This window comes from Ahaetulla prasina, chromosome 7, assembly GCF_028640845.1.
Source record: "Ahaetulla prasina isolate Xishuangbanna chromosome 7, ASM2864084v1, whole genome shotgun sequence".
In the NCBI taxonomy this organism is placed as follows: Eukaryota; Metazoa; Chordata; class Lepidosauria; order Squamata; family Colubridae; genus Ahaetulla; species Ahaetulla prasina.
In genome coordinates this window covers 73,226,944-73,712,219 of record NC_080545.1, presented here as the reverse complement: position 1 = coordinate 73,712,219, position 485,276 = coordinate 73,226,944, and the positions used below count along the sequence as shown (strand labels likewise).

General features: G+C 39.3%; 7 protein-coding genes across 23 annotated transcripts; 5 read left to right on the top strand and 2 right to left on the bottom strand.

Moving 5' to 3' along the window:
• Positions 1-30,852: 30,852 nt before the first annotated feature.
• TMEM263 (transmembrane protein 263) lies at positions 30,853-44,157 on the top strand. 10 transcript variants are annotated; one of them, XM_058190734.1, is made up of 5 exons: positions 30,853-31,017; positions 33,755-33,790; positions 34,791-34,879; positions 41,327-41,396; positions 43,416-44,157. In XM_058190734.1, the coding sequence occupies exons 4-5, from the start codon at positions 41,333-41,335 to the stop codon at positions 43,700-43,702; spliced, it is 351 nt and encodes a 116-aa protein (XP_058046717.1). In that variant the 5' UTR covers positions 30,853-31,017; positions 33,755-33,790; positions 34,791-34,879; positions 41,327-41,332; the 3' UTR covers positions 43,703-44,157. The 10 variants fall into 10 exon arrangements, with proteins under 10 accessions (XP_058046717.1, XP_058046712.1, XP_058046722.1 ...); XM_058190739.1 differs by having other exon boundaries at positions 30,911-31,017; positions 34,786-34,879; XM_058190733.1 differs by lacking the exon at positions 30,853-31,017 and adding an exon at positions 31,221-31,240 and having other exon boundaries at positions 34,786-34,879.
• Positions 44,158-45,914: 1,757 nt separating this feature from the next.
• MTERF2 (mitochondrial transcription termination factor 2) lies at positions 45,915-51,917 on the bottom strand. 5 transcript variants are annotated; one of them, XM_058190727.1, is made up of 2 exons: positions 51,808-51,917; positions 45,915-49,364 (listed from the first exon to the last, which is right to left on the bottom strand). In XM_058190727.1, the coding sequence occupies exon 2, from the start codon at positions 49,327-49,329 to the stop codon at positions 48,148-48,150; it is 1,182 nt and encodes a 393-aa protein (XP_058046710.1). In that variant the 5' UTR covers positions 49,330-49,364; positions 51,808-51,917; the 3' UTR covers positions 45,915-48,147. The 5 variants fall into 5 exon arrangements, with proteins under 5 accessions (XP_058046710.1, XP_058046706.1, XP_058046705.1 ...); XM_058190723.1 differs by lacking the exon at positions 51,808-51,917 and adding an exon at positions 51,443-51,586; XM_058190722.1 differs by lacking the exon at positions 51,808-51,917 and adding an exon at positions 51,345-51,491.
• Positions 51,918-67,014: 15,097 nt separating this feature from the next.
• Positions 67,015-96,835, top strand: CRY1 (cryptochrome circadian regulator 1). 2 transcript variants are annotated; one of them, XM_058190394.1, is made up of 13 exons: positions 67,015-67,718; positions 81,048-81,156; positions 82,020-82,162; positions 84,855-85,039; positions 86,154-86,242; positions 88,483-88,623; positions 88,711-89,022; positions 89,874-90,025; positions 90,123-90,325; positions 90,825-90,938; positions 91,849-91,944; positions 92,803-92,877; positions 92,969-96,835. In XM_058190394.1, the coding sequence occupies exons 1-13, from the start codon at positions 67,561-67,563 to the stop codon at positions 93,070-93,072; spliced, it is 1,881 nt and encodes a 626-aa protein (XP_058046377.1). In that variant the 5' UTR covers positions 67,015-67,560; the 3' UTR covers positions 93,073-96,835. The 2 variants fall into 2 exon arrangements, with proteins under 2 accessions (XP_058046377.1, XP_058046378.1); XM_058190395.1 differs by lacking the exon at positions 92,803-92,877.
• A 45,378-nt stretch (positions 96,836-142,213) lies between these two features.
• ABTB3 (ankyrin repeat and BTB domain containing 3) lies at positions 142,214-393,321 on the top strand. 2 transcript variants are annotated; one of them, XM_058189706.1, is made up of 18 exons: positions 142,214-143,849; positions 313,493-313,642; positions 325,510-325,714; positions 345,028-345,180; positions 354,224-354,389; positions 357,198-357,287; positions 362,509-362,610; positions 366,353-366,446; positions 366,535-366,670; positions 368,985-369,023; positions 369,351-369,571; positions 373,283-373,461; positions 377,809-377,914; positions 380,824-380,926; positions 382,355-382,436; positions 384,568-384,636; positions 385,095-385,208; positions 390,936-393,321. In XM_058189706.1, the coding sequence occupies exons 1-18, from the start codon at positions 142,676-142,678 to the stop codon at positions 391,143-391,145; spliced, it is 3,393 nt and encodes a 1,130-aa protein (XP_058045689.1). In that variant the 5' UTR covers positions 142,214-142,675; the 3' UTR covers positions 391,146-393,321. The 2 variants fall into 2 exon arrangements, with proteins under 2 accessions (XP_058045689.1, XP_058045690.1); XM_058189707.1 differs by lacking the exon at positions 368,985-369,023.
• Positions 393,322-414,999: 21,678 nt separating this feature from the next.
• On the top strand, positions 415,000-432,625 carry PWP1 (PWP1 homolog, endonuclein). 2 transcript variants are annotated; one of them, XM_058190057.1, is made up of 15 exons: positions 415,000-415,167; positions 416,456-416,514; positions 417,258-417,433; positions 417,569-417,654; positions 419,018-419,114; positions 420,457-420,567; positions 421,734-421,861; positions 422,492-422,562; positions 424,386-424,482; positions 426,357-426,418; positions 427,667-427,778; positions 428,829-428,919; positions 430,779-430,900; positions 431,052-431,157; positions 431,262-432,625. In XM_058190057.1, the coding sequence occupies exons 1-15, from the start codon at positions 415,102-415,104 to the stop codon at positions 431,372-431,374; spliced, it is 1,497 nt and encodes a 498-aa protein (XP_058046040.1). In that variant the 5' UTR covers positions 415,000-415,101; the 3' UTR covers positions 431,375-432,625. The 2 variants fall into 2 exon arrangements, with proteins under 2 accessions (XP_058046040.1, XP_058046042.1); XM_058190059.1 differs by lacking the exon at positions 416,456-416,514 and having other exon boundaries at positions 415,033-415,167.
• On the bottom strand, positions 432,575-457,650 carry PRDM4 (PR/SET domain 4). Its single transcript, XM_058190060.1, has 12 exons — positions 457,254-457,650; positions 453,130-453,263; positions 452,549-452,725; positions 451,323-452,108; positions 449,780-449,929; positions 448,627-448,674; positions 446,605-446,723; positions 439,396-439,481; positions 435,825-435,952; positions 434,503-434,817; positions 433,768-433,936; positions 432,575-433,186 (listed from the first exon to the last, which is right to left on the bottom strand). The coding sequence occupies exons 1-12, from the start codon at positions 457,262-457,264 to the stop codon at positions 432,874-432,876; spliced, it is 2,436 nt and encodes an 811-aa protein (XP_058046043.1). The 5' UTR covers positions 457,265-457,650; the 3' UTR covers positions 432,575-432,873.
• A 2,235-nt stretch (positions 457,651-459,885) lies between these two features.
• ASCL4 (achaete-scute family bHLH transcription factor 4) lies at positions 459,886-461,575 on the top strand. The gene is made up of 2 exons (XM_058191433.1): positions 459,886-460,535; positions 460,622-461,575. The coding sequence occupies exon 2, from the start codon at positions 460,971-460,973 to the stop codon at positions 461,535-461,537; it is 567 nt and encodes a 188-aa protein (XP_058047416.1). The 5' UTR covers positions 459,886-460,535; positions 460,622-460,970; the 3' UTR covers positions 461,538-461,575.
• Positions 461,576-485,276: the final 23,701 nt, after the last annotated feature.

The window sequence follows — 485,276 nt, the reverse complement described above, 5'->3', positions numbered from 1 at the left end:
TAGAAAGAGTGCAGAAAAGAGCAACAAAGATGATTAGGGGACTGGAGGCTAAAAACATATGAAGAACGGTTGCAGGAACTGGGTATGCCTAGTTTAATGAAAAGAAGGACTAGGGGAGACAAGATAGCAGTATTCCAATATCTCAGGGGTTGCCACAAAGAAGAGAGAGTCAAACTATTCTCCAATGCACCTGAGGGTAGAACAAGAAGCAATGGGTGGAAACTAATCAAGAAGAGAAGCAACCTAGAACTAAGGAGAAATTTCCTGACAGTTAGAACAATTAATCAGTGGAACAACTTGCCTGCAGAAGTTGTGAATGCTCCAACACTGGAAATTTTTAAGAAAACGTTGGATAACCATTTAGATATGAGCCAGCAGTGTGCAGCAGCTGCCAAAAAAACCAACACAGTTCTAGGCTGCATAAACAGAGGGATAGAATCAAGATCACGTGAAGTGTTAATACCACTTTATAATGCCTTGGTAAGGCCACACTTGGAATATTGCATTCAGTTTTGGTCGCCACAATGTAAAAAAGATGTTGAGACTCTAGAAAGAGTGCAGAAAAGAGCAACAAAGATGATTAGGGGACTGGAGGCTAAAAACATATGAAGAACGGTTGCAGGAACTGGGTATGCCTAGTTTAATGAAAAGAAGGACTAGGGGAGACATGATAGCAGTGTTCCAATATCTCCGGGGTTGCCACAAAGAAGAGAGTCAAACTATTCTCCAATGCACCTGAGGGTAGAACAAGAAGCAATGGGTGGAAACTAATCAAGAAGAGAAGCAACGTAGAACTAAGGAGAAATTTCGTGACTGTTAGAACAATTAATCAGTGGAACAACTTGCCTGCAGAAGTTGTAAATGCTCCAACACTGGAAATTTTTAAGAAAATGTTGGATAGCCATTTGTCTGAAATGGTGTAGGGTTTCCTGCCTGGGCAGGGGGTTGGACTAGAAGACCTCCAAGATCCCTTCCAACTCTGATATTATTATTATTATTCAATCTCTAATTTCCCCATTTTGTTATTACTTTTGTTTCATCAAGTAAAAGTATATGTATAAGTAATCCTTCAATCTCTTATTGAACACATTCCTCTGTTATAATTTCTCCTCTTGCCAGCTTTCCTATCCACCTTCTATCCATCATCTCTTGCCCACATTAATACTTTAATTCTTATTCTTTTTTTAACTTGCCTCCCATATTCTTCTCTTAAATCTTTATCTCTGTATTTGTGTCTACATCCTGCCTAGTCAATCTGCTTCTCCCTACCCTCTTCCACTATCTAGCTTTGAAATTATCAGCCCAGATCCCTGCCTCCCTCCCCAAAGTATCTTCTTGTTCCTCCCATTCTCTTTTCAGATCTCTTAGAATATTTTCCCCCTGGTTTGATTCATCAGGCATTATTAATTTTATTGATGACTTCTCGTTATCTTCTTTTTGTTGATTCTTCAATTCTGTTTTCCACTCTATTCCTTCTGCTAGCTCCTTCCTTTCTTGGGCAACTTGGGCATTACTCATTGTCCTTTGTATAATATTTTCTGATTTTTGATCTATGCCATCCATTAATTCCATAATCGCCTTATGTTCTTTCTGTATAATATCCTTTATGCTTTGAAACATCAAGTCCATCTCATTCAAAGTTCCGCTTGTTTTCTCCTTACGTTGCATCTTATTTTGTTTTAATAATTCACTGCTGACTGAGACTTATAGAACTTGTATTCCAGGAGCTCTAACACTTGTATAGCATATTCTAGAAGTCTCTAGCATATTCTAGAAGTCTCTAGCATATTCTAGAAGTCTCTAGCATATTCTAGAAGTCTCTAGCATATTCTAGAAGTCTCTAGCATATTCTAGAAGTCTCTAGCATATTCTAGAAGTCTCTAGCATATTCTAGAAGTCTCTAGCATATTCTAGAAGTCTCTAGCATATTCTAGAAGTCTCTAGCATATTCTAGAAGTCTCTAGCATATTCTAGAAGTCTCTAGCATATTCTAGAAGTCTCTAGCATATTCTAGAAGTCTCTAGCATATTCTAGAAGTCTCTAGCATATTCTAGAAGTCTCTAGCATATTCTAGAAGTCTCTAGCATATTCTAGAAGTCTCTAGCATATTCTAGAAGTCTCTAGCATATTCTAGAAGTCTCTAGCATATTCTAGAAGTCTCTAGCATATTCTAGAAGTCTCTAGCATATTCTAGAAGTCTCTAGCATATTCTAGAAGTCTCTAGCATATTCTAGAAGTCTCTAGCATATTCTAGAAGTCTCTAGCATATTCTAGAAGTCTCTAGCATATTCTAGAAGTCTCTAGCATATTCTAGAAGTCTCTAGCATATTCTAGAAGTCTCTAGCATATTCTAGAAGTCTCTAGCATATTCTAGAAGTCTCTAGCATATTCTAGAAGTCTCTAGCATATTCTAGAAGTCTCTAGCATATTCTAGAAGTCTCTAGCATATTCTAGAAGTCTCTAGCATATTCTAGAAGTCTCTAGCATATTCTAGAAGTCTCTAGCATATTCTAGAAGTCTCTAGCATATTCTAGAAGTCTCTAGCATATTCTAGAAGTCTCTAGCATATTCTAGAAGTCTCTAGCATATTCTAGAAATCTCTAGCATATTCTAGGACAGCATTCAGGTTAACCAGATTTGTTGAACTACAGATTCTATCAATCCGAGCCAGTCAGCTCCATATGATTACCTTTATTTTATCACATCTGCATACCTATCACACCTATGACCTGCGAGTATATTTTTGCAGCCCAGATATATTAGCGCTAAGAGAATCAAAGCAATAAACCATATTGTTGTTTTAACCATTTAGTCGTATAATCTGACTCTTGGTAACTTTATAGAAAGTGCTCTCCATGCTACCCTGTCAAGCACAACTTTTTTCAATTGTTGGATGTTCAACTTTGTATTAGATTTGATGTTATCAAACCAGCATATTCTTTGCTTGCCCCTTCTTCTTGGTAAACTATGTATAAAACTGAAAACTTAAGAACCTGGTCTCTTCTTGCTTCTGCTTCCACCATTGGACATTTTCAACATGTTCAGTAATAAAACTAAAATCCAGTCTTAGCCCATTGCACTTCAGTGATGAACTTAGCTACAATAAATGTGTTTTCAGTATGATAACAAGATAGCAGTGGATATTCTTCCAATGCTAATTGAGGCACAGTTGCTGCCTGAAACCTATAGTGCTATTACCTTTTTGCTAATACATATAGGCTAGACTTACAAGGCAGTTAAGCCAGTATAGTTGGAATTTACAACTGAAGTCAGTATTTATTGTTGAGCAATAGAGTACGGTACTTAAGATAGACTTATTTTGGAGTCACAATTGTTTTAGTGCTGCTTAAGCCTAGAATCTAATGCAAGTGAACTAAACTTTCCCTATTTTTAGAATGGTACACAATTATCATAAAACTAGTTTTCCTCTGTGGAATTTCAAATGTGAATGCATTCCAATAATACAGTATTGTTTGTCTGTACTTCCTGGCCCAAAGGAAAAAAAGATTTTTTAAAAAGTTTGTCATAACTTCAATTAGTCATTGAAAGATTAATCGTAAATCGAGGACTACCTATATGTCTGATTTCCATGAAAGAGGCCACTACAATCATCTACAATGTGAACTTTGCAGTCTATTTAACCAGGTCCTTTCTGCATATGTGCTTAATGTTCCATTAAGATTTTGCCCGGTGCTGTATCTTAGTTGAGTGAGGTTCAAAACGGCATTTTTAAACAATTTGTCTTCTTTTTCCAACAATTTACCTGCTAAGCCATCAGTTATCCCTCTGCTTTCAGGGAATCAGGCAACTGGTCACCATTCACATGTTTCAAAACTTCACTGCTGACTGAGACTTATAGAACTTGTATTCCAGGAGCTCTAACACTTGTATAGCATAGACTTCTAGAATAGACTTCTAGAATAGACTTCTAGAATAGACTTCTAGAATAGACTTCTAGAATAGACTTCTAGAATAGACTTCTAGAATAGACTTCTAGAATAGACTTCTAGAATAGACTTCTAGAATAGACTTCTAGAATAGACTTCTAGAATAGACTTCTAGAATAGACTTCTAGAATAGACTTCTAGAATAGACTTCTAGAATAGACTTCTAGAATAGACTTCTAGAAATCTCTAGCATATTCTAGAAGTCTCTAGCATATTCTAGAAGTCTCTAGCATATTCTAGAAGTCTCTAGCATATTCTAGAAGTCTCTAGCATATTCTAGAAGTCTCTAGCATATTCTAGAAGTCTCTAGCATATTCTAGAAGTCTCTAGCATATTCTAGAAGTCTCTAGCATATTCTAGAAGTCTCTAGCATATTCTAGAAGTCTCTAGCATATTCTAGAAGTCTCTAGCATATTCTAGAAGTCTCTAGCATATTCTAGAAGTCTCTAGCATATTCTAGAAGTCTCTAGCATATTCTAGAAGTCTCTAGCATATTCTAGAAGTCTCTAGCATATTCTAGAAGTCTCTAGCATATTCTAGAAGTCTCTAGCATATTCTAGAAGTCTCTAGCATATTCTAGGACAGCATTCAGGTTAACCAGATTTGTTGAACTACAGATTCTATCAATCCGAGCCAGTCAGCTCCATATGATTACCTTTATTTTATCACATCTGCATACCTATCACACCTATGACCTGCGAGTATATTTTTGCAGCCCAGATATATTAGTGCTAAGAGAATCAAAGCAATAAACCATGTTGTTGTTTTAACCATTTAGTCGTATAATCTGACTCTTGGTAACTTTATAGAAAGTGCTCTCCATGCTACCCTGTCAAGCATAACTTTTTTCAATTGTTGGATGTTCAACTTTGTATTAGATTTGATGTTATCAAACCAGCATATTCTTTGCTTGCCCCTTCTTCTTGGTAAACTATGTATAAAACTGAAAACTTAAGAACCTGGTCTCTTCTTGCTTCTGCTTCCACCATTGGACATTTTCAACATGTTCAGTAATAAAACTAAAATCCAGTCTTAGCCCATTGCACTTCAGTGATGAACTTAGCTACAATAAATGTGTTTTCAGTATGATAACAAGATAGCAGTGGATATTCTTCCAATGCTAATTGAGGCACAGTTGCTGCCTGAAACCTATAGTGCTATTACCTTTTTGCTAATACATATAGGCTAGACTTACAAGGCAGTTAAGCCAGTATAGTTGGAATTTACAACTGAAGTCAGTATTTATTGTTGAGCAATAGAGTACGGTACTTAAGATAGACTTATTTTGGACTCACAATTGTTTCAGTGCTGCTTAAGCCTAGAATCTAATGCAAGTGAACTAAACTTTCCCTATTTTTAGAATGGTACACAATTATCATAAAACTAGTTTTCCTCTGTGGAATTTCAGATGTGAATGCATTCCAATAATACAGTGTTGTTTGTCTGTACTTCCTGGCCCAAAGGAAAAAAAAAGAATTTTTAAAAAAATATAAAATGTATTGAACAAATTTTAAATAAAAATTGAAAAGAAAAACAATATAAATTTAAAGATGAAAAGAGAGTAAGAAATTTTAAAGTGAAAAAAGAAAAAGAATATTCTAGGACAGCATTCAGGTTAACCAGATTTGTTGAACTACAGATTCTATCAATCCGAGCCAGTCAGCTCCATATGATTACCTTTATTTTATCACATCTGCATACCTATCACACCTATGACCTGCGAGTATATTTTTGCAGCCCAGATATATTAGTGCTAAGAGAATCAAAGCAATAAACCATGTTGTTGTTTTAACCATTTAGTCGTATAATCTGACTCTTGGTAACTTTATAGAAAGTGCTCTCCATGCTACCCTGTCAAGCATAACTTTTTTCAATTGTTGGATGTTCAACTTTGTATTAGATTTGATGTTATCAAACCAGCATATTCTTTGCTTGCCCCTTCTTCTTGGTAAACTATGTATAAAACTGAAAACTTAAGAACCTGGTCTCTTCTTGCTTCTGCTTCCACCATTGGACATTTTCAACATGTTCAGTAATAAAACTAAAATCCAGTCTTAGCCCATTGCACTTCAGTGATGAACTTAGCTACAATAAATGTGTTTTCAGTATGATAACAAGATAGCAGTGGATATTCTTCCAATGCTAAATGAGGCACAGTTGCTGCCTGAAACCTATAGTGCTATTACCTTTTTGCTAATACATATAGGCTAGACTTACAAGGCAGTTAAGCCAGTATAGTTGGAATTTACAACTGAAGTCAGTATTTATTGTTGAGCAATAGAGTACGGTACTTAAGATAGACTTATTTTGGACTCACAATTGTTTCAGTGCTGCTTAAGCCTAGAATCTAATGCAAGTGAACTAAACTTTCCCTATTTTTAGAATGGTACACAATTATCATAAAACTAGTTTTCCTCTGTGGAATTTCAAATGTGAATGCATTCCAATAATACAGTATTGTTTGTCTGTACTTCCTGGCCCAAAGAAAAAAAAAGATTTTTAAAAAAAATATAAAATGTATTGAACAAATTTTAAATAAAAATTGAAAAGAAAAACAATATAAATTTAAAGATGAAAAGAGAGTAAGAAATTTTAAAGTGAAAAAAGAAAAAGAATAGAAAAAAGATATAAAGAAGCATCTTCAGATGTTCTTTATAGTAATTATAAATGCATTTATATTTTATCTTTCCTTTATAGTTATTGCATAATTCCTGTCTTTTCATTATCTACTTTTTCCAACCCTATAAATACAACTTAATTTTTTCCATTTTCAGCAAAAATTTCATAAAGGGTTAAATTGACCAATGTAATTGTTGTCTTTTCTAACCAACTATTTGGTATTCTTCCATTCTATAAGATAGAATTCATCATTTTGCCTGGGTTCAACCTCAAAATGTTTATAATGGAAGCTGTTAGGCCATCTGGTCAAGAAACATTCCCTATTTTGCTATTTTTATAGCTTCACAAATTATTCTGTGAATAATTATTGTTATAGCTCCACTCATTATATGTTTCAATGTATCAGTAATCTTCCGTAATTTTTGTTTCTTTAGACACACATCAACTTTTGCTAGGAACATTTCTAAAATACGGCAAGCTACTTTAAGCAGCAAAACTGAGTGTATCTTAAAACATTACAGTACATAAAAAATAAATACAATGCTTCTGATTATGAGGAAAGGGTGAGATTTGGGCCCCCCATCCTTTCTTTGATTATTAAAAATGTGGAGGCAACAACAGATAAAACTGGAAATCCTAAACTGAAATTGGTAACCCTTTAATAAGCTTACTGGCCACTTTGGGAGTGCTTATTACCAGTCTCATTTTTCTATCTAAAAGAATCATTGCAAAGATAAAATAAGGATGATTAAATTCACTAAAACTGAAGTATGGATGGATGGATGGGTGTGTGTGTGTATATATATATATATATTTTCAGGGACATCAGAAATCATTATAAACCTATAGGATGTTCTACAACTCTTGGCTCTCTGGATAAAGAAATCCCAATGTTAGAACACAAAGAGGAGGTATTTCATAAATTCTCCCTAGATGTGGCAGAAGAGGCTTCCAACTTGCAACCCTTTTATGAATCCTATGGGGCTGGATGCGAAGCAACAAAACCACAAGTGTGCCCTTCCTCCCAACTGAATCTTTGAGAGGCCCAACCCTGCGGGAGATGAGGAGTCATTTAATGGGCTCCTGTGCCTGAGAAGGAAGTCATCAAGGCTTAGTTGCAATAGAGAGCAACCCTGTCAAGACAGATGATAAAAGAAGAAGGAAGAACCGCAAAATAATAACAACAACATTCCAAAGGAAGTTGAATGGCATTTTGTGTTCCAATACATCTGGAAGGATGGGTTGGGTCAACCATATCCAAGCACAAGTAGATCGGATATCAATGCCTTGCTGTTATTTATGCTTCGCTCTTCTTTGCGAACACGCCTTGGGTTTCGTTTTGTTGAAATCCACAGGCTGCTTTTTAGAAGCTCCTCAAGTTGACACTCTCCCTCCTCCTCCTTTTCATTTTGAAAGGTCAGGCTACGAGTTGGCAGTTGTATAGGAGCTGTCCCCTGTATAGAAAGTCTTAACTAGCCAGGCAGAGACTTAACTCTGCTGCAGAAAAACTAACACTGTCACTAGGATATGATGAAACCATGGTGAAGAACTAGGAACAGCCCGACCACGGCAGATTGAGCAGTTGGAATCTGCCCGGTGCATGTTTGTTTGCCCAATTCAAAATGTGAAGAACGATTGTTGAGATGATGTAGACAAATTGACTCAAATTAGTTTAGGATGGGCTGAGCAGAGTTTAAACATGTTGAGTCCAGACACATAGCAACAGTCCATGGCAGTTTTGGAAAGGAATATATATAGGAATAGCTAATTTAATGGGGTTGGAGCAGGGAGGGGAATGGGGAAGGAACAAAATCATTGGAAATCCAACAAGGACTGGCCTTACTTTTTTTATTTATAATGACAACTAAGCCTGAATTTTAAAACATCATCTCTATTAGAATACTCTAATCCAGCAGTAAATTAATTTATAGGCATCCTTGTGAGCACCAACAGTTTTGAAGCATTATTTAATGGCAAAAACAAATCCCCAAGAACTGGTATGCTATGCTCCTCGGGGTGGGGTGGGGATTAAAAGGATTTTGAGACTCCTTTTTTCGTCCTTTTTTTCAGTCAAATTGTCCTAAATCCTGCAGCACAATAAGTTAGTGCCCTATGCAAACAGAAGGCCACCAAGAGTGAGGATCTGACTGAATGTACAGTAATCTAATTAGACCAGGCCTTCAATTCACAGCTTCTTCTTTCTAGGAAGGATTTTGCTTTAAAAAAAACTTTTAAGAGATGAATGGAAGTAAAGAAAAGAATTCTGAAAAAAGTATCCCTGTGAATGGATATATAGACCAATCTCATTCTATTATTTTTACAAGTAATTATTGTTGAACTGCTGTAATGTATTAGAATCCATATTACCCTTTCATTCCAGTTAGAAAACACCACATTTTAGTTAAGGGAATCTTATATTTTCCAGGAAATTGATTAACATTAATTTACAACCAATAAAAGGTAAGCAACCTATCAAAATCAGTAGATTTGGCATGGGCATAAATTGCCTTTGGAGTTGAAGACATTTAAAACTCTAAACAAGCAAATTAATAATAAAGCTGAAATGACTTAACTGTTCCACCATAGAAAAAGGTTTGTCATAAAGATCCTTCCCCCACAAGCAATAAAATAATGTCTGGTTTAAATGCTTAGAAAATTTCTAAGCACCCATGTACTTGATCAAATCCTCCTTTTTCAGAATAATATTCTGGGATTCAGAAGAAGGCTTCCATTGGGGAAGGATTCCTACTGCAGCCCATCTCGCTTGCTTCTTCGTTCGTCCATCCATCCATCCATCCATCCACCCATCCATCCAATATCCTGCCTATTTTAATATATATATTTCTGAACCTCTTGAATTATTTTTTCTTTTCAGGATTTTCATCCATGAAATCCTTCTAACCTTCGTACCTCCTAAATTTATTGAAAGTTGGATCTATTTATTTGTATATATGTGTATTCCACCATTTATTTATATTCAGGTCTGAAATATGTATTTCTATTGAATGTCAAGTCCTTTACTTTGGATATGTATTTAGACTTCTACAGTAGTGGAGCATCCAAAGAACTACTATATCAAATGAGACTATTGATCTATCAAATTTATATTATTTTTTTTCAGTCTGGAAGTGGCTTCTGAGTTTCATTGAGGTGTTCCCAGTCCTAATATTTAAAATCCATAACCCCGTATGCCTACAATTTTCTGTAAGTGAAACATATATTCTACTATAGCTCTTTCCAGGCAAAATCAATATTAATGTAATAGGGCAAATTATTACTATTATTTAAATTTATTGGGTGCAAAATTCCAGTGAATAACAGAAACCAACACACACACACACACATATTATTTGTACATACTCACATTATTTCTACACAGTGTGTGTACAAATAATAATTGCAATCCTGTTAAAAAACTGCAGAAATTTTTGCTTATCCAAATTGTGAACACTATGGAACTTAGCTCTGTCTAAAAAATTAATAATAACACGGGATATTACAAAAATAGAATTATGCAACACAAAAACACAGTTATGGAAGTATGATTATCTTTTCTTTCTGTTAGTCCTTGTCAGCTGGATTTTTCTTTTACCTATTTTGCAAAGATGGTATCCTAATATCTTATTTTTTCTAGATTACATTGCTAAGCTTTGTTTCCTCCTATTCTCATTTCAATGTTTATATTACAAATAGTGTGCAGCAGTTTGATTTCAATTTTTATGTTAATAAAATAAAGAGAAAAGTTACTCTAACTTTGATCTACCCACATACTGTGGTGTTGTTGGGAGGGGCAGATCTTCAAGAAAGTTAGAAAGCTGAGCCATACTTTGAATGTGCTTTTACTACCATCTAGTTGTAATAGACTGTCATTGCATTCTCTGACTTTAAACATGTTCATAGAGAGTTATTTAAAATAAGAAAAAACAAGAATAATAAAACATGGAACATAACAGAAAAAGCAGCAAAGATAAATTCCTGAAGCAAAGTACCCATGAATGAATGAATGAATGAATATTTTAATTTGTATACCGCCCTTCTCCCGAAGGACTCAGGGCGGTGAACAGGCAGATAAAAAACAGATATACATAATAATTAAAACAACCCTTAAAAAACTGATTTAAATTAGCCCAAATATTAAAATAACTTAAACCCCCATAAAATTACAAAAATTTAAAAGCCCATCAAATTCAATTAAAATTTAAGGATAAAAATCAAGCTAGTCCAGCCATACGAAATAAATAGGTTTTAAGTTTGCGGCGAAAGGTCCTAAGGTCAGGTAGTAATCGGAGTCCGAGGGGAAGTTCGTTCCACAGGGTCGGAGCCCCCACAGAGAAGGCCCTCCCCCTGGGGGCCGCCAGTCGACACTGTTTGGCTGACGGCACCCTGAGGAGTCCCTCTCTGTGGGAACGCACCGGACGATGGGAGATAGAAGCCGGCAGTAGACAGTCCCGTAGATAGCCCGGTCCTAAGCCATGGAGCGCTTTAAAAGGTGATGGGTGATAACAATAATTACCAATGAAGCTACTAATAGGGCTACTATCATTTTGTAAAAATAGAGAAGGGCAGTTGCACTATATGCCTCTTACCACATCAGGTTGCAAGTAGTCCTCAACTTATGACTGGCTATATAGTAGTTCCCAAAAAAGAGACTTATGACCTGCTTTATTAATTCCAGTATACAGATCTCCAGTGATCACATGACCACATTTTGGGCACTCAGCAATTGGTTTGCAATTACAAGCATTTGCAACATCCCATGGTGATAGGGCCACAGTTTACAATATTTTTTCTAGTTTCTGGCAAAGAACATCCCATAGTAAAAAATGAGTTCACTTAATGTCCATGCCTTTCACTTAACAATTGTGGCATTTGATTAATGACTTCTGCAAAAAAGATCATTAAAATCAGTGATGTGGAGACCCACTTTACAACTATCATGACTTACAACAATGATTGCAGACTCAATTATGGTAAGTGAAGGACTACCTGTTTTTCTGATCCAGGATTGTCTTATCTTATCTTTTGTATTGTCTATATTCTGCCTGATGTTTGGGGTCAGATCAAGGCACAGCAGCAATGGGCACTGACCTCCTCAAAGTGAAACTCTTTTAATACCTGAGATAGAAGTACCTCTTGGAAGGAAGGAAGGGAGGGAGGGAGGGAGGAAGGAAGGAAGGAAGGAAGGGAGGGAGGGAGGGAGGGAGGGTGCTCTCAGAGTTCCGATCGATGACCTAATGAAAACAGGAGCTTTCTAGAAAAATCCAGTTGTTTATTAGGAGCAACATGTCCGCACGGACCACATGAAGCCAGGTCTGACCCCACTCAGTTCGCATCTTACCTCTGACACTGTTTCCCCCTCTCCCCCAAGGTGTGTCATCAGTTACATTCCCCAACGAAGCAATTTTGCAGGTGGTAGAAGTCACTCCCTCCTGCCGTTACTGGTTTCTGTGGCCTTGACTTTGGCCAGCTAGGATGTGCGTTGTTTTGACTGAGGTGCAAATTCATCAATGCAGCTGCGAGGCTGAATTCCCCATCCCCCTGCCTATGGCAACTCGGGAGCAGTTTAGGGAAGCTTCGTGAGATGACAGATAACATGTACAAGTTAAGACTTTGGGACATTTAGAGCAGAGTAGATCTTCTACAGATCTTCTTATTGATAATTCATAAGTTATATAAAATGTCTTCAAAGTAAGATGTAGTTGGAAGGATCTTTCAGATGTTTCAGAGAGCGAAGCAAGGATGTATTTAAGCCTCATTGATTTTAATATATATATCAATTCTTTGATTAAAATTCTTCTAAGAGTCAATGTTTGATTCGGGCAATAACGAGGCAGGAGACCAGGATAGTGACAACAGCTCTTTACTATATGGTGAACCCAGCAGCCAGTGCTGAGAAAAACCTCTCTTTATATACAGTTTAGCCGGAGGCTTCAACCAATCAGTAACGTGCTATTTTCCCGCCAAAACTTTTAAAGATACATTACACTCCTTCCCTCCCAGAAAACACTTTACCAATATTTGCATAAAATTATCATCTTATTTTTCTACGTAATCACGCAGGTAGACTGGGCGTCTCCTGACTCTTTCGGACCTGCGCAATTCACTTTCTGGGAGTGAGTCGAGCTGACCGGAGGGACTGTTTGTTCCTCTCAGCTCCTCCTCTAGGCCATCCGGCCCTGGATTATTTGTAGAGTCGTCCCCGCTGTCTTCAGGATGGGCCGGTTGGTGTCGCTGGACCTTCTGGAACTCAGATAAGTCTCGCGTTTGCCACGGGTTTGAGTCAGTTGTGGATTCATTCGTTGGGTAGTCAGGGCCTGTTTCGTCTGTTTCTGTTTTACCGGTTATGCGTTTCCTTATCTGGTCTATGTGGCACTTCCATACCCGGCCATTCTCTATCTCTACTAGATATGATTTTGGTCCTGTTATCTCTAGGATTTTCCCTGTTACCCAGGTCGGACCCTCGCTGTAGTTGTGTGCCCACACTAGGTCGCCTACTGCCATCCCTCTTGTTTTACCCTGTACCCCTTTGTAACCGTGTGTAGTTTGGGTTTAAACGGTCTAGTGGGCACCTGAGCTTCCGACCCATTAATAGCTCTGCCGGGCTTCTGCCAGTTGTGACACAGGGGGTTCTGTGTTGGACGGCCAGGAAGGTATCGATTTTTGTTTGCCAGTCGCCTGGCCTGATTCTGGACAATGCTTCTTTTGCGCTCCGAACGGAACGTTCTGCAAGGCCATTCGTCGCAGGGTGGAAAGGCGCCGAGAGGACATGCCGGATGCCCTCTTCTGCCAAATATCTTTCGAACTGGGTTGCCGTGAATTGCGGGCCATTATCAGAGACTAACGTGTCGGGCAGCCCGTGCGTTACGAATAGGTGCCGTAGGACTGAAATCACGGCCTCGGCTGTCATGGATCTCATGAGAATGATTTCCAGCCATTTGGAGTAGGCATCGACTACTACCAGAAAGGTTTGGCCGTGAAAGGGGCCGGCAAAATCGATATGGATCCTAGACCAGGGGCCCTGGGGTCTCTCCCATTCCCGAATCGGGGCCGTTTGGGGTAGCGGTCTGGACTCCTGGCAGGCCTGGCATTTCCCTACCCTTTCAGCAATTTCCGAGTCCATTAGGGGCCACCACACATAGCTTCTCGCTAGACCCTTCATTCTCACGATCCCTGGGTGACCTTCGTGAAGGAGATCCAATACCTTTTTCCTCAATTTCTCCGGGATCACCACTTGATCCCCCATAGCAGGCACCCCTTGAGCTGAGAGTTCCCCACGCTTTTTACAAACTCTTTAAAACGCTCGCCCGGCGCAGCGGGCCAACCTCTTTGTACCCAACCAATTACAGTTCTTATTGTAATGTCCTTATACGAAGCCCGAGCCACCTCTTTGGATGTGACTGGGCCAGAGTCCAAAGAGTCAATTAGCAGAACTGGTATCCCCGGAGTGGGGTCTTCGATAGTCTCTGGTAACGGGCATCTGCTCAGGGCGTCTGCATGCCCTAATTCCTTTCCTGGCCGGTGTAGTAATTTGTAAGAATACGCTGCCAGGAAAATAGTCCATCGGGTCAGTCTGGGCGAAAGTGCCACGGGCGTTGGGCGGTCGCCTGCCAACAGACCTAGCAAAGGTCTATGGTCCGTGATGATTTCAAAATCACGACCAAATACATATTCATGGAATTTCTTTACTCCGGAGACTATAGCCAAGGCTTCCTTATCAAGCTGGCTATAATTCCTTTCAGTTGATGACATGGTTCGGGAGTAATATGCAATAGGGGCTTCTGTGCCATTTGGAAACCTGTGGCTGAGCACAGCCCCCACCCCATAGGGAGATGCATCGCAGCTTAACACTAATGGCAGTGTGCCATTGTATTGGATAAGGAGGCTATCACTTGATAGGAGATTCTTTACCCCTTTGAATGCCCTAGCTTCCGCCTTTCCCCAAGACCATGCAGCCGTCTTTGCTAGTAATTTATGCAGCGGCTCGGCTACTGTTGCCTTATTCCTTAAGAATACCGCGTAGAAGTTGACCAGACCTAAGAATGCCTGTAACTCCGTTTTGTTCTTTGGAACCGGGGCCTTCCTGATGGCCCGTACCTTGCTCTCAGTGGGGTGAATCCCTTCCCTGTCTATCCGGTAGCCCAGGAATTCCACAGACTCAACCCCGATCTGGCATTTGTTCAGTTTAACTGTGAGGCCGGCAGACCGGAAAATGCCCAAAACCTTCCGCAGTCTTACCCCTAATTCCTCTAGATTCTCGGTGGATACCAGTACATCGTCAAAGTACGGTACCACCCCTGGTAGTCCCTGCAATAACCGCTCCATTAGATTCTGAAATAATCCTGGAGCCACACTAACCCCAAACTGTAACCGGGTACACTTGAAAGCCCTCTGTGAGTCACAATTGTCTGCGCTCGCTGTGTTGCTATCTACGGTAGCTGTTGATAGGCTTGGGCCAAGTCTAGCTTGGCAAAACTTGCCCTTGCCCCATTGAGTGCAGTAAGTGCTGTACCACCGAACGGGTAAGCACTCTTTGCAACGCTTTGTTAAGCGTTGCCTTGTAGTCAGCGCAACCGGACCGACCCGTCCGGTTTGACTGGGGTGACTATAGGGTCTCCCACTTAGCATGGTCAACTGGCACTAGAATTCCCTGGTTTACTAGCTTGTCCAGTTCCCGGTCAATCCTGGGCTTTAGGCTAACGGGACCCTCCTAGCCTTTAGACGGATAGGGCAACTTGGGGTCTAGGTTAAAAGAGATAGGGGTCCCCGTGTACTTGCCCAGGCAGTCTCTGAAAACGTCCCCAAATTCTTTCACGAGTGCGTCTTTGAGGTCGACTTCGTTTCTGAAGATTCCAGTCACTCCCATGCCCAATGCTCGGAACCAGTCCAGTCCCAACAAGCTTGGCAGGGTCCCATCGACTATGGTGATGGGCAGGGTTTTCTTGTAGTGTCCATACTCGACGTGGACGGACGTTACCCCTCGAACAGGGATGCGATTTCCTTGGTAGTCTTGTACCTTTAATTTCTGTGGTTGCAGCTTGCGCTTTGCGATGGCGGGTAAGGCTCTCACGAGATTGTCCCAGGACATGATCGTGATCGCTGAGCCGGTGTCCACCTCCAATCGGCACGGCACCCCCTCAATCTTTGCTTTCGTAAAGATTTTCTTCTCTAGGCGTGTTGATGCGTGACCCACTCTCACGACAGTCTGATTCAACTTCGCGCCTTTTTTAAACTGACCACTCGCGGGCCGCTTCGCCGTTCCCGCGCTCTGATTGGCCGGTTTGAATTTTTGGCGGGAAGGTTGGGGTGCTCGACAGGCCTGTGCTAGGTGCCCCTTCCTTTCGCACCGCCGACACACCGCATCCTTAAATTTGCATTGTTGTCGTTGGTGTTGCCCTCCGCAACTTGCGCAGTCACCCCGGTCTTCTTTCTCCGGCCTCCCGGTGTGGAAGACTCCTTCCTCTTCCTCACCGTCCGACTCAGCCTGGATCTCCTCGTTGTGGACCGGGGTTGATTTCGCACCAGCCGTTGGTGCGAGCGGCTTTTGTAGGGTTTCCGCCGCTTGGGTAGACATCTCGTGAGCCCTGGCTTCGTCCAAGGCGTTTGCCAGCGTTAGGTTGCTTTTAGACAGCAGCCGCCTCCGCAAACGGATGTCCCTGACCCCGCGGATGAGTTGCTCCAGCAATGCCTCATCCAAGTCTCGGTACTTGCAATGTTCTGAGGCTTTCCTCAGGGCGGCCATGTATGCGCTGATGGACTCACCCTCTTGCTGTCTGCGCTCCCCGAATTCGAACCGTTGCACATACTTGGACGGCGTTGGTGCATAATGGGCTTTCAATAAAGTCTGCAGAGTTTGCCACGGTACCGACTGTACCGGCGTTGGCTCCGCCAGGGATTCTGCGGTGTCGAAAACTTCTGGACCGCAGTGGCTCAGGAAATACGCTCGTTTCCTGTTGTCTGAAACTCCTTGAAGTTCGTTCGCCTCGAGGAAACACTCGAAACGAGCCATGTATGACCCCCATTTTTCCTTAGCTGGGTCGAATGGCGCTGGCGGTGTGTAGCCGGACATCGCTGCTTTCCGCCCCTTGTTTGCTGGGTTCGCGTCTTCCTGGTGAGTTCAGCTCTTTTCCTGGCGCTCTTAGCCTCGAGATCCCACCTTCATCGCCAGTGTTTGATTCGGGCAATAACGAGGCAGGAGACCAGGATAGTGACAACAGCTCTTTACTATATGGTGAACCCAGCAGCCAGTGCTGAGAAAAACCTCTCTTTATATACAGTTTAGCCGGAGGCTTCAACCAATCAGTAACGTGCTATTTTCCCGCCAAAACTTTTAAAGATACATTACAGTCAACATCCAAATTAACTAGATACCTTCAAACCCTACAGTACTTTATGCAGATGATGTACTCCTTCTCTTCTGTAGAAATGTTTCTAAGAATTCTGACATCCTACTGGGAACAATTAGTTATTTGTTATGATAAGTCTAAACTGTGATCCATCAATGGAGTAGATGATTGACTCTCACATACTGGAACAAATAAAATATTTTAAATTTGGGCATAGTCTTTCAGGATTCTAGAAAAATAGCATTCAGAGTAGTTGCGTCATTTCTACAGCTCAAAATGATGCATTAGTTGTAATCAAATTACAAGCATTAGTTGTAATTTTATCAATATTAAAGAATAAATTACATTCCAGTAGCAATTAAATTGTTATGGCTAAAACATTTCCTCTTCTATTGAACAACTTGACCCATTTATGAGCATAAAGATATATAAAATAATTCAGTCAAGCTTTTCTAGGACTCTGGTTCTCCAAACAGTTTCCCTAATACAATTTTTAGTCTTGAAGGTAATGTCTCAAATAATAAGGCCAAAACTTGAATCAAGAGCCTAACCTCATGGCTCAGAATCATGTTTGATCCTCCAGAATAGTTTCTTCTGTTGTTGATGGACAGCTATCAATCTTGTTGGCATCAAATTAGTATGGATGAATTATGTAATCTTAGCCTCTCTCCTGAATATATAAGCCAATTAATCTTTATGAAAGCGAAATCAATGATAAAGTAAGGAATTGGAATATTACTAGCTTGTCCAGTTCCCGGTCAATCCTGGGCTTTAGGCTAACGGGACCCTCCTAGCCTTTAGACGGATAGGGCAACTTGGGGGTCTAGGTTAAAAGAGATAGGGGTCCCCGTGTACTTGCCCAGGCAGTCTCTGAAAACGTCCCCAAATTCTTTCACGAGTGCGTCTTTGAGGTCGACTTCGTTTCTGAAGATTCCAGTCACTCCCATGCCCAATGCTCGGAACCAGTCCAGTCCCAACAAGCTTGGCAGGGTCCCATCGACTATGGTGATGGGCAGGGTTTTCTTGTAGTGTCCATACTCGACGTGGACGGACGTTACCCCTCGAACAGGGATGCGATTTCCTTGGTAGTCTTGTACCTTTAATTTCTGTGGTTGCAGCTTGCGCTTTGCGATGGCGGGTAAGGCTCTCACGAGATTGTCCCAGGACATGATCGTGATCGCTGAGCCGGTGTCCACCTCCAATCGGCACGGCACCCCCTCAATCTTTGCCTTTGTAAAGATTTTCTTCTCTAGGCGTGTTGATGCGTGACCCACTCTCACGACAGTCTGATTCAACTTCGCGCCTTTTTTAAACTGACCACTCGCGGGCCGCTTCGCCGTTCCCGCGCTCTGATTGGCCGGTTTGAATTTTTGGCGGGAAGGTTGGGGTGCTCGACAGGCCTGTGCTAGGTGCCCCTTCCTTTCGCACCGCCGACACACCGCATCCTTAAATTTGCATTGTTGTCGTTGGTGTTGCCCTCCGCAACTTGCGCAGTCACCCCGGTCTTCTTTCTCTGGCCTCCCGGTGTGGAAGACTCCTTCCTCTTCCTCACCGTCCGACTCAGCCTGGATCTCCTCGTTGTGGACCGGGGTTGATTTCGCACCAGCTGTTGGTGCGAGTGGCTTTTGTAGGGTTTCCGCCGCTTGGGTAGACATCTCGTGAGCCCTGGCTTCGTCCAAGGCGTTTGCCAGCGTTAGGTTGCTTTTAGACAGCAGCCGCCTCCGCAAACGGATGTCCCTGACCCCGCGGATGAGTTGCTCCAGCAATGCCTCATCCAAGTCTCGGTACTCGCAATGTTCTGAGGCTTTCCTCAGGGCGGCCATGTATGCGCTGATGGACTCACCCTCTTGCTGTCTGCGCTCCCCGAATTCGAACCGTTGCACATACTTGGATGGCGTTGGTGCATAATGGGCGTTCAATAAAGTCTGCAGAGTTTGCCACGGTACCGACTGTACCGGCGTTGGCTCCGCCAGGGATTCTGCGGTGTCGAAAACTTCTGGACCGCAGTGGCTCAGGAAATACGCTCGCTTCCTGTTGTCTGAAACTCCTTGAAGTTCGTTCGCCTCGAGGAAACACTCAAACGAGCCATGTATGACCCCATTTTCCTTAGCTGGGTCAAATGGCGCTGGCGGTGTGTAGCCGGACATCGCTGCTTTCCGCCCCTTGTTTGCTGGGTTCGCGTCTTCCTGGTGAGTTCAGCTCTTTTCCTGGCGCTCTTAGCCTCGAGATCCCACCTTCATCGCCAGTGTTTGATTCGCGCAATAACGAGGCAGGGGACCAGGATAGTGACAACAGCTCTTTACTATATGGTGAACCCAGCAGCCAGTGCTGAGAAAATGCTCTCTTTATATACAGTTTAGCCGGAGGCTACAACCAATCAGTAACGTGCTATTTTCCCGCCAAAACTTTTAAAGATACATTACAGTCAACATCCAAATTAACTAGATACCTTCAAACCCTACAGTACTTTATGCAGATGATGTACTCCTTCTCTTCTGTAGAAATGTTTCTAAGAATTCTGACATCCTACTGGAACAATTAGTTATTTGTTATGATAAGTCTAAACTGTGATCCATCAATGGAGTAGATGATTGACTCTCACATACTGGAACAAATAAAATATTTTAAATTTGGGCATAGTCTTTCAGGATTCTAGAAAAATAGCATTCAGAGTAGTTGCGTCATTTCTACAGCTCAAAATGATGCATTAGTTGTAATCAAATTACAAGCATTAGTTGTAATTTTATCAATATTAAAGAATAAATTACATTCCAGTAGCAATTAAATTGTTATGGCTAAAACATTTCCTCTTCTATTGAACAACTTGACCCATTTATGAGCATAAAGATATATAAAATAATTCAGTCAAGCTTTTCTAGGACTCTGGTTCTCCAAACAGTTTCCCTAATACAATTTTTAGTCTTGAAGGTAATGTCTCAAATAATAAGGCCAAAACTTGAATCAAGAGCCTAACCTCATGGCTCAGAATCATGTTTGATCCTCCAGAATAGTTTCTTCTGTTGTTGATGGACAGCTATCAATCTTGTTGGCATCAAATTAGTATGGATGAATTATGTAATCTTAGCCTCTCTCCTGAATATATAAGCCAATTAATCTTTATGAAAGCGAAATCAATGATAAAGTAAGGAATTGGAATATCGATCATCAGAATGATCTCAGCAGTGTCCTTTGTATTTCAGAACTGGTGCAGAGTTAATTGCATTCTTTGGATTTAGACTTTGGGCAGAAAGAACTAAAAGCACATTTCTATCATTTTTCCAAAGCATGAGCTGAAATCAAAGATTGCTGGCAGAAGGGCCACAAACTCCATACCTAATTTAGGGTGCACCAGAAGATTCAGCCCAGTTCGTAGTAGCATTTTATGTATTCAATTCATGCTTATACTTATATATATTATCTAATATGTACTTGACAAAATAAATAAATAAATAAATATCTTCCTATTTGTACAATCATTGTCATTTCATAAACCATTGTCTGCTGCAAAACAATAGCACTGGCCTTGACACTATGTCTACATCAGTGTGTTTCAACAGCAACTTTTAGATGAGTGGACTTCAATTTCCAGAATTCCCCCGCCAATCATACAGATTGAAGTCCACCCATTTAAAGTTGCTGAGGCTGAAAAAAACTGATTTGCATTACACTATGACTATGGATACTCCCTGGTGTCTTTTATCCCTTTAACCCTACACAAAGCATATGGTTTTTCACCGAGTTACATTTTAGGAATCAACTCCCGTATGTACAGTACTCGGCATAATTTTAACTTATGTATTGTATCATTTATTTCTACAGTTCTACCCTAGAACGGTTACATTTTGGATGCAAAAGGGCTCAGATTACCAGTTTATCTATCTAAGTCTGAGGAAAAGATACCAGTTTTAAAACTGGGTAAGTCCTGTCAGTCCAAAAGTTGCTTTTTCAAGAGGCAAGGTTTTTCCTTGAAGACATTTTGCTTCTCATCCTTTGGGACAATCATGAGCATGGATGACTGAGAATCTCCATAGACATGTTGCCTTTCAATACAGCTTATGCTGGGCTAAATTGCCAAATGTTTTAATTTAAAATAGGGAAGTTTCCTATCTCCTTGAGCAACAAAAATAGTTCTGTTTCCCCTAGTAAAGAACACATATTTAATTAAGCATTATTTCCAAAACTATTGCTCAGATGCATGGAGTCTTCTCTTAATACCACAGTATATTTTAGAGGTATTAGATGACAGCTCCCATAGCCAGTATTCTCAATGGTTTTGCTGATTCTGGCTTATAAAAATTGTAGTCCAAAACACATTTAAGGCTACCAGAATGGGGCAAGCTGGTTAATACTGGCTCTTCTCACAAATTGGAGTATGATTTCAGATCACTACAAGCACTCTTGTGTGAATGAAACACTGCCCAGATTTAAGGGTTTAAACCAGTGGTGGGATTCAAAAGTTTTTACTACCGGTTCTGTGGGTGTGGCTTGGTGGGCGTGGCAACGGAAGGATACTTTAAAATCTCCACTCCCACCCCATTCCAGGGAAAGGTTACTGCAAAATCCCCATTTCCTCCCAATCAGCTGGGACTCGGGAGGAAGAGAATAGATGGGGATGGGGCCAATCAGAGGTGGTATTTACTGGTTCTCCAAAATATTCAAAATTTCCGTTACCAGTTCTTCAGAACTGGTCAGAACCTGCTGAATACCACCTCTGGTTTAAACCAGATTTTCCATGGTCTCATAATGATGTGTAGAGAGGCTTAAATCTATAGCGAATGCTATTGAATTGGGTTATCCAGAATGTTTCTGTTGCTTGATTTAAATGCAAGTATATGTTTATGATTTGCTTTCTAGGTCCTGGACTGAAATCTGTCATCTGTCAGAAATAGTATAGGGTCTCCTGTTTGGGGGAGGGGTGGACTAGATGACCTACAAGGTACCCTCCAACTCTGTTAATCTGTTAATTATCATCACCCCATCATCATCATTACCATCACCATTGAGGTGTGTGTACATATGTGTTATTTCTTTCAATAGCATTTGTTGTTTAATAGGATTGCTGCAAGGAAGTACAGTTGCAAGAGCTCCACTTTCCAATATTTGTAATTAGAGAATTGATGACTATTAAAATTAATATCTTCTCTCAAATACACACAGATCCTTGGATGTATGGTATGTAGTTATGAATTAGTCTAAATTATGAACTAGACTGAAGAAGCTTCTTGGCTAAGTAGTGAACCGTTTCGAAGCAAAAAAAAAGTCTACTTGCCATGGACTTTGGAAGTCCAGTTCAACTTCCAAACAACTCTATTTGAATGACTGAGAATTTTCATCAACTTATGAATTAATGTACACATCAACTCATAATATAGTGATTGTACTAGGATTCCTGTACTAGGATGTAGAAACTTACACTAGGATTCCTTGATATAAAGCTATATGAAAATATTTACAGACCCCTCACATACTGGATATAAACTTCTGTTTCAACTTCTACCTTCAAAACGACGCTATAGAGCACTGCACACCAGAACAACTAGACACAAGAACAGTTTTTTCCCCAAATGCCATCACTCTGCTAAACAAATAATTCCCTCAACACTGTCAAACTATTTACTAAATCTGCACTACTATTCACTTCTCATCTTCTCATTGTTCCCATCACCCATCTCCTTCCACTTATGACTGTATGACTGTAACTTTGTTGCGTGTATCTTTATGATTTATATTGATATTGTTTCCTGATTGCTTATTTGTATCCTATGACTATCATTAAGTGTTGTACCTTATGATTCTTGATGAACGTATCTTTTCTTTTATGTACACTGAGAGCATATGCACCAAGACAAATTCCTTGTGTGTCCAATCACACTTGGCCAATAAAAAATTCTATTCTATTCTGTATGTGTACTTGCTTATTGGCCTCATAAAAGAGTAAAATATTGTTTCCCCCACAGGTCTACTGAAGATATTACTGTTCATTCTGCAGATTTGTATACTATGGCATATCACAAAAATGATGTTCCATAGAATATGAAAAGAAGTCACAGATGTTTCCAATTACTTTATTATATTTTACCATATTTATCTGTGAATTAATAGAAGGCTTTAGATGTAATCCTGTTCAATACATTTAGGTTCCAAAGTCTGCAGCAAAACAAAAAGAGTCTGTAATTAGGAAAAAAACACAGCTGTCCCAGGGAGTAGCAACTTTTCCTCTGGAATTATGGCGCCTTTCTGACGTCTGCATGAGCAAAAGGCTTTGTTTTCTAATCAGCTGTTAGAATGATTTGCAGCTGGGATCATCCCAACATTCTAAAATAAAATCCAGAGCACACATATAATCTTTCCAGCACAGAGGAGATTGTGACTGTAGTCTGTCAATCACATCTCAAAAATAGAATTGCTGTAACCTTTAATTTTCTCAAAATACTCATATATGTGCTAGTTGACCCTACTAGTATCTAAATTTGGTGTATTGAACGCTGGTACATTTAAAGCAAGCCATCTGGAATAGGGTTGATACTGAATTAAAATCAGTGCACTTCTGTAATTGATTGATTTATTCCATCTATATGATCTCTCATCTCGCACAAGTGACAACAACAAAAAACAAAATAAAATGGGCAATCGGCAGCCATGATAAAAACAACAATAAATAACCATGAACACAAATATAATATAAACATTTCAATAAAACCTATTCTAATCTGGTTGGATCTAGTTTCCCTGCAGCAACAGGGAGTACCAGATCCAACTGAGAGTCTCAAATGACATGACAGATGAGTGATTACAGTCTCCCTCAATTCAGGGGTGGGCTTCAACAATTTTAGCAGGGGGTTCTCTTGTCAGCCTTCTGCACCACAGCAGGGGGGGGCATTTTTGCCCTCCCTGGGCTCTGGCGGCCCTCTGAAGGCTGGAAATGGGCCTGTTTCTGGCCTTCCCGGACTTCCGGTAGACTGGAGCCTTTGCATGCGCCCTGCACTTACCTGCATCCAAAATGGGCCGCGTGGGGACTCCTGAATGGGGAGGGGCAGGGTAGGCGGGGCCAGCCAGGAGTGGGATTTGGGGGTTCCCCGAACTGCCCAGACTCTTAGCTAGGGATTCTCCCGAACCCCTGCGAACCCTCAGCAGCCCACCCCTGCATCAATTTCAAATCATTCCAACTACAGCATGTAAAATCAACTGTTCCCAATCTGATGATCTTCTTGTATTGAATACAAGAACTCCCATCAGCTGTGTCTCACATATCTCAAATGTATCATATACAGCTGCCCTTAAAAGTTTCTTGTATTAATTTTAATTAATGTATTAATTTTAATTAATTTCATTAAGTTTGAGAAGGCCGATTCACTGAGGGTTAATAATATTTTGTTTATTAATGTTGTAAAGACATATTACATTTTGATAAATTTTCATGCTTAGTAACTCAGATCTAGAAATCAACCCTGACCATGAAGACTGATCGAGAGAAAAAAAAATGACTTATCAGCAGCTGACAGCAAAGAACGCCTTTCTCCTTAAAAGGCAGGGGAGCCTGAGAGGTGATGAATAGCAGTTTAAGTACAGAGGAGATAATAAAATTATGCCAAGTCTTCCAGCCTAAATTACACTCCCAACTGATGTGGTACAGTGATCCAGCTAGCTATGCCAGCATGATGAACTGAAGTGTGACTTACCTTCCGAAAGAACAAACTGGGAAGGGAATCTCTGCCAATTAGATCAGGCCCAGACAGCATAATTTTCATCAAAAGTATATCATTTGGTGGGGCGGGGGACAGGCTGAGAGCTGCACCAAGACTTTTGATTACAAAAGTGGCCACCACCAGGGCAAGAACAAAAATATGAACAAGGCTAGGCCAAGAACTAAATTTGTTTTTGATTCAATGTTAAGGCCTGAACACCTGGCTCTGCCAGTTGGCTTGAGGCCTCAACGGGGGAGTATCACGTTAGAGGTGGTTTATAGAGTAAGGGAAATTCCCACTTCTCTCACAGGTCTGGTCTCTCCCTACCATCTTTTAACTGCAATTTTACTCTTAATTCTATGTTATTTGTCTTTAGAAATATTTATGTTTTATGGTTTCATAGCTTTTAATGTTGTAAGCTGGCCAGAGTTGTCTCAAGGCAAGATGGGCATAAAATAAAAAATAAAATAATAAAATAAAATATAAATAAATAGAAACTATTTGCATTCAATTAGATTTTAATTTAATTATAATTACCGGTAATAATAGTTCCCCAGTATTTATTAATTTTGCTTTTTTTCATATTGAAATCTGAAATTTGGCAGTGTGTTTTGAAAAATCATCATAGCCTTTGGAGGAGGAAGTGTTGTGTCCCACTCCCACTCCGACGAATGAGTCAAGGAAGTCCGTGACAAACTTGGCAATGAAGCCTCTGCAGCTTGCCAAGTTCCTTAGAGGTTTATCAGGGCAGGCAGGAGTCCAAGTTGTGACTTCAGCGATAGAGTCCGATATCAGCAAACTAGATAAGACTTTGCTTGACTCAAGGTTGGAATGCCAAAAGCAGGTCCTTTATATAGGCTGTGGGGTGTGGCTCCATGACTCAGCATTTATCCAGGCCTGCCCCACCCTTCCTTCTGCTGGCGTCGCCTCTCAGATCTCTGGAAGCGAGGGTCCTCCCACCCTGAATTGTCTTCAGCTGGATCTGCTGTCAGCTTCTGGGAAAGGGAGGGGTCAGAGGGAGTAGGGCCGAGTGATTCCAGCACCTGGCTGGCTTCCTGCTCTGAAGGCTGAGCCAAAGGAACACATGCTGTATGAGTGAGGTTTATCGGGCTTGTCCTTTCACTCCTGGAATCCTCTCTGGGCATGGGGCCAGAGCCGGGGCTGGAGGCATGACAGGCCGTTCATCTTCATTATCAGACTCGGAGTCTGATAAAAGGCCCGGTGGGAGACGGGAGGGGCCCGACTGAGGAGAGGAGGGAGGAGAAGTCACAACAGGAAGTATGACTCTCCCTTCACAGGTTCTAAAGCCTGCATTACATAGAAATTGGCTAAATGGATTGATGTTACATACTCATTTGAGTCATTTTTTTCCCTCTAGAAAAAACAAAACTACGGGAGTACAGGTAGTCCTCAACTTACAACCAAGGGTGAAATTCAGCAGGTTCTGGAGAACCGGTAGTGGAAATTTTGAGTAGTTCGGAGAACCGGTAAATACCACCTCTGCTGAGTGGGGTGGGAATGGAGATTTTGCAATACCCTTCCCCTGGAGTGGGGAGGGAATGGAGATTTTGCAGTATTCTTTCCCTACCATGCCCACCAAGCCACGCCCACCAAGCCACACCATGCCCACCCAGCCACACCCACAGAACTGGTAGTAAAAAAAATTGAATTCCACCATTGCTTACAATCATTTATTTAATAACCATTCAAAGTTACAATAACTCTGAAAAAAATGACATATGACCAGTTCTCACATTTATGACACTTGCAGCTTCCCCACTGTCATGTAATCAAATTTAGAACGCTTGGCAAATGGTTGCAGCATCCAAGGGTCCTGAAATTGTCATCTGCAACCTTCCTAGGGAGCTTCTGACAAGCAAAGTCAATGGGGAAGCCAGATTTGCTTAATGACTGCATGATTCACTTAATTACTGTAGTGATTCACTTAATAACCATGGAAAAATGTCACAAAATAGGGCATGAGTCACCTAACACCTGTCTTGTTTAGCAACAGAAATATTTTCAGTTGTGGTTGTAAGTTGAGAATTACCTGTAAAAACTATTGACTTGATGGAATTTAGTATCAAGCATTTAGTATATAGAGGTTGTTTGGATTAGTGGAAAAGGTACCATATAGGAAACCAGGAGACTGTGAGTTCTAGTCCCACCTTAGCATGAAAGCTGGCTTGGTGATTTTGAAACAGTCAGTCCCACACACCTCTCAGGACTGTTGTTGTGTGGGGAAAATAAGAGGAGGAAGGAATATTATGTTAGTGTGGTACCTCATGTATTAAAAAAAATATGACAGAATAAAAATAAATAAATAAAATAAAAAAATATAAATCCTCATATGTATATTTGGCCATTTAACTGACAATATAATGGAGTTCTTTATATTTTGGTGCTTTTAAACATATTAAGTCACTATCAGATCTCTGTGTTGTGCAACTGAAGTTCCTGTATTTCTGTCTCTCATAGTTATTCAGGTAACAGGTAGGTCTTATTAGTATATTTGATAATAATAGAAAGCTGTGATATTCTATGCAGCTATTAACGGTGCAGTGCAATTGTCCAGAAAAAGATAATCACCCTATTTTGATTTTGCACTGTGAACTCATTCAGAGTTCTTTAAATAATAGATATTCACTGAATTGTCTATTTAAAGCCCCAATCAGTCAGTCAATTTCTAAAATTGTCCATTTGAACCCAATTGATTTTTTAAATATCTTTCAAATAAAAAAAGTTGTTGAGATTCTAGAAAGAGCGCAGAGAAGAGCAACAAAAATTATTAGGGGGCTGGAGGCTAAAACCTCCATACAGAGAACGGTTAGCCTACATAGCCTACAGAGAACAGTTACAGGAATTGGGTATGTCTAGTCTAATGGAAAGAAGGATTGAGGTGGCATGATAGCACTGTTCCAATAGTTAAGGGGCTCCTACAAAGACGAGGAGATCCAACTATTTTCCAAAGCACCAAAAGGCAAGACAGGAAACAATGGTTGGAAACTAACCAAGGAGAGAAGCAACCTAGAACTAAGGAGAAATTTCCTAACGGTGAGAGCAATCAACCAATGGAATAGCTTGCCTTCAAAAATTGTGGGTGCTCCATGACTGGAGGCTTTCAAAAAGAGACTGGATAACTATTTGTCTGAAATGGTACGCTCCAGCAGGGAGTTGGATTAGAAAATCTCCGAGATCCGTTCCACCTCTATTATTCTATGTTCTAATGTGATGTCAAACTCACGTCATCACAGCGTCAAGGGGACTTTTTTCCCCTTCGCTAAACCGGACGTGGCCATGGCCAGCACATGATGCACAGTGGTGGGATTCAGTCTGTTCTCTCTGGATCGCGCAAACTGGTAGCTCCGCCCAACCGCCCGGACATAATGCACGACTACTGCACATGCGCAGAAGGCCGTGCACATGCACAGAGTTGGCACGTGCACTCACATTTGCGAACCAGTAGGGAAGGTAAGTGAATCCCACCTCTGGCAACGCATCCGGCCGGGAGTTTGACAGCTCTGTTGTAAACAATAAATACAGAACAAAATGTCTTAATGTGAGAATTATAATGAAGAATGTGAGTTGTTCTTTTTAAAATGAATTTATATTTCATCTGAATGTGGGACTTTGCTCCAGATAGATCTTATATTTGACAATACAAAGAGGAATTATGAGCTGAGAGAATATGATTGCTATAACTATTCTCTAGTGCAAAGAGTAAGAGGAACCCTTTAAAATAAATTCAGTATAGGGAATCCTCAATTTATGACTGTAATTGGGTCCAGAATTAGTCATAAACTGTATCTGTCAAATGGGACACCTTATGGCATGCCTGATTTAACAATCTTTTTTATGGCAGTTGTTAAGCAAATGCCATGGTTGTAACAAACCTATTTTAATTAATGGGTGTTTTTTGCTGGGAATCAGAAAACACCAATCACGTGATCATGGTCACATGATCATGGGATACTGCAAATGGTTGTAAACGTGGATTGGTTGCCAAGTGCTCAAAATGTGATCACCTGTCTGGGAGGTAGCTGTCAGAACTTCAAACCCAGGTTGTAAGTAGTTCTGAGGAGGTCCATTGTAACTTCAATTGGTCACTAAGCAAGTGGTCTTCAATCAAGGACCACCTGTATTCGAATCCTCACTAGAAAGTATAGTAAGCCTGAGAAAATTGTTCATACTTTGCAACTAAAGAAAAGAAGAAAATAATTTCTGTCTGAAATTCTCAATGGGAAGCCTTTCAGAATTGACTGGATCAATGTCAATTGACTCCTAACTTCAGTGTTTTAAGTGTTCTAGAGAAAATAACATGCAATAATACTTACACAGGATCTTTTCCAGCTTTGATTGAGCAAGCCAAAATAATCCCATTGTAAACATATAATTATAGAAGGAAAAGTACTTGTTGTACTGAGGAAGGCAATACCAGCTCTCTTGTTTGAAAATAATCATCTTGCATATCAGGAAGATCAATTTTGCCTTTGGGTGTAAAATAACTAAATCTTGCCTGATTTCTAGCAATCCTGTGCAGAGACTACTTCTTTGATCATTCCAATCTGATTTCCAATCCAGGCATTGTTTTAGTATGCCTCATAGAAGTTTGTCATCTGGAAGCTAATCCAATTGACTTCCCAGGTGATTTCTTATCTCCCTTTTTGGTCTATTTTTATATTCTCCAGGACCACTAGATAATTACCAGAAAGCCGCCTGACTTCTGTTTGGAAACATTTTTTTTTATTTATTTATTTATCAAACTTCTATACCGCCCTTCTCCCGAAGGACTCAGGGCGGTGTACAGCCTTCATTTAAAACAATAAATATACATATTAAAATAACCATTAAAAAGCTTATTCAATGAAAGGCCAGATTAAAACCGTCGATTGACCATAAAAATACCCAATAAAATTACCATTAAAAGTTTAAAATTTAAATTTAGAATTTAAAAAGTCAGGCCATGAACAACTGCTATCACAATTTAGTTGCAAAGATAAATGCAACTTTTAAACCATAGCCACATTTGTTTTCAGGCTACATAGAAGCTTGAAGAGTCAAACTGCTTTTAGGTATAAGTGAGAACTCTTGTTATTGTTTTTCCAAATTATTTTCAGACCACACAGCCCTAGTAAAAATCCTAACATCACAACCAGTCATTGTTAAACCTACCCTCAGATAAGACAAGAATTCTGCTGAGGCCACAATCACCAGCCCATGACTGGCTGTCAATCCTATTTTTATCTCTGCTGTACTATTTTTTTTAAAAATGGTTGCTGTAAACGGTTTTCTCACGCATTAGAAAGCCTCTCAGGATAGTAATACAATAAAGACATTGCCTACTTTCAGAAGAGTAAGGGGAACACAAGAAAAGGGGAGGGGGGAAGAAAACCAATTGGTCAGAAAATTGCAATCAAGCAGCTGGGTGTGAGAAATGGAATTATTCCTGTAAAGAGCATAGCCTAAATAACTCCATATTGAGTCTGGGAGAGCACTGCTGCTGAAATTGTCAATTCTTACTGGTCAAAAAGATTGCCTCTCCTCAAAGACATTCCACCCCATAAACTCTACACTCCAGTCAACAAACACTAATTGAAGACATTGGGTGTATTTGTTTAAGTTACATATATATTTACCATGTGCATGAACAAGAAATAACCATAGGCCTATTGGTCACTTCTAGTCTTCAATGCAGAATCTTATCTAAAATTATCCAGTGTTTATTCCTACTTTCCAGGGTCTTTAAGTAACAATTTCAAAGCACCCATCCCACGACTTATCCCCATTTCCAAGCGTTGGCTACTTTTCTGTCAAAAGCTCCTTGACACGGGAGTTCTAACATCGCCCGTTTCTTCCTTCGGGTCTCTCCCTTGGCAAGCCTTTGGCAACTTCAGGCAAAACTGGGATCATAATTCACAGCCGACCCAGTTACAGTTTTGAACGTCTGCCTGGTACGCAGCTGTCAGTAGCCTTACTTGAGAAAAGGGGTAACAATTTGCAACGAGCTGAGGTCGCTTATTCAACATCCTTGCCACAACTTGCAGCCTCGGCAAGGCGCTCAAGGTAAAACAAGAAGTAGAGAGAAGAGGAATTATTGATCGCCGCGGTCAACTTAATTCCTCCCGTGTGGTTCCTTAGCATCGCTCTCGTAAGAGGAGGAGGAGGAGGAAAGGGAAGAGAGGCAGCCCAAGTTCCGAGACGGCCCGGTCGGACTCAAGCGCCTGCGCGCCCCTCCAGAGCCGCGCCGGGGGGCGCCGGGGGCCGGCCTGGGGCGGGTTCTGCGGGCGGGGACGGGCGAGGTGCGTAGGGCGCCACGTCGGCAAGGGCTGAAGAGGCAGCCGCCAAGGGGTCGGAGTCGGATTCGGGCTTGCCTGGTCGAGTTTTCCGCTGTGCTGAACTGAACGGCGCAGGCATCCCAGCGAGGTGAGTTTGGAAGGTCGGCCTCCTAGTCTCCAGCCTCCTCTTGCGCTTTGCGCACAAAGTGCGGGGTGGAGTTGCCTGGGGCATCTTCTCCACCCCTTTCCTTCCGGGCTGGAAGAAGAAGAAGAATGGGATGAGATGGGGGGGGGGGGGAGAGGAGGGCTGTCGCCTGCCCCCTCCGCGGCTTGCCGAGGCCGGGGTCTCTCGCCTGCTGAGGGGCGCGAAGGTGGGAACGGGGGCGCGGGTATAGGGCCGCTTTGCGCACCAAGGGAGCCGAAACGCCGTCTCTACAAAATTGGCCTGAGAACTGTTCTGAACGTGGAAGGAAGGTGCTTCCCGCTAGGTGCCATCCTATAGCAAGAGGCGGCGGGGGGGTGCAACCTGAGAAGCATAGCGAGGACGAGGGGACCGAACTTGGTGGTGTTGGGAAAAAGGAAAGCCTCAAACAGGGAGTTGCACTTCTTCCCCGATCTTGACCGAGCAGCCTTGCGCTCCCGAGGTTCCCGTCGCAGGCAGCGTTCAGTGGGAATAGTCTCCCGAGCGCGAATTTCCTCGGGATTGCCGCTTTCCAGCGGAAATCGGGAAAGCTCCGATCCGCGGGAATCGCGCAACGTCTTGGGACCCAGCGGGAGAAGCCTCCCCTTAATGGCGTTTGTCGGTAGGTCTCTTTTAACTGTTTTAAACGTCCACCAGCCTTCCCTGCAGAGCCACTTTCGGCAGCACTGACGGCTGCTTGGATTGGAAGACGAGGAGAACGGGGGTGGGGGAGGGGGAAGTGCGGGTGCAAAGGGAGGTTAAAAATAGATTACGCAGGAGAAAAGGCAGAAGCGGGGCCAGTATATTCTGGCAGCGGATATTTAGATTTGGGGTGGGTGGGGGTTGGGGGGTTCAACGTGGAAGAGCCCGCGAGGAGGTGGGGAAAAGAAGCCAGGCTGCACGTCAACAGCAGTATGGCTCCGGGTTCTGCGCCTGCCTCCTCTGCCACGTCACTGCTGCGTGCCATCCATCAGCCCTTTGTGTTTGCTGGGCCCCCATTTGGAGGCCTTTGCAATGTGGAGGAGCGGGGGGGGGGCAGCTGTTTACGCTCCTGTTCCTGAGTGTGTTTTCAGGCTTGGTCCCGGTGGGGAAGATTATTATTACTCTCGGTGGAAAACAAGGTTGGGTGTAACGCATGTCCTCAGATTGTCATTGGAACCTCTGAAAATTAATATTGCGCCTTCATTAGATAGCTTACTGTATATGTGTGTAAGTATATTTCTGCTTTTATAGCGCCGAAATTGTAAGGTTATATTTAATATGCAAGTCAACTTTGCGTGGAGAGTGTGTGGTTTTCAAACTCTTCCAGGAAAATAAAATGCCTCAGTTTTAAATTGAATGTAATTGGATGTTTGGCAGAAAAGATGGGGAATTTTCTTCTTTAAAAGTACTCTGGGCCCCCCACGTTGCTGGCCATCACCCACCCTGTATCATAAAGTTAAATTATCAGCTAGGTAAAGCCTACAAAAAGATGCAATAATGAAATAAGGAATTCTCCAACCTCTTCGGAAACATTGCTTTCCTTTGTGGGAATGATGAGGAATTTTAAAATGGTTCTTTGAATTAAGTTTGGCAAATTTCTAAAGAAAAACAAAATGGCTTTCATTTTAATATTTTAATAATTGGCTTTTCTAATTTTACTCATAAGCTGCAATGATAAAATAGTGAAGTGAAGAAATATTGTATTGGACTCTTTGTATTGAACAGTTTTATTGAACTTAAAACTGCTTTTCCAATCAAAGGGTCTTCATTTTATAATGCAGCTTTCTCCAATTTATGCCTAAAAATATCTTGGATTACAATTTCTGGAATTGCCATTCAACAATCACTGTTGTATTATAAAGGTTGTAATTCAAAACATCTGGCTTCCACCAAATTGGAAAGAATGGTATAATGCTAATAGTAATGCTTTAATTGTCCCCAAATATCAGATGCTATGACTGCAAACTCTTTTCTCGGTGCAAGTAATGAAATGGCAATAGCACTTAGACTTATATAACACTTCACAGTGCTTTACAAATCTCTCTAAGCGGTGTATAGTCAGCATATTGCCCCCAACAATCTGAATCCTCACTTTACCAACCTTGAAAATGAGAATCTATCTTTTTTTAATTATTCTATTTTAGTAAGAATGAACACAATAAATCAGGATTCTAAAAATAATGTTAGATCTGAAGATCTCTGCACAATAAAGAGACAATCAGGTCTGAATCTGTTTTTCAGATTTTGTGGAAACTGAACATTAATTGACTTCGTTAATTACGCAGTGTAAACAGGACTGCTGAGGAGAATCTGGACAGCCATATAATTCTGAGCAAATGTTTGTATGCTGTTTTAAAAAAAATGAAGCAGTATAGAATGATTATTCACTTAAAGCAATTAAAGATCATTATCTAGTATTTTGCTTAGAATATCATATTTTCATGAATCCAGAATCTTGATTCTCAAGCTAGTTCAATTGTGAGGGGTCCTTGGTGCTCTCTGACGCCTCATTTCCACCCCTCGAACTCTACAAATATTCTTTATTGGTAGTCCAATTTATTGGTAGTTGCTGCAGATATTTTTCTGGAAGATATGCTCACCTATCACATAATTTGAGTTGCAGATATTAGTCTGTTATATTTGGATTTCTTGTACAGTAACATTTTGATAAATCTTTTTATTAAAAAATGTTAAGTATATAATTCTCTTTGATTTTATATAGAAAACCACGTGGGACATTTGAATACAGTAATATTTGGTAAGTATGGATACTAATAAAGTATTTATTGTTTGTGTCTATTGAGAAAGCCTAAATGTTAGTGGTAGAGGACAAGGCAGGAAAAAAATATGTTTCCAGAAATATCTTGGGCAGAATAACAACTTTCTCTCTACCTCATCCGGTTTAAGAATCAAACTACTACAGCATTCATATGTATATTTTATTCATACTGGATATTTTACGGACATATAGGTAGTCCTCAATTTACAACAGTTCACTTAGTGATCGCTCAAAGTTACAACGGCACTGAAAAAAATGATGACCATTTCTCATACTTATGACCAGGGGTGAAATGTAAAATTTGTTACTACTAGTTCTGTGGCCGTAATGTGACTGGGTGGGCATGGCCAACTTTTTTTTTAAACTTTAAAAGCATTTTTTAAATTAATTTTAAATAAAATTTTAAAATAAAATTAATTAATTTTAATTAATTTAATTAAAAATGCTTTTAAAGGGTTCTGACGATCCCAGTTGGGCCGCGCGATCATCAGAGGGTGTTTTTTTTTTTACTTTTAAAAGCATTTTTTCGGCTGAAGGAAAAATGCTTTTAAAAGTAAAAAAAACAAACCTTTGATGATCACACAGTTCAGCTGGGCAGGAGGGGGAGGGGCAGGGATTTTTGCTACCGGTTCTCTGAATCACCTGCCACCATCGCTACCGGATCAGGCGATCGAGTCCGAACCGGTAGCATTTCACCCCTGCTTATGACCATTGCAGCATCCCCACGGTTATGTGATTTACATTCAGACGCTTGAATAATTGAATTGAATTGAATAATTTAATTTCTATACTGCCCTTCTCCCGAAGGACTCAGGGCGGTTTACAGCCAGGTAAAAAACGCAATAAAAGACATACAATATACAGCTAAAAACCAATTTTAAAAAACCTATTCAATTTGGCCCATTAATTAAAATACACATTAAAACCATAAAAAACCCCATTAAAATTACTAATAGTTTTTAATTTTATGCCAGTCCAGCACGGAAGAATACGTACGTCTTCAGCTCGCGGCGGAAGGTCCGGAGGTCAGGGAGCTGTCGAAGTCTTGGGGGAAGCTCATTCCAGAGGGTAGGTGCCCCCACAGAGAAGGCTCTCCCCCTGGGGGTCGCCAGCCGACATTTTTTTTTTTATTTGCATTTATATCCCGCCCTTCTCCGAAGACTCAGGGCGGCTTACACTATGTTAAGCAATAGTCGTCATCCATTTGTATATTATATACAAAGTCAACTTATTGCCCCCAACAATCTGGGTCCTCATTTTACCTACCTTATAAAGGATGGAAAGCTGAGTCAACCTTGGGCCTGGTGGAACTTGAACCTGCAGTAATTGCAAGCAGCTGCTGTTAATAACAGACTGTCTTTAACAGTCTGAGCCACCAGAGGCCCTTGTTTGGCTGACGGCACCCTGAGAAGGCCCTCCCTATGGGAGCGCAAGGGTCGATGGGAGGCAAACGGTGGCAGCAGGCGGTCCCGTAAATACCCCGGTCCTAAGCCATGGAGCGCTTTAAAGGTGGTGACTATCACCTTGAATTGCACCCGGAAGACCACAGGCAGCCAGTGCAGCTTGCGCAGGAAAGGTGTTATATGGGAGCCACGAATAGCTCCCTCTATCACCCGCGCAGCCGCATTCTGGACCAGCTGGAGCCTCCGGGTGCTCTTCAAGGGGAGCCCCACGTAGAGAGTGTTACAGTAGTCCAGGCGAGAATTGACGAGGGCATGAGTGACCGTGCATAAGGAATCCCGGTCTAGAAAGGGGCGCAACTGGCGGATCAGGCGAACCTGATAAAAAGCTCTCCTGGAGACGGTCGTCAGATGTTCTTCAAAGGACAACTGTCCATCTAGGAGAACGCCTAAGTTGCAGACCCTCTCCATTGGGGCCAATGACTCGCCCCCAACAGTCAGCAGCGGCTGCAGCTGACTGTACCAGGATGCCGGCATCCACAGCCACTCAGTCTTGGAGGGGTTGAGTCTAAGCCTGTTCTTCCCCATCCAGACCCGCACGGCCTCCAGACACCGGGACAACACTTCGACAGCTTCGCTGGGGTGGTTAGGGGTGGAAATGTTCAGCTGAGTATCATCACCGTACAGCTGGTACCTCACCCCAAAACCACGGATGATCTCACCCAGCGGCTTCATATAGATGTTGAACAGGAGAGGCGAGAGAACCGACCCCTGTGGCACCCCACAGGGTGCTTGACAACTGACTCACATTTATGACAGTTGCAGTGTCCCAGGGTCATTGAGATCTGTGATTTCCACTGTGGTGTCAGATTATTTCAAACCTTTTTTGCTGCACAAAAAGAATATTCAAAGAATACAATAAAAAGCAGTTAAAAGATACAATACAGATATTTACAAAAAACCAAGATAAAACTTGAGTCAACTATTTATTATTGCATAGTGTAATACTCATCCAACCTACGAATATGAAGATTTCTTTTGCAAAAATTTGGATAGGAAACATCTCCTAGAAATGAGAAATAAAACAAAATCATATTTTGGGTTTTATATGTTACATTAATTTATTAGCTATTTTAAGTCCAAAGGACTTGGGCAATCTGAAGAATTCATATTGTTGTTTCTTATTTATGCTACAAGATTTTTGTGTTATTTGTTATGGATGAGGGAAGGAATTGAGACAAGTGTGAGTTCATAGCCCAGGAATGTTAATTATAATTAAACAGACTTTCTACAGATATGTGAAAGAATCTACAGGATGTAAAGATGATTGTTACGTTTATGCTAAAATGAGCAATGAAAATAAAGGATCATCTTTGCATGATTGAAAGATGACAGACTTTCCTGACTACATTGTCATAAATTCATTTGTTACATATCAGGATATATACTGTAAATGTATTGCACATAACTTTCTACGTGTTGTATAGTCATTATAGCATGTAAAAATCATGAGCAGAGGCAGTGAAAGGCACATATTTACAGTAATTGTCTAGTACAATTTTCCACCTTGTGGCTATATTCTACTGGAGCTCAGCCGTGCTTTGGATTAGATTTGGGAGAAGTCCTTTAGACCTTGTGAGAACACAGCCCTTTTTCTCTGACTCATTAAAACACCTGTGTTTTGTTCTAGAATCATGCATCCTAGAAAAAGATAAGGCCACTTTAATGGGTCACAAATGTTGCAAATGTTTCAAAACACCTTTTCCAAATCAGTTTGAAGACTTTTGCACAGTCCTAGATTCCAATTTACCCTTCCCAGTTTGACATTCTCCAACTGAGTTGGGACTGCAATTCCCAGAATCCCTCCAGTGTCTGCAGGCTTCTCTAATCTACTGCAACCTATTCAACAACAACAATAATTCTTTCAAGAGATTGTTATTTGCTACAATAAATAGGAGTATTTAGCAATTTTTTATAATTTGGTATTTGTAATTTCAATTACATTATTCGGTTGCATAGCAATAATGAGATATATATTAAAGCGTTGCACAGCTGCCTGTTTTTATAGTTACATCAAAATGTCGGGGGGGGGGGGAAGAAGCTTGTTCATTAAGCATGTAGGCTAAAAATAGCAACTGAACAACTGTGTCGCTAAAGGAACACACATTACCAGATATCACATTGTCTAAGCTGTAGTTGTTGAATTGGCTCACCAGTTTTTCTAGAAGGTATATCTTGTTAGATATATTATTTTTGTTGAGTTAGGTTAATCTTTCAGGGGTGGTTGGGCAACTTAAAATTATTTTACTGTGGTAATGTTATTTAATTAGAAGAAAACAAGAGGGAACTTGTCATTCTGAAACTATATAATGCATTATATAGGTATGTAAGTCACATGAAATATAATTTTGATTTATATTGTATAAATCTGTAGAGATGATTTTTAAAATATTCTAATGATAGTTGCTAGAGTTTAGAGTTCAATATTTAATTGACTCTTGGTTTTAAAAAGCCAAAAGAGGCTTAAAAAACACTATCTTGTTCAGTTCTTGCTATCTTTTTACAGAAGGAAGAAATGTGTATAAATACTATAGTATTAAATAGTAAAGAACTATTTAATTCTTCAGAGTATGTTAAAGAAAAACCCATGTTGAGACAGCAATGGGAAGCACATAAAATAATTCATCTGTTAGCATCAGATAAGTCATGTGACCTTTTAAAATAGCTCAAAAAGCAAGGTAATGCTATTGTGTTCTAATTTAAGGACAGGAAGTGGAAACTATTGTTATGTCCTGTTAACCTGTAGGCCAGTGGTGAGTTTCACTTACCTTTGCTATCGGTATTTGATGACGTCCGGGGTGGTGGGCAGAGCCTCCCACCGCTGCTGCTACTACTAGTTCGCCAGAATCGGGGCGAACCGGTAACAACCCACCACTGCTGTTGGCAGTTGACAGTTATTCCTATTGAATTCTATTTTCCATGTTGAGAGTTATGTTAATACCACGTTACTTGGCGAAATTCCATATGATCTTGATAATCCTGAATAAGGTTCATGAAAGATTACTCCAGGGTAGTACTTCCCTCCCTCAGCCTTATTGAATTGCCTCTGTAATCAGATGTTACTTAACAGAATTGCTTGTGCAATGCCTTCATGTGGCAGATCTGATTTGTATAAGGATAGGCCATTTCAGATTGCTGACATCTTTATCTTGAATGAAATAGAAATGAAATTTCCTGAGTTGAATAGTTGAGTCATATTTAGATGTAAATCCTTTTGTTTTTTTAAAGTATTGCATGGTTATTATAATAACTTTAATGATACATTATTCACTGAATATATTGTATTTTCACCTTGATACTGAACTTATCATGCTGCTTTTAAATTTTACACTAATATGTCAAAGTCCTAATTCCAACTCCAACATTACTTCAGTATTCTTAATGTGCACATTACAATTTATTGCAGTGATAGATTAATAAATGACATAACCACAGTCTTAAGGTTTCCATATTCTACTCACTTGATACTCAAGATAATATGGACTCAACTGTTCTCTAATTATTAAAATAACACAAGGTGTTGAGAATGAGGCTTGGCCTATTTGTTTTTCTTATTTAAAAGAAGAAATCAGTTCTAAATTTAGAATTTGTTAAATTATTATGTAAAGGTTTACTGTAAAAGATCTTGATTCAAGCAGTTATATTTGTGGCTCAATTGACAGCTTTTCGTTATTATAGCACAGCTGAAAATACATAATTATTATTGCCTTACTTCTAGTAAGGCAGGTTTTAAGAAATTTTTCAACTGGCAGCCTGCTTGAAACAAGAATGCAAATTATCCTGACTCTGAATTAGATAATATTTTTTCTTTTCCACATTTAAGCTTATATCCTAGGCCCTAAAGGAAACATTGGAAGTTGCATATTGTTACATAGCATGAGTGCCCTCTAGTATAGTCATGGTGAATCTTTTGCACTTGGTGTTCCAAAAATTCATAAAATGCCTAACATGACTCTGCTGGCATATCATATACATACACACTAAACAAAAGAGAAGCAATTCTCTATCTCTTTCCTCATTGGTCCCCTTGCACCGTTCCCCAGGATATGCCTTGTGCTGCTTACCTTCTGGCAGTGTCCTCTTTCTGCTAACAGGCTCCTGCAGCCTATCTAACAGTGGTCTCATTTGAGACAATGACGAATCCGCATATAGACGAGAGGTCGAACGACTAGCCTTGTGGTGCAACCAAAACAATCTGGAACTGAACACACTCAAAACCGTAGAAATGGTGGTAGACTTCAGGAGAAACCCTTCCATACTTCCACCTCTCACAATACTTGACAACACAGTATCAAGAGTAGAAACCTTCAAATTTCTAGGTTCTATCATATCGCAAGATCTCAAATGGACAGCTAACATCAAAAACATCATTAAAAAAGGACAACAAAGAATGTTCTTTCTGTGCCAACTCAGTAAACTCAAACTGCCCAAGGAGCTGCTGATCCAATTCTACAGAGGAATTATTGAGTCTGTCATTTGCACCTCTATAACTGTCTGGTTCGGTTCTGCAATCCAACAAGAAAAACACAGACTTCAGAGGATAATTAGAACTGCAGAAAAAATAATTGCTACCAACCTGCCTTTCATTGAGGACCTGTATACTGCACGAATCAAGAAGAGGGCCGTGAAAATATTTGCAGATCCCTCGCATCCTGGACATAAACTGTTTCAACTCCTACCCTCAAAACGACGCTATAGAGCACTGCACACCAGAACAACTAGACACAAGAACAGTTTTTTCCCGAAGGCCATCACTCTGCTAAACAAATAATTCCATCAACACTGTCAGACTATTTACTGAATCTGCACTACTATTAATTGTTTCATAGTTCCCATCACCAATCTCTTTCCACTTATGACTATATGACTATAACTTGTTGCTGGCAATCCTTATGATTTATATTGATATATTGACCATCAATTGTGTTGTAAATGTTGTACCTTGATGAACGTATCTTTTCTTTTATGTACACTGAGAGCATATGCACCAAGACAAATTCCTTGTGTGTCCAATCACACTTGGCCAATAAATTCTATTCTATTCTATTCTATTCTAGAGCTTCTCCGTGTCTCACAGGCCTTCATTTTTGAAGCGGCTTTGGAGAATGCTCTTCTGTATCCTCCGGGAACTGTGCGAAAGCATATCTTTTCCTCACAGGATTTTTGGAGATTCCAAAGGCCACTCAAGAACATACCCCACTTTTGCCCAGTCTTAGAAAATCACATGATAGCAAGATATGCTTTTGAGAACAGTTGGTGAATGTAGGTGTAAACACTGGTGTGTCACCCAAAACATTGTGGCATGTCAGCTATGGGATGTTATATGTTCACCATCAATGCTCTAGAACAGTGATGATCTCCACGCATGCGCCCCGGCCCTCATTTTGGCTTCCAGGTTGGTGCAGGAGGCTTTTCAGGGCCAAAACATGGCACGGAGAGGGGTTCCTCAAGATCTCCACAGTTCCCCCCCTCTTGCGTGCCCAGGCTTTCTCTTCCATTTCTGCTATGGAGAGGCACCTGTGGAGGGTGGAACCTACGGAGTTCGGGAAAGGCCCCGCGCATGCACAGCAGAGACCCGAAGACCAACTGGCTGGTTGGAGGCGCATGCGTATGCGTGGTGGAGCTGGGCTGGGCGATGGCTGTCATGCCCGCAAAGATGGATCTGTGTGCCACTTGTGGCACACGTGCCATAGGTTTGCCATCATGGCTCTAGAATATTAGTTCTTAACGTATGCGATAGTGCTAAATATCTATAGCTCGGGTGTAGGATGAGGGTGAAAGTTCGTTTTCCAAGCTTGTGGGTTGGTTTCCGAACTTTTCATTACTAGATGTTATCTAGCCTGGTAACAAAACATTCAGAATGTTTTGTTACCACAAGCTCAGACAATGGACCTCCACCCTCACCCATAAAGTATTGTATTGGTGATTGGGTTGCCATGGAAAACCTGTCCCAGCATATGCTTTCATTGACTTGCTAGCGAGTAACTTTTCAAAAGAACCTTGAAAAGGGTTGGACTAACCTAGAAACTATACGTTTTTTATTTTTTATTTTCAGGCAATAATGAACCAGACAGAGAAGGATGAGCAAGATGTTCCTCCGTATCTTAACAGTGAACCCCCAGAAGGTATATTTTACAATAACAGTGCTGTTTGCTCAAATATGATGCAGTAAATTGTTCTTTTCAAATTGGTATTCTATTCTCTATAAGCAGATTTCAAAGCTAACTTTGTAAATTACAAACATATTGCCTTTTTAAAAAAAAACTTTTAAAGGTATGTTTGTTGGGTTTTGCTTGCTGCAGGATAATTGGTCACCCAAGAACTTCAATGGCTACTTCATGTCAACACACTAAAATTACTAGTCTGCTTTTCTCGTGATTAAATATCCAAGCTAATAATAGTTAAAATAACCTAAGGTTATGCAGAATCTGTTATATTAATATGTTGCTCTCCTAATATATTGTCCTTTTAAAATAGTTTATGACATGTGATATTGCTGCTGAGAAGGGAGGACTACTTTGAAAAGCTATGCAGCTTGGTTTTGAACCAAATGGCTTGTTAATTTATAATTGATTTACTTGCACAAATGAATGTCCTATTCAGACTTCCAAGGTAGTCTTGCTTTTTTCAGAATCTCTACCACCATTGGCTTTCCATTCACACGGAGGGTAATTGTATACCTGCTTTCCACTCTCAGATAATGGCTTGGTTATTGATTAAGAGAGATTAACACATAAGATGGATATGTTTGTCAAATTATGTTTTCTTTCTTTCATTTTGGATATATAGACTATATGTATATATATATGTGTGTGTATTGTGTATATATGTATACACACATACATACACATACATATATGCATGTTTCTAGCTATGCTGATTATGGTAGACAATGTAGTATAACAATGTCTGAACAGCTATCTTCCCTTTCTTTAAAAAAAGGATTTTTCATTAGAAAGATAATCAGTAGATGTGATTTTGTGAAAAAGCTGCCTCTTTTGTTTGTTTAAATTGCATGATATTATATTTCGTAAAGGATTCAGAAATTCAGATTTCCCTCTAACTTTTGAAATAAACTGAACTACATGTTTAATTATGAAACAGGAGTGATGAGGAAGTAAATGAAGTGGGGATTTTTTCTGCTATCCTGGAAAGGTGCTTGGTTCTACTAGTGCTAGAAAGCATAATATGCTGACTTTTCGAACCCAGTAACATGTAGTAAATGGTTATATAGGAATAAATTTTAATATGTTATGTTATGTATCTAAATGGTCCCTGACTGGAATTAACAAATTATAATGTAATTTCCTGATGTATGAATATATTCATTCTGGAGTTCTGTTTTCTATGGGTGCTTTACTTGGAACATTGGCACCTTATAGATAATAATTTATAATTTGCCATTTTATTGGTCAATATACCATAATTAAAACAATCCATAGTTTAATGTATTTCAGCCCAGCAAATGGTAATCAGTTCCTATATTGGTATCTCAAAAGAGCCCAGATTTTGCTCCTTAACAATTTTATATCCTGTAATTAGTATACAAAAATGCTGAATCCCTTAATTAATAACAATAATTAACCAAAACTCACTCAGAACTTTCTTTGCATTCTTAGAAAATATTGAGTCTTTGCTATTCTCCCCCCCCCCCAAAATGTTCTTCTGCTGGTGATATGTCATAGGAAAGAGTTGTTGTAGAGCAGGGGTGTCAAACTCAAGGCTCAGGGGTTGGATCTGGCCTGTGGGGTGCTAAGATCTAGTCCGTGAAGCCGCCCTGGAAACAGTAAAGGACTGGCCCATGGTGCCTCTGCCAGCAAAAACGGAGCTTGGGAGGGCTGCACACGGCCTTCCCAAGCTCCGTTTTCGCTGGCAGAGGGTTGCAGGAGGCTGTTGCAGCCGAAAATGGAGCTTGGGAGCCTGTTTTCACTGGCAGAGCGCTCGGGCCACCACAGGCGCCCCCGACACGAGTAATATTGAGTGGCCACACCCACCACGGGCCCCCGAGATAAAACACAACCCTGAGGCAGCTCTCAGTGAAATCAAGTTTGACACTCCTGTTGTAGAGCAAAATTTCACTGGGTCTTTCATTTCCACCACATTTAAACTAATTCTGAATACTGACACTGTTTCTCTTCTTTTAGATTCAGTAAAAGATCATCCGCAACAACAGCCTGGCATGCTTACCCGGGTGACTGGCGGCCTCTTCAGCATAACCAAAGGAGCTGTCGGTGCCACAATTGGTGGCGTAGCATGGATAGGAGGGAAAAGCTTTGAAGTGACCAAAACAGCAGTAACAGCTGTGCCTTCCATGGGAATAGGATTAGTTAAAGGAAGTGTTTCAGTTGTGACAGGAAGTGTTACAGCTGTAGGATCTGCTATCTCAAGCAAAGTGCCTTTAACTGGGAAGAAAAAGGATAAATCTGATTAAAGAAATTCAGTACTGTTTCGTTGAGGACCTTATGTGGCTATGGGACCTACACAATTTGGACTACTGTAAGGTCACCATTCTGGAGGAATATCTAAAGAACTGAAAGAATTAACTTTCTCCTGCAAGGGACATTAGCAGCCTGCTATCACAGAAACTTTAGATTTCTTCAGGAACTTGTCTGGTGAAATGTTACACTTGATTGGGAAAAAAAAGGAATCAAGTACATGGATCTGAAGGAATGGTTCACGTTTGAACATTAATTCACTTTTCGATATCTTGAATTAAAAATGTGAAAATAGAAGTGGAGGGAATGACTTGGCAAAAAGTTAAGCACTTCACGGTTCTGATTATAATAGCTCCCTTTAAAATAATTTCAGCGTTAAAGTGCTTAAATATTAGCCTGATTATGCCCTTAATTGGTTGCCTCTGTCATAAACCGATAAATTGATGTTCTAGCTTCAAGCCTATGGTGTCTATATTTTTTGGAAAACAGTCCTTGAACTCCCTATAGAGTCCTTGTGTATCTTTGCTTTTTCAAACTATTTTTATAAACACTAAATTCTTTAGAAGTCAACTGTCACAAGGATTTGTTTGTGTGCGCACACGCATGTATATGTGTGTATAGTATATTGAGTCAAATCATTCATGCCTTATGGTGAAAAACAATCTATTTTTTACTTAGAGAATCTTTTAAAGTTTTTGTAATGTCTGTCATTTCAAAGCAGTCTGTAGAAGGAGTTCTACACTTTTTTTATCTGTTGATACTGACAAAGAAAGACTGCTAAATCTCAGGTGTAGCGTACTGATGTTCTCACCTGCAAAATGAAAAGCCCTTTATGATGTTAGATTGCTTAACTGAAAATTAATTCCAAGTTTACATTAAGACAATATTGAGTAACTTTCAGCTGTAAAATAAAAACAATTCTGTGGTTTCTAGCCTCAAGGTACAAATGTGTACGATCTTATTTCCGGAGTACATAATGCAAATACAGCAACTGCTGTTGCTGTGCATAATCTGTTTGCCTGAGTATTACCCATTATCGCAAGAGATTTTGTAGAGTTCGATGAATTATGCTTGATATTTTCAGTGATAATTAACATAAAATACTTTCTACAAATAATACCTCAGCAGGTAGGTTTGCTGAATGGCACCCATGACCAATAATGATAGAAACAAGTGATTTGCAGAGAAATGTATTTCGTGCATACATTTTCAAAGTTTTCTGAGCAAGACATAAATATGTCTCTTCCTGTCTTTCTTGTTCCTAATCTCTAATCCATTAAATCAGGATTGGTAGTCCTTTGTGCTCAGTGGGCTATATTGTGGATTTATTGGATTGATACTTTTCAATTTCGTTTAGAAGCTCTTTAGCATGTTTTTGTTGAATTTGTAGCATTTTGGTAGTCCTTAAAAAAGACTGAAGTTCACATGACTATTCTATATGCAATGTCTCTTAAAATATGTGTTAAAAGCACACAAACCTGGTTGGAATAGTTGTGATTATAAACACTAGATTAAAACAGATGGTGTCTTGAAAAAGTAATGACCAAAAACTGCCCCTTGTCTAAAATTACATATTCATAAATTAAATTAATCTGATATAATTTATTGTATTGTTGCAATTTGTATTTCACCTGCCAAAGATCCATAGCTCAGTGATAAAATATACTGTGCATGGAAAGGATTTATATTTAATTCTTGGCATCACTAGTTGAAAAGAATTATCAACACTGCTGCTGGTATCTGGCCTGAATTTGCTAGCTTGACAATAGCAAGCAACTTCATACACTCCCCAGAACATAAAGAATATTTTTATGGCCCAAAGGCATCATTAAAGCTTCAACTAGAAAAAACTTCATTACAAAACAAGTTTATCAATGATACTATATGAATTAGGAGTTTGTTTGTAAATAGTATTTAATTAGGTGACTGGATTAACAATGTGCCTAGATTAGAGAGTTTATCAGACAATCTTCATATTGAATACCTTGGCTAGCATTTAGATACTCTTGTCATTTTACTACTCAACCAATTCCCTAATAAATGTATATCTTAAAACATATAAAAAGAATAAAATGTGTATGCGTTATTTTTAGAAATACATACTAAAGGTTCTAGTGTTCCAAACACAGAATGGTTTGCATATGGAATGTATAATAGAAGGATTAGCCATAAGCATAAAAATTGCAAACATATTGATGTACTTTAAGAACCGGCATTTAGTATCTTTGATGTTGATATTTAATGATAAATGAGATCTTGAGGTACAATGTACCTTATACATTATATTCGTATGCTTAGAATAAAGAGTAGAGAGATCTAGTATCATAAGCTGGCAATGTCAATATGTCCCAGCAGGCACCTCTGTTAGTATTCATCAGATTCCTTATCCCTCCTGTTCATTTCAAACATATTTGGAAAACTATTTTTCATTGAAGCAAATCTCATTGTGCTTTCTGATAAATGGGTGCCTTGTAACATTCCCAGGCCAACTATTTTGTGAGATGCATTCCAAACACACCCATTGATCCCACAAAATGTATTTTCACTGATGGACATAATGAAATATACTTTTTTTGTATTGATTCTTGATTGCATATTATTCAGCAATGAGCTGAAGAAACTATTTGGGGACAATTCAGTAGAACCTAGGAAATAAGGAATACTAAACTCCAGGGCCTCATCCCATTGCTATATATGGGTTTCTTTTTAAATGCATGAATTTTCATGCAGTTCTAAATACTAAAAGTTGTCACGCTTGATATTTAGGAAGAAAAATAGCAAGTTAAATAGACATAGTATGTGTTACATGCAAATTCAAAGCCAGGCTTCTATGTAGTTGTGAGATGTGGCATTCTGTTCCTTGTGTCTTCAGTCCTAAAATCATTGAATGCATATGTACCGTTTCTCCCAAAATAAGACATCCCGATAATAAGCCCAATCTAGCTTTTGAGCACATGGCAATAAGGCCAAGCATTTATTTCAGGGTTCAAAAAAAATATAAGACATAGTCTTATTTTTGGGGAAACATGGTACTAGGTTAATGACTCCAAATAATTTTAAATTCCACAGAGTATACTGCTAAAATAGATCATGCATATACTCGAGATCAGAGAAAGAAAAAGTTTATGTGGTTACTAAGACTTGACACTGACTTGATGGCACATAATAGTCAAGTATGTATTTCTAATTAGCAGGAATTACATATCACTCAATTATGCATAATTTTACCTACTAATTTATTAAATTAACTGAATATATTGAATATATTCTCAATATGTTTAAATTTTATTTTAAATATTACACGAAGAAAGCATATTATAACTTAAAACCAATGTTGGGTGCATCTTGTCTATCAGGGCAGAAGTTTAAACTTCATTCCCTTTCCTAAATAATGTATATATTCTGTTGACAACCTATAATACTCTTATACAAACTATATTGGAGTACTATTTCCTATTCTGGTGCTTACGTCTTAAAAGAGGCAAAAAAGGACAATTGTAATTATTGAAGGATGTGAATCACCGAGTCACCTTGAAAGGGAGATGAGTGGCACAGAAATTTAATAAATAGGTTTTATGAAAAGTTAAAATGTTGAGATTTAAAAAAACACCTCTAAAATGATTTTAAAAGCCTACATCTACACAAGATATGCAAGAAATAGAGAAAGAAAATATTTAATTTCCTAACTCCTAAGTGAAAGACCTTTAGATGCAAATAAACATATTATTTCATGCAACTTGAAACTTCAGAATCCTATCTCACATGTCTTAAATTTGTTTTGAAGAGAAACTGAATCTATGGAATATAGAATTACCTAGTTTCTAGGCGTAATTGCTATGTATTACTTCCATATCAGAAAAATACCTTTTAATATTAGTTCCTAGAAGACATGAGTAGTGGATGCTACCGTGTTTCCTCCTAAAAAAGACCCTATCTTATTTCTTTTTGAACCCCGAAATAAGCACTTGGCCTTATTTTCGGGGAGGTCTTATTATTTTGGAGCACATAGAGCAAGGGGGGGTTGCTTCTTGCTGTCTTACCTGATTTCCAGCTTTGTCTCCCTAACCAGAGGAAATGGCGGGGACCAGCTGCATATGAGATCTAATATGAGGGGCCTTATTTTAGCACATGTGCTCAAAAGCCCGACTGGGCTTATTATCTGGGGAGGTCTTATTTTAGGGGAAACGGCATTGGATTAGTGTCTAGCTTGTAGGTTTCATATACAAATGTAATTTGACTACTGTAGGAACAATACATTGGATCAGACAGCCTTTCAGTCTGATCCTATGAATTCCATGACGAAATCGCATGTTTAGAAACACTGATTTAGGAAAAAAAAGGTCTGCAAAAAAATTCAATTTCTAAGTAGCAATTACATCCAGTTTATTTGAATTGTGAAAGACAAACTGATCCTGTCTTTTTATTAAGCAGGTTCCGGAAACTAATCTTCAATATTCAAAGGAGCCACTGGATTATATATGGGTCTCTCACTTTTTGCTTGTATCTTTCCATATGTAGTTTCAAAATCTTTTTTTGTTCCATTGAGATATTTTATAGTTCCATTCTTCAGACTGTATCCTAGGGCATCTAATTTTTTAATCCGATACTGAATTATCTCTGTTGATAATTCTAACACAGCGGGTGACTCTTTAATTTGTTCTAGAGAAATTCCCTCCTTCAATAGTTCATCTAGCCTTTCCTTTAGAACTGGAGATGAATAATAGAGAAGGGCAGGACACTGTAATATTAGCTCTTTTAATTCTTGATCACTGCAGTTGAAGATGGTCTTTGAAAACAAGAGGCTACTCTGCATATTGCTAGGATTAAGTTGAAAAATAAATCCTTTGAGCTTGGACAACAGGCTTAAAACTTCGGAATCGATGAATTGATTGTTCTGAAGAAACTCCAGGTTTTCTTGGACAGTAGTAGAAGTCTTTAATAAAATAAATGGATTTTGACTCAATAATTTCAGTAGCCAGTTTTTAAAATTTTCCTGTGAACCACCTAGTTTTAAATAGTTTCTTTGCAGAGTTTCTATCATATGCTCATTCTTTTCAACAGGGTTGTAAAAAACATTTGATGCACTTGTTAAAAACCGGCGGATGATAGCATTCTTCAGCCCCAGTGCTTTGAAGAATCTAATGTTGGCCTTCTGATTTTCATAATGTTCAACATTAAAAAAAGCATCTGGAAATCGTTTTATTAAATCCACTAACTGCTTTTCATTTTGACAGACAGACAACCACAGATCTCTTTGGCAAGTGACATTGGTAGGACTACAAAGAATGGCTTCAGGACAGCATTCAAACATATGTGCTACTGAAGGTCCATCAGCGCCAACTGTTTGCAAAATATTAGCTATTTCTTTGATATATGACACCTCTTTTGACAGAACCCATGGCTTCAGCCTGCGGATTTTCTTTATATCCACTGATAATTTGGACAGATTTTCCACAGTGACTTTATTCTCTTCTCCTAAAGAAGTATCAGTGGCATATCTCAAATGCTGTAAAAGGTGTCCATTCTTTTTTTGATACCAGAAGACTGATGAAGCTGCCAATATTAGGCAGGGCTGAGATCTAGCCAAAAAATGCATATAGAAATTTGGGACAATATAAGCCATTTCATTCTATGGTCAAGCACCACATCAGGAAAGGCCTGTAAGAACCAAAGCATAAGATATGAATGCCATGTCAAATTCAAACTTGGAAAAAAAAGGCAAGAAAAAACAAACTCAGTTATCTTAATAATCCCAGATACATGACTAGAGTATGCAACATTGTGCAACTATTCTTTTTTTTCGATTGATCTTTATTGAAGCAAAAATGGCAATATAATAATGTAGCAGGCAGGACTTAACTGGAAGACTATATACTATTAAATCTCATCATGACCTTTAATTGGGTAGAAGGGTACATCATAGAGCAACAATTTTTGAACCAAGGCATCTCATATGAGATAATTTACAGAATGTTGTCCAAAATTCAGGACCAATGATTTCTGACGGAATAAAATTTGGGTAAGTTATGGCTGCTTCATTGCTACTTACTGCTGCTGCATTACTACTAATATGGTCACTTGATCTTCATTTTGACCATTCTATGAGTTTCCCAGCCAGTCTGGCAACCCCTCACTCCATCCTCCCCCCAGCAGCAGCCACTTAATTGCCTACTGGGGAGATTTTCAATGTTTCCTATCAAATACCCACAAGGAAACTCAATGGGGAAGCTGGCAGGAAGTCAGAAGTCATATCTGCTACGACTGCTTTTTTGCCCATTCTTGGTCATTCTGTTTCTCTCCTTAAGGAAATATCTCTAAAATGATAACCCAATGTGGCATGGGTTATCTAGTGTCATCTAAACCCTTTCTCTTCAAATAAAATTTTGTGATTGTGACACAGTTGATTAATGAATTCCTCCCTCATTGTCTCTTACAATATTTTTGCCTATTTAATAAAAATCCTGAACTCCCCATTCCATTCAAATTAAATTATGTGAAAACTCGCTTTGGATTGCAATGATATGCAGATGGTAACTACCGTAAATGTTAAATAGCAGCAAAGGTCAAAAGAGGCATATTTCTTTTGTTGTAATACATGTGGGTATTAAACAGCTTTAAACAAAATAACACCCCTGTACTTTTATTTCCCGCCTTATTTCCTCTTTGATCACACAGTTCTTCTGGCTCCTGCATGCCAGGGAAACTGAGAAAAGAATAGGAAAACAAATAAAAGAGTAAAAGCAACCATTACCATAGGAATAATGGAAAATATATCTTTTCTGATTGTATGTATATCAAGTTTCTTCTTTTTGCCAATATTTTAAAGGCATTTTCAGACTTTTTAAACCTTTGTTTCACATAGTGACATTACGTAATCTTTAAGTGGGAAACACATTTTTTAAAAAGTAAAACTTTCCTTGAATCATACGCGGTTACTGGTGCCTGGCTAATATGAATTTGTTAACACTGTAGTAATAACAAGATTTCTTTAAAAAAATTTTTTTTTTAATATCTACATTTCTGGAGGTTCCTGGGAATTTCCTGTTCAAAAACCAACTAATGAACCCACTCATTTCACTGAGTTATTGGGAGCATTTAATAGCGATCCCTAACAAGATATATCAACAGGTTGAGATTTCCTCCTTCCAGTTTTTATTAATTTAAAGCATTTCAATTTTGCCCGTCAAAACGTTGATTTCAGTTTAAAACGGCAGCCGCAGATAATAAACAAGGGACAACGATTGCATGTGAATCGTAACCCCTGAACATGTTTAACTCAAGCCTGCGTTAATTCAACCTGAAGTGTTTAAATCACGCAGCCAGGGATCTCAAAATGGGGACTGAAAGGAGCCAGGATTGTTTGTGTTTGCAATGCGCCAGAAGTCCCAGCAGGAGCTCGACGACACTGTAATTTTGCGAACGAAACGAAGCATCTCGACACCGCTACCGAGTAATGCCTTCCTTGGTTAAGTCTGCGCGAGTTTTGGGGGCGAGCGTGCGCAGGCACGCACAAACACGTTCCGGAGAAACGAAATCCACGCAATAGAGCGCATCTACCCCTGTTCGAAATGCAGTAGGATCGCCTCCTGCTGCCTAGGTGCAGCCTGGCCCTGATCCTACCCCAGGCAACTACCACACCTTGTCCCCCTTGCTGTTTTGATCCACCGCCGCCGTCCTCCCCTCTCCGAAGGGCAACCTAGAGGTTCTCAAGCCAAGAAGCCACCGTCATGCCTTACCAGGGGTGCCAGCTGCAGAAAACTAGGCGTCGCAGGCCGCGTCCCTGAGCCATACCAATGCTAGATGTGGGGAAGTTACAACAGTGGAACAAACCATTTCCGATTCAGCTTAGTGGCTATGTTCAGATGCTTTTAAAATCGTACTATATTCTGCGAAACCTATTCAGACGATCTTTTTTTTAAAACTTTTTAAACGATTTATTCTAATACTAGTTTTCGTATGTTAAAAAAATAGGGACAGAAATGAATAGATGTATTGAAATCTCCCCGCTTCTACAGCGGAGCTGCAGACCACATAAGACATTAAAAAAAACTACGTTCTTATTGTGTGTTGTATGAATGTGCATTGTCTCCATCCAGCTCACCTTGTCCTTCTCCTCCCAGGAACGAAGGAAGGAAGGAATCAGGACTTCCTCATTAGCAAAATTCCTTGCTCCCAATACAAGTTTTTACCTCATTCTGTACTGTTGTTGAAGCGGAACTAGCAAAGCGTGGTGTCACTCCCACAAAGGCTTGTCTATACTTTACAAAAATGATCTCAGCAAGCCTAAGGATGTTTTTAAAGCAGCCAGATTGTATTGTGGGTTACTTTGTTTATGCTGAAGAATAACTTCACAGACGTACATTCGGATTGCAACATAAATTTTACTAATAATTTAATCAGATGCATTTCCTGTTGTTACTTACTGTTTACATTGCAATATCTATCTACACAGTAATGTATGGAATATCTTAGGAGTAAAAGTGAAGAGAACTTTGCTACCAAAATATATACAATCAGAAAAATAATATAGAAAAGGAGCATGAGGTTATTAGAAGTTGTTTTACTTTGTTGTTGGTTTTTGTGTGGTGAGGAAGCCATTTGAAATCAAGGATGGCTTTCCGTGGCTGAAGAAGTAGCAGCACACCAGGATTTCACAATAAGAATTGGTTCTAATTAGAATTTCCATACAGGCATTTATTTCATACTGGTTTATTTGATACAGTTTGGACACGGGGGAAAATTTCATAAGCCAATGCTGCAATTTATTATAATTTAGGAATGCAGATTTTAATGTTTTCTGTCATAATAGACAGAAAAAAAATAGAATGGAATTCACTAAGGCAAGATCCATAATGATCCTGTCCACCTCAGAAGCTATTCAACTTTAAAGTTTCATTTACTTGTTTATTTTCATCTAGTGTATTTGCACATGTGCATTTTAATTTAAAATAAATTTACTATAGGAATATACAGATGTTTGTTTTACACATGGCTGGACATTTTACTCCGCTCCATAGCTTTCTGAATGTGCTGAACTTTATTTGAATCTTTGGAGAACTGTGGCCTGAAAGTAACACATGGCATTGTTTGGCAAGGGAAATGAGAAATGTTGATGTCATAATGATCCAATGGAGCCACCAATATTCCATTACAAACACATCAAAGAATGCCCAATTCTGGCCCTGACACCAATGGAACACCAATGGTGGGATAGGTGGACCATCAGAACTTTCAGTTATGATACAAGGTATTTCTCCATGAGCTATACCATATGTGATAGGACTTCAATATACCAATGGTGCAAGGTTTCCACAATAGCCTCCATCTCACGGCAATCAACAGTTGCCCTGTAGAGTGTAGATTGCAACTTAAAACTGGCTTCAGTTGGCTCATTTCACTAATACTGTAAAAACATTCATTGGAGCCACATTTTTATTTTGCATTAAAACAAAATGAGAGTTTCCTTTCTGAAGCCATGAAACATACAGCTTCGTATATAACTTCCCAATTTAAAAATAAGCAATATACTTTAAGCCAATGTAATAGTCACTAGATGTAGAGATTCTAATTATCGTAAAACTTAATTGTATAGGAAATGCTTTTTGCTAGTATTAGACTATTGAGAAACTTATAAAGAAACACACGTATAAAGATATAAATCACATAATTAAAAAACCCACAGAATACTAGCACCACCTTGCACTAACGTCATAACACAACTATAAGATAAGAAAATTATAGGTTTTATTATGCTTCCAACTCTAACATAATTTCATGTTTAGATATTTCTCCCTTCCTTCATGTTCTTTAAATAATGTTAGCTATTTGGTATCATTGTACTTGGTCAGTTCTTGATTTCTGTCACTGGCCAGTATATGTAAAATTTACTTAACAAGTGATAGCATCCTTGCTATTTGTTATTTGCACAGCCAAATATTGAGATCGCTTATTCCAAGAATTTGATTGGAAATCCATGACTAGAAAGAAACTTCGGAATTATTCTTATTAATATTTTATGTATCCTATGTAAAATTGGAAATTATTACTATATCTTGACCAGAGTCATCTAAGACATTTTGCTTGCATAGTCAAAGAGCGCAATAGAGTCCACCTGTTTCATGTACTAAAGACAACAGGACTAGTAGTTGAATCTTTTTCTACTTTATACAGTTTGCACAGAAGTGTTTGAATTTAATTCTACAAAATTCACTTTCTTTGAGTTGGGAATGAAGAATCTACCATTAAAATTAAAACTTCAAAGCCACTGAATAAAATTGGCAGATTTTAAATAAATAGTCTAAAAACTATTTTTACAGTATTGTTCTTTACCCAAGTTTTTTTCCTTAAATGCAGTGCAAAAAGGGGCTATAGCAGGGGTGAAATCCAGCAGGTTCTGACAGGTTCTGGAGAACCGGTAGCGGAAATTTTGAGCAGTTCAGAGAACTGGTAGCGGAAATTTTGAGTAGTTTGGAGAACCGGCAAATACAATCTCTGGCTGGCCGAAGGAATGGGGATTTTGCAGTATCCTTCCCCTGGAGTAGAGAGGGAATTGAGATTTTGCAGTATCCTTCCCCTGCCATGCCCACCAAGTCACACCCATCAAGCCATATCACGCCTACTAAGCCACACCCACAGAACCGGTAGTAAAAAAATTTGGATTTCACCACTGGGCCATAGCGCTATCTCATTTGATTTTAAGAAGGGAAGACTTCCTGAAAATTGGAAGTATTCAGATGTTGTATGTCCTCAAATAAAGAATTCCACAAAAACTAAAAAGGTTGAGTGGTCATGTCTGATGGCTGCCCAGAGAAATTTGAGAGGTTGCTCTGATTTGGGAGTTGGGTGGGATAATATCCATATGTTCCATTGAATTGGAAATATTAAAAATGGAACAAACCCACATATGTAAGCTATGTACAAGTAGACATACAATATGGTTTTCTGGCTGTGCATTCCCCTATATCTATCTTACCACTCATGGCTTTGCAGGTTAAATATACAGTTGAAACTATTCAGCTGAAAGCATTCAGTTCAAAATATGAGAAGCTATTTCATGGTCTCCCTTCCTTAAATTAATCTTGTATCAATTTCCCTTTGAAAGTGGAAAGTACTAGGGTTTTAGAATAGAATAGAATTTTTTATCGGCCAAGTGTGATTGGACACACAAGGAATTTGTTTTGGTGCATATGCTCTCAGTGTACATAAAAGAAAAAAAATACCTTCATCAAAGGTACAACATTTACAACACAAATGATAGTCATAGGGTCGCAATTTAACCCTTAATGATAGCAACAAGAAGTTACAGTCATAAGTGGAAAGAGATTGGTGATGGAAACGATGAGAAGATTAATAGTAGTGTAGATTTAGTAAATAGTTTGACAGTGTTGAGGGAATTGTTTGTTTAGCAGAGTGATGGCCTTCGGGAAAAAACTGTTCTTGTGTCTAGTTGTTCTGGTGCGCAGTGCTCTATAGCGTCGTTTTGAGGGTAGGAGTTGAAACAGTTTATGTCCTGGATGTGAGGGATCTGTAAATATTTTCACAGCCCTCTTCTTGATTCGTGCAGTATACAGGTCCTCAATGGAAGGCAGGTTGGTAGCAATTATTTTTTCTGCAGTTCTAATTATCCTCTGAAGTCTGTGTCTGTCTTGTTGGGTTGCAGAACCAAACCAGACAGTTATAGAGGTGCAAATGACAGACTCAATAATTCCTCTGTAGAACTGGATCAGTAGCTCCTTGGGCAGTTTGAGCTTTCTGAGTTGGCGCAGAAAGAACAGTCTTTGTTGTCCTTTTTTAATGATGTTTTTGATGTTAACTGTCCATTTTAGATCTTGTGATATGATAGAACCTAGAAATTTAAAGGTTTCTACTGTTGATACTGTGTTGTCAAGTATTGTGAGAGGTGGAAGTATGGAAGGGTTTCTCCTAAAGTCTACCACCATTTCTACGGTTTTGAGTGTGTTCAGTTCCAGATTGTTACGGTCGCACCACAAGGCTAGTCGTTTGACCTCACATCTATATGCGGATTCGTCATTGTCTCGAATGAGACCAATCACTGTTGTGTCATCTGCGAACTTCAGTAGTTTAACAGATGGATCATTGGAGATGCAGTCATTGGTATACAGAGAGAAGAGAAGTGGGGAGAGCACACAGCCTTGGGGGACCCCTGTGCTAATTGTACAGGTATCTGAAGTGATCCCACTTAGCTTTACCTGCTGCTTCCTGTTTGTTAGGAAGCTTGTGATCCACTTACAAGTCTCTTCAGGTACTTGTAGCTGGTTTAGTTTAGTTAGAAGAGTGTCTGGAATGATGGTATTGAATGCTGAACTAAAGTCTACAAAGAGGACCCTTACATAGGTCTTTGGAGATTCAAGATGTTGTAAGATGTAGTGCAGAGCCGTATTAACAGCATCATCTGTTGATCTATTTGCTTGGTATGCAAATTGCAAGGGGTCTAACAGTTTTATGGTGTATGATTAATTACATTTCAAATGAAGTGGCTAAGCAGAATTCCACAAAGTGCAAAGTAAAGTATGTGGGGCAATATCAGATTTGCTGTCATATTCTTTTGCGTAACACAACTCTTAGCACTGCTTTTTCCAGTGCTATTGGGACAATTTTCCAAATGGGACTGATTTCCAAAAAGTAGGAAAATGATCCCATATATGCATATATAAAATATATTTTATATAGGGTATAAAAGGGTAATAGAGGGAGTAACTCGAAGCTCCCATATAACACTTCTCCTGCGCAAGCTGCACTGGCTTCCGGTGGTCTTCTGGGTGCAATTCAAGGTGTTGGTTACCATCTTTAAAGCGCTCCATGGCATAGGACCGGGTTATTTACAGGACCGCCTGCTGCCACCAATAGCCTCCCAGCGACCTGTGCGCTCCCATAGGGAGGGCCTCCTCAGGGTACCGTCAGTCAAACAATGTCGACTGGCGATGCCCAGGGGGAAGGCCTTCTCCGTGGGGGCTCCTGCCCTCTGGAATGAGCTGCCTCCGGCGATACGACAACTCCCCGACCTCCGGACCTTTCGACACGAGCTAAAGACCTTCTTGTTTTATCGCACAAAGCTGGCCTAACGCATTTTAAATGTGGGTTTTATTATGGTTTTATCACTGTTTTTATTCGTTTTGGCCTAATTTGAATTAGATTTTTAAAATGTTCTTTAATTTTTTGTAATTTTGTTCTTACTTGGCTGTGAACCGCCCTGAGTCCTTCAGGAAAAGGGCAGTATATAAATTAAATAAATAAATAATAAATAAATAAATAAATAAATAAATAAATAAATAAATAAATAAATAAAGTCATAATATACAAATTCATTTAGCAAAGGTGACCAACAAGCAAATACTAGAGTGCAAAACACCAAACGTCACTAGAAGTAAAAATCACAAAACTGTGACCAATTATTTTGGCTATGTCATGCAGGGGAATTCATTGGATAATGTTGGGAAGAGTTAGGGGTAAAAGGAAAGCAGGCCACTAAAGAACACGATGGCTGCACACCATCAAAGCTGACACCAGCCAGAACATAGAAAAATCCAAAGAAACAGTGTAAGATCGGAAGATGTGGAGAGACCAGGCCCATAGAATTACCAAGAGTTGGACACAATTAATGGATAACATCGTCATCGTACGAATCCATGGAGAGCTGTCTTCATATAAGAAGTCTGTGAAACCTGAATGATCTCTAGTCTTCACAACTGTCATAAAATCAATAGATTTAGTAATTAAATCATCTGTTACAAAGGTGACACTAAATGTAAATATATGCTAAAATGACGTGTAGAAATATTTGTTTTCATCTCTTTTCCCAAGCATGACACATTATTTTTTAAAAGAAACCACTACAAATTGATTGCAGTAGTCAGGAATTACTGGGTGTAGGCTTATTTTCGTGGAAAATAAATGAAGGCAGACTGGCCTTGCCTAATCTAATGATGTTTGCCACATCAAGTACTTCCTGTTGTTGTCTAACTTTAGTTAAGATCAGGATCAAGGCCATCGCTTATTTCATCCATCAAAAATATAATTTAATGATTTTAAACTTTAGTGAGAATATATAACTCTTTTTAATTCTATGTTTTTGTTCTTCTTATGGGTTGTATGGGATCAGTCTTGCAAATCAAAGCAGATATGTATGCAACTACTTTTATTCTATTGTAATTATTTTTGTTGAAAATATTTATTTTAAAACAACCTGGAAGGATTTTTTTCAGAATGATTTAGTTGTTTAGAATACATAAATAAAATGGAATTTAGCTGCCACAAGCATTCTACAGTACAGGTAGCTCTTGACTTACAAACACAATTGAGCCCAAAATTTTTGTTGTTAAGTGTTACATTTGTTAAGTGAGTTTTGCCTTACTTTACAACCTTACTTGCCACAGTTGTTAAATGAATCGTTGTAGTTGATAAATTACTAATCCAGTTGTTAAGGGAGTCTGGGACCCTATTGAATTTGCTTGTCAGAAGGTTGCAAAAGGTGATCACATGACCCTGCGACACTGCAATGGTCATAAATATGAACCAATTGCCAGGCATCTGAATTTTGATCACATGATCACAGGGATGCTGCAAAGGTCATAACTCTGAAAAACGGTCATAGGTCATATTTTTCAATGCCATTTTAACTTTGAATGGTCACTAAGCAAACTGTTGCAAGTTGTAGACTACCTGTATTTGCTGTAGTGTGCATTGGACTATACATAACCATATGATTAAATTGATACATATTTACAAACGAAAAATACTTCTGAAAAATATTTTTACTATTTATAATTTCTGTAGTTTATGTAAAATGTTTACATCAGGTTTATGGAAAGTAGTACTGAAAATATGAAAATATTCTCTCATAAGAACTTTATGGTTGTATAATGGTTGCTATACATGTGATGAGCAAAAATGAGGAAATTTACTAGAAAGGTCTATCAGTGTCTGCAAACATAATTCCATACAAATAAGAATCTCAGCAGGCAGGTAATTACTAAGTGGGCTGCAGAGACTTGGAATACATCTATTTTGTCAGTCAATGAGGTGCTCTTCTTCTCATCTTTTGTCTCTCATTTTTGTTTGTTTAGGAAGAATCTGGCTTTCTAAGCCTGAAGCAGTTTTACCATAAAAACACAGAGCAAACAACGCTTCAAATATTACATTCAGTAGCCTATTAGTGTACTACTAAGCACCACTTTTGCTAAATGTAAGTCTACCGTGTGCTTTCAATGTAGTCACCTGAGTGGTTCATTATGGGCAAGGCAGATCCTGGACCAAGGGTTCAAATACTTGCGAAGCATAGATTTTGAAGGTTTCTTTGTCATAAAAGAGAGAAAAAGAGCATATTTTTAAAAGAGAATGTAAATTTTGCCACAAAGACCCAACAAAAGGGATATTAGATTGCATGCTACAGTGTTATATTGTATATACTATACTAGCTAAAAACCCGTGCTCTGCTACAAAACTATGAGATCGGGCTTGATAAATCAACAGAGTTTGAAAATTAATGACTAGTTACATCGGCCTCTCCTATCCCCTTCTCTCCCTCAGGCTAGCCCCACAGAAGCCTCTCCTCTCTTATCCCCTTCTCTCCCTCAGGCTGGCCCCATAGATCCTCTCCTCTCCCCTTCTCTCCCTCAGGCTGTCCCCATAGATCCTCTTGTATCGCCCTTTTCTCCCTCAAGCTGGCCCCATAGATCCTCTCCTCTCCTCTCCCCTTCTGTCCCTCAGGCTGGCCCCATAGATCCCCTCGTATCCCCCTTTTCTCCCTCAGGCTATTCCCATAGATCCTCTCCTCTCCCCTTCTGTCCCTCAGGCTGGCCCCATAGATCCTCTCCTCTCCCCTTCTCTCCTTTAGGCTGGCCCCATAGATCCTCTCGTATCCTCTCGTATCTATTGCCCCATAGACCCTCTCGTATCCCCTTCTCTCCCTCAGGCTGGCCCCATAGATCCTCTCGTATCCCGCTTCTCTCCCTCAGGCTGGCCCCATAGATCCTCTCGTATCCCCCTTTTCTCCCTCAGGCTGGCCCCATAGATCCTCCCGTATCCCCCTTTTCTCCCTCAGGCTGGCCCCATAGATCCTCTCATATCCCCTTCTCTCCCTCAGGCTGGCCCCATAGATCCTCTCCTCTCCCTTTCTTTCCCTCAGGCTGGCCCCATAGATCCTCTTGTATCCCCCTTCTCTCCCTCAGGCTGGCCCCATAGATCCTATCCTCTCCCCTTCTCTCCCTCAGGCTTCCTAGCCCCTTCCCTCCATGAGGCTTGCCCCGCATAAGCCTGACCTATGCTATCCCATTCTCTCCAGTTATTTTCAAGTTGTGAGGGGGAGTAGAACGTCTAACTAATTAGCATCAGAGCGTGTTATAATAATATAGGAAATACTAAGGCTCTGATGGTCATTTGGTGACCACCTTTAAAGCGCTCCATGGCATTGGGCCGGGTTACTTACGGGACCGCCTACTGCTATCGAATATCTCTCACCGACCCGTGCGCTCTCACAGAGAGGGTCTCCTCAGGGTGCCGTCAGCGCGGCAATGTCGTCTGGCAGGGGAAGGGCCTTCTCTGTGGGGGCCCCCACCCTCTGGAATGAACTACCCCCCGGACTTCGTCAGCTTTCGGACCTCCGGACCTTCCGCCGCGGGCTTAAAACATATTTATTTAATTGTGCAGGACTGAGCTAGATTTTAAATTACTGGTTTTAAATTGGGTTTTATTCTATTTTTAATTCTAAATTAACGGGCTTCTTAGAATAAGTTTTTTAACTGTTTTTTATAGTGTATTTATGTGTTTTTAAATGCCTGTACACCGCCCTGAGTCCTTCGGGAGATAGGGCGGTATATAAATTTGATCAATAAATAAATAAAATAAATAAATTTTGAAAAATCCTTTCTTAGTGAGCACCTAGAAGCCAAGAGGTACGTAGGTGGCAAATTTCAAGTTTGTAGGCTTTACGGTTCTGGAGATTTCACGATTAATGCATGAGTGGTTTTTGCTTTTATATATATATATATTATAATATGCCTAGTATAGTAGTTAAGGTGCTGACCTAGAAACTAGGAGACTATGACTTCTAGTCCCGCCTTAGGCTGGCTGGGTGACTTGGGCCAGTGACAAGCTCTCAGCCCAACTCAACTCATAGGGTAGCTGTTGTGGGAAAAAGAGGAGGAAGAAAGAGTATTATGAGGGTTCACTGCCTCGAGTTATTTATAAAGTATTGAAGGTGGAATAAAAAGAAATGATAACTTTTGCAGATACAATATAAGGACTATTTTAAATTTATTCTGATTTTTTTCAAATTTCCAGCTACCTCATAAGATTATCATGAGGCTGAGATGTAAAGTAAGATCACAAAAGAAAAATACAGTTAAGATTGCTAGCTGATGAGAAAAATATTTGGTTATTGTTTAAACAAAGACTTTAAAAATAGTAGGCTATTAGTAGTGAGAAAGATGAAGTAACTCTGTTCAGCTAAGCATTTTGACCTACAGAAGGTTGTAAGATATTCCCCCCTCCCCTCACCTACCATCGTTGCTGTAAGTTTCTTCAAATCTTAGCCTTCTTTGAATGGCAACTTCTACGGGAGAAGCTGGGTAGAGCAAGAGCCAACACTGCCTTGTAGAGATGCTGTCCACTTTGCTGAGCAGTTTAGATTGAGCAAACTAATAAAGGGCTTGAAACTTAGACTGGTTCTTAGCAGAAAAATGGAAAAGTATCAGCCAATTCTTATACCACATAACTAGGAGAATGGTGATCGGAGAAAGAGACATACAGTATTTTTGGGAGAATGGTGATGGGAGGAGACATGTTTCAAACTTCAGGTTTTATCTATCTTGAATTGTAACCATTTGCAATTATGATTTCCATGTTCTTTGTACTAGAGGGCCTTTATACTACCCGAAATAAAAACTACCTGATTAAGAATTATATTCCTGAATCCCTGTCAGCTAGCCTTCTAGTTTAAGTCTGGGAGAAGCCCGATGCTTTCCTGTTCTCTTTTTCTTATGAGAGGAAAATGCTCAATGTAAACAAAGCAGAAAAATCAGCTGGAAGTCCTCTTGCTTTCTCCAATTCCAGATATGGAGTGGCTCACAATTATTGCTGGTTTACCTGCCATTCATCTTGCGTAACAGAAGGAAAACACTAGAAGCTTTCCCCAGGTTGTGTCAGCGTTCCAGAAAACCCCCTCTCCAAGTAAGACTCCAAAGCAAGCATCTTTCACAGTTCTTTTACTAAGATAGATAAACTGGCACAACTGGGGAATATCCGAATCTGGGAGATCCGGGTCTTCCCTCAGAGAAAGACACTCCAAAACCACCACCCCTTGACCCCTCTGCCGATCACATGCTCCAATCGCCAACCGTCCCATCTTGAGACATCACTCCGACCACTCCTTCTCCAGATGCAGTCCTGGCCCAACCTTGACCGGCAGGAAGAATGTTATTATGTCTAATGGCCCCTTCTACTAACCCCCACTCCTACTTTCCCACATAGGAGAAAGTGGCAGCGCGGAAGCCTTTGGCCTAGTATGGCTTCCAAAGCTGACAGGTTGTGTATGTCCTCATACACGGAAAATTGAGTGAGAGTGGAGAGAGACAGCAATATACTCTGGAATAATTTGCTCTCCAGATACACAGCCTATTGGACAAATCCAGTTAGCAATATATGCTATAGCCTGAAAAATGCTGCCATATCTATATAAAAATGGAATGCACAAACAGTATTATTTATCGCAGCTGAACCAAATACTCTATTCCTTTTAAGGGGCTTCAAAAAAAAGAAATGTATTATTCCAACCCAAGGATAAATGTACATTGTAAAAAACAACATAACTTGTCTTTATTTTGTATTTAAATTTTAAAACATAATTTCTGTGCACAGGATAGCTTTATACATTGAAAATTATACCATTATAATTATATTATACTAAATATATATATATTATATTATTTTTATATATATATATATATATATATATAGCTTTATACATTGAAAATTATACCATTATAATTATATTATACTAAATATATATATATATTATTTTATATATATATATATATATTATATATATATATATAGCTTTATACATTGAAAATTATACCATTATAATTATATTATATATATATATATATATATATATATATATATATATATATATATATATATATTTTCTGAGGTTTTCACGGTGTTTGTATATAGGTCTTTGGTTGTTCGGGTTTTCTCCCGTAAAATTGGAAGTGTCTTGGCGACGTTCGACGAAGTCTCATTCGTCATCTTCAGGCTTCAGCTCGTGCTTCTGGGAGCAATGTGTGATCGCAGCTGTTTCTTCCTTTTAACTGCTAGTGGGGTTTGAACTGATTGGGTGGGAGCTTGGCTGTGCTCTGATTGGATGGGGTTTTTCTGTGCTCTGATTGGCTGGGGTGTGTCCTGTGTTGGTGGGGGCTTGGTTGTGCTCAGTCTAGTCTGTGCTGCAGGGGGATTTGAGCTGGTGAGCTGCATAGCTGTTGTTTGGCTTTGTGGTCGTGCTACATCTTCATAGTGGGTGTCAGTCTGCTGCATGAATGGATTGGAGGGGTTTGAAATGGCCAATGTTGCAGCTGCGGTCTGGCTTCTGGTCCTTGGTCGTGCTTCATGATCAGTGTGGGTTTGGGTCTGCTTTCTGGGTGGATGTGCGGTGGTGACATCCTGTGTGGACCTTGTGAGTGTGGGTCTGGTGTCATTCCTCGTATTAGGGACTCGTTTGTCAATCAGGGCGGGTTTCCAAATGGCTGGTAGGCGGGAGGTGTCATCTCGTTTGTTCATGCTGTGTGGGCGTTTTTCTATCTCAATGGCTTCTCTGATTATTCTGTTGTTAAAGTGTTCAGTTTTGGCGATAGTTCTGGTCTTTTTAAAGTCAATATCATGTCCTGTGACTTTAAAGTGTTGGACCAGGGAAGAAGTTGGTTCCTCTTTTTTGAATGAGTTCTTGTGTTCTTCAATGCGTGCACTTATTCTTCTGTTGGTTTGTCCAATGTATGTGGTGGGGCAGGCGGTGCATGGGATTTCATATACTCCTTGATTTTCTAACTCAATTTTGTCTTTGGGGTTTCTTAGGATGGTGGATATTTTTCTGTTTGTGCAGAATGCTGTCTTGATGTTGTGTTTGTGGAGGATCTTGCTGATTCTGTCTGTGGTGCCTTTTATATATGGGAGGAGGGCTGTGCCGTTTTCTTGTTCTCTGTCTTGGTTGTGCTCAGTCTAGTCTAGTGAAGATGTAGCACGACCACAAAGCCAAACAACAGCTATGCAGCTCACCAGCTCAAATCCCCCTGCAGCACAGACTAGACTGAGCACAACCAAGCCCCCACCAACACAGGACACCCCCCCCAGCCAATCAGAGCACAGAAAAAACCCCATCCAATCAGAGCACAGCCAAGCTCCCACCCAATCAGTTCAAACCCCCACTAGCAGTTAAAAGGAAGAAACAGCTGCGATCACACATTGCTCCCAGAAGCACGAAGCTGAAGCCTGAAGATGACGAATGAGACTTCGTCGAAACGTCGCCAAGACACTTCCAATTTTACACGGGAGAAAACCCGAACAACCAAAGACCTATATATATATATATATATAATACTATTTGGTATATATTATACCAAATAGCCAAATCTATCGTAAAAATTAAACCCTGTGCAGAAAAAAAAATACTTTGCTCAAATACTAATCTGACCTCAAAAAATATATGCAGAATCCATCTGAAATCTACTGTTCTAAGATTTATTCATCTTTTAAAAGATTATTTAAAGTATTTCCTTAATAGCTTCCTAGTACAATCGGAATTGTTTTCCCCCCCAAACATTAAAACCATTATGCAATTAAAACATTCAAAAGGAAAGTTAACGGGGGAGTTATTTATGTCCATTTTAAATGGCATTATTGTGGTTAATTCTAAAATGTCCTTGATTTTATTCTAAAAGTAAAGAATCCCTGATGTACATTTGCTATTCTTATCAATACCGGTAAATTCAGAGTTAAACCATACAAATGTGAAGGTGGCTTCATTTTACTCTTCCCTTTTTCTTAGTCTGAATACCTCTATAGTTAAATTAATCTCTACCATTAGGAAGCATGAGGCAACTGCCACAGGCAGCTGATGCTGTAGTTCATAAACACTTTACAGTACCTCCTTCCTAGTCATTTCCCCTGAACTTCTTACGCATTCTGTTGAGTGGAAAACAAAGCTGATTATGCTACATTACCTGTCTTACATCCTTTAAACTCAGGATGGATTATGGGCTGCTTCTGACTTAAAATAACATATGGCTCAAAATAATATATTGAGCCTATATGGCTCAAAAAACTCTTCCACACAGATATCTTCATTATTTAGATTGAGATAGAATAGAATAGAATAGAATTTTTTATTGGCCAAGTGTGATTGGACACACAAGGAATTTGTTTTGGTGCATATGCTCTCAGTGTACATAAAAGAAAAAAAAATACCTTCATCAAAGGTACAACATTTACAACACAAATGATAGTCATAGGGTCGCAATTTAACCCTTAATGATAGCAACAAGAAGTTACAGTCATAAGTGGAAAGAGATTGGTGATGGAAACGATGAGAAGATTAATAGTAGTGTAGATTTAGTAAATAGTTTGACAGTGTTGAGGGAATTGTTTGTTTAGCAGAGTGATGGCCTTCTGGAAAAAACTGTTCTTGTGTCTAGTTGTTCTGGTGCGCAGTGCTCTATAGCGTCGTTTTGAGGGTAGGAGTTGAAACAGTTTATGTCCAGGATGCGAGGGGTCTGTAAATATTTTCACGGCCCTCTTCTTGATTCGTGCAGTATACAGGTCCTCAGTGGAAGGCAGGTTGGTAGCAATTATTTTTTCTGCAGTTCTAATTATCCTCTGAAGTCTGTGTTTTTCTTGTTGGGTTGCAGAACCGAACCAGACAGTTATAGAGGTGCAAATGACAGACTCAATAATTCCTCTGTAGAACTGAATCAGCAGCTCCTTGGGCAGTTTGAGCTTACTGAGTTGGCGCAGAAAGAACATTCTTTGCTGCCCTTTTTTAATGATGTTTTTGATGTTAACTGTCCATTTTAGATCTTGCGATATGATAGAACCTAGAAATTTGAAGGTTTCTACTGTTGATACTGTGTTGTCTAGTATTGTAAGAGGTGGAAGTATGGAAGGGTTTCTCCTAAAGTCTACCACCATTTCTACGGTTTTGAGTGTGTTCAGTTCCAGATTGTTTTGGTTGCACCACAAGGCTAGTCGTTCGACCTCTCGTCTATATGCGGATTCCTTTATTATGGACTCCTTGTGCACAATATTAAGCAATATTTGTTAGCTTCTCCATAAGAACCAAGTCCATTGCTATATTAAATCACATTTCCTTTAAGAGACGTGTATTGTATTGTCCCTATGTTATGTTCATACACAAACTCCTCCCTGTCTTTAAAATGTAACAGATGCCTTTTAGTTATTGCATTATTTGCTTTTAATCGGCGAAAGTCGTCTTTAAGGTATCATGTGCCACCAGCTGCGAGGTAGTTAACGTGGTAGTCTGCAAACAAATACACACACAGTATCATTTGCAATGGGCCATTTCATGATGGAATTATGTAATGATCAACCATAGTCAGGAAGATGCACGTTAACACGCTCGCAGATCTTTGAAGACTCCGATTCTCGTCCTCCGTTGGCTTCAGTTGCCTATTGCAACCTTGCAAGTCGACACACGCAGAATCGACGCACCCCAATTCAGAAAGAAGCGCGAGAAAGGGGGAGGAAAAGAAAGGGGACGCTTTGGGAGCACTAAGGAGATACATTGGTTCCTGGTCCATACTATACGCGGATCTTCGCCCGATCCGTCCGAGTGCCCTAGAACAGAGGTCTCCAACCTTGGCAACTTTAAGCCTGGCGGACTTCCAGACTTAAAGTTGCCAAGGTTGGAGACCCCTGCCCTAGAACCAACGCGCTTCATAGAAAACTCCATGCAAGCCCCGTATTTTTTTGTTCTGGGGGCAGAAAACGTGGGTCAGAAGACCACTCAGCCCCCCACCCTCTTTGTCCTCGCTTTTTTTCGGCGGGCACGCGCTTTGCTGCCTTCGAAAGGGCGCCCACCCTGGCTCCCGCCTCTTTCTTTTTAGGCCGCGTCTCTTGCATAACGACTTGACGACGTCGGAACCCGCCGAGGCCCACAGGCCTCTCCCCAACCAGACAAAACACATTTGAGAAACGTGAGGCGGCGGCGATCACGTGGAGCCGTCGGCCAATGAGGAGAAGAGGGTGGGGTTCGGCTGCCTCGTCATTCAGCAGAGTTGCGTAGAGTCACAGGGCAAGCGGCGAGTAGAGAGAGTCAGCACAGGGCGTTCGGCTGGCGAGGCGAGGCAGCGCTTTGACGGGGTGGTGGTGCTGAAAAGCGAGAAGGAAGAAGAAGAAGCCTCGCGACCAAGCCGCTCCGTCTCTCTCTCTCTCTCTCTCTCTCTCTTTCATTGCCGCCGCGTTTACGGGACGCTGTGGGGCTCCTTCCCCAGCTGTGAGTGGGCGTGCGAGGCTGAGGGAAAAGGGGGTGATGCGTTTCCCGCTGGCGGCCATCTCCTCCGAAGCTGCCGCTTCCACGGCCGCAGCCGCTGCCTCCACCGGGGCTTAAGAGAGACGCGCTCGAGCGGAATCTTCCACCCTCGCCTCCCTGACCGGAGAGCGGGTCTTTTAAGGAGCGGGACCTAGCCCGACATGAGCCGCGAAGCCGACTTCGCTCGTTCCTGAACCACCCGGAGACGCTCTTCCACCTGACGAGCCGACCCCACCCCACCCCACCCCACCGGCTGCTACCCATCCACCCACCCCCGGCGAATCCGTCCGACTGTCGGAGATGGGGGTGAACTCGGTGCACTGGTTCCGCAAGGGGCTTCGACTCCACGACAACCCAGCGCTGAGGGAAGTCATCGAGGGGGCCGACACGGTGCGCTGCGTCTACATCCTGGACCCCTGGTTTGCGGGATCCTCCAACGTGGGAATCAACCGGTGGAGGTGAGTGGGCATGAGGAGGCAGCGGCGGCGGCTCCTTGGATGGAGCTGATCGCTTCTCACCCTCCCCAAATTCTGAGTCGATGCGCATGCGCACCGGCGCCTGATTATACAACCTCGAGTCTCCGCGGCCGCCTCAGGAATCGTTTCTAACGTCTCAACGGAAGGGAGGGGAGGGGGGTGATGACTCTCCCCCGCCTGTTTTCGGTGAAACGGGTTCGATAAGTGGCGCTTATTATTTATTTCCTTCTGAATTCAGCCCTTGTTTCCTAGGAAAGGCCTAAAAGGTTACATAAACTGCAAAAGGGTGCGCTGCCTTTTCCTTACGGCATGAGGGGAAGAGGTTTGGAAGATTAATACCAAATCACTGATATTAGGTAGCTTGTGTTGACGATCAAATGGCTCCGTAAAATCCTATTTTTTTTAGCTGATCCCAAATGGATGTTTGTAATCACATTTCTTGAGACAGGAGAGCAGGCTAACCTCTGCCAAGGCCTCGTAAGAATGAAAATTGTATAAGATTATTTTTTGTGTGTCTTGATTTATTATTATTATTATTTTCCTTGCATTGCAAAAGGCACTTAGTTTTGTTGCTTGGTTATATATAATGGTCATGCTGCTATCCCTACTTTTGCTTGTAAGTTTCCTAATTTGGATCTTTTCCAGTTTCTTTCCCAGTGCTGTCAGCAAAGAAACAGTGACATATGCAATCCCTCCTGTTGCTATGCACACACTTGCATTTCAATTGGATGTTTCATAACCGGTATTGAGTTCATGGAATTTGTGAAAAATCTGCCCAAAATTGTCGAGTTAGAGTAGATTGTTGGGTGTACCTGTTTGAATACAGTGCTTAACAGGAAGTGTATTGAATACAGAGAGAAGCTTTTGTGAGCTGCATCAAAATTAGATCAAGTGAAAGCTTCAGAAGTCTATTCCTTATCAAAAAGGCTCATGCCTTTCAACATCATTTATTAGTTGGAAAAGATGCTGCTAAATTCCTTATTTTTAACTATTTGGTTCTGTTTCTTACTTTTTTAAAAGCTGTAAAATTAGGAAATATATGCTGTGGTATGGATTTCATTTAGCATGGTGAGTGTAAATTTTATACTCCCTTAGGGGTTTAGAAAACAGATACTGAGCCATAGCAGAAGTGTAAAATGCGACTTGTTCAACAGTAGAGCATCTACTTTGCATGTAGAAGTTTAATCCTTTGCATGTAGAAGTTTAATCCTTGCCAATCTCAGTCAGCAATAGACAATTTTGCCAAACAATGCAAGGCATCTTTTGAGGTGTAACAGATATGGGTATAATTGGTACAGTTTCAGTAGAACATTTTAACATTCTAAAACAAGGATCAAGGCATAAAATCATTTTCAAATATTTATTAAGGCTCAGTGTTTTTAGGATACCATATTTTTTAAAGTCTGAAACAATTTTCTGTTTGTCTTTGTTTTGACCTAATCAGGGTTATAGCACTGTTTTATAATGGCAACAGCAGTAGTAGCCACTAGGCAAGAAAAATGAAAAACAGGGCTATTTTCCATAATATGAATAGTGCAGCTTCATGTGTGACTAACACTAATTGCCTGGCTGTGGTATCCAGAATTTTTTTCAGGCCTTTGTAAATCCAGTGTTAAGCACTTAAATGTCATTTATTTGAAATATTTGAAATGTAGTCCTCCAAGGATTCTGATTTTTCTAGAAACAAGTAAGCATGCTAATAAATTCTATTTGAGCACTATAATTTGATTCTCAGCAGTTGATTCATTGTTGATTTAGCATTATATGCAGATAGTGTTCCTGGTTTGTAAGTTACAGTAAATTGTGGATGGAATTGCCTGGGTTTGTTAGACCTCTCACTATTAGGGAGAGAAAGAGATTGAAAGCAATCAGTTGATTGCTTTCATAGGTCATTCAATAGTCATTCACAGGTTAGCAAGAATTGTATGTTACTTTTCTTCTGCATACTACCATAGGCTGTTGAAAGTATCTTAGAAAAAGAAGTAAATGAAGAGGAAATGCTTAGAATGTACAGAAAAATTCTGGGCTTGATGAAGTGAAGTGTACTGGAAACATTAGTTTGCGATGTGGTAAGGTGTGTGCAAAATTCATTCTAAACTTATGAATGAATTTCATTACAACTGACCTACTGACATGCTGTGCATAATTGTTAGCCTGCTGTGACATATACCAATCATTGACCTCTTTTCTCTTCATTAGTTTTCTGTAGCATAGGCGGTAGTATTCATATGGTGAAAACTTAGTACAGTATTCAGAAGTTTTACTGTGTAACTCATTTTTTTTCTGAATGTGCCTTATTTCTTTATTAACAAATTAAGAAAAATAAATTTGCAACAGGTTGCTTTTTTGAAATCTAGGTTATATATTCTGTTAAGGTTTCTATGACTCTTGTGTAAAATATCTTTTATTTACTAAATACTGTATAAAGCATTATTATATTTTTGATATAAAAATAGTTACTCAGGTACAATAAAATATCCATTAAGTATTTTATCTTATTGTTATAAAGCAGGAGTTAACAGTCCCATGGTTTCAGAATTTGAAGAAATGGTTGCCATGTGTGTCTGGCTAGTCACAAAAACAAGCAAGTTGGCCATGAAATTAAATACAAGGCACAAATTTGATATAAGTAAAACTAGTGATTTTCTGTAACCAAAATAGTAGTTTTTCAAAAGTAAGACTCATTATATTTTAGGAGTTTTTGTCCCATTTTAAAATGGTGAGAAGAATTATGGTTTTTAAGTGATCTTGGGATAGTTGAGGCTCTGAAACTTCAAGTTGTATGATTCACCCTGAAAATGTAAAGTGGGAAATTGCAATCAGTTTTCACAATTGTGATAGAATCCTCCAGGGGGCACAACATTACGTTCAACACTGCAGGTGGGTTGTGACCTCAGTTTGCCTAGAAGTGATAAATAAATAAATTTTTATCTGTTTTAATTTCTATGTGAAATTGTGCTCTTTTTTCTTAAGGTTTATTTCATATTCATATACAGCTGGTGTAGAATTAGGAATATTTATTTTATAATTAAATTTATTTATAATTAAATTTTTATACTGCCCTTCTCCCGAAGGACTCAGGGCGGTGTACAGCCATCTTAAAATACAACGAATAATTAGCAAATTTAAAAGAATTTAAAAACAAATATTTAACAAGGCCATCAACTAAAACTGTATCCTCACTACTAACAAATTATTGAGGATTATTCTTGTAAAATGTTAAATGTCTAATAAAAAAGCTTTTTCCTCAACACTCAACTTTTTCCTCAACACTCAATGGTTTTAGAAGGGTAAAATGAAATCAAGATGATGTACCTTTATGGAGAAGTACACTCATGGATATCTTATTTATACTTGATTTCAAGGGACCCCAACTCTAAAAGAACTTGGGTAACTATTAAAACAATATATAATGTAAAAGAAAACAGACTCATACAAATAAAAATCAAAAGATCACAATAAGCTCTAAAACTAATGCCAGGGACAGAGCCAGATCTTCAGAAATTTAGGGAACTTTTGCTTTTTCCTAGTATGTCATGTTATTGGCATGGAACAAATCAATAGTTGAATGAGGTGTGCTATGTGTTGAGTGTTAGAAGTTAATTGATTGAAATACGATGTTTCCCTGAAAATAAGATCCTGTCTTATATGTTTTTGAAGCCCGAAATAAGGGCTTGGCCTTATTTTTGGGGGGTCTTATTATTTTGGGGAACAATTTGGGGTGCCAGGTGGTAAGGGGGAGAAGCGAGGCACAGGAAGCCCTGCCATGCCTGGCAAGAGAAGAGACAGCAAGAATCACGGCTGCTTTTGCAGCTGATTGAGGCTGCAAAAGCAGCAAGAGGCAACATGCGTCTCACGCCCCCTTCAAGAACAGTCTTACCTCAATTGGTTGCAAAGAGCTTGGCCCCGATTGAGGCTCCCTGAGGTGGAGCCCGCAGCCCGGCACTTGAGAGGGTCTTGGTGGGGGAAAGCCTTTACGCAACCTAGCTTCTCCTTCAGGTGGGCAGAAGCTGGCTGGTTGTGAATCGGGAAGTCCTGGGAACTACTTCCCGGCTGGACACGGAACTCTGGCAGGAAAGCATCTCCTTTGGGCTACTGAGTGCCAGCCTGCATGCCTACTTGGTGCTGCAGGTGCCAGGCTACAATCCTGGGTCTGGTGGGTGATGCAGGTGCCAGGCCAGCTGTGTGCAGAGCTGGCATGAGAGTTGCAGTGGCTGCCAGGGCCCGAAAAGTGCCTGGCTTGGCGTAGCTGTAGCCCAGCCCCTGCAGCACCGAATAGACATACAGGCCGGCATTCAGCAGCCCAAACATTTGACAATGCAGGCGGGCCTTTTTTACTTTTCACCGGCTTTGTCTCCCTCTGTGTGTGTGTGAGCAACAGAGAGAGAAAAAGAGAAACTGTGGAGGGGAACCACAGATCAGGTAGACAAGATGCTCGGCGGTGAGGGAGGCTGTCCTTGGCAGGTGGAGTAGCGGCTTCCTCCTCCCTGAAGGCCCGCCCCACTTAAAGGCCTAGCGCGGCGCTTCCCCTAGCCCACATGCCCACCCGCATTCCCCTCCGGCTGCCCCTCTCCAAGCACTCTGATTGCGCAGCCTCCCCATTCCTCGAGCTAAACCAGCTAAGAGGCGCACACAAATTTGCTGGCCAGTTGCTGCTTTGGAGAAATGTCACAGTGGTTTTCTCTCCCTCCCTCCCTCCCTCCCTCCCTCCCTCCCTCCCTCCCTCCCTCCCTCTCATACACACACACACTCACTCACACACACACACACCGTTCTTTGGAATCGCAACATAGATGCTCCTTCCAGAATTGCAAGGCTGAAGGCTTTGGATGAAGAATTTTGGGGATGTGTATCTGTGCTACAATCCCAAGTAAAGAAAGATCGGCAGGAAAAGGGGAAGGAGGCTGGCAGCTGAGGATGTGCTCTGGATATCTGGGCCGAGTTGCACAGCCCTCGCTGGCTCAGCAGGCAGCAATTAAGGGGCTGAACCTCCAGGAGGTGACTGGAGAAGGAAAGAGCTGCCTCCTGTGCTGGCCACGACCACCCCTTCACTAGGGCTTATTTTCGGGGGAGGGTGTATATTTATGCCCACCCCAAAAATGAGGCTAGGCCTTATTTTCGGGAAAACAAGGTAGTAATACATCCTGCTTAGGCACAGAAAAGATAAAGACAGTATTACGGTGCACAGTTCTCCTGGCTCTTAAATTCAGTTACATATATCTATGTCCTAAAGCAGGGTTCCCAATCCCCAGCTGCGGCCCACTTCTGGGCCCTGAGTTGTTTGGAACCAGGCCACAGAAGTGATGGGCAAGCACGGGCCATCTCCTCCCGCTCGCCAGTCCACAAAGCCGAAAAGTTTGGGGAACTCTGTCTTAAAGCATGCCATCAATTATATATCAGTCATATAGTATTTGTACATACATATAAGTGACCTTTTATTCTGGAAATCTGTACTAAAAGAAAACCAGTGAAGGTACTTTCTTCTACATAGATTCCAGATATATGGACCTCAAATTCCAGAATTCCACAGCCAGCATAGCTGTTGATTTGAATTTTGAATTGAAGTCCACATAACTGGAAGTTGCCAAGATTGAGAAACAATGTATTAGACAAAAATAAGCTCAAAGTTCCTTACATGACTCAGATTTTCAATTTTAAAGCAATTTTATACTGTATTAAGCTGATTAGCAAATAAGTTACTGCTACTGAAATAAAAAGTATTTATAGTATGCATCCATATCTACTATATTATATCACAGTAAAATACCAAAATAAAGGCAAAAAAATAAAACTAAAGGAAGGAAAATATAAATAAAAAATTAACTAGCACCATTCATTATAGTCAACATACCTGTATTAGTGCTAAACCACCCTTGTACATTGCCCATATACCAAATCTTATCTTGCCTTATGTGTTATGTGCTTTTCACCTTGCTTTTCTTGAAGATTTTTAAAAGTTGAAGTCTTTCTTTGACATTCTGTTATATTAATAGGTTTATAAAATAGTTCTGATAGAAAAATAAAATAGTTTTAAGGTAAGAAAATAGTTTCCATAAGATAAAAATGTACAATTGAAGAAAGCTCTCAAGTAGCATTGTTTTATGTAGTTAATCTGAATGAATATTTAAGATGAGCGGAATTTGTATAACTAGTGAAATAAGAGTCAGGTATGCAACAAGTGCTCTGACAACTAAGACTATAAAGTAGTGAATAAAAACCTGTATTACAGAACACTAACGTTTTATCATAATCTATTAATGTATGTTTTAGCACTCTGATTCAGAAATAAAAGTTATATTCCTTGCAACTAACAAATTGGTATACTTATTATATTCAGTAAGAGATTAGATAATCTAATTCAGCAATATCCAAGTTAGTATCCATCTGTTTTATTGATTTTATAATTTCCCAACCAGCAGTGAAATATGTCAAATTTGGTTGAGAAAGTCATCTGGCATTAGTATCTTTTTCTCTCAGTTCTCAATTTTTTAAAGTTGAGATACAAATGCATAAATCTTAATGTTAATAATGAAAATCAAAATATGTCGAATGGTTTACTTAATTGTTGCTGATTCTGTTACTAGATTAAATGTTTCCCTCAATATAGGTCCCTATTAAATTAGAAAAACTATGCTGCAAAATAAATTTATTTGTGAAATATTATTGATACATTTTAGGGATTTTTTGTTTATATTCTTTTGATTAAAACTTTATTTAATTTTTTAAAAAATGCTCTTTATTCATCAATGGGGAATTTTGTTTTGCCTGGCACAGCTTGCAAAATAAATTACACTGCTCACAAATGTTTACAATACTTCCCCATGTTATAATTAAAAAGTGTTTTCTGTGGAGGAGTTGAGTTTCCTATGTTTAAAGTATTTTGACAAAGAAAAAAATGTAGTATTGCTTTTTTTTTTTTTGTTTACATTTATACCCCGCCCTTCTCCGAAGACTCAGGGCGGCTTACAGTGTATAAGGCAATAGTCTCATTCTATTTGTATATTTTTACAAAGTCAACTTATTGCCCCCCCAACAATCTGGATCCTCATTTTACCTACCTTATAAAGGATGGAAGGCTGAGTCAACCTTGGGCCGGGCTTGAACCTGCAGTAATTGCAGGCTTTGTGTTCTTAATAACAGGCTTTACCAGCCTGAGCTATCCGGCTTTGATTGTGCTGCTGACTTAAAAACATTATGCAGGTGAAATATGGCCTTTCAAGAGCAGGATTAGAACCATACAAGTCTGGGTAGAATAGGATTTTAATTTAGGTTATTTCTATAGAGAAGGTTTACTCTTGCTAAGATTTATGCAGACTGGGAGGAAATTAACCTTTTATTCAATTATTTGAAAATCAGTTATGGTATATATTTTTCTTGCCCATATTTTCATAATTAAAAGTTACGTTGCAACTTAGTTGATTTTAAGAATCAGTCTTTAATAATTCATAACCAACCCTAAGAATTTTGCGTTGGCACAAAACTTTCTACACCCTGCTCTTTCCTCCAATAAAAAAAATTGTTTTATTGTAGCTTGACTTATTGTAGTAAATGTAAGTCTGTAACATTTAATCCACAGATGTTCCTTTTGTGATCTTTGAAACTCCTTGTTATTTAGCCACCAAAGGACAGTAAAAGAAGTAAAAACAGCTGCATTTGTCATTGATAATTGTGGTGAAAATTGAGCGGTTTCCATTTTTGCTCTGTGAAAGGAGCCAGATTTTTCTTTCCACAATGTATTTTAGTGAGCTGAATATGTGTATTTCTGATGTTCTATACTAGCACATGGTAAATCTCTTGGGCCTAAAATATTATCCAGCCCTGCTAGGTTGACAGAGTAGAATTGTGTCAGAGAAGAGTTATTTAGGGATCCATGACCTTTTCTAGCTTTGAGGAGGTTTTGTTTTTAAAGGGATGCCTGGGTAGATGCCAGGTTTAGCTACAATCAGTATGTATCTTCATAGACATCTTTTATCTTTGTCGGTAGATATTAGAACTATGTTGATTTTGATTACATGTTAGTGAGAATGGAGGAACAATGAATGGAAAAGCTTCATAATACATTTCTATCAGTAGTACAATAATTCGTTTTACCTGTATTATTTGGCATTTAAATTGGCTAAGCTTTAAAGATGCAGTTGTATGAAATATTGTAGACTAGTTTAAGTTTTTATTTACTTTCTAAAAAACATCTGATTTTCTTTAGAAGTGCAGCCTGATCTCTTCAAAACACTGGTGATGAACTTGAAATTCAAGTTATGAAACTGTGTTGTAGCATGATCTCTAAAGTAGGTCATTGTGACGGGAGTAATCCAAACAGCCTTGCCTGGTTGCTAGAGCAACAGCCTATTTAAAAAAACTTTCTTGTTGATTCATATTGAAGTAAGCCTTTAGAAATCATGTAAAAAAACTGGATAAGAAAGACACACCAAAGGTAATACTAGCAAATATTTATTAAACTGGCTGTCTTTCTCTAGAAAGTTTAAGGGACTTGAAGGATGGAATGGTATATCTTTATTTTATTAGAGTAAATGTTATCTTTCTCCATGGACCAGTAAAAAGCATAGTTATGTGATACATGAAGAAAAAGTATCACTATAACATAAATACTTGCCTTAGATAAATAACGGTTCCTAGCTTTGACTATAATCTATAATTCCTTCCTTTACATAATACAGGCAATCCTCGACTTACAACAGTTCATTTAGTGACTGTTCAAAGTTACTACACCACTAAAAGAAATGACTTACGACTGTTTTTCACAGTTACAACCTTTCCAGCATTCCCATGATCATGTGATCAAAATATAAATGTTTGATTTATTCTCATGACCATTGCTGTGTCCCGGGACCATGTGATCACCTTTTGAGATTCTGACAAGCAAATTCAGTGGGGAATGATCCTCTAGAACTGGTTCTGCTTCCCATAGGATCCATTTTTTATTTTTATTTTAAATTAATCATAAGCGCTTGTTTTCTTTTTGTAATTTAAAAATACTTTTCTATAGCAAAACTGCTTATCCCTACATAACAAATGACTTAGATTAATTTTTAAAACAATACAGGTCAATATCTAAAATTAAGGTTTCTCTGTGGCTCTCTCAGAGCCAGCACACCATATCCCAAAAACTTAGGTCTTTATTAGAATGTAAGTGCTTTCTAATATGGATCGTCTATCTGAAAAATCAGGTTAGAGATACATCATGATGTTCCTGAGTATGTTAGATAAGTCAGTTTTGAATATTGACAGAAAATTCTTGGAAATGGGAGGGAAAAAAAACCTAAGAAGCGTGATTCATTTGTTTCATTTCAATCAGCATATATACATTTGAAAATGTTATCAAATCTATATAACTATAATGTTGAACTATTATGTCTTTTGATAGTTAATAATGGAAAAGCTTTATAGGTCTTCATATAGATTCTTGTTGTCTTCAAATGATTTACACTAGGACAGTTTTTTCTTACACTTAGTTTAAAGCAAGGGTGTGAAACTGGCGACCCACGGGCCGGATGTGTCACGCGCAGGCCATGCCCACCCCAGCTCCGCAAATGGGGAAAATGTCACAAAATGTCACATGACGGTAACGTGACACCACAGATTTGACACCCATGGTTTAAAGCATTGGCTCATGGTGTTTGGCCAGAACTACTACTATAATAGTTGTAAAGATAGACTAGAATATTTTCTTCACAGCAGTCACTTCTCTTTCAAAAATTTTCTGTGCTCAGATTTGTGGAAAGGGGGAAAATAATTGTTCTAGACACTTTAAGAAACTTCAAGTGAAACTCTTTAATACAGTAATTAAATAATCTGCAAGCTATCAAAGTTAATCAATGGCTATCCGTAGTTTTGATAAATAAAAAGCCTACCAGATCTGTTCAATAATCTAAAAATGTTATATGACATAAACAAAACAATACTTGTTCATGTATTTCTGTACTTAAATAGTATCGCATTCTATTGAATTCTGCTAATCATTCAAAAAAATTTAAGTTTGTGAATCAGCAGATTTAAAGTACAGCTAAAATTCCAATCATACATATTGTATTCAGCTACAAGATGTTCCTGGCTCTTGAAATATTCTAATCTTTACAAAGTGACTGTTTTCCCTTATTTTGGCCACTATTATATTTTCAAATGAATGATGTCATTAACATTTTGAAAAAATAAAGAGAAAATGAAGTTTGGGAAATTAAACTTTTTTAAACTTTTTACAGTGCTTAAAATAACAATTATGTCAAGAGGAAAGTGAGTTATTAGAGCAGAATTTTATAAACAAATACATAGAGATTTCTTTTATTTTGATTAATATCTTATTAGCATTCTTCAATTTTTTCAGGATCTGCTGTGCTGTTAAGATAAATTTTGTAGTTTTCTGGAATTTTTTTTTAATATCCTCTGAACTTTTGAATTGCACCTTAGTTCAGGCAGAGGGATAATTAGGGCCAGTTATGTATTTCATTATATAGAGCTGTTTGATTCCTGTCATCACAGTGAAGGTATTGCCACACAGATTTGATTTTTTTGGAATAATTTTATTAAAGTTTACAAATACAAAGATAAAAAAACTAATGCAAACTAAAAAAATATAAAAAATAAACGAAAAAATAAAATAAATAGAAAAAATAAAAAAAGAAGAAAAAGATTCAGGTAATCCTCAATTTAGAACCATTTATTTAGTGACCATTTGAAATTACTGAAAAAAAGTGACTTATGGTTATTTTTCAGAGTTATGGCCTTTGCAGCATCCCAGGATCATGTGATCAAAATTTAGACGCTTGGGCAACTGGTTCATATTTATAATGATTGATGTGTCCCAGGTTCATTTGATCACCTTTTGAAACCTTCTGACAAAGTCAATGGGCAAGCCAGATTCACTTAACTGTGTTACTGACTTAACTGCAATGATTCACTTAACTGTGGCATGAAAGGTCATAAAATGGGGCAAAACTCACTTAATTTAGCAACAGTCTTGCTTAGCAACAGAAATTTGGGGTTCAATTGTGGTAGTAAGTTGAGCACGTGTATATAGAAAATGATTGTTATGCACAATGTACAGCTTCAATTAAAAAACTCTCTTCCCATGTCTCACCCCTTACCAATAATCAAATTTCAAAAAATATATCATTTAGTTATAATTAGTAAAAGTCTATTAAGAGTTGCTAAAAACATTAACATTAACATATTTTAATCTTAATTAAAAACTTCAGTTTTATAATCCAAAATTATTACTTACTCTAAAAAAGCAAAACAAATCTCTCTCCACTTATAACAGATCTTTAAAGCCGCCCCATTCAGTTCTAGTAAAAAGAAAACCTTACAAAATATATATTTTAACTTGATCAAGCAGGTTCACTTTATAAACCTTTTTAGTTTTTAAAAGCTTCATGTTTAATCCCATCAACATCAAGTAATGTCCCACAAGTTGCTTTCTTATTATTTTCTTTCCTTTCTTCTTTCAGAAACAGCTTGAGTACTATAATTCTTCTTTTGTCTCTTCCTAGAGTTTTCTTGATTTCATGCATTCCTTTTATAAATCCAAGATAAGGCTTTCCAAATCACTCTTGTATGTTCCCTTTCATTATTAAGACTTCAGTTGGTTTCATTTATAAATCCATTTTGGCATCATTCACAATATCAAGCTTATACTCTGGCATTTTAAAATCCATTTTCAGAACAACAGCATCTTTTTCTATTTTCACTTTCGTAATCCATAATTTTTTAAAACTCCAAATCCACATTCAACTCAGTTTTAATCTCTGTTTTATGCAGTAGAATTTGTTGTTCTTCTAGATCCTTTGCCATAGTATCTATCTTGTAAGTAATGTCTTGTATGTAACTTGAGTGTATTGTTCCCAAACAGCCTTAATATATTATAGTCAAATAGTGTTGCTTTTTTCTACTTTTGTGTTCTCTCCTTTAATTTCTTTCTTATCATCTGTTCATTTTCCAATCAACAAAACTTTTTTTTGGGGGGTGGGGTGGGGAGAACGGATTTCTTAATTAATTTTAAGACCTCATATATTGTTTTATAAACCTCACAGGTAATATTTTCAATTCCATCTAGCCCCTTAATTTTCCAGGATCCACATTCTGGTCCACCCATTTGCTGTTTTCCAAAAAGTAAAGCTTTTCTTTTTAATCCTTACACTAATACTCCTACAGAATTTATCAAATGTATGACTATAAATTCCTATTGTAAATAATCAGCTTCTTGGGTCTGTTTGGCAGTACCTTCCATAGGCATACTTTTATTCCTAGCTTAAATCCTTTGCAATTCATGGATGTCCAACAATCAAGAGTATATCATCAATCTCAAGGCTTCAGCAATGTCAGTGGCAGCCTTTGCTCATTTTCAGATGCCAACTAGAATATTGGTTCATGAGAAAGTTTCTTCTTCCAACTACTTATTCCTGAAGATAAATCAACCGAATTCCCCCCCCCCCCCGCTATCAGACAACCCACTTAGTGACCATGGATACCTCCACTATCAGATTGGAATTCCTAGCAAGGATTTCAGGTTTCTACAGCTCTGATTACTGAGGTGGGGCAGGGGTGGTGGGGGTTCAAGAAGATCAGCAGCACAGGACACAAGGAATATTTAACATTTTAAGAGACTGCTGTTGCCTTTTTCTTTAAAGATTTTTTTTTACATGATAGCCAGTGTTTGCTATGGGTAACCCTTCAGAATCAGTATTTTTGTACAATAGCAGTTTAAAATCACTTTAAAATAACGTAACTATTATTTAGTGCAACTGAAGAATGTTTGAAAAACAATATTTCAATCAGTGTAAACAGCAACATACTATGAATAGGGAGCACATTAATTTAGGGATGGGATGAAGGGAGTTAGTAGAGAAAAGAAACAACTCTTTCTATGCATAGGTGAAGCCTAATACAGATACATGGTAGAATATCAGTATATAGTAAGAAATCTCCAATTAACTTTTTATTTTTTAGAGGATAACAGAATTGAAATAATTTCTATATTGGATTTTAATGTACATTGACATGAAATAGCTGTACACCATTATCAAAGTTTGCACACTCTTTCAGCTGTAGTCCTCAATTTGAATAATAGCAGCATTAATACATCATCTCCGACAGTGTCTATAAGGATTTCTGAATATACCATGGAAGCTACATACACACACTTGCACCACAATGCATTTTTGTGTGATGGCTGCAATCTGTAGAACCAATATAATATATTATGATTGGTTATAACTCTTTTCTGTACAAATCTTGCCTTTGCAGCCAACTTTTTAATAAAAAAATAAACATACTTCCTTCATGTCATTCTCCTTTCAGATTTCTTCTTCAGTGTCTTGAGGACTTGGATGCCAACTTACGAAAACTAAACTCTCGTTTATTTGTGATTAGAGGACAGCCTGCAGATGTATTTCCTAGGCTTTTCAAGGTAAATCTGGATTATTTGAAGCAATGCAAAAGTATTTCAACTTACTTGATTATACCTAAAAGTAATCTGTGTAATATTTATTGGCCATATTTAATGGGCATAATTTGGCTAAGATTTGCATCACAACATTGGGATTTAAAAATAAAAACTTATTGAGATTGCCTACTTTTTAATTTTTTTATTTTACTGTTTCATATTATAATGTGGTTAGATACTTTAGATATAAATATTTATGATCTGTAAATTGCATTGATGCGACCATCTATAAAGATGAAGCAAAGATCTAAATTTATAGTACCTTGTTGCAACAATGTGTATTCATGAGGCTTTTTGTTCTATCTTCATTCTTTCAGCTTGTTATCTCTTGGTAAAATCTATTCAAATTAAGACGAAATAGCATACTGTAAGAGCACACATCTGAGGGAAGTAAAGGCTTAATTGCATATAATCCAGTTTTATGAATATAGACATTTTAAGAGGGGAGTAATAAAAATATAGTTTGGAATCTCAAGGAGATCCTATATTGATACTGAATTATGAATGGTAAAAGTCTGTTCAGTTCTAGGAAAGCGGGGCTAAACCTCTTTAAGGATTTTCAAATCGCTGTATAATTTAATGAAATATTCATTTTATGGGTCCAGTTCTGTTATAGTGGAAAAAGGAGGGCTAAGGTCTTTGCTCCAGCTTGCTTAAAACCTTCTGTAGCAGAATTCCTGGCTTGTACACGGAGAATTTTTTTTTCTGCATTTGCTATTGAATATAGTCATTTGTTTTTATGCATTCAGGGTATTTATTATTCTTTCTTGTTCCTTGACTTGGGAGAATTGCAGTTTTAAAAATCACATTATTATTTGAAATTATAGGAATGGAATATTTCAAAACTTTCTATTGAATATGACTCTGAACCATTTGGAAAGGAGAGAGATGCAGCAATTAAGAAATTGGCCACTGAAGCAGGATTGGAAGTCATTGTACGGATATCACATACCTTATATGACTTAGACAAGTAAGATACTAATTTCTTAAGTATAAAAGAAAAATAATGTTTTATGTAGTATGAATAGATACCGATACCGATAGAGGATAGAAAATAATTCTGAATCAATGTTTTTTATTAAAGTATTTTCCTGTAATATATCCATTTTTATAATTATTTAGTAGCATAATGGATAGTTTCGATGCCAATCAAATTTAGCAGTTTAAGCACTATGAAACATTTATATTTACATACTAAACATGTATACTGCTGATTTCAACAAATTCACTCATGGCACTTTACAGTAAAAACATAAAAACATCCATGATAAAGATCAATAAAATATCCATAGTAACAGGATTCAGACAAATGTAACACTAAAATGGTCATGATAGGTTTAAAAATAAAAATATTTTAAACATTGGAGATGTTAAACCATAGCAGAAAATTTGGTGATATTTGTACGATATGGAAAATCCCTATAAAACAGCTGTCTTTAATTGTTCCTTGACTGTTATCAGAGAGGAGGCAAGCCTGACGCTGCAGGGAAGCTGATTCAGAGAACTAACACTATAACAGGAAAGCAACACCTCCTGGTAACAGCCAACCAAATTAGGTTACCAGCAGGAGCTTCTTTCAGTGCTTCTGAACAGTCTTGCTGTTCATGACAATTCTGACTGGATAATGTAGCCCTGGATATATCTAGATCCCAAGCTGTGTGGAACTTCATATGTTAAAACTAGTACTTTAAAGGTAATAATTATCCAGTATAACTGGATTCAAAGAAGGTCGCCAGAAAAGGCTGCATACAGCTTCTTTCGATGCTGTTGGAAAAAACCCTCTCAAGAGAAATTTTGATCAGCTTTCAGATCCAGTCAGTCATTCTCTCCCTCCCCCCAAAAAAATCTCATATAAAACGGTGATGGAGATCATACGCACCTTATATTTCCTTGGAATTCACAGGCTGGACGAAATCGTAGATAATATAGTCAGATGCCTCTGTTGTCAATTGAATTCTGTTAATAAGGAGTCAAGACTGAGACAGTTGACTGTCAATAAAATCCTACGTAAATTAATCACAACAGCTAAAGTGAGGACCTTATCACTTCCTCCCTGAAAGGGAGTTTGCCACCCTAAGCAAGAACATTTGGGGATAATCTCATCCTCATCTAGATCAATTTTCAAGTGCTCTGAAAGGAATGTGAGGTTAAAAGTGTCTGTGCCAGACCCAAGATTTATGAAGGCCATGAATTCATGGATTCTTGTGTTCCCCAGGATATAAATATCTGTCCCCTCCCCAAACCAAAAGGTGTCAGGTTTACCATACTAGTCCTGAAATCATATCCAAGAGTCTAGAAAGGGATCCCATTTGGCAACCAGGTACACTGGTAGAACTTTGAGTTTGTCTCTGTGGCCCAGTTTCAGATACAGGCATTTACACTCCAAAATTTCCAGAGCAGATCCTTGGCCCTGTACAGGTATGACATCTTTAAGCATGAATACACCCCTCTCTACTTGGTATTGAACTGGCTTTAGACAATTAGAAGTGAAGATTACTACCAATTTGGTGGTCATCCATGTCCTGGAATAGCTTATTCAACCTTACCTGCCATATCTCCCTTCTTCCAACAAAAATGGGGTATGTATACTAATCACTTCCTCCCCAATACTCATCTATCTCCTCTCTGACCACCTATTTTTCAATTCACTTGTACCCATCATCAAAACAATAATTTGTGGGTAAGATGGGCAACCAATATAACCATATTTTTCAGAGTATAATACACACTTTTTCCCCCTAAAAGAGAGTGGAAGTATTGGTGCATCTTACATACCAAATACAGCCATTTTTGGCCTCCTGAAGCCCCACCCTGCTCGTCCCATTTTTGCGAAAAATTGGTCTGTTTTTTGCAAAAACAGGGTACGCAGAGGGTTTGGGAGGCCTGCAGAATGCTCCTGGGGGCCAGGGTGGGCAAAACCCTTTTTTTTCTTACCTACCTCTTTGAAATCTTGGTGCGTCTTATACACCGGTGCATCTTGTAGTCCAAAAAATACGATAGATAGATAGATACAATTCAACTAGGGAAATAATTTCCTTTAGCAATTGCCACTTCGGCAATTCAAAGGGAATTTTAAATCAAATACTGACACTCACGTTCACCTATGCTCTCCTTTTCCTGGAAGCTTCTTTCTCCTCTGTCTGTTTAAAAACAACATGAAACCCTATGGACAGCTCATTCCCAACTAGACCATCATTTTTGGCTGTTCTCTGTTACTTTGGTTGTTGAGATATCGAACATGGAAAGTTAATGGTTTCTATACCAGTCAAATTTGTACGCTAGTTTCCAGAGACTTGTTTTTTTATATATTGAATTGTCATATGTTAAAGTATTTGTAAATTATAATATTTGTAAGTGGTTTAGATTCAATTTTAGTAATTTCTTTGTAACCAATTGTTAAGTAACCTTTCCAGTGATCTGTTCATTCATTTGCAGACCAAATTGTCATTAACCGTTTTATTAATTATTTGTATTAAGATGATTGGATTTACTGTATTAATTCTGAGCCTTTTCTATATTTCTAATGAAAAATTACTAACTTTGTTCATAATATGAAGTAAATGTCATAACATAATATAGGTAAGAAATGTACTGTACTGTACTGCATAATAAACCTAAAGTGTTTCTAAAAGTATAAACCGGCATGAATTCTTTTTATTTAGAATTATAGAATTAAATGGAGGCCAGCCACCTCTTACTTATAAGAGATTCCAAACTCTAATAAGTAGAATGGAACCATTGGAGATGCCTGTGGAAACTATCACTGCAGAAGTCATGTCAAAATGTTCCACCCCAGTTTCTGACGATCATGATGAGAAATACGGTGTTCCATCACTTGAAGAATTAGGTAAGCCAAGATATATCATTCCTGTTCCTTGAGCATTATTAAAAAATATTTGGTCATAAGTAGGAGACTCTGCTTAGTTTGCATATAGAAAATAATAAGATCTAATAGAAGGAATCTGGATGATGACAATATTCAACTTATGCCGCAATTGAGCCCAAATTTCTGTTGCTAAGCAAGACAGTTCTTAAGTGGGTTTTGCCCCATTTTACGATTTTTCTTGCCACAGTTAGGTGAATCACTGCAATTTTTAAGTTAGTAACATGGTTAAGCGAATCTGGCTTCCCAATTGACTTTGCTTGTTTGAAGGTTGCAAAAGGTGATCACATGACCTGGGACATTGCAACGATCATGAATAAATGCCAGTTGCCAAGTGTATTGATCACGTCACCACAGGGATGCTGGAACAGTCATGAACTTGAAAAACCATCATAGGTCACGTTTGACAGTACCATTGTAACTTCAAATGGTAACTAAATGAATGGTTGTAAATTGAGGACTGTCTGATCTTGTCATTTAAAATGTTGCTTAAAGCTTTCTGTAAGAAACTGATACTGTCTATTAATGCTTCTGCATAGGCATTATTCTAGAACAGGGGTCTCCAACCTTGGTCCCTTTAAGACTTGTGGACTTCAACTCCGTCAGCCAGCAAAGCTGGTCTTAAAGGAACCAAGGTTGGAGACCCCTGTTCTAGAATATGTATGTAACATAATTCAGTAGAGTTTTCAAATAACCATGTAGTTCATTGAAAATGTTTTATTGTGAGGGAAAAAAGAGCAAGTTCCTGGTTGTTAAATTTTGAAGACTTGCTCCTAGATTGGGTGTTGATAACTCACCATGGATTTATAATAGTTGATGGAGAGATTTCAGTATATTTGTCACTGCACTGAGGAATAATAAATTATTTGAATAATAATTCAATATTCAGTAATAAATTATTACTTTGAATAAATTATTCAAAGTAATCAAAACCTGCAAATTTAGCATTGGGTCAGTTCAGTGTTTTGAAAATATGTGTAACAATTGTTTAACATACCAGAGTTTTATAATTTATACAGATTGTAGCTTGACTAATAACATTTGACTAATATATTTTATTTTGGTTTCTGTACTATAGGTTTTGATACAGATGGATTGCCTTCCGCTGTTTGGCCAGGAGGAGAAACAGAAGCACTCACAAGATTGGAAAGACATTTGGAAAGAAAGGTACGTTGTTCACCTTTGTTGTTTTCCAAATATAAGAGTAATCCTTGACTGATGAGCACAGTTGAGATTGGAATATCAGTCATAAATTGTTCTGGTTGTTAAGTGAGATGCCCACATGACCACTTCGCTCAACAACCACAATCCTGGTACTCATAGTTGCAGTTATTAAATGGAGCACAGTGGTTCCTCAGGTGGTGGAGGGTCTGTCCTGCAATACAATTCAAAGTCACAGCTGCCTCAGCCCAGCCTTGCAGTGTGGCGCTCATCAGCAGAACTTTCAGGCCTAGGCCTGAAGTAGAGCTGCCAGCTGGCTGCCAATGCTCTAGGCCTTGACTACAGTGGCTTCAGGAAAAAAAACCTGGAAAGACCAAGAGCTGCATTGGATAAGCTGTGCGGGCCTCTCAACATCAGGAAAAAACTGCCTGAAGGCAAGTGACATGTTACAGGTTCTTGGGAATGCTGGACAATGGGAGTAATTGTGCTGTTTCCCAAGGCTTGCACATCTTAGAAATCAGTGCGAAGCAGCATTTCTGAGGGGCAGTGGTGATGGCTGCTGGCTAAGATTGCTAAAAGCTTCAGGCCCAGGCCAGCACTATGGCTGAGTGCTGCTGTGCAGGATGCCCTAGATGCTGATGATTATAGGCAGGTAGGGGTTATAAGGGCAGGCACACTACGGGGGGTGGGGGGCACATTAATGTTTATAACTCTGGGTACAGGTCATAACTCCCTTTGTTCAATGCCAAAATTTTGGTCATTGAACAAATGATCATTAAGCGAGAACTAAATGTAGTTCATTACTTTATTGAGGCATGAAAAAAATTGAGCCAATGCTAGTAAAATGAACTCGGAGAGTGTTATCTTCTATATGCTTGTTGTCAAGTATTGAAATACTGTAGTTTTTATTGAGAAATAATTCCAAATGCTTTAATATTTGATTAGCTATAATTTTACATATCAACTATACAGTTAACATTTTTATATTTCATAGGCCAGTGATGGCTAACCAGGAAAGCCTCTAGAGCCTGGGGAGGGCGAAAAACAGGCCTACAGGGTCCACCGTGCCATCGTGTGCCAAAAGCGGGGGGAGTGCAGGGTCACATATGCATGTGCCCACACCCATAATTCAATGCATCCCCATGCATGCATGTGCGACCACCACCCCGCGCTCCCCCTGTTTTTGGCATGTGATGGCCCAGTAGACCCGTTTTTCACCCTCCCCAGGCTCCAGAGGATTTCTTGGAGCCCAGGAAGGGCGAAAATGGCCTTCCCCACCCCCTGGAGGCCCTCCAGAGGCTGGAAACAGCCCATTTCCCAACTTTCGGTGGGACCAGAAGGCCCGTTTTTTGCCCTCCCCAGGCTCCAGAGGCTTTCTAGGAGCCTGGTGGAATGTGAAAATGGCCTTCCCCACCCCCTGGAGGCCCTTCAGATACCGGAAACAGCCCGTTTCCCAACTTCCGGTAGGCCCGGAAGGCCTGAAAATCAGCTGGCTGGCGTGTGTATGCACGCTGGAGATGATGAGGGCCTCTGGTGGCTCAGCAGATTAAGTCTGTCTGTTATTAACACAGCTGCTTGCAATTACTGCAAGTTCAAGTCCCACCAGGCCCAAGGTTGACTCAGCCTTCCATCCTTTATAAGGTAGGTAAAATGAGGACCCAGATTGTTGGGGACAATAAAAGTTGACTTTGTATATAATAAACAAATGGATGAAGACTATTGCTTAACACTGTGTAAGCCGCCCTGAGTCTTCGGAGAAGGGCGGGATATAAATTGAAATTAAAAAAAAAAAAGTAGGACAACACTTGCATGCCCACAGATATGGCTCTGCAATCCCACCTATTCATCCTTTGTAACCCTTGGGCTTTTAAATCAATATAGAGTATTAAACAAGAAAATTTGGGATATAGATCCCCTGAAGACACAGAAGCTGTACTTCACACTGTCTGTAGACTGTGCATCACTATAACAATTTTATTTCCATAAAGTAGTTTTCTAGTCTTGTGTTCAAATGCTGGAGAAGTGAAATGCTGCAATGTAAATTTACTAAACATCTTCAATACAGGATAAATAGTAAGACCTCATGTGTAAATGACTTAAAAATGATATGCATAAGTAATTCTCGGATTTTGAGAAGCTGATACATAGCCGTTGCAAGCTTGGTTTTTAAAATGTTGTTAAGAAACATATATCAACAAATAATAAATATAAATATCCCCCGGTCCCCTTTTCTTTTTCTTTTTAAGGCTTGGGTTGCAAACTTTGAACGACCTCGAATGAATGCAAATTCCCTTCTTGCAAGTCCAACAGGACTTAGTCCTTATCTGCGTTTTGGCTGTTTATCTTGCCGTCTATTTTACTTCAAATTAACAGATTTGTACAAAAAGGTATGAATTGACCACCTGGATTTGTCTGCATGTATTTAAGACATGTATTTAAAAAGTGAGTTTTTAATCATATCTTATGATTTGCAGGTGAAGAAGAACAGCTCTCCTCCTCTTTCCCTCTATGGCCAATTGTTGTGGCGTGAATTCTTTTACACAGCAGCAACTAATAATCCACGATTTGATAAAATGGAAGGCAATCCCATATGTGTGCAGATTCCTTGGGACAAAAATCCGGAGGCTTTGGCCAAGTGGGCAGAGGGTCGGACAGGGTTCCCTTGGATTGATGCGATTATGACCCAGCTGCGTCAGGAAGGCTGGATTCACCATCTTGCCAGACATGCTGTGGCTTGCTTCTTAACGCGAGGTGATCTGTGGATAAGCTGGGAGGAAGGAATGAAGGTACAATTTTCTTCTAATTAACACATTTTGGTGTTGTCCTTGAGATATGATATTCCAGTTTGTTTCTAAATAATGTAAAGAAAAGTTGTATTGCACACCCAGTTTGTGGTTGATTCTTCTGCAGAACGTGATGTATGTAAATCTTTTTATTATTAAAGTCTTGACATACTTGCTTCTTTATTTAAAAAAAACCCCTACCATTCTTTATTTGCAATTCTGAAGCCACATTGAAGACTCTTGGCCTGAGTCCTGAGAAAATATAGTTTTGGAATGTGTTGCAAGTGTAGTTAATGCAGAACCAGTGGGGTAAATGCACATAACTGCTGTCACCATTATAAATGTTATATAATATAAAGTAACTTAGCTCAGTAGCAACACCTAGTGGTAAATCAACACTTTATGCATTATAATGTGCATTCAGAATGTTTCCTTGTTTTCTCTAATCTGTCCCACACTCACTCTTCTTTAACACATTAAAACATGTATAAGTGTTAGAATACAAACAGGCTGATCTCAGGGATTAGATTGTCCTGTAGTACTGTGAATAATTGCTTATGCTAGTGGTTTTAAATATTCTGTTTCCGGCAGTATTTGCATTATGTGTTTTTATAAATATGCTACCTTGAGCCCTTTCTGCAGATAAATAAGTTGTCTGCTGACTTTGCACATTTCAAAAGTTTACTGTACAGAGTATGTATTTCTCCTCAGCTTTCTCCTTATGTGCTTAGATATGGACATTTTAAAAACCAACATGCCAACAAATTGCTACTTGAAACTGTATTCTGGAGTGGGGAGGAAGAGTAAATACAGGGTTACATTAATTCAGTGGTTTTGGTTTGTTTTTTTGATAGGTATTTGAAGAATTGCTTCTTGATGCAGACTGGAGTGTGAATGCAGGCAGTTGGATGTGGCTGTCTTGTAGCTCATTTTTCCAGCAATTTTTCCACTGTTACTGTCCTGTGGGTTTTGGCAGGAGAACTGATCCTAACGGGGACTACATCAGGTAAAGAACCATTATCAGTTTAAAATGAAACATTATATTGGATTATTATGATGAACCATAAAAGTGATAGAAAATTTCTTTTCTTTTTTTAATTAAGACGGTATCTACCTATACTCAGAGGTTTTCCTGCGAAGTATATATATGATCCTTGGAATGCCCCTGAGGGAGTCCAGAAAGCTGCAAAATGTATAATAGGAGTAAATTACCCCAAGCCAATGGTAAATCATGCTGAGGCGAGTCGATTGAATATTGAAAGGATGAAACAAATCTACCAACAATTATCCCGATACAGAGGATTGGGTAAGACGGAAAGCTTTGATTTCACTTATTACTTTCATGACTTTTGGCCTGAAAGTCTTACTTAATTGCTGAAATCCTGGTTTAATATTTATAACTGACTGATTGAAGAATGAAAAGTTATTTCTTTTGCACCTTTCCCTAATTTCACCTTTTTAAAAGTTGTAACTTTTAATATTAATGAAGGGGTAATATATTAATATTAAGATCACATAGGCTCTGGTCCTTTCAGGGTCAGAACATTGGAGGGGAAAAGCATTGGCTTTTTATTTTAGAAACTTAGGGAGAATTTTCTATATTTTCATGTTAAGGATCAGTTTATTAACATTTTACATTACTATTTGTGGGATTGTTGTCTTCATCTTTCTGAGTGACAGTTCCAACATTATTGATATTTAATTTAAAATATAGTCTGTATTTGTATGGGATTGATTCTTTAACAATAATGCTTATTGAGAAAATTAACTCCGTTTTTGAGGCCACTGCATTTTATTTTGATTAGGCCTCCTTGCTTCAGTGCCTTCTAATGGAAATGGAAACGGAAATGGAAACGGAAATGGTGGCCTAATGGGATATTCTTCAAGTGAAAATCTCCCTGGTTGTGTTGGTACGAGTGGTAAGTTATTCCTATGTTAGGAAAACTAAGAAGCATAAATAACAATCTATTTGACTGTCTACAATAATAAGCCAATAATAAGCCAAAGACGAGTGATGGTTTTTTAAGGAGAGGAAAAACCAAGGCCTCCTTAAAAGGCCTCCGGGAATGGTTTCTCTTGCAATGAGGAATTTATCACTGCATGAACTCACCTGATGGTCATCGTCTTGGAGGCTTTCACCAGCCAGGAGAGACAAGGGTATAATTGTTTGATAGTGCATGTTTTCTGGTGCTGTGTTCGAATAACACTGCCTCTTCTGTCCTGAGCACATTGTTCCAGAAGTTCTATGGATGTATTGAGCAAACTTAACTTCTTGCCCTGATGCTCTTTCTGGACATCAAAGGTTTCTTCCTGGCACAATTCCTTTCTAATGGTAGATCTATATACTCTGACTTCAATCATGAGAGCTATCATGTGATGAAATTCTGGTGTTCTTGGGGATTTTTTTCAGCAAATTCCATTCTGCCCTTAGGCTGAACTTGCTGGGATGGGCTGGAGAGATTGGCAATCTTTTTAAATCCCTTCCCAAACTCATAGGCATCTTAAACCATCTTTATGCAGGCCTCAGGGAGCTCTTTCAATCCAGGCATATTAGTGATGCTACCAGCCAACTAAATGTGTAATAACACAGGTACCTCCCAGATCCTCTCTAACAATATGGTAAACATTTGCATCTGATCTGGTACACCTGTTTTTAATTATAGGTATTTGAGGTAGTGATAAATGTAGAGGGTGTACTTACTTTTTCCACATATGAAATTTTCATTTGGATTTATTTATATTATACAATATAAATTGTGCATGATATTAAATATATCTCTTTTGTGTAATTCTAAATCCTGAAAACAATGTAGATTTGCTTTCTTTCAGGCACTCAAATGGGAACCAGTGAAGGACATACAGGGAATGTTCAATCATGTACCCATGGAGAAACTCACAAAGGAACAAGTGGAATTCACCAGCAAGGTGGGATAACTCAAAACTGCATTCACTATTCCTTCACTTTTAAATAATAAAGTGTGATACTCCAATTCCCTTGTTAAATCAAGATATATTGATTTCAACAATGTAGTTTCTGCTGAAGCAGGTTTAAGGATAGTGAGTAAAAATAGGAATTGCTCTGGGGAAACCATTATATTACTAGTATAGACTAAGCAACTAATATACCTAAAGTCTAACTGATCTCCAAGGAACTGAGGTAGGCATGACAACAACTGTTTAAATGGATCCCAAATGAAGGAGTTATGGGAAAACTGGTTAGACAGTTTTATTAATTAATTAATTGCACTTCATTGTTTTATGGTAGCCAAGAGTAATGTTTAGTAGGTAACTGAATCATTCAAAGAGGTACTTGTTTTAAAATATAGAAACAGTATCCAAATAGTAGTGGTTAGTACACTGTGATTTTTTATACTAGGATTTACTTATTTTCTGTAGAGGATATGTTATAAAAACTGAGTTTAAGAATACAAAGTGGGAACCTTTACTTTCTAACAATATTAACTAAAGATATAGAATGGGGCATTATTAAGCATGGAAACAAACAAACAAAAAGAATTTATAGTGAATATCTTACACAAATCAGATAATTTTTGCTTTATTTGTACTTATGTTTAGGGTTAAGGTTAGATTTCACATTCAAAGAGGATGGTATTTGGGACAGAAAATGTGACTTTTAATAAATTCAGTGCAATATTTCAAACTGACAGAAAATGAGTAATACTGTAAATGTTACTTATTAATACTTATTAAAACTATGGGGAAAAGTTTAATGTTGATTTCTAAATCCTTTTGTTCAGAAATCAATATACTTTTTTTAAATAGGTTATGCTCAAGGAAACAGCAGAATTTTACATTATGCTCATGGGGACAGTAAAAAAACACACTTAGTGCAACAAGGTATGATTTCTGCACATTTATGATTTTTAGTTAAGTGAAAGTCAAAGACAACATTAAAGTACATGTTTGTTTTCAATTGTCTTCAATCTAGGAAGAACATCACTTAACATTGGAGTGTGCACTGGGAAGCGGCCAAATCCAGAAGAAGGAATTCAAAGTATTGGTTCAAAAGTCCAGCGACAGAGCAGTAATTAATGGAGTAAAACTGAGTTGTGAAGAAAATGATAAACTACATTCTAGTCTCACAAAGAGGAAACTAAGCATGCCTGCTGCATATTTTGGGAGCATAACTTTCTTGGAAGAAGTGGACCAAACACCATTGCATCTAAAATCCTATTTGGCGGTGGCCAAGAACTCCCTGTCATTAATTTCATACTTTGAGCAGTCATAATCTTATCCTGAGTGTGACTTGTATTGTCATTTAACTACACCTAGTTTCTATTTTTCCATTAAATTGTGAATTAATGTGGTTTTATTACTTTGAATTTGCTGAGAGATAAAAATATTCACTTGAAACCTAGTCATTTGTGTATCATCTTGGGTAATGGGCAGTATTTATTTTTTCTTGAAATTATTTGTTAATTTTTATGCATCCCAATTTATTTTTATAGTGGGAAGTTTAAAAAAGAAATTTCATCTATTGCCATTTTCTACAGATGACACTTTTCCCTAAGCAGTTTAATATTTTTCCATTTTATATTCATTTTTCCCCTTTTTCTTAAGATAGGCTATCTAGATGCATTCAGGCTAATGTATACATAGCACATGGATTTTTATCCATGTAACTTGGAATATTTTTCTCTTAGGACTTTTAAATTCTTGTATTCCTTCTTATATGCATCAGTAGCATACTTACCAATCGGTTTATAATAATTAGCCATGCATATTCCCATGCATATTTTGCTCAGAAAAAGGTTAGGCTACTTTCTTGCAGCTCAGGAAGGCATGTGATTCCTAAAGCGTTTTGAATTAGCATCTTAGAAAAGATAAAATAACTTAGATCAGGGGTGTCAAACTCAAGGCTGTGCTTAGATCTGGCCCCTGGGGCCAACCTGGAAACAGCAAAGGACTGGCCTAAGGTGCTTCTGCCTGCTCACTGGCAAAAGGTTGCAGGAGGCCATCACAAATGGGAGCCCATTTTCTCTGGCAGAGAGCTCGGGCCACCACAGGCACCCCTGACACGAGTGATGTTGAGATGGCCACACATACCCCACACTTCTCCCGAGGTCAAACACAACCCTTAGTGTCAAACTCAATTAAATCGAGTTTGACACTCCTGACTTAGATTATTGAAGACCTTCATCTTTATGTTTTGGATAAATGTCAAGGAAAAATAATGAAATATTTATTGTTGAGGGTTTTTTTTACACCTCGCAATAATGGAGCAACCTATTTTCTAGGTCCTCAGCATGGTGCAGGTGTACCTTGATGCCCACCAAGCATACTACCTAATTAATAAAAAAAATTAAGGGGGGGGAAGTTAGCATGTTACAGAAGAACACCTTCAAGCATAATTTCTGCCTGTGCTTGATATACAAAGGCATTCTTCACCAATAAAATAACAGATGGCTACAATGCATTGCTTTGTTACTTTTTGGTATATGGATATCTTCTGATTACCATACTACGATTGTAACTAATTGGTCAGAATGCCTGCGAATGCTGACCAGGCAGGCATTCCCTCTACCTTATAAAATGTCACTGCCTTTGCAGCAAGAAGGCTGGGCTGAGAGAAGAGAGGATCTGAAAATAGATTCTGACAATTCTGGACTTTTCCTCCATCCCTTGCTGAAGCCTACAAGCCCCTTTTCCAGCTTCACCTGTACCATGAACTGCAGACTGCATGCTGTAGTTATTGGAAGCCTGCCTCCCTACCCTTGTTCCAGTTCTGCAGCTACCCCAAAGAGCAATTCCCCTATAGCCCCCACCTTCCCCTGGGGAACTGCCGCTGACTCGCCTGACTAGCTCAGGTACAGAGAGTGCTGTGCGTTGCTGTCCTGCTTCCTCCTCTCCAGCTGGGCCTGACCAGCAAATGATGCTCCACCATCCTGCCGCCCTCACTGCACACATCCAGGGCTATACCCTTGCCTTGTGCCTGGGTCTTGGCCGCCAGGGAAAGGAAGGAGACAGCAAAGGTCAGCTCTGAGCAGAGGGCTGTTGGGGGGATACCAGGGATATGTGATAGAATGCAGAGCGCCCAAAAGGGCATAGATGGGAGGAGATAGGTGAGTGAGGCAGTTGAAGTGCTCTTGCGTTTGAGTGCAAGTGAATCTAAACGATGGTGTGACTCGGGGAGGGGGTCACTGCAAAAGCCATACTTTCAGGTACAGGTCATCTCCCTTTGTTCAGTGCTGTCATAACTTTGAACTGTCACTAAATGAATTGTAAGCGGAGGATTACCTGTAATGTACCATGAACCAAGTATTGGTGATTTAATATGTCATCAGAGGTCACTGATCATTGCTTCTTCAAATTCAGGTTCTCTCGTTTACTCCCTGTGATCCAGTCAATAGCATCCACTTGTCCATTGCTATTTCTGGTTTTCTGCCTTTACTCTGGATGTGCTTAATCTTTGATTTCCGTATTTGAAATACATTAGTGTATTTACATTTTGAAGCCAAAAAGGTTAATCTTTTGGTTGCTGCAAACATATAGATCTTAAAAGTTTAGTTATGGAAATTACTTTGATTCAGCATTGCATGAAACCAGTAAATTTTAAGTTGAAAGTTCAAGTAATTCGTTTTGTTCTGAGACCTTTTTTAAAACAGATTTTTTCCTATTTATAACTGATAAGTTTATCACCAAATTTTTCCTGTGCTCTACTTTCATAGCAAATATTCAGTTGCAATCTTATTCACACTTACATATATGTAAATACATTTAAACTCATGGGATTATGTATAGATGTACATAGAACAATGATATTTTTTAACTCACGTGATTGTGTATGGGCTCCTTTTCATTGTTGCCTTTGTTTCTATTTAACATTTTGTTGATACATGTTAACTGCTTACTGAAATCCCTGTATCTATTTCCTATGCCTGTTTTCTGCTTTTTTTTGTCTTCCACTTCCCCCTTTCTCCCAGCCATTTTTGGATTTCTCATTGTTAAAGACACTATGTTTTAAGAGTCGTATAGCACCTTACAAGCCACTTTTACCATCTGCCAGTCAGGTATTCGAAAGAGAGGTTGTATTTTTAGTTAAAAGTATATAATTAAAAATACACTATGCTAACTACTAGATAATCTTTCAGACTCAACAAGCATAGCAATGAGTTTCAGTACTAATTAGCAAAATATATTAAAAAGTTTCTTAAATTATTTTCTAATTGATTTATTTTTGTCTTACAATATTGCTGAAAGGGAAGGATCCGCATCCTAAGTTTCAGTTTTTGTGAGAGTGCTTGTATTAAAATATGCATTTTCATACATTTATTTTCACACAATCTGAATGGATCTAAACTAGTATTTTTGGACTGTATGGTTTCTAACCAACCTTTCTATGGTTTTAAAAATTTTGAACGATGTTCACCAAGGGAAAATAATAGATTTGTAAATAAAACAGTTGATAATTAGTTTAGTTGCAGTGTAAATACAAGCATTCATGATTAGTGATATCCATCTATTTTTGATATTTCATGTATGGCTTTCATAGATTCCATGGCTGGATAGAAAATAGAACATGTCTGAACTACAATGTTGGTCCTCTACATTTTTAAAAAAAAACTTGGAACAGAATTTTTGACTACTTCATGCTCCAGGTTCTCGCTTTTCAAATGTTTTATTTTCCAGTGTGTAAAATATAGTAAAGATTTTACTTTTTGAAAACCATCTGTATATAAAACTCTTTATGCCAATATTTTTGTTAAAGTACAAAATTGTCATTCATCCTTGTGTTCCCCACTGTCTTTGTAAAATCAGTGAGGATGCTCTGGTTAATAAAAAATGTATATATACAGATTATTTCACCTATTCCCTAATTTTGGAGAATGGATTCATTGTCTGAATCAATTGTTTCAAGCCCTTGTACAATGGATTTTTTTACAGCTTTTGTTATTTAAAAAAAAGCTGAACTCTTTAAGCAGTGCTTATGATTTGAATTTTCCATCATGGAAAATTCAGAAGTATAGAGCAGGGCTCCCCAACCTTTTGGACCTCAGGGATCACCAAGTTCAGAATTTTAAATCCTGCGGGCCACTAATACGAATCCATTGCACTGCTTACTGAAGCGCCTAGACTCCCAGTGACGGGATGAGGTCCTTCAGGCATTCTCCCTCCTGCCTCTCTCTCTCTCTCTTTTTTTTCCTCCCCCCCTTCCCCTCTCTCTCCTACTCTTTCTCTCATTCTGTCTCTCCCCCTTTCCTTCTCTCCCACTCATTCTCTCTCATCTTTCTCTCTCCCATGCTTTGTCTCTCATTCTCTCTTTCTCTCTCTCCCCCTCTCTCCAACTCATTTTCTCTCTCTCCCACTCATATTCTCTTTCTCCCCACTCATTCTCTCTCATTGTCTCTCATCTCTTTCTCTCTCCCCTCTCTTTCCCCCACTCACTCTGTCTCTCATTCTGATTCTCTTTCTCATTCTCTCTCTTTCATTCTGTCTCTTTTTCTCTATTTCATTTTGCACAGCATCAGCATTCCACCTCAGTATATTTGCACCAGCTGGTGGCGCAAAGCAGCCCTTGTCTCCTGCCGCTTGGCAGCGTAGTGTATCGGAGCGGTAAATGGCGACTGGTCTGGGGAGCAGCCAGATTTTGCTTTCCATTGCGGACGCCAGATCGGCCCCCTGCAAGGTCTCATTTCTCGAGGAGCCTGGCCGAAGTTTCCTGCGCCGCTTCAGCGAGCAAATAGTACTTCATTCCCACAGCATCCAGCCATCGCAATCGCTGCTTCGGCCCACTTGCACTGCAGCTCCTCCACCAGGGTGCACCGGCAAAAATACAAAGTTCTCCTGTACGCTGCTTAGTCCAAAGCAATGGGTTGTTAACTTCAGCTGATTGGCCAGAGACTGAGTTGAATTTGTTTAAACACACATCCTCTTCCTGCTTAGCCCCAGTTTATTAACTCAGTCGGCCATAGAGAGACTACACTCCTTTAGCTCCATTGCCTTGACTCTTCAGTCAGCGTATCTGGATCTTAAAAATAACAGGATAAAACCTCAAACCTCTCCCCAAAAAAAGTTTTCTTATCATTCCTTGCTGCTGGAAGCCTGAAACGCGGCGAAAGAGGCTCACATGGAGCCCAGCGCCGCTCAGCTGAGCCACTAGAGCAGCGGCGGCCATTTTTTTGATCATTTTGCTGAATCCAAGCCTCACAGGATCGTCCAGACTGCCTGGGACATCACTGGACCTCCAAAATCGTGAGTTGTGGCCAGTAGAGCGCAGGAGAAGCTGCGGTGTCGGCTTCACGCTTGCAGGGGTAGAGAAAGATCCGTGTTGTCGGATGCAAGCTCCCCCTGTCAATGCTGTGGTGACTAGGCGCCTGAGAAGCAGTGGTGTCTGCTTCGCGCCAAAATTTGGGGACCCACCCCCCTTGCACACACCCCTCCACACAGCTTAAAGGCACTTTTCAAGCTGTGGTGTTGGCTTGGTGCTAATCAGCCCTTTCCTCTCATCTCATTCTAGGATTCTTGAATCTGGGCTATAGTGACTTGAAAATTTATTTGAGGCTTCCACTGACTCCAGGACTCTATTCCAAGATGGCGGACCGCAGCAGGCCTTCTTCCCGGGCTTCTTCCTCACCCTCCCAGGGACACCACTCCAACGTGGCCCCAGCCCCTCATAGAAGCAGATCCAGGTCTAGGGTACCCTCTACCAGATCCAAATCTTCTGCCTCTCATACCTCTGCTGCTGCAGAAAGGGATGCCTTAAGGCAGCGTGCCCTGGATAGGCAATTTGATAAAGCCAAACAAAAATTAGCAGAGGATTGCAGGGAAGATCCTGTCCCCCCAGTGGGCATCAGAGACTCTACCTCACCTCAGCAGACTGAGGCTTCTCATCAGCCCGTTAAACCAACCTGGATGGTCTCCCACTATCCCAAGTGGTTCAGGAGAAAACCAGGAGACTCTCACTGCAGTATTTGGGGACACTTCCAGACTCATGCCAGAACCACCTCATCAGGCACCATCTGCCACCTTTATCCCCACAGCAGCAGGGACCTATCAGAGTGAGGACAGCAATCCTAGTATTCCTCAGGACATACGCCATCTATTTCCCAAGGCATTGATTCAGCCTTTACTCAGAGAGGTTTTCCAGCCCCTTCTCCAGCTGGATCTTCAGGCCAAAGATCCCACTCTGAAGACCATCCCACAAGACAACGCGTTCAACGCACACATTCTCCCACCCATTCCCACCACAGTGAGGATTCCTTTTTGGGGGAAGAAGAGGACATGGCAGACTTTAACTTATCAGAGGATAAGGAATCTGCCCCAGAAAACCCTGCCCCCACTGGGCTTTTTCGCCATGAACTGTTTTATACTTTACTACATAAGGCCAAAATCACAGCCAACATGAGGGTTGCTTCACGCCAGTTGGAAGGTGCTTCAGATACATCTGACCCCACCAAATTCCTTTTCACTGAACCAGTTTCAGAGCAACGGGTAATTCCATCACCTAAGCTCTTCTTAGACGTCATTCAACGTCAATGGAGTCACCCAGGTACCATTCCCACCCCTAGTGGTTCAGACAAGAACATGTACACAACAGATCAGGAGCTCGAGGATCTTCTCAAGGTTCCAATCATAGATATCCCCGTAACAACCTTGGCCACCTCCTCCTCCAACATAATTCCTTCAGATGCAGCAGAAGGACTTTGAACCGAGGATCACAGGGCGGAGCTCTCCACCCGCAAGACCCACCAAGAGGCTGCATGGGCCATTAGATCAGCCACAGCAGCCTCATTCTTCGCAAGGACCTCTTTACTCTGGCTTAAGCAAATGCAAGCAAGGATTCCTCAAGAGGACTCCAGATGGCATCAGGACATAAATAAATTGGTTGCAGCTGCTGAGTTTACTGCTGATGCCACCCTTAATTCGGCAAAAATTTGCATCTCGAGCCCTTGTCTCCAGCATCACTTCCAGAAGATTGCTTTGGCTCAGACAATGGCAAGCCGACATGAAAACCAAGTGGTGGTTGGCAGCTGCCCCATTCAAGGGTGGTTCCCTCTTTGGGGAGGCCCTAGACCCAATTTTAGTTGAAGGGAAGGACAAGCGGAAGGTCCTTCCTTATATGTCCAGAAGATTTGACAGACAGGCTTCTCTCCCTTACCGCAGGCAGCCCGTTCGTTCCCAGGATCCCGGGTTTCAATCCCCAGCTTACCAACGATCCTTCCAGTCGCCCCCCGATAGAGCACCTGACAGACAGTCTTTCTGAGACAGGTCCAGACAACCAGAGGCCAGATGCCCCTTCCGTGGATCCGGTTTCCGGCCTTATCGCAGAAACAAATGACTATACCGATCAGGATCCCATCAGCGGTCGCCTCACCAAATTCGCTTCCATTTGGCACAACACGACCACCGACGCCTGGGTGCTCCAGACACTCCACTAGGCCTAACTCTTGAATTCAACTCCGAACCCCCAAGGAGGTTCATCCAATGCTCCATTCCCAAGGAGTCCACCAAAAGGGCTCAAATGGAAGCAGAGATTCAGCACCTGCTGTCCATCAGGGCCATAGAACCGGTACCCCTACCTCATCAGGGGACCGGCTTCTTTTCCATTCTATTCTTAGTAGAGAAAAAATCAGGAGGAAGCAGAGCCATCCTGGACCTAAAACAACTAAACTTGCACATCAAGTATCACAGATTCAAGATGCACTCCCTCAATTCAATTTTGGGAAGCATCAGAAGGGGAGATTAACATCCATTGACCTCAAAGAGGCCTATTTACATGTGCCCATCAGGCCAGCCCACAGACGCTTTCTCAGATTCAGCTATGCAGGGGCCCATTTTCAATACAGGGCTCTTCCCTTCGGCCTCTCTTCTGTTCCTCGCACCTTCACCAAGATTCTGGATGCAGTGGCGGCCCACCTACGGTCAATTCCCATCTGACTACAGTGTTACCTGGACGATATATTAATCCAGTCAATCTCATTCCAGCAGGCGCTACTGGACTTACAGGTAACGATTCAAACCCTACAGGATCATGGCTTCTCTGTGAACAGAGAAAAGAGCCATCTGGTGCCATCACACGACATAGTCCATCTGGGGGCGAGGATCAACACCAGATCTTGCCAGGTGTTTCTCTCTCGAGACTGTTTCAACAACATCAGGGACACGATAAAGAAGGTAAGGGCACTCAAGCGGGTCCCACTATCGTTGCTCTCCCAGCTACTGGGAAAGATGGTGTCCTGTCTGGCAAACGTTCCCTGGGCACACCTCCACTGATGACCTTGCAATGGTTACTTCTGCCAAACCAAAGGATAGGCACCAGTCATACAGACACCAGGATCCTCCTGCCCCCAAAGGTCAGGAAATCCCTGCAGTAGTGGATGTCTCCAGCCCTAGCAAAAGGGTGCTCGTTTCTGGAACATCACCGCCTCGTCCTTACCATGGACGCAAGTCTCTATGGCTGGGGTGCTCATCTCCTACATCAGATGACTCAGGGTCGCTGGACACCCAACGACCTCAAAAATGACATAAATTGGCTGGAACTGAGAGCAGCCCATCTGGCTCTAAGACACTTCCGGACACAGCTAGCAGGCCATCATGTGTTGTTATTGATGGACAACATAACTGCAAAGGCACATGTAAACCGTCAGGGGGGAACCCGCTCTCACCTCCTGATGAATGAGGCAGCAGCAATGGGCCTGTGGGCAGAAAAACGTCTTCTATCCCTACAGGCAGCACACATATCCGGAGTCGCCAACACACAAGTGGATTGGCTGAGCAGGACCACCATCGACCAATCAAAGTGGCAACTAAATCTGGATCTGTTTCTTTCCATCACAAACAGATTTAGCCTGGCCATAATAGATCTTTTTGCCAGCCCGACCAACAAACAACTGCCGAGATTCTTCTCCAGGTTCCACACCCCAGGAGCAGAAGGAACAGATGCCCTACGATGTCAGTAGCCCCAGGGCCTTCTTTACACCTTTCCCCCGACCCCCCTTCTGCCAAGGGTCATTCGGAAGATCTTGGAACAGAAGGCGGAAGTCCTCCTCATAGCCCCTTACTGGCCTCGATGGAGTTGGTTCGCGGATCTGATGAGCCTATCTATCACTCCACCTTGGCGAATTCCACCAGATCAGATTTCACTATGCCAAGGAGCCATTCATCATCCAGAACCTCACTGTTATCAACTAGCCGCCTGGCACTTGACCGGGAGATCCTAAGGAAGGAAAAACATTCCGCGGAGGTCATCTCCACCCTCCTGGCTTCTAGATGCCCATCCACAACGCGCATTTATGAGGCCACGTGGTCATCCTTCCACCGCTGGTATCTTAGACATCAAATAGACCCCACTTCTGCTTCTATTCAGCAGATCCTGCAATTTCTCCAGGACGGATTGGACAAAGGCTTGGCCACCAACACCATCTGTCGGCAGGTCGCAGCTCTTTCCACTGTCCTTTTCTGTGATGGGACCTCCAGACTTTCTCAACATCCCCGCATCCGCCGTTTCTTGAGGGGAACCTACAGTCTGCGCCACCCTCCGGTCCACAGGTATCCAACCTGGGATCTAACCCTGGTCCTTCAGATGCTTACGTCATCTCCTTTCGAACCCTTGAGTTCGTCCAGCCTCAAGCTCTTAACCTTTAAAGTCGCCTTTCTCATAGCCATAACCTCCGCCCGCAGGATCTCCGAAATGGCTGCTCTATCAGTCAGGAAGGACTTATGCATTTTTCACCCTAACAGAGTCATTTTCCGTTTAGACCTTACATTCCTTCCTAAATTAAACACGTGGTTCCATAGGTCTCAAGAGGTCATCTTACCGGACTTCTGCCCTCATCCCAAACATCCTTCAGAGCGTCAATGGCACACGCTAGATGTACGCAGTGTCAGGCCTGGAAACCATATTAGACATATTAGATCCATTATCTGAATCTACTTGGGTCAAAAGTTGGAAAGTAAATGCGGACAATTTGATTAAACAATTTCACGACACTTTCCCTGACAAACCTAAAAAACCTCTTGGAGAAAGGAGGGGGGGGTAGAAGGGAACTGTGGACCATTAACACTCTTCTTTATCGACTCTTTGTTTTCTTTCCTAGGATATAGCTTCTTTTCCAAGGGGGGACGCCTGTCAGGCCTGGAAACCATATTAGACTTTAGGGTTCCAGACGCTGCCACATTTTTCCCCTGAGGGGAGGAAGGGGGGCTGAGGGGTATGGTAACATTCTTCAAGCGGTCAAGGTCGGATGGTGTTCACATCTGCAGGAAGAGTGGCAAGAAGATATTCGAATGAACTGGAAGAACGTGGGACCATGTGACCATCAAAGGGGTCACAGGGGTGGGACTCTTGGGGTTTGTATAACTGGGAAAAGAATCCGGAAATTCAGTTTTGGAATTTCACTCATCGTGTGCCAGTTTCCTCATGCTAGTAAAGAACTCTGGAAAACAATGGCTTCTGAGGTTTTTTTTATGCAGAAGAGGTTTTTCTGGAACCTTGACACGCAGGGCCTTGCGTATCTACCTCGACAGAACAACTCTGCTCAGGAAGACAGAATCTTTATTTGTCTCCTTTCAACCACGGGTTCTGGGCACCAAAGTATTTCCATCCACCATAGGCAGGTGGATAAAAGCCTGTATTTCCATGGCCTATGACCAGCAGAAACACCATCTTCCAGGCCGCATCACGGCTCATTCCACCCGCAGTGCAGCCACCACAGCCACCTGGGCCACTCAAGCCTCTATCTTGGACATCTGCAGAGCGGCCACATGGGTCTCTCCCTCGCCCTTTATCAAAAACTACAAGATGGACCAATTTGCCTCAGCCGAGGCCTCATTTGGATGGAGGGTCCTGCAGCGAGTTCTTCCTGTCACTGACAATTCAGATTCCTCTGTTCCCCACCCTAGGGATATTTAGCTTGGGTATATCTCATTGCTTTGGACTCTCTAAGCAGTGTACAGGAAAAGGAACATTGGCTTACCTGGAGGTTCCTTCTATGTACGCTGCGTGAGAGTCCAACCCCGTCCTATGTTCCTTTATTGTTTTTCTTTGTTCTATACAGGGGTCTGGAGGTTCTTGGCCCATTTCCAGTTCCCAATTGAGTTCGTCTTCTCAAGTACCGGTTCTTCGTTAATAAACTGGAGCTAACAGGAAGAGGAGGTGTGTTTAAGCAAATTCAACTCAGTCTCGGGCCAATCAGCTGAAGTTAACAACCCATTGCTTTGGACTCTCACGCAGCATACATAGAAGGAACCTTCAGGTAAGTCAATGTTCCATTTCTCCACAGACCATCAAAATTTTCTCGTGGACCACCAGTGGTCTGCAGACCACCAGTTGGTGACCACTGGTACAGAGCACAACACTCAGGACAAGAGCCGACGTTTTTTGCAACAATTTCAATAATAGAGTGCCTGCTTTACAAGAAAGACCGATGCTGAACAATGGGAAGGCAAAGATTTATACACTGATTTGCTGGCCAGTTTCCTTGTCTTTGTACCTGGGTTATTTCTATTGCTTGGTAGAGTGGCCCTTTCACAAATAGCAGCAGAGCTGGGGAAGTTGAACTCCTCTGTTGAGGAGGTACAATGTTGAGATAATTAGGCTGATGGATTCTCATCTTGTTACTATGCTGCTATTCTCTTACTAGAGCTGCCCTCGGGCTGTACTGTGAGCTAGTGAGGAAGTTTCTGTGGTTTAGATGAGACTGCAAGAAGCTTTGTGGGGTGGTGGGGGGAGGCAGGGAAGATCCAGTTGGATCTGATAGGATTAGGTAAAGAGAGGAGCTGAGTTTCATCATTTCCAAAAGCCGAGGAAAAATGATGCCACCTCCATTTTGTTAAATTTATCTTCTCTATTACATTCTTGGAATAATATGCATTCATATAAAACAGATTTCCAGACATTTGCAGCAGAATCATTCTGGCTTAATCAACAGAACTAACAACTTTTATTTTCTTGTGTGAATAACCATCATTTCTTATACCATGATATAAGGAGAATCTGGTTCTATTAGATTGGTTAGGTAGGTTGAATGCCTAGATCCATATTGTTCTCTGAAATAAAGTCTCACATGCTACTGTAAATAACCATACTTATGTCACACACATCATATTTTTGCCATATTCCTATATATATATACATGCAATGAGACTTCTAGAGGTAAATTCTCAGCAAATGCTCTGAAGTTTATTTCTTCCACCTGTTGCTGAAATTTTCTACATTTCTTTTAGATCCCTGTCTTCTATCTTCATTCTTATTTTGTCATAACAGCCCTCTAATAATGCCAAAAAATTATGCTAATAAAAAAAAAACATACTATGGTGTTACATACCGCAGTTGCAACACAATCCTATAATACTTTTTTCCACAGGAATGGTTGAAATAGACAGTGTCCCTTCTATAGCAGTCATGTGAAAAATATAATTGTTATTAAGTACATCCTGTATATGTTTAATACAAGAATTGACAGATTCTCTTTGAATTGTGAGGGGAAAAGTCGGAATTTGAAATTTATTGAGGATTATGGACACATCAATCTAGGATAGGCTTATGCTATGTAATGGAGGAGCCCATATTTATATCTGTGCTTAAATAATTGATGTATGAAATTAAAAAGCTACAATGGGGTGGGATGGATAAGATGATACTGCTACCAGGAAAAGCGTGGAAGTATTTTTGGGAGATGGATAGACAGTTCTACAGAAAGTGGTGTTTCACTATGCCATGTGTGAAAGTCTGGAGCTACAGTTGTAGTAACAGCTATAAAGCTTGCTATAAGGTTTATAGCAAGGTTTAAGGCTTTAAGGCTAAGGGGAGAAAGGGAAGCACCAGAACTGTGTTGCAGTTTTGTTTATATTTTTCAATACACACACATACACACACCCCAATGTTGGTTGGAAAAAAAATCACTTATGCCAAAGACCATTATAACATTTTTTTTGCAAGAAGTCAAAAGAATCATCAAAACTATATGTACCACTAACAACCCCCAAAAACCAGGAAAAATAAATTACCCATAACAATAAGGAAACTTCAGACAAAAAACCCCACCTCTTTGGTGCAAAAACAAAATTGGCTACGTAGCTAACGTCAAAAGTCTCTACAAAACCATATGCTGACAGATAAAGGCAGAATGCATCAGTTATCACAGCAAACGAGGAAAACCTAATACTCACTAAATCCACCCGGGCCTTCTACAATTTTGTAAACGACAAACAGACTCAAGATCCATCCCATCACTAAAAGGACCAAACAGAAAAGACTGTAATGATGAAACCGTTAAGGCCAACCTCTTCAATACATTCTTCAGTTCAGTCTTTGTAAACAGCAATGGCTCATGCCCCTCATTTCCCAATCATACCACAACTACTCACAACTATCTACTACATGTTGATTTCATAGAACATGCCATTGAAAAGGCACTACGCAACCTAAAACCATCTCTATCAGTTGGCCCTGATGCATTATGTGCCTAATTCCTAAAGAAGCTCTCTACCACCATAGCAGAATCACTTACTGTAGCATAATTTACAAAAAATCTTTCAGAATCATCTCCTTATCTAACTTATTGTCACTAGCCATGGTCATTTCTATTTTCAAAAAGGATGACCCCATCCTAGTTGATAATTACAGAATAATCTCATTATGTTGTGTCCCCTGCAAAGTCAATCATAAACCAATCCATTACCCACTACTTGGAGACTAACAACCTACTCTCTAACAAGCAATTTGGTTTTAGAAAATAATTGTCCTGCAATCTGCAACTATTACACTGCAAAAACATATGGACTTCAAAACTCGATCAGGGTAAATCAATAGATGCAATTTATATAGACTTCTGTAAAGCCTTCGATTCAGCGGTACACAACAAGCTACTTCTAAAACTAAAATCTTATGGCATTTCCGGATTCCTGCATAAGTGGATAGCTGCGTTCATATCAAACAGGCAACAAGTAGTCAAAATAGGAATGCCCAAGGCAATGTTTTAGGACCCACAGTCTTTATATTTTATATAAATGACCTTTGCGATCATATTATAAGCAACTGCGTTCACTTTGTGGATGATGTAAAACTATTCCACACCACTGACAATGCTGCTACTCTACAAAAAGACCTTGACTATGTGTCAGAACAGTCAAACAATTGGCAACTCCAAATCTCAACCAACAAATGTCAGAACACAAAATGCAAGCGGGATGGATATGACCTAACAGACGACCCTCACCCTGTCAAAGATCTTGGGGTACTCATCTCAAATGATCTAAGTGCCAGAGCTCATTGTAACAGCATTGCTAAAAAAGAGAGAGTTGTTAACCTATTCTTGTATAGCTTCTTCTCCGGTAATATTGAACTAGGGCATACAAAACTTTTGCCAGACCAATTCTTGAATACAGCTCATCTGTCTTGAACCCGCACCGCATATCGGACATTAATACAATCGAATGAGTCCAGAGATATTTCACAAGAACAGTCCTTCACTCCTCTGGTCGCAACAAAATACCTTATGCCACCAGACTCGAAATTTTGGGCTTAGACAACTTAGAACTTCGCCATCTTTGGTTTGACCTAAGCATAGTACATAAAATCATCTGCTACAATATCCTACCAGCCAATGAAAACTTTAGCTTCAACCAAAACAATACAAGAGGACACAATAGATACAAACTCAGGTAAATTGATACAAACTAGACTGCGGAAAATATGACTTCAGTAACAGAATGGTCAATGCCTGGAATGCACTACCTGACACTGTGGTTTCTTCCCCAAATCCCCAAAACTTTAACCTTAGACTGTCTACTGTAGACCTCAGCCCATTTCTAAGAGGTCTGTAAGGGGCGTGCATAAGCGCTCTAGTGTGCCTACCGTCCCTGTCCTCATGGTTTCTTTTATTCGTATCCTTTTCATGTATTTATAATTATGTTTACACTTGTATCTGTCATAAAAATACATGCTTGACAAAATAAAATAAATAAATAAAAATGAAATTAAAAATAAAAATAAATAAATAAAACACTCTAAGATTAATTGCTATCCTTATGAGTGTATTATACTAGTTTATATGTTTAATTGGGAGAGGAGTTGATGATACAAAGGGTGAGGAGTGACTATGGATTATGATTTATGTTGTATTTTAATTTATGATTGTTAACTTTATACCCTGTACTTGGTTCTGGGAAGTCTCGGGGGGGGGGGGAAGGGAGGAGGAGGGGTGGAAGATGAAGGATTATTAATGTACAGGAATGATTGAAGATATGTAATTAAAAAATAGAAATGATTTGAATAATTTGAAATGAAATTGGGGCTGCTCAGTTGCCATTTCAGAAGGGAATGGAAAGGGAGAGAGGAGTAGTGAGAGTGAAGGAAGAAAGTAGGTAGGTAGGAAAAGAGAGAGGTAGAAGAAGGGAAAGGAGAGGAAGAAGAAAGGGGAAAGAGAGAGGGTTAGAAAGGGGGGAAGAGAGGAGTGGGGAAGGAGGAGAGAAAGTAGAAAAGTGAAAGAGAGGAAGGATGGAGAAAGTAGAAGAAGGTAGAGAAGGGAAGAGAAAAGATTGTGTTAAGGAAGGAAGTGGTAGCTGAGCAGGCCCGAATAAGTAACAAATGAAAGTTAATGATTGATGACTGTACATTGAATATGTTGTTGGAAAATGGAAATAAAACTTTTTTATATAAAAAAAGATTAATTGCTATCCCTATAAATCTACAGAATGAAGTGATAAAAATTCATATACATAATACGCAAACAATTAAGAATGAATGGTTTCGAACTTTACATTTCTTGAACATAACACAGTTTTTTGGAATGCAAAACCTCTGAGCATTTGTAAATGTTTTTAAGTGTAAAAAGTCTTGCATTCTGAAAAGAGCCGTTTCAAGCTTGAAGTATGCTCAAAATGCTCAAAACCACCCATTTACTGCAGATGTATTATTTTGGAAAAGACATGGAGTATTTCAAACGTAAAGCACTTCAACTTCTTATTCCAAGTATTATAAAAGAAAGAAACTTGCTGACAACTATTTGACCTGTAGGTGGTGATCTTTTTTTCTGTCACACTTTCCTTAAAAATAGTCTAAATATTTGAAAATAACATACCTGGAGAAAATGCTGATTAATGTATTAATTTATTCTTCTTGTATTAATTCTACATTCTTCTGATAGAAGAATTACAATTTTACAGTTATGACATGTAATCAACTAGTTATTTTTGTTGTGACTTTAAATGATCATATGGACTTTACCGGCTTATATCTCAAAGTTATTCTTCCATCATTTAATTTTGGATTGTGCTGAATTATTTGGATTTAGTGATGGTGAGCAATCATATATAAAAAGGATGAGTTTAGCAACTGCACACAAATGTTATCTGCCATTTATGTAAATTTGTAATTCAATTTTTGGAGAGTCAGTGTTGCTCTTCTTTATTAGGACTATATAAGCATTTGGAAGAAGTGTTTCACAGTACAGTGAACCTGCCTTTAAAGCATTAGAGCAGTTGAATTGCCTTTGAAGTAGCATGCAAGCTTTCCAGAGAGTGAGGCTGCTTTAAAACTTCAAGAGGGTGTTGCACTCTGTTTATCTAGGATACTGCAGACAGCAGTATATATAAATTCAATATATAGTTCAAAATTTGTATATATAATAGATTTTATAGTACTTTAAACAAGTTATCTAGTCTTTTTGGTATCCTGCAAAACTATTAAGTTTAGCTCCCACTCTACACATGGAAAAGAGGCTAGATACAACCATCACTGCAACAGAATCAAATCATGTTTAATAATCAGATCTGTTTTAATTAGGAATTAAAGTACTAGGTCACTACCTTAATTTGGAATACTTATAAAGCTTAACCATAGTAAAAGTCTCTGTTGTATGATAGTGTTTCAAACTAGTATGGTGTAATATAATTGGTGTATGCTAATTTCCAGTTACCATAGTACTTAAAGAGGCTTGGATACCAGCCTAGTGCAAAGGATATTGGACAATGTAATTTGATTCATGCTGAAAATGAACATACTCACATTTGTGCTTCTTGAATGAATAAAAGGTAAACAAAATTAACATTTCTGATTATCCACTTTTCTGAATGAGCTACTGTATTCCATTTAGGAAATGTATGTAAATTATAGACTTAGAATATTTGTATAAGTAAAAAACAAATTTTCATACTTAAGTTGATTGAAAGCAGTATGGAACATACTTGTGGCTGAACACTAGAAACTAGTGTAAAATAGAAACTGATCCATCTAATAAACATTAGTGAATGACCCAGGGGTGGGTTCTAACCAGTTTTACCACAGGTTTGCATAGTGCACGTGCTTTGCACGCGATCGCATAGCCAATAATGAATATTTACTTCAGGGCCATATCCCTGACTCAGACAGAGTTGTTCGTTTTATTGTTTGTGTTTTATTGGTCAGTTTTTTTTTAAATAATAATATTTTTATTTATTTATTTATTTATTTATGTGACTTTAATAAAGTTCCTATCTGTGTCCCTGGCTCTCTACACAATGCCAAAGTAAATAAATTTGTGAAGTAGTTTAGCCCTTCCTTCCTTCCTTCCTTCCTTCCTTCCTTCCTTCCTTCCTTCCTTCCTTCCTTCCTTCCTTCCTTCCTTCCCTCCCTCCCTCCCTGCGGATCAGACTGGATGATCTAAGAGACATTCCCAATTCAATTATTTTATATTCATAAAAAAGATGCCTGAGTAGCAGTTGGGTATGGTGGGTATGGTGGTTTAAACCAGGGGTCTCCAACCGTGGCAACTTTAAGCCTGGTGGACTTCAACTCCCAGAATTATGGGAGTTGAAGTCCTCCAGGCTTAAAGTTGCCACGGTTGGAGACCCCTGGTTTAAAGCACTGGAATGTGAGAGAAAGAGCTGTAATCCTGTTCTGGACACAAAACCTAACTTTGAGCAGTCACACTTAATTCTAGAAAGAAGGCAATTATACTATAAGTCATTTGGGAAAAATTACCATATTTTTTGCTCCAAAAGACACTCTGGACCATAAGATGCACCTAGCTTTTTAGGAGGAAAAAAAGATAGGTGATAGGCAGCGGCAATCCCCTCCACCTAAAACAGCTGATTGGTGGTATTCTGGGAAGCCAATCCAACTGGTGATAGGTGGTGGCGAATGGGTGGCGGCAATAGGCGGCGGCAGCAAGCAGTGATAGGCGGTGATAGGCAGCAGCGGCGATAGGCAATATTCACTTCATAAGACCACAGACCTTTCCACCCACTTTTTGGGGTTGGGGGGGAAGCGTGTCTTATAGTGCAAAAAATACGATACTTAGAATGTCAAGTCTGCTAGATTGATCTACCTTTTTACAGTGATTACTCAGCAGACAAGCTTTTTCCTCATGGAACATGCTAGGTGGCAGCAGCCAGCCAACTTTGATTTCAAACTGCTAAGCAAGTCTGGATTTGGTTAGTACTTGGATGGGAAATCCCAGAGCTGTATGCTAGACTGGAAGGTGGGATGGGGGTTGGGGGCATCTGGGCAGAAGATAATGGGAAGCCTGTTCTATATTGTTGCAGAACTGTCCCATGAAACCAACAGATGTCAAGTTTGAAATATGGATATTTTGTTTTAAACTTCCCTTATATTGAAGGGTTCTCTTAATAGCTGTAGCTTTTTACCTGCTTTCCAGAATATAATGGAATTCTTTTGCAAAGAAAAAAAGGAGATTAGTTCTTGAAGGAGACAAAGCTATAGGCAAGTTAAGCTTTCAGAGCAGATTTGGAATCAGAGTTTAGCTATCTCATAAAAGTGTGGTAGTATAATAGTTTAATGTTCAGTTTTTATGTAAAGCTTATCATACAAATACTATTAACAACCAGTGACTTTATGCCATGGGCACTGAATCCCTGAAAAATCAATTCTCTTGACCATTTGAGGGTGTCTTGTGTGAGAAAGGAAAAAAGAACAAAAGTTTCATAGCAAGCTTGGCCAGAGATTCGGAAAAGTAGCTTTTCAAAAATTAGATCTGTTTGGCCCTTGAATGACATAGTTCCAATTCCTCAGCTCGAAGACTGTCCTCTATAAATTAGACTGCTGTTATAATGGGTGAGGCTCATTGCAACATCTCCTGGACTCTCAGGCACATCATCTACTATCAGAAAAATGCAGCAGTTGGTTCAAAGTCCTGGCATGCTAAAGGAGGAGCACACCAGAGATGGTATTCAGAGATGGTGCGGACCAGTTTGGTGAACTGGTAGTGGTGACCTGTGGGTGAGCCTGCCCACTGGCCCAGGTGATATGCCGTCCTATTTAGCTATGTTTTCTAACCTGCACTCATGCGTGCAAGCCGCACATGTGAGCAAACTACATGCATGGAAGGCCAGGTGCATGTGCGGAAAGTGCATGCTCACATTTCTGGTGTGCAGTGAACCGGTGGTAAAATTATGTGAAACCCACCACTGGAGCAGGCCCATAAGCTTACTTTCCTTGCATTCAGCCCACATCCAGCTCTCTTGTCACCTTGAGAACTGAAAACGCCCTAACATTGGGGGACTGCTGAAGAAATACAGATCTTTTTAGAAGCTCCCTTGCTTGACTGAGAGGCAAGAGGTATGTATTGGCATTTTTCATGTATTTATGTGCATGTATATTTATTAGTAGCAGCTCCTAAAATGAAACCACCAACCGTGGATATGTCCTTACTTGTGTCAGCACCTTGGGGATATAGTTATTGGCTAATACTCGTAGAAAAGAGCCAGCGAATAAGCACTTCTATAGAGAAGTCTCCAGCCATCTTTCTTGTAGTCTTTATTCTTCCATCATTTTTGTAGCAAGTGCTAAATTATTCTGTAATTTAGATGAAGGAGACTGAATAATCCTTATAGGCCCCTCTGGCCAAAACAAAATCTTTAAGAGCCTATTTAAAAGCAATGCAGACGAGACGACTTCCGGTATCCGGCGGCAACGGACATCTGGAGGTGCCTCTCCTGCCTCCAGTGTCCGAATCCGGCCGCCTCCGAGGCCCTTAGGGGCCAGGTGTTCCGAAAAGGACACCTGCCGCAGACGGCTCGCCAGGGTCTCCCAGCCGACATACAGGACTGGGGGACCGATGCTGGCGCGTCCTAGGCTCGGAGGGGTTCGAGGCCTCAGGCGCGGCCATTATTTTGGTCGTCGCCTGGGCGCTGTGCCCGTGACACCGGGCTTTGGATTTATAATTGCAGCAGCCTGGTGGCGAACAGGGAACGGAGAAGAATTGAGGAAGGAGAAGGAAGGAGATATCGGCAAATGTGAGTGGAGTGCTCCGGAGTGCGGGGGTTTCTCTCCCTGCGACTGGAAGGAGCACGAATCACTGGAGAGAGGAGAACTTAAAATAACAAGATTACCGGTTTTGTGGAGCTCTGGAGAAGAGGTGATGGAGAAATTTAGGAGGGAGGGTTTGAGGCCCCCTCCTCTGGGGAACAATGGTGGCGTCCAGCTTCCGCCTTCACTATGAGAATCTTGATGACATCACTTCCCTTGACTTCCTGGTTGACTAACTGTACTCTGGACTCGTTGCTCCTGTGAGTGCCCCTGGTGGATCCGGAGGAAATTACAAGGATACTGTGCTTGCCTGAGGATTTTAAAAATTTTTAAATGGCAAAGGTCAGAGACCAACTGCTGGAGAAATGGAGAATTTTGGAAAAGTTATCTAATATGGACAAGAAACTGGATGAAATAAGAGCAGAAATTGTGACTATCCAAAAGGATTTTAAAGGACACTCAACAAGTCTCAGCAGAAAACAAGCAGAAAGTGGAAGGTCTGGAGGAGAGATGCGGGCAGTGCAGAAAAGAGAGGAGGCGACAGGCAATGCTGTGCTTGGACTACAGATGGATAAAATGACTTATTTCCTTAGGTTTCAAAATCTGGAAGAAGTGGACCAAGAAGACTTGAGAGATGTTGTGACTAAACTGTTGGGAGAATTTCTTGGGAGAGGTGTTGACTTTATGAATTGGGATGTGGATCGAGCTTATAGAGTTAATTCAAAATATGCACGCATACGCATGCAGTTCCTAGAGAGGTTCATGTCAAATTTGTGAGAAGAGAGACGAGATGAAATTCTTAGAAAACATAGGAGTGGGGCACTGACTTATAGGGGCAGGAGATAGCCATTCTGAGGCAGATTCCCAGACAGGTACGTGAAATGAGAAAGAAATATTACTTTTGTCAAGCAAATTGTACCAGAAGGAGTAGGCTTCAGATGGCTGATGCCAGAGGATTGATGATTTTCCGGGAGGGCATTACGAAAAAATTAGTACAATTGCGGAGGCTGCGGCCTACGTGGAGGAACACAAAGCCCTCCTGGAATTAGATGACCCAGGAGTTGAAGAAGGGGAGGTTATAGACCATGGGGAGAAGGCGGTTGCCGCTGTTGCGGCCCTGGAGTTGGGTCAGGCTGAACCCAGAGTTCTGAGATCCAAAACTAGGAAGTGACAATGATATTTGGTATTGTGTTGGTTTTCCTTATTCTCCTTTGTATGATATTCTGATTATTCTTGACCCTTCTTTATTGCGTATGTAAGATTGATAAACTTAGCTACTTCGTATCACCTGCTTGCCATATGGCTGTTGTATGTGTTTAAAATTTTGAGTAAAATTCTTATCTTGTATAAGAAAAATGAAAATTTACCATACCTGATATGTATTTGTATAAACCTTTTTTGACCAATAAAAACTTTTTGGATAAAAAAAAAAAAAAAAAAAGCAATGCAGACGTCGTTAATTACAGAACCCTCCATAATTTTAATGCAAAACCTCACCTCCAAATACGTAAAAACAATTGTGACTCTAGAACAGGGGTGTCCAAACTACGGCCCGCGGGCCAACTGCAGCCCGCGGGTCAGTTTTTATTGGCCCGCAGCAATTTCTGAAAGTATAATTTAATATGGCCCTTTTAAGGCCATGAGCTCAGCTCCTCCCATGGGCGGGGAATAATGAAGGGAGGGGGCGGAGGAGGCGGTGAGCGGGAAAGAGGCTGCTGGCCATGCCTGACCCCAGCAGTTCTACCCTCGCCTTCCTCGGGCCGCCTGGCGAGGCTCCTCGCGCCTCCCCATGTCGGACACGCGTGGCGGCAGTGACAGCCATCGAGAAACAGGTGAGGCGGCGGCAAGCGGGAAAGTGGCTGCTGGCCGTGCCCGACCCCAGCAGTTCTATCCTCACCTTCCTCGGGCCGCCTGGTGAGGCTCCTCGCGGCTCCACCCCTTGGGCATGGAATAACGAAAGGAGGGGGCGGAGGAGGTGGCGGCAAGCGGGAAAGAGGCTGCTGGCTGTGCCCGACCCCAGCAGTTCTATCCTCGCCTTCCTCGGGCCGCCTGGTGAGGCTCCTCGCGCCTCCACCCCTTGGGCATGGAATAACGAAGGGAGGGGGTGGAGGAGGCGGCGGCAAGCGGGAAAGAGGCTGCTGGCCGTGCCCAACCCCAGCAGTTCTATCCTCACCTTCCTCGGGCTGCCTGGTGAGGCTCCTCGCGCCTCCCCATGTTGGACACGCGTGGCGGCAGTGACAGCCATCGAGAAACAGGTGAGGCGGCGGCAAGCGGGAAAGTGGCTGCTGGCCGTGCCCGACCCCAGCAGTTCTATCCTCACCTTCCTCGGGCCGCCTGGTGAGGCTCCTCGCGCCTCCACCCCTTGGGCATGGAATAACGAAGGGAGGGGGCGGAGGAGGCGGCGGCAAGCGGGAAAGAGGCTGCTGGCTGTGCCCGACCCCAGCAGTTCTATCCTCGCCTTCCTCGGGCCGCCTGGTGAGGCTCCTCGCGCCTCCACCCCTTGGGCATGGAATAACGAAGGGAGGGGGCGGAGGAGGCGGCGGCAAGCGGGAAAGAGGCTGCTGGCCATGCCCAACCCCAGCAGTTCTATCCTCACCTTCCTCGGGCTGCCTGGTGAGGCTCCTCGCGCCTCCACCCCTTGGGCATGGAATAACGAAGGGAGGGGGCGGAGGAGGCGGCGGCAAGCGGGAAAGTGGCTGCTGGCCGTGCCCGACCCCAGCAGTTCTAGCCTCGCCTTCCTCGGGCCGCCTGGTGAGGCTCCTCGCGCCTCCACCCCTTGGGCAGGGAATAACGAAGGGAGTTTCAAGTTCATACCAAATACAAAACAAAAGCCAAGATCAGGGGTGTCCAAACTTGGTCTCTTTAAGACTTGTGGACTTCAATTCCCAGAGTTCCTCAGCCAGCTTTGACCACAAGTCTTAAGGGACCAAGTTTGGACACCCCTGGCCAAGATGAATGAATATGAAACATATTCATAAACTGTGCATAGGGACTACCCAGACGGCTGAAAAAAGTGATTTCTGACAGGTTCTCACACTTTTGACTGGTCCTCACACCTACAACTATCTTTACATTTTGCACCCTATCTTGTAACCGTGGTGAAGAGAAGCAGTTGTGAAATGAGTGATATGGTTGTTAAAAATGCTGCAATGGGCATAAATGTGAGGATGGTCATAAGTGTGAGGACTGGTCAAAAATTACTTTTTTTAGCCCTCTGAGTAGTTTCTATGCCCATAGCCACATCCACTCAGTCACATGAGCAGTTAGCCACGCCCACCAGTCACATGACCACCAAGCCACACTCCAAAATAAGCCACGCCCAAAGAACTGGTACAAAAAAATTCAGCCCCCGCGGCCCGGGCCTTTGCTTATTTTTCTGTATTTGGCCCTCACTCAAAAAACTTTGGACACCCCTGCTCTAGAATATCTGATCTTATTGCTTATCAGTTTCTCCACAGCAAAGTATTCCTTTCATTTTGCTAGTTAGAGGACTTCCTCGAAGGCGAAGAAGCTCTAGTAATTCTCTTGAAAGTATAAAAATATAATTGAGCAGTGGAATTAGTATATGGATTGAAAAATAATGTCAGCTGAAAATTAATGTCTGTGTGTTTAAGAGAGAGCAGGAGACATAGGTATCATTTACTTGAGGCCTGCAGATCAATAAAGAACACATTCTCCCTCTTACACTCTCCCAGGAAAAAAGGTGATCAATTTTTAATCAAAGTAGACTAGATTTCACTAAGGATTTAACTTCCTGCAGCAAGAAATGTCACCTTGACACAGGAAAAAACGAATGGGGTCTTAGTCTTCTAGGTCCTCATTGGATCTATTTGTTTCCTTCTATTTCTCTAGCCACTGGTAGGTATTAGATTGGGGACAGATAGAAGAGGCAGGACGCTGATTCTCAACTAACAGCTCTTTCTTCAGTAGATCAGTACAACCCAGCAACTTGCCTGTCTGACACCTCACCCTTTTATAGGGAGCTGTCAGATGGCTCAACCAATGAAATTCAACTATTTTTCCCGCTGTAATGGCGGACTTGAGTGAAGCCTTTGTACCTCGGCTTCACTCCCTTATTAGTATTTAACAGCAGGAAACTAGGTGGTACCCAGAGAAAGAAGCCAGCTACTTCTCTTGACAAGGCAGTTGGTGACAGTGGCTTTGTTAAGAGGAGAAGCATCAAGTTCAGTTTACTGGAATAAACAGAGGGGCCAATTCCTCCACCATGTTCTATCTGCTCATCTAGCTAAAACAGCATCAATAGCAACTGAACGGCCTGCCTGCAATCCATCGCATCAGTGAGCAACTCAATCTGCCTGCCTTTTCCATTGAATTAGCTAAGTAAGGGGAGGAGAGCTTTAAAATAGTTAACTGGTTTTTTTTTAGGAGTTTTATTTTTTTTTAGACATAGCAATTTAAAGTTAAGGAAGTTTTAAAGTTAAAGAAGTTTTAAATTTAGCTGCTTTTATCTAAAAATATAAATAAAATAAAATAATAAAATAAAATATTTGTGCAGCTTTTTCCAGTGTTGGAGCATTCACAACTTCTGCAGGCAAGTCGTTCCACTTATTAATTGTTCTAACTGTCAGGAAATTTCTCCTTAGTTCTAAGTTGCTTCTTTCCTTGATCAGTTTCCACCCATTGCTTCTTGTTCTACCCTCAGATGCTTTGGAGAACAGCCCAACTCCCACTTCTCTGTGGCAGCCCCTGAGATATTGGAACACTGCTATCATGTCTCCCCTAGTTCTTCTTTTCATTAAACTAGACATACCCAGTTCCTGCAATCGTTCTTCATATGTTTTAGCCTCCAGTCCCCTAATCGTCTTTGTTGCTCTTCTCTGCACTCTTTCTAGAGTCTCAGCATCTTTTTTACATCGTGGCGACCAAAACTGAATGCAGTATTCCAAGTGTGGCCTTACCAAGGCATTATAAAGTGGCACTAATACTTCACGTGATCTTGATTCTATCCCTCTGTTTATGCAGCCCAGAACTTCATGGGGCTTTGCTGTTCTTTTAAGCCTTGTGGGGGGGGGGCAATCATCTCTTGGCCTTACTCCCGAGTCGTCCTTTTTGCTTTAGCTGCTCTTACGTTCTGGCAGCTCTTTGCGTGCGTGCACTAGGAACAGGCTCCTCCTGTTTCTTTGCTTCTCTGCTGTCCGCCTCTGGAGGCTCCGGAGTCTGCGCTTCGCTCCCAGATGGCCGTGGCCCCATCTCTGCCTCCAACACAGAACCCTCACCCGGGCCTTCTCCTGACTCCAGGACTGGCCCATTGTCCTCCCCAGTCTCCTCATTGTCCAACTTCACTGCCAGCTCCACCGGCTGCTGGTGGACCATAACACTCGCCAAACAGAATTGTAGGAATTGAAGTCCAAATATTTTCAAGTTGTCAAGGTTGAAAAATATCAATTTAGGGCCGTTAGGAGCAAAGTGTAGTAACAATAAAGAAAGCATATTGGCATTCATTTTGATGTTATTACATCTTTACTCACAACTGGGGAAAATGTGTGTGGAAATTGTTTTCATATCTTCAAATGATTTGTCTGGAGAAAGAGCTACACTGGCTATTTGCTGTAGTGCCTAAGGCAGTAAAGTCTTGGACTCTCCTTGCTAGTTTTGTCCACACTGAGTTCTCTGTATTCCAGTCTTATTAGTACGTAAGAGATCTTAAGGACTCACCCTGGGGCTTTCTGCATGAAAAGCAAGTGTGGCACCATTAAATTGCAGCCAACTCATGACTGAAAATTGTAGGCTAGGAAGCCTTCTTGCTACTGTTTAATTATTTCTTTGCCAAAATTAAATACTTGTAGTTTGAAATACCATTACCATTTGATTATAAAGAAAAAGAGGGGGAAACTTACTGATGGCTGTGCTAAAGGAACTGCATCTTTGTATCCTTCTCTCCTTGAATGACTTTTCATTTTATCTGATTTATGTAGGAACTTCATAACCAAGAGATCAAGCTTTGGTGCTTTTTTTCTCCAATCCTTTTTCCTTTTGTTTTGTAACCTTATATCGCAAGGTTCTAAGGCATGGTTGTATTATTCATTCATCTAGGTCATATTGCAAAACTTTTTTAGTCAAAAGCAGGACAAAAATCTTCAAATAAATAATGAGTGAATGAAACCTGGGCTTCTTTGGGAGAAGCAGCTTTATAACTGAAATAGATTGGCAAACTGGGACATTTCTATGCCAGCAATCAAAAAGAGGACAGAAGAAAATGATGATGAAAAAGTCCAAACTGCTGAATAGAAAAAGCATTTTCAGATTTCTGGTACATTACATTTCTTCAGGTTAAATTACTTGGAAACTCCGAAGCACTTTTTTAGAGCTGCTAAAGTCTTGAATGGAATGTCTATCACCTGTATAGCTGCTGAATATTGGACTGTAAACAATGTATGCAAAAGTTACACATATATTGTAAGATGAGATGCAATCCCTGGAAATCAAGTTTGTGATCCCTTCCTCAAGGATTTGCCTGTGCATGGATTCCCAAAGTTAAGATCCTGAATCAAAGATTTAAATAAATCAAGCCAATAACAAGCTTAGAAGAAAAGATCCGGACAAAGATTTACAAACCTTGATTAATCCTAGAATAAATTGGTGGAAATCTCTCCTGAAATCCAAATCCAGGCCTACTTTCTCTTTGTTGAACTATTGTGGTTCTAAAGTATCTTTAAACAAATATTGTAATTTATATTCTGGCTAAAAAGGATAGGCAATAAAGCCTAAAGCTTTAAAAAGTATAGTGAAATGTTACTGCAATGTACTAATCGAAAAAAGCCAGTTAGGATAATTTCATTTAATACTGGCATTGCCAATATTATGGGGTCGATAAATAAAGTAAAACCATAAACTTTCCCTTGTAAAATAATTGAACGAACTTAGTAGCCTCAGTCCAGTGAGAACTAAAGAATATGAGATGAATGAATATGGCAATTACAGAAACCCAACAGTACACAGAAGCACTAGTCAAGGTTTGGAAAGGCAAGAGAAGGGATTTTGCAGTGAAGAAACCATGCAGTTGATATTAAGAGGCTAATATTTTTTTACTTCTACCAGTTCTTCAGGAACTAGTCCAGGCAGCCATCAGCTTAATTTACAAATTTCAGTTAAAAAAAAAAGTTTGAAATAAGGCATTTGTAGCTGGAGAAAGACCCTTCTGAGTGGAAATTGCCTATTTATAAGATATTTTACTAGAAAGACTCACTAAATGCTTATTTTGTTATTTTTATATCTAGCAAAAAGCAATTCATTGTCCTGAGTGACAAATGGTTTAAATGTTGAAGTTTTATCCTGCCATTTGCATATTTTTGTTACATTATTATTGTGTTTTCCCCAAAATAAGACCCTGTCTTATATTTTTTTGAACCTCAAAATAAGTGCTTGGCCTTATTTTCGAGGAGGTCTTATTATTTTGGGGCACATGGAACAAGATGGGGCTCCTCTTGCCATCTTACCTGATTTCCAGGTCTGTCTCCCAAATCCTAACCAGAGGAAATGGCGGGGACCAGTTGCACATGCGTTTAAATATTTTCCGGGAGGGCTTATTTTCGGGGTTTGGTTTTTTTTTTGTTATTTTAGCACATGCGCTCAAAAACCCGATTGGGCTTATTATCTGGGGAGGTTTTATTTTCATGGAAACAGTATACCATTGGGTTTATTGTCTATTTTAGATAAATCTGTCCTGAAAAGACACTCACACTGAAAATTGGTATATAATATTACAAACTCCCTTTACCGGTATTTCTTTCTGTCTCTGTTTATTATATATCAATACCACCATAATCAAGATCAATTTAGAGTTTCAGGGCTTTTTTCAATTAAGGTAATATAGATTTGTAGATAATTTGCCTAAAAAAAGCCACAGTTAATTTGCTTCTGAGTAAACATATCCATTAAATAGTAAATGAAGAATCCTGAGATCTATAGCTTACCATATTCTACATGGAAGAGCATTACATTAGTTTCCCAACACATAGTAGTACTAAATTATTAACAACTTATAACACAAGCTGGATAGATGAGAGTGCAATAATATGAGCAAAAACTTTATTTTCCTTGTAAATGATTTTATTGATTATGTGCCACCAAGTCTCTGTCAACTCTAAGCAAACACATAGATTTTCTTGATGACAACCTGTCACTAACCTAACCTTTCAGATTTTCAGGTTTTTCAATGGCACACCCAGTACCACTGATATACTAAATATATCATTGTTGCTGGTCATCATTTTCTCTTTCTTTCCTTAATTATCTTTCTTTCCCTTCTTACCTAGCACTGGAGCTTACCTAGCTCCAAGGAGCTAGGTCTTTGGTTAATGTGTTTAAAGTAGAATAATTTGAGCCTAATTATTTGTGCTTTGAGTGAGAACTCGGAGTTGATTTGTTCAATGTCCCAATTGTTTGGGGTGGGTGGGTTGGTTGTCCACATTATTGTCAACAGTTTTGTCCAACACAAAGTTCAACATGTCAAAACTCTTCCGAATATCCTGCTTTTTTTATAGCCCAACTTCTGTAAAGAGTATCACAGGGAATAGCATGGTTTATATTCCTCTGATCCATGTAGATGTAACTATATCACAGCATTTGTACATATTTTCCAGTTGTGAATGATACTAATATTCATATGGATCCAGTGGTGGGTTGCCTCCGGTTCGGACCGGTTTGCAAGAACTGGTAGTAAACTGGCGGGAGGCTCCGCCCACTGACCTAGATGTCATCAGGAAGCTTTTGCGCTCACTTGCGCACAATGGCCCCATTGCAAACCGGTAGTAAAGGTAAGTAGAACCCATCCCTGTAGGGATCCATGTGATATGTAAGACAGTTATGGCATATAGTCAGGTATGTTAACAAACTTTTGAAAAATGTATGTGGGATTCACATTTATATTCCAGTTTGGAATTTTACATGGACGTTTCATGGGAAGTAATGTAGATAGGTAGGCATAGAATTACACTTCTTAAGATGAAGAACCCAAAATCTTTGTTTACATGGATAATGATGGTGTTACTGTGCATTATGTTCTACTAGACTGACAGCAGTCGTTAAATATAAGTGCCTAAAATAAGCCACAATAGAACTTTGGTATGGTAGTATTTCTGAATTCAATCAGCAGTAGGTCCAAAATTGTATTGCACTGTATCTAAACTGTCATATGTGAAAACTCCATTTACAATATTTGCTTATATAATGCTAACTGCACCGACTTAACCCCCTACCACAGTGGTGTTAAACTGGATTTCTTTGAGGGCCGGATCAGCATTGTAGTTCTCCTCCGCGGGCTGGCTGAAGGGAGGGAACGGGACAGACACCTCCTACAACACACTGCCGGCCAAAATGGGGCACCCCCTGCGCCCTGTTTTGGCTGCCAGAGGCACCGTGGGCTGATCCTTTGCTATTTCCAGGCCGGTCCCATGGGCCAGATTTAAGCACCCCATGGGCCAGATCCGGTGAGTTTGATACCCCTGCCCTACCACATTAAGGCAAGTGATTGGTAAGTATTACTCTAGTGATATTTTGGAGCTTGGCAGCATCTGTTGAGAGGGGAAGGAAAAGGGGCTGGCGGAATCCACCAGTCCCTATTCCTAACAACTCGGTACATAACAAAGGACAACATTGTCACCACAGCAGCATGTCTGTGGTAGGATAAGGATTATCAGCAGGATAGCAAATTTTATATTGGTACAATTCTCAGCTGGTTCAGTCTAGTGGAGAGTATTTTAATTCAGCTATGAGGAAGAGACTTCATACTGTTGTCATGATGTTTACTTACCAACCGACTATATCATCCCATCAATCGGACTCAACTGAAAGTAACAAACTCCCTTTCCCACACACAGAGTATTGAATCACTGTTTCACAGCCTTCTTATAAGCCGAATAAGGGGGAACAAAATCCACCAAAGAAGTTAATGCGTGCACTTTCGCAATGATAAAATGACTGTTATAAATATGCCCTTTTGAGAGAGAAACCACAAAGTATGGTGTGGTGATGATAACTCATGAGCAGTCAATCATTGGTTGAGTTTCTCTGGATTTTTTTTTTAGACGTTTCCAAGCAAAGCTGAGAGTGCAACGTCCAAGAGCATAATTACAAGAAAATTCCAGTTTATCCTCCTCACCCAGTTTTAATTAGGTGGATAGATTAAAATATCCAACCGAGACAATCATTCATAAAGGTATATCTGAGATAATTACATGAAGCTGACCACAGCAAGCATGCAGACCTATTTAACATTGGGAGGGGGACAGGGGGACTAATGTTTAGGTTGATTCTGAATATATAGAGCACGGGTCCCCAACCTCCGGATCACAAACTGGTACCGGTCCACGCCCTGTTTAGCAACTGAGCTGCAGAGCTGAAGGTGAGTGGTAGGCGAGCAAGTGAAAATGAAACGACCACTACCCCAGTCCATGGAAAAATAATCTTCCAGTCCCTGGTGCCAAAAAGATTGGGCACTACTGGTATAGAGTCCTTGTTAGTTTCAGCCTTCTGTTGAAAAGAAGTTCTTCTCTCCTTCATCTAATGAAGAACTACTGTGAGAGTGAAATGAAATCAGCTTTGCAATTACATATGCCCTAGAAAGGCTGATCTTAGCTCCCTTGTTAATCACCAGTAGTTTATGTTATTCTTTGTTATCGTAACCACATTTTTAGGCTCACACGTAATGCAAAGTATGGAATAAATCTTGAACATCCTACCTAGAGGGATGAGGTTCAGTCTATAAAACTTGTTTATCTGTTTGTCGTTGCAACCAAGAAAGACCAGTATGTGCATTATGATTAAAGAAACAGTTGTAGTATTGCTAAAGTGAAAATGAGTGAGAGTCTATACTTTCAGCTTCTGTCATTATAAGACTGAGTTGCTTTAAGTGCTGTTCAGAGGTGAGCAAAATGAAAAAAAAAACCTGCACACGGAAATACTGGAATGTGATAGTTCTCTGGAGGGCTATTCACTCTCTAGTATAAATTAAAGGGTCGTTTATGTTGCACCTGCTTGTGTCTGATTGTGGGAACATCCTGGGCAGCTGGAAATATAAAAGCAATAGAAATATTCTGACTCTACCTCCCTATTCCCCTCACAGCAGTTCCTGCTGTCCTTAGGCACACCACCAATTTGTAGAAACTTTCATAATGACCTTTCAGAGAAAGTCAGGAGAGGCAGTTAAACCAGTTGTTCTTTTACTTTGGTGTTTTCCAAACTGTGTTATGAAGGACCCAGGAGTTTCTCTGTCGAAGCACAAATGTGACAGATGCCTTTATCAAAAGAATAGTCTACATCAGGGGTGTCAAACTCATGGTTAAGCTGGATGCATCACACGCTAGCCACAGCCACTCCCAGTTTAGTGAAGGGAGGAAAAGTTGTGATACATCACGTGACAATGCGAATTTGACACCCCTGATCTACAAATTTTTGTATGTCTTTCCCAAAGATGCAGGGATGACTTTCTAATTCATATATGGAGGTCTAAGATGGTCTGTACGATCTCTCTGTGCATCGGGAATAAACCTTGAAATATTCTGACACAAAAGGATTTTCATACTGATAAATTGGGGCAAAAGAATCCCTGGAAAAAGAAAATTTTATTACAGAAAAAACTGAGGAAAGAAGCAGAAATTAAATGATAATTTAACTTCAATATTCCTTGAAATCTCGAAGATTTCATAGTATATTCCTTCTTATTAACTACCAGTTTCCCTTTATGGATTTTGGGAAACTATAGATCTAATTTAGGATCTGACTGAAACTACTAGAAATAACATCTATAAAGGTAGTCTTCAACTTACGACCACAGTTGAGCACAAAATGTATGTTCTCAAGTGAGTTTTGCCCCATTTTACGACATTTCTTGCCACAGTTGTTAAGTGAATCACTTTAGTTGATAAGTTAGTTACCTGGTTGTTAAGTGAATCTGGCTTCCCCATTGACTTTGCTTGTCAGAAGGTCACAAAAAAGAATCACATGACCCCGGGACACTGCAACCATCATAAGTATGAACCAGTTGTCAAGCATATGAATTTTGGTCACATGGTCATGGGGATGCTGCAAAGGTTGTAATTATGAAAAATGGTCATAAATCACTTTTTCCAGTGCAGTTGTAACTTTGAATGGTCACTAAATGACCTGTTGTAGGTTGAGGACTACCTGTATAGAATCTAATTTGGCAGACCATATATCCACACAAAGTAGTGAGACATCAGTGCAGGCCTGGGCATGTGTGGCTATTATGAGAAACATTACAGTGGGCTATAAAGTTGGATTAGCCTTCAGTGTTAAGATTTATCTGCTATACATTACAATATGGATAGGTAAAATAACATGATTCACCCTGACATTTACATAGTCAAACTATTGGCTTTTTAGATCCTTGGACCTTCATCAAATCTCTTCATTTTATTTTGAATGAAAACGCCAAATACTCTATAATTGAGCTAAGACTGATTCTAAGCCTCTTGATTCCTTTGAATCCAGAAAAAGAATGATTCGCCTCTGGCACCATTTTCCTCAGTCAGTCAGTATTTTCCCCACTGTTATTCCTCAGGTCTTCTCCCAAACTCCCTTAGAATCTCTTCTTCTGCTCCTTATCTTGCTGGGAGTGCATAAAAGTCGTACAGGCCATCTGAAATCCAGCTGGAGTTTCTGACCCTGGCCAGGTGCGAGGACTGATTTTGGTAATTATGGAAAGACAAGGTAGCAGAACAAGAAATGGATGTGCTGTTTCTAGGCAACAGCCCTAGGAGAGGGACATGGTATGGAAGTAGAGCACATGCTTTGCATGCAAAATAATCAGTCCCTGAAATCTTCAGTTAAATGGAGCAGATAACAGATAGAAAAGATCTTTACCTATTTGCTGTAAAGGTATGTGGATCAGGCATTTCAAATTATTAAATTATATATCTTCATGGATATGTCCATATGGTCACCAAAAGTCAGGATTAGGGGGGAAAAAGTTGCTATTCTATTCCTTGCATACCTCAAAGGCTAAGTAATGAATTTATGAAAACCTCTTTCCCACCCCTAATACATTATCATGGATATTAGTAACATGGAACAATACTCCAGCAAATCCTCATCACCAAGTGGAAAAGAAGAATGCCATCCTTCAACAAATCTGTTTTTTAAGCTTAGCTATTTTGGTGCTGGTCAGAAGGAAGGGTCAGAGTCCTTTACAGCGGAGTTAAAATGCTACCCACGATTCTTTGAAATGGCAGAAAATTGTGCCAATAAAAACTGTGCAGTTCACATTGCCATACCTCTACTCTGCCACTGTAACAAGCCAAGTGAATCATGCTGACCTTATTGCTGTGGTTCCAGTTAAGGCCAATTTGATGATCAAGCTTTATTTCCCTCCCATCATGCTTCACCTATGGGCAGAAAAACAATTACTAATCAGTCTTCCAACATGGGATGGGACAATTTTAGGCTATTGTGAGTTTAATCCCTTGTCAAGTTGCCTATTGTTTAAAGTCACTTGCAGCTGGCAAATCCACGTAGTGGGAAAATTCAGAAAAGCATTATTAATACTCATTGCGGTAAAAAAAACCCACGATTTTTAAAACTGTAAAAGTTTCCAGCAGCTTTATAGAAAATTAAGGGAGAGTCCCTTTTAAATCTCATTTTCTTCTAACCTTCATTTAGGCCCTGCTGCCTGTTCTGTCACCAGCCAAGGTTCCCTACCTGCTTCTTGCAGTCTCTTACACCAGAGGAACAGATAGTAGGCACTAGGTACTTGGGACAAGGAGAGAGGAAGGAGTACAACTTCCCTCTATAACTGTGATGGCGAACCTATAACACATGTGCCCAAAGTGGCACACAAAGCCATGTCGCTCAGCATACCCGGCCTTGTCTGTTTGCCTTCCAGGTTTCTGCCGCACATGTGCACATGATGATTAGCTGTCTTTCGCGCACGCAGCAGTGCCAAAAATTGGCCTGTAATTGTGCACTGGCCAGCTGATCGCTGGGTGTGGGCTAGAACCCAGAAGTTTGCCTTTTCTGGAGTGCGGCCCCAATGAGCGCGCACGCAGGCACACGACGGTTCTGCGTGAACTTTTTGGCACTCGGTGCCGAAAAGGTTTGCCATCACTGCTCTATAACTTGTTAGTTGGACTTTTTCAGAACACAGATATAGTGCTCTTTTGGAGAAGCAGTAAACCTATGTCCAAAATTAGCTTGGTTGACATGTAGGAAGCACTGATGAGATGAGCAGTGAATTGGGCGAGAGCGGTCAAAGACAAGCTAATTCCATCAATGACTGGTCATGCAATGGGAGTGTGAAAGAATGTAGACCTGATAATGGGACATGAATGAATGAATGAATGACATGTTAAAGGGGACTTTCAGAAAAGTTTATATGGTCCTGAGAAAGACGAGAGAAAAAACCCTCCTTCAAAATAACCTTACTTTGATCTTGTATATGATGGGACAAAAAGAAACTCTGAAAGGCTTTTAGGATTCTGTTATTATGCTCTATAATAAAAAAGAGCATTTCTGGAATCTCTCACATGCCTGTTCTTGACATAGTCTAAGGGTCTCCAACCTTGGCAACTTTAAGCCTGGAGGACTTCAACTCCCAGAATTCTGGGAGTTGGAGTCTGCCAGGCTTAAAGTTGCCAAGGTTGGAAACCCCTGACGTAGTCTATTGTGGTTGGGTGACTGGAAGGACAGGGGCTGGGAATTTTTTATTGGCCAAGTGTGATTGGACACACAAGGAATTTGTCTTGGTGCATATGCTCTCAGTGTACATAAAACAAAAGATACGTTCATCAAGAATCTATAGGTACAACACTTAATGATAGTCATAGGGTTCAAATAAGCAGATGGCAAAGAGAGATGGCAAAATGGTAAAAATCTGCAGAACTGATCATGCATTTATATAAAATGCTTAGTGACAGCTATTGAGATGGTCATTCCACTCATTAAACAGTGCACAAGTACTTGGATTGAGGGAAGGATCCACATGTTCCATCTTTGTGGATTGAAGGCACATGGTATCTCCAGCTGCATGTTTTATGCTGCTAGAATCTGCTAACCACAGAACGGCTGTCTTTCTCTCTGACTCACTGCAATGCCCTCCCCTTAGCAGTGTGAGAAGGAAAGTACAGAATATCCCCTTTCCTGAAAGGCATAGAGTTTCACTCTGTCTGTGCCTCTGCCATAATGGGCAAATCAAAACTGCCAGGCCCATCCGCCTCTTCTCATTTTACAGAGACATCCCAGTACCTTTATTCTCCTACTATATACTAGCCTACAAGGCCAGTGTTTCTCAACCTTGGCCACTTGAAGATAAGTGGACTTCAACTCCCAGAATTCCTCAGCCAGCATAGCTAGTAATTAGTAATGGTTTTTCTGCCAATAGGTGCATTCTGGGAGTTGAAATCCCAGAATGCACCTATTGCATCAATCTTCAAGTGGCCAAAGTTGCACTAGCAATGCCCTCTTTGATTCCAGCCTCTAATAGCATACTGTATATTGTTGCTAGTAGCATCCAAATTCTACTGCGTATTGATGGCCGTCCAGGCTCAATCAAGATGAATACAAATTATATCTATTATTAGTCTCCAGTTACCCAGTTTTACAGTTTTTCTTGCAACAGATTATTTTTTATGCTTTTTAGATAGCACCATATAGATTTTCATTCCACTTACTTTGTCTTCCATCTTTTTAAATAATCCACATTACAGTATTTATATGTCTATTTCTTTCATAATTGTTAATCTCATTGTTCCCACATTTTACCTTTGTCAAAGACTGAAATTAAAATATTTTAATAATTGATATTGAGACATCTTAGAAATATAAGGGAGAGTACACGGAAGTTTCATTTTGCAACAGCTTGTGTATTCAATAAATAGATACTGAAACAAGCACATAAGCAGATTCTGCTACCGTGTTTCCCCAAAATTAAGACCCTGTCTTATATTATTTTGAACCCTGAAATAAGCACTTGGTCTTATTGCCATGCACTCAAAAGCCTGATTGGGCTTATTATCAGGGGATGTCTTATTTTAGGGAAAACAGGGTATATCCTAAGTACAAAAAAATCTAAGATTTTGAAACATAAAAGCATCTTATTAATAATCAGAAGTTAACTGCTGTTCAAAACAATGTCACTTTTGCACAAAAACACTTTACTTTCAAAATGGAGTTATCTGATCTAGTCTATAAAGCAAGCAAAATAATACTTTTGCAAAAAGCAATAAACACAATATGAAAACAAATAAGAAAGCAAATAGCAATATATCCTGCAGACTTCATAAATATCTCCGTATTTAAAACAGGCTGCCACATTGTTTTATTTTAATTACCAAACGTAAGCCAGTCTCAAATTAATTACACATCGACTAGTATCTAAGCAGGAAAATCAGTGTGCAGTTAAGAATTTTTAAAATAAAACTTTTCATGCACAATCCACATTTTTCCTGCTATACATACTTGATATGCACATGTATGATCTATTAATATCCCAAAAGCTAAATCACTTTCATAAGGTTGTTTTTGCCTCTCTGTCTCCGTGTGTGTGTGTGCGTGCTTGTATATTCTAATATATCCATTTTTATCCACTTTTCTGGGTATATTTTCTTTCCTAAATGAAACCTTTTGCAACATCTAGGGAAGTATTGCATTACAAAATAAGCAGTATTTTTTGCTTATATGTTCAGAAGTTAAAAAAAAAACACGGTTATATGAACATCTGAAAAGCCCAGGAGTGACAGCAAAAAATTCATCTACTACTGAATAATTGCATTTATCTCTCATGCTCAAGGTTTTACAGCCCAACATTTCATAGAATTAGAAATGCCAGACATACAACCTGGATGAAGAAGAGGCAGTTTGATCATATACAGTGTTTAAAAGAAAAGACAAGGAGTTTTTGCTTTGTTATGTTATTGATTGCACAACTTTTAACTATATAGACCAGGGGTCACCAACCTTTTGGACCTCAAGGACCACTAAATTCATAATTGTAAATCCTGTGGACCACTAATATGAATTTTTAAAAAGATAAACAGTATTTAGTGCAATATAAAAAATGCAAATAATTTTTCTGTGGTCCACCAAAATTTTCTCACGGACCACCAGTGGTCCATGGACCACCAGTTGGTGACTGCCGATGTAGACATTTGCCTAGAAGAATTTGTATGATGGCCAAGAATCAAATTGAATATGGAACATAATGACTCAACATTAAGAAAGGAGTTCACCACGGGTTCATATCGTTACATTATTTATTTCACTTATCAGAATATATCCTGAGAAATTTTGGAGCAGAAGAAATAGTAACTGGAATTAAAATTACTGAGAAAAACATCAAGAATCTCACATCAGCTCCATTTTGATGGCTGGAAGTGAGGGTGTTTTAAGGAAGTGTTGCTCAACCTTGGTCGCTTGAAGATGTATGGACTTCAACTCTCAGAATTGAAAGCTGGCTGGGGAATTCTGGGAGTTGAAGTCCACAGATCTTCAAACAGCTACTGTTGATAAACACAGATTTAATAATCTTTTATTGAAGGTAAAAGAAGGAAGTACAAAAGCCAATCTGCTGCTCAATATTTTTTAAAAAGGAAATTTATGTCAAAAGGTAAGGGCAGCCTAACAGAACTAGGCAGAGAAGAATTTGCAGTAATTACAGAGATGATCTTTTGAGGCTCAAAAAAAATCACAAGAATGGTTACTGGAGTGATGAAAGAAAATGATGACTATTAATTGCGAGAAAGGCTGTGACAAATCTAGGCAAAATATTAAAGTGCAGAGACATTACATTGACAGCAAAGATACATATTGCCAAGGGCATGGCAAAGTATGCATGTGAAAGCTGAACCACCAGAACGGCTAAAGAAAGTGAAACTGATGCCTTTGAATTGTAGTACTACAGAAAATTTTATCGGAAGGAGAACAAACAATTCAGAAGTAGATGAACTGCTACCAGACTGTTCAGTGGAAGCACTAATAATGAAGCTAAAGGTTAAACACCCAATATAAAGAGAAGAATTACTGGAGATAATACTAATACCTTATCAAACCTGTACACCTGACACTTGGAAAAAAATGAGGACAATTGAAAAAGAGATTGGCACTATCACCAGCTAGATAGCAAAAAGATGACTAGATAACTGTCACTGATGATAGGAGCAGGAGCTGACAAGCTTATAAGGAAGCAATTAATGACAGACAATCCTGGTGAAATAACGTCTAGTCAGCTACAAAGAGCTGGAAGCAACTAAATGACTAAACAATAAATTAATATGAAACCCAAATATATTTTCTCCATGCCATAATCTAGATTCCAAGTTGGTCAATAAGCGTTTTACTTTAACAACAACGACAACAACAACCAGAAAACAACCAAATTTAAGTTAACCGAATGAAGATATAGATAGGTATACCCCCCACCCTTTCTCTGTTTGAGTCGATGGGCTGAATATCCATATTGCTATAGTTTCTTGAGATGGGTATTCATGCTTCAGACTTCTAACCAGAGTGAAATCATGAATTTGAGAATATGTTTATCAAGAGAACTAACCATAAATCTAGAAGTCAGCTAGCAGCTGCTGGGTAGTTCTTGCTGGAAATTTATTTATTTTTATTTAACATAACATAACATCAGAGTTGGAAGGGACCTTGGAGGCCTTCTAGTCCAACCCCCTGCCCAGGCAGGAAACCCTACACCATCTCAGTCAGATGGTTATCCAACATTTTCTTAAAAATTTCCAGTGTTGGAGCATTCACAACTTCTGCAGGCAAGTCGTTCCACTGATTAATTGTTCTAACTGTCAGGAAATTTCTCCTTAGTTCTAAGTTGCTTCTTTCCTTGATCAGTTTCCACCCATTGCTTCTTGTTCTACCCTCAGGTGCTCTGGAGAACAGCCCAACTCCCACTTCTCTGTGGCAGCCCCTGAGATATTGGAACACTGCTATCATGTCTCCCCTAGTCCTTCTTTTTGTTAAACTAGACATACCCAGTTCCTGCAACCGTTCTTCATATGTTTTATCCTCCAGTCCCCTAATCATCTTTGTTGCTCTTCTCTGCACTCTTTCTAGAGTCTCAACATCTTTTTTACATCGTGGCGACCAAAACTGGATGCAATATTCCAAGTGTGGCCTTACCAAGGCATTATAAAGTGGTACTAGCACTTCACGTGATCTTATTTATTTATTTATTTTGTCACAACATCATATAAAAAGATTTTATAGTATATAAACATATATATGAGTAAATATTGGGAGGTATAAGCATCTATATATATATAGGAAGAAGAAAAGAAAAACAATAGGACAGGAACGGTAGGCACATTTGTGCGCTTATGCATGCCCCTTATGGTCCTCTTAGGAATGGGGTGAGGTCAATAGTAGAAAGTTTTTGGTTAAAGCTTTTAGGATTATGGGAAGAGACCACAGAGTCAGGTAAAGTATTCCAAGCACTGATGATTCTGTTACAGAAGTCATATTTTCTGCAATCTAGATTAAAGCGGTTAACATTAAGTTTAAATCTATTGGTTGCTCTTGTATTATTGCAATTAAAGCTGAAGTAGTCTTTAACAGGAAGGACATTACAATAGATGATTCTATGAGTTAAACTTAGGTCTTGTCGAAGGCGACGGAGTTCCAAGTTTTCTAAGCCTAGGATTTCAAGTCTGGTGGGATAAGGTATTTTGTTGTTTTCAGAGGAATGGAGAACTCTTCTTGTAAAATATTTCTGGACACGTTCAATTGTATTGATGTCAGAGATGTGGTGAGGGTTCCAAACAGGCGAGCTGTATTCTAGAATTGGTCTAGCAAATGTTTTATATGCTCTGGTTAGTAGTGTAGTGTTTTTGGAAAAGAAGCTACACAAGATTAGGTTTACAACTCTTAGAGCCTTTTTTGCTATGTAGTTGCAGTGGGCTTTGGCACTTAGATCATTTGACATGAAAACTCCAAGGTCTTTAACGGGATGGGGGTCATCTGTAAGGTAATGTCCATCAAGTATGTACTTAGTGTTTGGGTTCTTTTTTCCAATATGTAAGACTGAGCATTTGCTGGTTGAGATTTGGAGTTGCCAAGTTTTAGACCAAGTGGTTAGATGATCAAGGTCTTTTTGGATGATAGATGCATTGTCTGTGGTGTTAAATAGTTTGACATCGTCAGCAAAGAGAACACAATTACTTGTGATATGGTCACAAAGATCATTAATGTATAGTATGAAGAGTGTTGGTCCAAGGACGCTGCCTTGAGGAATGCCACTCTTGACAGGAACAGGATTTGATAGAGCATTGCCAATTTTGACCACTTGTTGTCTGTTAGACAGAAAAGCAGATATCCATTTGTGAAGGGATCCTGAAATGCCATAGGATTTTAGTTTTAGGAGAAGTTTATCATGTACTACTGAGTTCTTTGCAGAAGTCTATGTAGATTGCATCTATTGATTTGCCTTGATCAAGATTTGTAGTCCATATGTTTTTACAGTGAAGAAGTTGTAAGTTGCATGATAATTTTTTCCTGAAACCAAATTGTTTATTGGAGTGTAGGTTGTTAGTTTCTAAGTGTGAGGTAATGGATTGGTTGATGATTGATTCCATGACTTTGCAGGTGACGCAGCACAAAGAGATAGGTCTGTAATTTTCAACTAAGCTGGGGTCTCCTTTCTTGAAGATAGGGATGACTGTGGCTAGTGACCAAAGTTTGGGAAGGGAACTGGTAGTGAAAGCTTTGTCAAAGATTATGCTTAGGGGTTCTGCTATATTAGTGGAAAGTTTTTTTAAGAAGTATGCGCATAGTCCATCAGGTCCAATAGATAGCGATGGTTTCAAGTTATGAAGAGCTTTTTCAACGCTATCTTCTGTGAAATCTATATGGGTTAAGTCATCATATTCAATGCTGGTGCGTTTGTGGAATGTTGGATATGTGTTATTGCTGTTAACAAAAACTGAGCCAAAGAAAATGTTGAAGAGGTTAGCTTTAACTGTTTCGTCATTGTATTCTTTGTTGTTAGAATCTTTTAGTGCTGGGATGGATCTTGAGTTTTTAAGTTTATTGTTAACAAAATTATAAAAGGCACGAATAGTGGAAGGTTAAATATATTTGGAGATACAAGTAGTACCTCGGTACTACTTTTATTTCCAAATATAGTGAATGAAACCCTTTTAATTGTTAATTGGTTCCAGAAGGCGTGATGAGTACCAAACAAATTTTCCCCATAAGGAATAATATAGTGAGTCTCAAGGCAGCCAACACCGACAAATGTGTGTTGAATATCCAACAAACAATGAGTACCAGGGCAAAATTTTTGTATCAAAATGTGTTGAGTTCGCATTCAATGACTTTCAATGACTTTCAAAATAGTTGCATACCAAGGTACCACTGTAGATATGTGAACATAAAGACATAGCATTTTTGTATTATAATTCTGGAAACACTATACTAGGCTGATTTCAGTAGAACATTTTTCTATTTGGGAGTTTTGTTAAATTGACATTGGTCAGTCAACCAGTTCCAGAACTGATATTCCCCCCCACACACATCTTGCGCAATATACATTAGCAATCAGCAAAGATATGACAGTATGGAATTTGTTCACATTTTTATTGGTAAGTTAGTGTGTCAAATTAGGTTATTATTTCTCATTTCTTCATAGTCTCAACCCACAGCATGGGAATCTAATCATTTGTGGTTCAGAAGTAAATAGCAATAACTGTTACTTGAAGCCCCAAATGTATTTGAAACAATAATTGTTTCTGGAATAAGTTGACCAGGACATTATTTATTAAAGTGGCTAAGAGATTCATCATATTTATATCACCCTAATTGAGAATACAGCACAGTTGCATTGAAAAGTAGTGTTTCAATAAAAGCTTGATGAGATGGTTATGGATAGCAAGGAGGTAAGAGAAATTTAATACTTCTCTCAGAATACAGGTAGTCGTAAACCACACGTTTAGTGACTGTTTGAAATTACAATGGCCAAAAATAACTTACAATAGTTTCCTCCACTTACGACCATTGCAGCATCCCCATGGTTACATGATCAAAACTGAAATGCTTGGCAACTGGCATGTATTTATGACAGTTGCACTGTCCTGGGTCATGTGATCACCATTAGTAACCTTCCCAGCTGGCTTCTAGCAAGCAAAGTTGACTGGGGGAAGCCAGTTTCGCTTAATGACCAAATAATTCACTTAACAACTGCAGTGATTCATTTAACAACTGTGGCAAGAAAGGTTGTAAAATGGGGAAAACTCACTGAACAATTGTTTTTTTTGGCAATGGAAATTTTGGACCAGTTATGATTGTGATTTGAAGACTGCCTATATCTGTTTTAAGCCATCAAAGGGAACAGTTATTCTTTAATGTTGCAGAGGTGGTTTATAGAAGGTGGAGTTTTTTTTAAAAAAAATTAATAACTAGGAGTTTTTTGCTAATAAGAACTTTACTAATTATCTATTAAGGTATTGATCTCCTTTAGGTAATTTCCCAGGCAATGGGCTGACTCTGTATAAGGCAGCATTTAAGACTTGTTTCAGTTCCATACTTATGCTTCTACTCTAAAGGTTCTGTGCTTTATTCACTTCTATGGAATATACTTCCCAAAGAGAGTACAATTGTCTCCCATTCTGCTAGCATTCAGTAAAATTAAAATTGCATTTATTTGAATAAATACTGGTTTTAATTTTACTTCTAATTTTCTTAGCGCTGTTTCTATTATTATTATTTTGCAATTTTTACTATTAACTGCTGTAAGCCTCCCTGAATGTCATACAGACAGAAAAGAGAGAGACAATTTAAATAAATAAAGTATATAATAGGGAATTGTCACCCGTCATTTACCAGTCCCTGTTTTATTAAGAACCATTTTGCTTCCACCGACAAACAGTTACCCCCACTCAGTTTTCTCTCTGGAGTGATGCTGATGAAAAAGCTTATTTCTCTGCCTCAATGGCACTTAATCAATGTCAGCCGAGTGAATTCTTTTACTGATGGGGATCTGTAAGGTGGAATCATTTCAGTTCACTGTAACAAATTATAATTATTGGTCTTATTGCCTATAGAAAAGAATCACCTTCATTTGCTCTGATGCCAATGTTTTGTTTTGTTTTGATTTGAATAGAATCCAAGGTGGCAATTTACTGCCTGATCCTGTTCTTATGGGTACCTTTCAGCTATAGCAGAATCTGCAAGTTTCTAAGCAAACCTAGCTACACCTGCTCCTGTGATATTTGCCCATCTTGGCTATTGAAACTGGCTACAGCTGGGATTACAATACAAGTGTCAATTGTGCTTTGTGTTGTTTGGAATAGCAGCTTTTGACATCATCAAACATTATGTCCTTTCATATCATCTCACTGAATAGTGGTGTCTTCAATCATACTTGGAAGACAATATTAGGATAGGGCTAAGCAATTTAGGAGCTGTAGATGAAATGGCTTTCTGAGTGACTATACCAGGAGATGGATGAATGTAAGAAGTCTGGTTGGAAAAACAAATGTGTCACTGTTTAACAATATCTACCTAGGTAAGTTGACAGAGATAGTCGTAGATTTATTTTATTTATTTATTTTATATTAGATAACAGATATAGATATAAACAGGGTTATTAATACATGAAATGGTTACGAATAAAAGGGGGACATTAGGACAGGGATGGTAGGCAGGTTGGTGCGCTTATGCATGCCCCTTACAGACCTGTAAGGGAATGGGGTGAGGTCAACAGTAGATAGTCTAAGGTTAAAGGTTTGGGGAATGTAGGAATGTAGTAACATGCTGAGACCAATCTCTCAAGGGTAGCTTGGGGCTCATAATTATTAGGACTTCCATAGGCTTGTGGCAATTGATACCTGCTTTCACTCACCAAGAAGGGCACCTAGTAGACCTGATCAAGGATGATTTTCTGAGGTTAGGGAGTAAGTGATAGTTCTGTCTTTCTTCTGTAGGAGAATGGAGACTTGGAGGCTTCTGGATTTCATGGATTTCATGGAATTCTGAATATCTGAAATCTGAAAATTAACTTTTATAGGCAAGCCTTTCTTTTTAATTTGTCATTGTGGTTTAAGTTGGATGTATTGGATTCATACTGCTATGTAATGTGAAGGGGTTATTGCTACTCTAGCATGCTAAAGATATAAATTTACAGTATGCTGGCATTTATAATAATAAATAAATGAACAGTGATGAAATGCATCACTGCATCATGGTGACCCACACTGCAGAACAGTCTCAATGGTAGTATGACCAAGCACACTATTTCTAGTTCTGGATTAATCTTTCCTAATTTAGTGCCCTCTGCATGCTGTATATTGATGCCGTTCTACAACTTCCATCGCCCACGCACAGCTAATACCCATAGGAGAGAGAAACAAAATCCATAATGATTTTGATAAGAATGACATTTAACAGATATGGCTATTAGTTTGGTAATGGGTTGTGAAAAAGATGAGGGGATGATTACAAACTCAATATGAGTCAGCAGTATAGCATAGTTCAAAGGAAGACAAATGCAATCAACACAAATAGGATTTCCAAATCACAGGAAGTCACTGTTGCATTTTATTCTGCTTTGGTTACCCCACACTGAGCACTGCATCCCTTTTCTGGAATCTTATTAAGGAGTCAAAGAAACTGAAACAACTTCAGAGAAGGGTCTACCAGAAGATTGGAAACTAAGCCAGTTCTTGAGCAGGATAAAGATTTCTACAGCTTTAAAATTCCATCCTACTGCCTGAAAGAGCTTTTCTATAGTTCCCTCATATTTCCCACTTACCCTATGGAATTCTGCTGTACAGTACATGGAACAGCATTACATTAGCAGGGTTTAATGCATAACCCGCAATACTGACATGGTAATCATATACTACAGTAGTAACATTCCTTACGCAGAAGGTTTTTGTATCTGCTCCAATTCCCCGAATGAATCAAAAGACCTTCTCTATTGTTACCGGAGTGAAGAGTTTATAATCCCACTTCTTACCCGTTACGCAGGCTGATCTGAAATTGAAGTTATCTTTTTTACTGGAAAACTTCTCCACTGAATTTTTCCAGGAATGTAATGAAGTTTTGCTTGCTTGCAATTGCCAGTAGAAAATCTTGGTTTGACTCTTACATTGATTAAGGTTTGGACCTATATACTTATTTCTCTTCTCTATATCCATACCCATCACTTTTATTTGTATTTTTATTGTATTTTACTTTTTTTTGTACTGTTTTTAAATAGAGACTGTCGTAGTATCATTAATCTTCTGCAACCTGTTTTGTCTTCTAATAATTTTAGGGCTTCTGGCTGTACATTAATAATGAAAAGTTAAGAGAAACCCAACCTTGTTGACCCATGACTGTTGTGCAAGATTTGTCACTAACCATATTGTGTGGTGTCTTCCTTCCCCTGTCCTTACCACTTTCTATACAGGGGCAATATAGAGCATCCTGTTCATATTGCATTACAATCTGGGTTGGAAGCATTACTTCTTCGGACAGGAAGGCGGTGCAGAGACTGGTGAGGATGGCAGACTATTGGCAGTTCACTTCCTTCTATCCAGGACATACCATACTGAAGTATTGTCTGGGATGCTACATATCCTCTTCATGACCTGTTTTCCTTGTTACCTTCTGGGAGGCAGTTTTGTGGTATCTGAAGCAAAACATCCAAATTTAGTCAGTTTTGTTTCATAAAGTATCAACTTTGTGAACTCTCAAGCTTCCTCTTTCCGATATGTATGAGAGCAGGCAACAGAATTTCATTTTTAATGTGGGCCGATGTATTCACAGTAAAAACTGACAAAGGTTATCTACTGTATCTACCATATCTACCTCTCTTCTCTTCTCTTCTCTTCTCTTCTCTTCTCTTCTCTTCTCTTCTATTCTATCTGCCTGCCTACCTACCTACCTATCTATCTTAAGGTATTGGTAAGAACTATATATATATATATTTAACCTTGAATAGAATAGACTAATTGGAGACAATGGAAAAAAGTAGCTCTCTTCAAATATCTGAAAGAATGCTACATCAAAGGAAGCGAAACTTCTGTTCTCAATTGTTCAAGATTTCATTGTATAGATAGACTAATGGATTTAAGCTACAGGATGGCATATACCTAACAATAAGTTTCACAATGGAAGCAGTTACCCAAGGGAGTAGTGGATTTTTTTTTTTAAATGAATGTGCTCAAGCAAAGATGAAATAGCCATCTATCTGGAATGCTCTCATTTGTATTCCTGCACTATTCCCAACTCTATAAATTTATTATTCAATCTTTCAGCAATCGTTACCCTTGCTAAAGAAATCTGAGAGATCAGCATGCTCCTCTTTCTTACTCCATGGAACAGGATGAAGTTGCATGAAAAGTACATTTAAATAATTACAGCTATTTTGATACAAGATTGGGGTGGAGATGTTGCATGTGGAAAGAATATGGTACAGACTTTGTATCTCTGTTCAGTTTTGGCTGATTAATTACTCTTGCACAAACAACCTTAGAAGAGTTTATAAGATTAAAAAATTCCTAAACCTTTTGTGCTATTTACAAAGCTGCAGTTGACTCTTAAAATTACTACAAGAAAAATACTGAATGTTCAAGTGAGACACAACACTTTTTTTATTTCAGGTCATTTTTTTTTTGGTCAGTCTAATTTACTGCTAGTAATTCTGCAAAGTCCCAGATTTCTTGAGTTATGAATTTCAGATTTCTTGAAAATATGAATATGACACATATTCATGTGTGGTTCACACATATCCAGGAATTTGAGTGAGAAGATTAGGCAAGCTATATTGGTTAAAGTTTGATATGAATTATGAAATTGCTGTTGTTTTAATCTTTTATGCCATCTGGAATAACTGCTGAGAGGGAGGAAGCCACATAAATCATTTAAATAAATAAACATGAATAATGTGAAGAGAACACAAGAATTCAGATCGCTTCTTCAAGGTATTTATGAATTAATAGTATTTTTTTCCAAACTAGCACCTTCTAAGATGCATTGGACTACAATTGATTTTATTGTCAGCGAACACAGTTCTGTTGAAAAGGTCAGTGGACATTATAATACAGTAGTCCTCCATTTACAACAGTTCTTTTAGTGATTGTTCAAAACTACAATGGCACTGAAGAAAGTGACTTATGACCCTTTTTCAGTTACAATGTTTGCGGCATCCCCCACGGTCATGTGATCAAAATTCAGATGACTGGCCACTGGTTCATATTTATGACCATTGTGTATCCCAATGGTCATGTGATCACCTTTTGCGACCTTCTGACAAGCAAAATCAACGGGGAAGCCAGATTCACTTAACAACCATGTTGCTAACTTAACAACTGAAGTGATTCACTTAACAACTGTGTCAAGAAAGGTCATAAAATGGGGCAAAACGCACTTAACAAATGTCTCACTTAGCAACAGAAATTGGAAAATGCACTTAACAAATGTCTCACTTAGCAACAGAAATTTTGGGCTCAATTGTGTTTGTAAGTTGAGGACTACCTATACAATATATCTGGAAGATGCCATTTGGGGGAAAGCCGATAATGTAACTCGGATCCTGTTGGTTCCTGTGGAACTGCAAACTCTTAGTTGAATATCTTTCTCCACTGCCAGATATACCAGATATGTAGGACCTTAGGTGCTATTATCCCTGGCCAAGTTTGATTGAGAATTGAAAGAACTGAAGTCCTGCCAATCACCAGGTTGGGGGATATTGGTTTGATTTGCACCTTCGTCTTCATACTAGTGATTCCCAAATAATTCCCAATCTCTTTCTGTGGCGGAGGGAGACTCTAATTACTGGGAGAGGTTTTGTTTTAGCGCATCCTCAGTCTCCAGCTCCTGAACCTTCAAAGTTTGCTTGTACTACAGGCTGAAATAAGGGGGGGGGGCAGTGGTGGGTTTCAATTTTTTTACTACCAGTTCTGTGGGTGTGGCTTGCTGGGCGTTGCATGGCTTGGTGGGCGTGGCAGGGGAAGGATACTGTAAAATCTCCATTCCCTCCCCACTCCAGGGGAAGGTTACTGCAAAATCCCCATTTCCTCCCAATCAGATGGGACTCGGGAGGCAGAGAATAGATGGGGGCAGGGCCAGTCAGAGGTGGTATTTACCGGTTCTCCGAGCTACTCAAAATTTCCGCTACCGGTTCTCCAGAACTGTTCAGACAGAACCTGCTGAAACCCACCTCTGGGGAGGGGGGCTGGGGATCAGTCTGGGCACCCCCAAAGGCGGGAGGTGATTCCCTTCGACTTGCCACTGACAAGCGGTGCATTCCAAAGAGAGACCGTTCCTCCGTTTATTCTGAGCCGGTTGATGAAGGTCTGGCATTCTCTGCTAAATTTTCCAGACAGATGTTGCCAGCAGCACCTAGACTCGCTCGATCGCACTGAAGGGCAGGTGCTCCAACCTGCCACCGTCGTTCCTCCCTGCCCTCAAGCGCCATAAGTACAATTACAAGAGAGGCAAAGACCTGGAGGGAGATTGCGGCTCCGCACCTGCAGAGAAGCGCTCTCTCTCTCTCTCTCCACCCCCACTCCGCCCTCCCGCAAATCCCAGGATTTCAGGTTGGCGGCAACGTAACATCTCCAACCGGTAAAGCCAAACCAAGAACCAGGGAACTGACAGCCACTTAACCGCAATCACCGCCACCGCTCTTTTTCCGTCCCACTCTTCAATGTTGTTTCGAATGGATCTTCTCTCTCTCTCTCTCTCTCTCTCCCACCTCTTGCTGCGTAAAATATATAGAGAGATATATTCGAAGCTTGGAATTTTTCAAAACAAACAAAAATCACCACCGCTCCTTCTCGGAGCATCTTGGGTCTGTTCTGGATTTACTACAATACAAGATCTAGCAGGTTTTCGATTTCCTCCGCTCGCCGGCCCGCCCCCAGTGGTTGAGCAATACCAAAATAATAATAATAATAATAAAAAAATTGCCAGTCCGGGATGGCGAGATCAAAACCCCTTTGCTGTTCCCGAAAGCAACGAATTTAGGAGAGCCTGTTGGAGAAAATACAGATTTTTTTTAAACGGGGGGGGGGGAGAAAGTGACACTTCTCCGCCGTCGCAGCTGCTAGGGGAGGGGAGGGGGGGCAAGTCCCAGAAGGTAGCAACGAAAGCGTTCCCATTGGTTCCCTTTTGAAGTGTTTTGCATAACCACGCCTCCGTCTCTCTCCCCTCCCCATCCCCTCCCCTGCCTCCTTTGGCTGGCTTGAGCTCAAGGGGTAGTGCGGTGCCGGAGTCGGGCAAGAGCGGAGGGCGGCTGTTGCTTTTTCCCAACTGGGAAGCCACCGGAGGGGCGTTTCGTGGCGCTTTCTTCTTCGCCGCGCGTCCTTTCTGCCAATGCGGATCACGTTCGCGGGGAGCGGGTACGGCGTTCGCCCGGCAGACCGGCTCGAAAGTCAAGCCAGACGTGGGAACTGCGAAGTTGGAGCCGAGGCTTTCGGGGCACCGCCGCCGCCTTTCTCTTTTTTAAAGTTTCCTGCTGGTGCAGCATGAAGTGCAGCGATGGCAAGGAGAGGTAAGACGGTAGTGAGGACGCTGGAAGATCTGACGCTGGACTCGGGCTATGGTGGTGCCGCAGACTCCGTCAGGTCCTCCAACTTATCCCTCTGCTGCTCCGATTCCCCTCACTCGGCTTACCCCTATGGAGGAAACAGCTGGCAGCAGCAGCAGCGTCTAACTGACTCCATGCACAGTCGGCACAACAGCTTCGACACCGTCAACACTGTCCTGGTGGAAGACTCCGAAGTGCTGGACTGCGCCGGCCAGCACTGCTCCAGGCTCTTGCCTGACCTTGAGGAGGTTCCCTGGAGCCTCGACGAGGTGGAAGCGGTCCTCCTCCCGCAGCGCAAAGAGGCCCGAGGGCTCGGGGTGGCCCCGGCCGCCAGCTCCAGCAGCGCCGCCAGCTCCACCACCGTCAGCAGCAGCAGCGGAGGCGGCGGAGGCGGCGATGGCGGCGGCCCCCTTTGCAAAGACGCCTTGGCCAGACTTTCCACCTTGGTCAGCCGGGCTCTGATCCGGCTGGCCAGAGAGGCTCAGCGGCTGAGCCTGCGCTTCGCCAAATGCACCAAGTACGAGATCCAGAGCGCCATGGAGATCGTCCTGGGTTGGAGCCTGGCTTCCGGCTGCACGGCGGCCGCCCTCGGCGCCTTATCCCTCTACAACATGAGCAGCAGCGGCGGCGACCGCTTCAGCCGGGGCAAGTCGACCCGCTGCGGCCTCACCTTCTCGGTGGGCAAGTTCTACCGCTGGATGGTGGACAGCCGGGTGGCCGTGCGCATCCACGAGCACGCCGCCATCTACTTGACCGCCTGCATGGAGAACCTCTTCCGAGAGGTTTACGGCCGGGTCCTGCAGTTCGCCGCCTCGGCGCCGCACCAGCAGCCCCACCAAAACAACCCGCCGCCTCAGCCGCAACAGTCTCAGCTGCACCACAGGGGCCCGTGCTCCAGCGCCGGCTCTGGCGGGACCTGTGCCGCCTCCGCCGCCAGTCTGCCCCCTGCCGCCGCCAACAAGGAGCGAGAGACGAACAGCGGCGGCGGCGGCGGCGGCAGCCTGACTGCTAACGAAGCGCCAAAGTTTACGCTCGAGTCTCTGGAGCAGACGGTCAACAACGACTCGGAGCTGTGGGGGCTGCTGCAGCCCTACCAGCACCTGATCTGCGGGAAGAACGCCAGCGGTGAGTCAGGGGCCCTGCCCACCTGTTGTGGCGGGATTGGGGGTGTGGGGGGGAAGAAGAAGTCTGCAAGCTTTGCGAGCCGGACCGCCCCACGGAGATGAGGGTACTCCCTGCACCACCACCACCACCACCCCCGAACGACGAGAGTGGGAAAGGATGCCCGGCCTCTGCAAAGGAAGGGGGCATCTGTTTTATTGCTAAGTTTAGGTGGATCTGGATGGAAAATGTTAGGAAGGCAAGATAATCAGAATACCTTGTCCCTGTTGATTCAGCTGACTGCTCTATGCAGGCTTACTGTGGAGTAATTACTATTAGTATCCACAGGGATAAACTTTGGATCCTGTGGCAGTGAAATCAGCTGTGCATGTTGATAATTTCCCAGAGTAATTGATTAGCCCAAGACCTAATTAGTGTTGTTCTGATGTGTTAGACTCAGCTAGCATGATCCTCAGCTAGCATGGCAAGGGAAGATGGCAGTAGTAGCTTGTTAGATGTGTTGGCCATCAGAAGTACCTTGGGTTTGATGTATTCAATGAGATGGACACCTGTCTGTGGAAACTTTTAACTAAGACTGTTGATGTGGGACATTTATATTAACTCTGCTTGGGTTTTGTTACCAGTGGACTCAAGGTTGACTTTCAAATCAATCTGACTGCTTTGATGTCATTCATTGGGTTGAAGTTCTGTGTGGAGTTGTTGTGATATTACTTCTCATTGTTGCTTCCAATGGCCTCATATCTTTATTGATACAACAAACTGACCATCATTAATTTATTCTAACATTTAAAGTGAATTGTATTCCAAAGGTTGCCACTTATTTTCCTGTGTACCTTAATTCCTGGGCCTCACTTGCTGGATTTCTACTCCTGATTCTGTCAAGTTACACAATGGTAGCCTGTCCCCTATGTAGTGTTTGAGAAGGCTGCAGCTTTTGTCTGATGTTCCTAGAAGTGTTGGTGACAGCTGTACTTTGTATCCATTTTTAGCAGAGAGCTGTATGATGTGGCTAACTTGGAGAAGTCTGTCCATTCTTCAGAAATGTTACTATCCTAAGCCACATGATCCTAGGGGAGGCTAAATTCTGCTTCCTCCCATGGTTTGGATTCGGGTGTGGTTGAAGAGTATATGCTGTATTTACAGATCTGTCACTTAAGCCTGACAAAAAGGATGAAGGGTACATCTGTTGCCTTTGTGCCTCCCCATGCTAAATGTGACTGCATTGCTTTGCGGCCAAAAATTTACGGTACATCTTGCAGTATCATGTAGGTAGTAAGAGCTGCACATCTATTAGCCCTGTAAGATGATTTTGTTTCCTGAGTGTCAACTAGATACTGACTGTATTTGCACTCTATATGTAAGCCATTATTAACTGAATTTGTTGGTTGGATTGGTATTATGAATTAAACAAGACATGCATGGCATCTAGATTGACCACATTTTAATCCACATTGAGAAACTCTGTAAATAGAATAAAAATTCAATTCTATTCTGTTCTTTTGAAGTACTGAAAACAATTATATTCAATTGTATCTGAGCTTCTTTGCAGAGATTTTGATCAGGAAGAAAATGGGTATTTGTCTTGAAGCATGTGCAAGCTATTTCTGAGCATCTCTGCAACTGACTTCTGCAAACTTATCCATCTCTGAAGACAGCACTTATTTCATCTATTAACTCCTTCTTCCTATATTCCTTGCATCATTTTACTTACATTGGTAAAACATCCTCAAATCTGTGCATCAGGAGGAATCAACCTTCTGTCCACACAATATGTAGTCATTAGTATGTCATAGAAACAACAGTTGTGGGTATACGAGCAGAGTAGCTCATGAAATTTGCATGTCTTCCAGATGTGCCATGGCTAAACAGGAGTGCATCGAATTTTGAATAGTATAAAAGAGTAGGACTGTTTAGGACTGTAAGATCTAACCTTTTACATAAGTGGTTTCAAAAACAATGTTAACTCACAGATGCCTCCTTATTGCAAGTTAATTCATTGTTTTTTAAGTATATTTGTGATCCTTCTAAGTGACTGAAGAATTATGGGATTTGAAGTCTACACATTCTATTCGCTAGTTTTGTTTTGAACTTGTTTGCTTCAATTAGAAGTGATGTTTAGATACTAAACATTAGGTGGTTAACCAGCAGTTGTGTATTTGACAGGTTTCCTACTACTTTTCCTGAATAGATTCCTGGAAGTCTGCCCCAGAGTGCTGTTTTGACATTTTTGGATTGATTTTTTTGGTCCTCCTATAATGGTAGCCATATTCCTACACTAACCTGTTGAAAGGTAACACTCCTAGGCTTGCCTTATCTTACAAATGTGCAGCTCTTGTTATTATGGTGAGAGATGAAGAGCAAATACTATATTTCAGGCAAAATGCTTTTCCTTACACAGAATACACATGATACGAAATTACAAGAGTAATAATATTAGCTAATCTCTTTTTTAAAAAGGGACTGTTTTCTTCTCATCTTCCTTTTTTTGGGGGGGTGGGGGTCGTAGTTTTTACTATGTAGGATTCTGACTTGCTTCAGGTTTGTGCTTAAGGCTCTTTGTACCTTTGATAGTTTGGACTTCCAAGATTTCTAAGTCTTTCTTCTTTTGAGACTCCTAAAATTAAATAAGGAATCATGCATTTAAAAGTTATTCTTTGCATGGTGATCTTTGAATTCCAAATCTTTGGTTTTCTTGGTTTGTCTTTACCCAATTTCAGAAGAACGTGACAAAACAGCATGATTGATATCCTTCCTTCTCATGACTTGTTCCTTCTTCCAGTCTGTCATCTTTCTTTCCCATGGAGTTCTAGATAATCACGTGCAAAGTGTTTGTATTATTAATACCTGAGGTATTAATAATACAAATCAACGGGGCTGAGAGTGAAGGGGGAAAAAAGGTAAATGTAGCATTATTTTATACAAATACTTTTTTCCCCATTCAAGTCAGTGTTTACTTTTGGCGACTGCGTTGACAAGTCCCTATAGTTTTCTTGGCATTTTTTTTTAAAGAAATGGCTTGCCATCATCTTTTTCTTGAGACTGAGAGTGAGTGACTGGCTCAAAGTTACCCACCTGGCTTCATGCCTCAGGTGGTACTAGAACTCAGTCTCCTGGTTTCTAGTCTGGTGCCCTGCCCACTACACTGAATTGGCTTTTCATGCATATATTAAAATATGCATTTAAAAGACTTGAAGGAGCGGATTGGGGAAGGAGATTTTTAAAATATATTTCTGACTTTTTCTTTTGGTATGTGTACCTGAGAATAAAGACACCAAGAACTGATAATGGCAAGAAGGGATTTTAAGGCCCTGAAAATGGATTAAGGGACATATTCCGCCTAACCCAGAGATCTTTAAACTTGGCCGCTTTAAGACTTGTGGACTCCCAGAATTCTAGGAGTTGAAGTCCACAAGTCTTAAAGCGGCCCAGTTCGAAGACCTTTGGCCTAACCCCTGCCCTGAACCTCCTAAGTTATTTTTTGGCGGAGTTGCTCTACTTTATCTTGCTCTCTCTTTTCAATTCTTTTTGTGTCAGCCTTGTGTATGTTTGAGCTGCTTATATTATAGACACACAGGCTTCAAAAGCGATCATTTTTCCACAGGAAATGGCAAAAATGTAACTGAAGCTCTGGGAGAGAGACAGAGAGAAGAAATAAAACTTTGTTATATATGCAGTGGTTTGGACAGCCAGAGCCTGCTTAATCAGACCTCTGAGATACAGTCTTTTGCTAGGGAAGCTGTGTTCATGTCTCTGCCTGTTTACAAAAGCTGGAGGCGGAAGGTGCATCCAAGTTCATCAGCTTTCCTTGGTTAGCTTCTTTTTTTTTCCCCTTTAAAGAAGCAAGGTATCCAAAACATGACAGTATCTTCCCATCCCCACTGTCAAGTCTGGAAATCTTCACTCTGCAATGCCTAAGATTGTTGAGATGCATGCACAGCATAGATAAAAATGGAGCAAGGCGGCACTATCTTGTTAATGTTCAAGGACATTCAACTCGATGTTATGTGTGTCCAGGGTGGATCAAAATTGATGATTTTTTAAAAATAAATAAATAAATAAATTGGATTGTTTTGATTTAAATTGGATTTTTTAAATTTAAATTGGATTTTTTAAATTTAAATTGGATTTTTTATTTTTATCAAATTTATTTTAGTAAAATGCTTTTGTATTAAAAATCTATCTAAAGATGGTTTTCTATTTAAGATACAATAATAATTTACTTTATTCAGCATGAAGTGGACCTTAATTATATGTAGCATAAGGCTGTATATTCTGCAATGTTGGGACTGTCGGTGAGTCAACAGCAGGTCAGAGGAGGAGCTGCTGTGGGACAGAGATGACAGTTGCTCTTTAAAAATTATGATTTAAATCGTGTTGATTAAAATCAAGCCTTTTTACTAGTGATTTGAATCATGATTTAAATTGTGATTTAAATCGACTTGATTTAAATGAAATCCACCCTGTGGGTGTCTCCTTCTCTGGGATATCCATGCTCTCTTACAACCACAGAGACAGGGGTGAAATTCAGCAGGTTCTAACAGGTTCTGGGGAACTGGTAGCGGAAATTTTGAGTAGTTCAGAGAACTGGCAAATACCACCTCTGGCTGGCCCCAGAGTGGGGTGAGAATGGGGATTATGCAGTATCCTTCCCCTGCCACGCCCATCAAGCCACGCCCATCAAGCCACGCCCACAGAACTGGTAGTAAAAAAAATTGAATTCCACTGCTGCACAGAGATAAAACCAGAATCAAAGCAAGCAGAACAGGAGAAAAGGTGGATTTTAAGGAGCCAAAGATATTGGCTAGAATCTTCTGGTGCTAGCCTAAACAGCATGCCATGTTACAATACTTTTCAAGAACAGAGAATTATTGTTTGAACCAGATTTATATTCAACACTTGGCTTTTGCATTTGATTTTTTTTGGTTCCTTTGTGTTCTGCAATATTTAGATATATTTCAGTGAGGGATTATATTTGGTAATTCAGGCTTGAAGAATCATGGAATCATTGGTCATGCTCATAGACAATCTCTGGTGAGGGCAGGATGGAGGTGGTGCATCCATCCTTGTTCTTCTTGACCTCTTTATGGCTTTCAATACCATCGACCATGGTATTCTTCTGGCCCAATTTAGGAAGTTCGGGATCAGTGGCACAGTTCTATACTGGTTCACTTCCTTCCTCCAAAGTTGGTTGCAATTGGTGTTATTAGGGAGCAATAGGTCCAGCTTGATGCTTTCTCTGTTCCTGTTTAATATCTACATGAAACAACAGATTTCAACTGAAGCCTGGTAAGGAGTGGCTGTGGATGGGAGCCCCCTTTGCATCTGGAAGTTATCATCTTTAGATTTGGCTGGGGTTGGACTACCCAGACAGACATAATCTCGGAGTCTTCCTTGAATTGTGACTTCTTCTTAAAGAGCAGGTGGAAGTCATGGCTTGGAAGGACTTTGGTCAACTTTGTATTGGGTTAAACTCATTCCTGGATAGGGAAGCTCTCCACTCATTCATGCCCTGGTCTGTTGCCATGCACTGCACATGGGGCTAGCCTTGAAAAATATCGGGAAGTTTCAACTGGTTCAAACTGTGGCTGTGTGGACAATCTTGGGCACCCAAAGAATACCTCAAAGAATGTCCTACATTGGATATTGGTTTGCTTCCAGGTTCAGTTAAAGATATTTGTAGGACCTTGAAAGCCCTACAGGGCATAGAGCCAAATTACTACAGAACTGTCTTAATCCTGTAACATCAGCCTGTCCCATCCAGTCAGGCAGGGAAGGTGTTTCGTTGAGCCTGTCAACCAAAGACTTCTCACTGAATTCAAGGTTTGCACCCTAATAAATTACCCTTAAAATGGGATTTTCCAATTTGCATTGGTTTTGCTTAACATGTATGAATTTGTCAGGGGCTTTCTTTTTGTGTAATTTTTGTATGGCTGTTATTCATTATAAGTATGCAAGTAGAGTAATTTGGAGAAACTTACCACTGGAAAGTACTTTAATATAGCAATCTATTAAACATTAGCTTACAGTATGACAAATTCCTGTTAAGATCAGTGGAACTTATTTCTGACTAAACAAATGTAAAATTGTTCTAGTTTCACTCATCTTGGACCACAAAAGTAACTGCTTAATTATGACAGAAGTCCCTAAAGAATGTTCTTACTCAGGTCCAGAATTAGATACACAAGGGTTTGTGCAGCACCTCTCTTTATGTTCTTTAGCTTTCTTCAGCCAACATGGTACAGTTCATTGGCCAGACAGACATGATTTTTGTATATGTTGGCAGAGTTTATTAATCCTTGGAATTTGTCTGATTTTAATTTTAAACAATTGATGTTAATGTGGTTGCTGCATGGTGAGCAGCATCGGAACTGTGCTGCTAATTAGCCAATGGTTAATTTGTATTTAGACATATGGCTACATGGCTATCTTCCTTCATTTGGTTGAAATATAGACTATTTGACTTTGGTGACATTTTTCGTTGTTTCCTAGAATCTCTGTCTCAGAAAACTGAGTGTACTACTAGATTCCAACAGATTTTGCAGGTGTTTTCTGGCTAAGACTTTCTTTTGATATTTCCTACATCAAAATGAGAGTTGAGTTGAGATTATTCTGTTGAGCTTACTCTGAACTAATATACATAGTATTTTGTAAGTAGGTGCAATATAGGAAAATAAAAACTGAATAGTGGTGATTACTGTTCTCTCTCAATCCAATAGTTGAAGATCTTGCAATTAGATTTTTCGCTCATGGGGAACGATTGACTTTTACCTGCTCTCTTCTTTGTTCATATTTTCCATTCTTTAATCTTCTGACATTAATAGAGTGATTATAATAGACAGTTTCATTCTGTTGCTTCTGGTGCCCCAAGGAATGGCTATCAAAGGGACAATTTTCTTGAGATGCAGTTGAACTTAAAAAACCTTTTTGGGATTGAGGCAATCTGTAGAGAAGTAAGAATGCACTTTCAGCGTTGTGAGAGAGCTGGTTTTTGCTTGTTTGTCTTGTGCATGGTCTAAATCAGTTATCACATCTATTCATTTATGAGATTTAATCCAAAGGCAAAGACAGTAGGTAAAATTCACATGAGTGAGTTATCTTGCACAATTCCTCACCGAAATGTGAGGGTTTACGTGCAAGAAGTACTTTTATTTTACTCTGCTTACGAGCCATGGTGGCGCAGTGGTTAGAGTGCAGTACTGCAGGCTACTTCTGCTGCCTGCCAGCTGCCTGCCATTTGACAATTCAGATCTCACCAGACTCAAGGTTGACTCAGTCTTCCATCCTTCCGAGGTGGGTAAAATGAGGACCAATATTGTTGGGGGCAAATATGCTGACTCTGTAAACCACTTAGAGAGGACTGTAAAGCACTGTAAAGTGGTATATAAGTCTAAGTGCTATTGCTTGATCAAGGATTACAGTAAAAGAGCTTGTGGTGGCCAGTTTGCATTCAAGATATGAGACAGTTGTTAATTGAGTTTTGCCCCATTTTTCCTGCCACAATTGTTAACTAAACCACATAAAACTGTGTTAAGCTAGTAACACAGTTGTTAAGTAAATCTGGCTTCTCTTTGCTTGTCAGAGGTTTGCAAATGGTGATCACATGACACCGGGACACTGCAACTCTCATAAATATGAGTCAGTTGCCAAGCATCTGAATTTTGATCATGTGACCATGGGGATGCTGCAGTGGTCATAAGTGTGAAAAATGGTCATGTCACTTTTTTCCAGCGCCATTGTAACTTCGAATAGTCACTAAGTGAATTGTAAGTTGAGGACTACATATTCTTTGTTTGGAATATAAGAGTAGCAGTCACAATAGCATTGATCAGTCCAAAAGCTGTAAAGTCCCTGACAGACCATCTATTGCTTGGTGAAAGTGGTCTGCTTCTACTGCATTTTTCAACTGTGAAAAATTATATGTTACATTAGGTTAGGAGGGAACGGGGTTCTTCCTGGTGCCATGAACACATTTCAAGGAGTTTAGGGCAGGTCATCTCAAAAGAAAACAAGACTGGTTTTCTGACATTTAGAAGTGATGGGACTTTTTCTTTTAAAAATAATTATGGTCAAAGAAGAAAAATATTTAAGTTGCTTTATTAGCTTTTTCCATGCAAACCATGGGATAGAAAATTAGAAAAATCTGTTTTAAATTTTAAAATGTCTGCTTCCACGTAACATAAACAAGAAGCAAGAATGCAATTGCTGTCATCATTGAATAAACTAAGGAAATGATGGATTAGGGAAAATATAATGAAGCAGTACTGCCTTCAATGCTATTCTCACCGGAATCATGGCTGACCTGAAAGAAGTTCAAACTATTAGTATACCCAATAATCTTAAATATTTGCCATCTGTTCAATTTTCTACAAAACCATTGCCAGAGAACACTGAGATGCTCCCTTATAGATGAATTCTCAGGATCCCTGATTTATTTGTGAAATATTTCGCTAAAATAGATTGTGCTTTAACCTGCCCTCTCACCTTCCCTGTTATATTTTTATGTAAATTATATTGCCGAAGACACACTGAAATAAATAAACACTATTTTGTATTAATTGGCTAACACTTAGTTTTATTTCTATAAACAAAAAAAAAACATGTGTTGATTTTTGCTTTTGAGATGGGTATTTTAGAATAGAATAGAATAAGAGTTGGAAAGGACCTTGGAGGTCTTCTAGTCCAACCCCCTGCTTAGACAGAAAACCCTATACCACTTCAGACAAATAGTTATCCAACATCTTCTTAAAAGCTTCCAGTGTTGGAGCATTCACAACTTCTGGAGGCAAGTTGTTCCATTGATTAATTGTTCTGTCAGGAAATTTGTCCTTAGTTCTAAGTTGCTTCTCTCCTTGATTAGTTTCCACCCATTGCTTCTTGTCCTACCCTCAGGTGCTTTGGAAAACAGTTTGACTCCCTCTTGTTTGTGGCAGCCCCTTAGATATTAGAACACTGCTATCAGGTATCCCCTTTTTGTTCCCTCATTGATAAATGTATATTTTGGGGGAGCGGAAAGACATGGGTTTTTTGTCTTTGGGTTTTTCAGATTGAGAAGTCATCTAGGGAAGGAATTTTAAGTGCTGCTCTGTTACATGTATATTTGCTTGGGAATAGCTTACTTCCTAGAGATATGTTGGAATTTGGCTTGGGATAGTAGCATACCAAAATGCTGTGTAAAGCTCTTGTAGCTGCTTCTGTTACTTTGTGATGTTATAAATCTATATCCTATCCTTAAAATATTTTTTTAAATATTAAACCTTATCTTTCATGTAAGTTACAGATCAGCAAGAGAGAGCGAGAGCACGATAGAGTGAGTGACTGAATAGAGAGGGCATGCCAGAGATGGCATGAGAGAAAGTGAGAGAGAAGGATAGGGAAAGCAGAAAGACTTAAGAGAGAGAGAAAAAAGATAGATGGATGGACGGACGGACAGATAAATAACAGAATAACAGAGTTGGAAGGGATCTTGGAAGTCTTCTAGTCCAAACCCCTGGAAACCTTATACCATTTCAGACAAATGATTTTCCAATCTCTTCTTTAAAAGTTCTAGTGTAGGACCACCCACAATTTCTGGAGACAAGTCATTTCACTGATTAATTGTTTTAACTCTCAGGAAATTTCACGAAAGACCAGGTCCACACTGAAGGTTCAGTTTAACTTATTTATTGCTACGTAATAATTCTAGGCTGAGCTCTCTTTTCATTCCTTCTCTTGGCTGTGCTAGTTCTTTTCCTACAATATCCCAGTTATGAATATATAATATTTTAAAGGAATAATATTAAAACTAAAGCTGTACTTTGAAAGCTATAATCATATTATTTAAAACGAAAACTGTGACCTTAACCAAAGGTTAAAAATTGGAATCTTGGAAAATATATGACATTAGTGCCACTTAAACTCTAAATTTAAAACTTCATATGGCCAAAGGGGAGTGTAAATCCACTTGCCAGTCTGTGTATTTAGCAACAGAGCCCTGTATTGTCCATCTGTTGATGTCTTTGTTTCAATCAGAAAAAGACAACAGTCAAGGATGACAGTTTCTGACTAATTTTGGAGACAATATGACAAAAGGTAGTGCCATAATCCCCCCTCCCAAAAACCGGATTCCAGCTGGACAGGTAGAATAATTTGTATGTGAACATTATGGATACTTTAAAATGTGAGGATAAATCGAAGATTAGAATCACTAGAATACCGGAAGCATTATAGTTCAATAACTCAAGCTGGCCAGTCTTTTGAAGCCACCTATGTGAAAATAAAAAGGGATGTCAAAATCAATTTCATTGAGGGCCACATCAGGGTTGTGTTTGACCTGGGGGGGGGGCGGGGGCGGGGATGGCAAGGATGGGTGTGGCAGAGGGTTGCAGAAGGATTTTGCATCCAAAAATGGAGCTCGGGCCATGTGTGGCCCTCCCAAGCTCCATTTTTGCTGGCAGAGGCACCCAGGGCCAGTCTTTCACTGTTTCCAGGGTGGTCCTGTGAGCCAGATCTAAGCACCCCGTGGGCCACATCTGGCCAACGGGCCTTGAATTTGATACCTCTGATGTAAAAAGTCTTTTTCTTTTTTTGTAATGTTTCAGTAGAATGTATAATAACATCAATGTATGGCAGTGGCTCAGGGACTAGGATGTTGAGTTTGTCGATCAAAAGGTCGGCAGCTCAGCGGTTCGACTTCCTAGTGCTGCTGTGTAACGGGGTGAGCTCCCGTTACTTATCCCAGCTTCTGCCAACCTAGCAGTTTCGAAAGCATGTAAAAATGCAAGTAGAAAAAATAGGAACCACCTTTGGTGGGAAGGTAACAGTGTTCCCTGCGCCTTTGGCGTTGAGTCATGCCGGCCACATGACCATGGAGACGTCTTCGGACAGCGCTGGCTCTTTGCCTTTGAAACGGAGATGAGCACCGCCCCCTAGAGTCAGCAACGACTAGCACGTATGTGCGAGGGGAACCTTTACCTTTATGGATGGTAGTCCTTGGGACGCGGTGGCTCGGGCTAGGACGTTGGGCTTGTCGATCAAAAGGTCGGCAGCTCAGCGGTTCAAATCCCTAGAGCTGCTGTGTAATGGGGTGAGCTCCCATTACTTGTCCCAGCTTCTGCCAACCTAGCAGTTTCGAAAGCACGTAAAAATGCAAGTAGAAAAAATAGGGACCACCTTTGGTGGGAAGGTAACAGTGTTCCCTGCGCCTTTGGTGTTGAGCCATGCTGGCCACATGACCACGGAGACATCTTCAGACAGCGCTGGCTCTTTGGCTTTGAAACAGAGATGAGCACCGCCCCCTAGAGTCCGCAACGACTAGCACGTATGTGCAAGGGGAACCTTTACCTTTTATAGATGGTAGGAAATCTGGAACTCAGACACATTCAGTAACAAACTATTTTGCTGGTTGCAACTTTTTCTAACTTAATAACCCCCCTCCCCGACATTCTGGAACTGCAATTCCAGAATTCTCATTGACCAGGCTAAGTAGGATTTCTAGACATTGCAATCCCAACACAACAGGAGGACACCAGGTTGAGGAAGGTCAGATTGAAATATACCGAAGGTAGAAAGAAAAGGACTTTACTGTCATTTTACAGTATGTTCCCCATAGGTCTTTCAGGACATCCAATTGTGTACTCACCACCATGTAAATAAATCCAGCCACCTTGCTGCTAATTATCATCATCATCTTCACTGTGATGGCTGGGGAATTCTGGGAGCTAAAATCCATACATCTTAAAATTGCTGAGGTTGAGAAATACTGTCATAATGTGTCAGAAGTCAAATAATTTGAGCTTGGTCATTTGTGCCTTGACTGACAACTCTGGGTTGATGTGTTTGATCATACATTTGTTTGTTTTCTTGGCTCTACACAGTATTCTCAGGAGTCTTCTACAACACCAAAGTTCAAAAGTGTCAATACGCTTCCTGTCCTGCTTTTTCAAGATACAGTAGGGATAATGCTATATTTGTTTTTGTTTTTTGTTTTTTTGTAACCTGATTTGATAGTTCAAAAGAAATAAGTTAGATAATGAGTCCTGGATAAATTTACTGTGAGAGGATTTACAAAGACACTCTTGGATAACTCTTTGTGTGACTTAAAAAAGAAAGAAAATGAAAAAAAATATTTCTAAACCCTTTTTTATATTAAGCCATTCTGATAGCAGATGGAGAAGTAAATAGTAATAATGGTAGCAATAACAATAAGTTTAAATCCCTATTCAACCATAGCTGGCTTTGTTTAAAGGTACATAATGTTACTTCTTTGCTTTTAACAGACTTAAAAAAATAAAAAGATGGATAATTAGCAATTAAAATAAAAACCTGCTGAGCCACTTGCAGTACAATCCAGAGGGGGTTGGAAAATAAGTTGGGTGGCATTGGGCAACTCTTCTTTGCTAAGAACTTGCCAAAATTTTACGTGGCATCACAAAGCTAAAAAGTACAAAATGGATGTCTGTGAAGTAAAAACAAGATATAAAAGAGTAATCAGAAGATAGGAGTTTTAACTCCCCAAAACCTTTGTTACCACACTAGCTTCTTTTCTCTTTTAGAAATCAAATCGAAAATCCTATATAAGATCACAAGAATTCTTGCAAGTTTAGAAGTTGATGCTTTGTTTTGCAGCATAGAATCAGAGTTGTGGAGTCAGAAGAAAACACAACAATATTTTCCAACTTTCTGCTATCTGCAGGAAATTCATCCTTAAGAGATGGACAACCGTGCTTTTCTTAAAGAACTCACAAGTTGATTGTAGGTAAAATGTTCCCTTGTTCTACCGCATTTCCCCGAAAATAAGACCCAATAGAAAAATAAACCCTAGAATGATTTTTTTCAGAATGTTGATAATGCAAGTCCTACCCCCAAAATAAGCCCCAGTTAGGATCATAAGCCAGACGGATGCATTTAATTCCGCATTTCCCCAAGATAAGCCCTAACCAGAAAATAAACCCTAATGCATCTTTTGGAGCAAAAAGATCTGGTGTTATTTTTGGGGAAACACGGTACAAATCTTGCCACCTAAGCACTTCAATGTATTTATTGTTTCCTGATCACCTTCCTTACGGTCCTTTTATCTACCCAAACATTAATATCATGTCTCCTCTCGGTTTTCTGTTTTCTGGATTCAAGACTTCAAATTATTTCATCCTGTTTTCCTAGGGCATGTTTCTGTATCTTCTTTGTTGCCTTCCTGAACCTCTTGTAACATGTCAATAGCCTTCTAGAAATATAGTGCCCAGAACTGTATATTGTATTCTAGTGATAGTCTCACAGATGGAAGGACTTAAATAAAATGCTTCATTTAATGCAATCCAGAACTACATTATATCCTACTGCTACTACTGTTTCTTTTTCTTATGGTTTAAAGTCTATTGGATGCTAAGGAAGGTGTCTATGGGTATTTAATAAAGTTAAAATTGTTTTACCAAATAAGAATAATCACAAGTACATTTGCACTTATGGACACCATAATACTGTGTACCCTATTAGAGTTAAGGATAACATCTATGGTTGGTATGACTGAACATCGCTGAGGGACATATACCTGCACAGTATCTATCGTATAATTCATTTCATATCAATTTCCCATATCCTAATAGTACAAAGATCCATTTACATTAAAAGGTGGGGTAGAGAAAGAATTGTCTTGAGTCTCTTTTCCAGGTTGAAAGATTTTCCCCAAATTAGTTAGGAAACACTGTTGCAACAGGCATCTGAAGGGCATCAGGAGTTTGTAGAAAATCAACTTCTTTTTGCTTCGTTTTTCTAGCCATTGGAAAGGAAAAGAAAGGCAAAGCAAGCAACGTGGAAAGAAAACAAGGGCTAAGTATCATTCCCAGGGAGACAATGATGAAAACCTGTTAGAACTTTCAGTCTTGCTTGCAGTTGTAGCATTTCTACCATAGTTGGGATAAGTAGCAGAAATGTATAGCAGTTTGTGTGAGAGAAGGAGTTTGGAGTTGTTTGGCTGTGGCAAAGCATCAGAATTTTATCTCCCTCTTGGATATTGCATGGCTGGAAGCAGAAACCACTGCAGTCTGTAGAAGATCAGTGCTTTTATTTTATTTTTTTACTTTGGGCCTCTCATTTACTAAACAGTTAGGCACAGTTAAGCTATATGCGCCTCTTAGCTTTGATGAGGAATGATATGGGCACATGTTTTATATCTCACTAATTCATTCGGTCTGCCTCGCACTGGAGCTTAACTGTGAAATCTCTTATTGTGATATTGATACCTCAGGGTGGCATCAAGAATTAGATTTTTAAATTTAACTGGGCAAAACCGATGCTGATTGCCCTAAGATATCGTTTTCATTCCCAGCTTGAATAAAGAAGTGACTTCGAATACTTTTGTAATACAATAGTTTGTGTGATGACCCCTTTTAAAATTGCACTTTGTAAACAGATCAGTCACTTTCAAAGAGAATCCAAGTGTCACAAATCTCTTGGAGGGAAAAAGTTTGTTCTTCTTTCTTTGATGCTGAAATAGCTGATTTTTAGTTTTTCTAATTTATTTTGAAAGCAAGTGTGATACCCTTAGCTACATTTTGTAGGATAGGGTTTTCCCCCCTCCTCTGTTTGGCACACAACAACCTCTTAGCATAAGACTCAGGGGCTTTCTTTGGATCAGATGCTTATTTCCTGACTTAAGTTTCTTCTTCTAACCATAAAAACAGAAGGAAAGAAAGTAAGAATGGTCATAAAAATAATATAGGAATGAATGAAGGTTGGTGGAAATCTCTGAAGAGGTGTTCTCCTTTGATGAAGGTTTCCTTTGATGAAGGCAAAACAATGCAACCCTTCCTTCCCTCTTCAAAAAGTGAAATGAAACTACTGCAGTGCTGGTCCCAAAGTTGCTCTTTCAAGAGACAGCTGGACTTTCTTTATTTTTTATTGAAGACATTTCGCTTCTCATCCAAGAAGCTGCTTCAGTTCTGACTCAAGCAAAATGTCTTCAAGGAAAAACAAAGTCCAGTTGCTTCTTAAAAAAGCATCTTTGGGACAACCATGACTTGGATGACTGAGAATCCCCATAGATATTATTGCAGTGCTTTGCTTGCCTCACATTCTGGAATTTTAGTAGCCAAAAGATACTTCTGTACTGTACTGTATGGGGCATGAACAAAACATCTTCTTCCTGTTCTAGCCAGCTTGTGAAAGCATCAGATGAGGTTTCTGGGCAAAAGTTGAGTATGTTCAAAAACTCTCTCTCTCTCCCTCCCTCCCCCCCCTCTCTCTCCCTCCCTCCCTTTTTCTTGGCTTTTGGAATTGTTAGACAGGAAGCTCAGAGTCTTCGGGAAGAGAATCACATTATCTCCTTATCTCTTTAAGTGGAATTGTACTGCTCCTGTGACAGAAAAAGCTTCCAAAAGCAAAGAATAGCTGCTTTGCAGAGCCTAAAAAAGAATGAACTGTACCACCTTGCATTCGACATGCAGAACCACATATGCAAGAAATTACAGTATGTGAAATCAGTGGAACTGGATTTTCCATATTGGAATATGGAAATGGCCTAATATTAGACTATTTGTTTATCTGTTGTTGTATCTTCATGACCCCTGCTTTAATTCCAAAGGATGTAGTCTTTCTGAGATTGTGCCAATCTCTACTAGTCTGCTGGTTTGACTCATACCATATTTGGTCTCTGATGTGCATGTCAGGTATGAAACTCAGCTATTTACATGCCTTTCTTCTCCATTCCGGCATAGTTTCCACTGATGTTGTTATCTTCTTGGGCTGTGCCATTTAACAAACTAACAGATAGACAAAGGAAACGCATGGTGTTCCCTCAATATAGTTTTATTATATTTATTCTATTTAGATCAGTACTGAGTTACTTAAGAGAAAAGCAGAATACTTAATTACACCAATTGAGTTACCTGATTAAGTGGTGCTTTGAACTGTGTTCTACTCAGTTCTAGTCTGGCATTTTAACTACTACCTAGAGTTGTGTCTGTGGGAGATAGCTGAAAAACAAATTATTTTTTGTGTGTAACAGATATCATTTCTCCATTGGAATTAATAGGAATATTTTATGAATGCATTGGCACTAAAAAAAATGTTCAGAAACATTCTCTAATCACATAAGCAGCTGTGTCTTAGAATAAAAACAAACATTGTTTTAATTTTGATAATTGAAGTAATGTCATGTTATTGCATTTGTGCGCTCCACAAGAGTGATACTTTTAAGGCCAAAAATTTTGCCTTTGCTCCATTTCCAAAATATCTTCAGTGACTTTTTCTTTATTGTATTTTACTATCAAAGGAAGAAAAAAACAATTTGATGTAGTGATTGAGGCATCAGGTTAGAAGCTGGGAGATTATGAGTTCTAGTCCCCCTTTAGGAGCAAAGCCAGCTGGATGACCTTGCATGGAAGGAAGCAAAGGCAAAACCACTTCTGAAAAACCTCACCAAGAAAACTGTAGCATTTGTCCAGGCAACCTCTGAAAACTGGACACAACTGAAGAGAAGAAAAAGCAATCGAAGGAAGAGAGCTCTGGAGTGGTATAATGATGACATGTCTGAACCCTGTTTTAAGCAGGTACACTTACCAGTGGCTTCACAATAGCCTTTTGGTCTTGGATCACTTGGTGCCGACATACTATCAAAGGAACATGGCAAAATTCATGTTCTAGAGCGGGTGTCTGCAACCTGCAGCTCCAGAGGCTCCATGTGGCTCTTTGGGCCCTCTGCTGTGGCTCCCTGTTGGATGATCCCACCACTGGCTGGCCCCACCCCTCGCCCTCCCTGTCACTCCTGAGAAGGTAAGGGCGACGGCAGGGGATGGAGAAGCAGCCGGGGCAGAGACAGAGAGATACAGAAAGAGGGGGAGAGAGAGAGAGACATAGAGAGATACAGAGAGAGTGGGGGGAAGAGAGAGGGAGGGAGGGAGGGAGGAGAGAGAGAGATGTCAAAAGGGTTTTGTGGTTCCTGTTGTTTTTTAACAATTGGTTTTCTGCCCTAATGACTGACTAGGTAGGCGTGGCTAAGGGGTCACGTGATTGGTGAGATGTCGAGTTGGCCACGCCCACCGAGGTTTTGTGGCTCCCGGTGTTTTCTTTTCTGTGGGAAACGGGTCCAAATGGCTCTTTGAGTGTTTAAGGTTGCAGGCCCCTGTTCTAGAGCATTTTTCTCAGAGGGTTTGCTGTCATCTCTGTTTCATAAATCCACACTTTATGTTCCAATATTTCTACATCAGCTAGGATTTGTATCCTCCCTTCTCGCCATCTGTCCATAAATTCTTTCATATTGATGCCTGTTACATCTTTCATTTCTTTATAATCTTCAAAATTACATTTACAGGTGCAGAAATTATTGCTATTCTGTACTAATATTGCAATATATTGTTAATAATATTGCTATTAGTTGTAATAGCAATATTTCAAAGGGTTTTTAAAAACGCTTTGAAATGTCTCAAGCATCATACTTTTGTTATTTTGCAAATTTTACTTTTTTTTTTCCTGCCAGGAACTTTCTTCCCCTCTAGTGCAGGGGTCTCCAACCTTGGTCCCTTTAAGATTTGTGGACTTCAACTCCCAGAGTCCCTCAGCCTGGCTGAGGGACTCTCGGAGTTGAAGTCCACAAATCTTAAAAGGACCAAGTTTGGAGACCCCTGCTCTGGTGTCCCATTTATATATTCACAAAGTCTCAGGTGTCCTTGTTTCACTTTTAACTTTCAGTCATTGATCTGTTTCTTAATAGATTAAAACAATTTGTGTTCCCTTGAAAATATTGTTCTATTTACTACATTTTCAGAAGAATTAGCAAAAGTCCCAATAATCCAAATTAATCTGTTCGAATTTTTTTGTATCAAATTTTTATTTAGCTTTTTGCCTTTTGTTTTATATTTTTTAAACTGCCAACCTTTCATCTATTGCGGGAAGTTTTACTCAGCAAGTAGTTGTTTAAACTTGGAGCAGAAATCCCCAACCTTTTCTGGCTTGTCAGACTGGCAGAGGTGGGGGTGGGTGGGGAAGGAGGGAATGATTTTGCATGTGCTGCTTTTACAAATGCAGCTTTGTGCACCTGTACCCTTGCCCACCACTTCCTCAGCCTGGTTCCAAACGGGCGGCAACCTGGGGATTGGCAACCCCTGATTTGAGAGATCCTTTTTACCTGTAAAATAATTGTGAATCCAAAAGATATCAGAAAATGACAAGGACCATTTCGGTGCACTTAAAGGCTCAGCTGTGGTTGAGTGCTTAATGGCTTTCCTCATCCCATGGTGCTCAAACCTTGGGGGGGGGGACGACTATTGTCCTGTTGTCTCTTCACAAGAAGCAGCTTTCTAGAGCACAAATGGGAAAATTGTTATCCTCTCTTTATCCTGAGAGGGTCTTTTAGACTGACCTTTGTTGTCACTCTTCATCATCTTCCCTTTTTTGGTTCACAATTTTCCTCACCTAGAAGTCCCTTAGTTTCTGAGGGCCAGAAGAGCATGGCTGGGCACATATAGTGTCATCAGAAGACAGGGTCAATATTTTCAGCCTATTTGTTATTAGAAGAGATGGGATTGTTTTAAATCAAAATTAATTATTAATGAATTCTCTTAGTCTGAATTTAGCAATATTCTTTCCATAAGAAAGCAAAGAGGGTATATAGCATTGATGGCTAACCTTTTTGCTATCACGTGCCAAAAGTGGGGGGAGTGTGGGGGGAGCATGTGACCACACCCATAATTCTATGCGCCCTGCCCCCCATGCATGCCTGCATGACCCCCCTGCACTCTCCCCGCTTTTGGCATGGTAGACCCGGTAGGCCCGTTTTTCACTCTCCCCAGACTCCAGAGCCTTTTTAGGAGGCTGGGGAGGGCAAAAACAGTCTTCCCCACCCTCCAGAGGGAGGCTGGAAATGGCCCATTTGCCAGCTTCCAGTTCTGCCAGAAGTTGGCAAATGGGCTGTTTATGGCCTTCAGAGGGCCTCTGAGTGGGGTGGGGAAGGCCATTTTCACCCCCCCAGCCTCCTAGCAAGGCTCTGGAGCCTGGGGAGAGTGAAAAACGTGCCTTCCCCACTCCCCGGAGGCCGGAAACAGCATTTTTCCTGATTTCCGGTGGGTCCAGAAGGCCTGAAAATCAGCTGGCGGAGCTGAGCTCGCGTTCCCATTGATATGGCTCCACCACCTGTGGCATGCGTGTCATAGGTTCCCCATATTTCTACATCAGCTAGGATTTGAATCCTTTCTTCTCGCCATCTGTCCATAAATTCGTTCATATTGATGTCTGTTATATCTTTCACTTCTTTATAATCTTCTTCAAAATTACATTTACAGGTGCAGAAATTATTGCTATTCTGTAATAATATTGCTATTAGTTGTAATAGAAATATTTCAAAGCACCATATTTTTGTTATTTTGCAAATTTTACATTTTTCTCTCCTGATTGGCTATAAAAAAAGAAAAGGAATGGGTGGAAATGTAAACTAGAAGAGATGTTTGTATGCTTCATATTTTACAGTTTTCTTATGAGCTTTTTTCCTAGAACACTTTAACTTCCCAGCCACCTATTCAGCCAGTTCTCCTTCCAACTGATGTGGCAGCTCCCAGTCACATTAACTGGGTCGGGTATCACCATTTGGAAAACACAGTTCCAACCCATTTTCTACAGGAAGTGCTTATATCCAATGAGATTTGGCTCCAAGAAAAGTATTCGCAAGGCTTCATGTCAATACTTTTAGCCATTCTATTGTCTACATCAATGGAATTTAGCCAATTTAAGATTTCCTAAATCTTTACTAAAATTAGGAATTAACTTAGTAAAATTAAGATTTAGGGAATTCTGGAAGTTGAAGTCAAATTTATTGAGGCTGACAAAGACTGGTATAGAGGGGTCGCTGAGGTTAAGATTCACTGGTCTAGGCAGGCAGCCTTAGGCATGCCTTGGCAAATCATGCTACCCATTAGTATTTTGGAGATATTTTTGTGCTGCCAAGCCTTGGCAGTGAGTTCTGTAATGGAGAGTCTTGCTTTTTCGGTTGCTGTTTTTCTGCATTTCCTCTTGGAGGACTAGAGTAAAATGACTGGATAAGGTATTGTTTTAACAGAAATTAGTTAATTTAATTCTGCATGACTGAGTTAAATTTAATCGTCTAGAATTTAGGTCAATTAAGCCATATTTGGCATTTCCAGACCTCTTTAACCCTAATTAACAGTTAAATGTGTTGTGTAAAGTGAGCCACAACATTTTACACTTCAGAAGAGTAGTTTGTGGGGAGGGCCTTTTCACCCGTTTTCTTCATACAGTAGTACTGTATTGTTTAATCACAGGTGTGGCCTAGCTGTCTTTTCTGGTTCCTTTCTCAGTTTCATTTTTTATTTATTTTATTTATTTATAATTACATTTCTATACCGCACCATCTCCCGAAGGACTCAGGGTGGTTTACAGCCATATTAAAATACACACACCAATACAAATATAAATATAATAAATAACAATATGTAAAAACAATTAAGATCAAATATTTAATGGCCGAATCACTAAAATGGTCAGAGACCGATTTAAAACCCATTTAAAATTTCGCTAAAATATTTCTTAGGCTAGTCCCGCTTGGTGAAATAATAAGGTCTTCAGTTCCCGTTTGAAGGCCCGGAAGTCGGGGAGTTGGCGTAACCCCGGAGGTAGCTCGTTCCCTAGGGCCGGTGCTGCCACAGAGAAGGCCCTCCCCCTGGGGGCCGCCAACCTACATTGTTTGGTCGACGGCACCCTGAGGAGGCCCACTCTGTGGGAGCGCACAGGTCATGGTCAAATGTAGCACATTGATATTTCAGCATCAGAAGGTGTAGCTATCCTTAATACAAGGATTCTCAAAGGTAGTCCCTTTGGAGGTAATGAGAAAATGTAAGGCGGAATTATATTCACTTCCACTCTGATTGGATGTGGGTGACTTTCACCAATCGTCTGAAACAAGACTGGACCATGTATGGTATCAACTGCCAGGATTTTTCTTCGATGGTGCTTGTTCTTGTACCAGCCCTAATTTTCATGCCTCTGTCAGAATCTGAATCCGAAGGGGAAGAACAGGGGTGAAATGTTCTCGGTTTGAACTGGATCGGCTGATCTGGTAGTGATGGTGGCGGGTGGTTCTGAGAACCAGTAGCAAAAATCCCTGCCCCCCCCATGCCCCCCCAATTGTCCAGTCGCCTGCTTGCCGCTTCTTTTAAAAAATGCTTTTAAAAGGTAAAAAAAGGAGGTTCTGATGATCACAGCTGAGCTGCCTGATCGTCAGAGCCTTTTTAAACTTTTAAAAGCGTTTTTAAAAAATGCTTTTAAAAGTAAAAAAAAAATCATGTGCCACAGCTGATCATCCCCCCCCACTGTTCTACTTACCCCATGCCTCCTTTTGGTTTGCACTGCACGTGCACAGCCAGAGAACCAGTAGTAAACCGGTTCAAATTTCACCACTGGGGAAGAGAAACAGCTGACAGAGTGAGAGAATGGATTCGTTGGCTGTGGAAGAAACTGGAGAAATGCAAGGTCAGGCTGGGCAGAGCAGGGGAGAGGTAGAACCAGGGAGAGGGGGTTCAGATGAAGACCAAGGCCCACCCCGTCCTCATCCTAGGCAGCGCAGGGAGGAACGGAGAAGCGAGTAATGTTGGTTGTGTGGCTTACGAGGGAGGAAAGGGACTCGATCCTCTTTACAAGTGCAAGCTGCTGATGGAGTTTAAAAGGAAAGGCAAATGGGAGGGGCGGTTGTCAGGAACAAACACAGTTCATCTGGTGTTTATCTGAAGTCCTGGCATCCTTCCAACTGGTTTGATTTACTGTTGTGCTTCTTCAATTCTGGAATTCCCTATTTTGCTTGCCCTGCCGGATTAATTACCTGGTTTTGCCTTGTTGGAATTTTTGTTGAAAGTTTTCTTTTACAACGTTTGGGACTGAAGTATTGCCAGCCAAAGGTTGGTGGAAGAGCTCTCTCCAGGCCGGAGAATTGAAAGGGACATTGGGGGCACAGTTGGTGATAATAAAGGGACTCATATCGGTTCTCTGGCTGTGTTGCCTTTGTGTCACACTCTGGGTCATCACACTAATATACTTCTGAATGTTTCCTAAGGTGACCTGGCCCAAAACTGAAGTGCCCATGTTTAGTTTCACCTCCCCATTCTTCTAAGAGTAGCTCTTTCAAGGCTTTTTCCTGGCGCTAACCTTCGGTTGCCATTCCAAGCACACCAGCCTCCCATCTGATGCTTTCTCCTGCAAGAATAGATGTAGACAAGATAGAGAATGGTCTCGAAGGACAAAAGGAAGTGCTGCTATGCAGGCTGCAATCAGACAAGCAGGGCTTCAGACCACTGAAGGCATTAATTTGAGAAAACATTTCAGACAAGCCTCTCCCTTGAAGATAAAATGTGGAAGGGGAAAACACATTCAACTTGCAAGATTCTGTTGCTATGTTATTTTGCAATAAAAATAGTTCTAGGCCTATAACAAATTGATTTCTTAGTCTAATCTATTTTACTGGACTGACAAATGAGGCCCAATACTTAGACCAGGGGTAGGGAACCAGCATGGCTGGTTCAGGAACTCTGAGAGTTGAAGTCCACAAGTCAGAGAGGGGCCGTAGTTTCCTACCTCTCACTTAGATGATTGGGGTTGTTAATACTGCATTTTTAAGGCACCAGAGCAAAAGTCTTGCCATTTTTGAAAATGCTTGCATTGATTTGAGATATAAAGAAGCTCCCCTGAGCTTCTGTCAGTTTTATCAAAATCTTGAAAAAAAGAGGGAAGTGGGGAAAGAAAAAAATGTTGTTACTGGTAGAAATTTACCAGCTTTTTAATCAGTTCCATCGGAGAATGAAGATGTCAAAAAGAGGAGCAAAGAAAGAAAAGGAAAGAATCCAAGCTGGTGGGCTACATGCTTTGCTTAATTCATTGAGCATACTAGGGAATTGTAATAATATTGTAAGCCGTAAAGTTTGTTTTAGAAAAAAAAACAGTGCTAAAATCCCACATTATGCTTTGACAAAATCCAAGTAATTAAACTATGATCTGTGGAATGTATGAACTCACTGACTGCTAAGTGGTAACTTACTTACAGCAGAAATGAATCAGGTGATAGTCATAAGGCAATGTAGGCCAGCCACCATGTTCATGGTAGGTGGTATCTATATTTAAAATGAGGAAAACATCTATGTTTAATTATGGTCAGATTGTGTCAAACTGAATAAGGGAAAGAAAGGTCACTGAAGAGCATGACAATGTATGACCAAACTTGGGTTTTATAAATAGCTGTGTATTTATAATAGCTGTGTCAAGCGTTGGATCTGTGTATTGGTTAAGTCCATTTTGCTATGACAGTTATTTTTGTGTTTTGCTCCATGCATACACATTTGTTTTTAATTGTTCTTAATCATTATGAAAGCCAGTTTGGTGTAGTTATTATTATTATGAGAGCCAGTTAGATGCCAGGCTACAAATTGGAAGACTGTTGGTTGTAGGCCTCCCTTGGATACAAAGTTATGTGGGTATTATTATGTTTACTGTGTTTTTTGTTATCAGCCAAGAGTCTGATTTTGACTGAGAGGCTATCAAATATATTATAATAATCAAAACACATTTTATGCTATTGTGGCTTTTCAAATTCAGTCCAAGCCTGGTTACTTTGGCAAAATGTCAATCATAAACTGGAATGACCATTCTGATTTGAGCTCCCAGGCTTTGCCAATCTTGTCTCCTTAAAAAAATTGCTTCCCTACTTTGTTTTTGCACGTATCCATTAAACAAGTTTTTGGATGCTTGGTCTGATGCAGTCTCTGACCTTATCAGGTGTGTGGACAAGTGCTGAATCGGAATGTAGTCTATTCAGATGGTTGTATGCAGTATCTATGCAATGATGCCTCGGCCAAATAATTACTTAAATGTAAAATTAGGCTATCTGAGCAATAAATGAAAAGCATTTAATATGCCACTACTCTCTTGATACTGGGAAACCTTGGATCAATTTACTTTATTGTGGCAATTTATTGTACTGTTTTGCACTAAGAGAAAAACCAGATTCCCAAATGCTGGAGCAGAGCGGGTAATGGAAACCAAATGGAAATTAAACACTATTTGCTTCAGTTGTTTTATGCAAGAAAAAACTGCAGGAGAAAGAAATATTCTCTTTTAGCCTTGGGAAGCTGCTGGACAATTCCCAGAATGAAGTTGGAGCTGAGATGTTTCGAAAGCCCCCTTTTTTCTTTCTGTGTAGCTGTTTCTTACAGTTATTCTCCACCTTGAACTGTGAGATGGGTGGCAAATAAATTAATATTCTGAAACTAAATAAAATGAATCAATAAAATCTTCATCTGTAGTTCTTTCCAAGATGATACCAGGAGGTTGCCAGGCTACTAACTTCAAGGATCCCTGAATATGGGAATACAGAACTTAAATCAAGATACTGCACAACTAGTTTCTGTAAACATGAAGGATTGATACAGATGCCAGAGTGGAAAATTATTTTCTAGCGTTCTAATCCATTTTTTTCTGCTTAATGGAAGTTTTGCAAATGTTAGGTAGATAACCTTTCCAGTTTTAACTTTATAACAGTGCATTTCTCCAGAAATCTGGCAAAGAAAGTGAATGGCCCAGGTTTCTTTCAACCATAATTTGTTGATTTCTCTGACTCTTCCAAGTTAAATGTTTTTTTCTACTATAAAGAGAGGATCTTATCTATTCTTAAAGATGATTTCAACATTATCTGCTTATGTCTGTAATTCTGCTTTATTTACATATCAAACCATTTTGTGTTAACCACTATTGCAATTATTACTCATCTTTGCTGAGATTTTCTAAAGAACACAGAATCATTCTGGTGCTTATTTGTAGCGTTGTCAAAAACATGAACGTGCCAACAGGTAATGCCATTCTAAGAGCCAGTTTCACGTAGTGGTTAAAGCACAGGCTAGAATTCTAATCTAAATTAGGAGACTAAATTCTAACCCTGCCTTAGGCATGAAGCTAGCTGGGTGATGTTGGGCTAATCATTCTCTCTCAGCCCTAGAAAGGAGGCAAACTACTTCCCAAATTTTGCCAGTAAAACTGGATGGACTTTTCCAAGGAGTCAAGACTGACAGTCAGTAACTCACGGACACCCACCCCACTAAACATTGTATACAATCTGTCTTTTAAGTTGCTATTAGTCTCCTTGCCAAATTCAGATTGTGAAAATCTCATAAAATTTACTCTCAGGCTGAGTTTCTTAGAGGAAGCATTAACTTGAAATGTAAACTTTTTGTCTTTATCTACCACCTAACTCTGCTCAGTCTTTTTGTCCCTTTGAACAATATGCATACTTGGGTGTGGAAAATTACTAACATCTAACCTGTGATTCATCAACTTGATCCCAGGGAGGTTCTGGCATTGCTACACAAAAGCTGTCTTATTGCAGGAAGAGTTGCTTTTTTCTTTTCTTTTTTAAACCAGTTCTTGTTCCTCTATTTCTCATCACTTCAGCCTGCAGACTTTAGCAGGTAGTAACATTTGTCCCTACTGTATACCATAGTTTTGTTTTCTGTTGTTGAATGTGCTGTGAAAGTACACATTTTTTTATTGTGTCAGTTCACAACTTTGATCATAGGCAAGAGAGAAGGAAGATGGAGAGAAGGAATGAATGTGGATTTGTTTTTTTAATAAAAGAGTACAACTAGTGTCATGGGTTCTTTTAAACTATACCCAATTTGGTGAGCTCAAGTCACAAAAGAGCCAAAAGTAGCACCAGTCTCTAGACAACATTCACAAGCATTCATATACTTACTACTTATTCGTTATGAGTAAAGTGGCCTCTGGACCAGTGGTGGGATTCAAAATTTTTACTACTGGTTCTGTGGGCGTGGTTTGGTGGGCGTGGCAGGGGAAGGATACTGTAAAATCTCCATTTTGCTGCAATCCAAGCTGTGGCCAAGGAGGAGGAGGAGGAAATGGGCCATTGGAAACTTTCAAAGTTTTTGGAGATTCCAGGAAGATAATGATCAGAAACATATTTCCAAGTCATGTAAAAAGTACTTATAGATTTAAAAAAAAAAAGATTTTGAAATGGTTTTCATATTTCTCAGGCATGAAAAAATTTGGAGGAGATTTCAAATATCCAGTGCCTGCAAGGTAGGCTAAGAATATTTCTGAGCCCAAAGTATTCTGGAAGGAAGAGTGGGGAAGAAATAAAAAAAGAAAGAATAGAAAAACTCTTACTTGGCTACAGAAAATGGAAATGTTTATTTGTGCAAAATGGGGTTTATAAAATGTTGACAGGTATATGTACAAACTTTTCCACCCTATTTAATAAACAACTCATAAATAGTTGGTATGCATTCAGATGCCAGCAGCTTCTGTTTACTTAGGGCTTCATTGAAGCATACAGTTTGATGGGGCTGCCTAAACTTTTACATATACAAGTATTTTAATTTCTCAGGAAAACCTGTCTATATGTTTTTTGTTTTTAAAAAGATGCTTCAGCTCATATATACCTTTGACAGGCAGCAGTACAATGGCTTTTTCTCCCCAATCCTTTATTATATATTTTGAAAGAAAAGTAGCTCAAAGAAGAAAATTGGTTGCAGATATCAAAATATGGGCTAAAAAACAAGTCAGAAATATCATAAAACTAATATATTCCAATACAGCATTATATTATGGCAATATTATGAAATATATTGATTTTTATTCAGAATCTACATATCTCTTTAGCTTTAAATTGAAAATAGTTGGTTAACATTGTTCAAATTATTAAAAGAAAATTATATAAAAATGCATTCCATTAATACTATAAATTACACAAAAATTAAAATGTCTCTAAAAACCAAATTTTGGATGTGGCACAATTCCATGTAAGATATTGTAATTCAAAAAATGTCCCCCAATTAGAATTAAATCCTGCAACAAATTTATTAAAAAACCCCACACCAATGTTGTTTTGGACATTGAGGTATACTGCCACAATTTAGTTAGCTATCCTTCCAAAGAGGGAATCAAAGATTTTTTCCAATGAAAGTCTTAGAAATCTCTGCAGCTCTTAACACACAACTCCAATTCAGTACGTTTTGAAGGGATATATAGGTAAAATTTTATAAAAATATATCTGGGATTGCATGTTTCAAAATTTGTTTCATTTTACATAAGGGAATAATTTTCAATATAGTTGGACTTTACAGCATTGCTACCAAATGAAATTTGTTTGGGAGAAAATGATTATACATTTCGCAATCATGACTGGAATGATATACCAATGATAAACACTCATATACTATATCTATTCTCTTTGAGTATAATGTTCAAGATAAATTTAATATTCTTCCATAAAATTCCCACTGTTCACCAGAACTATATTTCTATTCTGCATGTATTTTATCATACAGTACAGCTTGTTCAAATTCTAGTCATACTTGGTTAATAATTTATATATCATGCCTAACAAATTATTGGTACTGTACTACATCTTATGAGATTATCAGATTCGGTCAAGCTTCTGATTGAATTTCTGTAATTCTTTTCCTGGGTATCTGAAGATAATGAAACGAATTAAATGTAGAGGATCACTGATGTCACAAGATAGACTAAATCAGAAAGCAGCTCCACAGAAAATTTTGTTTCTGAAATCCATAAAACAACTAGAAATCCTTTTTAAACAGTTTACAATTTGAAGTTGTCAGAATACCACATTCTCTTGTGTTCTGCAAATTTTTGAATTTAATTCTTGGCTTTTTGTTGGAACCAATATAATAATTTTTTTATGTGCAAATGTTTAATAATTTATTCTTAATACTGTAATCATGTTAAAAAAAAAGAAAAGAAACCTTAGTCTTGATAGGATATTCTAAAAGTTGTAGGTCTCCTTAACCTAATTAGTTACAAATTTTTTCCCCTCTAGAAAGGTCTGCTGATGGTTTTTTACTCAGGTTGGTAAGAATTATATCTGTATTTTTGGTTTAAAAAATTCTCATTTTGCCTTCTCAGCAGTCATATTGAATTTGTTTCTTGATAGGCATATTGTGTTTTTTATCCTTTTTGAGATTCCTTTTTATTAATTTGGTAGCCAGAAACCAAACTCTATTAATGTCTGCATTCTGTCAACAATGTTAAAGGTTCTCTAGGCTGAGTATTTGGGAATATAATATCATCAGCAAATAATTTCAGTTAATGTTTTTGTGCAATTGTTTTATGAATCCTTTGCTGGCCTCCCATACTATGGCTAGGAAAATCTCAGAAGTTAGACGAGTCTAGAAGAAACTTTTCAATTTCTGAGGACACTTCAATTTGATGTCCCCTTGTAATAGTTGCAGTTCATTGTCACCACCTGTTGAATCTGGGAATTTCTCCATTTAATCTTAGAGTTATTACATTAGCAGTGCGATGATTTCTTTTCAAACGAAAAGACAGGAAGATAGTGTAATTGTGAAGAAAAGGGAAATTTAGCTGGTCAGTAAAAGGATAGGAAAAAGCATTATTTCTAATTTTTGACCTGTCTATTCCTGTATTTTAGAGTCAGACCCCACTTTTCAGTAATGTTTGTTGGCTATAGTTATAAGTGGTCCATCTCTTTGGTTGAGTCACCTCTGGCTTACATACCACAGATGTACCATTGAAAGAACATCCATACCGAGCAAGTTGGCAGAAAGGCAGGCAGCGTGTGTAATACTTCAGCAACTTGGCATATAGCATGGGCATTACATTTCTTTGTTTCATGTGATGCATGCTGGTGCCATTATGACTGCATTGCAGCAGAACAAATGAAGCAATGGGTGAGCAGTACTGAGTGTGCTGGAAGACAGTCCTGTTTCTGTGATTGGCTTGTCTTCACTCCCTTAAACAAGCCATCTTCTTTCAAGCAGCATAGGATGCTATCTCATATCCAGCAGTGAAGTAAAGGGGCACCATCACACCCTGTATACCTAATGCACTGTACTCTAACCCGAAGCTGTGCATCTGTAAGCTCATCCCTCCTGCAAGTGCTGGATTTTATACATTCCAGACAAGCTTTTGCTTCACTGCAGCAGCAGCAGAAGCATGTTCCATTCCAGTTAGTTTTTCATTTGTTACCCTCGACAACCATCCCTTTCAGCTCAATTGTCTAAGCAAATGCCTTACATTTTACCCTTGTGTTACGATCTACTTTGTATTGTACATTTATCTAATGCAATTGGACACTATTTGAATTTGCCCAATTCCCTTAGATTCTCAGGCCAGTTTGTCTTTTTAGTTTCTGTGCCACTACATCAGCAGATCCCCATAGCTTTATCCAGAAACCTGATCTGTAAACCAGATCAAAGAACAATCTACTTTATCTTCTTGGCTGTTAGCAAAGCCATTGAATAAAAGCTGTACCAAGCAAGCAACTCCCTCTGGTTCTTTATCTTCTTGTGCTCTGACGCTATATAGGTAAGATCCTGGAGGAATATTAACCAGACAATGTCTAGGATAGTGAGGAATTTATTTTCATAATTCTAAGTTCATGCTCAGTTGGAAGTTGTGAGTAAATACTTGCTGTAATTGCCCGATATTTGCTGAGCTGAGCTTCTAACTCTTCGAGAACTACCACTTTCTTCATTTTATGTAAACATCTAATCATGTTGACTTCCAGATAGCTTTTGCATAACTATGCAGTGCATCCATAATATTTGTTCAGTTTTGCTTAAGTTTGTGCGCCTTTTTGATTGTAAACCAATAATTTAACATGTGTCATTCTAGCTAGTTGTGGTTATTTAATTTAACTATTTAATAATATTTAAACCTGATTTTTCTATCCGTGAATCCAGTCGATATGTTGTGCTCACCTATATGTATCTGCCACATTCCAAGATCCTTTGTAGAAGTCTTTCTCTGGATATACCTGTCTTAAGAAAGTAGGTGAGGCAAATAGTGTTTAAAGTCTTTTAAAATCTTAAGAGGTGGTTGACCTAGAAAATTCAGAATAAGCAATCTAGTTGCAAGAGAAACATTTGGAATAATCTTAAATATGGTTATCAGGGACAGGTAGTGCTCAGTAGGGAGACTCGGCGGGTACAAACTGAGGCCAGACAGATTGCAATTCAACGTCAACCTTTATTGCTAACAGCGTAATGCTAACAACTAAAACCTAACCGGCTAAACTCCCGTGAGGGCAACAAGAAGTACCATCTGACAGCTGCTTATATACGGAGCTGTCAGATGGCTGCACCAATGATGGGGCTTCAGGTTTCCTGCTTTTACATGGCTCGTGTCTTAGCCAATTATGATCGCCTGGCTGTTGGCAAGGCTGTAGGCGTCACTGTATCCCCGAGAACTTAACAGTTAGAAAAATGATCAGGTATATTTACTGACTCAATCAAAATTGTGTTGGCTAATTCTGGTCGTTCTGCAGAGGAAGGTAGCGTTGTTTTTCTTTTAGCCGAGCAAGGATAATATACATCTCTTATAAGGTTTTCACCTATTGCCTATGGTAGGGGTCTCCAAGCTTGGCAACTTTAAGAATTGTGGACTTCAACTCCCAGAATTCTGGGAGTTGAAGTCCACAATTCTTAAAGTTGCCAAGCTTGGAGACCCCTGGCCTATGGTGAATAGACCCAATGAGGCTTGGTTTCGGTAATTCCTGAAGGAATAGAATTACCATATTTTTCCATGTATAAGACATCACTTTTCCTTAAAAATATTTATTTGAAAATGGAGGGGTGTCTTATACACAGGAGGCAGAGGAGAAGGCCATGCATGCCGGATGAGCCTCTATCTTATATGCAGCTCTATCATTCCTCTCTATTGTAGTTGTTTCCTGTATCACATTGCCACTCTAGGTTTCATCTCTATTGTTCCTGTGCTGCATTTCCTGTTCTTGTTGTATTACTCTTAACAAGATGGCTTCTGCACAGTGATGGCTGATAGTGTGCTTACTACAAGAAGCTACATGAAACATGGGGGCATCTTATAGATGGAAAAATACTGTACATTATTACAAACATACTCCCATTTTGACTCCGTGGGCTAAGTTCATATCATGCTCTAAACCAGGAGTCTCCAACCTTGGCACTTTTAAGACTTGTGGATTCTGGGACTTGAAGTCTACAAGTCTTAAAGTTGCTAAGGTTGGAGACCCCTGTTCTGAACCAAGCTTAAATTGATTTGAGTAGTTTGTGATCCAGTACTTGTTGGAAATCAGCCATTGTCTTGATGTGGTGGGAACCATGTTGTCGCATTGCTGTTTTTTTTATATTTAGGCAAGAATGTTATATGAATGTACTACTTGTCTTTATTAAACTTGGTTTATGGTATAATTGTTTGTGAATCTGGTCTTATTATTTGCTGCTGGTTGTGATGCGGATCCAGGATAGCTAGCTGGGGAATTGTGGGAGTTGAAGTCCATACATTTTAAAGTTGTTAAGGTTGCGAAACATTGATATGGATAGATGACTTGAGCTGCTGGGAGCACGTTCTCTTGATCTCAGCAAGGTTTCTGAATAAACCTCTATAGAATTGCACCATCGAGCTAAGAAGGTATTTTATGGTGAAATTCTGAACAGGTTTATTCAGAAATAAATTCCACTGCATATAGTTCCTTCACTTCCTAATAAATGGATATAGGATTGCGGCACAGTAGGATAATTCTTTATATGCATTATATGAATAGTAAATCACATTCAGTTCAGTGGAGTTTAGTTCAGGGACAGAAGAATTGAACAAAGCACACCAGACGCAATGTCTAAAGCATTATTAGAATCTCAACAGGATCTTAATATTCTGCTATCCTTCCTTGCTCTTTTCAGATCAGATACAGTAATTCCATATATGTGTGTGTGTGTGTGTGTGTGTGTGTGTGTGTGTGTATTTGCATTGCCTGTTGCTTATTACATTGCTCTTCTAATACTATATGCTTTTTCCTAACACACAGTTACATCATTTTTTTTGAAAGTGTACTTAAAAAAAATCAGTATATTATATTTAGTGTATTCAGTGTATTACATTTAATCTTTATGGAAGCTCTTGTGTGAATGTCATCTTTTCTAGCTGATGGTCTGAGACAATACTTCATCTTTTCCTGAACACCCCCCCCACGCAAAATCCCAGCAACCAGGAAATTACCAGTATTGAATTCAATCATTTTTATTTTACACCCAATGTTATACTGACTGATTGCTGTATTCCAGGTTTTCCCAGCCCTATCTGGGAATTATACCTGGTTTGTTTGTTTGTTTGTTTATTTATTTATTTATTTTGTCACACAGTATATATAAGCATAAGCATGAAATAACTATACAATATATAAGCATATATAGAAGCAATAGGACAGGAACGGTAGGCACGCTTGTGCTCTTATGCACGCCCCTTACAGATCTCTTAGGAATGCGGTGAGGTCAATAGTAGACAGTTTTTTGTTGAAGCTTTGGGGATTTTGGGAAGAGACCACAGAGTCAGGTAGTGTATTCCAAGTATTAACAACTCTGTTACTGAAGTCATATTTTCTGCAATCAAGATTGGAGCGGTTAACATTAAGCTTAAATCTTATTTGCTCTTGTATTGTTGCAATTGAAGCTGAAGTAGTCTTTGACAGGAAGGACATTGTAATAGATGATTCTATGAGTTAAACTCAGGTCATGTTAAAGGCGACATAGTTCTAAATTTTCTAAACCCAGGATTTCAAGTCTGGTGGCATAAGGTATTTTGTTGTATTCAGAGGAGTGGAGAACTCTTCTTGTAAAATATTTCTGGACACGTTCAGTTGTATTGATGTCAGAAATGTGGTATGGGTTCCAGACAGTCGAGCTGTATTCAAGAATTGGTCTAGCAAGTGTTTTATATGCTCTGGTTAGTAGTGTAGTGTTTTTGGAGAAGAAGCTATGCAAGATTAGGTTTACAACTCTTAAAGCCTTTTTTGCAATGTAGTTGCAGTGGGCTTTGGCACTTAGATCATTTGATATGAAAACTCCAAGGTCTTTAACAGGGTGGGGGTCATCTGTAAGGTAATGTCCATCAAGCTTGTACTTAGTGTTTGGGTTCTTTTTTCCAATATGTAAGACTGAGCATTTGCTGGTTGAGATTTGGAGTTGCCAAGTTTTAGACCATTCAGACACAAAGTCAAGGTCTTTTTGGATGATAGATGCATTGTCTGTGGTGTTAAATAGTTTGACATTGTCAGCAAAGAGAACACAATTACTTGTAATATGGTCACAGAGATCATTAATGTATAATATGAAGAGTGTTGGTCCAAGAACGCTGCCTTGGGGAATGCCACTTTTGACAGGAACAGGATTTGATAGAGCATTGCCAATTTTGACCACTTGTTGTCTGTTTGACAGGAAAGCTGTTTTTCAGTTGTGGAGGGGTCTTGAGATGCCGTAGGATTTTAGTTCTAGGAGAAGTTTATCATGTACTACTGAGTCAAAAGCTTTATGTAAATTGCATCTATTGCTTTGCCTTGATCAAGATTTGTAGTCCATATGTTTTTGGAATGGAGAAGTTGTAAATTACATGATAATTTTTTTCTGAAACCAAATTGTTTATTAGAGAGTAGGTTGTTTGTTTCTAGGTGGAGGGTAATGGATTGGTTGATGATAGATTCCATTACTTTGCAGGTGACACAACATAGAGAGATTGGTCTGTAATTTTCAACTAGGCTGGGGTCTCCTTTTTTGAAGACTGGGATGACCGTGGCTAGTGACCAAAGTTTGGGAAGGGAACTGGTCGTGAAAGCTTTTTCAAAGATTATGCTTAGGGATTCTGCTATATTAATGGAAAGCTTTTTTAAGAAATATGCACATAGTCCATCAGGTCCAATAGATAGGGATGGTTTCAGTTTGCGAAGAGCTTATTCAACATTATCTTCTGTGAAATCTATTTGGGTTAGGTTCAGTAGATCGATCTATTGATCTATGTATGTGTGTGTGTGTGTGTGTGTGTGTGTCGTGTCCCACCCCCCACTCCGACGAACGAGTCAAGGAAGTCCGTGACAAACTTGGCAATGAAGCCTCTGCAGCTTGCCAAGTTCCTTAGAGGTTTATCAGGGCAGGCAGGAGTCCAAGTTGTGACTTCAGCGATAGGGTCCGGTATCAGCAAACTCAATAAGACTTTGCTTGACTCAGGGTTGGAATGCCAAAAGCAGATCGTTTATATAGGCTGTGGGGTTTGGCTCCATGACTCAGCATTTATCCAGGCCTGCCCCTTCCTTTCTTCTGCTGGCGTCGCCTCTCAGATCTCCGGAAGCGAGGATCCTCCCACTTGAATTGTCTTAAGCTGGATCTGCTGTCTGGGAAAGGGAGGGGTCAGAAGGAGTAGGCCCTAGCAATTCCAATACCTGGCTGGCTTCCTGCTCTGACGGCTGAGCCAAAGGAACACACGCTGTATGAGTGAGATTTATTGGGCTACTCCTTTCACTCCTGGAATCGTCTCCGGGCATGGGGCCAGGGCCAGGGCCGGGGGCTGGAGGCATGACAGGCTGTTCATTTTCATTATCAGACTCGGAGTCTGATAACAGGCCCAGTTGGAGACGGGAGGGGCCCAGCTGAGGAGAGGAGGGAGGACAAGTCACAATAGTGTGTGTGTGTGTGTGTCTGTCTGTCTGTCTGTCTATCTATCTATCTAACAATAAGTGAAAATAAAGTTTTCAGTCTTGAAGATATGAGACGGAGAGTGGTAAGCTAAATATATTAATATGAATCAAGTGGATACCATAAAGCTACGAGAAATGACAGAATGGCAACTAGCTAATTGTATCTGGGTCAGTTCATCCATTGTATCATGTAGGTATGTCATTTATTTTATCTGAGATTCACTGTGGGGAGAAAATTGGCTCGTTACCTTCTAACAGTAATTCTGTCAGTTATCTGTTGCCAATTATTTTCCTTAGTCTTATGAAGGTGATAAATTGTAACTGGTCTGTGAGAATTGCATATTTACCCTCAATCTTGTGATTACTGACTCTTCAAGGTTAGGAGAAAGATGAAGAGTTCCTGTTTATATTTGCAAATGCTGTCTTGTCCATTTCACATTCTTTTGGGTAATGCTAAGAAGATTTGCAATTTGGCAGCTTTGGATGTGACTGCTATATATGACTACAGTGCCCTGTTCCCTCGAAAAGAAGAACTGACTGGTGCAGCAGTTATAGATTTTTCTTTAGCAGAGTATCAGAGGGACACATCCTGTACTGGCCTTCACTTTTAAGAAGAATAATAGAAGAAAGGAGACAGCACAGCAGGCTTTTCAAAATTGGGTAACATCATGTTCTAAGAACCAGTTACAATTCCCCCCCCCTTTCCCTTCCTCAGTGGAATTACAACCTCCTAAGTAAGAGCCTGGTGCCTTAATGGTTAAGTGCAGCACTGCAGGAAAACTCTGCCCACAGCCTGGAGTTTGATCCTGATGGGGTTCAAGGCTGACTCAGGCTGCCATCCTTCCAAGGTTGGTAAAATAAGGACCCAAATTGTTGGAGGCAATATACAAATAATGTTGCTTCATTGTAAACCCACCTAGAGAGTGCTGTGAAGCACTATGGAGTGTTGACATAGAAGCCTAAATACTACTGGTATTGCTAAGTCAGTACCAGTGGTGGGTTGCTCCCGGTTCACCTCGGTTTGGGTGAACCAGTAGTGGCAGTGGCCGGAGGCTCCACCTCCCCGCCCAGACGTCATCAAAAATGCCCTGCACATGCACAGAAGCACTGCGCGCTCACAAAGTGAGTGTGTGCACCTGTGCACTATCAATAGCAAACCGATAGAGCTGGGATTTGAAACCCACTACTGGTCAGTAGATACACCATAATCTTCCCTAAACAAAATCCATCTGCTCTCATTCTCTCTTGAGGTTGACTCAGCCTTTCATCCTTCCGAGGTTGGTAAAATGAGGACCCAGATTGTTGGGGGCAATATGCTGACTCTGTAAAACCTCTTAGAGAGGGCTTTAAGTGCTATTGCTCTTTCCTCCACCCCAAAGTGGTATACAAGTCTAAGCGCTAAGTGCTATTGCTCTTTCCTCCACCCAAAAGCAACGAAGGTTTGTTACAGTGCTTACTCTATCTTTCCTTATCCCTTCCCATAGTTAATGGCTGAAAGTACTTTTGGAAGATAATAAAAGCTCAATTACTCTTGAGATGTACAACCAAGATGTTCTTTAAGAAGAAGAGATCTGATAAAAATTAACAACTGCTTCTGATGAACCAAATGGGATAAATCAGTGTTTCTCAATCATGTCAGTTTAAAGGTTCGTGGATTTCAACCCCCATAATTCCCCAGCCGGTCTCTTAAAGTTGCTGAAAAACACTGGGCTAGATAATTTCCTTGAGCCAGAACCATGAAGGGTTATACTTTGCTGTACTGTGCCATGTTCCAGTTTCTGCAGTCTGCAATTGCAATTTTTCAGAACACTGGAATAATCCTAGAGGAAGCTATTTATGATTAAGGAGAATATAAAGCTCCATATTCTGTGAACTGATTTCAGAAAGCCACATGGAAAGACATTTCAGAATGAAGGTTGAAGTTTCCAAATCAGAAGACAAGATGATGTCAATGACGATGATGATGATATTCCAGATATTCCTCCTCACCTCTTTCATATGTAACTCATCTCCTTAAAAATAAACAAATATGCAAAAAAATTCAGGAAAAGGTGGTAGGTTGTCAGATGAGCCTTGTTATGTTGGCATGCTTATCAGTTTCTTGCAGAGCTCAGCATCTCTGTTTCTTCTATTTCCCAGTGCAAATTATTGTGCCCCAATGAGTTATTCAAATGATAGCAGTTCTTTACAAAAGTACTTAAATAATCATGCTCTCTGAGAACCTATTAGAAAGTAGCATTGCTTTGAAAAAATTTGCCATTTATCAAGCTCTTGTTTTTATTTTGTTAGCATTTAATCATCAGAAGTGTGTGCGGAAAAGCGTTATTAATAAAATGCAGTATGTCAGCATAAAACAGTACATATGTATTGTATAAAGTTAGACAATATATGTCCTGTGTGTGTGAAGTAATAATTTTGGGGACTATTCTGGATGACTTCCTGTCCTGAGCGTCAAAACAATTTATAGATACTGTTTCAGATTGTTTAATACATTTAGCTGTATTATTATGGATTAAATAAATGTTTTATCAGAGCTCAAGCATTGCATGAAAATGTTTTTCTGACACATTATCTATCTCACCTTTAATTCTCTGCTTTCTAAAAACATCTATATCTTTTCTCTCCCCTCCTGGCTAATTTTATCTGCAATTGCTTGCATTCCTGAGACTAGAGCATTGCTGGATATTTGAAAGATTGGAAAAATGTGCGTGTACACACATTCAGTTGAATTTTCAGCTGGGGAAAATGGCTTTTCCATCAGGACTTCCAAAGCTTTCTTTTTCAAAATTGTCTTCATCGCTATGTTATTTTATTTTTTTTATTTGCTGTATAAACAGGACTGCAGAGGTGATTGCATTTAAGCCCCTGGAAAGCTAAGTTGCACCTCTGCTATGCAACATTTGACTTAATGTGCCGTCAGTTGCAGATTTAAAATGTGTCATTCCTTTTCAACACACTTCCCTGCCATAACATGAATTAGGTTTTTGCTGAATGGCACACACCATGTTATTTTAATAGTTCTGTATGAATCATACTGTTGTGGATCTCTTAATACCGTTTACCACCTTCTTATTCGTGGGATCTGCTGTTTTTGAACACATATTACAATCAGTGGATTTATTTTTCTTAAGGAATTCCTTTCCTTTCCAGTCCTACACTTAACAAAGGCAGCTTTATCAGATTAGAGTGGAAAGAGATGAGGGTATGCTAGACTCTTCCATACCAAACCAGAAAAGACTTTTCTCTGTGTCTACCAATTTCTGTATGCATTAACAATATTTATATGAGCATCACTAGAATCATTCCTGAGAGGATAGTATTAGTACAGCATGGTTTCTCATTTTATCTTGCAATATTTCCTTTAAAATTATATCAAAATCCCAGTGCAAGTTGAAGTTGGATATTATTGCAAAGTAGCAATCTCTTTGTAATTCTGCTGTTTGAATATGAACAAGTAGATGCCTTAGACATTGGCTTATGTCTTTGCAGATTTAAACAAAATCATACTAAAAATCAATGTATCCATCAAGTTTATTAAATTAACTCCTGTTTTTAAAGTATTCTTTGATACTTCAATATTGATACAAAAGAGGTACAGCTGTTTAGCTGTTACAGCAATTCCCCTCTCCCCAAGGGAATATTAGATAATAATTTGCATTTGTGTGGGACTGAACTTTTCTTAGGCCAGTGCAAGTTGCCCAAATGTATTTTTGAATCTTTTCCAATTGTTTATGGAAAAGAAGGATGGTAACTGCCTCACTGATGCTATTAGTTAATTAATGTTGGGTTGCTGTTTTTCTTTACTTCTATTTTGTTTTGTTTTATTCAGAAAGTTAAAATACAAATTCAAATAGATAGATAGATAGATAGATAGATAGATAGATAGATAGATAGATAGATAGATAGATAGATACTGTAGATAGGTAGACCAAACATTTAAAAATGTGCATTAAAAGGACAAAAGTCTATAGATTTAGTACTATTTAGCTTTATATAGCTGTTCGTCTCATACAAAAAAGCTGACAAACAGAACAATTAAAACCATAATTATCATAACATGAAAAACATGAGATATAAATAACAACAAAAATAACATTAAAAAATGCATAAAAGAACCCAAATATAGTTTGAGGACAACCATCATTCAGCCTCATTCATCTTCTTTGCAGGGGATCTCCAGAGTTGATGGAAGCGATTTGCAAGGATTTCTTGAAGGCTAAAATAGATGGGGGCTAACCTTACCTCAATGTAATAATGGCTGATGGAGAGGATGGGGTTGACAGCAGAAAAGTATGTTTCCTGAGTCCCTCCTTAGCAGATAAGACCTGGAACATACTTTTACTACTGGATATGATGGGATGGGTAGATATAAGTAAGAAAACACAGTCCCTTAAATGATCTGGTTCAATTTCATGTAGGGCTTTAAAAAAAAAACACCAGCACCTTGAATTGAACCCAAAAGCAGACTTGCAACCAACGTAGCTTGCTGAACATATCTGTAACATGTTCCATCCTAAAGGCACACATAACTGACTATGCTTTCATGTTCTGTGCCAGTTGAAGCTTCTGGGTTCAGGCAACAAGGGCAAGAGTATTAGTGAGTTAGAGCAGACTGGTTCAAGAAGGGGTGCAACATGAGGAGGGTGGTGGTGTCGTGGTTATAATATATTTGTAGCCTCTATTACCCATCGCATTTTAACCATTATAAGGCTAGACTGACATCTAGATTAAAATTTGTATATGAGAGCTAGTTATTAATTATATTGTATCATTTTACATTCAGTAGACCTCTCTAATAGGACAGAAGTTTAAAAATGTTGCATTTAAACCAGGAAAGCTGGGATAGATTTTGAAGGATATTCTCTCTGATACAAAGTCATTTAAGGCCACTTTGTATTATATCTGGTTTTTGATTGCAGCTGAAAAAATATTTCTAGGGCTTGTAGGAGGAGATCCAGAGTGCTTGAGGTTGCTTTCCAAGGCAAACACAAGAGTTTTACCTGTGGCCTCTAAGGTACTGCCAAAGATATCTTCATAACAGTCTCTACTACAAGGAACTAGCAAAATCCTTTTGGTCATATTTGGTACTAAGTGCAGCTGTAAGAAACTGATGACTGGGAGGGAGCAGAATTAAGAAGAAGGGATAAAGGCTCTTCTCTTCCACTGATGTTTTTCAACATTTAGCAATATAACATGTCAGGTTAGTCCTATTATTATGCAAAGTACGACTGTTATCTCAGGCAGCAGATGCTAGGAGACAAGAAATGATCAGAATTATGTGTGTGATACAAAAAGTTGCTCTTTGCTGCTAAGCTTGATTGCCGTCCTTGGGTGTTGTGAAAAACATTCTCAAAAGAAAATTTAACTGCAGGTCTGTTTACCTTTTGCTTATAAAATGGTGAGTCTTTTGTCAAACAGCAACGATTCTTCTGCCAACCCTGGACAAGTCAACATTTAATTTCTTCAAGGTAGTGCTTTAGTAAATGCATGGGTAGGTCAGTTGGGATCTTCTTCCTTTGAAGCCGATCTTAAGGCTGGCACAGTCCATAAGACCATAAGACCGCCTGCTGTTACCACATGCCTCCCACCGTCCCGTACGCTCTCACAGAAAGGGACTTCTCAGGGTGCCGTCCGCCAAACAATGTCGGCTGGCGGCCCCCAGGGGAAGGGCCTTCTCTGTTGGGGCCCCCACACTCTGGAATGAGCTCCCCCCAGGTTTACGCCAAATATCTGACCTTCGGACATTCCGTCGCGAACTGAAGACACATCTTTTTATCCACGCGGGGCTGGCTTGAACCAAATTTTAACCTTAAATTAAATTATTAATTTTAAATTTTAAAATTTTAAATGGGGTTTTAGTTTATGCAAATTTTTAACTTTTCAGGCTAATTTAAATAAGTTTTTAAAATGGTATTTTAAATTGTACATTGTTGTTGGTTTTACTCTGCCTGTACACCGCCCTGAGTCCTTCGGGAGAAGGGCGGTATAAAAATCAAATAATAATAATAATAATAATAATAATGAGATTCTCAAAAGCAAGAAGAGTTTGTGTTAAAGAACTATCTCTTTTGATTGCTTTGTTCAGGAATAGGTAATTATGGAATTTATCCAAAGGTGATTGTTTTCCATGGTGTTCTTATTTACATCAATTCAGGAATACTCTGGGGGAAAAAAAGTCAGATGTGGCTCACTAAATTCCAGAATGCTTACTAAAGAATCCCAAAGATGTTTTCTCAAAAGGCAACTGGACTTTTTTGATTTTCCTTGAGGATGTTTCACCTCTTTAAAAAGCAGCTTTGGGACAACCTAGATGACCAAGAATCTCCATAGATGTTCCTAGAAAAATGTTATTGGTGGTTTCATTCATTTATTACAAGGCAAATTATAAATACATGTATTATGCAGAAGATTTATATGTAAGATTTTTCTCCCTGCTTGTTCTAAATTATGGGTGGATATTGACTGTCAAACAAATAGACAAAAAAAAGTCCGTCCTTCCTTCCTTCCTTCCTTCCTTCCTTCCTTCCTTCCTTCCTTCCTTCCTTCCTTCCTACCTACCTACCTACCTACCTACCTACCTACCTACAAATATGCTCTTATACATACATATTATTTGCTCAAAAGTTTGATTTGATTGTAATACCATCCTCCAAAACTCTGACAGTTTGTTTGCATTACATGTATTAACAAATAAATTGTGGTTTCCTCCTGAACATATTGTTTTCAGCTCATAAAAGGTTATTTTAAAACTGTCACATGAGAACAATGTTTCAACCCTTTTTAGGGGTTTTTAATCTAATTGCTCATTAAATTTAATGTGCAAATCAGGTTATCAAATGTCTTTTGGATGTTTTTGAAAATAGCCATCAATTATATCTACGTATTATAGTACATTTCTACATGAGCAATTAGCATAGTTGCCATATTTATGTAATGTAATAATTTATGGGCAACAATGTACCCAAGATCTTTGCAGTATCAAATACATACAAAAGAAGAAGACATATTTGTTACAGAATTTCTTGTTTAGACTTGGGAAATACATGCCTTCCTCATGTCTTTATCAGAATAATTCATTACATAACCAGTAGGGTTGTATATTTCTGTTGCAGCTTTATTTACTCTAATCCAGGTATGTCAAACTCAATTTCATTGAGGGTCACATCAGGGCTATGGTTGACATAAGAGAGGTTGGATGGGCGTGGCCAACTGGGTGGGTGTGCTCAACTGGTCAGGCATGGCCAGCTTGACACCACCCACTGAGCTTGACTGGCTGGGCAGGCGTGGTCGAGTGGGTGGGCATGGCCAGCTTGACGCCAATCCCCAAACTGCTGGTATGTTTCCTCTTCACACAGGGTAGACTGAGCCGAAGCCACTCTGGCCCAATATTTCCTCTTTGCATTGGGTAGACCGGGCTGAAACCATGCTGACCTGATGTTTCCTCTTTGTATTGGGTAGACCAGGCCGAGGCAATACAGGCTGACCCCTTACATTTTACAGGACGGCCCCGGGGACCACATCTGACCACATTGCGGTCTGGATGGTTTGACACCCCTGCTCTAATTCTTTCCTCAAAATGTTACCTAGTGTGGTATGTATGTATGCGGATATTTTGTTTTGTTTAAGAATCCCCTTCCACATTTTTTTTTACAAAGGTTTGCAACCTTCAGTTTCCTTTGAGGTCCTTCAAAGAAATTATACATATTTACGGAATTGACACTTGTTTAATTTATGTCATGTTCTTTTCAGAATTCAGGGTGATTTTAGAATTGTTAATGGTGGCAAAACAAAAAAACAACAACCCTTGCTGAGCTTAAAGTATTTTGTTAGATGTAAACAATTTAAGTAATTTATTAGATTGGTGATACAGAAAAGGGAATGTTGAAAGCAGAATCTCAGCCTATTAGACATGGTCTGAAGCTTTCTGAAACAGGGGTCTCCAACCTTGGCAACTTTAAGACTTGTGAACTTCAACTCCCAGAATTCCTCAGCCAGCAAAGCTGGTTGAGGAATTCTGGGAGTTGAAGTCCACAAGTCTTAAAGTTGCCAAGGTTGGAGACCCCTGTTCTGAAACATCCTTTCCAAGGTTGAGTAGCTCTGGGTTTGATCAGTGGTCCTTACTTAGGAAGGAGGAACAGTGAAAGTTTTGGTCCTTGCTTCTATATGAATTTTCAATATGTATGAACAGATTCAGGTAGGTCTTGATTTACAATCACAATTGAGCCCAACATTTCCATTCCTAAGCAAGGCAATTGTTAAGTGAGCTTTGCCCCATTTTACAGCCTTTCTTGCCACAGCTCTTAAGTGAATCACTGCATTGTTAAGTTAGTAACATGGTTGTTAAGTAAATCTGGCTTCCCCATTGACTTTGCTTATCATAAGGTTGCAAAAGATGATCACATGACCATGGGACACTGCAACTGTCATAAATACATGCCTGTTGCCAAGCGTCTGAATTTGGATCATGTGACCATGGGAATGCTGCAAATGGTTATAGGTGTGAAAAACAGTCATATCATTTTTCAGTGCCATTTAAATGTCAATAGCACTTAGACTTTTATATACTACTTCACAGGGCTTTACAGCCCTCTCTAAGCGGTTTATAGAGTTGTCATATTGCCCCCAACAATCTGGGTCCTCATTTTATCCACCTCGGAAGGATGGAAGGCTGAGTCAACCTTGAACCTGGTGAGAATTGATCTGCCAAATTGCAGTCAGCCGGCAGTCAGCAGAAGTAGCCTGCAGTACTGCATTCTAACCACTGCGCCATCTTAGTCACTAAATGAATGTTTGTAAGTCAAGGACTATCTGTACAAAATATTGGCTATTCTAAGCTCAATCAAGTGCCTATTTTACAGTCTCTCAATTTTTATTGTTGCTAAAGCAAAGTTGCCAGGAGCGCCAATAAAAAAAGCAACTTGATTGTCAGGGGCAACAGTTTATTCCTGTGACATGACCTATTTCCAGCTGCTGCTTCTGCCATGCAGCAGTCTGTTGGAAAGATTTGCTAATGTATTTCATTTGATAATGTGCAGAGTACGAAGTGAATGTTGCCATTGAGAATAAGATAGTTATTTGTGCAGAAGTGCCATTTTCTTAGAGCCTTTCCCCCCCCTTCCTTTAGGATTGGTCCTATTAAACAAATTATCCTGTCATTGTGATTTTTAAACACTCTAAGGGAGGAATCTACTTCCAAACATTCTGCTTAAAACTCAACAATATCACCTTAATGGTAAAACGAATTAAGTATCTTGCTGATACAACTTTCTTTTGCAATGTCCACACTTGCAATAAAAGAGTTTTTAATTGTTCTTGTCTGTGTTTGCTGCTTTCATCTTCTATTATGGTCACTGGCAATTAACAAGGCTGTGCCCACACATTTTTAAAAAATTAGTCACACCGTTTTTGGGAAGTAGGCAAATAAAATAAAATAATTGGAGTATTCATATTATTTCCCAAAATATTTTTCCCCCAAATGCCACATCTGATAATGAACATTTTTAATGTTGTATGGAAACTTGCGAAGTAGATAACTACGACTCTTGTGACACATATTTTGGGAATGAGGAGAAAATGAGGGAATATGATTAGTTGCATATCTGATTGAATGTACAGAAAATAATCTCTGAAATTGCATCAAAGTGATTTCTTTGAAGCAAAGACTCTAGGTCATTTTCAGCTATGGTTGAACATGACTCCTGTGAACTAGCTTCATCTGTACATCAAAAATTTCTTCAAACAAGTTAATAACCTTCTTTACCTCCTTATTTTATAATGGGTTGTGGTTTCTGAATCTCTCTGTCCTAGTAAAAATAGTCTAGTCTTCCTTGTCTGTATTTTGGGTGTTTATAGAATGCTCAAAAATGCGGGAAACTGGGAGAAAAGCAGAATAACTTGACAGCAGTGGTGAAATCCAAATTTTTTTACTACCAGTTCTGTGGGCGTGGCTTGGTGGGTGTGGTGTGGCTTTGGTGGGCATGGCTTGATGGGCATGGCTTGGTGGATGTGGCAGGGGAAGGATACTGCAAAATCCCCATTCCCTCCCCACACTTGGGAGAAGGATATTGCAAAATCTCTATCCCCACTCCACTCTGGGGCCAGCCAGAGGTTGCATTTGCCGGTTGTCCGAACTACTCAAAATTTCCACTACCGGTTCTCTGAACTACTTAAAATTTCCACTACTGGTTCTCCAGAATCTTTCAGAACCTGCTGGATTTCACCCCTGCTTGAAAGGATACATCTCAGGAATTCTAGCTAGCACAAATTAAATTGGCAAAGCAGATTTCTGATTGGCAAAGCAGATTTCAACAAGACTTTATAAGTTTAATGAAAAGAAGAATTAGGAATGATATGATAGCAGTGTTCTGATATCTCAGGGGCTGCCATAAAGAATAGAGGCTTTATTCTCCAAAGCACCTGAAGGCAGGACAAGAACCAATGGATGGAAAATAATCAAGGAGAGAAGCAGCCTAGAACTAATGAGAAATTTCCTGAGAGTTAGAACAATTAATCAATGCAACAACTTCCCTCCAGAAGTTGTGGATGTTTGTTCCAACAGTGGAAGTTTTAAAGAAGAGATTGTACAACCATTTGTCTGAAATGGTGTAGGGTTTCCTGCCTGAGCTGGGATTTGGACTAGAAGACCTCCAAGGTCCCTTCCAGCTCTGTTATTCTGTCAAGGCAAACATTTTGAATGCTTGATACTATTGGATATTCTGGTTCAGTAGGATAGGATAAACTGTAGGTTATCCTATCAACCAACCCCTGCCCCCAAAGAGTGAAATATAGTTATGTTTTTAATGCATCTCTTTGAGGTATTCTGTTATAGAACAATAATTATAGTAATAATAATTAATAAGAAAGCTATTTGAGAAGGTTTTTGTATTTTTAAAGTTAATCAGGCTACAATGGATTAACCTGAAATCTAAATTCAATATTTGCAGATGCCGCAGATAGAAAGCAGAACATAATCCTACTTCAAAAGCATTATACAGTAGTCATTGTTATCAGCTAAGATTAAGTAGGCAAATAAACAAGGGGAAAAGTTGGATTCCACGTAGAAGTCAAGTTTTTACAGAACTCTGGAAGGCACGGATGATAATTTTAATTAAGAAAACATATACATCCTCCCCTGCCTGAAATACACTGAGGGAAGTATAGTCTGAACAGTATGTATCAGTGCCCTCAATCTTCTCCTCTAGAAGAAGCTGCTGGGTAGGACTGTGAGACATTTCTAGGCTGCCACTATTAATTTTCAACATTCATTTTGAAGGGAGAAAAAAAAATTAAATAGAAAATAAACAATTAAGCTGTATCATTCTGCCATGCCTGCAAGTTACCACAGCATGTCCACAGTAGAAAGTCAAAGGCAGATTAATTTTGAAGTGTTGGTTCTCTGAAAATTTATGGTTTTTCTTAATTATTTTCTGAAAAGAATTATTATAACAGGAGCCCTTTCATTATCTGAATAGCAAGGAACTGGAGTTTCCACTTACTTGTTTGTTGGGTAATGTTCCTTTGCAATGTGAACAAAAAAGCACACCACAGGTTAATGGTAATTACTGTGAAGCAGGGAAAGTGAAAGAGGTATGAAAAGAAATATCATTTCTTTAGAAATGTAAATTAGCAGAAATCTTTACATTTCCTGACATGTCTATTTTTTCCTGTTGAGCAGTACCTTATTTTCTGTTACCAATACCACATTCTTATAGAACCTGTCTGTAAAGTTAATGTTTGTGGTTAATTTACCAGCTGCTTTCAGGATTTAATTTTAAACTGGTGTTGATGCTCTATTATTCATACCGTGCTAAATGTGTATGGGATGGCAAATTTCATTTGGTTTGCAGTTTTCAGCAAGGAAATCTAATGTGTGTTTTCCACACTAATAGGCTGGTTGGAATGCAGGTACCTTTTGGGTTATTTGCTTTTCCAAATTTTGCAGTACATTTCTTACTCAAAAATGTAAACAAAATGTTTACTCTGCCTAAAAATATATTATTTTAGGGGGAATTGCACGCAGAGTGGTTATTGTAAGAATAAACAAAATAAACTTGTGTCTTAAATATACAGACTGAGATTTAAATGAGATGAAACAGATTTATAAATGAATGCATATAATCTATCCATGGATTGGAGGTAGAAATATTTTATTTATGTGGTCATTGAAATTCTAGTCTCAGTTTTGAAAAACTTTCCAGGAAGAGTAAAATCTCCAGTGACATAGCTGCTTTCCATTAATAACATTTCTGTATCATTAAAGATCTTTGATAAAGTTTATAATCTGGGCCAGATATATTCCCTCAACATTTTGACTGGGACTCCAGAGTCCAGCAAAAACCAGTGAATTAGCCAGCTGTAAGCAAGAAGGCATCAATATAAAAGAATATAAGGCAAGAAGTTTCTGTATACATAAGAGCAGTGCTGGGATTCAGCCAGTTCGCACCACTTTGGGAGAACCGGTTGTTAACTTTCTGAGCAGTTTCATGAACTGGTTGTTGGAAGAAATCATTAGGGCAGAAAACCAGTTGTTAAATGATTTGAATCCCACCACTGCATAAGAGATACACCCTTTCAGTGTGTCAAAATATGATTTTCATGGGCTGTCTTGAACAACTAATTTCAATCAAAATTTCAATGTCGAAAGCTGATTGAACGAATAGGAATTGGGCTCATTAATTGTGTTTGTGCATGGGTACACATTCGTGTGGAAGTCTCCCTTTCCTTAAAGCACCCATATGAATCAGAATTCATTAATCTGAATGAATACTGCTGCCATAATAGTTTGAATTAGGTCCAATGATCCCATCAATTCATTGCTTTCTTGTGCTATAATACTGTATTACAAATAGATGGATGATTAGGTATTTTTATTACAGTTATAAACCAATTCAGAAAAAAAGAGAAAAGAAAATGGAGTGTGAGAAAATAATGATAAAACTGGTATAGGCAAGGTATTACACAAAACATAGCCACTACAAGAGAAATAAAATTACATTGATTGACCAGTAACAGCTGTAAATAAAATGGATCTGCTGACTTGAAAATCTGAATAGATGTATTATTAGATGCAGCTGCTCTGGCTGGGGAATTCTGGGAGTTGAAGTCCTCCCTTCTTCAAGTGGCCAAGGTTAAGAAACACTGTTTAGCAAATGGGGTTAATATTTCAGGAACTCTTTCGTCCCAGGGCCAAAGTTGTTAGAATAGAATACTCCCGTGATGGTGAACCTATGGTACGCGTGCCACAGGTGGCACACGTAGCCATATCAGTGGACACACCAGGTCAGCTCTGGAGTGCATGTGCATGCCAGCCAGCTGATTTTTGGGCCTTCTGGGCCCACCAGAAGTAGGGAAACAGGCTGTTTCCTGCCTCTGGAGGGCCTGAGAGGGGAGTGGGGAAGACCCGTTTTTCTTTCTCACCTAGGTGCAGATCCTCTATATGCATCTAGGGAGGGCAAAAATAGCCTTCCCCAGGCCCTCTGGAGGCCCAAAACGGCCCATTTCCCAACTTCTGGTTGGACAGGAAGTGACTTTTTTGCTCTCCCCAGCCTCCAGAGACTCCTAGAGAGGCTCTGGAGGCTGTGGACAGCAAAAAAGTCACTTCCTGTCCAATTGAAAGTTGGGAAGGGGGGGAGGGGGCTTGCGCGTGCGTGCGTGGGATGGGGCACGTAGAATTATGGGTGTGGGCATGCGTGCGAGCTAGCCTTCCCCCCCTCCCCAATCCTGGCACGCAATGGCAAAAAGGTTAGCCATCATTGGAATATTCCATAATTTCTGCTGAGGAACAGCTGTCAGAGGGCATTAAATCTTGTCAGGGTTAGGATTTTTCTTAATTTCAAAATCATTGTTTGGCATAGAATCTAATTGGCCTGAAAAAAGTGAATGAACCCTCCCCACCCATACTTACTCATTTTAAGTATGAAAGTCAGGCATGATTGGGCTTCCAAAACCTTGATACACTGTTTAAGGGCTGTCTCTGTATGTTCAGTCTGTGTCCTGACACATTTCTCCAATGTGTTGTACTTAAAGGTGAAATTAAATGGCATTTCAGTTTATGTTTATCTAATTAAAGGAGCAAATTTTGATCTTTGAATTACAAATAATGGAGTCTGTGCATTTATGCAGGGTCATTATGGATAAAATATTGCCCTTGGTGACTGATGTCCCTGCATTCACCAAAGCAGAACTGAATACAATCTGTATTAATTTATATTATAACAAATGTACTAGAAGATACTCTAGAAAAGCTGAAACCTGTTCCTTTTTTGTTTTTTTGCGCTGACAGATAAATATAATGATTCTGATTTCAAATCAGTATTAAATCCATTGGCTGAGCAGCATGATGGCCTATAGGTGAAGATACTCATCTCCCACTTGGAAGGTTGAGAGTTCAATTCTAGGCAGCGGCAGATGTATCTCATCATATGCATTGTCCCAAATACAATTTGGTATTTTTTAAAAAAAATATGTTCCTGAAATTAAAATATGTTTTGGCTGTAATAATATGCTGTTTAGCATTTTGGCCATAAGGCATCTCTAGTAAAGAAATATATCTCTGCATATTGTGTCTTGACATCACAACATTGTAGTCACAGAAAAGTTGTCTGAGCATATTGCTCAAGATACTTGGGGCCAGACTTAAAAATGATGTTAAGCAGATGACTCATGGATGATTTTAAAAATTGTTTTTGAACTACTGAGCTGCTTTGGCTTTCTTGCCCCACCCATCCTTGTCTGGGAGACGAGATTTGGAGCCTTGCAAGGGTAGAGAGAGGGCTGAGCAAGCTGTGGTTCTAGTCAAAATCTCCCCTTTGTAACTGCTGTTTGACCCAGGTGCAAAATTGCCACTAGAACAGCAACCGCAAAATTCCCTTGGAAAAATAGCATTTGGAAAAACAGTCCTTAGCTAAAGGAACCGGTTTTAAAATATTGGGATGCATAAGTACACCGCGTGCCTACTGTCCCTGTCCTAATATTCCTTTTTACTTACTCTTTTCATGTATCCAAATTATGTTTATACTTTTACCTGTTATCTTATATATGATTGACAAATAAATAAAAAAAATAAATAAAATAAGTCTTATCATAGGCAGGGTGGGTCTCTTCCTTGCTTTCACATTTATGGAATTTTCTGGATGTTATCTTATACTCTTCTAGCCCTAACTGGCGGAATTGAAATGTTTTGATTTTTACAGTAGCTTATTTTCCTTACAAAACTAAATATGAAGTGTCATTGTCTATGGGCAAATATTCAAACCAGCTGTTCTACGTACTTAGTTTCCTATTAATGTACAATAAGAAATCATTTAAGTTTTTAAAAACAGTGAAATATTAGCTCCTTTGATTTTTTCTACGATTTTGCAATGATGAGTCTTTATTGATACATAAAAAATGGAATTTTAGTTTTACCTCAAAAGAAGTTGCCAATATCAGATATAATTTGCAGAAAGTTTCTCAGTGTGCGCTATCAAAACACAGTTCCTCATTAAGTGACTTAGTCATCTTTTATCAGTATCATCTGACTAACATTCCTCACACACCCTTCTAGGAAGATATTTTTCTTTCTTTCTTTCACCAAGGGAGTTAACTCTTGGCAATGCATTCCTAAGAGAAGCAACAACCCCATAATAGGCAGAAGGAAACATTTTAGAAATAAGACCATATTGGAAAATCAATTTTTCCCCATGTTAATTTAACGCATTGATAATTTAGTGAACTTCAGATCATCCCCAAATCTCAACCAATCCACACATAGCAACACACATTGAACATCCCTGCTCTAGAATATTAATGTATACATTTTTATATCATAAAATGAAAGTAATAACAAGAGAAAATATGAATAATTGAACAATGATAGACTAACTTAATATAAGTATGTATTATTATTAGAAATATGTAAGAAGATTGAATGTAAGGATTATGATTAACTTGATTAGTTTTATTTGTATTAGAATGTATGACACCCAGGTCATACACTGTTCATGCACTGATTTGATATTTTTATAAAAAATAAAATTAAAAAAATCATCCCTGCTCTAGATCTGAAAAGAGTGGTGGCTGAGCTGACATGCATTACTTTAAGTCAGGGGTCTGCAAACTTGGCTCTTTTAAGACTTGTGGACTTCAACAGCTTTGCTGGCTGAGGAACTCCGGGAGTTGAAGTTTGCAGACCCCTGCTTTAAGCTGATTGATGGAATAATACAGATATTGGCAACCAACCAATGCTGTGAGCTATATCATCCTCAGTTGGTATATTTAGGGGAGAAATGGCCAATTTCTGTATGAAAACCGTTCTTCTGCTCATTTGGAAACATGAGGAGAAGCAGTTTAATTGCAGCAAGATGCCTGGACTTCAGCATGGAAGAGGGAGGAAAGGGGGGAGAAGGAAGAACATTCTGCTGGTAGAAATTGCTTGTATCCATGCTCAACTGTTGTCATTGCAGAACCATTTTCAGTGACTACTGTTGTGGTTCTGCAGCGATAATAAGCTAATGCACAGCTTCCACTCTGATTGGCTGTGCTTAGTTATAAAAGTGTTTAGCCTCTTCTTTTTTAAAGAGCAAAGCACATATAGCTTTCCAAATATATCCATCCAATTATAGCCAGAGAAATTGGATGGGTAGCTTTCCTCAGAATTTCCTCAGGAGAGGAGAAATTTACCAGCAATTCCTCAAGAGCAGCTCTTCTTCTTAGTAGAGATAGTAACTTCTTGTGGAAAGAACACAAATAAATCAATTGCCTGTTGAGATTTTCCTTTGGGATTTAATAAAAGCATGAGAAGTCAGAGAGGTTGCAGATGAATGTAGAGAGGATGGTTAGGTTAATGAGGGATATTCACATTCATCTCTTGGCTGCTTAGTAATTAAACAGATGCCATAATGCCACACTCTGCCAATGAGAATTTCTTCAAAATTGTCTTCTGCTTTGAAACAGGATTTTTTTGGGAAAGAAAATAGTGGGGTTTTTTGCCTGATACTTTTGATTTTTAATGTCTTTCTCTCTTCCTTGCAAAGGCAGTCTGGTTCCAGTGGTGTAAACCAGATGTAACTCACCGATAATGGAAACTATTTGTTAGCCCAGGGTTGAAATGAGAGGTCCTTGATCTCTCTGACCTTGGTTGTTTTCTTGTAAATGTTTCATTACCCAAACTAGGTAACATCATCAGTGCCAGTGATGGTCTGTTCCAGCTGTTCCTGGAGGTTTGCCATGGCCTGCTGATACTTGTTTCATCTAAACAAATATGACACATGTGCCCTCTCTATGGGCACTCCAGCTGTCGCCCCAGCCCAGCTCTACCGCGCATGCACATGTGCCTCCCGCCGGCCAGCTGGTCTTCGGGTCTCTGTTGTGTATGCATGTGGGGTGGGGCTCATGCACAGGGGACACTTGCATTGCATTTTGTGGCCTTTCATGGCACTCCTGTGCACTGTTTTTGCTTCTAGGTTGGTGCAAGAGGCCTTCCAAGCCCAAAATGGGGTGCGGGGAAGTGTGCACGGCCCCCCCACGTTCCGTTTTGGGCCTGGAAGGCCTCTTCCACCAACCTGGAAGCAAAAAATAGGTGAAGGGGGGATGGGGCGCATGTGGGGGGTGTCATGCATGCATTGCCTTACGGATGTCTGCACTTTCGGCACACGAGGACAAAAAGATTAGCCATCACTGATCTAAGTTGTGCATCTGTGATCATGAGCCATGTCATTTTTCGCCTACCTTATTGGATTATTTTCCATCCAGCTGTGCTGTTTGTTGGAGGTTTGCATTTGACACTGGTAGGTAGGGCATTTTGGTATTAGGCATTCCTGCAAGGAGAAAAGTTGTTCCTTGGTGAAAGTTTGCCTACAAGCAAATTTGTCCCATTTCCCAGTGCTATGATGTAACCTAGTTTAGGTAATGAAACTTCTGCAAGAAAACCCAGCTCAGAGAGCACCCAGGATCCCTCAGATGTAACTCAAATTTGAGGATACCCAAGTAGTTCCAGATAGTGGGCTTCAACAGGTTAGATATGCTGAATGAACAAAAATGCCAAATCTGGGGATTCTGCAGTACTTTTTTCTCCAACATTAAAATTTTTGCTACTCCTATTTCAGGGAATTGGAAGAAAATGCGGTGGCCACCCAAATTCTTCACAAAAGTGGAGGGCTAATTAATGATGAGGGTGAATCCAATTCCCTGTTTCCTTTTGAAAGTTATATAACTTCTATATATAACGTATGTATGTGTGTATACTCACAGCACGCACACCACTGTTAACCACCTCCAATTTGGCACACTTGAGATGCATTGGATGTTGTAAACACATCCAGTGAACATATCTAGAAGATGCCAAGTTGGAGGAGACTGTTTTAGAATTAAATTCAGACTGCAAAAATGTAGAAGTTAATTACATTCATGTACAAATCTAAATCAGGGGCTTGACAGTGGTACTAAACCTTTAGAGAGTTCAAAACATTTGAAGAAATAAATAGTCTAAATGTCAGTGCAAGGAGGGAATGCTTATTATTCTCCAAAAGCAAATCTTCCCAAAGCTTAATAAATAGTTTTCAAAATAATGAAAATTTTGTGTAAAGAAAACACTAAATATCAGAGGCAGATCATCAGTTATTAAAATATTTCTTCATGTACCATAGATAATATAGAATATTTGAATGGCCTATAATTGTATATTCAGAGATGTCACAATCCCAGAGGAAGAGTATTAGAATAATTTTTTTTAAATGCCACACAAAATAAGCTAGTGATAAAATAGTGGAATGGATTTGACTGCCATGTGCTCTTTTGAAGAGCTGAATGGTTAATTGTACTGCTGATTTGGCCTTCCGTTCATAAAAACATAAGAACTTGCTTTTAATGAGTCAATTTATTGCTCTGTGCAGCCCAGTACCATCTACTTGAATTGGTTATCTTCTCAGTCAGAGACGCACATATGCAAGAAAATTCATTCATATTCTCCCTCCCTCTCTTGCGCGCTCTCTCTCATTACAAAATGCTAATGAACTTATAAAGAATGCCTGTATCTTTCAAAAAATGACACTGAAGAGCATTAAATATATTTTATCTGAAATGGGATACTACCACGTTAATTTGGGGTGTGAAACAATGAGAAGTTAGCCTGAAACTGGGACCATTTTCTGTAAGTGTTTTTTTATTTCCTCCTTTATCGCATTTGTATCCCACCAGAAACATGAATAGACTGTGGCTCACAGCATACAATGGAACAATATATAATAATGAAAAACAGGAATATTAAAATTTACAGCCCAAACAGAATCTGGGATTGATGCCAAATACCTGCCAAAAAAGCACCGTTTCCAGAAGACAACTAAAATTGGTCAATTGGACTTCTAATGGGAAGCCATCCCAGAGATCTGGGTTGATTATAGAAAAACAATGTTTCTTGGTTTCAGCCCCCGCCCCCACCTCCCTCTCCCTCTTAAAAGGGGCATAACCAGCTGCTTCTCTTGGCATGATCAAAGTGCCAGGCTAACTCCAGCACAAAGTTGCAGTCCTGAAGGTTTTCTAGGTAGATTTGCTGCCCCAAACATTCCCTAAACTATTTTGCTTTTACATCATTAGGAAAGCAGAAGCTAAACTGAAAGAGGCACCGGGTAAAACCAGGAGCTACTAATTCCTCTTTCTTTCATCTCAGAAGAAAATGATTGTGTAAAGAAACAGGGTTGTTATCTTTCGGTATTAAGAGATTATTGGAGATTTCCATCAAACATAAAATGAATGGAGCAACAAACAAACAGGAATTATTTGTTTTTGTGTCATGCAATAATCAAAGGTTTTGATTTAAATTGGTAGAGGGTGTCCTAATTTTTGAAAATGATTTATTTGCAATATTACATAATTAATCATCTGTTTAGATGAAGAGGGAATTGGCTTTGAGAGAGTAAATTGGAATCCATTAGCATCAAGTCAGGTAGCCTATAAATCAAATAATAAATACAAAAATAAAAGCAAAAGAGGGTGCAGTCATAACAACAGATATAAAAATGTTGCATCTTCTTCAAATGGATAATATTTATTTATTTATATTTCATACTTCTTAACCACCCATCTCCCTTGGAGCTATGACCCCAAGATCTGAGGTTGGACTTTATTAGAAATGAATTGAAAAAATGTGGAACTTGTTGCCTTTGTTTTTTTCAGTGAAAAGTAAGTTATAAACATTGCAAATAAAGAAACTATATCTTCCAGCTATGCTGGCTGATGGTTCATAGAACTACCATCTGGTGCAATTATTAGTCCTCTTGGCTAGGTATGGATTAAAATTCAATACATTTGAATTATGTGAAATTGGGGAAATCTGAATTACCATATTGCTGTTTTTCTGGTATTCTGTGCATGCCAAGTTTTTAGTGTGATAGTTAACTTGGGCACTAGAAAACTTTTGTATCACTGTTATGCTTATATCAAGTACATTTCAGAATATTTTATAATGCTTAGTTTACAAAATCCTGTAAAGCAGGTTAGGCTAAAAGAGAACAATTTGCTCCAGGGTATCAGCAATTATTGAGAAAATATTTAAATTCAGACCTTCCACGTTGTTATACTGTATACTACTGCTGATATTTACATATATTTTATACTGGTATTTTCTATGGTTTTTCAACAGGCAAGGCACCCAACTAGTTGATCTGTTTCTTTCTAGGAAGGCTATAACAGAGTAACAGTCATGGTTATTCAGAAATCACACAAAATAGAATTTGCTTTAAGTAGGAATGTAAAATGTGCAGTACTAGAAAGCCAGCTGAAAGGTTTGTCTTGCCCTTCTGTATGAATAAATATTTTAATTTATTTGTTATATACTCTGCTTTATTATTGCCTGATATTTTAATTGGGACGCGGTGGCTCAGGGGCTAGGACGTTGAGCTTGTCGATCGAAAGGTCAGCAGCTCAGCGGTTCGAATCCCTAGTGCTGCCGTGTAATGGGGTGAGCTCCCATTACTTGTCCCAGCTTCTGCCAACCTAGCAGTTTCGAAAGCACGTAAAAATGCAAGTAGATAAAATAGGGACCACCTTTGATGGGAAGGTAACAGCGTTCCGTGCGCCTTTGGGGTTGAGTCATGCCGGCCACATGACCACGGAGATGTCTTCGGACAGCGCTGGCTCTTCGGCTTTGTAACGGAGATGAGCACCACCCCATAGAGTCGGCAACGACTAGCACGTATGTGCGAGGAGAACTTTTACCTTTACCTATTTTAATTGCATTATTTTACTATTGACAGCATTTCAGAGGTGCAGCTTGTTTAAACAATGGCAAAGACATTAAATAAGATGAAATATATTTCATTTGTTGCTGACAATAGCGTGGGGAAACTTCTCTGGATTTTCTTCTTCAACATCCAGGAACCAATCATCCTATACCAGGGATGTCTAAACTTGGCCCCTTGAAGAATGGTGGTGGACTTCCAACTCCCAGAATTCCCCAGCCAGCAACTTGCTCATATTTATAGCTCATGCTGGCTGGGGAATTCTGGGAGTTGAAGTCCACCACTCTTCAAGGGGCCAAGTTTGGATACCTCTGTGCTATACCTTACCTGTCTTCCACTGCAAAGAAAGGAGAACATATGATGAAATATCTCATATTTGACCTTGCCTTATCATTTCCAGTTATGGAAATTAATGGGAGTATTGTGAAAGGAAATAGATCATCCACACCATCATATAGATCATTCCTTGATATGGAATGAGAAGATGATGAGAAGATCAAATTGTTCAATGGATCCAAGTCAAACAAAATCTTTGAGAGACTTTGCCCTTAACTCAGGAATTTTCTTTTACAGATAACATCTGGATTTCATTTGTTCAGGTGTTTCCCCCAGCAAAGTACTAGTAATGACAAGTTGGTAATATCAATCTGCTGTTAAACATAGGGGTTATCTATATCCAGATTGGCTCAGTGTTCACATGATCACATATGGTTGTTGCCATTTGTCTGGTGGGCCAGTTAATTTTGACTTACATGTAGCAAAGCAAAAATTGCAGGAAAAGTAAGTAATATCTTTCTATGAAAGTGGAGCCAACATCCATGACAAAGACCAAGGAACTGGTGAGTAAGCCCTTCCCTTGGAACCTCACCAGATAAGGAGAGGACACGAGATTGCCCACATGTGGTCTGAATGGTTGCTTCTCACAAGGAGATTGCAGGACAATGGTTTTCTGCAGGTTTGAATGCCAGGAGATGAAGGGATAAGCCATCTTGCTCACTTTGGCAGCAGACTTTTAAGGAATATTAAATTTGCAAACCACACTTTCTAATCACTTTTGGAAATTGCCTATTAGCTATTCTAAAGCTATTGAAAAATTTTGAAAAATCATTATTGAGTGAATTCACCTTCAACTCTGAACAAAAGAAAAATTAATTACAGGGTTAAAGAATTTGAAATAATCAGCTAGAAACTAAATATGATTTTTTTATCTAAGAAAGTTATAAATGGATTAAAGGTCCATGTAAATTTGTACCGTTCATATTAAAGATTGACAAATTAGTGGCAAGAAGTCTCATTATTTCATAATGGTGGAAGAAAAAGAGCTAAGGTTTAAACCCTGGGATTGTTTTAAATATAAGTTTTGATTGTTTGATTTTAACATAACATAACATAACATAACATAACATAACGTAACGTAACGTAACGTAACGTAACGTAACGTAACGTAACGTAACGTAACGTAACGTAACGTAACGTAACATAACATAACATAACATAACATAACATAACATAACATAACATAACATAACATAACATAACATAACATAACATAACATAACATAACATAACATAACATAACATAACATAACATAACATAACATCAGAGTTGGAAGGGACCTTGGAGGCCTTCTAGTCCAACCCCCTGCCCAGGCAGGAAACCCTACACCATCTCAGTCAGATGGTTATCCAACATTTTCTTAAAAATTTCCAGTGTTGGAGCATTCACAACTTCTGAAGGCAAGTCGTTCCACTTATTAATTGTTCTAACTGTCAGGAAATTTCTCCTTAGTTCTAAGTTGCTTCTTTCTTTGATCAGTTTCCACCCATTGCTTCTTGTTCTACCCTCAGGTGCTTTGGTGAACAGCCTGACTCTCTTCTTTGTGGCAGCCCCTAAGATATTGGAACACAGCTATCATGTCTCCCTAGTCCTTCTTTTGTTAAACTAGACATACCCAGTTCCTGCAACCGTTCTTCATATGTTTTATCCTCCAGTCCCTAATCATCTTTGTTGCTCTTCTCTGCACTCTTTCTAGAGTCTCAACATCTTTTTACATCGTGGCGACCAAAACTGGATGCAATATTCCAAGTGTGGCCTTACCAAGGCATTATAAAGTGGTACTAACACTTCACGTGATCTTGATTCTATCCTCTGTTTATGCAGCCCAGAACTGTGTTGGCTTTTTTAACAGCTGCTGCACACTGCTGGCTCATATCTAAATGGTTATCCACTAGGACTCCAAGATCCCTCTCACAGGTACTACTATTGAGCAAGGTACCACATATACGGTACTGGTGCATTTTGTTTTTTTGGCCTAAATGTAGAACCTTACTTTTTTCACTGTTGAATTTCATTTTGTTAGATAGCGCCCAATGTTCAAGTCTGTCAAGATCTTTCTGTAACTTGAGCCTATCTTCTGGAGTGTTGGCTATTCCTGCCAGCTTGGTGTCATCTGCAAATTTGATGAGTTCCCCATCTATCCCCTCGTCCAAGTCATTGATGAAGATGTTGAAGAGTACTGGGCCTAAAACAGAGCCTTGGGGTACTCCACTGCATACTTCCCTCCATGTGGATGTAGTTCCGTTGAGGACTACATGTTGAGTGCGGTTGGTCAGCCAATTACGAATCCATCTGGTGGTGGTGCTGTCTAACCCACATTTTTCTACTTTATCTAGTAGTAGGTTATGGTCTACTTTATCAAATGCTTTACTGAAGTCCAAGTAAATTATATCGACAGCATTCCTCTGGTCTACTAATTTTGTCATTTTGTCAAAGAATGCGATAAGATTAGTCTGGCATGATCTGTTTTTGACAAACCCATGTTGGCTTTTGGTTATTACTTTGTTTGCTTCTAGGTGTTCGGTGATTCGTTGCTTGATTATCTTTTCCAGAATCTTCCCCGGTATTGAGGTCAGACTGATAGGTCTGTAGTTTCCTGGATCTGTTTTTCCTTTTTGAAGATGGGAACTACATCAGCTCTTTTCCAGTCCTCTGGCAGCTCCCTGTGCTCCAGGATCTTTGAAAGATATAGTTCAGTGGTTCTGAGATCACGTCTGCCAGTTCCTTCAGAACCTTGGGGTGTAATCCATCCGGTCCTGGTGATTTGAACTCGTCTAGGGTAGACAGGTGTTCACTTACCATTTTCTTCCCTATTTTAACTTGTGTTTCTAATCTGTTTTTTGTAGTGCTGTTTTTGATAGGTTGGATTGTTTTTCCTTTTGTGTAAAGACAGATGCAAAATATGAGTTAAGTAGATCTGCTTTCTCCCTGTTGCTTGTCATCTTCTTGCCACTTTCTCCCAGCAATGGGCCAATTGTTTCCTTGACTTTTTTCTTGTTTTTAACATGTTGGAAGAAGCTTTTTTTGTTATTTTTTACTTTTGTCGCTAGCCTTTGTTCATTGTGAGCCTTAGCTTTCCTCACTTCATCTTTACAGGCTCGGGCTGTTGCTGATATTCTGCCTTAGTTATTTGCCCCTCTTTCCACTTTTTATATTTGTCCTTTTTGTCTTTCAATTTGTCAGATAGTTCTTTATGCATCCATGCTGGTTTCTTTTGAGATCTACTATTTTTCTTCTTCATTGGTATTGTGTTAGACTGTGCTTTTATAATCTCACTTTTCAAAATTTCCCAAGCTTCTTGAGTTGTTTTCCCCCTGAGGATTCTCATCCATTGAATCCTTCTCAAGCTCTCTCTAAGTTTATTGAAATTAGCTCTCTTAAAGTCCAAGACTCTAGTTTGACTTTGTTCTACTACTTGTATTTGCTTAATGTCGAATTCCAATATTGCGTGGTCACTTGCCCCAAGGTTCCTGTAGCTTCAACACCTTCTATCATTTCATCTCTGTTAGTGAGAATTAAGTCCAATATAGCTGATCCCTTGTCGCCTTCTCTATTTTTGGGAAACAAAGTTGTCTGCTAGGTTTGTTAGGAACCTGTTGGATCTTCCACTTGGTGCAGAGTTTGTTTCCCAGTTGATGTCAGGGTAGTTAAAATCCCCCATTACTACTGTGATGTGCTTCCTACATACCTTAGTTAGCTGACTAGCAAAAAGTTCATCTACTTCCTCTGTTTGGTTGGGTGGCCTATAGTATAGACCTATGGCAATATCGTTTTTCACCCCTTTTATATTGACCCAAATACATTCAAGATGATTTTCATCATTGTTGTGCTCTATTTCTGTAGAGATGTAGTTATTTCTTATATATAGTGCAACTCCACCTCCTCTTTTATTTGGTCTATTTCTTTTAAATAATTTATATCCCTCTAGCTGTATGTTCCATTTGTCAGTTTCATCCCACCAAGTTTCCGTAATGGCAACAATATCATATCTACCCTCATTTACTTGGATTTCTAATTCACCCTGTTTATTCCTCATACTCTGTGCATTGGTGTATAGACATTTGAGTCCATTTGGATTGATCTTGTGTTTACTGTCTACATAACCTGTGTTGACTGCCCCTACTTTCTTGCCACCTGTTGGTTTAGTGCACATGGTACGGCACTCACTGTTAAATGCTTGGTTTTGCTTGATAGCATGGTTGATAGTCTTACCCATACAGACATCTATGTTACATGCACTGATAACCCTTTTAGTTTTCGATTGCTGGGGACAGAAATTTTCTATATCAGTTAATTCTCTGTCCCCACTGTTCAGTTTAAATGTTTATCCAGAAAATCTGTGAATGTATTGCTGAGTAACTCAGTCCCTTTCTTTGATGGATGCAATCCATTTTGTAGTAGCTCATCTTTGTAATCTTTGGGGTTTTGGGTATCTGCAATACGAGCAATATGTCTATCTTCTGCTGTTGGGTCCTGAGAGTGGAATACATTTTTAAAATGAAATGCTTTGCTCTGGATGAAGTTCTGACAGCAAATGCAGTTTTGCAGCTGAACTGCTAGAACATACTGGAAGATATTTTTCTACTGCAATGTACTTCTACATCACCCTAACCTCTGATTCTTCAGTTTTCTCTCCTTCCTGTTGGGGTTAAAGAGCTATGGTATCCTTTTCGTCACTATGAAAGAAATGCAGTGCAGAGTTAGAGTTTTGAGTATCTACTTATTTTTGCATTCTTTTGTCATCAGCAGAAGGGAGCACTGCTGAGCCCAAGAGCTGGTTTTGGCACTTGAAGAATTACAGGATAGATTCTGATTGAGAAAACCTAGGTGTGCTAATGAAAGCTTCAGGAAAATACCCCTCAACAACAAATAAATATTCTACCTGTCATTGCTTGTTAGTGACCTGGGCAATAAGACTTGAATGAATCTTCTATAGAGCAGAACATATGGGTTAAGAATCTAACCAGGGGACCTTGGCAACTTTAAGACCTGCAGACTTCAACTCCCAGAATTCCCCAGTCAGCATAGCAAAGCAGAGTTAGTTGAATAGCTAGTGGAAAATGTGTATCTGAGCCGTATTAATAATATGGACTAAAATGGACTTTTAGACGAAAAGTCATTTAGCATCTTAAGAGATTTGTTCAGGAGGAGGAGGAAGAAGAGGAGGAGGAGGAGATGATTAACTATGAAATTAAGCATGACATTGAGAAACCATTCTAACCCTGAAAACAGCACCAGATGCAGTTTAATCTGACGCTCTAGTAGAGGGCTATAAAGCAACCATATCCTCTCTTGAGGCTTCATCTCAAACAGAGCAGTGATGTCCTGGTAGTACAATACTGTAGGAAATTCAGACAGAATATTAGAGGATCATAAAAAGAAAAAAGGGGGACAGGGTGGCCCAGTGGATAAGATGGTGAGCTTGTCGATCGAAAGGTTGGCAGTTCAGCGGTTCAAATCCCGAGTGCCGCGTAACAGGGTGAGCTCTCGTTACTTGTCCCAGCTTCTGCCAACCTAGCAGTTTGAAAGCACGTAAAAATGCAAATAGGAAAATAGGGCCCACTTTTGGTGGGAAGGTAACAGCATTCTGTGCACCTTTGGCATTTAGTCATGCCGGCCACATGACCACGGAAACGTCTTCGGACAGCGCTGGCTCGTCGGCTTTAAAACGGAGATGAGCATCACCCCGTAGAGTCAGGACGACTATCATGTACGTGCAAGGGGAACCTTTACCTTTAAAAAGAAAAAATAGCACTTGAGAAAAGCCCAGAACCTGACTTCAATGGGAAAGAGGAAGACCCCTCAGATAAATCACGACCTTCAGCCTCCTGAATATATTCCACAGAAAATTTGTTTGATACAATTAATAATTTGCTGTTTCAGCTGATGATTGTTACACACAGGAAAAGCTCCTGATACTATTAAAAATGCATTGAACTGTTGGATGAAGTTTCAGAGTAATTAGTGTGAGAGAAGGACTGTCAAAATGTAGATTTGTACACCGTAACTCATAGCTCATGTTTCTCTCATTAGAGGATTTTATTTTTCAGAAAACATCCAAATATAACTGTGTTATCTAAAGAACTAATTTGCTAATCAAGGGCCTTTTTATTGAGGTAGGAGATGGGAGGGGTTCATAATGAAAAACAGTAGAAATGCTGCCACTTTACTGATTGAGGCTTAAACATTAAACATAATGTAAAAATAAACTTTACGTGCGTGTCCCCACTTTTATGGAAGAATAAGGCTTTATTATAAATGATGCTGATTGTCCAACAAAGCTCTTTTAATCTGATACAATAGGGAGCAGGTTTAGAAAAAATGCTAATTGTATACCCCAATACAAGAATTGTTGGAATAAATCAGCACTAAATACAGCAGTGCAATGGCATCTGCAGAGGTACCTTTGATTTTTTTGGTTCCAAATAGTATCAAAGAGTCACTTGGCTGAACTAAGCGAGATTGGGACTGAGCAGATTTCTGGGTAGGAATTGTATTGACACTACCGTGGGTTCTATGATAGGAAACAAAGCAGGATAAAAGTTATATTAAATTATTCTTAGTTAAATTTGACATACCAAAGTCCTATATTTGTTGGTGACTTCATTTCTATCAAAAAAAAGGCAGTCTGTATATCTCATTTCTATTTTCTAGCCCCTATCCCAGTGATGGCTAAAGTTTTCTGGACTGAGTGCCCAAAGCACACACGCCTGAATCCCCAAAAGGCAATGCACGTGTGGCCCCTGCACATGCACCCCACTCCTGTGCATGCGAGGGCAGCCCCTGCATGTGTCCCACGCACATGCCCCACGAGCAGCCCCTGCACATGCCCCGGCCCCCACACATGCATGCGCACCCTCCGCACAGGCCCTGATCTCTGTGCATGCATGTGTGGCCTCCTGCACACACCCCATCCCCATGCATCCGCACACAGCCCCCCTGCACATGCGCGGCAGACACCCGAAGACCAGCTGGTCGGCAGGAGACGCACCCACATGCACAGCGGAACTGAACTGGGGCAACGGCTCGCATGCCATTGAGAGGGCGCTGCGTGCCACCTCTGGTACGTGTGCCATAGGTTCACCATCACAGCCCTATCCTACCAATGCTCTATTTTGATAAAATTTTTGGTGTCAGTCATTGAGAGAATAGCTGGTGGGCAGGGGAAAAAGGTTCTTGATTCTGCTGCTCATAATTCCTGAATATTATGAGCTGAATTATGGAGAAATATAGGAGGGTTCACCTGAGCTGCTCATGTTTTATATCAGTTTTTTCACCAACTTGAAGTCCTTCAAATATATTGGGACCATAATTTTCAGCATTTCGTGAAATTTCAATGTCTTTGGAAAATTTGTGACTGTTGTCATAAGCAGTATTCTTTTTTCTCAGGGATTCTTCAGTCTCTCCAGTTTCAATTATTATGCAGTTTAGTAGTTTCTTTTTAAAGTCAAGCTGACCTGAAGAAGCTGTTTTTAGGTACATTTTTTTACCTCTATAAATGAGTCGATCATTTAGCTACATGTGGAATACGATAAAAGCAGCAAATGACATTTAGCAGTACATCTTGCACGTCAAACAACAACAATAAGCCACTTGAGTTTGTTATATAATGGCATTTTTGCCTGTTGTGTTAGCCAGGCTACTCATACTTTGCTACGGTATACTTTTCATCCATATATTTTAGCTTGACTCCTCTGTTCCTGAATTTGCTATTCTACTACTAATGTGCTGTTGTTGACCTGCTGTTCCAAAATCATCAACTTTATGAAAATGCACCTCTTGTCAATTTTCAATCCTAGCTAGAGGCAGATGTAGGCAGTGGTGGATTTCAATTTTTTTTACTACCGGTTCTGTGGGTGTGGCTTGGTGGGTGTGGCATGGCTTGGTGGGCGTGACTTAGTGGGCATGGCAAGGGAAGGATACTGTAAAATCTCCATTCCCTCTGCAATCCAGGGGAAGGTTACTGCAAAATCCCCATTTCATCCCAATCAGCTAGGACTTGGGAGGCAGAGAATAGATGGGGGCAGGACCAGACAGAATTTTTACTACCGGTTCTCTGAACTACTCAGAATTTCCGCTACCGATTGTCTAGAACTGGTCAGAACCTGCTGAAACCCACCTCTGGATGTAGGGTCTCCTGCTTGGGCAGGAGGTTGGACTAGATGACTTGCAAAGTCCGTTCCAACTCTGTTAATCTGTTCATCATGAGCGTTTTAAACAACTTCCTCCTTCTCATCAGACTTAGCCTAGACCAGGCCTGTCAAACTGCTGGCTGGTGGACCGGATGCCTGGCGCAAAAGGCAAAAAATGTCATGAAATGTCATGTGATGCAATCGAGGTTGACAACTTCACAATGGACATATAAATGTCATATTTATTCAGGAAATGTATGGATTTTCATGTACACCTATATACATCCAACTTCTACCCGGAATGCACCATCAAATTTATAATCTATACCCAGCCTGTATGTTACAACTACACGTGTTCTGACCCATGTTGCAGGACTACTCAACTAATGGAATTAAACCAGGCATTCAGGATACTGAACTATTTACCCCAAAAGATCAATAAGACAAATCAGTAGAGCCAGATAAGTTCCCAGCAAGGATCTATTAAAAGACAGAAACCGAACAATTACTGATTGTCACCTACAGCTCAGAACTTGTCATGTCAGGTTCCAAATCAAGAAAGACGTGGGGTGATACTTCCAAGCTGAGTTCTTCATTGTTTCACACCTATAGCCAAAACCTTGCCAGACTGAGCAATTTACAGGTCATCCTCAATTTATGACCACAATTGGGATCAGAATTTCTGTTACGAAGCAAGGCAGTTAAGTGAGTTGTGCACAATTTTAGGAAGTTTTTTTTTTTTTTGGCTATGATTATGAAGTGAATCATTGCAGAAGTCGATCATTACAGTTGTTAAATGAATCACGCAGTCAGTCAATAAATTCGGCTTCCCCCACTGCCTTTGGTTGCTGGAAGCCAGTTGGGAAGCTAGCAAATGGTGATCACATGATCCCAGGATGCTGTAACCATTATAAATACATGCCGGTTGCTACGCACCTGAATTTTGATCATGTGACAATGGGACACTGCAATGATTGTAAGTGCAAGGACGAGTCATAAGTCACCTTTTTCAGTGCCTTTGTAATTTTGAACAGTCACTAAACAAATGGTTGTTAAGTTGAGAACTACCTGTACTATCTGCATCGACATTGTACTCTGTGACCTTCTTACTCCCACATAGCATATCTGGACTTTTATTCCTCTGGATTGTGCCCCTTCCCTCCTGGACATCCACCGGTTTACTACATTCGATCACACTGCTCCAGCCACTCAAATGCATTATTAATAAGCTTCAACCCATTCTGAATAATAGCATCAGGCACTAGATAGCAGATCCATATTTGTGTACAATCACCCACCCCAATCTCAAGTAGCTTCTCACAAGCAACAAGAAACAATAGGACAATGCCAGTATGGGAATCAGGTCTTGCAAGAAACTCAGATCTCTACTTTGTTCCTACATCTCTATCACACGTGTAAGCTATTCCTCCCTTGTGATACATGCCATATCAACTGCTTCCAATGCTTCTATAGGTTCTACATAGGACAGATAGACAAACTCTGTGTAAAAATTTGTCCGTTTGTCCTATTGACAACTTGTGTTAATGGACACAAGATTGATATCAGGACTCAAAACAAAGGCATAGTATTATCTGAGCAGTTCAACCTCCAGGATACTCCATAACAAACCTCAGAGTAACTGGTTTGGTTTTTTTTTTTTTTACAGAACTTTAGCAGCACTATTGAGTTAGAAATTGTCCAAGTCACATACATCAAAATGTTTCAGGCAATCTCAGAAAGTCTCAACAAACACAGTGGGTGTTTAACTCATTAGAGTTCTTGATAAGATTCTTGCAATCTATCTCACATATAACTGCATCTCTGTCGCCAACCTGCCTTGTCTCTTTCTCCTTTTTTTCTCTCCACCCCAGTTAAAAATTTTATTAGCCTAGCCCAGGGGTCTGCAAACTTGGCTCCTTTAAGACTACTGGACTTAAGTTGGTCCACAAGTCTTAAAGGAGCCAAGTTTGCAGACCTCTAGCCTAGCCACTCCATACATCTGATGAAGTGAGCTACAGCTCACAAAAGCTTAAAAATGATACCAGAGACCTGTTTCTCCCCCCTCCATGATAGACTGACAAGGACTCCTACATAAGCAAGAAGTATATTTATCTTCTTTATAATGTGTAGGTGCTGAGTCATGGCAAAATTGTACATTCATTTGCTTTATCCATATTTTAAAATTTATTTCCTTTCTTGGGATTCTTTGAAGTCTTAAATGGATCCGTTATCTCATAAAACACTTGACCATTTTTAAAAGTAGGCGATTAAAATATAATTGGCATTTAGTTTCCTACTCTTTTACTACATGCTTACAGAGAATAGAATTCTTAATATTTCTGCATCTATATTCTGCAGATTGCAGCATATATTCCGTCTGAGTTCATTCAGAGTAAAATAAATTAAACCGAGAGCTTTGGGTAATGAAACATCTGCAAGAAAACAACCAACTCAGAGAGCATCAAGGACCCGTTATTTGAACCCTGAGCTACAAATATTCTTTATTGATAAATTAATCTCATATATGTTGCCATGCATCTGTATTCTACAGATTGTAGTATATATTCCAGATGAGTTTATTCAGAGTAAAGTAAATTAATCTTATATTTGCTGTCATACTACTGTGTGGAAAACAGACAACTCACATTTCTGCATGTTACACTAATCTCTGTCAAGGGAAACTTGCTTGTTGCCTTGTCAGTCTTTCCAGGTAGATCAGGTCAAGAAATTGGAATGTCAGAAATTCCAGGAATGCTCTTTATTGTAAAATGGTAAAATAACAGAATCTTGCAAACATATCCAAGTGTCTTTCTGTCCCATGTTATAGTAAACAGAATCAAGGTAGTCGCAAAAGTGCTTCTCCAAAAGGTAACTAGACTAAAGGTAAAGGTTCCCCTTGCACATATGTGTTAGTCCAGTGGTAGTCAACCTGGTCCCTACCGCCCACTAGTGGGCATTCCAGCTTTCATGATGGGCGGTAGGGGTTTTGTCCAATACTGAAGCACTTTCCTTTTTTTTAATTTAATTGACTTTTTAAAAAATTTTCATAGCAGCATTTAAAAACATTTTTATTAAGTTTTCATAAAATTCCCCGTTACAATTTAAATTTCTGAAAATATATTATTTGTATTGCCCGCGCATAAGTTTAGTTCATGTTACGTAAGTAAAACTAAATGGTGCTATAGTGTGACCGCAAACATAAGAGGCTCATCCCAGAATAGCTCGCGCATCTTCCCCCAAACCGGTGGGCGGTTAGAAAATTTTACTACTAACAGAGATACAAAAGTGGGCGGTAGGTATAAAAAGGTTGACTACCCCTGTGTTAGTTGTTCCCCCTCTAGGGGGTGGTGCTCATCTCCGTTTCAAAGCCAAAGAGCCAGCGCTGTCTGAAGACGTCTTCATGGTCATGTGGCCAGCATGACTAAATGCCAAAGGCACACAGAATGCTGTTACCTTCCCACCAAAGGTGGTCCCTATTTTTCTACTTGCATTTTTTATGTGCTTACGAACTGCAAGTAACGGGAACTCACCCTGTTATGCGGCACTAGGGATACAAACCAATGAACTTTTGATCGAAAGCTCAATGTCTTAGCCACTGAGCTGCCGTGGCCCTTTTGTAACTAGACTATCTTGGTTTATATTCTTTGCAGTCATCTGGTCGTTAGCACTCTGCGGGTGGGTAGTTAGCTCTCTGAGAGTTTACATAGATGGAAGTTCAAACTCTTTTAAAGACAGCAAAGTTCAAATCCTGGACAGAGAGGACCATGGGTTTGAAAGAGGGGTCAAAGAGGCATCTAGGTTAAAATTGAACAGCCATCCCTCAACAGAGAGGGAGGGATATGACACCACCTATCTCCTGTTTACAACACGGTCCTTTCCACAGTCCTAAGAAGGTTTCACACCTGTTTTGCACTGATTCAGGTGGCTCTGAGGATACAGATAAACCCCCAAGTAGCCTCAGCTGACTTTTAGCGTGCTAATGACCACACGACTGCAAAGAATATAAATCCTTCCATTCCCTACCATTCAGTTAGAACTGAAAAAACTTCTTGGATGAGAACCAAAATGTTTGCAAGGAAAAAAATCCAATGAGAAGTCCAGTTGCTTTTTGGAAAAGCACCTCTGGGACAGTCATGATCTAGATGATTGAGAATCTCCATAGGTAAAATCAAGGTGGATTACTCGGAGTTATAGTCTTACACATCCCTCTATTTTCTCTCTCTGTCTGTTTGTCTTTCTATCTATCTATCTGGGAGTGTAGTGACTTGGCAGACTCACATTCGAGACCTGCTGCGGGGCGGAATGAGCTCCTGTCATATGCTGACCCAGATGGCTCCAAATTGATTAATGGTGGGCAACTTCATGGGGACATGAAAGAAGCCTCCAACTGTGTGTCCCCCAGCAATGGTGATATCACCAGCAAATCCTTCAGTGCTTCTGACACACACACACACAAAACCAGTCAGTTCTGCTTGTCTACATCCATTTCTCTCTCTTTCTCTCTCTCTCTCTCTCTCTCTCCTATCCATCCATCCACCCACCCACCCACCCACCCACCCACCCATCCATCCATCCATCCATCCATCCATCCATCCATCCATCCATCCATCCATCCATCCATCTATCTATCTATCTATCTATCTATCTATCTATCTATCTATCTATCTATCTATCTATTGTTATTATTATGGTGAATATATCCAGCATACCTCCTCTTCCTATTTTGCCCACAACAATAATCCTGTGAGGTGGACTGGACTGACAGAGAGAGTAACTAGCTTAAAGTCACCCAGCTGGCTTTCATGACTAAGGCGGATTTGGCACTCACAGTCTCCCACTTTCTAGCATGGTGCCTTACTTTTCAGCAAGTCCTCTCTTAACAATTTACTTCCTCTTTCCCATCATAATGGCTCTTCCCTACCTTCACCAAAGTCAGTTCTAAATTCTTTTACAAGCCCACTGTGATGGCGGCAGACTATGAACAAGCTTTTAATTATGCTGGAGTTACTCTGATGTTATTTTCATTATTCCATGAATTTAATTTTATTGCTGATTTATAATTCATCCTGAAAATCTTTTATGCTGAAGACCAAAATGTAATTTTATTAAATCAACTCATACGTCAATCAATAATTGAAATGTTCAACATCTTTCTAAAATCAATACAAAACAAAGCCAACTAAAATAATTGATGTTCACTTTCAGATTTAGAGCACAGAATCAGTAGAAGGGATGTCTGTTTGCCTCAAGGGAGATTTGAAGGATTAATAAGTGTATTTTTAATTATCTCAAGGTAACTTCTCTCTCCCTACATTTACAACTTTTTATTATCTGCACATTTTTAGCACAAAGGAATGTATTCATTTATTTAAAGTAATTTGACATTGCTCTTCCAGTCAATGATTACTGTGGGCAAAGTACAAATAATGAAAATGCATAAAGTATAATAAACTGAATAATTTCTTGCATAATAAGGAGGAATGCATTGTAAAAATTAGAAAGTGTTATTAATTGTGCAAAGCTATGCAAAATGACGCACAGGATGTTAGCCAAATCCCCTTGGAGTTAAATGTGAAAGACCTCTTTTGAGTACAAAACAACCAACTCTGGTTTAAGACGGCGATGTACAAGTCTGTTGTGCTGATGGCTGCAATTGAATTTTAAGCAATATGTTAGGGGTAAGGAAGAACAGAATCCAATTCTGGTTTAATTTAATTGAAATGGAATGTAAATGAAATTAATTAATTACCCCCAATAGAATTTACTTCCTGTGTATTTATTAATTTTCAAAACATTGAAGATTACATTTGGAAAGGACCTTGGAGGCTGGATACCACCAGGCTTTGGGGAACTGGAGTCTGCATGCTCTAAATCAGGGGTGCCAAACTGGTGGTCCACGGGCCGGATGCGTCATGCGCAGGCCACGCTTAACCCAGCTCCACGAAGAAAAAAACTGTCATGATACGTCATGTGACAGCAACGTGATGCCGCGAGTTTGACACCCATGCTCTAAATTGATTAATCCCAAGTTTTGAGTAGACTCGCATAAGGATAAATTGTCTTTCAAATTATCCGGCTACAAGTTGTTTAAGACTTTATACATAAGAAATAGTCTTTTGATTAACCTGGAAGCCAGTGCTATTCATTTAAAATTATTTTTAATTTAATTAATATTTTAAAAATATTTTTAATAATAATAATGAAAAAAATCAGGACCACTTAAATCATGAAACTGATTTAAAACTACAATAATTACTCCATGGTTTGTTTTGGTCAGATTTCTTCTTCCCAGGAAGTGAAATAGCTAGTCCTCCAGCCTATGCTAAGCAAATACATTTCTGATGACCACCATAGTCATTCAGGATTATCACAGAATTCACCGTACTTCTGGCTTCATAGCTAGTATTTCGGAGTGAGAGCTTTCTTATTGACTATGGTACAGTCAAGTTATTAAAGACTTTATACATAAGAAACAGTAGTTGGCTTTAATTGGTTTTAATATATTTTTTAATATGGGCTTTTGTATTTTATACCTGCTTTTATGTTTGTTTAAGAGCAAAAATGGATTAATAAACAAATAAATTCCATTTTACCAAGGTTATATCTCAGTTTCTTCACATTCAGATTTTATTTCAAGTAAACATATGGAATGTGTAATGAAGTTTTCTTTTGTGCAGCTGCAAAGAACTAAACTTTTTTTTTTAAAAAAACCACCTATATCAATACCAATATTAGGGCTATAATTTCAAGTTAAGTTTTATTCTGGGGGTTTTTTGGGGGGACTTTTACAGCCCCTACTTATATGGCATCCCTTACAAATAAAGTATCCCATAATAACTAGCCCAGAATACATGACAGTTGAATACAAGTAATACCTCCAATGTTATAATGGAGTAATGCCTCCAAAGTTATATGTCATTAACAAATATTAGTAGTGAAGTACTGAAACCTCTAACACAGGGATGTCAAACTCAATTTCATTGAGGGCCGCATCAGGGCTGTGGTTGACCTCGGGGACCTGGGGTCATAAAGACATCATAAAGGCATGGCTGACTGGGTGGGTGTGGCCAGCTTGATGCCACTCACTGGGCATGGCCGAAATGGTGGGCGTGGCCAATTGGGTGTGCTCTTTTTATTGGGTAGGCCGGGCCGAAGCCACACTGGCCCAATGTTGCCTCTTCGTATTGGGTAGACCAAGCCTAAGTGGCACGGGCCGGCCCCTTACATTTTGTAGGACGGCCCCGTGGGCCGGATCCGACCACATTGCAGGCACCTGCGAGCCTTGTGTTTGACACCCCTGCTCTAATATGTTCTTTAGCATCAGTTCTTTATGTTCAGTTGGTAGGAAGTTTCTGTGAGAAAATGTGTTGCTATTCATGAAAAAGAAGCCTTTAGCAATTCTCATCAATGCTATTTAAGTAATGTACCATGATTGAGCCTTTAGCTGCTGAAGGAGTCCCTTTAATTGAATTTCACTATCAAGAGCCCCTTGTTTACGGTAATGACAGTGTTAACAGTGAATACTGTGCATCACTATGCCAAAAAATGTCAAGATGGTAAAATAGGAAGTGCTTATTTATGTGATTAAAAACAAAGTTCCAACAGAAGAGAATATCTAAGAACAAACGTCTAAGAACAAAGTAAATAAGCTGTGATAGCAACTGATGTGTTTTAAATTAGAAGGGTTGATGAACTGATTAAAGACAATCGGTGGATGACTCAAAGGGAAGTTAATGTAAAGCCTGGCATTCCACAGGAACATGTGGATCACATTATTAATGTTCTTCGGTATCTAAAGTTTTGTGCAAGTCAAAAGCTTTGCATTCGGAAAGTAGAGATGAAAGCTTCAGAACCTAAAATTTGCCATGCTACAAGAATGAAGGTGAAAGTTAGAGCCGGTTTTGGGCTACCCAATTGGGAACTATATTATCAAGCAGCGAATATGATGTGGATTAAAGAATGGATAACCCTAAAAAATAATAGAATATTAACTCTGGAAGGCCATGATTTGTTGTTGGGATGGCACACCTTTTTATGCTATGGACAAGCTAAATCACAGGGCTATTTTAGAAGACATATAGTCAGAGAAATGTTGTTATTAAATTGAGAAAAGATTAAGAAAAGTCATTTCTTAAAAATTCCAATGTGGGTTTCACCCATTGAGGCATTCTCTTACTCAATAACATTTAAAAAGGAACATATTGTTAGATATAATGAATTGTTGAATGAAAAGGGTGAGTTAAAATCCAAATTAGAATTAGAGGCAGAGGCAGAGGGTATAATAATGAATTGGTTTGCATACTTGCAAATACAATCCAGATATGATAATGATGTTAAAACAGAAGGCTTTTATAATAACCTAACAAGTTTTGATGAGATTTTAACAGGTTCAGATGACAACCTAATAAAGAAACTGTATGGATACTTACTAGAAGTGAAGTTAGAGGAAGAACAGGTTAAAGAGACAATGATTGCTTGGGGAAGGAATTTTGGTCATGGGATAGATCTAGATGACTGGCAGAAATTGTGGATATATAATTATAAAATAACGATGTTGACAGCATTTAAAGAGAATTTGTATAAGATGTTTTACAGGTGGCATCTACCCCCGACAAGAATTGCTAGAATGTCTAAGGACAAGTCTGAAAAATGTTGGAAATGTCATCAGATACCTGGATCATATTACCACATGTGGTGGACATGCATTGAAGCTAAAAGATATTGGACTAAAATACACACGTGGCTGGAAAAAATGATTAAAAAGCATATTGACTTTAAGCCAGAAATCTTTCTGTTGGGAATTATACCGGAGATATATACTAGAGATATAAAATGTTTGATTGTGAATATTACTACAGAAGCTAAGATTGTATTTGCAAAAAAATTGGAAAAATGAAAAGTTACCTTTTCAAGATGAAATAATTAGAAAAATGTTGGAATGTGAAGAGATGAGTAAATTAACATTTGAAATTAGAGAACAAGAAGATAAACAATATTATAAAATATGGAATTTATTCTATAATTGGTTAAATGGAAAGATATGTTAGGAAAAATGAGTATAAGATATATGTATGGAAGAGATGATTATTTTGTGAATGCACAGGAAGATGTGTTAACATCCTTATAGCACGTTGTAATGGAATTGATTTGATGAGGTTTTTTTATTTTATGTTTAAAAATAAATAAAATTTTTCAAAAAAAAAAAAAAGAATGAAGGTGAAGAATTTCTTCACAGCATCATGACAACGAATGTAATATGGACACATAATTATAACCCAAAAACCAAATATTAGGCCACAGAAATCATCACAAAGTTTCATCTGTATGTGTGTGAGGAATCCAACCTAAGGATTTGTAGGACAACTCATGGTTAATGTTTCCCGGGATGAAGATGGTGTCATTTACATGGATTCTTTTGAACCTTGCAATGATACCAACTTAGTACAGTACATTGCCTGACTCAATATTTTGAAATTGTGATTAAGCAGAATTAGGCATACAAAACTTTTGACAGACCAATTCTCAAATACAGCTTGTCTGCCCGAAATCCACACTGTAAATCGGACATTAATACGATTGAGCGGGTACAGAGGTATTTCATGAGAAGAGTACTTCCCTCCCCTACTCACAATAGAATCCCTTATGCCACTGGGCTTGAAATTTTGGACTTGGACAATCTGGAACTGCGCTGCCTGTGGTTTGATCTAAGCATAGTATACAAAATTGTCTCTTACAATGTCTTATCTCCAAATGACTTCTTCAGCTTCAAACACATAATATACGGGCAGACAATCGATACTAACTCAAGGTAAACCTCTCCAAACTCGATTGCAGAAAATATGTCTTCAGCAAGAGTGGTCAACACCTGAAATGCTCTACCTGACTCTAACCCTCACAGATTCAACCTTAAACTGTCTACCGTGGACCTTGCCCCATTCCTAAGAGGTCCCTAAAGGGGGCGTGCATAAGCACATCAGCATGCCTACCGTCCCTGTCCTACCGTCCCCATTTATTTCTACTCATTTCCTATGTTCATGTCCACGTTCATATTTATACCTGCTATCTTGCACATATTGTAATAAATAAATAATTAAATAAATAAAAATTCAGACATACAAGCAGAAAATTTCATGCAAAACAATAACACCAAACCTTGCCTCTTATGAACTAATCAAAAGATAATTGCAAAGTTGGATCTCACAAGTTCTCCTCATCCACCATATGGTCCAGACTTGATCCTACCTTCTCCCAAAATTGAAGGCATTGGTTTGACTCAAATCAAGAAGTGGAAAGGACCGTTATGACCTATTTGGACAGACAAAGCATAGAGTTCAGTTGTGGACTTCAACTCCCAGAATTCCTCAGCCAGTCTTAAAGTTGCCAAGGTTGGAGACCCCCGTTTTAAACTAAAGTCATAAAGGTGAAGACATTATTTTTCATGCAACTGTTGTAGCATTGCATAGCAAATCTTTATCCTTATGTCAAAGCTGGGTCTTTGAGTAATTTTTAATACTAGCTTCAAAAAATTAATATAAAAAGTAACTAATATATAAATGGTATTATTTTATGAACTCTGATTCTTATGATTTATACAGACTTTTATCTATCTCTATCACCAATCATCTTACTTATGTAAGAATGTCTGTGCCACCACTGAACAACTATTTTGTGAAAAGCACAAACAGGCCATTATGATTGTATGAACTTTTGAACTTTGATTTTTCTTGGTTATAAACAAGAAATCATGGTAGTCTACATAAGTGTATGTGCAGAAAAATAGATGTAATAAGGTACCACCAATTTTTTTTGTTTCCGCTACTTCACAACTTAACTTGAAAACATCTTGTATCTCAGTTTATTACGTATAAGACAAACACATAAAACTCCACAAGATAAGTAGTGCAGCACCTAAACCAGCAGAGTTTTCTGAGCTGCTTGTCTATTTTCCAATTAATGCATCTACTGTATTTGCATTTGCATGAGAGTTGTAAGTGAGGTGATAGAGGTTTACCACAGCCAAGTTAAGTACTAAATAATTTAGTCAGAATTCGAAAGCAAGGTCCTCAGGTCAAAACCAGACATGCTTCTTGGAATCTTTGACATGTATTGTTAGTTTAGTGGGCTGTTCTGTGTAGATCACACTGGAAACCATAGGTGGAGATTGTGAAAGTGAAGCAAATATTAGAAATTTATTGTATCTAAATAGATCCTCTTCAAGGATCCCTCCCCCTCCCCCCTCTCCTTTCCTCCCTCCCTCCCTCCCTCCCTCCCTCTTCCTCTCTCACACACACAGAGGGGGAGAGAGAGAGAGAGACAGACCCAGAAGATACAGAATTGATCAAGTTATTTTCATCCATAACCTCATCAATTTAAAGTAGTTTTTAAAAATAAAAACAAAAATGACTTTTGAGTGCAAGTTTATGAAATAACTGACATTGGAATTGGATGATGAATAAACTATCACATGGACATTCTTTCCTTGTATTAGCAGTTATGTTAGAAATCTGGATATTATTTCTTTACTATTTTACTTTGTATATTTACCATTTGCTGCATTTAGCAGCATACAATATTGAAGTACTCTGTATACAATGATGCATTTGCAAATAGAATAGTAAAGCAATGGATACACAATGTCTAAATTAATGGCCCAGACTAGTGGAATACAACCATCATGAGATGTCATAAATCAATATGAATGAAAATGAATTCGGCATGAGTGTGGCAGCTGAATATATTCAAATGGGAAAATTTTGACTAACATTTCATCCTTATTACTGGCTCTGTCTTTCATTGTTTAGGAGCTTGTGTTACAATTTTTCTAGGTTCCGATGTTGAGGATTGTTCCCAAAGATCTCCTTTTCTCTGACGTTCCAAGATTTCTTTTCTATGTGGTTCAAATATTGTATGCCTGTATTTTGTTTTGATATTATTTACATTCAGCTCAGGCCGATGCCGTTTTACAGAATGGCTCCATGCTTTTTTCTGAAGGCTGTTTTTTTCACTTGCTGTGCTAATGTTTGCAAATATCCTCTGTTAATGGAAAAACTCTCTGCACATTGCAACACCCTGTTGGCTGAATTCATATGAATTCACAGTAGGTTTCGTACATGCTCCTAAGACACATTGTAGTAAACTAGGATTTATGATGGCCCAGCTTTGTAAACTTTAAGCATATGTCTATAAATAATTAAATGACATAGTGAATTGCTTTCCACCAAGTCTGCTCTGTAATGTAATTATCTCCAGAAGTATTTGAGTGAAAACCTTGCCTCAAGATTTGCTAAAATGAAAGGTGGTGGAGTGGCAGCTCCACCTTTTTCTGGGGAAGCAACACTTTTGCAGGTCAGCTGATTCATTTAAGCTACCTGAAAGCAAGGTTTTGGTCAGATTACCATAGCAAGGTGCTTCATCTCAAGACTGATGTGGACCATGCCACAACATTTCTGCTTTTCTTTAGGTTTAGTGCTCAAATACTGAATCAGAACAAGCCCTTGTCAAGTACTCTGCCTGCAATTATACTCTAGAGATATACAGTGAATAATAACGTTAACCAGGATCTTTGGAGGATTGAAATTTTATAATGATTATGGAATGCTTTGGACATCTGAAAAATACTACACAGATATCAAATACTTATAATATTACCCTGGCTATTGCTCTCCGCCCCCCCCCCCCTTTGAGTTTCTATACTGTGTTTTCCTGAAAATACGACATGTCCTGAAAATCAAGCCAAGCCTGATTTTTGGGGTGGGCGTAAATATCCCCTGAAAATAAGCCCTACTGAAGGGTTGGCCGTGGCCAGCACAAAAGTCAGCGGCTCCCTTCCCTGGTCAGCTAATGGCAGCTGGGACCCTTAATCGCAACCCACGGGTCAGCTGAGCTGATCGGGAGCTGCCTCTTATTCTATTTCTCTCCAGCATTCTTGGTGCTTGCCCGCCTCCCATCCATCCATCCATCCATCCATCCATCCATCCATCCATCCATCCCCCTCGCCTGAAAACTCCTGCCCTGCTTGCAAGAGAGCAGCCTTCCGGCACCTCTTGCCACATGGTACCCACCCAGTGGACAACCCCCCTCTGGCCAGGCAGAGTGCCACTCACCAACCGAGCGGTATCCCAGGATCATGATGTGGGTGAAGCCAGTGAGCACCAGGTTCTTGAGGAGTCCATGCTGCTGCCATCCCAGCACTGAGGGTTTTCTCTGTGACTTCCAAACCCTGGCTGAAAGCCACTGGAAGCGGAAAAGAGGTTTATGGTTTCAACCCTTTGTGGCTACCCCAGTTCCCAGAAGACTCGGCAGCAGGTGGCTGGCCCGAGCGGCCTCTTCTCTGCTTCCAGTGGTTTCCAGCTGGGCTTTGGAAGCAGCAGAGTAAACCTTTCTCAGTGCTGGGATGGTGGTGGCATGGACTCCCCATGCGGGGCTGCGGCTCCTTTCACCCTTTGCTGCCTCTCTGTCCTGGCTCCCGGAAGACTCGGCAGCAGGTGGCTGGCCCGACTGGCCTCTTCTCCGCTTTCCACCATGGAAAGAGAGGGGCTTAATGGCGGCTTGCAGAAGGAGCCTCTCTCTGCTGGACTCCCGGCTGTGAATACATAGGCTGCCTGGTGGGCACCATGTGGCAAGACAGCAAGACGTGCTGGACAGCTGCTCTCTTGCAAGCAGGCTCCCGAAGAGCTGGGCACAGGGACATGAGGACACGGTCATGGCCTTGGGTGAACAGCTGATGAGTGGCTGTGGTGCGTTGGTGCAGCAGCGCAACCCAGCAGCAACCATGAGCTTCTCAAAAATCCCAATAATAAGGCCAAGCCCTTATTTCGGGATTCAAAATCGGGGAAACATGGTAGATATACCTGTTAACACTATTATTTCTCCTGTGTAGTTTTGATATATTTACGGAAAAGAGGAAAATTACAATGAGACTACAGGTTGCCCTCAATTTACAAGCACAACTGAGCTCAAAATTTTTGTTGTTAAGTGAGACATTTGTTGAGTGAATTTTGCCCCATTCTGCAACCGTTCTTACCACAGTTATTAAGTGCAGTTATAAAATTAGTAACACAGATGTTAATTGAATCTGGCTTCCCTATTGACTGCTTGTCAGAAGATCGCAAAAAGTGATCACAGGACTCTGGGACACTACAACTGTCATAAATATGAGTCAGTTGCCAAGCATTTGAATTTTGATCACATGACATATGAGGATGCTGCAATGGTCAAGTGTGGAAAATGGCCATCAGTCACTTTTTTCAGTGCTGTTGTAATTTTGAACAGTCACTAAATGAACTGCTGTAATTCGAAGTCTACCTGTATTCAAATTTAACTAGGTGAAAGAGATCTAAAAGGCTATGTATACAGTAGAACATCCTGACACTTTAACTACAGGACTAAAATCAGTGGTGAAATCTTAATACCGCTTTTGCTGGCTGCATATGTACACCAAACGCATACTGTATGCATGCATGCGCAGTGCACACCACATACCAAATGCAAGGTGCGTGGGCGTGTGCAGTGCACACCAAAAGGAGGCATGGGGTAAGTAGAACAGCACGTGGGGGGGAGGTGATCAGCTGTGGTGTGTTATCTCTTTTATTTTTAAAAGCATTTTTTTACAACCTATTTGGTCAAATAGGTTGTAAAAAATGCTTTTAAAAGTAAAAAAAAAGGTTCCCATGACTGTGCGGATCAGCTGTGATCATCAGAGCTTTTTTTTATCCTTTAAAAGCATTTTTAACAACCTATTCCTACCATTCGGGCAGGAAAAGCGAGCAAACTGGAAAGAACAAGAATAAGAAAGAATAAATAAGAAAGAATAAACTACCTGACTCTGTGGTCTCTTCCCAAAATCCCCAAAGCTTCAATCAAAAACCGTCTACTATTGACCTCACCCCATTCCTAAGATGTCTGTAAGGGGCGTGCATAAGAGCACAAGCGTGCCTACCGTTCCTGTCCTATTGTTTCCTTTCGTTATATCCAATTAATATAGTTATTACATACTCATACTTATATATATGCTTATATATTGTATAGTTATTACATGCTTATGCTTATTTTATTATTTTATTATTTATTTTTATTGTTCACATTTATATACCGCCCTATCTCCCTAGGGACTCAGGGCGGTTCACAGGCACTTAAAAATACACATAAATACAAACTAAAATAACAAGTAAAAAACTTATTCCATAGCCGAATTGTTAAAACCATATAAATAATAAAACCCATTTAAAACCATAAAATTTAAAATCTAATCCAGTCCCGCGCAGATAAATAAGTGTGTTTTAAGCTCGCGACGGAAGGTTCGGAGGTCCGGAAGTTGACGAAGTCCTGGAGGGAGTTCGTTCCAGAGGGTGGGAGCCCCCACAGAGAAGGCCATTCCCCTGGGTGTCGCCAGACGGCACTGCCTAGCTGACGGCACCCTGAGGAGTCCCTCTCTGTGAGAGCGCACGGGTCGGTGAGAGGTGTTTGGTAGCAGTAGGCGGTCCTGTAAATAGCCTGGCCCTATGCCATGGAGCGCTTTAAAGATTGTCACCAAAACCTTGAAGCGCACCCGGAAAGCCACAGGTAGCCAGTGCAGTCTGCGCAGGATAGGTGTCACGCGGGAGCCATGAGGGGCTCCCTCTATATATATTGTGTGACAAAATAAATAAATAAATAAATAAATAAATAAATAAATAAATAAATAAATAAATAAAAAAGAAGCGGCAAGCAGGCGACCGGGCAATTGGATATGCATGGGTGGGAGGGGCCAGGGATTTTTGCTACCGGTTCTCCAAACCACCCGCCACCATCGCTATTGGTCCGCTCCGAACCGAGAGCATTTACCCCTGACTGAAACTAATATTAAGAATTTATAATTTGTTAAATACTGATTTGTGAAGACACCTTGCTCACCTCCCAAATGAAATATTGCAATGTGTTTTACATGGAGTTACCCTTAAACAGTATCCAGAAGCTGCAGATGGTATAGTATGCAGTGCAGCGGCCCAGGCAGTTATGTGTGCTACTCAATCCGTATACATTAAAATACAAAATGTAGCAGACATTGTAGACATGTAGCAGAACCTGTGCAATGGCTATGTTGATTTGGTATAGGTTGTTTTGCTTCTTATGTTGGCTACTGATTAAGTGTGCATTACATTTATTGTTATGTATTTTATGGGGTTTAAAACTATTGTTAGTCTCCTAAAGTTATGAGCTTGAGATGGGTGGCCATATAAATTGAAATGAATGAATGAATGGGCACACCACATTTGATTAAGTTCAGACATGTCAATAAATTGATTACGCATCAAGCACAGGTAATCTTTGTTTAGTGCCATCATGACTTTGAACAATTGCTGAATGAGTGGCAGGGAGTAATCAAAGGAGTAGCATCATTGCTTCTCCAATGAACTTCCCCTTTCTTATATTTCAGGTACTTGTAACATCGTGTCCTCCCTCCTCCCATATATATAAGTAGTAACACAAGCTCTGTTGAAAATACTCCATTGGTGTGGTTCAGCTGTTCAGTCCTGCGTGTGAACCAAAACCCTTGAAATAGTATGGAGCAGCTGAGGTCTCTGAGGGGGAACTCTTGATTGATCTATACTGATGTTAACACTGAGGAGAGGGATGGTATGAAGGAGATCTTTGATTGTGCTTCAGGATTGCTGAAGTTGGATGTGTGCATTGCCACAATCTTTCTCCTTTTGCTCATATTGAGAGGAATGGCATACAGAGACTAGAGTTTGCATGAGCTCACAAAGACTATATTTGTAATTATGAACTGCCTCTTAGTTCAAATATCGTCCATGGAACAAAAATTAATTGTAGGGCAAGTCTGTGGCTGAATTCCTAATGACGTGTCCTTCTTGCTTGCCTATTTCATGCAGCAATCACAAATGTAATTGTTTCTTTTATGCACATAAGCTTATGTGGCCAAGCATTAAATGCTTCCTGAAGCAGAAGGTTGGTTTTAGTTATAAATGAACTGCTACAAATACTTCTTGAATGATATGATTGCAGCAGGGGTGAAATCTAAAAATTTTCCCTACTGGTTCTGTGGGGGTGTGGCTTAATTGGTGGGCGTGGCTTGGTGGTCAGATGACTGGTTGGGCGTGGCCAATAACAATAAATAATAAAAATAAAGTATAAAAAACAATAAGAAGTACCAAAAACCAACTTTCACATTTTACACACACACAACACAACACAACACAACTGACACACACACAATGTAAAAGCAGCTGCACTTCACACTTCACACACTTCACACAGCCACAAAAAGCTCAAAAACCAACTTTCACACTTTACACACACACACACACACACACACAACACAAAACAACACAACTGACTCACACACAATGTAAAAGCAGCTGCACTTCACCCAAAATGGCCCCTGCAACAAGCAGGAACCTCACACAGTCACAAAAAGCTCAAAAACCAACTTTCACACTTTACACACACACAACACAACACAATTGATACACACACACACACACAATTCCACATACAGCTTTGTGATATTTTGTGTGTTTGTGTAGTTAGGGTGAAACACTACAGAAACACACCAAATCTCAGAAAGCTGCACAAATATTTTATTTTATTATTTTATTTAATTTATATTTTTTAGATCAGGGGTCTCCAACCTTAGTAACTTTAAGATTTGTGACTTCAATTCCCAGAGTTCCTCAGCCAGCAAAACAGGCAGATTCAGGCACATGGATTTTAGATAGGCAAAATCAGTTGCTAGCTGATGCAACTGATTTGAAAAGCCATGGTTTGCGAGCCCGAAAGGAGCAGTAATTATAGGCAAGTGGGGGAGGGGGCGATTGGGTGGGCATGGTTGGGGGCTCTTGTAAATGTGGGCTGTTAAAAAGTGATTTTAAAAACCTGTGAGGATCAGGAAACTCCTCTGGGATTGCCAGAGGAAAAAAAGTTTTTAAAAGGCTCCTCTGACGATCCCATGAGGCTTGTCTCGTGGCAGCCCAGAACCTCTTAAAAAGAGGTTTTCTACAAGCTCTTGGGCTGAAGAGCTTGTAGAAAACATGTTGTTTAAGGTTCTGGTGATGAGGAACTCAGGTGGGATTGCCAGAGGAGCCTTTTAAACCTTTTTTTTGTTTAAAAAAAGAGTTTAAAGGCTCTGAGGATCTCAGCTGAGCCGTGGGATCCTCAAAGGCTTTTTTTTTACTTTTAAAGGCATGTTTTTGGCTGGGAAAAAAAACTGCTTTTAAAAGTTAAAAAAAAAAACTTCTGTTGATGGTGCGGCTCAGCAAAGGCAGGGGGGCGGGGCCAGGGATTTTTGCCACCGGTTCTCTGAACCACCAGCCGCCATCACTACTGGATCGGGTGAGCCGGTCTGAACCGGGAGCATTTCACCCCTGGAGTACAGTCTATAGTGTTGATTTGAAAGGTAGGCATTGTCCTCATTTCAGCATTTAAGAAATATATATTTTTGTGTGATTTCTGGACATGTTATCCTTATCATGTTTCCTTGCCCTTGTGATCTTTTTGATAAAGGTAGAGTTAAAAAGTTTCTGTGTCAGGATTAAAGGAATCATGAATCAGAATGATTTGGAACCAGCCTTGTAAAGGCTGAAGTAAAATGGTTTCTATAGGTAGCAAATACACGGTAGCACTGAGGGACAGGAAAATGTTGGGGACAGAACTGTATGGGGACTCAACCTGTCTTACCTCTCTTAAACTTCCCTTATCTATATAGTGTGAGATTATATATATTTATAGCTTAAGAGAGAGCTTCTGTCTCAACTTCAAACACTTATATAATGGACATCTAAAAAGAAATATTTGAAGTTGAGTAATGCTGATTTATCCATAGACAATTGTTTCAATCATCTTTCAATTATGAATAAAATACAAAAAAAAAAAAAGAAATTAGAAGATTAAATACAATTAGAGAATTACAGAATCCAAAGGGGCCTTGGAAATCTTCTAGTTCAATCCCGTGCTTAAACAGGAAACCCTACATCATTTCAGACAAATTGCTGTCCAATCTTTGATCTAAAGCCTCCAGAGTACCCACAATTTCTGGAAGCAAGCTGTTCCAGTAATTGTTGTGTCAGGAAATTTCTCCTTATTTGTAGGTTGGATCACTGTTTGATAAGCTTCTAGCTGTTACTTCTGGTTCTGCCCTCAGATGCTTTGGAGAACAGATTGGCCACTATAAGACTGCTATCATGTTACCCTAGTCCTTCTCTTCATTAAACTAGACATACCTAGTTCTCTCAACCATTCATTTTACAAGTTTAAAATTTAAGTTCTAAAACAAAAATTATATTCTTCTATGAATGTCTGAAGTATAGATTTAGCTATGACTTACATTACAAATTTTACACTTTGCAGAATGCATAACAATTATCCATCTAAGTTATCAAGAACAGTTACCTTTTATATATAGTTTGCTCTGAAAAGATAAGGAACAAATGACAAATTGTAAACTATGTAGTTTTCTGTTTGTAAAAGCAGATGTATTGTAACCCAGTTACTTTCTTCTCCAATGAATAACTTCTTGACATGGAAAAAATAGTGTTAAAATAATAGAAACAATAAGAATTTCAGAAATAATTACCAAGAAAAATTGTAGTTGAATCTAAAAATATTGCATAAAATGGAGAATCCAGAAGAAAATATTATAATTGTGATGCACTTCAAGATGGTTTGGAAATGTTGGCATGTTTTGTAAAACCACAGTGCCTCTTGGTGTTTTATTAAAGTAATCAATTATTTCAATCTTCCATATTAGCTTAATAATTAATAATTACATTAACTCAGATTAATGGATTCCTTCAATCAGTTTTGGTTTTATGCAAGAGCTTGAAAAAACTTGGGTTACTTTAATAAATAGAAAAAGCTTGCCAATCTTGTATTTTCCATAGCCCTTTTGCTGAAACCTTTTTAAAATACGCAGTCTTAGAAAAATAGTTAAATTTCTGAAAGATCTGGAAATCGCTTGTTTGTATGGCCTATGATATAGCTCCATTTCAAGTATAATATAATGTATCTGTGATCTCTAACAAATTTTCCTAATCTGTCTCTTGTACACGATATGAAGTGTTGTGATATTGAACAAAAAGCTGACATAAAAAGTATATTTTCTTACGTTTCCAATTTAAATATTTCCAGGTGCCGGTTAGATTAAAAGTTTCAATAATTATTTGCAGCTTTGGGGAAAGAAGTCAGTGATTCGTATCTTTGATATTTTGCATTAAAATATTTTATCTTCCTTTCCAAAGTATTTCATGCTGGCTGGGGAGTACTGAGAGGAAAATCCCACTCATCTTAAAGTTGCCAAGGTTGCCAAAACACTATTGTATTGCTTTGAATATTATCTAAAAAAAAAAAAAACTGGCTTATGGCTTCTGAGATCCTAGAGATATTTACAACTATTACTGTCCAATCCTGGGTTGGTTATATTTATCACAATCAGGTGTTACCATCTTTAATTAGTAATGCAAGATATCTTTTATCATCTTTCCTATATGACTCATTAAGGAAAGGAGACATGACACATTCCAGATGATAGACTGCAATTCCTAGCATACCAAGAATAAGCCAGCAATGAAAAGTGGTGGCAATTCATTAATATCTGGATGTCACAGGCTTTTTACACTGAACGTGAACAAAGTTCAGAACAAAGTTTACCGCACCTTTATTTTATGCAGAGGACAGATGAGAGAATTTGCAAACATTTTATAGTTTTTCTAACATGAGTTTTCCATACTTTGCCCCCCTCCCCCCGCCAATATTACTGTATTTTCCATTTTGGTATTGTTTAATTATTTTCCAATTTATTACATTATTTGCAGTTACTTCCGTATTTATTACATAGTGAAAATGCCAAAAAGAATTGATATAACAACTATTTGCAAATGAAATTTTGTAATGCACAAATATTTATTGTTTCCTGAAATACACATCCCCACCCCCCCAGTTATGACACAGGCTCTTTTAGTGCATTTTGTAAGGTATCAATCAATCAGTCAATCAATCTGCATAGAGCTGGAAGAGACTTTGGAGGTCTTCTAATCCAACCTCCTGCTCAAGCAGGAGACCCTATACTATTTTTATTTTTATTTTTTTATTTTATTTATTTATTTTTATTTATTTATTTGTCATAACAATATATACAAGCGTTGCATAAAGGGTTATAAATATATGAACGTATATATGAGGAGAAATGAGGTACTAAAAACGTACATAGGGAAAGAAACAGTAGGACAGGAACGGTAGGCACGTTTGTGCTCTTATGCACGCCCCTTTAGAGTCCTCTTAGGAAAGTGGTGAGGTCAACCGTGGACAGTTTTTGAGTGAAACCTTTGGGGTTATGAGAAGAAACCACAGAGTCAGGTAATGCATTCCAAGTATATACAATTCTGTTACAGAAATCATGTTTTCTGCAATCTAAACTGGAACGGTTGACATTGAGTTTGAATCTGTTTGTAGCTCTTGTGATATTGTTATTGAAACTAAAAAAGTCATTGAAAGGAAGGACATTACAACGGATGATTTTATATGCTAAACCCAGATCCAGTCGAAGGCGACGAAGTTCCAAGTTTTCTAGACCCAAGATATCAAGTCTGGTGGAATAAGGTATTTTATTAGTTTCAGAGGAATGGAGAATTCTTCTCGTAAAATACCTTTGGACACGCTCAACTGTGTTGATGTCAGATATATGGTAAGGGTTCTAGACAGGAGAGCAGTAATCAAGAATTGGCCTAACAAATGTTTTATATGCTCTGGTTAGTAGCGTGGTGTTTTTTGAAAAGAAGCTACGTAAAATTAAGTTAAGTAAAATTTCAGACAAGTAACTGTCCAGTCTTATCTTAAAAACCTCCAGTGATCAAGCACCTACAACTTCTGAAGGCAAATTGTTCCACTGGTTAATTGTCCTCACTGTTAGGAAGTTTTTTTTTAATTCCAGATTGTTTCTCTTTTATTAGTTTCCAACCATTGGTTCTTGTCTTGCCTTCTGGTGCTTTGGAAAATAAGTTGACTCCTACTTTGTGGCAGACCCTCAATATATTTTTGTGAATTAGCACAAAAATGAGCACATTAGTGATATATTTTGTGCAAATGAATTGTATCAAATTAGTTGTCTACATAGTGTGACACCCGTATTAAATATGTGAAGCTCAGGAACTGACCTCGTCTGCCAATCAAGCTTAGCCAGAATGAGCTTTGTTTTTTGGCTTAAGATGAATTTAAAGCAATGTATAAAATATTTCACGATGGCTTAGGGTAATATGAGTATCAGGCCACTGTGGCTCGTTTAACACACCATGAACCTGAACAGCGTTTTTATTAAAATTCTATATTAAGTATTATATATAAAGACATCCATGGATTAATGCCAGTAGAATATCCGTACAGAGCTGTGGTGTCTTCAGAATAAATGGAAAAGGCTCTTGAAAATGAGCTGTTAGATTCTTTCTTTTTGCTGATGAAAGTGGAGCAGTTCTCCATTTTGCTTGCATTGAGAAGCCAGAAATCTGAATTTCTAACTTTCTAGCTGGATGGCTGAGTGATATGTAAGTTGGCTCAGAGACATTAGCAAAAGACAATTTTGACAGAATCACCTAGAAGGATATCTACTGGGAGATACACATCCATTTTCTTCTCTGGGGAGGCACTGACATAATCTTAATTTGCTCCTGTAAAATTATGGGAGAAAGGTTTAGCTGCTTTATCTGCAAGATACAGTCTAAGGAAAGATGCTGTAACTGCCTATAATGCAGAAAGTCCATGGCTGAGAGATCTCCAGCAATGATCACAGTGAAACAGACCTACTACAATATTTATTTATTTATGCCTGCTTACTTAGTTATCACAGCTTATTTGCTGCTCCAATCAAAAGATAAGTATAAGCAGCTTACAAACCCTACTATAATAATCAGATTAAAATACATTGTCAGGAAATAAAACCAGAAAAAAAGCAATACTGTGTCATAATCACTGATTTGACAAACTTCAAATTCCTCCACATCCATCAGGTTTTAGAATAGAATAGAATAGAATAGAATAGAATAGAATAGAATAACAGGGTTGGAAGGGACCTTGGAGGTCTTCTAGTCCAACCCCCTGCTTAGGCAGGAAACCCTACACTACTTCAGACAAATGGTTATCCAATCTCTTCTTAAAAACTTCCAGTGTTGGAGCATTTACAGCTTCTGGAGGCAAGTTGTTCCACTAATTAATTGTTCTAACTGTAAGGAAATTTCTCCTTAGTTCTAAGTTGCTTCTTTCCTTGATTAGTTTCCACCCATTGCTTCTTGTCCTACCCTCAGGTGCTTTGGAGAATAGCATGACTCTCTCTTCTTTCTAGCAATCCCTGAGATATCGGAACACTGCTATCATGTCACCCCTAGTCCTTCTTTTTATCAAACGAGACATACCCAGTTCCAGCAACCATTCTTTATATGTTTCAGCCTGCAATCCTCTAATCATCTTTGTTGCTCTTCTCTGCACTCTTTCTAGAGTCTCAACATCTTTGAGGCGACATTATGGCGACCAAAACTGGATGCAGTATTCCAAGTGTGGCCTTTTAATGCCATCTGTTTCTCCAAGTCATTCTCAAAAACCCTCTGGAAGAGGCAAGTTTTAATTGAAGAAGAATTATCAGAGAAGGGATGCCCCTATCTCTGGGCATACCCTGTTCCAGCAGTGAAAGGACATTTCAAAGAAAATGTGCCCTTGGTGTCTCCAATGATGTTGTTTGCTAGGAACTGAGATCCACTACTAGATCTAACTCGATGGGCAGATTCCACTTGGAGAAGGATGTCTTAAAAGGTCCTTAGTCATAAAGATAAAAACTTACTCTTTGATCACACCTGTAAGTCTACTGTAATCAGTGCAGTTCCTGAAATAAGTCTGTAACTTGGGCCTACTCATGCCCCTTACCATTTAGGCCACTGCACTGTGGACCAGCTGTAACTTTCCATGTCTTTCAGAGTAGTCTCATGTAGGGCAAGGTGCAATAATCCCAGGTGTGAGAATGGATTAAGTCTGAGACTCCAATTTTGCTATCCAGAGTTTAACAGCCTCCAAGCACAGAGTTAACATTTCAAGCTGCGGCTGGAGATGTGTAACTGTGTATTATCAGCAGAGTGATGATAGTTTCTCTTCTACCAGAAGATGAGCTCCTCTGTTGGCTTTACATAAATATTAAATAGATAGATGCTTTAGAGCTCTCACATTCCAAGCAAATAAATCTGGCATTCTTGGCTGAGACACGTAGAAAATGTAAGGCATCAAATATGGCTTAATAAATTATTTATTCTTCATTGTGATTCATATCCATGGGCTAATATACTATTGCACATAGTTATGTTTGGAAACTATTGGAGATGGTATTGACAGTCAGGTTCCCATTGTCAATGATTGACAAGGAGGGCAGGAAATGTAATAATTTCAGGTGTTAAGGTGTGTTCTCTAGAAAGCTCTTCCTTCCTATTACCTATCTGGCGTGTATAGCACAACAACAATTTCTGTTGGGGGAAAATATCCCCATTCCCATTTCATTTGCCAGAGAACAAGAAGAAATAGTCCATGGTCTTCAGAGAGAAAACATATTTTGCCAAAGAGGAATTAAATAGAATTCATCATGCAAGTGATTTGGCAGCTAAGTTTATAGCATTTTCCATTGCCCTGTATCACCATGCCTGGCTCCATTGTGTTGGACTGACATTATCTATCTATCTATCTATCTATCTATCTATCTATCTATCTATCTATCTATCTATCTATCTATCTATCTATCTATCTATCTATCTATCTATCTTATCTATTTTCGTTGGTTTTCACGGGTATAGGTATGTAGGTCTTGGCATATTTGGGTCTTTTCCTGTGTAAGGTTGAGAGTATCTTGGTGACGTTTTGACGAGGTCTCATCATCTTCAGTCTGGTGCTTTCGGCTTCATGCTTGTGTGAGCAAAGCGTGGTCCGAGCTGCCATCTCTCTATAAATACTGGTGGGGAGGTGGGAAGTGTTGCTGTGTGGTGCATCTTGATTGGTAGATGGAGTGGGTGTTTGCAGATTGGTTGAGGTGGGGAGTGTTGCTATAAGCGGGTCACACAGCCAACCAACCCGCTCACAGCAACACATACTGTGTGTATGTATACACATACATACATACATACATACATACATACATACATATGATCTTTGACCTTGATATTCTGTTACATAATTTTGTTCAAAGGCTGCCTAACTTGCTTTCAACGTATGTGCATGTCTTCTGTACTAAAGAGCTTCAGACTCCATTCATAATTTCATAGGATAGGGATACCACGCTGAGTTTTAAGCTAACATGGCACCAGACCATTCTGTTAATTTTCTGACAGCTCCAGGGGGCTTCCTTCCTTACACACAAAAAAAAGTCATTAGTTATTTTTGAAATGATGCTCCTGCCTCTTTTCTAAGCAGTGTATTGTTCTGGAGGAGGATGGCAAGCTTGGAATTACATTCAACCTTCACCCTGTATCGATTATTGTTGAGGTACCCTGACTTCAGAATATCTTGTAAATTCCATTCTTTCTGTCTTATAGAAGGAGGTAAAGCTCAGGCATACAAATTTACTTTTACATATCCCTAATACCCTAGAATCACCTTTTCCTTCAAATTAAGGAAGTGAATTCATTTACTAATTTTGTATTTCATCCTTTATCTGTGAATGAATGGGACCTATAACTGCATTCTCCCATCTCCTATTTATCATTCTGTTCCCTTTTTAAAGATTACCTGTTGCACACTGCTATGCTCAGCTTTCTCTCCACATAGCTCAAGTCCATCTGATCAAGTCCTCCCAAGAATTCTGCCTTTTGGTCAGCAATGTTAAGTTCTTCCTTTCTTCTCTTCCAGGTTGTCCAATGCATAGAGATAATGCCATTAGAGGAGCTGTTTTCCTGTCATTGCTATTACTATTGAGCCATATCATGGCTGCAAGCTCAGCTGTTCAGCCATTTTTGGATGTCTCCTCTATAGGCAACCAATCTTGTAGGAGTAGTCACTTTATTTCCAGGTGCAGATATAAGACTCAAGGAATCTCTACACTGGTGGCTGAATTCAGATAATACCACCAGAGGTGTTCCCTTCATGACGTCTTTCCTCAGAGCTCTGCATCCACATGCAGTTTAAGCCTTTACAATATCAGACCCATCACTCTGTATTTGAAATAGTGAGGCTTGGGTTCTCCTTCGTTAAAGATCGGTCTTTAGATCATCTCCTCTTCTATTACTTTACTAGGGGGCTTCCTTCCTTCCTTCCTTCCTTCCTTCCTTCCTTCCTTCCTTCCTTCCTTCCTTCCTCCCTCCCTCCCTCCCTCCCTCCCTCCCTCCTTCCTTCCTTCCTTCCCACCCGTGTATTGTGGCTGCCAGCTTGGAGCCTTCTCCTTATATTAATCCCAAAATCCTTTAAATCCAAGGCTAATTCCTTGATTCACTACCTCTCAGAGAAGCTTGCCTTTTTGGTGGACCAGTAAGCATCTTGTCAAGCTGAAATATTGTGTGCCTTACAAGTGATTCTATTACCTTTCTTTTTCAAATGGACACAATAATCCTTCACCTAGATATTTACTTCTTCCAAATTCAGTCTAAATCAAGAGATTATACTGCTTCCCTCCGCCACCCAATCCCTCAACATTATTGGAAATATTGTTTCATTTCTTGTGCTGTTACTTTTTACCTAAATCCTACAGCACTATGACTAGCATTTATTTCAGGTCTTCCAAGACTCCAGATTTTTCCAAATGAGTGGCAATGTTAAGCCTTGTTGCATGCTGCTCAAATAACTGTAATGTCAAGGTTCCAGAAATACCTCTTCTGCGTAAAAGAGACTCAGAGGCATTTTTCCTTTTTCTCAGAGTCCTTTACTAGCATGAGGAGACTGGCACACGATGAGTGCAATTCCCAAAACTGAAGTTCCGGATTCGTTTCCCCAGTTATACAAACCCCAATAGTCCCACCCCCCTGACCCCTCTGATGATCACACGGTCCCACGTTCTTCCAGTTCATTCGAGTAACTTCTTGCCACTCTTCCTGCAGACGTGAACGCCATCCGACCTTGACCACTTGAAGAATGTTACCATACCCCTCAACCCCCCCTCCTCCCCTCAAGATAAAAATGTGGCAGCGTCTGGAAACCTAAAGTTTAATATGGTTTCCAGGCCTGACAGGCGTCCCCTCTTGGAAAAGAAACTATATCCTAGGAAAGAAAAACAAAGAGTCGATAAAGAAAAGTGCCAATGGTCCACAATTCCCTTCTACCCCCCCCTCCCCTCTCCAAGAGGTTTCTTAGGTTTGTCAGGGAAAGTGTCGTGAAATTGTTTAATTAAATTGTCCGCATTCACTTTCCAACTTTTGACCCAAGTAGACTCAGATAATGGGTATCCCTTCCAGTGGACTAAGTATTGTAATTGACCTCTGTAGAGTCTAGAGTCAAGAATTTTCTTGATTTCATAGTGGGTTTCACCTTGGATTATCAAGGGGGGTGGGGGAGCGGTAGGGTGAGGCCTTAGGCGGGATTGTCTAGCAGGTTTTAGTAAGCTGGTATGGAATACCGGGTGTATTCTTCCCAACATGCGAGGGAGTTTGAGTTGGACGGTTACGGGATTAATAATTTTTACAATGGGGAAAGGACCCAAAAATTTTGGACCGAATTTCCTGCTGGGTATTCGTAATCTTAGATACTTAGTAGACAAAAAGACTTTATCTCCAATGCGAAAAGGGGGTTGAAGGGAACGGTGTTTGTCAGCTTGGGCTTTGTAATTTCGAGCTGTTACAGCTAAAGCCTTTTTTGTATTTTCCCAACCTTTTTTTAATGAATTCATCCAGTCTGTTAGGGAGACTGAAGTGGGGGTTGAAGGGAATGGTGTTTGTCAGCTTGGGCTTTGTAATTTCGAGCTGTTACAGCTAAAGCCTTTTTTGTATTTTCCCAACCTTTTTTTAATGAATTCATCCAGTCTGTTAGGGAGACTGAAGTGGGGGGTTGAACGGGGAGTTCAGGCATTGGAACGAAGTCCATGCCGCTGGTTACTTGGAAAGGGTTAACCCGTGCTGGTGTGTACCGCATTATTATATGCAACCTCCGCAAATGGTAACAAGTCGGACCAGTTTTCTTGTTGGTAATTTATATAACACCGTATGTATTGTTCCACCATGGAATTAAGTTTTTCAGCCGCTCCGTTAGTTTCCGGATGGAAACCAGAACTAAGTCCTTGAGACGACCCAATGGACCGTAGGAATTCTCTCCAGAACTTGGCTGTGAATTGAACACCCTGTCGGATATTATCCTTTTAGGAACTCCATGCAGCCTGTAGATGTGTTTGAGGAAGAGCTTTGCTAATTTTCTAGCCGATGGCAATCCGCTGCACGCAGTGAAATGGGCCTGTTTAGAGAATAAGTCCACTACGGTCCATATCACTGTATTTCCTCCACTAGGTGGGAGTTCAACAATAAAATCCATGGCAATCTCTTCCCATGGTCGGGTGGGTTCGGCTACGGGTTGTAGGAGTCCAGGGGGTTTCCCTGGTCTGGACTTCATGGTGGCGCAGGTAGCACAGCTCCTGACGTAGTCTTCAACATCTGATTTCATTTTCGGCCACCAGAATTGTCTTCTTGTCAAGTGGAGAGTTTTTAAAAATCCAAAGTGACCTCCTAGGCGAGAGTCGTGGCTTCTCTGTAGTATTGACAGCCGCATAGTGACGGGTACATAAATTTTTGTGCCCTTCCAGGGTATCCCATCCCTTAAGGTGAGGTGTGGCGAGTTTTCTTTAAACCAAGCATCATCAGTGAGTGCTGATTTTAAGTCCATTAGCAGTTTGTTTGGTGGGATGTTAGTCGTGCGGTGTGATTGCGGTCAAGTAAGTGCTTGGCTTGCTGGTTCGCTATCGGGGATCATCGCATGTATCACCTCTTCGCTGGCTGTCAAATTGTGGTTTCTAGATAGGCGTCAGCCAGTAGATTTTGGTCGCCTGGGATGTATTTGAGGGTGAAATGGAAGCGCTTGAAAAACTGAGCCCATCGAACTTGTTTGGGAGAAAGCTTTCGGGTTTTTTTTAAGTATTCGAGGTTTTTGTGGTCAGTCCACACCTCGAATGGTTCTTTCGCCCCTTCAAGGAAGTGCCTCCAGGAGAGGAGTGCCCAACGTACCGCAAAGGCTTCCTTTTCCCAAACTGCCCATCTGCGTTCAGTGTCCGTCAATTTTTTAGACACGTACGCGCAGGGCATAAGGTTGTTCTCGGTATTCCGTTGTAATAAGACAGCGGCTATTGCTACATCACTTGCATCAGCTTGGACCACAAAAGGTTTATTTGGATCCGGGTGTTGAAGAATCGGTTCCATCGAGAAGAGGCGTTTCAGGTGTTCAAAGGAACGTTGGCAGTCCATTGTCCAACGTAGGGATTGGTTAGGTTTGGGTTTTGTGGGTAATGGTCCAGTTTTAGTAATTCCGTTAATGGTAGAGCTACTTCTGCGAAAGAAGGAATGAATTTGCGGTAAAAATTTGCGAATCCCAAGAAACTTTGAAGTTGCTTACGTGTGCGTGGCGGTTGCCAATCCAACACTGCTTTTACTTTGCCCGGGTCCATTTCGATACCTTTGTTTGATATCCGGTAACCTAGGTAGTCCAGGGATTCCTTATGGAATTCGCATTTGGAAAGTTTGACATATAGCTTGGCGGCTAGGAGCTTTTTAAGAACTTGTCTGACCAATTTGATGTGTTGTTCCATATTGTCTGAGTAGATAAGAATATCATCTAAGTAGACAAGAACCCCATTGTAGAGATGGGGGTGCAGGGTTTCATTAATTAGTTGCATAAAAACAGCTGGAGCCCCTTGGAGGCCAAAGGGCATGACACGGTATTGGAAACTACCCAAGGGGCAATTGAAAGCCGTCTTCCATTCATCACCTTCCTTGATACGGACACGGTAATAGGCTTCCCTTAAATCCAATCTGGTGAAAATTTTGCCTTTTGATAGGTGGTTCAACAAGTCGTGCATAAGTGGCAACGGGTAAGTGTTTTGTATGCAAATCGCATTGATATTTTTGAAGTCAATACATAATCTAAGCGAACCATCTTTCTTTTGTTTAAATAGCACAGGCGCAGCTACAGGTGATTTTGCTGGTTCAATGAACCCTCTGGCTAGGTTAGTGTCAATGTATTTTCTTAGTTCAGACATTTCTGCTGGCGTCATTGAGTACATTTTGGGTTTTGGTAATTTTGCCCCTGGGTGCAATTCAATTGCGCAATCAGTTTGCCGGTGGGGGGGTAAGAGGTTACATTCATCCTCGCTAAAAACATCTGATAAATCCATGTATACTTTAGGGATGCGGGTTCTTTAGGAGATGGCTTGGATATGGTGGTTGTCGGTTCCATCTGGTGGTCATTTTGGATAAGGTTTTTTTTTTGTTGGGGGATTTGGTCTAAGGGTCCGAAGGTCCATATAATTTTCCTGAATCCATCCTCCCATTTAATTGTGGGTTCCCATTTGTCCAACCAAGCTAAACCCAGGATGATGGATTCTGACATTTTAGGAATTACTATGAATCTTATAAGTTCATGATGGGCACCAATTTCTAAGCGAACCAGTTGTGTGACTCGGGTTGCTGGAACGCCACCAATCAAGGTTCCATCTACTTGGTGGAATTTAATTGGGTGCTTCAAGGGAAATGTTTATATACGGAGTTGGGCGACTGTGGAGGTTGAAATCAGGCATCTGGTGCATCCTGTGTCCACAATAGCGTCTAAAAGTTTTTTGGCTCCTCCCCCTGGAATTATTAAGTTTACTTTGATGGCAAAAGGAGGAATAGGTGCACTCACCATTGGGTCGTTTTCTGGTTGGGTTGAGTCGTCGGCAGGCTTAACTGACGATGGAAGGTCAGTGAGGAGGTCTGTGGCTTGCCTTGCGAAGCGACTGGTATTAGGATTCTTTCGAGGGGGGTTGCGTGGTCGGGTAGCAGTTGGTGGTCGATACTGTGGGAGGGGTGTTGGGGCTAGGCAAACTGACGCCCGATGACCTAGTTTCCCACAACGGTAGCATTTGATTATTGTTGAAGGTTGAAAGGTGGAGGGTGTGGTTGGTCTGGAGGGGGAGGATCTTGTAGGTGGTCTTTGTGGAGCTGTAGTTGGTGATTGGCTTTGGAGGGGGTTGAATTCTCTGTCCAGAGCAATGGACACGTTGTACCAGGCATTCAGTTGTTCTGGGATTCCTCTGGTGGAGCAGGCTTTTCTGATGTTTTGATCAATCGCGTCTTTGAAGTAATGAAGAACAATGGCTTCTGGCCAATGTCTAAGATTGCCAGCAACTCTTCTGAAATCCCATACAAATTGTTTGAGCGGCTTGTTGCCCTGTTTCATTGTTTTTAAGGTGGTTTCACATTCTGCAATTAGGTCATCATCTTGAAACCGGTTGCGAAGCAGTGTTATAAATTCGTGAACATTATTCAGTTCTGGTGCATGTTCATTGTATAGCTGTGCTATCCACTCTGAAGCTAGCCCCACATTCATTCCATCTGAGATGGCGTTGATTAGGCTTCTTTCTGATGGGTATAGATGTCTATATTGTTCAGCGTAAGCCTCAATTCTGCTGAGAAAGTAAGCCAGGTGGTGTGGATTCCCATCAAAGGTTGGTTTGAAAGGGGGAGGGGTTGGTGGGGGGGTGCAGGGGGGTTTAGCTGGCCTGCTTGTTGCTGGAGAGGGTATTGCGGGGTGGGGCTGCTGCTGTTGTAGCTGGCTGTTGGGCTGCAAAGGGGTGGAATTCCCCTGGCTGCTGAGAAGAAAGTCCTTGAAACGCTTCAGCAGATGAAACAACCATCGGCGTGAGGCCCACAGGAAAGGAAGGGCTGAACTAGCTGGTTGCCATTGATACTGAATCCACCCTTGTCCCGGATAGAACGCCCACCCAGGCGGGATAGAAGCTGCTGGAGGCAGCGAGGCCTCTGCTGGCGGGAAAGATCAATTGGAGGGAGTTGCGATCCCCAAGCTTCTGGTGCCGCCTGAATTCCCCGCTTGAAAGAGGAGGGGTTCTCTTGCGTTCATCGGAACGGCTTCGAGCTTCAGTAATTTCTCTCTCTCTGGTGGGAGGGAAGGTGAATCTAGGCTGAGCTAAAGGCTCTCGAGGTCTCACCTCCAGCCGCTCAAAAGTTTCAGGGAGGTCTAATAGAGACTGGGATTTCAGGGGGTTTCTCAGGTCCCAATCCAGGGACTCTCCCGATTCTCCAGGTTTTATTGCCCTCCAGTGAGGTTGAGAAGAGGGAGGGGGCTCTCCATTCCCCCCCGGGGAAATGTTTTCTCCCGACTGGCAGCTCACCCATGAATCAGAGTCCTTGGGGCGTGCTCCAAGCGGACAAGCAGGCTCTTCCTTTTCGGGGCTTCGGGTCCTGTCGTCAGATGGGAAATAGGTGACTTCTACTAAATCGTTAGAATCCGGTTTCGTGGCTCCTTCTACGCTTTCAACTTGCTGCTCTTCCATCTTCACTGGGTCTTTGCACCGCTGTGGAGGTTGCGGAGACTGGGGCCCAGCACCCCTCTAATGGGCCCCCTCTGAGAGGAGGAGAGGGTACCGTTAGCAAAAGAAAGTTTTTACAGTTTTGGGAATAATGTCAAGGTTCCAGAAATACCTCTTCTGCGTAAAAGAGACTCAGAGGCATTTTTTCTTTTTCTCAGAGTCCTTTACTAGCATGAGGAGACTGGCACACGATGAGTGCAATTCCCAAAACTGAAGTTCCGGATTCGTTTCCCCAGTTATACAAACCCCAATAGTCCCACCCCCCTGACCCCTCTGATGATCACACGGTCCCACGTTCTTCCAGTTCATTCGAGTAACTTCTTGCCACTCTTCCTGCAGACGTGAACGCCATCCGACCTTGACCACTTGAAGAATGTTACCATACCCCTCAACCCCCCCTCCTCCCCTCAAGATAAAAATGTGGCAGCGTCTGGAAACCTAAAGTTTAATATGGTTTCCAGGCCTGACATGTACTGCACTGATTCTCATTCACCCCATAAGTGTAATGGCAGCTTCAGCAGCTTTTCTTCATGGTGTCTCTTTCTGCTGGGCTCCCCTATGGTTTCACGTCCAACTTCATTCAGCATTATTGACTGGATCTCCAGTCCAATAGAAATGCAGCCCTTTGTAAGTAGATCTGCCTCCAGGAAAACAGTTTGCGCTTCACCCATGTGTGAATAGCATATATGAATTAAACAAGGGTGTACTTACCTATAACTGCAGTTGTTCAAAAGTATATGTTGATTCATACAATCTGCTCTTTTATTCTGCTTGGTTTCAAATTCTTCTGATCTACTATATCTTAGGAACTGAAGAGGCTCTGTAGAAACACCCTTAGTCATATGGTGTACGTATTACATAGGGTGCAATTTCACACAAAACAATTCTGGGAGCTCTAGAAAATTCTGAATTGAGCTCTGTACATCCCAGGTACATGAAGAGATGACCACTGAATAAATTTGTATTTACAAATGAGAAACCAGTTCTTCAAGTATTCCTATAATTTATTACTTATCAAATCACATTTTAAAACATGGGTATGTTCCTTCCAACTGTGTTATTCTGTTATTCTATTCTGGTTGATGAAAGAACATTATTATGCAGTCAGTTCTTTGTATATTTATTCAGGATCGAGGCACCCTTGACTTCAATGGCACATGTAAATATTTTTATGTATGCAAAAATATGATTATATGAATGTTATTCATTTCTCCCAGTTGGAGTCAGAAGCCAAGGATAGTAGCTACACTTTTTCTTGGGGAAATTTACAGAATGGCTAGGAAGTGTTTGGTGACATTCTTGGAAAGGGAGAATTATTGTTATTATTGGATAACAATTATTCAATTCAATTATTATTGAAAATTATTATTTTTACAATACAAATTCAAAGTCCTTTTTCTTGGCAGAATATTTAGCTTGTCACTCTTAACAAAATTTTAATTGATATTAAGCTTCATCATGAACAATGCTCCTGAGTCATTTTGTGGAAACAAATTATCTTGTGTAAAATTTGTTGCCTCATTCTGGTTTGTTTAATACTAGGAAAGTGATATGGAAGAAAATGGGGATTATATGATCGTAAACAGATGGGGAGATATATATATATATATATATATATATATATATATATATATATATATATATATAGGTCTTTGGTTATTCGGGTTTTCTCCCGTAAAATTGGAAGTGTTCCCTTCATGACGTCTTTCCTCAGAGCTCTGCATCCACATGCAGTTTAAGCCCTTACAATATCAGACCCATCACTCTGTATTTGAAATAGTGAGGCTTGGGTTCTCCTTCGTTAAAGATCGGTCTTTAGATCATCTCCTCTTCTATTACTTTACTAGGGGGCTTCCTTCCTTCCTTCCTTCCTTCCTTCCTTCCTTCCTTCCTTCCTTCCTTCCTTCCTTCCTTCCTTCCTCCCTCCCTCCCTCCCTCCCTCCTTCCTTCCTTCCTTCCCACCCGTGTATTGTGGCTGCCAGCTTGGAGCCTTCTCCTTATATTAATCCCAAAATCCTTTAAATCCAAGGCTAATTCCTTGATTCACTACCTCTCAGAGAAGCTTGCCTTTTTGGTGGACCAGTAAGCATCTTGTCAAGCTGAAATATTGTGTGCCTTACAAGTGATTCTATTACCTTTCTTTTTCAAATGGACACAATAATCCTTCACCTAGATATTTACTTCTTCCAAATTCAGTCTAAATCAAGAGATTATACTGCTTCCCTCCGCCACCCAATCCCTCAACATTATTGGAAATATTGTTTCATTTCTTGTGCTGTTACTTTTTACCTAAATCCTACAGCACTATGACTAGCATTTATTTCAGGTCTTCCAAGACTCCAGATTTTTCCAAATGAGTGGCAATGTTAAGCCTTGTTGCATGCTGCTCAAATAACTGTACTGCACTGATTCTCATTCACCCCATAAGTGTAATGGCAGCTTCAGCAGCTTTTCTTCATGGTGTCTCTTTCTGCTGGGCTCCCCTATGGTTTCACGTCCAACTTCATTCAGCATTATTGACTGGATCTCCAGTCCAACAGAAATGCAGCCCTTTGTAAGTAGATCTGCCTCCAGGAAAACAGTTTGCGCTTCACCCATGTGTGAATAGCATATATGAATTAAACAAGGGTGTACTTACCTATAACTGCAGTTGTTCAAAAGTATATGTTGATTCATACAATCTGCTCTTTTATTCTGCTTGGTTTCAAATTCTTCTGATCTACTATATCTTAGGAACTGAAGGGGCTCTGTAGAAACACACTTAGTCATATGGTGTACATATTACATAGGGTGCAATTTCACACAAAACAATTCTGGGAGCTCTAGAAAATTCTGAATTGAGCTCTGTACATCCCAGGTACATGAAGAGATGACCACTGAATAAATTTGTATTTACAAATGAGAAACCAGTTCTTCAAGCATTCCTATAATTTATTACTTATCAAATCACATTTTAAAACATGGGTATGTTCCTTCCAACTGTGTTATTCTGTTATTCTATTCTGGTTGATGCAAGAACATTATTCTGCAGTCAGTTCTTTGTATATTTATTCAGGATCGAGGCACCCTTGACTTCAATGGCACATGTAAATATTTTTATGTATGCAAAAATATGATTATATGAATGTTATTCATTTCTCCCAGTTGGAGTCAGAAGCTAAGGATAGTAGCTACACTTTTTCTTGGGGAAATTTACAGAATGGCTAGGAAGTGTTTGGTGACATTCTTGGAAAGGGAGAATTATTGTTATTATTGGATAACAATTATTCAATTCAATTATTATTGAAAATTATTATTTTTACAATACAAATTCAAAGTCCTTTTTCCTGGCAGAATATTTAGCTTGTCACTCTTAACAAAATTTTAATTGATATTAAGCTTCATCATGAACAATGCTCCTGAGTCATTTTGTGAAAACAAATTATCTTGTGTAAAATTTGTTGCCTCATTCTGTATTTGTTTAATACTAGGAAAGTGATATGGAAGAAAATGGGGATTATATGATCGTAAACAGATGGGGAGATATATATATATATATATATATATATATATATATATATATATATATATATATATATATATATATATATATATATATATATGTTTTCTGAGATTTTCGGAGTTTGTATGTAGGTCTTTGGTTATTCGGTTTTCTCCCGTAAAATTGGAAGTGTCTTGGCGACGTTTACCTAATCTCATCTGTCATCTTCAGGCTTCAGCTTCGTGCTTCTGGGAGCAATGTGTGTTCGCAGCTGTTTCTTTCTTTTAACTGCTAGTGGGGGTTTGAACTGATTGGGTGGGAGCTTGGCTGTGCTCTGATTGGATGGGGTTTTTTGTGCTCTGATTGGCTGGGGGTGTGTCCTGTTTGGGTGGGGGCTTGGTTGTGCTCAGATTAGTCTGAGTTGCAGGGGGATTTGAGCTAGTGAGCTGCACTAGCCAAGCTATATATATAGTCTCCTGCTTGAGTGGGGGGTTGGACTAGATGACCTATAAGGTCCCTTCCAACTCTGTTAATCTGTTAAACATATATACAGTCAACATCTTTGGCAAAATTGACTGCTGCACTATATTATCAATGTTTGAAGAAAAATACTCTGCATGTCTCATCCTTCAAGCACCTTATTTATCAGCAGAGGTTTTTCTGGTACTTGAAATAAGCTTTTCCTGGGCAGGTAACTTATTCTATTGAAAGAAGGAACTTGTGCAGTTGATTAGCTCCTTTCATCATGCTGGTTGTGCAATCAACCCGCCTGAAACAGGAAGTTATAGGGAGTTGAAATTATGACCTGTTTTAGTCATGATCCTTTTGAATATTCCCATTGATTTTGTCTTCATAATAAAAATAAAAGGAAAAAATACAATACCTTTTGATTGATCTCATTCAAAGCTTTCCTTGTGGAAATTTCAAATACTCCCAATAAGGTACATAGTACATAACAGCAGATCTTGGCAATTTCTTCTGCAGATATTTTGATTCTTCGATGCCATATAGTGGGTGAAGTAGGCAAATTGGCAATGCCTAATAGCAGGAAGTCTGGCAATACTTCATAGCAATAGCAGTTAGACTTCATAGTGCTATATAGCCCTCTCTAAGCAGTTTAGAGAGTCAATCTTGCCCTCATTTTATCGACCTCAGAAGGGTTAAAGGCTAAAGTCAACCTTGAGCCAGTGAGAATTGAACTGCCGGGAGCTGGCAGTCAGCAGAAGTAGCCTGAATTACTGCATTTTATCCACTGTGCCACCTCAGCTCTAACGAGTGATGGCTCTGAATGACAACAACATTTGCTTTTATTTGTGTTTCAGTTATAAATTTATTAAATAATCTGATTTCAAGGGTTTGCAAGAGTCACTTTAAAAATAATTTAAATTTAATGAGATGTAGAAAAAGTATCTCATGTATTATGGCAAAATATGTGATAATAACTATTTAAACTTTTAGGATGCTCTAACACTTTTGTGGGTATTCCTATAATTCCTGGTTGATCATTGTTCAGCATTTTGCCAGTTGAGGTAAAATAATTGATCATGCATAAACCGTTGCTTGCATTTGTATGCATAAAATAATACTTTATGGAAGCAACACTAGTTTTAGATTATTATATGCAAATATTGTAGCCGGTATGATTTTATGTTCTGCCTTCTCGTTCCTTTTAGTAATACCTATTTTAAAACCTGTTTTAGTAACTCCTGAACCTTTGAAGGTTATTATCTAATTGATTACACATTGCAGTTCTGCTTAGATAGTTTTTCAACTGTCCTTAATGCCTTCAAACTGCAGTTCTACATCCATGTATGAGACATCTGAAAATGAGAAGAGGTGATGAACTATAACAGGGGAAGTGAGCTTCTGTCTCCTTCTCCTCAGAAAAAAACACCAGAAAATATGATTTTTAGCAATCTGAAAATCCTTGGTTCAGTATTTGTCCCATTAGCTGTCAGATTCTTGGATCCTATCGTTATAGCTGCCCCTCCCCCCTTACATGTTACAGCTTCCTCTCTCCTCCCCAGCAGGAAATGACTGGAAGGAGGCCACTGGCAAATAAGATATGTCTGCCTTGGAGAATTCCCTTAGGAAGCAAGGAAGACGCCACTTGCTGCTAGCTGGAAGATTAAATTCCTTGGGGGGAAATGGCAATCAAAATGGATATATATGTAAAATAAATACAGAGTTTGCAGATCTTTCTTTAGAGGATTTGTTTTAGATGGAATAGATTCAGAATTGTGTCTTTGTTTTCTACCATTGGGAGGTAGAGATAGAGAAAGGCTTGTAAGGGAGGAATAGAATAGAATAGAATTCTTTATTGGCCAAGTGTGATTGGCTACCAAGGAATTTGTCTTTGGTGCATATGCTCTCAGTGTACATAAAAAGACAAGATACATTCGTCAAGAATCATAAGGTACAACACTTAATGATAGTCATAGGGTACAAATAAGCAATCAAGAAACAATATCAATATAAATTGTAAGGATGCAAGCAACTAAGTTAAGTCATGCAGTCATAAGTGGGAGCAGATGGGTGATAGGAACAATGAGGACTAATAGTAATAGTAATGCAGCCTTAGTGAATAGTTTGACAATGTTGAGGGAATTATTTGTTTAGCAGAGTGATGGCGTTCGGGAAAAAAACTGTTCTTATGTCTAGTTATCTTGGTGTGCAGTGCTCTATAGCATCGTTTTGAGGGTAGGAGTTGAAACAATTTATGTCCAGGATGTGAGGAGTCTGTAAATATTTTCACAGCCCTCTTTTTGACTCGTGCAGTATACAGGTCCTCAGTGGAAGACAGGTTGGTAGTAATTGTTAAAATAAATAAAATGGATCTCTTTAAATACATTAGAATCTTCTTCAGGTTTAGGACTAGTAACATCATATATCACAATCCCAATATTGAAAAGGTATGTACACTTTTGATGAGAGCAGAACAACCTTCATTTTCATAATTCGTTCTAAAAACAAACTCAAGTACTTAGATGCAGAAATAAACAAGTTAAAAGTAGCTTGACACCTTTCAAGTTCCCATATGAGCATGAAAGGGAAATGCCATTGCTTAAAGGAATTCATTTATAAATGTTAATATAATTTTTAAAGAATGCATGGAAGCCTTTAAAGAGAACAATTTAATGAATGGCATAAAGGTGCTTCCATTTCAATGGGATCTGAAGCCATTCTTCTGAACCATTTTGAAGCATGCTGAGTCTTATTAAATTGTCAATTTAGGCTTAGTTTGCATATTTGTAAGTAAACAATAGTTTTATAAAATGCCACTAAATATTATTCTGAAAAAGACCAAGCATTTTATCTATCAAGAGCAGAATTCAAAAACTATTTTTGATAACAACACTAAGGAACATTACATTTATTTGTTGCCTATTTCACAGTTCGTGGCACCAGATATTGCTCACCAGAAGGCACCATCACCAAGCTAGCCTTTGTTGGGATCTTGACGGTATTCTATGGGGTATTCTATCATCAAATCTTGTTGGTATTCAATGGGGTTAAAAATGTCTATCAGGAATTGAACTCGCAGATCTTTGCATTTTAAATTGATATATACAATGCAGGAGCTATTCAAGCTTTGGCACTCAATAGTTGCAATAAGGGATCCAGAAGCTCTTTCAAATGGTGAATGCAATCTGTCTTGTAAGTTTTCACAGCGTAGAGATCAGTGATGGGATTCAAATATTTTTACTACCGGTTCTGTGGGTGTGGCTTGATGGGCGTGGCTTGGTGGGTGTGGCTTGGGCGTGGCATGGCTTGGCTTGGTGGGCATGGCTTGGTGGGCATGGCTTGGTGGGCATGGTAGGGGAAGGATACTGTAAAATCTTCATTCCCTCCCCACTCCAGAGGAAGGTCCCCATTCAGCTGGGACTCGGGAGGCAGTGAATAGATGGCCAGTCAGATGTGGTATTTACCGGTTCTCCGAACTATTCAAAATTTCCGCTACCAGTTCTCCAGAACTGATGAGAACCTGCTAAAAGCCACCTTTGGTAGAGATATAGATGTGACATTAAATAATGACCCTGATTAGGTTTTACAGGACAATGTATGTATGTATGTATGTATGTATGTATGTACGTACGTACGTACAGTATACATATGCCTTTAAATCAGTGTTGAATTCAGGTGATTGGCAAGGTTTGCCATTGCCTCCTTCCTAGGGCTGAGAGTGAGTGACTGGCCCAATGTCATCCGGCTGGCTTTCATATCTAAGGTTGGATGAGAACTCAGAGTTCCAATTTCTAGCCTGATGCCTTAACCACTATGCCAAATTGGCTTTTTTGTATGTTGATACTACTGTTTCTTTATTGATAGAAGGATAAAAAACTTAACTTTGATTTGTCCTTGCATAAATAAAGAATTGTTAGCAAACATGTTTTTAATATAATTATAGCAGATGATACTGAAAACCTTGTAAAAGCTTTTTCTTCACTGGGAACCAAAAAGATAAGTCATTTAATAAAGTTTCAAAGTTTTATGCTTTATTCAGGTCTTGGGAAGTTGTGAGGAATCAGTGGAACAGCTGGATTTAATACTTTATTCCTGAAGAAGGAAAGTATTTAAGAGTTCAAAGAAAATAATATCATAAATTCTTGGAAGTTAAAATTGACTTACAGAGGAATTCAGTGTGAAAATATAAATACTTTAGATAAGGTTTCCCTAAGCTTGTAATACTATGTAAGACTATAATTCTCATTTGTCTTCAACAAACAAGGTTTTTCAAGATGTTTGTTTTGGATTTTGCATTGTTACATATCAACTCTTTCTCCTCATTATTCATAACATCTAGGGTGTCTGGTAGAGGGGTAAAAAAAAAAGCAAGATGGCATCAACACACATAAAAGGGAGGAGGTTTTCAATCCCATGGTTTGGGCTGCCATTTTGGTGCGCATACCTGATCCAGTACTTGTGCTGGGTTGATCCTGCTATTCAGTCCTGTGTGGTAAAAAAAAGGGGTACGCATGGTACTGCTACCCAGAATAATGTTCTGATATGATTCAATTCAATTAAAAAGGAACATTTTAAAGATTTTTCAGTAATAATACCAATATTTTAGACATATATAAATGTCCTGCTTAATGATCAATAGTAACGGTAATTCAGTTTAGGGAAGGAAATTGATATGCAGTTTTACACTGAAACAGGACAGATATAAAAAAATCAGTTTTCTTGAAGACATAATAAGGAGGCATTTGACTTCTGCTTGTATTTCTTTTAACCAGCAACTGCTTTGCAGATTGCTTTTCAAACACAGTGCTAAAGTAACTATAGAGAAAGAATCCTGAGAAACCTAGCAGTTTGGGGAAGAGTATATTGAGGGAGTATTTTAGTGAGTCATTCATTGCTGAAAAATTTGATGACACATTATTGCAGTATTAGATTTAAGGGAGCAAGTTGGATTCCTGGTAACATAGTTCAATAGAAGCCATCTTTCTTTCTCTACTAAAGCTATGCTTCCAGCATGTTATAATGTCATTTTGTCAGGCACACATTTTATAGTACAACCTCTGCTCTAACCTTAGAAGACCTTGCTTCGGTCTCCTGTATTATGCTAAGTGGTGCTGTCATTCACACTGAAATATCATCATAGAAATCAGCAGCACTTTTTCACCAAGGTTATCATGATGCGGTCTAACACGATGGCCCAGAGAACGTTTCTGAAATAAAACCTTGCAAGACCACATAATCTTTTGAAAGTTTGGTAATCCCAAGATCTTAAATTTCATTTAATTTTCAACTCTTGGAGACATTAATTATAATCCAGTGGATGTTTTGACATTATGAATGCATAGATAAATTCAGCCATTGTGTAATTCTTTCATTTTTTTTCAGGGGGAGGGGTAAAAAGGAGTGTAGAAAAGAAGTAAGAAATAGCACACCAAAGAAATTAAAGGTATGAAAGGAAAAATAAATAAATAATGCCTAGCCAATGTATCTTACACCAAGATTATTCACACGTCTCCATACATTTGTACCCTTACAAGTTATCCTTATTTCTACTGCATCCAAACATATTTCACACATTCTTTTGCCAATTCAGCTTCTCACATCTTTCTCTTACAGGGTCTCATAATATCATGCAATGTATCCGAAATTTGCTACAGATAATTCAGGCTCTAAGCCAACAATATGGCATAGTTTGCAAACAAAAGCATGCATATGTTCATATCTGTAAGTGACACCCCTCTGATATAACTGCAAACCTTCCTTATGATAATTATATTAAATAACTAAGGGGGCATGAGACATTCTTATCTTATGCATACATATTGAATCATTGTGAATCACTTCCATTCTCACTTTTATCTTATTCAGCACCTAACTTTCAACTCCATACTAATATAAAATAGTCCATATTTTAAGCCTATATTTAAATATAATATACTAAATTAGCAAAATTATAATAAATTTTCTTCATCACATTCACATATTACTCAGTAAATTTGCTATACAATCCTTGACTACCATAAAGTTATACCACGCTGTCCAAATTTTGCTCATTCTCTTCTCTTGCACCCCTTCAATCAAAATTCTGCCAAACATCTTTCCAGGCATGTTAATTAAGCTCAGCCTCAGTTTGTGCATTCACTTTTGTTATTTTTTCTTTTCTGTAGGGGAACAATCAGTGGTGGAATTCAATTTTTTTTACTACTGGTTCTGTGGGTGTGTCTTGGTGGGCAAGGCAGGGGAAGGATACTGCAGAATCTCCATTCCCTCCCCACTCTGGGGCCAGCCAGAGGTGGTATTTGCCGGTTCTCCAAACTACTCACAATTTCCGCTCTACAACCTGTCAGAACCTGCTGAAATTCCACCACTTGGAACAATCATTGACACTCTTTTAATTGTCAAGCATGGATACAATTTTCACACCTGTGTTAAAAAGTCACATGTTGTAAATGGGAAAGCCTGCAACTGCATAACAGGCAGAGAAAAAAACTTAGAAAGGAATCTTCCTATCTTATCAGGCTCTAGAAAGAGACAGCAGTAGATTCTTTCAGACTTGCAAGATTCTGTTAATGTAGTTTAAATCCAGTTGTGTTTTCTGTCTGCTCTACTTGGTTGACACACAGCCCTTCTATAAGCAAAGCATATCTGTGTTTTAACATTAATTTAATTGCATCATCCACACTTTAAACATTACAACATTTTTCAACATTTTTACAGAATTATTTCTTTTTCATCAGTTTGGGTACTAATATTTGTAGCACTCATTTCAATTCCAGTCTTTGATATAATTCACCCAGAAATCACTAAGCTACCCCTTCCAGCATTTCCTCCCTTTGGTTTCGTCCCAAATTAGTTTTATCACTTTTATTTTGAATGCTATTCATTCTGCTAGAGGCTCCTTGTTTAGTCCTCTTTACCCAATTCCAAAACTATGTGTTATTTCCATCGAAAATGCTCTACATTTATTCTGCTTCTTTGGATTGCAACTGTCACTTTTAGTCTCTGTCGACATTCTCTGCAACTATCTTTTTTCTTTTTGTACACTTTAAACAATATGTTTCCTCCATCTCATTTTGTGGTATCCTCTTTTATTTTCTTATATATTATATTTCCTATTCACAGCCTTCTGATTTCATTCCACCAAACATCTTTTTCATGTTTTGCATTAGTATAAGATCACATACTTCTCTCCCATTCTGTAACATCATTTTTGTTTGTTCGTTTATAATGATTTTATAAAGTTACAAAAGTAGTAGTTACAAAAGTAAAGGCTAATGCACACTGAGGAATGGAAAAATAAAGAGTAGAACCTTGTAGAAAAGAAAGGGAAAAAAATAAAGAATTAGAAAAGAACAAAAATAATACAGCAAAGAAAGGGGAAAGAAATATATAAAGAAATGATTTCCCATCTTCGCCACAACAACCACTTGAATACCATTGTGATTGACAAAACCAATTTCAGTCAAGTGCAACAGGCAGCTATACTTGGAACAACCAGTTTGATCTAGTGATTAAGCACCAGACGAGAAAGTGGGAGGATAGTGAATTCAAATCCCACCTTAGCCGTGAAAGTCAGTTGAGACTGAAAACATATCTGTTTGTTCGTGCGGGGCTTTCTTAAATTGTTTAGTTTTAAATTTTAAATTTCTCTCTGGTTTTAATTGAGGTTTTTTAGTTTTTAAAACTATTTTAATTTCGGCTACACTGTATAATAAGTTTTTTAAATTTTATTTTAACTGTACATTGTTTCTTTTTACTTTGGCTGTACACCGCCCTGAGTCCTTCGGGAGAAGGGCGGTTTATAAATCTAATAAAATAAATAAATAAATAAAATCCCACCTTAGCCGTGAAAGTCAGTTGAGTGACTTTGAGCCAGTTGTTGTCTGTCAGCCCAACCCACCTCACAAAGTTGTTGTGAGGAAAATAAAAGAGGAAAGTGTGTTAGATATGCTTGCCACCTTGAGTTATTTGTAAAAATAATAAAAGGATATAAGTAAATAAATAATAATCATGAATAATAATAATAACAGCTATTCTGTGACGATACCGTTAACATCATGAAACAGCATCTGCCTATCCCAAGTTTTTGGGAAGGACTTTGAGTGGACAAAATTAAGTGGACAAAATTGCCAAATCCAGTCTAAACATGTGTGATTGTGTGACCAACGTATGTATTAATATTATTAAACTTATTAAGTTATTAATAATAAGTTATTATTATTAATAGCTATTGCTATTGCTCTGAGTAGCTTCAGAGAGTGGTAAGGACAGCCAGGAAGATTATAGGAAGCTCACTTCCTGTTGTTCAGGATACTGCTTATAAGTGCCATGTGCTTAAGAGTTCAAAGTATTGTTAGAGACCCCACACACCCAATTTAAGGTCTGTTTCTTTTGCTCCCCTCTGGGAGGGAGGTTTCGAAGTATTTCTAGCAGGACTACCAGATTCTGTAACAGAACTAGACTGTGTTGCTTCTCCGTGTCATATAATATAGGTGGGTGTATGCATAATTTTGTATTTATTTATTTTGTCATTTTTATGTAGTGTATATTGGAGGTGGTGACCCTTTGAGAGCTGTATGCAATGAAATTTCATTTTAATGTATGCCAATTAGTGTACATTCAAAGTGATAATAAAGTTATTTTAAATCTTAAGTTGTAAGTCTCTAAGTCTTCTAGCTCACAACTATCAAGCAAAGAAATTACAATAAAATTGATGAAACGTATGTTACTCTTCTATACAAAGGTAGATTGGGGGCTGTCTAGATCTCAGTGAGAATCTGCTACAGAGAAATTCCACTTCTCTGCAGGATCAAATTGGCCAGGCAGATGTTATGGGAGATAGATGGTCCCTCAAATAATCAGGCCTGGTGCCATTTAGGATTTTATAGATAAAAATCAGCACTTTGAATCACATCTGAAACCAAATTTGCAATTAAAACACCTTGCAAAGCAGATGTATTACACAGGCAGACTGAAGCATGCCTATTACTGCTCATGCCATTGTATTCTGGATTAGTTGAAGCTTCTGCATGGTCTAGTTTTGGCTCAACATAAGTATGCTAGTTCAACAAGTTCAAGTTCAACAAGGTTGAAAGTTAGAGGTTGAAACAAGTTCAAACCTCTACTGTGGAAACCAATTTGTAAGTCAACATTCTGTTGCCCAAATACCTCCAAGTAGGAGGTGCATGTAATCTACCAAAACACTATTGTTGGTGTTGCCATACGTTCTCCAAATTCTGGCTTTTAATAGGTGTATAGGATGTTCAGAATTTAAGGGTACATTTTTAGGAACTTGGTCTTAGGATAGCTTTTATTAAGGCAACACTAACTCACTTTTAGTACAGGAAGAACAGTCTTCAATTCCCATTGGTAAGGTGGGTCTTGACAGCTGCTGATTTTTGTCTAGGACATAGGTATAATGAAGCAAGAGGACACAGAATCATAGGGCTGAAAGGGACTTCAGAGGTCTTCTAGTCCAATCCCCTGCTCACGACTGGGAACCATCCCAGTCAAAGAAGAATATGAGAAGAAGAATATGATAAGGTCAACAGAACTTCTTACTTGGACAAAGTTCAGGAATTGATGAAATATTTTCATTTTTATGGTCTATGTGGTCTATTCAATGTCTCAATCTGTGCTAAAGAATTAGAAGACTTTAAAGCAGAATAGCAATGTGGCTACAATTAAGATTTTTGGGTGAGAATTATAGATACAAATTGGGCAGCATCCTGAAATGTCTGATAGTCAACATATCTAAACTTTAATGGAAATTCATGCACATATTCCGTAAGTAACTAAATATTAAGTAAATATTAAATAACTATTAAATTTTGAGAGGTTATAGATGAGTAGATACTGCCTTTAAAGTTACCACATATTACTATGGGGTTTTTGTTGCTGCTGCTCCTAGGACAGGGGTGTGAAACAGGCGGGTCGTGGGCCAGATGCATCACACATAGGCCATGCCCATCCCAGCTCTGCAAAGGTAAAAAACATTGCGATACATCCCGTGACATCACATGACACGATCGACTTTGACACCCGTATCCTAGGATAAAGAATAGTTCTTTAAAATGTTTATGAAGAGTGATGCAGGAATGGAACTTTGTATTAGATGTAAGTCTGATATCCAAAATTACCTAATTAGATCATTGTTACAGATTTTGTTGTTTTGTTGGTTGATTTTGATAACAGTTACAATTGCATGCAATTTATATACCTAATTAGAGTGTCACGTTTTCTGGCAGGTTGTCCTCATCAAATTTGTATTGATTTTTTGATTAACTTGAAAATTTGTATGAATTATTTCAGAGAATTGCCCAACTAAATATATATGAGCAGATTTCTGCAGCAAGGTGAATTGCTTAGATTTTTTTTCCAGCTTTAAATTTATAAGGTTTCAGATTATGCTCAAAAGGATTTCAGTAGAGAGGATTTGGCTGATTTACAGAGTTAATTTATAAATTGATTTGTAATCCCTTGCCTTAAAAAAACCTATAAGAATAAGATTAAATTATTGGGCACAGAAAAAATTTATATATGTGACCAAAAGATATGAAAAATCCTTGCAGGGTGGTGTTGTTACAGAATCATAATTTGATTCCATGCAGAGGAACCTAAATAAATAGAATTCAGTTTTTAATTACCCCAAAATGTCATCCATGCAAATTCCATTTGTACAATGGCACAATTTGTGAAAACTGAACTGTGCCATTGTCATTTACCAGAGGACTTTAGGAAGGCAAGTTTAGCCATTAAGTAATTTGTGATCTTTTGATACAGAGATGTAGCATTAATCTTGGCAAAGTTACAGTCAGCCTCACTTCCTAAGAAATGTTAACTTATTCTCCTCTATCTTGTGGGAAACTAATGAAAATAAATAAGCTGTGCATATTGAAGACATCTCCTGGTTGGTACAAAGAGCCTAATGTTGAATAATAAATGTTCCAATAAATAATAGGAACTCTCATTCTGGCAATCCTGAACAACATCTTGAACATTCTACTTGAGAGAGAACACATCAAAGTTGTAAAACTGTAACCAGCCACATTATCTTGCAGTAATACAGAAAGACTCTGGGCTGCATCTAGTGGCTATCCAGAGTTTTATAACCCAGGTATGATTGCTCTACCTTACTGTTAAAAGCTTATAAATAAAATTTTGACATCGCTTTTATAATTTTGCTGCATTTTTTCCATTTTAAAAAAAGAGGCAGCATATTCTACAACAGGACTTTAGAATACTAAAATATGTGACACTCTAAATCAGCGGTTCTCAACCTGTGGGTCATGACCCCGTTGGGGGTCGAATGACGATTTGCCAGGGGTCGCCTAAGACCATCGGAAATATGGGAAGTATACCTGCGAGTCGAAGAATCGTGCTCCAATGGTTGACTCCACAAGCCAGCTGCAGGCTCTTCAAATCGCTAGCCGAATTCGGCTTCAGGCGCGATGAATTAAAAAAGAGAGAAATCTTTGCTCTGATGTCTCCCTCTCAAGCCAGCTGCAATCACTCCCAATCGCTAGCCTAATTTGGCTTCAGGCGCGATAAACTTAATAGGGGAGGAGTCTCTGCTTTAATGCATCCGTCCTGTATTAAAAGGGTCACAGCATGTATTAAAGGGGTCGCAGCATGTATTAAAGGGTCGCAGCACTATAAAGGTTGAGAACCACTGCTCTAAATGATCAAGCAGAATTAATCCTTAAGCAACTGTGCATTTCTGTGTTTGACTTTTTCAATAACAAGAGAAAATTCGAAGTAGAATTGGCCCTAATCTCTCAACCAAAGGGATGGATTACATTCACATATCCTATTACATTTCTTTCTGAATTCCTCTGCCTCCCATCTCCTTGTCTGCAGAAGATAGCATGTCCCTAGAAATAGGCTGGATAGCTATGATAAAATATTTTAAAAATATCAATACCTTTCTCTCATTTATGCTGAAGAAAACCCATGGACTTAAGACTGCAGTTTTATAAACTCTAAGCCAGGCAAGGAAAGGGAAGAAAAAAATTATTCATTAATAACTGAAAATATATACCTCATCCCTTCATTGTGACCACAATGCTCAAGGCGTTAAAATCCATTACAAAATAAATTAAATAAAGAACAATAAAACAGAAAATAACTAGATAAATACATTGACAACACAAGAATATTCATTATAAATTCTGAAGTCTGCGTATTAAATATCTGCAGGAAACATTTTGGATAGGAATTGGAACACTAGAAGAGATTTCAATAAGATTGTCTTTTCCAACTTGAAATGAAAACATCTCAAATTCCCAGGGCTAGCCATCTTAGTACATCTATATACGTAGGACACTAAGTTGAGGAAGACTGCCATAAAACAAGGGCATATAAGACAGAGAAGCCTGACATTTTCAAATAAAGGCATCGGGTAGAAAGGATTGCATCAAAAAACATCTCATCTGCTATTTTGTGGAAAGAGAATATCATCCAACTCTTATCCATAAAAGCTTGGGAATTAGGAAGGACTGAATCTAAAGACTTGGAAAACTATGGGTAGGAAAAAACTATAGTAGATAATACAGTAGTTGTCCAGATAGATCAAAGTCTGAATGGTATACCACAGAGTAACGTTTGGTAGAGTAGTCATGAAGGACTTGTAAAAAATATTCAGATATCAGGATATACAAAGGACAGAATGGTGCAGGCAGTGGTTTCTCCTATGAAACTCCATGAAAGTAAAAGTTGGACTTTGAAGTAGCTAGATAGGAAGACCTTTGACCTTTGATCTTAGAGGAGACCCGAGAATACCTTGGACAGCCAAGAAAACAAACGTATGGATCATCAAAGTAATCATTTCTGAGTTTTCACTCGAGGCACAAATGACTAGATCTGGAAGATCTGAAGGACTAGGTTGGAGATAGATCCTCCTGGAGAAAATTAATCTACCTGATATTAATTATAAATTAATATCAGGTAGATTAATTAATCTACCAAGAGATAGTACTGATTTGACCGAACATAATCATCCATCAGTTTAAGAGATATTTAACAAGCAATCACATTGGCCTGTTACAATAATAATGTATAGGTACCAATTACTTCTCAGCTGAGAGACAAATGGCTTTCAGTCCATTATGACATGTGAGGGGAGATACAGATATAGAATTTGTATCTAGGGATCCAACCCTGAGTTTTGCAATAACTGGTTTTCTTAAGTTACTTAGGGTTTTTATAACATCTGCAATAAAAGTAGGTTATCATTACTTATAGGTGATCACTATAGGCCATGTATCCAGCTGTATCCATAAAGTCACCAGGAGCTGAACTTGATGTGAAGGAGACATTATCCTAAAGAAAGTGTATTCTAAAATGTTCTAATTATTTAAATATATTGTAGTCTGTTTGTCCTCTGTATACTTTTCTCGCTTAGAACAATGCCTTCTGCCTTGGTTTTCTTTTGTGAATATCGGTGCCAATAACTCATTTGCAAAAAAAGACAGTTTTAAAGGCTGCCATAAATTTTTTGCCTGTTGGCATTTCAAACTTGAAAAACTATTTAACATGAAGTTTTATTAACTGTAGCTATAGCAATTTCAGAGACACTGGTTATGTTGGAATCTTTCTTGACACAGTGTACTCATAATGTTCTGAGTGTGTCAAAGACAGTATGATCTATAGCTTTTAATCAGCTAATGGTTTGATTTTGTCTATAAATGCTAGTGCATTTAGTATTGTTAGAACAGTAAAGATTTGCTTAACTTGGAAGAAAATTAGGTTGGTTTTAGACCAAAGCTACAAAGAAATGTTGAGGCTTTGAAGTGATATAGCAGCTAATGTCAAATAATTTCTTAAATGGTTGATTTGCATATTACACAAAGCCACAGAATTGTTTAATCACAGTTTGTAGTATAGGTCCACAGTAAACCTGGACCACAAAGAAACCCCACAAGTCATCCTTTATATATTTGTTTGACACCTTGTGAGGCCTTCAAATGTTGCAATATCTTGACATGATTTTACTGTTCTTATGTGAAAAGATAATAGCGTATCTCAGTAGTGAGACTTATAAGAAATCTTAAAAAATATTGTCCATTTCTATAAATAAGATAGAGCTAAGTCTTACTTAGCGGCTGCCTTGTTTAACAGTGATGAAAAAGTAACTTTATGACCAATCCTCACATTTATGACCTTCACAAATCTGTAAAGCAAAGCAAACCTGAAGTAAAATCATAAGCACAATAATGGTTTAACTTAATGACTACTTTGTTTAATGATGGTTGCTGGCCCCAACTGTTGTAGCTAAACATGGAGCACTTCTATTTGTAAATTGGATTATTTTTTTCATTTTTGAAAATTTATTTTTAATTTTTATTTTGTATTTTTCATCAAGCATGTATTTATGACAGATACAAGTGTAAACATAATTATAAATACATGAAAATGATACAAATAAAAGAAAACATTAGGACAGGGATGATAGGCACACTAGAGCGCTTAAGCACGCCCCTTACAGACCTCTTAGAAATGGGGTGAGGTCTACAGTCTAAGGTTAAATTTTTGGGGGTTTGGGGAAGAAACCACAGAGTTAGGTAGCACATTCCAGGCGTTGACAACTCTGTTACTGAAGTCGTATTTTTTGCAGTATAGTTTGGATTGGTTTTTATCATGAGTTTGTATCTATTGTGTGCTCTTGAATTGTTTTGGTAGAAGCTGAAGTATTCATTGGCTGGTAGGACATTGTAGCAGATGATTTATGTACTATGCTTATGTCAGACTGAAGATGGAGAAGTTCTAAGTTGTCTAAGCCCAAAATTTCAAGTCTGGTAGCATAAGGTATTCTGTTGTGAGCAAAGGAGTGGAGGACTCTTCTTGTGAAATATCTCTGGACTCATTCGATTGTATTAATTTCCGATATGCAGTGCGGGTTCCAGACAGATGAGCTGGTATTCAAGAATTGGTCTGGCAAAAGTTTTGTGTGCTCTAGTTTGCAGTATAGTATTACTGGATAAGAAGCTATGCAAGATTAGGTTAACAACTCTTAATGCTTTTTTAGCAATGCTGTTACAGTGAGCTCTGGCACTTAGATCATTTGAGAGGAGTACTCCAAGGTCTTTGACAGAATGAGGGTCGTCTGTTAGGTCATATACCTTGTATTTTGTGTTCCGATTTTTTCCCCCCAATGTGTAAGACAGAGCATTTGTTGGTTGAGATTTGGAGTTGCCAATTGTTTGACCATTCTGCCACATAGTCAAGGTCTTTTTATAGAGTAGCCGCATTGTCAGTGGTGTTGAATAGTTTTATATCATCCGCAAAGAGAACACAGTTGTTTATAATACAATTGCAAAGGTCATTTATATAAAGTATAAAGAGTGTGGGTCCTAAAAAGCTGCCTTGGGGGACACCACTGTTAGCATGTGCAGGGTTAGATAAGGTGTTCCCAATTTTGATTATTTACTGCCTGATTGATAGGAACACAGCTATCCATTTATGCAGGAATCCAGAAATGCCATAAAATTTTAGTTTTAGAAGTAGCTTGTCATGTACCACTGAATCGAAGGCTTTACAGAAGTCTATATAAATTGCATCTATTGATTTAGCCTGGTCGAGTTTTGAAGTCCATATGTTTTTTCAGTGTAACAGTTGCAGATTGCTGGACAATTTTTTTCTAAAGCCAAATTGCTTGTTAGAGAGTAGGTTGTTAGTCTCTAAGTAGAGGGTAATGGATTTCTATATGATTGATTCCATGACTTTGCAGGTGACACAACATAATGAGATTGGTCTGTAATTATCAACTAGGCTGGGGTCACCCTTTTTAAAGATAGGGATGACCATAAGTTAGGTAAGGAACTGGTTCTGAAAGATATTTCGTAGATTATGCTAAGTGGTTCTGCTATGGTGGTTTTATTATTATTATTATTATTTATTAAATTTTTATACCGCCCTTCTCCCGAAGGACTCAGGGCGGTTTCCAGCCATAATAAAAAACAACAGCAATATACACATAAAACCATAGTTTAAAAAACTTATTATACAAATGGCCGAATTAAAACATTTAGAATAAAACCCCAAATTTTAAAATGTTAAAACATTAAAACTAATTAAAATCCTATTAAAATCCTATGCCAGTCCTGCGCGAACAAACAAATAGGTCTTCAGCTCTCGGCGGAAAGTCCGAAGGTCCGGCAGTTGCCGAAGTCCAGGGGGAAGTTCGTTCCAAAGGGTGGGAGCCCCCACAGAGAAGGCCCTCCCCCTGGGGGCCGCCAGCCGACATTGCTTGGCGGACGGCACCCTAAGGAGTCCCTCTCTGTGTGAGCGTACAGGTCGGTGGGAGGCATTCGGTAACAGCAGGCGGTCCCGTAAGTACCCTGGCCCTAAGCCATGGAGCGCTTTAAAGGTAGTCACCAACACCTTGAAGTGCACCCGAAAGACCACAGGTAGCCAGTGCAGACTGCGCAGGAGAGGTGTTACATGGGAGCAATGTGTGGCTCCCACTATCACCCGCGCAGCTGCATTCTGAACCAACTGGAGCCTCCGGGTACTCTTCAAGGGGAGCCCCATGTAGAGAGCATTACAGTAGTCCAAGCGAGAGGTAACCAGAGCATGAGTGACCGTGCATAAGGCATCCCGGTCGAGGAAGGGGCGCAACTGGCGAACCAGGCGAACCAGGTAAAAAGCCCTCCTGGCGACGGTTGTCAAATGATCTTCGAAAGACAACCGTCCATCCAGGAGGACGCCCAAGTTGCGCACCCTTTCCACTGGGGCCAATGATTCGCCCCCAACAGTCAGCCGCAGCTGCAGCTGACTGTACCGGGGTGCCGGCATCCACAGCCACTCCGTCTTGGAGGGATTGAGTTTGAGCCTGTTTCTCCCCATCCAGACCCGTACGGCTTCCAAACACCGGGACAGCACGTCGATGGCTTCGTTGGGATGGCCTGGGGTGGAAAAGTACAGCTGCGTGTCGTCAGCATACAGTTGGTACCTCACCCCAAAGCCATTGATGATCTCACCCAGCGGCTTCATATAGATGTTGAACAGGAGAGGCGAGAGAATCGACCCCTGTGGCACCCCACATGTGAGGGGCCTCGCGGTCGATCTCTGCCCTCCTGCCAACACCGTCTACGACCGGTCAGAGAGATAGGAGGAGAACCACTGATAAACGGTGTCTCCCACTCCCAAACTCCCTAACCGGTGGAGCAGGATACCATGGTCGATGGTATCAAAAGCCGCTGAGAGGTCTAATAGGACCAGGGCAGAGGAACAACCCCTGTCCCTGGCCCTCCAGAGATCATCAACCAACGCGACCAAAGCCGTCTCTGTACTGTACCCGGGTCGGAAGCCAGACTGGAACGGGTCTAGATAGACAGATTCCTCCAGGTATTGAGGTAATTGACGTGCTGCCACACTCTCAACAACCTTCACCACAAAGCGAAGATTGGAGACAGGACGATAATTTCCTAAAACAGCCGGGTCCAGGGAGGGCTTCTTGAGGAGGGGCCTCACCACTGCCTCTTTCAAGGCGGCGGGGAAAACACCCTCCATCAGAGAAGCATTTATAATCCGCTGGAGCCAGCCTCGTGTCACCTCCTGTGTGGCCAGCACCAACCAGGAGGGGCATGGGTCCAATAAACATGTGGTGGCATTCAACCGCCCCAACAACCTGTCCATGTCCTCGGGAGTCACAGGGTCAAATCCATCCCAAATAGTCTCAACAAGACGTGTCTCCAGCCCCTCACCTGGATCTACCCACTGTTGATCCATTCCGTCCCGAAGCTGAACGATTTTATCATATAGATAACCACTAAACTCCTCGGCACGGCCCTGTAAGGGGTCATCCCGCACCTCCTGATGAAGGAGGGAGCGGGTCACCCGAAACAGGGCCGCCGGGCGGTTATCTGCTGACGCAATGAGGGAGGAAACGTTGGAACACTTCGCTTCCCTCAGTGCCACTGGGTAAGTCCTACTATAGGACCTAACTAGTGTCCGGTTGAGAGCTTCTTTAGGAAGTAGGCACATAACCCATCAGGGCCAATCGATAGAGATGGTTTTAGGTTGCGTAGTGCCTTTTCAATGGCATCTTCTGTGAAATTGACATGTAGTAGATCGTTATGAGTAGTTGTGGTACGATTGGGAAATGAGGGGCATGGCAGTCTTTGCTGTTTACAAAGATGTTGGTTCAGTCTTTGTTTACAAAGACTGAACCAAAGAATGTGTTGAAGATGTTGGCCTTAATAGTTTCATCGTTACAGTCTTTCCCGTTTGGTCCTTTTAGTGGTTTTATTATTATATAATATAATATTAAAATTATATAATATAATATAAAATTTATTATAGTGCCTAAACCTGAAAAGGACTGTTGACTTGTGGTTTATTGAATAAATTATAATAACTGGGTTTGTACAGTATGCATAATTCGAGAATTATAACCATAGTGGCTGGACTTCTATTAGGAGAAAACCCTTCTCCAGTGTGTGAAGACATGGGTCACTTTAGAATATTTTAAACTTGGGGGCTATTATGATCTACTCTTGAGGAGGAAGCTTTTCCCGTAATGCTAAAAGAGCAGAGTGCCATTAATCAAGCAGAAAATTCATACTTTCATCTCTGAAATCAGAGATGGGGAAGGAGTGATATTTATTCGATAGTTTCTTGCTAGTCCTCATTGCTTAACTGCACAAAGTAATTTCATCTCACTGTTTACAATGCAATGTGTTCAACAGCCTCTCTCTCAGGGAAAGGGTGGATGGAGGCACTATATAGAAGGGGAAGAGGACAAGAATTTACCAGACAATGCCTACAGAGAGAAATGTTCAAGCCGACTGACTGGCTAGCTTATCTCAATGCTATCTTACACCTAGCATTTCATCTCATTTAAAAAAAACATAAAAATGAAATAGAAGTGGTATTTAAATGAAAGTTAATCTACATTTCACTTTACGCTTGGCTGGTGGCAGTGGATAATTTTGTTTCTTGTCCTATTCTATTCACTAGTGCATTTTGACAGAATAATGCTTGCGCTTTGTTGAAAATATGAAAGATATTGCAGAAATCCCTGCCATGAACATTTTTGTATTCAATCAGTGCTGTCCTAAGAATCTTAGGAATATCTCTGTTTCATGTTAATTAGCAGTTCGGTTAGATGTTATTTGTGTCAACATGGCTTTTGTTAATATCAGTCCCATTTATTTCAGTTTATTTAATTCAGTATTTAATTGAATTAAATATTTATTGACTTTTTTCTGGATTCAAATGCCCTTGCATCTTCTTGGTCAAAATAAAGATAATAGCCAAAGCCCGCTGCAACTACATCACAAAAAAGGCTCTAAGAGTTGTAAACCTAATCTTGCGTAGCTTCTTCTCCAAAAACACTACACTACTAACCAGAGCATATAAAACATTTGCTAGACCAATTCTTGAATACAGCTCGACTGTCTAGAACCCATACCACATTTCTGACATCAATACAATTGAACGTGTCCAGAAATACTGTACAAGAAGAGTTCTCCACTCCTCTGAATACAACAAAATACCTTATGGCACCAGACTTAAAATCCTAGGTTTAGAAAATTTAGAACTATGCCACCTTCGACATGACCTGGGTTTAAGCCATGTTAACTCATAGAATCATCTATTACAATGTCCTTCCTGTCGAAGACTACTTCAGCTTCAATTGCAACAATACACGAGCACACAACAGATTTAAGCTTAATGTTAACTGCTCCAATCTTGATTGCAGAAAATATGACTTCAATAACAGAGTTGTTAACACTTGGAATAAACTACCTGACTGTGTGGTCTCTTCCCAAAATCCCAAAAGCTTCAACCAAAAACTGTCTACTATTGACCTCATCCCATTTCTAAGATGTCTGTAAGGGGCATGCATAAGAGCACAAGCGTGCCTACCGTTCCTGTCCTATTGTTTTCTTTCGTTATATCCAATTAATATAGTTATTACATACTCATACTTATATATATGCTTATATATTGTATAATTATTTCATGCTTATGCTTATATATACTGTGTGACAAAATAAAATAAATAAATAGCTCAACTCCTGAGATTATCCAGTGATATCAGTTTCTCAGCTTCTGGGGTAGTATCCACAGATGTCGATTGTGACTGAATATGTTAGATGGACTTTAAAGCAATTGGGAAAAAAAGACTAAGAACAACTGATTTTAGACCCAACATAGTCTCATTTTTGTAGTGCTAGTATTTTTTCCAATGCCTTCTCCCCACCTTCTCTCAAATGTTTAGGGTGGCATATGTCCACATCACATTGTCTTCACAACACATCTTTGAGGAGGTAGAGCTGTTTGGGGAAAAGTGACTGTCCCAAGACTGTATTTGAGCTTTGTGCTGCAGTTGGGATTTCATTCACCAGAAGTTACTTAGTAATTACTTAGTACAAGTAATATTTATTTATTTATTTATTTAAAAATGTATTGGCTGCCAACTTCAGTAGACTTTGGGTGGCATACAAAACTAAAACAAACAAACATAATAAGAGCTGGAAATAATAAATCAACAGGTAGCCCAGACTAAAATGCTCAGCCCACAAAACAGAAGCCATTAAACAATGACAAATATCAATCCCAAGCCTGGGACCAAAGCCAAGTTTTCAAGGATTTCCAGAACCCCAGGAGAGAGGCTGGTCATCCTTATCTTTGGAAAGATGTTGTTCCAGACGCTGGGGGCTGAAAGAGAGAGGGCTAGATCTCACAAGAGGGCAATATTTAATGGAAAGGAATACTGGAAAGTCCTGTGGGGAGAGAAATGATTGAGATAAGGAATCTCTCAGGCATCCAGGCATTATGCCCTATGCCCGTGATGGTGAACCTATGGCGTGCGTGCCACAGGTGGCATGCATAGCCATATCAGTGGGCACGCCAGCTCAGCTCCGGTGCACATGCGCATGCCAGCCAGCTGAGTTTTGGGCCTTCTGGGCCCACCAGAAGTAGGGAAACAGGCGGCTTCCTGCCTCAGGAGGGCCTGGGGGATGGGGGGGGAAGGCCTGTTTTTCTTTCTCACCTGGCTCCAGATCCTCTCTATGCATCTAGGGAAGATGAAAATAGCCTTCCCCACGCCCTATGAAGGCCAGAAACGACCTGTTTTCCAACTTCCGGTTGGATAGGAAGTGACATTTTTTGCTGTCCCCAGCCTCCAGAGACTCCTAGAGAGGCTCTGGAGGCTGAGGACAGCAAAAAAGTCACCTCCTGTCCAACCAGAAGTTGGGAAATGGGCCGTTTCGGGCCTCCAAAGGGCCTCCAAGGGGATGGAGAAGGCTGTTTTCGCCCTCCCCCAGAGCATAGAGAGGATCTGGAGCCTGGTGAGAAAGAAAAAATGGACCTACCCGGCCATCGTGTGCCAGGAGCAGGGGGCAGGGGGTTTGCGTGCTCATGCGCAGGGTGGGGCGCATAGAATTATGGGTATGGGCACACACACATGCAAACCTTCCCCCCCAGCCCCCCATCCTGGCACGCAATGCCAGAAAGGTTAGCCATCACTGCCCTATGCCATATAGGGTAGTATAGATAATAATTAGCATCTTACATTATACTTGGAGGCCAATGGCAACCAGTACAACTCACACAGCAGTGGTGACACATGAGCAGATATAGAACCAGCGGTAGTTCCAGGTGGTCTTCAAAGGTAGCTCCATATAGAGTGCATTGCAATTACCCAAATTTGAAGTGACTAGGACATGAGTCACTATTTGAAGTAGGAATTTCTCTCATATTCTTTCACTCCCATCCCTCCCTCTCTTGAAAAAACACATACATTTTGAAGTTAAAAATGTGGCCTTAATATGATAGTACTTCATTTTTCTTGAACTGATCCATTGCTCCCCACTGCTAGCCCACTTTCCCTGCATTCCTCAGTAAATTCTGCCATACCAATATTTTTCTCTCCTACAGTGCCTTCCCAGACCTCCTCTTGGTTCTAATAAGTCTGCTACATTCTTTGTCTGCACCTTCTGACTTCCAGCAAGCCCCTTTATCTGTTGCTTGGAGCTTCTCTGTCTTCCTGCAGTATCAGGTTTTCTGTTTTTCTTTCATTCCACAAAGTCTCAAAATGACAGAAGTATGTGGACCAGGGTGATGCTGGGTAAGAGAATATCGCTTTCATCTATTGTTGCTTTTGAAGCTTAAGTGCCCATTCTTACAAAGTTTTGCTTCAGGCATCTGATGCTCTTGTAAGCCTCCTCATGTTGGGAGAAAAGCAGGATGGAAACACAAAACAGAACAGAACCAAATGGAAATTGTAATAAAATGTTTCGATACAGAATATTGAGTTCATATTGAGCCATGACATTAATCTTAATTCCACTCCTTCCAATTAATTATCATTATCAAGGGTGGATGGAAGGGAGCTAAAAAGTTGAAGATGACGATTATGGTTGCACATGGGAGGGAAGCTTAGATTTAATGGTCATGGCCTTCTTGATACACATGCAGAGTTACTTGCAGATACTTTCAATAACTATTCCATGGGAATTGCTTTCATTGGGCTGGATTTTGGAACCTCCACATTATTAGATTTCCTTCTTCCAACCTTGACTGTGGGTGACATAATAGCAGTATCCCAACCTCTCAGGGGTTGCCACAAAGAAGAAGGGGTCAAGCTATTTTCCAAAGCACTTGAAGGCAGGTCAAGAAGCAATGGATGGAAACGAATCAAGGAGAAAAGTAACCTAGAACTAAGGAGAAGTTTCCTGACAGTTAGAACAATTAATCAGTGGAACAACCTGCCTCCAGAAGGAGATTTTTTTTTTACAAAGGGTTGGACAACCATTTGTGTGAAATGGTGTAGGGTTTCCTGCCTGAGCAAGAGGTTGAACTAGAAGACCTCCAAGGTTTCTTCCAACTCTGTTATTCTATTGCTCTGATTCTGTAGCTACTTTGTCTATCTTTGTAGAGGAGTCATTGTGACACAGTAGTTAGAATGCAGTACTGCAGGCCACTTCTGTTGACTGCCAGCTGCCAGTTTGAATCTTACCAGGCTCAAGGTTGACTCATCCTTCCATCCTTCCAAGGTCGATAAAATGAGGACCCAGATTGTTGGGGGCAATAGGCTGATTCTGTAAACCACTTAGAGAGGATTTAAAGCACTGTGACACAGTATATAAGTCTAACTGCTATTGCTATTTGTAAAGATGGGATATGCAGCCGTTGCCTAACAATTTAAGGATTCCAAACCAGGGGTAAAATGCTCCCGGTTTGGACTGGATCGCGAGATCCGGTAGTGATGAGGGTGGGTAGTTCAGAGAACCGGTAGCAAAAATCCCTGCCCCCCCTCCGCCGCTCATGCCCACCCAGTCACCCTGTCCCCACTTGCCTGCTTGGCAGCTTCCTGCTTCCTTCGGTCTTGCTCGCTCTTCCGGCCTTGCTTCGGCTGCTGCAATCAATTGCATTAATAGCAACTGAACGTGCCTGCCTGCAATCCATCGCATCAGTGAGCAACTCAATCTGCCTGCCTTTTCCATTGAATTAGCTAAGTAAGGGGAGGAGAGCTTTAAAATAGTTAACTGGTTTTTTTTTAGGAGTTTTATTTTTTTTTAGACATAGCAATTTAAAGTTAAGGAAGTTTTAAAGTTAAAGAAGTTTTAAATTTAGCTGCTTTTATCTAAAAATATAAATAAAATAAAATAATAAAATAAAATATTTGTGCAGCTTTTTCCAGTGTTGGAGCATTCACAACTTCTGCAGGCAAGTCGTTCCACTTATTAATTGTTCTAACTGTCAGGAAATTTCTCCTTAGTTCTAGGTTGCTTCTCTCCTTGATTAGTTTCCACCCATTGCTTCTTGTTCTACCCCCAGGTGCTCTGGAGAACAGTTTGACTCCCTCTACTTTGTGGCAACCCCTGAGATATTGGAACACTGCTATCATGTCTCCCCTAGTCCTTCTTTTTATTGAACTAGACATACCCAGTTCCTGCAACCGTTCTTCAAATGTTTTAGCCTCCAGTCCCTTAATCAGTGATGGGATTCAAATTTTTTAACAACCGGTTCTGTGGCCGTGGCTTATTTTGGGGGGGGTGATGGCTTGGTGGTCATGTGACTGGGTGGGTGAGCTAGCTGCTCATGTGACCGGGTGGCCATGGCTATGGGCATAGAAACTACTCAGAGAGCTAAAAAAAGTCATTTCTGACCGGTCCTCGCACTTATGACCATCCTCACATTTATGCCCATTGCAGCATTTTTAACAACCCTGTCACTCATTTCACAACTGCTTCTCTTCACCACGGTTACAAGATAGGGCACAAAATGTAAAATGTGAGGACAGTTGTAGGTGTGAAGACTGGTCAAAAGTGTGAGGACAGGTCAAAAATAACTTTTTCAGCCCTCTGAGTAGTCCCTATGCACAAAATGCTGCAACAGGCATAAATGATGACCGGTCATAAGTGTGAGGACTGGTCAAAAGTGCGAGAACCTGTCAGAAATCACTTTTTTCAGCCGTCTGGGTAGGGACTACCCAGAGGACTGAAAAAACTGATTTCTGACAGGTTCTCGCACTTTTGACCATCCTCACATTTATGCCCATTGCAGCATTTTTAATAACCATGTCACTCATGTCACAACTGTGGTGCTTCATGTGATCAGGTGGGCATGTCCAGGTGGTCATGTGACATAGCTTCTTTGCCCTAATGACTGTTTGCTGCAATGTTCTTAAGTGTGAAAAAACGGTCATATGTCACTTTTTCAGTGCCATGCTTGTTAAACCGATTACCAGAACAAATCCATTCTCCCTCCCTCTTTCTCTCTGTCTCTTTCTCCCCCTTTCTCTCTTTCTCTCCTTAATCTCTTTCTCCCTCCCTCTCTTTCTCTCCATCTTTCTCCCCTCTCTTTCTCTCAATCTTTCTATCCTTAATCTCTTTCTCTCCTTCTCTCCTTCTCTCCTTCATCTTTCTCCTTAATCTCTCTTCTCTCCATCTTTCTCCCCTTCTATCCTTCATCTCTTTCTCCATCTTTCTTTCCTTAATCTCTCCTTCTCCCTCCTCTCTTTCTCCATCTTTCTCCCCATTTCTCTCCTTCATCTTTCCCCCTTTCTCTCAATCTTTCTCCTTAATCTCCTTCTCCTCCTCTCTTTCTCTCCATCTTTCTCCCCCCTTTCTCTCCTTCATCTTTTCCCCCCCTTTCTCTCAATCTTTCTCTCCTTAATCTCTCCTTCTCCCTCCCTCTCTTTCTCTCCATCTTTCTCCCCCCTTTCTCTCCTTCATCTCTCTTTCTCTCCTTCATCATTTTCTGCCCCCCTCTTTTTCTCCATCACTCTTTTTCCAGATGGGGTAGGGTAGGCTGGTGCTGCGTGGGTGGGAGGCGGCCGCAGGACAGTCCTGCTGGGTGGGCAGCAGGCCGAGGCGATTGACACATGCTTCACTGCCCACCCGATCCAAGCTCCTCACTGGCCACGCTTTAATCACTGGCTAGAGAGACGCTTGGATGCAGGCAGGCTTCTATCGGCCGCATGGCACTTGGATCAGGTGGGCAGTGAGGTGCGTGGATCGGGTGGGCAGCAGCTTGTGGCCGCTGCCCACCCGATCCATGCAACTTGCTGCCTACCTGATCCAAGCGCCACGCGGCCGCCGACAGACACCAGTAAGTAATGGTGGGGAGGGGAGGGGCAAGGTGCGGGGCGAACCGGCAATTTAACAAACGGTTCGGCCGAACCGCCTAGAACCGGCAGAATCCCACCACTGCCCCAATCATCTTTGTTGCTCTTCTCTGCACTCTTTCTAGAGTCTCAGCATCTTTTTTACATCGCTTTCTGAGATTTGGTGTGTTTCTGTAGTGTTTCACTCTAACTACACAAACACACAAAATCTCACAAAGCTGTATGTGGCATTTTGTGTGTGTGTGTGTGAGTCTGTTGTGTTGTGTGTATGTGTGTAAAGTATGAAAGTTGGTTTTTGGGCTTTTTGTGGCTGTGTGAGGTTTCTGCTTGTTGCAGGGGCCATTTTGGGTGAAGTGCAGCTGCTTTTATATTGTGTGTGAGTCAGTTGTGTTGTGTTGTGTGTGTATAAAGTGTGAAAGTTGGTTTTTGGTACCTCTTATTGTTTTGTGTACTTTATTATTTTTATTATTTATTGTTATTGGCCATGCCCACCCAGTCACCTGATCACCAAGCCACGCCCACCAATTAAGCCAAGCCCACAGAACCGGTAGGGAAAATTTTTAGATATCACTTCTGTTCCAAACAGTATAGTTTTTATTTGTATGTTTTCTCCTTTTCTTATTACTTTGTATTTGTTGTTATCCTTGCTATGGTGCTTGTTTCACTAAAAAAAAAAAAAAGAGAAGTTAGAAAAATTGATTTAAGTGGTAATACCTCAGAATCAATTGGTGGCTGAAGCACAGCAATAATTTAGATAGCTGAGAGGTAGGAGTGTCACATTGTCCTGAACTTAAGTAATTGGCTGAGATAGAAAGAAAACAACTAATCACAAAGAATCATGAGTTAGAATGCTATTTGCCAATAATGGACTTTTTGCTTCACCTCATGTGGAGATGATCTGATGGAGGCAAAGGAAAACTTCACTTTCATTTTCAGATGGTTCTGAAATCTTCAGGCTGAACCGATCTTCTCCTCTGGAATTGGTGGTGGAATTACTACAAATTTTGAGAGTGGGAGACATTGTCTACCTACACATAGGGGAAAAAAATGTGCTTCCTTAATGTATCCTCTTTACTGTCCTTCCTATTTTGGTTTTCCCCAAACGCACCGAATGAGAATTTGAAGAATTGCCACCTGGGCTTGTGCCCACAGTTCCATGAATCATAAGAATATTCATATTTAATGTGTCTGCCAAATTTAAAAAGTTTCAACATATAAGCAGAAATTGTGTTAAGATATAAGGTGGTTTTGGCTCTACTATCAATGCTTTCTTCACTGACTTCAGATTCCACCCCCCCCCTTTTTTTTCTTTAATGGTGATATTTCAGTTGAGCATTTTTCCAGATGTCAAAGTGGTTTTTGCTCAGTTTATTTTTAAAAAAAATGCTTGCCTTGTATATTTTATATTTAAATGCAGAAATGAGTGTCTCAGAAAGAATACATTTAAATTGATACAAACCAACCTTTTGGATATTATGATTGCAGGCAGCATTTCTTTCTGCTCACTGTTAACTGTCACTTTATTCTCATTCGTTCTTGTGAAAGTTGGGATACTGTAAAATAGAATCTTCATAATTTGGTTACATAAAGCAAGAAAGGAGAAGAGCATAACTAGTTGAAAATATGATTCTCTATAATACTCTATCCTGATTCATGATTTTTTTCTCAGTATTGATATTTGTTCTTACTGTTGCAATTCTATATGCTAACCCTGTCAAGCAATTTTGCTTCACAATTGATTATTCTTAATTTGGAGGGAAAAAGTTCCTATTGGCTGGACTAACCTTTCACAGGTTAGTCTTCCAGATGTGTTGGACTACAGGTGCTAGAATTCCCAGATGGCACGGTCAATAGCCATAAAGTTTGCGGAGTCTGATATTTAGATCAGGGGTCTCCAACCTTAGTAACTTTAAGACTTGTGGACTTCAACTCCCAGAGTTCTTCAGCCAGCTTTGGGAGTTGAAGTCCACAAACCTTAAAGTTACTAAGGTTGGAGACCTCTGTTTTAGATCAATACATATGCAAGTCATCAGTTGGTGGAAGGCTGAGCTAGACACATACACTTTCATAGCATAAGAAGCTGTTTTATACAGAATGAGACTACGGTTTCATCTGACCACTGTTTCTATATTGTTTATAGAAAGGAAAATAAATCTTTCTTGTAAGGGTCATATTTTCGGAGGGATAATCTGTTTAGCATCACATGTCCACGAGAAAAGGAACTAAAGTTTGGTGAGGGATCAGAGTTTAAAAGAGACAAAATAATTTCCTTGATATCCCTATTTTACTTTGATTTTCCAAACCTCTCCCTCTTCTCAGAAAAGGGCAGGTAGCTTTTCTAGACATCTGAACTACTTGCTTGAGAAGGCAAACTCCTCACTTAGCCTTAAAGCTGCAAGTTGATTACTGCAGGTTTAGTTTAATTAGTGGTAGTTGACTCTGTTGTTTCTATTATCTTATTGTCAGCATATCAAAATGTTTATATAAGGATACCATTTAAAAATATTTATATAAAAGATGGAGTCGCTGAAGCAGTCCGTGTGAGTTAAATGGACTCCGGGGATGATAGAGGACAGGAAGGCCTGGAGGAATGCTGTCCATGGGGTTGCGATGGGTCAGACACGACTTTGCGATTAACAACAACAACAACAACAACAATCCTTTCCATTTTATTTTCAGGATAGTCTTTTCTCTTGCTGAATCATTCCATTTGGCATTATGCTGCTTCATCCCCAAAATTCTTCATTGTGAAAATAAGATGTAGAATTAAAATCTGGATAATGAATTTATATCTAATCATTTCAACTAGTCACCTATCTACTAGTTATCACAATGTGTGAACCCATCCAGAGATGTCAGACAACCTTGCTGCATTCAAATATTCAGGGTTAGTTTACCCTGGTTCATTTACAGATATCTTCCTTAATCTATTCTGTATGTTTTGGCTCCAATGCATTGTGAGTTAAATTTTATGATGTGCTGAAATATTAGCTTGAATATCAAGAAAGAAAAATACTCGGGGATATTTGTAGTTTCATGCCTCTTGGTGCACCCAGAAGCCCTGAGCATATCACAAGATTACTATGTTCCCTAAGGAAAAAAAAATTTCTAAAGGCTGTATACTGAGCTGTAAACTGTCCTTTAATTTGGAATGCTAGCCAAACTGCTTTTTGCGTTTTGTATGAATAAGCTTATTATAATAACCCAGTTAATACACACCCATCTCTCCAGCTGCTCTATTTACAGTAATGTATGTTGTTATTTGGACCACCTGGTCAAAGACAGCTTCTGTTTAAAATTAATTAGGCTTTAACTAAGAGGCTTCCTAGTCTTTTTCTTTACTTTATTCCAAATCCTTTCCAGTTCTTTCAGTTTGAGGCCCCAAAAGAAGCAAATCATCTAGCAGATAAAAAGCAGTGTCATATTGGAGCTGAACTACAGTAAATCCTGACAGAAAAGATGTATAGAATCTAAATCCAGAAACTTTGCCCTCTATTTTTTGGCAGTGTTATATAGCAAAAGAAATAGGACAAACCCAACCAATGCTAGATTAATTGAGCAAAGTAATGTGGTACATATTATCTAGCACTGAGTGACGAAAGGTCTGAAAAGATGAAAGAAATAAGAAGTATTCATTTCAAAATCTAAGTAAATTGAAAACTTCTGTCCTGGCCAGAAGAATTGATGTAGCAGATTCTGAAAAAAGATCACCGAGTCTAAGTTAAAATGCATCCCTTGCTAAAATGTGGTTAGATTAGTTTTTATCCTTATGCGTAAGGATGAAAGACATGTCACAAGACAAGCTGACAGCTAATAAGGAAAAAAAAGTATATGCAGTCAATTCAACATAATAAACAGTTGTATAGCTGAAACAGGGAGAAAGATTAATAACATGCATCAAGAAGACGTTTAAATTTGGCAGCAAGAGAAGGACTACATCTGTGGTAGTCGCAGTTGGTGTGGGGTTCTTATCTTTTATCAGCTTCAATAAGTATAATTGGTAACCAATACTCCAATAACATGAAGAGAGATACATATGTTGTCTACCTTAGCCACATAGGAAGGACATTCAATAATTGGAGCTGGAGTGGTGCAGTTCTTAGAATGCAGTATTGCAGGCTAATTCTGCAGATTGCCAGCAATTTGATTCTCACCAGGCTCAGGGTTGACTCAGCCTTCCATCCTTCCCAGGTTAGTAAAATGAGGACTCAGATTGTTGGGCGCAATATGCTGAATCTGTAAACCACTTAGAGAGGAATGTAAAGCACTGTGACACAGTATATAAGTCTAACTGCTATTGCTATTGGGACAATGCTTTAGAAAAGAGGGAGCCAGCTGGTATAGTAGTTAAGGCATTAGGCTGGAAACTGGGAGACAGAATGCAGGTCTTCGACTTATGACCACAATTGAGCCCAAACTTTCTGTTGCTAAGTGAGGCACTTGTTAAATAAGATTTGCTCCATTTTTTTTTTGTTTACATTTATATCCCGCCCTTCTCCGAAGACTCAGGGCGGCTTACAGTGTATAAGGCAATAGTCTCATTCTATTGGTATATTTTTTACAAAGTCAACTTATTGCCCCCCCAACAATCTGGGTCCTCATTTTACCTACCTTATAAAGGATGGAAGGCTGAGTCAACCTTGGGCCGGGCTTGAACCTGCAGTAATTGCAGGCTACTGTGTTCTAATAACAGGCTTCTTAACCTTGCTTCCCACAGGTTAAACAAATCACTGTCACTAAACAATCAATTGTCACTAAACAAACTGTTGTAAGTTTTGGACTACTGTATTCATTCTGACTTAGGCATGAAGTCTGCTTTAGTCCAGTCACTTTCCCTCAGCCCTAAGAAACAGCCAATGACAAACCATTTCTGAAAAATGTTGGCAAGAAAACTGTAGGGACTAGTCTAAACAGCTGTCAGGAGTCAAAAACTGACTTGAAGGCACAATGCATACTATAGAAAGGACAACTTCTTTATATGTGTCAGAAATTCTTAATGTATTGACAGATAAATATATAGAGAGATGCTTTTTACTTTGGTGTTCTGCTTAGGAGTCAGATATAAACACGAGATGGGGCAAGATTTGTTTCTCTAAAATATTGCCTTATAATTCCTTCTGGTAAATGTTGAGCAATTGGCTGTCATTTTGTCCAATTCTTGCTCTCATATTGGAAAAGTCTTCATGCGATGTTTAGTGGGCAATGCAGTGTAGGAATTAAAATATTATTGGAAGGAGTTGGTTTGCAGTACACATTTCTTCTGCAGGAAATATGTATTGCCTCTATTGAGAATAGCTTAGCTGGTCTGCAATATTCATCAGTGAAAGAATTAAAGATGAAGAATAAAATAAAGATAGAGGATAATAACATTGAGAGCTTCTCTATTGGAGACAAATCCCGTGTGTGTCTAATCACACATGGCCTAATAATAAAGTATTCTATTCTAAAGAGTTTTCCTCTAGAGCACTACAGTTATTGATTATTGTTGTCGTTGTTGCTGATTTCACAGTCAGCCAGATGTTTAGACTGGACTTCACATTTTAATCTGCCTATCAAGTCATTTCCAAGAACCCAGGATAGGCAAATGTTGCTTGATGATGGTGCTACAAGTATCATTGTAGGATATAAGATATTCCAAGTAAAGTTGCTTTTTGCAATTGACTGATAGCAATTTTGTCAAGGCCAATCGTATTCCAGTGATGCTCCAGATGTTTTGGGATTGCATCCAAGATGTCTATTAGTATTGATATTATCTTTGCTTTCTTTTGCCACAATTGTTCTACTTCTGTTTGCAGATCTTTGTATTTTTATTATTATTACCAACATCACCAAACTTCATTTGTTTTGTTATGTGATGGTGTTAAAGCACAGATGAGGCATCTCAGTAAATATTTCTCAATATCGACAAGAACTTTAAAAAGAGTCACTTGATACATGTTCTCTCAATATTATCGACCAAACCCAGGGAAGTGTAGCAGAAGGAGGAGCAATAATTTAAAACACTTTTAATTTTCCTTTAATTACAAGGCATGCTTAATGAAATGGCAGTGATGTAACAATTCTTGGCTTATTGCAAAATATTAATTGGTAAGAAAGCTAAATTGCACTAAATATTGCTGAGAAGTCTATCTACAGTGTTTTATTTTTCACTTTATATACCTGTGGGAGAAGAAGTGGCAGAACTCCTGGGTGTGGGGTAAAAAGAGGGATCATCCTAGAATCCTCAAGTAGCCACAAGCAAACTAAAGCCATTCCTCTTTGAGTGCTGTTGACTTGTATCTAACTCTAACAGGTTTTGACCATTAGATGAAAAGATTCTTGTGCAAAAGCTATAGCAATAAGTATGTTCAATTGACCCTTCACAGGTGAACCTGGCGTGTCGTGCCTGACAGAACCCCACCCGCAGGGATGGGTTTCAAAAATTTTAGCAAGGGGTTCTCTGCCCAGTTGCTGGGTGGGTGTGGCCATGGTGGGCCTGACCTAGTTGGCCTCCTGCACCACGATGGGGAGGGGCATTTTTGCCCTCCCCAGGCTCTGGAGGCTTTCCTCGAGCCTCCGGGAGGGCAAAAATGGCCTCCCCAGGCTCCAGAGGCCCTACTGAACTTCTGGTGGGCCCATTTTTCGCCCTCCCTGAGCCTCCACACGGGCCCTGCACTTACCTGCATCCAAAATGGGCTGCTTGGGGACTCCTGGAAGGGGAGGGGTAGGCAGAGCCAGCCAGGAGTGGGACTTGGGGGTTTTCCGAACTGCACAAAATCTTAGCTAGAGGTTCTCCCAAACCAGTGGTGGGTTTCAATTTTTTTTACTACAGGTTCTGTGGGTGTGGCTTGGTGGGCATGGCAGAGGAAGGATACTGTAAAATCTCCATTTCCTCCTGATCATCTGGGACTTGGGAGACAGGTTATAGATGGGGGCGGGGCCAGTCAGAATTTTTACTACAGGTGCTCCGAACTACTCAAAATTTCCGCTACTGGTTCTCCAGAACCGGTAAGAACCTACTGAAACCCACCTCTGTCCCAAACCCCTGTGAACCCCCAGCAGCCCACCCCTGCCTTCCCCCCATATAAAGGATTGTAGAAGTATACATAATACTGAAATTATAACAGTAAGACGCAGGGGTGAAATGCTCCCGGTTCACACCAGCTCACCCGATTAGGTAGCTGGTTCGGAGGACCGGTAGCAAAAATACCTGGCCCCGCCCCCTGCCTCTGCTGAGCCGCACCATCAACAGAGGGTTTTTTTTTACTTTTAAAAGTTTTTCTTCAGCTGAAACATGCCTTTAAAAGTAAAAAAAAAAAACTCCTCTGATGATCACGGGGCTGAGCAGAGATCATCAAAACCCTTTAAAAGTTTTTTTAAAAAAACCCTCTTCAGCCAAAGGGGGGAAAAAACAAGAAAAAAACCGAGGTTTTAAAAGCCTCCTCTGGCAATCCCAGAGGAGTTTCCTGTTCCTCACAGGCTTTTAAACTCACTATTTAACATCCCCCACTTACAAGAGCCCCCACACATGCCCAGCCAATTTCCCCTCCTCACTTACCTATAATTACTGCTCTTTCGGGCTGGCAACGCCATGCTTTCTTCAGCTACTGAAGAAAAAAAAGAAGCTTGCTTTGACTTCCTGCTTTGCTGGCTGAGGAACCCTGAGATTTGAAGTCTACAATAAAATAAAATAAAATAAAATAAAATAATAAAATAAAATATTTGTGTAGCTTTCTAAGATTTGGTGTGTTTCTGTAGTGTTTCACTCTAACTACACAAACACACAAAATCTCAGAAAGCTGTATGTGGCATTTTGTATGTGTGTGTGTGAGTTGTGTGAGTGTAAAGTGTGAAAGTTGGTTTTTGAGCTTTTTGTGGCTGTGTGAAGTGCAGCTGCTTTTACATTGTGTGTGAGTCAGTTGTGTTGTGTGTGTGTAAAGTGTGAAAGTTGGTTTCTGATAACTCTTATTGTTTTTTATACTTTGTTTATTATTATTATGATTGGCCACGCCCACCCAGTCATCTGACCACCAAGCCACGCCCACCAATTAAGCCACACCCACAGAACTGGTAGGGAAAATTTTTAGATTTCACCCCTGGTAAGACAGATCTCATAATCCATAGTGAAATCATTTCATAAATTACTATAAACAATAGTAAGCATAATAATAGATGCACCGATGACAGATCTTAGATATCTACTGCTTAAACCAGGGGTGTCAAACTGGCAGCCATAGGCCAGATGCGTCACATGCAGGCCCAACCCAGCTCCGCGAATGGAAAAACCATCATGAAAATCATGTGATGGCAATGTGAGGCCGTGAATTTGACACTCATGTCTTAAACCATTCAGTTTTAAGTTTAAAAAACAAAACAAAACATAATTTTTTGGTTTTTGTTTATTAAATTTATATGTCTCTCCAATAAGGTGATTCTGGGTGGCTTACAGATCATAAAAGGAAAAGTAGAAAAACAGTTAAAAATTTAAAACTATTAAAAAAATTAAATTTAATTTAAAAAATTAAACTGTACAAGAAATCAGGAAAGAAAGGATGGACAGTACACGGATGAGATCTTCTTACCCTGTCAACCACCTCCAGTGGTGAGCACCCCTTAGCGCCCCAAACCAACCAGCAAAGCCAAGTTTTAATACTCTCCTGGAAGACCAAAAGGGTGGGTGCAGTTCTCCTATCCTGTAGTAGAGTTGGCCCACAGGGCCTGGGCCACAGTGGAAAAGGCTATTCTCCTTCACACCTTTGCTGGAATTCTTTGGGATATGGAGTCTGTAGCAGACCTCTTCTACTGGAGTGAATGGGACAGGCTGGTTCCATTGGGTCAGATACCCTGAGCCCATGCCACGTAGGCTTTAAAGGTAATAACCAACACCTTGGGTTGGATCCAGAAGCAAACTGATAGCCAAAAAACTCACACAATAGCTGTGTTACATGTGCCACCCTAGGGTGTCCCACGTGGTGCACACCACTGCATTCTGCATCAGTTGTAGCTTCTGGATACTCTTCATATAGAGTGCATTGTAGTAATCTAACCAAGATATGACTAAGGCATGAGTAACTGTGAGCAAGGCCTCATGATCCAGGTAAGGGTGCAACTGGCATACAACACAACGTTCATAAAGAATGCAGGAATTTGACATTCTGATGACTAGTTTAGTCTTTTCTAGTTCAGCGTTCCTAGATGTGCTGACTTACACATTGATCTGAGACATTCAGTATGTTCGTTCAGTGTTGTAAGAGTAAGAGCAAGCTGAGTTCATTCAATATACTAATCCAAAACCCACATTATGGCTTAGTATATTGAGTGTTCCTAGCCAATATGTTTTCTAAGGCACGATACATTTTCGTGTTTATCAATTTGCTTCTTATAGCTACATGTAAGTTACAGAACTATGATTAAGCAAATTGTATCTTAATATGCTATGTGATTCCAAATAGTAGACATTTATTTTCTCTCTAAGCTATCTACCTCTCATAAGTTACTTCACACAACCCACTCCCCCATCAGAAGTAGACCCTGAGGCCCAAACACATGATTAACATAAATCTGCATGTACCTTCTGAAACTACTTGAAAGCAGAATGATGGAATCTACATAAATTTTGAATGTGGATTAACAAACCAGAAACAGTTTGCTATAATGAGTAAGTGCTGCACCTGAGCACAATTTTTGTCACCACTAAATCAAAAACGTATCATTCTGTGATACTGTTTTTTTCATTACAACTGGAAAATACTTTTCAGTTGTGTGCTGTTATGATGTTTCAGCTATTTTTCACCTGTCCAAGATTTATTTATTTATTTATTTATTCGTTCATTCAAACGTGTAAGATAGCAGGTATAGGTATAAACATAAACATAAATAAAGGAAGTAAGTACAGATAAATGGGGACAGTAAGACAGGGACAGTAGGCAGCTGATGTGCTTATGCACACTCCCTTTATAGACCTCTTAGGAATGGGGTGAGGTTCACAGTAGACAGTTGGAGGTTGGAGGGTTTGAGACTGTAACAACGGGGTTGGGTAGAGCATTCCAGGCATTGACCACTCTGTTGCTGAAGTTGTCTTTTCTGCAATCGAGTTTGGAGCAGTTTACCTTGAGTTTGTATCGCTTGTTTGCCCGTGTATTATTGTGGCTGAAGCTGAAGAAGTTGTTGAGAGGTAAGACGTTGTAGCAGACAATTTTGTGTACTATGCTTAGATCAGACCGGAAGCGGCACAGTTCCAGATTGTCGAAACCCAGAATTTCAAGTCTGGTGGCATAAGGTATTTTGTTGCAAGCAGAGGAGTGGAGTACTTTTCTCGTGAAATACCTCTGGACCCACTCAATAGTGTTAATGTCCGATATACAGTGTGGATTCCAGGCGGATGAAGCTGTATTCAAGAATTGGTCTGGCAAAGGTTTCATATTACAAAGATCTATATCACTGATTGAAAGGACCCTTTGCGTTCAGCTTTAAGGTCTGTAGTGCCTTTTTAAAACAACGCTTAAAAATGTCCAGAATATAAATGATAACAAAAGAGCAAGTCTGTGTGGAAACACTCTTTATTTAGTCCACAGTACTGTGGGTAAAAAAAGGCTGATATCACTATGTGGTCCAGTCCACTTCTCTTTCAAGCCAGTGGGATTCATCCTGTAGAATGTCCTGATAGATTTTGCTTCTTGTTTTACACTCAAGTCGCTTCAGTTGCAGCATCTCTCTGATGTATTTCTTATCTCCAGTGTCATTACTGTCACTGACATAGGAAGAGAATGGATCAGCTGGACAGAAATGAAATTCCTGCCAAAGGAATCTGCAGTTTTAAGAATTTTATTCCATCTTGACAGTATATTATGTCATTTTTTTCTCTTTCTCTTTTGAAGAAATGCACAAAATCAGAAATAGTTTAACTTAATAGTAATCAAACGTGTTGAAACTGTAAAAATAGAGTGCAATTTTCTCTTTCAGCTTGTTACAAATAGACACATAAGACAGATATCAACAATAAATATCAGCACATGATTTACAATCAAATAACACCCCAAAGACAAAAACTAAGGGTAATAAAGTGATTTAGGTTTTGCCCTAGAAGAGGGAAAGCTAAATTTAAATTCCTACATATCCAGAAAACCTCACTGGATGATAGATTCAGTCGCTCTCTCTGATTCCACTGAATGAAGATAGTACGTTTGATTTTCCAGCAACTGGGGAACATCAGTTGTCCTCTTTAGCCATTTTAACTAGTAGCATTTGAAAGTTGTATGTTTCAAGGTGATCTCTGCATTCCACTTGTAATAAAATGTGTAATAACCCTTGGGAGATAGCAAGAAGAGCCACAGCCCAGAAAACAGTCTGATAAAAGAAATCTGAGCCCAAAGGAGGAATAGGGTTGGAAAAAGTATCTCTCAAGAGATCCTCCCTAGTTTTCTGGAATCTAAAGTGGGAGGGGATCCTTTTGGACTTGTAAGATTCTGTTAGCGTAACCTTATAATATCAGTATCTGTTAATTTTGGGTTTCTAGCCCAGACTACCTTGAAAGGTCGATACCATTATAGGATATTTCTAGAATAGTGCTTCAAGGAGTGAGGCATTAAATTTTCTCTGTGTTTTTTTTTAATTCACTGTTTCTGATGCTTTCTTTCTATAAAAAAATTAGAAAATACTAGTTTTCAGCATGGTTTGGACTGGATTTTTAAATATACAATTATTTTTCCAACTGGAAAAAAATCAGATTGATGAGGTAATTCTGGCAACTGACTATGATGCAGTGATACAACTGCACAATCTGGATGGTTGTTTTTTTTTGGCAAGAAAAGTTTAGCATATAATATAATATAAAGAAATATTATATCAGCAGCTTATAGTTCAGACTAATTTAATTGAAGTTTGGCATAAAAATCCATAGCACCAGTTTGTAAGTTTTATTCAATCATGCATATTTCTATTCAACTTTACATTTTGCAGTTATTTCACTTAATTACACAGACATCATTAATAATGTCACTATTGCAAATTTCTGTTCAGGTCATGACATGCTAAATATAAGTTATTTATATGTTCAAAAGATGTGCATTCAAGACATCTTTTTATACCTGCATGTATTTTTATTATAATAATAATAATAATAATAATAATAATAATAATAATAATAATAATAATAATAATAATAATAATATCAGAGTTGGAAGGGACCTTGGAGGTCTTCTAGTCCAACCCCCTGCCCAGTCAGGAAACCCTACACCATTTCAGACAAATGGCTATCCAACATTTTCTTAAAAATTTCCAGTGTTGGAGCATTTACAACTTCTGCAGGGAAGTTGTTGCACTGATTAATTGTTCTAACTGTCAGGAAATTTCTCCTTAGTTCTAGGTTGCTTCTCTCCTTTGACTCCCTCTACTTTGTGGCAACCCCTGAGATATTGGAAAACTGCTATCATGTCTCCCCCAGTCCTTCTTTTCATTAAACTAGGCATACCGAGTTCCTGCAACCGTTCTTCACATGTTTTAGCCTCCAGTCCCCTCATCATCTTCGTTGCTCTTCTCTGCACTCTTTCTAGAGTCTCAACATCCTTTTTACATCGTGGCGACCAAAACTGAATGCAATATTCCAAGTGTGGCCTTACCAAGGCATTATAAAGTGGTATTAACACTTCATGTGATCTTGATTCTATCTCTCTGTTTATGCAGCCCAGAACTGTGTTGGCTTTTTTGGCAGCTGCTGCACACTGCTGGCTCATATCTAAATGGTTGTCCACTAGGAGTCCAAGATCCCTCAACACAAACACAAAAAACTACTTTGAGCATTTAAGTGATAGCATTGCAAACATTTGATTTCAGAATTGTGCCTAGGATTTATTCCTTGGTTCTGAATGCATTATACATGGAAAAAGAAAGAAAATATAATTTATCTTAAACCATTTGAGACAGATGTAGAAATTAATATACTGGAAACATGTAACCGTTTTTTAAAGTGATTTTGAGACTTTATGTAGATAGTATATAATCTTTGTGGCTCCAACACATAGTAGTAGCCTTCTTGGAAAGCATATAGAAATAAAGCCTTATTTGACTTTCTTGTGAAGTTGAGAGAAAATAAAATCTTAGATGTAATATGGTTTAATCTTGTTGCATGCCTTTTGAAAAACATAGACTTTAGTATTGCAAAGTTCACTTCAATTCATTTGCTTATAGCAGCAACATTGTTTTTTCTTTGATATTAGAACAATCCTTAGGTTTCTCTAATTGTACATCTTGAGTTTAGAGGAAAGTATTCATTTATTCATATATTTTTCTCTCAAAGGCTTATCTGATGGATAAGCAAAAATGTAAGGGATTTTCAAAAACGTGTAATTTTTTTTTTGCATTGTTGGTTACACAAAGGCTTTTTTTTCCTGTATACATCTCAAAAATCATGGATAGTTTTTAAAGCTGTGTGTACCAGATCCCTTTTTCTGCCTATTTGAACAATTTGCACAAAGTTCAGAAACCCACTTTTTAGGCAGAATGTAGACCAAGAACTGATACCGTATATGACATTATTTGATGCAGTGGTAAATGTAGTTTCTATAATTTCTTGGTTATTTAGAAACTTCCTTTTAAAGGGGGAAAAATCAAGCAATGGTTATCTGTTATATTTAATATGCTATTTATCTAATTTATTTCCAGCAAATGTACAATAGTAAATAACTGTGCAAATATATAAAACGTGGACAAATAAGACTGATTAAAATAAGATCATCTTACTATATAGAACTGAAGATTACCAGTGACATGTGAAATTTATCTTGTAATGAACAATAGCCCTGCAAAAAATATGGAATCCAGATGTCCCTTAAGGCTTCTTAAAGGTATTAACTCTAAAATTAATGAAGAAAGTATTTTAGACTAAACAAATGAGAGAGATAATTTAATTTTTAAAAGAAAGCATAAAATATGATTTCCTTTGTACAGTAATTGATATGTACTTTTACTATAAGAAGATGTACATCAACTTATGTACAATTGGTAATCAATTATACAATCATACATCTTCTTATGTACAATCAGTAATCAAAAGAAAACCGAGAAAAACTGTATGGAAAAAAACAACACAAAACACAAAAACATTATCCTTCCTCCCATTGCTTGAAACAGTGTATTGGCAGAATGCTTTTCATTCTATGTGTCATTCAGCCTGTCCTTTTTTTTTCTAAGTGTTTGCTAAACAAAACTTGAAGATTCTTTGATAGGAAAATAATCAACGCTGATGGCTGGTGTGGCTTCAATTGTTGATAATAATATAATATAATATAATATAATATAATATAATATAATATAATATAATATAATATAATATAATATAATATAATATAATATAATATAATATAATATAATATAATATAATATAATATAATATAATATAATATAATAATATAATATAATATAATATAATATAATATAATATAATACAATATAATATAATATAATATAATATAAACAGAGTCGGAAGGGACCTTGGAGGTCTTCTAGTCCAACCCCCTGCTGAGGCAGGAAACCCTACACCATTTCAGACAAATGGCTATCCAACATTTCATTAAAAATTTCCAGTGTTGGAGCATTCACAACTTCTGCTGTAAAACATAAGAGCTTTGCAAAGCACATGTTCCAGACTTGTAAAACTAAATCAAAACTTGAGTTCTAAATCATAGGCCACAATATAAATATGAGTCCAATAAGAGTTCACCTAGTGCAGGGATGTCAAACTCAAATCACATCCGCTCGCTGGGTGTTTAGATCTGGCCCTCAGGTCTGCCCTGGAAACAGTGAAGGACTGTCCTGCGGTGCCTCTGCCAGCAAAAAGGAGCTTCGGAGGGCAGCATATAGCCCACCTGAGCTCCATTTTTGGCCACAATGGCCTCCTGCAACCCTCTGCCAGTGAAAACAGAGCTTGTGGTGGCTGTGTGTGGGCAGCTTGGCTGTGTTTTCAGCCGCGATGGCCTCTTGCAGCCTTCTATCAGTGAAAATGGAGCCCAGGGAGCCTGCTGGTCTAGTGGTTAAGACACCAGCTTCGAAAGTGAGAGGCCATGAGCTCCATTTTCATTGGCAGAGGGCTGCAAGACGCCATCATGTGGGATTCTGTCTACAGTTCCATTGCAAATCTTGTTATTTAACATCATTTAAAATGATGTTCCTCTGCCAACAACTGAGAATTTATTCCAGGGTTTCAAGGAAAGATGTTTTCTTCCCTATTGTGGGAAAAATAAAACTGTTGAATTCCTGTTCCACACATTTTCCAATTGTGTTAATTATCTTTCTCCAACCAAATTACTTTTTAAGTGTACATTTAATGCAGCTGTTTATTTACTATCAAGTCTAAGCAGACTTAAGCTCAGTAGAATTGCAACAGCTATCCTGTGGATAAGTTCCCCCACCTCCATTAAATCTTTACAGAATTTAATTCCAAGATGCATTGCTTGGCTTTAAAAAGAAATTAAAATAACATTCCAAGAAAATCAGTACTGATAAAAAATGTTGAAAAATAATTTAGAGAAATTCTTTCTAAAAGAGAGATTGAGAAGAGAGAGAGAGAAAGAAAGAAAAATGATAATGAAAGGCAAAGCTTTTCTATTTTGAAAATTAATGATGGTTTATAAATGTCAGACAGTCAGCATCCTCATAAATTTCAGGCAAACCTCTATGCATAATTCTGGACATTAATATGTAGCATTCATAGAATCCTGCTGCTTCTTATTATAATAATGAACTTCAAATTGACCTTAAAGCATGTGATATAATGAGGTGGCTTTGTCATTACAATAATTTCATTTAATTTTAAGCATATTTAGAAGAATTCATTTTAAACTCCTAGAAGAGAGAGAAAGATTGCTGTTTCAGAATACTTTTCAATTTTTAGCAGCTAGTCAATTGTCCAACTTAAGGCAGAGGAAGATGTTGTCTTGATTTATTTACTCAGTACTGTAGCCAGTGGTGGGATTCAGCCAGTTCGCACCACTTCGGGAGAACCGATTGTTAACTTTCTGAGTAGTTTGGCAGACTGGTTATTGGAAGAAATCATTAGGGCAGACAACCGGTTGTTAAATTATTTGAATCCCACCACTGACTGTAGCCCACAGAAACCCCTATTCTACTCTGTGTGAATAGTTTACATTTCCTACACCTTGCAATATAGACCTCGTTTCCTGAGAGTTGAAAATAGCAATAACACTTAGATTTATATGCTGCTTCATAGTGCTTTACATTCCCCTCTTAAGGGATTTACAGAGTCAGCATATTGCCAATGTTTCCCAATTTTGCTCGTTTGTTCATACTCAAAAATAAACTAGAAATAAATAAAAGCAGACCCCCAGAAATATCTTCAAAAGAAAACTAAAAGCTGTTAGTTGTAGGAATATCATGGCAGCTTTCTCTATCCCTGAAGATCCCATGACCAGTGCCTAGAAGTCTTAAAACATCAGAGTATACAAAATATTGAAACCATTCCCAGGTCTCTTGACTGTCTTTTGTTGTTTTTAGTAATCGCTCCTTCTGGTATCAAATCCAGGAGTGAATGGTCAAAACGTAGGACCAAAAATGGAGCTACTGAAAAAGAAGTGGGATCTATTTCATTTCATTTTCATTTCATTTATTAAATTTCTATACCGCCCTTCTCCCGAAGGACTCAGGACGGTTCACAGCCAACGTAAAACAGAATTCATACAATATATATAGATAAATTAAAAACACTGTAAAAATCTGATTAAATTTTGGCTAACAATTAAAATTAAGTTATTAAAATCAAATAATAAAATCCCAGTTAAAACATAACACATTAGGCTAGCCCTGCGCGATGAAACAAGAGAGTCTTGAGCTCGTGTCGGAAGGTCCGGAGGTCGGGGAGTGATCGTAACCCCGGAGGAAGCTCATTCCAGAGGGTAGGAGCCCCCACAGAGAAAGATCTCCCCCTGGGGGTCGCCAGCCGACATTGTTTGGCTGACGGCACCCTGAGGAGACCCTCCCTGTGGGAGCGCATAGGTCGATGGGAGGCTACAGGTGGCAGCAGGTGGTCCCGTAAATACCCCGGTCCTAAGCCATGGAGCGCTTTAAAGGTGGTTACCAACACCTTGAATTGCACCCAGAAGACCACCGGCAACCAGTGCAGCCTGCGCAGGAGAGGTGTTATATGGGAGCCATATTATTATTCTCAAGAGATTCCTCAAGTACATTATAGTTCATGTAATAGTTCAACTGGATGAAAAAAATGTGTGGAGTGTGAGAATAAAATCAGGTAGTAAATGTTATCCCTCCCCCCAAAAAAAGAAACAAGGCAGTGGTGTAATTGGTATTCTAGAGAAAAGGACATGGCTGATTGACTGAAACCCTGAATAGGGATACATTTGTTAAAAGACGAAGCTATACTGCAGTATTTTCTTTAGTTCAGAATATCTTGTTTTTCTCTTCTCATATATATGGAAGCTTTTGAAGTACAATAAATTAGGGAAAGTAGCACTGTAGGGATAACACCAAGCCTTAAATATTTATTTATTTATTTATTTATTTATCACATTTATATACCGCCCTATCTCCCTAGGGACTCAGGGCGGTTCACAGGCAAGTAAAAATACATATAAATACAGATTAAAATAACAATTAAAAAACTTATTCTACATAGCCGGATTATTAAAAAGCAATATAAATAATAAATAATAAAACCCATTAAAATCCCATATAAATTTAAAATCTAATCCAGTCCTGTGCAGATGAATAAATGTGTTTTGAGCTCGCGACGGAAGGATGAGTTAGAATGCAGCCATACCTTTTGTGTTATGAACAAAAGAAGAGATAGGGACGTGTGGGAATCAGTGGTGGGTTGCTACTGGTTTGCCCTGGTTTGGGGGAACTGGTAATAGCGGCAGCAGGAGGCTCCGCCCACCCGCCCGGATGTCATCAAATACGCTCTGTGCATGTGCAGATGTGGTGTGCGAGGGAACTGGTAGCAAAAGTAAGTGAAACTCACCCCTGATGGGAATATCCCATCTATCTTTGTTAAAAATTGAGTTGTTCTCTCAATTTGTGAATTGTATGCTATATTGTAATATTTACACTTTGTTTTAGGGCTTATTACTGAATTAATGAAGTTTCATTATTTGGGATAGTATTGTGTAAGTCAGACAAGTCCAACCTGCAGCCTGTGGGCTGCATGTGGCCTCAGACAATTAATAATGTGGCCCCACAAAATTTTAATAAGAATACAAAAATTAGGAAGTTTATTATTTACATACATTAACTATATTATATATTTTATATATTTTATATGTGGCCCAAGACAATTCCTCTTCACTCAATATGACCCAGGCAACCCAAAAGGTGGGACAATCATGGTGTATGCATGCCATAACTACATTCATGAGTGAAAAGGAATGCTTTTTAATGCCTTAGTTCAGAACACTGAAATAAGCATTTGTATTTGGTCTTCCTAACAAATATTATTATCAGTATAATTGAAACAACAGCTGTACAATAAAGGCTTGGAAAAAAGTGCCAGTGAATGAAAACTTCCTTTGATATTTTCATGTGCAGAATTGTATGGTTTGCATGGAAAGCCAACAACCATCCTACACAATCTATTACAAATGTATCTGGTGAGTTCCAGAAGGAAAGCTGAGAAGTTATCAAAAGTGGGAGGAATGGAATACTCTAAATATATTGAAGTGGATATAGGAAATAATCCCATAATGTGTCTAGTAAAATTTATAAGACTCTGTGCAAGCTTTCACTAAAATCTGAAGTTATAAAGCTAAGATACAAATTAAAATATTGAGAAGATTGTCACTGAGTGCGACTGAGAAAGTAAGATGTCCAATTGTGGATCTCCAGAAAAGATGATTATCAAAAGGAGGGAAAAAAGAAGACATTAGCATGTGTTGATGTACGTTATAGATGAGATCAATTTTAGAAAGATGCCTGTAATTTAAATAGAAATAAGATATATTTTGGATAGTGGGAAAAGGCATGACCAAATTAGCTATATGCCCACTAAGCTTGCTGTCCATGTGCTAATCAATCATTGGTGGTCTTTCAGATAAAGAATATTTTCAACAGAGATTGCCTTCAACAACTCTTCAATTTTAGACTGCTCTCTGAAAAGTATAGCTGTAAGAATTGAGAGACAGAGTTTCTCAAAGTAAAGATATTAGTTATGTAAACCACTAACGATTGCCCAATTTCAAGTTCAAAAAGCACAGAGTGAAAAGTCCATTAAACAATGGGAAGAATGGTAGGAAAAAAGCATAAGAGAGGACATAAAAAAAAGAAATTGTAGAGGGCAGTGAAGTGTTTCAATAAATTCTTTGTAGTATACAATAAAAATTCTTATCTTGTCTGAAGACCTTCAGCCAAGTGTTAGCTTAGATAATAGTCATGCTGTGCTGAACTGAACATCTGGGAAATATGTTGAGATTTTGCCAGCACAGAGCCAGACGAGTATATGAACTGAAGGCTATATGAAGAGTTAGCTTTATATATACTATACATTGAAAAGTTGTACTTTACCAACCTTTCAGATTTCTTTGTGTATAGAGATATAACTCTCGTTGTATATAGAGGTATTTTACAAAAAAATTTTTTGACAAGATTTCTAAAACTTGCTGTTATATGTATATAACAGCATTGAGAACCATTGTATGCAATAGTATTTTGACATGAATAAAATTGTCCTGTATGCAAACTTTGACAAGTTTTTTTGTGTTTTCCTGAAATCATGAAGAATCTTATAACAATATTCTACATAGAGATGGAGGGACAGCTTGGAATTCCCTGGAATTTTAAAGGCTACTTTAAAAAAATAAAGAAAATAAAAAAATAAAAAATAAAAATAAAAATGATAGGAAGAGGGAACTAAATTCATCCTCCTCCTATTTACACTTCTTCTTTCCAAACTCTAAAAAATTACTGAGTGTGGTATTGTAGAAATATACATTATTTTTAGTCAACAGATTGCCCTTTTGAACCAAAGCTCCAGAGATGTCTAGGGTCATAGAAATGAGTCATAGAAATACAGCAGGAAAGCATTACAAAAATAATGAAATGGATGCAGTCAAGGGTAACAAATCCAAAGCATTAACTGCCTCAAAACAAACAGGATTCATGAGAAATAATCTAATTTCTTTCTGGCTCACTACTTTTGCCTAACAATAAAAATATGGAATGGAATGGATGGAGGTAGGCACAAAACATAAGCATAATTTTCTGCCTAGACATGCTGTCTATATCGATCAATTTCTCACAAGCCATAGAAATAGATCAATTCCATAGAGCGTAGATCAATTTCTAAGAGTCGTAGAACTACAGCAGGAAAGACTAGACATAGTACTGTAGATACACCCATTCAAAAAGTTTTCAGCCAGGTCAACTTGGTGAGAGGTGAAGCTGTATGTAAAGCTAAGGGTTTATGCCTACCCTTATGGGTGAAGAATGGCTTGCATCTTTTGTTAACACCTGTTTGGATGAGCCAGATTTCCAGAGCTTACAGTACCGCAGGGCTGAAACTAACGAAGTGATTATTTCCAGACAAACCATCATATTGATCTACCTCCTACATATGTCTTGGAAGCATTAAAACAATGTGACGGCTCCTGTTTGCTTTTTCTCAAATAGGGATCTTGGCTTAGACAGGAAACAATATGTGCTGCTTACCTTTGAATATTCCATGTTGAAGTTAATAAAAGAATTCCTCTGTCTTTTGAAGCTGCATTGATGTTGGGTTGGTGTTGGTTTTTTTTTTAATATATTCTTCAATTATTCTATTTCCTCTGGAGGGAGATGACATGGACCCAGAATAGAAGCTTCCACAGAATGGTCCTACATGCAAGTTGTATCTGGGTCAGCCATTCCAATTCCAGCAGTGCAGTTAATTCATGTGCCAGGACTGTAACAGACTGTATTTCAGCATGCTGATAGGGAAATGTAGAACCCAAACATTTGGAGAGACTCGTTCGAGAAATTGATCAATATAGATAGTGGGTGTAGGCAGGAAATTATGGTTAGGTTCTGTGCCTACCTCTATGCATTCCATCTCATATTTTCATTCTTAGCAGGGGGGAAAATAATAAAGTGAGCCAGGGAGAAACTAGATTATTTCTCATGAATCCTGTTTGTTTTGCGGCAAATACTACTTTGGGTTTGTTCCTCTTGACTGCATCCATTTTATTATTTTTTATAATACTTCAAGAAACATTTAATTCAGATTATCATTATTTCCTTATGCTTTGTGTAGTGAATTATAGCCATCTTTTTGTTCTGTAAATTTTATTTTAAGTTGCCATTAGGAGGATTAAATGAGTTTTCATTTAATTGCAAAAAGTGCAAAAGGTATGCCAGAACTGAAATAAACATTGATGACTAGGATAAATTTTCTGGCAGCAAATAAAAAGAAGGGCTACTATGTTTTTTTTCCCCAAGGGCTGGGAGACACGATAGAGATTAGTACAGTAATTATACCAGAAGGACTGAAACAATTTTTAAAGATAAATGCAGGTAGTCCTCAATTTACAACAGTTCATTTAGTGACCATTCAAAGTTATATTGAAAAAAGTAAGTTATGACAATTTTTCACACTTATGACCACTGCAGCATTCCGGTGGTCATGTGATTTATCTCCAGATTTTGACAACTGATTCATATTTATGTGATCATCTTTTGCAACCTTCTGACAAGCAAATTTAATAGGGAAGCCAGATTCACTTAACAAAACATGTTACTAATTTAACAACTGCAGTGATTCAATTAACGAATGTGGCAAGAAAAGTCATAACGCGGCAAAAAAACTCACTTAACAAATTGCTCACTTAGCAACATAAATTCACTTAGCAGTTGTGGTCATAATCCACTTCAATTTTTTTGCTTGCTTAAAAAGGGCTCCCTTTCCTTCCATTTGTTATTATCATCATATGACTCGGTCACCAACACTACTGTTTCCTTGTCCAAATGCATGGCTATTCAACCCTCCATTGTAATATTGCTTCAGCAAACACTGCTTTTGTTAGGAAATCAATTTCATTGCATTATTAATCTTGGGGAAATTGTAATGTAATGTACAATATTGTATATTCCATTAGGACAGTGAAGCCCAGCACATGCTCTTGCCGTCTGAGCAGTTCTGTCTTAGTGTGTCTCACAAGACGTTCAACCATTATTCACAAATAGCTTTTTGTGTTCCGCCCCATAATAAATCCCTAAACCACATAGTCAATTAACCAGGGTTTTTTTTCTTAACTTCTCTAATACAAGAATAAGCTTCTCATTTCTGGTGGTTAGTATTATTGAAAACAGAAATAACATTAGAGCCAGTATAGTCTAGTGGTTAAGGTCTGGTGATTAAGGTCTAGTGTTAAACTCACAGCATCGTGGTGCCGTCACATGACGTATCGCAACATTTTTCCCTTCGCGGAGCTGGGGTGGGTGTGGTCTGCATATGAGACATCTGGCCCACAGGCTGCCAGTTTGGGTCAAGGCATCAGACTAGAAAACAGGAGACTGTGAGTCCTAATCCTGACCTAGCCATGAAAGCCAGCTGAGTGACATTGAGCCAGTCACTGTCGCTCAGACCAACCCATTTCATAGGGGTTTTTTGTGGGGCAAATTGTGGGGCAAATAAGAGGAAGAAGGAATATTAGGTAATTCTAAAAATAGTAAAAGCGGAATAAAAATAAATAAATTGGAAAATGGCAATACCTAGAAATGCAACCTAGCTTGATTGTGTTTTACATGTAAAGATGAGCAATTCATATCTTGCCATAAGTGGTATCTATAAGTTATTTTAAATATTTGTTTCAGTTTCATGCCATATAATGATTTCACACTGCAGGTCTCATTGATGAGATGCTGAGCATAGATCAGGGATAAATTCAGATAGGAGGGCATTGCTGAAATTCACCAAGCTAAAATTAGATACGTTTCTTTCTTCCTCTAGTTATACTGAGATAATAATATTAGAGAGAAAAGAGCCAAGTCAAAAGAAAGCACATTTCTTCATCACCTGTGATGATATCAGTTAGAAATAAATATATATTTTTCTTGACATCTGCCTTTGCAAATCTAGTGATCATTTATTATGTCTAAGCCTAGCAGCCAAATATTAAATATAAAATGTACATTTTCTCTTCTGCCTAGTCAAATTTCTTTTTCTACCTTTCATTTTTGTTTGAAGTTTGCATAGATTTGGTTGTATTTTGGTTTGCATTTCCCCCCCTGATATTTCCCCATCCATAATCAGATACAATACTCTGTTGTCACATATATTTGCAAAAACAAACACAGAAATATTTTATTTTTCACAGTCATTCTAGAGATTTGCATAAAAAGAAGGAAGGAAGGAAACAGATTAAAAAAAAAACCATTGCAAATGGTGCAAGCTTGATTGCTGCCATATTCTGATAATCTTTTTTCTCTCCAGTGCTTATATTTTGAATATCAAGAAATCATTATTTCTGAAAACTTGCTGTTAAAATATAGAAGAAATGCACAATTAATTAAATGTGGCTGTGTTCCATCATAGCTAAATAATACAGTGGAGAAGTAGGGTCAGCTGCTCTCCCAACACACGGATGCATAGACAACACACAAACAAACATACAGTATATACATACAATGTCTAACAGAAAATTCTCCATTACATGCTACAAGAATGAGACTGCTGTTGGTACCAGTAGCAACTTTGTTACTATTTTTAGGATCTAGTCCCCAGCATAAACCCCACTCTTTAGGACCAAAAGATTGAAGAAGTGATAGTACCACTTTATACTGCACTGGTAAGGCCATATTTGGAATACTATGTCCAGTTTTCTGGTCACCAAGATACAAAAATGATACTGAGAAAAGGAACATAGATGATAAGGGGTCTGGAGGCTACGTTATTTGATGAACAGGTAGAGGAACCTAGGTATGTCTAGTCCCATGATGGCGAATGTATGGCACGCATGCCAGAGGTGGCACACAGCGCCCTCTCTGATGGCACACGAGCCTTCGCCCCAGTTCAGCTTCACTGCACATGTGCACATGCCTCCCACCAGCAAACTGGTCTTTGGGTCTCTGCCAAGCATGTCTGGGGGGCAGACTGCGCATGTGTGTGAGGGTGGGGTGCATGTGCGGGGGCCGCACACACATTGCAGTTTGTAGGTTCGGGTGTGCGTGCTATGGAAAAGGTTAGCCATCACTGGTCTAGTCTAATGATTTGGGGTAATATGATAGCTGTCTTTTGGTACTTATGGGGCTCTCACAGAGAAGAGGGAGTTAACTTATTCTGCAAAGCACCTGAGGGTAGGACAAGAAGCAATGGATCAAAGAGAGATCCTATTTGTAACTAAGGAGAAATTTCCTGACAGCAAGAACACTTAATCAGTGAGACGGCTTGCCTCCTAGAGCTGTAGGTGCTCCATCACTGGAAATTTCAAGAAAAGATTGGACAACCATTTATCTGGGATGGTATAAGGTCTCCTGTCTTAGGCAGGGAGTTGGGCTTCTGTTTTGCAAATTCACGAAAAGAAAAATGGGGAGAGGTGGAATTCTAAGTGATAGATTTACTTTTTTTCCTATTGTATCATTAATTGCGTTGAAAACATGCCATGCTTAATGTGTGTTTAGCATTAAAAGACATACATGACTACAGCAAAGGTAGTAAGATAACAAGCTAACAGGAAACAGCCCGACTAAATAACCACTAAGACCAGAAGAGCAAGAAAGAAACACATGTGGTCACTGCCCTAGGTCATCCTCAGAGGTAGAGGTTTTCTGTTGGAGAATTAGTGAAGCATCTTTGATGGATTAGGAAGGCAGTTGAAGTTCAGGATCTTTTCATGACATGTCTCTGTAATTCCACAAAATGGTACAGTAGCATAGATTAAAAATTGTATGTTGAGAGACTCAATGTGTTTTAGATAGTTCTAAAAATAACTTCAGTTACATGGATGATCTTTCTAGACAAGGATGGAAATAACTAGAAGGGAATTATTAAGCAGAAAAAAATTAAAATGGAATGATTGCTATGGTTTATGGTTTATGGTTTATTAGATTTTTATACCGCCCTTCTCCCGAAGGACTCAGGGCGGTGTACAGCCGGAATAAGAACAAAATATATACAATTTAAAACAACAGTTAAAAAGAGCAAATTTTAAAAGGCTGAATTATTAAAATTTAGATTTAAAATTTAAAAATATAAGAATACCCAATTAAAATTCATCAATAATTATGCCAGTCCCGCTTTAATAAATAAATATGTTTTGAGCTCACGACGGAAGGTCCGAAGATCAGGCACTTGACGCAGGCCAGGGGGAGGTTCGTCCCAGAGCGCCCCTCCCCCCCCAGAGAAGGCCCTCCTCCTGGGGGCCGCCAGCCGACATTGTTTGGCGGACGGCACCCTGAGGAGACCCTCTCTGTGAGAGCGTACGGGTCGGTGGGAGGCAAAGGGTAACAGCAGGCGGTCTCGTAAGTACCCGGGTCCTAAGCCATGGAGCGCTTTAAAGATAGTTACCAGAATCTTGAAGCGCACCGAAGACCACAGGAAGCCAGTGCAAGCTACGGAGCAGCGATGTCACGTGGGAGCCACGGCGGCTCCCGTTACTACTCGCGCAGCCGCATTCTGGACTAACTGCAGCCTCCGGGTGCACCTCAAGGCAGCCCCATGTAGAGAGCATTGCAATAATCCAGCCTAGACGTAACCAGAGCGTGAGTGACCGTGCATAAGGCATCCCGGTCAAGGAAGGGACGCAACTGGCAAACCAAGCGAACTTGGTAAAAGGCCCTCCTGGCGGCGGCCGCCAGATGTTCATCAAAGACAGCCGTCCATCCAGGAGGACGCCCAAGTTGCGAACCACCTCCTTTGGGGCCACTAACTCGCCCCCAACAGTCAGCTGCGGATGCAGCTGACTGTACCCGGATGCCGGCATCCACAGCCACTCCGTCTTGGAGGGATTGAGCTTGAGTCTGTTTCTCCCCATCCAGACCCGTACAGCTTCCAGGCACCGGGACAGCACTTCAACCGCTTCGTTGGGGTGGTCCGGGGTGGAAAAGTACAGCTGAGTATCATCAGCGTACAGATGGTAACTCACCCCGAAACCACTGATGACCTCACCCAGCGGCTTCATATAGATGTTGAACAGGGTAGGCGAGAGAATCGACCCCTGAGGCACCCCACAAGTGAGGCGCCTCGAGGACGACCTCTGCCCCCCTGTCAACACCGTCTGCGACCGGTCAGAGAGATAGGAGGAGAACCACCGATAAACGGTGCCCCCCACTCCCAATCCCTCCAACCGGCGCAGCAGGATACCATGGTCGATGGTATCGAAGGCCGCTGAGAGATCTAATAGGACCAAGGCAGAGGAACAACCCTGTCCCTGGCCCTCCAGAGGTCATCCACCAACGCGACCAAAGCCGTCTCCGTGCTATAACCGGGTCGGAAGCCAGACTGGAACGGGTCTAGATAGACAGTTTCCTCCAGGTGCCGGGGGAGCTGCCATGCAACCACACTCTCTACAACCTTCGCCACAAAGCGAAGGTTGGAGACTGGACGGTAATTACCCAAAATAGCTGGGTCCAGGGAAGGCTTCTTGAGGAGAGGTCTCACCACCGCCTCCTTCAAGGCGGCGGGGAAAACCCCTTCCATCAAAGAAGCATTTATAATCCCTGAGCCAGCCTCGTGTCACTTCCTGAGCAGCCAGCACTAACCAGGAAGGGCACGGGTCCAGTAAACATGTAGTTGCATGTAACCTCCCCAGCAACCTGTCCATGTCCTCGGGAGCCACAGAATCAAACTCATCCCACATAACCTCAACAAGACGCGACTCTGTCATCCCGGCTGGATCATCGCAATCTTGGTCCAAACTATCCCGAAGCTGAACGATTTTATCGTATAGATAACCGTTAAACTCCTCAGCTCGTCCCTGTAAGGGGTCATCCCGTCCCTCTTGATAGAGGAGGAACGGGTCACCAAACAGGGCGGCCGGGCGGTTATCTGCCGATGCAATGAGGGTGGAAGCGTGGGAACGCCGCCTCCTCATTGCCACTAGGTAGGTCCTAGTAAAGGACCTCACTAGTGTCTGATCAGCCGCGGAACGGCTAGACCTCCAAGTACTCTCTAGGCGTCTTCTCTGGCGTTTCATCTCTCTCAGCTCCTCGGAAAACCAAGGAGCCAATTGAGATCTACGCTGGGTCAGAGGCCGCAAAGGCACGACACGGTCCAAAGCCCCAGCCGCGGCCCGTTCCCAGGCCGCAACCAGTTCTTCAGTCGTGCCGTGGGTAAGATCCTCAGGAAACGGCCCAAGCTCCGTCAGGAACCTCTCCGGGTCCATCAGGCGCCTGGGACGGAACCAACGCATTGGCTCCGTCTCCCTGCGGTGGTGAGCGGCGGTCCGAAAGTCTAGGCGAAGAAGAAAATGATCTGACCATGACACCGGTTCTTTCACTATATCTCCTAAATCCAGATCATTTACCCACTGACCAGAGATGAAAATCAAGTCTAGCGCGCCTCCCCCAATGTGTGTAGGGCCATCAGTTACTTGAATCAGATCCAAGGCCGTCATGGAGGCCTGGAACTCCTGAACCACCGTTGATGACAAGCCGGCAGATGGCAGGTTGAAATCACCCAAGACCAAAAGTCTGGGGATCTCAACCGCCACGCCAGCAAGCACCTCTAGTAGTTCAGGTAGGGCTGTAGTCACGCAGCAAGGAGCCAGGTACGTGATCAACAGCCCCATCTGATTACGGTGGCCCCACTTCACAAGGAGGATTCACAGCCAGCTATCTGAGGAACAGTGGACTCCTCGGCTCCAGACTTTCTTTAATCACAACCGCCACCCCCACCCCTACCTTGGGCCTCGGCTGATGGAATGCACGGAAGCCGGAGGCACAGTTCAACCAGGGTACACCCCTTCTGTGCCCAGCCAAGTCTCCGTAATGCCCATAAGGTCCGCGGACTCCTCTGAATCAGATCACAAATCAGGGAGCCTTATTGACCACGGACCGGCATTGCAAAGCATCAGCCAAGACCCAAGCTCTGAGGGTCTTGACCATCCGGGAACGAGTGAGGACTGAGGCCGGAGCACGTGATCGCTTAGACATCGAACACGTGCTCCCAAAGAGCGACACGGCCCCTGCCTCCGCCATATCTGCCCCTCCCACTTACCGTACAGATGGAATAACATTCTCTGCTCGGAACAGACCCCTCCCCTCCTGTCTTCGGACCAGCTAAAATAGTGTCATGAGTGCGCGCTGGGACTGGACATACCCTCCCCGACGGGTCACTCCCCCTACCCGTCACTCCCCCCCCCCCCCCTTTAAACCCCTTCATTAAAAACCTATTTAAAACCCCAAGATTCTTCTTGACGATGCCACCTCTCTGGGTCCCAAGACCCTTCGTTAAGGCAGGCCCTCGATAGTGTGGAGGCCATTCTTGCGGGGCACCTGCAAGCGAAGAAGTTCAAAAGGTGAGTATCTCATGAGAAGAGGCGGCTAAAAGATGGTATGGCCCCCAGAGCGGTATAGATGATACACAGGGTCTATTAAGTCTCAATGAAAAGTTGAGTCTCAGTAAATCCATTTGGAACCTGGTGCAAGATGGTAAAAGATAGAAGTGTAGATACCGTCTTCGAAGGCAAAAGCCCTGATGAGCCGCTAATGATGGAACTCAAATGGCTCCAGATGACAAATGACAGTCACAGCACTTCAAGCACATAGGGGCAAGATGACACAGGGGCAAGATGGCAAGATGACACCAGCCAGTTCAGGGGTAGACGCAAACATCAAGGATATCCCTCTCCTCCTTCTCATTCCCCCATCGCCTCCATCACCCCTTCCCCCCCACCATATGGCCCAGCCCAGTCATAGGCCCTCCGGTATGGTCCAGCCAAGCACACCATCAGGATCATATCGGCCTCCTTAACCTCCCGCCGACGTCCGCTGGCAAAATGAAGGCCGTCCGGAGAGCCCAGAACAGACAGATGGATAAAGGACGGCCAAGGTGGCAAAAACGCCACAGATGTAAACCGCCGTCGCAGCGAAATCATAGCCGCGGCCATAGGGAACTCCCAGCTGGTGATGGAAAACCTAATCAGCTGGGGGGGGGGAGCCCCAACCCCCATCGCCGATAGGCAGATACCTAGCTGGGAGGATGGTATGGGTGGGAGCCAATGGCCAGCCGTTCCAAGCCGTTCCAAGCCGATTCCAGGAAACCACAATCCTTTCCTCCTCCGATCTTCAATCTTCGGCTGAATCAGCTGGGAAGCTGGGAAGCGCCGAAAAAGCCGCCCCTAAACGCCCCAAAATGGCCGCCGCCATGCGCCGCTCGCCTCCCCGTCTCTGTCTCCGTCTCCGTCCTCGGCGTCCGAAGATCTTACACGAGGCCTGAAGGTCTCAATCGGAAGCCAGAGAACCCACGGATCGAGTCAGGGGGCATAGTCGGCCAGGCGGCGTCTCCAAACACCGCATTGTTCCGGGGCCGTCCAGCCTACCATTCCAGAGAACTCAGAGCACCACCATTTTCGAGCATGCGCAGAATAATACTTGATAGCTATGATAGCCCCATACAAAGCCTCAAGTCTAATAATAGTTATAACCTCAGAATGAGGGTGGCCTTTGAGAAGACTACAAATTACTCTTCCTCTTTGGAATTCAAAGTTATCGTTGCTTTAAGGGAATTAGTATGACCTAAGCATTTTATGCTGTTTTGTTACTCAGATTATGATGACTTTCCCTGACACTCCTTTATGCAAAATGAGTCTGGATAGGCAAAATAATGTCCAAATTTGACATGGAAAATTGTGTCCTGAATATGCAAACCAACATTTATTCCACTGATATATTGCATTACAGTGGACTTTTCTTTTTTTTTTTGCACTCAGTCACTCATGAAAAACAGGTGTTTGTGTATGTATGTGTATATGTGGGGATGAGTTAGTATTTCAACTGAGAGTTTCCCCCTTTCTAATGCAATGCTCTATGGCATTAAGCCCAACCCAAATACAAAATGTAGTTCCAAGAATTTTACTGCTGTTTATTTCAGTGACATAAGAATGGGTTTATATTGCTTTCATGCTAACAAGGAACAATCTGTCTCTTTCCCCTAATTGCTTCTTAGTTAGAATAAACAAGGTTTGAAAAAAATGGGTGCCTGATTTGCTGGATTATTAATCATACAAATGTTTACTGTTACAGACTCCTTTATCTTATGCAGAATTTCAAGGAGCTGTCAATGAGACATTTCTCTAAAGCTCCTGGGTTTATTTAGATTTAATGTAAAGGAGTGTCTGAGTAGCATATATCCATACATAGGAATGTGTTTTTGCAATTAATTAATGTACTCTTTTTGTGAGGATGCTAAAACATACAGGAGCACGCATCATAATGCATAATTAAATAATAGATTAATAATTCTTTTTTCATTTGCTCCAATGAACAAGTGTTGTGTTTGGATCATTGTAAAAGAAGAAATATAAATTAAATGAGTTTTTCTCTTGTCTTGTTCTGGGCACCTATCTTTGCAAAAACCATTGGCCAAAGTGTTACCCAGTGTATTACCCATCCAATTAAAGCCTTCTTCAACTGATGGCATAAAAATATCTGAATAAATCCTGTAGCACATGAGCACTGTGGTCTCTTCCATAGAATTGGAAAACATGACCATCCCATGATAGTACAAGGTTCTCACCTTTTTACCTACTTTATTTTTTATTAATATTTATATCTTGGTTTTTCTCTAGCAGCTCAAGGATGCACACAAAGCATTCTTTCCCTCAGCCTTTTCTCCAGAATAGACAGTCTGTTGAACTGAAAGTGCCTGGCCGGGTTCACCCAGGGAGTTTCTGTGACTGAGGATGGATTCGAACATGGAACAGCCCACTCCTACGTTATTTTTTTAACCACTAAACCACACTACATTCCCTGATTCCTTGGCTGCCTGCTTGACCCGCCGCTCAGTTAGCCAATTACAACATACTGAGATTGTCCGTGCTTTCTTCAACACTCTTGTCAGTCAAAAGTGCTTAGTTCTGGAAGTCCTACTTTTATCTCTGGTACAGCAATCCTCTCTAGGATTGTCAAGGTCAAAAAAGACAAGAGGTAACACATTGATACAGCATAGTTGAAGCCCTGTCATTTTATATCTGTGCCATTTTAACATATCAACAAGTGGGGGTGACTTTAGTTGCAATGCCACAACTGATATATTACCTCTTTCAACAACTCTTCTCCCTGGGTTGTTATTTCTGCAATGGAATTAACTTTTATGCAGAATACTGAATTACATCTTCGTTGTTGATCTATCATACAGTTTTTACTGAAAAATAAAAAACCCACTTTATTTTATAGAAAAAACACCCTTCTCTGTCACCCTCAAATTCCTCTTTTATATTTTGAGAAGAACACATTTGTTTTAGATCAGCTATTATTTATAGTTTTTATAAAGCTATTCTTTAGCTTTATGAGAATTATTTCTACTGAAAAATTTCTAGTGAAGAAACTTTGTATTCTTAGAGTTCATTTGCTGTCATGGTCTTGTTTGTGTTGAGTTTTTCCTTTAATCTACTACCCTCTGGTGTGAGGAACTTTTATCACCTCCTAACTCAAATTACTTGAAGAGATGTGATGTTTTAAAAGAAACACACATAGCAACAATATAGCACTGGAAGAAAAGGAAATACAGAATTCAAAACGAGTAAGGGACTCATATTTATTAACACGTGCATAGAACATCATTTCTGAATATGAACATTGGGAGCCATTTGAGACAATGTCAACTAATTTTTAAAGCATTTGCTTAATTGTAAACCAAAGCAACATGCCTAGATACACTTTAGCATCTTATTATTTACAAACCTATCTTATTACCAGGCATTATTAAGTAGTAAGCAAAGTTAATCAGTGATCCATTGAAGTAGTTCATTGAAAAATGAACTACTGCGGGCAGATTTCACTAAAATCAAATGCTTAATTTATTTATAGGCTGTATACCCCATCTTTCTGGCAACAAATGACACTTGATACAATAACAAAAATAAAAGCAGTGTAATTAGAAATATAAGTAAAAGTATACGTATTTAAATGTTGTCTCTGGATTTTCAGGCATGAAAGATATATGTTCTTAACCATTAAAAACATACATAAAAAGCAGAACATTTTCTGAAGTTCTACACCCAAAACACATTTACTGTACATACCAACGGTCCGCCTAGTAATGTTTTGTGTATTGTTAATAGAATAATGGAAAGAGGAACCAACCCATTTCTTTGGCTAAAGAGTTGTTAATCCTGTGTACTGTAAAATAAGATAAAAGTGGCCTCCTTGAGTCAAGCTTGACTTCTGATGACTCCACGGAAATTATTTCCCGAATGTAGAGGTCAGCAGTTCACTAGTATTATCCAGTTAATGTTGCTAAACCTCACTCATGATTAGTCATTTCCTTATTGGAAAGACCTGTCTTTACTGTTTGGTTTGCTACCAACGTCGTGCTCCATTGTCATAACTGGCAGGTAATAGACAGGAAACAGTCTCTACCAGAGCATCTGGGTTAGTAAGGTACGAAGCTTTATCACAAAGCAGAGAACAGTTACTTCAAACTGTGTCATGTCAAATATGAAAATAAAAGACTTTTGCAGTTAGTCAAGACCCTTTTTAATTCAACATTTACATTTCTAACAATAACATAGCAGCCAACCAATTCTACTGGCAGTTATTTATCTTATTATTTATGCACTGTGAAGGAATATTTCACTAAATTCACCTTCCAGTCAGCATCAGGGACATTGTTCCCTGTTCATTTTGTTCGTGCCTTGCATAATTTTATACAACTTTTGTCACCTTTTTCCCAAGCTAATGGATTCCAATATTTTTGGTGTGGCCCGATCATCTTGCTTAGTCTCTTCCAACTTTTATTCAGTCTGCTGTACCTTTTTTTCCAAATGTGGTGATCAGAACTGTATGTAGTATTCCTGGTGCAGATGTAGCATAAATTTCTATAGAGAGACGTTCCGGTGTTGGCAGTTTTATTTTCAATCCCTTTCTCAATAATCCCTAGTATGGCAACTTGACTTTTTCATAATCACCATGTAGAGAGTTGACATGTTCATTGACCTGTTCACTATGACCTCAAGGTCTTTTTCCTGGATTCACATCTGTGTGAATCCAAAGTCAGTGCGACTGTCAGTCTTTCAAGGACAGAACAGGCTAGGTAATAGAAACCTCAGGAAAAAAAATATTTGATTGATATAGGCTGTAATAACAGAACCTTGAAAGCCGAAGTTCTCTCTCTCTCCCCTTTTATACCAAAGAGAATCAAGGCAAAATAATTTTGAGTTTCTTTTTCACTCTCCAAACTTAAGGATCTTCCTGACTTCATAACTCTTACTCAAAAAAGCAGGTGGAAGCTGTGGCCAAGTCTTTGTACAACATCTTGTATATCAATTGTAACATACTGCCAGATCACTCATACCCTTTTCACATCCACTACTGCAATTTGCTGTAAAGTGTTGTGTGATTGTATGCTTGACACTGGATTTTTTGCTATTCAACTGGTCATTGAGACATGTATGAATGTAAGAAAATAGATTTAGAAAAATATATATATGATAAGAATGGGTTTGAAAATGGAGTATTTTGCATGCCAGTGGAGAATACGGTTTCTGAATTGATAAGAGTAGTATATAATGCAAATAAACCACATATGAGCATATTTGGAGTACTTAGATAATGGTTTAATATTGATTAGATAGTAGGACAATGATTTGTGATACCCCTTTTGTTTATTTATTTATGGATATATAAGCAATAGTTTTAGCGGCATTAAAATATGTTGGTTGGAGACTTCAATGTCTACGTATTTGTGCAGGCTGGCCATGTTTGTTGTTGACTGAGAACGGAATGATTTGCAACATGTCTTTGTAGGATACAACAATAAGTGTTGATCTCAAAATTAATGCCGCAAAGATTAAAGATTAAACCTTGAAGTGCACCCGGAGGCTGCAGTTAGTCCAGAATGCAGCTGCGCGGGTAATAGTGGGAGCAACTCGTTGCTCCCATGTAACACCAATCCTGCGCAGTTTGCACTGGCTTCCTGTGGTCTTTCGGGTGCGCTTCAAGATTTTGGTTACCACCTTTAAAGCACTCCATGGCTTAGGACCCGGGTACTTACGGGACCGCCTGCTGTTACCTTATGCCTCCCACCGACCCGTACGCTCACACAGAGAGGGCCTTCTCCGGGTGCCGTCCGCCAAGCAATGTCGATTGGCGGCCCCCAGGGGAAGGGCCTTCTCTGTAGGAGCTCCTACGCTTTGGAATGAACTTCCCCCTGGCTTACGTCAAGTGCCTGATCTTCGGACCTTTCGCCGTGAGCTGAAAACGCACCTATTTATTCAAGCGGGACTGGACTGAAATTTTACTGGGGTTATTTATATTTTAAGATTTAAATTTGTTTTAAAATTTGGGCCACATTATAATATGCTTTTTAACTTTCTCTTAATGTTTATATATTGAATTTTACTTGGCTGTACACCGCCCTGAGTCCTTCGGGAGAAGGGCGGTATAAAAATCGAAATAAATAAAATAAATAAAATAATAGTTGTGTTTGTCAGAGAAATAATTAAAATTTAAATGTGGATTGTAAAAAATGAGAGCAGAAAGAAAAGTTTGTGAAATTAGAGAAGTTTTAAAGTATGCAAATTCTGAGGAAAAGGCAATGGGCAGAATATGGTCTGTTGTGGAAAAACTAAGGTTTGTCAAAAAAAATGGAAATATCTGTATATGAGCATACTTCTGCTTAATTTGTTACATAGATGTGAGAGTTGGATATATCAGAAGAAACCTGATGGTGGATATAGTGGGAAAATGGTTCTGAAAAATATCTGTGGTAAAACAAAGTAAGGTCAAGAATTAATGGATGATGAATAAGTCATGAGCCCAAGTATGATGCTCAAGCATGTAATGTAATCCTGAATGACACTGATCAGCAAATGCAGTGCTAAGTGATAAAGTTATCATTCAATTACATAATTTTCCAATGACAAATGACACCCGGTTCCATTATTAAAGATTATAGAGATGTGTCAGAATCTTTTGATTTAGAAAGACAGGTAAAAACAAGCCAATAACAGCTAGGGAAACAAAGTAAGTTTCTCATTCTGCAGCTGTATCAATTGCTGGTTTTCTCCCAGGTTCAATTTAAGGTGCTAGGTATAAGATAAAAAAGCATTTGTGGCATGGGGTCAGGTTATTTGAGGGACAGCTTTTCCATAATTATCTCTACCCATCCCATTAGGTCCAGCAGACAAAGCTTGCTTCAGGTTCCATCTGCTAAGCGATGCCACCTATCAGGGGCCAGGAAGTGAGCCTTTTGTATTGTGACACATACACCCCCACACACTTTGAAATATGATTTCCCCAGAGATCAAATTGGCCCTGACCCCACCAGCCTTTTGTAAGGCCGTAAAGATTGGCTTTGTCCCCAGGCTTAGGGATCAGGAAGTAGGCTGAGCCTGTGCATTGATTATATTGATTTGGACTGATGAGTCTGTTTTGACCCAGACTGCTATTTCTTGTATTTTTGTTTGTTTCTTTTTACATTGTAGGCCATTCAGAGTCATTCATTTCAGATGGGTGGCCATATAAATGGAATAAATAAATAATTCAGGATTGGAAGCCTTGAATGTCTGCATTAAGCTGTGTGATTGAAGCAGAAAAAATATACAGTTTATTAAGAATATGCTGAAATAAAACCTTGGAACAGAGAGCAGACATAGTCAGTAATCACTTCCCTCAGAGTTGCTAAATTTTCAGTTTGAACAGATCACCTTGAGTCAGTATTTTATGGAAAGAGCTCATGTTGATACGTGCAATCTCAGTGTGAATGTATGGGCTTACAGTATCTCACATATATTCTTGCTGTCATCTGTTAAGAGAAATGGAACTGAATGTGTCTTCCACATTGCTTACACAACTGTCCTGACCTTATTTCAGCTTAAGCAACTATTTCTTTTTCCCAAGCGGACTGAAATTTAGTGAGTAATCTAAATTGGGACAGTCTACCAAACCGTTGTCATATGTGGCATTTGCCAACCGTTTGTTTTTTTCCCCCGATTGTGCTTTTTAGTGTGCATATGTATTTTGGGTTTTTCTATATATTTGACAGATTGGAAATTAAGATTCTTTGTGTAACAGCTCTGCCCTGACCAATTTCTGGCATATGCCTAATTATAAAGAGGAAAAACTAACCATTTGGAACAGCCTCCGGAATCCTAAACCACAAACCTATATGCCATATAATTCATAATATGCAAGTTATAATTTTTGCACTCATAACAGCTGGTGCATATGATGAGCTCATAATGTGCATGGCTCATGAAGTTGGTCAGTGGCAGCTAGTTAGAGTAGGATAACAGAGAGCTGTCATACACAATCAGTATTTTTTTTTCATGAGATTGTGTGAGGTAATTAACGATCAAGGGACTAAAACATTCGCCGTTTCTCCCATAAAAACTAGGCTAGAAATAAATGTTTTAGGAACTCACTATGGATTGGATGAGCTGTTTCAAATATATAATTTTATGTTGCATAGTGGGCTAAGACTCCAGGGTTCTATATTTATATTCTTTTAAAATGTATTAATTAAGCAGTACTGTGATTAAATCTATTTAGTTATAACTTCTCTGCAGCATTTCTTGTACTCATAATAAAAAAAAACCAGTTTTAAGTAGTAATAAAATATGCACATTATTACTCTTTCTGTGAATCTCTTGCTTGTTGGCTGAACATTTCAAAAAACAATTGTCAGAGAAATTAGGTGGCCCATTGTAGCAAAAACAATGAAAAGTTTCGTCTCCCCTTAAAAGCTTTTCTATTAATTCTCCAGAGGCATCCATAAAAGCTTATGCTATAACCATTATGTTAATTTTTGAATATTTCTCAGAATGTTTTTTTAAATATGCTTCTCTATACAAGTATTGAGGATAGATAGGGATTCATTCCAGGGTGGGTTCTACTTACCTTTACTACAGGTCCGCATCATGCCCCCGCGCTTATGCGCATCCGCAGAAGAGTTTTGATTACGTTTGGATCAGTGGGTGGAGCCTCCCACCGGTTTTACTACTGGTTCTATAGAACCGTTCCAAACCAGGGGCAACCCTCCACTGATTCATTCTTAATATAAAGATTCCAATATCTCAGGGGTTGCCACAAAGAAGAGGGAGTCAAACTATTCTCCAAAGCACCTGAGGGTAGAACAAGAAGCAATGGGTTCAAACTAATCAAGGAGAGAATCAGCTTAGAACTAAGGACAAATTTCCTGACAGTTAGAACAATTAATCAGTGGAACAACTGGCCTGCAGAAGTTGTGTATGCTTCAACACTGGAAATTTTAAAGAATAGAATAGAATAGAATTTTTTATTGGCCAAGTGTGATTGGACACACAAGGAATCTGTCTTGGTGCATACTCTCAGTGTACATAAAAGAAAAGATACATCCATCAAGAATTCTAAGGTACAACACTTAATGATAGTCATAGGGTACAAATAAGCAATCAGGAAAATGTTGGATAACCATTTGTCTGAAATGGTGTACGGCAGGGGTGTCCAAACTACGGCCCGCGGGCCAACTGCGGCCTGCGGGTCAGTTTTTTTTGGCCCGCAGCAAATTCTGGAAGTATAATTTAAAATGGCCCTTTTCTGCAGCTCATGCTCCTCCCATGGGCGGGAATAATGAAGGAGGGGCAGAGGAGGCGGCGGCGGGAAAGAGGCTGCTGGCTGTGCCTGCCCCAGCAGTTCTACCCTCACCTTCCTCGGGCCGCCATCGAGAAACAGGTGAGGAGGGTTCTGTCCTCGCCTTCCTCGGGTGGGAATAACGAAGGGAGGGGAGGCGGCAGCAAGCGCGAAGAGGCAGCAAGCGAAAGCAGCGTCACCAAAAGGAGAGACCCGACAGTCTTTTAATCCGTGTAAAATTGGAGGCTTGGGTGGAATTTTAAATCAAAGGAATGCATTGATCAAACCAATATGCAATTGGGGAAAAATCCTGCTGGGCGTGTTGCACGAACTGGACACATCAATCCACGCGCCTTGGTTGCACTGAAGTAAATTCGCGCAAATCCGAGTTAAAAGCTCGGAGGGTTAACAGCGCCTGCCGTCTAGACAGGGGAAAAGGAGCGCTCCATTTCTAAGGGTGGGTGGAAATGAGCGGACTGCTAGGCGCAAGAAGAAATCTCAGGAATAAGAAATGCAAAACCCAAATCCGAGCCAAAGTCTTTCCAGGGTTTGAAAACCTGGGCAAGGCGGATTTTCTGGCTTCTGCAGAAGCGGGAACCAGGAGTCTGCCGGGGAAGGATCCGCCGAGTATCTTCCGGGTTTTCTCCAGTTTCAAAGAAACCCTCTTTTCCCCCCGGCGCGCTTCTTCCAATCTGCAGGGCTCGAATCGCCAGCCTGGGGGCTGATCGCCGCCTTGCTGCTCTCTTCCGGCTGCCCCACCTGCTCTCCTCTGGCAGCAACCAAGGCCCGACTCCTCCGGCCCGGAGACTGCGGGCTCTGCCTCCCTTCCCCGGCGCTTCCTCTTCTTCCTCCTCCTCTTGCTTTTACCGCACCCGCGGCTACCGCTGCAGCCCTTGACGCAGCTTGACCGACGGGCGGAGCGGATCCGGCCAGTCTTGCCTCCTCCCTCCTTGTGTCCCGGGGGAAGGAAGGATCCAGTTTGCTATGGCGCTGTGCCGGTTTCTATGGCTACCCTCCGATACTGGAGCCGCCGCCGCCGCCGCCTCTTGCCAAGACAAACCACTCGGCGGCGCCTGCAGCCACCACTTTTCACCCTAAATCCCTCCGCGGGCTGATCCCTGCAGGAGCCATAAGCATCCCTCTCCTGTACCTCTTCCTTCTCCCGGTCTGGAGAGAAAAACAAAAGTATCCAGGTGGGCCTCGATGGGAGAATTGCAATTATCTTGAAAAGGAATAGCCGGACTAGGGGACACCCCCGAGGGGGTATCTTAATTTTTGGATAAACTTCTTTCTTTTGGATGCTTCTGGGTGGAAATTCCTGGGGAGAACACCAGACCCCAAAGAGTGAAGCTCATACCCTGGGAGTCCGCAGGTTACTCGACAGATGCTCAGAGGTATTGGGTTTTTTCCCCCCTTTATACAGAGTCTGTATAAAGTCAGCACCCACCCACCCACCCTCCTACAGAATGAAGTATTTTGAGGGATATTAAAAACAAATAGAATTAGAATAGAATTGAATTGAATTGAATTGAATTCTTTATTGGCCAGGTGTGATTGGACACACAAACTCGGTAACTTTAAAGTAGGTGGACTTCAGCTCCCAGAATTCCCCAGCTATCAATGGTACTCATCAAGAAAATTGAATTGCATGTTGTTATGTTACTACAAACTGAATGTGACTCAGCCATATAACATGATGCCCAGAGTTGCATTATCACAGAGATGGAAGGCATATAAATTCAATAAATAATGGCTGCGATATAAATAATGCAAATGTATTTTATCTTGCATTATCAGAAATAGGTCTTTTTTCTGCATTAATCATTCTTTACTTTCAGTACAGGGTCCAATTTTGAGTACCACAAATATGGATTGAGACCAATTTAGATACATTTGGAGAGAAGCAACAGGGATGATCGAGAGTCTAGAACAGGGGTGTCCAAACTTGGTCTCTTTGAGACTTGTGGACTTCAGTTCCCAGAGTTCCTCAGCCAGCTTTGCTGGCTGAGGACTCTGGGAGTTGAAGTCCACAAGTCTTAAGGGACCAAGTTTGGACACCCTGGCCAAGATGAATGAATATGAAACATTTTCCCCCCTTAATTGAAGATGATATCCACATATTGTTGCTTTTTAGTAGACTGACTGTATCCATCTGTATTGTAATGTCCCAGGTTTTCAGGCCTCTGATATAGTCTATTTACCACGAGTCACCAGAAATGGCAGCACCAAGAAACGCAAGATAGCAAGTGAGTGTAGAAGATTTCAAACACGGTGGGAAAATGAATATTTCTTTAAAGAAATCAACGGAAAGTGTGTCTGTTTGATTTGCAATGAAGATGTTGCCGTGATGAAAGAGTATAATGTCCATCGGCACTATGAGACCAAGCATCAGAGCTACGCGCCGTACACAGGTGCCAAACGAGCACAGAAATTCAAGCAAATGGCAGCTAGCCTGCAAGCTCAACAACAGTTTTATTTCGTGCTAACAAAATACAGGAAAACGCCACAGCAGCAAGCTATGAAGTCGCAAAACTTATTGCCCAGCATGGCAAACCGTTCTCAGACGGTGATTTCATAAAGCAGTGCCTCATCAAAGTCACAGAAGTAATGTGCCCGGAAAAAGTGCAGGATTTCAACAACGTGACCTTATCCAGAAATACAGTGGTGCGGAGAATCGAGGACTTGTCAGCTAACCTGAAACTTCAGCTGAGAGAGAAAGCTTGTGCTTTTGATTTTTACTCGATAGCATGCGATGAGAGCACAGACGCCACAGACACCGCACAGCTTTTAATTTTTTTGCGCGGAGTCGATGATAATTTTGCTGTACGGAGGAGCTGCTTGATATGATGAGCCTAAAAGGCACAACGACAGGTGGAAATATTTTTGACGCTGTGTCAGAGGCAGTTGAAAAGATGGGGCTTAAATGGGACAAGCTCTGTGGAGTAACAACGGATGGAGCTCCGGCCATGACGGGTGAGCGCAAAGGAATGGCATCCATGGTGTGCGTCAAGGTAAAAGAGAGCGGAGGTGAGGCTGTTAGGATGCACTGTATAATCCACCAAGAAGCACTGTGTGCCAAGACTGTGCAGCTGGGCGATGTGATGAACACTGTTGTAAAAACTGTCAACATAATTCGAGCTAGAGGACTGTACCACAGGAATTTCAAGCTTTCTTATCTGACATGGATGCTGAATACGGGGATGTACTCTACCACTCTGATGTGCGCTGGCTCAGCCGTGGCTCTGTTCTGCAGCGGTTTTATTCGCTGAGATCAGAAATCGACAATTTTTTGAAAGAGAAGGACCGACCTCTTCATGAACTGAGTGACCCTCTGTGGCTGGCAGACCTGGCATTTTAGTTGATCTTCCTCATCATCTGAATACACTGAACAAGAACCTACAAGGCAAAGAACAGCTGGTATCACACCTGTATGCGCACATGAAAGCCTTCTGTGTAAAGCTCCGCCTGTTTGAGACACAACTACGAAGCTTTAATGCTGTACACTTCCCTCGCTGTCTGAAATCAAGTCTGCTTTTCCAAAGGCAGACCTTTCTGCTAAAAGGAGAAATATGTTTCTATAATTACATCTCTCGTGACAGAATTCAACCAGCGTTTTCAAGATTTTTCTGTCATTGAAAAACAAATCAAGCTGTTCTCGACCCCCTTCCTGGTGGATGCAGAAGAAGTGGAGGAGAGTCTGCAGTTAGAACTGATTGAAATGCAATGTGATGATTCTCTGAAGAGTCAACATCAGCTTCTCTCCTCCTGACTTCTATCAGAATTTGGATCATGCCAAGTTTCCTCTGATGAGACGCCATGCAAAAAGAATGATGAGCCTGTTGGCTCAACATACATATGTGAACAAACATTTTCTCTGTTAAATCAGAACAAAAGCAGACTGAGATCCAGAATGACTGATAGCCATCTCTGTGAAGTCCTTCGTGTCTCAACCACCAAACTTTCTCCTGACATCCCAGCCATCCTTCAATCCAAAGGACAGCATCACTGCTCCCACTGAGAGCAATGTTCTTCACATTATAGGCGAGTTAGAAATACACACAGTAATCATGTGTCAATATGTTACCTCTTGTGTGTGGCCCGGGCCACACATGAATTTACTAGGCTTATATACTGTTTGTTGTCCAGTTGTGAAGCAGTTGTGAAATGAGTGATATGGTTGTTAAAAATGCTGCAATGGGCATAAATGTGAGGATGGTCATAAGTGTGAGGACTGGTCAAAAATTACTTTTTTTAGCCCTCTGAGTAGTTTCTATGCCCATAGCCACATCCACTCAGTCACATGAGCAGTTAGCCACGCCCACCAGTCACATGACCACCAAGCCACACCCCAAAATAAGCCACGCCCACCCCCCCACCCCCCCACCCCCCGTGGCCCGGGCCTTTGCTTATTTTTCTGTATTTGGCCCTCACTCAAAAAAGTTTGGACACCCCTGGTGTACGGTTTCCTGCCTGGGCAGGGGGTTGGACTAGAAGACTTCCAAGGTCCCTTCCAATTGTTATTCTATTCTATTCTATTTATTGAAGGCAGGTTTGATGACTGGACATAACAAATAGAAACAGTTTTCTGATGTGAAGTTCTGCTTGCACCAGCCTGTCAGCATCTGGAGAAGTCATGATGAGGCTGGCTTAGTATATTTAACTTCTGATAACTGCTTCCAAGCCTAGCATAGGCTCTACATGCTTATCTATTATCTACTATGCAAGAGAATTGGCAGTTACTTTATTTTCAGAGATTAACCTGGATAATTGCTATAAGTGCAGGCTGGCTTTTCACAGGCAATGGTATTTGCACTTTCATCAAGGAAGGCTAACTGCTTATGAGTTAGAAGAAAATGTGTTGTTCTTCTATTGATCCAGAACAAGAATATCTTAAGAGAAAAAGAGGTGAATTATCTTGTGTGGAATTGATTTTGCAGGTGTCTCTGTTATAGCTCTGTTAAGCTTTGCTTCACAATTATGAAAAATAGGGTTACTCAAACATTTCTCAGCCATGTTTGTATACCTTTGTTGAAACAGTTATTTCAGGATGAAATAATAACAGTAACAGAGTTGGAAGGGACCTTGGAGATCATCTAGTCCAACCCCCTGCTCACACAGGAAACCTGCACTAGGGATTTGAATCGCCAAACTGCCGACCTTTCTGATCGAGAAGCTTAGTGTCTTAGGAACTTAGACCACCTAAATAGGCAGCTTTGTTTGTGATTTGGAAGCTAGACAATCTTTTGAACTATTCTTAAGTGTGCACATACAATGAGAAACAATGACATATACTGGGAGCATTGAGGTCTACAGGGAGAATCAAGGAGGACAAGTGACAAAATATGTGCCCCAATATAAACTACGCCACTTATGTATTTGTACCTGACATCACAGGAATGTATAAAAGTTAGGAGTTCACATTTCATCACTTGGGTATTATCCTGGTTAGGAACAAGTAGCTATGACTGGGAGGGAGTCATGGTTTGGTGTCAGAGCACATGCTTTCCCCGTATCAGGTGCCTGATTAGATCTCTTGTTATCTCCAGTTTGAAACAATGTCTGGATAGCAGGGCTGAAGTTGAGCTGAAGATCTTAAAGAATAAGAATAAACTTTGTTCTTAACATTCTTAAAATCCTAGAGTCACTGGTAATCAAAATACATAGTATTAGGCTGGACTGATCAATGCTTAGTCTCCTATTGTAGGACAGCATTGTAGATTTGAGTCTGTTAAACTGAAAACCCTGCAGTTGTCTGGATTTTATAACCACATTGAATTTTTCATCTTCTCTTCTTTCTGCTTTAACACCAGGTGTTCCTTGCCTGCCAGAGAGTCTGAATCTTCACAAAGAACAGCAAAGGTCAAATAAGCCAGGAGATGTCCAGATGTTTAGCCAATCAGAATTGCGAACCATCGAGCAGTCGCTGCTTGCTACACGCGTGGGAAGCATTGCAGAACTTAGTAAGTGCACATAATGTTTTCTAACTCTTTTCTCCTTTGGATTTTTGAGCAACCACATCATACCCCCAGAGAGCAGGTTTGTAGTGAGTTACCTACTTGTAACATCAATTCATATTCTCTTGGTGAAGTTGTTCAGAAGACAGGTTTTGAATCATGATGAACCTTTTTGCTATGTAAGAAAATAAAGGCCAGGCTTAACTTGAACAGTGCAAATTTATTTTTCATTTGCTAGAATATTAAGATTAGAATATTAAGAATATTATGATTAGAATATTAAGATCAAGTTAAACATTAGTGAAGATTCCCTTCAGATCAGTGGTGGGTTTCAAAATGTTTTACTACCGGTTCTCTGGGTGTGGCTTGGAGGGTGTGGCATGGCTTGGTGGGTGTGGCATGGTGGGAATGGCAGGGGAAGGTAAAATCTCCATTCCCACCCCACTCCAGGGAAAGGTTACTGCAAAATCCCCATTTCTTCCCCTAAACTGGGACTTGGGAGGCAGAGAATATATGGGGGCTCGGCCAGTCAGAATTTTTACTACCGGTTCTCCAAACTACTCAAAATTTACTACTGGTTCTCCAGAACAGGTCAGAACCTGCTGAATCCCACCTCTGCTTCTTCTTCAAGGTCATGGAGCTGTATATAGTATGTTTGAGGATAAGAAGATGGCAGATAAGAAAAGAGTTATGTTGTGTCACAGGGAGTAGGATTTTTGCATTCAGCCTTGAAAAGCACAAATCAAATTGTTTATGTATAGGTATGTGTGCATATGTGGATACAATAGTCCTCAATTTACAACTATTCAATTATTATTTATAATATAATATATTATAATTATATTATTATATAATTATTCAGTCTGACCTAAGCGTAGTACATAAAATTATCTGCTACAATGTCTTACCTGTCAATGACTACTTCAGCTTCAACCGCAATAATACACGAGCACACAATAGATACAAACTTAAGGTAAACCGTTCCAAAATCGATTGCAGAATATACGACTTCAGCAACAGTGGTCAGTGCCTGGAATGCACTACCTGACTCTGTGGTCACATCCCCAACCCCCATAACTTTAACCTTAGACTGTCTACTCTTGACTTCACCCCATTCCTAAGAGATCTGTAAGGGGCCTCCATAAGCGCACCAGCGTGCCTTCCGTCCCTGTCCTACTGTCCCCATTTATTTGTATCCATTTCCTGTATTCATAATCATGTTTATACTTATATCTGTTATCTTATACAGGTTTGACAAACTAACTAACTAAATAAATAAAAATTAGTGACTGTTATAATGATATTGAAAAAGGTGACTTGCAGCTGGTCCTCATACTTACAACCATTGCATCATCCCCACAGTCATGTGATCAGCAATTGGGCGCTTGGCATCTGGCATGAATTTACAACAGTTACATATTGGGGGTCATGTGCTAGTCATTAACAAGCTTCTCAGTCATCTTCTGGCAAGCAAAGTCAATGGGGGAAAGTTGGAATTACTTAATGACTGCCTGCCCTCTCTAAGTGGTTTACAAAGTCAGAATGTTGTCCCCAACAATCTGGGTCCTCATTTTACCAACCTCAGAGGAATGGAAGGCTGAGTGAACCTTGAGTTGGTCAGGACTGAGTTCCTTGCTGTGAGCAGGGTCAGCCTGCAATACTGAATTCTAACTACTGTGCCACCATGGCAATGAATAAATGAATAAAAACTTTTCTCAAGAACTGTTGTGTGTTCAGGAGTAAGGGGGCAACCACTAAAAAGATCTGCCTTCTGGACCATACTCTTCTCTAGAGTGACCTTGGGATCTGCAAATTTTATTTGAGACAGCAACTTCTAATTTAGAGTGTGGACTTTTTTCAGCAGCTTCCAATTTAGAATGTAGACTTTTTCTCTCAGCTAAGTGTCAATTCTCTGCAAGTTACAAATGCTCAGTATTTTGATTTGGGCCATTTTTTCTAGTTTTTCCTTATCTTATTTTATCTCAACTTAACTTTACATTTAATTCCAGCTGTGTCCCCATTTTGGCTACTGTATTGCAAAGACTTCATTTGTGCTTAACCCTCTCGTGTTATCACTGAAAATAGTAATCAGAGTAACTGATATGCATCAAAAAAGATACACAGCAATAATAATTTGCTTTCCCTACTTTGGAATTTTGTTCTGTAAATGCTGTATCCTTGATTGAGGACCTGCTGTTGCTAGGCAACCCATAGTAGGAAATGATCCCTTGTTGAGATTGCTTTGGTGTTAAAAAGCAAAGCAAGACAATGACAGAAAGGGGAACAAAGACACATGATTTGGATCATGAAAGAATAGGGGCCAGAACTCTTAGGGCCTCAGACAATACGCTGTCAAGAGCCTAATGTTATAAAGATAAAAAAGAAACTTAACACCTAAAATGGTTATGATATTGATTTGCATCAGTTTCTGTTAATGTCTGTTTTCAAAATTGGTGTTTATTTGAATCCTTAGAAAAAAGGAAGCAATAGGATCTGGCATGGGAAACAACTGAGCATCAATCATTGCTAAATCTATATGGAGAAATCACAAGGAAGTTTACAAGTTAATTGTTTTACTGTATGTCAGATATTTGCACAACATCTAGTTGATTTTATGAATTGTACATATTGTTGGATTTCATCATTAAAAAAAGTATCTGAAAAAATTAATCCAGTTACGAAGCTCAAAAGTGGGCACATTTTTCAGTATAGATTCTTCAGACAGTTTAGATAAAAATGCTAAAATACTGTTTTCTTTAACTGTAGTTTATTAACTAAATTTATTCAACATGTTAAACCATAAACATGTTTAATGAATGATAGTGACTGGGTTTATACAACATATGAAACCAATATACATTATGGTTTAGCATGATGTGTGAAACCAAATCTGTCAGGTTAATTAGAAATTGTATGTAGAAATGAACCAAGTTCTAGAGTTATTTAAAGGGAGAGAAAATATTATCTCTTTCAGTGTTCTAGATGCTGTGCATAATTTTAAACAAAGTTTATCACGTCACTTCTTTTTCTCAGTTTAAAAACATGTAGAAAATCATTTTCTTATCTAAATCAGTTAATTAGTTAGTTAAATTAATTAGTTGGTTTAGTTAATTAGCATCACACATTCATCCCATACTCTCCCGTCTAAATTTCCATAAGTACTAAATGAATGAATATTTGACCTAGACTTTGTTCTTAAACATATATTTTTATCCAATCTCACTATGAATATAGATTGGTCAGAGCTGTGATGGTGAACCTATGGCATGTGTATCGGAAGTGGCACGCAGAGCCATCTTTCTGGGCACGTGAGCTGTCACCCATTGCTCTTCCCCTTTCCAGTGCGCTGGCCAGCTGTTCTTCATATGCACAGGAACGACAGAAACTGGAAGAGCAGCTGCCAAGTGTGTGTGCGCATGCTGGGAAGATGATCTTCCAGTTTCCGGCACACGTATGTGCATTGGCCACCTGGTCTTTCAGTTTCTGGTGCACATGCACATGTGAAGACCAGCTGGCCAGTGTGCATGCACACACCAGAAATCAGAAGATCATCTTCCTGGCGCATGCATGCACAGTTGCTCTTCTGGTTTCACACACACGCTCCTGTTTCAGCTCTCGGTGCCGAAAAGGTTCACCAACACTGGGTTAGAGGGTTTTGAAGAATAATTAACTCTTGTTCAATGATCCTGAAGCATTTCTTTATTTATGGTTGTACAGAAGCAAATGCAAAACAAATTAAAACTGTAAGGAATGATATAGACTGTAAACAATGACAACAACAAAATGTTTCTGGTATGGCACCCCTATTTACTTAGGGCTGAAACAATACTAATTTACCAAAATGCACAAACCTTTGACTCATTGACATCTGTTCTTCTCTTCCATGACCTCTAACTGGAACCACTCAATCAGGTAGGAGTGAAACTACTACAACACAGACTTTCTAACTCCCAACCTTTACAGACAGTCCATAATGATTCCATAATCAATGGTGCTGAACATTGCTTAGAGGTTTAATTGGACTGAGGGGTTCTGTAGAAGATTATCCATCAGCTGACCAATAGCATTTATGTTCCATTACAAGTCTGGTTCATGATTAAAAAGAATTCAAATCATACATGTTGTCTTGGATCCATGGTTTGTGATTTGCTACCACTACTTCCCTAAAAAGAGAAACCAGACAAAATTATCAAACATCATCAGAAAGGACTTCATGGCAAGGTACATTACTTCCTCCCTCAGAAAATATTGGCTCTCTCTCAAATTCACTCACCTGCTTCTTACGTAGTCACCTGAAGTAGCCAGGAGAGGCATGAGGCATGTTTGTGACATTATCTCTCCGTTGTGGATTCTCTCCAACTAGTGTCCAACCAATCTCCTGAGAAATTCCTCCCTGGTGCTTCTAGAATCCTTGTCCCATCTTTTCATTAAAGGGTTCAGATTGCTCTGAACAGTATCACTGGGTGATAACCTCTTGATGCAATAAGCAAGGAAAAGAATCAACATTTTGATGATGTGATCACCACTCTATAGGATCAAACATGAGCTCTTATCTGTAGCTATTCACTTACTAGCCTGACTTTTGCATTGTAGAAAAATTGCTGTAGATTTCTTTTTAGTCACTTCCTTTCCCTCAGGTCCTTATCACTTTAGGGTTGGCAAGTGGGGCAAAGTTTCATGGGTGCAATAACATCCTTTGCTCTGCCTTTCCCCATATTCCATTAAGCAGGCACAGGATGGAACTGTCCACCAAGTGTATGGAGGAGATTTTAGAAGCACCCTCTGGAAAGCCTCCTTACTCATTTGATCCTAGGGTGGGTCATTTTAGTAGGTTCAACTTCACCCTGTGGAGTTTTGGAGCCTCTGCGAAGTGCAATTTGATGAGGAAGGGGTGATGAAAGCAACTCATTGTGAAAAGGACAGTTGTTGATATCCTTAATTTTCAGATCATGATTTCTCTGCAATAGAGTAAAGAGCAAGTTCAGTGGGTACCTTCCAATATATGTTGTGGCTACATTTGTACTAAACCCAAGGTCATTGTGGAATCCATTGAACAGCACTAATTCAGTTCCCCACAGTATGGAGGTTGAAGAAATGAAAGCTAGTAAACTTGTGAACTTCACCACCAACTCAGAGCTGAGTTCCAAGGGCTCAAGAAAGGCTACTGGGCAGGAAATTGGTTGATATATCAGCAGCAAATCTGGCTTGTCAAGGGGGCTGATTCTATGACCTGCATTCATATCTGGTGCAGAGCTCCTCATTGTTACAAGGTCTCACAAAACTCTCCTAGTTGTCCTTGACTAGGTGACTACTGTACTTAGGACCTGAAATATAATTGGGCATGTTTCCAATAGGGCAACATCCTTCTCTCAGTAACACATGCCAAATCTGCACACTTGCCTGTCACCATATCATATATGAATGCAAGCCTATCATACACAGATCTGTTGATTACCAGCAGCAGAAACCAAGGTACCTGAGAATTTAATCACCTGGGTCTAGGTCCTGATGGAAGAACCATTAATTCTAGTTGTCCTGTATTTTTCTGAAAGTATGATATAAGTTTGCTAAAATGCTATTGACTTTCAGGGAATTGCTAAGGCAGTGAGAAACACATCCATTTGTAGTTAATTTTTCTAGGTTGGCTGCATATAGGATCAACTTCGTGCTCAACAACCCATTAAGAATTACAGACTTCTAAGAAATATAGGATTCATTCTGAGCAGAGTAATTTCCTATTAGTAGGAAAAGAAAAATGAATTCTTTAAAATGAGTCGTAAGATATTAGGGAGTAAGCAGAAATTACAGTACCCTGGAATCACAGCCTCTGTGTTGTGACCTAGGCCCAAGTAGGTAGTAGTAGACACAATCAGTTCAAAAACAAACAAACTTTATTAAAACAGTTGAGAATTAACTCATTCTCAGCATAGTCCAAACTAAACCAAACCAAATTCTTCATAACACAATTCCTCAGTCTTATCACCAACCTTGGTCTAATTAGACTAACTACCAAAGGCTGTTCTTGGCAAAAGTTCAAAAGCAGAAGAAGCCGACAAGAAATAAATGCAGCAATACGAGGAGAAATTCTATCAACCTTGTTTTCTGACAAAGAGCCCAAATGCCGTTGCTGGTCTTTTAAGCCTTATGGGAGGGGCCAATCAACTCTTGGCCCTACTTCCAAGTCGTCCTTTTTGCTTTAGCTGCTCTTGCCTTCTGGCAGCTCTTCTCATGCGTGCATTAAGAACAGGTTCCTCCTGTTCCTCTGCCTCACTACTGTCAGCCTCTGGAGGCTCCGGAGTCTGCACATCGCTCCTAGATGGCCCTGGCCCCACCTCTGCCTCCGATGCAGAGCCCTCATCTGAGCCTTCCCCAGCCTCCAGGACTGGCCCACGTTCTTCCTCAGCCTCATCGCTGTCCGACTCCGTTGGCAGCTCCGCAGGCTGCTGGTGGACCACAACACTCTGTTTGCTTTTTCCCTCCAGTGTTTCCTCCCTTTTCATATCCTTGCTACACATTTCACAAAGAGCTAGCAGTAGCAGTCTGTCTATACATTATCAAGCCGTTCCATAGCTACATATAGACTGTTGTTCATTAGACTGACCTTCCCTATTCTGGCAGCTACCAGGCTCAAGGAAGAATTTGACATTCTTGCTCAAATTCCTGTGAGCTGCTGTACCAACCAATCCACAGGGCATACAGATAGATTTCTGTTGATCTGCATTTAAAAAATCCCAGAGATATTAAAAAAATAAAATAGATGGGTGCCTACAATCCATATTTGTTCTGAAGTATGCTGTGATACACGGAAACAAAAGGAAAGGAAAAAAAATACATGGAAGGAGATGTGCACCTGAACATTTTTTACTTTTTATTAGGCTGATAAGAAGATACAGGGCTGAGATTCAAACCCAACATAGGATTGAGAATCAAATCCTTGACATTGTACGATAACCAATGGTGCTTAAATTGTTGTCCCTCACAGCTTTTTCACTTGCAGTTATTTGTGTTAGCATTGCTATTATTCAAAAGCCCATGCCACGTTGCATGGAATAGAGTGCCTGTTAAACATTTCAGGAATCTCCAAAAATCTCAGTTATGCAATCCTAATTTTCGACAGTTAGCAGACACAGAGAGAAAGAGGAGACTCTCCTAAAATAAAGGGGGGAACTTGGCCACATGCTTTCTGTCACAAGCAAAGCAAATATTATGTGCTGCAATGAATTTCTTGCCAGGCACAGCATATTGGAATGTGCCTGGCTCCTTTGGCTAAAGAAAATCATCTGCCTCTGAAAATGTGTTTTATGAATAATGCCATTATTTTCTGTTAAGAAAACGGTAGGGTTTTATTTTCCAGTTGGCAAGACTACTTAGAACAGGGGTGGGGAACAATGGTCCCCTTTCGACCTGTGGACTTCAACTCCCAGAATTCCTGAGCCAGCCAAGTCCGCAGGCTATAAAAGGGCCATCATTCCTCATCCCTGATTCAGAACGTATTTTGTAGTGTTGATTTGATAGATTTGTCAGCATGTTTGCTTAATGGCATATGCTGTATGTATTCTTATTCTACATTTTATTTGCTATTTTATCCTGTTCTTTCTCTTAAAAACAAACCAATCCTCCAAGATAATCATCTAAGAAGTAAGAAAATGATCAAGGACTGTGAGCATAGCAGAAAAAAAAAAGACCCAGTTGGCAATAAATAACAAATTTGACCAGTACATCAAGTTTAAGACCCCCAATAATGCATAACTCAATAAACAGCAGCATAAAAGCTTTTCTGCCTCGAAAGGCCTCTCAGAAAGAACAGTGACTTGGCCAGGAGTGGAAAACGGCATCATTAGCAATGACTAGGCATGGTTATTTGTTGAAGGCATTGTCCATGGTATTGATCACAACTGAAAATATCTCATTTCTTTTACTTCACGCTGGAGAGGTACAGAGATCAAGGCAGTGAGATATTTATAACACAGAGGAGATGACACACAGGTTCACCTAAAATAGCTATCTATCTAGATCTGAGGAGATTAGGATTTCAAGGCAAAAACAACATTTTCAATTGGGTCCAAAAACTAACTGATCACAGATCAATTAAGAATAATGCCATTTAATTAACCCCAGAATAATATATTTTAACAAATTATTGGCAATGGATAAATGATGGCATTTAGAACCAACAGAATTTCTATTTAGGGGTAACTATATCTCCATTTTAAAAATAACATTCAATTTTATTTACCATCATAGATAAAGAATCAAATCATAATTTGATTAGGGGTTTTAAATTGGTCTTAATATTTATATTTCTAGTTTTAATAATTGGGCATTAGAATAAGTTTTTTAATGTTTATTTTAAATTGTATATAAGTGTTTTATATGCCTGTGAACCGCCCTGAGTCCTTCGGGAGATAGGGCGGTATATAAATATGAATAATAAATAAATAAATAAATAAATAATTACTATATGTGTATTAAAGCAATTTCTCATCTTTCAATGCAAGCTAGAAAATACTAGGAATCAAAATCCTCTACTTTCTAAGAGCCAAAATTTAGGGGGCAGCAATAGCATAATTCTGCATCAATAAATGATACGTTATCTAGATAGAGTCCATTCCTTGTATCCCAGAATGCCCTAGTTTGGGTTAATCCATTGTAGAGAAAAGGATTGTTTCCTAAGTGGAAAACAAAATAATAAAACTGGCATAATTTGTGTTGAATTTTAAATTGGGTATTCTTAATATTTTTAAATTTTTAAATCTAAATTTTAATAATCAGCCTTTAAAATTTGCTCTTTTTAAATGTTGTTTTAAATTGTATATATTTTGGTTTTATTCTGGCTGTACACCGCCCTGAGTCCTTCGGGAGAAGGGCGGTATAAAAATTTAATAAAATAAAATAAATAAATAAATAAATAAAATAAAGGCACAACACAATTGTACAGTTTTTTCCAGCAATAGTGCAGAGGTCTTTTGCCGTTGCCATTGCTTTCATCTACCAAAGTATTGTTGTTATTTAGATTTATTATAGCCACCACTCCAAAACACTCTGGATAATTTACAACATATTTGAATGTACAATTAAATGAATTAAAAATACAACAGCAAAATATAACAATCTGAACAAAAAAAAACCATTGAAAACAGTAAAAAAACACACACACACAACAGGGTGTCCACTGACACCCTGACCTCAACCTCTCTTAAGATTTGACATTGCCTAGATAGAGGATCAAGTTTTAAGGGATTTCCAGAACCCCGGGAGACTGGCCACTGTGTATGTCTCATCTCTGGGAGATACAAGATTGTTTGTAAGTTCAAACAAATTCAGCCAATGCCGTTACCTGCTGAGATGCTTCTGGAGTACCTTTGCATGTTCTGAATGATGCAATCAAGGGCTGGGAGAGCACAACAAATGTCTTTTTTTTTTTTAAATTCAAAAAGTTTTACAAAAAAAAAATTTCCCCTTTCCCCCAGCCCCCCTCCCCTCTCCCTTCACAAAACCCCCTCCCCCCTCCCCCCGACTTCCCGGAACAAACATAAGGTATAGTTAAAAATAAAATAAACATATACTAAAAAAAAAATTTCCCCAAAAATATTATACCAATTTCCCCCCTCTAACTCTGACTTCCTCCTTACATAACCAAAATCCTTCAAAAAAAATAAATAACAATTAACAGTAATAAAATATATAAATCAATAAAACAAATTAATCCTAAAGTATTTAAAACCAGCTAATACATAAAAATCCAATCCAATTCAGAAAATATTTCCCTTATAGTTTCTATAACCATATAATTCCCCCCCCATATCTTTCTTATGTAAGACCTTTCAAAAATATTCTATTTGCAATTCAATACAACACATTATATAATTTCAATACAAGAAATTACAGTATCTATTCAACTTTAGTCCTTCCTCGTCAAAATCCAATATAAATCCAAATATTTAGTCTTTTATGATAGATGTGAAACATATAATCAACCCATTTCTTCCAAATCTTTAATCTTTCAAGAATGCTAATATTTTTGTCTGTTAATATTTCAAAAAAACCTTCTTTCCAGAATAATACTTTTATCTCTTGCCATTTTTTTTGATGTGTTAGTCTCTGTCTTTCCTTTATTACTCCTTTTAAAAAATCAATCACAATATTTCCTAATGTCCAACAATCCACAAATTATTGCCATATATTCCATCAATCCGGAAAGAAAACTCTTGAAAAGCATTAATCCTGTGAATTTTTCCAGTTCGGGAGGCAGCCTCTTGTAACACAGATTCAGGCATTTCATCTAAACTTTTTGGAAAAAAGCTCTGTGCATCATTTTAATTATTCATGACTATATCTTCATTTTTATCTGTTTTTGCTTGCGCCTCCATTCCATATTCCAAGTACTGATTAGACTGGTTAATTTCCTCCAAGCTCTCATCCAAAACATCCCCATTTTTTATCAATTCTTATTTTTGAATAATTAAATACATTCTTTCTGTATAATCCTGTACAAAGTCACGAATCCATTCTTCTGAAAGAACCTCCATGGCAAAGTTCTTGCTGAGAATCCCCTTATGAAATACTTAAACAAACATATATAATCCAACAGTCCACAGTCCAGCACAATAAGATAAAATCTCCATTCAGTTTCACTTTCTCAGCAAGTAAACGCGATTTTTCCTTTAAGTATCCACAAATAGTATTTCCTAGCTTCTTAACTTCTTAGTTACGCAGCTTGCTCCTTTCCACTTTACTTCGCTGTACTTTCACTTCCTCTCAAACGCCATTTTAAACAATCAGTTAAAGCAAGGGAAAAAAAGTTTCTCTTTTTAAAAGGTGGAAGTCAGAAATTCAAAAATACTTGCAATCCAATAATTGTTCACTCGTGCTTCTTCCGTCTGCATGTAGGAATCCACAAAAAGAAATCAATAGAGCAGAGGTGGACACCTTCCTCTTTTCCTGCTTTTGCAGGAGCGCACTGAATACTGGAGATTAAAGGAGGATTCAATGGGATTCAACCTTTCGGGACTTTGCATAACAAAAACAAAGCCCCTAGGGGAATCTACCACTCTCCCCCCTGCTCTTTCTCTCTCTTTCAACCAGAGGGAGAAATTGAAGCCGGGAATAGCTGTTTTTCACTGTTTTCACCGGCTTTTATGATATCCAGTGCGGAGTGCCTTAAATTAGGCACCCAGCGAGAAAGGTGGGGCCAACCAGAAGTCAACAAATGTCTTTTTTTTATATTTGTGGTGAGGTGAGGGATATCCTGCTGCTGTTTCAAAAGAGCTTGAAAACTTGGCTCTTTACCCAGAACTTTGGCAAGGTTGAGTGATGCCCCCTTGCATAATGTGTATTTCTTTATTGTTTCTGTGAAGCTATTGTCATCTTTGCTATCTCTTACTTTCTTATTTTTGCCTCTTAGTGTATTATTTTCTTATTTAATGTTTTTTTTTACTTTTGAGCCACCCAGAGTTGTTGGAAATTGGATGGCATAGAAATTTAAATAATCACCTAAAGTGCCACTTGAATGCCATTGGCATTGACAACATCATAACCAGTCAATTGTGTAAGGCAACTTTACTTGGAACAGTTACATCCTGCCAAAATACCTTTAACACCACAAACAACAGTTGCTTATCTTAGGTCCTTGGGAAGAATTCAACAGGTGGAAAATAATGCTAAATCTAATCTAAACATCTGGCTGATTATGTGACCAATCATAGTGATAGATAGTATTTCTGCTTATTAATAAATCTCATGCTGACTACAACTTTTATGCAGTTTATGCACTCTCTGCTTCTATACATCATAACCAGTGATTATCAAGAGGGAAGGCTATAGTTGAAGTAGAATAAGAAAAGCCACTTAGTGACTTGTTTGCTCCTTTTCAGGTGACCTGGTGTCTCGGGCAATGCACCACCTGCAGCCGCTCAGTGCAAAGCAACATGGCAACACCACACCTTTGCATCATCGGCAGGGGTCGCTCTACTGGGAACCGGAAGCCTTGTACACTCTGTGTTATTTTATGCACTGCCCACAAATGGAATGGGAGAACCCCAATGTGGAGCCTTCCAAAGTCACACTACAGACAGAAAGGTAATATTTCTGTTGAATGGACCCACAATTCCTTAATTACTGTATTTACTCAAAGACACTTGTCTTTAAGGTTATTTTTTTTAAAAAAAGATTAATTAAATAAATATACTCTTAGTAACTCTAAGACAATCCTTTCATTTTAAGGGTACATCATTTAGAAAGAAAATCTAGTCTTTTAAGTAAATATAGTAGTTACCAAATGATGGCTAAGGACTGTAGGTTTCTTGACTCCATCTATTTTGGTTGGAGTTGCTTCTTCTTGCTGGAATACATTTTGTTTGCCATAAAGCCCTCTGTGGCTGATACAGAATATATAAAAAATGACACCAAGTGGCCACAGGCTGCAGATTGGTTCCAGATGTCTCTTTTGGAGTGATCTTCTCTATATATATTTGGTTGTTAGGATGAGTCTCTGAATTGGAAAGGAAATTTACTGGTTCTGTTTGTAGTTTTTAACAGGTTTAGCAGGTTTGGTCTTAAAACGTATATTTTTTACAAATTTAATGGACTTCTGCAGCAGTAATTTGGGAATAGCACCTGAATAAGAACCATCATCAAAAGAATTAGTGTCAGAGAGCAGCAGATAGCTAATAAAGTCTGTTGAGACACAGAAGTGACATTGAACAAGGTCATAATTCATTATTTTTTGTCTGATTATATTTCAAGATCCAAATCTATGGTGCCTATAGCCAAATTTGTTCATTCAGCAAAACTGTTTTCTGCAGTTTTTTTCTCAATCAAAAGAATCTTATTATTGTGTCTTTAAAGGATCTGTTGAAAATTGTCCAGTGAAACCTTCCTTATTACTTAGTAGTTTTGCCTCTTTCCTTGTTATTTCTTAATATATTTTTCTTAGTAATAGGGTTTTTTTTTTATTTTAACACGTGGGAATATCAGTATGATTGCTTCCTTCTTGAAGTTCTGTATAATGCCCTGATGTAACTTCATCCTGGATTGTATGTGGGACCATCAAATTGGTGGATTCCCATTTGCTTGCTTCTTCTTCTTAGTAAATTTAAACCAGCTAGAATTGGTTTCTTGCTCACCCTTGCACTTTTATGAATCAATGACACCAGGCACTCTTTCTGTTTCTTCTTTTCATGATGTATAGTTGCATTCCTGAAATTAAATTACTCCCCCTTCTTCTTTGCTGCCTCCTGCTACTTCCAAAACAGAAGATAGTTGTTAGACCTCAGTAAACATACTGTAGTAGTACATTGCATTGAGAACTCCTGAATTACACTGATTTCACACCTTATATAAAGTGGTCATCCCAACAATATCAGAGTAATACTCAAGATAAGAAATGTTAATACTAACATAGTATATTGAATTTCAATATATATTGCTACTATCTACTATCTATTTAGTGATAGTAAATATACTAACCAATGTATAGGGCACAGGGGTGATCTAAGAAATCTAGAATGGACATGTAGAAACATTTAATTTGCACATATTTTATTTCAAATTACCACCTCTATGTTTATACCAATTTTACACACACACCCCAAAAAAACCAAAATTCTGGCCAGGTAAGTTTTAAAAAAATGAGAGAGACCTTATTCCATAATCTAGTTACATTTTACTGCACATTATTGCAATTTTAGCAGTTATGAAGTAATTGGAACTATATTAAAACCAGAGGAAGGTCTGTTCCTTTTTAAACCTATTTGACAAATTCCCTTTCTCTGGAAAACCACTTTAGGAACTGTGGTAATGCGGTTAAAGCCAGAATAAGCTTTCTGTATGGTTGCCAGGAACTTGCGGTTGATTTGGAAAGAGCAAAGATTCTTTCTGCCATTTAATCAGATGTGCCTTGGTCTTCAGCACCGAAAATCTGGAGTGCAAAGGATTGGAGAGGCCCAGATCTCTTTTTAATGCTTTCCTTTTTAGCTTCAGTTCTCATGCAGCCTCACAAATGTGATTGGTTAAAGTGGTTTCTATTAGTATTTTCAAAAGTTCCTTTTGTGTTTTAGTTTCTCCAAAGAGATATCATTCTTTTTAGCATATGATTTACTTTCATATGCTAGCACTTTCCTTTCTCAACAGCTCATTTCTTTCTTTATTTTCTTTTGGGGAGGGGTGTTTACAAGAAGGAATTGTTTTTAGTTTGATTTTATGTTAGAAAGGAAAGAAGCAAGGAAGGAAGAGGAGGAAGACAAGACAATGTCTCATCCCAGCATCAGAGTTCAATACAGCTGCTAGTCTGGTTATTTTCCATATGTGCATTGCTTTTCTGTTTCACCCTAGAGAAGAATGTATTCAGCTACTCCTGCATTTAAGTTCTGAAGATTGAATGTGAAAGATGCACATCTGCATCTCTTGGTTGATGATGCCTGTAACCTTTGAGCCAGTGGTGGGATTCAAATAATTTAACAACCAGTTCTCTGCCCTACTGACCGGCTGGGTGGGCATATCCATGGTGGGAGTGACCAGGGGGTTTGACAGGCAGCACTCGGCCTCCTGCACCAAGTGCAGGGAGGCCTACTAGGAGCAAAAATGGGCTATGGGAGGATGCCCCGTTTTGGGCCTAGTAGGCCTCTCTGCAGCCTCCTGGGAACAAAAACAGACCATGGGGGGAATGCCACACATACCTGTGCCCCATTTTTGGCCTAGTAGGCCTCCTTGCACTTACCTGGGAGTCAAAACAGGGCACGTGGGGACTTCTGAAAGAGCGGGGAGGGGCCAGCCAGTAATTTAACAACCAGTTCGGCCAAAATGGTGGTGCGAACCGGTTGAATCCCACCACTGCTTTGAGGGGTACAAGAAATTCATATAAAATGTTTCCTTTCCCCCCCAACCCCAAAAATGCTTTTTCAAAAGGCAACTGGACTTTGTTTCTTCTTCAGTTTCTTCTGAAGAAGTTTCTTGGATGAGAAGCGAAATGTCTTCAAGAAAAAACAAAGCCCAGTTGCCTTTTGAAAAAAAGCATCTTTGGGACAACCACGACTGAGAATTTTCATAGGCATTTTCCCCCAATTCTGTTTCTCCTTTGCCTTGGCAATTGCTTGGTTTGTACAGTATTCAACTCTTTTCTGTATCCAGTGCTTGAGTGTCCTGGAGTTCTTATAGGGCATTTTGGATTTGGTTTGTATTATATCGGTCGCAAGTGGGTACAGAAAGGGTCCACCCGAGCAATGCAGGAACACAACTGTTTATTAACAATTCAACTAACCAAAAACAGTGTGAGGAACATTAACAGCGAAACCCCCCTTTGACAGCTCTTAAATACTCGCTGCCTCAGGAACTACACCAATGACAGGGCTTTAAACTCCCGCTTTAATCCTAGCGCGTCTTAACCAATCAGGGATTGCCTGACTGTTGTCAGGGCTTAAACGGGTCGTAACCGCGAGGACTTTATTGGAGCTAACAGATATAACACCCCTCCCCTCTTGGATCGCGCATGCGTAGTCATCTAAATACGCTGGGCGTCTCCGGCTCCGCCCTGATCTCCTAAGCTCCTGGGCGGATGATGTTGCCACAGGAGTGGGAGGGATATGGGCCGGACTTGCTACCAAGGACGATTCCCCCTTTGCAGAAGGATTAGGCGAGGCCTTTTCTGGACTCGCCGAAGATGAAGACTCCGCCCCAAGGGAAGGACTACTCAGCGCGGGAACTTCCGGAGACCCAGGTACGTGTTCCGGCGAGATCGCTCTGCGGTTTGAGGGTTGGTGTCCCTCTCCAGGTCCCTGGCTCGGCCGGCTGGCCTTTGCCGAGGATTCAGTATTGTCATAAAAGGCCGTAGGGGTATCCGGCCTAGCAGTTGGAACTAGTTGTTCGTGGTGTAATTCCTCCGTGCTCGGGACTCGTCGTCTCAACTGGTTTACATGACGTCGCCATTCTCTTCCATCGGCCAGCCGGACCCTGTAAGAATAGGGTCCGGTTATGCGGGTAATCACGCCGGGCACCCACTTGGGGGCGGCCCCGAAGTTCTGGGCAAATACCTGGCCCCCCATGTCAAATGCCCTACTTATTTCTTCATAGTCCCGTGTATAGCCAGAGTCAAATTGGGGATGCAATCGGTCCAAGGTAGTCCGGAGCCGCCGTCCCATTAGCATTTCGGCCGGGCTTAGGTAGGTAACAGGGTCTGGGGTGGTATGTTGTGCCAGTAAGTACTGGCAGATGCGGTGATGCCAATTTGAGGGGCCCAGGCGGGCTAACGCCTCTTTTGCAGATCGAGCAGCCCGTTCAGCCCGGCCGTTCGCCGCCGGGTGGAACGGGGCCGTGGGCGCATGGCGAATGCCATGCCTAGCCAAAAACATCTGGAAAGGTGCCGAAGTAAATTGCGGCCCGTTGTCGGTCACCACGAGGTCGGGCAACCCGTGTGTGACGAACAACCGCTCCAGGAATCTAATAGTGGCTTCCGCCGTGGTAGATGACATGTTTGGCAACTCCACCCACTTGGGGTAGGCATCAACTACCACCAAAAGGACTGACCTAAATATGGCCTTGAAATCCAAATGAATTCGGGACCATGGGGCACGGGGCATCTCCCATTCCCTAACGGGCACTGCCGGGGGAGCCGGCCTTGACTGCTGACAGCTCTGACAACTAGAGACACATAGCTCAATGTCCCTGTCCACTCCCGGCCACCAAACATAGCTCCTGGCCAGTAGTTTCATATGGACAATACCCGGATGGGCCTCATGGAGGGTCTTTAATATAACCTCTGTCAGTTTGGACGGAATCACAACCCTACTTCCCCACAGAAGGCATCCTTTAAAGACTGACAACTCATGCTGTCGGCGTCCAAAGGGAATGAATTCCCCTTCCACCGGGCTTCCGGCCAACCCCTCGGACCCAGTCCAAGACCTGGGCCAGGATCCGGTCCTCTGCAGTATGGCTCGCGATATCCGCAGCAGATGCGAGTCCGCCATTCCTCGACCATTAATATAGGAACAGCAGGGGCTGGGTCAGTGAGCGGAGTAATTAGAGGGCAGCGGCTCAGGGCATCAGCATGCCCGATCTCCTTACCTGGCCTATAGCTCAGCTTATAATTATACGCGGCCAAGAATTCTGTCCAGCGGGACATTCTAGGGGACAAAATCTGTGGCGAAGGTCTATCCCCAGCGATAAGGCCAACGAGCGGCTTATGGTCCGTAATCAAAGAAAAGAAACGACCATACAGATAGTGGTGGGATCTCTTGATTCCGCCACTGCCGCCAGGGCCTCTTTATCTAATTGGCTATAGTTACGCTCTGGCTTGGCGTCCTTGAGTAATAAGCGATGGGTGCTTGGCTCCACTAGGCAACACATGACTCAGCACAGCCCGGCGCCAAATGGTGAGGCATCACAGGCTAAAGTGACAGGGAGTTGGGGTCATATTGGACAAGGACTGCCGGGGCGTCAGGAGGCTTTTAACAGCCCGAAGCGATGCAGCTGCCGCCTATCCCACTTCCACGGCACGTTAGTATCTAGCAACCGGTGCAAAGGCTCTGCGAGGGGCCTTATGGGGCAGAAAAATCGCGTAAAAATTTAGCAGTCCCAGGAAAGCCTGAAGTTCCATCTTGTTGGTGGGCACTGGGGCACTTAAAACTGCTTCCACCTTAGAGGGGCAGGCGAATTCCTTGGGAATCCAGGAGGAATCCCAGAAATTCCACCTGCTTAACACCTATCTGGCACTTTGTTTTCTTTAGCGTTAGTCCAGCCTTCCGGAAGCGGAGTAAGACGGCCCTCAGTTTCACAGCTAGGTCCTCTGGGTGGGTTAGCTGAGATGAGGGCGTCATCAAAATACGGAACGACCCCTCCAGTCCCTGAAGCACCCGCTCCATCAGACACTGGAATATCCGGGGCAATACTAACGCCGAACTGTGGCGATTACATCTGAATGCCCCGGTGTGTTACAATAGTCTGTGCCAAGGCGGAACCCTCATCGACTGGCAATTGTTGATAGGCTTGCGTTAGGTCAAGTTTCGCAAAGACTGAGCCCGACCCAAGGTGTGCAGCAAATGCTGCACTACAGGCACTGGGTGAGGATTCGCTTGGAGAGCCTTATTAATAGTTGCCTTGTAATCGGCACATATCCTAACTGCCCCGTTAGATTTTAATGAGATTACAATAGGGGTCTCCCAGGGGGAGTGATCTATCGGTTCCAAGACCCCCTGTGAGATAAGTTTATCTAGTTCCTCATCGACCTTAGCTCTCAATGCAAACGGCACCCTCCTGGCTTTTAAACGGACAGGCGTTACCTGGGGGTCTAAACTGAAGGACACCGGAGTACCCGAATATTTACCCAGCTGCTCGCTTAATACGTCAGGAAAATCTCGGGTGATGTTCTCATAACAGACTGAACCCAGAGAATGGACTCCCAAAACATTCAGGCCGAAAACCCTGAACCAATCCAACCCGAGCAGGGTTGGCAGGTCCCCTTTTACAACAATCAAGGGCAAATTTCCGGAGAATTCCCCATAACTGGCGAAGACATCGCAGCAGCCCTTGACAGGAATAGCCCTCCCTTGATAGTCCTTGAGGGTGACTGGACATGGCCGCAGGCGGGCGGTAGAAAATGTAGGTAAACACCGCTTTAACGTGGACCAGGCGATCAAGGTCTTTGAAGAGCCCGTGTCCAGTTCCATCCTGCAGGGCTTGCCATCTAGGTTTACCGTAAGGTACATTTTATTACCGAGTGGGGTGGCAGTGGCATGCCCGATCGCAAAACATTCATCTCTCTGCTTGGGAGCCCGGACAGGAGGCTTCCTGCGTTGGGTTGGGTCCCCGGGGGCATCGGCCAGTATAGAAGTCGCACGGCAGACTCGGGCCAGGTGGCCCCGCTTCCCGCAGCGGCGGCAGGCGGCGTCCCGGAAACGGCAGTCGCCCCCCTCATGGCCACCTCCGCAACCAACACAAGACGGGGAAGAATTTGCGGTTGGAGGTTCCAGTCGCCGGGGGGCCGACTGGAGGCGGCGCACCTCCTCGTCCTCGTCCGACGAGTCAGGGTGCCCGCCAGAGGGGCTAGTTTCCTCATAATGGACCGCCAGTGCAGGGATGGCCGGGGCGGTAGGCAGGCGGAACTTCCGAATCTCCGCCGCCGATGCTTCAGCCATCTCCGCCGCCCGAGCCTCATCCAGCGCCGTGGTTAAGGTGACATCAGAGCGAGCGAGCAGCCGCCGCTGCAGTCTCAAATCCGCAAACCCGGCCACCAATTGATCCAGTAAGACATCATCAAGCTGAGGAAAGTCACAGTAGAGGCGGCGGGCGTAGGGCTGTAATATAGTCATTTACCGATTCCCTGGGCGTTGGGCGCTGCGGAATGCATGCCTGCGGGCTATCTGTGACGGCGAGGGGGAATAGTGGTTCCTCAGTTTCTCCAACAATTCGTCCCACGGAACTTCAAACACAGGTTGGGGCGCGGCCAGGACCCTGGCCGTCGCCAAGACGTCTCGCCCACAGAGACTCAGGAAGTAGCCGCGCTTACGCGGGGGGGGCAGGTCTGCAAAGTCCTGGGCGTGCATATAACATTGAAAACGCACTAGGAATGAGTCCCATGTCTCAGCAGCCGGCTCGAACGGTAAGAACAAGTGAGCGCTTGCCATCACGAGGAATGGAGTACTTCGCTGTGTGGACCCCCCCACACCTTCGTCGCCAGTATTATATCGGTCGCAAGTGGGTACAGAAAGGGTCCACCCGAGCAATGCAGGAACACAACTGTTTATTAACAATTCAACTAACCAAAACAGTGTGAGGAACATTAACAGCGAAACCCCCCTTTGACAGCTCTTAAATACTCGCTGCCTCAGGAACTACACCAATGACAGGGCTTTAAACTCCCGCTTTAATCCTAGCGCGTCTTAACCAATCAGGGATTGCCTGACTGTTGTCAGGGCTTAAACGGGTCGTAACCGCGAGGACTTTATTGGAGCTAACAGATATAACAGTTTGCAACTTTGCATGCGTAAAGCTTTCTGTTGTGTTCACTCTGAAGCCCAGCCACTCTTCTATTTAGAACCCTTGAGAATTTCCTCATAAAAGAATCTAGATTAGAAAATGGGTATACAACCTTTTGGATTGCCTGGCTGCATTAAGTGAAGAGGAATTGTCTTGGGGTACATTTAAAATATATAATATATTAATGTATAAATAACACAATAGTGTTAAAAGATTACAATCTTGTGGGGCCCCATTACTAGCTGTCCAGGGCCACATTTGGCCTCGGGCTTCATGTTGGACACACCTGGAATCTTGAATCTTGCGTGACCTTTTCCCACAATTAGCTGTTCTCAAGTTTATTCTTAATTCTGCAATTTGTTATCAGTCTATTATTGGCCCCATGGAAAAGTTAGAAGTAGAACAGTGTAATCTTAGTGAACAATCAGTGCTCGGCACACATTCTTTCTTTTTGAAAGATGCTGCGGCAAAATGCTAGTGTGGAAATTTCCTGTTCTCTGTGATTTCACTTACAGTTTACCTTATATGGATTAACTAGTCTCAGGATATTTAATCTCTTACTTTTTTCCAGCCTTGTGCATGTTTCTCCTTTCCATTCACTTAATAGTGGAAAGACAAAAAAATACATTCAAGCAGAGAAGATTTGCAGAGCCTTAATACAAATTGATAAAAATTATGTAATTTTAAAAAATCCTACATATCAGGAACAAATTTTTTCCTAATGTGTAAGCAAAAACAGTGATGGTTAGAAATGCAGTCTGAAACATTTTTATCATTCAGTTAATTCATTATTTTCACTTTTTCCATTTCTAATCCTCATAGAAAAGTTTAATTTTTTGCCTGAAAATTGAACTTTTATTACAGTTGAGCCAAGGAGTCTAACCATTTCCATGGGGCAAATAGATTCTTTTGAAAAGTAAATGAATTCAATCTTAATCTGCTCAGTGAAAACCTATTTTTGGAAATTTATTCAGTGGAACAGAGGTTTTTTTTAAGATCAAATATTAACAGTTGTAAGCATTCATTCCTAGGATCATTTATAGTCATTTTTAATGGAAATGAGACCTTATGACCATTAGGTCATCTTTTATTAATATTTAATTACCTAGAGATAAACAAAATGACCATAGGCTGGCAAAAAAAGGGAGTGGAAGTGACTTCTGACTTCCTGCTGGCTTCCCATTGACTTTGTTTTCAGGGGTGAAATCCAGCAGGTTCTGACAGATTCTGGAGAACTGGTAGTGGAAATTTTGAGTAGTTTGGAGAACCGGCAAATATCACCTATGGCTGGCCCCAGAGTGGGGTGGGAATGAAGATTTTGCAGTATCCTTCCCCTGCCGCACCCACCAATCCACACCATGCCCACCAAGCCATGCCCACAGAACCAGTAGTAAAAGAATTTGGATTTCACCACTGCTTTGCATATGGGAAGCTGATAGGGAGCATTGGAAATCACCATTGCATGACTGTAGCCGATTGTGGCAGCACTGCAGCAGCCAAAAGATTTAATGGTCCTGAAATTTGAAATTCCATGGGAGTGATGGGTCCTGGATTATGTATGCATTCTTTAAATTAGCACATTTGAGGTATTTTGATTCAAGAATTGTTGCCCTATGATGCATTGTTTTGGCTAATTACAAATAGATAACCACACAGGAGAATTTTAGTAGTATATCTCCCTCAAAAGAATATAGAATATAGAGGTTCCCTAAAGAGCTGTGCAGCCTATCTGTTTGCTTATTAGTCTTCTTCTGAGATCCTTCAGCCACCTTTTATGAGGTAACTGTACCAATGAAATATTTTATCACCTAACACTGGAAGTTTTTAAGAACGGATGGGACAACCATTTATCTGAAATGATATAGGGTTTCCTGCCTGAGCAGGGGGTTGGACTAGAAGACCTCCAAGGTCCTTTCCAACTCTGTTATTCTGTTCTGTTAATTCATTCTATAGAATTAGTTTCCTATTAATGTCTCAATGAAAATGTACTTCAGTAGTTCCTGTTTTTGTGTTAATTTTACAAGGCTGCATAAAATACTTACTCTATAGAGACTAACCCCCAAAAAATATTGTTCTACAGGCTTTGAATTTGCTGCTCAAGGTTTAATTGACTTGCCCTTCAATTTGTCCCTGACTTTAATTTTCAGCCCAAGGGTTAGTTAGTGTGTAGTGAATTTATGGGAGTGTGTGCAGCATGCTGAATGTTGATCATGTAAAGCCTTAACATATATTGCAAGCATATTTTATTGCATTAATATTCCTTAGTCTCCAGTACAGTATGCACTGTAAAATATGGGAACAAGATGTTGAGGAGTTCATAAGTTAAAGGGCAATAATGTTGGGAAAAAATTTAATTATCAACAAATTATGGTGACAGAGTTCTGAAGATAAAGATAGTGAGAGACACACAGAGAGATAAACAGACAGCCACATGCATACCAGCTTTCTCTTCAGATGTATTGGGGCTGCATGGCCAAAATCCAAGACATCTGGCAGGCACCTGGTTGGAAAGCTGATCTATACATAATGCATACAAGTATAATAATACTTTTATGCTGTGAATATATTGGCAATGGCTAATTTCTCCTTGAACATTTTAATGAACACAAACAAATCTGCCTATACAATAGAGAGAGGAGACACTGTTCTTTTCCCCTTCAAACAGACCCAAACTTAACAACCACAATCATCTATTTCCTGATAATTTCTTGGAGAAAGAAAAAAGAATGAAAAAGAGCAGGAAGGAAACTAAAGCAAGGTTTGGATCACAGGAACAAAAAACTAAAGGAAATAGCTAGAAAGCAAATGAGAACCTGACAATATAGTAGCAATAGCATGTAGAATTATATACCACTTCACAAAGCTTTACAACTCTTTCTAAGTGGTTTACAAAGTCATCACATTGCATCCAATAATCTGGGTCCTCATTTAACAACCTCGGAAAGATGGAAGGCTGAGTCAACCTTGAGCTGGTAAGGATCGAACTCTGGATAGTGAGTAGAGTCAGCCTGCAATACTGCCTTTTAACCGTTACACTTAGGCTTAAACTTAGAAAATGCTTTATATCAGGGGTCTCCAACCTTGGTCCCTTTAAGACTTGTGAACTTCAACTCCCAGAGTTCCTCAGCCAGCTTTGGAGTTGAAGTCCACAATTCTTAAAGGGACCAAGGTTGGAGACCTAAAGCAGACCCCTGCTTTATATCAAGGGTGTCAAATCTTGGCAACTTTAAGATCTGTGGACTTCAACTCCCAGAGTTTCCCAGACAGCCAGCCATCTTCAAAAGAGTGGCCTGTGTCTTTTAAAAGCAGATGGACTGCTGAATCTAGTCCTGATGTGTTTGTTCAGAAGACAACAAAGTCCATATTTTGGACAGAGAGGATCGCTGGTTTGAAAGGGGTTTAAGAGGCCATCTATGTCAAAACTGAACAGCCCTCTCTCAACAGAGAGGGAAATATACGACATCATCTATCTCCAATCTACAACACAATCCTTTCAACAGTTCCAAGAAGGCACCACACCATTTTGCACCACTCAGGTAACCCTGATGACACAGATAACCCTCCAGGTGGCCTTAATGACCCTCTAAAAAACCAGCTGTCTGCAAGTAATATAAATTCTTTAATTCCCCACTGTTCAGTCAGAGCTGAAGAAGCTTCTTGGATGAGAGCAAAATGTCTTCAAAGAAAAAAAAACAGAAAGTCCAGTTGCCTCTTGGGGGGAAAATAAAAAAGCACCTTTGGGACAAGCATGACCTGGATGATTGAAAATCTCCGTAGACATTTAGCCAAAGTTGCTTTATACCAAGACATATGATTGATATATCTAATTCAGTGTTGTTTACATTGAGGGTCTCCAACCTTGGCAACTTTAAGACTTGTGGACTTCAGCTCCCAGAATTCCACAAATCTTAAAGTTGCCAAGGTTGGAGACCCCTGGTTTACATCGACTAGTAGCAAATCCTCAGTCAGACAGAAGCCCTTCTCTTCCATAAAAAAAGTTTTATTTTTACAATCATGTCAAACAACTCATTCAATGTACAGTTATATACAATTAGTCGGGCCTGCCCAGTCACCACCCCCCTTTTTAACACTCTTCCCTCTTCTCCCTTCTACTTTCCAGACCTTCCTCTCCTTCTCTTATCTACATCCTCTCCTCCCTCCACCCTCCACCTTCCTTCTCCCTCTTCTACCCCTCTTCCTTCCTCTTCTCCTCTTTCCTACCTCCTACTCTCTCTTTTCTCCCTCCCCACCGTTCTAAAATGGTAACTGGGCAGACCCGACCCTACATTAATTATATTTATACATCTTCAATAATCCCTGTACATTAACCATCACTCCATCTCTAGCCTCAACCCCCCAATTCCCCTCCCCCTTACCCCCCACCCCCCACCCTGACTTCCCAGAACAAAATGCAGGGTATCAAAACTAACAATCATAATCTAAAATAATTCCTAAATTATAATCTCTAGTCTCTCCACACTTAATCACACTCTCAATTCCCCTCTCCTTCAGAAATATATCTAATACAAAATATTTCCTAAATTTACTCATATGCTATTCGATATTTTTTTATCTGATACTTATTTTGAATATAATCAATCCACATTTTCCATTCTAAAATATATTTTTCTTGTATATAGTGTTTCAAGTAAGCAGAGATTTTGCCATTTCTGCCAGATTTGATACTTTAAGTGTCCATTCTTCAATTGTAGGTAATTCTTCTTTCTTCCAATATTGAGCAATCAAAAGTCTTGCGGCTGTTATTAAGTTCAAAATCAATTTAGTCTCTATAGCTGTACAATCCATAATTATTCCTAGTAAAAAGAACTGCGGGGTAAACTTAATCTTCTTTTTCAAAATATTCTGCATGATCCACCATACTTTAATCCAAAATGCTTTAACTTTTTTACAAGTCCACCATATATGGTAATAAGTGGCATCTTCACAATCGCATCTCCAACATTTAGCCTGTACATTAGGATACATACATGACAATTTTTGGGGGTCTAAATGCCATCTATAAAACATCTTATAAAAATTTTCTCTCATATTTTGCGCTTGTGTAAATTTAACATTCCTCACCCAAATTCTTTCCCAAGTTTCCAACATTATTGCAACATTATTGGTTGCTGAAAATTTTGTGCCCACTTAATCATACAATCCTTAATCAATTCAGTCTCTGAGTCTATTTCTACTAATACATTATACAACCTCTTAATATGCTGTTGGCCTTGATCTCTCATTTGTTTTAACAAATTATCCTCAATTTGCTTAACACCTATTTTTTGATCTAATTTCCATCTAGCTTGTAATTGTCCATATTGGAACCATGTATAATTTTTCCCTTCTTCCCCCATCTTTTCTCTAGATTTTAATTGTAATTCCCCCTTTTCCATACAAAGAAGTTCTTTATAGGTAACTACCTCCATCTTTTGATATATATTTATATTTTCTATCATGTGTCTCGGGATTGCCCATATTGGAATCTTTCCATCTAGACAGAAGCCCTTCTCAAATGCACCTAAGATGTTGGAGACTGAGTGGAGATACATTTCTTTCTGCTATGATCTGAAATAGACAGATGGATTCTCAAGTTTTTAAATTTTCTGTACTGGGTGCTTCTAATTTGCTTTGCACAATAGGCTTCTTGACCCAGCTAGAAGGCAGGACTTAAATGTTCTTGCTTAATCTCAAAGTACCTAAGCAAGATAGTTCTTGGATAAGAGACTATTCAGACAGTTTTAGGCCAGAAAACTGGATTCTGGAGAAAGGGAGTAACAGATCACTTTTGTATTCTTGCCAAGAAGTTGAGAAGTTGAACCTTTATGTTTATCTGTTTCAACATTACTCTCTTCTTGCTTTCCTTTAGCAGACAAGCAAATTACTTTGCAACTTTGTATAAAAATATGTGTATTTATGAATAATCTTAAAAGGTTTTCAATTGGCCAATCTCATTTGATGGCTGAGCTTTGCCGCACAATTTTCTCATTGTTCTTACAACAGTCACAAACTTCAAAAATCCTCCCAAACCAGCTACATATCATCCTTTGAAACTCATGCTGCTGCTTCTCTAGAGACAGACCAAAGCAAAGTCATTCTGTTCTTGTGGCTGAGGGCTTTTTCATTGGACAAACTGTTTACCTGACTAAGCTAATATCCCCATCATGATTACACTGAATTAAAAGAGGAAAAAGGCACATTTATTCCCTTGAAATATTTGTCGGGCTAATACATTTTAAAATCTTCCTGAAATGAAAGTAGTAGGTGGTCTTTGTTTTTTGCTTTCTTGCTTTGCTGCTTGTGTCTTTCTGAAGGACAAGGAGAGGGTCAGTTGTTGTTCACAGAGCACCAGAGTGTGATTGTGGGAGGGTGTGACCTTAGGAACTAGCAGCACTGATTGAATAGCTGCATAAGAACAAGCTCAGCAATCAGAAATAGTTACAGTATATGACAAAACAAAAGTTAAGTCCAGGGCACATAAAAATGGATGGTGTTTGTTTGCATTGTTGAGGACACCATATTGAGTTTTTTTACCATACTTTGGAAACTTTCCTTTTAGTTGGAGAAAGGATGTACTGAAGATACTCTGTAGACATGGGGGAGGGGCAAACTCATCGCATCACATTGCCATTGCGTGACATTTGTGACATTCATGGAGCTGGGGGTGGGTGTGGCCTGCATGTGACGCATCCGGCCTGTGGGCTGCCAGTTTGACACCCCTGTTCTAGAAGTTTAACTCTAGGCTCTAAGCTAGGCTCTCCAAATGGTGAGAACAAGGTGGGGAAAATTTATGTTGGTTTTAAAGGTAGTTTGAGATTTGCAAATAGATTACATAGATTACAGATTATATGAGCCAAACCTTTTGAAGAACTTATTTTATAAACCTTACAGTTTAAAACTATACATAAAAATAAAAACATGATTTAATCTTGTTGCTTGCTAAATAATTTACAGATTTAACTCTAAGTTCAATCAGACTCTCTAACATATTAGACATATGAGTTACATTTTTTATTTTTACCATTCTCATGTTTCTTTTTTTTCTTTACTTTCCTGTAAATATATTACATTAGCCCAAGAAGTTTTAAAATAAAGATTTCAAATCTCTTAATGACATTAAGTATGAAATAGTAAATGGATACCCACTGTGTATCACACTGAGTTGCTGTTTAGTTTTTGCCCAAATAGAAAATTTCTATTTCTGAATCTTGGAAGAAAATACTGAAAGTTTGGCTTCATTGTATGGTGTTTGATTCACTTGCTGGTGTTGCCTGAATCCATCCATCCATCCATCCATCCATCCATCCATCCATCCATCCATCCATCCATCCATCCATCCTCCCTCCCTCCCTCCCTCCCTCCCTCCCTCCCTCCCTCCCTCCCTCCTTTTTTCCTCTTTGAATAGGCACCTCTGAATGGTCTGGGACCATTCCCCATTTCTGGAAATGAAATCTTCTGGAATGGGAAGTGACCTGCAGCGCTCTAGATGTAGTCTAGCTAATTGAAAGGCTGTAGGAGCCGGTGAAAAATAGGAATAACAATAGGAAGTTGAATATGACAGTCCATAGTGGGAAAGAATTAACTAATGTTAATCGTGATAGAACACAGCAATCTGTCTTACTTTGCTGATTTTTGTCAGGTTGCATGTCAAACCATGATTTATAGAGATGTTTCATAGCACACTAAAACAAATCCAAAGTAACCACAGTATCTTGTAATACAGTATATGAACCATTATGTCCAAGATGGGAGGAAACAGTGAAAGGAGTTGAAGGGGGAAGAGGGAGTGGTTGGATCACATATTGAGGGAAAACTATAATTTATTTTAAATGGGCTCAGGGCTCAGACATAACACTCAGCAAGCAATGCCACTGTGAGCAGTGCAGTATGAATAGACTGGAAAATAAGAGCTCTCTTGCTAATTGTGCTTTAGGCAAGACCAGGAAAAAAACAGGGAGAAAATATGCAGTACAAATAGTTCTCAACCTACAACATTTTTTTAATGACTGCTCAAAGTTACAGTAGCACTGAAAAAAAGTGACTTATGACCATTTTTCACATTTACAATCCATGGTCAAATAATAAAAATTCTGATGCTTGGCAACTGGCATGTATTTATGACGGTTGCAGTGTCCCAGGGTCTTGTGATCCCCTTTTGTGACCTTCTGACAAGCAAATTCAATGGGGAAACCACATTCATTTAACAACTGTGTTAACTAATTTAACAACTGCAGTAGTTTGCTTAACAAATGTGTTAAGAACAGTCATAAAATAGGGCAAAACTCAACAAATTTCTCACTGAACAACATAAATTTGGGCCTCAGTTGTTGTCGTAAGTTGAGGACTACCTGTACTTATCTCACAGAGGCCTTTGTCCTAGAATGCACTGTTACTAAGATCAAATGAAAATAGTTAGACATACAGCACTGATCCAGTTTTACAGAGGAATTATTGAGTCTGTCATCTGCACCTCTATAACTGTCTGGTTTGGTTCTGCAATCCATCAAAACAGACACAGACTTCAGAGGATAATTAGAACTGCAGAAAAAACAACTGCTATCAACCTGCCTTCCACTGAGGACCTGTATACTGCCCGAGTCAAAAAGAGGGCTGTGAAAATATTTACAGACCCCTCACATCCTGGACATAAATTGTTTCAACTTCTACCCTCAAAATGATGCTATAGGGCACTGCACACCAGAACAGCTAGACACAAGGACAGTTTTTTCCCAAATGCCATCACTCTGTTAATGAAATCTGTTAAACAAATAATTCCCTCAACACTGTCAAACTAGTTATTAAGTCTGCATTACTATTAATCTTCTCATTGTTTCTATCACCCATCTCCTCCCACTTATGACTGTGTGACTGTAACCTTGTTGCTGGTATCCTTAAGATTTATATTGACTGTTTCTGTTGTGTCCCACTCCTCCGCTGACGGCCGGGTCGGGGAAGTCCGTATCAAGCGTGCCTCTGCAGCTCTGCCAAAGTCCTATCAGAATTCTCAAGGCAGGCAGGAGACCAGGAAGTGACTTCAGCAATCCAAGTTAGACTTTGTCTGACTCAGAGAATGCCAGAAAGCAGATCCTTTATATAGGCCATGGAGTGTGGCTCCATGACTCAGCACTTATCCAGGCCTGCCCCTCCCTTCTTTTTGCTGACGTCACCTCTCAATTCTCCGGAAGCGAGGATCTCTCCAGCCTCCAGCTGTTGGTAATCTGAGCTCATGACTGGCTTCACATTCTTCAGGCTCACATGCTGTAGGGGAGGGGTTTAGTTGCTCTGTTTGCCTGGGCATGGTGCCAGGACTGGGGGCTGAATGCACGTCAGGCCCTTCGTCTTGCTCGGCCTGTCCGGGCATGGTGCCAGGGCTGGGGGCTGGAGGCATGCCAGGACATTCTTCCGAACTATCAGCGTCCGGCAGGAGATAAAAGGCGCCCGGCTGCGGCAGGGGGAGTGAGCGAGACACAACAGTTTCCCTATGACTATCATAAAGTGTTGTACCTTATGATTCTTGACGAATGTATCTTTTCTTTTATGTACTCCGAGAGCGTATGCACCAAGACAAATTCCTTGTATGTCCAATCATACTTGGCCAATAAAGAATTCTATTCTATTCTATTCTATTCTATTCTATTCTATTCTATTCTATTCTATTCTATTCTATTCTATTCTATTCTCTCTCCCTCCCTCTCTCTCTCTCACACACACACTTTAACCAAACAAGCAAAGCCATATTGGTGTTAGATTAATATATCAATAACTTCTGAGTGATGAAAATCATTATGTAATTCAGTGTAAATACTGGTCCTTTGGTCCAGAAAAGCAAAATTTCCCAAGGATTTTGCAATTTCTGGTAAGGGAATCCTTTCTGAGTAATGCATACTGTAGTATCTACAATATTTAATTCCTACAATGCAGCTCCTACCAGCCAATCCTATCATGTCTGCATTGCCTTTGCCTTCACTAGCTAAGTTTCAGCAGGAAATTTCAGCATGATTAATTAGAGAGTGAGCTAATAAGAGGTATTGACTCAGCTCATAATTAGTCTGGACATTTCTAACTGCAGATTATGCTGCTAACTATTCAGCTGCTTTCCTTTGCATCATTTGTCATCACATATTTATTGTGATCCCCAGAGTGTATCGTATATTACTCTCATGCCATATCACCAGATGGTTTTTTACACAGGCTGAATAGACAGAGTTTAATAAGCTGCTTCTTTGGAGTCTGCAAGATACGTCTGTGTGCCTCCCTTTTAAGTAGCTAGATCAAGCCCTAAGCCTTTCTTTTGAATTCTACTTGTATTTTCTGTCCTGTTCTCAAATCCTGTATTGGTAATAAGAGAGTGCAACTCTCGTCCTCCTGCCAGAGGCAGGACAGGTTGCAGTTTGGGAATTAAAAGAAGAGACTACTGAATTCTGACAAAGGAAACTGGTGGCTATCATTCTGAAATTTATTTTATTCCCAAGAACTTGTTCCGGATTGCTCCAAACTTTAAAAGCAAGATATCAGTTATTCATGGAAAATATTACAACCTTCTCAAGATCATTGGATTTTTAGTATCAGGCAGACATGTTGTGTTTGGGACACTGAATATTAACATGTTTGTTAACATAACACACCTTTCAGAGTTAATACTCCATCATTCTTTCTATCAGATTGATTGAGAGGAAGGAGGGGGCTATCCTATTACTCTGGTTCTTTGTTTATATCTGAAAAAAGAAGCTTTGATAAATACTACCTCTCTTTACTCTGTAAAGTAAATGAGTAGCTGTTTTGACTGTGAGTGGGATTTAAGTTTTTCTTAATATGGAGTAAAAATGTGCAAATCCCAAAGGAAATACAGATGGATTGGAAAATAAAACGGAGACTCGTGTGCAAACATTTGGGAAATGTTATTACATGGAAAGGAAAGGAAGCCAACTTCCATAGAAGAAAAACCATACTTTTTATATTTTTTATAATTTAATTATATAGTATTGTTTTATAATAACCAGAGTCATTGAGAGTTGGGTGGCGTACACGTTGAATAAATTATTGGTGCTCGTCCACTATATAATAATAATCATAATGATCCCAGGTTCTTGGGAAATATTTGATAGGTGGATAAAAATACCAGATCAAGTCTAAACATCTGGCTGACAATGTGACTGACAATAACAACAACAACAACAACAATAATAATAATAATATACTTTATTCATTAAGCATGAAACTCAGTCAACTGAACATTCAAAAATGCATCACAAATACCATTGATAATATTATTGATATGATGATGATGATGATGATGTAGCAAAGATTATCATTGCTATTATTGCACTGTTTGCTTAACTGCATTGTTAAGAGCTTTCAGCATATCTGAAATCATGGACAGATCGTGCTTTGCCCAGGGAAACCAGCTTCTTCGTTTTGCTTTGCAGGCCGTTTATCGTGCTGCCCCCTCTGATGGAATGGATAAGAGTCGCTCTGGCTCACGCCGGGCACCGCCGCAGTTTCTCGGTGGATAGTGATGATGTACGACAAGCAGCCCGGCTGTTGCTTCCAGGAGTTGACTGTGAACCTCGGCAGTTAAAGTAAGTCTGTGCAAAGCAGTGGCATGATATGATGAAGCAATTACTATGCTGTAACAACCCTGGACAAGAGGTCAATTGCATATGCAGATCCGAATCTCTTTACATTTTTTTTAGCCGTTTCACAAAATGCATTTCTTTCCGTAGAGCAACTGAATCTGTAAGACTGATGTGCTTGCATGTTTACCTGGATCAAGCCTTAAGCCCTTCCGTTTGAGTTCTTGCTTGTTTTTCTCCTGTGTTATCAGATGGCATTCTTCTTCTGAGGGACTGGAGTGCTCATCTGATTTAGCTCAATCTTGCTGTGCCTATTTGCAAAATTTGGAGCTGCTGCTTCAAAGGCTGTAAAATCGCCTTCTTCCTCTTCTTTGCTACAGCTACGGCCCAATTTGCACTTAGCTCCTGCTGTAAGAATTTGCTTTTCGGCATGCTCTCTCTTTCTGAAAAGATGCAGTGTTGCTATTAATTTGGCTTATTTTTACTGTAATAAATAAAAGGCAGCATCACATCTAATAATTTCATAATGCCACTGTACATTTTATATGTTGGCTTTTATAAAGAAGGCTGTTGCCATGGTTCTCACCTATGTGGAGGCTTTTTTAAAAAGAACATAAAAGTTGGTGTATAATTTTACATTTTGAGAGATTTTACCCCCTGCCCCCCTTACACAAGATGACCTGATGTTTGGCATTAAGAATCTGTCAAGGCAGGAATTATCATGTGGTTACTGAAGACCCTCAGAGCAAAACAGAAATGGCAATTCAGATGTCATCTTTGGAGATCAGTGATTTCAACCCTAAACAGACATGGAGATAGTCAAGATTTTCACAGTCTGTTACAAGATCTCCCTTTGCTTATGAGAAAAGGATTTCTACTGTGTATATGTTAGCAGATTTCAACATTTCTTGTATCAATGGTGGGAAAAAGACTTTTAATGAGGTTTTAAGACATAATATATGAAAAAATGAGTGTTTGGATTACTTATTTATTTCTTTATTCAAGCATCTTTTAAGATAACAGATATAAGTATAAACATGATTATGAATATAGGAAATGGATATGAATACTGTAAATGGCGACAGTAGGATAGGGATGGTAGGCACATTGGTGCCCCTTACAAACCTCTTAGGAATGGGGTGAAGTCAACAGTAGACAGTCTAAGGTTCAAGTTATGAGGGTTTTGGGATGAAACTACAGAGTCAGGTAGTGCATTCCAGGCGTTGACCATTCTGTTACTGAAGTCGTATTTTCTGCAATCGAGTTTGGAGCGGTTTACCTTAAGTTTGTATCTGTTGTGTGCTCGTGTATTATTGCAGTTGAAGCTGAAGTAGTCATTGACAGGTAGAAGTTGTAGCAGATAATTTTGTGTACTACACTTAGGTCAGACCAAAGGCAGTATAATTTTAAGTTATCTAAGCCCAAAATTGCAAGTCTGGTGGCATAAGGTATTCTGTTGTGAGCAGAGGAATGGAGGACACTTCTCGTGAAATATCTCTGGGCTCGCTTAATTGTATTAATGTCCAATATGCAGTGCGGGTTCCAGACAGATGAGCTGTATTTTAGAATTGGTATAGCAAAGGTTTTGTATGCTCTAGTTTGCAGTACAATATTACCGGAGAAGAAGCTTTACAAGATTAGATTAACAACTCTTAATGCCCTTTTAGCAATGCTGTTACAGTGAGCTCTGGCTCACTGTATGTATTATACACTGCATGTATTATGGGTGTTAGTATGTTGTTATTGTTTTTGCTGTAACCTTGATGTTCCTTAAGTCACCTACTGACAACTAGATACAAAGTAAGGGAAACAATAATGTCAAAATCTATTGTGTCTTAGTATACAGTGGTTGAGAACTTTTGTTGTTTTTGTGCCTTTAGGTCAGTGTTGACTGTCTGGATTAATCCCTGCAATTTTCTTGGAAGAGTCTGGCCATTGTCTTGTTCTCAGAGTTGAGAGAGAGTGACTGGCCTAAAGTCACCCATCTGGGTTTGGATCTAAAGTAAGCCTAGAACTCACAGATTCCCAGTTTTTAGCCTGGTGCCTTAACCATTACACCGAAATGACTCTTCAGCTGAGAGCTGTCCCTAGAGAAGGAGGTTGTGGATTGCTTTGCATTGAGTGAAACTGATATCACCAAAGTGGGCAAGACTGGATCCTGGACAGTGGATTGATTTCTCTTTTAAGGAATAATCCTGCTTTTATTTTTTGTTTTTTTTAATTTTTTAACATGTTGGGCTTAAAAGATGATTTATTTTAATGGTCATTTTCCACTGAAAGACGAAGGAAGGAAATCATTCTCAATAACTTGTCAGTGTTCAGTGCGATAGTGTTTGGGCTCAGCGAGAAAGACATTTGGAGCTTGCATTGAGACTGCAGGCCACAGGTTGCCGTTCCTGTTTTGTCTCCATGTACATACAAATATAAACACTCTCTCTCTGTCTCTCTCTCTGTGTGTGTGAGACACTTATTACTACAAATCAGGGGTGGGTTCCACTTACCTTTACTACTGGTTCGCAGTGGGAACGCACATGCGCAGATCACCCATGATGATGTTGTGGCGGGTGGGCGGAGCCTCCCTCCAGTTTTACTACTAATTCTATAGAACTGGACCAAACTGGGAGCAACCCACCACTGCTACAGATCTTAGAAAAGTCCAGCATAGCTACCCTGAAAAAAACAAAGAGAGAGTCAACAGTTTAATACTCATAGCTTATAAGTGGTGAGCTCTGAAGCTAAGTAAATAGTCAACCTCAGATTTTATTTATATTTCAGTTAAAAAGTTTAAACTCTTTATTGTTTGTTGGGCAACCTCAGTTACTGTAGAATAAAAAGAAATTTGCCAGAATTTTGCTTATCCCTAATATATACAATTATTTATGAGAGATTGGCGTCATATTCATATTCCAGAAATCCCTTATTCAGATTTAGTTCTTTTACTAGAATGAGATGAACTTCTCTCCCACTGATCATGATGATGATGTAGCCAGAGGCTGGCCGTTGCAATAAATTCCAAGTTTCTTTGTTCTTTCTGACAAATGAAAGGAAACTGTTTCAAGGGAGATTTGCCACTCCTCAATCAGGAATGTTACATTGCCTTGCTTTGAAGAGACAGTCTGTGTTTCTTGCTCTTCCCTCCTAGCTGTTATCCTATTGTAAGCATGCTGGTTTGATAAAGAAGTCCAAATGTTGTAATACTCGCCTGGCAGCAGTTTTAAAATAATACACAATTGCCACCATGCTTGCAAATATCCTCTCTTTTTTATCTTTTTCCCCCCTCTTAACTTGGTGAACAAATGTTTTTGTTTAGGCACAAAGGGTTGGATCAAAACAGTTGTTACTGGTGGCTAAATACTGATTGTCTGGCAGTTGTCTATTCTTGGGTATTGACCAAGAAGAATAAGTCTTGAGTGGTTTAATAGTCTGTAGAGTAGTTACCATGATGCTGTCATAAGCCCCAGATAGCAGGGTGATTTAGTAGGATTTGAAGATGGATCAGTGGATGGATCAGTGTTTTAGAATTTAAGGATGGCATATAGTTGGGTGATTCAAGAACGGAAAGAGAATAGATTATAATTGCTATATATTTATGAAAAAACAAATATGTGCCTGATTCTTTTATGCCTTCTACACTTCCTGAGTATAGTTTGGGTAGATATAATGAGCAAGCTGAAAGTGACTTGGGAAAAGCATTAATACAAAAACTAGGAAGAACAATAAAGTAAAATAACACAGAGCCAAATAATACAGGAAAACAGTATAGTTTTCTCCAAATTAGTTTCAATATCCCCTTCGTACACTTCTCTCCTTGAGTGTCCTTGTCCATGTCTCGAATTTTGACTAATTCTCTAATTTCAGCTGTGTGAGCTGCAATAATTAGGGACAAAAATATCACCCCAGCGTGTGGCTGTAAACAAACTCCTTGACAATTCAGCAGTCTCTGATGCTGATGATTCCAGAGGATGAATAGGATTTGAAAACTTACTTGATAGGAAATTTGTCTAGATAGCCCGACATGTCATTTTAAAACTTTCTGAATTGAATCAATATAGCAGAAGATGGTGAACTGAAGCTGTTCCACAGACTCCATTTCCCAAATATAATTTGCTTCCCCAGTTTTGTCCTACTAGAAGAAACACCATGCCAATATATTTCCTTAACTTTTATGAAGTCTCTTGTTGGAAGAAATATCCATCTGGGTTCAGTTCCAAGTGGGGACAAAGACACTGGAAACATGGAGACTGCTTGGAAAGATGGTTTAATGGTGGTCAGGATCACATGGCTTGAGTTCCTGAACAGAAAAGGGATGAGATCCTGTGTGCTCCCTGGCTTTATGCTTTTTCTGAGCTTTGAACTTTCTGGGGCACAAGAAGAGTACCCTGATTGGCTGTCAGACTCCCAGGGGGTGGGGGTCTTAGCTAGCCTTGCTGGCTGATGTAATCTTCCCAGGTGCCATGTGGTGAGTTTCAGTTGCTAGATGAGTTCTATTATGATGCAGATGATGGCCCATTGACAAAGGTGGGGGGTGGCAGGAAGTTGCAGGGAGCTGCTTTGTCTTTAAAACATGTTTCTCCATTTCTCATCCAGGGAAATATATTCTGCCTTTTTAAATATTTTCTAAAATATTTCATTCTTCTAGGAGGGGGGTGGGTGCTAAATTCCTACACTGTATTAGATGTATTAACTTACTAGAAATTATGTTCAATGCATCTGGACGCACCAAGTTGGAAAAATATTGTATGGAAGCAGTCTAGTGCTCATGAAATGTGCATCATCTTGTAGGTCACTTGGGTCTTAAAAATAATAAAGGTGAATTTGCTTTCATTCTGTTTCAGTTTCCCTGCATAGGTCAATTATAGTCATCATAAGAATTAATCTAAATGTTATCGTAGCTGCATGTTTCTTGTCTAGGTTGTCCTATCCTACAGACACCTACCCATATTGTTAGTTCAGGCCCTTCAATATTACTTAGAATGTAGCTAGCAATGGACACAAGCTTTATTTATCTCCCTTTCTACATTCCTGATCTACAGCAGTTCAGTCCTTCTCTGCAATATCTGCCAACATAATAGCTATGCTGCCACAGATAATCCTTCTAATAATCTTTTATTTACAACTTTAATGGAGCCTGCCCATTACAATTGTAACTCATCATAAAGCAGATCATCACATGATCAGACACAATTTCATACACACACATATACACACACACATATATGCATGCAGTGGCCATTAAGTGAACACTAAGCTTGTAAAGTGACCACCACAGTAGTAAAGTGACAGCCACAGTCATGCAAGCCCATTGTTTGCTATGTGTAGAAGATGATTAGGCTGAGCATCAGGGAAGGGTCAAGGGCGTCATTAGTCTCGAGCCCCACCACAAGAGATCAAAGTCCAGTTCACCTTGAATTCCTTTGATTCCTATCTACCACCAATTTGCTTTGACAGTTAGTAGATTAGATTCTTGTAGAGAACTTAAGCTTGCAATAAGCCTATATATTCATTTGAACTATATATTCATTTGACTCCTGATTTCCTGCATTTGACACAATAGGGTGCTTCTAAATTAACTCTTTTCCGTATCAGAGGTTGATAATATAAACATCAATTATTTTTGTGTGTGATAGGAATTCATAGAGTAGAAGTTTTGGAGGCAGTGTATACTTTCATAGCAATGTTTTGGAATTCTTTATTATCACTCTGGAACTGTTATCACTGTTCACTTTGGTCGGGCAAAGCCAATATTGAAATTTGGTTGTCCTTTGCATTGTTTAGGTGTGATTCTGTGGCTTCAACTAACAGGAAAAAGAAGTTCTTTTTCCTGTTAGTTGAAGTCTTGTTTCACCTTATCTCCCAACATCTGGATTCAAACCAGCCTCTTCCACTATATTATCCCCCCCATAGAAGGTTAATATTTTATTGCTTGAGTGCCCAAAGTGTATGGATTGTTCAGAAATTATATTTCTTCTCCCTAGTTCCAGCTACTATTCTAACACGCAATTATGGTTTTAATTATTGGGAAAAAGAATAACCTATATGCTCTTATTTCACCTTTGGAAGTCACTGAGGCTTTTTAACAGCAGAAAGCAACTAAGGAACCATTTTTAGACTTCAGAACTTTTATTTACATTTTTGCAATCAACCTGTCCCAGCATAGCTACCCTTCATATATAGATATGATCTGCCTTTCAAGGGTGGCTGAGATTTACAGTGACAATAACTGCAATCCTGTTTCAAAAGCTTTGTGAGGATTCACAAGATAAAAATTGTTCATGGTATGGAAAGGCCCAAGTGACTGGGAAATGTCAAGGCAGGTACAGAACTATTTATATTTAGCAACATATAATCACAAAAATGTATGCTCTAGGAATTAGAATAGAATAGAATAGAATAGAATAGAATAGAATAGAATAGAATAGAATAGAATTTTTTATTGTCCAAGTGTGATTGGACACACAAGGAATTTGTCTTGGTGCACATACTCTCAGTGTACATAAAAGAAAAGATACTTCATCAAGGTACAACACTTAAAACACTTAATGATAGTCATAGGCTACAATTAAGCAATCAGGAAACAATTACAGTATAAATCGTAAGGATACAAGCAACAAAGTTACAGTCATAAGTGGAAGAAGATGGGTGATGGGAACAATGACATGATTAATAGTAGTGCAGATTTAGTACATAATTTGACAGTGTTGAGGGAATTATTTTTTTAGCAGAGTGATGGAGTTCGGGGAAAAACTGTTCTTGTGTCTAGTTGTTCTGGTGTGCAGTGCTCTATAGCGTCGTTTTGAGGGTAGGAGTTGAAACAATTTATGTCCAGGATGTGAGGGATCTGTAGATATTTTCACGGCCCCCTTCTTGATTCGTGCCTCAATGGAAGGCAGATTGGTAGCAATTATTTTTTCTGCAGTTCTATTTATCCTCAGAAGTCTGTGTCTTTCTTGTTGGGTTGCAGAACCAAACCAGACAGTTATAGAGGTGCAAATGACAGACTCAATAATTCCTCTGTAGAACTGGATCAGTAACTCCTTGGCATTTTGAGCTTTCTGAGTTGGCGCAGAAAGAACATTCTTTGTTGTCCTTTTTTGATGACGGTTTTGATGTTAGCTGTCTATTTTAGATCTTGCGATATGTTAGAACCTAGAAATTTGAAGGTTTCTACTGTTGATACTGTGTTATCTAGTATTGTGAGAGGTAGAAGCATGGAAGGGTTTCTCCTAAAGTCTATCACCATTTCTACAGTTTTGAGTGTGTTCAGTTCCAGATTGTTCCAGTCGCACCACGAATTCAAATTAAGGTAGAAAGCAACCCTAAGTCCCAATATTACAAATGGTCTCATTTTGGAAGTGATCAGGGATAAGATGCAAAAGTAGCTATTTAGAAAAGGAAACAAAGATCGCTTTAAAGACAGCGACTTAATTAGGCCAATTAAGGGCTTATGAAATGATTTGCACAGTTACAGTTTTACATCAACAGTCCATCAGTCAAAACAACATCTAAAAAGGGGCAAAGACAAAAATGACCCTAAATTACAGTCCTTAATAAAATGTAGGAAGTCTGCAGAGCTTCAAGTGGGCCCCATCAAGTGCAAAAGTAATATTAAGGTGCCTCAAGGGCTTTCCAAAGTCATGCTGTAAAGAAGAGGGAACAGTAACAAGATTGCTGGATCCCATGTTTGGTATAATAAAAGCTAGCTCTTAACATTTACCTGGTTCCATTCTATTTCCTTCCTTCCTTCCATAAGAGATAGAAAACAAAAGTGACAGCAGCCAGGCAGACTTTATGTTAACAGACTTGATGTAATTTATTATGTTTATTAGGAAAGAATTGTTAATAGAGGCCAGATCTAGAACCATCATTAGAAATTATAGGAAATAGCAGTTGTATATCTTTAGAGCAGGGATGTCAAACTCAAGGTCCATGTGTGTCCCCACCCCCGCTCCATTTTTACTGGCGGAGGGCTAGCAAACCAAACTGAAAGCAAAACAAAACAAAAGGAGAAATGTTTTACATTTGAGCATCCAAGAAGGGACAGGAAAGGAGAAAGGAAAAGAGAAAAGACAAAGAAAAAGAAGGAAAGATGGGAAGAGAGCAAGGAAGGAAAAAGAAGAAAAGAGGGGAAGAAAGAAGAAAGGACAATGAAGAGGGAAGGAAAAGGAAGGAAGGAGAGGGGAGGAAGGAAGGAAGGAAGGAAGGAAGGAAGGAAGGAAGGAAGGAAGGAAGGAAGGAAGGAGAGAGATCATAGTGAGAGGGAGGGAGGGTCTGAGGGTCCTACTTAGCATTTGGCCACCACAGATGCCCCCGACATGAGTAATGTCGTGCTAGCCACACCTACCCTGTCCACACCACCCTGTCCACACCCCTCCCCCCTGAGGTCAAACACAACCCTGATGCGGCCCTCAGTGAAATCAAATTTGACACCAAGGTCCCTTCAAACTCTGCTACTGTTACTGTTACCCCTGCTCTAGATAATCACAGGTTGGAGATGCTACTTGGCTGAATGCAAGACGGACATTTTCCTCCACTGATGACTGTCTATCCTTTAAGTGCTACCATCCTACAGTCTACTTTTTTCTCATCAGGTCCAAAAACAAAAACAAAAAAAAACCCAGAAGGGGGAGATTTTTTTTCCAGCTCCAGGAACCAGTATTTTATGATGGAAAATCTCGTCTTTAGCCCAGATCTATTTGACCATATTTTTTTTCGATTAGCTCTAATCTATCTGAATTCCTGCTTTTTCCTGACAATTGCTGGGCTCCTTTAAAATTTAAGTAAGAATCAAATGTCATAACTGCGATTCTATATTAAGGGAAAGAAACTTGGGGCAAAAATGTGGCACATGCGTCTAGAAGAACCTGGTAGGAATAGTTTTGGTTTTTGGGGTGAGATTTCCTCTGAGTAGATCCTCCTTGACAGTTCGTTATTCAGGTTGCTTGTTGCAATGGCAGCGTACGTCATTCAAAGGCAAAACGTGGCAGTGGAAAAAATGAATGGCAAAAATCTCTTTTGAAAGAATTTTCTAACTCTTTTCTTTGATTCATAGAATTGATGACTGCTTCTGTGCTTCTCGGAAACTGGACGCAGTGGCCACAGAAGCAAAATTCAAGCAAGATTTAGGGTTCCGGATGTTGACCTGTGGCCGAACAGATCTGGTCAAGCAGGCCATATCTTTGCTGGGGCCCGATGGAATTAACAGCATGAGTGAACAGGTATAAAGAATTATAAACCATGTAGAAAATAAAAAGACTTTGCTTTTTAAAAAAAGTTTGAAATTAAATATTAATTTTCTGAACAGCTCGAAACAAAAGTGCTTAAGGAGAATGAGTTTCTTTTACTCAGAATGGTTGCTTATGTGGGGAGTTTATTATAGACATATTTCTGATCAGTAAGTGGTAACATACTTAAAACATACTTAAAATAGCGCTTGGGAGCAATCCCTTCTTAGTGACCATTGAAACTCAAGGAATCTCACAGCCAAATAAGAAAGGCAAGATTCCCTGTTCTATTTTCACCAATAATAAAATTGTATACACCATTCATATTTCCTTTTAAAACTCCTAAAGAAGCAAAACAAAAACAGTAAGAATCCTGAAACATTTAAAAAAACTTAGTCCTACCAAAAAAGAGAGGTCTCTTTGTAGAATGGAGGCAAATTACTTTTTCTTGCTCCATCCATTTATTCTGTCTTTGGAGCATGAACCTCTCTTTAATTCAAACAAGCAAACATCAGTTTTTTTCTTCATTCACATTTTTGGGCAATAGTAACAGTAACAGAGTTGGAAGGGACCTTGGAAGTCATCTAGCCCAACCCCCTGCTCACGCAGAAGACCTGTACTAGGGATTCGAACCGCCGAACTGCCAACTTTTCTGATCAACAAGCTCAGTGTCTTAGCCACCTAGTCAGGCTAATGATTAACTTTCCCTTCTTGACTACATTTGTGCCTGATATTGTCAAAGAGACATTAATCACAAAGGATATCTTGATCAGCCAGACAGAATATTTTAGATTAATATAAATTTGTAGCTAGAAGGCTCTGTAGTGAAGAGTCAGTTAATCTAGTTTTCCTCCAAACAGGGCAGTATTCCCCTAGAGCTAGAAACTCTCAACAGAGTTGCCTGGCATTTCATTTCAAATTAAATCAGTATATATAAAGGCATGCATACCAAAGATGCTATTCCTCCAATTGCAGTTAATACTTTTGGCAATTAATATAAAGTTCCAGTCTAACCTCAGGAGTGAAATATTTGGACCTGATCACCTGATGTGGTAGCGATAGCGGTGGGTGGTTCGGAGAACCAGTAGAAAAAAATCCTTGCCCTGCCCCCCCCCACCCATGCCCAGCTGACCTACGCGATCATCAGAGGTGTTTTTTTTTTACTTTTAAAAGCATTTTTTCTTTGGCCAAAAAAATGCTTTTAAAAGTTAAAAAAAAAGCCACTGATGATTGCGTGGCTCAGCTGGGATTGTCAGAACCCTTTAATAGTATTTTTTCTACAACTTCTTCGGCCGAAGAGGTTGTAAAAAAAAAAGCTTTTAAAAGGTTCTGACGATCAGGCAACTCAGCTGGGAAAAATGCGTTTAAAAGTAAAAAAAAAAAAGTTGGCCACGCCCACCCAGTCACATTACCCACCAAGCCACGCCCACAGAACCGGTAGTAATAAATTTTACATTTCACCACTGTCTAACGTGTTAAAATAAACCTGTTAAAGTCTAACCCCATGATGGTGAACCTATGGCACGTGTGACAGAGGTGGCACGCAGAGCCCTCTCTGTGGGCACGCATATCATCGCCCCAGTTCAGCCAGCTGGTCATCAGATTTCTGACACCCGGGGGGGGGGGCACACACATGCACACAGGCGGGTGTGTGGCTTCCGGTTTGGACACTCCGTGCCTAAAGTTTCGCCATCAATGGTCTAACCTTTTAAAATAAAATAACAACATAAATTTGATGAAGGACTGCTCTGCAAAATAAATGCCCAATATTTTATTCTTTGTAGATAACAGTAGAGTGGAGTCCAGAATCCATAAAGGTCTTGAGATTATAACCTTCATCTTGGCAAAGAAGCGTTAATCAAAATTTAATAAACAACTTTTTAAAAAGTATGCTTTACTGGTAGTCCTTGATTTACAGCTAATCATTTAGTGACCATTCAAAGTTACAATGGCACTGAAAAAGTAACTTGCATTCAGTCCTCATGCATAACTATCGCAACATCTCCATGGTCCCATGAGCAGCAAAATTCAGGCATTTAGCAGCTGCCATGTATTTACAATGTTTGCAGAGTGCTGGAGTCATGTGATCGCCATTTGTGACTTCACAGCTGGCTTCTAACAAGTAAAGTCAATGCGGGAACTAAGATTCACTTAACAACCACACGATTCTTTTAACAACTATGCCAAAAAAGGTGGTAAAATCAGATGTGATTCACTTAACAACCGCCTTGCTTAGCAGTGGAAATTCTGATCCCAGTTGTGGCTGAATGTTGAGGACTACCTAAACCCATCTACATTTTGAACATCTCACATCTGTTTTTCTAAATAAAATCTGGGGGGGAAACGTTTGATGAAATAAATGGGCAAACCCAGGCATGCAAATCAACTTCATATTTCATAAGGTTATCATTTGATAATGCACCTCAAGGGAATTTCTTGTGGGATTTTTTTCTGCCTATAATGCTAGTGATAAGATTAGCTGTATAGTTGTCTCCTTTCAATTTTTTCTCACATATCAAATAATATCAAATATCACTTGTCTGAATCAAATAATATCAAATAAAGCTTGTCTGAATCAAATAATATCAAATAAAACTTGTCTGAATCAAATAATATCAAATAAAACTTGTCTGAATTTAATAATATATTTGTGGATTGATAGGTGTTTGCAAATGGTCTAGTGTCCTGCTTCTTGTATTTGAACCCTAGTCTGGCCACTAGGACATCACTTTGTGATCCTGAAAGAAAGATCATAAATCAAAGACTATAAATAAATGATTATGAATACTGCTGTCCACACAGGGTATGACTCCACTGATGTATGCTTGTGTGCGGGGTGATGAGGCCATGGTCCAGATGTTACTGGATGCTGGAGCAGACCTAAATGCTGAGGTGAGACTATTCTTATGATTGCATCTGTTCTGGGAAGACAGGTTAAAAACGCAGGAAGCCAGAGACAAGGGCACTCATGTTTTAAAATGCTACATGACTTTGTTAGAACAGCTAAAATATCAAATCCAGATTTAATCTTTTTTTGAGCCATCTTTAGGAACATTTTTACCCTTTGATGCATGTAGCACTCCCTCTCTTTAATAATGGTCTTTATTACAGGAATGAAAAATAGAATCCTTGAAAGCCAAACGTTATTGAACAAAACAGCAGTGCTTATCCAGTAATGACATCAAGACCTAGTACTTCCTGGTGCTAAACCCAGTCCCCTATGGCAGTAGTTCTCCACCTGTGGTCTGCGGATCCCTGGGAGGCTGTGATGTCATCACAGGGCATCTGCGAAGGCTTTAAGAAATGTTATGATTTAAGTCTTGAGCTAAGTCTTGATGCCTTTGGACATGGTCTGTGGCCACAAAGGGCATTTTAAGGAGGTCTGTGGTGAAGAAAAGGTTGAGAACCATTGCTCTATATTATCTTCCAAATGTATCACTTCATATTATCAGTATTATTATTTAATGATCTTAACATTATAGTTCCTAATTTGTTAAACATGGCTAGATTCACCCAATTTAATTTAATTTTTTAAAATGTACTGCACTATCATCTACCAGGATCTTTTGATGGTTTTATAGTAAGCCAAAAACCAAACAAGCCATCTTACATCTTAGCATGATATCCAAATCAATCCAACCTAATTTGGGCTTTAGACTATCCTTCTCTTTGATTGGGTGCTTCACTGAAATTTTAAGTCCAGAAATTTTAAGCTTGATCAGCTCACTAAGAAGTAAGCCAACAAAAATCTTGCTTGTGGAACTGTGGTCACAAGCTACAGAATTTGTCTGCGTCAGTATTTTTATGGAGTATTAGCTGCATGCACATGGTCTGGTATACACACTTCTTTCATATAAACTTGTATTTAAAGCCTGGCTTAAAATGGCTGAAATTCATATCGTGCTCCTGAACAAAAGGTGGCTTATATATCAGTGAATCAATCAACAAAACTGACATTTTATGCAGGCAGAGAGTGGACTGAACTAGCTGGGCAGTCAGTCAATAAAGAATAAAAAAGAATAAACAATAAAGAAGCATCTCATACAAAGCATATTCATCTCCACTCTATGTTACCAGTGCCAACCATGGACACTTAAAATAAAACATAAACAAAACTTAGTCACAACGAAATGAGTTTTTTGAGGAAAATTGCTGGAGTGCCCAGAAGGGAAAGAATTGGCAAAGAACCAATCTTAAGCTACATACAAAAATAGTTTGTTCACCTGGAGAGAAGATCATGGGATTCCATGGCATATAAGACATTCACAAAAAGGGGAGAAGGTCAAAGAACACAAGGTAGACCAAAAAGAAGATGGAGAGACAACATCAAAGGCACACTATAACAACATCAATTAACAAAGGCTGAGGCTGCCAGAAGAGCAAGAACTAGTACATTTTATTTTCTCAATACCTGAAGCAGTAAAAGAGGAAGTGAAGAAGAAGAGGAGAAGGAAGGACCATTTGTGGAAAAGGGGCACAGTATTCAGTCACTTTTCAACATCCAGCTGAAATGAGATGCTCTTTCTTTTGCACTTATAATTTCTGTTTCTCTTCTGCATCCTATGGAACAGTGAACTTTTTACAATCTAATAATTTTTGTGTCCTTGTTCACAAGGCTCTTTGGCAATATAAATAAAAGATAACCATATGAGGGTGAACTAATAAATAATTTCTTCTCCTTTATCATAAGTTGCCCATTGCCCATCATTCTACTTATAGAGCTCCTGATTACATTTGCCAGGGTATAATTTGGGACAAATCTTGCAGAATCAGTTCTTTGTAAGATTTATAAGTCTAAAAAGTCCAGAAAAATTGGGCCAGAATGAAAAACATGATGCAGCATTTTTTTGTTTACTTTTTAGTTTGCCTAAGGCTACCCACAATTCAATGAATGAATAGTAGTTTGTTTCAGGGGAAAAATATGCTATCTATTGCTGCTAGTGCAGTGAAACAGCAAGATTTAATAATGGGAGATTTATTAATCTTTGATGGCTTCACAAACTTTCAGAACCATTGTAGACAAGTGACAATCTCCATGTTAAAATAATATATATTGAAGGCGAATTGAAGATAACTAAATAGAGTGTAAACATAATTTTCATCATACAAGAGGATACTGAAAAGCAGATAAGGAAAATGGAGGAAAGGGTGGTTGAAGTTGATTTAATCATGCTTTGTTGTACTTCTGCTACTTGCAGAAATTTTGATGGAGAAGTGGGATAGGTTAAGATAAAGTAAATGGGATCACAAAATTCTATAATAGGATCCAGTGCTGGACTTTTCGGTTGCTCTGCTAAATGTCTTTGGTTTGTTAGCAATTGAAAATTGATGCAATCTGGTTTGCCATTTGTTGAATTATTTAAAATTGATTTTTCATGATGTTTGCAAAACAGAGTCTCTGGTGGAACTCTTCATTGAGAAATGGAGTCAAATTGGGATAGGAAGAAGAGTGCCTTTTAAAAATAAACAAGATTTTCTCTGGTGTGAAAAATTGCTATAGCAATCTGAAAACCATCACCTTTAAAACTTTCTATAGTGTTGCATTGCAATCTATGCTGAAGCAGCAGTTTGATATCGAAGAACCTTGTCATTAACTATGGTGGGATATCTGTAATGGGACAACATTCATTTTTAACCTTCAAGCCAACAAAAGCTTATTGGCAAACCATGTCATAGAAGGAATTCAGGTGGCATTTGTGTTTTCTTAAGGCTAGTTTTAAAAGAAGGGTCTGAAATCCTTTAGCTGGGTGATATTAAGTACTAGTTATAAAGTCTTATTTATTTGTACCAAAAAAGGTGCAGATTCTGAAAGAGAAAAAAGAGCCAGTTTGGTCTAATAGTTAAGGCACCAGGCTAGAAATCAGGAACTGTGAATTCTAGTCCTACCTTAGCCATAAAAACCAGCTGGGTGGCTTTGGGCCAGTTACTCTCTCTCAGGTTTATTCTGGAACATGTTGTGGAATTTGGAAAGTGATGGAATAGATGTATAATTTTAATCTTTGTTCACATGGTATAAAGTTACAAGCTGGCAAAATCAGAATTTGAAAAAGTAAATCTGGGGGGCAGCCAAAAATATTTTTTGTTAAAGAAGACAATACTACCTAGTTTTTTTTTTTAATATTGGACTAGCTCGTTATTGATATGCAGGAAAGTTTATCTCATGTAGTCAAGGTTTCATGCTATTTTTAAAACTTGAGTTGTGCATTGTGATAATAGGTTTTTATAGGTTTTGTTCATTTGGTTGTGGATGAGGGTTTCTTAGTTTAAAAAAATAATTGTGAGGTGTGAAATGCATATCTTTTTATGAGTTTATGAGATGCAGCAATTAGTCTGTTCAGAATTTCAGATATCTCTGCAGTATGATGTTACTTCTTGTCTTAGAATAGGCTGAAGTGCAGATAGCAGGCATTATTTCTGCTACTATTATATTGAAGTGTTTTCGTATTATCTCAGTATTGGTGAGAATTTCATGTGAGAACTAATTTCCAATACATAGTTTTTTAAATTTCCTGGTCTAACCTTAAAATACTCTTAAGTAGCCTGGCATGAGACTGTTCCTCTGTGAAGCTGACATTTGTAGGCATTCTTTTTTACATGTTCTAACAAATAATCAATTACAACTAGTATGGTGCTGTGTTTGACAAGTGTACAACTTATGATTGACTAGATAGTAGAAGAGTGTTTTCCTGCCAGCAATCGAATAGTGAAAATTACAGAGAAAAAATTGGGACAGTTAGTTCAAGATTCTATGCTTAATCTAAATCTGCTGAAGTCAATCCTCTGCTGTTTAGGATGGCCAGCAAAACAAGAAAAATTTACATGTATAGAACCATGATGGTGACCCTATGGCACATGTGCCAGAGGTGGCATGCAGCGCCCTTTCTGTGGGCATGCAAGCCGTGCCCCAGTTCAGCTCCGCCATGCATGTGTGTGTGCTTCCCACTGGCCAGCTGGTCTTTGGGTCTCTGCTGTGTATGCACAAGGAGCGGGGAGCATGCGGGAGGGCCATGAGCGCATACATGAGCATGCGCAGAGGGCGTGCATGCGCAGGGGGTTAGGGCATGTGTAGGAGGAGTTTGCACATGTGCGAGGGGTGGGGCATATGCGCAGGGGCCACACATGCATTGCATTTTGGGCACTCGGTCTGGAAAAGGTATAGAACATGTCACTTCCCTGCCCCCCACCCCCAACAATATCTTCTTAGGGAATTGTTTCAGGCATCATATTAAACTATCTTTAATGTTAATATAATTCACAATCCTGATTTTATAGATATATGTTAACTTTAGGTTAAAGTTAGCTATTATATAGTTAAAATTAAGTGTAGTTTGAGGTTCAGACTGGAGAATGGAGTATGGCAAACAGCTGGGAAGAATGAGAGAAAAGCCATGGAGCTTTCAAATCTCTGTCTTCTGCTATAACAAGGTAGAATAGACAGCAGAGAATGGAGCATTTCCCTGTCTCTGCTTGCCTAAGCTGGTGATGGTACCATGAACCATGACTAGTTAGACCACACATTGAACTACACTTCTTCTAAATTTAAAGTGGGACTCTTTCTTTCTGTCTATTTATTAGGAGGAAAAGGGTGTGTTTGAGACCAGAACTCTCAAAAACCTTTTCTTATAAAGTTGTGTCTAAATCAGATCATTAACTAATTTCTGAAAAATTCATAGCTTTAAGGTCCTCTTGGTTTTGTTGAAACATTGTATGAGTTTGGTAGGTTTGTGTGATTGTGATACTTTGAGAATGAGATGGAGAGTAGCATCTCCCTTTATCTTTCTGTTTGTTGGAATATAGTTTGAAGCTACTGATGTACTGATGTGATCATCAGATGAATAGTAATTGATTGTAAGAATTGTATCTAGCTAGGCCTTTTGATTAAAAGGATCTAAGAAAAAATGGTTAAGGAAGTCTATTTTGTTGCCCAGTTAAATTTTGATTAGATTAAACATAAAAAAAAAGGATTTTTAAAAAAGAGTTTGTTTTGCATGCTTGCTTGCTTTTCTCTGTACCTTAGTGTGCCAAGCATTCTGGCAAGTTTGTTTTGTTTACACATACAATGGCTTTTGCTGAAGAGTCATATATAAAAGAAACCTACTTTATCTGTTTATAGGTTGTCAATACTCCTCATAAATATCCATCCGTCCATCCTGAGACCCGTCATTGGACCGCCTTGACATTTGCTGTGTTGCATGGACATATTCCTGTAGTCCAGGTATTACTGTATTTCCCTTTTGCTCCATCTCATAGTTTATTTCTCATGGTTAGTTTTTAATTGGCAATCATTCCATACAGCAGCCATTTTCATATATATATATATATATTGCTACTTCTTTCTTTGCTCTGTAGATATATAATAACACTATTATATACAACTACAAGTATAAGGCTGCAGTCTTAAGTATACCTATTAAGAAGTAATTCTCATCGGATAGCTAGAATTAAATCTGAGAAATTTGCATGCAATTAAAGGCTAAATCACTGTGAAATGTAAATAAGGCAATTAAAAAAGAAATTATGCCAATAATATCCTATTGGCATTTTGAATAATTTTTGACCATATGTTTATGTATCCATTTATTTATTGTTTAATAATATATTATTATGTTACATGATAATATGTTATAAAAGAAAGCTTCCTTTCTTTTCCTCCTTTTGTCCAACCTTGTTTTAAAAAATCACAGCCAAAAAGAATAGACATAAAACAATAAATAAAAATAGAAAGAATAATACTGTGGGAGTTTAGGAATCACATAGAGTTGTTTTGGAGCTCTAAAACCCCTAATCCAACGAGTTTCATTCACTAAAACTTTATAATTTCTTCATGCTATATAGAACAGATTAATGATATTCGTGGCTATCAATTCCAGCTCCAAGTTCATAAGACATTTAAAGTGATGACGGTTTCATAGAGGATAGGTTTATCAGTGGTTATTAGAAAAACTGGAAAGGAAGTTTGCTTTATCTCTAATTTGGAGAGAAGCAAAAAATGACTTCTCTATGATATCCTGCTTTCTGAAACTGAATATGGTATGTTATTGGTCACTCTCTATTAGCGAGATCCAAGAAGAAAGTTCCTACATTATTTGTAGATTAAATATCAGTGTGGCATTATGTAAAGGCCAGTGGTCTGCATCAGTGATGAAATCCTACTGGTTCACACCAGTTCAGGTGAACCGGTAGTAAAAAAAAGCTACCAGTTGGGCCGAACCGGTATTTCTAATGATCAGCTGTGCCACGCAATTTAAAATCTCTAGAAAGCAGGGAATCCTGCTTTCAAGGAAATCTAAATCGTGCGGCACAGCTATTCCCCCCCTCGCTGTTCTATTTACCTTCCCAAGCCTCCTTTTTCCACGCACAGTGTGCATTTGGTATGCACTGCACATGTGCATACACGCAGCGTGCATTTGGCGCACACCGGGCATGCGCGGGCAGTGAACCAGTGGCAAACCAGGGAGGATTTCACCACTGCTCTGCATTCTAGATATTTTTCAGCCTTTCTTGTTTTCCTGTATATTTTGTAATTTAGAACACAATAAATACTTTGATGTCTCAAGCAGTGGACGTTATGCTTTTCACCCACCACCCACCCCTTTTGCATATATACCGTAGAAGTGAACTGAAACAGCAACTCATATTACTTCAATGTTGGTGACAGACCAGTGTCTTCCATCTCACTGGAAGACAGCAATCTAGCGCCTTCAATTGCATCTGAATACAAAATGATTCTAGCCTCTAATAGGAGAGAATGGATTTCAAGTTCAAGCAGAATATCTGGAAGGTTGATCGCTACTTCTCGGCATCTGTTGTCTCACATTGCCTAATAGCAGTGCTGTTTTTGATGGAACCGACAAGGAAGGCCAAATGCAAGACTACCATAAGATGCTTATGACTGATCACTCTTCACTGCTATTTATTACTGCTCTCTCTTTCAATAACAGGATTCCTTTAACAATGTAGTGTCAAGCACATTGTGCTTTCATGGCTCCTAGTCAAGTGATTTAAATCCAGTATAAAACTTCTGAAATAAAGAAATGGACATTATCCATTTAAAAATGGTTACATTTATAAGATTGAAGATTTACCTGTGACAGATAATGTACATCAATGTATATATGATATAATGGTAATAGTTAGCATAGCTTACTCTAGAACAAATTAAACCGATTGTTTGTTGAAATGTTGCATTTGTTGAATCCTTGAAATGTTAGATTGTGAAAATAGTATTGGAAAGACCAGGTTGTGGGTTATATAAATAAGAAGCAACCCTATCCTCTTCTAGCACTGGTGATGTTACCTAGTTGGATAATGAAACATCTGGAAGAAAACAAGTTCAGAGAGCAACAAGGACCCCCCCCCCAGTTCAATCCTGAGCTACAAATAGTCCCTTCTATTAAATCAGAATTGTTGGGATGGGACAGTTTCTTTGGCAACAGCAACATGGAATGGGTGAATAATTCCTTTGGCATCTACCCCAATAAGAATAAGAATATAAGCAGAAGATTGGTTTTAGACGGGATAGTTATATTTCTGAATCTTTGGATTGTTCTGAATGGATTAAAAGTTGCCATGGTAGAGGATATATGGTGCCCTACATCTATGATACCATTTCAGGTTTTTGCATTTCAGTGCTGTCATATTCTTTAGCTGGTTCTCCCCACCCCACCCCCACCCCACCCCCACCCCACCCCCACCCCGAAGCCTAAATATATTCAGTTCCCTCAAGCTTTCCAGTGTCATAATAATATGAGCTGACATTTCTGTGGTGGTGAAAAAAAATGTTCAATTGCTACCATTTGGTATGTTGCCTTCTCAAACCACTTTAGGGTAATTTGTGGTTGTATTGTAAATTACTGTTTGTTTTCATGATAGAATCCTCATGTGTCTTCTCCTCCCAAGATATAGAGACACTTAAGGATGTTCTATTTCTGAAGTTCTTGAACTTCTCACTTTGGTATTTGTTTTAATGTATAGCCCACTCCAAACATCCCCAATCTCTGTCATTCTGAAATCTTTTAGGTTTCTCGTAACATAAAATTCCATTTATTGTGTGAGAATGGAGCATTAGGTTAGGTGAAAACGGAAGATGTATAGCTGGGCTGCAGTTCCTAAGAACTGTCAAGAAGGGCAGTTGTCCATTGACTTTACCTTCACTATGAAAACACAACAGAAAGCTCTTGGGAAGCCAACCATAAGCTTGCTGATTCTGAAGCAAATATAAATCAGGTTGGTGGCTTAAGAAGGCAGTCATAAGAGAAAGCAGGGAATTGACCATTCAGTGTTTGGGACATTTTTTTGGGGGAAAAAAAAGAGAGATAAAAGGGCTGATCCTTTAAAGGCCATTATTTGGAATGACTGTGTTGAAAATGTTGCACATTTACTGTTGTGCAATAATCCTGTCTCAGCAATGGTACAAATAAAAAAGAGGTGTTAGGAAAAAAATCCCTGCAAACTGCATGCCCGTGTGGGATTCTACAATTCATTTGACACACAGCATTAACATTCAGCTGTTCTTATCACCTTTTCCCTTGATGCTTTCTTGGTGGCAACCAAAGACGACAAGCATCTTGTTTTGTGACCTGGCCTCTAATTTGATGGCCCTTAACCTTGGACTTCTCTACTTATTAATTTGCTGTTACCTGATGTGGGCTGGAGTATGCACTAAGTGGTGGCAAAGATCTACATGACTTTGTTGGTTGTCTGTTGGTCATCTGGATTTTTGGATCCCATATGTGATAGCTAGTATTTATATATTTTGCAGCATACAGCTGCTTTAGATTTTACAAGTTTTGGGACTGCAGTTTCTGGCTCAGAATGATGGGGTTTGCAATAAAATGGAACTTGCAATAAAATGGATAGGTTGAAGAAGATTGCTCTTCTGTGTTGGATGAGCATTTTAGGTCTTGTGTAGAAATGTGTTTTTTTTAAAACAAACAAACAATGGATTTCTTTTATAGCTACTACTGGACGCAGGAGCCAAAGTAGAAGGTTCTTTGGAACATGGTGAGGAAAACTATTCAGAAACACCCTTGCAACTGGCAGCAGCTGCTGGTAAGGATTATCTTATCATAATACCTTAGTTAATATTGTTTGATTGAAGAGAATAAGAAGCAGGCTTTTCGTTGTTACTGATTTGTAGGAAATTTTGAACTGGTTAGTCTGCTTTTGGAGCGAGGTGCTGATCCTATGATTGGAACAATGTACAGGAATGGAATTTCCATGACTCCACAAGGTGATATGAACTCCTTCAGCCAGGCTGCTGCACATGGACACAGGTATATTTGGTATGCTTTTAGTTAAGTGTTAAAACAATGTTTGAATGGGATGTTTAAAGCATTTGACCTCCAATTCTTGTACATTCAGATTCACATATATAAATTTACACTGTCAGGTTTTTCTTAAATATTATTTTTAATACAATAGGTAAAGGATACATTCTGTTTGCTATTGCTATTGTCCATGAAAACTAAACAAAAGTAAGGAGGTGTATATAACCGTAATAATGCAGGAACAGACACTGTTGAGATGCAGGCAACGAGTTACAAGCTGGATGTTGGTATTAAAGCAAGTTAAAAATCAAGATAGCCTAAAGTCAGGAAAAATATTATTGTCCTGGAAAACTCTTACCTTAAATGCTTAAAATATCTATTTTACCTTTTAATCTTCTTGCCAGATCAGATTGCATATCCCACTTGGGGGAGGTTTTTTTAAGTGTAAGGTACTCATTTTGCTCCTTACATTACCTACAAATCAAATACAGCTGAAAAAATATTGGCTGTATTTTATTTTGATATCAATTCTGAGGCTATCAGACTAGGGACAAAGACAGAATTGACCTGTAGGCCATCTCAAACCAGGATCTATTTAGGACAAGCCCGTTTAGCTGTTCAGATTTTAACAGACTACAACTTGTGTCAGGCTGATGGGTTACAAGGCAAAAAAAAATCTTGACGAACATAATATTCCGTCACTTGATATTTGTTTTAGCTTTATAACTCAGTTGCTCTATCACCTGAAATAGCTTGCAGGAGCACCTTTCAATGAGATTTCAATGAAAGGCAAAGACAGAAGTATTTGTGAAGTCAGGACCATTGCAGTAGAGAGAAGTCTCAAATATAGTCCTAGTTTATAGATGTAGAACTTATGTAAAACTTCAGGAAAGGAATATGAGATACAAGGTTTGTTCAGGAAATAGATATTCCAAATATTCTTCAAATTCAATTCAAATTCATATCTTTATTGTCAGTGCACAACCTATCTACAATGAGATCAGTTGAGCTTCCTCAGTGCACCCCCCCAACACAATACAATTCTTCAGTATAAAGATTTGATGGAATCACAAGGAAAAACAACAGATCTGCAAATTTTACTGCCCTGGCAGTATACAGAACTAATGAACCATTAGGCTAGTAACAAAGGGGTGACTTGTGAGAAAATAAGACAAGTTTAAGGCAGGGAATAAGCATGTGTATATATGAATCAGAAAGGCACAAAGACATGATTTTAAATCAGCTTGTTACTAAGCGCTTTGTGAATGCAGTGTCTAAAAATGCCATTAAGTCATACAGAATTTCTGTCTGTGTTGCTAAACCCAGACATCTTTGCACTTATAAATCATCCCTTGATGATGCAATCATTGGATGATAAATAATCATGTGTAGAATTAGAGAGGAAAAGTTAGCATTTCTGTATCAGGCCCAAGAAAATACATGAACTGAAAGTGCAAAAAAAAAAAAAAAGCAGCACCATTTGAAAGGCAACTGTCTTATTATTTGTGGTAACAAAGGATTGAATAGTTGTCTTTGCCACCACTTCTAATGTTTTTCATTTACCAAGATCATCTTCTATTATGACCGTATATCCTTTAGCTTTAAAAATCCAGGAACTGATTTCAACTGGCTATAAGTTAAAAATGTCATTAGTTCTAGTAATACCACTATAGAGATTTATGTAGATTTATGTATATTTAATATAAATATATTTATACAGAAATTTATAGTAATATAACTATAGAGATTTATGTGCCTTGGAATGGAATGCACTTGGACACCTACCCAATTGGGATATAGATAGCTTAGCATTACCTTCCAATGATTGATGCCATCCAAATAAGATGAATCACAACTCTCATAATTTCAACAACCCCAGAACTCTTTTGCAAATGGCTTTATATTTCCATTATAAAAATAAAGATGGATGGATGGGATGGGTTCTGTTCAGATTGAGAAATCATACCTCACCTGAAGTTTGGATGGAGAAAAGCTTAGATCTGGTGCAGACTCAGTCTTCCCCTTGATGCATCTGTCATAAATCAAGTCAGCCATATGTTCAGTAAAGAACTCATTGTAGAACTCTTTAGCTCTGAGTTGCTATGAGTTGTGACACATTTAGCTATGCTTGTCATCACCTGGAGAATTCTGGATTGCAATTATCAGAGGTTTCAAATGTTTTCTCCTCTTATTGTAAAGCACAATAGACACACTATCGCAGATAGCAAAATAGACACCTTCCTCCCCGTCTAAACAAACACAGAGATACATACACTCAGCCCACTTGCTTTGGATACATTGCTTATTCTATCCCCCACAGGACTGAACATGCGCAGCTAGCAAGATGTAAGCGTATCAGGTAGGTGGGAGGTAAGGGAGAGGTTACATGCTGGGTTTCATTGCTTGTTTATAATTATTTGTTCATTGGGAGCAGCTCCATTGAACTTTAATGGCCTTCGGATGAAAGCTTGTTGATGGACAGGATATGGGTTTTTTGAATATTTGACTTGCTATTGTAGCCTCATGTATAAAGAAAAGAAAATACTTTGTTTACTAGATCTTGTTGGATGAATTAAGCAGAATTAGTATTAGCCAGATGGCTAGTGGACTTCTGTTTCACTGTTAACAATTCCCATATGGTGGCCTCTGCCCTTCCCTTTTCTGTCTTTTGGCTTGTGATTGATAGGAATGTGTTTCGTAAGCTTCTTGCTCAACCAGAGAAGGAGAAGAGTGATATCTTGTCCCTGGAGGAGATATTGGCTGAAGGAACTGACTTAGCAGACAGCACGCCTGCTCCTTTATGTGCAAGCCGCAACAGCAAGGCCAGACTCAAAGCTCTGAAAGAGGCAATGTATCACAGCGCTGAACATGGCTATGTGGATGTAACCATTGACATCAGGAGTATAGGTCAGTTTGGGTTTTTCTCTCTCTCATGAGAAATGACTCATCAGAAAAATGGTTTGATGTAAGAGACCCTTGTCTGTTGAACTGACAGTTTTTGACTGCTCCTCAGTTCTTGTCAAAACAGAAATCAGGCAACTGATAAAACATGTCTAGGAATACTGGAAATTCAAGTGTTAAAAACAAGTATTTTTAATTATTATGGATTTATTACATGAGAAAAAGTACAGCTCCCATTCCATAAATTTGTAAATATTTATATTGTTGCGAACCAAAGTGAAATACATTTTGCTCTTGGCCAAGAAACCAAGAATAGCTGGGAACATTTTTACAATCATGACCATGGCAAGGGAGAAGGCCTTAGGTCCCATCCAGTAGATAAAGGAGTTGATATAGACTACTAATTTCTTCTCTCTGACCCCAAAAACTTTCAGCTCAACTAGAGCTGCTGGTTCTCTAGTTTGACATGTGTACATCTGGAAATGATCACAATAGGTTTTGTCTTGCCTTGACATTCATTTTCTGAAAAGACAGAAATCAAATGAATTTAATGGTAATAGCAATAGCACTTAGACTTATATACTGTTTCACAGCCCTCTCTAAGCAGTTTACACAGTCAGCCTATTGCCCCCAACTATCTGAGTCCTAATCTTATCAATCTTGGAAGGATGGAAGGCTGAGTCAACCTTGAGCCTGGTGAGATTTGAACTGCCAAATTGCTGGCAGCCGGCAGTCAACAGAAGTAGCCTGCAGTACTGCATTCTAACCACTGCACCACCAGTCCTATTAATAAATCGAGTAAAGAATTGTGGTCCTGAATATGTTGCTGAACTACACCTCCCAGGTTTCTTTACCATGTTCGTTGTGTATCCTGTAGATTGTAGCTCAGCAGCATAGGAAGGGCTTCTGGCTGCTCAACCCTTTCCTAATTAAAAGTATTTTAAAATAAACAGGCATGCATGTTTTTGAAAAAGATCATGCTGGTTTCAGTAGTACTACATAGCATCTTTCTTTTAAGCAAATGCCCCAGCCTATTCTAACAGATGAAAACTGGGGTGCTTAGTAGGTAGTAAATTTCTGGAAGGAGGTTACTTTGGCTTTACAGTGTAGACTCTTTCCAAAAGTAGCAATTCTGGTTCAATCCAGTTCGTCTTTGAAGAGCAAAGAAGCTGGTTTTAACCCTGGAAATGAAATTGACTAGGAACTGCTTATGAAAAAGCAAAAAGCTTGAATGGGCAGGCTGGATGCTTGGACAAAAAAAGATTTTGCATATGTCTAAGAAATACAAAGAAGACAGCTGGGAGGAAGAAAAATAGTATATGCCCATTTTCAGAGCAATGCTTTTTCAAAAGAAATGATATATGAGCAATTCAGAAATATCCATATATAGTATTTGTTAAATGCATACATTATCCAAAGCATCAATAAGTACCCTAAATTGCATGCTTATCATAAATTATAGTTATTTTTGCACTGAATTTAAGACACTGAATAGGCCAAAAGAAGATCAACATTAAATGTCTTCTCTCATTATCATCAGAGAACATGCTGCTGATGCTGCTCTAAAATCAGCCTTCTGAATATCCGCATCTTAGAATTTCTATTAGATAGTTGAATTCATGAGTTATTTTGGTGAACAGGAAACTGGTAGCAGGAAGGAAAATGGAGCTCTGCACATTTAGTCCTACCCTAACTGTTATTCTAGTTCTACTGTTGCTGATGCTGGGGCTCCTCCTATTTTTCAGAAGGAAGCTTCTTAAAATCTTGAAGGATCATGATAGCATTTAGAACCTTGATCATTTGGGATTCCAAACTGTGACATCACGAGATGTCACCAGGATAGGATAGGATAGGATAGGGTAGGTAGGGTAGGGTAGGGTAGGGTAGGGTAGAGTAGAGTAAAATAGAGTAGAATAGAGTAAAATAGAATAAACAGAGATGGAAGAGATCTTGGAAGTCTTCTAGTCTAACCCCCTGCTCAGGCAGGAAACTCTATACCATTTCAGACAAATGGTTTTCCAATCTCTTCTTAAAAACTTCCAGTGTTGGAGAATTTACAACCTCTGGAGGCAAGTTGTTCCACTAGTTAATTGTTCTGTCAGGAAATTTCTCCTTAGTTCTAGGTTGCTTCTCTCCTTGATTGGTTTCCACCCTTTGCTTTTTGTCCTGCCCTCAGGTGCTTTGGTGAATAGCTTGACTCCTTCTTCTTTGTGGCAACGCCTAAGATATTGGAACACTGCTATCATGTCACCCCTAGTCCTTCTTTTCATTAAACTAGACATACCCAATTCCAACAACTATTCTTTATATAGGAGTGACCTTGCTTTTCTTTGCAACAATAGAGAGAATATGGCAGAAACAAAGATAAAGGTGAGAAGTGTGACTCCAAGCAGTGCAAACTTCATGTGAAAAATTATCCTGGCAGATAGTAGGCAGTTCTTACTACTATAAAAGAGTTATATAAAACTTCAACACTAGGTGTTTTACTTTCATAAAGTCTTGGCACTAGGGTTCCATATGGAATTTGACCTGCCTTGTTTATTTGGGAAGGTCCATATTTCCATTCTTAATTCTCCCATGGTTACCCAATTCTTCTTCCTGCACTCTTTTTTTTTATATGCAGAAATTCTCACTTTAAAAAAAAAGTGTGGAAATGTTGCTCAGTTTTTGCAACTTACAATGATTCTCCCATTTCTTTTTGAGAAGTGCAATTCTGACATGGGCAATTATACTTCAGGCAGGTAAACATATTGTAGAGTACCATTTTACAACCCTGTCATGATTTTTAATTGTCCCTTTAGTTAGGGCTAAAAACATTTTCCCTCATCAACAAAACTTTCTGGATACACATCTTCAGAATACTGAAATAATGAAATGGTGCTGTTTTATCATTGTCATTGCAATGTGTTTTTCCTAATTAAACCAGCTATTTTGTAATCAGCTCTAACATGTTTGACGTTCCATAGAGAATGGAAAAGACTGCTACTAAGAGTTAATTATAGTGGCGTAGTGGTTAGAATGCAGTATGGCAGGTTAACTCTGCCTCGTGCCAGGAGTTCAATTCTGATCATCTGAAGGTTGATTCAGCTTTCCAATTTTCCAAGTAAATTGAGGACCTAGATTGTCGGAGGCAATATCTGATTCTGTAAACTTCTTAGAGAGGGTTGTAAAGCACTATGAAGAGGTATATAAGTCTAATTGCTATTGCTATAGTTGTGTTGGGTTTCCAAAAATGAACAGTATATCATTATTGTTAGATGTTATGTGTCATATATATACGAGGACTGAGAAAATATTGATCATGATGGTTCCAGCTTTCAGTTCTAGTCTTTAAGGTAAGGTGTTTTCAGCTGGACACTCTGTCTCTCCAGACCATCTTCTCCTTACCATTATTACTCTGTCTAACCATTTGACTCTGGTTTTGGATTTCAATGTCCACCCTGGAGCCATTGTTACTACTACTCTTTGTTCTTTTCACTGGCTGCTTGTTTAACAAAGGCCGATGACCTGGTAATTGTATCCAAAGGAAAAGCACACAAAATTGGCAATGGGTTCTCCATTTGTGTTATTGGCTAATAACCAATAGGTTATTAGGAAAGGAAATAGTGTATATACAGTAGAATCACATTCATAAGTCAAAGGCCTTCATATTATAATATTGTTTCTGATTTTTTTTACAATCAATAGAAACTTTCAGATACTTTTTGTTTTAAATAGGTGTTCCGTGGACTCTCCATACATGGTTAGAATCTTTGCGAATTGCTTTTCAACAACATAGAAGGCCCCTTATTCAATGTTTGCTGAAAGAATTTAAATCTATCCAGGAGGAAGAATATACTGAAGAACTCATCACACAAGGATTGCCTTTGATGATTGAAATCTTGAAAGCAAGTAAGGTAGGTGACACTACAGGCTTGTCATTTTGCAGATAATAACTATTTGCAATGGGCTTTTCCGCTTATAAAGCAAATAGCTTATAGAGCAAAACAGAAGCATTACAAATGCAAAGGAAGAATTTATGTGCAACAGTAAAACTTTCACCAAAATATTTGAGGTAAAGCAATCTTTATAGCAGCAAACCATCTACAATCTACTATCCAGTGAAAATAAGTATTGTAATCAAGGATGAAATTCTCCCGGTTCGGACCAGATCAGCTGATCCGGTAGCAATGGTGGCAAGTGGTTCAGAGAACCGGTAGGAAAAATCCATCTCCCCCCCATGCCCAGTCGCCTGCTTCCCTGCTTGCCGCTTCTTCAAAAAAATGCTTTTAAAAGATAAAAAAAGAGGCTCTGATGATCACAGCTGAGCCACGCGATTGTCAGAGCCTTTTTTTTACTTTTAAAAGCATTTTTTATAACCTATTCAGCTGAATAGGTTGTAAAAAGAATGCTTTTAAAAGTAAAAAAAAGATCACGCGCCACAGCTGATCCTCTCCCCACGTGCACTGGTCTACTTACCCCATGCCTCCTTTTGGCGTGCACTGCACACGCACCTTGCATTTGGTGCGTGGTGTGCCCTGCGTGTGCTCAGCGCGCATGCACAACCAGCGAACCAGTAGTAAACCGGTTCAGATTTTACCACTGATTTTAATCAGAAGCAGATTAGACAATGTATTCAAAGCAAGTATTCATGCTTTTGTATTTCAGACTACACTGCTTGCCTTGTTATCCTCTCCCTTTCTCTTCCTTATTAAGTACATGTATTTTGCTAGTAAAACTTATTTGTGTAATATACCTTCAAACTGAAATTGCAAACTGTGATCTGCAATATCGGTGTAGAGAGAAAGCAAACCCAATTGGTTGCCGGTTTGAAGGTAATGGGAAATAATTCGTGATAACACAAAAATGAGTAATGAAGAATATTGTACAAGAAAACAAGTTAGGGGGAATCATGGAAGCACTGTTCCATGAATGGCTTCACATTGGATGCTATCCTGTTCAGATAACCATGGATTATTGAGCAAGCAACTATTGAATCAATTCACACAACACCAGAAGCTAACATTTAATCTCTCGTGGCTTTCTTCCATGTGCCAACCAAAACCCTGAAAATTAATCCAACATGCATGACATTTAGTGGGTGTGAACAGACATGCCTTTAAATGAACTGTGCATTGTAAAAGCAATTAATATTAATAATTTGATTTAAAAAATCAAATTCTCAATAACTTATAGACTAGAGCACTAGATCAGATCTGGAAGATATAGCAATCTATATAGCAGTCTATATCACTGTGGTTTAATCCCTTAAAAGGAATAATAATAATAATAATAATAGAAATGCATATTTGGTTTCATAGTATAATTTTGATTTTAAAAATGCCCTTTGAAATATAAAACAGTATGATAATGAAACATGCATTATTCAGAGGAATAAAAGATTTTGATTGTTAATAGACAAATGCTGTTTCAAGAAAATATCCCATATATTTTGTGAAAGAGCCTAGTGCAGACCTATTATTATTTGAAATTAAATCAACTTTTAACTAGATTATTCATGTCTCCTTTCTCTCTCAACCAGATAGATTTTTTATGGTCTAGTGACTGTTGTAACCTATATATTACTTGTCATCAATGTCAGTATTTCTGTATCTAAACAGTTCAGAAAAGCCAGGATCCGCAATCTTCATAAATGTGCATCTTGCATTCTCCATATGAGAGACAAACATCAGGTACACTAGTGTGGCATGTCAATATACTCATAATTAACCAGTGTCACATAAAATGATTAGCATGGTGTTGTCTAGAAACTAACCTTGGATTTGCTGGATTTGCATTTAAATCCTTATAAATAATTCCTTCTAAAACATATTTCATCAATGGATTTAAAAGACCCCTTCTGTTGTTGTTTTTTAATTTACGTAAAGGAAATATTTGTTGAAATTTCCTGAAGAACCAAGAAGTATTAATTCTGTATCTTGCGTGCCCTCTTTTGATCCATAAACATTTTCCTGGCCTGAGTTTTTGAGGCACCAATTTTTAAAAATCTTTTTAAAATCAAGCCTTGGCATTATTCCCAGTAACCACTGAAAGACATTTTATGTATCTCATTTGATTAATGGTATTCTCTTTGGAAGAGCTATAATTTAGTTTTGTCAACATAAAAACCTATTTTTCTCAAAGTCGTCATTGCCTCTGGCTGTTCACTTCAACATCTTAGATTCGCTACTTACATATGTTGACTAGTATTAATGAAGTATTGAATTTCAAATCTTCTGATAGCAATCTTTCAAAGTATTATTTAATCATGAAACACTGATACTGGAGATTTTCCCCAAAGACAGTTTGACTAGTTTGGGGCAGTGCTCCTTTTTATGTTAACAATCTCATATGAGGTCAGTTTTTTGAGGCAGAATAGTCTCAATAACGTCTACTGGAAGTCTACTTTATTAATTGTATGGCATAATAACAGAACCTTGAAAGCTTGACAGAGATTCTTTTTCTTCCTCTTATACCAATGAGAGTCAAGGTAGGGCAAACTTGAATTTTTGGCTTAATCCCTCCTCACTTCCAGATCTAAACTTATATTTTTGTAAAAGCTGTTGAGATCTTTCTTCAAGGCCACCTTCATACTTCTCTGGATATGGCTGAAAGAAGATGATAATCATATTGTGTGACTTATGACAAACGGAAACTCCTAGAATCATAGTGATCTTTTAATCAGCAATTTCCCTTTCCCAGTTTGTTTTTATATCTTCCTGTCAGAGACAGGAAGAAAAAAATGCATGTCTCATTCCAGTACATAATGCAGTTTTCTTATAAAAATTCAGCAATTGCTCAAAGATTGAAGGCATATTCAATCTTTCATCCATCCGTCTGAACAATTTTTAAAAGATTCTACTGATATCATCATAATCTTCATCATCATTCTTTCATCCATTCATTTTAATATTAGATGGCTCATCCTACTTTAGTTTATCATCTGTCTTTCTGCCCATTTTTGAAAAAAATAGTTTAGTCTGGACAGAAATAGATAGAACTTTTTTTTTCAGACTTTTGCCCCACACTAGCTTTATCAATTCATGGTCACCAAAGCTAGAAGAACTGAAAAGCAATTTGCTTTGAATGACAATGGCTTTCTATATTGTTAGTTAGGACAAAAGTAGGATGAAAACTATACTTTTATTATTTGGATTGGTTTTTGCATTTGGATTCTAGTTATTTCAGTAAGAATGCCTCATTTATAGACCAGAAGCTTTCAAGTTCGTAACTTCAATGAATTATTCAGCAATTGTTTTCATCCATCTTGCTGCAACTTTGCTCCTTCCTCTATTAGCCTGTGAGAGAGAGGGGAGAGGGAGACAGAGAGACAGAGACAGACACAGAGAGAGACAGAGATAAAGACAGAGACAGAGGGATTGGATCAATTTCAGAGGAGCGCCTGAAGAAAACATCAGTACCAGTGGGTTAAAACCTATGAGGAATAGCTTCAGCTATATGATCAAGGAAAATCTCTTGACTGTAGGATCTAGTGAACTAGTGAAATAGGCTACCAGATGAAGAAACCAGATAATTTCTTAACCAAATGCATATTTTCCTGGGGTTGTGCTGCAGCAGTGGAGGAGAGACACAGAGTCCTGGGGAAAGATGCAGCTGCTTTAAGGAGTCACGTGTGATACATGAATGTCCTCATATGCTTCATAGCACTGTTTTTCCTAGCAATGGCATAGCATTTTTGTCTCTCTCCTTGGCAGCCAGCTCCTGGTGCCTGATGCATGGATATATGTTGTTCATCCTATTTTTGTTAGAGTTGCCAGAAAACGAACATATGCATTTACAGTTTTATTGAGCTGTGAAGTTGACTTAATTTTCTTCTGAATTTTCAGCTGAAAGACATAAAAACAGGTTTGCATTATGTGCTTTTATCAGAGTATCATTCTGTCTGAAGAGAGACATAATTACCTGTATTGGTGGTTCTCAACCTGTGGTCTACCCCGAGGGACGGGCGCAATGTCATCACAGAAGGCTCACGAAGGCTTGATTTAATTTTTAAGTCTTGGTTGTCCATGGCCATGGTCCATGGCCACAAAAGGTATTTAAAGTGGGTCTGTTGTGAAGAAAAGAACCACTGACCTATATAGGATATCTCCACAATGATTTATCAGCTTCTAATGGTGTAGAGAAATTGCTCAGGGAAAGTAAGACAATATCTGCTCACATTTTTAGACCCTCAAAGCCATAAAACACTTGAATGAAGGAACTTTGTTTTGTGTTTATTTTACTGCATTTTTTTTTTGTTTCAGAATGAAGTGATTAGTCAACAGCTGGCTGTCATTTTCACTCATTGCTACGGACCTTATCCTATTCCCAAGCTTACTGAAATCAAACGCAAACAGACATCTCGTTTAGGTAAGCGTGCTGCATGAGATCTTTGGTTTCAGTTTAAAAGAGATGTACTGTAGACATTTGGTCTTGGTAGACTATCCATGTAATCCAAAGTCAGAAGAGATCATAGAATATTCTAATCAGGGCCAAAGTTATTTATTTATGTATTTATTCAATTTGTATAGCTGCCCATCTCACATTTCTGACCCTAGGCAACTTGCAACAATTAAATATAATTATAAAAATAAAGAATATAAATAAATGCTAAACTCAAACACAAAACAAAAATGCAGTCAGCAGATGAAAACAAGCAATAGATACCATTTATTAAAACCATTGGAAAGCTCAACATTACTATTTTTCCTTTCTATTTCCCAATCAAATGCCAGTCATTTATATCATCAGTTTTCCAATTTGGAATATGGGTATGTAGACTTTAATAATGATTTTATGACCATTTTTCTCCCAGAGATCAAACTAAAACACATTATTTACTATTTAGGAGAACTTGCATTCACAACAGTGATATTGCTGGCAATTGTATCTGTGCTACCTTCTTTTTTAGAGTACTTTAATAAGTAACAAGCAATTTGGACATAGGAAAATGGAAGGCTTCTGAAGCAGTTGGTATATTTGTATGTTTGTATAGGTGCAGCTTGGAAACTTCATCTGCATTAGTTCAAATTTCTGCAATATAGTAGTCATTGATTAACCACCATTCGGTTTTTTTTAATTATTTGCATTTATATCCTGCCCTTCTCCGAAGACTCAGGGCGGCTTACACTATGTCAAGCAATAGTCTTCATCCATTTGTATATTATATACAAAGTCAACTTATTGCCCCCAACAATCTGGGTCCTCATTTTACCTACTTTATAAAGGATGGAAGGCTGAGTCAACCTTGGGCCTGGTGGGACTTGAACCTGCAGTAATTGCAAGCAGCTGCTGTTAATAACAGACTGTCTTAGCAGTCTGAGCCACTCAAGGGCCCTTAATGATCGCTCATAACAGCACTGAAAAAAGTGACTTATGACTGTTTTCACACTTATGACTGTTGTAGCATCCCCAAGGTTATGTGATCAAAATTCTGAGGCTTGGCAGCTGGCTCATATTTATGATGGTTGCCGTGTCCTAGGGTCATGTGATCATCTTTTGGGACCTTCTGACAAGCAAAGTCAATGGGGAAACCAGATTCACTTAACAACCGTGTTAACTAATTTAACAACTGCAATGATTCACTTAACAAATGTGTCAAGAAAAGTCATAAAATGGGGCAAAACTCAACAAATTTCTCACTTAATAGCATAAATTCTCTTAACGATTGCATGAGTCACGTAACAACTGTGGCAAGAAAGGTTGTAAAATGGGGCAAAACTCACTGCACAACTGTCTTGCTTAGCAACAGAAATTTTTGGCTCAGTTGTGGTCGTAAATTAAGGACTATCTGCATTTTCCAGATTTATTTACTTATTTATTTATTTATTTATTTATTTATTTATCTTCTCTAAATTGATATCTTCTAACATGTTCCTATCAGCCAAGACCAGCATGATCACTGTTATTGAAGCTGAAAACAAATTGTATTAATCTGGTGTAGAAATCTGGTGGTTTAGACCACGGGTGTTTAACTTGATTTCATCACATGACGTACCGTGACGTATCACGATGTTTTTTGATTTTGCAGAGTTGGGGAGGGTGTGGCCTGCACATGACACATCTGTCCTGTGGGCCATCAGTTTGACAGGCCTGGTTTAGACATAAGCAAGAGTACTGACAAATAAAAAATAAGCCATCCATCATATATTTATATAAAATGTATAACCCTACCCAATTCCTTTCCCAGGACTTTGGCACTTCGTAAACCTCCCAAATATGCGGGGAAAATAAAACCATAAACCATTGAATTTTATTATGCAGTGTGTAGCAAACTTGAATATAAAAATACTGTACGCCAATATTTACCACTCTTCTCAGAACTGTTGAAAAATACAAGTGTTTGTTTAAAAATGAAAATAAAAAATGAGAAATAAAAGAAATAAAAATGAAAAAAATACAAATTATTTTCTTAATACTGGCCTTGGGCCAGACAGCATTTTTAAAATATTTTTATTTTCTGGGAAAGAGGCTTGTGGGATTGTCTTCCCAAGATAGCACAATAACTTGACTAATTGGGGTGCTATGGATGGACTTTGAAATGGGGAATCGTTTCTCCTTTTGTCTCAGGTAGCAGAGTATCTTAGATTGCTCTGTTGCTCTGTTACCTTTAAAAATAGTTTTATAATCTCTTTCAGTGGCTTGGAACGCACTCTGGATGACAATACTTGAGTATATCTCCTGTCAAAATCTTCCAACTTGAGCAGGGGGTTGGACTAGAAGATCTCCAAGGTCCCTTCCAATTCTATTACTCTATATTCTATGTGAGGGATGTCATAGATCCGGCCCGTGGAGCTGCCCTGGCAACAGTGAAGGACTGGCCTGTGGTGCCTCTGCCAGTGAAAACAAAGCTCAGGAGGGCTGCATGCGGGTCCTCCTGAGCTCTGTTTTTGCTGGCAGAGGATTGCAGGAGCTGCTGCAGCTGAAAATGGAGCTCAGGAGCCCATATTCTCTGGCAGAGCATTCAGGCCACCACAGGCGCCCCCAACAAAAGTGACATCAAGCTGGCCACACCCATTCTGGCCAAGCACCCCTCCCCAAGGTCAAATAACCCTGATGCGGCCCTCAACGAAATCGAGTTTGACACCCCTGTTCTATGTTCTTCAAAATAACTTCAAAGGTGTATTCATCTTAAATTACAGTCTTTTATAATGAAGATCAAATATATTGATGTTTTAATTTATTCCAGTTAAAGTGTCTTCCTCTTGGTTTTTTGTTTGCTTTTTTGTTTGGGAGGTGGTTTTTTAAAAAATTCAATCTGTTGTTTTTTGTCATTTCAGATCCTCATTTCCTCAACAATAAAGAAATGTCAGATGTTACATTCCTTGTGGAAGGAAGACCATTTTATGCTCACAGAGTATTACTATTTACTGCATCTCCTAGGTATTTATACATATGAAAATGGCATAAACTTAATTTTAGTATTTTGGATCACAAAAGGCAGACAAATTTATAGGTTACCCAAGAGGAATTAAGATTATATTTCTTCACTGGCTGAAGAAATTGCTGGTGATCACTGCATATCTCACCCCAATAAACGTGACTAGTTGAAAAGTGTGATAGAATCCAGAAAGGGACATCAAAGCATAAGGAGAAACAATACAGATCAATTAGGAGTTTGGTAGTCTTCTTAGGGAAACTATGTTCAGCAGCCAAAATATGTTTCTGCTCTAATGGTAAAGTCTTACACTAAAAGACATTATTACTGTACATCTCCAGTTGGAGAAATTTGCTTGCCATTATGAATATAGAGCCATTGTGGTAAATATGATTAGACACTAGTTTTTCTACTAGCTTTAGAGCTGAATAAAGGTAGACCTTTCTGGACAGTACTCCATCAATTCCTGTCACTTCCACAACTGGAAAATTATTGTCATTTATTTATTTTTACATTTATTTATTTATGAATATAAGGTATTGGGACCCAAGCAGAGGTGGTATTCAGCAGGTTCTGACCAGTTCTGGAGAACCGGTAGTGGAAATTTTGAGTAGTTCACAGAACTGATAAATACCACCTCTGACTGGCCCCGCCCCCATCTAGTCTCTGCCTCCTGAGTTCCAGCTGATTGGGAGGGAATGGAGATTTTACACTATCCTTCCCCTGGAGTGGAGTGGGAATTGAGATTTTACAGTAACCTTTCCTTGCCATGCCCACCAAGCCATGCCCACAGAACCGGTAGTAAACAATTTTGAATCCCACCACTGGAGCCAAGCATAATTTTTCCTCATTGCCAAGCTGTTTTCTTCTCTGAAGCAGGAAAGGTGGGTTGGCTGTTGCTGAAAGTGCTTGAGATGACTTCAAGAAGCCATTGATAATTGCTATTATTTTACCCTTCTCTGAAACACTTCAGTTCTTGGCTACCTTCTCCTTAAAAAGGGTGGTGGAAGCGAAGAAATTACATACTACCTTAATATCTAATTTGGCCTTCCCGAGCCTTCTTCCTTCAAAATGACCTTCCAGAATTATTACTCGGCCCAAAAACTTGACTATTTGAACAAGGCTGACTAGTACAACTTGTGATCTGGCATTATGAAGTTAAGGAGTTCATAGCTTTGGCTGCTACTGACAGATCCTGGAACTTATTTTTTCTGTATAAAAAAAAAAAAGTGGAATATATGAGTCTCCAATGGATAAGTATCGTCCTTAGGTGTGAACTTTATACCATGCTAATGCAAAGGCTAGTTTTTACCCTAAATCTTTTTTTCCCCCTTTCCTTCATGATGGTGTTTTGTTGTTGTTGTTGTTTTTACAAATTTACACATTACAAATTGTTCTGAAAAAGCAAATGTAATTTGGATGTTTCTCTGTAGGTTTAAAGCCTTGTTGTCCAGCAAACCTCCCTCAGATAGCACTTTCATTGAGATCAGCTATGTGAAGTATCCCATTTTCCAGGTAACGTTGAATGTCTCAAGAAATCTTGGTATAACTAATAATTAGAACCAGAGAAATTTCCTGAAATATGGACTTTAATTACTGATTTCTAATTTCATCTTTGTTGTTCATTGGAATCAAACTGCATATGAACGACATTGATCTACTTTTATGTGGCCTGGCCATAGAATTAAATATTGTAACATTTATGGTAGGAATGGTAATCAGGTTTAAAAAGTGGAATTATTAGCAAAGTTTGAATTCCGAGGTCAGTTAGAACAATGGTTTTACTTGCTTGTTTGACTTTTATCAGACCTTAATGATTTTGTAAATACAAGTAGTCCATGACTTACAACCACAATTGAGACCAAAATTTATGTTGCTAAGCGAGGCATTGGTTAAGTGAGTTTTGTCCCATTTTATGACCTTTCTTGCCTCAGTTGTTAAGTGAATCACTGCACTTGTTAAATTAGTAACATGGTTGTTAAGTGAATCTGGCTTCCCCATTGACTTTGCTTGTCAGAAGGTCGCAAAAGGTGATCACATGACCCCAGGACACTGCAAGTGTCACAAATATGAACCAGTTGCCAAGCATCAGAATTTTTTAATCATGTGACCATGGGGCTGCTGCAACAGTCGTAAGTGTGAAAAACGGTCATAAGTCACTTTTTTCAGTGCCGTTGTAATTTTGAACAGTCACTAAATGAACTGTTGTAAACCGAGGACTACCTACAATTCAAAGCAGTGAACTTACACAATACCCCTTCTTTTTCGTCCTATTTCCCCCACAAAAACAACCCTGTGAGGTGGGTTAGGCTGAGAGAGAGTGACCAACCCAAAGTCGCCCAGCCATTGTTTTATGCCTGAGGCAAGACTAGAACTTACACTCTCCTGGTTTCTACACCAACAACGTAAACACTACACCAAACTGCACCCTTCATCTGGCCACCATAAATGCTTTTCAGGAATTTCTTAAGTATCTGGAGGGTTGGGGAGGGCATCTTTCCTATCAGGAATATATCTGAAACCCAAGAGAGGCTCTTTTGAAGATACCTTCTGCCTTTTTCTGTGTTGCTTTCATGCCTTCTCTCATAAGCTTGGTTCTTACTCAGTCAGTAGTTCAAAACCAGGGGTGAAATTCAGCAGGTTCTGACAGGTTCTGGAGAACCGGTAGCAGAAATTTTGAGTAGTTCAGAGAACCAGCAAATATCACCTCTGGCTGGCCCCAGAGTGGGGTGGGAATGGAGATTTTGCAGTATTCTTCTCCCAGGAATGGGGAGGGAATGGGGATTTTGCAGCATCCTTCCCCTAGGGTGGGAATGGAGATTTTGCAGTATCGTTCTCCAGCCACGCCCACCAAGCCACGCCTACAGAACAGGTAATAAAAAAAATTGTATTCCACCACTGTTCAAAACCATTTAAAGATGCAACTCTTCCACAGACTTTTAATTGTTCACTGGTTTTATGCCACTTCTAGTGTGCAAATTTCAATTTATGTTTTTAGTTTTTATACTTTGCTTTTTAAATTTGTTTCACTGCCTTTAGCAATAATAAATCAAATGAACTTTTTTTTTCAGAAGTGAGCTCCTTTAATTACTGGTATTACACATTTCTTTTTTATTTTCTCATATTGAGGTTTTCAGAAGTGTGAATAATTAAGTGTTCCTTAATTATTCTGAAAGAGGTTTGCTAAAGAAAACTTGTCAGGTTTAGCTTGCCTTTCATAGGAGCATGATTGGCAGAGATTTACCAGATGATGGCATCCCTTGTGTTGTATTTGCGTACTATAGTGAATTTTTTTTCTTGCCTTACTTTTGTATACCGAATTTCTTCCCACAAAACTGCTGCTAAAAAAGAGAATATGAATTCTCTTAGGAGAGAAATTAGTTGTTAATTGTATAGCTTTGTAGCCAGTAGGTTTCCTTTATCAAGAATCCTTGAGTAAAAATAAGAGAAACAAAAACCACGCCCCAGGCTTAAAGAGTTAAGGGTTATCTTTTTACCATATCCTAAAATGTATTAATACTATTTCATTCTTTTCTGTTTTCTATTTTGAAATAACATTGATTTATCACTTTTCCCTTAGTTTTCAAGAACTTCATAAACAAATGCATTTTTGTAATTTATGGGTTTGTTTGTTTTTTTGTTTCAGCTTATTATGCAGTATCTCTACTGTGGAGGTTCAGAGTCACTTCTCATTAAAAACAATGAAGTTATGGAGGTAAGAGGCATCTTATACTAAAAACTGCTATTATTATTACAAGTGTGCTAAGTTTACTAGATTTGGCTAAATTAAAATATTTGGAGCTGAGACCAATGATAAATTAATTGAATTTATTCAGCTGCCTGGACTTGCTTTTGATGAGATGGGTATCTGCATAAATGTGATAAATAAATTAATAAAAATCTTCCTTACATGTAGACTTTTTTTTGACCCATAGAATTTTTTTTTCATTTGTAAAGGGCTTTAAAAGCATGCAATCACCTGGTAACTTTGGAGGAAAAGAAGAAAAGTGAACAAGACAGCACCCATAGTTTCCAATTACATTAGATACTATTTGAAATACTATGATATGTACAAAGACAGACCAAGAAGTTGAAAAAGAAATATTCCTTTTGGTGCCTACAAAAATGGTTACCGTCCCCAAACCTGTAATAATGCTTTTTCTCATTTTTCAGCTTTTATCTGCTGCTAAATTTTTCCAGCTTGAAGCATTGCAACGTCACTGTGAGATCATCTGTGCAAAAAGTATCAACACAGAAAATTGTGTGGATATTTATAATCATGCCAAGGTAATCCAATATTGTTCCTCATATATATTCATTGGTGCAGGAATCCATGCCCATCCCCAGCAGAAAATGTCCTTGAATAGGTGTCAAGATCTCATTGTTGCAATCCTGGCCTAATTTTTGCCTATGCTTTGTTGCATCTTCCCGCACCATTACAGTGAGAAATTGCATTGGCCAGGTCCAGTTGTAAAAATTCTTCCCATCCTTTCCAAAGGCGTTTTCCTGGGCATTTCATAACTATACTGGGACTTGCATAAATAGGGAGGGGAGAGTATTTAAATTCTAATGACTAGCAGTAGGACTTGGCTCACTCTACCTATATATGACATGGCTATTAATATTGTGTATATCATAATCCATATGGGAATTTAGCCTGTTTAATCCAGTGGTGAAATCCAATTTTTTTTACTAGTGGTTCTGTAGGCATGGCTTGGTGGCCATGACAGGGGACGGATACTGCAAAATCCCTATTCCGTCCCTACTCCTGGGGAAGGATGTTGCAAAATCTCCATTCCCACCCCGGTCTGGGGCCAGCCAGAGATGACATTTGCCAGTTCTCCAAACTACTCATAATTTCTGTTACCGGTTCTCCAGAACCCGTCAGAACCTGCTGGATTTCACCCCTGGTTTAATCCTGAAGAAATGTAGTCAGGGGATAGGATAAGGGTTCTGATTAGTATTCTATGCAGAAAAGACTGCTGCTCACTTTTTGCAGTAATGATTGCTTTTTTAAAAAACCCATTAAAATTGGTGAACATACATATCCATTGCACTATTCTTTTTGGGTATAGCAGTGGCAGAGTTGAATGTATAGAGTGAAAGGATGTAATTTCAAAGCCCATTCCCAGAAGACCTTGGATTTGTACATTGTGGCCCACCTTCTGTCAGCCTGTCGTACTTTATCACTGCCACCACCTGCCTTCCTTGGAGAATGGTTTTAACTGGTGGCCTCCTAACCCTAACCTATAAAACAGATGTCTTGCCTTTGAGCAGAGAGGAGGAACAAAAAAGGATAAAAAGAATTCAATAGGGCCACTTCCTGTCTATTTTAGCTTTCAGGTACGTGACTATTAAAAACAGTCCCTGCTTCTTTGGAAAATTAAGTAATTTCACAAGTGATTTTTTAAAAAAAAGAAATCAATTAAAAATAAGGGAAAAAAGAGACATAAACCACTTTAAGTATTTACATGTAGAGACAATCATCAGCATGAAAAATAAAAACACAATGGTGCTAAAATTACAAACAGCGTTTTATAGACATTTCCCACCAAAAAAATAGAGTAAAAAGGATAAGATTCTGGGCAGAGAACAAGACAGCATTGACCCACTAATTCTATGGCAGTATTTCTAATGGAAAGAGTTGCCCATTTTGATCAGTGATGTAAGGACTGAATTTGTGTAGTGACACTACTTATCAGATAACCCATAACCCTTGAACAAATACAGAACAAAATAAATTAAAACTTAATACAGTTCTCAACTAGCTCGTTGCTATTCCTCTAAAAATTCCAGACCTCTATAAGTGTTAACACCTATTAAACCAAAGAAATAAAAAACATGATTAAAAAAAAAATGGTTAAATCAAATATAGAACGCCACTCACTTTCTCATAGGAAGCAAACTATTGTGCTATCAATCCATCATATTGATATATCTTCTCATATATTGGCTTTTCTTTAAACTGTCTCTTTTTAAGCATCTCATCAACTTCTTCAGTCTTCTCATTCTTGTTCATTTTCTTCACATTATCAAACAACCTTAGGGAACTGTTTTCATAATAGTCTTATCAATTTGGTTTCATTAATTCCTTTTCTCTTCTTCAGTAACCCATTTGTATTTGCTTAGAGAGGCCTGTAAAGCAACGGTCCCCCAACCTTTTGGGCACCAGGGACCGGTTCTGTGGAGAGAGGTTTTTCCATAAGCTGGAGGGGGTGTGGTTTCCTGTGCTCCTGCATCCTATGGATGGGACTTCGCTTGTTTGGGTGGCCCAGTTTCTGACATGCTCCAGACTGGTGCTGGTTCACGGACTGGGGTTGGGGATCCTTGCTGTAAAGCACTATCAAGCAATCTAAAAGTCTAAGTGCTGTTGCTATTTTCTTTTGCCCCTGGCAAAAGCCCCACTCTTATTTTCATTTCTATATAACAGTTAGACAAGAACATGCTCTTCTTCACAGCTATTTTCAGATGCTTGGATCAAGCAGACCAAATACTACCCATTATTTTTCTAGCAATATTCATCTTAATGTTTTTCCATCTTTCCTGCTTTAGTAAAGTTTCTGTCAAGGTATGCCAATAGAAAGCTATACAGATTTTTAATGAAACACTACTTACTGCACTTAACATAACATAACATAACATAACATAACATAACATAACATAACATAACATAACATAACATAACATAACATAACATAACATAACATAACATAACATAACATAACATCAGAGTTGGAAGGGACCTTGGAGGCCTTCTAGTCCAACCCCCTGCCCAGGCAAGAAACCCTACACCATCTCAGTCAGATGGTTATCCAACATTTTCTTAAAAATTTCCAGTATTGGAGCATTTACAACTTCTGAAGGCAAGTCGTTCCACTTATTAATTGTTCTAATTGTCAGGAAATTTCTCCTTAGTTCTAAGTTGCTTCTTTCTTTGATCAGTTTCCACCCATTGCTTCTTGTTCTACCCTCAGGTGCTTTGGAGAACAGCCCGACTCCCTCTTCTTTGTGGCAGCCCCTGAGATATTGGAACACTGCTATCATGTCTCCCCTAGTCCTTCTTTTTATTAAACTAGGCATACCCAGTTCCTGCAACCGTTCTTCATATGTTTTATCCTCCAGTCCCCTAAGTCCTTATAAGTTGCAATTGTCCATTTGCTCTGTTAAACAAGGTCTGTGCATCATTTTCATTATTATGGTTCATTACACAATCAGCCAGATGGATTTGGCATTTTTATCCACTTATTAAGTCCTTATCCAAAGACCTGGGATAGGCAGATGTTGATATTTGATGAGGTTAGAGATATTGTCCCAGGATGTAAGCTGTTCCAAGCAAAGCTGCCTTTTGCAACTACTTGATGGTAAATTTGTCAATGCCGATGATGTTCAAACGGTACTCCAGTTGTTTTGGGATTGCACCCAAAGCACCTATCATTATTGATTCTAGCTTTGCTTTCCTTTGCCACAATTGTTCTAATTCTATTTGCAGGTCTTTGCATTTTGTTATCTTCTCCAGTTTTTTCTCTTCTTTTCCTCTTGCTTCAGGTACTGTCATGTGACTCATGTCCATTATCCAAATGATGCAACAAAAACTTTTTTGTCTTTCTTATTGACAATTAAATCTGAGGTGTTATATAGCAGGTGCCTATCTGTTTGAATTCTAAAGTCCCAGAGCACTTCAGCTTCTTCATTTTCTATGATTATTGCTATTTTACAATCTCACCAGTTCTGGTTTGCAAGCAAATGGTATTTTGTGCAGATCTTTCCAATCCCTTTGTTGCTACTAGGTCATGCTGTTGCTTGCCATCAGTCTGTGTGATCTTGCAGTAGCTGTCTACAACAGGCAGTCCACTGTTTCTTCATCTTCTTTGCAAAGGCAGCACTTGCTGTCTGTTGCTGTCTTCTCAGTTCTGGCTTTGTATGCATTTGTTCTTAAGGCTTGGTCTTATGCCACCAGAATTAGCTCATCTATCTTTTTCTTCAACTTTCCTGCTTTTAACCATTGCTAGGTCTTGTTATTATCTGTTTTCCCTGCTATTTTTGTTAATGTACTGGGCATGTAATCCTTTGTCTTTCCATGCCCTTTTTATGTTCTTCATTTGGTCTTTATTGTAGGCCAGTTTGGTATCTTCAGTATTCAGTAAGCCTTCCTAGTATACTAGCTTCAGTGCATTATTAATATTATTTGGTGCCTTTGAGACAATGTTGGACTAGCCCTTGCAGTTTTCTTGGCAACATTTCAGGAGTGCTTTGCACTTAGCTGCTTTATAGGGCTGAAAGAGAGTGCCTGTCAGGCCTGGAAACCCTACTAGGCCTTAGGTTTCCAGACGCTGCCACATTTCTCCCCTGAGGGGAAGAAGGGGGGTTGAGGGGTATGCTAACATTCTTCAAGCGGTCAAGGTCGGATTGTGTTCACATCTGCAGAAGGAGTGGCAAGAAGAGGTTTCGAATAAAGTGGAAGAACGTTGGACCATGTGACCGGCAAAGGGGTTAGAGGGGTGGGACTCTTAGGGTTTGTATAACTGGGAAAAGAATCCGGAAGTTTCAGTTTTGGAATAATGTCAAGGTTCCAGAAAAACCTCCTCTGCATAAAAAAAACTCAGAAGCCATTGTCTTTCAGAGTTCTTTACTAGCATAAGGAAACTGGCACTCGATGAGTGAAATTCCAAAACTGAAACTTCCGGATTCTTTTCCCAGTTATACAAACCCCAAGAGTCCCACCCCCCCCACCCCTTTGCCGGTCACATGGTCCAATGTTCTTCCACTTTATTCGAAATCTCTTCTTGCCACTCCTTCTGCAGATGTGAACACAATCCGACCTTGACCGCTTGAAGAATGTTAGCATACCCCTCAACCCCCCTTCTTCCCCTCAGGGGAGAAATGTGGCAGCGTCTGGAAACCTAAGGCCTAGTAGGGTTTCCAGGCCTGACAATGACCTGCCCAAGTCACCCAGTTGGGTTTGTGCGTAGGGCAGTATTAGATCTCACAGTCTCTGATTTCTAGTCTGCTGCCTTAACCACTACATCAGACTGACTGGATCATACATTCTTCTTATGTGGTCATAAATCATTTGGTTCTCAAGCCTAGAGCATGACATTGTTTGCATACAATAATACGCATACATGCACCCCCTAGAGGACACATTACTGTAATGTCACAAGTATTCCATACACATTTATCCATTGGTACAGTATATCATCCAGCTTCCCTTTTTGAGCAATCATTGTCTTGTGTATTTTTCTTATCCATTATTTCTTTCACTTCATCCTTTTTCATATTTCCCAGTAGATAATTCCATACATTTGTGAGTCAATTTACAATACAATTCTTATCTCTATGTCCAAAGCCATTTCCAGATTTTTTTTTCATTAAGTCTATTTTTTATTCAGCTCTGTTCAATTTTAGGAAAAAACCCCAACCTTTTAACATTCCATATAATAAGAGACAACCATTAGATATTGTTAATACAACTTAAACCCTAGTGTAGCAGATTTTCGGTTTAACATGACAAAATCCATTGGACGCAAACTTGGTCCAAATTATCATTACTGTATTGGGACTTCTTAAATCCTCAGAATAATTTTTCCCCTGCCAGAAGTATTTAATACCCAGAAGGAAAGATAGATAGATAGATAGATAGATAGATAGATAGATAGATAGATAGATAGATAGATAGATAGATAGATAGATAGATAGATAGATAGATAGATAGATAGATAAAATAGATACACACACACGCACACACACGGTAAATTAAATATATATATATAAAGTATATATATGGTAAATTAGTATCAGGAGGGCAAATTAAATTCCATGTTATTTGTTCTAAGTGAGATATTTGTCACATAGACTGTATTATCCAAGTAGTTCTACCTCAGATTGTCAAGAGATATTGGATACTGTTGAATAAGCCTAAAGCACCATGGGCTGAAGAATTACAGTTTATTTATAGTTAATGTATATTTATTTATGTTTCTTTTTTTCTTCCTACCCTTCATTATCCATCTTCAGTTTCTTGGAGTCACAGAACTAGCTTCCTTTTGTGAGGGTTACTTTCTAAAAAATATGATGGTCTTAATTGAAAACGAAGCTTTCAAACAGTTGCTGTATGACAAAAATGGAGATTCACCTGGCCAAAATGTTCTACAAGATTTACAGAGGACGTTGGCAACACGGATCCAGTCGATTCATTTATCATCCTCGAAAGGCTCCATTGTATAAAGTTCCAGAAGTGTTTGAAGTTTCATCAGAGATGCTGCACGTGAAATATTGCTGTTGTATTATCTTGAGCAAATATATAATTCTTTTCCTACTGGAATATTACATTGTGGTTATGGGCCAAAGGTGCTGCCACTTACTTGAATCTTCTTTTGGGCAAGATGTTGTGGTACAAGTGACTCCTGGGCATTTTTGGAACTACAAGGGTGCATTGGTGTCCTTTGAATGACATATTGTTCACATTCTGGATGCAGAAGTGCTGTTGTGTAGCTAACGCCAGCAGAAGACGGGCTAAGTGCTGGTAAAGAGCAGAAGCCCTGAAAGAACAAGAATGCCATGGAACAATTCTTTGACAAAACCAACACATCAGGTTTTTATTACACAATATTCTGTTCTGTTTGTTATTTTCTTGTTTGGGAGGAGACAAGCCCTGTAATACTTCCCACTTTCAAAGTCCATTGTATTACACATTTAAGAAATATAGGACTGGATTACTTGCATATTAGCAATTTTTTTAAAAAAATGATAAGACTGTTAAAAATGTGGAAATGTATTTTCACAATTTGTTAGTGGTGTGGTGTTTTTTTTTAATGGTTCCTAAATAAATGGGATGGCTCTAAATTGTTTTCCCCAAAAGATATATTTAAAATTGAATGTAATATGTTAAGTTTGGTTATTCTTTTGTTTTTAAATGGTGAAACATGCACTGTGTAAACATATATATGAAAATGGTTCGGTTCATCTGCTTTCTTTAAAACTGATATAATCTTGCCCAAATGTTCTGATTACACCAAAGAGGTGCAATTACCAAGAATTTAATATTTGGGGTAGGGGGAAAATCTGCATGCTAGTTGTGGTTTGGGACTTAAAACAGCAATGAAATTCAACATGCATTTGCATGGTAATGGTACTTGTAAAATGTTATGTTTGTGCTTAATTTTTCCAAGAAAAAAATGACAATGCAATGTTAATTCACTGTCAATACCATTTGTGAAATTATATTTCAGGGTTTATTTTCTGGATGCATACAGTTCCCACAGAGTTTTAAAGATGAAGATTTCTAGTTGTATACGAAAGGTCAATCCTGGGTCTTTATTAAGTGAAAAGATGGTATTTTGTTACTAGGCAGAGGTTATGATCGAGATGATTTATTTTAATTATATATTAAATATATGCTATAGAGTGATTTCTTGCCATAAATTCAGAATGAGTCAACTATATGCTTATAGAGGCCTGTACCAGGTCTTGGATTATTCAGTGACAAATATTTTTAAGACAACTTTAATAAGTGCCACACAAACTCAACCATGTTGATTGGATAAGCTGTTATTTTGTGGACTTGCAGGTACACTAGATTCCATCAGAATCGTTTATCATGCTAGCTTTCCTTTGATAGAAATGAATTATGGCTGGTTCATAAGCTTTGAGATATTCGTGATGATGATGGCGCAAAAGTATATTCTTTTATAAAGGTGCTACTTCTCGTTTAAAGATTTTTTAAAATATATATATATATACAGGAATATACAGGAATCCAATTTTTGTAATAGAAGGTAAGAAAAGAAAGCTCTGGACAATCCTCCTTAGTTGCTACTTAAACCATTGTAAGCAACAGTACTTGCAAAGGTGCCTAAACTATCTTAAAATTCTAGTGGCACAGTTTGAATAGTGAAATATGAGTCTTGCCCATCCCTGCTATGTGGTCTGCAATTAGCCTCTTCCTTTCACTGAATGTTTGCAATGCTTATAGGGGCAAGAAGCTGACCACTGTTGAGACTGTCTCCTTGCAGTCCTTCCCTTATGACTGTGCTTCCTAGTAAGTAAGACAGCAGGTGGGCTGTTAACATCACATCTGAAAGTCCTGTATGTGTTAATTGCCAAGTTGCCAAACAATGGTTCAGGATGTAGGATCATGCAGCACTAAAAGTGTACGAATATTTTGTTTTTTTTCTTTTTGTTCTTTTTACAAACTAAGGATGCATTCTAAAGCCAACTTCCCACAACATACTAGAACCAGGCCAACACAATGAGCCACAATATGGTTTATCTGGGCATAGCATGTTATAAGAACCCAGCCATTTATTTTGTGAAGTCGGGTTTAGAGCTAAGCTTGTAACAGGAATCTAATTTAATCGAAACTGTTATTGTGATGTAACGTTTGTGAATGTAAGAAACAAAACAAATGGTTTTTTGAACTCTGTGCATGTCCTGTTCAACTGTGAGGGCTTGTTCTGTTTTGAAAGGAAAAAGGAAAGTTAAATGGCATTTGTGAAAACAGTTAAGACATATGTCCATCTTTGCGGTACTGGCCTATAAATACCAAAGGAATTGGGACAGGGAAGAAAAAAAGCTTATAGATGGATCCTCTTGATAAGAAGTTTAAAAATCCAGGCTCAGAGACTGTTGCACAAATCTTTGGGATTCTCATATAATGGGAAGAAAGCTACAGGCAGTTCTTGACTTACAACAGTTCATTTAGTGACTGTCCAAAGTTACAACAGCATTGGGAAAAAAGTGTCTTATGCCCGTTTTTTTGACACTTTCCACCGTTGCAGTATCCCCATGGTCAGATGCTTGGCAACTGACTCACATTTGTGAGGGGTGCAGTGTTCCAGGGTGATGTGATCACTTTTTGCGAACTTCTGACAAAGACAGTGCGGCAGCCAGAGTCACTTACAAACTGTATTGTAACTTAACAACTGCAGTAATTCACTTCACAAGTGTGGCAGGTAAGGTCGTAAAATGGTCCGTCTCACTTAGCAACAGAAATTGTGAGCTCAATTGTGGTCGTAAATTGAGGACTACAGTGCTTCTCTGTTTTTTTCCAGTTTGGCTGCCAATGGCTTCTCCCCTCTTATTGACCCAGGGCCTTGAGGGGAATTTCAGAAGCGCTGCCATGTTTAAGGAGGGCCAAGGGAGATCCTTTCTGGGCTACTCGGACATGGATGGCAGCAATTACATTCTTTCATCCTTTTCTGACAGGAAGAGTGTGCTGCAAGACAAAGCAAATTAAAATTGCATAGCTACAATTAGAGGACGGATTGTCCCAGTGGTGGGATTCAAATGATTTTACTACCGGTTATGTGGGCATGGCTTGGTGGGTGTGTCAGGGGAAGGATACTGTAAAATCTCCATTCCCACCCCACTCCAGGGGAAGGTTACTGCAAAATCCCCATTTTCTCCCGATCAGCTGGGACTCAAGAGGCAGAGAATAGATGGGGGCGGGGCCACTCAGAGATGGTATTTACAGGTTCTTCGAATTACTCAAATTTTCTACTACCGGTTCTTCAGAACTGGTCAGAACCTGCTGAATACCACCTTTTGTTTGTCCACCTATATTACTGTGGCTTTTCCGTGTTCTGCCACTGCCTTATTATCACATAAATTCCTAGGATCTGGGACTCCAGTTGTCTTCAGGAGAGAGAAAGATGGTGACGTTTTCTATTTCTTTCTTTTTCAGTGCAAATTAATAGCAACAAGTATTTTGATTATTCTTCCGGAATTGATGTCATGTTCCAGTGTCAGATTTGTATTTTACATATTTACATTTCTTTGAAATTTAAAGTATACTTGCCGTTTTATTGAAGTTGCAAACTGATTGAGAGATTTAGAATCAAGATAGTATTGGATTGCTATTAAGATAATATTATGCCAAATGTTAGCTACATGACCATGGTCTATGGCAAGATGTATTAAGAACTTAATGGACCTCATGGCTCGTCCACTTCTTTTGCTATGTCTGCAATCTCCTAATTGAGAGATTGTTTTCATCCAAGTTCCTACTTCCTATCATTCTGCAAAGGCTCAACTGTTGAATAATAAGCTTCTGGAACCATCTGTGTGCTAACAATGCAACATACATATTATTAAATAAATAACTAGATAGCTAAAAAGACGACCTAGATCTGTCATGGTGAACCTATGGCATGTGTGCCAGAGGTGGCATGCAGAGCCTTCTCTGTGGACATGCATGCCATCTCCAACTGCTGTTCTGTTTTCAGGCCCTTTTTGGCCTGTTTTTCAAGCTGTTTTGGTCCCAAAAACTGGCCAGAACACAGCCAAAAAAGAGGCATGCGCACCGCACCGGCCAGCTGGTCTTCACAGGTACTGGAGCACCAGAAAACGGCCTGAAAACAGCCAAAAACCAAGCCATTTTTCGGGCCTTTTTCCGAGCCATTTTCAGGCCTTTTGGGGGGCAGTTTTCAGGCCTGAAAGACAGCCAAAAAACAGGCATGCATACACCAGCCAGCTCGTCTTTGGGTTTCCAGTGCTCCGGCACACGCATATGCACGTGTGTTCCGGTTTGGGCACTCGGTGCCGAAAGATTCACCATCACTGACCTAGATCATATAACTAATAATGATTTAACAGCTGCTGTTACTCTTGTTGTATATGCTTTTGCTGTACAGTTCCAACAATACATAAAAAGATATGTATTATGTATTACTCAAACAAGCCAACCATACATGATACCTTGTCTTTGTCTTTGACTACTTTCTAAAGAAAAGAATTCCCAATACTGAATTTTCACTCATCAGTTTTATGTTACCATTAATCGTCCTATTGTAGGAAGGCAAGTAGAGATAAAGGAAATCCGTTTTATGACACTAACAATTGTAATTTCTAAGCTCAATTATCAAACTCAAACATTATCTACCATAGATCTGATAGAGAGTTGGCACAATTAACAGGAACAGGTTTCTCTGAAATTAAACATAAAACTTAAATGGGCAGGAACCTACATCCTCATACAAAGAACTGTGGCTGGTTTTTGCTTGTCTCCAGTCACATAAATACGTTATTTATCCTCCCACACAAACTCCAATATCAAATGAAAACTCAGTTTATCAGCTCATTTTCACCGAAAAAGTGTGTTTATCCGAATGCCTAGTGAATAGCTTCATTTAGTCAGCTTCTTTCCTTCCTGTTCTGAAATCATCCCTTTGGCTGTTTTTGTAAGATGGGATTTCAAAGAATTTGGCCCATTAAGAAAGAGTTTGCACTGAGGAGAGAAAAAAAAGGCATGTACTTATTTTTTAAGAATGAAAGCAGAAGTCACAGACAAGTAGGAAAAAGCCTAAGCAATGAAACCCTGCAGAATACTTGGTGATGAACACATTTGGTAAATTGAACCCCAGTTCACAAGGTCGGATATTTAGGAACACTCTAAATCTATCTGAACTATGCACATAAAATATGAAATGGGACTTGGATACGCCTATAAAGTCAAGAAAATCCTAATCAAATTATCTGTACCACATGACACAAGTAAAAAAAGATGAAGCTTTGCTTCTACATTCCTAGTCACCATTTTGACATTTTTGACACCCAGTGCCTCTTCATGTGATATTTAACACGTGTATCGGGATAAGTTGAAGCTTGCAGCTGTATATCTATATTGAGTAGCAATTTGCCTTTGAGTAACATGTGAATTCTTCCTAAGTCTTCAAGCTCCTAAAAATTTATCAACTGCCATTTTTTGGTCATAACAATATTTATTCATTCTGCCACTTTCCTTCGAAATTTAATTTTAATTTCGAATTGTATCTATTTTCATTGAGCTGCCTTTTGATAGGCAATGAAGTGAATGTTTTCATATTTTATGCAGCACCTTCTGTTTGGTGTGGCTACAGGTCTCAAAGACTTATAGCCATTTCAAAATAGACTTTAAAATTCAGCATTCAGATTTTTCAATGCCTGCAGTATAAAAGACCCATGACATTTCTTCACAATAAAAGGAATGTGTACAGGTGGGATAGCCCATAATCTGATTTCCTTGCTTCAGAAACTGACGTTAGCCAGCCATTACAGGCTATATACACATTTAGAGTTTCACACACACATATTGTAAATTTCTGAGATACCTTTTTTGCTGGGTTAGAATAGAGATGACTGGAGATGGCACATGTTTCAAAGATTTATTACCATTAAAGAACTGATGAGAATAAAGTAATCAAAATACGACAAAATTCCAGCCATAGCTGTCATACCGCACTTAGGATTCTATTTCCTGTCTGACACTTCAATATGATGCTATAGAATATTGAAACCCTCATTGCGGCTGTATTCAAAATACAATTTTGGCTACATTCAAAGTATAGTTTTGAGGGTGAAGTAATTTGGTAAAGGTCCGTGTTTTCCAAAGCTCTCCCTTTTTCTGGCAGTAAAAATAGAATAAACACTTTGAAATATCGTAATGATACCTCAAATCTGCTGACTGAGTAGATCTTGCCCCTTGTTTTTCTGTCCCTGTTCTCTGAAGTTACACACAGTCTAGTCTTAAAGCTCCAAAAATACACTTATAGCAATAGTGTATTTATAGTGTATCTTTAGGAAGTATCTTAGGAAGTAACTATAGTGTATCTTTAGGAAGAATGACTGGCTTAGTTCAGTGCAATACTTGTTTTGCAGCTGTCTTTCGCAGTACCTTTTTCAAATTTGGGTACTGTCCTCTTTGTAAACAAATTAGCAGTCTACGTGGACAGATTACATATCTAGAATCTCTAATCTATGCTCTCCAAGCAGAAATTAGGTACCCAATTCAGCCATTCCAGCTGCTGAGCCATCAGCCCCCTCTACCACAAAGATCCTGCAGGAAAAGGGCAGTATGGACAACCGTGGGATCTGGCAGGGTGAGAGCTGTGAACCATAAACACAAAGCTTTTACAGTGTCCCAGTATAACAGATATAGTGCCCTTGCTGACCTAAATAGGAACACTAAAGTGACAGATCAAGGTAGTTGTGATACTGATAACTCAAACAATCAAGGGATTATGGTTCAAGATGAAGAACTTACTTTGGAAAAGTGTGAACCTACTTTGGAAAAGTGTGTATCAAGTATTACAGATCGGTCACACAAGAAGAGCAAGGTATCCAAAAAGAGAAGCCACCTTCTGATTGGTGATTCAATTGTAAGGGATGTAAATTTAGGAAAGGATATGGAGGTTTTGAAAGACGTCAGGTGTCTACCTGGTGCTACTGCCAGCAGAGACAAGAGGCGTATTCTTAAGATAGTCAAGAATGCCAGTAAGGATTCTGATGTTGATGCTATTATACACCTTGGCACAAATGATCTGTCCCAAAAGGATGTGCTTTCTGTGCAGAATGATTTCCAGAGCTTAGGGTATGAACTTAATAGCATAGGTTGTAGGCTTAACTTTTCAGAGGTTTTACCAGTACATAAGGAACAAAAAGGTAAAGGCCAGCGTGTAGTGGAGTTTAATGTGTGGCTAAAGGAGTGGTGTAAAAGGGAAGGCTTTGGTTTTATTAGTCATGATGTCTGCAACTGGTCCAATGAAAAATTGTACAAAGAGATGGATTGCATCCATTAAAGAAAGGGACTTACTTAGCAATACATTCACAGATTTTCTGGATAAACATTTAAACCGAACAGTGGGGACAGAGAATTAACTGATATAGAAAATTTCTGTCCCCAGCAATCAAAAACTAAAAGGGTTATCAGTGCATGTAACATAGATGTCTGTATGGGTAAGACTATCAACCATGCTATCAAGCAAAACCAAGCATTTAACAGTGAGTGCCATACCATGTGCACTAAACCAACAGGTGGCATGAAAGTAGGGGCAGTCAACACAGGTTATGTAGACAGTAAACACAAGATCAATCCAAATGGACTCAAATGTCTATACACCAATGCACAGAGTATGAGGAATAAACAGGGTGAATTAGAAATCCAAGTAAATGAGGGTAGATATGATATTGTTGCCATTACGGAAACTTGGTGGGATGAAACTGACAAATGGAACATACAGCTAGAGGATATAAATTATTTAAAAGAAATAGACCAAATAAAGAGGAGGTGGAGTTGCACTATATATAAGAAATAACTACATCTCTACAGAAATAGAAACACAACAATGATGAAAATCATCTTGAATGTATTTGGGACAATATAAAAGGGGTGATACACGATATTGCCATAGGTCTATACTATAGGCCACCCAACCAAACAGAGGAAGTAGATGAACTTTTTGCTAGTCAGCTAACTAAGGTATGTAGGAAGCACATCACAGTAGTAATGGGGATTTTAACTACCCTGACATCAACTGGGAAACAAACTCTGCACCAAGTGGAAAATCCAACAGGTTCCTAACAAACCTAGCAGACAACTTTGTTTCCCAAAAATAGAGAAGGCGACAAGGATCAGCCATATTGGACTTAATTCTCACTAACAGAGATGAAATGATAGAAGGTGTTGAAGCTACAGGAACCTTGGGGCAAGTGACCACGCAATATTGGAATTGAACATTAAGCAAATACAAGTAGTAGAACAAAGTCAAACTAGAGTCTTGGACTTTAAGAGAGCTAATTTCAATAAACTTAGAGAGATCTTGAGAAGGATTCAATGGATGAGAATCCTCAGGGGGAAAACAACTCAAGAAGCTTGGGAAATTTTGAAAAGTGAGATTATAAAAGCACAGTCTAACACAATACCAATGAAGAAGAAAATAGTAGATCACAAAAGAAACCAGCATGGATGCATAAAGAACTATCTGACAAATTGAAAGACAAAAGGACAAATATAAAAAGTGGAAAGAGGGCAAATAACTAAGGCAGAATATCAGCAAATAGCCGAGCCTGTAAAGATGAAGTGAGGAAAGCTAAGGCTCACAATGAACAAAGGCTAGCGACAAAAGTAAAAATAATAAAAAGCTTCTTCCAACATGTTAAAAACAAGAAAAAGTCAAGGAAACAATTGGCCCATTGCTGGGAGAAAGTGGCAAGAAGATGACAAGCAACAGGAGAAAGCAGATCTACTTAACTCATATTTTGCATCTGTCTTTACACAAAAGGAAAAACAATCCAACCTATCAAAAACAGCACTACAAAAACAGATTAGAAACACAAGTTAAAATAGGGAAGAAAATGGTAAGTGAACACCTGTCTACCCTAGACGAGTTCAAATCACCAGGACCGGATGGATTACACCCCAAGGTTCTGAAGGAACTGGCAGACGTGATCTCAGAACCACTGAACTATATCTTTCAAAGATCCTGGAGCACAGGGGAGCTGCCAGAGGACTGGAAAAGAGCTGATGTAGTTCCCATCTTCAAAGAGGGGAAAAAACAGATCCAGGAAACTACAGACCTATCAGTCTGACCTCAATACCGGGGAAGATTCTGGAAAAGATAATCAAGCAACGAATCACCGAACACCTAGAAGCAAACAAAGTAATAACCAAAAGCCAACATGGGTTTGTCAAAAACAGATCATGCCAGACTAATCTTATCGCATTCTTTGACAAAATGACAAAATTAGTAGACCAGAGGAATGCTGTTGATATAATTTACTTGGACTTCAGTAAAGCATTTGATAAAGTAGACCATAACCTACTACTAGATAAAGTAGAAAAATGTGGGTTAGACAGCACCACCACCAGATGGATTCGTAACTGGCTGACCAACCGCACTCAACGTGTAGTCCTCAACGGAACTACATCCACATGGAGGGAAGTATGCAGTGGAGTACCCCAAGGCTCTGTTTTAGGCCCAGTACTCTTCAACATCTTCATCAATGACTTGGACGAGGGGATAGATGGGGAACTCATCAAATTTGCAGATGACACCAAGCTGGCAGGAATAGCCAACACTCCAGAAGATAGGCTCAAGTTACAGAAAGATCTTGACAGACTTGAACATTGGGCGCTATCTAACAAAATGAAATTCAACAGTGAAAAAAGTAAGGTTCTACATTTAGGCCAAAAAAACAAAATGCACCAGTACCGTATATGTGGTACCTTGCTCAATAGTAGTACCTGTGAGAGGGATCTTGGAGTCCTAGTGGATAACCATCTAGATATGAGCCAGCAGTGTGCAGCAGCTGTTAAAAAAGCCAACACAGTTCTGGGCTGCATAAACAGAGGGATAGAATCAAGATCACGTGAAGTGCTAGTACCACTTTATAATGCCTTGGTAAGGCCACACTTGGAATATTGCATCCAGTTTTGGTCGCCACGATGTAAAAAAGATGTTGAGACTCTAGAAAGAGTGCAGAGAAGAGCAACAAAGATGATTAGGGGACTGGAGGATAAAACATATGAAGAACGGTTGCAAGAACTGGGTATGTCTAGTTTAACAAAAGAAGGACCAGGGAGACATGATAGCAGTGTTCCAATATCTCAGGGGCTGCCACAGAGAAGTGGGAGTTGGGCTGTTCTCCAGAGCACCTGAGGGTAGAACAAGAAGCAATGGGTGGAAACTGATCAAGGAAAGAAGCAACTTAGAACTAAGGAGAAATTTCCTGACAGTTAGAACAATTAATAAGTGGAACGACTTGCCTTCAGAAGTTGTGAATGCTCCAACACTGGAAATTTTTAAGAAAATGTTGGATAACCATCTGACTGAGATGGTGTAGGGTTTCCTGCCTGGGCAGGGGGTTGGACTAGAAGGCCTCCAAGGTCCCTTCCAACTCTGATGTTATGTTATGTTATGTTATGAAGTATCCTAAAGACCTTTCCTTGGATATTTGGATACTCTTTGAATAAACTGAGATTTTCTCCAATACATGGCAGTCTAAAATATTAAACAATTATCATATTAGACATCTACAATTCTATGAACTGTATGCAGAATACATAGATCAGAATAACAGAAAAACAGATTGGAAGGGACCTTGGAACTCTTCTTTTGACGCAGGAAATCCTATATAATTTCAGACAAGTTGCTGTTCAGTCTTTTCTTAAAAGCCTCCAGTGATGGATCAGCCCAACTTCTGAAGGCAAGCCATTCCATTAATTGTTCTCACTGTTAGGAAATTTCTCCTTAGTTCTAGGTTGTTTACTTGCACAGCACAGAGATGATGTTATCTAGTTGGGTAATGAAATGTCTACAAGACAACAACCAAACTCAGAGAGCACCAAGATCCTGGAATTTGTATGTCCTAGACTGGATTTTTCTCTGCTTAGCTCAATAATAATAAGGCCAATCAAAAATACATGCACTCTTGATTGCAAATTGATATGGCAAAATGAAATTGGGCATTACATGTTACTATCAATAATGGTGCATTGCACTTTTCCTGGCCAACTTTCTTCTCACATTAAAAATGTAATAGACCTAATGCATTTGGGGGCAATCTTTCTGATAAGTGTGCACAGGTCAACCATATTAAAGAAGTGCCACAATAAACGAACAATAATTGTAACCTGATATCCCCAAACTACTGATGGGTTGATGTAGTTTAGCCTCTGGCCAATGAGATGAATAGAAGACCCACACTTTGGATCCCTTTAATTAAACAGTGACATTTATCCAGAACCAGGAAGTATGCTTTTTCTGTTGTGATACCTGTCCTCTGGAATGTAATTCCAGAATATAAACTGAACACATACCAAAAAAGTTATTCCCTCCCTCTTGAAAGTTCATGTAAATTCATGACAGGAGCAAAAAAACCTGTAATTTTCTTGTCTTACTCATTGAACTGTGCGCAGGATTCTGATGATGTCATCCTTTATTTGGGTGCCTCAAAGTTTTTCCACCAAGACATTCATTCTCTGTTATCAACAAAATCTATTATGAAGGAAAAGATGAAAAAGTTATGCAATGCTCTTTTTTTAATTTATTTTTTGAAAGTAGAAGCACTCTGTGATTGCCTTTTAAAAGCCACATTTTCTTTTGGATGAGAGAAAAACGAAAAAAGTATTTTTGTCTTTGCTTATTTTCACATTAATAGAAAAATCAAACTTGTCAGTAGTGGAGAAATAGCAGCAGGCTGATAGCATTATATTTGGTCAGATTCAAAAAAAACCCTCCAGCGTATCTCTCTAGAATGTCATTATAACATCATTGACCTTCATCATACAAAAGGGCTACTTTCAGCTGTGTTTCTATCCTATTCTAGATTGAACAATCACACAGCAAGTTTTGTAAGGTTTTTTTCTTAGTCTTTTGAACCAGTTACAATTAAAACAGTTAAGAAGGCAGTTAGAATAGTCAAATGATCAGGAGAAGTAAAGGGAAGGTGAGATCTTGCCTGGTAGCTAGGGTACCGTTAGAGGTTGAAGTCAGTAGTCCAGAGATGTTGAGCCGAAGGTCCACAGAAATCCGCCATAGCCATCAAAGGCTAGATGCAGGCCTAGAATATCTGCAAATTTGGGGAAACGGGGCAGAGAAATATAAGTAGTCTGTATCAATCTAGGATTCAAATGTCAGCGTCCTACAATGAGCTCAATCCATAAAATTTAGAGTTTGAGAGTAGAGTAAAATAAAGAAATAAAGTCTGACATTGAAGAATTGTTTTCTATAGAAAGCAAGGACCTGGAGGTCCCTCTTAAACAGATGTGGTTCAGTTAAATGCGCTATCACCCTTGTATCCTGAGTCTTCAAGCAGATCATCTTGGCTGTCTTCTTTGAAGTTGCCAAGTTGAGGTTAAGTTAAAAAGACTTGCCTAAGACTTTGGAGAACCACTTGCTTTATGTTGCCCTCTAATTTCTGTATTGTCAAGGCCATGCTGGCTGGGATTAGTGGAAGCAAGTTTAACATTAAGAGGCAATAGGCTGGGGGAGAATAAGGTAGAGAGGGTCAAATAGATGGACCAGTAGTCTGTTGTTTTACCAATTTACTATACACATCTCATTGAGATATTATATAATATTTTTTGACAACCATTGGCTGAATTGATATAATCAACATTAGATTACAGTTTACTATAATGTGCTAATCAGTGGTGGGTTTCAAACTTTTTTACCACCGGTTTTGTGGGTGTGGCTTGGTGGGTGTGGCATGTCATGGTGAGCATGGCAGAGGAAGGATACTGTAAAATCTTCATTCCCTCCCCCTCCAGGAGAAGGATACTGCAAAATCCCCATTTCCTCTTGATCAGCTGGGACTTGGGAGGCAGAGAATAGATGAGGGCGGAGCCAGTCAGAATTTTTACTACTGGTTCTCTGAACTACTCAAAATACTCCTGAATGGGTCAGAACCTGCTGAAACCCACTTCTGTTGCTAATGCAATCAATGTAAGACAGTCATATAAAACTCAAATGTTGTGATAGAGGCCAAGGAGTAGATGATGAACTTTTCCTTTTTTAAAAAAGCTTGTTATCTGTGAAGAAAAAGAAAAAGGGAAACATTAAACAGTGTGTTTTCTGAACTGGGTCTAAAATGCTTCCCCCTTCAAACTAGTAAGCATGTTACGCTGCTTTGCTGGCAGACTGAGGTGGTAAAGATATAAAAGGGGTTGGCTCCTCCCTGCTCATGCACGTGAATCACGCAATATCTGCAAAGGGAATGCATGATTCTAATGAATGATCTAAAACAGTGGCTCCCAAACTTTTGGGCATCAGGGACCAGTTCCGTGGAGAGTAAGTTTTTCCGTGGACTGGAGGAGTGTGGTTTTGCATGCTGCCTGCATCCCGTGGATGGGGCTTTATTTCTTTGTGTGGACCAGTTTCTGGCATGCTGCGGACCGATGCAGGTCCACACATTGGGGGTTGAGGACCCCTGATCTAAAGTTAAAAACTGAAAACACATGTGGAATGTTTCCTTTTCTAAAATGTATACCCTTTTAAAATAGTGTTTTAATAGATTTTTAAAAAATATATTTTTTTAAAAATCCAATTTTAAAATAGCTCACTATAACAGCAAACCAATAAAACTAGGATTATATTCCCCTGAGATCTAGCAGATGTTTATTCAAACTTATTAATAAGCATATATAACATGATTTAGGATCTATAGCATTACTCTGATGCTTTGAGTGATTGTGGAGAAGACTCTCCTAAAATTGCTACAGCGTATTTCCAAGATAAATATGCTTACAATACCAATAGACAAATGACTAAGCAAATTGACTAGGAGCTGGAAAGTATATTTGATTTATTTACAAGATTATGCTCTCAGTGAAGATCTTTATCAGAGATACTTTGCTCTTTTTGGAAAAAAAACAAACTATACTTTAAATTCTTCATGCAAAGATTTCATTTGGCTTATTGCCCTTGTTCTAAACCAGACAGTTGGTCATTAATATGATGCCAAACCAATAAAATTATATTCCAGCAGGCATGGAAATTTGAAGGGAGATTGAATGGTATTTTCTGTATTTTTTTTTTCACTAAAAAGGCATGCTAAACCTCAGTTCAGCGCATTTTAGTTAAATTCCCTCAACTCCTAATGTGTAAGATTCCCTCCACTACTTCCAGTGCTGCAATCTTGTATCACTATATCCCTTGCCCTCCAGAAAGCACAACAAAAACCACTTGATAATAATTTATTCACTCCTGCCCTAAAATTATACAATCAAAAGATGGTTTAGGAATATTGTTATAGCATATAAGTTTTTATCTAAATTGATAGATTAAAGCTATATACTGCCAGACAATTTTTCTCCACCGGCAAGAGACAGCAAAATATGGTATGACCTTTGCATTGATAGAGTAGCCCAGAATGATTCATCGTTCTAACTCTCTTCATTCTTTTTATGCACTTTTGTTCTGTTAGGTACTATGGTATGGAAATAGCAAGATAAGAATGTGTTAATCATGCTCTGGAGAAAAAACATGAGCAGAGGTTAAAACTTGAGTTGCCAAGTCAGTCCAGCACATCATGGTGACAAAAAGCTCTGCATTTGTATTCATTTTCTCTCTATAAATAGACTCATTCCAAAATATCCATGGGTTTAGTGATGAGGTTTGAAGCTGACTAAATGTTACAGATTGAATAGGACTCCATTTCTTAATTCTGGAACTGTGCTTTAAGCTACTAGAACTTTAAGAGAACCTGCAGTTTTAGTGCATTGAGCCTGTTCATTGCTTGTTCAGGGTGGGTAAAACTGCAGACGTAGGCATGTTTTAACAGCTTAGAGCAAGGTGTCAAACTCAATTTCATTGAGGGCCGCATCAGGGTTGGGTTTGACCTTGAGGGGGATGGGGTGGCGTGGCCAGGGTAGGTGTGGCCAGCTCAACATCACTCGTGTGGTGCTCTGCCATCAAAAACAGGTTCCTGAGCTCCATTTCTGACTGCAATGGCCTCCTGCAACCCTCTGCCTGTGAAAATGGAGCTTGCAAGGGCCATGTGCAGCCTTCCCGAGCTCCGTTTTGGCTGTGACGGGCTCCTGCAACCCTCTGCCAATGAAAGCAGAGTTTGCAAGGGCTGCCTGCAGCCCTCCCGATCTCCGTTTTCTCTGGCAGAGGTGCTGCGGGCCAGTCCTTTGCTGTTTCCACAGTGGCCCCACGGGTGAGATCTAGCCACCCCTCGGGCTGGATCTGCCTGCAGGCCTTGAGTTTGACCCCTATGGCTTAGAGCGATGTTTCTAAACCTTAGCAAGTCTAAGATGTCCAGATTTTAATGCCCAGAATTCCCCAATCAGAATTGGAAAATTGAAGTCCACAAATCTTGAAGTTGTTGAGGTTAAGAAATACTGACTTCGAGAAATCAACATCCCACTTATTAAAAGTTATGAGAAACAGTGGGGCAATGGCAGTTTTGGACGATTAGAGAGATGTTGAAGGAGGGGAATGATTTTAAAACAACGGATTTTAAAAGAAATATAAGGCTTGATTCAGAGTATGTTGGTATTTTGACTGAATTATTTTTAATGAATTCAGACCAACTAACTATGTCAAGTACATGCAACTTGTGAGTGAAAATGAAAAAGAAAATCAATTCTAAATTGTATCACTGATAACAGAATGTGATCCACCTCTTGACTGAAATTTAAATTGATATGTAAGGATTATATAAACCCGTTTCTTTCAAACCTTATTTGTAGCAAAGCAGCATGAAAATCCATTTCCTTCTACAACAAATATTTTTGTTTCATTTTAGTTAACCTACATCAGCAAATCAAATGAGTGGTTTTAGTGACACCTGTTGTTCTGTCAATGCAATCTTCCATGCAAAAAAATAGTATTAGTTGTAACTATGGGGTTTGTTGCCAAGGATTGCACTGATATCTAGGTCAGTAGTTGTGTGTTTGTTTTATGTCAATGGTCTTGTGGCACAAAGGAGTTCAGCTTTTATAGCTGTACTCAAAAAGTGTTGTTTTTTTGTTCGCTTCAAGTTTCAGCATGATGGCTTAATTGCTGTATAGATCTTACATATACTGATTTTGCAATAAAAGACAGCAGAGAACAAAAAATTGTTTGGAACACCCCAGGGTAATAAAAGAAGTAAAATACATTGAACCTTGATTTTTTTTTAAAAAAAAAAAACTTGCTTATATTAATATGCATTCTCTGTCCTGCTTGAATTGATTGTTGGTAGTGCTGAGCACTACTGAAAGAGTTCCAGATCCTTGAGGTAATGCTTCTAAGTTGGTGGCTTTCAACTTTTGTAGTGATAAGAGCCTTTTCTAACCAGTTTCTTTACTGCACAGGACCTGATGGTTTACTCTGAAGTCTTATCCTCTGCAAAGAATTAATTATAGAACTCAAAAGCTACAGAGCAGCCTGGTGCTTAAAGAGGTGAAAAACTGCACAAGAACTGAGTGTGCCCCCTGTTAAGTTCGGGTATTGACGAGGCAGGAGACCAGGTTAGTGACAACAGCTCTTTAATATAGTGTGACCCAGCAAAACTCTGGAGAAAAACCTCTCCTTATATACACTTCAGCCTGAGGCTGCAACCAATCAAGGCAGATATTTCCGCCTAAAACTCCCGCCAAAACTTACAGTAATACATTACACTCCTTCCCTCCCAGAAGGCACTTTGCCAATATTTGCATATTACTTCTCTCGTAGTCCTGCAGGTCGTGGGCGTCTCCTGACTCTCCCGGACCTCGCAGTTCACCTGGAGTTGAGTCGAGCTTGCGGAGGGACTTTTCGTTCCTCTGAGCTCCTCCTCCCGGCCATCCGGCCCTGGATTGTCGCCGGCTCGGACCTGCTGTCCTCTAGAGGGTCTGAGGGTGTCGCTGGACCTCGCCTGGCTCAGATAAGTCTCTGTTTGGTTCTATGCTTTCTGTTTGTTCTCGGCTCCAGTCAGCTGTGGGGTTAATTAAATCATAGTCAGGGCTCGTCTCGCCTAATTCTGCCTTATCGCTCAATCTGTTTCTTAGCTGATCTATGTGGCGCCTCCAAACTCTGCCATCGTCTATTTCCACTAGATACGATTTGGGGCCCGTTTTGTCTATGACTATCCCCCTCTTCCAGTTTGGGCCGTCGCTATAATTATGGGCCCACACTGAGTCTCCTATGTTTAATTCCCGGAGTCTATCTGGTTTTGTTTTGAACCCGTCCTGCACGTAGTTCGGGTGTAGCCGGTCTAGTGGGCACCGTAGCTTCCGCCCCATTAATAGCTCGGCTGGGCTGCGGCCGGTGGCCACACAGGGGGTCCTGTGTTGGACGGTTAGGAATGCGTCGATTTGTGCCTGCCAGTCTCCGGGGCTGCTTCGTGATAGCGCTTCTTCGCACCGAACAAAGCGTTCAGCAAGGCCGTTCGGCGCGGGTGGAGCGGCGCTGAGAGGCATGTCGGATGCCCTCTTCAGCCAGGTACCCTTCAAATAATGCTGCAGTGAACTGTGGGCGTTATCGGACACGAGGGTGTCCGGTAGCCCGTGCGTGGCGAAAAGGTGTTTTAGTGCTGAAATGACAGCTCCGCGGTTGTGGATTTCATTAGGATGATCTCCAGCCATTTGGAGAATGCATCCACCACAATTAGAAATGTTTGGCCGTGGAAGGGCGGCAAAATCAATGTGAATGCGGGACCAAGGGCCTTGGGGTTTCTCCACTCCAACACTGGGGCCGTGGGTGGTAGTGGTCTGGATTCCTGACATACCTGGCATCGGCCAACCCTGTCACCGATTTCCCTGTCCATTAGGGGCCACCAGACATAGCTCCTGGCTAGCCCTTCATCCTTACAATTCCTGGGTGACCCTCATGCAGTAGTTCCAGGACTTTTTCTCAGCTTCTCTGGAACTACCACCCTATCCCCCAGAGCAGGCACCCCTTGCACAGACAATTCCCTCTTTTCTTTACAAATTCTCTAAAACGGTCGCCCGGTACCATCCCGAACCCAAATGGCTGGAAATCATTCTTATGAGATCCATGACAGCCGAGGCCGTAATCCCAGTCCTGCGGCGCCTATTTGTAACCCACGGGTTACCAGACACCCTAGTCTCCGACAACGGCCCTCAATTCACAGCGACCCTGTTTGAAGGGTACTTGGCAGAAGAGGGCATCCGGCATGTCCTCTCGGCGCCGTTCCACCCTGCGACGAACGGCCTTGCAGCACGTTTCTGAGTGCAAAGGAAGCATTGTCCAGAATCAGGCCAGGCGATTGGCAATTAAAAATTGACACCTTCCTAGCAGTGCAACACAGAACCCCCTGTGTAGCAACTGGCCGCAGCCCAGCAGAACTACTGATGGGCAGGAAGCTGAGGTGCCCATTAGACCGGTTAAACCCAAACTACACCCCAGACGGGTACAAAGGGACAAACGGTAAAACAAGAGAAATGACAGTGGGAAGTCCAGTATGGGCACACAATTACGGAGAAGGCCCAAATTGGGTAAAGGGGACAATCCTTGAAACAACCGGACCCAAATCGTATCGGGTAGAGATAGAGGATGGCCGGGTTTGGAAGCGCCACATAGATCAATTAAGAAAAAGAACAATCACAAGTCCAGAAACAGGCCCTGACTATCCAATGTTTGAATCCACAGCTGACTCAAACCCGGGGCAAACGCGGGACTTATCTGAGTGCGATGAGGTCCAGCGACACCAACCGGTCCCTCCTGAAGAGAGCAGGAACGATTCTGCAAATAATCCAGGGCCGGATGGCCTAGAGGAGGAGCTGAGAGGAACAAACAGTCCCTCCGGCCAGCTCGACTCACTCCCAGAGAATGAATTGCGCAGGTCCGAAAGAGTTAGGAGACGCCCAGTCTACTTGCGTGACTACGTAGAAAAATAAGATGCTAATTTCATGTAAATAGGGGTAAAATGTTTTCTGGGAGGGAAGGAGTGTAATGTATCTTTAAGAGTTTTGGAGGGAAATTAGAGCGGGAAATAGCACGTTGCTGATTGGCTGTTGCCTCCGACTGAACTGTATATAAAGAGGGGTTTGTCTGTTGTTCGCTGCTGGGTTCACTATAAACTAAAGAGCTGTTGTCACTCATCTGGTCTCCTGCCTCGTTATTGCCCGAACCTAACAGATAGATTAAAGCTATATACTGCCAGACAATTTTTCTCCACCAGCAAGAGACAGCAAAATATGGTATGACCTTTGCATTGATAGAGTAGCCCAGAATGATTCATCGTTCTAATTCTCTTCATTCTTTTTATGCACTTTTGTTCTGTTAGGTACTATGGTATGGAAATAGCAAGATAAGAATATGTTAATCATGCTCTGGAGAAAAAACATGAGCAGAGGTTAAAACTTGAGTTGCCAAGTCAGTCCAGCAAATCATGGTGACAAAAAGCTCTGCATTTGTATTCATTTTCTGTCTATAAATAGACTCATTCCAAAATATCCATGGGTTTAGTGATGAGGTTTGAAGCTGACTAAATGTTACAGATTGAATAGGACTCCATTTCTTAATTCTGGAACTGTGCTTTAAGCTACTAGAACTTTAAGAGAACCTGCAGTTTTAGTGCATTGAGCCTGTTCATTGCTTGTTCAGGGTGGGTAAAACTGCAGACGTAGGCATGTTTTAACAGCTTAGAGCAAGGTGTCAAACTCAATTTCATTGAGGGCCGCATCAGGGTTGGGTTTGACCTTGAGGGGGATGGGGTGGCATGGCCGAGGTGAGTGTGGCCAACTCAACATCACTCGTGTGGTGCTCTGCCATCAAAAACAGGCTCCTGAGCTCCATTTCTGACTGCAATGGCCTCCTGCAACCCTCTGCCTGTGAAAATGGAGCTTGCAAGGGCCATGTGCAGCCTTCCCGAGTTCCGTTTTGGCTGTGACGGGCTCCTGCAACCCTCTGCCAATGAAAGCAGAGTTTGCAAGGGCTGCCCGCAGCCCTCCCGATCTCTGTTTTCTCTGGCAGAGGTGCTGCGGGCCAGTCCTTTGCTGTTTCCACAGTGGCCCCGCGGGTGAGATCTAGCCACCCCTCGGGCTGGATCTGGCCTCTAGGCCTTGAGTTTGACACCTATGGCTTAGAGCGATGTTTCTAAACCTTAGCAAGTCTAAGATGTCCAGATTTTAATGCCCAGAATTCCCCAATCAGAATTGGAAAATTGAAGTCCACAAATCTTGAAGTTGTTGAGGTTGAGAAATACTGACTTCGAGAAATCAACATCCCACTTATTAAAAGTTATGAGAAACAGTGGGGCAATGGCAGTTTTGGACGATTAGAGAGATGTTGAAGGAGGGGAATGATTTTAAAACAACGGATTTTAAAAGAAATATAAGGCTTGATTCAGAGTATGTTGGTATTTTGACTGAATTATTTTTAATGAATTCAGACCAACTAACTATGTCAAGTACATGCAACTTGTGAGTGAAAATGAAAAAGAAAATCAATTCTAAATTGTATCACTGATAACAGAATGTGATCCACCTCTTGACTGAAATTTAAATTGATATGTAAGGATTATATAAACCCGTTTCTTTCAAACCTTATTTGTAGCAAAGCAGCATGAAAATCCATTTCCTTCTACAACAAATATTTTTGTTTCATTTTAGTTAACCTACATCAGCAAATCAAATGAGTGGTTTTAGTGACACCTGTTGTTCTGTCAATGCAATCTTCCATGCAAAAAAATAGTATTAGTTGTAACTATGGGGTTTGTTGCCAAGGATTGCACTGATATCTAGGTCAGTAGTTGTGTGTTTGTTTTATGTCAATGGTCTTGTGGCACAAAGGAGTTCAGCTTTTATAGCTGTACTCAAAAAGTGTTGGTTTTTTGTTCGCTTCAAGTTTCAGCATGATGGCTTAATTGCTGTATAGATCTTACATATACTGATTTTGCAATAAAAGACAGCAGAGAACAAAAAATTGTTTGGAACACCCCAGGGTAATAAAAGAAGTAAAATACATTGAACCTTGATTTTTTTTTTAAAAAAAACTTGCTTATATTAATATGCATTCTCTGTCCTGCTTGAATTGATTGTTGGTAGTGCTGAGCACTACTGAAAGAGTTCCAGATCCTTGAGGTAATGCTTCTAAGTTGGTGGCTTTCAACTTTTGTAGTGATAAGAGCCTTTTCTAACCAGTTTCTTTACTGCACAGGACCTGATGGTTTACTCTGAAGTCTTATCCTCTGCAAAGAATTAATTATAGAACTCAAAAGCTACAGAGCAGCCTGGTGCTTAAAGAGGTGAAAAACTGCACAAGAACTGAGTGTGCCCCCTCCTCCCCTAGAATGTATCTTATGCTTTCCTGCAATGTTAGCATTTCCTATAACACAGATTAAAACACATAATTTTTATGGTTGTTTAAAATATGAATGCAAAGGGAAGGTTTTATGTGGTGAAGAAGACAACCTCTGACTTCAAATGATCCAGAATTCTGGATCAGAATTAATATTGGTTTGGAGATAATACTTGTGTTGGCTTTTCCTGTCCCAACTCTCAACCAATGGTCAAGTGCCTCAAATATAGGGATCTAAGGTAGATATCTCAAGTATTTATACTGGTGGTCAGTATTGGTAGAAAATACTCTTAAATCCTATTTTTGGATTTGTCTTTAATAAGGACCTGGTAAGGCGGGAGCAATGCTTTAATATATTTCAGAAGGGACCACAAAAATAATAACAAAAATACAGTGTATGTACATATTTATCAATTGACTAATGTTTCTGTATTTGAATAATTTTGGTAGTGTCAACAAGTGATTGCTCCTGTTGTGTTTACTGCTCTAAAATTATTTGCATGACTTCTGGTATATTAAATTTCTTAAGGAAGATATCTATCTCTAACCATATATCTGTCTATACACACACAGACACACACACACACACACACACACACATATATATATATATAGTCAGCCTGCAAAACATTCTTGTCAGATCAGCCATGTTTTGTGCGAACTGTATATTACTGTTGTGAGCAACAATGGTATATGATCTTTAATTAATTGTTGGAATTAAAATATGTTTTTATGGATAAACCTGTCTTATGTATTCAGACGGCAAAACCCTACATTCAATATTAGCTATTGATTTTACAGTTTCACAAAAGATAGAAAATCTTTTCATTTTCATTGGATCTGTAGACACATTTTACATTGGCTTGTGACTTTAGTGTGCCATGTCAATCCAGATATCATGGTTAAATTATAATTTAACAAAAAAACAGGCTAACCCAATGAGTGAAAGGAATTGGAACACATTCTGATGATTCAGAACTCTTTTAAGCGAAGTCACAAAAGGAGACATGAACAACGGGAAAACACAAGGAATAAAGAAAAAGTAAGAAAGAGAAGCAGGAAAACAGACACAGCCATTTTTAAAGCCTTGGTTTGTGGTGTCATAATTGGCTGAGTTTGCAGAGCACAGTAAACTAAATACCAGTTTAAGCAAGAAACCACTTTATACATCTGTTCAATATATATTAGTATGAGATGTGCTGTGGTAAGTTGAAATCTTATTCACCACAATTTTTAATGAACCATAAGTGTTTGAAACAGATCTACATGACTAACATTCGGCAAAATTAGATCCTATGCTATATTTGCCATAAAAATGTTCTGCATATAAACTATATTCTACCTCTTTGGTTTCTGAATTAGATACAGTAATTGCATGACATTTACAGTCTCTTCTCCAGGGAAGTCAGATCAGATTTCAGCATTCAAGATTGTGCAGTGCCTTTATTAGAAACAAACAGCTTAGCTAAAAGGTGGGGACAAAACTTTCTTATGAAACATGCCAAGAAAACTACAATACTGCATACATATAAATACAGGCAGTCCTCAACTTACGACAGTTGAGCTCAAAATTTATGTTGTTCATTGAGAAATTTGTTAAGTGAGTTTTGCCCCATTTTAAGATTTTTCTTAAGACTTTTCTTGTCACATTTGTTAACTGAATCACTGCAGTTGTTAAATTAGTAACAGTTGTTAAATGAATCTGCTTTCTCCATTGATTTTTGCTTGTCAAAAGGTTGCAAAAGGTGACGACATGACTCTGGGACACTGCAATCATCACTTGAGTCAGTTGTCAAAACATCCAAATATAATTCACATGACCATGAGGATGCTGCAACTGTCTTAAGTGTGAAAAATAGTCTTAAGTCACTTTTTTCAGTGCCATTATAACTTCAAACGGTCACTAAATGAACTATTATAAGTCGAGGACTACCTGTAATCAAGAATCGATTCAACAGCAACTTCAAATTAAATTTAAAATACCCAAAGATCACCAAGTATTCGAGTCCCTAATCACCCATCAATTCTTGCAACTGTTTTCCGTTGGCCTTATACAGTATTTTCTGTTATATGTTTCCACCTGTCGGGTCATACTCGAGTTGGGCAGCCATATAAATGCTTTAAATAAGAAAAAAGGTAGGGTAAAAACAATCTTCCTAGTTTTATATAGGTCAGAAAGCAAAACGGAAATCAGTCCCAAATATAGTGGTAATTTAGGAATGAGATTTCCCACGAGTTTTATTTTATTCCTTCCCTTTGTGGGGGTGAGGGTGTAAGAAGGGGAGTAACATTCAATCTAGTAAGAAGTCGAAACGTGCACAATACACAAAAGAGCAGACGAGCCGCTCCCTAGACATTTGCCCGTCCAGGTTGAACCCTGAAGGGCTTTTCCGCCCGCCGCTCAAATGTCTACCAGTGACGTTGCGGAGTGGGAGGGGTGTTGCCGCGATCTCTTTCTTGATCGCGAAGGGGCGGGGACTCACGTGTCGCTCCTTGATGACCTCACTCCGCCCCCCCCAGGGCCTATAGCTTTTTATAACGTTTCTTGACCAGCAACAGGGCGGGGGGTTGGGCTTCATGGAGACGTCAGCAGGGAGACTCTGTGGGCGGAACAGGAAGTCGGTAACGCACGTGTCTGCGTACGGGGAAGCCTTCTTCAGCTGCTCCGTTCCTGCTTTCGTAGCCCTGTTGGAGCCATGAGTCGTCCCGTAACTTGTGTTGCCTGGGTGCGCCAAGGTGTTGCCAAGGAGACGCCCGACAAGGTGAGAGACGCGTCCCTCTTCTTTCCAGAGAGGCCCCCCCCCAAAAAAAATCATTTCTGAGCTTCATTTCGGGCAGCAAAGCAGTGGATGCTTTCCTCTAAATCAGGGGCCTCCAACCTTAGCAACTTTGCGGACTTCAACTCCCAGAATTCCTCACCCAGCTTTGCACGCTGAAGAATTCTGGGAGCTTTCCTCAGCTTTGCTGGTTGAGGAATTCTGGGAGTTGAAGTCCACAAGTCTTAAAGTTGCCACGGTTGGAGAGCCCTGCTCTAAATTAGTCGCTTATGCAAAAGCAAAGCAAAGGAAGGCAATGTGGAAAGCGAGAAAAAGTGGAGGTGATTGTATAAATTTCCACTTTGTCTCATCCCTGAAATGAAGCCAACCAAGCTCAAAAGGGTGTATTTCACAATTTTTTTTAAAAAAAAATTAAGGCTAATTTAAATTGAAGGCTTTTAAATTAGGAAAATGGGTTGCATATTTTCCTTTGAAAATCAGACAAAAAAAGTCGCATGGTGTCAGTTTCTGGTACTATTGAACTTTGCAAGGTAGAGTACACATTGAGTGCTCTTCTAGATTTTGCACCAGGAATAATATTTTGTCCCTGTTTATCAAGCCAGCTCATAATATCTTACAATTATGCGTAGCAAACTGATTGACCTTCCAAAACAAAACAATAATAATGGCAGTTTTGAGTTTTCATGGAGCACACTATTTTTTCCATTGTTCTTGTTGTATTATATAACATCCATAATTCTCCATGTTTCAATATAATATTTATATGTAACTTTATTCATTTTACTTGCCCTTCATATAGAATTGTTTAGGTTGTCATATCTGAAAGGCCTTCCCTTGATTTATAGTGTACCAGGAAACATAACATGAAATTAACTATTCAATTTCAGTTTGTTTCTGTAGTCCCTCTTGCAGATAAGTGTCTTCATTTATGCTTCCTGGGCACAATTTTTATATTTGATAGTTGACTTTCTAGAGAGTTTTACAATTTATTTTGTCAGACTGATTTTTTTTAAAAATCAAGCTGTCAAAAATGGTCTGTTGATTGGAATAGAGCTGCCATACCTGAGGACCAAGAATGTGGGCAACCAGGAGACAATAGTAAAGCAATATTTTTAAAAAAACCTAGCTCTACTCTTATTTTGTTTTATAATTTAGATATAATAATCCTAATTAGAATATGTTGGATGAAACTTATTTAAAAATGACTTTGTTTTTCAAATAGTCAGGCATGATTTTACTATAGGAGGTTTTATTTTCCACGTTTATCTTGCAGGTACAACTTGACAAGGAAGAACTGAAGCGTTTAATTACTGAAACTAAAGAGAGATTGCAGTATGTTTGGATTGCATTTAAACAAGATTGAAAAGTCAATTTACAGCAAAACACCTGTATTTGTTCAATTTAAAAATAATTAGTCAAGTGAAAATCTAGTTTATGTCTAATTACATTTGTCCAATGGAAATATATAAACTGGATTGAGTGATCTACAGCATAAGTCTAGTAGGTGGGAATTGTGTTAGTGATATATGAAAATGATATAAGAAATTTTTAGCATAGAAGTAGTAGTGGAAAAATATTTGTAATTAAATACACTCTATTGACATAAACTGCCAAAAGTAAACATACCATTTCAGGTTTTGGGGAAAAAATAGAATTAAAACTGGAATACTCTATAGTAGAATTTTGGAATAGAAAATAAAGTCATTACATATTAAAAGTGCTGATGTCTAATAAAGTTTTATAATTGTACTAACAATAACATGCATTCAATACACTGAAACTATGTTTTTTGTGAGGAAGAGACTGCTACAGAATGTGATTTGTTTTTTCCACAAATAAGTATTTTCCAGTTAAAGGAGATAGGTTGTTGATTGTTAAGTCTTTGTAGGATTGCAAATGATTGCTCTAAATTTATCTCCCAAGTACATGACAATGTCAGATTTACTCATCTTCATATTTATCTGGGATACTATAAAGTGAGAAAGGTGGAACCTGCAAAGTTATTGGCACAGAAACAATTTGGAATTGTACAAGCAGATAGATAGTGACATTATTGTTAACTTCTTTACATGAAGGGCAGAGGATGAGGATGAGGATGAGGATGGAGGTGGACAAGAAGAAACCTCAGGTGCCATGGATGTTGTTGATGGTGAGGTAGCCAGCTCTGCTCCCAAAGATGAGGATACTGATAAGCTAGATGACGATGAATTGGCAGAATATGACTTGGATAATTATGATGAAGAAAATGCAGGTATTTATCTCTCCTTCCTGCTGTACACAAACAACTTCTCTATTCAAGGATGTGCAATTGTGTCTCTTTACAAAAGATGCTACTTGTTTCACAATTATGAGTCTGATCAAAAGAAATCTGCTTGTCATATGATAGGTACTGACAGCATTGGAGAAATCTTTGCAGGGCTTGCAGTATATGGAACTAATGAAAATGATCCATATATCACTATTAAAGATACTGTGAGTATTAAAGCATGGTTCCTTTGTTTTTGTAACACTGAAGATTGTTTATATACATAATTTTGATACTGGCTAAGGATAACATTCTGTATTGGTTTGGGGTGGTAGGCATACGATAAGTGTTATTTGAAGAAATGTTTCCGATTAATCAATTTGAAAAAATTGATTTGATTAACATCTGTCTTTTTATATTGTATTTCTGGGCTTCTGTTTCAGCAACATACTTGATATAAACTACTTTGCTCAATAGTAGTAACTGTGAGAGGGATCTTGGAGTCCTAGTGGACAACCATTTAGATACGAGCCAGCAGTGTGCAGCAGCTGCCAAAAAAGCCAACACAGTTTTGGGCTGCATAAACAGAGGGATAGAATCAAGATCACGTGAAGTATTAATACCACTTTATAATGCCTTGGTAAGGCCACACTTGGAATATTGCATTCAGTTTTGGTCGCCATGATGTAAAAAGGATGTTGAGACTCTAGAAAAAATGCAGAGAAGAGTAACAAAGATTAGGGGACTGGAGGCTAAAACATATGAAGAACGGTTGCAGGAACTCGGTATGCCTAGTTTAATGAAAAGAAGGACTAGGGGAGACATGATAGCAGTGTTCCAATATCTCAGGGGTTGCCACAAAGAAGAGGGAGTCAAGCTATTCTCCAGTGCACCTGAGGGTAGAACAAGAAGCAATGGGTGGAAAGTAATCAAGGAGAGAAGCAACCTAGAACTAAGGAGAAATTTCCTGACAGTTAGAACAATTAATCAGTGGAACAACTTGCCTGCAGAAGTTGTGAATGTTCCAACACTGGAAATTTTCAAGAAAATGTTGGATAGCCATTTGTCTGAAATGGTGTAGGGTTTCCTGCCTGGGCAGGGGGTTGGACTAGAAGACCTCCAAGGTACCTTCCAACTCTGATATTATTATTATTACTTTGCTAATATATGTTAATTTCAGCTACATTAATGTTGAAGATTCTCTTTTAAGCACAAGAATGTATCAAGTCATAATTTTGTACTTTTTCCACTTGTCTTTTCATTATACTTATTTTAATTGTATCCTCACACATTCAGTTACTGTCATGTACTGTTTCTGAATACCTTTTATTTTCAAATTTGTGAAAGCTTAGTCTGGGATTGGAAGAAGTGCACAAATTGCTTTTCTTAAACATTAAGAAAAGGTTTTTTAAAATGTCACTTATTAGATGACAAGACAAATTCTTTTAAAGTATGACTGATTTCAGTTAGTTTTTAAAAGACTAAGCATTCCCAAATATTTGTATGCACCTAAAGTTGTTTCATGGTATCTGTTAAGTGCTGTGATAAAATAAGGATTTGAAAATCATGTTCAATCTTGTATTCTTTCAGGATCAATATGAGAAAGAAGACTTTGTGATTAAGTCAAATGACAGTCTTGTTGTATGTGGCAGAGTTGATAAGGACCACTGCAGCCTAGAAGTTCATGGTAGGTATTAAAATCTTTGTGGCTTTTAAAAAAGAATTGTGGAAAATATGGATGGTTTAGTCATTAAGTTGATTTCCTGTACTATCTTTATTCATAATGGTCACCTCTATGCTTGAATTCTGCCTCTTTCCAAAAAGGGCTTTTTATACAGGATATAAATTGCTGTAAAAGCACGATTTCAAGTGTTTTGTATTTGTTTTGAGGTGCTACATTTTGAGCTTGATGTGTTACTGTCAGATTCTTTTTTTCCCTATCTTGTGATTCATACCCTTCCCTAAAAATAAGAACATGAATGCTTTATTATATTTTTTATTATTACAGATTTATCACTTAGTATTGTATAAAACTACACACTTTTTGTCATTTGTTTATAATGATATAATCTGTTTCATAGAATCATGTCATTTCTAAATCACTTCCCCATATTCTCTTAATGCATTTCATGGGAAAATAAAACTCACTTTTATAGCCTTGTACTTCCTCACAGTTTCTTGTCAATATTTTGGAATAATTTATATATCCTCCATAATATTGAAACGTAACATTGAAATCTGTAGAGATTCTCAGTCATCCAGGTTATGGTTGTCCCAAAGGTGCTTTCTTCAGGAATGGATTTCCAGAGGAAAATTGCAGATAACAGGAACCAGGAGCACTACTCAGGTGACCCTGAGGACACAGATAAACCTCCAAGTGCTTCAATGATCCTCTAAAAGAATGCAAATGACCAGCTGTCTACAAGGAATATAAATCCTTCCATTCCCCACCATCCTGTCAGATCTGAAGAAGCTTCTTGGATGAGAAGCGAAATATCTTCAAAAAGAAAAAACAATGTCCAGTTGCCTCAGGAAAAAAACATCTTTGGGATAACTTTGAAATATTGCTTATATTAGATCAGGCTACTTATCCATTTGGTTGAATTGTGTTTGCTTTGACCACCAGTTCCTTGGAGTCTTCTAATGTTTTATTACTGTCATTGAGTTCTACTGTTTCTTGTATTGCTTATTGGATCCTCTCTTGATTAATAAATGCAGAGGTGTAAAAAAGTAAATGAAATATGATTAGTATTGATATTGGCAACCTGTGGGGGATTTGTTCCACTTGCATTTCTTCTTTTGAGTTCTACTTATCTGGAATTCAGTAAACTGTAGGAGAGAGGGAAGAGTACGATATATGCTTGAACTCCAAAATATCTTCCCATATTTCATTTTTTAATTTGTGATATAGTATAGTGGTAATGTTAATTTTATTCTTCTCTCAACAACAAGCGTATACATATGTTCTTTATGTTTTTGTAGTGGGAATATGATTTTTTAATTTAGTTGACGTTATTTAATTCTTTCAGTTTATAATCATGAAGAAGATTCCTTTTATGTCCATCATGATCTTATTTTATCTGCATACCCGTTAAGTGTGGAATGGATGAACTTTGATCCTAGTCCCAATGATTCTGCAGGTAAGTTAGTGTATTATTTTATTTCTAATGATACTAACATTATTATTATCATTATCAGTATGAAAGTGCAGATGAGAACAAATGTTGAGGATAAATATTTTTTTCTTTTTTTTCTTTTTTCTACCACATTTTCCTTCTCCTTTTTGTTTTTTTCTCTGAGCATATTTTTACCTCAGTAGCCATTCTCTTTCCTTCCCTGTTTTCCTTCTGGATTGTTTCTCTTCTAAAAGTGTGTAACTTAGAAGTAGATTTTTCTAGGCATTTCCCTGTAGGATTGTGAGAAAGAGATTAAATATTATAGTAAACTAGGGAATCTTATTATCCAGCATTAATGATAATGATCATACTGTTTTTCTAATTGTTGTGATAACCTATTGGAACAACTGGCTAAATAGGTTTCAGGGCACTGTTTTCTGATGTCTTTTGTCTTTCCTGAGGAAGTAAAGGCTCTCAGGCTACAGGTTGTGTTCCATATTATGCAACATTGTAAGACTAGTGGGAGAAATTATGTATAGCTTCAGTGTCTAAGCACACAACATCTCCTTTCCATCTAAATTCAAGGAAAACTGATTCAAAAATTGTGAGAGATTTTTGATAATTAAATTGATGAGGATGATCAAAGTGAAACTTAATCAAATAGGTATTCATCCAGTATTGAATGGAGTTGAATGGGCTCCCCTTCCAGATTCTTATGCTTCTATGCGCTCAACCTTATTCCTTGCAATAAACATCTTTTCTACTAACTCAAAAAAGGTTAAAGTACCAAAATAAAATTTATTCTCTCCAGAGTCATGAGATGATAATGTAAATGTACTACTAGTAGAAATTCACACTAGAAGAGGTATGTAGTGCTTTGGATCTGCCATAAGCAACTTGTTTCTGGGCTTGAGAAAATATATGTTTGAGCTGTCTCAACTCAATACATGTAGTCCTTGTTTAGTAACTGCCTCATTTAATGACCATTCACAGTTATGACAGTAATGAAACAGTAACATCTGCTTCTAAGAATAGCAGGTATAGTAAGGGTGCCCATCCCTGAGCCAAGGCTCCCTTGCCTACTTTGGAGCTACTACACACCTCTATATGTTAGATAATGGCAAGCAGTTTTTAACATATATGTGTAGGATTTATGAGATTACACATAATTAACTTGGATATTTCTTTAGGAAATTATATTGCTGTTGGCACAATGAATCCTGTTATTGAAATATGGGATCTTGACATAGTGGACTCTTTAGAACCAGTTTTTTCATTAGGACATAAGGCAAAACTAAAGAAAAAGAAACAAAAGAAGGTAAGTATAAGCAAATTTCATATTAATAAAGTTTAAACTTTCTCAGTAAGGATAGCAGGAAGTGGCTTTTCAGTCTCTGTCATATATACACGATCTAATCTTGTTACTCTTGGAAACGTTATATGTTGTCTGCTGTTTGTCACCAAGTTGTCAGACTTGCTGGAGGTAACAGTTGAAGATTCATCCCAGCCTGTTGTCTTTTCTTAGTATGATCTGATAAAATCTCCAGAAATCTATAAGTGTGCACGGAAAGGCTTCTTTGTCCATGTGTCTATGCATGGTCCAAGGCTGATCTGGATAGTTGCAACGTGGTTTTGGAGATAGAAAGATTGACTATTCTTCTTTACATAGCGCATTTTCAAATTCATTTTCTGTTTAATATTTACAAATATTTTAATTGCTAAAAAAATCAGTGGCTGAAGATTCTCAGAACAGTTTCTGCCAGCTGTTGTGGAAAATATTAGACTAGAATGATCCTGTATGTTTGAGACTATTTAAGACAGTAGAGTAAAGGAGCAAGGGCAAGAATTGCCTTTCACATTTGGAAACCTATGCAAGGGTTATAGAATTAACATGTTTTTATTATTATAGTTACAAACTCTAAAAGTTCTTCATCTTTTTTACATAAAGAATTTATCCAAAGAAGACCATCAGGGGCATACTGATGCAGTGCTTGATCTTTCATGGAATAAACATCTCAGGTAAAAATATATATTTAAATATAAATTAGTGTGAATTATGTTTTTTTTAAACATTTCTATAGCTCACAATGAAAGTAATTCACAGTTGAGTTCCACTACATTGAAGTAAGTCATAATTATAGATATCTGTAGGACAATTGCCATAGATTTGGTCTTTCTTTCATCTTATTCATCTTTGTGAAGATGTATTTTTGAAATATGCTTTTGACTTATGCAGGTTTATTAATTTGTGTGGCTTAATTTAATCACTGTATGAAGCCACAAAATTGGTCTTAGATAGCAGAATACATATTTTTCAGTCTTGGCTTAAAGGCAGTCATTGGATATTTCAAAAATACAGTTCTAAATACTTGTTACTTTTTGGATTTTATAAAGCCTTACATATCTTTGCTGCTGAATATAACCAAGACTTCATGTGCAAACACAAACACATATATTGTACAGTATCTGAGTATACAGTTTTGAAATAAGTGTGGTGCTTGTTCATTTATTTCATGAATCAACTTGCATGAGATGTGCAAATGTGATGCCTGATCTTTAGGCGATTATGTAAGCAGTTAAACGGGGCTGATTTGGGATAGCTCAGCTCTCTACGAGTCTCACAAACTTTGACTTTCCTCGTCACAGTGATATTATGTGTCACACAGAATCTTGAAGCATGTTGTGCCTCAACTCAAAGGAAATTTTTGAAGACCTCTACAGAAAAATAATTGAGATCATATCAGGCCAAAAAAAGGCTGTAAACTTCAAGGGCCAGCCAGGGACATACCTTGAAGTAAAGATTTTGGGCAACAGTTAATTTTCCTAAGAGGTATCAGGAAAATTAACCAGAGGTTGGGGACCCCTGATCTATAGGCTTCTCTTATCTTGATTGAAGGAAATGATTTCAGGAAAGCACTTTGGGAAAATCCAGATTCATAGAAGCCAAGTGTAGCAAAGTAAAAGCATTGGCTCCCAAAAACAGCTGTGGAAACAGTGGCTCACAAGAAGTTTGATATTTGCCTCAAGTTTACAGAAACCTCGTCTGATTTTATAGGGTTCTCAAGCAGTATAGGCAAATGAATCAAAAATGAAACTTTTCAAGCTACAGGCAAGTTATTACATTATTGAAGCAAGTGAGAATTCACTGTGGATGAGAGACTTCTGCAGGACAATATCATGCCATCAGTGTATCAGTTGAAATCAAGCAGGTCATGTTGAAAGAGAATCCAAATATACAATCAAGAGAATGGATCATGAATAATATGTTATTCAAAAGAATAAATGTTGCAAATTAAGTCCAAACCTAAATCCCAGAGAAATGTGGCATGGGTTGAAATTCCTATACAGCAATCTGAGGTACTGATGATCAGGAAATGTTTGGCTACAGTTCTTGCAGCTAAAAGGATTACACTGGCACAACTCATAGGGTGATTTTATCTGTGACATAAATGAAAGAGGCACCAATCCTAGGGATAGCTTTTCATTCAGTGGAACCATTTGAAGGTTCAATAACAATCCGTAGCAAGAACATGCAAAATGTCAGAAAATTCAAAAGAGAGTAAATAACAGTTTTTTCAGAAACTGTTTTGTTATTTACCTTATATTTATTCATTTAATTCATTGGGCAATCTATCTGTCACTCAATTAAAAGAAAAATTTCTGAGCAGTTAGAAAGTCATTAGATTTTATTTAAAAGCAATAATCCCTCTCTCTGTCTCTCTCTCCCTCCCTCCCTCCTTTTCCTCCCTCCTGTGTGTGTGTGTGTGTGTTGGGTAAAACATGAATTGATTTCAGACCTGCCATTGACTCTATTTGCAAATCAATATGCTTGTTTCTTTTAGATCTGTCTTGGCAAGTGCCTCAGCTGACCATTCTGTAATTCTTTGGGACATGTCCAGGGGCACAACAGCAGCAACACTTTCTCTTCACACAGACAAGGTATGTTGATGATTCTAAAAGCATAGCCAAATTCATCTATTGCAGCAAAATAACAAGGAAATCTGGCACAATAGGATATTGTACAGATGTATTGCAACAAATGCAATTTTTTTCTCCAATACTGGTTTTTTTTTTTAGGTAAAATATTTTTAAAAATACAAGTTCAGTCAGAGAAATTGTATCTATTCTACTTGCCACTAGAAAATTAGCCTCTCAATTTCCTTACCCCTCCCTAGAAGAGCTTCAGTACTTCAGTGTTAATTTCAGGAACATCATCTTCCTATTCCATGTATAAGCCATATAAGCAAAACTATTTTAATTTATTTTAATCTGTATGTGATTTTTGAAGAAACCTTTATATTTCCCCAGATGGTCATTATTCGTTAATAAGCTAGGAAAAAGAGAGAATGGGGATCTGAGAGCCTTACTAAATGAGGATTTATGAACCAACAAATTGTTGACATGCTGTTGTGCAGCATCTGTGAACACGGAGATAGCTCTGCAGTCTCAATCTGGAAGCGCAGAGTCTAGCACAATGGGGGCACTGGAAGTCCATTGTTGCAATAACAGTGTAATGCCCTTCACAGTTTTTTTATCAGTTTTTGGCTGCGCCTGTCTTCGAAGCTGGTGGAGACTTCGTAACACAGACTCACCAGAGGGTTCTATCTACCAAGTTTCCAGTTCTCTTGGTTGGATGTCACAGTGGTATAAGGTTTCCTTCGCAGTGATTTTGTAGTGCTTGCGTAAACAACCTCAGGGTCTCTTCTCAGTCTCTAGTACACCAGAGAGCAACTGGTGAGGCATATTGTTGCTTGCCCATTCTGATGATGTATCCCACCACCACAACTGGGCTCTGATAATCAGAGACTCAATGCTGGTGGACTTTGTGAACCTCAAGGCTGGAGACATTGTCTTGCCACTGAATGCCAAGAATGGAACAGGGAGCATGTATGTGAAATTTCTAATGTTGTTTGTTATGTCATCAGTAGATCATAGAGGAGCGAAAGGATAACCACAGCTCTGTAGACTTGTAGGGGTTTGTAGAGATATCGACATTGTATTGATTGAGCACTGTAATACACAGCCACCCCAAAGCCTTGTTAAATGTGATACTTATAAATTCTTAAATAAGTAAAACAGAGTTGGACTTTGGATTTAAAAAATAAAAAATAAATACCGGCATATGAAAAAATCAAAGCAAAACTAGGTTCAAAAGCTCAATTTAAATTGTTTTTGAATTCTAAGAGACCAAATGATCAAGTACTAAGAAGGATGGGCTTTTTTATCTATTCTATTAAAAAAAGTTCTGATAGGCAGCTTTAGGGATGAAAAACTGCATTTGTGACTCCCCCCCCCATCTTTCTACAACTTCATTAGTTCTATTAAGTACAGGTTTAACAGTATTATAATCCTAGTTTGATGAGCCAAGTAAATCTATAGAGAAAAAGTCTCTTAAATTTTAGATTTAACTCTGGCTAATTTTGTGAGAAGTTATGCAATCACAGCCCAGTGGGAGAAATTAATGTCAACTCCTAGTTAACAGAATTATTCAAATAACATTTGATCTTCGTTTTCCATGGCTATTTCTTTAGATGTTTGCATTCTAGTGAAATGAGCTCTATAGAAATAACATTTAATTATAAATGTTCAAACCAATTAACAATTCCAGACTTTTTGTTCTACATAATGAAGTTTTAGCTAACCTAAATTTTACAAGCTGATGGTTGTATGCCTTAAATTAGCAGTTAAATAGATCATTGAACACTCCTTTCTATTTGTGAAAAAAATTATAGTAGGAATTAATTAAAATCATGTACACTGTAAAACTACCATTTTGATGCAAATATATTTCAAATCTAATTTGTTATTTTTAGGTGCAAACACTGCAATTTCATCCATTTGAAACACAGACTCTCATTTCTGGCTCTTATGACAAGTAAGAACAAGCTTCTATTGTTTCTATCACACTATAAAAGTATAGTTTCAAGAGGCCACTGGACTTTCTTGTGTTTCTTTGAAGACATTTTTGCTTCTCATCCAAGAAGCTTCTTCAACTCTGACTGGATGGTGGAAAATGGAAGGGTTTATACTCCTTGCAGACAGCTGGTCATTTGGATTCGTTAAGGTCACCTGGAGGTTTATCTGTGTCTTCAAAGAAAAACCAGAAAGTCCAATTGCCTCTTGAAAAAAGCACCTTTGGGACAACTATGACCTGGATGACTGAGAATCTCCATAGTTATAACAGTACAGGTAATATATAAACCACATGATGGCAGAGATAAATAATAAAATGTAATACAGGTAGCCCTCACAGTCTTTTATGACAACACTCTTCCCCCAAAAAGATACTTAATGACCTTTGATGGCCAGCTCCCCCCCAGTCATGTGACAGCATTTCAAGCAGTCAATCTGCATTATGGTTACGTGTAGTGTCCTGTGGTCACAAGACAACAATTTACAACATTTTTGCCAAAACCTAATGTTTGCTCCGCTTTTAGAAAAAAGTCCCAGATCAAACAATGGGTTTGGTTTACCATCTTAGGAGTGTACTCACTTTAGTTGCCAGCAGTTTAGACATTAATGGTTGTGTGTTGTGTTATTTTGAGGGGCACAGCACATTTACACTGGTGTACAAGCTGTATACTCACTACTTTACATTGTAGCCAAGTGTCATTTGTTCGGTGTTGTCATATGAAAAGATATACGTAAATATTTACAAAATATAAGGGGGTGTATTCACTTCTGTGACACGCTGTAAGTCAAGGACTGCCTGTATTTCTTTCATAAGGTATTTGACATAGATAATACTTTGTTAATAGTGTCTTCTTTAAAGCATATATTATAGTTTTGGTATGATTTAGGGAAGTGCTTCTCTGTGTATTCTCAACGGGAAGGGTCAACCTGATTTTAGCATCAGGTTGCATTAGCTTTCTATGCAAACTTAATTAGAAACAAGACCATTTGAAACTAGTAATTCCACTTAATAGGCTTGCATTCGCTGTTTATTACTTTTATAACTAGTGAGATTGCTGTAACTTTTACTAATGACTCAGCTGGAGTAGGAGCATTTTATTAGGTTGGGAAAAAAATGACCTTGCTGTGTCTCATGGGTAAATTAAGTCTAGTTTATAATGTTTAAAAAATCGGGTGCCAAATTTGAATAAATCTTTATTGATACTTTCAGATCAGCCATTTTATATGACTGTAGAAGTCCACAGGACAACTATAGAACCTGGAGATTTAGTGGACAAGTTGAAAGAGTGACTTGGAATCATTTTTCACCTCACCACTTCTTAGTAAGTACAATAGTTCTTTGCATTTTGTCTTATCCATTCTACAGTATTTCAATTCAATTCGTTGTATACCATCTAGAGTCACATTGTTTGTGTTAGGCAGCTCTAAAACCTAGTAAGTAAGATAGAAAGAAAATGCTTCACAGGATCAGGGGTGGGGTTCATTGCATTTGGACCTTTTCCTAACTGCATCGTATAACCTCTGCGGAGCTGTGGTGGCACAGTGGTTAGAGTGCAGTATTGCAGGCTAACTCACTGCTCACTCCAGGAGTTCAATTCCCACTGACTCAAGCTTAACTCAGCATTCCATCCTGCCGAGGTCGGTAAAATGAGGACCCAGATTGTTGGGGGGGGGAGGCAAAGTGCTGACTCTGTAAACCACTTGGAAAGGGCTGTAAAGGACTATGAAACAATATATATGTCTTAAGTGCTATTGCTATTACTGCAGAGCAATTCTTGGAAAAAGTTGATTAAAGAATTTTCCAGTAAGTGACCCTAGCAACAGGTGTTCCTGTGTACTCTTGGAAGCATCTTTTTTCTTTAGAATCTGAAGTGTTACATAGCCCTAATATATCATTCAAGATTTTCAAGGCAGCCATCGTATTTTAAGATATAAAATAATCTATGTACATTACATTAAAACACTTCCTAATTAGTGGAAGTCTTGCTGCTTTGCAATTTGATAGTGCTACCTTTATTTCATTAAGAACTGCTTTGGTAATGTAGAGGTTCCTGACAGTGAAGTCTTAACTCAAATATGGCAAGTTATGCTGCCATAGATAACAGATCATTCTGATCTGTTGCTTGTCATCAAATCAGGAACAACGGTACCTGCATGGCTAGAGTTGGCCACCAAACATCCAGCTGCTTGTTTTGTGTGCAGTTTTTTCCCAACTTCGGCACCGTTCTTCCAGAATTTGCTACAATGGCCCTTCAGGCTGGATGGGTCATTTCTGGGATTTCAAGTCCTTACTTCCGAAAGATCTTCAGATTGAGAAAGGTGGCCTGCCTATTGATTTTGTTTTTAAAATCTCTGGAAATAATTTGTTGTAGGCTAGCACAGAAGATGGATTTGTATACTGTCTTGATGCTCGTTCCCATAAACCAGTCTTCACAATGAAAGCACATGATGAAGAAGTATCTGGTAAGCATTTCTTTTCCCAGTCAGGCTCCTAAGAAAATCTCATTCTAGTCAGATATCTTATATAATTATATCATATTTTTGAGGCAAACGTACATTTACCATTCTACAGTGCATAAAGAGCATGCATTATTTGGTTGGATCCTAGGGATAGTTAACCATTTGAGAGATAGGTTGTTCTGCTGCTCATTAAGGAGGCATTGTCTTGCCCTCTCCTCAAGAAGCCCACCATGCTGGACTATTTTCATCCAGTATCTAACTTCCCTTTTCTAGAGAAGATTGTGGAGAACGTGGTTGTGCAGCAGCTTCTATGGGCCATGGATAAAGCTGAATATCTAACACTTTTCAGTCAGTATTCAGACTTGGTTGGTTAGAGATGATATTGACCACACTTCTGAATTAAGTGGCAGCAGGGCAGGAAAAGTGCGTATGTTCTTGCTCTCCTTGATTTCTTGGCAACCTTTGATATCAATTGTGGTATCCTTCTGGGTTGGTGTTGATTGGGAGAGGAGGGGTTCTGTGGGTTTAACAGGGCATGGTACTTTCTTCATTTCTATTTAACATCTAAATGAAGTCACTAGGTGAGATTCATTGCCAGGGTGTCATCGGTAAGGTGATGATATCCATATTGTTGTCCTTCGCAAACTCAGTACTACTAATGCCTTGTTCCAATGTCTGAGGCTGTTGAGGTCTGGATGGGGAACAATAGGCTTCAGTTGAACAAGATTGAGCAACATTAGAATTTGGGGCCTCCTGGATTTGGAACTTTACCATTTTTAGTTCTGGATGAGGCTGTGATACTCCAGAGAGACCCTGGGTTGAATCTGGGGTTCCTTCTATAACTACAACTCCTGCCCGAGAAGCAGGTTACAGTCATATCTAGGAGGACCTTTGCACAGCTTTGTACTGTGCCCCAGTTTTGTCTGTTCCTGGACTATAAGCCTTTGTTTAGTCACTCACGCTCTGCTCATCTCCAAACTGGATTACAGTAACTCAATGCTGCCCTTGAAAATCACCTGGAAGCTTCAACTGCTGCAGAGTGCAGCTGCACAGACAGTTACATCCCCCCCCATCCCCCGGAAGGGGAATATTATACTGCAAGATGCACTGATTGCCAGTTTGTTTTAGTTACAATTTTAGGTGTTGCTTTTCATCGTTAAAAGCCCATAGGACCAAGTTATTTGATGAACCGCCTCTCCCTGATTATAGCTACCAAACCCATCATATCGAGCAGGAGGGTTATGCTTTGGGTGTCATCAGCAAAGAAATTCCACCTGGCAAGACCCAGATGGTGTTCCTTTTCTGCTGTGGGTCCTGCCCTCTTGAACATCTTTCTCTCTGAGATGAAGTTGGCCCCATCCCCGTCTTATTTTCCAGAAGGCCCTTAATACTTTCCATTGACTTTGGAATCCCATAATTTATTTATTTATTTATTTATTATTTAAATTTTTATACCGCCCTAATGAGTTTGCAACATGATTATTTAATGTCAACTAATTGTTGTTCTTCCATATTCTTGGTTTTGTAATTTGGGGTGTGTGTATGTTATATGGTTTTAATTGTTAATATGTTGGTAGACCACCCAAAATTATATTTCATGAGCCAAATGACTATATAAATCTAATCACTTAAATGGAGTTACTTCTTGTTTTTGAGTATTTTTGACAAATGAAAGATTTGCAAGTACCTTTATCTTTACTAATGGCAATGGAAGAAGATACATTTCAGTTGGCATTGCTGCACCATGGATGTGGGCTGCCTTTAAACCATAGATCCCTTAACCTAAAAGAACAAGGCCTATAAGAGTGATCTTCTGTTTTCTTCCTGACTTAATACTAAAAGCACCTGCTTATGTTTTCCAGGACTACAGTTAAGTAGCCAAATCAAAGGATGCCTTGTCACAACATCTTCTGATAAATCTGTGAAAATTTGGGACATCCTAGGAAACAAGCCTTCTTTAGTCTATTCCAGAGATATGAAAATGGTAATTTCCTCTAATACATAAAGTCTAAAGATGTTGGATTTGCACAACTTCTGCTAATTTTGATTTAGTTCACCGATTTGAATTAGAAATGTGTTGTTGAGATGTATTGAGTCAGCAGAAAATCAGAAGAGGATGTGTCTTCTGCCCACAGGGTGCCCTGTTTTGTGCAGCTTGCTGTCCAGATCTGCCATTTGTTTATGCCTTTGGAGGAGAAAGGCAGGGACTACAACTCTGGGACATAAGCACAATTTCCACAGGTGACTGTTCTCATTTATTTTCTAGTTATGTAATCCTAAGAAAAAGGTTAATTTCTTCTTTAAAATTAAGAGTTTTTAACTTCCCTCTCTTTTTGGCATTACAGTGAATGATGTTTTTGGAACTCGACAGAGGCTAGCAGTTACCACATCAAGTTCTGAAACAAGTAATTCTGCTAATAGCAGTAGCAGCTGTGGAGGAGCTGTAATGGAATCATGAAATAAGCTTATGTTTTTTTAATTAAAATTCTAAGTAAACCATTTTTTAAAACCTGCTTTTAAGATCATGTTACCATGAAGTTCAGCCTTGATCTTAAAAATTTTCTGAGGTGTTAACCGGCTAGAAATTGGAATATGCCAAAACACAAAATCACTAGCAATAATATAACAAAGTAACCTTAATTTATTCATTTGTATTAAGAAAGATTAAAGGCATTCTGATGCATGTAACAACTACTTAAATCCTTTGACATTGGCTATCTGGTTTAAAAGCTACTATTTAAAAACCAGTTTTCTGAGAATCTAAAGGAAGCTCTCTATATTGTGGAAGGTTTAAAATGTATTGTTATTATTAACCAGGATTGGATACCTTGTGAGAGCATGATTCTTTGATCGTCTATAAATATATTTATAATATAGGCACATGCTAATTAATAAAATTAATTGGCATAAATAAAGTAGCTAAGATTAACAATATTGGGTTTCCTCTCTCCTCCCCCGCTCCATTTGTGTTCAATTCTTGGAGAGTGCCTGGTTTTTCAGAAGTAGTTTGCTATTGCCTCCTTCCTAGGGCTCAGAGAATAGAATAGAATAGAATAGAATTTTTATTGGCCAAGTGTGATTGAACACACAAGGAAAGTGACTGGCTCAAGGTCACCCATCTGGCTTCATGCCCAAAGTTGGACTAGAATCCATGGTCCCCCGTTTCTGATGCCTTAATTACTACACCATGACTCTCATCTCTTTGATTCAGACCATTAATTTAATATACTTCTACCTAGGAGAACTATCAATGTCAGCATAGTTAATATTGGCTGAAGATCATAATGTATAGATAAACAATTGGTTTAATAAAGCAAAAACAATTTCTACATACTGGGGGGAAAAAAAACAGTACACACATTAAAAAGCAGTATTTTAATTTTCTGTAAGAAAACAAATCTTAATGATACCTTCATTCCATAAATATATTAGCAGCAGAATTTCCCTTTCAAAATAAGTGGTTATCGGTTGCAGTATAGACAAAGTTACATGAATAACCTTTGTATGTAAAATTCATGCTAAAACTAAGCTTGCATTTCAAACACAAGCATTAGCATGCCTTACTCTGATTTCCATACTATATTTTTGTTTTCTAATTATCTCTGAATGCTCAATTGTCAACAAATGAGCAAATAATTCATTGATATATGACAGATATCAATTTAATGAACTAAGTTAAGCTACAAACTTTTTTCCAATAAAAAAACAGTTTAATGAAAAAAAATTTGGTTTGTGCATATTTTCACATTAAGTACGTCCTTGACAGCTGATGCTATTTCAGCTGTATCCATCATGCATCAACCAAGTCACCAATGATACCGTTTTAATAGATGAACATAGTAATTATCTTGTTTTAATGTTCCTGGCAATCAGTCTGAAAACAGATAAGCCATTTTCATTACAGATGAGAATTTGGCCGCTGAGAGTAAGTTTAAACAAACAATTTTAGGAATTGCCTTATTTGTGACAAGAAAGTGTATCAGCTGTCACATACATGGTGGTTCTGAGTTGGCAATTTTCATTTGTTGTAGAATTTATCAATTCTTCCTCCTCTGAAGAATCTTCCTCCTCCTCTTCTTGGGCTGAGAGACTAGAGGTTGGTCCTTTACAAATTTTTAGATGGCGAGTAAGGTGGTATTTTGTTAAATAAGCTTTGGAACACTTTTCACACACATAATCCCTTTTTCCTTCATGAGAGTTTAAATGTTTCTTTAGGTGATTTGTCCTTAAGAATAGCTTCTCACATTGTGGACATTTGATTTGACGTTCTCTAAACAGGAATGGGTATGGAGAAGAGCGACAGCATTTTAGACATGAGAACATGAAAACAATTTTTTAATATTTGAGAGTTCTTTTGAGTTTGACGGCTTGTGAGACATAGATTTCACACAGTTGTTCTAATCTTAAATTTCCCATTTAGCATTCAGAAAACTCCACTTTTACATGCATAAGGCTTTGCCATCATCCACACAATATTTGGTGGGAAATAATCTAGAGGTGCTTTTTGTTCAACATCACATACTTAGAATTTCAGCGTTACAATTTCATCCTGGAAGAATTCCTATCTTCTGTTCCAAATAACAATCTTATATATGCAGTCTCTACCATTCCTCATGGGTTAGGCCTTGTATACTTTTTTTATAAGATAAGAGGATTAAATACCAGCTTATCAGCCTTCATCTTGACACTATTCACCATAATATATTTTTCTTCTAATAAATCTGGGTTTCTTCTGAGAACTGTCCTATTACTATCATGGCTCTTTTAAATATGGACCCCTTTAGTTTGTAGGCAATAAATTAAACACACAAACACAAAGAAATAATTTGGAATGTCTCCTGAATGACTCACTGTGTATGGGTGAGCACATGCTGCTTGAGATCTTGACGCCGCATAAATAGTTTATCGCAATAATCACATTTCAGATTTTTTTCTCCAGTGTGGATAACCATATGTGTCTCTAGGTGTGCCTTCTGAGTAAAAGATTTTTCACAGAGTGCACAGCGATAATTTTTTTGACCTGAAAATAAGACATAAAGATTTACATAAGATTATTTCATCCCATCCACAGAACAGTAAATATAGATTGAAATTCCAAGCTATCAACATGTTTGATATTACAGTAGGGGCTATACAGTAGATTTTAATGCTACAAGTAACTAATGGCATGGAATATCAATGAATCTTATTTTCTGCTACAGACAACATACTACACACAACTCTCCAATTTTCTAAAGATTTCCAAGTTGTTTTTCTAAAATTGTTAAAGATTCTATGCTCTTTGTTAGATTCTTTTAATTTCATGCTTCTTCAACTGGTTATCTCTAGCAAAAGGACAAAAGAAAAATAGTTTCCTAGTGATAAACAGTCACTTAAAAATTTGGGAACTCACATCCAAAATCAAAATCTAATTGGTCTCTAAAATATTGTACGTCACATGTATGCAAATAAATATGCAAATAACAAGGCAACACAATATTCCGTTCTAAGAAGGAACACACAAAACCAGTCTTCACTGTGACAAAACAGTGCAATTGGTTCTAAATATTTGTTTGGAAAAAACTTTAAATGTTCTTCCTCACTTACCTGTATGAATTTTAAGATGGGTACGCAGATTGCTGGGATCACTGAAGGCCTTGCTACAGAAATCACACTTGTGTGGCTTCATACCTATATGCCCCATGAAATGAACATGAAGCTTAGAAGGTGATATAAAAGCTTGAGGGCACATAGAGCATTTCCATTTCCTTTCCTTACTGTGTCCTGATCCAGGGGTACTGCTGTGTCCCTGACTGGGGAAGTGGCTGTGGAGATGACTACTCAGATGGACCTTAAACTCTGCATAGGAGGCACATTCTTTTCCACAGTGACAAGTATGCACATCAGGATGCTCAGGAACACCTTTAAGAGAGGTAATTATTTATGATGCAGCAGAAAATATGAAGCCCCAAAATACAGTAGTGGCCAAAATTGTGGAAACCTTTTGGGAAAAGTCTATTTTTGAGGCTTGATGGCTAATAACACCACTTTTTTTTGAAGTTTCAAGATAATCATATTCCACTGCTGGAATGGCCTGGGAACAGCCCAGACCTTAACCCAATTGAAAATCCATGGAGCCGACTAAAGAAACTTGTTACGTCATAGAAGCAATCTTGATTTCACATTATAACAGCTGTAGAACTAAAAGACTTGGTTCATTCCATGGGAAGACGTCATAAGGCATTCATGCTAACGGTTACCCAACTAAGTATTAACTGATGATGTGATAATTTTTGTATATCTCATTTTTTCTATGGGTGATAATTTTTATATATCTCATTTTTCTATGGGTGATAATTTTTGTATATCTCATTTTTCTATGGGTGATAATTTTTGTATATCTCATTTTTTCTATGGGTGATAATTTTTATATATCTCATTTTTTTTCACTTTTCTTCTTTATACTGTACCTGCTATTCTAATAGCAAATCTTTCATAAAAGTTATTGCATTACATTCTTAATTAAATTATCTTTCCATTGCTATATAATTTTATGGTACTATTCCAAAAAAAAGTGGTGTTATTAGCTAGTTTTAGAAAATACACTTTTCCCAAAAGGTTTCCACAATTTTGGCCTACTACTATAAATAGGAAGGTAACAAAAAGCATTATAAATTTAAAAGGCATAAGCTTCAATCTTGAAGCTTTGCTGAAATATGAAGAAAGGGAATCGCTTACAACTAAATCCAATCAGATCAGATAGAGGAATATATAAATCAGAAGCTTCTATTCGTATCAGATTTAAGCTCCCCACTTGGATCATACTTCCAGAAGTAATTTTCAGTATTGGTCAATGTTCCAGGCCTAGGAGCTACAGACTAAAACATTTGGAGAATGCCATATTTGGAAAGCCTAAATTAATCGCTTACCAATCTGCCGGGCATAGTCACGACTATAGTAAAAAAGGAGCTCCTGGTCTGGAGGAATGTCACGTGAGGTGCAGAAGTAAATCTTTCCATCGTGAGGGTAGGCTACCAGATTCTGTTCTTCCCGGTTCCTATTTCACAGAGAGGAAAATCTTAAAATGTATCATCTGTATGATTTTCATCACAAATATCCCTAAATCATTTAACATTCTTCACTGAAGCCAACACTAAAACAATTTGCAGCAACAGCACTGAATGAAACTAAACTAAACTGATGCTTTTGTACTGTGGTGCTGGAGAAAACTGCTGGGAACATTTGAACCGTAAGAACCAACCAGTAAAGCTGTACTGCAGACTTGAGAGCAGTAACACTGAAACAAAAATATTCTGGAGATGTAATGTGGCAGCAAGAGTCATTGTAGAAGACTCTGAAAAAGAAGCCAAAAGAAGCCAAAGTGGCTAGACACTATCCCTGGTTACACAAGCACAAGGATGTAAGAATTCACAGCAGTTACTGGAAGAGAATCCTGTCAGGACATCCGGTCCTTCGTGCTGCAAAGAATCAAAAAGGCTGAACGAATGAACAATGAGGTTCACTGATCTATTTATCAGAAACAATTTATTTTCAATTGAAGGGACCAACTGTTAAAACTATTTTATTGTACTGCAGTCCAGGTACAAGAAAATTTGAAATGATAGGTATTTTTTAAATTTCTTCCTAGAGACCATCCTTATTTTACCTCCATTATGAACTTGTACATTTTAGTATTTGGTCAGCTACCAGATATACATTTCACTTTTTTCTATTTTACTAAAGCTCTGATGTTCTGTTCTTAAATTGCTAAAGTAATCTAGTGGTTATTTAGTCTTATTGTGTGCAAATATATTATATATTAATACTAAAACTTGTTCCAGATACTATTACTAAAACAAACAATGCTTTAGTTTTGGTATGCCATACTCTCTTCCTCTGAAGATGCTAATCAGCATTCATGCTGTATTAACTGTTTTCATAATTTCAAGGAAAAATGAACAAAATGTCTTCCACATGAAGTATCAAATATTCATAAAAATAAAAAGAATCACCCAATTCTGCTTTTTGAATGAAATATTTGTTTCTGAATTTTAAATCTTAATCTAAGACCTAAGAGCCACATATAGCTACAAAATATCATAATTGCTGACAATTGTAATTTTAATGTGGCTGAGTGGAAAATATTTTACATGAATGTGGAAAAATGACATCAACTATATATAAATTATTTTACTTTTATTTCATTAAATCAGATACATTTTTGTCTAACTCCACCCATTTTTTAGAGTGCAGGCCAAAACATTCAATTCAAAGGAAAATTGTAGTCTTCCAAAAAAAAAAAAAAGGCCGCACATCCCTGTTCCAGATGAAGTAATTCTGTCTCACATTATACATGATTTACCATCTCTTTACAAAGGGCACCTAAAGCATTTCTCAAAATATAACGAGGTACAGTTAAGAATGACAATACTTAAAAGATCACCTTAGATAAATTTTTAAAAAGAGATCTGTAAATTCAAGTTTAGCTTTAAACAGATTTCAAATGCTTTTCCAATCACAAGTCTTCCAATACTTCAAGGGCTGTCACAAGGAAGAGAATATGCATTTATTCCTTTGGATCCCAAGGATAGGGTGAAAAACAATGGGTTGAAGCTTTGCACAGATACAAACTCAAAATAAGGATGAATGTCCTGACTCAGGCAGTTATTAAACACTATGATGGAGTTTTGGAGGCTCCATCATAGGAGGTTTTCAAGCAAAGGTTGAATGATCATTTGTCTGGGATGGTATGAAGATTCTTGTCCTGGGCAAAGCATATACTGAAATGGCTCTAGATAAGTTGCTAAATCAAGAAAATACCATGAAGATATTAAGATACCTGAAGACTACATAGGAAGATGCATTTTTCGAATTATAATACAATCAACCTAATGATCTAACAAAATAGTAATGCAAACACATGCTGAATCAGTCCCACTATTTGATTGTTAATCCAAACCTGCAATAGTAGATTTTGTTGAAATATAAAATTTCAACATAAAATGACTGTTGGGGGCGAGTTAGTGGCCCCAAAGGAGGTGGTTCGCAACTTGGGCGTCCTCCTGGATGGTCGGCTGTCCTTTGATGAACATCTGGCGGCCGTCACCAGGAGGGCCTTTTACCAAGTTCGCTTGGTTCGCCAGTTGCGTCCCTTCCTTGACGGGGATGCCTTATGCACGGTCACTCACGCTCTGGTTACGTCTCGGCTGGATTATTGCAATGCTCTCTACATGGGGCTGCCCTTGAGGTGCACCCGGAGGCTGCAGTTGGTCCAGAATGCAGCTGCTGAGTGGTAACGGGAGCCGCTCGTGGCTCCCATGTAACACCACTGCTCCGTAGTCTGCACTGGCTTCCTGTAGTCTTCGGTGCGCTTCAAGATTCTGGTTACCACCTTTAAAGCGCCCATGGCTTAGGACCCGGTACTTACGAGACTGCCTGCTGCTACCTTATGCCTCCCACTGACCAGACGCCTCACAGGGAGGGCCTTCCCAGGGTGCCGCCCGCCAAACAATGTCGGCTGGCGGCCCCCAGGAGTAGGGCCTTCTCTGTGGGAGCACCAACACTCTGGAACGAACTCCCCCCTGGCTTACGTCAAGTGCCTGATCTTCGGACCTTTCGTCGTGAGCTTAAAACACATTTATTCATCCAAGCAGGACTGGCATAAATAGTTGCTTTTAAATTGGGGTTTTAATAATATTTTAAATTTTTAAATGTTTTAATTATCGGCCGCATAGTAATAGTTCATTTTAAATTCTTTTAATTGTACATATTCTGTGTTTTATTTTGACTGTACACCACCCTGAGTCCTTCGGGAGAAGGGCGGTATAGAAATTTAATAATAAAATTTTAAAAAAAAAAAGATTTTTCTTAAAACTATTGCAGAGGACTAGTTTGGTGTAGTGGTTAAAGGCATCAGGCTAGGAAGACCATGAATTCTACTCCTACCTTAGGCATGAAGCCAGCTGGGTCGGCTACTTCCTCTCAACCCTAAAAAACAGGTTGTGGAAAACCACTTCTGAAAGTCTTGCCAAGAAAACTGCAGGGACTTGTCCAGGCAGTCACTAGAAGTCAATGCTAACTTGAATGCAATTAAAACCAAGAAACCTCAACCCTATTCCAAGTCCAGACTTTTTTTTTCCTTTTGACAACACTATAGTCCCTTAATTTGGGGTAAAGTTGGGGTGAATGGATGCCCTTCCTGATGCCTACATGGAGTTTGCAGCAGATACTTTTTCTCTGTGCCCTAAGACAGAAATATCTGTCACAATTTAGGATTGATCTTTCAAACTTCTGAGTGGGGGGCCAGCATGTTCATCATTAGGCCACCACACCACTCATTCCAAATCCAGAATATTGAGGAATAAATATTTAATCTTTTTTTTAAGAAAAAAGACAGCATTATGTTATAAATTATCTAGTGAGATGTAATAGGATTATCATGTAATTACTTAGAAATCTTTGTTGTTGGTTTTTGTTGTTGTAGTTTTATCCTTTTCTCACCTGGCCTTCCGCACAAATATCATCCAGTTACATTCATTTTCATCCGTTGTAATGATGTAGAATTCCAGGACATTATTGTGATACATCTGAAAGAAGATAATCAGAGCCATCTCAGATGGTTAAAAAAATCTTCCGACAAAGTGAAGAGAGCACCTTAGCAGCTGCGTGAAGTTGTTTTGATTAGTCATCACTTCCTTCAGGCAAATCACATAAGCACAGAACATAGGATAACAGTCTCCACTCACTATCACTTAAAAAATCAGAGCAATACATAAAGACGTTTGGATGAACTTCTGTGCCAGGGGATTATTTAGTTTGTAACAAGGTACATTCTCTTCTGTCCTCAATTTCCAAAGAGCTTTCTCTGAACCCTGGCACTGGGTAATGAGTTGATGGAAGGAGGACAACAGCAGCAAAAACCACAGTGGTAAATCTGATTTTGAACTGCAATGCTTAAGATACCATTTCCATCCCAAGCATAGGAGAGAGAGAGATAACTGTCTTTGGAAAATATTTTTCTATATAAGAACAGGAGAGTAAATCTATAATCATTTTATTCATAATCATATCTATTAACAAAATACTTTTATCACTTATTGTAATTAATGCAACATTCCAATTTTATATGTGAAGAAGAACCTAGTGCAAACTAGTATTTTTTTCTTGGGAACGATTTAAAAAAAGTATTATACAAACTGACCTTCCAAATGTGATTGGCTGCTTTGTCTGTCCAGTCAGCTACTTCTACTGAGTGACTTTGTTGACCAATGAGTGGTCCAAAGCAGGTACGGACAGGAATCGTTTCCCGAGTCCACACACCTATGAGTAGTTGGGAAAAAATTCTTTTTTTGTTTTAAAAAGTTTTATTTTGACATTCTTATCCAATAACATATCCAATAACATATTTAATGTACCCTCATATACAATTAATCGGATCTGCCTGGTCACCACCCCCTTCCTTTTCCTTTTACTCTCCTTCTTTACCTTCTTCTACTTTCCATAACCATCCTCCCCCTCTCTTATCTACATCCTCTCCTCTTTCCTCCCTATTCCTTTCTTCTCCCTCTTCCCCTCTTCCTTCCTTCCTTTCCTCCTCCTCCTCTTCTCTTTCCTCCTTCTCTCTTCTACTCCTTCTTTCCCTTCATTCTAAAGTAGTAACCAGGCAGGTCCGATCTTACATTAATTATACATCTTCAATCATCTTTGTACATTAACTATCAATCCATTTTCTACCCCCTCCCCCTCCCTTCCCCTTCCTCCCCCCACCCCCCAGGACTTCCGAGAACCGAGTACAGGGTATAAAACTAACAACAAAAATTAAAATCTAGCACAAATCATAATCCATAGTCGTTCCTTAAAACCTCCACTCCCCTTCCAAAGACAAAGAAGATACTTTTCTTCCACTCCATTATATATCAGACCATTCCACTCCTAGAATTCTCCAAAGTTTCCAATTGAGTTAGTGTTTATTCTTGAATAAAGTACGTAGTTTTAATATCCAACCTTCATCAATCAATATCAAAACAACGTTCCATCTTCCAATATTCACCAAGGTTTCTTCTAAAATGTCTTTCTTCCTTAGCAATCTCTCAAAATAGTTCATATTTCCGACTTAGTTTCTTTAATTTTTCTGTCCAACCTTCAGGGGTAAGCAATAGTCCATCTTTTCACATCTTTAACATTTATATATACAACAAATAATATTACAAATATCCAAAGTGTCAATTGTAATAATTAAAATCTTCACTTTACCTTACTTATGTCAAATAACATTGTTAAAATTACACCTATATCATCCACAATATATCTATTATAACAATTACATTCTAATTAACATTACATCCATCTCTTAAATATAATATTTAATCCAAGTTCCTAAATTTTACTATCTATCCTCCAAAATTAAACAATATTCCATCTTCCTATTCCTTTATACCTTTAATATATCATATAGTACCCCTAAAATTACACATTTATATCCACAATAAGTCATTTACAAAAATTAACCATAATCATATTTAATAAAGTTAAACATTCTCCCTCCCCTTCTTCTATCTTACACATTTTCAACCATCTATTCACCATTCAACTTAACATCTGTTAACAAAGAATTCCCAATCTTTAATACATTAGTATAAAAATCTCGTGCTTTACAAATTGTATTGAGAAAATACTTTTTCCTTTATAATTCAGTGTTAAACCTGCTGGAACCTCCCATCTAAAATATATCTGATGTTTCTTAAGCTCATCCACCAGAAAGGCAAATTCTTTTCTCTTTCTTAACATTTTAGGAGGAATTTCCTTCATCATTATTATATCTTGTCCTAATATTTGAAATTTATTTTTATAAAATGCTTGCAAAATTCCATACCTAATCCTCTTATTTGTAAAATAAATAACCACATCTCTCGGTAACACTTCTGCCTTGCCCACCAGGAATTAACACGATAAATTTTTCAATATTAACTTCAAAATCTTCTGGTTCCATTCCTCTATCTGGGCAAAGGCCTGAATAAAATCTCTTTCAAATTTTCCTCTTTAAATTCTCTTAAACCCTTACCCTTATAGCATATTCTATTAATTTATATTGTAATATAACCCTTTCTTCCTCTGCCTTATCAGCCTTAACCTGAATATCATCTATTTTATTTTCTAAATTCAAATTAATTTGAACTTCATCTATTTTCCTTTGCAAATCTAAATTAATTTGGTTAAATTCATTCAGTCTTTCTTCTGTCTGTGTACTAGATAACAATAATGGAGTAATTGATTCCTTTAATTTTTCATCTCCTTACTCTGCTCTTCCACCAAATCTTTAAAATCCAGTATTTCTCTCCATTTCATTAAATTTTGATCTATTTCTGAAAGATGAGCCTCCATAAGCTCCTGTAAAAAATTCCTTAGACTGTCTTTAATATCTTCTTTCAATTTCCGTACCTGAAGTGAAGATATTTCCAATAATTTAGAAGTGGTTAAATCTCTTTGCTTAAAAGCCATTTTTAAACTAAGTAATATCAAGAAGATGAAGAAGAAAAAAAGGGGAGGGAATAAAAGAAAAAAAAAACCCAATAAATTTTCTTCTTAAACACTGTAAAAAAGATAATAAAAGAAATAGATTTTTTTAAAAAGAATTCCATTTAGAAAAAAAATCTTGTTTTTTTCTTCTTAGAGGTTCCACACCAGCAATTGTAATCAGCATTTCCTTAGCTTTCACTTTCAAAAAACAAAACGCCATCTTTCTTCATCTCCACTCTTCAAATAACTTCTCTGTCAGGGAGTTAAAATCATCTTACAAGCAAATGCCAGCCTTCCTGCTTTCGATTCTTCCGTGTTGAAAATTTATCATTAATCCTCTTCAGTCACGGAGATGGACGCCATGCTTTGCTCTGCTTTTGCAGAGGCGTTCTGGACTCTGGAGCTTTTTTTGAACTATCGAAGGAGCGTTTCCCATCAAACCACCAGAAATCATTCTGGGGCTTTTCTTGGGGGCTCAAACTTCAGTTCAAATGCTCATCTCCCCCTCTTTGCCCGAGGCAGAGATTTACGAGCTGTTGACAGAAGATTAGCACTGTCTAAACAGCTCTCACAGAATCACAAAGAACGGGCGGACTGAAATTGCCGCCATTAACACAGCGGAGCCAAACCGGAAGCCGGAAAAAATTCTTTAGTCCTCTGATTACACTTAATCAAATCCAGTAATAACAAGCAATATAATGTAAGATTCACTGCTAAGCAAAAACAAAATGGAAATCACAGAAGCTATCATATCTTTGTGAGTAAACCTATAAATGATATTGCATTGATCCACTTTATTCTAATATCAATTCATTTGAGGTGACTTTAAAATGACTTGTGAAAGTGAGATTGGGATTTGTTGCACTTACTAAAGATTTCATGCTGCTTTTGGCAAAAACAGAAAAAAACAGAACTCCATAATATTTTGTAATAACATTCCCATCTTCAGAAAGTAGATGGGGAATGCAATAAATGACAAATAGTGAGATGGGCAGAGCTTAAACTTAATATATAACTAAAACAAAGGTTTCAAGCTTCTTATGAATAGTGCCTCAATAACAATGTTTGATTAAGCATTAATAAAATCACATTATATTTAAGTTTCATCTAAAAATAGAAGTAATGCCAAAAATAACTAAATAAGAGTATCTAAAAGGAAAGGGGATTTCTGAAAACCAATCTAGCAAAGTAAAATGTAATAGAATATAAATAATATAGAATAAATAATATACCGGAATAAGGTACCGGAACAGGCTTGTAAGTGGATCACAAGCTTCCTAACAAACAGGAAGCAGCAGGTGAAGCTAAGCAAGATCACATCAAATACCTGTACAATTAGCACAGGGGCCCCCCAAGGCTGTGTGCTCTCCCCACTTCTCTTCTCTCTGTATACCAATGACTGCATCTCCAATGATCCATCTGTTAAGCTACTGAAGTTCGCAGATGACACAACCGTGATTGGTCTCATTCGAGACAATGACGAATCCGCATACAGACGAGAGGTCGAACGATTAGCCTTGTGGTGCAACCAAAACAATCTGGAACTGAACACACTCAAAACCGTAGAAATGGGAGGCTCCAGTGACGTCACCCTCCTGCTGGGTGCTCAAACAGAGCACTCCGTGTTAGAAGATTGTAAAAGTCAGTGAAACAGAAAATAAATCACTGTTCACTGAGCTTAGCATAATCTCTGGGTGAAAGAGGTTATCAGAATTGTGGAAGAGTGGCAGGTCTGACAGGGGGTTTGCTCTCAAGAGCGAATTTTCCTGGATTTATGACCCCACCGAATTCCACTCCTTCCAACTTCAGCACGCCCCTGTTTTTATCAGGGAAAAGGAGAGGAATGTCGCTTCTGCTCCAGAGGACTTATTAAATTGATTGATATTCCAAGCAGACGGGAATTTCACAAGCGTTCAATCTTTGCTGCAGAATCAGCACGGCAAGTACCGACTCCCTTTTTGAAATTTGAAACCTTTCTTTGTCTTTGATTAATTGACTTTTAAAATGGCGTCTAAAAGTGAAAGTAAAAATTTTTTAGTACGATGAAGCAGCGTTACTTGTGGATTGTTACAAAGGAGTTTTTATACTGAAAGGAGGAAGGAGAGTTATTAAGTTTGAATTCCTGATTCTTTTGAAGACAGAATGGCAGCTAAACCTTTAAAGCCTTCTGGAAGAAGAGGATCTGAACCAAGTCTTGAGAAAATATTGAAAGAACAATTAAAACTTTCTGAAGATAGGCAAAAAGAGATGATGGAGAATTTTAATGCAAAAATAAGAGAAGATATTCTTATGGCAGTTCAAGGACTGAGTAAAAAATTGAAGGATTGGAAGTGGAAATGCAACAGATCTCTCAGTCAAATAAGTATTTAGAAGACGAAATGAAAGGTGTTCAGAAAAAAGTGGATCAAAATGAAGATCAGGTTGTGATATTACAATATAAACTTATGGAAGGAGCTCTTAGAATTCGTGGTATGCAAGAAGAGCGTGAGAAGACTTAAGAAAAATTATATCAGAAGCATTGGCTGAATTTATTGAAGGACCCCAAGAGGTAGCTTACCAAATTGATAAAATATATAGAGTTAATTCTTGGATTGCAAGACAGAGAAAGCTTCCTCGGGACATTGTGGTTTATTTTGTGAAAAGGACTATGAGAAATCAAATTCTGCAAGTTTCATATCAGACAACTTTAAAAATTGGAGAACAGGAGTTGAAGGTGTTGAAAGAGATTCCTTCAAAGATGTTAAGAGACAGGAAGGAATTTGCTTTTTTTACACAAGAACTTAAAAAACATCAGATTCAATTCAGATGGGAGGTGCCAGTTGGACTGACACTATTCTATCAAGGAAGGAGATATAGAATTGACACGGTTTTAAAGGCAAAGGATTTTCTTTCTACAGTTTTGAAAGTCGAAATAGAAGTGATAGAAAAACTTCAAGAGACTCAAGAAGGCGTGGTGACCCAAGAGCCTTTATTGCTGCCAGTATTAGAGGAACCACAAGAGCAAAGGGTGACAAGAGGAGCCCTTAAGCGTAAAGAAGAGCAACAGTCTCAAAGTAAAAGTCAGGATCCCATTATGGAAGCTGTGGGAGGAGCTAGACGGAAGATACCGGAGGAGGAGCTTCCGTTGTCTGCTTCAAAGCTTCAGGAGGCCAGTAATGGCAAATAGAATCTTGTCATGGAATGTTAATGGCTTGAATTCAGCTCAGAAAAGAAGGAAAATATTTCACTACTTGAAACAATTTAAAAATGATGTGATTTGTTTGCAAGAGACACATATAAAATTATCAGACCAAAAATATTTAATTAATTCAAAATTGGGTAATCATTTTGTTGCATCAGCTTTGGAAAAGAAGCATGGAATTGTTGTATATATCAGGAAGGATTTACCAGCTAAGCTAATTGAGGCAGATATTCAAGGAAGATTTATTGCTATTGAATTGGTGATAGATGCAAAAAAGACTTTGTTGATAGGTATTTATGCACCTAATCAGCAACAAGAAAAGTTTTACAAAATGTTACATGAGAGGTTGACCCTCTGGGATTATAGTTCGTTTATTTTATTAGGAGATTGGAATGGAGTAATTGTAAAAATTTGGAAGATTGGCAGAGTGGGATTAATAAATCTTCCGACAAAGTGAAGAGAGCACCTTAGCAGCTGCGTGAAGTTGTTTTGATTAGTCATCACTTCCTTCAGGCAAATCACATAAGCACAGAACATAGGATAACAGTCTCCACTCACTATCACTTAAAAAATCAGAGCAATACATAAAGACGTTTGGATGAACTTCTGTGCCAGGGGATTATTTAGTTTGTAACAAGGTACATTCTCTTCTGTCCTCAATTTCCAAAGAGCTTTCTCTGAACCCTGGCACTGGGTAATGAGTTGATGGAAGGAGGACAACAGCAGCAAAAACCACAGTGGTAAATCTGATTTTGAACTGCAATGCTTAAGATACCATTTCCATCCCAAGCATAGGAGAGAGAGAGATAACTGTCTTTGGAAAATATTTTTCTATATAAGAACAGGAGAGTAAATCTATAATCATTTTATTCATAATCATATCTATTAACAAAATACTTTTATCACTTATTGTAATTAATGCAACATTCCAATTTTATATGTGAAGAAGAACCTAGTGCAAACTAGTATTTTTTGCTTGGGAACGATTTAAAAAAAGTATTATACAAACTGACCTTCCAAATGTGATTGGCTGCTTTGTCTGTCCAGTCAGCTACTTCTACTGAGTGACTTTGTTGACCAATGAGTGGTCCAAAGCAGGTACGGACAGGAATCGTTTCCCGAGTCCACACACCTATGAATAGTTGGGAAAAAATTCTTTAGTCCTCTGATTACACTTAATTAAATCCAATAATAACAAGCAATATAATGTAAGAGTCACTGCTAAGCAAAAACAAAATGGAAATCACAGAAGCTATCATATCTTTGTGAGTAAACCTATAAATGATATTGCATTGATCCACTTTATTCTAATATCAATTCATTTGAGGTGACTTTAAAATGACTTGTGAAAGTGAGATTGGGATTTCTTGCACTTACTAAAGATTTCATGCTGCTTTTGGCAAAAACAGAAAAAAACAGAACTCCATAATATTTTGTTATAACATTCCCATCTTCAGAAAGTAGATGGGGAATGCAATAAATGACAAATAGTGAGATGGGCAGAGCTTAAACTTAATATATAACTAAAACAAATGTTTCAAGCTTCTTATGAATAGTGCCTCAATAACAATGTTTGATTAAGCATTAATAAAATCACATTATATTTAAGTTTCATCTAAAAATAGAAGTAACGCCAAAAATAACTAAATAAGAGTATCTAAAAGGAAAGGGGATTTCTGAAAACCAATCTAGCAAAGTAAAATGTAATAGAATATAAATAATATAGAATAAATAATATACCGGAATAAGGTACCGGAACAGGCTTATAAGTGGATCACAAGCTTCCTAACAAACAGGAAGCAGCAGGTGAAGCTAAGCAAGATCACATCAAATACCTGTACAATTAGCACAGGGCCCCCCAAAGGCTGTGTGCTCTCCCCACTTCTCTTCTCTCTGTATACCAATGACTGCATCTCCAATGATCCATCTGTTAAGCTACTGAAGTTCGCAGATGACACAACAGTGATTGGTCTCATTCGAGACAATGACGAATCCGCATACAGACGAGAGGTCGAACGATTAGCCTTGTGGTGCAACCAAAACAATCTGGAACTGAACACACTCAAAACCGTAGAAATGGTGGTAGACTTTAGGAAAAACCCTTCCATACTTCCACCTCTCACAATACTTGACAACACAGTATCAACAGTAGAAACCTTCAAATTTCTGGGTTCTATCATATCGCAAGATCTCAAATGGACAGCTAACATCAAAAACATCATTAAAAAAGGACAACAAAGAATGTTCTTTCTGCGCCAACTCAGTAAGCTCAAACTGCCCAAGGAGCTGCTGATCCAATTCTACAGAGGAATTATTGAGTCTGTCATTTGCACCTCTATAACTGTCTGGTTCGGTTCTGCAACCCAACAAGAAAAACACAGACTTCAGAGGATAATTAGAACTGCAGAAAAAATAATTGCTACCAACTTGCCTTCCATTGAGGACCTGTATACTGCACGAATCAAGAAGAGGGCCGTGAAAATATTTGCAGATCCCTCGCATCCTGGACATAAACTGTTTCAACTCCTACCCTCAAAACGACGCTATAGAGCACTGCACACCAGAACAACTAGACACAAGAACAGTTTTTTCCCGAAGGCCATCACTCTGCTAAACAAATAATTCCCTCAACACTGTCAGACTATTTACTGAATCTGCACTACTATTAATCGTTTCATAGTTCCCATCACCAATCTCTTTCCACTTATGACTGTATGACTATAACTTGTTGCTGGCAATCCTTATGATTTACGTTGATATATTGATCATCAATTGTGTTGTAAATGTTGTACCTTGATGAACGTATCTTTTCTTTTATGTACACTGAGAGCATATGCACCAAGACAAATTCCTTGTGTGTCCAATCACACTTGGCCAATAAAAAAATTCTATTCTATTCTATTCTATTCATATAATATATATTAAGCATATATAAAAACTCAAGTACGATGATATTATTTTCTATGAATACCTAAGCCTATTTCCATTCACTGCTAACCTGAGATTCACTACCGAAGTAAAGGTAATAGTCATACCTAAGGAAGGAGTTCCAAGACAAGTTGATAATTGACAATATTGTCCACCTAAAAGAAAGCACAATTCTCTATTACCATCATTTTGCACATGTGAAATATTGCTATTAGATTGGGAGATAAAATAATACGGTGTTAGATTTTCAACTTTCTTCTTCAAAGCATATCTTTTTTCAGAAACTGTTAGGCTTTTCAATGTTATGAAAATATTTAATATAACTGCTATGACTCTAATAACTGTATTCATAAGAATAAACAATTACCTGCAAAGGTTAGACATTCCCATTATGTTTCAATGAATTCCCAAGTGAACAAAAGCCAACATAACTTCAACATGGTACAGAGTTAAGTACAATGTATTTCAGGAAATCTGAATGCAGATTTACAATTTATGTGTAGTGCTTACACTTTTAAATAAGAAAACAGTGGGTATGGTAGGTGCAAAACATTGAATACTCAGTTAATGCAGTGCTATTTTTTATTATAAAATTATTTGTAAAATCTATGTACCCTATAATTAATCAGAATAAGACAATTCCATATATGAACAACTATAAGTGGGACAGGAAACACACTGTGTTGGTAGAAAAAAGAATGCATTCAACTGCCCTTCAGCACATAAAGAAACTAAATAACGTCAGTGAAGAGTTAGAACTGTAAAAAGACTGGATGTTTCAGTAAAGCAATGATTGAAAACCTATCTCCAAACCGATCATAAAGTACATAACAGAGAAGGTACCAGTTCTGGAATAGCCACAATCCTCAAGTATGAATATTACGGAAAATGTGTATGAACAGCCGAAGCCTGAAGTGCATGCAAAGAGACCCAAGAATTATTTCAGAGCTAGGAAACTTGGCTATAGAAAATGTTTGGAAAGTGTTATACAAAGTACTGAATGAAAAAAAAAGTCCAAACATCTGCATCTGCAATATTCACTGTTTTATTTTGAATGTGTAAACAATTGCACAGTAATTGCATACAAATTTGCAAAATTATGTGTTTTATCACACAGAGATTGCATTGTACCGTAGGCTTAATAATAAAGCTCTGTCCAGATTTACCTTCTTTCCCCAGTACAATACTGGCTTTTTTTATCCAGCTACTGCATCAAAAGGTGTTTTGAGAATATACAATAAGCAATAAAAAACAACTTACCAACTTCAGGTCCCATTACAGCATGGCGGATATTAAGCTGTTTTGGGAGAGAAAGTCTGGCCCTGCTCTCTATTGGAGTGTCAGAAACAAAAGTCACTGGCCCATGATCTGGGCAATCTGACGGGTAAGCCTTGTCGCAGAGGGTGCACCCTGTGAATAAGAAAAAAGGATATAGCACGAGAGAATTGTTCCTATCAGTTACTATAACACAGGAGTCCCAACCCCTGGTCCATGGCCCTTTGCCTGGCCACAGCTCATTTGGAACTGGGCCACAGAAATGGTGGATGAACATTTGTGAAAGCGGCAGACGTATGCATGTGAAACCATCCCCTTTCTTCCCCCACCGCCGCCATCATCTCCGCAGGTCTGCCAAGCTGGAAAGGTTGGGGAATGGTGCTATAACATACAGGCAAGATGAGGGTATAAAAAAAAAAACCAACACCCCACACAATAATATTTATTAGACAAATGTTACAAATGTTAGCTTTTGATGGGGAACAGGGTTAGAGACATAATATGGGCATGAGTGGACAACTAAAACTGGTTAAATATTTTTATCCATATATTGATTATGGGAAGAAAATTTATTTGCAAAATTGAGGTATGGATTCCTTCATGAGGAAAACAGGTAACGTAATTGCAGGGGAATTTTCTTCTACAAATATATTCTTCTGCACATTCAACTTGCAAGTAAGAAAGAAATAGCTTTATAAGAACATCCACTATAGCAGTCCAACTATTACAACCATAGTTTTTTCTCATTTGCATGCAGTACTGACTAATGAAAGGTGTGGACAACTGAAGAGAAAAAGTCATCTTTCTTCCTTCTTTGGAAGAATTACAAGTAAATAAATGAAAATTGGTGCATGTATTTTGAATAATTATAATTAAACATTGAATGTAAAAGCATTCAAGACATATGAAAAACAGATGCTTATATGCATGCCAATTTCTCTGAACTGAGAGAAAGAAGAGAAAGTTGATCTCTTCAATGACTGAAACAATCCACAGTCTCTTTAATTTTTATGTATCTGTATCCATCCTAAATGAAAAAAAAAACTTCGTTTGTAGTCAGGAAAGAGAACGCCTAACTGGGATAAAAACAAACTGCAAAGCAAATAAATATTTATTGTATGTTGCAGGAACAGACAATTAGTACCTTTCAAATGTTTTGCATTTTGTTACATTCGCTATAATGACTGATGTTTAAGTCTCAGTAAAACCATGCAGAGAAAGCATTGGCTTCCCTTTGCATCCTGCATGGGTTTCCATTATATAATAAGCCAAATTATAGTTGGTTCATTTTTGGCTTAATGAGTTATGCCAATTGGGATGCTTTAACCAGGATTAAGTAATGGCTTACAGTCCTATGTAAATTCAGTGATTGGCTAAAAGCTTAGTCCCAGTTTCCGCACCTTCTGTAAACTTTTTCTATAAGTCCACTGGATTTTATCATAAGTACATACATTTAAAAGGAGAATACGTTGAACTTTTTGAAGTAGCTGGAAAATACTGTTTAAGACATATTGTGACACATACTCACATATTGTAAACAATGTAGCCATATTCTCCTTATTGGAATTGGAATCTTCCATCTGCAATGATGATGGCACAAAAGCAAGATTGTCTGAAGAGACATCCACATGATTTTGTCCCATGGCTACTTCCTGGTTAATGGAGGATACAGTCACAGGCTCCAAGCTGAGACCCACTTCATGTAATGAGACAGATTCCAAGGAAGTGAGATTATGTGAGGTAGAAAGCGCAACACTCACAGAATTGCTGCTCATGGCCACTGTATGAATAGAGTCCCCAAGTGTTCGGTCAGACATCCCATTGACACGGCCCGAAATGTGGTCAGTCTCCATAACAACAGGAAGTTCCAAACTGTTACCATGGATGGGGATGACACCATTATGCCCTACAGTTTCTGAGGCTAAACCACCATCCACTGCTAGAGGCTCATGATTATGGCTGCCATTTGCAATTTGTGAATGATCCCCACCTACATCACTCATCCTAAGCTCTTCAGCCATTCTGTCGCTTGAGATTGGACTGGTAACTCTTGAAACACTTTCTATGGTAATTGTTGTATCCAGAGCTACATCATGGCCATCATTGGGATGCAAACTTTGAGTGTTATGTGCGTTCACTGAACGAGAATCCATGGAGACAATGCCTGCTTCAAGACCCACGGATCCATTGGGCTGGTAGGGATCTAAGTCTGAAGGATTATTGGAGACAGATAAAGCTGAGTTACTATCAACATTGATATTGTTGGGGTGAATACACTGAGGTGGAGGTCTGTCAGCTAAGTAAGATATGAGACCTGAAGAAGAGGAGAAATGAAAGAAAGGCAAAATAAACACATTGTCTCATACTAACAAGTCAAGTTTTAAATTGCTGAACACAAGGAAAATCAATTTCCACTAGTGCAACCAATAAGCCTAAGACTCAGTATTTACATCTCTCATGACTTGCAAATAGAGTCCATGTAATTTAAAGAATTATTAAGGCATGAGAAAAAAGAAATGCACAAGTTCACTTAAATAATTTCAGATCATATCCATTCTTGTAATAATTGTCAGATAAATAAAACACAATTATAAATCTGGAAGAGAATGTTCAACACATCCCTATTTACCTGTAAAATGTATATCCTGTTGCCTATTCAATTGAAGCTTTGCAACTTACAGTCAAGTGTTAACCATTGCCCCCATATTACTGATCCCAAGATTGAAACAAAGTCTATTGTGTCATGCTACATACCAGGTAGAATGTGTCTAAAGTAGCTGCTTTCTAGATGAGGGTACGGTGGTGGAGGTAGGGTATAATTTCTTTCTGGTATACCACACATCACTCCTCGATCTCCAATGCCCATTGGAAGCATCAGAGACAAAGCAGACGGCAATGAGGGCCCCAAATTTGGAATTGCAACTGGTAATCCTAATAAAAAACAAAATAATTAGTCTACAACTGATCAAACATTTGGGGAGACTGGATGCACAGAGATTAAGACTGAAAAGGTCATTAGAGATTTTGATTTCAACTTAAATGGAGTAAACATGACTTAAATCATACAAACACCTTTGTTCATAATATCCTTACTGTGTCACATTTCTATTGCAAGTTGACACTGACTTTTTTGTAATAATGGAAAGATGCTCAGTTCTTGAAAATTATAACTAAGAACCAGATTGTGTGCAATACCAAACACTGAGGAAAAAGTATTAAAGCAAAAGCAAGTTTCCTAAAGCTGGATTTAGACATGTCACACCATCTCCCAATTTGAAAAGCACAGAAATAAAGACATCAACAAAATGTCTCTTTATCCTAACTTGATACGTTACCTGGTGCTGGTATAGCATTATGGGTGGGGGAGGAGGTCAAAGCAATGTGATTTCCTGCAACAGCCAAGGCATTGCTCACAGAAGAAGCTGCCAGTTGTTCCATCCCCACAGGGCTCAGACTCATTTCATTCATCCTAGACAAAAAAAATAATGGGATATTTAAAATGTACACAATAGTTCAGGCAAACATGAGTTTGGCATTTAACAAACATACAGAACACGGTTCAAAACAGGTTTCTATCACTTTTGAATGATGGCAAGGGGCTGCCCCTAACATGGAAGGTCAAGGCAAAAACCACATTTATTTAAATAAGTAATTTCAATACTTATTATAAATTATAAATATAATCAATTTCATGATTTTAATATCTTAAATCTACATAATGTACATTATGACATGGTTTACATAATTCATGTTGTTATATTATCATACAAATACTGAACATCACTGTGATTGACATCGTTCAAGTTAAAACAGATATTTGGGAATTAACACTCCACCCTGAATGATCTGTTAGATCTGTAATTTTCAAAATACTGCAGGCATTAATTCACCAAATCACAGCAATTCCAAAAGCAGCTTCATGCTTATAATTCTTACATGTTAACTGCCATCTTTAAAATGTTGCTTGATTATTTAAAAAGCTTCTAAGCGCAAATAAAAATCACATTCTTTTTAGACTGATTGGAACTATAATTATTTTAGAAGGAAATGATATTTGTGAATTTTATCCTTATTATTGCCACACATTAGAACCTACTGCAAATTAGGTAGTTGTAAGACAGCAAAACATTTGTAACCCTGATCATTATCTAATCAGAGTTAAGCAGTGTGTTTGGAAGCCGTACGGGTCTGGATGGGGAGAAACAGGCTCAAGCTTAATCCCTCCAAGACGGAGTGGCTGTGGATGCCGGCATCCCGATTCAGTCAACTGCAGCCACGGTTGACTGTTGGAGGCGAGTTACTGGCCCCAAAGGACAGGGTGCGCAACTTAGGTGTCCTCCTGGATGATCGGCTGTCGTTTGAAGATCATTTGACGGCCGTCTCCAGGAGGGCCTTCCACCAGGTCCGCCTGGTTCGGCAGTTGCGCCCCTTCCTTGATCGGGATGTCTTGTGCACAGTCACTCATGCGCTCGTTACCTCTCGCTTGGATTATTGTAATGCTCTCTACATGGGGCTCCCCCTGAAGTGCACTCGGAGGCTTCAGTTAGTCCAGAATGCAGCTGCGCGGGTGATAGAGGGAGCTACGCGTAGCTCCCATGTAACACCGCTCCTGCGCAGACTGCACTGGCTACCTGTGGCCTTTCGAGTGCACTTTAAGGTGTTGGTTACGACCTTTAAAGCGCTCCATGGCTTAGGGCCTGGGTACCTACGGGACCGCCTGCTGTTACCACATGCCTCCCACCGACCCGTACGCTCTCACAGAGAGGGACTTCTCAGGGTGCCGTCCGCCAAACAATGTCGGCTGGCGGCCCCCAGGGGAAGGGCCTTCTCTGTGGGGGCTCCCACACTCTGGAACGAGCTTCCCCCAGGTTTACGCCAAATACCTGACCTTCGGACTTTTCGCCGCGAACTGAAGACACACCTTTTTATCCGCGCGGGGCTGGCTTAAATTGAATTTTAAATGCCAAATTTTATTAATTTTAAATGGGTTTTTTAGTGTATGGTAAATTTTTAAATTGTCAGGCTAATTTAAATAAGTTTTTTAAATTGCATTTTAATTGTATTTTGTATTGTTTGTTTTATTCTGCCTGTACACCACCCTGAGTCCTTCGGGAGAAGGGCGGTATAAAAATCAAATAAATAAATAAATAAATAAATAAATAAGCATACTGAATATGCTTTTTCTTCCCCTGTCTTTGTTCATTGAATGAATATTTAACTCATTTAGGTTTTGTAATTGACACTTACTCTGATCAACATTCCCTGAATTCACACAACAGAAACACAAGAGCTAGGCTCTGAATCAGTCCCTTTTTTGAGCATACCTCCTATTTGAAAGAAATCAAATTAACAGCAGTGATTCCCAGAGGCAAAAATGGAAGTCTTCCAAAGACAGATAATTCTGCTACAACAAGCATGATTCAGTATTTTACTTAGACCAAATTAAATACAGCAATGTAGATTCATCCAGCCAAAGCTCACAAACAGTAAACCAGTAGAGATGTCCCAAATTTTTCTCACAGGCAGGATCCCATTCCCAATGTCCCTGAGATTAACCACTCTCAAGGACAGATTATTTTCTTTCTTTCTCTCTTCCCCTCCCCCTCTTTCTTTTCTGAAAAAGGACTTGTCCTTTCTTGAATACAGAGAAGCACAAGCCCCAAGAGATATAGTTTAGAAAAAGAACCTCAGTCCGGGCCTAAACTGTGCAATGGACATATGTTGCCATCATTTGTGCACCGGATACATTTGTGCACCGGATATGAATAAGAGCCCCTTGTTGTGTTCCATAATGATAGACAAATCCCAATTGTCCCAGCCCTTGCCTACCAGGGAGGAACTTGATGGCCATACATCATGTCAAAATTCAGTCAGAGTTTGTGGCAACTAACAGTAGTAAAGAGAAATAACAACTAGCACTATCCTGCTCCACCCACACATGAAGGATGTTCTTCTTTGCTGTAAGAAACATAATTGAGGAAAAAATATCAATTTATCAACTCACTTTCTTAGCCTGAGTTTGTGACTAAATCTTCTTTCAACTACAGCTTTCCTTTTTACAAACGGAATAATGCTTGCAGATAGAATATGAAGATTTTATATTTCCCAATCTCAACAATGTCTTCTTACACCATTTTTAGCATTCTTAGTATGGGGATAGACAGATCATTTACAGTGAAATGGAAGTTAATATGCTGAATAGACTCACTGTTCCAGTCTACACTGTCTTTATCAATATCCTCATGAGGTATTTATACATCAATATCAACAATAAAAAAGGATTAGTCAATCACATTTTGTATGACAGTTCAGTAAAACCTGACTGTATTTCTACTGGCTTCAGATCTTTTCAATTTACATATACTTTGGGTTTTATATACTTTGACTTGTAATTAAGTAGATGCTAATTAACCAATAATGTTAAGTCCCACCGCCTGAAAGAACATGTCATTTGGGAATCTTCTTTCACTTTAGTAAAATTTAGCAGAAGCATTTCTGATTTATTCACAAAATAACAGCAGCTGCTTAATCTTTGAAGAAAACTGGTTCATCAAAGCCTATGCCACAAGGACATTACTGATCTTCATTATGTAAGGAAATAGTAATAAGGCTATACTGAAATACTAGAATTAGTAGAAACTTGCTGTTTCCAGCAACATACATACACGTGTGTGTTGTGTGTTGATATATGATGTCTTTGTATACCTGCATGCTGTAAATATTTGTTTCCTATGACACATACCTATATATTGTGCCTTTGAAGTTATAACACAAACATGTCACATTGACTTCCTGGAATAAACATGTTGTTATTGGGGGTCTGCTGTAAAGTATCTGGTATTTATCAAACTATATATTCCACCTTTTGATCAGAGCCTTATCTCTCCTCCCCCCTCCTCTGTTCAGAAATATCAGATTGGAGATGCTAACACTCAACCTATGTTGAGTTCCCTTCACACCAAGGAGTCAAGTGGTCAATTGTGAGAACAAAGAGAAGAGGGAATGATGCTCATTAAGAGGCTCTACCCTGTTTCCAGGGGATACACAAATCAAAGATGCCAGAATTGGAGGTTTATGATGTTCCTAAATAATATAAAAGTGTTTCACATTCCCTCTCTTGTTTGTAGTTTGCATATATATCTTGTATGTGTTTGGAACAGCTAACCATTTAAGCTTGATCAAGATTAAATGCTATGTTATTCAAGCCTCTGTTTTTAAGCTTCTTGTTTGGCATTTATGAGCTTAAACAATCTACCCAATGGTTATCTTTAAAGACTTTTGCTGTTTAGATACAGAATAATTTATGATCTTCCCCTCAGTGTAGTCATTCGTGACAGAACTCTAGACATGTTCAGAGACACTCACCTAAAAACTCAGGCATCAGAAACAGATTCCTGGGTTAAACCCCAGAATCATTTTGTCATTTATACGAAGCCATACCCACATGCAATAATCCCACCTGGGATGCATCTGCCGGCGAGGCCGGGCCTACGAGGGCCTCAGTGGCGACGGCCTTCTTCTCCTTCTCCACATCTGGCTCTCCTTTTCCAGCTTTTGTCCTCCAGCACCTTCCACCGCCGAGCTCCAAGCAAGCCAGCATCAGTCTAAGGCGGACCTAGCCATCTCCTGCAGCACCTGAGCCCAGGCCCTGGACACGCCACCGCCCACCGCCGGAACCAGAACCGCCTCATGGAGTACCCGGCGGACCTCGGGGAAAAAAAAAGAGATGGGTGGGGTGGGGGACAGAAAGAATTGGAACACCAACCGCGCAGAGCGCCCCCCTCCGGAAGGGGCGGTTGTGCAGCTGTGGACGGGATCCTCCTCTGAAAGGAAGCGGGCGGGGTCAAAAGCGGTAGGGAGATCATTTCCGGTTTGTGCCATATCGTGGAAACGCCCTTCTCGCTACTAGTCCATCCTCCCTTTGCTATAAACCCAGACGTGACGTGCTGCCCGCCGCTCGCGTAAACTCCGTGTAAATATCAGCCCGGCTGATTTCTGCTGGGTTTTTTCCTCAGATCTTCGTTCTCAACGTGATCGGCGCTGCCTAGAATACGAAAAACGTTTTTTCTGACGCAATCTGCGCAATGTAGTAGTACGGTTTAAACTCCACTGAAGTTACTGGGAGTTAAACCGGCAGTCTGGTGTGTACTTTAGAGCAGGGGTCTCCAACCTTGCCAACTTTAAGACTTGTGGACTTCAACTCCCAGAATTCCTCAGCCTGCTTCGCTGGTTAGGGAATTCTGGGAGTTGAAGTCCACGCAGTTTAAAGATGCCAAGATTGAGAAACGCTGCTTTAGAGTACAAATCAAAGTTGTATGTTGTTTTAAAGACATGAAAGGCTTAGTTATATGATAAATAATGTATAATGTAACTAAAATGGTTTTAATGGTTTTTCTATTGCAGAATAGAATAGAATAGAATTTTTTATTGGCCAAGTGTGATTGGACACACAAGGAATTTGTCTTGGTGCATATGCTCTCAGTGTACATAAAAAAAAAACCTTCATCAAGGTACAACACTTAAAGATAGTCATAGGGTACAAATTTAACACTTAATGATAGTCATAGGTTACAAATAAGCAATAAGACACCTTTGCTAAATTTCATTTAGTTTGTATGCTATGTTAATTGTTCTAGCAAAGGCTGATTGCAATTAAAAAGAGTCATTTTTTACAATTATGCTGTTGTTTTTGTATCATATTCAGTTATAACAACAAAGGATGCTTCAACTTAAGATGAATTGGATTTTTTTTAAAATACATTTTTTGGAATTTTACAAGACATTTACACATTTCAGAAAAATATTTACATTGGATAAAGGTAAAGGTTCCCCTCGCACATACGTGCTAGTCGTTGCCGACTCTAGGGGGCAGTGCTTATCTCCATTTCAAAGCCAAAGAGCCGCTGTCCGAAGACGTCTCCGTGGTCATGTGGCCGGCATGACTCAACGCCAAAGGTGCACGGAACGCTGTTACCTTCCCACCAAAGGTGGTCCCTACTTTTTCTACTTTCTACTTACCCTATTTTTTTTACGTGTTTTCAAAACTGCTAGGTTGGCAGAAGCTGGGACAAGTACATTGTATAAATTGGATACTGTTATGCTATAGTCTTCTGACATAGAACTGGAAAAATCAGATACTGAATGTGATTTTTAGATCTAAACTAAAAGGCCAGATCAGAAAGCCATAACCCAACAGTTAATTGCAGAAATATTTTCCAAAAATTACAGTACTATAACTAGCTACCTTGACCCCCAGTTGTAACTTTAAATAAATGTTTTCTTGGGGCAAATAAAGCTCTATCCCAAACATTCCAAAGGACATAATCTTCTACATTGAGAAGAAGAAGTACGTTAAATATACTTAGTAATATTAACTTTGTAGTCAGAAGCATCTGCATAAAATAATGACACCAAAATGATGGCATACAGTGATATTTCATGCAGATCCTGTTTTCATGATAATTTTGCCATTACTCTGTCCTGCCCTTTCTGTGGATACCATGTCTCTTCTGTAGATCCAAGTAGCAGAAATTTCAGTTGGACTCATAAAAAGACACTTTTTTGTTAAACACTACAAGGATTTCATGAAAAAAGAAAAAAAAGAGTGATCCATTAAAAAAACTGTGAATGAAGCATTGGCAGCATTGAAACAAAGAAATAAAAATTTATTCTAGTTCTATATTCATTTCCTTGTGGAGAAAAGGGAAATAGGAATGGTTTGAGGGAAGCCTAAAGAGCTAAGAATATCTTTTTAAAAAGGAATAAAAAATACCTATCTAGATACTGAGTCAATTTGCTTAGGTTAGAATCTAACACAATTACATTTATCGTATTTTCTTATATTACAGTTTGAAGAACAATTCCTATCCCTTTTTCGTAAGCAAGATAGGACGTGCACTAGGATACTTTATTCTGTGAAATACGTTTGATTTGAAGTGAAAAATGTTTACATTTGCTTATGTTTCATGAACAATACCATTCTTAAAGTTACAACATTTTCAAATAGAATTAATTTCTTTTCCTGAAAAGATTGAAATTTCTTTTTAAAAAACCAGGAAAAGTGTATTTTTAAATGTGGGGTAGAACTCTGCCATATGGATGCATATAAAACAAGGAATAATTATAGTGGAACTAAAATGATCAATTTAGTAATGACAATGGTGCATATAATTTATATAGTATAATTTGAAGTATAGATGATTGCTCCAAGACTCATATCTACAATTCACCAGAGAGAACAAGGGGAAAGGGGTTGGGAAATGGTTAAATGGGAGAAGAATAAGATGCCCTTATTACAGTTGCATATATTGAATTTAACAAATACCTTCTTTTGCTGCTGCACACATCTTAAAGGATGCTAGACAATTCCTACCATGTTTGGAAATATGCCTCATCTGTCACACACTCAACCACAAGGGAGCACTCTTTCCTTTAATAGTCTATATATCTCACATTTCTGCACACATTCACACACATACATGGACATACACATCACATTACAACTTGTCATATGCAGTTTAAATCTGCAAACTTCTATGAACTGACTGATGCCATTATTTTAGAACAGCGGAAGCTGCAAAATCTGTCCTCGTGCTTTGGATTTCAATAAAGAAAGCCCTTGGCTATTTTTTTTTTCAGCTGACAGGAGATCCTCAATTTATTGAGGAGAAAGAGGTGGAGCTTTGGCAACTCTTGTCAAATGCCTGCAAACTTTTCAAGTTATCCATCCTTTTGGAGGCAGGTAATATCAAAGGGCACTGCGGATTACAATATGTGAAGAGTGTTTACAGCCTAGAAGATTATTTATGTTTGGTTTTATCTCTATAGTCACACATCCAAGCTTGAAGAAAAGAAACACGGGAACCCTCTCATTATCTTTTGAAATATGAAGATCAGAGGAAAACCTGGGTTTAAAGTGTGGAGTGATGCTCCTAGAAGCCTGCTTATAAATTAGAAGGCATCCTGATTCACTAATAACAGACTAAGGAACAGAACTGATACTTGGATAGAAGACAGGAATTTCATGGTCATTTTTACTGCCATGGACCTTAAGCCAATGCCTACTTCTCCGATCACCACAAATTGTGGAGCAGAACATCTGGCCAATTGGACCTCACCTTCAATGGATAAATTCCAGAAAGCCTATTCTGGAATTTGACTCTGAATTGCTTCTAAGATGGGAAGTAAGAAAGATGATGGGCTCTTGAACCGGATCTCATGTTCAGGACCAGCATCTCTTGGAAGCAGTCACATTACCGGTTCTCATGGTTTACCACTCCGAGAACCATTTGGCATCCCTCTTCCTTTTGGACAAACGTACTGGGACCATCAGCCTTACAATGGATATTCCGGAAGATTCTCTTATTTACCCTTTTCTGGGTATGTGGGAGTTTATGACTACTCATTTGAGCCAGCTTTCATTCGGAAGAGGAATGAGAGGGAAAGGCAGAGGGTTCGTTGTGTAAACGAAGGCTATGCACGCCTCAGAGACCATCTTCCCAAAGAGCTTGCTGAGAAGCGTCTCAGCAAAGTGGAGACTTTGAGAGCTGCCATCACTTACATCAAACACCTTCAGAATTTGCTGGAATATCATCCTTTAGGAACAAATAAGACGGCCATTCCAGCTACAGATGCACCGGGAGTTTCTGGTCCTAGTTTAAGAAGAGAATGCAACAGTGATGGAGAATCTAAAACTTCATTAGCTTCATCTCCTTACAGTGAATTTGAGGAAGTTTGTGGTTAGGAAAACAGTCTATAGAAAAAAAACCTCAAGACCATCGATCTCTCCCCCAACCCCCCAAAAAAGCCAAAGAATTTCCAATCTTTTGTGGATCACCTGGAGGACCAAAAAAAAGTTATCTCTATAAAAAGGGTAGAAAAAGATATTGAGAAGACTGTTTCCAGTATAATTCATTCTTGGCAATCTTCAGGTGTTTATGTAAGAAAAATATAACATAGTTCCTAACATTTCCTTATTTATGTTATTGAATATTTTATGACAGCTATCTTTTCTAAAATTGGAAACATTATTGACTTGTAATCTTTGTTTTGTTTTGGTTTAGTTAACACAACAATACAGTCAGATGTGTTTTTCCACCTCTCTCGTAATAATGCTCTGCTTATTAAGACACTGTCCAGGCTTAGTGGACACTGGACAATACTGCTGTAATTAGTAATAATTAGCAGAGAATTATCTCTAAATAAAGTGAATTATATTTACATCCCAGGGAATGTTTTGAAATTTGGGATTAAGTCACAATTATCTTGACTTTAATGGGGTTTAAATTAAATTGTTTTGAAATTGCTTACAATGTGATTACTGTCTTCATATTTTAAGGTTTGCATTTAGGATGTGCTAGATTGAAAAATGTGAACAGAACATTTTTTGTCAATATGTGATTTTAATGTGCCAGATGATGACTAAAATAAATAAATGTGTTTAGCTGTAATTTCAGTTTAGGTAGCTCTAATGTAAGAATGAAACACATTTTTTCCTGATGTTCTTATCTTGCTTATTAATAACCATCTTATATGTACATATAAACTTAATTACAATGGCATTTGGGTGATATATGTAGGTCTCATGTGTACACACACTAATGTGTCAAAATGGAGCAAAATAAATACAGGCACAATAATGAGTGATCTTCAAAATGCCAAGGATGAAAAATATGGATAAAGAAGCAATTGATACATAATTTCAGTGTGATGGGGAAGGGAATAAAATCTAAAAAAAAACAACAAGATTTGGATGATAAAGTTTGCACTTATCCCCAGATTTGCAAACAATATGTTTGATTGGATTTAGAGAATAGGCGCAAAACTTAGTAGTACTTACTAAGCGAGAGGAATCTGAGTCTGTCTTAAAAAGTGAGGAGGTATTGCTCCATGCATTCCTGTTACTGTGAATTAATTATTTTGCAAACCTAGCCAAATGGCATCAGAACAAAGGAAGCTAATTTAAAATAAGCCAAATCATTAGTCTATCAAGTCTATGTATTTATCATGATAATTCCTCCACTCCCATTCATGTCTTACTTTGCGTATAGTCATGCACTGATGCGACACTGAAGGAAAAATAGCCCTAATATTGCATATTTGGACAGATCATACTACATCAAGCTGGTAAAGAACATTTGTAAAAAGAAAACATGAGAAAAACTGTCTCCTGCACACAGATGTCCCAAAGGTGCTTTTTCAAAAGGCATCTGGACTTTGGAAAAAAAAAAGTCCAGTTGCCTTTTGAAAAAGCATCTTTGAGACAGCCATGACTGAGAATCTCCATAGACACTTGTACACAGATGTAACGCTTGACATACTTGCACTCTGTATACATGCTGAAAATAGGGTTAATCAAGAGGTGTGGTCTAAGGATGGAGCCAAGAGCATGAAGCTACAGCTCCTTGTCTACCCATGATTCAAAAGAATGGATTTGCTTTCAGGGAAAATACTCTGAATCCAACATATTTTAACTCCAATGATGTGGAATTAAAATTAAAACTTTCAGAAAAGAGTGCCAAATCAAACCCTGGGTGGAAAGCAATGGCATTTACCTTCTGCATTTTGTGGAGTGTTTTATAAATTTATTCTTTGTACTCAGGTATGCATTCTATGGTATGTGTGGGTTTTCAAATTTTCAGAAGCTCAACTTAGGAAGAGAATGAAATACTTTTACTCTCTTGACACATTTTAAGCTGGTTGTGAGATATTATCCAGTGATTAGTCCAGTTCTGGAATAGCCAGGAGACCTGTATCTTTGAAAGAGCTTCACGTGGCTGCCAAAATGGTCTTTTATTTTTAGTTAAAAATATAGAAGAGATTTCAGTGACATTATGTTTCGCCTTGGTAGGTGCTTCCTTCATGTAGTAGTAGTAGTTTTGAAGACAACTTCAGTCCCAGTCACCACCACCACAGATTCTTTACAGGTAAGAAAGCTAACTGAATATTATTTTGGCTAATATTGCTAATATTCTGCCATAAAACAACTGCAGCAAGACCCCCAACTTCATTTTCAGCAGGCTTCATGCTGGAATTATTTTAAATCCTGTTTTTCAATCATTTAAGCAAGTGAATAGGATTCTTGTTACAGAAAACAGATAATGATCAGAAGTTTACATTCTTTGAATTAATGTTTGAATTAAAAACAAGACCAGGAGATGTCTCACCATATGATATGATTACTGTTTGCCATAAAAATACTTCACTGATTCCATTAAATACAAGCTCAACAATTTTATCAGTAATTAATTAGCAGCCAAAGAATAAATGTTGATCATTATCCACATGTGTTATATCTCAAAAATGGATTCTAATTTATATTCATGATTACATTGTTGCTATTAAGAGTAATATGGTCTACACGGCAGCAAACTTATGTCTTGTAATATGAATTGCTTTTTAATTTAAAAGCAGAGTTCAAAAAAGTATTATCTATGACTAATGTACATTAACACCAAAACACAACAGAAGTGCTGTGAAATGAAATTGGTAGTAAAGTACCATGAAGATGAAAAGCTTTAAACAAGTATAATTATAATATATATTACTATTAACAGTAAAAGAAACTAGCTTTTATTGCTAAATATAATGGGATAGATCCAGATTTAGGTAGGTGGAACTGAGCAAGCTAGATTAGTTTGATCCTTTCCCCTAGCATTGTATTTTAGAGATTCTATTAAGAATGGGCTATCGTTTTGGCAGACAATTGAATTCTTCTGGAACAAGAATTCGGTTTCTGAAGCATTTGTTCTGTCCAGAGCTTTGCTAAATGAATAATGCAGCCCCCTAATTATTGGAGTCTCCCTTTGCTTCCATTCAACAATGTAGTCCAGCGGTGTCAAACTGGATTTCTTTGAGGGCTGGATCAGCATTGTAGGCTGGCTGAGGGTGGGGGGGGGGGGAGACAGACGGATGCCTCCTGCAGCACCCTGATGGCCAAAATGGGTCACGGGGAGGGGGGCTCAGAAGATACAAAATAATTGGAACTACTACCCACTTTTGGCTGTAGACTCTTGCGCTGCTTGTTCTATCACCATAAAACCTCTAACATATTATGCGGAAATGTTTTACTACTCAAAAATATTGCTCCTTTTTTGGATAACTAAACACAATTTCAGTTTCATGCTTCTTGCATTTTTAAAATGCTTATGTAGAATATTTTTACTCTGAGTGATGAAATTCAGTTTTCTTTTAGGCATTTACATCTAGCAAGAAGACAACAATAGAACCGAAGATAGATATCAGGCAAATGTGTAAGTTGCCCAAATATATTGTCTGTTGCTCACCTAATGGAAAATTAGTCATATATAATTCAGGCAAGAGGCATGAAATTTTTAAATGGGTAAGGTAGGATAAGATGAGACAAGCTTTGTTCTGGACTCTGAGACTCTGGATTCATTTTAATATTTTCTGGGGATAAACTTTCACATACAATATTACAATTTTTCCAAATATTGTTATCGCCCTTATTTCTGGATGCAACTCCCAGAATTCTCTGCTAGGTCCAAATTCTGGGAATACCACACATGCGAAGGGCATCTAGTTTGAAAGTTTAGGGCAGCATTGGGAGTCCTATTGAACACAGCTACAACTCAATCGTGGTAAAATCCCATGCTATTATTTTCAAAGAGATATTGTTGACTATTTCTAATTTCTGTCATATGTCTATTTTTTGTTATTTGAAATACTAAGCATGGATAAAAACTTAAAATCTCAATGACTGAAGATACTGAGGTCACGAAACTGTTTGCTGACAAAGTGAGCAAGTTTCAAATAAAGCAATATATACTTCAGTCTTTGCCTATATTCTCTTTTGTCTAGACAAATGTTTATTTCAACTGAGTGTGGAGTATATTATTATTAAACTTTGAAAATAGATAATGATCCAATCTCACATATTTTAATTAATATTTGAAAAAATACAAAGACCAGGAAATGTCTCCCCATATGACATGATTACTGATCACCATAAAAATACTTCACAGATATCTTTCAATACATGCTCAACAATTTTATCAGCTTGCTTTAATCTTCTTCTCAAACATAGACAAACAAAAATATCCATTAAATTACAAATTTACAAGCACTTTGATACTATCACTATTTGTAAAGTGTATAATCCAATTCATATGATTCTTTGGAAATTCCTAAACGCTTATTTAGTTGGTTTTTCCCAGCCCCCAGTAATAGCTTCACTAACGTTCCTTTCAAGTTAAATTACTCTGTTTCAATAAATGACCATAGATATCTTAGAATTAAGGAACAAGGGCTCAAAAGAAAATGAATTCACATTTGGAAAGAACATCTGTCTCTGAATAACTACAAGACCTGAAGCATCATAATTTTAATAATATATCACAATATTATATCAGAAGTATCATCGTTCCTGCTATCCAGGAATTTCATGAGAGCAGATTGCTCCCAACAATAATTTTCCATCAGAAAGATAACAGTTTATAGCTGAGAACATGCAATTTAAAATATATGGCTAATTATAAAAACAAACTACTTCAAATTCCCAGGTATAAAGAAAATGTACATATTTATGTTTAAGGATTAACAATTAAATCAGAACTCTGGGCACGAGAACAAGGGAAAGAATAAGTGAATTACCCTAACCAGAACAGATTAATAATATATACATTAATACTTCCCTAGGGGAAAGATTATGGTGTCAGCTTACTTATATAGAGAACAATCAGTTTTCTAAATATGGTTCCTATGCAGCCAAAACAACCAACAGCCATGGGCAATGGGCAGGTATTACATAGACTATCAAATGCCACAATTTCCAGAAATGTACTACAAAACATTTAAAACCAACACCCCATCTCAAAAAATTGTGTATTAAACAAAAACATCACAATGCTCAATAGTATGCTTGGGGGCCATAAAAAATAAAATATTATTAGAGAAAAGAAATGATGTAATTTATTCAATTTAGAATGTAGAATATAAAATAACAAGGTTGGATAGGAATTTGGAAGTCTTTTAGTCTAATCCCCTGTTCAAGCATGAGACTTTATACCATTTTGGACAAATGGTTGTCCAATCTCTTCTTGAAAACCACCAATGATGGAGTACTCACAATTTCTGGAAGCAAACCCTTCCACTGATTAATTGCTCTCATTGTCAGGAAATTTCTCCTTAGTTCTAGGTTGGATCTCATTTAATGGTCTTTCATCCCATTCCTTCTTGTCCAGCCCTCAGGTGCTTTGGATAATAGGTTGTTCTCCTGTTTTATGTGAGAGCCCCTTGTGTACTGAAAGACTAGTATCATGTCACCCTTAGTTTTTTTCTTAGTTAGACAAGACATACCTAGTTCTCTCAACCGTTCATTGTACAACTTACCCTCCAGACTCCTTATCATTTGTTGTGTTTCTATGCACTCTTTTTAGGGTCTCAGCATCTTTTTTGTATCATGGTGACCAGAACTTCCCTATTTTTAAGAAATGAAATGAAACTTTGCTGAAGTTATATTGAAATTTAGAGAATATATTTATGGTGGTATGGAATACATGACCATCAGGAGAGAATAAAAATGTTCTCTTTCATAAGCAAAACAGAATAGCAATAAGAAATCCCTAATTTCATTCAGATATAACCAGATCCAGCTCTACTTAGACATTATATTATATAATAACATTAGTCTCATGCATTTACATGCTTATCACAAAGTCAGACCAATGTTTAAAAAGTATTTCCAATATAAACTTCAAAAGCAAAGTAGGAACAGCTAGGATCAATGACTGAAGTGAGATAGGTATAACAAGAACACTGGAACATGAGTTTAAATCTTTCTCATTTTGGCCAGATCAGGTCTATTATTTCTTTCATGCCTAGAATTATCCCACAAAGATATTTTTTTTGTAACAGTCTGTTCTTCTCTGTTTACCATGAGCTTCTCCAAAACTTCTTTCTAGTTGTTTTGAATTATAAATTACATTAATCCTAGCTAATAAGGCGAATGGGCAGAAATAATAGGTGTATAGTCTAGGACAGTGATGGCTAAACTTTTCTGGACTGAGTGCCCAAAGTGCACACCCAAACCCCCAAAAGGCAATGTGGGTGCAGTCCCACCCCTGTACATGTGGATGTGCCCCCCGGATGCCCCATGCTCCCCACACATGGACACATGGCCCCTCCATGCACCCCACCCCCTCTTGCGTATGTGTGGCAGAGACCCGACAACCAGCTGGCTGGCAGGAGGCGCATGCGCAGAGAAGCTGAACTGGAGCAATGGCTTGCGTGCCCACAGAGAGGATGCTGCGTGCTACCTGTGGACGCGTGCTATAGGTTTGCCATCAAGGGTCTAGGATATATGGAGGAATGAAAGTTTTGAAAGAATGGAATGCTGATTTAACCAAATTATCAATAACCAAAAACTAGCTAATTAGCTGGTTATTTGTTGTATGCTAAATAATGCACGATGAGTTGTGTTACGCTGTGAGAATTTCGAGGCAACACCCGCAAGAGAAAAATCAAACCCATCTTCTATGGTTTCTCATTTATTCCCTCATAAAAGAGTTGGCAATTCCTCTTAAGACTTGAACCTCATCCAAGTCATAATTACATCCGTTTGAAATTCCATAAACTGGGAACCAGCCTTCAGCTATTCAACAAGTTTCCTGTATACCACGTGCTTTAGCAACATACTTTGGCAACCATAGAGCTTGAGCTGTTTCCAAACAGCCAGCCATTCCTCACTGGACACACCATGAGATGTTTGACCTGAATTCATTAACAAGAGCTGAGGATTCAAGGAAAATATCTGCCTTGCATTAGTTGCTGGAAGCATGAAAAAACAGTGAAAGTTCTACTGCACTTATTGAAAGGGAGGCTTCTCTGGATTTCTTGAAATGGGTCACCTCATGGGTTAAATGCTTGAAAGCACTGATTGTAGAGTGCCAATATGGACAATTGTGCCATTAAAAAAAAGTTTTGGAAATCTCATGTACACAATTGGTAATTATGCAAGAATTCTAATGCAATTGATCACCCACAGGAATTCAATCATTGCAGTTTCTGTTTCAGCACATTAGCATTTTCCAAAATCTACTAAACCACTTCTATCTAAAGTTCATTTTGATCTCATGATCAACAAGAATAAAAGCTAAAATATAGCTACCATTTTCCTCCATTATAGGATTGTCTCCTGTCTGTCCCCTCCCTGCTTTCAAACAAATTAACTACCTTTCATATTTTCAAACAAAAGCTTAGCAACCTTTTAGCTTTCTGGTGGCTGAACTGAGGTAGTATTAAGCTGGAAAAGGAGAAAGAAAAGGTGATTCTCCAATATGGTCTTCTCAGAACCAGGATTCTCCAGAGTATTAGGGAACACGGTAGAGGACTATTCCTTATTTCTCTTAATTTTATATCAGCCATTTCTAATGAAGCACCCTCCAAATCTCTTGGTTTTGTAGCAACCAGAATTCTCAAATATTATGTTATGCAATTTCTGGAGTAACACAAATAACCAGGGAAGGCAGTCTGGGCCAGTTTGGACCATTAGTGCATCTGCTTGCAGAGACCTCTCTAAATATCCTTTAATCCCCCAAACTCATATTTAGATACATTTGGAATACAGCCATTTATTGTAGTGGAAAATTTATTTCAATATAACTATGGGACCATTATGGATCAGCCAGATTGCTTCACTCAACAAAAACAAACAACAAAAAACCAACCAAAAAAATCAAACAAACACAACGACGAGAGAATGATTATTGTAGAATTTTCCAGATCAAAAAGTCTATCCTTGAAATAGTGTGCTTTGCATTTTCCTAACCTACAACTTGTCCAAACTTTTGAAGAAATGACAATATAATAGAGATTATTTGCATATTAAGTCATAATTGATTAAAGCTGATCTCAAGGCTGATGCTAACACAGACACATATGCATTCTGTGTACATTGTTGTTATTGTTGTTCACTTGCTAAGTTGTGTCTGATTCTTCACAACGCCAAGGACCACAGCACATCAGATCTCCCTATCCTCCACTGTTTCCCGGAATCTACTATCCTACAAAATGACCTTGATTATGTATCTGAATGGTCAAACAATTGGCAACTCCAAATCTCTGCCAACAAATGCTCAGTCTTGCACTTGGCAATAAAAATCAGAACATCAAATACAAGCTGGGCGGAAATGATCTAAAAGATGACCCACACTATGTCAAGGACCTTGGAGTACTCATTTCAAAAGATCTAAGCCCCAGAGCTCACTGTAATAACATTGTTAAAAAGGCACTAAGAGTTGTCAACCTTATTTTACGACGTTTTCTCTCTGGTAACATAATACTTCTAACTAGGGCATATAAAACCTTTGCCAGATCTATCATTGAATACTGCTCACTTGCCTGGAACCCACACTGTATTTCGGACATTAATACATTAGAGAGGGTCCAGAGGTATTTTATAAGAAGAGTACTCAACTCCTCTGCTCGCAATAAAATTCCTTATACCACCAGGCTTGAAATTTTAGGCCTGAATAACCTTGAACTACGCTGTCTACGTTCGGACCTAAGCTTAGTACACAAGATTATCTACCATAACGTCCTACCTGTTAATGCCTACCTTAACTTCAATTGCAATAATACAAGGGCTATCAATAGATACAAACTAAATGTAATGCGCTCTAATCTTGATTGCAGAAAATACGACTTCAGCAATAGAGTAGTAAATAGACTAAATAAATAAATAAATAAATAAATAAATAAATAAATAAATAAATAAATAAATAAAATAAAAAATGTCTGGAACATACTACCTGAGCCTGTTGTTTGTTTCTATAACCCCCATACCTTTTACCTTAAACTGTCTACCATGGACCTTACACTTTTTTAAAGAAGTCCCTAAGGGAGTGTGCATAAGCACACCAGCATTCCTACCATCCCTGTCATACTGTTCCCATTTATATGTACTCATTTTATGTGTTTATGGCTCTCTTTTGTTTATTTATATCCATTTATTTGTGCCAATTTTCATGTGTCTTTGTCTATATCTATGTCTATACTTATACTTGTTTCCTGTACTTGTTGACAATTAAATAAATAAATAAATAAATCTGTCCAAACTCATGTCCATTGCGCCAATGACACTATCTAATCATCTCATCCTCTCCTGTCCCCTTCTCCTTTTGCCTTCAATCTTTCCCAACATCAGGGTCTTTCCCAACCGCTTGTGTACATTGACAGAATTTAAACACTAATGATGAGGAGAGAGCAAGGGAAAGAGCAAAGTCCAACATAGACAACTAGCATTAAAGTTGGATTAGAAGCTATCATGAGAACACTTTAAAAGTTCAGAAACAGTGGTGGCCTACCACAAACATACCATTTGAAGAAGTGGAGAACAATCTCTGCCAACTCTAGACAGTAAACAGTAACAGATCATTTACACATAAATGAAAGTGAACTTAGTTCTTGGGATTCCCCCCCCCACCTTTCTTTCAGAAGGGGAAGATAAAAAGAAAATGCACTTCAAAAAAGAAAATTTCCATTTGATCTATTGAGAACTCAAAGCAAAGGTGAAGTACCTTCTCAGCAGCAGGTTTTTCTCCAAAAGCACATTCAAGTCAGTCCCCTTCCCCCAATTTTTCATTTTTATGGCTTTCAGATAATAAAAGCCACTGCATTGATAGTATGTATTTACTATGAAGGAAGATAAGAAAAAAAAAAAGAATTGAGCCTTTTTTGGCAAGATTTTCAGAAGTGTCTTTTCCTTTCTTTATAGGCCTGAGAGAGAATGATTGACTAATGCAGAGGTGGTATTCAGCAGGTTCTGACCAGTTCTGGAGCGGAAATTTTGAGTAGTTCGGAGAACCGGTAAATACCACCTCTGACTGACCCCACCTCCATCTATCCTCTGCCTCCCGAGTCCCAGCTGATCGGGAGGAAATGGGGATTTTGCAGTATCCTTCCCCTGCCATGCCCACCAATCCATGCCATGTTCACCAAGCCACACCAACAGAACCGGTAATAAAGAATTTTGAATCCGAACCGGTAGCAAAGATAAGTGGAACCCACTACTGTTCAGTTCAATAATGCTGAAGCAATTTCTTGCCCAAACTGCTGATTTCGGGTCCTGCCACATTTTTATATATGTGGACCTTGATCGATTTCTTCTTCATCATTCATTCTCTTGTAGACGTGTTTGAAATCATTGCCTTGCTATACGATGCACTTTAATTTCAGGTGACAAAGAAATAGCCCGCATAGTTCATTGATACAGAGCAGAAGTCAGCCTTCCTTTGATGGCAATTCAGTTCGTCCTAAAACGCCAAAGCAAACTTCAATTGTGTATTTCAACCTGGGCACTTGACAGTTGTTAAGAGGTTTTCTTGTGGCATGCAGTGTTTGATTTCAGCCAGTAATAACAACTTGCAGGTAACTTTTAAAAAAAAGCAAAAAAAAAGCACTTTTGCCTCATTGTCACAAAATACGGCATGAGGGCCTCTGGTGGCTGAGACTGCTAAGACAGTCTGTTATTAACACAACTGCTTGCAATTACTGCAGGTTCAAGTCCCACCAGGCCCAAGGTTGACTCAGCCTTCCATCCTTTATAAGGTAGGTAAAATGAGGACCCAGATTGTTGGGGGCAATAAGTTGACTTTGTATATAATATACAAATGGATGAAAACTATTGCTTAACATAGTGTAAGCCGCCTGAGTCTTCGGAGAAGGGTGGGATATAAATGCAAATTAAAAAAAAGAAAAGCTGGAGAGTCATCCAGGTGCTTTTTTGCAAACTTGAGAGAAATGCTGATATTCTTCTTAGTAAGCCATGGCTTCTGCCTTGCTATTCTCCCATGAAACACATTTTCCGGGTGCTTTTCTAATGGTGGAATCATGAACATTGACTTCAGCCAAGGCAAGAGAAGCCTGCAGCTCCCTGGGATGGTTCTGCTATTTTTTGTAACTTCATGAATGATTTTATGTTGTGTTGGCGGATTGAATTTTATAGTAGCCCATTCGGGAAAATTCAGTCGTGCCCAAAATCTTCACTTTAAAACTGTATCTCTGGATCTGTGAGGCCCAAAAGGTTTACAGGCTTTTTTGAACCTGCTTGGTATTGATTATTTTTCTACAGAGGTCTTTAGAAATTAATTTTGAATGGGGAATCTTCTAGAATCTGTGTAATAATAACTTCCCTGAGAAGAAGGAAGCCAAAATTTATGAGAATCAAACAGAGCAGCCCTGATTGTTTAAAGAAAATGCTTACATAACTGGCTTTAGTTATTTTTCTATTGAATTCACTGAATTAGGGGATTGATTACTTTTTTCACACAAGCATAATGAGAAGGGTTATTTATTTATAAAATAAACACAACCAGTCTCAAAGTTTTTCAGATTTACATTCAGATTTCCTTTATGTATCAGTGGAGTCCTTGCACAAATTGGTTCATGTCAAATTCTGTTCATGTGGCACAGATATGCAAACATATAGAAAACCTGCAAGTGGGCAAATAATTTTGACAGAACTGTAAATTCAAAAATAGATTGATGCTCTTCCTGAGTGCTGGTTTACTGAAAGACATACAGGTTGGCTGGAACCAATTGTGCACCACTGCAGATTGGAAAGAAACTCTTGCCTAGGGCAGGGTTGGGATCTTTCCAACAGTCTCACTTGAGATCATGCCAGATCTTGTGTGCCCAACTCAGATTTCCATCTTCTCACGTGAAACACAAATTGAGAAATTAATTTTATTCAAGAGGACAAGAGTGATTCTTTGGAATCCAGGAAACACATCTTGATGTTTCCTAAGTATAAGCTTATCATTAACAGTCTGACTAGTTGATGATTTGGAAATCTAACTAGAAGGACAGGACTCTTGCTAAGAGGACAAGTCTTCTATCCTTATTATGAACAAGATCTGACCTTCATTAAATGCATCAACCATCATAAATACATGCCGGTTGCCAAATGCCTAAATGTCCAAAGGAGAGAAGCAACTTAGAACTAAGGAGAAATTTCCTGACAGTTAGAACAATTAAACAGTGGAACAACTTGCCTCCAGAAGTTGTGAATACTCCAATACTGGAAATTTTTAAGAAGACGTTGTATAACCATTTGTCTGAAGTGGTGTAGGGTTTCCTTAAGCAGAGGGTTGGACTAGAAGACCTCCAAGGCCCCTTCCAACTCTGTTATTCCATTCCATTCCATTCCATTCCATTCCATTCCATTCCATTCCATTCCATTCCATTCTATTCTATTCTATTCTATTCTATTCTATTCTATTCTATTCTATTCTATTCTATTCTATTCTATTCTGTGTGATTGGACACATCAGGAATTTGTCTTTGGTGCTTATGCTCTCAGTATACGTAAAAAGACAAGATACATTTGTCAAGAATCATAAGGTAATAACACTTAATGATAGCCATAGGGTACAAATAAGCAATCAAATCATACTGGGAAACAATCAATATCAATATAAATCGTAAGGATACAAGCAACAAAGTTACATTCATGCAGTCATAAGTGGGAGGAGATGGGTGATAAGAACGGTGAGAAGACTAATAGTAATAGTAATGCAGACTTAGTAACTAGTTTGACAGTGTTGGGGGAATTATTTGTTTAGCAGGGTGATGGCGTTCGGGAAAAAGCTGTTCTTGTGCCTAGTTGTTCTGGTGTGCAGTGCTCTGTAGTGTCATTTTGAGGGTAGGAGTTGAAACAAGTTATGTCCAGAATGCGAGGGGTCTGTAAATATTTTCACAGCCCTCTTGGGGATGCTGTTACAGTTGTAAGGGTAAGGATCAGTCATAATTAATTTTTAAAATGCCATTGTAACTTTGAATGGTTGTTGTAAATTGAGGATTACCTGTAGTAACTGTTAAGTTCGGGAAGTAACGAGGCTGGAGACCAGGGTAGTGACAACAGCTCTTTAATATATGGTGAACCCAGCAACCAGGCTGGGGAAAAACAACCCTTTATATACTGTTTAACCGGCGGCTTCAACCAATCAGCAACGTGCTTGTTTCCCGCCTAAATATTTAAAGATACATAACACTCCTCCCCTCCCAGAAAACACTTTACCACTATTTACATATTATTTACATGTTATTTTTCGACGTAGTCACGCAAATAACCTGGGCGTCTCCTAATTCTTTCGGACCTGCGCGGTTCAGTCCTGGGTGGTGTTTTGAGCTGGTCGGAGGGGCTTCTTTCTCCTCCCAGCTCTCTCTCTAGGCCATCGGGCCCTGGATTACTGGCAGTTTCTTTTTCTTGGCCCTCCGGCCTTGGATTACTTTTTGAGTTTTCCCTGCTGTTTCCATCGGGAACCTGATGGCGTCGCTGGACCTCCGGGACCTCAGCTAAGTCTTGCGCCTCCCCCGGGTTATGGTCAGCTGTGGATTCAAATAGGGAGTGGTCATTTTCTGTCTCAGCTAGCTCGGTTTGTTCAGCTATTCGTTTCCTTATCTGGTCTATGTGGCGCCTCCATACTCGGTTGTCTTGTAATTCGACTAAGTATGACTTTGGACCGGTTGCTTTTATGATTTGCCCTGCGAGCCAACTTGGGCCGTCCCCATAGTTGCGGGCCCACACTCGGTCGCCTATGCCCATTTCTCTCGTTTTTTCTATTTCCCCCTTGTAACCCTCTGGTGTGTAATGGGGATTCAAACGGTCAAGTGGGCACCGGAGTTTCCGTCCCATCAATAATTCGGCTGGGCTTCTGCCTGTAGCAGTGCTTGGGGTTCTGTGCTGAACGGCCAGAAAGAAATCTATCTTTGTTTGCCAGTCACCTGGCTTGAGCCTGGACAATGCCTCCTTAGCGCTCCGGACGGAACGCTCTGCAAGGCCATTCGACGCAGGGTGGAAGGGCGCAGAGGGCATGTCGGATGCCCTCCTCTGCCAAGTATTCCTCAAACTGGGCTGCCGTGGATTGCGGGCCGTTGCCGGACACCAGAGTGTCAGGCAACCCGTGGGTTGCGAATAGGTGGCGCAGGGCTGCGATTACTGCCTCGGCCGTGGTGGATTTCATGAGTATGATCTCCAACCATTTAGAGAATGCATCGACAACCACGAGGAAGGTTTGGCCGTGGAAAGGGCCAGCAAAATCAATGTGGATTCTTGACCAGGGCCCTTGGGGTTTTTCCCATTCCCTGACTGGGGCCGTTGGGGGTAGAGGTCTGGACTCTTGGCAAGCCTGGCATTTCCCTACCCTCTCAGCAATCTCTGAGTCCATGAGTGGCCACCACACATAGCTTCTTGCTAACCCCTTCATCCTTACGATCCCTGGGTGACCCTCGTGGAGGAGGTCCAATACCTTTCCCCTTAATTTATCCGGGATTACCACACGATCACCCCATAACAGGCACCCCCCTTGAGCCGAGAGCTCATCACGTTTTTTTACAAATTCCTTAAACCGTTCGCCCGGCGCAGCGGGCCACCCTCTTTGTACCCAACCGAGTACAGTCCTTAACATAATGTCCCGGTATGATGCCGAGCCACTTCCTTAGATGTGACTGGGCCAGAGTCAAGAGTCAATCAGCAGGATGGGCGTCCCCGGAGTGGGATCTTCGATCGCCCCTGGTAGTGGGCATCTGCTTAACGCGTCTGCATGCCCCACTTCTTTCCCTGGTCGATGCTGCAGCTTGTAAGAATAAGCGGCTAAGAAAATAGTCCATCGAGTCAATCGTGGCGAAAGTGCCACAGGCGTTGGTGATCGCCAGCCAGTATTCCTAACAGCGGTCTGTGGTCAGTCACAATTTCAAAGTCTCGCCCAAAAACATATTCGTGAAATTTTTCACCCTGACACAATTGCTAGCGCTTCTTTATCTAACTGGCTATAGTTCCTCTCTGGGAGGACATCGTTCTGGAGTAGAAGGCTATAGGGGCTTCTGTGCCGTTTGGAAGTCTGTGGCTGAGTACAGCCCCACCCGTAAGGGAGGCATCGCATACCAACACTAGTGGTAATGAGCTATGGTACTGGATGAGCAGGCTGTCGCTCGAGAGCAGGTTTTTTACTGCTTCGAAAGCCCTACTTTCCGACTTCCCCCAAGACCAAGCAGTATTTTTTCCTAGAAGCTTATGCAGCGGTTCAGCAACGGTCGCTTTGTTTTTTAAAAAAACCGCGTAAAAGTTCACTAGCCCTAGGAATGCCTGTAGCTCTGTTTTGTTTTTGGGCGCTGGAGCCTTTCTGATTGCCTTGACCTTGCTCTCAGTGGGGTGAATTCCTTTCTTGTCTATTCGGTAGCCCAAGAATTCGACGGATTCTACCCCTATCTGGCATTTGTTCACTTTAACCTTTAGTCCGGCTGACCGGAAAATGCCCAGAACCTTTCTCAACCGCTCCCCCAATTCCTCTACGTTTTCGGCTGATATCAGTACATCATCGAAGTAGGGAACTACCCCTGGGAGCCCTTGCAGAAGTCGTTCCATCAAATTTTGGAACAGCCCCGGTGCCACACTCACCCCAAATTGTAATCGGGTACACTTGAAGGCCCCCCTGTGAGTTACAATCGTTTGGGCTTCGGCTGTGTTGGCGTCTACGGGCAGTTGTTGGTAGGCTTGAGCCAAGTCTAACTTTGCAAAGACTTGCCCTTGCCCCAAAGAGTGCAGCAAGTGTTGCACCACGGGAACTGGGTAAGCGCTTTTCTGTAAGGCTTTGTTTAGCGTCGCCTTGTAGTCAGCGCAGATTCTAATTGACCCATCTGGTTTTACTGGGGTGACGATTGGCGTCTCCCACTTTGCGTGATCGACTGGCACCAAAATCCCCTGATTTATGAGCTTATCTAGCTCCTTGTCATTTTTGGGTTAAGGGACAAAAGGGCCTCTCCTTGCCTTTAACCTAATGGGAGCTACCTGGGGGTCTAAGTTGAAGGAAATAGGGGTCCCCTTGTACTTGCCCAGGCAGTCCTTGAAGACATCTTCGAACTCGTTCATGAGCATGTCTTTCAGGTTACAGTCACTTCTGTAGATGCCAGTCACTCCCATGCCCAGTGCACGAAACCAGTCTAGTCCCAACAAACTAGGCAGGGTCCCTTCGACGATCGTGATGGGCAGGGTCTTCTTGTGTGGTCCGTACTCGACTCGGACGGAGGTTGTCCCTCGAACAGGGATGCGATTCCCTTGGTAGTCGTGGACTCGTAGCCGTTGTGTTTGCAGGTGGCGCTTCGCGACTGACGGCAGTGACTTCGCCAATGTGTCCCAGGACATGATGGTGATCGCTGACCCGGTGTCTACTTCGAGTCGGCACCGTACTCCTTCTATTTTGGGTTTGGTGAAGATCTTCTTCTCCACTCGGGTTGAGGCGCGGCCTATGACCACTGTCGTTTGGTTTGAATCCGCGCCTTTTTTGTTTGAGCCAATCGCGGGTCGCCTTGCCGATCCCGCGCTCTGATTGGCCGATTTGAATTTTCGGCGGGAAGGTTGGGGAGCTCGACAGACTTGAGCTAGGTGCCCCTTCTTCTCGCACCGCCGACATGTTGCGTCCTTGAACTTGCAGCGCTGGCGCTGGTGTTGACCTCCGCAACTTCCGCATTCGTCCCGGTCCTCTTTGCCGCGTTTCTCGGTTCGGCAGACCCCTTCCTCATCCTCACCGTCGGATTCGGTCTGGATCTCTTCTTGATGCACCGGGGTTGACTTTGTGCTCGCCTTTGGTGTGAGAGGCTTTTGCAGTGTCTCCGCCGCTTGGGTGGACATTTCATGCGCTCGGGCTTCGTCCAGGGCGTTTGCCAGCGTCAGATTGCTTTTCGATAGCAGCCGCCTCCGCAAACGCATGTCTCGGACCCCCCTGATGAGTTGCTCCAGCAGCACCTCGTCTAGGTCTCGGTACCCACAGTCTTTGGAGGCTTTCCGCAGGGCGGCCATGTAGTCGCCGATGGATTCGCCCTCTAGCTGCCGGCGCTCTCCAAATTCAAAACGCCGCACGTATTTGGACGGCGTTGGCGCGAAATGGTTTTTAAGCAGGGTTTGCAGAGTTTGCCACGATACCGATTGTAACGGCGTTGGCTCTGCCAGGGCTTCCGCGATGTCGATGACCTCGGGACCGCAGTGGCTCAAAAAGTATGCCCTTTTGCGGTTGTCTGGAACTCCTTGCAGTTCGTTGGCTTCTAGAAAGCTTTCGAAACGGGTCATATACGTTCCCCATTTCTCTTTAGCCGGGTCAAACGGTGCGGGCGGAGTGTAACTGGCCATCTCCGTTTTTCTGCCCTGTGTTTGCTGGGTTCGGTTCTTCCGTGCTTCAGCTCGGTTCTGGTGCTCCTTAGCCTCGAGATCCCACCTTCGTCGCCAGTGTTAAGTTCGGGAAGTAACGAGGCTGGAGACCAGGGTAGTGACAACAGCTCTTTAATATATGGTGAACCCAGCAACCTGGCTGGGGAAAAACAACCCTTTATATACTGTTTAACCGGCGGCTTCAACCAATCAGCAACGTGCTTGTTTCCCGCCTAAATATTTAAAGATACATAACACTAACCGTATAGCTTCATTAACTGTTCCTCACTTCCAAGCTTATATTTTTGAAAAATTAAATGGGATCTATATGAGTCTGTGCCTCATATGCTTTTTCCCTATAAATTTTATCTGTAATTGGCAAAGATCAATTTTACTCTGATTAAAATTGGAAAGCTGGTTTATTTCCCCAGATTAGAACATATTGTACCCATAGAACAGAAATCTTTCAAATTCAAATGGAAAATTCCTCTGGGAAAAAAAAACCAAAATAAAAAACTGAGTGATAAGACTAAATTAGTAAGAAGGTAAAACCCGTTTCCATGGGCATGTTGTGCCAGGCTACAGGCAAAAGATTACTGATTCATTGTTGTGAGACTAGTCTAATTTCAGCCATTGCAGTTAAGATAATAAACTCTTTACCTTATTTGAAATTCAATGCCAGCTTAGATCTTGGTTGCAAATAAATGAACTTTTAAGCATTCAGAGCTGGGATGAGCTGGCCACGTATTTTTCTTTACTGAAATCACCTTCCAATGCAGTCCTTTTGCTTTGGTTAAATGTTTCCAGAATATGTTTTTTTCATAAACTTATTTACTGTTAAGCCCTGAACTAAAATTTACTAGATGTTCATCTTCTGTTTCCCAATTAAATCAATGGGGCTTTCCTATTAAAAATATTTTTCCTTCTAGAAAGAGGATGTTTTTTTAAAAAAACTTTTGTTGTTGCTGAGTTATCAGATAGTCCTTTGCTTGCCTTAGAATGATGATGGTGCATGTATTGTGGGTTCCCCCCCCCCCAGAGAAGGCAGGCCATGTGCTTGTTGATAAAGATCTGACTTTTTTCTTGTCTGGTAATATTAGTGGCTCCAGCCTGAGGATTCCACAAAACGATGTATGTTTTCAAAACATGAATGCTTTGACTTGCGCCTTAACTTCATTTTGATGTCTTCTGAAACCAGAAAACAATGGAAAATAATTCTAATCCAATTCAGGCTGTAATGGGATCAGAGTCATTTTTGCTCTGATCTCTGATCAAGGGCTTTTCAACTCTTCAATCTTCTAACTTCCTTGACACACACTTACTTCTCTGAATCTCAAGTTGCAGTGAACATGATGGCCGTGATCTACCTTTGTTTATCAGCAATAATTGTACCCCCTTCCCTTTCTACAGCTTTACTGGGAATATAATTAAAATATAGCTTCTTTTAGCATGGACTGAATTTTATAAATAGTCTCCAGATTGCCTATGATAGTCATAGAGCAGGACTAAGAATGATATATCCAATGGATTATATTGATGGTAGCATATAAGTTTATAGAATTTCCCCAAACCATTTCCCAATGCATTAGAACCACAACTCTTAGAATCCCAATTCTTAATCTGGTTTAAAAATCAGGGCTATATTAAAAAAAAAAAATCTAACACCTGGTCAGCAATTAAGTTACACCTTTCAAAAGTTAGTTGTATTTCAGTATATAGTTATTTTTAAATATTTAAAAAATAGGAGTGTGATGGCTCAGCAGTTAAAGACACTGAATTTATCAGCTGGAATAGCCTAGGTTCGAGACCCGAGTGCTGCATCACGGAGTGAATTCCTATTACTTGCCCCAACTCCTGCATGACTAGGTGAGTCTAGCTCAGGGGTACTCAACCTTTTTATACCTACCACCCACTTTTGTGTCTCTGTTAGTAGTAAAATTTTCTAACCGCCCACCGGTTCCACAGTAATGCGCCGTGTATCGTCTGTGCATGCCTCTCGCACATCGTGGATTGGGATTGGGGGGGGGGGCGCTGGCTACCAGCTCTGCTTGTCTGTTACAGCTGGGTAGTGTGAGGGGAGATGTGCGAGCTATTCTGGGACAAGGCTCTTTTGTTTGCGGTTGCACTATAGTGCCATTTAGTTTCACTTACGTAACGTGAACTAAACTTATGCACGGGCGATACAAATAGTATATTTTCAGAAATTTAAATTGTCACGGGGAATTTTATGAAAACCTAATGAAAATTTTTTTAAATAATGCTATGATTTTTTTTTTAAGTCAATTAAATTAAAAAAAAAGGAAAGTGCTTCAGGATCGGACAAAACCCCTACCGCCCACCATGAAAGCTGGAATGCCCACTAGTGGGCGGTAGGGACCAGGTTGACTACCACTGGTCTAGCTAGTAGTAGTTCAAAAACATACAAATGCAAGTAGATAAATAGGTACCACTGTGGTGAGAAGGTAACACTGTTCTGTGTGCCTCAACGACGAGTGGACAGGAGAAACTGTTCCCTTTTTTAAAATATGCATCTTGACAAATTCTTCCCAAATGTATTCACTCCTGATGTGAACTACAACATTCTTGACGTATGTGGCTCAAAATTTTAATCCCATATATGGGAGGTCAATAGCTTGGGAGATGTTAATGTTTAGACTGGAAACTAATACAATCTAATATAAGCCTACAGGGCTCTAGCAATGACTACCCTAGGAAGAAAGTTGGAACAGGGCCATGTCTGGAGATGGAAGAATCAAAAGCAGCAATGACACATAATGTGCTGAATGGGTCTTTGGATCAACTGATTACAAGGTAGCTGAATTCCTTCTGTTCCTGTTTCTGAAAAGGGATTTCTTTAGGATGAAAAGACTTCCCTGTGAATATTATTATAGCCTCTCTGTTTTAGGAAAGCACAAACCATTTTTTCTGCACAATAAAAACCAAAAGCAACTGTTTGGGTGCTTTAACTAATCCTTCATAATAATCAGTGGCAGGTAACATGCTGCTTTCAAAATGACAATTATAACATTCAAAATTATCACTTTTATGTTCCTCTCAAGGAAGAGGCAAAATGTACTGTTTGTGGGTGGCAAAACCCTATAATAAAAATTTATGCAACTTATATTTGACTTTATTTTGCAGGGGAACAAAGGGAGAAAAAAAATGACACTCTTGTATTTCTGTGTATATAGATGAAAATGTTTCTTGGAAATGTATGATTGAAATGTAGGACCCTTCTGATGCTTACAGCAAGTTTAGATGTAAGAGAAAATTGTGACCAGTTGAGACTTGGCCATCATTCATTAGAAAAAAGAGATGAAACCCAGCTGAAAAAGATGGATAGGATTTACATTTCAGTGAGAAATAGATAGATGTTTGATATGTGAATTTGTGCAAATCTATTTTATATTAATTTTCCAGTCCATCATTTTTGTCCAATGAAGTGGGAAATTGTTTCAGAGACTAGACAACACAGTACTAGAAAAAAAACACATAATGTCCCAATGTCCCATTATGTCTGCAACATAATTTTGAGATTCTGATTTTCCTAAGCCAGGGACGTCAAACTCATGTTGTCACAGCGGCGTCATATGACGTATCAGGACTTTTTTCCTGTTTGCTAAACTGGGCATGCGTGTAGCCAGTGCGTGACACATCCAGCTCACGGGCCGAGAGTTTGACAGCCCTGTCCTAAGCCATCATAGATGGATGCCAGGAGCAGCCAGGAGAACCTCTGCCGCCCTCTTGCCCCTGAGCTGGCCAGGCATTTTGGACTGTAGATGCATGTTGGAGCTGTGCGCTGGAGCTGCGCAAGAAGCCTGTTCGGCGGGGAGGGAGGGAAGCCCCAACCTGCCTGTCCTGCCTGACAACTCTGCTCCCCTAAGAAGTGACCGCGTCTTTGGACATGTGAACCATTGCCTGTTGCTCTTCCTGGTTCTGGCGTGTTGGCCACCACCACCTGGTCTTCACACAGGTATGCGTGCCAGAAACTGGAAGACCAGGTGGCTGGTGTGCATGCATGTGCCGGAAACTGGAAGATCATCTTCCCAATCCGTGCATGCACACTAGGCAGCTGCTCTTCCGGTTTCTGGCGCTTCCGCGCATGTAAAGACCAGCTGGCCAGTGCGCCGGAATCTGGAAGAGCAACAGGCAATGACTCCCATGCCCGGAGAGATGGCTCTGCATGCCACTTCCAGCACGTGTGCCATAGGTTCACCATCGTGGGGATATAAAATCTCAACCCCCTTCAAGAGATTACTGTGAAGGACCTAAATTCAGGCTCAACCCATGAAGTAGAACGATAAACAGACAGATATGAAAAGATATGTTGACTAGTCATTCCAACCATGAATTTTTTACAGAATATTCCAAATTACAGAATGTAATTTGTAGAACCATTTGATGGATCCAGTAGGAAGAGGCAAACAGCTTTTGTTCATGGGATTGTTTAAATCTTATTTTTGCATATTTGCATATTTTGCATATTTCTTTACAAGGTTTGCTTATTATCCACAACAATTACCATTTTACTGTCATTTAATGCAATAACACTTTCCATACTTTTTTCATGTTTTAGACATGATTATATTCCAACCAATTCATATATTTTATGCGTGTGTATACATGTATACACACACACATACATACATAGTTTTTAAATAACGTATTAGAAATAGCATGCAAGCTTAAAATAAAGTGTATTTTAAAATAAAGTGTACACCTTTATTTTAAACTTTTCAAGTTTATTCTCTAAATTAATTACTCAGAATTTTTTAATATTTGTCTTCAATACATATTCATATCGTCGAATACTGCACTGATGCTGAAGCTAAATTTTGATCAAAGTTTTAAACTTTTTCGTTTCTTCAAATAATTTCAGCAACTTTGAGCTCATGCCATGTAATAATCCTCTACCGGAAAGAGACAAAGCAAAGTACCAGCTACAAACTGGTCTCTTTTTCTCTTTGCAACTTCCCATCTGAAGTTTAATGCACATGCCAGTACATGCTTAAGGAAGGGTACTGCTTTGAAGAGAACAGGGAGCTAGTTATGCATGTTTATATGAGAAAGAACAAAGATAATAACTCAGCTGCCTTTGCCAAGATGGAGTATGAGACTGTACACTGCCATTCAAGTGAACAACAAAACCACCAGTTGTAGGATAGGTCATATAGGAATAGAAAGTAAAACAAATATAGAATTCTGAAGTTCTTGCCTGTTATGGCCTAGATGCTCTTGACTATAGTGGCAAGGATTTATGAGAACTACAGTTAAGAAACACTTAGAAGATACCATACAGTATTATGAGAGACTGAGTAGTTCTTGAACTAATTCTAGTACTTAGTTCTTCAAGCAAAAGTTACAGTTAAAAAAAGAAGTAGCAGGCATACAGAAAATATTATAAAATTCAAATTCCTGAAATTTCTTGAAGTAACTCATTAAATTGGGTTCACTTTGAGGGTTTGCAGGTAGATTAGCAAGGCTTTCCAGCTCACCATTAGTTAATGATTTTAGAATTACAGAATTAGCTTCAGTACTTCTATAAACCTTTATCACTTATTTCTCAGTTGCTCTATTTTCCCCATTATTCATGATCCGAGTTCATTGCAAAAAGGGAAATTACCAAACTTACTCCAGGATCCTCAACATAGCATCCATGGACCTCTTCCTTGTCAATGTTCATGCTCCACATTACTGCTTTGATGAAGGTATTTTTTCTTTTATGTACACTGAGAGCATAAGCACCAAGACAAATTCCTTGTGTGTCCAATCACACTTGGCCAATAAAAAATTATATTCTATTCTAATAAAAAAAATCTGTTCTATTTTGGGGACAGGCAGCACTTCTCCCCAAGGGTTGCCATGATATTTGCAACAAGCTCTCGACATTCCAAAAGACCAAGTGTTTTAGATATTATTGTGAACTGTATTAACTAGCTAAAAAGAAGTGATATTTTGTTTTCTTTGATGCAGGAACTAGAATCATAAATTATTCCAGTTAGAAAAAGTTTTCTTTAAGAATGAAGAATGTATGAGCTCTCAACATAGGATGAAAGAATAAATTTTCTTTTTCAGTACAAAACACATACACAACCAAGTGAATTCACTAACAAAACCCACTTTATTCATACTCAGTTCTCCTTCAGTGGTACAACTGCACCCAATATACTGTAAACCAGATAGTGTATTTCATCCTTTCTGATGCAGTTTTAGGTAAGCAGGCTGGATGGCTAAATCAATATTCTGTCTTTAGATATACTGGAGGGCACACATAAACAAAATGTCAGCCGGATCTGCAGCATGGGTTTCTTCAACATGCTTGCT

Coding starts and splice junctions, on each gene's coding strand:
- TMEM263 (XM_058190728.1), top strand. Junction 33,791..34,790: donor TTTGAATACAGTAATATTTG/GTAAGTATGGAT, acceptor ATGCCAGTCCAG/CACGGAAGAATACGTACGTC. Junction 34,880..41,326: donor GGGGAAGCTCATTCCAGAGG/GTAGGTGCCCCC, acceptor TTTTATTTTCAG/GCAATAATGAACCAGACAGA.
- MTERF2 (XM_058190727.1), bottom strand. CDS start 49,329: ATGGCTTATATTGTCCCAAATTTCTATATGCATTTTTTGGCTAGATCT.
- CRY1 (XM_058190394.1), top strand. CDS start 67,561: ATGGGGGTGAACTCGGTGCACTGGTTCCGCAAGGGGCTTCGACTCCAC. Junction 88,624..88,710: donor TAACAGATTTGTACAAAAAG/GTATGAATTGAC, acceptor TATGATTTGCAG/GTGAAGAAGAACAGCTCTCC. Junction 90,026..90,122: donor CCTAACGGGGACTACATCAG/GTAAAGAACCAT, acceptor TTTTTAATTAAG/ACGGTATCTACCTATACTCA.
- ABTB3 (XM_058189706.1), top strand. CDS start 142,676: ATGGCAAGGAGAGGTAAGACGGTAGTGAGGACGCTGGAAGATCTGACG. Junction 143,850..313,492: donor CTGCGGGAAGAACGCCAGCG/GTGAGTCAGGGG, acceptor CTTTAACACCAG/GTGTTCCTTGCCTGCCAGAG. Junction 354,390..357,197: donor TTAACAGCATGAGTGAACAG/GTATAAAGAATT, acceptor CTGTCCACACAG/GGTATGACTCCACTGATGTA.
- PWP1 (XM_058190057.1), top strand. CDS start 415,102: ATGAGTCGTCCCGTAACTTGTGTTGCCTGGGTGCGCCAAGGTGTTGCC. Junction 424,483..426,356: donor TTTCTCTTCACACAGACAAG/GTATGTTGATGA, acceptor TGTTATTTTTAG/GTGCAAACACTGCAATTTCA. Junction 427,779..428,828: donor TTTCACCTCACCACTTCTTA/GTAAGTACAATA, acceptor AATTTGTTGTAG/GCTAGCACAGAAGATGGATT.
- PRDM4 (XM_058190060.1), bottom strand. Junction 434,818..435,824: donor TGACTATGCCCGGCAGATTG/GTAAGCGATTAA, acceptor CCTCTCTTAAAG/GTGTTCCTGAGCATCCTGAT. Junction 433,937..434,502: donor CCATCTTAAAATTCATACAG/GTAAGTGAGGAA, acceptor TCTTATTTTCAG/GTCAAAAAAATTATCGCTGT.
- ASCL4 (XM_058191433.1), top strand. CDS start 460,971: ATGGGAAGTAAGAAAGATGATGGGCTCTTGAACCGGATCTCATGTTCA.